The sequence below is a fragment of the Dendrobates tinctorius genome, unplaced genomic scaffold, assembly GCF_039654945.1.
Source record: "Dendrobates tinctorius isolate UK_male_01 unplaced genomic scaffold, ASM3965494v1 ptg000022l, whole genome shotgun sequence".
In the NCBI taxonomy this organism is placed as follows: Eukaryota; Metazoa; Chordata; class Amphibia; order Anura; family Dendrobatidae; genus Dendrobates; species Dendrobates tinctorius.
In genome coordinates this window covers 26,721,722-27,284,020 of record NW_027361690.1, presented here as the reverse complement: position 1 = coordinate 27,284,020, position 562,299 = coordinate 26,721,722, and the positions used below count along the sequence as shown (strand labels likewise).

General features: G+C 43.7%; 2 protein-coding genes and 1 pseudogene across 3 annotated transcripts; 1 reads left to right on the top strand and 2 right to left on the bottom strand.

Moving 5' to 3' along the window:
* Nucleotides 1-9,215: 9,215 nt before the first annotated feature.
* RAMAC (RNA guanine-7 methyltransferase activating subunit) lies at nt 9,216-14,703 on the bottom strand. Its single transcript, XM_073568524.1, has 3 exons — nt 14,418-14,703; nt 10,266-10,424; nt 9,216-9,528 (listed from the first exon to the last, which is right to left on the bottom strand). Exons 2-3 carry the CDS (start codon nt 10,421-10,423, stop codon nt 9,342-9,344), a joined length of 345 nt encoding a protein of 114 aa, XP_073424625.1. The 5' UTR covers nt 10,424; nt 14,418-14,703; the 3' UTR covers nt 9,216-9,341.
* Nucleotides 14,704-90,991: 76,288 nt separating this feature from the next.
* Nucleotides 90,992-94,568, bottom strand: LOC141084019 (uncharacterized; annotated as a pseudogene).
* Nucleotides 94,569-146,471: 51,903 nt separating this feature from the next.
* On the top strand, nt 146,472-524,432 carry HOMER2 (homer scaffold protein 2). Of its 2 annotated transcripts, XM_073568522.1 has the most exons (9): nt 146,472-146,802; nt 273,513-273,669; nt 329,172-329,303; nt 387,758-387,850; nt 423,413-423,552; nt 454,823-454,979; nt 475,076-475,186; nt 501,132-501,212; nt 522,714-524,432. In XM_073568522.1, exons 1-9 carry the CDS (start codon nt 146,798-146,800, stop codon nt 522,900-522,902), a joined length of 1,065 nt encoding a protein of 354 aa, XP_073424623.1. In that variant the 5' UTR covers nt 146,472-146,797; the 3' UTR covers nt 522,903-524,432. The 2 variants fall into 2 exon arrangements, with proteins under 2 accessions (XP_073424623.1, XP_073424624.1); XM_073568523.1 differs by lacking the exon at nt 329,172-329,303.
* The last annotated feature ends 37,867 nt before the right edge of the window (nt 524,433-562,299 follow it).

Here is a 562,299-nt window from a genome sequence, read left to right as displayed (position 1 = left end):
AAAATTATTGGGGATAAGATACCTAGCAACCCTAGATTTATATATAAAAAAGGCAGCAATTTGATTGCTCCAACAATTTGGGAACCCCCTGCACAATTAAAATCTGTTCCCTTTAATCAAAATCTGAAGTGATTTTATCCTTTTAAAAAGTGCAAAGTATGCAAATCTTTAAATATAAAAAAAAACAGGTAAAGAAAGGACATAAAATCAGATTACAGATTTTATAACATGCACATCCCAGAGGGTCATATATTCCATCAAATGCCCCTGTAATAAATTGTATGTGGCCAGAACAAAGAGACCTATGAACGCAAGAATTAAAGAACACTTAAGGAATATTAAGTAAAAATATGATCATCCCCTCTCAAGACACTTTGCCAAACTACATGGGGACTCAATCACTGGAATTGATATAGTAGTTATTCAAATTATAAAGCAGCACTGGCGGAAAGGGGACTTTATTAAGAGAATATCAAAAGCTGAAAGCCGGTGGATTTTTGAGTTGGACTCATTAAAGGGGATCTGTCACCCCATTTTCGGCCTATAAGCTGCGGCCACCGCCATCAGGGGCTTATCTACAGCATTCTGTAATGCTGTAGATAAGCCCCCGATGTAACCTGAAAGATAAGAAAAAAGAGTTAGATTATACTCAACCTGGCGTTCAGTCCGGTCCAATGGATGTCGCCATCTCGTCCGGTGCATCCCATCTTCATATTATGATGTCCTCATTGCTTCTCCCTCGGCTCCTGCACACCCGTACTTTATCTGCCCTGTAGAGGGCAGAGCAGAGTACTGCAGTGCGCAGGACCTCTGACCTTTCCTGGCGCCTGCGCACTGCAGTACATTACTCTGCCCTCAACAGGGCAGATAAAGTACGCATTTGCAGGAGCCCAGGGAGAAGCAAGGAGGAGGACATCATCGTATGAAGATGGGAGGCGCCGAAGTTCACTTGGTGATATTCTTATCCCCTTATGTTCCCTCTCTCCATACCTATCAGGGGAAAAAATGTTCCGCGAAAAGCAAGCACAGGGAATGTGCCGAGTGTGGGGTTCCACTTCCAGATGGCCATGGAAGGAAATGGTGTAGACCCTGCATACATCTAGTTGCGGAGGAGACCCCTGATTTTACCTCCAGTTTGAGAGAGATAGGCAAGAGGTCATGGGCTCAGTTAGATCCCTATCACTGGAGATAGGGTTTAAGCGGAAAGCACCTAGATCCCCTATTACAGTCTCGGGCAGTGACTCAGAAGAGCTAATGTCAGACTCATCCCCATCATCATCAGAGGCCAGATCGGGTCACTCCTGTTTTCCGCTGGAGCGGATTAATCATCTGGTGAAAGCAGTAAACAACACCATGGGGATTGAGGAACCCCGTGCAGAAAAATCCGTACAGGACTCTATGTTTAGGGGGTTAGACCACAAAGTTCGAAGGTCCTTTCTGGTGGTCGATAAAATCAGCTCCCTGATTATGAGGGAGTGGAAAAAGCCAGAGAGGAAAGGATCTCTGCCGCCTGCATTCAAAAGGAGGTATCTATTCGAGGAGGCGGCTTCATCTTCATGGGAAAAGGCCCCAAAGTTGGACGCAGCAGTCGCCAAGGCGTGTGAAAGAACTTCCCTACCCTTCGAGGACTTGGGTAATCTAAAAGACCCGCTGGATAGAAAGGCTGACGTGTTCCTAAAGGGAACCTGGGAAACATCTGCAGGGGCTCTCAGACCAGCAATCACTGCGACGTGCACAGCCAGGTCCCTAATAGTGTGGCTGGACCATCTTGAGGAGCAACTTAAAGATAAGGTCCCGAGGGATGAAATCCTTTCCTCCCTTCCTATAATCCAGGGAGCGGCGGCCTTCCTTTCAGATGCGTCAGCAGACTCTGTAAAATTAGCAGTCAGATCAGCGGCCCCTTCCAATGCTGCCCGCAGGGCCTTGTGGCTGAAATGCTGGCCAGGAGACATGCAGGTCAGATCAAAACTGTGGCATCCCATGAGAAGGGGCACATTTATTTGGCAAAGTGCTGGACGAACTGTAAGTTTTTTGCTATCGCCTGCTTTCTCTATTTCCTTACTTGGGAAGGTCATCTTACAGCGGGACTCTTACAGGAGGTGGTCTGACCGTATAACGTCAACAAGAGAAAGAGGCAGATATGACAACAGGAGGAAAGGTAGAGGATATGTGTTCAAAACCCCACGGGACCGCAATAAACCTAAATGACTACCGGACCAGGTGGGAGGGAGGCTGTTAGCCTTCTACCCGGCCTGGTCAAGCATTTCAAGTGGCCCCTGGATCTGGAGCGTTATTGGAACGGGACTAAAATCTGAATTTCAGAAAATCCCTCACAATAAATTTCTTCTAACTCCCATCTTCACCTACAGAACAATAGGCTTTGGAGTTTGAGGTCCAGGAACTTCTACAGAAGGGAGTCTTGGTGAAGATACTTGCGGTACAAAAAGGTAAAGGGTTTTACTCCCCCGTATTTCTAGTCAAGAAGCCAGATGGCTCCTTCTGCACCATTATAAATCTCAAAGGCCTCAATAAATTTATTTTAATTCGATCTTTCAAGATGGAGTCTGTGAAAGCCGCTATAAAGCGGTTATACAACAGGTGTTTTATGGTAGTCTTAGACCTTAAAGACACCTACTAGTACATCCCGATACATGCAAACCATCAGCAGTTTCTAAGGCTAGCGGTTTCATTGGGTGGAATAGTAAACCACTTCCAGTACAGGGCACTTCTCTTCGGGGTTGCTGTTGCACCCCGAGTTTTCACTAAAATAATGGCAGAAGTTATGGCACATTTACATGAACAGGACATTCTTGTGGTCCCTTATCTAGACGATCTGCTAATTGTGGGACACTCAGAATCGCACTGCACCGCCCAATTAGGGAAAGTAATATCCAGCCTCCAAGGGTTAGGATGGATTATTAAATTTTAAAAAATCATGGTTGCAGCCCCTGAAAGTGCAGCAGTTCCTCGGCCTTGTTCTAGATTCTGAAATATGGGAATGTCGGTTACCAGAGTCAAAAGTGGACAACATTCGGCGACAAACACTCAGGGTGATAGACAACCCATCGGTCACACTAAGGGGGGCAATGTCGCTGTTGGGCTCACTTTCATCATGTATACCAGCAGTTCTCTGGCCCAATACCACACCAGAACCCTGCAGTGGGACGTGTTGCACAATGCTCGTCGGCTAGAGGGTCGCCTAGAGAGTAAATTTACATAATCCAACAATCGCTACGATGGTGTTACACATATCAAACCTGCGTAGGGGAGTTCCCTGGGTAAATCATATCTCCCGAGTCATAACCACAGATGCTAGTCTCAAAGGCTGGGGGGCGCATATGGGGAATGTGGGTCCAATCTGATCAAAATTACTCATCTAACCTAAAAAGAGCTGCTAGCTGTGGAGCGGGCTCTAAGTGCTTTCCTTATGTCCCTACAGGGCGGACACGTCAGGCTATTCTCATACAACCAGGTAACTATAGCATACATTAACCACCGGGGGGAACTCGGTCCAGATCATTGATGGAGGTGGCGAATCATATTTTTCAGATAGCCGAGGATCATCTATCCTTTACATCCCTCCATATAAAGGGAAAACACAATATCAGGGCTGATTTTCTAAGCCGCAACAAGCTCAGACAAGGAGGGTGGGTGCTGAAAGGGGCCATCTTCAAACAGATCGTACACATGTGGGGGTCCTCAAAAATAGACTTGTTTGCCAACAAAAAGAACAGCTACATCAGTTTTGCTCTTTGGATCCCAGAGAAAACCCGTATGCAGTGGACACTCTCCTGATCTCGTGGAACTTCGATCTGGTCTATGCCTCCCCCCCACTGAAACTAATACCAATAGTACTGAGGAAGATTCGAGAAGACAGGGCTCGTGTAATCTTGATAGTCCCATTCTGGCCCAGGAGACCATGGTTTCCTTGGCTGAGGAAGATGTCTGTTACCCAGCCATGGATCCTGCCGGAGCTACCAGATCTCCACACCCAAGGCCCAGTTTTCCATCCGCGAGTGTCAAATCTACATCTAGCGGCCCGGAATTTGAAGGGGCACTACTGAGGGGGAAGGGCTTCTCCCGAGGGTTAGTTAATACTCTTTTGAAAAGCAGGAAAGCTTCCACGACAAATATCTATGCCAGAGCCTGGAAAAAATTCTTATCAGCTTCGGGGGCGGAGGTTGGTCAGAAAGTTCGCATTAACCAGATACTGGAATTTCTGCAGAAGGGGTTAGAGCTGGGTCTAGCCACAAGCACGCTTAGGGTCCAGGTTTCGGCTCTAGGAGCACTATACAACTGTAACCCAGCGGGCAACTACTGGGTAGCCAGGTTCATAAAGGCAGCAGCTACAGTTGTGGCCAAAAGTATTGACACCCCTGCAATTCTGTCAGATAATACTCAGTTTCTTCCTGAAAATGATTGCAAACACAAATTCTTTGGTATTATCTTCATTAAATTTGTCTTAAATGAAAAAACACAAAAAGAATTGTCCTAAAGCCAAATTGGATATAATTCCACACCAAACATAAAAAAAGAGGGTGGACAAAAGTATTGGCACTGTTCGAAAAATCATGTGATGCTTCTCTAATTTGTGTAAAATCACACTTGCAGCCAGTTGACATGGATTAAAGTTGACTCAACCTCTGTCCTGTGTCCTTGTGTGTACCACATTCAGCATGGAGAAAAGAAAGAAGACCAAAGAACTGTCTGAGGACTTGAGAAACCAAATTGTGAGGAAGCATGAGCAATCTCAAGGCTACAAGTCCATCTCCAAAGACCTGAATGTTCCTGTGTCTAACGTGTGCAGTGTCATCAAGAAGTTTAAAGCCCATGGCACTGTGGCTAACCTCCCTAGATGTGGACGGAAAAGAAAAATTGACAAGAGATTTCAACGCAAGATTGTGCGAATGTTGGATAAAGAACCTCGACTAACATCCAAACAAGTTCAAGCTGCCCTGCAGTCCGAGGGTACAACAGTGTCAACCCGTACTATCCGTCGGCGTCTGATGAAAAGGGACTGTATGTTAGGAGACCCAGGAAGACCCCACTTCTTACCCCGAGACACAAAAAAGCCAGGCTGGAGTTTGCCAGAACTTACCTGAAAAAGCCTAAAACGTTTTGGAAGAATGTTCTCTGGTCAGATGAGACAAAAGTAGAGCTTTTTGGGCAAAGGCATCAACATAGTTTACAGGAGAAAAAAAATAGGTATTCAAAGAAAAGAACACGGTCCCTACAGTCAAACATGGCGGAGGTTCCCTGATGTTTTGGGGTTGCTTTGCTGCCTCTGGCACTGGACTGCTTGACCGTGTGCATGGCATTATGAAGTCAGAAGACTACCAACAAATTTTGCAGCATAATGTAGGGCCCAGTGTGAGAAATCTGGGTCTCCCTCAGAGGTCATGGGTCTTCCAGCAGGACAATGACCCAAAACACACTTCAAAAAGCACTAGAAAATGGTTTGAGAGAAAGCACTGGAGACTTCTAAGGTGGCCAGCAATGAGTCCAGACCTGAATCCCATAGAACACATGTGGAGAGATCTAAAAATGGCAGTTTGGAGAAGGCACCCTTCAAATATCAGGGACCTGGAGCAGTTTGCCAAAGAAGAATGGTCTAAAATTCCAGCAGAGCATTGTAAGAAACTCATTGATGGTTACCGGAAGCGGTTGGTCGCAGTTATTTTGGCTAAAGGTTGTGCAACCAAGTATTAGGCTGAGGGTGCCAATATTTTTGTCTGGCCCATTTTTGGAGTTTTGTGTGAAATGATCAATGTTTTGCTTTTTGCTTCATTCTCTTTTGTGTTTTTTCATTTAAGACAAATTAAATGAAGATAATAATACCAAAGAATTTGTGTTTGTAATCATTTTCAGGAAGAAACTGAGTATTAGGCCTGTTTCACACATCAGTTTTTTTCTTCAGTCAAAATCCGCTAAAATGGCGGATAGCGGATCCGTTCCTGTACTGACCACAACGTTTGTCACCGGACCGTTATTTTAACGGATCCGTCAAAGGAAGAATATTAAAGGAACCGCTGCCTGGGGAAAAGAAAGTGAGAGATTTTTTTAGCCGCCAGAACAGAGTTTAGGGTTAAATTTCCGGCTGAGAGAAGTCTTTCGGGCATGCGCAGTGAGAAGTGCGGATCCTGCCGTCCGAAAAAATGTTGCATGGTCCGTTCGGGCATGTCGGCGGACGTCAAAATTTTGGCGGATCCGCAAAAAAACAGATCCAACGGATGGCCATCCGTCAAGATCCGCTGGTAATGCAACTCAATGGGAAAAAAAACGTATCCGCCAAGAAAAACGGCGGATCTTGACTGATGGACACAAACGGATGTGTGAAACAGGCCTTATCTGACAGAATTGCAGGGGTATCAATACTTTTGGCCATAACTGTAGGTCCTGACCCAAACGGAAGCTGGTTCCACGGGATCTGAACCTGGTGCTATCAGCATTAACAGAAGCCCCGTTTGAGCCTATTGATTCTGCCCCCATTAGAATCCTATCCTTTAAGACTGCCCTGTTGGTCACACTAACGTCTGCTAGGAGGGTTAGTGATCTGCAGGCTCTCTCTAGACTACCTCCATATACTCAGTTTAGAGAAGACAAGGTCATATTAAAGCCAGATCCCTTATCTTCCCAAAGTTGCTTCAAAATTTCACAGATTACAAGAGATAGTCCTCCCATCTTTCTGCCCGAACCCTGCTAACCAGATAGAACAAAACTTCATTCTCTATATGTAAGACGGTGTCTCCTTAGTTATGTTTCAGCCATAGACCCTTGGAAACAAGACAATTCTTTATTTGTATCCTTCCGGGGAGTTAGGAAAGGACTTAGGGTGTCCAAAAACACTTTAGCCAGGTGGATTAGGGAGGCGATTTCTTTGGCTTATATAGCAGGAGGCGCAGAAATCCCAGAAGGCATAAGAGCACACTCCACTCAAGCCGTGGCGACATCCTGGGCAGAAAGGTCGGAAGTATCCATTGAGGACATATGTAAGGCAGCTACGTGGTCCTCTCCATCTACGTTCTTTAAACACTAAAGATTGGATTTGGGTGACTCCTCCGATCTAACGATTGGGAGAAAAGGTGTTGAGGCAGCTGTCCCTCCCTCCCTAAGCTCAGTACATCTCTGTAATTCTCTTGAGGTGCCGTCATGGCGACTGAATAAATGCTTAGCTACTTACCAGTAGCTGTGTTTTTTCAGGAGCCCACGACAGCACCTTTGCATTCCCTCCCTTTTTTCACGTATGGGTCAGCACCTTTTTCGGGGGGGGTTGGTTTTAGTCACGTGTGTGAATAATTAGTTTAGATGTAAATATAAATTGCTACTACCCAGGGAGGTCCTCTCATGCTCTGTAATCCAACTGAGGTGGGAGAGAGGGCCGCTCTTTTTATGTCTGTAGGTTTCCTGTCCCTGAAGGGCAGATCCCTTCTTTCGTGGTGCTGTCATGGGCTCCTGAAAAAACACAGCTACCGGTAAGTAGCTAAGCATTTTTAGCTGCGATTTTTGTAGTGATTAGGAGTTATGATAACACAGAGCCTGCCTATATTAATAGATCTGGTGTGCATGCAATGCTTCCCTGAAAGTAGATATGAATCTGTTCTTTGCTAATAAAGCTATTTCCATGTGGAGGATGCATGCCAGACTACCTACATGTATATTACAAAAAGTCCGTCCCCAAATTTCATGAAAGATGGGATTGTAGCATACATAACCCCAATAGCTTATTCTTCACTTTATCTATACAGAGTTTGCCTTCCTCCACGCATGGTCCCAAATACTGTTACTCACTCTTGCTCTGTTTTCAGCGCTGTAGGCATTATGTTGTATAAGATATCTTGTCACACTACAAAAGTGTATTCATTCTTGTACTACTGCTACTTTTGAATATATTGAAGAGAAATGTGAATTCTTTTCAGTACAATTATGCCTGAACACAGTAAACATCTGAATAAAAAAAAAAGCACCAATATTTTCTTTTGCATTAAACTATTTAGCAATGACAGCAAGGTAACTAATCATTATCTTTTTTGGCATGATTTGGAAACACCACTAGTTTGCATTTGCACTACAGTGCACACTAGGGTGACCGGATCTCATATGGGGGGGAAAAAATGTCAGAATCTTGTTCGTCTGGACCCCACAAAACGATTCCCCTCTCCAGATATTGAGAGAGCCAAAATTTGAGCTCGATCAAACGTTAACCCGTGCAGCTCGTCGCTCAAAGTTTGAAAAAATCCAAATTGAGGTATTTTAAGATTTAGGTATTTTGCATAGTCTGTTAGACTATAAAGAATGTGACAACAACATTGCAGAAATAGTCCTGACCAAATTTTCGAACCATTTGTGGTATTTGAATGCAGAGTTGGTGGGATTATCGTTTTTTGATCCCACCATTATAGACAATGAAAAGTTGTTAATGGCTAATAAATTGCTCAGTAGCACAGATGAACCATCAGAGCACGCTAACCTACATGAGTTGATAATTTTACATAGTTATCTAATCTATTCTAGAGCTTTTGTTAAAGTAGTTTTTGAAACGTCAGAATATAATGTTCGGCATTTGCTTACAACTTGCAGGACATATTGCTTTTGTTCTTCATCTTTTGTCAGAAGGTCGTTAAAGTCGGTTACTTCCTACCTCTTTTAATTTTTCTTTCCTAACTTTTGGATTTACATCCCTAGCGTGCTCTGATGGTTCATCTGTGCTACTGAGCAATTTATTAGCCTTTAACAACTTTTAATTGTCTGTAATGGTGGGATCAAAAAACGATAATCCCACCAACTCTGCATTCAAATACCACAAATGGTTCGAAAATTTGGTCAGGGATATTTCTGCAATGTTGTTGTCACATTCTTTATAGTCTAACAGACTATGCAAAATACCTAAATCTTAAAATATCTCAATTTGGATTTTTTCAAACTTTGAGCGACGAGCGGCACGGGTTAACGTTGTTTGATCGAGCTCAAATTTTGGCTCTCTCAATATCTGGAAAGGGGAATCGTTTTGTGGGGTCCAGACGGACAAAATTCCGACATCGATTTTTTGCGGTCACCCTAGTGTACACACGTTTGAATATACCCTTGGCTTTTATAAGATACCTCCCGAGTCTCCACAGTATCTTCTTTTTGAACAAGAGCTGTAGAACAATGTGGAATGCACCATCACAAAGCATGAGGACGTTCACTACATACAGTGCACTGAAAAAACGTGAGCATTTGCTAAAAATAGGTTTATTTTTTGTTCTAGGTCATGCAATTACCATAGGAATTGCAGGTCTTCTCCATACATGCAAACAAAGGTTTTTATTCAAAAAAAAACAAAAAACTCCTCAATAACTCTACTAATAACGATCAGAGTAATATCTCTGGTTCCCAGAAAGGTGTCCTTCTGCCGAATGGTAAGATCGTTCGTGTCTGTACTGATTGTGGTTGTTACCCCAGCCTCTACCACTGCGCTGTTGGTTATAGCTGGAGTTGGACCAATCACGTCTGCCTTCCCAGCCTCTCTGGTGTCTGTTATCTCGATACCTGTAATCAAAAGAAAATGAAATGTGACAACACTCATAAAAATGAAAAAGTACAATTATGTTATTGCAATCACCACTAAAGCTCAACATGCAATGTAGTGGTCAGAATCAACCTCTGGTGTTTGACAGAAAAAGGGCTCCTTAAGTCGCCATTGGTGGCCGGCGAACGCGACTGTGGATTACTGCTAGGATACTGTAGTTTCTAAGACAGCCGTTACTGTATCTTAGGACACAGTCTATGAGAAAATTAGAGGCAAAACATCTCCAGATTTACATGTGCTAATATGTCATTACTTTGTCTATTAGTTGGTTCTAAAACATTGCAGTTTTACTGCACTTATAATTTTTTTCTTGTTTTCCAGTACACTATATGGTAAAATTCATTGTGCCGTTCACAAGTACAACTCGTCCAGCAAAAAAAAAAAAAAAAAAAAGCCCTCACATGGTCAAATAAAGTTATGGCTCTGGGAAGAAGGAGAAAAAAATACGTAAATGCAAAAAGGAAGAATCCCAAGGTCATGAAGGGGTTAATAAAAGTCATACTAAGACCAGGTAATATGAAAAAAACACAAAAAAAAACAAACTGAAAGATTGCAAGCAAGACAACTCTTACGCTGGCCCATGGTTTTAGCCAATATAAACGAGAGAGATGGCGATCACCCTCTTTTGGCTACACATGCTTTAAGAACAGATGGTCAAATAAACCAGCCCCTTTACAGGTATGATGTAGATGCCTACCTGTCCTGATTCCTTTGGTTGCCTCCCCTCCAGTCTTCAACAATAGGTGGTTGACTCTCTGGCATTTTTAAATAATCTTGATACTCTGCATCCTGCGCTGTGAAGCGATGAGTAAACATGTCCTCATACGTCTGCTTTATATCAGATGCGTTTGTCATTCTGAAGAAAAATAGACATAACCAATTACAGTAATTTTATCTGAATTTCAAAAGCTTAATTTTCCCCCCATTCCTGTCAATGTAGTCATATAGGAGCTAGGAATGCTGTATTCAAAATATCCAGAAGCTTAGGAGCCAAACACACCTGTACAACTCACTTAAATAATAATACATTTTATTTCTATAGCGCCGACATATTCCGCAGCACTTTACATTTCAGAGGGGACTTGTACAGACAATAGACATTACAGCATAACAATAATCACATAGATCATAACAAATACCAAGAGGAATGAGGGCCCTGCTCGCAAGCTTACAATCTATGAGGAAAAAAGGGAGACACAAAAGGTGGGTGGTAACAGTTGCCCTGATTGTGTGGACCAGCCATAATGTTAAGTGTGTAACAGTACAGACGCAGAGGGGTAATGGATGCATAAAGCATGTGGGAACATGATGCGGGGAATCTGGTTATGGTAAAAACTTTCGGCTGTGCCTCACAGGGATAGTTAGGTTAATGTGTTGAGGCGGTAGGCCAGTCTGAATAAATGAGTTTTCAGGGCATGCTTTAAAATTGTGGGGATTGGGGACTAATCGTATTGACCTGGGAAGTGCATTCCAAAGAATTGGCGCAGCACGTGTAAAGTCTTGGAGACGGGAGTGGGAGGTTCTGATTATTGAGGATGCTAACCTCAGGTCATCAGCAGAACGGAGGGCACGGGTAGGGTGGTAGACTGAAACAAGGGAGGAGATGTAGGGTGGTGCTGAGCCATGAAGAGCTTTGTGGGTGAGGGTAATAAGTTTGTACTGGATCCTGGAGTGGATGGGTAGCCAGTGTAATGACTGGCACAAGGTAGAGGCATCGGTGTAACGATTGGTGAGGAATATGATCCTGGCAGCAGCATTCAAGACAGATTGGAGGGGGGAGAGTTTGGTAAGAGGGAGACCGATTAGAAGAATAGTCGAGACAAGAATGAATAAGAGAAATAGTAAGAGTTTTTGCGGAGTCAAAAGTAAGAAAAGGTCGAATAATAGAAATGTTTTTGAGGTGCAGATAACAAGAGCGAGCCAGTGATCGTATGTGGGGGACAATGGAAAGCTTGGAGTCAAGCATGACCCAAAGACAGCGGGCATGTTGCTGGGGAGTAATAGTGGAACCACACACGGAAATGGCAATGTCAGGTATAGGTACATTAGTAGCGGGAGGAAACACAAGGAGTTCAGTCTTTGACAGGTTCAGTTTCAGATATATTGAGGACATGATGTTAGACACAGCGTTTAGACAATCGCTGGTGTTTTCTAGAAAGGCAGGCGTGATGTCAGGAAAAGAATCATATAATTGGGTGTCATCAGCATAGAGATGGTACTGGAAACCAAATCTACTGATTGTTTGACCAATAGGGGCAGTGTACAAAAGAGAAGAGGAGGGGGCCTAGGACTGATCCTTGAGGAACCCCAACAGTAAGGGGAAGATGAGAGGAGGAGGAGCCAACAAAAGATACAGTAAAGGAGCGGTCAGAGAGATAAGAGAACGGTGTCCTTGAGGCCAATGGAACGGAGCATAGTGAGGGGGAGCTGATGATCAACAGTGTTGAATGCTGCAGAGAGATCCAAGAGAATTAGCATGGAGTAATGACCATTTGATTTAGCTGTTAGTAGATCATTAGAGACTTTAGTGAGGACAGTTTCAGTAGAGTGTGAAGAGCGGAAACCGGACTGGAGAGGGTCGAGAAGAGAGTTATCAAAGAGATAGCGGATAAGACGGGAGTGGACCAGGCGTTCCAGGAGTTTAGAGATGAAGGGAAGATTAGAAACAGGTCTATAGTTAGCGGCACAGTTTTGGTCGAGGGATGTTTTTTTAAGTAGTGGATGTATGACGGCATGCTTAAATGAGGAGGGAAAGATACCAGAAGAGAGAGAGAGAGGTTAAATATTTTAGTTAGGTGAGGAGTGACAGCAGGGGAAAGGGGCTGGAGTAGATGTGACGGAAATGGGTCACTGGTGCAAGTCGTTGGGCGGGAAGATGCAAGGAGCCTGCTTACTTCTTCTGTGACTGGTTCAAAATCAGAGAGTGAGCTAGATGCAGTGGGGGAGGGAGGACAGTGCAGGGTATGAGGTGATTGGGAGATAATTTCCTGTCGGATCTGGTCATTTTTTTCTTTGAAGTAATTGGCCAGATCGTCAACTCGAAGCTCCGTGGTTGGGGCCTGTACTCTTGGGTTGAGTAGAGAATGAAAAGTGTCACTTTCCATACTATCTACACTTGGATCAGAAAGAACATGGGTTGAGTGGGACCTCCGTGTCAGACATAAGTGCAGTTCCTAGCCTGCTAATTAGGATATATGGCATAGCCAAAGATAATGCCTTTAATATCTTTAAAAGGGGTTGGACAGGCTTACAATATCGATAAGCTATACTTAGACACCAGCACCCCAATGATAAGCTGTTTTCGGCTCCAATGACAGGAACTGAACAGCAAAGCTGCATATACAGTGCATTGACAGTTTGATTATCAGCTTATTCCTAAAATCAATATAAACAAACAAAAAAAAACTGACCGGTACTGCCAAACAGAAAAAGACAAGTGTGAAGAACTGCAAGCTAAGGCTAAGTTCACACTTGCGTTTGGGTAGAGTGCGTAGGGCTGCGTACTTCCTCCCTTAAGCACTTCTTCCCTTAAGCTCCGCCTACTTCTGCATGTGTCCTGAGTACTTATCTTTAACACTGGGTATGCAGGGACATGCATTGTACGCGAATGCGCCCGTCGTTTTGACGTGCCCGCCAACCACACAAATGCAACATGTTGCATTCAGCGGGCACATCAAAACGACGCACGCGGACGCATTCACACACAACGCATGTCCCTGCATACCCAGTGTTAAAGATAAGTACGCAGAATGCAAGCAGAAGTAGGTGGGGCTTAAGGGAAGTGCGGAAGTAGGCGGAGCTTACGGGAAGAAGTTCGCAGCTACTCAAACGCAAGTGTGAACTTAGACTAAGAGAGCCACTCTATGTAACTAACAAATTAAAGCTGTGCTTTAAAAAGCTATAACATGTATTGAATATATAAAATTGGAACTGCATTACTGCTATAAAAAAAAAAATGTTAAAAAAAATGGAGGCACTTCACCCACAAATTGGCTAGTTCGTGTGAGCCCAACAGATAGTGACAAGGCGTACCCCTTTGTTGGAACCTAAAAGTAACATGATTCCTATTCCCAAAATAAGTTATCCTCAATCCATGAAATATGAGACAACTTTCTGATCAATGGAGGTCCAACTACAGGGACTTCTGGCAGAGACAAAAAGGGGGGGGGGCTCTAAAACTCATGAACTAGGCTCCACAGTCTCACGATTAATGAAACAGAGCTGTGAATGCTCGGCCTCCGCACCACTCACCATCTATGAAAGCTGAGGACAGTGCTCTGCAATCTCCATAAGCCTTAGACAGTGAATGATATTGATGCATGTGTATCAGTACAGTGAATGAAACAGAGGTGGAGCACGTGCAGCTCCGCTCTATCCATCATGGTGCTGTGGGGCCCCCTTGTCAGGATTGCTGGGGGTCCCACAGTGGTCAGTAATTTATCCCATATACATAAAATATCCCTTTAATACTGCAAGTCTTGACAACCCCTTTTAAGTGAGACACAATTCCCACAGCAGCACAGAGATCTAGGGTTCCACCACTCAGCCCTGTCTTGTTACAAAGGAGCATGGGCCAGACATACTGCACACAAGAGAAGCAACAGCTGTACTGAAAAATCAAACATGGAGGATGTATGTTCCCCTGTAAGGTGAAAGCATTCTCCATGTGAAGCTTGTACACCTTCTTCCCTAGCTCCAGAGTCCCCAGCCAGAAACACCCTGTAAGTGAGGGGAGACAAGAAGCAGAAAGAAGCAAATCGGCTCCAGGCTGCTGAGCGCGGAACCCCCGGCCTGTATGTAGTGTCCTGGCGGCTCCAGCAGTTACACGCGGCGGCAGAGAAGCACGTACCTCGTCTGAGCGTGATGGCCCTAGGACCGTGGAAGGGAAGCAAACTATTAAAGCAGGCGCTGTGTGATGACGTCACGAAAGGCGGTCATGTGATCCTAGAAGTAGGTGGTCCTAGTGCTTGGTGAATGAGAAACTATTACACGAGGCGCGGTGTCATGACGTCACGACATGGTCACGTGATCTGTGCTGGGCGGGGCTACTGTTGTTTATGCTCTGCTGATGTTTGGCGGTTAGCAGTGCAGTCAGCTGTCCTCGCACGTTTCACCCCCGGCTGCTGGTTACATCAGTGTCAGGACTTCCTCCTGTTTAGGCCGGTTTCACATTAGCGCTTTTTAAGCGCACGCACGGCCGGGGGTAGCTCCGCCCCCGAGCCGGCTCTCTGCCCGGCGTGCCCGCCCCTTGCTTGTAGCGCCGCCTACTAGCGGACAGCGGCGCCTGCGATCGGCGAACCCTATCTTTAACATAGGGTGCGCAGGCCGTGCGCTAGTTGCGCTTTGACCTGCGCTGCGCACTTTTGACGGTGCGCCGTGCGCGCCAAAATCAAACTTTTCGGATTTTGGCGCGCACGGCGCACCGTCAAAAGTGCGCAGCGCAGGTCAAAGTGCAACTAGCGCACGGCCTGCGCACCCTATGTTAAAGATAGGGTGCGCCGATCGCAGGCGCCGCTGTCCGCTAGTAGGCGGCGCTACAAGCAAGGGGCGGGCACGCCGGGCAGAGAGCCGGCTCGGGGGCGGAGCTACCCCCGGCCGTGCGTGCGCTTAAAAAGCGCTAGTGTGAAACCGGCCTAAATTTTGCGTTTCCGGGCTCATTGTTTCTTTGCTAAACGCTAATGTGGTCATAGATCGGCTGAGAAGACAGAAAATGTTACACACACTCCCATTGGACAATAATGAATTTGGCGCATCTTATTCCTGCACGCCTCTCGGCAAGACTGATAGACGAAACGCCAGTCTTATGTAATCGAGGCCATAGTCTTTAAAGGGAATCTGTCACCCTTTTATCGACTATGAGCTGCCGGCACCGTCATCAGGGGCTCATCTACAGCATTCTGTAATGCTGTAGATAAGCCCCCGATGTAACCTGAAAGATAAGAAAAAAAGAGTTATACTCACCGGGGGGAAGGGGTCCGGTCTTGGTCCAACGGGTGTTGTGGTCCGGCGCCTCCCATCTTCATAAGATGCCGTCCTCTTCTTCCCTTCCTGTCGTGGCTCTGGCGCAGGCGTACTTCCTCTGCCCTGTTGAGGGCAGAGCAGAATACTGCAGAGCGCAGGCGCCGGACCTCTCTGACCTCTCCTGGTGCGTGCGCCGGAGCCACGACAGGAAGGAAAGAAGAGGACAGCATCATATAAAGATAGAGGGACCGGATCCCCCGGTGAGTATAATCTAACTCTTTTTTTTCTTATCTTTCAGGTTACATCGGGGGTTTATCTACAGCATTACAGAATGCTGTAGATAAGCCCCTGATGTTGGTGCCGGCAGCTCATATTCGAAAAAAGGGGTGACAGATTACCTTTAAAGGGATGGTATCAAACTGATTATTATTTTAATCCTAAATGTCAAAAACGCAGCAGAAAGAAGGCAGAGATGTTTACCTGCCCAGGCCTCCCGGATGCAGCAGGCCCATGTACTTAAGATGGCGGTAACACAGGTGCAAGAATACTAATGAAACAACCACTCGTGGCCTACCAATCCATGGAAGGGGTGGCTGCACAGTATGTTGTTGCACAAAAAAGAATTATATGGGATGCTGTTCACACAATGGCAATGCACAGCATCCAGGTTACCAGCCTATTAGTGACGCCCACACTATTAGATCAGGCGGGCTGCCTAGCACCATCTAAATGCATTCCATGTGAACAGACACCACAGACTAATACCTCACATATTTTTGTGTTTTTCTGCACTTTATTTTTCAGCGTGCAGCCAGGCCCATTTGATCTTGTAAACTGTGGAGTCTGTTCACATGAGATGCATTTAGATGGCGCTGGGCAGCCTGCCTGATCTAATAGTGTGGGCGTCACCAATAGCCTGTTAACCTGGATGCCGTGCGGTACCATTGTGTGAGCAGAGCCACATACAAGTCTTTTTTGTGCAGCAACATACTGGATTGGTAGGCTGTGAGTGGTTGTCTCAGTATTCTTGCACCTGTGTTACCGCCATCTTAACTACATGGGCTTGCTGCATCCTGATAGTGCATTTGGAGGCCTTTGCAGGTAAACATCTCTGCCTTCTTTCTGCTGTATTATTGAATTTTTGGAGGATTTTTAGTCCTCTTATAGTTGTTTTGTTGTTTAATCCTAAATGTCAGTCTAATTAATGTAATAATTGTTACGAGAATAGGACCTGTTGAAGCGTATTGAGCGCGAAACGGCTGTTGTCCGTCTTCCAGCATATTGCTCCCGTGCCTATGCCGATGCCTTGTGTATGTGAAATAAAGTGATTTGATTCACACGAACGGTGAGTGCCATCCTATTTTTTCTTTCTCTTCACAATGAAATGTTCTGTTTTTTCAACATGGGATTGAGCACCCGTTCCAAGTGGGATTAAGGTGTTTTTTATTAATGTGAAAAATATATGTGCAGACATTCAGGGTATTTTTCCACACAACGGTGCCGGATATTCTATTTTCTCAATTTGTGGACAGTATTAATTGTTACGCCCCTAACGGTGGTGCATTTGGATTTGTGGACCCATTGTACCACAGGATAGGGCCTGCTCAGGAAAGGGGCGTAACCAGGAACTTCTCCAGAGCTTCTTGGGCCCTGGCAAAAGAGTCTCAATGGGCCCCTTTAACACATACCATGATTCCTGATGCACTGGTATGGCAGAGAAATATAGGTATAGTATAATTCCAAAGATTTCACTTACTTGTTACATTATATGAGTGATAGCTATTGTAAATTCTACAATAACTCAGAAACCGTCAAATCCTCACAGCCCACAGTGCGTGCTCTGGGGGGATTTAAAAGTCTGCAATCACACAGGACACCAGAAAGCCTCCCACCAGAATGGATAAGAAAAAGAATGTATGGTTTAAAAATACATTTTATTCATCCAACAAATATTATTACAATACAAAAACATTTCCAATTATAATGATGCCTGTAGCCAATACAGATCAGACTGGATTCCTAGCTAGTTGCAAGCATATCACAGAAGCTATACAATACCCAGATCTAAATGCAATCTTATATAAACTTCCTTTCATTTACAAAATATATAATAAGGTGTCACATAACTCTCAACATACCACGGGCAATGTGCACTTAACGCTAATGCAAAGCGCCTGTAAACATTACCCTATGTTTTGGGATAAAGGATCACCCTTAAATAATCACAATAAAGTGCTTTAGTGCATAGACTTATTTGCTAGCCAATGTGATCAAAGTAAAATGCTTGCTTAGAATAATTACCTTAGTAGGGGAACCACACCAGACCTGCCACCCACCCTTACCTCAGAATAACCAAGTAAGAAAGAAGAGGTGGAGGGGAGAATCAGCTCATCAGGTCTGCTGTTGGAAGGATCAAAATGGAGACATTGCACGGAGTCGTCCAGGTTGGAGCTGCAGAAGTCACCTAAGAAACATGAATCTTCCAGTTATGATGCATTGTACAGTGGGTATGGAAAATATGCAGACCCCTTTAAATTTTTTATTCTGTTTCATTGCAGCCATTTGGTAAAGGTGACGAGGTCAGCTTACGCTGAGTCGACTTTTTCTTTAGAGTGGACCCTCTGGGTCGTGGCACCCACCCACGTGGGGCGAGCTGACCTTGTGAGGAACCACCCCCTATACAGGTAGTGTCAGGGGCAAGACCAAGGGGGTGAGCCACCACGACTGCTGGCACCAGACGGCCGGCTCAGATAGAACGAGTGTCTGACGACAAGGACGTGCAGGAAACAAGACAGAACAAGACGTAAGTTCAAGGTATCTGTCATGATCCAGGTTGGATATGACAGAGAAAATGCACAAGTAACCTTTTTTTCCTCTGGCTGTGTGTTTCAGTTCTAGTTTCCCCCCGGTGGCCATTAGGATTATTGCACTGTGGTGTATCTTTTGTTCTAAATTTGCCCCCCGGTGGTGGTGAGCGTCATTGCACTTGGTTACTTTAGTTTTGTGCACGTAATTATAAAACAGGTGTGATTGCTCTATAAAAGAGTGTCAGGTTTGGTAATCACGGTTGGTGATAGTCCTCAGTTACAAGCAAGCCTGGGTGAAGGATGGAGCTGAAGGAGAGTCCCGGACAGCTCAGTGAGAGTCCTGGAGTGGCAGCTATGGTGTCTGCGAGGAGGGCTGGCATGGCTTGGTGGAGTTGCAGCTATGGTGTCAGCAAGGAGTTCTTGCATGGCTTGGTGGAGTGGCAGCTATGGTGAAGAGCTGGACTCGGTTGCTGGAAAGCTGGACTCAAGATGCTGGACTCTTTTGCTGGAAAGCTGGACTCATATGCTGGACTCTGTTTCTGGACAGCTGCACGCAGGTGATGGACTCTGTTTGCTCCAAGGCTGCACTATGGTGTTGGATCCGGTCGGAGGAAAAGATGCACGCAGGTGGTGGGCTCTTGCTGGGAGCGTAAGCAACAGAGCAAAGCTAAGTGGTGTTCCCCTGTTTTGTCTCTTTTCCTTATGTGTGTTTTAGTGCAGTGGTGGGATTAGTTTACGCACCGTCCACTTCACTAGTGAGGATTTAGGTGCAGGGCGAGTCAGGGTTTTTAGGTTCCTGATCATCGCCGGATGCGGAACCGGCTTAGGGAATGTTAGGAGTGTAGAGACACTGACTCAGGGGAGTGCAGGAGGTCTCGACTTCTCCGTTCCCTATCACAGGGCCACCATTGTTATTGTTACCCAGGTTTTCCCTATTGTTTAAATTCGCCTTACTGGAGGCGGGGTTTCCAGGCATACGTGTATTTCCGAAATTCGCCTGCTGGAGGTGGCGTATCCAGCTGCACGTTTTATTATTTAAATTCGCCCAACTGGAAGCGGTGTATCCAGGGTCACGCGTGTAATCTAAATCCGCCCTGCTGGAGGCACTATGTCCAGCAACGCGTGACCATGACAGTATCTTCATTAAGACAATTTCTGGATAACATTCAGTGCGAAACGTGATAACAAGCAAACACGGCAAGGTGCGTGCGTGGCACGCCAAGGTCCATGGAATAGTACGTGCTAGAAGGCAAGCCTGGTTACCGGCAAGGACACGATGGCATCGGACTCCGGACAGCTGGCAGGGATCAGGGCGTCAGGCTGTAGACTTCATGCTTACGATCTCTGGCAGTGATGGCAGGTTCCGGTAATCCAGCAGGCAAACCAGGGTACAGGCAAGGAGGCACCACAGATCTCCAGACATGGTGCGTGTTAGGGAACACGCCGAGGTCCAAGGCAAGATTCCAGGCAGGGTGCGTGCTAGGGGCACACAAGGGTCCAGGGCAAGGTGCAAGGCAAGGTGCGTGTGTAGGGACACGCCAGGTTCAACGTGCAAAGTACGGTGCGTGTGTAGGGGACACGCCAGGGATCAAAGTTCAACATACAAGACAGGATGCGCGTTTAGAGACACGCCAAGGCACAAGGGACAAGACAGAGTCCTGCACGTGCAGAGGGCATGCCAGGGTCATAGTTCAAGGCAGAGTCCTTCGCGTGCAGAGGGGCACGTCAGGGTTCAAGGCAGAGTCCTGCGCGTGCAGAGAGACACGCCAGGGTCAGATTCAAGGCAGAGTCCTGCGCATGCAGAGAGACATGCCAGGGTCAGGTTCAAGGCAGAGTTGTGCGCGTGCAGAGAGACATGCCAGGGTCAGGGTTCAAGACAGAGTCCTGCGCATGCAGAGGGCATGCCAGGGTCAATGTTAAAAGCAGAGTCCTGCGCGTGCAGAGGACACGCCAGGGACAGAGTACAGGCTAGGACCTGTGCGTGCGAGAGGGCACGACAGGGTACTTGGCAAGACCTGCGCGTACTTTTCCAGAAGCACGGGGAGGTATGCCACGGGGCAGGCGAGGGCCTGCGCGTGTGCTAAGAGAAGCACGAAGAGCACAGTGCAGAGACAGCGTAGGTGCAAGGAAGCACAGAGAGCATGGCTGGGGCACTGGCTAGCTGGACGGGCTGCAGCACAAACAGGCTGGTAAGACTCCAGCGAACCCGACTGGGGCATAGCAGGTGACACAGCTGTCACTGACCGAGCACGGCTGAGGCACAAGCAGGCGGGCACGGCTGAGGCACAAGCAGGAGGCTAGGAAGGCCAGGCGCATGCAAAGGGCACAAGAAGAAGCAAAGCAAGAAACAAGGCAAAACTAGACAGGGTACGGAGCAAAAGAGCAGAACGTAGGCAGAAACACAGCCAGGTCAGAGCGAGAACAGAGCTAGCAGCGGAGCGTAGGCCGAAGCCCAGAGCCGGGTCAAGGGAGAACCTTGAGACTAGCATGGAAATGTGCAAGAAAGCACCAGAGGAAAGAGAGGAGGAATGGTGCGTGTGCCAGGAGGCACTACAGAGCACCATAGGTAAGAAAAGAGGAATGGTGCGTGTGCCAGGAGGCACAACAGAGCACCATAGGCAAGAGCAAGGAAGAACAAGCAAAGACAGAGAACGTAGGAAGGACCACAAGGCAAAGCAGAGCAAAGGCAAGACATGGCAAAGCAGGCAAGGCAGAGAACATCGGAAGGACTACAAGTCCAAGCATGACACGGACAAAACATGGCACGAGAGACAACACAAGACAAGGCACGAAACAAGAGGCAGAGTACAAGCACAGAGCGTGTGCTGAGACGCACTACAGAGCAGAGTGCAGGGGCACAGAATACAGGGAGCGATCAAGCAGACCAAGCAGCCATGCAGGGAAGCAACACGGTACTCAGGCCCCATAGGAAGGGGCGGTCTGATATAGCACCATTGCACCTGCAGTTCCGGGTCAGGATCAGGGAAGGACTTTCGGTTCAGTCCTCCAGGATCATAGAGAGCGTTGCTAAATCAGACTGGGCAGAACCATAGAGAAGGTCACATGATCAGATCTCCAGGAATACATAGAGGATTGCAGAATCAGAGCAGAGACGGATGGTTACCTAGCAACGGCGTGCAGCCATGAGGTAAGGCGTGCGTGCCTTCCGCTCCAGGCATCTTGCAGCACGAGACATAACGGGCATGAGAATTCAGTACACGTGCACACTGCTCCCGGAGTCATGCGGCATACCAGACATGGCGGGCATGATAGTTCGGTGCACATGCACACTGCTCCAGGGGTCATGCGGCATAACAGATGGCGGGCATGACGGACATGACAGGCATAACGGACATGGCGGGCATGACAGTAAATTCAAAAAAGTTTGTTTTTTTTCTCATTAGCGGTACACTTCGCACCCTATCTTGACTGAAAAAAACAGAAATGTAGAAATGTTTGAAAATTTATTAAAAAAGAAAAAAACTTATGGCATTAATTGTCGAATTTAAAGAAACAGAATTAACCAAACTAAAAGACGAGAATAAAGTCATTAAAACTTCCTTGGCCAGCTATGTTAATATGACTGAATTGCCTTTTCTCAATATTAAAATTATGCAGAATGAGGAAAAAATGCAGAATATTATTGCAGCTTCTAAAAAAAATCCAAATTCCAACGGGATACGATGGATTATGCCAATAGTCACATTTACAGATAGAAATGCAACAAATCCATTTTTAAAAATAGCAGGGAGGGACAATTCTATAAAGAACAAAGGAGAGTCAGCTATGACAGTTCTAAGACTTCTATGGGATCTTCTTCCTCCCATACATGTGAAGACACCTCATATGCTTCAACAGGCAATGAAGACGTTTTACACAAAGATCTGGGTCTAAGAAATTTTATAGAGCGCAACCAAAAAAAAAAGGGCGCAGAAACATAAGGGCAAGAAGAAATCCTCAACGAATGAGAAAAAGATATTAGCCTGCCCTGTCAGGAGCTTGTCCAGCTATATTCTTTCCACTGCCCAGATTTCCCTACTCTCCAAAGGTTTAGCTTTCTTGCCTACCGATAAATTTAATGTATTTCGGACTATATTGGATGTTAACACACTAGCAAGAAACCTTACTCTAAAATGTCATTTTGTTTTAAGAGAATGAGGATAATAATATTGAAATATCTGAGTCTAATTTGCCTGTTTTGTTACCTATGACTTTTTAACTCAGAGATCATTACAGTTTGAATCCCTTGTGCCTGTTAATTCACTTAACGATTTTTTTATGACTAGTATCCCATACTTCTATCTCATACAATCTAGACCTTCTGTCTTGGACCAATTTCAAGAAGTGGTCGAAAGAGATCTCGTAAAACTGGGCCCATATAAAACATAATAATTTATCTCCTGAGGAAATAATGGGACTTGAAGAAGTCAGAGACAGCAAACAAGGGGGAGGATGTCATAGTCGTTATGAATTCCACTCTGTTATCACAAATTAAACATGCAAATCCTGGAAGACACGGGTGTATACTCTAAATTATACCATGATCCTACTATCAGTTTTCAGAAGGAGTTGTACAAATTGTTAGAGGAAGGAGTCAGTTTGGGGGGCAATAGATAAAAAAATTGTTTAAATATCTATATGTAGAACATTCTATCATGCTCATATATCATTCACTACTGAAAGTGGACAAAAACATCTTCCCTCCTCGCTACAGGTCCATTATTTCGGGCATAGGATCACCTGGCGAGATGCTGGGAGTATGGGTAGACCACTACCTACAGCCCCTAGCCCAAATGATTCCCGGTTGCATCAGGGACACAAAAGCCATAGTTTCTACATTTCATAATTTTCGTTGGCAGTCTAATTATAAATGGCTCAGCTGCGATGTAATCGAACTTGACTCTTCTATACCTTACCAGGTCGCAATAAACAGTTCAACATTCTTTTTGAATAATTGCAGTACTTATTTACCTCAAATGCAGGAATTTTTAATTATGACCCAAATGAAAAAATGTAACTTTAAACTCCAGCGGACAAAATCCAGGATGCAAAATTTTAAAAAGTTTTTTCTTGCATTAGCAAAGATTTTTATTATTAAAGTCCATCATAAAATAAATCCACACTTCTGGACAGTAGATAAATAGATTAGGGGAAGGGGGGGTTAGCCTCTCAGACTACGCGTTTCGGCGAATTAACGCCTTCTACATGGTCTGTCCAACTGAAAATTAAGCTACCAATATATAAGGAAGAGGGGGGGGAAGGGATGAAAAAAGGAATTAAAATCAAGAGTAAGTCCTCCCATACTTTAACCCTATGATGACAAAACCCAAATCAATAGTGATACATGGAAAGAGCATATGAAAAATCAGTTAACAAGTATACAAATATATATGGGAAAAAAATGTTCCAGCATTCTACATCATAATAATGTCACTAAATAAATATCTTGACACAAAGATACAACAAACAAAAAGATATATATATATATATATATATATATATATATATATATATGCATAAACATACATTCACCAGATGGATAGATCATCAATTTTAATTATAAATTTATTATTTCTTATTCGATTCCCTATAATCCTTCTTTCTGAAACCCCCCCCCCCCAAAAAAAAAACCCCCAAAAACAAAAAAAACGGAAACACATTCAATAACAAGTAATAAGGTCCTGTCTCTTATTCATGCCATCTGGTGTACGACTACCTAAAGTAAAAATCCAAAAACTCTCCCTATTTAATAATTTGCGTTTATAATTACCGCCACGTGGAGGTGGAAAAACCTTTTCAATGCCCATAAAGGAAAATGAATCTGTGTTTCTTCCATGGACTATCACAAAATGTCTAGATGCAGCAGAAATAGTAAGTGCCGTAGTGCTCTCAATATCGCTCAGATGTTTACGAATACGCCTTTTTAAGGGTCCTGAAGTACAACCAATATATTGGATCAAACAAATGGTGCATTCTATTGAATATATGATATAGTCAGAACTACAATTAATAAAATTGTTAATTACATAGGTTTTTTTATAAGCAAATGAAGAAAAAAGTTTCGATTTTTTTCGCAAAATGACAGCACTTACACTTTCTTGCACCACATGGAAAAAACCCTTTCATATCCAACCACGTTGTTGGAGTGGTGGATTTTTCAGAAAAATAACTCGGGGAAAGGATATCCCTTAAAGAAGGTGCTTTTTTGGCAATACATTCAATTTTGTTATTTCTCAAGATTTCCCTTAATTTTGGGTCCTGATTAAGAATGGGTAAATATTTCAGAAGAATTTTCTTGATATTATAAAAATCTGTACTATATTGTGTTGAAAAAATTATTGTAGATTTTCTAGTATCAGAATCTTTTTTTCTTTTCGCCAAAAAGATCACTACGTTTTACTTCATTAACAATTTTATCCGCTCTATCAAGACACCGTCGGGAATATCCTCTTTTCTTTAATCTCTTACAAGTTTTTAATTTTTCACTCTCAAAGGTAGCAGGGTCTGTACTATTCCTTTTAATCCTTATTAATTCACCAATGGGAAGATTTTTTATAACATGGGGTGGATGGCAAGAATCCGCCGCTAAAATGTTATTAGAAGTTGTAGGTTTTCTAAAAGGTAAAATCTCAACCTTCCCATCTGTATTAGTCCTCAAAGTAACATCTAAAAAATTAATCGAATTTTTGTTTGAACAAAAGGTAAATTTCAAATTGAAATCATTGGTATTAATATAATATATAAAATTCTGTAATTCCAATTGTGTACCTCTCCAAATAAACAGCAAATCATCAATGAATCTACCCATCCATACCACATTCCTTTTAAAGGGATTACTATCATTATTTAAAAATAATTCTTCCCACCTCCCCATTACAATATTTGCAAGGGAGGGGGAGAATTTAGATCCCATTGAAACACCAGATCTTTGTAAAAAATACCGATCATTAAAGGAAAAATAGTTAAGTGACAACAAAAAATCAACTGCTGATGCTAAAAAATCTTTAATGACAATATCATAGCTACTGAAATGATCCAAATAATAAACAAGAGATTTTAAGGCTATAGAATGTGGTATGGATGGATAGAGAGCAGTAACATCACATGAAAGCCAGATATAATCCTCCTGCCACTGAAACCCCTCTAGCATGGATATAATTGCCTTAGTATCACGAATAAAACTTGGAATTTTACAGGCAAGAGGTTGTAGATAGAAATCCACCTACTCACTCAACCTCTCCCCTAAAGATCCAATACCTGCTACTATAGGTCTTAAAGGTGGAGGAAATATATTTTTATGGATCTTGGGGAGGGAATGATAGACCGGGAAAACAGGATCACAAACATGAATATATTCCATAAGATTTTTATCTATGGCACCTGTATAACATCCTTCCTCAAGTAATGATTTCAATGCAATATTAAATTCTTTAGTAGGATTCCTATTCAACTCCATATACATCTCCTTATCCTCCAATACCAGAAGGTTCAGTTTAGCATACAATCCCGCATTAAGGATCACCACTGCACCTCCCTTGTCTGCAGGGCGTATCAAAAGATCAGGATTATTTTTAAGTTCTGTGTATATATATATATACACTCACTGGCCACTTTATTAGGTACACCATGCTAGTAAGGGGTTGGACCCCCTTTTGCCTTCAGAACTGCCTCAATTCTTCGTGGCAGAGATTCAACAAGGTGCTGGAAGCATTCCTCAGAGATTTTGGACCATATTGACATGATGGCATCACACAGTTGGCGCAGATTTGTCGGCTGCACATCCCTGATGCGAATCTCCCGTTCCACCACATCCCAAAGATGCTCTATTGGATTGAGATCTGGTGACTGAGGAGGCCATTTGAGTACAGTAAACTCATTGTCATGTTCAAGAAACCAATCTGAGATGATTCGAGCTTTATGACATGGCGCATTATCCTGCTGAAAGTAGCCATCAGATGTTGGGTACATTGTGGTCATAAAGGGATGGACATGGTCAGCAACAATACTCAGGTAGGCTGTGGCGTTGCAACGATGCTCAATTGGTACCAAGGGGCCCAAAGAGTGCCAAGAAAAAATTCCCCACACCATGACACCACCACCACCAGCCTGAACCGTTGATACAAGGCAGGATGGATCCATGCTTTCATGTTGTTTACGCCAAATTCTGACCCTACCATCCGAATGTCGCAGCAGAAATCGAGACTCATCAGACCAGGCAACGTTTTTCCAATCTTCTACTGTCCAATTTCGATGAGCTTGTGCAAATTGTAGCCTCAGTTTCCTGTTCTTAGCTGAGAGGAGTGGTACCCAGTGTGGTCTTCTGCTGCTGTAGCCCATCTGCCTCAAAGTTCGACGCACTGTGCGTTCAGAGATGCTCTTCTGCCTACCTTGGTTGTAACGGGTGGCAATTTGAGTCACTGTTGCCTTTCTATCAGCTCGAACCAGTCAGCCCATTCTCCTCTGACCTCTGGCATCAACATGGCATTTCCGGCCACAGAACTGCCGCTCACTGGATTTTTTTTCTTTTTCGGACCATTCTCTGTAAACCCTAGAGATGGTTGTGCGTGAAAATCCCAGTAGATCAGCAGTTTCTGAAATTCTCAGACCAGCCCTTCTGGCACCAACAATCAAGCCACGTTCAAAGGCACTCAAATCACCTTTCTTCCCCATACTGATGCTCGGTTTGAACTGCAGGAGATTGTCTTGACCATGTCTACATGCCTAAATGCACTGAGTTGCCGCCATGTGATTGGCTGATTAGAAATTAAGTCTTAACACACAGTTGGACAGGTGTACCTAATAAAGTGGCCAGTGAGTGTGTATATATATATATATATATACATATATATCTTTACCATATGGCTAGTTTTGCATCACATTTATCAAATCTATATTTTGAACAATCTGAGAAATAAAATAAACGCCTACAAGATCTTGGGTGTCCAACAGCAATTACTTAATATAGCATTGATAAAGCATATTCACAGCAATGTTCATAGGTTTTTCGATGTAAAAAGAAAAATAAGACAAATCGCTTGTCCTTATCTTTCAGACATAACCCTAGGAGTGAAGTTATAAAAATAACAGTCAGAAATAATTGGTACTGTATATGGTTGAAAGTGATCCTCTACTATCCCCAATAGCAGTAACCAATTGTCTAATTCAGACATAGTAAGTATAAGGAATGTGTTGGTTAAAGTACGAATCACCCATGAAATAAATTGGCTGAAAGAAACAGCATCTAGAGGTAATTTCAAACGTAGACATTAGAATTATTGCAAGTACAGTATGTGAATTGTAGAAATTGTGTTCAATCAGTGTTAGGGACGGCGTAACGCACTAAATATAAATAATAGGAAGTGCGTTCGTCGCCCGGGGTCCACCGTGCAGTAGGTGTAACAACCGCTGCTGAGTAATGGCAGACTCGTTATATGGCGGTATACTGCGCTCGTGTTAAACGTCACCCGAGGTGCGCAGGGCGGACTCTGTTAAACTCACAGAGGCGCTTTAGTATAAATAAAGCATAAACGCCGAGCCTGTTAGCTTCACAGGTCGCAGCTGGCGTGCACACACGGTATATGGTCACAGGACACGGCCCAAGGCAGAGGTCGGTGTCCGTCTTGACCTACCGTGCGTGCGGCGTCGCTACCGCAGATGCCAGTAATTGCTGCTAACTGCAGCGCGACGGTAACTGTGGCGTATGGCTTGCCACTGACTGGCGCTGATTATATCTCTAATTCCCGATCCACATGTGTAATATCAGGGAAGGGGTTTTATAATGAGTTAGTCACCAGAATCATACATCCGTCACCATTCACACATAGCAAGTACAGTGTATACTAGCACATGGCGGAACGGCCATGCGCGCTTTTTATAGCCGTGCGGGACCTTCCAGATCTCCGAAATGGACCAATGAGATCTGGGACAGGACCTGGGTACATGACTCTCGATCTCCAATGGGAGATCGTCTCATGAGCATGCCCAGTAGGAATACAGAGGGACTTAGTCTCTGGAACGGTCTGCTGCAAAGTAATCTCTGCAGTAGAAAGACAGCAGGAGACCGCAGAATGTGAGGCTCTGGATTCCTGCAGAGCAGACGCAGAAACCTGATGCCTAACATTACCCCCCCCTCCTAGGGCCCCCTCCTCTCTGAGCCTTCCAATCCACCACCCTGTGCCCATCAGAGGCATAGGCCTCAGACTCGTCCGAAGGCGAGTCTGATGTCCCGGTAGGTGACACGGAAAACCGGGACACGTGGAAGGTATCAGAGGCGGCAAGATCGCCAGGTTTAAGAAGGGACACGTGGGAAACAACGGGAGCGGCAAAACCGCCCAGAGCATAAGTTGAAGTGGGACGCTGCAGTGTGTCGGCGGACGTCTCCACTCTCTGTTTAAGGAAGCTTACCCGAGCACACGAGGCGCATGCCTGAATATATTTTTTAATGTCCCGAGCCCTGTGCGGCCACCAATATGACCCTGCCAGGAGTTTTGTGGTCTGCATGTAGCCACAGTGACCACCCGCCCTGGACACGTACGTGCCCACGCGAGAACCTTCGGCCGAAGGCGAGGGGGGACAAAGGTCTTGCCCGGCGGCACAGAGTTTGGCCATTGCGGGGCCCCATTATCCTGGTGAACAGAGTGCTGACAGTGGCAGCCGCAAGTGGAGCTTAGTGCCAGACGCGCCTCAAGACTGGCGCGAGATACCTCCATGGGCTCTGGGAGTGAACACTCTGGCTCGGGTGATTCCAGAGGTTCAAAGATGTTGGGAGCCCGCCCTCTGAAAAATGGAGATCAATACGGGTGGCAATGGCAATCGGCTCCTCCTGACTTGCAGGAACCTCTCTAGTAGAAAGAGCATCCTTAACATGCTCAGCTAAACCTCTCGAAAACACATGGAAGAGGGCTTTGTCAGACCACTCCAGCTCGGAAGCCAGTGTCCGAAAACGAACAGCATACTGACTAACCGAGAGGGATCCCTGAGTCAAGGCAAGTAGCTGTAGAGAGGTGTCGTGTGTGACCCGTGGCCCCAGGAAGACCTGCTTAATAGTTGTTAAAAACTGAGCAACGGTCCGAACCTCTGGGTCACCATGCTCCCATAGTGGCGTAGCCCACTCCAACGCCTTGCCCGACAGAATGGAAACAATAAACCCCACCTTGGCCCGTTCCTTAGGGAATCGCGCAGCCAGTAACTCCAGCTGGATAGAGCACTGGCTGATGAAACCCCTACAGGAGGCGCCATCGCCAGAAAATTTATTGGGAGACGGGTAACTGTCGGCGCATGGGAGGACGAGGACATACGTGAAACCGCCTCTGCGATCGCCTGTACAGCAGCCGCCGAAGATTTCGCCGTTGAGATAACGCTCTCCAGAGTAGCCAAGCGGCCCTCTAGCTGGTGAATGCACTGAAGGAGTTGCTGCTAATCTGCCATTACTAGCCAGACCCTGGTGCTAGTATAATGTTAGGGATGGTGGAATGCACTAAATATAAAAGGAAGTGCGTTCGCCGCCCGGGGTCCACTGTGCAGTAGGTGTAACAACCGCTGCTGAGTAATGGCAGACTCGCTATATGGCGGTATACTGCGCTCGGGTTAAATGTCACCCGAGGTGCGCAGAGCGGACTGTTAAACTCACAGAGGCGCTTTAGTACAAATAAAGCATAAACGCCGAGCCTGTTAGCTTCACAGGTCTCAACTGGCGTGCATACACCGTATATGGTCCAAGGACACGGCCCAAGGCAGAGGTTGGTGTTATGAACGGGTCGCCGAGGAGGAAATAAAAAACAACACAAGCTAAGTCTCAGAAAAGCAAAGAGGTTGGTAACTATGCAGAATGCAGACCCCTGATCCTAACAAACAACTAGCAGCAGTCGTGGAGCGTTCCTACGGTGGTCCTAGACGCCTCGTCACAACCGGAGAGCTAAATAAGCCTAAAGCAGGAAAAGAGGAAAACTAACTGCCCCAGAGCAGACCCCAAAGGAAAGACAGCCCCCCACATGTATTGATGGTGAAACAAGATGAAAACACAAACAAAGGCAGGAAAATAGGCTGAGCAAATGATGGGGTCAAACTCACTAGAAAGGACAGGAAAGGAAAGACACTGTCTGCAATCTGCCAAAAACTCTACCAAAATGTCCAACACAACTGAGAGCAAAATTAACCCTGAAGTCACTAGACTTCTCCCACTATATCTGAACTCTGAAATATTCTGAGACAGAGCAAAAAGAGGCAATTTGGCAAATACAGATAAATAAGAGTGGAAATTCAGCACAGCCCAGCCGGGCTGGCTGACCACACAAAAACACGAATTGACCAACAAGAGCAAGTGTGAACATTAGCAAAAACAAACTTAACTTGAGAAGACTGGATCAGAGCTGAGTCCAAGACCTGAGAAACAGACTGAATCACCAGCACTAGGATAGGGCGTCGGCTGTCTTATATCCAGTCTGATACTCCAGAGATCCAATCGTTATCTTCCTCACCAGGTGGCAGATCACTACAAATTAAACCAACCTCACTACCTCCACCTCCTGTCACCACCAGAGGGAGAACGGAAAGAGAACTCTCATCTGGTGGAGCAGAAAATGAGCTCATAACAGGTCGGTGTCCGTCTTGACCTACCGTGCATGCGGCGTCGCTACCGCGGACGCCAGTAATTGCTGCTAACTGCAGCGCGGCGGTAGCTACTGCCGCTGTACGACAGTGCCGTGAGACATCACACTATCGGACGCTAGTGTATCGGTGCGGTATGCACTGTGGTGTATGGCTTGCCACTGACTGGCGCTGACTATAACTCTAATTCCCTATCCACATGCGTAATATCAGAGGGAAGGGGTTTTATAATGAGTCAGTCACCAGAATCATACATCCGTCACCATTCACACATAGCTTGTATAGTCTATAGTAGCGCATGGCAAAACGGCCATGCACGCTTTTTATAGCCGTGCGGGACCTTCCAGATCTCCGAGATGGACCAATGAGATCTGGAACAGGACCTGGGCACATGACTCCTGATCTCCAATGGGAGATCGTCTCGTGAGCATGCCCAGTAGGAATACAGAGGGACTTAGGCCGGTTTCACATTAGCGCTTTTTAAGCGCACGCACGGCCGGGGGTAGCTCCGCCCCCGAGCCGGCTCTCTGCCCGGCGTGCCCGCCCCTTGCTTGTAGCGCCGCCTTCTAGCGGACAGCGGCGCCTGCGATCGGCGCACCCTATCTTTAGCATAGGGTGCGCAGATCGTGCGCAGGCCGTGCGCTAGTTGCGCTTTGACCTGCGCTGCGCACTTTTGACGGTGCGCCGTGCGCGCCAAAATCCAAAAAGTTTGATTCTGGCGCGCACGGCGCACCGTCAAAAGTGCGCAGCGCAGGTCAAAGCGCAACTAGCGCACGGCCTGCGCACGATCTGCGCACCCTATGCTAAAGATAGGGTGCGCCGATCGCAGGCGCCGCTGTCCGCTAGTAGGCGGCGCTACAAGCAAGGGGCGGGCACGCCGGGCAGAGAGCCGGCTCGGGGGCGGAGCTACCCCCGGCCATGCGTGCGCTGAAAAAGCGCTAATGTTAAACCGGCCTCAGTCTCTGGAACGGTCTGCTGCAAAGTAATCTCCTCTGCAGTAGAAAGACAGCAGGAGACCACAGAATGTGAGGCTCTGGATTCCTGCGGAGCAGATGCAGAAACCTGACGCCTAACAATCAGATGGGTAAAGTTAAATATAAATTATATAATATATGAGAGCCTATGTGATTGTAATGGATTCTATATTGAAAAAAACATTTTGCTCACTCCATAAATATTTTAGTGAACATGTTTGTTCAATATAATCAGGAAAAGGCTCTCCCAGATTTATTAAACATATGTGGGAGGCTCAAAATGGTGATCAAAATGTTATGGGTTTCTATTGGTTTATATTTGCAACAAGTACCATGAGAGGGAGGGAATCAACACAAAAGCTTAGAAAAAGAAGCACAGCTAATCATTAAAACAAAAGCTTTAGGTCAGAAACGTCTATATGATCGTAATTAATGTAGCAACTTTTTATAGTGAGGAGCAAAAGGGTGATAAAGTTTTGAACTTTTGACTTTCATGCTCCATATCTCACCGTCCACTACTGTTCAACGTGAGACCAGGGCCGGCTCCAGGTTTTCGAGTGCCCCGGGTGAAAGAGTCTCAGTAGACTCCTTTAACGCATACCATGATTCGTGATTAACAGATATGATGAGTGATATCTATTGTAAATTCTACAGTAGCTCAGAAACCGGACAATATAGTCCTCTATGCAGTATTATGGGCACCACATAGTGCTCCATACAAAATAATGAGCCCCATATAATGCTCCATACAGTATAATGAGCTCAATATATTGCTCCATTCAGTATAATTTACCATATATATTGCTCCATACAGAATAATGAGTCCCATATATTGCTCCATACAGAATGAGCCCCATGTATTTCTCCATACAGTATAATGAGCGGCATATATTGCTACCTACAGTATAATGAGCACCATTTATTTATTTATCTTATTTTACTCATTTATATAGCGCCATTAATTCCACAGCGCTTTACAGACATTATTGGCATGGGAGTGTTTTTTCATGTATTATTCATTTTCATAGCACCATTTATTCCATGGCGCCTTACATGTGAAAAAAGGGGCCTACAAAGACAAGTACAATAAACATGAGCAATATAAGGCACACACAGGTACAGAAATAGAGAGGATGAATGGGGTTATCATGATTCCTGAACCTCTGGGTGTTGGATTATTGGAAATCCAAGGTATTTCAGTTGTACAGGAACCAGTGATTACTTTTATCACCTAAATTTAGAAAACAAAAGAAATATTGGACCAAAGAAATGACGAATGACAGGAGTAGTGGGTAAATGGCTGTAAGAGAAGAGGCACACTATCAGAAGTAATGAAACCCATCTAGCCCATGATTGGTAGGATCTGTTCAGAACCCATGATCTCCGCCTTAGGCAATGATGATGTCATTAGATGGATCCAGTTTTAGCAGTTCATCGTCCTTCTCAAAACTCTCCAGTTTACAGGAACTGCAGCATGACTTTACTCTATAGGCCATATAGAGAATGACGAGGCAGTGACCCCAGATCATAATCAGCAAGCTCATATAGACCAGGCAACTTTGCAATAGCTTGAAACTTTGTACTGTATCTTTGCAGGTGCTCAGGTCATAGTTGTAGGATTCGTATCTATTGTAGTATCTTGGAGGCGGTGTTGTTCTGTAGTAGTAGTCATTAGATGCCTTAAGCAGATTGTCGTAGACTCGTTCATTTCCATACCAGTATAAACGGGGTATATCACTAACTGCCACGACCATGCCACCAATAGACACACCAAAGATGACCACAATGGAAATTAAGGCAACAGTCTTCCAGAATGTTTTTGGAAACTTATAGGCTACAAGATTCAGTATCCCAGATACAATGAATGGAAATCCCACTCAGAAGTGGGCTCCACTGTAGAAGATCCCAAAATCTATCCGAGCAATTCAGAAAATAATGGCCAACATGACAGAGACCACACCCAAAGAAATATAGGCAGCCCCAAACCCTAGGTGTGCTGCAGAAGCAGGTGTACTGGATGGCTTGGTCTTTTCTCTACTTTTCCTCATACGCCGGAAGAAACGGAAGGTGTCCAAGCAAGCAGTCCAAGGAAGATCGCTGGTTAATATTAATGTGCACCACAGTTCCCTCTGCGGTCTCACAGGAGACTTTTCCATTTTCAGTCTTTACAGTGTTGATATTCATGGTGTCAGACTTATGGGGAGACTTCAGCAGACCTGCGCCCTCTCCTTCTCTTCTACACAAAACTATGCAACAACGTATATTGCTCCATACAGTATAATGAGCCCCATTTAATGCCGTCTTCTGGCTCTCTGCACTGTGACTGTTCAGAGCAGAGAGCGTCATTATGCTCTCTGACCTGAAATGTCACAAAGCCAGAAGATGCTGAAGACGCTGCAGCTGAGGAACAGGGAGAGGTAAGTATTGCCAGGACCCGGGCCCTGAGCAAGCAGGGGGGCCCACTCATGGGCGCTGGCACCGGGCACCCATGGAGCACCAGTGCCCCCAACGGCGAGTGGATGTCCCCGCCTGCTCAGGGCCCCGGTACTTGCCCAGGTGCGCTGGGTGCTGACACCAACCCTGCGTGAGACTGCCATAATGTTATAGACAATCATCTTGGCTAGCTCATACATAAATTTGACTTTCAACTATTTAGCAAGTGATTAGTTATGCAGATTTTTGCCACATCACCGCATTGTTACTGTTTGCTCATGGTGCTGGAAAAATCCTTTTCTTCCTAAATAGTACAAAATACAACCTGTTCTCACATTCTCTAATAGCTCAGTGTGTTATTAGGTTGATTCCCAAGCAAAAGGTCACTGGCATGAATTCAGGAGCAGCCATGAAGAAGATTTCCCAAGAAAAGAGAAACAGTATCATGCAGCTCATCAATAGCCATCTCTCTGGGGTACTTCACACTAAGCGAGATCGCTGATGCGTCACCGATTTTGTGATGCATCAGCGATCTCGCTGTGTGTTGCACACATCAGCGACCGCCCCCCCCCCCCCGGGTATCGCTGATCGTGCAGGAATGTCCTGGGCCATTTTTTGATCGTTGGTCTCCCACTGGCCAGCACGCATCGCTGTGTGTGGCAGCGGGAGACCAACAATCAGCGAGCTCCCAGCGCTGTAAGGAGATGCTGGTATCCAGGGTAAATAGCGGGTAACTAAGCGTGCGCGTCACTTAGTTACCCGCTGTGTACCCTGGATACCAGCGTGCTCGCGCTGGGAGCTGGTATCGAAGGTAAACAGCGGGTAACTAAGCGCCACATGCTTAGTTACCCGCTGTTTACCCTGGATACCAGCTCCCAGCGCGAGCATGCTGGTATCCAGGGTAAACAGCGGATAACTAAGCGACGCGCGTGCTTAGTTACCCACTATTTACCCTGGATACCAGCGTCCTCGCTGGTCCTGATCGCTGGTGAGTCTGCCTGTTTGAGAGCTCACCAGCGATCATGTAGCGATGCACCAGCAATCCTGACCAGGTTGTATCGTTGTTAGGATCGCTGGTGCATCGTTTAGTGTAACGGGACCCTTAGCCAAGAAATTTGCCATAGTGCATCATGTGAGTGCCATGACAGTTGGAAGAATACGAAAGTAAGTCCATCCATCCATTCAAAAGCCAAGAGGTGGACGTCCAGGCAAAATATCGGAGTCAACAAGTTTGCTCATCGCAAGGTCTATCAGTTCGGCAATGGAGGTGGCCAGCGTCGGACTGGCCCACCGGAGAACCGGTGGATTCTCCGGTGGGCCCTGGCATCTGGTGGGCCCTGGCACCTGCTGGCATACAGGGCCAGCAGTTGCCTAGGGCCCCCGCTGCTCCAGGGGCCCCCAGCCAGTGGTGTGTCGCACACCATGCAGCTGCTATGGGGGCCCCTGCCAGCGGAGCAGCAGCGGGTGTCAGGAGGCAGGAGCCCCTGTCCCCGCTGCTAAAGAGAAATGAATATTCACTGCGAAGCAGTGAATCTCATTTCAGGTCTCCACCCCCAGAGGCCCCGCCCCCAGCCCAGTAAGCTGCTCTGCAGACTACAGCTGTAAATCAGGGCCGGCGCCGCCCTCAGTCCTCTCTGCTCCTGGCTCACAGCCAGTGCGCGATGACGTCACTACATCGCGCACCTGCTGTGTGTCTGGCAGAGGGGGCAGCTCCTGACACTGAAGCCGGCTGCCGGAATCAGCGTGGGAGCGAGGAGGAGAGGTGAGTATTGTGGTTTGTTTGTTTTTTTTATATCTCTCTCGCTCTCTGTCTCTCTATCTATCTATCTCTCTATATATCTCTCTCTCTATCTCTTATATCTATCTATCTTTCTATCTCTATCTATTATCTATATCTATCTATCTCTATATCTATCTCTATCTATATCTATCTATTTCTATATCTATCTCTATCTTTATATCTATCTTATATATATCTATTATCTCTATCTCTCTCTCTATATCTATCTATTTATCTCTATCGCTATATCTCTCTGTATATCTATCTTTCTATCTCTATATCTATCTATCTCTATCTATCTATTTATCTCTATCTATTATCTATATCTATCTCTATATCTATCTTTCTATCTCTACATCTATCTCTATATCTATCTATATCTATCTATATCTATCTATCTCTATATCTATCTATATCTATTATGTCTATCTATCTAGCTATCTCTATCTATATCTACCTATCTCTATATCTATCTTTCTATCTATCTCTATATCTATCTATCTCTATATCTATCTATTATGTCTATCTATCTAGCTATCTCTATCTATATCTACCTATCTCTATATCTTTCTATCTTACTCTCTCTATATCTATCTGTTAGCTCTATATTTATTTATCTATCTCTATCTATTATCTATATCTCTCTATCTATTTATTGATCTCTGTATCTATCTCTCTCTATATCTATCTCTCTCTATCTACCGCTCTCTCTATCTCTATCTATCTCTATATCTATCTATTATCTCTATATCTATCTACCTATCTATCTCTATATCTAACTCTATATCTGTTTCTCTCTATATCTCTCTCTATATCTCTCTCTCTATATCTATCTGTTATCTCTATATCCATATATATCTCTATATCTATCTCTATATCTATCTTTCTATCTAACACTATATCTCTATATCTATCTCTATATCTCATTATCTATCTCTATCTCTCTCTTTATCTATCTGTCTAATCTATCCATCTATCTCTATATCTATCTCTATATCTATCTATTATATCTATTATCTCTATTATCTATATCTATCTATCCATCTATCTATCTAGCTATCTATCTCTATATCTCTCTCTATATCTATCTATCTTTCTAACTCTATATCTATCTCTATACATATCTCTATATCTAGCTATTATCTCTATATCTATCTCTATATCTATCTTTCTATATCTATCTGTCTCTATATCTATCTCTATATCTATCTATCTATCTCTATATCTATTTTTATTTATAGCCATCTATCTATATTTATCTCTAAATGTCTTTATTATTATTATTATATCTGTATATCTCTTATCTATCTCTATCTATTTATCTCTATTATCTATCTCTATCTATTATCTATCTCTATCTATTATCTATCTCTATCTATTATCTATCTCTATCTATTATCTATCTCTATCTATCTCTATATCTTTCTATCTATAGCTATCTATCTCTATATCTATCCATTATCTATTTTCTATCTATCTCTATATCTATCTATCTATCTCTTTCTTTCTATATCTATCTTTATATCTATTTCTATCTATCTCTATGAATCTTTCTATCTATATCTATCCATTATCTACTTTCTATCCATTATCTACTATCTATCTCTATATCTATCTATTTCTACATCTATCTTTCTATCTATATCTAACTCTATATCTATATATCTATATAGCATTATACCCTATGAGGGGGTGCATTATACCCTATGAGGGGGCAGCAGCATAACCTATGAGGAGGCAGCATTATACCCTATGAGGAGGCAGCATTATACCCTATGAGGGCAGCATTATTCCCTATGAGGGGGGCAGCATTATACCCTATGAGGGGGGCAGTATTATACCCTATGAGGGGGGCAGTATTATACCCTATGAGGGGGGCAGTATTATACCCTATGAGGGGGTGCATTATACCCTATGAGGAGGCAGCATTATTCCCTATGAGGGGGGCAGTATTATACCCTATGAGGGGGGCAGTATTATTCCGTATGAGGGGGGCAGTATTATTCCCTATGAGGGGGGCAGTATTATTCCCTATGAGGGGGGCAGTATTATACCCTATGAGGGGGGCAGTATTATACCCTATGAGGGGGTGCATTATTCCCTATGAGGAGGTGCATTATTCCCTATGAGGGGGGCAGTATTATACCCTATGAGGGGGGCAGTATTATACCCTATGAGGGGGGCAGTATTATACCCTATGAGGGGGTGCATTATACCCTATGAGGGGGTGCATTATTCCCTATGAGGGGGGCAGTATTATATTCTATGAGATGGCTGCATTATACTATGTGAGGGGGCTGCTTTATATTCTATGAGGGGGCTACCCCAACTCCTGCTACATAATTAAGACATGTACAACCTTATATTATACCCGGATATTAGCGTGTTTTACCGCATAATTGGTGGTCTGGTATTTAACTCTATGCAGCTACATAGTGGGCCCCAAGAATGATTTTCTCTGGTGGGCCCAAGGTGTTCCAGTCCGACGCTGGAGGTGACTAGTATGTTTCCTAATAATACTGAGATCATAGACATTCATGCAAGCACTGTGTGGCACACATTACACAAGTGTGGAATGGTGGCTCAAAAAAAGGTGAAGAAGCCTCGGTTTCAATATTGTCATTTGATGCATCGGCTTGAGTTTGCAAAAAAAGTCAGAAAAGTTGACAGTAGAAGATTAGAAATGGGTGATTTGGAACGATGAGATGACAGGCTCTGATGGGTGCAAATGGGTCTGAAAGAAAAGGGAAAAAGGGCTAACGAATCAAGAAATTGAAGGAACTGTTAGGTTTGGTGCAGGAAACCTGATGATATGAAGTTGTTTCACAGTCAAAGGCGTTGGATACTTGACCAGGATCTATGGTGGTGTCAATGCTGAGCTAAATGTGAGTATCTTAGACGAGTTACTTCATACACTTGAGTACTATCGGTATGAAAAGGACAACATAGAATTCAAGCAGGACAACAACCAGAAGCATATGTCGAGATTGGTAAAGAAATGGTTCAATGACAATGAAGTATAGGTACTGGATTGACCTCCAAAGTTCCCAGACCTCAACCCAATTGAACATTTGTGAGTAGAGTTGAAGAAAAACTGTATCCATACCCAAGTGAGTCGACGAGTATGCACGAACTTTGGAAAGTGTAGTGGAGACCTGGGATAAGATTTAGGTTGAGACATATTTGAATCTGATGAAGAGCAAGCTCAGAAGGATTCAGGCAGTGTTGAAAGCCAAAAGGTGGATTTACAAAATACTAACAAAATAATAAAAATTTTAATTTAGATTTTTAGGAGTAAAACAGTAACAATTCAGTGACATGACAAGAATCTCCATAACTAATCATATGCTATACAGTTAGAGGTCAAATTTATGCATAAGATATCAAGATGACTGTCTATAAAATTATGGTAGTTCCAGATTTGAAACTGTAGTGGATGGTGAGATATGGAGCCTGAAAGTCAAATAAATACAGTAAATGTTTTGAACTTTTATTTATTATACTCTCTTATATAGCGCCATTAATTCCACAGCGCTTTACAGGCATTATTGGCAGTGTCCCCATTGGAGCTCACAATCTAGGTTCCCTATCAGTATGTCTTTGGAATGTGAGAGGAAACCCATTGTAACAGGGAGAACATACAAACTCCTTGCAGATATTGTACTTGGTGGGAGTTTTGTGGTCTGCATGTAGCCACAGTGACCACCCGCCCAGGACACGTGTGCCCACGCGAGAACCTTCGGCCAAAGGCGAGGGGGGACAAAGGTCTTGCCCGGCGGCACAGAGTTTGGCCATTGCGGGGCCCCGTTATCCTGGGGACCAGAGTGCTGACAGTGGCAGCCGCAAGTGAAGCTTAGTGTCGGACGCGCCTCAAAACTGGCACGAGACACCTCCATGGGCTCTGGGAGTGAACACTCTGGCTCAGGTAATTCCAGAGGTTCAAAGAGGTTGGGAGCCGGAGTAACCCTCCGTCTGGATTGAGCACGCTCCAGCCCGCGCTCCAAGAAATGGAGATCAGTACGGGTGGCAATGGCAATCAGCTCCTCCTGACTTGCAGGAACCTCTCTGGTAGAGCATCCTTAACATGCTCAGCTAAACCTCTCCAAAACACAGGGATGAGGGCTCTATCAGACCACTCCAGCTCGGAATCCAGTGTCCGAAAATGAATGGCATACTGGCTGACCGAGAGGGATCCTTGAGTTAATGCAAGGAGCTGAAGAGAGGTATCGTGCGTGACCCGTGGTCCCAGGAAAACCTGCTTGATAGATGTTAAGAACTGAGCAGCGGTCCGAACCTCAAGGTCACTACGCTCCCACAGTGGCGTGGCCCACTCCAACGCCCTGCCCGACAGAAGGGAAATAATAAACTCCACCTTAGCCCGTTCTGTAGGGAATCGCACAGCCAGTAACTCCAGCTAGATAGAGCACTGGCTCACGAAACCCCTACAGGAGGCGCAATCGACAGAAAATTTATCGGGCAACGGGAGGCGGGAAACTGTCGGCGCATGGAAGGACGTGAACGTACGTGAAACCGCCTCTGCGATCGCCTGTACAGCAGCTTCCGAAGACTTCGCCGCTGAGATAACACTCTCAAGAGTAGCCAAGCGGCCCTCTAGCTGGCGAATGCACTGAAGGAGTTGCTGCTGATCTGCCATTACTAGCCAGACCCTGGCACTATTATAATGTTAGGAACGGTGGAACGCACTAAATAAAAATAAAGTGCGTTCGCCGCTCGGGGTCCACCGTGCAGTAGATGTTACACTGCTGCTAGGTAATGACAGATGAGCAATATGGCGGTATAATGCGCATGGGTTAGACTTCACCCGAAGTGGGCAAAGCAGCTCTGTTCACACACAGAGGCGCCGCAACATAAACATACGAAAACGCTGAGCCTGTTAGTGTCACAGACCACAGGGAAATGCGCACACGGTATCTGGTCACAGGAGCAGGACCCAAGGCAGAGGAGCTGCGTCCGTCTAGACCTACCGAGTGTGCGGCGTAGCTACTGCGGACGCTAAGGAGGGCTGCAACTGCAGCGCGGCATAGGGCACGGCCGCTAGTCGACAAAGCTAGGAAGCAGGCACAATGTCGGATGCTAGAGTAGAAGTGCTGTGTGCACAGTGGCCTAAAGCTTGCCACTGACTGGCGCTGACTGCTGCACTAATTCCCTATCCACATGCGTAATATCAGAGGGAAGGGGTTTCAAATGAGTCAGTCACCAGAGTCATACATCCGTCACCATTCACACATTAGCTTGAAAAGTCTATACTAGCGCATGGCCGAACGGTCATGCGAGCTTTTTATAGTCGTGCGGGACCTTCCAGATCTCCGAGATGGACCAATGAGATCTGGAGCAATCTCCAATGGGAGATCGCCTCGTGAGCATGCCCAGTAGGAGCACAGAGGAACTTAGTCTCTGGAGCGGTCTGCTGCAAAGTAATCTTCTCTGCAATAGATAGACAGCAGGAGACCACAGAATGTGAGGCTCTGGATTCCTGCAGAGCAGACACAGAACCCAGGCGCCTAACACAATGTTTATGCAAACCATCAGAAGACCTTGACTGACATTGGGTTAAGAGAGAGACATGCAGCTACAGGTGTTCCATTGACCCGATATCACGGCTCTCAAAGGCTATCATGATGCAGATCATGATGGTAATGGAAGCTGGAATGGAGGTCTATCCTCAGCGATACATCCCGCTTTATCCTTGGCTTTATGATAAGCAGAAGCAGAAGTTGGTCCGGGTAATGCCATGAAGGAGTCTTCATGTGAGAACTTTGGGATCCTGCTATGGTATTGGGTGACATAACATATGGTAGTTGAACAATTGTAGTCTTCATTCTAAGTACACCAACAGTTCCATGCTACATTTATTTGGTAGTGGCAAAATAGGTATGGCCATTTCTCCAAAGTATCATAGAAGCTATTGTTCAACGTAACACCAGTGTCACGATCCAGACTGGGTTTTGAGTCCTGTCTTTCCATGTTCCCTGTCTGGACATTTCAGGGGTTAACTTTTCTCAGCCTCAGTCTGGTTTCAGGTTTGCTATTTAGCTCCGTTGCATCCTGCAAGCAGTGTCAGCTATAGTTCTGCCTTTGGCGTGTGTATCTGACTCTGGTATATCCTGATTTGTCCTGCTGTAATCCCTGACTTGCCCCGTGTCTGTTTATTCCCTCTGTCTGTCCTGACTCAGTGTTTCCTTGTAAATTTGTTGACTCCCTAGTTTTGACTTGGCTTGCATTCGGACCTACTTCTGTCTTGTGTCTTTGTCTTATCCGCTTCCGACTGTTGCTGATCCCCTGGCTTGTTTCTGACCATGTGTACTGCTGTGATCTCTGGTACATCTGCTCCTGACTGTTTCTGACTTGGCTCATCTGACCTCTCTTTCGCCACCTGGTGACGCTTGTGGTGTTGCTCAGTGTTGCTACGATGTGTGTGCAACCTCTCTTCCCTTACTAGCACCCCCTGGTGAAGGTTGCGCTATACTGCACTGCAGTAGCATAACAACCAGGCTGCATGTTGCTTTTGTTACTGTAAGCAGCCTGTGTAGCCTAAACATGTTGCCATGTCCTGCAACATTTCTGTACTTGTCTCTAATCAAGCACATCTTCGACATCATTGATCGGCAATTGCAATGGCAGCTGCCAGCAGCTGACCTTTGATGATTTGCATGGCCAAGTGGATTAGTAAGTGCATTAATATCTGATTGTACGTGTATTGTCAACTGATGTACATTGATAGCATGTCACAGCTCATAAATACGGATATTTATGAACATGGCACTTATACTCGATACTTAATGAATCAAGATGTTTTGAAAATGTAGTTTTCATTTTTCCACACATATCTAGCCTTCCTGTGATTTCTGTAATTCCACAACTTTTCCTTCTTCTGGTTTCAATGCTAAGGAGTGTATGATTATGAATCCCCATTGCCGCTGCTCACATCTAAGGAGGCTAAACAAATTACAAATCTGTTCTGAGGTTCATGGCCTGGATAACAATTTATAAAGGGTTCCTAGGCTCCCAAATTTCATGTGAGATGCCCAATTGGAAATAAATCCCTTAAATACAGACCTGACAAGAAGAACATTTAAAAAAAAGAGATGTCTATAGGGTCATATATTTCATATGCACTACACACAGTTCCACCAAAATGAATGAGTGCTCCATCAACAGTAGGACAGATAGCTTCAGAGATGCAGAATCTCCAAGATAAAAACCAATGACCAGACAGCTCCTGGGCTCACACTGAAATCCATCTGCCAACCAGAAGTTTAACAAAACCATAAACTTACTTATCGCTCAGTTCTGAGTAATGTAAAAGATTCTTAGTCATAAAACCACAATCTAATACACAGACAAATGAACCTGTGCCAAGTCTTCGTTTCAGTGGAAAGAAGGCCATTCTGAATCGTGCCTCATTCATAAATGTAGTAAGCGATTACTTCAGCAGGGGGCGGTAGAGTGCTTTACATACATAAATTATTCTTTCTGAATGTTTGGGCTATGATCAGAATTTCTGATTATAGCCCAAACATTATTTTATACAACAAATACATATTTGCGTTGGCTTTGTTTTGCTGCGGAAAACTAGAACTATTATAAGTATGTATGTGTTCATGTAGTACAGACTCCATGTAGCTCTACTGGATGCCTCTGTGTGCCACTACCTTCTACCCTAGAAGCAAAGCTTTTAACCCTTTCATGACAGCTATTTTGCTTTTTTTTTCATTTTTATTTTCCCTTTTTCCAAATGCCATAACTTTTTTTTTTATTTTTCCATTAAAATATAGCCATATGAAGGCTTTTTTTTTCTGCTTCTCAAGTTGTACTTTTGAATTACAACATTCATTTTACCACATAGTGTTCTGGAAAACAGGAAAAAAAAAATCCAAGTGCATGAAAACTGAAGAAAAATTGCAATTTCACAATTATTATTTATTTTTTATTTACCATGTTCACAATAAGGTAAAACTGCTGACCTGGAAATATGACTCTCCAGGTCAGTCCAAGTACGCAAATATGAAATGTACAGTTTATAGGTTTTTTTAAATGGTATAAAAAGATTTCACTTTTGTCGGCATTTTCCGAGACCTATAACAGTTTTATTTTTTGGGATGTAGGGCTGTTTGGGGGTTTATTTTTTACACCCTGAGCTGGGGTTTTTAATGATACAATTTTGGGGTAGATACAATGTTTTGATAACCTTTTATTACATTTTACTGCAATGTTGCGGGGCCAAAAAACTGAATTTTGGTGTTTCGATCTTTTTTATCATTACACTTTTTTCCAATCAGATTAATTTATTTTATATTTTGATAATCCAGACTTTTACAAATGCAGCAATACCAAATATGTGCATTTTTTAATTGTTTTATTTTGATTGGGGGCTAAAGTGGGGTGATTTGAAATTGTGTTTTTATTTTTATATATATATATATATATATATATATATATATATATATATATATATATATATATATATATATATATATTTAAAAAAACTTTTTTTTCACTTTTTACTGTATGTAATAGGTGAAACTACTATAGTTTGAACGCTTCTCCTATACATAGCAGTGCATCAGCACTGCTATGGATAGAGAATATCACAATCTCCAGCCATGGCGTCCTTCAAATCACCGACGGCATTAGAAATCCTAAACATTTTTTATAAATAAAGTAATGCCAAAAAGAAAACAACTGATGGCATCTGCCCCTTAAAAGATGATCATAGCAAAATTATTACCGAGGACAAAGAAAAGCTGAACTATTAAAGAGGTTGTCCACTACTTTACATTATTGACCTATCCTTCAGATAAGTCACCAATGTCTGATTGGCTATGGTTCGACACTCAGCACCCGTGCCTATCAGCGGTTATCGGTCTAGGCGGCCGCCGGCAGCCAGTACTCACTTGCCGAGCTGCTCCGTCTACATGTAGTGGCCGCCCCACTATTGAATTGAATAGGAGGCGAATGTGCAGTACCAAGCCCAGGCCACTACAAGTAGACAGAGCAGCTCAGCAAGTGATTACTTCCTGCCACCGCCACCAATAGCAGTGACCGTGTGGGTTCCGGCTATCGGACCCCAACTGATCAGACATTGATAACCTATCCTAAGGATAGGTCATCATTGTAAAAGTATTGTAGTGGACAACCTCTTTAAATATATACATTTCTTCTGTGTTCACTAATAAACTGCCTGTGCCTACGATCATTTTGAAAGAAAGAAATAAAAGTTCACCACCCAAAATAACTAAATTAACTCAAGTTATAGTATATTACAATGGCATCTTAGTAAAGTAAACATATTCAAAGCTTCCCTTTTCCCAGGCCGTGTGGCATTCATCCATGGATATTGTGGGAGTTGAGCTCAGTAATTGATAGACCAATGTACCTTATCTTCTTAGACTTTCTTGTCACCAGGTTAGTGCCATAAGATTGGGGAAAAAGAAATGTAGAAAACAGGGAAGCTCAATAAAACATATTAATTAGAATTAGATCTCATTAAAAGGTATATGTGAAAGAATGAAGAAATAAGCAATAAAACACAAAAAATGCCAGAGTACACAGACACATGAAAGAAATGTTTGGTGAACCAAAAAAAATAGAACATACAGTGGGTACAGAAAGTATTCAGACCCATTTAAATTTTTCACTCTATGTTTCACTGCAGCCATTTGATAAATTCAAAAAAGTTAATTTTTTTCTCATTAATGTACACTCTGCACCCGATCTTGACTGGAAAAAAAACCCAGAAATGTAGAAATTTTTGAAAATTTATTACAAAAGAAAAACTGAAATATCACATGGTCATAGGTATTCAGACCCTTTGCTCAGTATTCAGTAGAAGCAGCCTTTTGAGCTAGTACAGCCATGAGTCTTCTTGGGAATTATGCAACAAGTTTTTCACAACTAGATTTGGGGATCCTCTGCCATTCTTCCTTGAGACCACCACCTCAAATCCCTGTCATGGCCAGCCCAATCTCCAGACCTCAACCCCATTGAAAACCTCTGTAATGTAATCAAGAGGAAGATGGATATTCACAAGTCATCAAACAAAGAAGAACTGCTTACATATGTGTACCAGGAGTGGCATAAGGTCACCCAGAAACAGTGCGAAAGACTGGTGGAAAGCATGCCAAGATGCATGAAAGCTGTGATTAAAAATCATGGTTATTCCACAAAATACTGATTTCTGAACTCTTCCTGAGTTAAAACATTAGTATTGTTGTTTCTAAAAGATTATGAACTTGTTTTCTTAGCATTATTTGAGGTCTGCAAGCACTGCATTTTTTTTCTAATTTTGACCATTTCTCATTTTCAGAAAAAAAATACAAAATTTAGTCCTTGGAAATTCAGAGACATGTTGTCAGTAGTTTATAGAATAAAAAAGCTATATACATTTTACTCAAAAATATAAAGAGGAAAATCAGACAAACTGAAAATTAAAAAAAATAAAAATAAATATATATATATATATATATATATATACTAGCTGAAGAGCCCAGCGCTGCCCGGGCATAGTAACTAACTGTGGTTAGTTATAGCAAATTATAATTATCCTCCATCCCATAGTCCCGTGCCCATATACCCATCATACATATCCTCCATCCCATAGTCGAGTGCCCATATACCCATCATACATATCCTCCATCCCATAGTCCCATGCCCATATACCCATCATACATATTCTCCATCCCATAGTCCCATGCCCATATACCCATCATACATATTCGCAATCCCATAGTCGAGTGCCCAAATACCCATCACACATCCTTCATCTCATAGTCCCATGCCCATATACCCATCATACATATCCTCCATCATACATATCCTCCATCCCATAGTCCAGTGCCCATATACCCATCACACATCCTCCATCCCATAGTCAACCATTATGACATCATAATGAGGGGCGGGGCTTGATACACACACACTTTGTCCCCATTATGTAGATAGGGGCAAAATTGTTTAGTGAATTGGAACACGCGGGGTTCAAATTTCGCCTCACAACATAGCTTAGGACACTCTCGGGGTGCAGACGTGTGACTGTGCCAAATTTTGTGGCTGTAGCTGCGACGGTGTGGATGCCAATCCCGGACATAAATACATACATACACACACTTGAGCTTTATATATTAGATATATTCTTTACAATCGGCTATAGTGTGCTATGCGCTACAGTATTGAAGCACCCTCAGGGATAGCACCCAGTTGTCAAATAGGGATAATATTGGATGTGGACACCACTTACCGCAGGGCGCAGGCACTGGGAAGCAGGGACTGGAGTAGGAGTGGGACTTAGACTGGCCTGTGGGCTGTGGTACACTGTAACCTAGAGGGTCACATCCACATTATAGAGGGTCACATCCACATTACAGAGGGTCACATCCACATTACAGAGGGTCACATCCACATTACAGAGGGTCACATCCACATTATAGAGGGCCACATCCACATTATAGAGCAGACCTGGGCAAAGTGTGACCCGAGGGCCACATCTGGAACGAGACAGATGTGAGGCTGGAAATCAGAGGTCCACGGGCCGCACGATGCCCGCCTGGCCTCTTGCTGTTTCCTTGTGCGCCTCCGCCACTTCCTCCACCAGTGTGTGAAACAGCTGACACAATGAAATGACGTCATCGTGTCAGCTGTTTACTCCGGAGAGTCCGCGCACCGGAGGCAGGGAGAGAAGCACAGTGACAGGGAACGGGACGAGGTGAGTATGTGGTGTTTTTTTTCCTTATACGTATGGACCATTTGGGTGGGCATGGGGAGGCTATGGGGGGTGACGACATGGTGCTGAACACCTGGTGTGGGTGATGACATGGTGCTGAACACCTGGGGTGGGTGACGACATGGTGCTGTACACCTGGGGTGGGTGACGACATGGTGCTGCACACCTGGGGTGGGTGACGACATGGTGCTGCACACCTGGGGTGACATGAGGGGGTGACATGGTGCTGCTGCTGCACATGGTGTATATTGGGAGGCTGTGTGGGGCTCATGCAGTACATAGTGAGGCTGTGTGGGGCTCATGCAGCATATGGGGAGGCTGTGTGGGGCTCATGCAGCATATGGGGAGGCTATGTGGGGCTCATGGTGTATATAGGGAGGCTGTGTGGGGCTCATGCAGTATATATAGGGAGGCTGTATGGGGCTCATGCAGTACATAGTGAGGCTGTATGGGGCTCATGCAGCATATGGGGAGGCTGTGTGGGGCTCATGGTGTATATAGGGAGGCTGTGTGGGGCTCATGCAGTATATACAGGGAGGCTGTGTAGGGCTCATGCAGTATATATAGGGAGGCTATGTGGGGCTCATGCAGTATATGGGGAGTCTGTGGGGCTCATGCAGTATATATAGGAAGGTTATGTGGGGCTCATGCATTATATAGGGAGGCTGTGTGGCTCATGCAGTGTATTGGGAGGCTGTGTGGGGCTCATGCAGTGTATATAGGGAGGCTGTGTGGGGCTCATGCAGTGTATATAGGGAGGCTGTGTGGGGCTCATGCAGTGTATATAGGGAGGCTGTGTGGGGCTCATGCAGTGTATATAGGGAGGCTGTGTGGGGCTCATGCAGTGTATATAGGGAGGCTGTGTGGGGCTCATGCTGTATATTATATATGGAGGCTGTGTGGATCTCATGAAGTATATAGGGAGGCTGTGTGGAGCTCATGCTGTATATAGGGAGGCTGTGTGGATCTCATGCAGTATATAGGGAGGCTGTGTGGAGCTCATGCTGTATATATAGGGAGGATGTGTGGGTCTCATGATGCATATAAGGGGCTGTTGGGGGGCTCATACAATATACTGAAGGGGCTGTGCTCGGGTTCAAACGATATATAGGGGGGTGTCGGCATTCATAATTCTGCTCAATATACAATTCTAATACTATTAATAAAATTATCAATAATATAATTATAAAATGCAATATTAATATTGAGAAGAATTAATTTTGGCCTATTGGTTCGGCCCTCCACGACAGTCATGGTCTCTCATGTGGCCTCTCAAGAAAATTAATTGCCCACCCCTGTTATAGAGGGTCACAACCATATTACAGAGGGTCACATCCACATTATAGAGGGTCACATCCACAATATAGAGGGTCACAAACATTATAGACTGTCACATCCACATTGCAGAGAGTCACATCCACATTGTAGAGGGTCACATCCACATTGTAGAGAGTCCCATCCACATTTTAGAGGGTCACATGATGTGACCCTCTAAAATATGGATGTGACTCTCTACAATGTGGATGTGACCCTCTAAAATGTGGATGTGGCCCTCTAAAATGTGGATGTTACTCTCTGAAATGGGGATGTATCCCTGTGTAATGGGGATGTGGTCCTCTAAATTGTGGAGAGAGAAAGAACAGAGAAAGAAAGAACAGAGAAGGAGAGGAAAGAAAGAACAGAGATAAAGAAAGAAAGAGAACAGAGAGAGAGAAAGAAAAAAGAAAGATTAGAAAGAAAGAAACAGAAAGAACAGAGAGAGAAAGAAAGATTAGTGAGAAAGAGGGGAAAGAAAAAGAAAGAACAGAGTGAGAGAAAGGAAGAGGGGAAAGAAAGAAAGAACAGAGAGAAAGAAAAAAATAAATATTAACCTCTTCGCGACCGCCCACAGTAGATAAACGTTGGCGCTTGCTGGGCTTTGTGCAGCGCCGACGTTTATCTACTGTCTGCGGTTTTGTGCCCCCCGGGACCCCTTCATACCTTATAACGCGGGGATCCCGGTGCACAATGCATGCTGGGACCCCCGACGTCATCGAGACCTGATTGGTTCAGGTCCTGATGACGTCGCGTCACAGCAGCCAATGAGAGAGCTCGCTGGGAAAGCTGCTTGTTTCCCGGCGATCTCCCTCATTATAACGCGACTTCTCCTCTGAGCTCATGCTGACAGATGAGCAGAGGTGAAGCAGCGTTACTGTGTGACTAGATCGCTGCCTGGCACAGCTGATTGCTGCCTGGCACAGCTGTGTCAGGCAGCGATCTTGTCACACAGTAACGCTGCTTCACCTCTGCTCATCTGTCAGTGTGAGATCAGAGGAGAAGTGGCGTTACTATGTGCCGGGCAGCGATCTTGTCACATAGTAACGCTGCTTCTCCTCTGATCATCTGCCAGTGTGAGATCAGAGGAGAAGTGGCGTTACTATGAGTCAAAAATACAAAAAATAAAAAACACAAAAATAAAAATAAAGTAAAGAAAAAAAAAAGCAGGTAGGCAGGCTAGGGCTAGGGTTAGGGTTAGGGCTAGGGTTAGGGCTAGGGTTAGGGGTGTGTTGGGGTTGGAATTCGAATTGGGGGTTTCCACTGTTTAGGTACATCAGGGGCTCTGTAAATGCAATATGACGCCCGCAGACCATTCCATCAAAGTCTGCATTCCAGAACGTCACTACTTCCCTTCCGAGCCCCACCGTGTGCCCAAACAGTGGTCCCCCCCCCACATGCGGGGTACCAGCGTACTCAGGACAAATTGGACAACAACTCTTAGGGTCCAATTTCTCCTGTTACCCTTGTGAAAATAAAAATTGGGAGCTAAAAGATCATTTTTGTGGAAAAAAAATGATTTTTTTATTTTCACGGCTCTACATTATAAACTTTAGTGAAACATTTGGGGGTTCAAAGTGCTCACCACACATCTAGATAAGTTCCTTGGGGGGTCTAGTTTCCAAAAAGGGGTCACTTGTGGAGGATTTCCACTGTTTAGGCACATCAGGGGCTCTGTAAATGCAATATGACGCCCGCAGACCATTCCATCAAAGTCTGCATTCCAGAACGTCACTACTTCCCTTCCGAGCCCCACCGTGTGCCCAAACAGTGGTCCCCCCCACATGTGGGGTACCAGCGTACTCAGTACAAATTGGACAACAACTCTTAGGGTCCAATTTCTCCTGTTACCCTTGTGAAAATAAAAATTGGGAGCTAAAAGATCATTTTTGTGGAAAAAAAATGATTTCTTTATTTTCACGGCTCTACATTATAAACTTTAGTGAAACACTTGGGGGTTCAAAGTGCTCACCACACATCTAGATAAGTTCCTTGGGGGGGTCTAGTTTCCAAAAAGGGGTCACTTGTGGAGGATTTCCACTGTTTAGGCACATCAGGGGCTCTGCAAACGCGACATGACACCCGCAGACCATTCCATCAAAGTCTGCATTCCAAAACGTCACTACTTCCCTTCCGAGCCCCCCCGTGTGCCCAAACAGTAGTTTTCTTCCACATATGGGGTACCAGTATACTCAGGACAAATTGGACAACAACTTTTGGGGTCCAATTTCTCCTGTTACCCTTGTGAAAATAAAAAATTGGGGGCTAAAAGATCATGTTTGTGGAACAAAAATGATTTTTTATTTTCATGGCTCTACGTTATAAACTTCTGTGAAGCACTTGGGGGTTCAAAGTGCTCACGACACATCTAGATAATTTCTTTAAGGGGTCTAGTTTCCAAAATGGGGTCACTTGTGGGGGTTTCCACTGTTTAGGCACATTAGGGTCTCTCCAAATGCGACATGGCGTCCTATCTCAATTCCAGCCAATTCTGCATTGAAAAAGTCAAACGGCACTCCTTCCTTTCTGAGCTCTGCCGTGTGCTCAAACAGTGGTTTAGCCCCACATACGGGGTATCGGCGTATTTGGGAGAAATTGCACAAAAAATTTTGTGGTTCATTTTCTGTTTTTACACTTGTGAAAATAAAAAAGATGGTTCTGAAGTAAAATGTTTGTGAAAAAAAGTTAAATGTTTATTTTTTCCTTCCACATTCCATTCATTCATGTGAAGCACCTGAAGGGTTAATAAACTTCTTGAATGTGGTTTTGAGTACATTGAGAGGTGCAGTTTTTAGAATGGTGTCAATTTTGGGTATTTTCTGTCATATTGACCCCCCAAACTCACTTCAAATGTGAGGTGGTCCCTAAAAAAAATGGTGTTGTAAATTTTGTTGTAAAAATGAGAAATCGCTGGTCAAATTTTAACCCTTATAACTTCCTAAAAAAAAAAAATTATGTTTCCAAAATTGTGCAGATGTAAAGTAGACATGTGGAAAATGTTATTTATTAACTATTTTGTGCAATATCACTCTCTTTTTTTATTGCATAAAAATTAAAAGTTTGAAAATTGCAAAATTTTCAAAATTTTTGCCAAATTTCGATTTTTTTAACATATAAGCGCAGTTCATATCTAAGAAATTTTACCACTATCCTGAAGTACAATATGTCATGAGAAAACAATGTCAGAATCAGCAGGATCCGTTGAAGCGTTCTGGAGTTATGGCCTCATAAAGTGACACTGGTCAGAATTGAAAAAATTGGCCTGGTCACGAAGGCAAAAACAGGCTCAGGCGCGAAAGGGTTAAAGACAGAAAGAAAGAACAGAGAGAAAGAAACAGAGAGAAAAAGAAAGATTCTATAAAGATACTATAGCAGCCCAGCTCCCATTGTAATGCCCACCTGAGCCTCCCGATGCAGGACATATCATGATCCGCTCACATGGCCAACATCCCCGAGTCCAAGGCGATCCCGCTGTCCGCGCTGTCGTTGGAGGACACAGTGATGGATCTGAAGTATTCCCTCAAGTGCCTCCATGGTTCCGTCACAATCTCCTCCCAAAATGAACTCATTTCTGGTAAGCTTCTTGCACGTCATTTCCAGTTGAAAATCACGTACAAATTTTATTGTGCTCCACCATGTACTCCTGTGTCCGTGGGAAAAGTAAGCTCCCAGCTGGGGCAGACTCTCTCTCAAAATCGGGACTGTCCCGCTGGATCCGGGATGGTTGGGAGGTATAAATGCTCCCCACCATACACCTTGTACACGCATGGCTCCGCACACCTCATACACACACGGTCCCACTTTCAATGCCTCATGCACACACTGCTCCACTCCGTACACCTCGCACACACACGGCTCCACTCAGTACACACATGGCTTCACTCCGTAAACCTCATACACATGCGGCTCTGCTCTGTACACCTTGTACACAAGCAGCCACACTCTGTACACTTTGTACACATGGCTTCACTCCGTAAATCTTGTACACATGCGGTTTTGTTCCATACACCTCGTACACACGCGGCTCCGCTCCATACAGAAATGGCTCTGCTCCACTCCACACACACGGCTCCACTTCATACACCCCGTACACACACGGCTCTGCTCCGCTCTGTACACACACGGCTCAGATCTGTACACTTTCTACACAGGGCTCTGCTCCGTACACCTCGTACACACGGCTCTGCTCCGTATACCTCGTACACACGACTCAGCTCCGTACACCTTGTACACACATGGCTCCGCTCCGTACACTTTGTACACACACAGCTCCGCTCAATACACTTTGTACACACACAGCTCCGCACAATATATTTCATACAAACGCATCTCTGCTCCGTACACCTCGTACACACGGCTCCGCTCCGTACATCGTACACACGCGGCTCCGCTCCGTACACACGTGGCTCCGCTCCATACACCTCGTACCCACGTGGCTCCACTCTGTACACCTCGTACCACACGCGGTTCCACTCCGTACACCTCGTACCACACGCGGTTCCGCTCCGTACACCTCGTACCACACGCGGCTCCGCTCCGTACACCTCGTACACATATCACTCTGCTCCGTACACCTCGTACACACTCGGCTCCGCTCCGTACACACGCGGCTCCACTCTGTACACCTCGTACACATATGGCTCCGCTCCATACACCTCGTACACACTCGGCTCCGCTCCGTACACCTCGTATACACTCGGCTCAGCTCCGTACACCTTGTATACATATGGCTCCACTCTGTACACTTTGTACACACACGGCTCCGCTCAATATACTTCGTACAAACGCATCTCTGTTCCGTACACCTCATACACACAGCTCCGCTCCGTACACTTCGTACACACGCGGCTCTGCTCCATACACCTCGTACACACTCGGCTCCGCTCCATACACACAGAGCTCTGCTACGTCCACCCTGCAAACCCCTCCTGACCTCACACATACACTTGCCCTCATCCAGCACGATGACAAGCAGCACAGCAGTGTCCTGCATTATGAGGGCCCTGATCATGTGACCCCCTGACCCCTCCCCTCCTGTGACCTCATCACAGGTCCTGTGCACGGCACACAGGAGAGATTAGAACAAAGTGGCCAGCGGGCACAGAATGTAACAGTAGCTTACACCCCCCCAGCTACCTACTGCTGCAATCCCAGCGCACAGCCGTCTGCCAGGGCAACGCGGTCTCAGCCTGCAGTCAATGCAGTGACTTAGTCCCGCCCACCGACCCCGCGCTGTGTCTGCTCTGTCCTCTGTGTGTGGCCGCCGCTCACACTCTCTTCACTTACTACCACGGGCCGCGCCGGCGTGGCCGCGGCTATGTTTTCTATGTAATGTACACACTGTGGCTGCGGGGCGGGTGAGCAGCGCAGCCGGCCCTGTCTGACGCTAATTAACCGGCCCGGGGGGCAAAAGCCTCTCTGCCACCCGGCCCAGCCCGCCCCTGACTGGACTCCAATGAAGGAGTAGAACCATCTCAAGGAGGATCACGAGGAAATGGACAGCATGTGACTTAAATATGAGTGTCTGAGCAAAGGGTCTGAATACTTATGACCATGTGATATTTCAGTTTTTCTTTTTTAATAAATTACCAAAAATTTCTACATTTTTGTTTTTTTTCCATCAAGATGGGGTGCAGAGTGTACATTAATGAGAAAAAAATGAACTTTTTTAAATTTATCAAATGGCTGCAATGAAACAAAGAGTGAAAAATTTAAAGGGGTCTGAATACTTTCTGTACCCACTGTATATTCTATATTTTATAGTCACTACCTGGCACCTGCGAATAGCCGCCACTTTATTGCTATTTACAGGTTCCGGTGAAAGAATAGAGGAACGTGGACTACATCTGACCTGCGTGGCAATATCGTGGTTTATAAATTGGTAAATGTGTGCTTTGTATTAGTCTAGGTTCACATTTGCGGTTGAATCCACAGCGTATCGTCCACAACCATGAACGCATGTAAACGCATAAAAACGCAGCGTTTTTTAGCAGCATCATCTTACTCTAGGCGTAAAAAAACGCTGTGTTTTTATGCGTTTGCATGCGTTTTTGCATGCGTATGCGTTCTTTATGCGCATGCTTCCCATTTGGAAAAAATTTTCCATGACATATTCTGGGACACAAGCCATGCCCAATGGGCGTGTCTCGTGGGATTTCGTTATATAGACCCTTGTAGAGCTGAAAACAGCAGATTTTGAGGCTGTATCCTGCGTCAAGATGGATATTCCCAAGGAGAGTTTCTTGTTTAAACTGGGTTTGGATATCAAATTGGCTCTTGCCTTTGCTTGTGAGCAAGAATGGAAAAGAGAAAGAAGGAGAAGAAGATGATGTCGGCGCTTTTGGCAACACCCCATTCTTGAAGTCCGGGAGAGCCGTGGAGCCTACCACTCCTTATTCAGTGAGCTCCGTGAAAACCCGGACAAATATTTTGAGTACACGAGGATCTCAAGAGAGCTTCCAGGGATTGCTGGTTCGTGTAGAGGGAGCCATCAGCAGACAGGACACTCAGTTCCGTAGAGCTATTCCGGCTGAGGAACGTCTGCTTGTGACACTAAGGTACGTAATCTTTAAAAATGAACGCACGCCTGTCATTAGTATTCTTCTTTAATGTCCCTTTTTTGGGGGGGCCAAAACCCCTGTCGTTAATATTATTATTCCATTATTCCTAAAAGAATTTTCTTTCTCTGTTTGGCAGATTCCTGGCTACCGGAGAGAGCCTATCATCACTCCATTTCCAGTTCCGGATAGGCCTTTCCACCCTTTCTGGGATTGTTGCGGACACTTGCCGGCCTTTGTGTGACGTGCTTCATCATGAATTTATCCCTCTACCCTGGAAAATGCGGAAAAATTCTGGGAAATTTGTAATTTCCCCAACTGTGTGGGAGCAGTGGATGGGAAACATATTAGGATAACAAAACCGGCTCGAAGTGGATCTGAGTACTTTAACTATAAAAATACTTCTCCATAGTGCTGATGGCCCCTGCAGCTGCAGACTGTAGTTTTATTGCCGTGGACATTGGTTCTTTTGGCCGTGGAAACGACTCCCAGACTTTTAAAAACTCGGATATTGGCCAACACTTGTATACCAATACTTTTAGTTTCCCCCTCCCACGACCTCTTCACAACACTCCTGGCCCACCAATGCCATTTGTGGTGGTAGGGAATGAGGCCTTCCAGATGTGTGGAAATCTACTCAAGCCATACTCCAGTAGGGACTTGAACCACACAAAAAGGATTTTTAATTACCGACTGGCCAGGGCCCGCAGAACTGTTGAGTGTGCCTTTGGTATTCTTGTCTCAAAATGGCGCATTCTAGGGACAGCAATTAATCTGAAAATTCAAACAGTTGATGAGGTGGTCAAGGCGTGAGTGGTTCTCCACAACTACATAATGGCTAAAGAGCTACCATCCTTTGAACTAGACAAACTTGTTGCTAACCCATTGCCAGATTACCAGCATCACCCTCTGAGGACAACAAGGGAAGTTGCCGAAATGAAGGATACATTCGCGGACTACTTTGTTTCTGATGTTTGACGTGTGGCACGACAAGATGCAATGGTTTAATGTTTAAATTGTATGTAATATTATGGCCTTTGAATGTTTACCTGTATTTTAAATGTTTTATGTTACATAAAAAAATTAGTACAGCACCTGTTTACTTTATTTATGTTCCCATGCTTTACACTTCACCTGTTCTATGTGTCAGTGCTATTGTTGGGTCTCATGAGCTCCATCATCTCTTCAGTCTGCATTAATCTATAGTCCAATAGATTAATGCACACTGAAGAGATGATGGAGGAAATGTACCTCATATCTTTATTCCCCAGCCCATGTGTCAGAACTACTGCACTCAGGATGCAAAAAAAACAGCATCCTGAGTGCAATAGTACTGACACCTGGGCAGGTTAGTATTGCAGACCCCTGACCAGTTGGGTTGTTTACCTTTCTTTGGGGGGAGGAGTATCAGGCCTCTTTGTATTTTTTCCACCTCATAGCTTTTCCATGACAGAGACAATTACTAAAAAAAATTAAAAAAAAGGGCTTCTTGGAGCTATGAGGTGGAAAAAAAACAGAGTGTGTGTGTGTATACGGAGATTTGTATGTTGACGGCGCACAGTGTATGTTGCCGGCGATGAAAGAGACAAAGAACAAACAGTGGTATGGGGCAAACAACAAAATTATTTTTTACAAAAAAAATTAAATCATTTTTTACATACTGAGGAGGAAATGTTATGGACGGGGGGGTGTGCAGATGGAGGATTGGCTTGGGTGGATGCTGAAGGGGTTCCAGGGGATGGGGCTAATAGATGTGTGGGGTCTGGGAGATCAAGGATGGAGGTGGACACATTAGGAGTGGAAACATGGGACGGGAGAGGCACATTAGAAGGGAGGGCCAAATTGGACATAACAGACACATTGGGAGGTGAGGGTGGTGGAGGGAACACAACTGTCCTGTCCCGCCTCTGTTTTCTTTTCTTCTTTTTCTGTCTTCCATGTGTTGGGTGGCTGCTTTAGCTTCTTCTCCTTGGAGTGGTGGGTTCAGAAGGCGTGGTGGCGGTGGATGAAGCAGGAATCGGTATGTGTGAGCTGGTGGACGGCTGTGACATATCAGGAGCCTGCTTCCTTGTGGCAGTGGACGGCTGGGCAGGAGCAGGACTCCGGGTGATGGTGGCGGTGGGCATCCATGCAGGAGCAGGACTAGGCATGGTGGAGTGACTGTCAGCTGCACTCGGCATGGTGGAGGCACTGTAGTGGAGTGCGGCAGGACTGGGCATGGTGGTGGCCATACAGGGGTATGCAGCAAAACTCAGTAGAGCTGTGAACCGGGTAACTGGTAGCACAGTGGGAAATACCGATGCCAGCGAGTATAACTGAGTCTGCTGCATAGCCTGAACATATGCAGCATTGCAGGCCTGCATCACATTCAGCTGAAGTTCAGGCGTAAGGTTTTCCGCCATGCCCCATTCAATTGCTGTAAAAAAATGATGTCCTGGCCTCTGGATGTCGGATTCCAGACGGTCAAGGCGCTGGTGGACAGACTGGAAAAGTGTGTCAACATGGTTCCTAACACTATCCAGTCTATCTACCATCGACTTCATGCCATCCTGGAAAACCGAGCCCAACTGTAGAAACTCAGGCACGAGTGTCCTGTCCGAGGCCTTCTTCCGTTGTCAACATTAAAAAAAGAGGTGGAGGAGGCCTGGGACAGGGGAAGACCTGATGGACCAGCTGTCTGTTCTTCAGCCTGTGACGCCGGCCTACTTGCTGCGTCACTGGTGGATGGCTGGGACTGCTTCCGAGGCTGTTCGCTGAAGGACCACACCAGAGGACGAACCAGGTTCCAGGGTGCTGCTCCAGGTGCTGTGAAAAGAAAAGCCAAACGTTAGTACCACAAAAAAATAATTTGTACAAGCGCCAACTCCTGTGGAATAGAAAAAATTAGATTGGGAACACAACACAATGGAATAGAACACAAAAATAATTATGTTCTCTGAGCAAGGACAGTTCTCAGGAAAGACAGCATACGGTGATACTTGTACATCCTGAGCCTTGTTGCACCACCACTGCGAGCCTGGTTCTCCTGTCTGAGGTCCCTATTGAAGCGATCCTTCATTGAACGCCACTGGGTTCTGACTTTGTTCACTGTGAAGGGGGATAAAAAAAAGGGTTAAACAATGCACTTTAGGCCAGGATCACACAACCGTGTGTGATGCGAGAAACTCACAGGAGTTTTTTGCATCACACACGGTTGTGTGATCCTGGTGTTTACAGGTTCACTGCCGGCTCAGACAACATTTAAATATTTACGAAAGTCCTTTCTGGCTTTTGGTGTAGCGTTGTCCCTGTCATCCGTCAGCTCTTTGGCCACCTCATTCCACTGCCGCCGAAGCACCACCATATCAGAGTGGTCTCGGTGCTGGGTGTCCCACAGGGCGACTCTCTCCTCAAAGAGTTAGATGAGGAGGTCATTATCAATATAGTCCTCCTCCCGTTGTGGAACCTAGAAATGAAATAAAAACATTATTGTTGTCAAGATAAACAAGGAAAATCCCCCCCAATAAAGCCAGAAAAACTATCACTCAAAGGAAAAAATAAAGAAAATCCCCCCCAAAAAAATAAAGCCAGAAAAACTAGCAACACTCAAAGAAGAAGAAAAAAACTTACTTGCCGTCTGCTCACCGGTCCTTGTGCCTCCCTCTGGTCCTGCTCCTGCTGCTCTGGTTCCTGGGCACTTGATGAAGTGTTCTGTAAATGAAAAAACATGATTTTGGCACATATGTACAGTGATACTTACCAACCATTGCTGCAAAGGTACTCACCAGAATCCTGTCCTGTCTGCTCAGGGCTAGAGGCCATGCTGAAGAATGCTGCAAGAAAGAGAAATAAATAATTACAGACTGCAGGGAGTAAAATTAAAAAAGACACACAGACCTGGGCCGGACTGGGACTAAAATTCAGCCCTGGCATTTGAAGTTACACATGCCCTCTAGTCACATGGTGGCCATATAATATCTTTGTACACTTGTAGGTTACAAGAACTGAGAGGAGATTAACACGACTATATAACATGTAGTCAGAGCTGTGCCCAGTATTTCAGCTCAGTCCTATTTATTGCTTTTAGGTACAGTACTCCTCCCAAAGCTCTGTCCCCTTTTGTACGCACAGTGACAGAATTCCTGGCAGAACTGCTATCCATTGGGCAACCAGACCACCTGGTCATAGCTACCCCTATCATACCTCCCAACTTCTGAAGAAGGGAAAGAGGGACAAAGACTGTGGCGTGCGCAGCGCACCGCTTCAAATTTTAGGCCACGCCTGGCCATACCCAATTTGCAACTAGTCACACCCATGTCCATGCCTAATCGCACCCATTTAGCACTGCTGATCACACTGACTGGTACTGAGGGCACAGTGGCTGGCATTATTGGCACAGTGACTGGCACTAAGGAAGAGAGAAAACAGAGAGAGAGAGAAAAAAGAGAGAAAGAAAGGAGAGCGAGAGAGAAAGAAAGAACAGAGAGAGAAAGAAGAAAGGACAGAGAGAGAAAGAAAGAGGGGAAAGAAAGAACAGCGAGAGAAAGAAAGAAGTAAAAAGAAAGAAAGAACAGAGAGAAAGAAAGAGAGGAAAGAAAAAGAAAGAAAGAGGGGAAAGAAAGAACAGAGAGAGAGAGAAAGTAAAAAGAAAGATTAGAGAGAGAAAGAAAGAACAGAGAGAGAAAGAACATGAGGGAAAGACAGAACAGAGAATGAGAAAGAAAGAACAGAGAAAGAAAGAAAAAGAGAGAAAGAAATAAAGAAAGATTCTATAAAGATACTATAGCAGCCCGGTTCCCATTGTAGTGCCCACCTGAGCCTCCCGGTGCAGGACATATCATGATCCGCTCACATGGCCGGCATCCCCGATTCCAAGGCGATCCTGCTGTCGGAGGAGGACACGGTGATGAATCTGAAGCATTCCTGGTTCCGTCACAATCTCCTCAAGAAATTATCTAATTTCTGGTCAGCTTCCAGCACATCACTTCAGGTGGAACGTCATGTGTGTGTTTTAAAATGCTCATCGGGGCTCCGCCATGTACTCCTGTGTCCGTGGGAAAAGCCTGCTTTGTATGCTTCGTACACACTTGGCTCCGCTCAATACATCCCGTACACATATGGCTCCACTCCGTACACTCAAGGCTCCGCTCCGTATACCCCATACACACGCGGCTCCGCTCCGTACACCTCGTACTCACGCGGCTCCACTCCGTACACCTCGTACACACACTGCTCCGCTCCGTACACCTCGTACACGCGGCTCTGTTCCGTACACCTCATACACACACGGCTCCTCTCCATACACCTCGTACACACACGGCTCCGCTCCGTACACCTCGTACTCACGCGGCTCCGCTCCGTACAACTCGTACTCACGCGGCTCCGCTCCGTACACCTCGTACACACATACGGCTCCGCTCCGTACACCTCGTACACATGGCTCTTTTCCGTACACTCCATACACCTCGTACACAGTCACATACGGCTCCGCTCCATACACCTCGTACTCACGCGGCTCCGCTTCGTACACCTCGTACTCACGCGGCTCCGCTCCGTACACCTCGTACTCACGCGGCTCCGCTCTGTACACTTCGTACACGCGGCTCTGTTCCATACACCTCATACAGACACGGCTCCTCTCCATACTCCTCGTACGCACACGGCTCCGCTCCGTACACCTCGTACACACAGGGCTCCGCTCCGTACACGTTGTACACACACGGCTCCGCTCCGTACACCTCATACACGTGGCTCTGTTCCGTACACCTCATACACACATGGCTCCTCTCCATACACCTCGTACACACATGGCTCCGCTCCGTACACCCCGTACACACACGGCTCCACTCCGTACACCTCGTACACACACGGCTCCGCTCCGTACACCTCGTACACACACGGCTCCACTCCGTACACCTCGTACACACACGGCTCCGTTCTGTACACCTCGTACACACACAGCTCTGCTACATGTACCCTGTAAACCCCTCCTGACCCCACACATACTTACCTCATCCAGCACCATGACAACAGCACAGCAGAGTCTTGCAGACACCAAGAGGCAAGGCTGAGCACACAGGACCTGTGATGAGGTCACAGGAGGGGCGGAGTCAGGGGTCACATGATCAGCGGTCTGGACAAAGGCTCCTGATCATGTGACCCCTGACTCCTCCCCTCCTGTGACCTCATCACAGGTCCTGTGAACAGAGAAGAGAGCAGGCAAGCGACGCTGTGAGTGGCTGCGGGGGGGAGGTCTCATGCTACGGCGAGGATGGGGTGCGTGGGGGCTTATCTCCCTGCAGTGTGGGAGGGTTGGAAACTATAACCGCCGTGCCCACAGAGGGCCGGCGGCAGGAGCAACAGCCAGGCCAGTGGCCGCATCAGCTGGCAAGCGGCCAGATGATCGGGCGCTGCCGCCCGAGGCCCACATGACAGCAGCCCAGCGGGAAAATGCCCAGTTGGTTATATTACCAATCCGGGCCTGACACAGACATTAGGTTGTATACTTACATTTGGCTGTAATTTAGTGTCTTGTGTCTCCTGTTGTATTGCAGGCTCCAGTGTTTTGAGAGTAATGGATAATGACTGCCCACTCCCTCTTTTTATCTCTTTGTGTGGTGGTGGCTAATCAGTGTCTAGACAGGTTTACTCTTGAAAAACACTAGCAAACGCGTGTGCTTGCAAACGCATGCGTTGTCATAGACTGTCATGCATTGTTTTGACGCATTCCTTCCTCAAGCGGCCACATTCGTATGGCGGCGGCAAACTGCCGCCTCCAAAATTGCAACATGTTGCGTTAGCCGCGCCCCGCCGCAAAGCCCAAAACGACGCATGCGTAGTGAAACGCAGCTGAAAGTATATGATCGCATGTACCTTCGCCCACAACGTTATAGAAAGGAAAACACGACGCATGCGAATGAATGCAGCATAAACACTGCGGACACAGAGCACTGATTGGCAGCTTTCTGTCTCTGTCTAGTGTACAGAGAAAGTTGCCTATCAGTGTTGTGCGCGGGATATACAGGACTCGGCATTCAGACAACGACTAAATCTGCACCAAAAAAAACTGTAATTGTTTCAAAATGACATCAGGCAGACCAGTATCACTGTAATCAGTGTCTGTCTCTGCATCATGCTGCTCTCAGATTAGATGGAACAAACCTGGAGACAGATTCAATTTAAGTAAATGTAAGGACTCTGTTCTTATCTTCTTTCCATCACGTTTTTTGGATTTTGGATGAAAAGTAGAGCCTGTATTCTATTTGTCAAAAATACCGGACCCTCCTCTGACACCCGATTGGCCCATTTTCAAACGGATCAACATTAAAAACTGAAGGGGTCAGTTGTGATCTTGTTTGATAATGAGTCTGGCATAGCTGCTAGGGCTTTATCGGGTTAGGGCTACACATGACATATGGCCATGCAACAGCAATTCATAAATGGATTGCACTACCAAGAGATTTGTTTGTGACTTTCTCATTACTATTTTAAAGCTGCAATTTGTCTGTAAAAAAAATTGTTGACAGTTTGCATACAAGACTCTAGTTGTACATGACTTTCATAGAAGTCTATGGAGTCCAAGGTCAACTAAATAGATCATTAGATGTGATGTAGTGAGGCTTCACTTGCGATCTTCATGTCACACATCACGTGTCATTGTGCAGCCTTAGCTATATGGACACGTGCTATTATACTAATGAGCACAAAGCCTAAGTTATTGTATTTTGCAGATGTGTTCAAATGAGTCAAATAAGATTACCCCATCTTTTTCTGTATTCTAATTTTACCTATCACTAGTGAATCGGTGTGTCAGTCCCCAGCATATAACTTCTGAGCAGCTTGCCTTGCTCGCTCATTAACAGCACTTTGTTTTTCTCATTAAGCCGTTCTGTAGTCAGTAAACACCCAACAGATTACATAATCAGAGCTCGGAAGAGAATAAGTTATACAGTGTATCCCAGTGAGTCTCAATCACTTAATTTAAATAGTCAAGTAGCACCTTCACATAGAAAACCAGGAGATCTGTTCCTATAAAGGTAAAAGAATACAACGTTAGATAAGAACTGGGAAAAATCAGCCAAGCTGCTTGTATTTCCCCAGGCACAGGCTGCTGACTTTATCTTGTACTTAAAGCGATTGTAGAAAAATCGGCATGGGAGCTAAATAAAGACAATTTTAGTAGAACTATCTGAATCTGCCATGTATTCCTGGCTCTACTCCCAGACTGCTCCCAAATTATGATAACAGTTTTACATCTCAGTTTAATGCACTGACATTCTACAGATCCAAGAAGTCTGAGTGCAGTGGTGTGTCAGCTCCTTATACCAGTCCACACCTGCTGAGTGCATACATGGACACTGGGAAAGCCCAGGCACCGACTTTGCCAGATAGTCGTTATAATGAGTGTAGCTTTTATACGGTTGAAACCAGAAGTTTACATACACTATATAAAAAGACACATATGCATGTTTTTCTCAATATCTGACATGAAATCAGAATAAACCTTTTCTGTTTTAGGTCAATTAGGATTACCATAATTATTAATATTTGCCAAATGCCAGAATAATGAGAGAGAGAGAGAATGTTTTATGGCATTTTTAATACTTACTGCAAAGTCAAAAGTTTACATACATTTCATTAGTATTTAGAACCATTGCCTTTAAACTGAATGACTTGGGTCAAACGTTTGGGATATCCTTCCACAAGATTCTCACAATAGTTGGTCGCAATTTGGGCTCATTCCTCCTGACGAAACTGGTGTAACTGATCCAGGTTTGTAGGTTGCCTTGCTCGCTCCTTCCTTTTCAGCTTTGTCCTTAAATTTCAATAGGATTGAGAGCAGGGCTTTGTGATGGCCTCTCCAAAACATTGACTTTGCTATCCTTAAGCCACTTTGTTACCATTTTGGCAGTATGCTTCGAGTCATTGTCCATTTGGAAGACCCATTTTCGCCCAAGCTTTAACTTCCTGGCTGATGTCTTGAGATGTTGCTTCAGTATTGCCACATAATCTTCTTTTCTCATGATTCCATCTATCCTGTGAAGTGCAACAGTCCCTCCTGCAGAAAGCAACCCACAACATGATGCTGCCAACCCCGTGTTTCACAGTTGGGATGGCGTTCTTAGGGTTCTCCCTTTATCCTCTAAACGTAACGATGGTCATTATGCCCAAAAAGTTTCATTTTAGTTTCATTAGACCACAGGACATGTCTCCAAAAATTAAGGCATTTGCTCCTGTGTGCATTTGCAAACATTAATCTGGCTTTTTTCTGTTTATTTTATGTCGGACCAAAGCACGTTCATCTCTGGGACACAGAACTTGTCTCCTTCCTGAGTGGTATGGTGGCTGGACATTCCCATCTTGTTTGTACTTGTGAATAATTGTTTGCACAGATAAACAACACACCTTCAGGTATCTTGAAATTGTACCTAAGAATGTGTCAGTCCACAATTCTCTTCCTGATACAGTGGGGAAAAAACGTATTTAGTCAGCCACCAATTGTGCAAGTTCTCCACTTAAAAAGATCAGAGAGAGGCCTGTAATTATCATCATAGGTAGAACACAACTATGAGAGTCAAAATGAGAAAACAAATCCAGAAAATCACCTTGTCTGATTTGGCAAGATTTATTTTTCAAATTATGGTGGAAAATAAGTATTTGGTCATTAACAAGAGTTCATCTCAATATTTTGTTATATATCCTTTGTTGGCAATGACAGAGGTCAAACGTTTTCTGTAAATCTTCACAAGGTTGCCACACACTGTTGGTGGTATGTTGGCCCATTCCTCCATGCAGATCTCCTCTAGAGCAGTGATGTTTTGGGTCTGTTGCTGGGCTACACGGATTTTCAAATCCCTCCAAAGGTTTTCTATGGTGTTGAGATCTGGAGACTGGCTAGGCCACTCCAGGACCTTCATATGCTTCTTACGAAGCCATTCCATTGCCCTGGCAGTGTGCTTGGGATCATTATCATGCTGAAAGACCCATCCACGTTTACTCTTCAATGCCCTTGCTGATGGAAGGAGGTTTGCACTCAATATCTCACGATACATGGCCCCATTCATTCTTTCATGTACACGGATCAGTCTTCCTGGTCCCTTTGCAGAGAAACAGCCCCATAGCATGATGTTGCCACACCCATGCTTCACAGCAGATATTGTGTTCTTTGGATGCAACTCAGCATTCTGTCTCCAAACACAACGAGTTTTGTTTCTACCAAACAGTTCTACTTTGGTTTCATCAGACCATATGACATTCTCCCAATACTCTTCTGGATAATCCCCAGGGCCGCCATCAGGGCATGACAGCCCTTACATGTGTATGGGTCCCGGTGATTAGGGGGGCCCGACCACGCTGGCAGCCCGGTCCGTGCTAGGTCCCCCTTAATTTTATTCGGGCTTCTGCAGCTTTATTTTTAAATGAAGACCCAGGGCCTGCCGGGCCACCCCCCCCGAACCATGGTCCAGCCACAGCGCCGCCCTCACCTGACGCCACACACTGCTCTGCTCCACTTCCTCATTCGGTCAGTGTGCCACGTGGGACTGGGACGGAGCCTCGCCACTGGAGCGCGGCCAGGTAACAAGAATTTTTTTTTTTTTAGAGCGCTGGGGCAGAATGCTGGACATGGGTCAGAATGCTGGAGACTGATTGTGAGATGGGGCAGAATGCAGGGTGCTGGGGGTAGAATGCAAGACACTGGGGCAGAATGCTGGACATGGGGGTAGTGTTAGGCGTCAGGTTCCTGTCCCTGCACAGCGGGAATCCCGAGCCTTACTTCCAGCGGTCTCCCATTCCTCTCCAGCCGCAGAGGAGGTTGCTCAGCAAACTCATCGGTCCAGGCGCTCTGCCCAGACCAGCTCCGTGGGTTTGCTTGCTGCTGCCACCTCTGGCATAGCTATGGCAATACATGCTGCTCAGCAGTGAGATTCTCCAGGGACTAAGTCTCCATGTTGGGCCATTGAGCATGCCCGTGGAGTGATCTCCCATTGGAGATCGAAGGTCACGTGCTTAGGTCCTGCTCCTGTTAGGATTTGCCCATCCAAGAAGCCAGGAAGGTCCTCGACACTCGTGGCTATAAAAGGTTCGCATGGCTGCTCGGCCATGCGCTAGGATAGACTGTATTTTCAGACTATAAGGAGTGAGTGATGTATGCATGTATGAATGTCTCTGGTGGCTGACTCATTATGAAACCCCTACCCTTGGTACACATGTGTTGCGCAGCCTAGCCTGCTAGCGCCCAGTCTTAGGCGTAGGTAGGTCAGAGTCTGAGTCAGGCATTAGTCTTCATCAGTGACTCGGCACGCCTCAGTGCAAGTGGGTCGCCATCCCAGGGCTGCGGGGTACTCGGTACCGGGCCAGTGTCAGGGGATTGTGTCACAGCGGCGGTGACCCGGTCCGTGACCCTGGGTGCCCAAGTAATGGTGGAATGTGATGTAGTTTAATTGGAATGGAATAGTTTGTGACGCCACCTGTGGTGCTTGGCAAGGGAGGTGTTAAGCTGATGCTGCAGACAGATCCTCTGCGACAGATGGCATGATGCAGCAGTGATGGTATAGCCCTCCACAGGCAGGGCTGATGTCCCAGGGCAGTGTAGTTGTAATGGTTGTGGAAAGGCGCAGGCAGGGTAAAAGATGATACCCAGATGTAGCGGTGCTGAATGGGTTGGTGCGAGAATGAATGGAGGACACCGAGGCTTACAGTTCCAAAGCTTTGCTCACAGTCTGCAGTACACAAGGGTGCCTGCCTCCGGGCCGTGTCCTCCGGGTCAGAAACTCAGCCAACCTCCAGGCCAGATGGAAAGCTCCTCTCCAACACTCTGCCAACATGTACCTTTCCTGAACGACTCCTCTAGCTCCAGTACCGTGGTACTCTGGAGTTCCTCCTGTCAGAAGTTCCTAACAACTCTACTCGTATGGCAGACAGCTGTAGCCTCTCTCAGGGACCCCTTTCTCCGGAGTCCTGGCTCTCTATTCAGTTGCTGTTGCGCCCCAACAAGTCTTAGTTGGGAGTAGTGCATTTACAGCCAACTACTCCACCGGGGTCTGCTGCAGAACCATAAGTGTCCATACAACCTCGGGGACCGGGCTCCGGCCTTGCGCTGAGAACCTATAGGCAGGGTTCCTCTTCCAACCCACTTCTCCTCTCTGTTCTCCTACTCCTTCGTTCCGTACTGATCCTTCGCTCTCTTATGGAAGCTTAGGTTGCAGTTCTACGTCTTTCTCCTTCTGTTCCTTTCCCGTGCCAGCTGGCTCAGATCACTGAGGCAGCTACAGCACTCCTTCCTCAATCCCTTCTTCCAGGGATCCCCACTCCTCCCGAGTGGCTTCCTTCCTCACTGACCTTCTGTCAGACTGAACCCCGACTGATCTGTCATCCTACACTTTCCCACTCTTTTATGTATCTAAACTCCACCCACCTCCCAACACATCCAGTATTCCATGCAGGGAACCACCAGAGGTGCTCTGCTACTCTCTAACCACTGAGCCGCAATGTGGTTGTGCAGAACTACCCTGTTGTGTGGGGTGCGAGTGTTGGAGTGTGGAAAGGAGTTCCCACCTTACTTGGATGATGGTGGGGCACTACACCTTTAAAGAGCGAGGAAGGTGCAGTACCTCTGTGGCGACTAAGCCTCAGGGGTGCCACATACCCCCCGTTAAACACAGCACGTCCGCGGGCTGCAAGACAACAAAGTTGACAGTACAGGAACATACAAAATTTTATAATGCTACATAAACATTTCTTATCCTAAACTTCCTAGTATAGGAGGTACTTATTCTTGAACGTTACAAACAATTCTTATTTAACTAAATTTCAAGTCAAAAAGTGCAATTTTCATTCTAAGTGCCATTATCTGTGACTCACTATCACTTCAGTATTATTCAGCTTTCCTTCTCTAGTACACGTTTCCTTATCATTTTTCTCTCTTCTAGACGCAAGACGCTGACCGCAAGTACCTGGTCCGTCACCTGTCAGGTTCAATCCTTTATTCTTAAATCTCTATCAAAACATTTCTCACTCTATCTAAAAGCCATTTACTAACTGCCCACTCCTTCTTCTTGGCCCTCAGAGAGCACTCTTCCCCTGAATTCCAGTTCATAGCTCCCCCTGCTGGCCTGGAGTGGAACCGTGTTGCAAGTATGGATCCTAGTTACTAACATTCTTATAAGATACATCATTATCAAGAATACTTTGCATTAAAATTTTCAACAATTATTCTTGTAAGTGCTGAACACCGCTCCCAGCCGGGATCTCTTGCAGTGTCCTTTGAGGTAGACATCATCTTCGCAAAGTGTCTTTTATGTAAAATCTTGACATCGTCTTCGCAAAGTGTTTTTATGTAAAACCAAGAGAGGGCACTTAAAGAGGTGCAACTATTTACAATAAAAGTTTTGGATCATACAGCGTTCATGATCTCCTCAGTTCCAAGTGCAGAAACGCTGCCAATCAGACAGGGCAACTTTGGGGGAACCCAAAAAGGCACAACTGGTGCAACAAACATTCCTGGGTAGCAAGAGTTACTGTAAATTTTCTTATTGCTGGTCCCCTCCTGGGGTTCTGGAAGCTTGGGTACCGCTACCAGATGTGGTATCTTCCTCTTGATTCTGGTTTCTTACTAAAGGGCCTTGAAACTGTGGCAAAGGGAAACCATGATGCATCTCAATGCCCATCAACTGTTCCTTCTCGATAGGTGGTTCCGCTGTTCTGGTACGAGGCCTAGCACCAAGGGATTCCTCAGCTCGTCAGCGCTGGCAGGCAACTACCTGGGGACTTGGCAGTGAAGGGATCCCGAGATCACCGTCCCAAAACGATCCAGACCCCCCTCTTCCCTGAAGATATCGAATCGGGCGTGCCTGCTCCAACCGTACCCCTCGCAGCAGGGACCTCCTCCACCTCCCCATCTCTAACAACGTGAATTCGGAGGGCAACCCATTAGGAGAGCCGGGGTATATACCTGGGAGTTCCCGGCGGTGCGGTCTCTGCTCCACTGCAGGCGTGGTAGCGATGGGCGCTGCCCGGTGAGGCACCGGGGACGGCGGGGGAGCCAACAGCAGCTCCGGCTCTGCGGGGGTCGCTGGCGGGGCCTGCGCAGCCACGTCAGGTCCAGACAGGGGCTTCTCTTCCTCCTCTTCAGCTCCCCGGGCTGTGCACAACTCCTCCGGTAGTGGTGGCAAGGAGGGGATAAGGCGCGCTGCCAGCGGCACAGCAGCGGCCGCAGGCTCCACAGGGTCTGCCTGGAAAAGGTCCAGTGCTGCAGCGGCGGGTACCGATGTCGCGGGTACCGCAGGTATAGGCCCCTCCCGGGCATGCTATCGGCTCAGCTTTTCCAAGGCCTCCTGCCTCAGCTGCAGATGGGTGGTCAGCTCGGCTATTTCTTCTTCCAATTGCCGGCGGTTCATCTCTGAGATTGGGTCGTGCCTTCAGCCATGGCGCCAGGGAGATCCATTTCCCTGCGCTCTGCAGGCCTCCTTCCCTCACTCTCCAAAATGGCGTTCTGGCGTTCTTCTTCCTGCCTCGGCCCCTTTCCCGCCACTGGATTCTTCTGCCCCTCCTTCCGGGGGCTGCGACTTCTTCCAGCGCCTCCATACCAAGCCACTATACGAACCCCTCGGGGGGTGGGCCATGTCGCTGTCACATAGTAATTCAGGCAGGGGAGGCCCAAGACTCTTTGCGGTCTTTTCCTAGGACCTCCTATCTCTTCACGCCCTTCTTCTCCGCGCCAGCGGCCATTTCTAATGTCCATTTTACAGTCCATCAAATCAGGTCTTCTGCACATTTTCAAAAGTATAAAGTCCAACAAATCTTAGGCACACAGAACCCGATGGCATCGGGTCTCGTCATCCTGTTCGTGACGCCAAATTGGTGTCAGGGGATTGTGTCACAGCGGCAGTGACCCGGTCCGTGGCCCTGGGCGCCCAAGTAATGGTGGAATGTGATGTAGTTTAAGTGGAATGGAATAGTTCATGACGCCACCTGTGGTGCTCGGCAAGGGAGGTGTTAAGCCGACGCTGCAGACAGATCCTCTGGGACAGATGGCAGGATGCAGCAGTGATGGTATAGCCCTCCACAGGCAGGGCTGATGTCCCAGGGCAGTGTAGTTGTAATGGTTGTGGAAAGGTGCAGGCAGTGTAAAAGATCGTACCCAGATGTAGCGGTGGTGAATGGGTTGGCGTGAGAATGAATGGAGGACACCGAGGCTTTCATTTCCAAAGCTTTACTCACAATCTGCGGTACACAAGGGTGCCTGCCTCCGGGCCGTGTCCTCCGGGTCAGAGACTCAACCAACCTCCAGGCCAGATGGAAAGCTCCTCTCCAACACTCCGCCAACATGTACCTTTCCTGAACGACTGCTCTGTTGCGCCTTAAGGTGTGAAGAGCTCCAGTACCGTGGTACTCTGGAGTTCCTCCTGTCAGATGTTCCTAACAACTCTACTCGTATGGCAGACAGCTGTAGCCTCTCTCGGGGACCCCTTTCTCCGGAGTCCTGGCTCTCTATTCAGTTGCTGTTGTGCCCCAAGTCTTAGTTGGGAGTAGTGCATTTACAGCCAACTACTCCACCGGGGTCTGCTGCAGAACCATAAGTGTCCATACAACCTCGGGGAACGGGCCCCGGCCTTGCGCTGAAAACCTATAGGCAGGGTTCCTCTTCCAACCCACTTCTCCTATCTGTTCTCCTACTCCTTCGTTCCGTACTGATCCTTCTCTCTCTTATGGAAGCTTAGGTTGCAGTTCTACGTCTTTCTCTTTCTGTTCCTTTCCCATGCCAGCTGGCTCAGATCACTGAGGCAGCTGCAGCACTCCTTCCTCCATCCCTTCTTCCAGGGATCCCCACTCCTCCCGAGTGGCTTCCTTCCTCACTGACCTTCTGTCAGACTGAACCCCGACTGGTCTGTCATCCTACACTTTCCCACTCTTTTATGTATATAAACTCCACCCACCTCCCAACACATCCAGTGTTCCATGCAGGGAACCAACAGAGGTGCTCTGCTACTCTCTAAGCACTGAGCCGCAATGTGGTTGTGCAGAACTACCCTGTTGTGTGTGGTGCGAGTGTTGGAGTGTGGAAAGGAGTTCCCACCTTACCTGGATGATGGTGGGGCACTACACCTTTAAAGAGCGAGGAAGATGCAGTACCTCTGTGGCGACTGAGCCTCAGGGGCGCCACACAAGTGCTCCACACTTCATAGCCTGCGTCTGTAGCGGCGTTCGTGGCAGCAACGCCGTGCGCTCAGTGGGCCTAGAGGGACTCTAACTCCGCTTCCTTGGAGGTTGAGTCCTGTGGCCGCTTGCTGTGTGCTCTTTGGCCGGGCTCTGTGAGCTAAACAGGCTCCAGCATCCACGTTCAGCGGTTGTGCGGCTCTGTGAATTAACAGAGTCCGCTCCTGTTCACACCGGGTAACGTAACCCACGTGTGACTGTTTTCACGCCGCTCTATTCTTCCGCCATTGCCTAGCAGCAGTCTACTACCTCTGCACGGTGGACCCCGGGTTGCGAACGCACCTACTACTACTTTATAATTGGTGCGTTCCGCCAGCCCTAACATTATCCTAGCGCCAGGATCTGGCTAGTAATGGTGGATGAACAGCAACTGCATAGGTACATCCAGCAGCTGGAGGGTAGGATGGCAGCGCTAGAGCGTTCCACCTCAACTGCGGATGTTACCTCGGTCGCCGTCCAAGCAGCTACAGAGGCTGCCGCCCGTGTCTCCACGGCCAGTCCTGCCCCGACCTTGTCCCACCTCCCGTTGCCCGAGAAGTTCTCGGGTGATAGTGCTTCATGCAGGGGTTTCGTGAGTCAGTGCTCCACCTGGAGTTGCTGGCCACACAATTTCCCGCCGAGCGGACCAAGGTGGGGTTTATTATCTCCCTCCTGTCGGGCAGGGCCCTGGAGTGGGCCACCCCGCTGTGGGAGCGCAGGGATCTCCTGATACAGAATGCCACCCATTTCCTGGTCACTCTGAAACAGGTGTTCCTGGGTCCTCGGGTCACGCACGATACCGCACTTCAGTTGCTGGCTCTAACCCAGGGTGCGTCTCTGGTCAGCCAGTATGCCATCCTCTTCAGAACTCTGTCCTCGGAGCTGAAGTGGCCAGATAAGGTTCTCATACCTATACTGTATTCTGGAGAGGCCTGACTGATCATGTCAAAGATGCCCTGGCCACCAGGGAGGTGCCCACCACTTTAGAGGAGCTCATTATGGTCTCTACCTGAATTGACATTCGCTTCACTGAGCGAGGGCTGGAGCGCTCCAAGTCCCGCCAACGATATAAGTTGGCTCCAAATTTTTCTAGAGCACTGGAGCCTCCCGCTCAGCCCCCCGAGCCTCCAGAGGCCATGGAGGTGTCCCGCATGGGGTCTAGGGCCCGGTCCGCGCGGTTATCTCCAGTCTGCTTCTGCTGTCGGCAGACTAGGCACCTTGACAACCAGTGCCCATAGCACTCGGGAAACGCTCCCGTCTAGTGGTTATCTGCGGGGCCTACTAGACACCGTGACTTTCTCCTCTAAGCTCCTGTTTAAAGGGGCGTTAGAGTTTAATTCTTCCACTCTGATGGTGGAGGTTTGCGTGGACTCTGGAGCGGAGGGCAATTTCATGTCATCTGCCTTCACTCAACAACACGCAGTCCCCCTGGTCTTACTACCTCAACCAGTCACCATCAGAGTGGTGAATGGGGCGACACTCCCGTCCCAAATCACCCACCTGATGGCTCCACTGAGACTCTCTTTGTCCCCTTCTCATCAGGAGATGTTGTCTCTCCTGGTTATGCCTGAAAGGATCGACCAGGTCCTCTTAGGGGTTCCCTGGCTACGATCTCATTCTCCCCACATAGAGTGGTCTTTGGGAAAAATCCTCGGTTGGAGCAAGTCCTGCGAGGGTAGGTGTCTGAGGGACTGTGTACAGGTCGCCATTTCTGAGGTTCCTGCAGATCTCTCCTTACTTCCCAAGCCATATCAGCAGTATGCAGACGTGTTGTCCAAGAAGGCGGCAGAGACCCTTCCGCCGCACCGCCCTTACGACTGTCCTATTGACCTCTTGCCCGGTGTTGAGCCTTCCCTGGGGTCGAGTATATCCCCTATCTCTCCCAGAGACAGAGGCCATCTGGCAAGAGGGTTGATTAGGAAGTAGGTGTCTCCGGCGGGAGCGGGATTCTTCTTTGTCCAAAAGAAGAATGGAGAATTACGTCCATGCATCGATTAGAGGGGTCTTAAAGCCAAAACCGTTAAGAGCAAGTATCCTCTGCCCCTGATATCGGAACTGTTTGATAGGCTACGGGGAGCGAGAATGTTTACTAAGCTCGATCTGCAGGGGGCCTATAACCTGATTCGCATCCGTGAGGGGGACGAATGGAAGACAGCTTTTAACACCAGAGACGGGCACTATGAATACAAGGTGAAGCCCTTCAGGCTATGTAATGCTCCAGCCGTCCTCCAAGACTTTGTGAACGATATCTTCCGGGATATGCTTACCACCTCGGTAGTAGTTTGTCTGGACGATATTCTCATTTAATCTCCAGACATTGATTCCCACCGGAGAGATGTTCGCAAAGTTTTCGATCTCCTGCGGGCCAACTCTCTTTATGCCAAATTGGAGAAATGTGTGTTTGAGCAAGAGTCCTTGCCTTTCCTGGGCTACATCATCTCGGCCCAGGGTTTGGCCATGGATCCTGCCAAGCTACAGGCAGTGATGGATTGGCAGGAACCCCATTCTCTCAAAGCGGTGCAGCGCTTTATGGGGTTCATAAATTACTATTGCCAATTCATTCCCCATTTCTCAACGTTGGTAGCGCCCTTGGTAGCCCTCATCAAGAAGGGTGCAAATCCCAAACTGTGGTCGGAGACTGTCTCCAAGGCCTTCGCCTCCATTAAGTCCCACTTTGCTAGCGCTCCCATTCTACATCGCCCTGATGTAGATAAGCCCTTCATCCTGGAGCGGTCCTTTTTCAAAAGGACTTGCAAGGTCGGAAGCACCCATGCTTCTTCTTCTCCAAGACCTTCACACCGGCGGAGAGGAAATATTTCATCGGGGACAGGGAGTTGCTAGAAATGAAGCTGGCCTTCTCAGAGTGGAGACACCTCCTGGAGTGGGCTCGCCACCCATTCCAGGTGTTCACCGACCACAAAAATTTGGTCTATTTTCAGACAGCCCAGTGGCTGAATTCTCGCCAGGCCAAATGGTCCTTGTTTTTCTCCCGATTCCATTTCATACTGCATTTTCTCTCTGGGGAGAAGAACGTCCGGGCCGATGTGCTTTCTCGCTCCGTGGTGTCATCGGAGGAGGAGGAGCCTCGGCTGATAGTCCCATCTGAGAGCCTGAGGACCGTGGCTCCGGTTGCCCTCGAGTCCGTACCTCCAGGCAAGACGGTTCCTGCCCATCTGTGACCGGAGGTCCTCTCTTGGGCTCATTCGTCCAGGGTGGGTGGCCATTTCAGGTTCAAACGGACCTCTGAACTCCTGGCGAGGACGTACTGATGGCCGCATATGGCCCGTGATATCAGGGACTATATTCGGGCGTGCGTCTCTTGCGCCCAGAATCGGCCCTCTCGGCAGCAGCCCGCTGGGTTACTCTATCCTCTGCCGGTTGTGTACAGGCCCTGGGAGATGGTCGGTATGGACTTTGTGGTGGGTCTGCCCAAGTCCAGCGGCAGCACTGTCATTTGGGTGGTCACCGATCATTTCTCCAAGATGGTGCATCTGGTACCACTCTCTCGGCTACCTTCGGCACGGGCCTGGCAGCGTTGTTTATTAAACATGTTTTCCGCCTGCACGGCATACCGGATAAGATTGTCAGCGACCGGGGTCCTCAGTTTGCATCTCGGTTCTGGAGAGAGCTCTGTTCTCTGCTCAGCATTGAGCTAAATGTCTCCTTGGCCTATCATCCCGAGATGAACGGGTTGGTTGAGAGAGCCAGCCAGACCCTGGTGACATATCTGCGACATTTTGTCTCGGCCAGGCAAGATGATTGGGCATCCCTGCTGCCGTGGGCAGAGTTTGCCTTAAACAACGCTGTGGCCGACTCCACCGGTCAGACCCCTTTCCTCTTAAGTAATGGCCAGCACAGCATCCGCACGTCCCCGTGCCCATGCCGGTGTCGTCCACCATCTCTAGGGTTGCAGACTGGGTGGTGGAGGCACGTGACATTTGGGATCGCACGCAGGATGCTATCCGGGCCTCCAAGGAGAGAATGAGGTCCTCCGCTGACACTCGCCGGCGCCTGGCTCTGACATTTGCCCCGGCGACTTTGTGTGGCTCTCAGCTCGAAAAATCAGGCTGCGGGTGGAATCCGCTAAGTTCGCACCGCGCTATATTGGTCCTTTCAAGGTCCTCAAGCAGATCAACCCTATGGTCTACCGCCTGGCTCTTCCACCACACTTAGCCATCTCGGACACGTTTCATGTGTCTCTCCTTAGGCCGGTTCACATGTCACGGTTTTGTGAGCCATCTGCCGGGACATCAGACCTGTCGTCAGACGAGTTTGAGGTCAATGCCATCGTGGGATGCAAGATGTTGCGGGGCAAAAAAATTTTTTGGGTGGATTGGAAGGGTCATGGTCCAGAGGCTCGGACCTGGGAGCCAGTGAAGAACATCCACGCTCCTCTCCTCATTGCAGAATGAGGCTCAGAGAGGAGGGGACCCTAGGAGGGGGGGTAATGCTAGGCGTCGGGTTCCTGTCACTGCACAGCGGGAATCCCGAGCCTTACTTCCAGCGGTCTTCCATTCCTCTCCAGCCGCAGAGGAGGTTGCTCAGCAAACTCGTTGGTCCAGGCGCTCTGCCCAGACCAGCTCCGTGGGTTTGCTTGCTGCTGCCACCTCTGGCACAGCTATGGCAATACATGCTGCTCAGCAGTGAGATTCTCCAGGGACAAAGTCCCCATGTTGGGTCACTGAGCATGCCCGCGGAGTGATCTCCCATTGGAGATCGAAGGTCACGTGCTCAGGTCCTGCTCCTGTTCAGATTGAAACCATCCGAGAAGCCAGGAAGGTCCCGGACGCTCGCGGCTATAAAAGGTTCGCATGGTCGCTCGGCCATGCGCTAGGATAGACTGTATTTTCAGACTATAAGGAGTGAGTGATGTATGCATGTATGAATGTCTCTGGTGACTGACTTATTATGAAACCCCTAACCTTGGTACGCATGTGTTGCGCAGACTAGCCTGCTAGCGCCCAGGCTTAGGCGTAGGTAAGTCAGAGTCTGAGTCAGGCATTAGTCTTCATCAGTGACTTGGCACGCCTCAGTGCAAGTGCTCCACAATCCATAGCCAGCGTCTATTGCGGCGTTCGTGGCAGCGACGCCGCGCGCTCAGTGGGCCTAGAGGGACTCTAACTCCACTTCCTTGGAGGTTGAGTCCTGTGCTCTCTTTGGCCGGGCTCTGTGAGCTAAACAGGCTCCGGCATCCACGTTCAGCGGTTGTGCGGCTCTGTGAATTAACAGAGTCCGCTCCTGTTCACACTGGGTGACGTAACCCACGTGTGACTGTTTTCACGCCGCTCTATTCTTCCGTCATTGCCTAGCAGCAGTCTACCACCTCTGCACGGTGGACCCCGGGCTGCGAACGCACCTACTACTACTTTATAATTTGGTGCGTTCCGCCAGCCCTAACAGGCAGAATGTGACAGTGAGACACAGGAGGGGGCAGAATGTGACAGTGAGACATAGGAGGGGGTAGAATGTGACAGTGAAACACCGGAGGGGGCAGAATGTGAGACACGGGGCATGATTGGAGACAGATGGGGCAGGGTTGGAGACAGATCGCACAGGATCATGGGGCAGGATGGATACGATTTAGACAGATGGGGCAGGAGGGGAGATCATATGGGGCAGAATGGAAACTCATGAGGGTGTGATGGGAGAACATATGGCTTAAGCCAGGAATGAGACGGATGGGGGATATTATTACCATAGGGGCTAATTAAGGGATATTATTACTGCAGTGATATATTTAATTTTTTGAGTATACTGTTTTAAATGGGGGGTTGTCCTGTTACTGTGCAGAGCGACACTATGTCGCCTTTTTTTCTTCATGTGGTGTAATGTAGAAGTTGGGAAAAAATAAGTAATGTGTTTTGCAAGCGGAGCTCTAGATAACTTTGTTATTTCCTGCAGAGACGAGCCCTGGCTGGAAGACGTGATGGCGATCTGAGCTGGATGAAAGATGAAAAGCAAGGATGAAGGACTTCAACTAGAGACATCACTGGTGAGTTAGTGTGTTACCTATTCACTGCCCCCCCGAGGAAGCCAAATAGGCGAAACGTGCATCGGGGCACGTTCCTGGAACCGAGACACTCACCCAGATGGGTAAGCACTAAGCGGCACTTTAACTTGCACTGTCACTTTATGTATTGGCGGACACCTTTTTGACATATAGATCTGCCCTTGGGACGTCTACTTTATGCTAGCCACACCACTTATAATCTCCTTACAGATCTTCTACCCCTTAACGAACTCCTACTTGTGATACTTGTGCTATCTCAATAGACAAATTATTTGAATATATTTGCGGGTAGAGGCTCTCTTTCTTTTTTGGGAACAGTTTACCTTATTAATGTGGCTCGCTCTATAGTTCCACTCTTCTCCCTTGGATGATTCTTTTCCATATTTGGACGGTGCATACTATTGTGTCTATGTTGTGAGTGGTTCCTGGGAGTTTTTGTTTGTTTCCTTATACCGACCACTGCATCTATTATTACTACAATTATTGTGTTTTTATGTGATGATCAATAAAAGATATATTTTTAGCGTAATTTTGCTTTTGGTTTATGTAGGGCTGGATGCTCTGTAAATGTGTGAATTCTGACTATGCACTGACACTGTACACTATATACAAAGGTCCTGTGTATAATGTCACCAGTGATCACTGTGTTACCTGTACATTATATACAGAGCTCCTGTGTATAATGTCATTGATCACTATATTACCTGTACACAGACACTGCATACTAAGTACAGATCTCCTGTGTATAATGCCACTTATGGTCATAGTATTATGTTTTTTTTTATTAACCCCTTTCCTACATTAGATGTACTATTCTGTCCATGTGACCTGGGACCTAAGTCCCATGGACGGAATAGTACATCATGCCCTTTAATGCGACATCTCGACTTAAGTCGCGGTGATCGCATTAAAATGCTGACTTCATCTTACCTCAGGATTGATGGCCTCGGCATCCCGGGCTGTCTCTGCCCTGGCCAATCACAGCGCTTCTCATTTTTTCAGCCAATCAGATTGGCTGAAACAACGAGGTCCTAGGCTAGGATCGAGTACCGATGTACTCGATCCTAGGACCGGTGCCTGGGAGAAAAGCCCCAGATTGGCGTGATCGCTGATCTAATCGATTGCGCCAATCGCAGCGCACAGTGGCGTAATATCGCCGCTATGCCCTGCCGGTACCGGCCCGGATCGGTGCTGTTATTGCACCGATCCTAGGCCAGAGGCCTAGGACAGGCCCAGAAGGGCCTGCAGGAAGTGGTTGGCGCGATCGATTAGATCGGCGATCGCACCAACCACAGGGCACAGCTGCGGTCACCCTGTGACCGCTCTGTGCCCTGCTGGTGACCTGGCCATGACCTGCCTAGGAATCGGAGCTGTAAGCTCCGATCCTAGGCAGTTACCATGGTCACCAGGCAGAGCAGGGATTGGTGGGATCGATGTAATCATTCGATCCCACCAATGACAGGTCTCAGCAGCAATGTGACCGCTCTGTGACCTGTCCCTGACCTGCCTCTGACCTGTCTGACATCTCTGCAGGGGTCCACACTCTTAGCTGAGGATTCCTGCAGAGAGGTCAGATGCAAGAGCTCCTGTGCTGGGTATTGTGGTGCCACAGCTTGTAGCATCACAATCCCTGCAGAAGAAAGAAGAAAGAAGAGAGAAGAAAGAACACTACAACTGTAAGTGTTAATTGATCCCTGATCCCCTGCCCAATCTATCTTCACCCCCCAATCTATCTTCATCCCCCATCCCCCCTACACCCCCCCTTTTACCCCCTTCACCTCCCTTTTACCCCCCTCCACCCCCCCTTTTGCGCCACCTCCGTGCGCAGCCACCGAGCGTTGATCGGTGACGCAGTTCGCCGATCAACACTCGTGCTCACTTTTTTTCTCTCAGCCCCCTTTGCGCCACCTCCTCCTACACATCCTTCAGCCACAAAACTTTGATAAGTGACGTGCATCACTTATCAGAGCTTGTGCCTGCCGTTTTTCATTTTTTTCACCCCTTTTTGTACCACCTAACTACAATCCTAACTGTTGATCCCTGCCCAATCTCTCTTCTTCCACCCCAATCCCCCCTTCCCCCTCTTTTTACCCCTCTCCATCCCCCCTTTTGCACCACCTCCGTTCGCAGCCGCCGAGCCTTGATTGGTGACGCAGTTCACCAATCAACACTCGTGCTTGCTTTTTTCACTCAGCCCCCTTTGCGCCACCTCCTCCTACACATCCCGCAGCCACAAAACTTTGATAAGTGACGTGCATCACTTATCAGAGCTTATGCCTGCCGTTTTTAATTTTTTTCACCCCTTTTTGTGCCACCTATCTACAATCCTAACTGTTGATCCCTGTCCAATCTCTCTTCATCCACACCAATCCCTCCTTCACCCCCCTTTTACCCCCTCCATCCCCCCCTTTTGTGCCGCCTCCGTTCGCAGCCGCCGAGCCTTGATTGGTGACGCAGTTCACCAATCAACACTCATGCCCGCTTTTTTTCACTCAGCCCCCTTTGCGCCACCTCCGCACACACATCCCGCAGCCGCAAAACTTTGATAAGTGATGCACATCACTTATCAGAGCTTGTGCCTGCCGTTTTTCATTTTTTTCATCCCTTTTTGTGCCACCTAACTACAACCCTAACTGTTGATCCCTGCCCTATCTCTATTCATCCAATCCCCAGAGCCCCCTCTTTTTACCCCCCTTTGCGCCGTTTACGTATGGACATTTAGCAGCCATCGAATTTTGATAAGTGACGCAATTCACTTACGCAAAGCTTTTTCTTTTTCACCTCCCCCTTTTAGCTACCCCTGTGCACACATCCAGCAGCCACTAAATTTTGATAAGCGACAGAATACCAGAGAGGTTGGTAACTACGCGGATTGCAGACCCCTGATCCTAACCACACAACTAACAGCAGCCATGGAGCATACCTACGATGATTCTAGATGCCTCGTCACAGCCGGAGGACTAAATAAGCCTAAAGCAAGAAAAGGGGAAATCTAAACTGCCCCAGAGCAGACCCCAAAGGAATAAACAGCCCCCACACATGTATTAACGGTGAAACAAGATGAAAGCACAAACACAGGTAGGAAAATAGGCTGAGCAAACGATGGGGCCCACACTAACTTGAAAGGACAGGAAAGGAAAGATATTGTCTGCAATCACGCCAAAAACCCCTACAAAAATGTCCAACACTTCTGATAGCAAAAAAGAGGCCAATCTAATAAGGGACAAAAAGCAAACTGGCACATACAGTAACATAAGAGTGGAAATTCAGCACAGCCCCAGCTGGGGCTGGCTGACCACACAAAAACTGAATAGACAAAACCAAATCAAATGTGATCATTAGCAGAGAAAACTTAGCTTGAGAAGACAGGAACTGAGATGGAAACCAAGACCTCAGGAGGCAGGAAACAATCACCAGCATGGGAATAGGGAGTCGGCTGTCTTAAATCCAATCTGAGACTCCAGATGTCCAATCGTCATCCTCATTATCAGGTGGCAGGTCTCTGTTAATTAGATCAGCTTCATTACCTCCTGCCACCACCAGAGGGAGACCGGAAAGTGAACTCACAACTTCTCTGTCAGCACAAACAGTTCCCTCACCAGAAACCAGAGGCAGACAAGAAAATGAGTTCACAACAAGTGTGCACCAATCACTAGCCCCCCCACACATACACAGTTATAAATAAAGTACACCCAAGCACCATATTTACACAAAAATATGCCCCGCCCATCACGTTCCTCCCAACAGTGCTATTCAATGGAGGAGGCATATTCTTACCTTGCCTCCGACACTGATAGCGAGGATGAGGATCCCACTTTTCTTTATTTTTAGGATTCTTCATCCTCTTCTTCTTCCTCTTCCCCCTCCTCATCTTCCTCTACGGGTCCTGCGGAACCGCCACGCAGACGCTCCAGGACAGAAGATGAGGCAGCGCCCACCATGCCCGCAGCTGACTCAGCAGACCCTGTGTGGACCTCGCCCCCCAAAAATTACTAGCCACTGATTCCTGATTTTGTGGCAGAATCAGGAATCATGTTTGACCCCACCCGCCTCACAGAAATTGACTTTTTCAAAGTCTTTTTCTCTGAGGATTTTGTTAACCTCATGGTGGAGCAAACCAATTTGTACGCTCGGCAATTTTGGGAACAAAACCCGCGTTCATCCTATTCTAACTGGTCTCCTGTGGACGCAGTTGAAATGATGCAGTTTTGGGGCCTGGTCCTCCACATGGGTATCCTGAAAAAGGCTGAAATTTGGCAATATTGGAGTGTTGATATTTTCATAGAATCATAGAATTGTAGAGTTGGAAGGGACCTCCTGGGCCATCTGGTCCAACCCCCTGCTCAAAGCAGGATTCGCTAAATCATCCCAGTCAGATGTCTGTCCAGCCTCTGTTTGAAGACTTCCATTGAAGGAGAACTCACCACTTCTCGTGGCAGCCTGTTCCACTCATTGATCACTCTAACTGTCAAAAAGTTTTTTCTAATATCTAATCTGTGTCTCCTCCCATTCAGTTTCATCCCATTGCTTCTAGTCTTTCCTTGTGCAAATGAGAATAAAGTTGATCCTTCTACAATGTGACAGCCCTTTAGATATTTGTAGACAGCTATTAAGTCTCCTCTCAGTCTTCTCTTTTGCAAACTAAACATTCCCAAATCCTGCAACCTTTCCTCATAAGACAGGGTTTGCAGACCGGTCACCATTCTTGTCGCTCTTTTCTGAACTTGCTCCAGTTTGTTGATGTCTTTTTTAAAATGTGGTGTCCAAAACTGGACACAATATTCCAGATGAGGTCTGACCAAAGAGGAGTAGAGGGCAATAATGACTTCACGTGATCTAGACTGTATGCTTCTGTTAATACACCCTAGAATTGCATTTGCCTTTTTTGCTGCTGCATCACACTGTTGACTCATATTCAGTCTGTGATCTATTAGTATACCCAAGTCTTTTTCACATGTGCTGTCACTTAGCCCTATTCCTCCCATTCTATATATGCTTTTTTCATTTTTATTGCCCAGATGTAGTACTTTGCATTTCTCCCTGTTAAAAACCATTATGTTAGTTGCTGCCCACTTCTCCAGTTTATTTAAATCTTTTTGAATCCTCTCTCTCTCTTCTCTAGTATTAGCTATCCCTCCTAGCTTTGTGTCATCAGCAAATTTAATCAGTTTACCCTCAATTCCTTCATCTAAATCGTTGATAAAGATGTTGAACAATACAGGGCCCAGGACAGAGCCCTGTGGTACCCCACTTGAGACATTCTTCCAACTGGATGTGCAGCCATTTACGACCACTCTTTGGGTCCGATCACTAAGCCAGTTATGAATCCACCTAACAGTTGCCTTGTCCATTCCATACTTAGTCATTTTTTCAATAAGGATTGTATGAGAGACTTTGTCAAATGCTTTGCTGAAGTCAAGATATACTATATCTACAGCATTTCCTTGATCCACCCAATCAGTGATACCGTCATAGAAGGAAATTAAGTTAGTCTGACATGACTTATTAGTTACAAACCCATGCTGACTCTGTTTAATCACTTCATTCTTATCCAGGTATTGACATACATGTTGTTTAATAATTTGTTCAAAGATCTTTCCTGGTATAGAAGTCAGACTCACCGGCCTATAGTTGCCTGGGTCCACCTTCTTCCCCTTTTTGAAGATAGGAACAACATTTGCTCTTCTCCAGTCTTCTGGGACTTCTCCTGTTCTCCAAGAATTTTCAAAGATTATGGAGAGGGGTTCAAAAATTTCTTCTGCTATCTCCTTCAGTACTCTGGGGTGTAATTCATCTGGACCTGGAGACTTGAATTCATTTAGGTTAGCTAAGTGTTTCCTCACTATCTTTCTGTTTATAGATATCCTGGATTCTTCTATTCCCTTAATAGGACAGTGAATAACAGTTGATGTTACATTTCCTTTCTGAGAGAAAACAGATGCAAAATAGGAATTTAAAAGTTCAGCCTTCTCAACATCCTGTCTTACCATTTCATCATTTTCATCCTGTAAAAATCCTATAGCATCTTTGACTTTTCTTTTACTTTTGACATATCCCCAAAATCCTTTATTATTGCTTTTGACATCTCTTGCAAGCCTCAATTCATTTTCAGCTTTAGCTAATCTGATTTGTGCCCTGCAGGTTCTGCAGACAGCATTATATTCTTCTTTAGATATGCCTCCCTCTTTCCATTTTATAAACATTTTTTTCTTCCTTTTTAGCATGTGCTTAAGTTCTGTGTTCATCCATCCTGGTTTCCTTAAATGCTTCCTATTCTTCCCTCTTTTCGGAATTGTTAACAACTGTGCTTTGAGAATTTCATTTTTCAAGATTTCCCATCCTTCCTGGACATTTTTGTCTTTAAGGATATCCAGCCATTGGATCCCTCCAATTCTCTTTCTGAATCCCTTAAAATCTGCCTTTCTGAAATCTAACCTTGACGTCTGAGTCTTCACAGGTCTTCCGCCTCTAGTTATCCAAAATTCTAAAATAGCATGGTCGCTACCTCCTAGGGTCCCAGCCACTTTTACCTCCTCAACCATTTCCTCCCTGTTTATAAAGATTAGATCCAAGGTATCAGTTCCCCTTGTTTTCTCCCTTACCTTTTGGAAGATAAAGTTGTCAGCAAGAGAGGATAAGAATTTCCTTGACCTGTTAGTTTTGCCTGAGAGAGATTCCCAACAAATGTCTGGATAGTTGAAATCTCCCATGACAACTATGTCATATTTTTTGGAGAACTTGGCCATTTGATGCATAAAGAGTTCATCCATATCTTCAGCTTGCACAGGCGGCCTGTAGTAAATGCCTACAATGGTGTCCTTTCCATTGTTTTGTCCTTGTATTCTTACCCAAACAGTTTCCACAGAACTCCCAGTCTCTGAAGTTTCAATCTCTGTGCAGATATACGTGTTTCTAACATACAATGCGACACCCCCTCCTCGTTTATCAAGTCTGTTTCTTGCAAATAAGTTGTATCCTTCTAGTCTTGTATTCCAATCATGTGTATTGTCCCACCAAGTTTCAGTGATTCCAATGACATCATATTTCTTTCCCTGTGTTAGTAGTTCCAATTCTTCTTGTTTGTTGCCCATGCTTTGTGCATTAGTATAGAAACATTTTAGTTTGTGATTGGTTTCTCTTTCTCCAATATTTTTATTAATTAGATTCTTTCGTCTTTGTTCTTCCTTTCCACTTCTAATAGCAGAGTTCTCAATAGCATTTGTCAGGTGTATGGCTTTTTCTGGTCTTTTGCTTCCCTTCCCATGTTGTTCTAGTTTAAAGCTCTCCTTACAAGTGTAACAAGGCGACTTCCAAATACATGCTTTCCAGTCTTCATAAGGTGCACCCCATCTCTAGCAAGTAGTCCATCGTATAAGTAGTTCACTCCGTGATCCAGAAATCCAAATCGTTGCTGACGGCACCATCGACGTAGCCAGTTGTTCACCTGCAGAATCTTATTCCACCTCCTTGTTCCATGGCCATCCATTTTATACAACACTCCAGTGTTCCGAATGGTCATTGTCCGGACGCGTTTTCAGGCCATCCACAAATTCCTGCATTATAACAGTAATGCACAGTGTCCCGCACGAGATGACCCCAACTTTGTCCGTCTGTTCAAAGTTCGGCCGGTCATCGAACACTTGAACAAAAAGTTATCTGAAGTGTACGTGCCCCAAAGGGACATCTGCGTGGATGAGTCCTTGGTCCATTTTAAGGGCAGGCTCAGATTCCGTCAATACCTGCCCAGTAAGGGGGCCAGGTATGGAATCAAACTCTATAAGCTGTGTGAGAGTACCTCAGGGTACACCCACAGGTTTAGAGTGTACGAAGGAAAGGACACCAGGATTGAACCCCCTGAGTGTCCTGTCCTGGGAGTGAGTAGGAAAATTGTGTGGGATTTGGTGCACCCACTGCTGAATAAAGGTTATCACCTCTACATTGATAATTTTTATACCAGCGCCCCACTCTACAAATCCCTCTCTGCGCGAGGTACCGCAGCTTGCGGTACTGTCCGCAAAAAATCAGAGAGGCCTCCCGAAGACGCTACTTGGGCAGATGCTCCGAAAAGGTGAGAGCAGGGCCCAATGTAGCGACCACCTACTGGTGGTCAAGTACAAGGACAAGAGGGATGTCCTTCTCTTGACCACCATACACGGTGATGGCAGCACCCTCAGCACTGTACGGGGTACCTCTGCACAGGTCAGCAAACCTGAATGTGTGCTGGGGTACAATAAAAACATGGGGGGCGTTGATCACTCCGATCAACTCCTCCAACCGTACAATGCTTTGAGAAAGGCCAAGGTGTGGTACAAAAAGCTGGCCGTGCACATCGTCCAATTGGCAATGCTCAACGCATTCCTGCTGTCACAATGTGCAGGCCACACAGATACGTCGTACCTTGAGTTCCAGGAGGTAGTGCTTAAGGCCCTGATGTTTGGCACTCTGGAAGAAGCGGGCCCCAGAACTTCCGGAACTGAAGGTGCTCGTATAGTACCAGGTCAGCATTTCCCGGGGGAGGTCCCGCAAACTGCAAAAAGAGGTAAATCGCAAAAAAGGTGCCAAGTGTGTTACAAAAATGGAATACGCAAGGACACCATTTATCAATGCGACACCTGCCCCGAAAAACCAGGCCTGTGTATGAAGGATTGCTTCAAATTGTACCACATCTCAATGCACTACTAAATTACTTTACCGGAAATATTAGATTAGTTGGGGCACATCTAGATAAGTTCCTTGGGGGTCTATTTTCCAAAGCAATATCACTTGTGGGTTTTTTTACTGTTTAGGCACATCAGGGGCTCTGCAAATGAAAAATGACGCCCGCAGACCATTCCATCTAAGTCTGCATTCCAAAACGTCACTCCTTTCCGATCCCCGACGCGTGCCTAAACAGTTTTTTCCCACATATGGGGACCAGCGTACTCAGGACAAATTGGACAACAACTTTTGGGGTTCAATTTCTCCTGTTACCCTTGGGAAAATTAAAAATTGGGAACTAAATGTGTGGGCACAAAATAGGATTTTTTATTTTCACGCCTGGGCAGTATAAACTTTAGTGAAACACTTGGGGGTTCAAAGTTCTCACCACATATCTAGATAAGTTCCTTAGGGGGTCTAGTTTCCAAAATGGGGTCACTTGTGGGGGGTTTCCACTGTTTGGGCACATCGGGGGCTTGTCAAACGCAACATGGCGTCCAATCTCAATTCCAGCCAATTTTAGGTTGAAAAAGTCAAACAGCGCTGCTTCCCTTTCGAGCCCTGCCGTGCGCCAAAACAGTGCCCCCCCCACATATAGGGTATCAGTGTACTCAGGACAATTTGGAAAACAGCTTTTGGGGTCCAATTTCTCCTGTTACCTTTGGGAGAATAAAAAATTGGGGACTAAATGATCATGTTTGTGGAAAAAATATGATTTTTTATTTTCACGCCCAGGCGTTATAAACTCCAGTGAATCCCTTGGGGGTTCAAATTGCTCACCACACATCTAGATAAGTTCCTTAGGGGGTCTAGTTTCCAAACTGGGGTCAATTGTGGGGGGTTTACACTGTTTAGGCACATCGGGGGCTCGTCAAATGCAACATGGCGTCCGATCTCAATTCCAGCCAATTTTAGGTTGAAAAAGTCAAACGGCGCTCCTTCCCTTCCAAGCCCTGCCGTGCTCCCAAACAGTGGTTCCCTCCACATATAGGGTATCAGCGTACTCAGGACAAATTGGACAACAACTTTTATGGTCCAATTTCACCTATTACCCTTGGGAAAATAAAAAAATTGTTGCTAACAGACCATTTTTTTGATTAAAAAGTTGAAGGTTAATTTTTTCCTTCCATGTTGCTTCTGCTCCTGTGAAGCACCTGAAGGGTTAATAATCTTGAATTTAGTTTTGAGTAGCTTGAGGGGTGCAGTTTTTAGAATGGTGTCACTTTTGGGTATTTTCTGCCATATAGACCCCTCAAAGTGACTTCAAATGTGAGGTAGTCCCTAAAAAAAATGGTTTTGTATATTTTGTTGTAAAAATGAGAAATCGCTGGTCAACTTTTAACCCTTATAACTTCCTAACAAAAATGCTGATGTAAAGCAGACATGTGGGAAATGTTATTTAGTAAGTATTTTTTGTGACATATTTCTCTGACATAAGGGCATAAAAATTAAAAGTTTGAAATTGCAAAATTTTAAAAAAATTTTCATAAATAAACGCAACTTATATCAAAGAAATTCTACCACTAACATGAAGTAAAATATGTCACGAAAAAAGAGTCTCAGAATCAGCAGGATCCGTTAAAGCGTTCCAGCACCTCATAAAGTGACAGTGGTCAGAATTGTAAAAATTAGCCTGGTCATTAAGCTGCAAAATGGCTCTGTCACTAAGGGGTTATTTACAAAACAGGTGAGTTCCAGCAGGATCCACAGGAAATCTTGTTCACTTAAAAAATAACTTTTATTGATTATCATAAAAATATGAACAAATATGATGTTCAATGCAAAAATAGCACTAGCAGCACAACACATGTAGCAGCATAATCCTACGCATTTCGACTCTAGGTATAAATCATGGTATAAAGGTAAAGGCATTGTTCACATTTAAATAGTATACTTCCCATTCCAATCAGGTGTTATAATCATGACGAGTGTTTCAGGTTCAAGAAATAAACCAAATAGCTGCATATGGACACAAAATCATTAAAACAAAAACATCCTTTGGCAAAGACACTGATAAAAACATATATTACATCCAAGAAAAATCCCAGAATGATATAAATTCACAATAGGAGACAATAATTTGAAAAATGTAAGCGGATTTTTATTTTTCTCCTCCTTTAGTATTGTAAGATCAAATCTTGTCTCTGATTTAAACCATTTGGTATTCTTATTTCCAGAGTGAATATCCAGAAAGATTCTCTGTTTAAAAGTTTGCGTTTATGATCACCACCCCTATAGGGGCGATAAACTTTGTCAATAGCACAAAATTTTGATCCGCTTACATCTCCCTTTTGAAATCTAGCAAAATGTCGGATCCTAGTTTTTAGCGCACAAGTGGTGCAGCCAACATACTGCAATTTACACAAAAACACATTCTACAAGATAAATCACATAATTATCATGACAATGGGTATTCGCGATACCTATAGATTCCCATCTATTTTAGGACTGCCGAACCCACTAAATGATGACTCGCACACCTTTATTGGATAAATTGGCCACAGCAGCCTTTTATTAACATTTTAACAAAACATTTACAAAACAATGTTCCCAAAGGAGGGGCGGTCCTCGAGGCCCCAAAATTGTAACTGCCACATGTCGATGACCCCATAAACCTTGTCCCCAGTACGAGTTCTGCCTCTAGCCGTGAAGCACCAGCTCAGAGACCCTAATAGACTCAACCGAACAATATCCGCCCGAAATACCCGTGTATTTCCGCTTCTGTTCCTCAGTGTGACCATTATGTTCCGTTCCACATTAATCCGCCCAAGGGGGAGTACAGGACCTTACAGATCCCCCCCCTCCAAACCTCCGTTTCCTGGCACCACCAACCTCGAGGACCACTCCCGCCACGCCGAGCTGCCATGACAAATATATACATAAATACAAAACATTTGTTAGGAATTCGGAGTTCTTAACCCATTACACACTCCATATCTATGGATCCTGTAGACAATTCCACCATAACCCCATAAACATGGGTGGGTGGGAGCTTGTTCCTACTGTGATAGGGCACCCAAAATGCTTGCCCTACTAAGATGGCAACACCCTCTTATAGTCCCCCCCAACTCCCTCATGTGACCCCTCCTACACCTCCGAAGCCCCGTCCCTTTGTTGTTGTTCAAAACCTTTAACCCTTTCCTTACCAAACCCCTTACATGTCACCTTCCTATAGTTCCCCTCAACCCTGTCATGTCGTCCTCCCTTTGATGGCCTGTGGCCCAGTACGGCCTCACTTGACAATGGGTATTCGTGATACCTATACATTCCTCCCCATCTACTTTAGGACTGCTGAACCCACTAAATGATGACTCGCACACCTTTATTGGATAAATTGGCCACAGCAGCCTTTTATTAACATTTTAACAAAACATTTACAAAACAATGTTCCCAAAGGAGGGGCGGTCCTCGAGGCCCCAAAATTGTAACTGCCACATGTCAATGACCCCATAAACCTTGTCCCCAGTACGAGTCCTGCCTCTAGCCGTGAAGCACCAGGTTAGAGACCCTAATAGACTCAACCAGACAATATCCGCCCGAAATACCTGTGTATTTCCGCTTCTGTTTCTCAGTGTGACCATTATGTTCCGTTCCACATTAATCCACCCAAGGGGGAGTCCAGGACCTTACAGATCCCCCCTCCAAACCACCGTTTCCTGGCACCACCAACCTCGAGGACCACTCCCGCCACGCCACCAACACAAATGTTCTGACCCCTCAAACATTTGTGTCCCGCCACACATTCAAGCATTTCTCTATGCCCTCTAGAATTGACAAACACCATAAATCCAATCCGATCGCATTCAGATGGATCCCATCTTTCCTCCAATAATCCCCATCCCCCGATTCCAAATCCATGTGGCGCACCACTATCGCCCCATTCCTTGCCATAAAACAGGACACTGCGATTTACCTTTATCCTAGCTTTATTCACCCCTCGGACTGATCTCGCCCCGCGCCACACCTTCGTAGAGACGATGTCCGACCAGACCACCAGAAGCTTGGGAAACATGGACCACAGCCTCAACATGTCAAATTCAATATCCCTTATTAAGTCCCTGCATTGACGCTTCCCCAAATCGTTCTCCCCCAAATGGATTAGCAGCACCTCCGGAGTCCGATCTAAGCGAACGAACCAATGAAACTCGGGTAATAGTTGCTTCCACACCATACCCCGTTTACCGATCCATCTCAAGATTGCTAAAGTCCTTGGCACGCCAAGCTGCCTCCCATCTGGACGAACGTCAGCTCTCATCGCTGCCCAGAATACAAAAGACTGACCCATTATCCACACGAGCAGCTGTCTCGACTCTGAAACAAATAAGAAAACAAAACACCATAACCACAATAAGAAGACCTTGTGGACAAACACTAGACCAAATTAGGGCGTACATATGAACGAAACCTCACCGATTCCCACCGACCAATCCATCTTACCATGTCCTCACCCAATCCCCTCCTTTGCGGCCTCCGTAGCCGCCCCAATCCGAAATGAATGACCATTGTACTCCTTTGCTGGCAAGCCCCCTCTTTCCAAACACCGCCTGAATATCGTTACGAACTGAAAACGAGACAGGAATGAGCCATCTCCATGAACTAACAACGGGTCCGTAAACGATCTCCCTCCTGTTCCGAAATTCCTCATGCAACTCACCGGGCATAACGGAGACCCACTCACCTCAAAAAGTACCACCTTACAACCCTTGCCATCCCTATCTGTCTTAGAAGACCGCAGAATTATTTCTAACCGATCCCCAAACATGTCCACATCCTGTCTAAGCAGCCCCCCTTTTTTAAAACGGGAAGGGCTCACCAATTCCCCCAACCGAAAGGCCCCAAAGAATGCCAAAGAGAATGCCAATTTAAACAAAACCACCTCCTCCAACGATGCACATATGTCCTTCAAATGCTCGCCCAAAACTAACAGTACTTCATAGGATACCGGACGTCTCCAGTCCGAAACCCTCCAGTTTTTTCTCCATCCCTTAACTGCTTGCAAAACCAAGAATGACTTAGTTAAATCCCGCAACCCCCTAAGCTTAAAGCCGAAAGCCAATCCCGACAAAAAATTATTAAGCTTCGGAACCGACCAACCTGACTCCCAACTATGACCCAATAACAATAGTAACTTGCTCTCATCCTCTAAGCCCCCGCCTAACTGCAGCTTCCAATCTTCCCAAACACGCCAAGTTTTTGAATAGTGAGCCCATGTTCCCGTTGCCAACGACCTGGAAAACAATTCTCTTACTGCCCTGACAGAAGGCTCCATAATTCCTCTGGGCAAGCCAACCCTGTGGATTCCGCTTGTGGCGCCAGTTCTCGAAATCGATCCCACTGCGAACAAAAAAGAGCTTCAAGAATAGGGTACATTCCTTTAGGTCTGGGTCTCGGCCGTAACCCAGAGGTTGCAACTCAAACCTACCTACACCAAGTGCTGCAAAACCCTGACCACGATCTGATCGGGAGATGACAACGAATTTATGGTCTTTACGGCTCCCAACGACTCGCAATGGAAACAAATTTTTTTGTCACGTACCAACTTTCCCCATAATGATAGAGCCACAACCATCGGAAAAATTTCACGCACGACCTGATTGGCCAACAACTCCGATGGCCATCGTTCCACCAACCACATACCGCGAAAAAACATGCAAAAACCTTGATTGCCGGATGAAATTAGCATACCCAGTCATTCAGCCGACACCACTGGTGCAATCCAAATCGACTTCCCGTTGTAAGATTCCAAGAAAAGCGCCCAAACTCTTAGTTCGCCCTTCAACTCCTTTCTCAGCCGTGTAAAATGCGATGGCGATGTAATCCCAACTGTAGCCAAAGAAAGCCTCCTGCAAAAGGCTCTCCCCATTGGCATAATCCGACAAGCAAAATTAAGCTTGCCAAGCAGCGATTGAACCTCTCTCAACGTTGCCTTCTTCAAACCACATATTCGGTTTACCGTAGCCCTCATATCCATTGCCATGGAGTCAATCTCGATCCCTAAAAAACTCAACGACGTGACTGGGCCCACGGTTTCTTCAGCTGCCAATGGGACTCCAAATTTTTTTGCCACGCTCTCCATGGTGTGAAGCAAAACAGAACACGCATTTGACTGCGCCGAACCCATAAACAAAAAGTCATCCAAGTAATGAATACAGGAGCTAAGACCGGACACTTCCTTATCTGGCCATTCCAAAAATGTGCTAAACGTCTCAAAATACGCACATGACAATGAACACCCCATTGGCAAACAACGATCAACGTAAAACCCCCCGTTCCAAAAACACCCCAACAAATGCATGCTGTCCGGGTGGACCGGTAGCAAGCGAAAAGCCGCTTCAATGTCCGTCTTTGCCAACTGAGCTCCTTGGCCACACTCCCTGACCCAAGTCAACGCCAAATCAAATGATGTATACGAAACTGAACACATCTGCGGGTCGATCCCATTGTTAACTGACAAACCCCTTGGGAATGAGAGGTGATGTATCAACCTGAACTTGTTCGGCTCTTTTTTAGGCACTATCCCCAATGGTGAAACTCTCAAATTATCCACAGGCGGGGATCTAAATGGCCCAGCCATTCTCCCCAATGCCACTTCTTTATTCAATTTTTCCATGACCACTTCAGAGAACAACTTCACCACAACATCCACAAAGGGGATCCGAAACCCGTCCCTAAAACCATCCCGTAACAATACCGCTGCATCCTTATCCTGGTACTTATTTAGATACCGCTCCATCTCTGACAATCGCACTTGAGTCACCCCTTTTTTCAAATCCGTCAGACCCTCTCTGTTTCCCACCCCTAAAGCACTTTGCTGCCCCGTGACTGCCTCCACATGAAGAACATTCATGTTTGAACTTACATTTTGTCCCGAATTTACATGCACCATCGTTAAAGGAGAAGCACAGTCCCTTTTGCAACACCACCGAGTGCCCTGACTGCCCCGAACCTCCGGTGCCCCCGGAAAAAAGCTGCGTTCCTTGTCCTGATTTGACCGGGGCCGTTACTCTCATCCATAATGCTATATCTTTGTGGTCCCAGCGGATGCTAGGTCTAACTACCTTCGGCTGGCGGAATTGTTCATCATAGCTAAGCCAACCCTGACCCCCATACACTCTATAAGCCTCGCCAATAGCATCCATGTAACAAAAAAGGGGTGAGCAACTTTCCGGTGATTTTTCCCCAATCACGCTAGCTAGTATAGCGAATGCCTGTAACCAGTTTGAAAATGTTCGGGGGATGAGCCGAAACCTCCTTTTTTTCTCATCCTCTTTTTTTGAGTCATCCCTCCGAACCCTATCTAAATTAAAGATTAAATTAAAAATTTCCACGTACTCCCCCTTCCATATCCTTTCCCTAACCTCTTGTTTCAAGTGCGCCCACAAAGGCCCTTCAAAACAAACGTACACTTCCCCTTTCGCGGCGTCATCTAAGCGCACAGCGTCATCTTTTTCCTTCTCCCCCTTCACCTAAAGCTCCTCGTCCCACTGACTCGTCCCCCACCAGTGCTTCCCGCACTTCTGTGCCTGGTATTGGCCCTAATGAGCCTGGTGGACCATTACTCCCCGATAACGGACCCGGTGGAATTCTACTCTCCAGTGACCCACTATCCCTCGTTGACCCTACCCAAGCTGACAGTGGCGACGGCTCCCCCTGACCTGTCCCCACATCCCATGACCTAACCAAATCTCTCAAACCTTGAAAAAACAACCCCATGCCGGCACTAGCCCCCCCCCGCCGACAATTCCCCACGTGCATTTACATCAGAGGCTAATGACGGCTGTAAGTAATTTACGGAGTTCCTCTCACCTAGCTGCCTGGGTGCTGTGTCCCCAGCGGCCGCCGATCCAGGGTCCTGATGTCCTTGGTGCGTGCTTGAAGATCTTCTGCTTCTGGCAATAGCTTCCGACGGAGCTCCATGCAGCCGGCCCGGATTGACTGCTGCGTCCATCGTGGGCATCATGCGCTGACGTGACCCGTCCTGTCCCCCTGACAGCGCCAGGTATGTAGTATATTGCTCGTGGGCCATGTAACCCATCACCCCCCTCCCAGCTGCAGCATCCCCCCTTTCAGGCAGGAAACCCCTCTGGTACACCGCACCCCCACCCTCTCCCCCATCCCACGCAGGCATATCAGTTTGCCTGTCTCCCTGAATCACTGCAGCAGTAGCAGCAGCAGCCATATGGTGGGCGGGTGTAGCACTCTGCCACTCACCGGCTGCTCTGCGTTGTAGCTCCCGTGGCGCTGCATACCCCTCATTCAGCCGTGCAGCATCATGCACGCTGGTTTGTCCTACTGGCTCCGTGCTCCCGTCCCCAAGCGCAGCCGTCCCCTCGTTCAGCTGTGCAGCCTGGTGCACGCTGAGTGGTCCTGCTCCCTCTGCTCTCCTGTCTCCGCGCGCAGCTGCTGTGTGGGCGGGTCTTCCTCTCCTGCTCCCGGGTGAAGGCGCCATGGAAACCGGCCCCCGTGCTCCGACGATTCAGCCGAGCTGGACCCGTTCCTGGTTGGGCACCAGCTGCACCTGTTCCTGGCTCCCAAGCGGCCATAGACGCATGTGTGGAGGGGGAAGCCGACACCTCCCCCCGCTGCAGGTCCCGCCTCGACACAGGATTCCTCCCAGCCCTCGGTCCCCGTGCCCTAGGCCTGCGGCATGAGGCGCAAGCTGGGGGGTCCCCGGAGGGGCTCCTAACACGGCGCCGAACCCGGGGGGGTTACCTCTGGGCTGAGGCGCTCCGGAGGCCTAGCTCTCCGAGGCCGTCGCCCGTCGCCCTGGCCTTGTGGATGAGTGGTCCCCCCTTCCTGCAACAGGCCCTGTAGTGAAGCCTGCAGCCATCCTGCGCCCCTGGAGCTCGCAGCCGCTCTCAGCTGCTGAAGGATCGCTTCAACGTCCATGATGTAAGGTAGGATTTGAGCTTGTTCCTACTGTGATGGGGCACCCAAAATGGTTGCCCTACTAATATGGCGACACCCTCTTATAGTCCCCCCCAACTCACTCATGTGACAACTCCTACACCTCCGAAGCCCCGTCCCTTTGTTGTTGTTCAAAACCTTTAACCCTTTCCTTACCAAACCCCTTACATGTCACCTTCCTATAGTTGCCCTCAACCCTGTCATGTCGTCCTCCCTTTGATGGTCTGTGGCCCAGTACGGCCGCACTTTACAATTAATGAAATCACAAATGTGGTATATATTAGAATTGTGTACAGATTGAAATTTATCAGTCTTATTAACATGATGACACGCAATACATCGTTTTGCCCCGCATCCAAAAATAACCCTGAATATTTAACCACTTTTTTTCCCCCTTAACCCCTTAACCCCCAAGGGTGGTTTGCACGTTCATGACCAGGCCAATTTTTACAATTCTAACCACTGTCCCTTTATGAGGTAATAACTCTGAAACGCTTTGATGGATGCTGGTGATTCTGACATTATTTTCTCGTGACATATTGTACTTCATGTTAGTGGTAAAATTTCATTCAAATAACTTGCATTTATTTGTGAAAAAAACGGAAATTTGGCGAAAATTTTTAAAATTTTGCAATTTTCCAACTTTGAATTTTTATACCCTTAAATCACAGAGATACGGCACACAAAAAACTTAATAAGTAACATTTCCCACACGTTTACTTTACATCAGCACAATTTTGGAACCCAAATTTTTTTTTGTTAGGAAGTTATAAGGGTTAAAAGTTGACCAGCGATTTCTCATTTTGGCAACACCATTTTATTTTTATGGACCACATCACATTTGAAGCCACTTTGAGGGGTCTATATGATAGAAAATACCCAAAAGTGACACCATTCTAAAAACTGCACCGCTTAAGGTGCTCAAAACCACATTCAAGAAGTTTAATAACCCTTCAGGTGCGTCACAGGAATTTTTTGAATATTTAAAAAAATGAACATTTAACTTTTTTCACAAAAAAAATACTTCAGATTCAATTTTTTTTATTTTACCAAGGGTAACAGGAGAAGTTGGACTGCAAAAGGTATTGTGCAGTTTATCCTGAGTACGCTGATACCTGATATGTGGTGGGGAACCACTGTTTCGGCGCATGGCAGAGCTCAGAAGGGAAGGATCGCCGTTTGACTTTTTCAATGCAAAATTGGCTGGAATTCAGATCGGACGCCATGTCACGTTTGGAGAGCCCCTGATGTACCTAAACAGTGGAAACCCCACACAAGTGACCCCATTTTGGAAACTAGACCCCCCAAGGAACTTGTCTAGATATGTGGTGAGAACTTTGAACCCACAAGGGCTTCACAGAAGTTTATAACGTACAGCAGTACAATTAAAAAATCATATTTTTTCCGCAAAAATGATCTTTTCACCCCCAATTTTTATTTTTCCAAGGGTAACAGGACCTAAAAGTTATTGTGCAATTTGTCCTGAGTATGCTGATACCCCATATGTGCGTGTAAATGACTATTTGGGTGCATGGCAGAGCTCGGAAGGGAAGCAGCGCCATTTGACGTTTTTGGCTGGAATTGAGATCGGACACCATGTCGCGTTTGGAAAGCCCCTGATATACCAAAACAGTGAAAACCCCCAACAAATGACACCATTTTGGAAACTAGACCCCCCAAGGAACTTATCTAGATGTGTGGTGAGCACTTTGAACCCCCCTGTGCTTCACAGAAGTTTATAACGCCCGGGCGTGAAATGAAAAAAAATCGTATTTTTTCCACAAGCATGATTGTTTAGTCACCAATTTTTTTATTTTCCCAAGGGTACCAGGAGAAATTGGACCGCAAAAGTTGTTGTCCAATTTGTCCTGAGTATGCTGATACCCCATATGTGGGAGAAAACTACTGTATGGACACACGTCAGGGCTCGGAAGGGAAGTAGTGACGTTTTGGAATGCAGACTTTGATGGAATGGTCTGCGGGTGTCATGTTGCATTTGGAGAGCCCCTGATGTACCTAAACAGTGGAAACCCCCACAAGTGACCCCATTTTGGAAACTAGACCCCCTAAGGAACTTATGTAGATGTGTGGTGAGCACTTTGAACCCCCCCAGTGCTTCACAGAAGTTTATAACGACCGGGCGTGAAAATAAAAAAATCATATTATTTCAACAAACATGATCTTTTAGTCCCCATTTTTTTTATTTTCCTAAGGGTAACAGGAGAAATCGGACCCCAAAAGTTGTTGTCCAATTTGTCCTGAGTACGCTGATACCCCATATGTGGGAGAAAACTACTGTATGGGCACACGTCGGGGCTCGAAAGGGAAGAAGTGATGTTTTGGAATGCAGACTTTGATGGAATGCTCTGCGGGTGTCATGTTGCATTTGGAGAGCCCCTAATGTACCTAAACAGTGGAAACTCCCCCACAAATAACACCATTTTGGAAACTAGACCCCCTAAGAAACTTATCTAGATGTGTGGTGAGCACTTTGAACCCCCAAGGGCTTCACAGAAGTTTATAACACCCGGGCGTGAAAATAAAAAAATGTATTTTTTCCACAAATCTGATAATTTAGTCCCAAATTTTTTTATTCTCCCAAGGGTAACAGGAGAAATTGGACCCCAAAAGTTGTTGTCCAATTTGTCCTGAGTACGTTGATACCTCATATGTGGGAGAAAACTATTGTATGGGCACACGTCGGGGCTTGGAAGGGAAGTAGTGACGTTTTGGAATGCAGACTTTGATGGAATGGTCTGCGGGTGTCATGTGCGTTTGGAGAGCCCCTGATGTACCTAAACTATTGAAACTCCCCACAAGTGACCCCATTTTGGAAACTAGACCCCCCAAGGAACTTATCTAGATGTGTGGTGAGCACTTTGAACCCCCAAGTGCTTCACAGAAGTTTATAACGCCCGGGTGTGAATATAAAAAAATCATTGTTTTCCACAAAAATGATATTTTTGACCCCAATTTTTTATTTTCCTAAGGGTAACAGGAGAAATTGGACCCCAAAAGTTGTTTTGCAATTTGTCCTGAGTAGGCTGATACCCCATATGTGGGGGTAAAACACTGTTTGGGCACATGGCAGAGATTGGAAGGGAAGGAGCGCCGTTTGACTTTTTCAACGCAGAATTGGCTGGAATTGAGATCAGATGCCATGTTGCGTTTGGAGAGCACCTGATGTGCCCAAACAGTGGAAACCCCCCCAATTATAACTCCAACCCTAACCCCAACCTTAACCCTAATCTCAGCCCTAACCCTAGCCCTAACCCTAGCCCTAACGGGAAAATGGAAATAAATACTGTTACAGAACCACTCAGCACCCAGGATATATTGTGCAGTTATATGTATATAATAGGTTCCATGTGAGATGCATGTCCCTAATGTATCAGCAGTGTCCGCCCTCCCCCTACCTTTGTAATTCCCATAGTAAACATCCGCAGGCTCCGGCCACCTACGGCTTTTGTAATGCATGTCTGGCCTGACGCTTGTCTATTGGCCGGCCCTCTGTATCTGTGTGATATATTCTGTGTCCTGTGAGTAAAGTGTTGTCAGACTGGAAACACATGGAGAAGCAGTGATCTTTTATATGCGCCCATGCACTCAGATGAATTCCAGCCAGCGTCCTTCATTCAGACTCCAGCCAACGCAGAGCGGACCTCCGAAAACACGGGGTGGTACTGAAAGAGGTACCCCAGCTTGGTAGACCCCGTTACACTGGTGGCAGCGGCGGGATATGATACCCCTTCTACAGGAGGAAAGTAATTAATGGAAAACAACTACCAGAAGTTAAAGAGTACTACATTAAAGGATCTGGTGGAAGCCCGAGGGTTGATCGCCAGCAACAAAACAAAAGCGGATTTGATAGCAGCCATCATAGAACACGACAGTGCAGCGCCCCCCAATGTGAACGTGGAGGAGACCGAATTCCAGAAGGAGGTAAAGAACAGACTGGCATTCTATGGCCCAAACCCTGCAGTAGAGATCATACGAGAGGTGATGGCTGATGTGCGTACTGATCTGAAGGAAAAGATGGCTGAGCGGACCAGGATAGAGCTAGCCAAGATGGAGATGGCAGAGCGGAGAGAGAAGAGTCAGATAGTCCCTGGGCATCCGCCGTAGTGTTAGTGCCCAAGAAGGATGGGACTACACGGTTTTGTGTAGACTATCGTAAGCTCAATGAGAAAACTGTGACGGATGCATATCCCATGCCGCGTGTGGATGAGTTGTTAGACCGGCTGGCGGGGGCAAAGTATTTGACCACCATTGATCTATGCAAAGGCTACTGGCTGATTCCCCTTAGTCCTGATGCTATTCCCAAGTTGAAATTTGTCACCCTGTTCGGCTTATTCCAGTTTCAAGTTATGCCATTCAGGATGAAGAATGCCCCGGCGACCTTCCAAAGGCTGGCTGACCGGCTTCTGGATGGTCTCCAGGACTATGCTTGTGCCTACCTGGACGACATCGCCATCTACAGTGCGACATGGGAAGAGCATCTAAATCACCTAGAGACAGTATTGGACAGGATCCACCAGGCCGGAAACACCCTGAACGCAAACAAGTGTCAAGTGGGCAAAGCAGAGGTTCAGTATTTAGGGCATTGGCTGGGAAGTGGGAAACAGCGACCAGAACCAGCCAAGATTGAGGCCATAGCCAAATGGCCCATCCCACGCACTAAAACCCAGGTCATGGCATTTCTAGGGACAGCGGGGTATTACAGGAAATTCGTTCCCAATTACAGCAGCGTAGCCAAGCCCCTCACTGATTTGACCCGTAAGAACCAACCCCGCCAGGTAACCTGGACCTCAGAGTGTGAGGAAGCCTTCCACCAACTAATGGACGCCCTCACCAGTACCCCTGTATTGGCTGCACCCGATCCAACTAAACGTTTCCTGGTTCACACAGACGCTTCTATGTTTGGATTGGGGGCAGTACTGAGCCAAGTCGGGCCGGACGGCCAAGAACACCCGGTAGCTTACCTGAGTTGGAAATTACTGCCCCGTGAAGTAAGCAATGCGGCCATCGAGAAGGAGTGCCTGGCGGTAGTATGGGCACTCAAGAAGTTGCAACCATATTTGTATGGATGACAGTTTTCCCTCCTAACGGACCATAATCCCCTAGTCTGGCTTAATCGGGTCTCCGGAGACAACGCCAGATTGCTGCGGTGGAGTTTAGCCCTACAACCTCTGGACTTCACCATCCACCACAGACCCGGCAAACAAAAGGGTAACGCCGATGGACTAAGTCGACAAACGGAACTTGTACCAACCCCATAAACTTAGGTCATCCCCAAACCGATCCGTTGAGGATCAGACTGTGTATGCCGATCGCGTCGCTGAAAAGGGGAGCCGTGTTACAGAACCACTCAGCACCCAGGATATATTGTGCAGTTATATGTATATATAATAGGTTCCATGTGAGATGCTTGTCCCTAATGTATCAGCAGTGTCCGCCCTCCCCCCACCTTTGTAATTCCCACAGTAAACATCCGCAGGCTCCGGCCACCTGCGGCTTTTGTAATGCATGTCTGGCCTGACGCTTGTCTATTGGCCGGCCCTCTGTATCTGTGTGATATATTCTGTGTCCTGTGAGTAAAGTGTTGTCAGACTGGAAATACATGGAGAAGCAGTGATCTTTTATATGCACCCATGCACTCAGAGGAATTCCAGCCAGCGTCCTTCATTCAGACTCCAGCCAACGCAGAGCGGACCTCCGAAGACACGGGGTGGTACTGAAAGAGGTACCCTAGCTTGGTAGACCCCGTTACAAATACATTTTCTTTTAATTTCATTATTATTCCCTAACTAAGGGGGTGATAACAGGGGGTTTGATTTACTATTTATAGCGGGTTTTTATTTTTGGCAGCTGTCATACGCTAAAAGATGCTTTTTATTGTAAAAATAGTTTTTGCATCACCACACATTGAGAGCTATAATTTTTCCATATTTTGACCCACCGAGTCATTTGAGGTCTTATTTTTTGCGTGACTAGTTGACGTTTTTATTGGTATCATTTTCGGGCACGTGACATCTTTTGATCGCTTTTTATTCCGATTTTTGGGATGCAGAATGAACAAAAACCAGCGTTTCATGAATTTCTTTTGGGGGGTGCGTTTACACCGTTCCACCTGCGGTAAAATTGATAAAGCGGTTTTATTCTTCGGGTCAGTATGGTTACAGCGATACCTCATTTAGGTCTTTTTTTATGTTTTGGAGCTTTTATGCAATGAATACAATTTTATATAAAAAATAATTATTTTTGCATCGCTTTATTCTGCGAGCTATAACTTTTTTATTTTTTTGCTGATGATGCTGTATGGTGGCTCGTTTTTTGCGGGACAAGATGATGTTTTCTGCAGTATCATGGATATTTTTATGCATCTTTTTGATCGTGCGTTATTGCACTTTTTGTTTGGCGGTATGATAATAAACCATTATTTTTTGGTTAGTTTTTTATTTTTATTTTTTAAGGGGTTCGCCAAAGGGGTTATCTAGTGGGACAGTTTTATAGGGCGGGTCGTTACGGATGCGGCGATACCAAATATGTGTACTTGTATTGTTTTTTTGTTTTTTTTATTTCCAAAAAATGAATTTATTAGGGAATATTTTTTTTTTTAATTTATTTAGCGATTTTTTTAAAATTATTTTTACACCTTTTTTTTTAACTTTATTACATTGTCCCAGGGTGGACATAGCTGTCATGTGACAGATCGCTGATCTGTCACATCACAGATCACTGTGACAGATCAGCGATCTGTCACAGGCACTGCACAGGCTTTCCTCATGCCTGTGCTTTACAGGCACTGAGGAAGCCAGCTCCCTGCAGGCCCCCGAAGGTCCCCGTCGCCATCTTGGATTCGGGGACCTGCAGGGATGGAGCCCCCCGCAGCAGCACTGCACATTGCGCTGCTGTGGGGGGCTCAGGGAAGCAGAGGGAGCCCCCTCCCTGCCGATGCTTCCCTTTAACCCCCGGTACACCGCGATCGTGTTTGATCGCGGTGTGCAAGGGGTTAACGTGTCGGGGGCGGTCCGTGACCGCCCCTGACACAATGTGCCGGGTGTCAGCTGTGATAATCAGCTGACACTGGCCGCAATCAGCGGCGCTCACCATGTGGGCGCCGCTGATCGCTGTGACGTACTATCCCGTCCCTGGGAATTAAGTCCCAGGGCACATGGACGGGATAGTACGTCACATGACAGAAAGGGGTTAATTGTGATATGTGCTCTCCAAAAAGACTGGATGATAATAGGGACCCCAAAGTGGGGCTTTTTTAGCTACAAATCTAACATCACTACCCAGAATCTCTTTTAATTTCATATCTTGATTCATTGTTGGAAGATATTTTTTAATAATACTCACAATATTATTATACTGGGGACTATATTCTGTTGAAAAATTTATGCCTGAAAAATGATTTTTATTTTCATTTTTAGATTTACATAGTAAAGTCTTACAGTCAATATTATCTATTCTAGCTTTGGCCTTTCTCAAACACCAATCAGGGTATCCTCTATTAGATAATCTATTGAGAGTATTATTACATTCTTTTTCAAAAATTGTACCATCAGAACAATTGCGCTTTATTCTATTAGTTCCCCAAATCGTATATTGTATTTGACATGTGGTGGACGTCATGATTGAGATGCCAGAATGGTGTTGCTGGCTGTGGATTTCCTGAAGGGGGCAATATTGATCTCTTTCCTATCACAATTAACCTGTAGTTTTAAATCCAAAAAATTAATATCCCAATTATCAAAAAAATATGTAAATTTGAGGTTAAAATTATTGTGATTTATATAATCAACAAATGCCATTGCCTCTGATCGAGTACCCCCCATACAAAGAGCAGGTCATCTATAAATCTGCCAAATCATTTAATAGATTTACCAAAGGGATTGTCATCATTATAAAGAAAAAGTTCCTCCCATCTAGACATTATCAAATTGGCCAAAACCGGAAAGAATTTTGCCCCCATACTCACACCATTTCTTTGGAGGGAAAAACAGCCATCAAAACTAAAATAATTGTGAGTCAGAAGAAAATTAATGTCAGTTATCAAAATATCTTTACTGGCGGTATTATAGGAACTAAAGGTATCCAAATGATAGGATAAGCTTTCAATAGCAATATGGTGTGGAATTAAAGGATATAGTCCTATAACATCACATGCTAGCCAGCTAAAATTTTCTTCCCATACAAAATTGTTGAAAATACCTGCTACGAATTTAGTGTCCTTGATAAAACTAGGTGTATCAACTACAAGTGGTTGTTAATGGTGATCGACCCATGCCCCCAATTTCTCTCCCAAAGCACCTATACCAGCCACAATAGGTCTTAACGGTGGTGGAAAAATATTTTTGTGCACTTTGGGGAGGGCATGGTAAATTGGAATTATCGGGTTCTCTACATACATATAATCGGCTATTTTTTTGTTTATTACACCAGTAAATAATGCCTCCTGGATCAAATCATATAAAATTTGGTTGTAATCCTTTGTGGGATCTTTTGTTAATTCCACATAGTTATCAATATTTTCCAAATCTTTTAGGACAAGTTTTTTATATAGACCTGCATTTAGCAGCACAATAGTCCCACCCTTATCCGCCTGGCGGACTACAAGGTCAGTATTAGCTCTAATTTTATTAAGAACATGTCTTTCTACCATTGTTAAATTATCATCATGAAATTTTGAAAAACAGTTTTTTTGAGTTGGATAAGGTCCTGTTCTATCATTTCCTGGAACTGATCCAAGACTAGTGGATGAGACTGTAATGGATAATAGAATGGATTATTCATCATAAAACTATCATTCAAATTGAAAGTATTTTGAAGGGATTCTGATTCAATAATTTTTAAATTCAAAATTGACTTTTGTTCTTCAAAATTTCTTACATGCAAAGGCTCAGTTAATGTACTATTCCGTTATGAGAACACTGTCCCACAGATTCCTCCTCTTGATAAAAAAAATGGCATTTTAATGTAAGGTTGCGTGCCAGTCTATTAACATCCAAAATAGTTTTAAAAATTTCAAATTCATTGGTAGGTGAAAAACTTAATCCTTTACTCAATAAGGAAATTTGCTGATCCAAGATAATGTAGCTAGATAAGTTCCAAATAGGCAAATTTAGCGGTATCTGCTCTTGTGGCGGGTTGGATAGCGAATTGCGTCGATGTTTTCTGCCCGCCCGCTTCCTCCGTTTTTTGACCCGGTATTCACACTGGTATTACTCCCATTTTTGCTTTGCGGTAAAAAAGAGCCTTCACTATTGGATCCTAATGAAGAATCCGAAAATTCATCCGTGGTTGTAGCATATGAGGTATCAGAAAATATTTCACCTTTTTTAAAGCTCACTTTATTTGTTTTGTAGCCACGTTTGTAATGCCTTTTTTTTAGGATTGATTGCGGATTTTTTTGCCAGTCATAAACTTGATTAAGGCTATAATCTTCCAAGTCCCTTTTGAATTTTCTTTTCTTGGTGTCCATAATCAAATTTTCTAATTTTGTCATGTTGGATTTCATTTTGTCATTTAATATCTTGAAATCCTGGGACGATGTGTATTTCTCCAATGAATTCTGTAACTTTTTAATATCCTCCTTAATAACGTTCAATTCACCTTCTTCATACTTGAGAATTAATTGTATGAGTTTTGATGAACATTGGCTGAGTATGATATTTCATTCCGTCAAAAATTGATCAATGAAAATGGTGGTGGAGTTTTGATAATGTGGAGGATTGCTCTGCAAGGCTGAGTAAACTAGCCACAGTTTTTGGTGGAGAAAGTAGCTCTGTTTTAAAAGAATCTGATGAGTTCCAGCAGCTCATGGTACAACTAGAAAACAAAGTGTCCAAAGAAACGAGGCTTTGGTGGGACTATACAACCCTGAAAACATATAATGATAAAAATATGATACCAAGGGGTTTACGTATTAAAAAAATAGCCACCACCATTTTCAATGATCAATTTTTGACAGAATGGAATATCATACTCAGCCAATGTTCATCAAAACTCATACAATTAATTCTCAAGTATGAAGAAGGTGAATTGAGCGTTATTAAGAAGGATATTAAAAAGTTACAGAATTCATTGGAGAAATACACATCATCCCAGGACTTCGAGATATTAAATGACAAAATGAAATCCAACATGACAAAATTAGAAAATTTGATTATGGACACAAAGAAAAGAAAATTCAAAAGGGACTTGGAAGATTATAGCCTTAATCAAGTTTATGACTGGCAAAAAAATCCGCAATCAATCCTAAAAAAAGGCATTACAAACGTGGCTACAAAACAAATAAAGTGAGCTTTAAAAAAGGTGAAATATTTTCTGATACCTCATATGCTACAACCACGGATGAATTTTCAGATTCTTCATTAGGATCCAATAGTGAAGGCTCTTTTTTACCGCAAAGAAAAAACGGGAGTAATACCAGTGTGTGAATACCGGGTAAAATAACAGAGGGGGTGGGCAGAAAACATCGACGCAAATCGCTATCCAACCCACCACAAGAGCAGATACCGCTAATTTTGCCTATTTGGAACTTATTTAGCTACATTATCTCAGATCAGCAAATCTCTGGTTGCCTCCACACGACCAGGAGGGTCGCTTCTTCAATGGTATGGAAGATTTGGCGTGAGCCCCGCGGACTATACACCAGTCTGCTCACCACAGGGATGTACCCCTTCACCTCGGGGAATACCAGGCAGCTCCATGGGGCACCAACTCCTCCCACGTGCCTGGGTACCTCCGCATGCATGAGCAAGTCCCGCTCCCCAGCAGCAACTCTAGGGGCTTTTTGCCAGACCGCAGCCGCCATTTGATTTTCTGGTTGAGTCCAAGGAAAGGCCCCAGACCCTGAATACTGCTGCTGGAACTGCTTCACACCATGCAGCTTCTCACACACCTCAGTGAGGTCCAGCAGCAATTACTCACAGGTCTCCACGTGGCCAAGGCTGATCAGAAAAAAAAAAGTAGGTTTGGTGATAATGTCACGGTCACGTGTGTCTGGACGCAGCGAGTACCGCAAGGCGAACCCATATGACACACATGACCCTGGATACACCGCCTCCATTGTGGCGAATTTAAATATTAAGGGAAACCTGGGTAACATTAACAATGGAGGGCCCTGCCATAGAGAATGGGAACGTGGAGACCTCCTGCACTCCCCTGAGTCAGTGTCTCTACACTCCTATTGTTCCCTATGCCGGTTCCCCACCAGGCGACGCACGCGTACCTTAAAACCCTGACTCGCTCTGCACCTAAACCCTCACTAGGGAATTGGAAACTAATCCTAAACTAATCCCACCACTGCACTAAACACACATAAGGGAAAATGACAAAACAGGGGGACACCACTTAGCTTTGCTCTGTTGCTTACGCTCCCAGCAACAGAGCCCACCACCTGCGTGCATCTTCTCCTCCAACCGGAATCATCACCATAACCGGATCCATCACCCTAGTGCAGCCTTGGAGCAGAGTCCACCACCAGTTGCAGCTGCCCTGTAAACAGAGTCCCAAAGATGGGTCCAGCTTCTGCCAAAAAGTCCAGCATGCTCGAGTCCAACTTTTCTGCCAAGAAATCAAGCATGCTTGAGTCCAGCTTTCAGCAACCAAGTCCAGCATGCTGAGTGCAACTCTCACCATAGTCGCCACTCCACCAAGCCATGCAAGCACTTCCTGCTGACACCATAAACTGTGACTCCACCACGCCATGCCAGCCCTTCTTGCAGACCACATCGTTGAACTCCACCAATCAATGCCAGCACTCCTTGCAGACTCCATAGCTGACTCAACCCCTCTGGCTGGGCTGCCCAGGACTCTCATTCAGCTCCTTCATCACCCAGGCTTGCTTCCCAAATGACGAACTATCAATATCACCAACGATCATCAAACACACCTGAAACTCTTTTATAGAGCCTCACACCTGATTTGTAATACGTGCACATTAAAACTAAAGGGTAATACCACTCACCACCACCGGGGCAACTTAGAACAAACAACACCACGTGTAATAATTCTAATGGCCACCGGGGGCAATCAACCCACTTTGGCACCAAGCCAAAGGAAAAAAGATCACTTTGTCCATTTACTTGCCAGATCCACCTTGGATCATGACAGTACCCCATCCTTAATGAGGGGCCTCTGGACCCTCAAGACCACTCCTCATAAGGGAAATACCTACAGCAGGGACGCCCAGATCCTGGGTTCACCCCACCACCACCGGAAACTTCAGATTTATGACAAACGCACCCCTGGCATTGGCAATACATGTTCTGGAGGCACCACTCATCTCCACAGCGCCGACCTGGGGAACGAGTTTATGTATGTGTATGCTTGCTATGAGCTTATCAGACTCCACAACACACTTCCACAAGATGTTTTTTGGTGGCCACCCATACATGCTCGTTCACACACAGGTCCGGACCTGAACGTTTATTGCCACACATTCGTTTGTCATATTTTGGTGAACTCATTCTGGACTCGACAACAGGGGTGTCCCCCTGTGTCACCACACTCACACCCCCGCTATTCACCAAGGTACACCACCCTCCAACCCTTTCACCATGAGGTCTGCGCCTCCCAGGGTTGGTTAATGGCGAGGGGTGAGATTTGTCCCTACTCCCCCGCAGCACACCTGCCGCTCACACCTGGAGGAGAAGGAACCGGAATATGGAGGAAATATACACTCGCTAGTCGCCTTCCTCCAAACGACCAGGAGGGGGCGGCCTCTTCGGTGGTATAGAAGATTTGGCGTCAGCCCCGTGGACTATAACACCAGTCTGCTCACAACAGGGACGTACACCTTCACCTCGGGGAACCCCAGACAGCACCATGGGGATCACCAACTCCACCCACCTGTCTGGGTACGTCCGCCTGCATGAACAAGTCCCGCTCCCCAGCAGCGACTCTAGGGGGCACTTTGCAAGAGCCACAGGAATATGGAGGAAAAATACACTCTCTGGTTGCCTCCACACGACCAGGAGGGTCGCTTCTTCAATGGTATGGAAGATTTGGCGTGAGCCCCGCGGAATATACACCAGTCTGCTCACCACAGGGATGTACCCCTTCACCTCGGGGAATACCAGGCAGCTCCATGGGGCACCAACTCCTCCCACCTGCCTGGGTACCTCCGCATGCATGAGCAAGTCCCGCTCCCCAGCAGCAACTCTAGGGGCTTTTTGCCAGACCGCAGCCGCCATTTGATTTTCTGGTTGAGTCCAAGGAAAGGCCCCAGACCCTGAATACTGCTGCTGGAACTGCTTCACACCATGCAGCTTCTCACACACCTCAGTGAGGTCCAGCAGCAATTACTCACAGGTCTCCACGTGGCCAAGGCTGATCAGAAAAAAAAAAGTAGGGTTGGTGATAATGTCACGGTCACGTGTGTCTGGACGCAGCGAGTACCGCAAGGCGAACCCATATGACACACGTGACCCTGGATACACCGCCTCCAGTGGGGCAAATTTAAATAATAAGGGAAACCTGGGTAACATTAACAATGGAGGTCCCTGCCATAGGGAATGGGAAAGTGGAGACCTCCTGCATTCCCCTGAGTCAGTGTCTCTACACTCCTATTGTTCCCTATGTCGGTTCCGCACCAGGCGATGCACGCGTACCTTAAAACCCTGACTCGCCCTGCACCTAAACCCTCACTAGGGAATTGGTCGGTGCTGAAACTAATCCCACCACTGCACTAAACACACATAAGGGAAAATGACAAAACAGGGGGACACCACTTAGCTTTGCTCTGTTGCTTATGCTCCCAGCAACAGAGCCCACCACCTGCGTGCATCTTCTCCTCCAACCGGAATCATCACCATAACCGGATCCATCACCCTACTGCAGCCTTGGAGCAGAGTCCACCACCTGTTGCAGCTGCCCTGTAAATAGAGTCCCAAAGGTGGGTCCAGCTTCTGCCAAAAAGTCCAGCATGCTCGAGTCCAACTTTTCTGCCAAGAAATCAAGCATGCTTGAGTCCAGCTTTCAGCAACCAATTCCAGCATGCTGAGTGCAACTCTCACCATAGTCGCCACTCCACCAAGCCATGCAAGAACTTCCTGCTGACACCATAAATTGCGACTCCACCACGCCATGCCAGCCCTTCTTGCAGACCACATCGTTGAACTCCACCAATCCATGCCAGCACTCCTTGCAGACTCCATAGCTGACTCAACCCCTCTGGCTGGGCTGCCCAGGACTCTCATTCAGCTCCTTCATCACCCAGGCTTGCTTCCCAAATTACGAACTATCAATATCACCAACGATCATCAAACACACCTGAAACTCTTTTATAGAGCCTCACACCTGATTTGAAATACGTGCACATTAAAACTAAAGGGTAATACCACTCACCACTGCCGGGGCAACTTAGAACAAACGACACCACGTGTAATAATTCTAATGGCCACCGGGGGCAATCAACCCACTTTGGCACCAAGCCAAAGGAAAAAAGTTCACTTTGTCCATTTACTTGTCAGATCCACCTTGGATCATGACAGGATTAAGTTTTTCACCTACCAATGAATTTGACATTTTTAAAACTATTTTGGATGTTAATAGACTGGCACGCAACCTTACATTAAAATGTCATTTTTTTTATCAAGAGGAGGAATCTGTGGGACAGTGTTCTCATAACGGAATAGTACATTAACTGAACCTTTGCATGTAAGAAATTTTGAAGAACAAAAGTCAATTTTGAATTTAAAAATTGTTGAATCAGAATCCCGTTAAAATACTTTCAATTTGAATGATAGTTTTATGATGAATAATCCATTCTATTATCCATTACAGTCTCGTCAACTAGTCTTGGATCAGTTCCAGGAAATGATAGAACAGGACCTTATCCAACTCAAAAAAACTGTTCTTCAAAATTTCATGATGATAATTTAACAATGGTAGAAAGACATGCTCTTAATAAAATTAGAGCTAATACTGACCTTGTAGTCCGCCAGGCGGATAAGGGTGGGACTATTGTGCTACTAAATGCAGGTCTATATAAAAAACTTATCCTAAAAGATTTGGAAAATATTGATAACTATGTGGAATTAACAAAAGATCCCACAAAGGATTACAACCAAATTTTATTTGATTTGATCCAGGAGGCATTATTTACTGGTGCAATAAACAAAAAAATAGCCGATTATATGTATGTAGAGAACCCGATAATTCCAATTTACCATGCCCTCCCCAAAGTGCACAAAAATATTTTTCCACCACCGTTAAGACCTATTGTGGCTGGTATAGGTGCTTTGGGAGAGAAATTGGGGTCATGGGTCGATCACCATTAACAACCACTTGTAGTTGATACACCTAGTTTTATCAAGGACACTAAATTCGTAGCAGGTATTTTCAACAATTTTGTATGGGAAGAAAATTTTAGCTGGCTAGCATGTGATGTTATAGGACTATATCCTTCAATTCCACATCATATTGCTATGGAACGCTTATCTTATCATTTGGATACCTTTAGTTCCTATAATACCGCCACTAAAGATTTTTTGATAACTGACATTAATTTTCTTCTGACTCACAATTATTTTAGTTTTGATGGCTGTTTTTTCCACCAAAGAAATGGTGTGAGTATGGGGGCAAAATTCTCTCCGGTTTTGGCCAATTTGGTAATGTCTAGATGGGAGGAACTTTTTCTTTATAATGATGACAATCCCTTTGGTAAATCTATTAAATGGTATGGCAGATTTATAGATGACCTGCTCTTTGTATGGGGGGGGGTACTCGATCAGAAGCAATGGCATTTGTTGATTATATAAATCACAATAATTTTAACCTCAAATTTACATATTTGATAATTGGGATATTAATTTTTTGGATTTAAAACTACAGGTTAATTGTGATAGGAAAAAGATCAATATTGCCCTCTTCTGGAAACCCACAGCCGGCAATACCATTCTGGCAGCTCAATCATGCCATCTACCACATATCATATACAATATACCATTTGGGGAACTTACCAGAATAAAGTGCAATTGTTCTGATGGAACAATTTTTGAAAAAGAATGTAATAATACTCTCAATAGATTATCTAATAGAGGATACCCTGATTGGTGTTTGAGAAAGGCCAAAGCTAGAATAGATAATATTGACCATAAGACTTTACTATGTAAATCTAAAAATGAAAATGAAAATCATTTTTCAGGCATAACTTTTTCGACAGAATATAGTCCCCAGTATAATGATATTGTGAGTATTATTAAAAAATATCTTCCAACATTGAATCAAGATATTAAATTAAAAGAAATTCTGGGTAGTGATATTAGATTTGTAGCTAAAAAAGCCCCCACTTTGGGGTCCCTATTATCATCCAGTCTTTTGGAGAGCACATATCACAACGGGAAAAAAATGTGGTTAAATATTCAGGGGTTTTTTAGATGCGGGGCAAAACAATGTGTTGTGAACTCATTTTCTGGTCTGCCTCTGGTTTCTGGTGAGGGAACTGTTTGTGCTGACAGAGGAATTGTGAGTTCTCATTCCGGGCTCCCTCTGGTGGTGGCAGGAGGTAATGAAGCTGATCTAATTAACAGAGACCTGCCACATGATAATGAGGATGACGATTGGACATCTGGAGTCTTAGACTGGATTTAAGACAGCCGACTCCCTATTCCCATGCTGGTGATTTTTTTCCTGCCTCCTGAGGCCTTGGTTTCCAGCTCAGTTCCTGCCGTCTCAAGCTAAGTTTTCTCTGCTAATGTTCACATTTGATTTGGTTTTGTCTATTCAGTTTTTGTGTGGTCAGCCAGCCCCGTTTGAGGCTGTGCTGAATTTCTACTCTTATGTTACTGTATGTGCCAGTTTGCTTTTTGTCCCTTATTAGATTGGCCTCTTTTTGCTCTGTTCTCAGAATATGCCAGAGTGCTGATATAGTGGGTGAAGTCTAGTGACTTCAGGGTTTTTTTTGCTATCAGGAGTGTTGGACATTTTTGCAGGGTTTTTTGGCGTGATTGCAGACAGTATCTTTCCTTTCCTGTCCTTTCTAGTTAGTGTGGGCCCCATCATTTGCTCAGCCTATTTTCCTACCTGTGTTTGTGCTTTCATCTTGTTTCACCGTCAATACATGTGTGGGGGCTGTCTATTCCTTTGGGGTCTGCTCTGGGGCGGTTTAGATTTCCCCTTTTCTTGCTTTAGGCTTACTTAGTCCTCCGGCTGTGACGAGGCGTCTAGAATCATCGTAGGTATGCTCCATGGCTGCTGTTAGTTGTGTGGTTAGGATCAGGGGTCTGCAATCTGCGTAGTTACCAACCTCTCTGGTTTTCTGTGACTTAGTTTGGTTTTGTTTTCCTCCTCGGTGACCCAATCATAACAGAATCACCAGCCATACCGCAGATTCTAGGGTACTCAAAAGCAGGAAAGAATTGTTAAAAAAAGTGTCAATTTTTTTTATATGTATTTTTTCCTCTTTTTCTCTGGGGCCATGGGAGGATTTTTTTTCTAATGGAGATTAAGCAATTGTCTGATTGTATGGAGCAGCTCGCTGCTGAAGTGCGGGGAATTTCTGCCTATCTCACTCAGTCACATGCTGTTGAACCAAAGATCCTTACTCCTGATGTGTTTTCTGGGGATCGGTCTAAATTTTTGAATTTTAAGAATAATTGTAAATTCTTTCTTGCCTTGAAGCCTAACTCATCGTGGAGCTCTGTGCAGCAGGTTAAAATTGTCATCTCCTTGCTGCGTGGTGATCCCCAGGATTGGGCTTTTTCTCTGACACCTGAAAATCCTATTCTGACTAATGTGGATGCATTTTTTCAAGCCTTGGGGTTGTTGTATGATGAACCTAATGCTGTTGATCAAGCTGAGAAAACCCTGTTGGCATTGAACCAGGGTCAGGATTCTGCAGTTATACTGTCAAAAATTCCAAAAGTGGGCGGTCCTTACTACATGGAATGATGGTGCATTGGCAGCTCTCTTTCGGAAGGGTTTATCAGAGACCGTAAAAGATGTTATGGTGGGATTTCCTGTTTCCTTTGGTCTTGATGATTCTATGTCATTAGTAGAGTTGAGCGACTTTTGCTTTTTTATGGTCGCGTTTCGTTTCGTGAAACCCGACTTTTCCAAAAGTCGGGTCGAGCAAGATCGTCCGATTATAGGGAAAAGTCGGGGTCGTCCCGAAACACGAAACCCAATGTAAGTCAATGGGGAATAAAAGTCGGCAGTGAGAGGAGGACAGGAAACACACCTACAGTGCCCATTTGAATGCCAAAAGCATCAATTCTTCTTACTTAAGCTTGTCAACCTTAATTAACTTCATAATACAAGTTACGCACTGAAAAATGGGGGTTATTTGGCTAAATTTGTGGGGGGGGAGGGCTGGCTGCAGGTTTTCATGTGCCCTGGGCGAAAGAGCGCCCCTTTAACACATACCACAACTCATCATGCTCCGATACGGCAGAGAAATAGCGGTATAGTACAATGAAAAATACCTCACTTTTTACATCTCATGACGAGGCCCATCTATTTCTCCATACAAAATCATTGGTCCCATATAATGTTTGAAACAGTATATGATGAGCTCCACATAATGCTACAGTATATGTTGGTCCCCATGGATGAAGCTCCACTGTCTTATGGGCCCAAATAATGCTCCAAACATAATGGGCCCCATTTCTACTGCTCTAGTGTATAATGGGCCCTGTAAATGCTGCTCCAGTGTCTGATGTCCACCTTTGGAATGTTCCAGTGTATGGTGGGCCCCATCTATCATTCTCCAGAGTATAGTGCTCCCCAAAAATTGCTGTCCCAACATAGAAAACAATCAAATAAGTCTCCTCGCTAGGGAATCCCTGTACTTGTCTGGACAGGTGCTGTAGCTTGCTTAACAGCTCGCCAGCCGTTCTCACGCCCAGTATGGATTGCACGTGATTGCACAAAGGTTAGAAAGGGTACCGTATCCCTGGATAACATGTATGGATAGCGTACACATTCAAAATATATGTCTATACAGCATGAGGCAGGCTCAGACGGTGTTAGGCCCAGTATGGATTGCACGTCATTGCACAAAGGTTAGAAGGGGTACCGTATCCCCGGATAACATGTATGGATAGCGTACACATTCAAAATATATGTCTATACAGCATGAGGCAGGCTCAGACGGTGTTAGGCCCAGTATGGATTGCACGTCATTGCACAAAGGTTAGAAGGGGTACCGTATCCCCGGATAACATGTATGGATAGCGTACACATTCAAAATATATGTCTATACAGCATGAGGCAGGCTCAGACGGTGTTAGGCCCAGTATGGATTGCACGTGATTGCACAAAGGTTAGAAGGGGTACCGTATCCCCGGATAACATGTATGGATAGCGTACACATTCAAAATATATGTCTATACAGCATGAGGCAGGCTCAGACGGTGTTAGGCCCAGTATGGATTGCACAAAGGTTAGAAGGGGTACCGTATCCCCGGATAACATGTATGGATAGCGTACACATTCAAAATATATGTCTATACAGCATGAGGCAGGCTCAGACGGTGTTAGGCCCAGTATGGATTGCACGTCATTGCACAAAGGTTAGAAGGGGTACCGTATCCCCGGATAACATGTATGGATAGCGTACACATTCAAAATATATGTCTCAGGAGGCAGGCTCAGACGGTGTCAGGCACAGTATGGATTTGACGGCCCAGATTACACAGCGGAGGAGCAGGGAGAGGTAAAGATTGCAAATGCTGGGGCCCTGGCCAAGCAAGGGGGGCCCACTCGTGGGCGTCGGTACTGGCACTGGGCCCCTCATAGTACAGCGGTGTGTCTGACGGCGGGTGTGCACCACCACCGTCAGAGACACTTGATTGCACTATGAGGGACCCTGTGCCAGTGCCCGCGCCCAAGAGTCGGCCTACCCACCTGTCCAGGGCAACGGCACTCGCACGGTGTCGTGCGCTAGGTGGTGACCCCGGCCATGGGGGGGGAGGCAGCACAGTTAGGGAGTTTTAGAAAGTGGCATATGTTGATGTTGGACATTCAACTGATGCAAAAGGCGAAATAGGTGAAGTACCAGGAAGAGGTGGACCAAAGCAAGCCATTTTTCTGTCACCCTATGTGTCATCAGGGGAAGGTGGGACAAAATCCTTGGAAACCCATGCGTGGTTCATTTTAATGAAGGTTAGATCATCCACATTTTGGGTTGACAGACGGGTCCTTTTTTCTGTCAGGATTGATCCAGCTGCACTGAAGACTCTTTCCGAAGCACACTTGCAGCTGGGCAAGCGAGCTCCTGTAAGGCATATTGGGCCAATTCAGGCCAGGTGTCCAGTTTAGCGGCCCAATAGTCAAAGGGGAATGACCTGTGTGGGAGAACATTGATATGGGAGGAAAAGTAGTTTGTAACCATAGTTGACAACTGCTGTCTCCTGTCACTTTCCATCGATGCAGTATTACCAGTTGTGTGAGCGGTATTTGAAAAATCAGTCCACAACATTGTCATGAAACCCCTGTCTCCAACGCCACTTCTGCTGTGTGCACCACGAACACCTCTGCCAAGCTGCCCCCGGCCCGTACGGCTCGTGTGAGAACCATCACCGCTGCTGTGTGCTGGGAATGCCTCAAGCAACCGATTTACCAGAGTTGCTTGTTTATTAGCCAATATTAGGTCAAGGTTCTCCTGTGGCATGATGTTTTGTAATTTGCCTTTATAGCGTGGATCCAGGATGCTGGCCAACCAGTAGTCGTCATCGTTCATCATTTTGGCAATGCGGGGGTCCCTTTTTAGGATCCGCAAGGCATAATCTGACATGTGGGCCAATGTTCCCGGTGTCAATGATGCACTGCGAGTGCTGGGTGGAGGAGCACTTTCTGGCAAATCCACATCCCTCCAGTCACGCACAAACCCTGTACCAGACCTTGCCACGCCAACATTTTCACTTGCCCCACGAGATGCATCCTCCTCCCCTAAGTAATCATCCCCATCATCCTCCTCCTCCTCCTCTTCTTCCTCCACCTCGTCCAGGAGAGGTCCCTGAGCAGACAATGGCTGAATGTCATCAAGGATTCCCTCCTCCTCTTCCTCCTCATCAACATTGGCTGCAGACGCCTGCTCCTTAAGGTGCGTCAAAGTTTGCATGAGCAGACGCATAAGTGGGATGCTCATGCTTAGGATGGCGTCGTCTGCGCTTACCAGCCGTGTGCATTCCTCAAAACACTGAAGGACTTTACAAAGGTCTTTCAGCTTCGACCACTGCACGCCTGTCAACTCCATGTCTGCTCTCAAAGTGCCTGGCCGTGTATCCTCCCACAAATGCATTATGGCCTGCCTCTGCTCGCACAGCCGCTCCACCATGTGCAGGGTGGAGTTCCACCTTGTTGCAATGTCGATAATGAGGCGGTGGTTGGGAAGGTGGAGCAATCGCTGCAGCTTCTGCATACGAACGGAGTGTACAGGCGACCGGCGGATGTGTGCGCACAGTCTTCGCACCTTCTGGAGCAGGGCTGTTAACTCTGGATAATTTTTGAGGAAGCACTGCACCACCAGGTTCAAGGTGTGAGCCAAGCAAGGTATGTGGCTGAGTTTTGAAAGGGCTATGGCTGCCACAAAATTACGGCCGTTATCACTAACTACCTTGCCTGCTTCAAGATGTACACTGCCCAGCCATGACTCAGTTTGTCGCTTCAAGTACTCGGCCAGCACCTCGGCGGTGTGTCTGTCGCCCAAACACATCATCTGCAACACAGCCTGCTGACGCTTTCCACTAGCTGCTCGATAGGGGGACACATCGTGTGCAACAGTGGCAGCTGCAGATGGAGTGCTCGTACGACTGCGCTCTGTGGACGAGCTTTCGCTTCTGGAGGAGGAGGAGGAGGGTCGAACGCCTACAGCCAACTGTTTCCTATACCGTGGGCTAGGCAGCACTGTCCCACCACCGCTGTCCCCTGTGGACCCTGCATCCACCACATTAACCCAGTGCGCAGTGATGGACACGTAACGGCCCTGGCCATGCCGACTGGACCATGCATCAGTTGTGAGGTGCACCTTTCCGCTCACTGACTGCTTGAGTGCATGGACAATGCGGTCTTTCACATGATGGTGGAGGGCTGGGATGGCTTTGCGAGAGAAGAAGTGGCGACTGGGTAGGTCATAGCGTGGTACTGCATAGGCCATGAGTTCGCGGAAAGCTGTGCTTTCCACCAACCGAAAGGGCATCATCTCAAACGAGATTAGTTTGGCAATGTGGGCGTTCAAACCCAGTGTACGCGGATGAGAGACTGAGTACTTTCTTGACCTACTCATAGTGTCTGGGAGGGTGAGCTGGACTTGAGAGCTGCATATGGTGGAAGTAGCGGTGGACAGGGCGGACTGAGAGAGGGTTGATGATGGTGATGGAGTTGGTGTTCTTTCTGATGGCCTAGAATCAGTCTTTCGTTGATATAACAGTGGGATTCCCTGACTGCTGTGGTCTTGCAACGACACCTCAACATTTGCTGCTGTGCTAACCGGTGGGCTTACAGTGGGGGAAACAATGTAGCGTTGCTGACTACCTTCGTTGTGATCAGTTGCACATGTGGCACTTGAGGTTTGGTGTTGTGTCCACGCTTGCAAGTGCATGCTGGTTAAATGTCTAAGCATGCAACTGGTATTCAAATTTTTCAGATTTTTCCCTCGGCTAAAGGTCTTTGCGCACTTCTTACAGATAACCTTGGCCTGATCATGAGGATTTTGTTCAAAAAAGTGCCACACTGCACTCTTCCTACTTTGGCAGACATTTTGCGGCCTAGCACGCTGTGATCTTTTGACCCTCTGGACAAGCTGTCCAGCAACTCTTTTGATGTTTGGAACCTGTCTTTGGAGTGCTCCGGGCCTGCCAGATAACAGCTGTTGCGATGTCGATGTCTGCTGTGGATGCTCCTCATCTGAGCTATTGGAAGCAGCACCCTCTTCCCCCAATGGATGCCAATCTGGGTCAACAACTGGGTCATCCATCACCTCCTCTTCTATGTCATGTGCACCTTTCTCTGTGTCACCGTGTATGGTGGTATAGTGTGCGGGAAGGGGCACCTGAGTCTCATCAGGGTCAAAATCTGGCTCTGTACACTGCGAGGACAATGTAGTGCTCTGAGTGAATGTACCAGCAGAATCATCCATCAGCGGCTGTGCATCAGTGCACTCCATGTCAGATTCATCTTGGCCTGGGTAATTCACCATTTGACTTGATAATCCAGGCATGGTATGTGAAAACAGCTCCATGGAGTAATAAGTAGTATGGCCTGCGTCATCCTTCAATCTTGGTTGGGGTGAAGGACACAAGGAAAGGTGTGGTTCATGAACATGAGCCTCCAATGACGACTCAGTGCTTTTACTTTTTACAAGTGAAGAAGAGGAGGCGATAGAGCTGGAGGCTGAGTCAGCAATGTAAGACAAAACTTTTTCCTGATGCTCTGCCTTTAAAAGCGGTTTGCCAACTCCTAGAAAACTAAGCGTTCGAGGCCTTATGTAGCCAGACGATGACGCAGGGTCAGCACCTCCTGCATTCGGTCCTATTTTGCTCTTGCCACTACCATCAGATCCACCACCAACACCATCATTACCAGCTGCCAACCCCCGCCCAATTCCACGGCCTCTTCCACCAGCCTTCCTCATTTTTGGTAGAAATGTAGACAAAATCCAACAAACTATATAGTAATGTAAAACAAGGTACAAGGTGTCTATAGGACAGGGGAGTTTTAGAATTTCTGCACACACTTGTGGACAGTGGACACTTGTGGATTGTGTGCGGCCCACTGATATCTGAGCGCTATGTGACACGCTCGATGGCACAGCTGCCTGTGACCAAAGTGACGAGAGGATAATGGAGATTTTGAATCTCTGCGCACACTTGTGGACAGTGGACACTTGTGGATTGTGTGCGGCCCACTGATATCTGAGCGCTATGTGACACGCTCGATGGCACAGCTGCCTGTGACCAAAGTGACGAGAGGATAATGGAGATTTTGAATCTCTGCGTACACTTTTGGACACTGGACACTTGTGGATTGTGTGCGGCCCACTGATATCTGAGCGCTATGTGACACGCTCGATGGCACAGCTGCCTGTGACCAAAGTGACGAGAGGATAATGGAGATTTTGAATCTCTGCGTACACTTTTGGACACTGGACACTTGTGGATTGTGTGCGGCCCACTGATATCTGAGCGCTATGTGACACGCTCGATGGCACAGCTGCCTGTGACCAAAGTGACGAGAGGATAATGGAGATTTTGAATCTCTGCGTACACTTTTGGACACTGGACACTTGTGGATTGTGTGCGGCCCACTGATATCTGAGCGCTATGTGACACGCTCGATGGCACAGCTGCCTGTGACCAAAGTGACGAGAGGATAATGGAGATTTTGAATCTCTGCGTACACTTTTGGACAGTGGACACTTGTGGATTGTGTGCGGCCCACTGATATCTGAGCGCTATGTGACACGCTCGATGGCACAGCTGCCTGTGACCAAAGTGACGAGAGGATAATGGAGATTTTGAATCTCTGCGTACACTTTTGGACACTGGACACTTGTGGATTGTGTGCGGCCCACTGATATCTGAGCGCTATGTGACACGCTCGATGGCACAGCTGCCTGTGACCAAAGTGACGAGAGGATAATGGAGATTTTGAATCTCTGTGTACACTTGTGGACAGTGGACACTTGTGGATTGTGTGCGGCCCACTGATATCTGAGCGCTATGTGACACGCTCGATGGCACAGCTGCCTGTGACCAAAGTGACGAGAGGATAATGGAGATTTTGAATCTCTGCGTACACTTTTGGACACTGGACACTTGTGGATTGTGTGCGGCCCACTGATATCTGAGCGCTATGTGACACGCTCGATGGCACAGCTGCCTGTGACCAAAGTGACGAGAGGATAATGGAGATTTTGAATCTCTGCGTACACTTTTGGACAGTGGACACTTGTGGATTGTGTGCGGCCCACTGATATCTGAGCACTATGTGACACGCTCGATGGCACAGCTGCCTGTGACCAAAGTGACGAGAGGATAATGGAGATTTTGAATCTCTGTGTACACTTTTGGACACTGGACACTTGTGGATTGTGTGCGGCCCACTGATATCTGAGCGCTATGTGACACGCTCGATGGCACAGCTGCCTGTGACCAAAGTGACGAGAGGATAATGGAGATTTTGAATCTCTGCGTACACTTGTGGACAGTGGACACTTGTGGATTGTGTGCGGCCCACTGATATCTGAGCGCTATGTGACACGCTCGATGGCACAGCTGCCTGTGACCAAAGTGACGAGAGGATAATGGAGATTTTGAATCTCTGCGTACACTTTTGGACACTGGACACTTGTGGATTGTGTGCGGCCCACTGATATCTGAGCGCTATGTGACACGCTCGATGGCACAGCTGCCTGTGACCAAAATGACGAGAGGATAATGGAGATTTTGAATCTCTGCGTACACTTGTGGACAGTGGACACTTGTGGATTGTGTGCGGCCCACTGATATCTGAGCGCTATGTGACACGCTCGATGGCACAGCTGCCTGTGACCAAAGTGACGAGAGGATAATGGAGATTTTGAATCTCTGCGTACACTTTTGGACACTGGACACTTGTGGATTGTGTGCGGCCCACTGATATCTGAGCGCTATGTGACACGCTCGATGGCACAGCTGCCTGTGACCAAAGTGACGAGAGGATAATGGAGATTTTGAATCTCTGCGTACACTTTTGGACACTGGACACTTGTGGATTGTGTGCGGCCCACTGATATCTGAGCGCTATGTGACACGCTCGATGGCACAGCTGCCTGTGACCAAAGTGACGAGAGGATAATGGAGATTTTGAATCTCTGCGTACACTTTTGGACAGTGGACACTTGTGGATTGTGTGCGGCCCACTGATATCTGAGCGCTATGTGACACGCTCGATGGCACAGCTGCCTGTGACCAAAGTGACGAGAGGATAAGGGAGATTGGATTGCTTTTAAAAAAGCAGTTTGCGGAGCAGTGGGTAAACAGCAATGCCAGCGTGTCAGGAAGCCTTAAAAGGCAGCCCAACAACCAACACCACTGATACACCACAATATAGCCTCCCCTTGCACTTCACACACAGTGACTTGTGTGTTGTGCAGGCCAAATCGCTAGCAGCAGAAGCAGTTTTTTTGTCTTCTTCCCTGCCTAACGCTCTCCCTACAGAATCAGCAGCAACCTCTCCCTATACTAAGATCGGCAGAAGTAAGATGGCGGTCGGCGTGCACGCCCTTTTATACCCCCTGTGACGCCCACCAAAGCAAGCCAATCACTTGCATGCCCTTCTGAAAGATGGTGGTGACCCGTGCCTATGTCATCACGTTGCCCACAGTGTCCGTGGATCCTGATTGGCTGAAAAAGAGCGCAAAACAAACTTTTGAAACGCGACTTTGGCGCGTAAGTCACCGACCTCGTGGCCGACCTCATCCTAGGGTCGGGTTTCGTTTCATGAAACCCGACTTTGCCAAAAGTCGGCGACTTTTGAATTTTTTCGACCCGTTTCACTCAACTCTAGTCATTAGCCATTCAAGTTGATCGGCGTTTACGTGAACGTAAAACTACACGAGAGGCATTGCCACCTTTTGAACAAATGTCTGAACCTATGCAATGTGATAGGGTTTTGTCTAGGGTGCAACGTCAGGAGTTTAGAAGGCGTAATAAGCTGTGCTTTTTTTGTGGAGACGCCTCTCATACTATTTCGGTCTGCCCTAAACGAGAGAAACGTTTTGCACACACATTTGCTGTGGGCAGTGTACAACCTAAGTTTCTTTTGGCGATTACTCTGATCTGCTCCTTATCCACATTTTACGCTAAGGCTTTTGTAGATTCAGGAGCAGCTTTGAATCTGATGGATTTGGACTTTGCTAAACGTTGTGGTTTTCCCATGATACCTCTGCGGACGTCTATTCCTTTGAGGGGTATTGATGCTACTCCTTTGGCGGAGAATAAACCTCAGTTTTGGACCCAGGTGATAATGCGAGTTGCCCCAGACCACCAAGAAAATTGTAAATTTTTGGTGCTGCACAATTTGCATGATACTATTGTTCTGGGTTTTCCCTGGTTGCAAACTCATAATCCAGTTTTGGATTGGAAATCTGTGTCTGTGGTGAGTTGGGGTTGTCAGTGTGTTCTTAGGGACACTCCTGTTTTCGCCACCTCTCCTCAGTCTCATGATATTCCTGATTATTTGGCTGATTTTTCTGATGTATTTAGTGAGAGTAAGTCTACGTCTTTGCCTCCTTAGAGGAGTTATGACTGTGCAATTGAGTTGATGCCTGGGTGTAAATTTCCCAAGGGTCGGCTTTTCAACTTATCAGTACCCGAACATGATGCTATGCGATCCTATATTAAGGAGTCATTGGAGAAGGGTCATATTAGACCATCCTCTTCACCCTTAGGTGCTGGGGTTTTTTTATGGCCAAGAAAGATGGTTCATTAAGACCTTGTATTGATTAACGTTCCCTTAACAAGATGACGGTTAAATATCAGTACCCGTTACCCCTGATGTCTGATTTATTCTCCAGAGTTAAAAGTGCCTGCTGATTTACTAAGCTTGACCTCAGGGGGGCGTATAATCTTATTCGCATCAAGCATGGGGATGAATGGGAGACGGCGTTTAATACTCCGGAGGGACATTTTGAGTACCTGGTGATGCCTTTTGGGCGCACTAATGCCCCTTCTGTCTTCCAGTCCTTCATGAATGATATTTTCCGGGACTTTGTGGATAAGTTTTTGATCATCTATCTGGATGATATTTTGATCTTTTCCAGTGACTGGGATTCTCATGAGGCACATGTCCGGACTGTGTTCCGGATTTTGAGGGAGAATTCCCTGTTTGTTAAAGGATCGAAATGCCTCTTTGGTGTACAGAGGATTTAATTTTTGGGATTTATTTTGTCTCCATCGACTATTGAAATGGACCTGGCCAAGGTACAGGCCATGTATGATTGGGTTCAGCCCACCTCTTTGAAGGCTCTCCTGAAGTTTTTGGGTTTTGATAATTTCTATCGTATATTTATAGGTAATTTTTCTGGTATTGTCAAACCACTGACTGATCTGACCAAGAAGGGCGCTGATGTGCTCAATTGGTCTCCAGAGGCTGTCTCAGCATTTCAAGAGCTTAAGCGGAGATTCACTTCTACTCCGGTTTTACGGCAACCTGATGTCTCACTTCCATTTCAGGTGGAGGTAGATGCTTCTGAGATTGGTGCAGGAGCTGTTTTGTCCCAAAAAGATCCTGTAATAAAAAGAGAGAAGAGCCAGCACTGCCAGTGGTCAGAACGGATAACATGAGGTGCATATGCACATATCTTACTGCATTCAAAATGAGACATTTAGCAAAATATTGATCAATATATTGAGCCACCCCGCCACGCCAAGGCAATCTCATATGGGGGGTCCTACTCTACATTTTTATTTATTCACTGTGCCATTGCGGCCTCCTAAATGTTTTAAAAGCAAGACCATATCAAATGCAATCCATACCTGAAGCATATCTGCATCACTCCCGTGCAGCCAGATGGAGCAGGTGCAGATGAAGGCCAACCAGGTCTGAACACAGACATCTCAGGTTTGACCTCCACACACTGCCTGACCAGCTAACACAGATGAAGGGCAATGCAGGCTCAGACATGGATGCAAAAATAAATAAAGCCTGGGGCAGGGCGGGGCTGCCGTGAGTGTGCACAGCAGCCTAGATCAATCACAATAAACACAGAAAAGATAGCGAACATGACCCAGCATGCACGGCAACAGTGGTGGTCAGCCACAAAACCAATTTGCAATAAAAAGAGAGAAGAGCCAGCACTGCCAAACCAATTTGAATGCAGTAAGATATGTGCATATGCACCTCATGTTATGCGTTCTGACCACTGGCAGTGCTGGCTCCTCTCTTTTTATTGCAAATTGGTTTTGTGGCTGACCACCACTGTTGCCGTGCACGCTGGGTCATGTTCGCCATCTTTTCTGTGTTTATTGTGATTGATCTAGGCTGCTGTGCACACTCACGGCAGCCCCGCCCTGCCCCAGGCTTTATTTATTTTTGCATCCATGTCTGAGCCTGCATTGCCCTTCATCTGTGTTTGCTGGTCAGGCAGTGTGTGGAGGTCAAACCTGAGATGTCTGTGTTCAGACCTGGTTGGCCTTCATCTGCACCTGCTCCATCTGGCTGCACGGGAGTGATGCAGATATGCTTCAGGTATGGATTGCATTTGATATGATCTTGCTTTTAAAACATTTAGGAGGCCGCAATGGCACAGTGAATAAATAAAAATGTAGAGTAGGACCCCCCATATGAGATTGCCTTGGCATGGCGGGGTGGCTCAATATATTGATCAATATTTTGCTAAATGTCTCATTTTGAATGCAGTAAGATATGTGCATATGCACCTCATGTTATGCGTTCTGACCACTGGCAGTGCTGGCTCTTCTCTCTTTTTATTAAAAAGATCCTGTGACTTCTAAGATGAATCCCTGTGCCTTCTTTTCTCGAAAGTTCTCCCCATCTGAGCACAACTATGACGTGGGGAATCTGGAATTGTTGGCCATGAAATGGGCATTTGAAGAGTGGAGACATTGGTTGGAGGGAACTAGACATCAAGTTGTGGTCCTCACCGACCACAAGAATTTGATTTATCTGGAGTCGGCCAAACGCTTGAATCCTAGACAGGCTAGATGGGCCTTGTTTTTCACGCGTTTTAATTTTGTGGTCTCTTTTCTTCCGGGCACTAAGAATGTTAAGGCAGACGCCCTTTCTAGGAGTTTCTTTGCTGATTCTCTTATTGTGACCGAGCTTACTACCATCCTAGGTGAGGGGGTAGTTCTTTCTGCCATTTTGCCCGATTTGAGACGCGCCCTGGAGGAATTTCAGGAGGATAAACCTGAGCGTTGTCCTATGGGAAAATTGTATGTTCCTGACCAGTGGAGGAAGAGAGTGATGTCTGAAGTTCATTGCTCCGCATTGGCTGGTCATCCAGGTATTTTTGGTACCAGAGATTTGGTGAGTCGGTCTTTTTGGTGGCCTGCCTTATCTCGTGATGTCAGGAATTTTGTGCAGTCCTGTGGGACTTGTTCTCGGTCTAAACCCTGTTCTCGTTCTAGTGGGTTGTTGATGCCCCTGCCGGTGCCCAAGAGGCCATGGACCCATATCTCAATGGATTTTATTTCTGATCTTCCTGTCTCTCAGAGAATGACTGTTATCTGGGTGATTTGTGATAGATTTTCTAAGATGGTCCATCTTTTACCACTCCCAAAGTTGCCATCTTCCTCAGAGTTGGTGCCCTTGTTTTTACAACAGGTGGTTCGGTTGCATGGGATTCCTGAGAACATTGTGTCAGAAAGAGGAGTCCAGTTAGTTTCCAGATTCTGGAAAGCCTTTTGTTCCAATCTGGGAATTCAGTTATCTTTCTCCTCTGCGTTTCATCCTCAGACCAATGGGCAGACTAAGAGAACAAACCAGATTTTGGAGTCCTATTTGAGATGTTTTATATCTACTGATTAGGATGACTGGGTCTCAGTTTTGCCCTTGGCCGAATTCACCCTAAACAATAGAGCTAGTTCTGCCACTTTGATGTCGCCCTTTTTCTGTAACTTTGGGTTTCATCCTCGATTTTCTTCAGGGCAAGTGGAATCTTTGGCCTGCCCTGGTGTGGACACTGTGGTAGAGAGAATGCAGCAGATTTGGGACCAAGTGGTGGATAAGTTGTCACTCTCTTAAGAAAAGGCCCAGCGGTTTTCCAACCGGCATAGGACCATTGGTCCCCGGTATAAAGTCAGTGATATGGTTTGGTTGTCGTCCAAGAATATTTCTATGAAGGTTGCGTCTCCAAAGTTCAAGCCAAGATTTATTGGACCTTATAAGATTTTGGAGATTCTTAATCCTGTTTCTTTTCGATTGGCTCTTCCAGTTACGTTTAAGATCCATAACGTATTTCACAAATCGCTGTTGAAGAGGTTTGTTGAGCCAGTAGTTCCTATGGCGGCACCTCCTGACCCTGTATTGGTTAAAGGCAATGTGGAATATGAGGTAGAGAAAATATTGGATTCTCGTTTGGTTAGACAGAGACTCCAGTATTTGGTCAAATGGAAGGGTTATGGCCATGAGGATAATTCTGGGGTCTTTGCCTCTGACATTCATGCCAATAGAATGGTTCGTGCTTTTCACCAGGCCCATCCTGATCGGCCTGGTGGCGTGGATGAGGGATCGGTGACCCCTCCTCAAGGGGGGGGTACTGTTGAGAACTCATTTTCTGGTCTGCCTCTGGTTTCTGGTGAAGGAACTGTTTGTGCTGACAGAGGAATTCTGAGTTATCATTCCGGGCTCCCTCTGGTGGTGGCAGGAGGTAATGAAGCTGATCTAATTAACAGAGACCTGCCACCTGATAATGAGGATGACGATTGGACATCTGGAGTCACAGACTGGATTTAAGACAGCCGACTCCCTATTCCCATGCTGGTGATTTTTTCCTGCCTCCTAAGGTCTTGGTTTCCAGCTCAGTTCCTGTCTTCTCAAGCTAAGTTTTCTCTGCTAATGTTCACATTTGATTTGGTTTTGTCTATTCAGTTTTTGTGTGGTCAGCCAGCCCCGTTTGGGGCTGTGCTGAATTTCCACTCTTATGCTACTGTATGTGCCAGTTTGCTTTTTGTCCCTTATTAGATTGGCCTCTTTTTGCTCTGTTCTCAGAATATGCCAGAGTGCTGATATAGTGGGTGAAGTCTAGTGACTTCAGGGTTTTTTTTGCTATCAGAAGTGTTGGACATTTTTTGCAGGGTTTTTTTGGCGTGATTGCAGACAGTATCTTTCCTTTCCTGTCCTTTCTAGTTAGTGTGGGCCCCATCATTTGCTCAGCCTATTTTCCTACCTGTGTTTGTGCTTTCATCTTGTTTCACCGTCAATACATGTGTGGGGGCTGTCTATTCCTTTGGGGTCTGCTCTGGGGCAGTTTAGATTTCCCCTTTTCTTGCTTTAGGCTTATTTAGTCCCCCGACTGTGACGAGGCGTCTAGAATCATCGTAGGTACGCTCCACGGCTGCTGTTAGTTGTGTGGTTAGGATCAGGGGTCTGCAATCCGCGTAGTTACCAACCTCTCTGGTTTTCTGTGACTTAGGCTACTTTAACACTTGCTTTTTTTTGCAGCGCGTTTTCCCGCAAAAAAACGCATGGAAAAAACGCATACAAACGCATACAAATGCTGCGTTTTTTTCAAGCATTTTTATGCGCATGCATGAAAAAAACGCAGCGTTTTTATGCGTTTTTAGTGCGTTTTTACCGCGTTTGTGTTTTTTTACAACATTAGTTGGCCTCACCAAAAAATTCAAGATAGGGTTAGGATTAACCCAAACCATGACTTTACTAACCCTAACCCTTAACCAAACCATACTAACCCTAACCCTTAACCAAACCATACTAACCCTAACCCTAACACTTAACCAAACCATAATAACCCTAACCCTAACCCTTAGGCTACTTTCACACATCAGGTTTTCGGCGTCAGGCGCGATCCGGCGTCGTGCCGGAATGCCGGATCCGGCAAATGTTTTGTAAAACCTGAAGTGCCGGATCCGGTTTTCTGCCGGATCCGTCTTGTTCTTGACAGACAAAACCGGATCCGTCTCATCCGGTTCATCCGTTTTTCTATCCGTTTTTCTATCCGTTTTTCGACGGATTACGCCGGATCCGGTTTTTAAAATTGACCCTTCTGGCCTTCCGAACGGGATTGGCTACTGGAAAACTAGATATAGCATGTTCCTACAGCCCTTCTTTGACAGGTTGTAGAGAAGAAAGTGCAGGTTGGAGAGAAGAGCAAGTTACTGGCGAAGATGGATGTTGTCATTGGAAATATTACCACTAGAAGTTCTGTGACGGTTTCAGGGACAATTTTCCACTATACTTTATGTCACCTCAAGGCAGAGTACACTGGGATGACAGAGTGTGAAAGATTTGTGCCCTAACCAAACTTGTGTACCTTCTGGACCAACAGTATATACCTTTGCCAACCAAAGTTGGCTATCTTGTCATGGTCTTACTATTTTTACCTTTAGGCCACAGGTGTGTACCTGGTTGTGTTTTATGCAAAGTATTTCACCTTTTAACAAAAGTTGTGTACATTGGTAGGAAATCACCAACAATAAACACAACTTTTTAGGTGAAATACTTTGCTTCAAACACAACCAGGAACACAACTGTGGCACAAAGCTAAAATTTACCCACAGTTATATACCTGGTTTTGAATACCTTTTTACCTTTGAAATACCCTGTATTTAACCTTTTTTTAAAACATAGTTCGCCGCAGAAAGAAATGATAGACAACCATTGTGAAACGATAATTTAACTTTTATTTAAATTTTTTTTTTTTTTATGTTTTTAAAGTGCAAAAAACTTTTTTAATAAAGGTTTTAAACCCAATGGGCATTTTTATTACAAAAAAAAACATTACAACTCTGTGTACTGTGGGGTGGAAATACTGCTGGAGGGGCTGCGGGACACTTCGACACTGGGTGTGTGGAGAGAGGACTGGGATCGTGGTGGGGAAGGAACAGTTAGAGGTGAAGGTGTGGAAAAAGCTACAGAATGGGTGGACATGTGGGAGGCAGAAGAGGTGGTGGGCGGTGGAGTGGAGGGTTGGGCAGGGACTGTAGGAGCAGATGATGTTGATGGAAAGTTGTATGGGGAAGGAGTTTGGTACGGGGAAGGAGTTTGGTATGGGGAAGGAGTTTGGTACGGGGCAGGTTGCTGGAAGTGGGGAGATGTCTGGTACTGGGGAGGTTGCTGGTATGTAATAGGAGGGGGAGGATGGAAAGTGGCTGGAGGGGGTGCAGATGTAATAGGAGGGGGAGGATGGAAAGTGGCTGGAGGGGGTGCAGATGTAATAGGAGGGGGAGGATGGAAAGTGGCTGGAGGGGGTGCAGGTGGAGGAACTACAGTGGTGGGAGGTGGAGGTTGGGAGGTAACCTGCTGTAGAGCACCGTGGCACGAATGCATTACATGCATCTGCTGGGTAGGAGATAGTGTTGCCATGCGCTCCACAACAGACCTGAAAAAGGTGTGGTTTGGCGAAGATCTTGCTTCTGAATGCATGGTTTGCAGAAGTGTCTTCACCTCCAGAATGCTGGAGTTGATCTGCTGAAAGCCTGCGGAGATTTGCTCTGACAAGACTTTGAGACAGTTCTGGAAAGATGCATTCAGATGCAAGAACTCTTGCGCATAACTCTTTTCCTGACCCCTCTGCCGCTGCCGCCCAGTACCCGCAGGTGTACTAGAGGTGGCAGGGGCAGAAGGGTGGGGTAAAGGGAAATCGATCTCCTCACCAGCAGCTTCATGTAATGTAGGCGGCCACGATGCTCCTGTGCTGGTGGATGGGACAGATGGGTCGAATGTGTGGGAAGGCTGGGAAGGTGCAGATGTACCAGGGCGGTCGAAGTGTCCCTCGGTGCCGGTCTCCTCAGGGATCGCCTCAGAAGGGTCCAATCGTGCCGGCTCCCGAGTGCTGCTCACCGTGCTGTGGAATAAAGAGAAAAAAAAACAATTAAAATACTGACATGGTATGGCCCTGGCTGAAAAAAAAAAGTTACATCTAACATTTTTTTCACATGTGGTGTGTAATATTTACCTTCTGGTGAGCATTGTCTCCCGGAGGAACGACAGGGCTTGTGCGTACTTGTACTTGCTCCTGCGTCCTCCAGATCCACTCGGGGCCCGCATCTCTTTATTGAACTCCTTCTTGAAACGATCCCTCACAGACCGCCACCGATTCACAATTCTGTTCCCTGAAACGAGAAAGGAGTGGTTAGTATACAACATCAGTGTTTCACAAACTCCAGTCCTCATGGTCCCCAGGGGTCATGTTTTCAGGATTTCCATAGTAAATAGAAATCCTGAACACATGATCCGTGGGGACCACGAGGACTGGAGTTCGGGAAACACTGGTTTACATCAAGCAACCGGTACTGTATATACTTACGCTCTTTAATCTGGGCCCGAGCTTCGAGGTCCTCCCAGCGGCCCACAAGGAGAGAACAGATTTCCTCCCAGAGTCGTCGGGTAACGATAAGGTCAGCGTGGCGGCGGTCAGCCATATTCCAGAGCGGCTCCCTTTCTCTGACGAGATCGATGAGGTGGTCCACATCGAGTCCTCCATCCTCACCGTCAGAGTCGGGAGCACGCTGTGAAGGCTGTTAAAGAAAAAGACAAAAATAACATAATTAGCCTCCACAAAAGAAATGAAATAAAAAGTGCAAAAAAAAAGCAAAAATATTTATACTTACACGCTGGTGACCGCCGCGTTGCTGTCGCCGACGACCCTGGGAGGCACTGCGAGGACCTCTTGGCCGAGCACCAGATTGGGAAGACTAGAGAAGAAAACAAAAAATGTTATGTCTTTGGAGGTAGGCATTTGTTTGCTGTGTGTGGTCTGCAGAACATTGTTTTCTATGTGTTGTGTGTAGTGTGATGTTGTGTTTCTGCGTTTGATGCAAAAAACTTACCAATTGTGAGCCCACTCCAGGTGTCTGTCCACCCCTTCCTTCTTCTTCTGGGAGCTCCTCTTCATCTTGTGATTCCTGTTTTGAAATAAAAGGCAATGAATAGACATATATTACAGAGATGATGGATTTTGGAAATAAAAACTTACCGTCAAACGCTGACGATGCGAGGGAGGGCTCCCAGAAGAAGATGTGCTGTCCTGTTGATGGCCAGACTCCATGGCTGTGGGTATTGCTGCTGCCAGTGATGCCATTTCTGCTGCTGCTGCTGCTGCTGCTGCATCTCTTTGGCGGCTGTTGAATAAAGAGAAACAAAGGGCCAATGAATATCTTGATATTCCATGGCCCTAGTTTGGAGGAATGGGGGATTTGATAATTACCGTCTCTCATCTGCTGCTGGCCTCCCCTCCTCAGCATGTTCTATTTGCTGCTCCATTTGGGGTGGTGGTGGTGCTGATGGTGCTGCAGTGGTCTCCTGCCTTCTCCTGCTTCGCTTGGTTGCTTTCTTGGGTGGCATGTTGGGTGTGGCTGTGGGTCCCACTGTCTTGCTTTTATATATGTCTTGTGGGCAGAGCTACTGAGCATGCTCAGACCAAAAAAAACGGATCCGGCCACCGGATCCGGCTTTCGCCGGATCAGGCGCATTGTGGCGCTCATAGGCTTTTTCGCCGGAGACAAAAAACGTTACAGTAGACGTTTTTTCCAGACGCCGGATCGCGACACATTGCGACACATTGCCGGATCCGGCGAAAACCGGATGAAACGCATGGCCATCCGGCGCGATCCGGCGCAAATGCAAGTCAATGGGGGGGAAACCGGATCCGGCATTGCATTTCGCCGGATCCGGTTTCTGTCAAAAGCGCCGGATCGCGCCTGACGGCGAAAACCTGATGTGTGAAAGAGGCCTTAACCAAACCCTACTAACTCTAACCCAAACCCTAACCCTAAACCCTAACTAACCCTAAACCCTAACCCTTAACCAAACCATACTAACCCTAACCCAAACCCTAACCCTAAACCCCCGTAACTAACCCTAACTCTAACCCAATCCCCTAATTTCCATTGTCTAACCAATGGTCAACAAAAAAGCGCATGAGCAATAAAACGCATACATGAGCATGCCAGTGCGCACATATGCGCACCCATAGACTTACAATGGGTGTCTTTCTGTAAAAAAAAAAAGCATTGCGCGCATGCGTTTTTTTGAGGCAAGTCGGACGCCCAAAAAATGCAACAGGATGCATTTTGTGCGCCCGAGCGAACACCACAAAAAAACGCATGCGCGTAAAAACGCATACAAACGCATGTGTATGCGCACATAAGCGCATCCCATGCAAAATATAGGAAAAAAGCGCATGCGTTTTTTAGCGCTAAAATACAGCGCAAAAAAACGCAAGTGTGAAACCTACCTTAGCTTGGTTTTGTTTTCCTCCTCGGTGACCCAATCATAACAACGATGTATTGCATGTCATCATGTTAATAAGACTGATAAATTTCAATCTGTGCACAATTCTAATATAATGTATACCACATTCGTGATTTCATTAATTGTAATGATAATTATGTGATTTATCTTGTAGAATGTGTTTTGTGCAAATTGCAGTACGTTGGCTGCACCACTTGTGCGCTAAAAACTAGGATCCGACGACATACAGTATATCAGATGCTGCCAATCCCCAAGCATTTTCTTCATCAGCGGTTTCTAAACATTTTGCTAGAATTCACAAGGGAGATGAGCGGATTAAAATTTTGTGCTATTGAGAAAGTTTATCGCCCCTATAGAGGTGGTGATCATAAACACAAACTTTTAAACAGAGAATCTTTCTGGATATTCACTCTGGAAACGAGAATACCAAATGGTTTGAATCAGAGACAAGATTTGATCTTACAATACTAAAGGAGGAGAAAATAAAATCTGCTTATATTTTTCACATTTTTGTCTCCTATTGTGAATTTATATCATTCTGGGATTTTTCTTGGATGTAATATATGTTTTTATCAGTGTCTTTGCCAAAGGATGCTTTTGTTTTAATGATTTTGTGTCCATATGCAGCTATTTGGTTTATTTCTTGAACCTGAAACACTCGTCATGATTATAACACCTGATTGGAATGGGAAGTACACTATTTAAATGTGAATAATGCCTATACCTTTATACCATGATTAAGACCTAGAGTCGACACACGTAGGATTATGCTGCTACATGTGTTGTGCTGCTAGTGCTATTTTTGCATTGAACATCATATTTGTTTATATTTTTATGATACTCAATAAAAGTTATTTTTTAAGTGAACAAGATTTCCTGTGGATCCTGCTGGAACTCACCTGTTTTCTGATTATCTCTTCTGAGGCTGCTCAGCCCAGTCCGTGCAGGATCAAGCACTTGGAACTACAGCAAATATGAGTGAGCTGATGAACTTTTTCTTTTTTCTACATATAAGGGGTTATTTAAACCTGAAAGTGTACACTTCAATTGTATCTCAGTTGTTTAAATTTAACCCTAATCCCAACCCTAACCCTAACCACAAACCTAACCCTAATCCCAACCGCAACCGTAATCCAAACCCTAACCCTAACTTTTGCCCCAACCCTTCTACAGTCTCATTTCAGGGGCTCAAAAAGTAACTGGACAAATTACCATTACCATAAATAAAATGTTAATTTTTAATACTTTGTAGAGAATCTTTTGCAGGCAATGATGTCTGAAGTCTGGATGCCATGGATATGGTTTCCTCCTTTGTGATACTTTGCCAGCCTTTACTGCAGCTGACTTCAACTGTGGCTTGTTTGTGAGTCTTTCTGCCTTAAGTTTTGTCTTAAAGGGAACCTGTCACAAGAAAAAAACATGCTATTAACCTGCAGGGGTCATTCTGCAGATTAATAGTGTTACTATCCTGCACTTAGCTGAACGTTGGGGGAGGGAGAAAATTAACTTTGTTAAATGTATTCACCTGACAGCACTACAGTTTCAGCCATGGGGGTGATGCCAGAGTTGATTCAGTCATCACTCTGAGTAACCGCTGAGAATACAGAGCGACGACTGTAACCGAACTGGTTTTTCTTCACCATTGGAAGAATTATGCGTTCATCCAACACTGTTGTCTTCAATGGAAATCCAGGCATTTTTGAGCTCCCAAGCTCACCAGTACACTCTTTTTTTCTATTTTTTGCAGAATGTACAAAACTGTTAATTTGGCCAATCCTAACATTTCTGCTATCGCTCTGATGAATGTCTTCTGTTTTTCAGTCTAATGATGGTTTGTTTCACTTCCATTAACAACTCCTTTGTTTGCATTTTATGGGTTCAGAGCAACACCTTCCAAATGCAAATGCAGCACCTGGAATCAACTTAAGACCTTTCACCTGCCTAATTGGTGATGGATTAATGAGGGAATAGCCCATTTAGTCCATTAAAGTGCTTTTGAAATAATTGTCCAATTACTTTTGGTCCCTTTAAAAGAAGCAGTTACATATTAAAGAGCTGTAATTCCAAAACACTTACTCCAATTAAGATGTGAATACCGCAAAATTAAAGCTGAGAGTCTGCACTGTAAGCCCATACTGATTATACAACTGTGTCTTGAATATGATTTGGTAAACAACTAAAATATCAAAACTTGTGTTACTGTCCAAATATTTCTGGACCAAGCTGAACCGGCGGCCATCTTCCCGGCATCCATGTTCCCGGAGGCCACCGCAACATGGCGGCGGCCAGCACCGGCGGCTTGCACCGGAGCACAGTGAGCCGCCACTCTCACCCCACAGAGCCCACCTGCCCCAGCCCAGCTGCTCCAGCCCCAGCACAGCACAGCTGCCCCAGCACAGCTGCCCCAGCCCCAGCTCAGCTGCCCCAGCCCCAGCACAGCCCACCTGCCCCAGCCCAGCTGCTCCAGCCCCAGCCCCAGCACAGCTGCCCCAGCCCCAGCACAGCTGCCCCAGCCCCAGCACAGCACAGCTGCCCCAGCCCCAGCACAGCTGCCCCAGCACAGCTGCCCCAGCCCCAGCAAAGCTGCCCCAGCATAGCTGTCACAGCCCAGCTGCCCCAGCACAGCCCACCTGCCCCAGCACAGCCCAGCACAGCTGCCCCAGTACAGCCCAGCTGCTCCAGCACAACCAACCTGCCCCAGCACAGAGCCGCCACGGCACGAGCCTGGACCACTGAATGACCCCTGTGACCACTCCTCCACCTGTGCCGGATCCCTTCCCAGGTAAGCTGAATTCGGACGGTAAGATGGACCCCCATTTGACACATTATTATTTGTTTCCCTATTTTCCTTCTGAAAATTGGGGTGCGTCATATGGTCCGGTGCGTCTTGTAGTCCGAAAAATAAGGTATATAGCATTTTCCCTTGGTATCTTCCCTTGTTATGTATAGCATTGTCCCTAATTACATAGTGTCCTCTCATATAGAGTGCTGTCCCTTATTACATACTGTCCCTTATTACGTACTGCCCTCTCTTGTTATATACTGTATGAAATAAAATGTCTGCTGATGGACGAGGTCCCAAGCTGTCAATGTCCGCCCTTGCGCCACAACATATAAAACAAGTTTAGACAATTCCCAACAAAAGAAAATTGGGTATGTAGTATGTTAATGTATAAATCCAATTATTTATGGACCAATAATATTAACCCCAAAATTTATAAAAAGGACTAAAATTGTATATTCCAGATAATACTACAATACACCAAAAAATGGAGTTCCATACAAAAAATGATAAAGAAAAAATACACTTTTTTTATATCAAATGTTGTACATATGAAACAAGCGAGTAATAAAAAAAACCTAAAAATCTTATTGTAATACATAGGTCCAGGGCACATAAGGATAATTAATTGTATCAAAGCACATAAGCCACCAGTGCAAATAACATGCAAAAAGTACAAAGATACATCTAATATATAAAGCTCAATGTGGGTGTGTATGTGTGTATGTATGTATGTCCGGAATTCGCATCCGCACCGTCACAGCTACAGCCACAAAATTTGGCACAGTCACACGTCTGAACCCCGAGAGCGTCATAGGCTATGTTGTGAGGCAAAATTTCAACCCCGCGCGTTCCAATTCACCAAACAATTTTGCCCCTATCTACATAACGGGGAAAAAGTGTATGTATGTATTGGGATCCGCAAAGTCGCAGCTACAGCCACAAAATTTTGCACAGTCACACATCTGGACCCTGAGAGCATCATAAGCTATGTTGTGAGGCAAAATTTTAACCCCGCACGTTCCAATTCACCAAACAATTTTGCTCCTATTTACATAATGGGGAAAAAGTGAATGTATTGGCATCTGCACCGTTGTAGCTACAGCCACAAAATTTTGCACAGTCACACATCTGGACCCCGAGAGTGTCATAGGCTATGTTGTGAGGTGAAATTTTAACCCCACGCGTTCCAATTCACCAAACAATTTTTCCCTTATCTACATAATGGGGAAAAAGTGAAAGGAAAAGTGTTCGAGGCAAATTGACAGCTGCCAGATGTGAACAAGGCGGACTTAAAGAATGACAACGATGGCTCCAAAGAGTATATACCGTACAGTTGCTAAGGTGGGGCCCTGACATGGGATACTCACGATACACGGGGATATGAACACACACACAAAATGCGCCACACGCTACCACGTGCTTCAACACATATACCACCCTCAGCACACATTTCACCACACATACACCAACCTCGCCACATAAAAGCCGAAACACAAAAGTCGCCACTAAAAACTCGCCACGCTTTCCCAGAGCTGTTAAAAAGATGAAGAATGAGCTGTGATTGGTTGCTATCAGCAACAGTTTTCTTTGTAGACAGTTGTGGTAACTGAGGCCTATTATTCTTATCATTTCTATGTTGTTATCGTCCTTCTGTAAAGCTGGAAATAATACAATTTATTACCGTGCCAACACAGACCACCCTCTGACACAGACTGCAGGGGGAGCCCAGTATCACACAGGATAGGATTAGATACACGGCTCAGCAGTCAGTATCACACAGGATAGGATTAGATACACAGCTTAGCAGTCAGTATCACACAGGATAGGATTAGATACACAGCTCAGCAGTCAGTATCACACAGGATAGGATTAGATACATGACTCAGCAGTCGGTATCACTCAGGATAGGAATAGATACACGGCTCAGCTGACAGTATCACACAGGATAGAATTAGATACGCAGCTCAGTACACAGTATCACACAGAATAGTATTAGATACACGGCTCAGCAGACAGTAATGCACAGAATAGGATTAGATACACGGCTCAGCAGTCAGTATCACACAGGATAGGATTAGATACACGGCTCAGCACTCAGTATCACACAGGATAGGATTAGATACACAGCTTAGCAGTCAGTATCACACAGGAGAGGATTAGATACACGGCTCAGCAGTCAGTATCACACAGGATAGGATTACATACACAGCTCAGCAGTCAGTATCACACAGGAGAGGATTAGATACACAGCTCAGCAGTCAGTATCACACAGGAGAGGATTAGATACACGGCTCAGCAGTCGGTATCACACAGGATAGGATTAGATACACAGCTCAGCAATCAGTATCACACAGGAGAGGATTAGATACACAGCTCAGCAGTCAGTATCACACAGGATAGGATTAGATACATGACTCAGCAGTCAGTATCACTCAGGATAGGAATAGATACACGGCTCAGCTGACAGTATCACACAGGATAGGATTAGATACGCAGCTCAGTACACAGTATCACACAGAATAGTATTAGATACACGGCTCAGCAGACTGTAATACACAGAATAGGATTAGATACACAGCTCAGCAGTCAGTATCACACAGGATAGGATTAGATGAACGGTTTTTATGTGCAATATAATCATTATAATTTGTTATAACTAACCACAGATGGTTACTATGCCCAGGCAACGCCGGGCTCTTCAGCTAGTCCTCAATAAAGCCGCAGGCATAAAATTTAATGCAATTAACCCTCAATCTATCAACTGACCAGCGCTAGTTAGAGGGAAACCATACAATATCAAAAAAAGTGCTTTTTAGTGCTTACCGACAAATAGTGTTACTGTTGTGCCTGGGAGCCACGTACCACCCCTTAAGGCGCCGCAGCTCTTCCAGTGTTCAGCGGTCACGTGGTACCACTCATTAAAGTAACGAATATGCGCAAATTCATTACTTTAATGAGCGGTACCACGTGACCGCTGAACACAGGAAGAGCTGCCGGAGGACATCGGAGAAGCAGGGACTGCAGAGACGTGCCGGGGGGGGGTGAGTATGATGGGGGGAGCATATACGATATTTACCTTTCCCCGTTTCACTGCCGCACGACGCTCTGCCCTCCGTGTCCTCTGGCTGTGAGGTCCAGGTCAGAGGGCACGATGACGTAGATACTGCACGCCCTCTGCCTGAACAGTCACTGCAGAGACCCGGAAGACAGAGTAACGTGCGGCGGTGGAACTGGGACAGGTGAATATCGCAGGTGTCGGGGCCCTGAGCCAGCGGCGAAACTGACACTTGGCCCCCATAGTGCGCCGGTGTCCCCATCTGCCCAGGACACCGGCAACTGGCCCCCAGCGACAAGAGGTGAGTATGTCATTTTTTTTTTATTCGCAGCAGCATATGGGGCATATTCTATGGAGCATATTATGGGGCCATCAAGATATATGGAGCAGCTTATGGGGCATATTCTATGGAGCATCCTATGGGGGCATAACCTTTATGCATTATATCGGCCATCTTATGGGGCATATTATTCTATGGAACATCTATTGGGGCTGTCAACCTTTATGGAGCAGCATATGGGGCATATTATTCTATGGAGCATCTTATGGGACCATTATTAGCCTTTGTGCAGCATTATATGGCATGTATTTTGTATGGAGCATCTTATGGAGCCATCATGAACTGTATGGAGCATTATATGGGGCTCCTGATTCAATATGGATAATCAAAAACATTTAACCTACTGATGTCTCAATTAATTTTACTTTTATTGGTATCTGTTTTTATTTTTGAAATTTACCAGTATCTGCTGCATTTTCCACCCTAGGCTTATACTCGAGTCGATAAGTTTCCCCAATTTTTTTGTGGCAAAATTAGGGGCCTCGGCTTATACTCGGTTCGGCTTATACCCGAGTATATATGGTAATAATACATCCTACAGTTGGAGCTGATGTATGGAGTGACCTCCACAATAGATAACATTCCCTGATGCCTAAGGGTATGCGCCCATATTGTGGTGGCAGTGGCCCTGTGACCTCTTGGGCCCTTGTGCGACTGCACATATACGAATGTTATGTCTGCTGCTGCTGCAGCTTATCTACAAGAAGATCCAAATTTGTAACAAGCAGATTTTGATGCAGGTTTTGCTGCAGTTGTGTCACAGATTCCATCTTTTCCATTGGAACGGGTGAACTCTGCACATGAGATTTCCCAAATAATTGACTTTCTGAAGATATTAGAATCATAGAATCATAGAATCGTAGAGTTGGAAGGGACCTCCTGAGCCATCTGGTCCAACCCCCTGCTCAAAGCAGGATTCACTAAATCATCCCAGTCAGATGTCTGTCCAGCCTCTGTTTGAAGACTTCCATTGAAGGAGAACTCACCACTTCTCGTGGCAGCTTGTTCCACTCATTGATCACTCTAACTGTCAAAAAGTTTTTTCTAATATCTAATCTGTGTCTCCTCCCATTCAGTTTCATCCCATTGCTTCTAGTCTTTCCTTGTGCAAATGAGAATAAAGTTGAAACTTCCACAATGTGACAGCCCTTTAGATATTTGTAGACAGTTATTAAGTCTCCTCTCAGTCTTCTCTTTTGCAAACTAAACAATCCCAAATCCTGCAACCGTTCTTCATAAGATAGGGTTTGCAGACCGGTCACCATTCTGGTCGCTCTTTTCTGAACTTGCTCCAGTTTGTTGATGTCTTTTTTAAAATGTGGTGCCCAAAACTGGACACAATATTCCAGATGAGGTCTGACCAAAGAGGAGTAGAGGGAAATAATGACTTCACGTGATCTAGACCGTATGCTTCTGTTAATACATCCTAGAATTGCATTTGCCTTTTTTGCTGCTGCATCACATTGTTGACTCATATTCAGTCTGTGATCTATTAGTATACCCAAGTCTTTTTCACATGTGCTGTTGCTTAGCCCTATTCCTCCCATTCTGTATATGCTTTTTACATTTTTATTGCCCAGATGTAGTACTTTGCATTTTTCCCTGTTAAAAACCATTCTGTTAGTTGCTGCCCACTTCTCCTGTTTATTTATATCTTTTTGAATCCTCTCTCTCTCTTCTCTAGTATTAGCTATCCCTCCTAGCTTTGTGTCATCAGCAAATTTAATCAGTTTACCCTCAATTCCTTCATCTAAATCGTTGATAAAGATGTTGAACAATACAGGGCCCAGGACAGAGCCCAGTGGTACCCCACTTGAAACCGAACAATTCCATGCAGAAATTTTCAGAAACGTGTAAATGACATTATCTGCTTTGATTGGGCTGTAGTAATGGATTAAATGATGTAGGGTTTTCCAATATCAGAGAATTTATGTTCAATGGCGTGAAATACCCTTATACTATTTTCAGTCCACTTTTTCCAACATCTATTTACATGAAACAAATAACATGTAACAGCGCAGAATTATCATTGTGCTGGATTATTCTGAACTCATTTTAATAGTCTCCTCTCAGTGAGAAGTGTAGATTACACCCCGACACCTGACTCTTCTTAGAGTAACAGAAGCCGAGGCATCTTATTTCTAGCAGCAGACATGAGAACCATGGTGGCCCGCCTCAGCACATTACATCAATGGCAGACATGTCTTGAACACCACGTTAACCTCTAAACCTCTAACCCCAGTATCTGTATAAAGCTGGAAAGCAGGCAGTGCTGGATCCTACTGCAGATTACTCCATATACATTGCTAGCACTTCCACCAGGAACCTAACTGTAAGCGATGTGCAGCCTTATGTATTGGACTATTAATAACACTTGCATATTACACAATTCACCATGTCAGCATTTTGCTTCTGTGGGGGGGTTCATGTTTAACAGCGAATCACCAAAATGAGTCCGCCGCTGTCCATTTCAGTAAGATTTTCCTCTAGGCACCGCATCTTGACGTACTGTGAACCAGTGCAATACATGCAGTTTTTTTCCCTTTAGAAAGCACTATCCATGTTTGCAGTCTTGACCAATATCCCCAGGCTTTACAAAGGAAAGTATGTTTCTTTCTATAGCCTGAATATTTGGTTACTAAATACTAGATCGTCTGGATACATAATAACAAATAGTAGCATATGGCTATAATACAAATAATGCAACTGCTCCGAAAACTAAGGGTAGGGCCCATAGCACACAGAGAAGGCGCAGTCCATAGGGTCAAAAAAGGGCAATTAGAGAAAAATAAGGAGGCGCACACACAGAGAACAAGGTGCCAGCTGAACCGGATTGATCCGAAGTATAGGTAAAAGTCAAACCGCAGCACTCTCAATTATTTGCAAAGAATGTATAATAAAGTAAAATATTGACACCACAAAAAAAATTGATTTTGGTGTGGAAGGCAAGGAATCAAGAAGCGTGTGACGTTTCGACCCCTTATAGGGTCTTTTTCAAACGACGCTAATGCTGATTCAAGATGGCCAAAAAACTGCTGTGCATTATAGGTGCTGGGGGTATGCATAAGGATGCGGTGTCCAGGGCGCGTATTGCAGCGCTATTGTGGCTATATTTTACCTAAAAAAGGCAATTGACGGCATTGCAGTTTTTTCATCACATCGACTATGTCGCAAATGTGCAGTATGGCCCAAATTAAGAGCTGGTTCAGACGAGCATATAATTGATCCATGTGCTGTCCGTATGCAAAATTGGTAGCCTATGGGCAGCACACTGACCAATGCAAGGCGTTAGTTTACACGAACCTTTTTCCATGCAGACCATCGCAGCATGCACCAGTTAGATCCATATTTAGGATTAATCTCGCCCATTATAATTCATGGGTTACCATCTGTATATCATGCGTTTTTCATGGATCCGTTACAATTATTAGCATAGGGAACTGTATTTGGCTGTTTATTATTTATTAAATTGTTCATGTAAAAGCCGGATGCCATATGGATATAAAAGAATGGACATACAGATGGCATAAAGAGGGTACAGATGACAAATCGTCTGTCTTTTCTGGATAAAAAATGGACGATTTTGCATTTCTTTTCTGAACCCAACCTAATGCCCTAAAGGTCACATGTTGCATATATGTTGTGGATTTCTTCCCTGGATTTATCACACATTCCACAGCATTTTACTGTACCAGCAAACTGGATGCGTTTTCTCTTAAAGGGGTTGTACAGTTTTGCAAGCAAAGTCTGCAGTGAATCTATGAGATTGCACACTAATCGTGACAGCTCGCGGTGTGCACGCTGTCACAATTCCCCAATATTGCTGGTGCAAGCAGTGCAAGCGATTTGCATACATGCGGTCACGCGCCAACTAGACGTTTCAGCCTCTCTGAACAACTCACTTCTTTTGAGAAGACGGAATAGTTGGCACCTGACTGCAGGCACTCACTAGCACCAGCGATATCGGGGAATGTAGATACTGTAATCCAAGGCTAGGGCTACCCAACCATTCTTCTCTCATCCAAGAAAATCAGTCCGATTATGCTGATCACTCTGTGATCACACTCTGATTAGAGTGTGACCTGATTTTCTTGGATGTGGACGATAAAAAAAAATACTTCATCTTCTCCTGTCAATGAGTAAAAATCAGGTTGTCATCCGATTGCGGTCAGATTTTTTTGCTTGGACCCATAGACATGAATGGCAGAGTGTGATCTAATTTTCGGAGGCAACTTGTGCATGTTGTGAATTTTTTCTGGACTCAGTCTGAGTAAAAAATTCGGACATGTGCACGGCCCCATAGAATAACATGGGGACAAATTCTAACCATCAAAATATCATTTACACTGGTAGTGGTCTGCTTAATGCGGTCCTCCCCAAATGCCCCAACGTGTGTTTCGTCCCTTCATCAGACGAAGGGGCGAAACGCGCGTTGGGGCGTTTGGGGAGGACCGCAATAAGCAGACCACTATCGGTGTGTTTTGAAAATATCTCTCATGTTATAATAGCCATGTTTCAGGCACCATTGTAGCTGTTGATCACAGACTGTCAATAGTGGGAATTGCAGGCTTTCTATGGCTATTAGAGTGAATTATTTTGTACACTATGTTACATAAATTGTAGGTCAGGCTCATGATGTTGATTACTCCCATTATGATATAGTAGTGACCTTGATACATGATTTGATGTTTTTGTATACTATTTATTTACTATTGAGAATTTATTGAATAAAGATAAATCTATTTTAATTGGCATGTTATACTGGATTTCTCTTTTGTATGATCAGGTGATGAGCAGTGCCTGGTTTTCTCTACACATACCGCTTAGAATTATCACCAAAAAAATTCTATCTTCGTCTCATCAGACCAGAGAATCTTATTTCTCATAGTCTGGGAGTCCTTCATGTGTTTTTTAGCAAACTCTATGTGGACTTTCATATGTCTGGCACTGAGGTGAGGCTTCCGTCGGGTCACTCTGTCATAAAGGCCCGACTGTTGGAGGGATTCAGTGATAGTTGACTTTGTGGAGCTTTCTCCCATCTCCCTACTGCATTTGTGGAGCTCAGCCACAGTGATCTTGGGGTTCTTCTTTACCTCTATAACAAAGGCTCTTCTCCCACGATTGCGCTCAGTTTGGCTGGACGGCCAGGTCTAGGAAGACTTCTGCTGGTCCCAAACTTCTTCCATTTAAGGATTATGGAGGCCACTGTGCTCTTAGAAACCTTGAGTATTCCAGAAATTCTTTTGTTACCTTGGCCAGATGTGTGCCTTGCCACAATTCTGTCTCTGCGCTCCTTGGCCAATTCCTTTGACCTCATGATTCTCATTGGTTCTGACATGCACTGTGAGGTCTTTTATAGACAGGTGTGTGCCTTTACAAATCACGTCCTATCAGTTTAATTAAACACACCTGGACTCCAATGAAGGAGTAGAACCATCTCAAGGAGGACCACAAGGAAATGGACAGCATGTGACTTAAATATGAGTGTCTGAGCAAAGGGTCTGACCATGTGATATTTCAGTTTTTCTTTTTTAATACATTTGCAAAATTTTCTACATTTCTGTTTTTTTTAGTCAAGATGGGGTCAAAGTGTACATTAATAAGAAAAAAAAATGAACTTTTTTGAATTTACCAAATGGCTGCAATGAAACAAAGAGTGAAAAATTTAAAGGGGTCTGAATACTTTCCATACACACTGTATGTTTGTGTGGTGGGTAGTTTAGTATGTGTATGGTGTGTCTGAGGGCAGGTGAGGATGTGTATGGTATGTGGGGGGACAGGTGAGGGTGTATGGACGGGACAGACGAGGCAGTGTATGGTGTGTGGAACAAGTGAGAATGCGCATGATGTGTGTGGGGGGACAGGTGAGGCTGTGTATGGTGTGTGAGTGACAAGTGAAAATTTGTATGGTGAGTAGGGGAAGGTAAGGCCTTTGTATAGTATAAGTGGTGGGGACAAATTATTGTGTGATGGGTAGATTAAGATGTGTAACATGAGTGTGGGGGAGACAGGTCAGAATGTGTATGGTATGTGGAGAAGACAGGTGATAATATATATGGTGTGTGGGAGGGGCAGGTAAGAATGTGCATGGTGTGGGGGGGGCAGGTGAGGATGTGTATGGTGTGTGTGTGTGTGTGTGTGTGAGTGTGGGAGGGATAGGTGAAGATGTGTATGGTGTGTTTGGATGGGACAAGAGTGGATGTGTATGGTGTGTGTAGGGGAAACATGAGGATCTGTATGGTGTGTTTAGGGGACAGGTGAGGAACTATATGGTGTGTGGGGGTGCAGGTGAGGATGTGCATGATGTGGGGGGGTGTGCAGATGAGGATGTGTATGATTTGTGAGGGGACAGGTGAGGATGTGTATGGTGCGTGGGTGCGCAGGTGAAGATGTGTATGGTGTGGGGAAAAGGTGAGAATGTGAGTGGTGTGGGGGACAGGTGAGGATGTGTGCGGGGGGGCAAATGAGGATGTGCGTGCTGTGTGTAGGTGAAAAGTGAGGATGTGAATGGTGTGTCTGGGGGGGCAGGTGAGGATGTGTATGGTGTGAGAATGTGAGTGATGTGGGGGATAGGTGAGAATGTGTGCGGGGGGGCAGATGAGGATGTGCGTGCTGTGTGTAGGTGAAAAGTGAGGATGTGAATGGTGTGTCTGGGGGGGCAGGTGAGGATGTGTATGGTGTCTCGGGGGGCATGTGAGGATGCGTATCGTGTGTGTGGAGGGGTAATTGAGGATGTGTATGGTTTGTGCGTGTGGGGTGCAAGTGAGGATGTGTATAGTGTGTGGGGGGTAGGTGAGGGTGTGTATAGTGTGGGGGGGGTAAAGTGAGGATGTGTATAGTTTGTGAGGGGACAGGTGAGGATGTGTATGCGAGAGAGGTGAAGCTGTGTAGGGTGTGTGGGTGGGCAGGTGAAGATGTGTATGATGTAAGGGGGCAAGTAAGGATGTATATGGTGTGTGGGGTATAGTTTATGGTGTCTGTGGCTGACAAGTGAGAATGTACGGTGTGTGTGTGTGATGACAGGTGAGGACGTGTATGGTGTGTGAGGGGAAAGGTGAGGATGTGTATGGTGAGTGTGCGAGGGGAATTTAAAGCTGTGTATGGCGTGTGGGGAACAGGTAAAGCTGTGTATGATGTGGGGGTCAGGTGAGGATGTGTATGGAGGAGAGGTGAAGATGTATATGGTGTGTGGGTGGGTTGGTGAAGATGTGGGGGTGACTGGTGTGTATGGTAACAGGTGAGAATGTGTGTGTGTGGGGGGACAGGTGAGGATGTGTATGGTGTATGTGAGGGACAGGTGAGGATGCATATGGTGTGTGGGGGGAAAATTGAGACTGTGTATAGCGTGTGGTGGGCAGATGAAGCTGTGTATGGTGTGGGGGCAACAAGTGAGGATGAGTATGGGGGGGTGAAGCAGTGTATGGTATGTGGGTGAGCAGGTGAAGATGTGTTTGGTGGGGGGGGCAGGTGAAGATGTGTATGGTGTGGGAGGGCAGGTGAAGGTGTGTATGGTGTGGGGGAAGATGAGGATGTGTATGGTGTGGGGTCGATCTGTGAGGATGTGTACTGTGTGCGGGGGGACGTGAAGATGTATATGGTGTGTGTGTGTGTGTGGGGGGGGACAAGTGAAGTTCATGTATGGTGTGTAGGGGGAATGTAGGGGCTCTGTGTAATGTAAGGGGGGAGTCAGGTGGACCCTGTATACTGATATTCCTTTGTGGCTGATGCCAGTTTTCCATATCAGGAATGACGGTGACCCTTGGGCTTTGGCCACTGGAGGATCAATGACGCTCGCTCCTGAGCTGCACCTACTGGGAGTGAGGCTGACACTAGGCTGCCAGGCGTGGGCAGGCACACTACTGCCGTCCCTCCTCCATGTGGGAGGCTGCTGCTGGAGGCAGGTGGGATCCGCTCTATTTCGCGGCTCAGTCCACGATCACTTCCTACACACTTCCTACGGGAGAGCATCGCTCAGTAGCCGGCGGCTTCCCCGATCAGCGGCTGCAGGAGAGGCATGGCAGCGGGCAGCCTCCTCTAGCTCCCCGGGAACAGACTTCCGCAGCTGCCGCTATCCCCGCTGCTGTCAGCCGGCTGGAGCCCCATGAGGACTTAAATAGCAGCTGATGCGAGAGCTCCTGATCCCCGGGAGACCACACACAGTCCGCCCGCCAGTGAGAGGCAGCTGCCCGGCACCGCACCATGGGGTGAGTGGCTCCGATCACCTGCATGTTCTCCGTATAGCAGCATTATTATTACCTGTGCCGCCCTGGCAGCAGCGAAGATCACAGAACTTTCCCACTAACCTGCGGGAACCGTTATAATCATCAGCCCCATTTTAACCACCAGTCCCCATCTCTATTACACATCACTGTATAGTGACCAGCTCTATTATTACACATCACTGTATGGTGACCAGCTCTATTATTACACATCACTGTATAGTGACCATCTCTATTACACATCACTGTATAGTGACCAGCTCTATTATTACACATCACTGTATGGTGACCAGCTCTATTATTACACATCACTGTATAGTGACCAGCTCTATTATTACACATCACTGTATAGTGACCAGCTCTATTATTACACATCACTGTATAGTGACCAGCTCTATTATTACACATCACTGTATAGTGACCAGCTCTATTATTACACATCACTGTATAGTGACCAGCTCTATTATTACACATCACTGTATGGTGACCAGCTCTATTATTACACATCACTGTATAGTGACCATCTCTATTACACATCACTGTATAGTGACCAGCTCTATTATTACACATCACTGTATAGTGACCATCTCTATTACACATCACTGTATAGTGACCAGCTCTATTATTACACATCATTGTATAATGACCAGCTCTATTATTACACATCACTGTATAATGACCAGCTCTATTATTACACATCACTGTATAGTGACCAGCTCTATTATTACACATCACTGTATAGTGACCAGCTCTATTATTACACATCACTGTATGGTGACCAGCTCTATTATTACACATCACTGTATAGTGACCATCTCTATTACACATCACTGTATAGTGACCAGCTCTATTATTACACATCACTGTATGGTGACCAGCTCTATTATTACACATCACTGTATAGTGACCAGCTCTATTATTACACATCACTGTATAGTGACCAGCTCTATTATTACACATCACTGTATAGTGACCAGCTCTATTATTACACATCACTGTATAATGACCAGCTCTATTATTACACATCACTGTATAGTGACCAGCTCTATTATTACACATCACTGTATAGTGACCAGCTCTATTATTACACATCACTGTATAGTGACCAGCTCTATTATTACACATCACTGTATAGTGACCAGCTCTATTATTACACATCACTGTATAGTGACCAGCTCTATTATTACACATCACTGTATAGTGACCAGCTCTATTATTACACATCACTGTATAATGACCAGCTCTATTATTACACATCACTGTATAGTGACCAGCTCTATTATTACACATCACTGTATAGTGACCAGCTCTATTATTACACATCACTGTATAGTGACCAGCTCTATTATTACACGTCACTGTATAGTGACCAGCTCTATTATTACACGTCACTGTATAGTGACCAGCTCTATTATTACACATCACTGTATAGTGACCAGCTCTATTATTACACATCACTGTATAGTGACCAGCTCTATTATTACACATCATTGTATAATGACCAGCTCTATTATTACACATCACTGTATAGTGACCAGCTCTATTATTACACATCACTGTATAGTGACCAGCTCTATTATTACACATCACTGTATAGTGACCAGCTCTATTATTACACATCACTGTATAGTGACCAGCTCTATTATTACACATCACTGTATAATGACCAGCTCTATTATTACACATCACTGTATAGTGACCAGCTCTATTATTACACATCACTGTATAGTGACCAGCTCTATTATTACACATCATTGTATAGTGACCAGCTCTATTATTACACATCACTGTATAGTGACCAGCTCTATTATTACACATCATTGTATAGTGACCAGCTCTATTATTACACATCACTGTATAGTGACCAGCTCTATTATTACACATCATTGTATAATGACCAGCTCTATTATTACACATCACTGTATAGTGACCAGCTCTATTATTACACATCACTGTATAGTGACCAGCTCTATTATTACACATCATTGTATAGTGACCAGCTCTATTATTACACATCATTGTATAGTGACCAGCTCTATTATTACACATCACTGTATAGTGACCAGCTCTATTATTACACATCATTGTATAGTGACCAGCTCTATTATTACACATCACTGTATAGTGACCAGCTCTATTATTACACATCACTGTATAGTGACCAGCTCTATTATTACACATCATTGTATAATGACCAGCTCTATTATTACACATCATTGTATAATGACCAGCTCTATTATTACACATCACTGTATAATGACCAGCTCTATTATTACACATCACTGTATAGTGACCAGCTCTATTATTACACATCACTGTATAGTGACCAGCTCTATTATTACACATCACTGTATAGTGACCAGCTCTATTATTACACATCACTGTATAGTGACCAGCTCTATTATTACACATCATTGTATAGTGACCAGCTCTATTATTACACATTGTATAGTGACCAGCTCTATTATTACACATCACTGTATAGTGACCAGCTCTATTATTACACATCACTGTATAGTGACCAGCTCTATTATTACACATCACTGTATAGTGACCAGCTCTATTATTACACATCACTGTATAGTGACCAGCTCTATTATTACACATCACTGTATAGTGACCAGCTCTATTATTACACATCACTGTATAGTGACCAGCTCTATTATTACACATCACTGTATAGTGACCAGCTCTATTATTACACATCACTGTATAGTGACCAGCTCTATTATTACACATCACTGTATAGTGACCAGCTCTATTATTACACATCATTGTATAGTGACCAGCTCTATTATAACACATCATTGTATAGTGACCAGCTCTATTATAACACATCATTGTATAGTGACCAGCTCTATTATAACACATCATTGTATAGTGACCAGCTCTATTATTACACATCATTGTATAGTGACCAGCTCTATTATAACACATCATTGTATAGTGAGTGACCAGCGCTATTATAATACATTGTATAGTGACCAGCTCTATTATTACACATCACTGTATAGTGACCAGCTCTATTATTACACATCACTGTATAGTGACCAGCTCTATTATTACACATCACTGTATAGTGACCAGCTCTATTATTACACATCACTGTATAGTGACCAGCTCTATTATTACACATCACTGTATAGTGACCAGCTCTATTATTACACATCACTGTATAATGACCAGCTCTATTATTACACATCACTGTATAGTGACCAGCTCTATTATTACACATCACTGTATAGTGACCAGCTCTATTATTACACATCATTGTATAGTGACCAGCTCTATTATTACACATCACTGTATAGTGACCAGCTCTATTATTACACATCATTGTATAATGACCAGCTCTATTATTACACATCACTGTATAGTGACCAGCTCTATTATTACACATCACTGTATAGTGACCAGCTCTATTATTACACATCATTGTATAGTGACCAGCTCTATTATTACACATCATTGTATAGTGACCAGCTCTATTATTACACATCACTGTATAGTGACCAGCTCTATTATTACACATCACTGTATAGTGACCAGCTCTATTATTACACATCACTGTATAGTGACCAGCTCTATTATTACACATCACTGTATAGTGACCAGCTCTATTATTACACATCATTGTATAGTGACCAGCTCTATTATTACACATCACTGTATAGTGACCAGCTCTATTATTACACATCACTGTATAGTGACCAGCTCTATTATTACACATTGTATAGTGACCAGCTCTATTATTACACATCACTGTATAGTGACCAGCTCTATTATTACACATCACTGTATAGTGACCAGCTCTATTATTACACATCACTGTATAGTGACCAGCTCTATTATTACACATCACTGTATAGTGACCAGCTCTATTATTACACATCACTGTATAGTGACCAGCTCTATTATTACACATCACTGTATAGTGACCAGCTCTATTATTACACATCACTGTATAGTGACCAGCTCTATTATTACACATCATTGTATAGTGACCAGCTCTATTATAACACATCATTGTATAGTGACCAGCTCTATTATAACACATCATTGTATAGTGACCAGCTCTATTATAACACATCATTGTATAGTGACCAGCTCTATTATTACACATCATTGTATAGTGACCAGCTCTATTATAACACATCATTGTATAGTGAGTGACCAGCGCTATTATAATACATTGTATAGTGACCAGCTCTATTATAACACATCATTGTATAGTGACCAGCTCTATTATTACACATTATAAAGTGACCAGCTCCTTTATATCATTATATAGCTCCAGTATAAAAATTCTACAGTTACCATCAGTTATAATGCTTCACTATGTATTGACCAGCTCTATTATAATACATTATTGTACAATGAGCGGCTCTGTTATATCAAAAAATTTTTAACTTTCTGTATGAAAGGTCTGCCGTATGCAAACAGGAATGTACCCTTATATCACCTATATATATAGAATGACCAAGTGTATTATAACCCAACATTTTAGAATGACCAGGAGCTCCACCATTCAAGACATTCTACCTTGCAATGCCTTCATAATTCAGCGGCAGTATTAGCCAAAATTGGCTAAGTCATCAATATACCCTACTATAATCACCTGCTCCGCTAATATGTCGCTTATTATAATAATTGCCTCCTTTTATATGTGACAAATTGGCTATTCAGTAATGATCTGCTACCAAACTGCTCCATGAATCTAGAACATTTTATACTTTCCTGCTCCAACAAACTTCAAATGGTTTTATTAAAATGCTCAATAATCTGCTGCTCACATCACATATTGGACAACAGTCTATAATGCACGTTTTCTATATACAATATTGTGTAATAGTTTTACTAAATGTTCTCTAACCTAATAGATCGTGGTGATCGACTATTACTGCACCACATTAGTGACCGTCCCCGTGGCGGGAGGGCGTGCCGGGTTGAACGTCCCCGTTGCCAGTCTTTGGGCAGCCTGTAAATTTAGACTAATATGTACAAATGTAGCCGTGTTTATTTTCACACACCACTGGCAGATCACTGCACAAAATCTATAATTTGGCACCATACTTAACATCAGTTAATGGCTTTTGCAATGTTAAAGGGAATCTGTTATCAGGGTGCACTCCCTAAACCACTTACATAGTCAGTGATGAAACAGTACTTTAAGTGCTCTGGGCGTGACGGAGCACTTTTTGAGTTTCTGACTCATCCTCCAGATACTACTTCTACTTGACTGACAACTCACTGGCTGTGTACCATCAAGTCCTAGTAAAGGAAATTTCGCATCCATGTGAGATACAAGGGAGGAGGGACTTGAGCTGGGAAGGCAGAAGCTCAGAAAGTGCTCCATCATGCCCAGAGCACTTGCATACTGACAAAGATGTGGATTAGTCAGTTATGGATCCCTGGATTTTATAATGATAGTTATGGATCAACCGTTTTTTTTAAATGGCTACCTGATCCTAAAAGTGGTTTGGGAAGTGCATCCTGATGACCGATTCACTTTACGTGATCTTAATCCTCTTCAGTGAGAACCTCCTGTGATAAATTCAAGATGAATCGTAATATGTCAAGTTAAACTTGGCTACATCTACAAGTGGCAATTTTATAGGAGTGTTCTGGACTACAGATACTTGTAGCATGACCATAGGATTTTAAACTTTTGATAGTTGATTTTACCTCTTAGAAAAAGTCTGCAAAGATGAGGTGACCTGGGGGTTAGTGCTGCGTATTCTGTAGGCTATGGGATGTAACATAACAAGTGTTCCAGGTTTAGACCAGGGCCCACAACTATATTATACATTCTGCCTATGGCATAATAGGATTCGGTTACATCTTAATCTAGATTGTTGGCCTTCAGTGTGTGAGGTCCATTGAAATAGACATGGTATATACATGCAGTTCCAAAGAATCCACTAATGTTGCAGCCCTCCAGATGGTATCCATTGCATACAGAGGATGAGTCATTGTTGCCTCTCATGCAACAACTTATTTACGGTACTCCCTTTAATGTTAGGGCATCAATAAGATCAGTAGATAACTCTAGTAGATGCTAGTAGGACTCAATGTCGCGTGTCTTTATTTTTTTGAGTTGCCAAGAGGACTCCTTTAAAAGATGACAACAGAACTTGATAAGGCACATACAGAAGAAACGCTCAGTAGCACAACTTACCGTATTCCACTGGTCACAAAACTGACCGATTGAGAAATTATAGGATCACATCATTTGTGCCATAAGTTTGTCCCAGGTGTTTTGATTCCGAGTTGGAGGGAAAAGTGACTAAGGGTATGCTCACACTTCGTGTTTTTCCAGGAGTTTTTTTCTTTACATTTTTGAGCAGCTCCACTCAAAACACTGGAAAGGCACTCAAAGACCCTCAGAAGGATCATCCTATTTGTTTCTATGAAAAAATGGTTTTCTAATTGTATTCTCAGGATTTTGAGCACCTTTTAAAAGTTTCAGGCTTTCAAAGACACCAAGCATTTAAAATAAATGACCTGTCCGTTCTTCAGACATTTTTCGCTAGGAAGTTGCTACTTTTGTATACAACAGATGTGAATGGATTTGCTAAAATTCGTATTTGTAAGCGTTTTTTCCTCAAAAACCATGAGCGTTTTATTCATTGCTTAATGGATATAAAAACAATCAACACAAAAATTCAGTAAGACACCCCAAAAAACACTAGGAAAAAACTTCAAACATCAAATTATCTTAACAGTGGTAACAAGAAATAAAAAATGAAACTAATTGTTTGAAAACCAGATTTATAAGAATGAGACAGAAGGAAAAGCGGTAGGGAAGAAAGGAGAGTTGAGGAGAACCCTAATTGGAGGTTTCAACATGGAGAGTGAACATAAATTAGAAAATAAATTATGTGGACCAAGAGTTTAGATATTTTATAAGTAAGGCGAACAATGTGACGCTGTTGACGGAAAGGAGGAAAGCTAGGGACATGTCTTGTGTTAGGGTACTTCTGTAGAAGGTGGGTGAAGAGGAAGACCGTCCACTTAGAAGCCGTAGTGATCGTTTCTAGTTGTCTGGGCTATTAGTTTCCATATGGTGAATCATGGCTACGTCGGTAAACCACTCTTGCAATGAGGGGGATCTGTATATCTCCAATGACAGGGAATTATTGATTTGGCATCTTAAAGGTATCATAAGGAGGATTTTCTTTTTTTTTTTGTAGATGGATTTGGACATAGGAAACATGTAAAATAGTAGCACTTCTGGAAAGGTGGGGGGATTGTCATCTGTTATCTCTGTGACAGGGTCACTGGCACAGTATGAGGGGAGATAAGTGTCACTAAACATCTTGGCATCAGTGTTGTGAAACCAGGATATTTTTCCTCCAGCACATTGCGTGTTGAAGGTAATTTAAATTTGCATACATGGGCTGGTTTTATGTGAGTATCCATAGGGTGGGAGAGAGGGTGCTCACTATATCTCCACCTGCAAAGCGACACCGAAGGGTGTACTGACAGGACCTGGGATGATGTCACAGTCAGGCGATCATCACATGGCCTGGCTTAAATAGCTGGTCTAGAGAGTCAGTGGGTGTTATGTTTTGGGAGAAGAGGCGCACCCATGTGGCTTCAGGAGGAGCTGAGGACTTGGTGACTCCTGCAGGGGAAGGTCTCTTTTGAACTTTATAATTATTTTGTTTTACCATTAGGCTAGAAAGGCCACATTTGCTTTATTCAGTGCTGCTATGGTTTATTGTCTTTTAATAAACCAGCAAGTGATTTACCTCAAGAGGCATTCCTGAGTCTACCTGTGCAAGCAGCTAAATGAAGCAACCCCTCACACCTCCTTAATGACTTTGATAACCCCCCTCCCAGAAGTCTCTCAGGATGGGACATGACCACTAAATGTCTTATTGTCCCTTCCTCTATCCCGCACCACAAGTATAAATTGGAGATTCCTAAATACCATCTATATAAGGTAGAGGGAACCTGATACCACCTATAAACAATTTTAAGACTTTTCTATTTAGATTTAGTTGCAATTACCAATTTACAGGATAGGTGTAGACATTTATTCTAGAGTTCCTGTGTAAAAGTTTTGTGAAGATCCAGAGGCGTAGCTAGGGGTTCAGATCCGGTGAAATATCTGGAGGAGATATCATTGGTGCAACCTGCGTGGCCGCACATGGGCGCAAGAGGTAGGGGGCCCATTTCTATCTCCAAAAAAAGGTGCAATTTTGCAGTTTTATGAGCTCTTGGGCTGCAAAGGGCTCATATATTGTTCTTGCACAGGGGCCCATTCTGTCTGCCTGTGGCCCCTAACCAGGTAATCATGATTATAACCATGGTGGTATAGGTAAACCTCAGGAGATGACTGCACTGTTGAAAATAAATCGCTATACAAAGACCAGCACTGATATTACCGCCTTATGGTGACATTTATTGGTAGATACCAGTCCTGCAGGACATATAGAGATTACTGCATAGTTATAGATGGTGACTTACAGAGGACGTTCTTTCTGGTGGAGTCATTCACTTTTCCCGTCTTTTCCATCTGACCCAGACCGATATGTCGACTTTTACAGTCAGGACTCATCTGCAAAGATTACAACAAAGACACATCTCTCTTCTCACATTTCCCTCACCGTTCACATGTAGAATCATGAAATCCTAGAATGTTCGAGTTGGAAGGGACCTTCAGGGTCATTGTATCCAACCCCCTGCTCAATGCAGCAATGCAGGATTCACTAAACCACCTCAGACAGATGTCTGTCCAGCCTCTGTGTGAACAATTCCATTGGAGGAGAGCTCACCACCTCTCATGGCAGCCTGTTCCACTCATTGATCACCCTCACTGTCACAAAGTTGTTTCTAATATCTAAGGCTGGTTTCACATTTGCGTTTTTTAGCGCTGGAAAAAAACGCATATGTGCGCATGCGTTTTTTCCCCTATATTTAACATGGGTGCGCATACCTGCGCGCTGGTAAGCGCATGTATGCGATTTTCATGCTCTGCGTTTTTTTGGGGTGTGCGTTTGTATTTTCCAGACGCAGCATGTTGCATTTTTTGGCCCTGCAAAAAAGCGCATGCGCACATATGCGCACGTTTTGCGCTAAAAATGGCCATTATAGCCTATGGATGCGCATACATGCGCACTGGCATGCTCATGTATGCGTTTTTTTGCACATGCGTTTTTTTTTTGTTAACCATGGAATTTAGGGGTTTGGGTTAGAGTTAGGGTTAGTTAAGGGGGTTTAGGGTTAGGGTTAGGGTCAGGGTCAGGGTTGGGGTTGGGGTTAGGGTCAGGGTTAGGGTTAAGTATGGTTTGGTTAAGGGTCAGGGTCAGGGTTAGGGTTAGGCTACTTTCACACATCAGGTTTTCGGCGTCAGGCGCGATCCGGCGTCGTGCCGGAACGCCGGATCCGGCAAATGTTTAGTAAAACCGGATGTGACGGATCCGGTTTTCTGCCGGATCCGTCTTTTTCTTGACAGACAAAACCGGATCCGTCTCATCCGGTTCATCCGTTTTTCGACGGATTAGGCCGGATCCGGTTTTTAAAATTGACCCTTGTGGCCTTCCGAACGGGATTGGCTACTGGAAAACTATATATAGCATGTTCCTACAGCCCTTCTTTGACAGGTTGTAGAGGAGAAAGTGCAGGTTGGAGAGAAGAGCAAGTTTACTGGCGAAGATGGATGTTGTCATTGGAAATATTTTGAAGAATTTGGCGGATTTTACAGCGGAGGCAAATCGTTTGAGGGTGATTGTTCTGGAGAAGGAGAGAGCGAGACAGCAGCGCATCAGGCATCGTAGACGACGTTTGTGGATCCACCCCATCACAGCCAAGAGAATGACGCGTGGGGTCTATTCTACACTATGCATGGACCTTCGACGAAACCCGGATAAATTTTTTGGATATGTTAGGATGAAAATGGAGAATTTTGATTACTTGGTGGAGCGCATTGCACACCTCATAAGAAAAGCGGACACCTATTGCCGCTTCTCCGTTTCACCCGCAGAGCGTCTGATGGTGACTTTAAGGTAAGCCACATTTATTGGATATGATCGCATCAGAGCACACTTTCACTGCAATCTTGTTGGTGGTAATTTGTATCTCCAAGTGTTAGGTCAGTTTTGGTATGTAATGCTGTGATTTAAAACTAATTTATTGTTTGTTAATTCCCCACAGATTTCTTGCAACTGGAGAATCCCTTTCGTCACTGCATTTCCAGTACAGACTCGGGATTTCCACCATATCTGGAATTGTGAAGTACACATGCCGTGCACTGTGGGACTCCTTAGCTGAAGAGTTTTTACCAGAGCCCACAACAGAGAGGTGGATTGAAATTGCTGACAAGTTTCAACAGATATGTCAGTTTCCAAACTGCTTGGGCGCTGTGGACGGGAAACATATCCGCATTGTAAAGCCAGCTGGATCTGGATCGGAATATTTCAATTACAAGAAATATTTTTCAATTGTCCTCATGGCCATCGCTGACGCGGAATACAAATTTATTGCGGTTGATATTGGGGCCTATGGCCGCTCCAATGACTCTCAAGTTTTCAAACTGTCTGCCATGGGGCGTAAACTGTATGGAAACACCTTCCAGTTCCCACCACCTAGACCGCTGCCGCAAACATCTGGTCCACCTATGCCATTTGTCTGTGTAGGGGATGAAGCCTTCCAGCTGTCAGAACACCTTTTGAAACCGTACTCTAGCAGAGGATTGACAAGACCAAAACGCATTTTTAATTACCGCCTCACAAGAGCAAGAAGAATGGTTGAATGTACCTTTGGTATTCTGACAGCCAAATGGCGGGTCCTATTGACTGCGATCAACCTCAAGACAGAAACTGTGGACGAGGTGATCAAAGCGTGCGTGGTACTCCACAATTTTGTTATCTGCAAGGAACCCATTTCCATTGAGGACACCTCTGAAGAAACCACCTTGCAAGATTACCATGACATTACCACTAGAAGTTCTGTGACGGTTTCAGTAATGAGGGACAATTTTGCACTATACTTTATGTCACCTCAAGGCAGAGTACACTGGCAGGATGACAGAGTGTGAAAGATTTGTGCCCTAACCAAACTTGTGTACCTTCTGTACCAACAGTATATACCTTTGCCAACCAAAGTTGGCTATCTTGTCATGGTCTCTATTTTTAGCTTTAGGCCACAGGTGTGTACCTGGTTGTGTTTTATGCAAAGTATTTCACCTTTTAACAAAAGTTGTGTACATTGTTAGGAAATCACCAACAATAAACACAACTTTTTAGGTGAAATACTTTGCTTCAAACACAACCAGGAACACAACTGTGGCAAAAAGCTAAAATTTACCCACAGTTATATACCTAGTTTTGAATACCATTTCACCTTTTAAATACCCTGTATTTAACCTTTTTCGCCGCAGAAAGAAATGACAGACAACCAGTGTAAAATAATTTAACTTTTGTTGAAAAATGTTTTTTTTAGTAAACTTTTTTAAAATTTTAATAAACATGTTTAATAAAAATTTGAAACTATAAAACTGAAACCATAGAACTGGTCATTTTTATTTAAATACACACATTATAATTCTGTGTAGTGTGTGGTGGAAATACTGTTGTAGGGGCTGCGGGACACTTCGACACTGGGAGTGTGGAGAGAGGACTGGGATCGTTGTGGGGAAGGAACAGTTAGAGGTGAAGGTGTGGAAAAAACTACTGAATGGGTGGACATGTGGGAAGCAGAAGAGGTGGTGGGTGGTGGAGTGGAGGGTTGGGCAGGGACTGTAGGAGCAGATGATGTTGATGGCAAGTTGTATGGGGAAGGAGTTTGGTACGGGGCAGGTTGCTGGAAGTGGGGAGATGTCTGGTACGGGGCAGGTTGCTGGAAGTGGGGAGATGTCTGGTACGGGGCAGGTTGCTGGAAGTGGGGAGATGTCTGGTACGGGGCAGGTTGCTGGAAGTGGGGAGATGTCTGGTACGGGGCAGGTTGCTGGAAGTGGGGAGATGTCTGGTACGGGGCAGGTTGCTGGAAGTGGGGAGATGTCTGGTACGGGGCAGGTTGCTGGAAGTGGGGAGATGTCTGGTACGGGGCAGGTTGCTGGAAGTGGGGAGATGTCTGGTACGGGGCAGGTTGCTGGAAGTGGGGAGATGTCTGGTACGGGGCAGGTTGCTGGAAGTGGGGAGATGTCTGGTACGGGGCAGGTTGCTGGAAGTGGGGAGATGTCTGGTACGGGGCAGGTTGCTGGAAGTGGGGAGATGTCTGGTACGGGGCAGGTTGCTGGAAGTGGGGAGATGTCTGGTACGGGGCAGGTTGCTGGAAGTGGGGAGATGTCTGGTACGGGGCAGGTTGCTGGAAGTGGGGAGATGTCTGGTACGGGGCAGGTTGCTGGAAGTGGGGAGATGTCTGGTACGGGGCAGGTTGCTGGAAGTGGGGAGATGTCTGGTACGGGGCAGGTTGCTGGAAGTGGGGAGATGTCTGGTACGGGGCAGGTTGCTGGAAGTGGGGAGATGTCTGGTACGGGGCAGGTTGCTGGAAGTGGGGAGATGTCTGGTACGGGGCAGGTTGCTGGAAGTGGGGAGATGTCTGGTACGGGGCAGGTTGCTGGAAGTGGGGAGATGTCTGGTACGGGGCAGGTTGCTGGAAGTGGGGAGGTGTCTGGTACGGGGCAGGTTGCTGGAAGTGGGGAGGTTGCTGGTGCTGGGGAGGTTGCTGGTATGTAATAGGAGGGGGAGGATGGAAAGTGGCTGGAGGGGGTGTAGATGTAATAGGAGGGGGAGGATGGAAAGTGGCTGGAGGGGGTGTAGATGTAATAGGAGGGGGAGGATGGAAAGTGGCTGGAGGGGGTGTAGATGTAATAGGAGGGGGAGGATGGAAAGTGGCTGGAGGGGGTGTAGATGTAATAGGAGGGGGAGGATGGAAAGTGGCTGGAGGGGGTGCAGGTGGAGGAACTACTGTGGTGGGAGGAGGAGGAGGAGGTTGGGAGGTAACTTGCTGGAGAGCAGCGTGGCATGAATGCATTACATGCATCTGCTGGGCAGGAGAGAGCGTTTCCATGCGCTCCACAACAGACCTGAAAAAGGTGTGGTTTGGCGAAGATCTTGCTTCTGAATGCATGGTTTGCAGAAGTGTCTTCACCTCCAGAATGCTGGAGTTGATCTGCTGATAGCCTGCGGAGATTTGCTCTGACAAGACTTTTAGACAGTTCTGGAAAGATGCATTCAGATGCAAGAACTCTGGCGCATAAGTCTTTTCCTGACCCCTCTGCCGCTGCCGCCCAGTACCCGCAGGTGTACTAGAGGCAGCAGGGGCAGAAGGGTGGGGTAAAGGGAAAGCGATCTCCTCACCAGCAGCTTCATGTAATGTAGGCGGCCACGATGCTCCTGTGCTGGTGGATGGGACAGATGGGTCGAATGTGTGGGAAGGCTGGGAAGGTGCAGATGTACCGGGGCGGTCGAAGTGTCCCTCGGTGCCGGTCTCCTCAGGGATCGCCTCAGAAGGGTCCAATCGTGCCGGCTCCCGAGTGCTGCTCACCGTGCTGTGGAATAAAGAGGAAAAAAAAACAATTAAAATACTGACATGGTATGGCCCTGGCTGAAAAAAAAATTTACATCTAACATTTTTTTTCACATGTGGTGTGTAATATTTACCTTCTGGTGACCATTGTTTCCCGGAGGAACGACAGGGCTTCTGCGTACTTGTACTTGCTCCTGCGTCCTCCAGATCCACTCGGGGCCCGCATCTCTTTATTGAACTCCTTCTTGAAACGATCTCTCACAGACCGCCACCGATTCACAATTCTGTTCCCTGAAACGAGAAAGGAGTGGTTAGTATACAACATCAGTGTTTCCGAAACTCCAGTCCTCATGGTCCCCAGGGGTCATGTTTTCAGGATTTCCATAGTAAATAGAAATCCTGAACACATGATCCGTGGGGACCATGAGGACTGGAGTTCGGGAAACACTGGTTTAAATCAAGCAACCGGTACTGTATATACTTACGCTCTGTAATCTGGGCCCGAACATCGAGGTCCTCCCAGCGGCCCACAAGGAGCGAACAGATTTCCTCCCAGAGTCGTCGGGTAACGATCAGGTCAGCGTGGCGGCGGTCAGCCATATTCCAGAGCGGCTCCCTTTCTCTGACGAGATCGATGAGGCGGTCCACATCAATCCCTCCATCCTCACCGTCAGAGTCAGGAGCACGCTGTGAAGGCTGTTAAAGAAAAAGACAAAAATAACATAATTAGCCTCCACAAAAGAAATGAAATAAAAAGTGCAAAAAAACAAAGCAAAAATATTTATACTTACACGCTGGTGACCGCCGCGTTGCTGTCGCCGACGACCCTGGGAGGCACTGCGAGCACCTCTTGGCCAAGCACCAGATTGGGAAGACTAGAGAAGAAAACAAAAAAAGTTATGTCTTTGGATGTAGGCATTTGTTTGCTGTGTGTGGTCTGCAGAACATTGTTTTCTATGTGTTGTGTGTAGTGTGATGTTGTGTTTCTGCGTTTGATGCAAAAAACTTACGAATTGTGAGCCCACTCCAGGTGTCTGTCCACCCCTTCCTTCTTCTTCTGGGAGCTCCTCTTCATCTTGTGATTCCTGTTTTGAAATAAAAGGCCATGAATAGACATATATTACAGAGAAGATGGATTTTGGAAATAAAAACTTACCGTCAAACGCTGACGATGCGAGGGAGGGCTCCCAGAAGATGATGTGCTGTCTTCCTGGTGGCCACACTCCATGCCTGTGGGTGGTGTTCCAGCTGCTGCCATTGCTGCTGCATCTATTGGGCGGCTGTTGAATAAAGAGAAACAAAGGGCCAATGAATATCTTGATATTCAATAGCCCTAGTTTGGAGGAATGGGTGATTTGATAATTACCGTCTCTCATCTGCTGCTGTTGTTCAGCATGCTGCTCCAATTGGGGTGGTGCTGATGGTGCTGCTGCAGATGTCTCCTGCCTTCTCCTGCGCCTGGTTGCTGTCTTGGGTGGCATGTTGGGTGTGGCTGTGGGTCCCACTGTCTTGCTTTTATATATGTCTTGTGGGCAGAGCTACTGAGCATGCTCAGACCAAAAAACCGGATCCGGCCGCCGGATCAGGCTTTCGCCGGATCCGGCGCATTGCGGCGCTCATAGGCTTTCATTGTGTGAAAAAGCCGGACGCGCCGGATCCGGCGTGTCCGGCTTTTTCGCCGGAGACAAAAAACGTTACAGTAGACGTTTTTTCCAGACGCCGGATCGCGACACATTGCCGGATCCGGCGAAAACCGGATGAAACGCATGGCCATCCGGCGCGATCCGGCGCAAATGCAAGTCAATGGGGGGGAAACCGGATCCGGCATTGCATTTCGCCGGATCCGGTTTCTGTCAAAAGCGCCGGATCGCGCCTGACGGCGAAAACCTGATGTGTGAAAGAGGCCTTAGGGTTAGGGTTAAGTATGGTTTGGTTAAGGGTTAGGGTCAGGGTTAGGGTTAGTTAGGGGTTAGGGTCAGGGTTAGGGTTAGTAAAGTCATGGTTTGGGTTAGTGTGAGGGGCCACCTAATGTTGGAAAAAAACGCAAACGCGGTAAAAACGCACTAAAAACGCATACAAACGCATAAAAACGCTGCGTTTTTTTCATGCATGCTCATAAAAATGCTTGAAAAAAACGCAGCAGTTGTATGCTTTTGTATGCGTTTTTTCAATGCGTTTTTTTGCGGGAAAAACGCGCTGCAAAAAAAAGCAAGTGTGAAACTAGCCTAATGTGTATCTTCTCCCTTTCAGTTTCGTCCCAATTACTTTTCGTGTTTCCATGTGCAAATGTATTCCCAACCTGCACAAACTGCTCATCCTGCTGATACCCTTATACTGAGCCGCTGCTTCCATATGTGTCCCTATTCCTGAACCTGGTATGTGGTATAAAGCAGAGCTCCTCTTACTGCCCCACATAATACCACCTCTGTGTGTCCCTAACATCGAAATAATGCCTCCTTTGTGCTCTCTAGATGGTAAAATTGCCCCCTAGAAAATATTAATTTCCTGTGCATGTGCGCGCCAAATTTTTTCCCTAGAAAGTAATAATACTCAATGTGCAACTTTGATGGTCACAATACTGAGCGCCCCTATAACAATAATGTTTAAGTGTCCACTTAACAATTAATAATGTCCCCTGAGTTCCCCATGTATAATTCCTCTATATACAGTATTCTGGGCTCACAGCCCCCTATACACAGTATGATGATCCCACAGCTCCCCTATACAGAGAATGGTGGGCACAGCTCCCTTTTACGCAGTATAATGTCCCCCAGGGTTCCCCTAGACATATAATGATGTCTCCACTGCTTCTCCAATACACAGTATAATAGTTAATAACGTTCAGACACCATACGATGTGTGCACGGAGAGCCCCGATGCCGGGAGGAAATTAACTTGCTCTTCCAGTAATAAGGGTTGTGCTGGCATGGTTTCAGTCACCGCTCTGTGTATAGATTGGCGGCTGTAACCTCACCCCGGCACTGACTGAAAGCCACCTCAGCGCAGTCTGCCACCCGGTAGTTACTCAACTGGTGCCCCTATAAATAATAACACTTCTTAAATGCCCACTTAATATTTAACTGAGCCCCCCCCCCTATGTACTGTAGTAATGGCCCCAGCATCGCTGATGTGAGCAGGGGGTCATGTGATGACTTTTTTGGCTTCTCCCAATTATCTTCTATTGAGTGAAGTCAAACTTATCTAGTCGAAATGTGCAAATAGCAAAGGTGGTCGCATGACCGCCTGATCGCACCAGTGGTCTTGGGGTCTCATGACGGCAGGCGCACCCCATCATGATTTTGCGGTCTGTAGTCTGAGTGACTGCAGACAATTATCCCAACCCTCTAATAACATTATAATAATAGTAAGTAGCTAATTATTAAATACAATGCAGCTTGTGGTTACTGTATGGTTATACTTGTCAGGGGGCAGACAGACACGTATTTCTCGTGCGAGGATCGCATCGCAATCCTCAGACTGACCGTCAGCTCTCCATACCTGAGTGTGACAGCTGCTACAGCTGTGGTAACCGTGTTCCGCCCCGTGTGCCGCATCAGTATCACACGGACGGACGGCAGGGAAGAAGTGCTACAGTAAGCGCAGCTCCCCTGCAGCAGGTGCTGAAGATGGCTCTCTTTATTCTCCCCTGCTCGTGCCGGCAATCGGCACGAGCAGGGGAGAATGATGAGTTACATAAAAGTCAGAACGATGACAGTAGGTGGGGGCTTTTGGGACTATTACTCCCATCAACCTACACCTGCTGCCGCTAAGAACAGTGACAGCAGGAGCGGATGATGGCGGTGTTCGTCACCCTCCGCCTGTGCTATATCTACATAAATGAATGGAAAAACCCGGCATAGGTTCCTCCTATTTTCTATAACCAGCCTGGCAAAACTCACAGCTAGGGGCTACGAGCCTCAGCTGTCAGCTTCAGTAAGGTTGGTTATCAAGAATAGAGGGGTCCCCACGCTGTCTTTTTAATAATTTAAATCTTTTAAAAAAGGGAGTGGAGTCCCCCCCCATTATTGACAACCAGCCTTGATAAAGCTGAAAGCTGGGTGCTAGTATTCTCAGGCTGGTAAGGGGCCATTGTTATAGGTCCCCCTAGCCTAAAAATAGCAGCCTGCAGCTGCCCAGAAAAGGCACATCTGTTAGATGCGCCAATTCTCGCACTTTGCCCAGCTCTTCCCACTTGCCCTGTAGCGGAGGCAAAGTGGGGTTCATATTTGTGGGGTTGGTCACCTTTGTATTGTTAGGTGACATCAAGCCAACAGATTAGTAATGGAGAGGTGTCTTATAGACACCTCTCCATTACTAATTCTATAGTTACATGGTAAATAAAGACACAGAATAAAGTATTTTATTAGAAATAAAACAAAACACAGTTTTCCTTTTTTTTTATTTAAAAAATAAACAGTTATACTCACCTAACACCTATTTCCACCGAAGCCTTCATTCTCCTGTAATAAAAATAAAATAAAAAAACAACAATATACCATACCTGTTTGTCATTCTGTCTCACGCTGTAATCCATGTCTAAGGGATAATTAGTTTTCAACCTGGACGGTGCCAAGATGTGACTGTCCAGGATGAGACCCACTGGTGAATGAGCTGCTGAAAGCATAGCATCATTGACCAGCGGTGATATCATCGAGATTCCCAGTTGGGCTGAACTGCGGTGACTTCAAGACCGTGGGAAAAAGTCAGTGATGAGGTCACCGCTGTTCAAACTCTGTGTGTTCACATCAGATCACCGTGAGATTTTTTTTTTTTTTTTTGGACTGTCACATCTTGGCACCGTCCAGGTTGAAAAATAATTATCCCCCAGACGTGGATTACGCCGTGGGACAGAACAACCAACAGGTGAGGGATATTGTTTTTTTTTTTTAATTTTTATTACAGGCGAACGAGGGCTTCGGTGGAAATAGGTGTTAGGTGAGCATAACTGTTAGTTATTTTTAAATAAAAAAGGAAAACTGTTTTGTTTTTATTTCTAATAAAATACTTTATTCTGGCTGTGTCTTTATTTACCATGTAACTATAGGATTAGTAATGGATAGATGTCTTATAGACACCTCCCCATTACTAACCCGTGGGCTTGATGTCACCTGACAATACAAAGGTGGCATCAACACCATAAATATTACCCCACTTGCCACTGCTACAGGGCAAGTGGGAAGAGCCGGGCAAAGCGCCAGAATTGATGCATCTAATATATATGCCTTTTCTGGGCAGCTGCGGTCTACTGTTTTTATGCTGGAGGAGGCCATATCCATGGCCCCTTACCAGTCTTGAGCATACCAGCCCCCAGCTGTGAGCTTTAGCAACGCAAGTTGTCAAAAATGGGGGGACTTCATGCCGTTTTTTTAAATTATTTATTAAAATAATTAAAAAAAGAGCGTGGGGACCCCACTATTCTTGATAACCAACCTTGCTGACAGCTGAGGGTTGCAGCCCCCAGCTGTGAGTTTTGCCTGATTGGTTAAAAAAAATAGGGGGAACCCACGCCGGGTTTTTCATTCATTTAGTTATATCGCAGGCAGCGGATGAGGAATATCCCCATCATCCGCTCCTGCTGTCACTGTTCTTAGCGGCAGCAGGTGTAGGCTGATGGAAGTAATAGTCACAAAAGCTCCCACCTGCTGTCATCATTCTGACTTTAATATAACTCTCATCATTCTCCCCTGCTCATGCCGATCGTCGGCAGAGCAGGGGAGAATGATGAGCGTCTTCAGCACTTGTCACTGGGGAACAGCGCTTACTGTAGCGCTTCTTCCCCTGTGCCGATCCGTGTCACACGGATGACCTCAATGTGTCTTCTCCATGTGTACATGAGTGGGACGTTTTGCGGCCCGTGCTGACGGTAAAAAACGGACATGTCAGCGTGTTTTGCCCACAGACACACAGTCTGTGAAAACACTATGTGCACAGATCCATTCATTTGAATGGGTCTACGTGTGTCAGTGTCTCTGGTACATGTGAAAACTGTCACCACACGTACCGGAGACATGAATGTGTGAAAGAGGCCTTATGGTCTAGTGCATCTTATAGTATGAAAAATACGGTATATACCTTCTATTCCAACGCATGGAATATACAGTCGGTACGGAAAGTATTCAGACCCCTTTAAATTTTTCACTCTTTGTTTCACTGCCATTTGGTAAATTCAAAAAAGTTTCTTTTTTTTTTCTAATTAATGTACACTCTGCACCCCATCTTGATTGAAAAAAACAAATGTAGACGTTTTTGCAAGTTTATTAAAAGAAAAACTGAAATATCACATGGTCATAAGTATTCAGACCCTTTGCTCAGGCACTCATATTTAAGTCACATGCTGCCCATTTCCTTGTGATCCTCATTGAGATGGTTCTGCTCCTTCATTGTAGTCCAGCTGTGTTTAATTAAACTCATAGGACTTGATTTGTAAAGGCACACACCTGTCTATATAAAGACCTCACAGCTCACAGTGCATGTCAGACCAAATGAGAATCATGAGGTCAAAGGAACTGGCCAAGGAGCTCAGAGACAGAATTGTGACAAGGCACAGATCTGGCCAAAGTTACAAAAGAATTTCTGCAGTACTCGAGGTTCCTAAGAGCACAGTGGCCTCCATAATCCTTAAATGGAAGAAGTTTGGGACCACCAGATGTCTTCCTAGACCTGGCTGTCCTGCTCCACAGTTGCAATAGGGAGATGGGAGAAAGTTCTACAAAGTCAACTATCACTGCATTCCTCCACCAGTCGAGCCTTTATTGCAGAGTGGCCCGACGGAAGCCTCTCCTCAGTGCCAGACATATGAAACCCTGCATAGAGTTTGCTAAAAAAACACGTGAAGGACTCCCAGTCTATGAGAAATAAGATTCTCTGGTCTGATGAGACTAAAAATTTTTTGGTGATAATTCTAAGCGGTATGTGTGACGAAAACCAAGCACTACTCATCACCTGCCCAATACAATCCCTACAGTGAAAGATGGTGGTGTCCGCATCATGCTATGGGGGTGTTTTTTCAGCTGCAGGGACAGGACAACTGGTTGCAATTGAAGGAAACATGAATGCGGCCAAGTACAGAGAGATCCTGGATGTAAACCTCTTCCAGAGTGCTCTGGACCTCAGACTTGGCCGAAGGTTCCCCTTCCAACAAAACAATGACCTTAAGCACACAGCTAAAATAACAAAGGAATGGCTTCAGAACAACTCTGTGACCATTCTTGACTGGCCCAACCTGACCTAAGCCCAATTGATCATCTTTGGAGAGACCTGAAAATGGCTGTCCACCAACGTTCACCATCCAACCTGACGGAACTGGAAAGGATCTGCAAGGAAGAATGGCAGAGGATCCCCAAATCCAGGTGTGAAAAGCTTGTTGCATCATTCCCAAGAAGACTCATGGCTGTACTAGCTCAAAAGGGTGCTTCTGCTCAATACTGAGCCAAGGGTCTGAATTCTTTTCGTACCCACTGTATGTAGATACCCCGGGGCAGTTGCTGCCAGCGCCACAATAACAAAAATAACCACTAGCTGCCACCACTAATCATTTTTACAGGCCAATTGGGACACCTGTTACAGGTAGTGTATGACGTCAGAAATGCGGTTTACAGAGGAAGAGGAACAGAGCTTATAATATTTTAAATGTAACCCAGAAAGCTAGACTGTGTGTGTGTGTGTGTGTGTGTGTGTGTGTGTGTGTGTGTATATCTCTCTATATATATATAGATAGATAGATAGATAGATATATCTCTCTCAAACGAATTGACTAAAATTGTGTTGGATTTTGATCCAAAAAAGGAAGGTGTATGTATGTACAGGGATAGTTTGTAATGAAAAATGGATGTTTTTGACCGCCAGAAAAAAAGAAACATATGGTTATTGCCGAACTGTAATATTGTAAGGCTCTGTTCTTGTGCATATTTGGGGTGTACATCATGGAAGCTCCGAGTGTACAAACTAAATATGTCTGTTGGTGCCCATGCATAGTGATTATCATTTTGGCGTAATTGTTTACGTTTAGTATAACATTTTTTACACTTTTGTGAGTGTAGCCAACCATGCTTTCATATGCTAAGGGACACTGTAGAAGAAACCTTACACCATGCAGAATTCATTTATTGAAATGCAGTCCAATGAAAACCCAAAAGAATAGTTGTCATTTCAGTAAATTAGAATACCGTATATACTCGAGTACAAGTCGATCCGAGTACAATCTGAGGCACCTAATTTTGCCACGAAAAATTGGATAAATTTATTTACTCGATTATAATACGGGTATGCATTATCCCCTCATCCCTATCCTGGTATGCATGCCTTCACTGTCCCTATCCTTGTATGAATGGCTCCTTATCCATTATCTTTGTATGCATTACTCCTTATGCTGTCCTTGTATGCATGGCTCCTTATCCCCTGTCCTTGCATGCATGGTTCTACGACAATCCTACTGAAAATTAATTTAGAACCCTCTTTTCAGGATTGATGACGGTCCCAGCTGTCAGATACCTAAAGATCAAGAAGTTATCCCACATCTTAGCTATTAGATTTCATGTGTGCAGTATGTTTTAAGGCTACTCAGAGAGAAGTCCCCAATCTAGTCATGAGTATAGGCGTGGTTTCATCTTCTAAGAGCAACTCACTATAACTTGAGGGTGATATAACTCATAACATACATTTTTCAAAAAATGCAGCGGTTATCAAATAACCAAAAGAGAGAGTAAACTTCCTGATGAAGTTTTGAGATGAAACATGCGTTGGGGCGGTAGGGATGCTTCTCTCAAGTTATATTAAGTGCTGCCATACGGCTTTGTTTATTTATTATATTGATACATTGTATGAGGATTAAATGTGGGGAATGAGTTAACCCTTTATATGACTATATCCTATAACGAAGCTTGTTTAGGCATAGTGCACTACAATAGTTAATATATAGTATGGCGTCCCCATTTCTGTTTGTTTTTTGTTTAATGCCCTAGTAGTGTTTTGCATATAACAATTTGTAAGCAAACTATTTTAATATTTAATCAATAAAAAAGATTTTTAATGGTTTATACTCTCTTTTCGTTAGTTGGAGCTGCTTTCAGTATGATCCGGGGATGTAGCATGTTTGCCTTTTGTGGGATCAAGTTGTTTGAAGCATCAGGAATGAATTTGTAGGATAGACAACATCAGAATCTCAGCAGAACAGCACATTAGAACCTTGAAAATGTCTGTCTCATTGGTTCCTGATCTCTTGGAGCAGAATCTGCTTGCACATCGCCTATTGTGATTGGTGGTTCCTGAGTATTAGCTTTGTATAGAGGTGTTACCTGAAATTGTAATTCTACCTCTGAGGATATGGAAACCTTTGAAAACTCTTCGTGCAAGAACAGGAAGTTAGAATCTAAAATGAGTGGTCAGTGTTAAAATTGCCAGATTACTAGCTTTTTTTAAAATAAAAATAGTGATCTGTAACAATTTGATATTAATTTTGATTTTAAATACACCTTACACAAAAACCCAACTTAAATAATGGGTCATTTCTGATTACATATTCCCTTTCAGTGCATTGAGCTAACTTGCAGTACCAGACATAGCAGTAGTGTGGCGCTGATTCTGGAAAAAATGTAAATCCTTGTTAATCTAATCCCTGAAAACTTTATTTTCTCCAATTCTTTGAATTATTCCAGTGTGTAATTGAGTAACAATTACTACACTACTTTCATTCAGTTATGGTATTTCATTGTCTTGGTTCCTTGTGATTTCCACTTCTGTGCATTTTTAATAAAGCTGCAATATGTTCTTTCTTAGAAGTCCACGTTCTGTGCATCGCATTGTTACAAGGACTGAAGCAGATGGCTGAAGAACGATGGCAGTGTCATGGTTAAATTTATCATCTGCATTCCTCCAAACAGGGGCATAACTACCATGGTCGCAGCAGTCGACACTGCGACCGGGCCCGGGGGGAGTCAGGGGCCTGGCAGGTCAGACCATGATATCTCCCAACCATCCCGATTCTCGCGGGACAGTCCCGTTTTTGACCCCCCTCGCGTCTCGCCCGGGAGTTTATTCTTCCTGCACTGCACTGAGCCACCATGTCCCCCCCCCATGCACTCCATCCTCGCCCTCCCAGATAGACCCACTGCAGCCCTCCACAGGCTGCAATGACGTCCTAGGCTGTTCTGTGGCTTTGCGCGCAGGACCTGTGATGAGGTCACAGGAGGGGAGGAGTCGGGGGTCATATGATCAGGATCTTCAGTGTCTGCAGGACTCTGCTATGCTGGTTGTCATCGTGCTGGATGAGGTAAAGTTTCTGTGTGGGGTCATGAGGTGTTTACAGGGTGGATGTAGCAGAGCCGCGCGTGTATTTTGGCATTGGGGGCCCATTTGAAAGTTTGCACCAGGGCCCATAACTTTGTAGTTATGCCACTGCCTCCAAATACTGTCTGCCTTTTACGATCAGACAAAACTCATCCGTTGGTCAAAAGTGTCTTTCAAGTGCTTGCAGGGTGACAGGACAGGAATATGTGATGTCGGCCCTGCCTCCCAGACCATTGCTCCAGAAAGGCGTCTCATGTCTGATACAGTGGGGAAAAAAAATATTTAGTCAGTCAGCAATAGTGCAAGTTCCACCACTTAAAAAGATGAGAGGCGTCTGTAATTTACATCATAGGTAGACCTCAACTATGGGAGACAAACTGAGAAAAAAAATCCAGAAAATCACATTGTCTGTTTTTTTTTTTCATTTTATTTGCATATTATGGTGGAAAATAAGTATTTGGTCAGAAACAAAATTTCATCTCAATACTTTGTGATATATCCTTTGTTGGCAATGACAGAGGTCAAACGTTTTCTGTAAGTCTTCACAAGGTTGCCACACACTGTTGTTGGTATGTTGGCCCATTCCTCCATGCAGATCTCCTCTAGAGCAGTGATTTTTTTGGCTTTTCGCTTGGCAACACGGACTTTCAACTCCCTCCAAAGGTTTTCTATAGGGTTGAGATCTGGAGACTGGCTAGGCCACTCCAGGACCTTGAAATGCTTCTTACGAAGCCACTCCTTTGTTGCCCTGGCGGTGTGCTTTGGATCATTGTCATGTTGAAAGACCCAGCCACGTTTCATCTTCAATGCCCTTGCTGATGGAAGGAGGTTTGCACTCAAAATCTCACGATACATGGCCCCATTCATTCTTTCATGTACCCGGATCAGTCGTCCTGGCCCCTTTGCAGAGAAACGGCCCCAAAGCATGATGTTTCCACCACCATGCTTTACAGTAGGTATGGTGTTTGATGGATGCAACTCAGTATTCTTTTTCCTCCAAACACGACAAGTTGTGTTTCTACCAAACAGTTCCAGTTTGGTTTCATCAGACCATAGGACATTCTCCCAAAACTCCTCTGGATCATCCAAATGCTCTCTAGCATACTTCAGACGGGCCCGGACATGTACAGGCTTAAGCAGTGGGACATGTCTGGCACTGCAGGATCTGAGTCCATGGTGGCATAGTGTGTTACTTATGGTAGGCCTTGTTACATTGGTCCCAGCTCTCTGCAGTTCATTCACTAGGTCCCCCCGCGTGGTTCTGGGATTTTTGCTCACCGTTCTTGTGATCATTCTGACCCCACGGGGTGGGATTTTGCGTGGAGCACCAGATCGAGGGAGATTATCAGTGGTCTTGTATGTCTTCCATTTTCTAATTATTGCTCCCACAGTTGATTTCTTCACTCCAAGCTGGTTGGCTATTGCAGATTCAGTCTTCCCAGCCTGGTGCAGGGCTACAATTTTGTTTCTGGTGTCCTTTGACAGCTCTTTGGTCTTCACCATAGTGGAGTTTGGAGTCAGAATGTTTGAGGGTGTGCACAGGTGTCTTTTTATACTGATAACAAGTTTAAACAGGTGCCATTACTACAGGTAATGAGTGGCGGAAAGAGGAGACTCTTAAAGAAGAAGTTACAGGTCTGTGAGAGCCAGAAATCTTGATTGCTTGTTTCTGACCAAATACTTATTTTCCACCATAATATGCAAATAAAATGAAAAAAAAACAGACAATGTGATTTTCTGGATTTTTTTTTTCTCAGTTTGTCTCCCATAGTTGAGGTCTACCTATGATGTAAATTACAGACGCCTCTCATCTTTTTAAGTGGTGGAACTTGCTCTATTGCTGACTGACTAAATACTTTTTTTCCCCACTGTATATGGAGTCACTTGGATTAGGACCTCTCTGATTAGGTACATGATGATATTTGGGCATCCACTATGTGACCAATACTCATTGGCCATCCTTGTGGTCATCCAATGCTGAGACTTGAAACAGATGCAGCTATATAAATATCTAATGTAGTAGTCAGATTTTATATTCTCCCTTTTTTATGGAACTATCATATTCCAGAGTGCTGTATAGGAATTGTCGGCACTGTGGATTTGTAATATTTCAGCTTACATTTAAAGTGAAATTTTAATGGACACGTAGGTTGGCGTCTCTGGTGGTTTGTCACCAAACTGTCATCCTCTCGACCCATTGACCTGGTATGTGCTGACCAATTAATTCTTCCTCTAAGACACATAAATTTTGCATAAATGTTGATGTCGCTGACAGGCAAGGCTAAGGATCCTCCTGTTAGACATTTATGAAATATCCACTTGATATGCCCCAAAACTCTGATGGATGTGGGTTACACCCTGAGACATGGAACTCAATGTAATAATGGTTCCCCAGACCTGATCTTTCCTAGTGAGTCGGCCACCGTATACAAATGGCAAAGTATGTCCTGTTGATTGATCTTTTTGTACTCACATAAATATTCATAGCGTTTGTCATGCATTTTCATTTGTCGCCTGGACGTGGTGTCCTGTGGTTGCATCACCAGGAAGGACAAGGGTCAGGTCCAGAAAATATCAGATATTTATGCCATGAATGTCTAATGTGGAAATATTTATACATAGCAAATAGCAAGTACCATCTATTTTGCATCTGTTTATTTTTCATTCTATTTTATTTTTCTCATACATTTTTCACAGCTGAACAAGGTAAATTACCTGAATTTTGTTTGTTGTCATTGAGAATAGGACCCATTAAAACTCTATGTATTTCAATACACTTCCATCTTTAAAGTATCTTTGTAGATTTAAATGGACGATTCTGATCTTCAAAAATGCCTGGGTTCTGTCTATTTTAAAATTGGACAGATTTTTTTCAAGCTCCCCCAAAAAAATCATTTTTTCAATCCATGAATATATTGAAATGACCGCACTGAGATGACTGGAACCAATTACCGTATCAATAGATAAAAAAGACAGCGCCTCAGAGAATAGTGAAAAGAAGGCTTACATTTTATTCTGCCTCCTGTGGCGACGTTTCGGTCCAAAGACCTTTTTCAAGCACAGTACAGAGAAACGTCGCCACAGGAGACAGAATAAAATGTAAGCCTATTTTTCACCATTGTCTGAGGCGCTGTCTTTTTTTTATCTATTGTTATGGAACTTGCTCCAGAATGGACTCCCTGGTTTTGACGTGCGCCTCTACAAATCTGTCTTTAAAGACTTTGACGCTTATAGGGTGCGGTTTAACTTTTTGTTTTTTGGTATCTGGAACCAATTATCAGTGACAGAAATTTTGGTTGTGAATCTGCCATGTGTAAATTTATCCTTAATTGGTGACATATTGTTTGGGCTTATGACCTTGATTTGGGAAGTGAATTTATACCAGATTTTAGTCTCGATTCATTGTTAATTTTTCTTTGTCTAGTTTTTATTTATCTTGTCCTTGCCCAATTCTTTCAATTTGTACCTTTCTTTTAACCCCTTCAGCCCCCCAAGCCTGTCTTCACCTTCATGATCAGACCAAATTTTATAATTCTGACCAGTCACTTTGAGGTAATAGCTCTAAATATGAACCTTGCTGAAGGTGGCTGGTTATCAATATTACAGGGGAAACCACAGTTTTTTTAAATTGTTTATCGAGCAGGCACCAACCAGCTGATGCACCCATCAGCCGGCGCCTGCTCTCGCTGTTAGCAGCTGGAGGTTTAGGCTGTCGATGCCAGTGTCTAGAGGTAAACTTTTTACGTCCGGTCACAGCTGCAGGCTTACGCTGTCATCTGACAGCATGAGAACAGCACCATTGTGACCAGTGGTATTAATCATACCACCCATCAGAGGCTGTGTTTCTTGCACTGTAATGCAGATGAAAGAGCAAGAAAGACCCAGTGTTTGGGGTGCTGAACCCGAACAGTAACACAGACTTCCTGATGAAGTCCGTGTTCTGGGTCTGTGCCCAAACGGTAGGTGTTCATCATGGACCCCGAACTTTACTGTTCGGATTTGTCCATCTCAATTAATAAATATTTCCAATGTGTCTACTTTACATCAGCACAATTTCTGAAGCCCATTTTTTTTTGTTGGGGTTTAGGTTATGTACCCATGATCAAGACATACTGTAGCAGCATTTTGGATGCAGTATATTTTCGCTGCATCCAAAACGCTGTGTTCTTGTCATGCAGGTAAATCCGCATGTGTTCATTGAACCATGTGAATTTACTACATCTAATGAATGGCTGTGGGTGAGACTATGCAGCGCTACGGGTGAGTTTTCACAGCATCAAATAGAAACACAGTTTGTTGTGCAATTTAACCTGAGCACTACTGTTTGGGCGCATAGCAGGGCTCAGAAAGGAAGGAGTGATGTTTTGGAATGCCGACTTTGATGGAATTGTCTGCAGGTGTCATATCACGTTTGGAGAGCCCCTGGTGGAACACCCTTCAGACGACCCCTTTTTGGAAACTAGACCACTCAAGAAATGTATTTAGATGTGTAGTAAGCACATTAAACCCCCAGATGCTTCACAAAATTTTACAGTGTTGATTTATGAAAATGAAAAATAAATTCCCAGAAAACTGTTTTAGCTTTATTTTTTTTCATTTTCACAAGGGTAGCAGGCGCAAAATGGACCATATAATTTGTTGTGAAATTTCACATGAGTACAGCAATACCCGCATATATGGTTAAAAACTACTTTTGAGGCACAGTTCAAAGCTCAGAAGGGACGAAGCGCCATGTTGGAGTACAGATTTTGCTGGAATGGTTCGAGGATACCTTGTCACATTGGCAGAGCCCCTGAGGTGCCAGAACAGCAGAACCCCAACCATAAATTGTCATTTTACAAACTACACCCCACAAATGAATTCATATAGGGGTGCAGTGATCATATTGACACCATACGTGCCTCACAGAATTTTATACCATTGGGTAGTGGTGAAGAAAGAATAATTTCATTTTTACCACTAAAATACTGTTTTAGCCCCAAGTTTTGAATCTTTCTAAGGGCTAATAGGAAAAAGTGGACCTCAGTTTGTAAGGGCTAATAGGAAAAAATGGACCTCAGTTTGTTTTAAAAAAACAAGTGTGCCAATACCCTTCATGTAATTGGAATATACTTTTCAGGTACAGTGCAAAGCTCAGAAGGGAAAGATTGCCATATTATAGTGCAGATTTTACTGTTATGGTTTGCAGATGCCAAATAATTACATTTTTACCACAAACATTTTGTTTCAGCTGCAGAGTTAACATTTTCAAATGAGAAAGTAGGCAAAAATGGTACCAAAATTTGTCCACTAATTTATTCTGAATGTGGAGATAACCCATATATGGCTTTACAGTACTTAGTTATATGGTGAGGATCGGGAGGGACGGATCGTTATTTGCCTCCTGGAGGACAGATGTCCCTAGATAGTGGTCTCAATATACAGAACCCCTAAGTGCTAGAAGAGCAGATTCCCCCCTCAAGTGACCCCATTTTGGAAATTATACTCCCTTGGGAATTTATCTTGTGGTGTAGTAATGATTTCCCCCCCCCCCCCCCATGACGGCACCACGGAGAGAGGGGATCTGCCCTTCAAGGACAGGAAACCTACAGATAGAAACGGCGGTACCTCTCTCCCGCATCAGTTTGTTTCCTGTCCTTGATGGGGACCTATAGTCGGCGTACCTGCAAAGGAAGGCATACCTGAAGATCGTCATGGGATGCCCGGCCAGTCCGATCCAGGCAGCGGAGGTTTTCTGCCTCGGCTGGCACTGTGTCCTGAAGCGCCACTGCTGAGGTCAGTGGGCCTCTAGGGTGTGCAAGGAGAGGCAGCAGAGAAGATGCATCACTTGATGCTGCATCTCCCGGAATCCTCATCGCTTGCTCTGCAGGCAGCCAGGGCCAGCAGTGGAAGCTGATGGGACGCACGCTCTGGTGCTTCCGGGGTCTAGTGCGCCTGCTCGGAGATGTGGGCATGCCCCTATGATACAGCACTGCAAGGCATGACTGGGAAATTTAGTTGGCGCATGCACGCGTCTTCGCCGGCGGTATAGGTGCCGGATACTGTCTGCCCACGTGCCGCACCCCTCCCCAAGGGCGGCCCTATGGATTGCGTATGAGCATTTTGGCCTATGACACGCTGAAACGGCACAGGTGTGCCGGAAGTGGTGCAGGGGAAGTGCCAGGGCTTATTTAAATGCCAGAAAGCACTAAGGATAGTGCTTATGATAGAGCTCTGGCAATCTTCCACAAGTCATGAGTGAATAGGAGCACCAGGAGGTCCAGATTCTGCATACCCAGTCACCATCACAGCGGTGGCAGAAATGGCTGTCGCAGCCACAACAGAGCGAGCAGAAGAAAAAAAACGTGCGGGACATCAAGAGGACCCTTCCCATCATCACGAACGTGGTAACAGTAGGAGTAGGTGTTCTGGCACATTGTCCCAGTGCAGCAAGGTCTCCAGTGTGGCTTTAAACGCAAGAGCGAACCCATCTACAAGAATGGTTCCTCCTCCTAATCCGGTACCCCTTCTCCCATCAGAATAAGTGATCTACATGAAAGTCCATCTTGCAATTGGGGTCCACCTTGTTTCTCTTCTCTTCAAGGAAGGAAAAGTGTGTGCAAGACCAAACACAGGACTTTGCACGGACGAGTTACCTACTGCCAGGGAGGATACCTTGGTCAAGCGTATACATTCCTGAATGGTTCATGGGAGGCCGTCGAGGGGGACTAAAACCTGCGGTAGCTTCCACTTGTGCGGCCAGGTCACTGATGGTCTGGCTAGACTTGCTCGAATCAAAGCTAAAAGAGAAAACCTTTAGGGACACTATACTAGACTTCATCTCAGTAATAGAAGGAGCTGCTGCTCTCTTTGCTGACACGTCGGCAGACTCTGCCAGGCTGGCAGCCAGCTTGGCAGTCTTTTCTAATGCAGCCCGGCAAGGACTCTGGATTAAATGTTGGCCAGGAGATCTCCAATGTCAAGACTAGGCTCCATTCCTTGAGAAGGTGAATTCTTGTTCGGGCCTACTCTTGATATTTTAGATAAAGCGGGGGATAATAAAAAAAAAAAAAAAAAAAAAAGCTTCCCTATCCTTCCAATACCTCTTATTGGAAATCCTTTTGGAGTAGGAAATTTATCCGGAGGAAGTCCCCCAGGAACTAGGTTAAGTGGGAGGATATAAAGGGGAAAACCAAGGGGTTCTTGTTCAACAGGCCCCCCAATGACAACAAGAAGACATCCCAATGAGGGTTTTTCCCAGGTGGGGGGGGGAAGGTTATCTTTCTCCTGGCCTGGGTGAGAATATCCAATAACTCTTGGATCTTAGACCTAATAAAATCAGGTCTAAAACTTCAATTCCACTCACCTCCCTGCCCACATTTTATAATGACACCTCAGAGATCTTCAAACAAAGAACAACTAGCATTAGCACAGCAGTCCTTCAAGAGGTCCCTTACTGAGAAAAAGGCAGAGGATTGTACTCCCCACTGTTTCTGAGGACAAAGCCAGATGGAATGTTCAGGACAATTATAAATCCAAAAAAACTGAGCAAGTTACTGAAGGGTCAAACGTTCAAGATGGAAATAATAAACTCCTCAGTAATAATGCTTTTTCCGGATTCTTTTATGACTGTTCTGGACCTAAAGGATGCATACTATTGGAAATTCCTCAGAGTAGCAGTCCCGATAAATTTAGTATCGCAATATCAGTACACAGCCCTCCCATTCAGTCTAGCCATAGCTCCACGGGTGTTCACCAAGATAGTGACAGATGTAATGGCACACTTGAGGGAACAAGATATCCTAATTGTCCCATACATAAATGATTTTCTGATAATAGGCAACCCCCTCACGCCCACCCCAGCATTGCAAGACTCGACAAGAGAAAGTCATGAATTCCTTGACTAACTTAGGTTGGCTGTTGAATCTAGGGAAATCCAAAACTGGGCAGAACCAGGTGCAGTAATATCTGGGTATCATATTAGATTCAAGGAAACAGGAGTGTCATCTCCCTACAGATAAAGTTCAGATAATTATAGCCCTGATATCTTGAATATGGGACCTCACCTCTACGACCTTGCGGAAAGCAATGTCCCTCCTAGGTTCCATGACTGCATGTATCCCGGCTGTTCAGTGGGCCCAGGCACACACCAAAGATTTGCAGTGTGAAATTTTATCAGCCAAAAGCTCTAAAATGGCATTTAGAAGGGCAGTTAACCTTGTCATCAGAAACGGTACTTTCTTAAGAATGGTGGATGAGGATCAACAACTGAATCCGGGGCATTGAGTGTGTGATTTTCAATCTCTCAGGTTCTGACCACAGACGCAAGCTCCGGGGGTTGGGGGGCAAACCTGAACGACCAGATAGCTCAAAGGGGTCTGGACAGAGCACCTAAGGTTAGTATCATCAAACCTGAAAGAATTGTTGGCAGTAAAGTTCGCCCTTTTAGAATTCTTGAACACTCTTCAGGGACACCACATAAGAGTATTCTCAGACAACCGGGTATTGGTAGCATACTTAAATCACCAGGGAGGAACCCGGCCTTGCCCTGTATGGAGGTGACAGTCCATTTGTCAGTTAGCCAAGGACAACTTGGGGTATCTATATGCGCTTCACATAAGAGGGACAGAAAATCGCAGGTCGGACTTCTGAGTCGGACCCAGCTGAGACAGAGCAAGTGGGAACTGACTCAGTCATTGTTCACGCAGATTGCAGAAAGGTGGGGTAGTCCTTCCATAGATCTATTAGCCAACAGTCAGAACACAAAGTAGACTAATCCTGCTCGATGGACCCCCAAAGTGAACCCCATAGCTTTGGATGTCTTGATGATTCCATGGGATCACCATCTAGCCTATGCTTTTCCTCTGACTGAATCATAGAATCATAGAATCGTAGAGTTGGAAGGGACCTCCTGGGCCATCTGGTCCAACCCCCTGCTCAAAGCAGGATTCGCTAAATCATCCCAGTCAGATGTCTGTCCAGCCTCTGTTTGAAGACTTCCATTGAAGGAGAACTCGCCACTTCTCGTGGCAGCCTGTTCCACTCATTGATCACTCTAACTGTCAAAAAGTTTTTTCTAATATCTAATCTGTGTCTCCTCCCATTCAGCTTCATCCCATTGCTTCTAGTCTTTCCTTGTGCAAACGAGAATAAAGTTGATCCTTCTACAATGTGACAGCCCTTTAGATATTTGTAGACAGCTATTAAGTCTCCTCTCAGTCTTCTCTTTTGCAAACTAAACATTCCCAAATCCTGCAACCTTTCCTCATAAGACAGGGTTTGCAGACCGGTCACCATTCTGGTCGCTCTTTTCTGAACTTGCTCCAGTTTGTTGATGTCTTTTTTAAAATGTGGTGCCCAAAATTGGACACAATATTCCAGATGAGGTCTGACCAAAGAGGAGTAGAGGGAAATAATTACTTCACGTGATCTAGACTGTATGCTTCTGTTAATACATCCTAGAATTGCATTTGCCTTTTTTGCTGCTGCATCACACTGTTGACTCATATTCAGTCTGTGATCTATTAGTATACCCAAGTCTTTTTCACATGTGCTGTCACTTAGCCCTATTCCTCCCATTCTATATATGCTTTTTTCATTTTTATTGCCCAGATGTAGTACTTTGCATTTCTCCCTGTTAAAAACCATTCTGTTAGTTGCTGCCCACTACTCCAGTTTATTTAAATCTTTTTGAATCCTCTCTCTCTCTTCTCTAGTATTAGCTATCCCTCCTAGCTTTGTGTCATCAGCAAATTTAATCAGTTTACCCTCAATTCCTTCATCTAAATCGTTGATAAAGATGTTGAACAATCCAGGGCCCAGGACAGAGCCCTGTGGTACCCCACTTGAGACATTCTTCCAACTGGATGTGCAGCCATTTACGACCACTCTTTGGGTCCGATCACTAAGCCAGTTATGAATCCACCTAACAGTTGCCTTGTCCATTCCATACTTAGTCATTTTTTTCAATAAGGATTGTATGAGAGACTTTGTCAAATGCTTTGCTGAAGTCAAGATATACTATATCTACAGCATTTCCTTGATCCACCCAATCAGTAATACCATCATAGAAGGAAATTAAATTAGTCTGACATGACTTATTAGTTACAAACCCATGCTGACTCTGTTTAATCACTTCATTCTTATCCAGGTATTGACATACATGTTGTTTAATAATTTGTTCAAAGATCTTTCCTGGTATAGAAGTCAGACTCACCGGCCTATAGTTGCCTGGGTCCACCTTCTTCCCCTTTTTGAAGATAGGAACAACATTTGCTCTTCTCCAGTCTTCTGGCACTTCTCCTGTTCTCCAAGAATTTTCAAAGATTATGGAGAGGGGTTCAAAAATTTCTTCTGCTATCTCCTTCAGTACTCTGGGGTGTAATTCATCTGGACCTGGAGACTTGAATACATTTAGGTTAGCTAAGTGTTTCCTCACTATCTTTCTGTTTATAGATATCCTGGATTCTTCTATTCCCTTAATAGGACAGTGAATAACAGTTGATGTTACATTTCCTTTCTGAGAGAAAACAGATGCAAAATAGGAATTTAAAAGTTCAGCCTTCTCAACATCCTGTCTTACCATTTCATCATTTTCATCCTGTAAAAATCCTATAGCATCTTTGACTTTTCTTTTACTTTTGACATATCCCCAAAATCCTTTATTATTGCTTTTGACATCTCTTGCAAGCCTCAATTCATTTTCAGCTTTAGTTAATCTGATTTGTGCCTTGCAGGTTCTGCAGACAGCATTATATTCTTCTTTAGATATGCCTCCTTCTTTCCATTTTATAAACATTTTTTGCTTCCTTTTTAGCATGTGCTTAAGTTCTGTGTTCATCCATCCTGGTTTCCTTAAATGCTTCCTATTCTTCCCTCTTTTCGGAATTGTTAACAACTGTGCTTTGAGAATTTCATTTTTCAAGATTTCCCATCCTTCCTGGACATTTTTGTCTTTAAGGATATCCAGCCATTGGATCCCTCCAATTCTCTTTCTGAATCCCTTAAAATCTGCCTTTCTGAAATCTAACCTTGACGTCTGAGTCTTCACAGGTCTTCCGCCTCTAGTTATCCAAAATTCTAAAATAGCATGGTCGCTACCTCCTAGGGTCCCAGCCACTTTTACCTCCTCAACCATTTCCTCCCTGTTTATAAGGATTAGATCCAAGGTAGCAGTTCCCCTTGTTTTCTCCTTTACCTTTTGGAAGATAAAGTTGTCAGCAAGAGAGGATAAGAATTTCCTTGACCTGTTAGTTTTGCCTGAGAGAGATTCCCAACAAATGTCTGGATAGTTGAAATCTCCCATGACAACTATGTCATATTTTTTGGAGAACTTGGCCATTTGATGCATAAAGAGTTCATCCATATCTTCAGCTTGCACAGGCGGCCTGTAGTAAATGCCTACAATGGTGTCCTTTCCATTGTTCTGTCCTTGTATTCTTACCCAAACAGTTTCCACAGAACTCCCAGTCTCTGAAGCTTCAATCTCTGTGCAGATATACGCATTTCTAACATACAATGCGACACCCCCTCCTCGTTTATCAAGTCTGTTTCTTGCAAATAAGTTGTATCCTTCTAGTCTTGTATTCCAATCATGTGTATTGTCCCACCAAGTTTCAGTGATTCCAATGACATCATATTTCTTTTCCTGTGTTAGTAGTTCCAATTCTCCTTGTTTGTTGCCCATGCTTTGTGCATTAGTATAGAAACATTTTAGTTTGTGATTGGTTTCTCTTTCTCCAATATTTTTTTTAATTAGATTCTTTCGTCTTTGTTCTTCCTTTCCACTTCTAATAGCAGAGTTCTCAGTAGCATTTGTCAGGTGTATGGCTTTTTCTGGTCTTTTGCTTCCCTTCCCATGTTGTTCTAGTTTAAAGCTCTCCTTACAAGTGTAGCAAGGCGACTTCCAAATACCTGCTTTCCAGTCTTCGTAAGGTGCACCCCATCTCTAGCAAGTAGTCCATCGTATAAGTTGTTCACTCCGTGATCCAGAAATCCAAATCGTTGCTGACGGCACCATCGACGTAGCCAGTTGTTCACCTGCAGAATCTTATTCCACCTCCTTGTTCCATGGCCATCCACTGGGAGGATGGAAGAGAAGACCACCTGCGCTCCCAGTTCTTTCACTTTCTTGCCTAAGTCTTCAAAGTCTCTGCAGATGGTTTCCAGGTCGTTTCTTGCGGTGTCATTTGTCCCCACATGTAGTAGCAGGAATGGGTAGTCATCTGTAGGTCTGAAGAGTCCTGATATCCTGTCAGACACATCTTTAATTTTTGCACCTGGAAGACAGCACATTTCTCTTGAAGTTATTGCCCTGATTCCGGCGGTTCTGAGAAAAATCCGGTAAGACAGGGCAAAAGAGATCTTAATAGTCCCCTTCTGGCCAAAGAGGACTTGGTTTTATTGGCTGAGGATGGTGTCCGTCTCCGACCCCTGGGTACTTCCGAGCTTCCGAACCTTCTTTCACAGGGACCGGTTCTTAATCCTCAGGTAACAAACTTAGACATGACACCCTGTAATTTGAGGGAGCTCTCCTGAGTAATAAAGGATTTTTCCCGAACTTAATATCCACCTTGCTACAAAGTAGAAAACCTGTATCCACCAAACTTTATGGGAAAACAGGGAGACTGTTCCTTTCAGGTTCCAAATTAGGAGGGGGTTCCACTAACAGCTATCTTAGAGTTTCTACAGAAGGGGTTGGAACAGGGCATAGCTACAAGCACTTTAAAGGTTCAAGTCACAGCATTAAGGGCCCTATACAATCACTACCTGACTAAGAATCGATGGGTATCCAGATTCATAAAGGTGACGCGCTCGAGAGGCCGTGGGATACTCGGTACCGAGCCCGTTAACTTCAAGGGGAGATGTCACAGTGGCGGTGACCCGGTCCGTGGCCCCAAGCGGTCATGTAAAAGGGGTAGAATTGGATGGGGATAAAGTTTATGTAGTGATTCGAGATGCCAGTTGGAGTGTTCGACTGTAGTATAGCCGGCACTGCAGATGATCCCTGGGGGAGTAGATGGTGATGGCAGTGCAGATGGTAAACACTCTCCAACCAGGGCAGACCCCCAGAGATTGTGATGCAAGTAGAAGGCACAGAGTAATAAGGCAGGAGACAAGGAAAGTCACTTTATCATTTACTGTTGTACAGGTGCAGTTCAGAGGAGACATTACAACTCTCACCAGGTTACAGTCTGTTCTGCAGAATGGGAGTTATCTTTCCCTGCTTTGTCTCAGTGTAACTTCCTGTTAGTCTAATCCCTTCTGGGACCAAGCCTTCACGGAGTTTAGAACTTCCCAGTATTGCCTCTACTCACTGTGTATTTCTCCTTCAGCAGCTTGCAGTTTGAATCCTTTGTGAAGCAGCTCAAGTTCCCACTTGCACTATCCTTCACTGATCCTAGGTTGTTGCAGCATTTCTGAGGGAAAACACTTTTTCTGCTGGTCGTATAATCCCACGCAGTCTCTCAGCTTACCACCCTGCTCTGAAAGCATGGATGGTCTAGTGGCTGGTCCCTGATGCTTCTTAGCTCTCACTCCTGGATCGAGCACATGTCTTAACATGGCTTCCAAGACGTTCTTCCTCCTTCACACTGAACAACAACTTGACCCCTCCCCCTCAGGGTATGTCTGCAAAGCTCTAAGCTTCAGATAAGTGAGGGAGTGAGGCAATTTGTGTGTGTGTTGTGGTCTCTAGCAGAGAAAGTATAAATCCCGTTGCTCACAAAACACATACAAAACAGTACATATTTAACCCTTTTGTGGCGGTAAAGATGCAGGGCGCCACAAAGGCATTGACCAGGTCTAGACCTATCCCCTCTTGAAATACTCCTCCTTGGGATTTAAACTTGGTCCTTACAGCCCTGACCAAACCTCCTTTCGAACCTCTGGCAGAGGATTCGCTGAGAATCCTGTCCCTTAAGACATCACTTTTAGTAGCTCTCACATCAGCTCGCAGGGTCAGTGACATCCAAGCATAATCTGCTGGCCCTCCCTTCACACAAATCTTGGAGGATAGGGTTATTCTTAAGACCGCCCCAGCCTAGCTACCAAAAGTGATGTTGCGTTTCCATAGATCTCAGGAGATCTCCCTCCCCTGTTTTTGTCTGAATCCCAAGAACAAAGAGAGAGTATTACATACACTAGATGTCAGAAGGTGCCTAATCCAATACCTAGCGGCCACACAAGAGTGTAGGAAGGATAGGTCTCTGTGCTTGCAAGGACCTTGAAAGGGGAAAAAAAGCTTCTAAGGGCACGTTGGCGAGATGGATAAGGGAGGCCATCACCCTGTCATATTCCTCACGTGGGGTGGCCTCCCCTGAGAAACTAAAGGCTCATTTGACGAGGGCAGTGGCAGCCTCCTGGGCAGAAAGAGCCGGTGCCTCAATAGAGCAGATAAGTAAAACCACTACGTGGTCTTCCCCCTCTACATTCTTCGATCACAATCGTCTGGACCTAGCCTCTTTTTCAGACCTTTTTGGTAGAATGGTTCTGGAAGCGGTGGTCCCTCCCTAATGATACATTCTCTGCAATTCTCTCCATGGTACCATCATGGGGAAGGAGAAAGACGTAGTTACCAGTAACGGGATTTCTCAGAGCCCATGACAGCACCCGTACTTTCCCTCCCTTCACGTGTGGATGTGCACACTTTCCTTATTTTTCGTTATTTATATGTAGTCACATGGTGTTCCTGTTAAGCTTATAGTAATGTTGAATACTGTATTATTAACCTGGAGGTCCTTTTGTGCTCTATAAACAACTGTTGCGGGAGAGTGGTACCGCCCTTTTGATCTGTAGGCTTCCTATCCATGAAGGGCGGATCCCCTCTCTCCGTGGTGCCATCATGGGCTCTGAGAAATCCTGTTATCGGTAAGTTACTACATCTTTTGACTCCATGTGTTTTTTCCAGAAACAAGCAGCAGTGGATGTTGCTTAGTAAAAATTGCAAATTGCCGTTGTAGTGACCAGTATGCTGTAGTGACCAGTTCGTTATGCCCAACTCGTGCTTCTGGAGACACGCACCCGTAAATGTAGCAGGTTTTCATAGCTACAGAAATGCCAAACATGTGAACGCTAAATGTGGTTTAGGCACACTGGTTCTAAGAAGGGAGGTGGATTGGATTTGGGAGCACAGAATTTGCTGAATTTTTTTGGGGGGCAAGGAGCTGTTTTGCTTTTCCAGAGGCTTTGTGCTACCAGTGATGTGAAATCCCCCTTGATTTCCATTGACAGATGATAGACCTGATTGGGGGCTTTTTTTGTGGATTGATTTGATTAGGAACATTTTACATAACATTTGGGATCACATCTATCCGGTGTTTTATGCTGACCACTTATATTGGGTTTTAAATCTCCGAGTGACGTGATTTAGATGAAGCCCCCTGAGGGATCCATTCACTATAAGGAGGCAGCAGAGTTACTCAGGACTCAGTCTGGCCTCTGTTAACCATAGTTCTTCTTTTCAGAAATGCCCTTAAGTGTGGCTTATGACACTTTTATGCCCACCTAAAAAGACTGACACCGCCGGATAACAAGTCAGACGGCGCCACAGTGCCTCCATCTGCTTCATTATCTTCTGTCTGGGGTTCCGTCTAAATCACGTATTTTAGAGATTTACACAAAAACCCCAGTGCAAGCACTCATTGTAGAGCATAGGATAAATGTGTGCCGAGCCTTACTGCGATCTTTGGGAGACAGAGGAAATCAGCAGCAGGTGAAGAATTAGTTTTATTTATTTTTTACGTTGTTCCTTGTGTGGTATAAGTGATTAGGCGAATTTATTCTTCTGGTCGGCGCAATTACAGCGATACCAGATTCACATTGGTGTTCTTTGTGTTTGGCTGCTGTCACACACACTAAAAAAGTTTTTTTTTTTTCTTTGAAAAACTAGTTTCTGCATCTTCATAGTTTGATAGGTATAATTTTTCCATATTTGTGTCATCCTGGATTTGGCAATATGTATACTTTTTTTGTTATTTCTTTTCTTCATAAAGATATTTATGGATACTACAGTATCCATATAGTGTATATAGTATCTATAAATAAATACAGTGGGGAAAAAAAGTATTTAGTCAGTCAGCAATAGTGCAAGTTCCACCACTTAAAAAGATGAGAGGCGTCTGTAATTTACATCATAGGTAGACCTCAACTATGGGAGACAAACTGAGAAAAAAAAATCCAGAAAATCACATTGTCTGTTTTTTTTTTTTCATTTTATTTGCATATTATGGTGGAAAATAAGTATTTGGTCAGAAACAAGCAATCAAGATTTCTGGCTCTCACAGACCCGTAACTTCTTATTTAAGAGTCTCCTCTTTCCGCCACTCATTACCTGTAGTAATGGCACCTGTTTAAACTTGTTATCAGTATAAAAAGACACCTGTGCACACCCTCAAACAGTCTGACTCCAAACTCCACTATGGTGAAGACCAAAGAGCTGTCAAAGGACACCAGAAACAAAATTGTAGCCCTGCACCAGGCTGGGAAGACTGAATCTGCAATAGCCAACCAGCTTGGAGTGAAGAAATCAACTGTGGGAGCAATAATTAGAAAATGGAAGACATACAAGACCACTGATAATCTCCCTCGATCTGGTGCTCCAGGCAAAATCCCACCCCGTGGGGTCAGAATGATCACAAGAACGGTGAGCAAAAATCCCAGAACCACGCGGGGGGACCTAGTGAATGAACTGCAGAGAGCTGGGACCAATGTAACAAGGCCTACCATAAGTAACACACTACGCCACCATGGACTCAGATCCTGCAGTGCCAGACGTGTCCCACTGCTTAAGCCTGTACATGTCCGGGCCCGTCTGAAGTTTGCTAGAGAGCATTTGGATGATCCAGAGGAGTTTTGGGAGAATGTCCTATGGTCTGATGAAACCAAACTGGAACTGTTTGGTAGAAACACAACTTGTCGTGTTTGGAGGAAAAAGAATACTGAGTTGCATCCATCAAACACCATACCTACTGTAAAGCATGGTGGTGGAAACATCATGCTTTGGGGCTGTTTCTCTGCAAAGGGGCCAGGACGACTGATCCGGGTACATGAAAGAATGAATGGGGCCATGTATCGTGAGATTTTGAGTGCAAACCTCCTTCCATCAGCAAGGGCATTGAAGATGAAACGTGGCTGGGTCTTTCAACATGACAATGATCCAAAGCACACCGCCAGGGCAACAAAGGAGTGGCTTCGTAAGAAGCATTTCAAGGTCCTGGAGTGGCCTAGCCAGTCTCCAGATCTCAACCCTATAGAAAACCTTTGGAGGGAGTTGAAAGTCCGTGTTGCCAAGCGAAAAGCCAAAAACATCACTGCTCTAGAGGAGATCTGCATGGAGGAATGGGCCAACATACCAACAACAGTGTGTGGCAACCTTGTGAAGACTTACAGAAAACGTTTGACCTCTGTCATTGCCAACAAAGGATATATCACAAAGTATTGAGATGAAATTTTGATTCTGACCAAATACTTATTTTCCACCATAATATGCAAATAAAATGAAAAAAAAACAGACAATGTGATTTTCTGGATTTTTTTTTTCTCAGTTTGTCTCCCATAGTTGAGGTCTACCTATGATGTAAATTACAGACGCCTCTCATCTTTTTAAGTGGTGGAACTTGCACTATTGCTGACTGACTAAATACTTTTTTTCCCCACTGTATCTTTATCAAAAAAAGAAATAACGAAAAAAGTATGCATATTTGGCAATTAAACACACGTGAGAGAAATGAATGCGCAGTTCTCATTCCAACCTCTGGTTTCACCTTTCTGGCTTCTTCAAAGAGCATACCCATTAGCTAATGTTCCTAAAATGAGTTTTTGACACTGCGTATTTTCTTAAAAAACGCAGCTTGTTGCAGTTCCCACAAAGTGGATGGGATTTATAGAAATCTCACAGTGCATGTTTGAAATTCATATCATGTTAATTTTTCTTAAAAAATACAAGAAGAGGAGTCCATGCTACTTAATAAAAACATATATGGTACTTTTATTGAAAAAATAACAAACACACAAGATTCATAAATAATGGTCATGGAGATCAAGGTAAAACCGTGACAGTGATCCAGAAATGATGGGGCTTGGAGTACTGCTAGTATAGTGATAGCTAGAAGGTTATACGCATAAGTAGTCCCTATTAATTGATACAGATCATAACTGTCCTCAAACAGATCAAGATGATGATGAATTTTAAAGACAAAAATCCACACATGGTATGTCAGAAGGACATTGCATAAGTCAATATGGGACCAGATCTCTGACTGTCTATGCCCTGTGGCAAATCCAATGTTCTTCCATGCCTGTGATTAGACTGACAAGTTTACATCAGACAAAATCATGGGTGGATATTTGACTTGCATATTAAATAGATGCAAAGTGGATGGTGATAAGGGAGGTAAATAAGTAAAAGAGCAGATACCAATTAGTTTGGTTATAGCAGCGCAGCGGCCCGCTGTCCCCAGCGTACTTTTCGGTGTGGAACCTTCTGCTTATGTCACGATCCATTTTTGGATCTGTGTCAGAGTCTGGATACTCTTATATAAACCTTTTTCTTTTCTGGCCCTCGGAGGTTAATATGAGTTTTTGCCCCCGGTGGCCGCTGGTGTTACTACAACTGTAGTTGGTCGACTGCTGGGTTCCCCCCCCCGGTGGCCTCTGGTGTTACTACATGTTTAGTTAGTCAGAAGGTGGTGACTACTCCCACTTCCCTTTTATAAGGCCACCTGGTGCTGCAGATCACTGTTGGTAATACTGGTCATTTGGAAACCATCTGTGGTGAAGACTGGACCTACGTGGTGCAGAGGGGGTTCAGCTTATCTGGAGCAGTGGTGTTACTGCTGAAGAGAGGAGCTATCGGGAGCAGTGGTTCCTGCTTAAAGCCGAGTTCAGGAGCCTTACTTGTCTGTTTTATCTTTCCTTTGGCAGTGCAGTTCACTTTATTCCTTGTCTCACCTCCTGGGGAGGGGGTTGGGGTTTAGCTCAGGACTTAACAGGAGATAGGGACAGGTTGGGGACTTGGGCCTCATTACCATCATGTGTACCCCAAAGTTAAGGAAAGTCAGGGACCCCCTTAGCCTAAGGGGCAGTTCAGGGGGCCCAGGTTCTACGTCTCCTGTTTTTCCCTACTGCCCCGTGACAGCTTATCACTATACTAGCAGTGCTCCCAGCCTCATCAATTCTGGATCACGGTCACTGTTTTACCTTGATATCCTTACCCATGATTTCTGTATCCTGTGTGGTTGTTATTGTTTTTTCAATGAAAGTATACCTTTTTATTAAGTAGCATAGACTCTGGTTGCTACTGCACTTGTATTTGGCATGATTTAATGGTATATGTATGTATATGGCAAAATGTTCTATTGGAGAATTTTCATAAAACTAATTTTTTTTTTTTTTTTATGTTGAGTTTTATAGGTGGATTTTCCCCATGGAATTGAATTAAATATGAAAAAAACTATGTGTTTTTTAGCGCAAGCAATTCCGCTGCATGTAACCCACGCATGACAGTATCAATCTATTTTGTCAAAGCCAAATACTGGAAAGTATAAAAAAAAAAAAAAAAAATGGTTTAATTTAAAACCTGACAAAAAAAAAAGACAGAAACCGTAGTGTCAAAAATGCAATTGAAAAAATACAAGTAACCTAACTTGGCTAATAGGTGCAGAAAAATGGGAGCATCAAAAACTCACCAATTATGAATCAAGAGAGTGAAGCTTTACATATAGGCCCTTTGAAAAAGTTAAAAATGTGAAACGCCAGGGCAGACTGTGTGCTGAGAGAGTCTCCATGGAAAATTGTTACCTGCCTCTTACATGTGACAGTGAGTGTAACTGCTGTTCCTTGCTTTAAAAAAACTGCAATCTTTGTTGACATGAGGTGCTAAGTGAAAATATCAATTATAGCATCTATATTGAGCACCGTCTTTGGGAATACATCTTGGAAACCACCTAATCTTTGGAGTTTGAGCTGAAACCAATTCTGACTACTGATGAGTGAGTGCTGAGTGAGTAGAGAGCCTTCACTTAAAAATGTAAAAAAAAAAAACCAAAAAACTTTGCTGGATTTCTCCTCCCAAACGCAATATTCCAAGAATTTTTGGGACTTTATGCCTGGTGTTTTGGGGATTTTTTTAATGTAATTTTAATACTGAACCTCTTTTTCTGTTTCATTTTTGTGTTTTCACGTGTGACTTTAGAATGTGGCCTATTGAACTGTAGTAAACCAGCAGAGATTTGTTGCAGCTACTGCGGAAGCACGTGACTCGCACGTTGGTACAATTGTATCTGCCTCTCAGCTGTGAGCAAGTCTCCCCATCTGGGTTTGCTGCCTCTAGTTGTAGTTGTCACTGCACAAAAATCACAGAATCTAACAGTTCCAGCAAAGTGGATTTGATTTTTAGAAATCTCAGGCCCAGTTTTTTTTTTTTTTCCCCCGTAGTGTTAACCGGCCTGCGGTGCCTGTTTGAAACCAGCAACATGTCAGCTTCTCTTACTGGTATGCGGAGTTGCATCCATGTTTCACAGAGCCCCATTGACTTGTATGGCGGGGTCCACACAGCTCAATTAAACTATGGGTTTGTGTGCTGTAAATAAAAATCAGATGGCACGCAAACGTTTCACACGGATGTAGGTAATGCAGCCTTGGTTATAAATCTGATCATACACTCCAGGCAACGCTAATTTCCCACCAGAGTGATGGCCACCAACCAGGTAGGCAATACACCATGTAAGTTGGGGACCTACATCAGACATTGTTTTTTGTCATATGACCGATATGCCAGCTTGATGTTGGCTCCCATTAAAAGAAAATTAAAAACCCACGACACAAGTGTGAAAGACCCGAATATCTTGAATATAGAGAAAAACTAAAATATGTTGGAAAGTTGTATATCCTTTCCTTTACATAAAACGAGAGATCCCCTCCAGTTCTTTTCCGCTAGTCATGGATGCTGAACTTTAATCAAGAATAATCCTTTTCCCATAGATGCACTGGAGTAATTGATGTTTGATTGTTATTTAGCCATTCCATTCATGCGTATAAATTGGAAAATTGTTTGAAATTTTAGAGCAATTTTAGTTGGGTCTTAAAGGGAAGGTGCCATCCAAAAATTTTTTTTCAGCAATTGAAAAAATGTAAAGAATTAATGTTTACATTTTCTTAAAAAAAATCATTTGTTTTTAATTTTGTAAAATATGAAAAATAACTTTAAAAAGTTTGGCATTTCCACTTGTTAACACTAGAGGGAGCAGCTACTGAAATTTGGCACAAAAACCTAGTGTACAACTAGCTCACATTACTGCCTTGCAGTAATTATGGGCGGAATCTGCTGACCTGGGTGTGGTGTCACTCCTCTCCTCCCCTTCTGGGTGTTTGCTAAGGGAAAAGAGAGGATGACGTTTAGGAACACAGTGAGCAGCCATTTTGATGGGGCCTGCAAAGTTACTGACTGTCTTTGCATGCAAAGTCTGGATCAGAACAGGTCATCAATCAGCAGAAATGTTTCTGGGATTTCTGTGGAGCAGACAAGCAGATGGTCCATCCATATGTATAAAACACAGCGCTCTATGTACAATCCCTGGCACCGAACAGGGTGCCCCCCATAGACCAGCACACTGCTCTCCTGAAATACTCTGTGCTGCTGTCACTCTGCTTCTTCCACCATATATCAGGCCCCTGTCGCCTCACTTTCACACATCGCCAGGACAGGATCTGAGGAGAGGAATGGGGTCTTCGGTCACCGAGGATGGCAGGCAGCAAGGATTCTGGGAGCAGGGTGACAGCAGCACAGAGAATTTCAGGAGAGCAGTGTGCTGATCTATGGGGGGCACAGAGGGAGATATGTGGCATAGGAGCAGGGTGACAGCAGCAAAGAATATTTCAGGCGAGCAGTGTACTGGTCTATGGGGTGCACAGAGAGAGATATATGGTGGAGGAGCAGGGTGACGGCACCACAGAAATCCAGGAAACATTTCTGCTGGTTGATGGCCTGTTCTGATCCAGACTTTGCATGCAAAGACCCCATTCCCCTCCTCAGATCCTGTCCTGGCGATGTGTGAAAGCGAGGCGACAGACACAATCTGGGGTGTCCCTGGGAAGCAGGATGGGGGGAAATGTGGCCATATAGTAACAATAAAAATGAGACCCCTCTCTTCAGCTGCCTCACCAGCCCTCCCCTGACTGCACCTAACTATTACCCCTGACCCGTGTGCAGGTGCTCAGCCAGGACCACCCTAGAATGGGTCCCCTTTTAGCAGATAATACTGCCATAGTGTTCTCACATAATAACGCCATATACTTCACACATAATACCGCCATATAGATCATACACAATACCACCATGTAGATAACACACAAAACCAGCAGGGTGACAGCAGCACAGAGTATTTCTGGATTAGATACACGGCTCAGCAGTCAGTATCACACAGGATAGGATTAGATACACAGCCCAGCACACAGTATCACACAGGATAGGATTAGATACACGGCTGAGCAGTCAGTATCACACAGGATAGGATTAGATACACAGCTCAGCAGTCAGTATCACACAGGAGAGGATTAGATACACGGCAAAGCAGACAGTATCACAGGAGAGGATTAGATACACGGCTCAGCAGTCAGTATCACACCGGATAGGATTAGATACACGGCTCAGCAGTCAGTATCACACAGGATAGGAATAGATACACGGCTGAGCAGCCAGTAACACACAGGATAGGATTAGATACACAGCTCAGCAGTCAGTATCACACAGGAGAGGATTAGATACACGGCAAAGCAGACAGTATCACAGGAGAGGATTAGATACACGGCTCAGCAGTCAGTATCACACCGGATAGGATTAGATACACGGCTCAGCAGACTATGACAGGATAGGGTTAGATACACGGCTCAGCAGTCAGTATCACACAGGATAGGATTAGATACACGGCTCAGCAGACAGTATCACACAAAGGAGGATTAGATACACGGCTCAGCAGTCAGTATCACACAGGAGAGGATTATATACACGGCTCAGCAGTCAGTATCACACAGGAGAGGATTAGATACACGGCTCAGCAGACAGTATCACACAAAGGACGATTAGATACACTGCTCATCAGTCAGTATCACACAGGATAGTATTAGATACACGGTTCAGCAGACAGTATCACACAAAGGACGATTAGATACACGGCTCAGCAGTCAGTATCACACAGGAGAGGATTAGATACACGGCTCAGCAGTCCGTATCACACAGGAGAGGATTAGATACACGGCTCAGCAGTCCGTATCACACAGGAGAGGATTAGATACACGGCTCAGCAGACAGTATCACACAGGAGAGGATTAGATGCACGGCTCAGCAGTCAGTATCACACAGGGCTCAGCAGTCAGTATCACACAGGAGAGGATTAGATGTCCAGCAGATGGCTATGTGTTTTGAAACAGCAGGGAGCAGCTCCTCCTATGGTTTGCAAGTGCAGGGGCTGCAGCTGGTCGGGTGTTTTGGAAAGAGCAGCTCGGTCTCCAGGAGCTTGTCCTGTGTCCTCTCCTGCAGCTGGTATGTGCAGAGTGAACATCCACGTCCTGCATCCAGCATAACAGGGCTTGGAATAGAGTGTAAATGGAGCTAAAAGGAAAGCACTGGGCTCTAATAAAATGGCGCCTGGCCACACCTACACCTGTGAATTGAGCTGCCCTCAGAGGCATGCCCAGTTCACAGCTGATGCTGCTGCAACAAAAGAGATAGGGTCGGGAGCTGACTGTTATGTCTTATGCCCAGGGACTGCTGTAAATGAGCATGGAAAGTGTCGTTCAGCAGCCAGAAAGGTAAGATGGCAGCCCCCAGTGGCTGCATTAATACAGTAAAAAAACAAAAAAAAACTATACACACCACTGAGTCAAGCTTAGGGGATAATATTTTTTTATACTATTTTCTTTTTCACATTAAATTATGAAAAGCACGGCACCTTCCCTTTAAAATGAGAAACTGTATGGCATATTAGAAATTTGTGGGTGAGTGCACACGCTGCGGATTCACCTGTGGATTTTTCAGCGTGGATTTGCAGGTAAAACCGCAGGTAAAGTGTCCTGCGGTTTTCCTGCGGATTTGCCAGCGGTTTTCCCCTGCGGTTTGACACCTGGACAATGGAACAGGTGTCAAACCGCTGCGGAATCCGCAGAAAGAATTGACATGCTGCGGATTAAAACCGCAGCAAATCCGCGCAGAAAAATCCGCACCATGTGCACTGCGGATTTGAAATCTCATTGATTTGCATTGTACTGTACAATGCCTGCGTATCCGATGCAAAATCCGCATCGTTTCCACACACCCTCACTTTTCATTTACATGAAGCCACTATAACCCTTTAAATATTTTCATCTAGACCTATGTATGGTGATTTCTAATACTTGGAGCTGCAAAGGCTAAACGGCAAGATAATTTTGAAATAGTTTGCCTTTTTTTTTTTTTTTTTTTTTTTAGCTATGGGTAATTTTCAAATGAGATTTCAAATTTTACACAAATAAAATGCCTAGTAATCACCAATCATGAACTGTAAAACGTTTCTCAAAGAGACACCATCTGATATAGTTGATATTTTTTTCTGATTTGCTTCATATTTTTTCCTAAATTTTCATGTACATTGGCCACCTACTTTATGAAAACCAAATATGAGTGGCCGTCTCAGAGTTGATAAATCTTTGATAATACAATAAGTACTCAGTTTCCAGAATCTTCACCAACTGTTTAACTCCAGAAATAGATTGGGATGGGATATGACAATTATTAGGCAAGCAGATAACTGGAATGTTCTTGGTGGTTTGAGTGTCCTAATAATGCGCGAGGAAGTGACCTGTTCACCTGTCACTATGTCAATGAAGACACAGCTGCCTGTCACTGAGAAAAATGAGGACACAAATTTCAAAGAGTCAAATGTTCTACTAGAACCCCAGAAACAATGTAAGAAGATCTGGAAAAAAAGTTGTCAACTGCACTTAAACATAAAGTACCGTAGTTGATTGTGTTTCACTCCTTACCCCTTTCGATAACATGCGTAGTTTGCCGAAATGCATGATCGTTCTTGAAATATATTTATGAATTACAGTAGTGGTGGCATAGGAACAATGTAAAAGAAATATATTGCATAAGTACTCATGCCTCAATTTATATTGGGTTTTTTTCTAAACGAAAAAAAGATTAGAAAACTGATTTTTTTTTTTTATTCCATATGGGGGCTTGCTATTTGTAGTACAAATTGCAGCACTGAATGCCGCCACAGACTTTATCACCTAATGTACTGAAAATAAGAGGGAAAAAAAGACAAATGCAATTCCAACCCTTTTTTTTTTTTTGTGGCTAAAAAAAAGAAAAAAAAAAGTAAAACTTTTCAAAAACAAAAATTTTGTTTGGCATTGCCATTTTTTTGGTACTTTCTTATTTTTCTGTGAATACACCAGTATGAGCTTTTTTCTACATGGCACGCTGACATTTTTGTTGATAACATTTTTTGGAAAGAGGTATTCTAGTAAAATGGACTTTCTCTTTTTTTCCTCTAAGAGGCCAAGAACTTACTGAAACTACTCTGCAGCAATCTAAACTGGCTCAGAATTGTCATGAACCACTACTGCAGGCAATTCTCCTGCTTCCTCTGACATCATGTCAACATAGCAGCTCCTTCTCTTTCACTCTGGTTTGTCAATGGGGTGTCATTGCTGATGTCAGGCTAATTGACAGCCGACTGCCCGCTGCCTAACTGATGACAACTTCACTCCCTGAGAATCTGCCTCCAGAGTTTATTGTAAATTAAAGGTGTTACCAGTGTGAGACATGTAATGACTGACAGTCTGCTCTGCTGATCTACATGTCTCACACTGGTAACGCCCCTTTTCATTTAAAATACTCTCTGGAGGCAGATTCTCAGGGAAGTATGTGACCTGGCCATAGGTCTTAATAGCTCATTTACATAGTAAGAAAAATGTGGATTTCTCTGAAATAAAATATCAGGTCATAGATATCAAGAGATGATTTCATTCAACTTTATCCATCCTATATGTCCACATAGACGACTCTGGAGTGTTTTCGTACTGGCAGATTCCCTTTAAAAAGCAACTTCTAATTACCTTACCACTCATCTCTCTAGACCCTCCTTGTCTCCTGTCTGGTCCTTGCTGCATCTTCAAATCTCCTGCTTGCAAGAAAGGTCATGGTGTAATGATGTTGTTGTTTGTGCCGTGGCGTTGCAAGTCCAGGACCCTCGCAGGCCTCATCAAAGCCAGATCACAATGAGTTTTGGACATCTGAAGATGTATTGTAAGGTAGCGCTCACTAAGTGTATTGGGGGACACTCACTTGGCTGCAGATAACATACAGGAAGACTCAATTTCCTTAAAAGTTCTCCTGGGTTTATTGCTCCATATCCCCAGCAACACAAACACATAGTCAGCCTTTAGGTCTGGCAACATAAAATAATGTCCATAAACAGGGCTTTGCTCCCCTCAGACCCAGGGCAATGTCCGTTAAACATTCAGTTCCATAGGACAGTAAAGTCTCTTTCTGACTGGGGTCAGTGCCACTCACGGTTGTCCGACCGTCCACTCTGGAGGTTTCTCACAGACATCGTTCCTCTAGTTCAGGAAAGCCAGCACTGCTTCCCCAGGCTGTGCGATATCCAGCAAGCAGGGTTGGCCTGGAGGCACACACACAGGAGGCCTTATACCTCCCCAGGTCACAGACAACTCTGTAGTGTCCCACCTGGACACATGGAAATCTGTGCACAATCCAGACTCCCAACACACTCTCATGTGCTAAACACACCTTCATTATGTAGCTGTAACCCCACCTTCAGGTGAGGTATGGATCACATGGCTGGTCACCTGGTCATGACCTCATGGCAGGTCCCGAATATACCTGCAGCTTCTGAAGGAAAATGGGGTACAGCCAGCACCCTCACCCAAAGGTGAGGTCATATGGGTAGCCTGACCCTCCCATCTCTCATAGCTACACGCAACCCGGACCCAGGTGCACTAACCGTTATCTTAGTGCTCACGTGCACTAATAATAAAACAGTCCTGGTTGCATCTCAGGGAGCATCCATCCCTGTGACATATATCGTCCATTCACAACCCTGCAGGTCACTGTTTCTGCATCACCACAGAGGGAACACCTGTATGCATGACCTGGGGAGCCCATACAGCGCCCCCTAGCTGTCACTGCATCACAGTATATATACATTATTTTTTTTTCATTTATTATGCTTTTGTGTTTGGGGAGACCCTAGAAGCATAATAAAAAAACATTACATTTTCTGATAAGTTCTCTGCAAATCAAATTTCCTGGGAAAATCCGCATGAATAGGTGAAATTTGAGTGTTTCTTGATGCGCTGATGTTCATTAGCAATAATTTATACTCTATGGTTGATTGACCTTCTTGTCACACTTGTGTTTTTAGGGTAACAGCATGACCATGTTGTTGCATCCATGGCCCAGGATAGATAGTAACTATACAGTGTTATTACCCACCAGACAACTTGCTGTATCGCTGCTCCTACACTACTGCTAGTGACATTGAGGGAGTCTGATATTGAGACTTTCAGGTTTCGAGATCCGATTGTAACTTCCTGCTGCTTATTTCTAATGTCACCAATTATCTCTTTCAATAGAGAAGGGAAAATTGCCTAGTCATTTCTGAGCCTTGGAAAGAAATGAGACATTTCAAATAGCGCCTTGTTGTTTGATGTTTCTTGAAGATATTCTATGCCAAGAACATCCATAATCTCATGTAAGGATTCATATAATAAGGTTAGGATGTAGCTGGAACCTCTGGATTAGTATCTATCTTATTTAATTAAGTTGTGGAAATTACTAATTCTATCAAAAGAACCTTCAAATCCATTAGCGGGACAATGAAAAGAACACCTACCTGGAAGACATGTTAATTATAAAACATCTCTTGAGAGAACAAAGACCGGCTGCAAACAGAACTACAAACGTTTTTACATATTTATAAGGAATCCTACAAATAGAACATTTTGAAAATATATTTTCCTCTACATATCGTATGTTGAAATTGAAAATGTAAATTTCCACCGTATTTGTTTAAACCGATCTAAATCCGTTATTCTGCTGATTAATTTTTTAATATACTCTTACAATATCCTAATCCACTGTATTGAAACAAAATTAAGCATAAACTCAAACAACATAAATAATAAATTATAGAGCTCTAAACACTGTTACATATCAAAAACTGATGTCATCCAAGCAGCTTGCAAATCGTCTTTTCTTCCTCTTTCTGTGTTACCATGGCAATTGCAAAATTTGGTGCCTTTGACACTTGTCATCACTTGCATTCTTAGTGTCACTTAGGAGGGGTCCACATCCCACCATGACTATATGTTGTAGGTATAGGTGAAAAATGAGGATGAATGAACTCATGGAGATCAACATCCAACACTGCGGAGACACCATCACATGTTTCTCAACGCAGTGATTCTAGGGCAATGCCCCCACCCTTATGGGAAATAAGTAAATATATGCAAAATACAAGCCGCGGAGACACCATTACATGTTTCTCAACACAAGCAATGACCAGCCAGTTCTTTCCCCGGGAGGGAACAACCACGGGAAGGGCAGTCCCCAATGAAGGAAACCACCTATGCCAAAACATGGTATCCATCCACAGACAGCTGTTTCGGGGTATTGCCCCTCATCAGTGTGGAGTAGGAAACTGACTGGTAGGAGCAATGCCTAGTAAAAGACTGTGAAAATGAGGATGAATGAACTCATGGAGATCAACATCCAACACTGCGGAGACCATCACATGTTTCTCAACGCAGTGATTCTAGGGCACTGCCCCCACCTCTCCAATTCACACTTGTGATGTATGGCAGGAAAAACAGACAGCACACTGACGCCTAAGAGCCACAATAAGTAGAAAATTATGCTTCTAATCCTATTAATATTGTCCATGTGGCCAACCAAAAAACACTGAACTGAGGAAATGAAGTGGCAGGACTTAATGGTCATATTAGGTGGACCTCCATCAAGGGAACGTTGCTGGCAAGGGTCACATTAGGTGTACCCCCAAAAAATGAACAATGGTGGCATATTGTGAGTCATGTTTAGGTAAAACTGTAGAATCATTCAATTTAACAAACCGAATATCAAGAATTGGATGTACGGTTTTAAGGAATAGAACTTCCTGGCGGCAACATGGCGGCTCAGTGGTTAGCACTGTTGTCTTTACTGCTGGGGTCATAGGTTCAAATCCCACCAAGGTCAACATTTGCAAGGAGTTTTTATGTTTGCGTTCTTCGCACACTCCAAAGACGCATTGATAAGGAATTTAGGTTGTGAGCTCCAATGGGGACAGTGATGTGGTCTGTGAAGTGCGGTGGAATTAATGGTGTTACATAAATGAGTAAAATAACTGCAAAAGATTTTACCTTGAGTTACATTAACACCTCCCTTTCCGTTTTTACGTTAATCAACCATAGACCATTTTTCCATTTTGTCATCCAACTGTTGCATCCGTTATACATCGATGTGGCATCTGTTTATTATCATCCTATTTTAAGAACAGAAGGAGGTAAACTGTCTAACTTTTTTTTTAATTTTTTTAATAACCATTGACTTAGCAATGGATCAGTTCAAAATTGGTGGACCCCTGAATTAAGAACTTGTGTTCCATTTGTCATCAATATAAATGGATCCCTATGGATATTAATGGCCGATTATAATCTGCAATATAGATGAGATGGGCTACACGGATCCGTTTTTAAAACTGATGTGTGTATAAGAAACAACAATAGCACACAGACTTGCTCAACGAGTATGTGAATGTAGCCTCATACAGAATGAGGAACAGTTTGTCCTACAGGAGATATTGCATCGTGGTTAAACCAGACATTTACAATTACGGTAATAGCTGGTGGAACTGGTTGGACCTTTTCTATTCTTTTCTATTCTAATTTATTATGGAGATATGTGTAAATATTAATTTGGAAGTATCTAAATGATGGATGCTGTAGGTTAGATTCCATGCATGCACTATTACAGTAGAGTGAAGAAGGTTGATCTATACAATTTTATTGCGCCGTTTTAGTTAATGGAAAGGCCTATCTGGAGAATTGGGTCATAGACTGGTCATTTGACCAAGTGCCACAGCAGCTCACTTTATTAGCCATTTTACTTTGAGAGTGAACTGCAATAAATATACGGTTTAATATTCTCAAGGTCAAGGAAGTGAGACTGAGATGCATCACCAGACCTGAACCTTGCATCCTCAAAAAAAAACTGGTTTCGAAAGCCTGTTTTCATTATCCTATTATAAAATTCTATACTCGATGATGGAATTCTACAACTTGTTCAATCAAACATTAAAACACTCAACATACCTTACTCTGGATGATCGAAGGGTCTAAATATTTCACATTCAGCCTTTTCCAGAATGATGAAATTTGAGTATTGCCGAATTTCCCCTGTGGTGGTGCCATTGGATAATTGGACACTTGGTGCAGTAGAACTCCTCTTTGACCAGGTTATCATGGGAGAATCTGTTTTATGAAAAAATGGATGATAAAAAGCATATAACTACCCTAAGGCTAGTTATATTTAGAGTGATCTTAGGAAGACAACCCCTGTCCATGTCTATTTTGGGGCAAATCAACATAAAAAGAGCCGGAGTAACTGACCGGACACCATGTAATACTGCTCTTCCTCTATAGTGGACATGGATCTCTGCACCTTAGGCCGGTTTCACATTTGCGTTAAATGCCGCAGCGTCGGCCTGCGCACGGCCGCCGCTAAGCCCTGCCCCCTGCCGGTAGCTCCGCCTCCGGGCGCATGACTCTGCATGCGTCATGCATCCCCTATCTTTATCACTGAGGACGCAGGCCATGCGCAGTATGCGTTTTGGCGGCGCCTGCGTCCTTTTGACGGTGCGCCGACCAGCGCCAAACGCAACCTGTTGCAATTTGGTTGCGCTTGGCGCACCGTCAAAAGGGCGCAGGCGCCGCCAAACGCATACTGCGCATGGCCTGCGTCCTCAATGATAAAGATAGGGGACGCATGATGCATGCAGCGTCATGCGCCCGGAGGCGGAGCTACCGGTGGAGGCGCAGCAGGGGGCAGGGCTTAGCGGTGGCCGTGCGCAGGCCGACGCTGCGGCCTTTAACGCAAATGTGAAACCGGCCTTACCTTGGCAAAATCATCGATTTCCCCTGGAGTATTGAGTCAGCTCTTGTGTCCTTTGATTCAATTATTTTGTTAAACTAAACCAGTATGACTCCTAGGTAAAAGAAAAATAAAGTCCCCTCCTCCTTTAAATTTTTATTTAATCTGTTTGCCATGAAATGTTCTTTATTCCTGTAAGCCAATTAGGTAGGTCCACCTACCTTTCTGCAAGCGTCCTCACCTTCCCTTTGTGTTGATTGACAGCACTGACTTTCCAAGTGCATTATCTGCAGAGAATTTCACTGCAGGCGGCATCTGCTCTTAAAATTCTGTGCTGTCATTCAGCAGAGAGGGAGATGGGAATGTATGCAGAACCTTTTGGGTGAAACTGTGCACTGAACCCTTTGGCCATGATAATGGCGCATCTAACATCAAGATTAGCATATTTGAGCGATTCAAACGTAAAAGTACAATTTTTATTGTGTCCGTGTCCCTCTACAAGGCTATGTGTTTAGTTTAATCTGTAATTTTGGGCTGTCGGACTCCCTTTAGCAAAAAAGAAATAAAAAATCATACAACATTTCCTTAAAGGGAAACTGTCAGCAGGTTTTTGCTATTTGATCTCAGAGTAGCATAATGTAGGATGCAAGACCCCGATTCCCGGGATATGTAACTTATTAGCCTGTCTGTTGTAGTTTTTAATGCAATCAGTATTTTATCAGCAGGAGATGAACACTGCCAGGACTACAGCTCCGGTACAGCCCATTCAGGCTACCATGTGTAACCCCACCACTGATTTTTAGCTTGCGGACAATGCACAGTGTACACAGAATGCTGCCAGTCAGAGGTGCAGGCGGGGTTATACATAGAGCAGAAATCTTAGCTCTGTTACTTCTACATCAGAAAACTACACCTAGAAGCCCTGTAAGTGACAAATCCCTGGGATCGGGCTTTCCTGACCCAAGTTATGCTGCACTCAGTTTATACAGCAAAAACCTGCTGCTGACAGTCACTTTGAGAGGACATAAGTTCTTACCTAGTGTAAATTGTGCTGTTCTCATGAACATGTGTTGGGTTTTTTGTTTTTTTTTAGTTTTGTTCCTCCATTCCTGATTTATAGCCCTCCTTTCCTTTTATTGTCGTATCCAACTGGTCTCGTTCTAATTTCTTCTGATTGCGATTCTTCGGAAGGACAATGGCCGGTTTATCTTAAAAAATAAAAAAATAAAATAAAAAAAAAATTAAATTTAATGTCTGTAGATTAAACTGGGATAATACTTACTATGAGGGTGAAAATGAGTTTTAAAACCATCCGCACGGCTTACCAAGAGTCATCTAGGAGGTTCTGTAGTGCTGAAGAGTCACTGTACTCGATCTTAGCATGCCCATGTTCTCCTATCTGGGCACGTGAATGGGGCACAATCTGCAGCACTCCGGTAAGGATGACTACTGATAAGAAGCTAAATGCTGCCGATTGAATTTTCTAAGTGTGGATTCAAGTTACAATTGACCAGGACAGACCATTTCATGTTGAGAAGACTATAACTTGTAATCTGGGACTTCTGGGGTTTCTCATCTTGGGTAGGTAAGTGTCTAACCTTCCCAAGTGTTTTAATGTGCATGAGTAACGGAGCCAAGTGATGTCTTGTCGAATCCCTTTATGAAAGTTCTAGTAGAAAGTCTCGGCTCGTATCTACCAGCAGGGATTATTGAATCAAGCAAAAAGTAGACTTGGTTTATACAATGCAGACACTATGTCAATTTTATCGAGTAGCCGATTTTTCTCCTCTGGTATTTAAACCTCTTCCTAAACATTTCTTTTGCGTTATGATGTTGCAAATGATACGTTGGAATTGTGGCTGAGTAATACATGCCAGATATCCTATAGTCGAGTCATCTTCACACCTTCAGTCTCGGAAGAAGGCTGACGAGGGTGGAGGATCCGTGTTCTGTTCCCCAGTGATGACAGATCAGTATTATTCTAATTGTTTTCAGCCCCAGTATTAAACAGTTCTCGCTGACTAAGTTGCTCTCCTCCTGTAATTGCTGTTTCAGGGTGTGTGCTGTATAATTCCAGGAATAATTATTTCTCTATTATCTATTGAAAGATAAACCTGAGAAATGAATTGCTTGTGACAAATATTGTATTATGCTGCCTGATGTGCTAAATCCTTAAAGCTGCCGCCGTCTTTGTAGCACCAATTCCTGCCTAATTGCTGTAGTCCCTGTATAGTCCGTCCATCTATTTTGTCTGAAAGGTTTTCATTTCCATGCGTGTTTCCAGCAAGGATTTCTGGATCATACTTAAAATTTACATTAAATATACACCTACAATTTCCCAATGCATAAACTGTGAATGTATTATTGTCGATTTGATTTAACGCTTGTTGCAGACAATTATTGTGAATCTGGCTTGAAGTTGATGCATATGTTGCCTAAACCACCCCATTGAAAGCTTCAGGGTTTTTTTTTTTTTTTTTAAATAAATTTGCAAAAATTTCTACTTTTTTTTTTTTTTTTTCTTCATTCAAGATGGGGTGCAGCGTGTACATTGGTGAGAAAAAAATGAACTTTTTTGCATTTACCAAATGGCTGCAATGAAAGAGTGAAAAATGTAAAGGGGTCTGAATACTTTCCGAACCCACTGTAAATGCATATATGCAAGCCACAAACTTAGAGCAGTGAAGAAAAGGCAAAATCTAGTTAAAGCCTCTACTTATGCTATATGAACACACAGATAAAGGCAGGAGTGAGCTTCAAATCACCTGGGCAGTCAAGAATCGGGCACCGTGAAATATACCGTTACATGCACACCAAATGTAAATTTTTGGTGAAGAATTAACAACAAGTGGAACACGATTGTGAAGTTGAACAAAATTTATTGGTTATTTTTTAAATTTTTGTGGATATTCAAAAACTGAAAAATGGGGCGTGCAATATTATTCGTCCCCTTTAACTTAATACTTTGTTGCGACACCTTTTGCTGCGATTACAGCTGCAAGTCACTTGGGGTATGTCTCTATCAGTTTTGTACATCGAGAGACTGAAATTCTTGCCCATTCTTCCTTTGCAAACAGCTCGAGCTCAGTGAGGTTTGATGGAGATCGTTTATGAACAGCAGTTTTCAGCTCTTTCCACAGATTCTCGATTTGGATTCAGGTCTGGACTTTAACTTGGCCATTCTAACACCTGGATATGTTTATTTGTGAACCATTCCATTGTAGATTTTGCTTTATGTTGGGGATCATTGTCTTGTTGGAAGACAAATCTCCATCCCAGTCTCGGGTCTTTTGCAGACTCCAACAGGTTTTCTTCAAGAATGGTCCTGTATTTGGCTCCATCCATCTTCCCATCAATTTTAACCATCTTCCCTGTCCCTGCTGAAGAAAAGCAGGCCCAAACCATGATGCTGCCACCACCATGTTTGACAGTGGGGATGGTGTGTTCAGGGTGATGAGCTGTGTTGCCTTGACGCCAAACATATCGGGTGACATTGTTGCCAAAAAGTTTTGGTTTTGGTTTCATCTGACCAGAGCACCTTCTTCCATATGTTTGGTGTGTCTCCCAGGTGGCTTGTTGCAAGCTTTAAACGACACTTTTTAGGGATATCTTTGACAAATGGCTTTCTTCTTGCCACTCTTCCATAAAGGCCAGATTTGTGCAGTGTATGACTGATTGTTGTCCTAGGGACAGACTGTCCCATCTCAGCTGTAGATCTCTGCAGTTCATCCAGAGTGATCATGGGCCTCTTGGTTGCATTTCTGATCAGTCTTCTCCTTGTTTGAGATGAAGGTTTAGAGGGACGGCCGGGTCTTGGTAGATTTGTAGTGGCATGATACTCCTTCCATTTCACTATGATCGCTTGCACAGTGCTTCTTGGGATGTTTAAAGTTTTGGAAATCATTTTGTATCCAAATCCGGCTTTAAACTTCTCCACAACAGTATCACAGACCTGCCTGTTGAGTTCCTTGGTCTTCATGATGCTCTCTGTGCTTCAGACAGAGCCCTGAGACTATCACAGAGCAGGTACATTTATATGGAGACTTGATTACATACGGGTGGTTTATATTTATTATCATTCAGAGATCCACAATAAACTTCTGGAGTGAGTTTGCTGCACTGAAAGTAAAGGGGCCGAATAATATTGCACGCTCCACTCTTCAGTTTTTGAATTTCCACAAAAATGTAAAATAACCAATAAATTTTGTTCAACTTCACAATTGTGTCCCACTTGTTGATTCCTCACCAAAAATTTACATTTGGTATCTTTGTTTGAAGCATGATATGTAGGAAAAGGTTGAAAAGTTCCAGGGAGCCGAATACTTTCACAAGGCACTGTATGTGTGTGTGTGTGTGTGTGTGTGTGTGTGTGTGTGTGTGTGTATATATATATATATATATATATATATATATGTATATGTGTAATATATATTATTTGAGCAATATAGTGTAAACTCGAATGTCATCCCCTAATATGAAGCTGTTTTAGCATCTGCCTCAGTTTTTTTTTTTTTTTTTTTTTTGCCTGCATGTGGTTCACTGCTGTAGACTTTCATGAATAAATACTATTCTGGAGATGACCTGCCCATGAGGGTATTCACTACATGAGTTACTAGTCGTTTTAAGGCAAAATTTACACATGGCATTTTTTTAAAGTGTTGTTTTTTTTAAGAGAAACATAGAAGTGAATACAAAACAGATGGGAATATAAACCCTTTCTTTGAATCCAGCCCTCTGTTTAAATACAAACACCTCCATTACAAATTGCATGCATGAACCCTGCCAAGTTCCAACTATTGTTTCATCAACTTTCTGAATTGCACAGTGCTAAGAGTAATACTTTTTATTTCAGACTTATAGCCGCCAAACCCTAATTTAATGTTCAGCATGTTTATGACACTTTACTAAAGCATGGTCTCTAATTAAATTTTAGTCCTTTTCAAAGTACATTTTTACAATTTTAATTAAATTGTCACATTATTTGCAAAATGTATTTTAATTAGCACCCTTTAGCAGCATTTTATTTAATCAGACATTTTTTCTATTCAGCTAATTCTTATGAAACTTGTACACAAGAGCTGTGACTTATTTAGAATGAAAGATTGTCATTTTATGCATTAGTTATGTCAATTTTACTTGTTTACTTTTTACAAATAAAACCAGGTTAAAGGGAATCTGTCAGCAGGTTTTTGCTATGTAATCTAAAGACAGCAGGAGATTAACCCCTTAGTGACGGAGCCAGTTTGATACTTAATGGCCGGGCCAATTTTTACAATTCTGACCACTGTCACTTTATGAGGTTATACCTCTGGAACGCTTCAACAGATCCCACTGATTCTAAGATTTGTTTTTTTTGTGACATATTGTACTTTATGTCAGTGGTAAAATTTCTTTGATATAACTTGCGTTTATTTGTGATAACATGGAAAATTGGCAAAAATTTTGAAAAGTTTGCTAATTTTCAAACTTGTACACTTAAATAAGAGAGTGGTGTCATACAAGGTTAATAAATAACATTTCCCACATGTCTTCTTTACATCACCACAATTTTGGAAACGTAATTTTTTTTGTTAGGATGTTATAAGGGTTAAAATTTGATCAGCGATTTTCTTATTTTTCCAACAAAATTTACAAAACCATTTTTTTAGGAACCAGCTCACATTTTGAAGTGACTTTCGGGAATCAATATAACAAAAAATACCCAAAAATTGACACCATTCTAAAAACTTCACCCCTTCAAGGTGCGCAAAACCACATTAAAGAAGTTTATTAACCCTTCAGGTGCTTAAAAAGAACCTAAAGCATTGTGGAAGGAAAAAAATGAACATTTTACTTTTTCAGAAAAAAATTACGTTGAAGCCTATTTTTTATTTTCACAAGGGTATCAGGAGAAAATGGACCACCAAAATTTGTTGTGCAATTTCTCCTGAGTACACGGATACTCCATATGTGGGGAAAAGCCACTATTTGGGCGCATAGCAGGGCTCAGAAGGGAGGGAGCACCATTTTGACTTTTTGAATGCAAAATTGGCTGGAATCAATGGTGGTGCCATGTCACGTTTGGAGACCCCCTGATGTACCTAAACAGTGGAAACCTGATCCCAACTCTAAGCCTTACCCTAATCCAAACCCTAGCTCCAACCCTAACCTTATCTTTTTAGCCCAACTCACTTTAGTCCAACCCTTTTTTATTTTATTTTTACTTAACTAAGGGGGTGATAAAGGGGGGTTTGATTTACAATTTTTTTTTTTTTTTTTTTTTAATTTGATCACGGATAGGGTCTATCACAGTGATCAAATTAAAAAAAAAAAGTAAATCAAACCCCCCTTTATTGATGAATATGAACCAATAGGAAACATTTCCTATTGTTGCCGGGTGCCGGCTGGCAGATATTAGCGGGCGTATGTGCCCACCATTTTCTCCCGGATGAAGACGCCGGCGGCCCGGGGGACTTCACGAGGGGTTGCGGGGACTCCAGAGGTACCAAGGGGTGATCGGGGGACCCTATTTCTCTCTCCAATGATTTGTGATCACCTCAGAGGAGAGAGAAATTAAATGGAAAATCTGACTTATTTTTTTTGTTTTTGCGGTCGCCGTTATACCGTTAACGGCGATCGCAACACTGGGGTCAGTGAAAACCGTCTCAAATAATGTTTTCCAGATAAATTCCGAATCTGGTGGGCACTATAACCTTATTCCTCAGCGCCGTTAAACAGTGGCGCTGTGGTTTAAGTATCCTTAGCTGCCGCCATTAAAAGGCGTATCGGTGGTCGTTAAGGGGTTAATGGCTGAAACAGAGTTAAATGATGTGTTTTTTATTTTACTCTGTCATAGAATGTAAAATTCGGAAGGGACCTCCAGGGTCATCATGGCCATCCTCCTGCTCAATGCAACACCGGATTCACTAAACTGTCTCTGTCCAACCTCTGTTTGAAGACTTATGTTGGAGGAGAACTCACCATCTCTCATGGCAGCCTGTTCCACTCATTGGTCATCCTAACTGTCAAAGTTTTTTTTTTTTGTAATCTGTATCTTCTCCCTTTCAGTTTCATTCCATTGCTTCTTGTGTTTAAATGTGCAAATGAGAATAATTGATTATCCCTCTACACTGTGACATCCCTAAAGATATATAGACCGCTATTAAGTCTCCTCCTAGCCTTCTTTTTTGCAAGCTAAACATTCCCAGATCCTTTAACCATTGCTCATAGGACATACTTTGCAGTCCACTCTCCATCCTGATAGCTCTTCTCCGAGCTTGCTCCAGGTTTTCGAAGTGTTTTTTTAAAATGTGGTGCCCAGAACTGGACACAGTATTCCAGATGAGGCCTGACCAAGGAGGGTTAGAGGGAGATAATTATTTCATGTGATTGCATTTTTTGCTGCTGCATCACACTGTTGACTCATGTGCAGTCTGTGATCTATTCGTATACCCAAGTCTTTTTCACACTTGTTGATCCTTAGTTCTATTCCTCCCATGCTGTAGATGTGATTTTCATTTTTCTTGCCCAGATGTTGAATCTTGTATTTTTTCCCTGTTCTATACCATTTTATGAGTCACTGCCCATTGTTCAGTCTTATATAGATCCTTCTGAATCCTTTTCTCTGTCTTCTCTAGTGTTATCTATCCCTCCTAGCTTTGCATCGTCTGCAAATTTGATTACCGTAGTTTTACCTTCATTTCCCTTATTTATATCATTTATAAAATTTTGAAGATACTCAGATTGGGCCAGGGTTACTAGTGGGGTACCACAGGGTTCTGTATTGGGCCCCCTACTATTTAATATATTTATTAATGATCTAGTGGATGGCTTACACAGTAAAATATCAGTATTTGCAGATAATACAAAACTATGTAAGGTAGTTAACACAAAGGAGGACAGTTTGCAACTACAGACAGATTTGAGTAAATTGGAGAATTGGGCTGAAAAATGGCAAATGAGGTTTAACACAGATAAGTGTAAGGTATGCACATGGGAAGGAGAAGCAGATGCTGCAATTACTTACTAAATGGGAAACTGCTGGGGAAATCAGACATGGAAAAAGACTTAGGCATCTTAGTCAATAAGAAGCTAAATTGGAGTGCCCAGTGTCAGGCAGCTGCCACCAAAGCAAATAGGGTCATGGGATGCATTAGAAGAGGTCTGGGGACACGAGATGAAAACATATCTCCCTCTGTAGAAATCACTCGTCAGACCACACTTGGAGTATTGTGTGCAATTTTGGATGCCGGTGCTCAAGAAAGACATTACTGAACTTGAAAGGGTTCAAAGGCGGGCTACTAAAATGATAAATGGAGTTGGTTCACTACAATACCCAGAAAGGTTATCAAAATTAGGTCTATTTACTCTAGAAAACAGAAGACTTAGGGGAGACCTAATATATATGTACAAGTATATCAGAGGGCAATACAGAGATCTCTCCAATGAACTGTGACAAGAACAAGGGGGCATTCTCTTCGTATGGAGGAAAGACAATTTCTGCATCAGCATAGAAGAGGGTTCTTCACGGTAAGAGCAGTGAGGCTCTGGAATTCTCTTCCTGAGGAAGTGGTGATGGCCAACTCACTGAATGAATTAAAGAAAGGAATGGATGCTTTTCTTGTGAGTAACAGTATAGAAGGTTACGAATAACATACTATAGGTAGATGGTTGATCCAGCTTAGGGGAAGGAATTTTTTTCCCTATGGAGAAATCTGGCTTCTACTCTGTGGGTTTTTTTTGCCTTCCCCGGGATCAACAATGCAGAACAGCTGCACTAAAAATAGGCTGAACTAGATGGACATAAGATCTTCCTTCAGCCTTCAAAACTGTTACTATGTAACACTGGGGCCAGGACAGAGCCTTGTGGTACCCCACTTGAAACATTTTTCCATTTGGATGTACAACAATTTATTACCACTTTTGAGTGCGATCACTGAGCCAGTTATGAATCCACCTAACCGTAGCCTTGTTAATCCCATTCTAGGTAATTTTTTCAGTAAGGACAGTATGAGATAATTTATCAAATGCTTTTCTGAAGTCGAGATATACTATATGTGGTGGTGTTTACTTATTGTGAAGGTTTAATCACTTGTAACTAGCATTCCCCTTGGGATAAGCAGATCTGATTTGTGTCAGAACGGCTGCATCCAGTAAAAGTGATACATTGTTGGATTCATCTTCTCTCAGCGATCGGCACAAGCAGGGGAGAATTATAGGAGCAGTGTTCAGCAACCGGCATCGGGGACCAGCGCTTACTGTAACGCTTCTTCCCTGGCGTCGATGCATGTCACATGGATGACATCCATGTGTTATGCGTATTTACGTGTGCTGGATGTCTTGAGGCCCGTCCTGACATTAAAAAATGGACATGTCAGGGTATTTTGCCCACGGACACATGGTCCATGGAAACGCACTGACATGTGCACAGATCCATTCACTTGAATAGGCAAATAGTGCTCCATTCCTCCAGAGTGTCTCCGCATGGCTGCCTAATGGTATAAAATTCTGTGACACACCCATGGTGTCAATATGATCACTTCACCCCTGGATGAATTCATTGAGAGATGTAGTTCGTAAAATGGGGTCAATTATGGGGGCTTCTGCTGTTTTGGCACCTCATGGACTCTCCAGTGGGTCATGGCACCTGCAAACCATAACCGTAAAATCTGGTGCTCCTTCCCTTCTGAGCTCTGCCATGTGCCCAAACAGTGGTTTACCCCCACATATGGGGTATCAGCATACTCAGGACAAATTGCACAACAGCTTTTGGAGTCCAATTTTTTTTTGTTACCCTTGGGAAAATAAAAAATGGGGTGAAAAGATCATTTTTATGATTTGTTTTATTTTTACGGCTCTACGTTATAAACTTCTGTGAAGCACTTGGGGGTTCAAAGTGCTCACCACACACCTAGATACGTTCCTTAGGGGGTCTAATTTCCAAAATGGTGTTATTTGTGGGGGGTTTCCACTGTTTAGGCACATCATTGGCTCTCCAAACGCGACATGATGTCCGATTTTAATTCCAGCCAATTTTCCGTTGAAAAAGTCAAACGACGCTCCTTCCCTTCCGAGCTCTGCCGTGTGCCCAAACAGTGGTTTATCCCCACTTATGGGGTATCAGCGTACTCAGGACAAACTGCACAATGACTTTTGTGGCCCAATTTCTCCTGATACCCTTGGTAAAATAAAAAAAAATTGATCTGAAGGAAATTTTTTTTTTTTTTTTTTTTAAACATTCCAAAAATTCCTGTGAAGCCACCTGAAGGGTTAATAAACCTCTTGAATATGGTATTGAGCACTTTCAAGGGTGTAGTTTTTAGAATGGTGTCACATTTGGGTATCTTCTACCATATAGACCCCTCAGGCTATGTACCCACGTATGCAGAAAAAAACGGACTCCTTCCCAGGAAAAACGCGCGATTTTTGCGCGGTTTATGCGTTTACAGGAGCATCTTCCTGCTCATGGAATATAGTTAGAAATGCGTATTCTTCTGCGAAATTAATGAGCATGCTGCGTTTTTTTTACCGCAATGTGTTTTTTCGAGGTAAAAAACGCATCAATATGCACAAAAAGTGTGGAGTTCATTAAAATGAATGGGATGCTTCTTGTAAGCGTTTTTTAATCGTTTTTGCCGGTAAAAACGCTTAAAAAACGCTTATGTGGGTACACAGCCTTAAAGTGATTTCAAATGTGATGTGGGCCCTAAAAAAAAAATTGTGTTGTAAAAATGAAAAATCGCTGGTCAAATTTTCACCCTTATAACTTCCTAACCAAAAAAAATAATTGGTTCCAAATTTGTGCTGATGTAAAGTAGACATATGGGAAATGTTACTTATTAAGTACACTGCTCAAAAAAAGTAAAAGGGAACACTCACATAACACATCTTATATCTGAATGAATGAAATATTCTCACTGAATACTTTGTTCTGTACAAAGATGAATGTGCTGACAAATTACATAAAAAATCATTAATGGAAATCAAATTTATTAACCAATGGAGGCCTGGATTTGGAGTCACACATAAAATTAAAGTGGAATGTAATGTCCATAACACAAGTCAAAATGAGGCTCAGTATTGTGTGTGGCCTCCACTTGCCTGTATGACCTCCCTACTGTACAACGCCTGGGCATGCTTCTTATGAGACCTGGACTAAAGCATCCGCCAACTCCTGGACAGTCTGTGGTGCAACGTGACATTGGTGGATGGAGCGAGACATGATGTCCCAGATGTGCTCAATCGAATTCAGGTCTGGGGAACAGGTGGGTCAGTCCATAGCTTCAATGCCTTCATCTTGCAGGAACTGCTGACACACTCCAGCCACATGAGGTCTGGCATTGTCCTGCATTTGGAGGAACCCAGGGCCAACCGCACCAGCATATGGTCTCACAAGGGGTCTGAGGACCTCTTCTCGGTACCTAATGGCAGTCAGTCTACCTCTGGCGAGCACATGGAGGGCTGTGCGGCCCTCCAAAGAAATGCCAAGCCGGTCATGCTGAAGGATGTTGCAGGCAGCCATCACTCTCCGCGGCGTCTCCAGACTCTGTCACATCTGTCACGTGCTCAGTGTGAACCTGCTTTCATCTGTGAAGAGCACAGGGCACCAGTGGTGAATCTGCCAATCCTGGTGTTCTGTGGCAAATGCCAAGCGTCCTGCACGGTGTTGGGCTGTGAGAACAACCCCCATCTGTGGATGTCGGGCCCTCAGACCATGCTCATGGAGTCGGTTTCTAACAGTTTGTGCAGACCCATGCACATTTGTGGCCTCCTGGAGTTCATTTTGCAGGGCTCTGGCAATGCTCCTCTTGTTCCTCCTTGCACAAAGACAGAGGTAACGGTCCTGTTGCTGGGTTGTTGCCCTCCTACGACCCCGTCAACGTCTCCTGGTGTACTGACCTGTCTCCTGTTAGCGCATCCAGCCTCCGGACACTATGCTGACAGACACAGCAAACCTTCTTGCCACAGCTCGCATTGATGTGCCATCCTGGATGAGCTGCACTACCTGAGCCACTTCTGTGGGTTGTAGAGTCCGTCTCATGCTACCACGAGTGTGAAGGCACAACCAACATTCTAAAGTGACCAAAACATCAGCCAGAAAGCATTGGTACTGAAATGTGGTCTGTGGTCCCCACCTGCAGAACCTCTCCTTTATTGAATGTGTCTTGATAATTGCCAACAATTTCCATCTGTTGTCTATTCCATTTGCACAACAGCATGTGAAATTGATTGTCAATCAGTGTTGATTTACTTCGAGTTATATTCTGTTGTTTACGTGTTCCATTTATTTTTTTGAGCAGTGTATTTTGTGTCACACATCTCTGTGATTTAAGGGCATGAAAATTCAAAGTTGGAAAATTGCAACATTTTCAACTTTTTCTAAATTTCGTTTTTTTATTACCTCAAAAAGGGACAGTGGTCAGAATTGTAAAAATTGGCCTGGTCATTAACAAGCAAACCAAAGGGTTTAAAAGGATATGCTTGATTAAGGTTCATATTGTTGCACGTTCTGCTTGAATACCATGTCGCTCCTATACAGTGGGGCAAAAAAGTATTTAGTCAGTCAGCAATAGTGCAAGTTCCACCACTTAAAAAGATGAGAGGCGTCTGTAATTTACATCATAGGTAGACCTCAACTATGGGAGACAAACTGAGAAAAAAAAATCCAGAAAATCACATTGTCTGTTTTTTTTTTTTTTCATTTTATTTGCATATTATGGTGGAAAATAAGTATTTGGTCAGAAACAAAATTTCATCTCAATACTTTGTGATATATCCTTTGTTGGCAATGACAGAGGTCAAACGTTTTCTGTAAGTCTTCACAAGGTTGCCACACACTGTTGTTGGTATGTTGGCCCATTCCTCCATGCAGATCTCCTCTAGAGCAGTGATGTTTTTGGCTTTTTGCTTGGCAACATGAACTTTCAACTCCCTCCAAAGGTTTTCTATAAGGTTGAGATCTGGAGACTGGCTAGGCCACTCCAGGACCTTGAAATGCTTCTTACGAAGCCACTCCTTTGTTGCCCTGGTGGTGTGCTTTGGATCATTGTCATGTTGAAAGACCCAGCCACGTTTCATCTTCAATGCCCTTGCTGATGGAAGGAGGTTTGCACTCAAAATCTCACGATACATGGCCCCATTCATTCTTTCATGTACCCGGATCAGTCGTCCTGGCCCCTTTGCAGAGAAACAGCCCCAAAGCATGATGTTTCCACCACAATGCTTTACAGTAGGTATGGTGTTTGATGGATGCAACTCGGTATTCTTTTTCCTCCAAACACGACAAGTTGTGTTTCTACCAAACAGTTCCAGTTTGGTTTCATCAGACCATAGGACATTCTCCCAAAACTCCTCTGGATCATCCAAATGCTCTCTAGCAAACTTCAGACGGGCCCGGACATGTACAGGCTTAAGCAGTGGGACACGTCTGGCACTGCAGGATCTGAGTCCATGGTGGCGTAGTGTGTTACTTATGGTAGGCCTTGTTACATTGGTCCCAGCTCTCTGCAGTTCATTCACTAGGTCCCCCCGCGTGGTTCTGGGATTTTTGCTCACCGTTCTTGTGATCATTCTGACCCCACGGGGTGGGATTTTGCCTGGAGCACCAGATCGAGGGAGATTATCAGTGGTCTTGTATGTCTTCCATTTTCTAATTATTGCTCCCACAGTTGATTTCTTCACTCCAAGCTGGTTGGCTATTGCAGATTCAGTCTTCCCAGCCTGGTGCAGGGCTACAATTTTGTTTCTGGTGTCCTTTGACAGCTCTTTGGTCTTCACCATAGTGGAGTTTGGAGTCAGACTGTTTGAGGGTGTGCACAGGTGTCTTTTTATACTGATAACAAGTTTAAACAGGTGCCATTACTACAGGTAATGAGTGGAGGAAAGAGGAGACTCTTAAAGAAGAAGTTACAGGTCTGTGAGAGCCAGAAATCTTGATTGCTTGTTTCTGACCAAATACTTATTTTCCACCATAATATGCAAATAAAATGAAAAAAAAAAACAGACAATGTGATTTTCTGGATTTTTTTTTCTCAGTTTGTCTCCCATAGTTGAGGTCTACCTATGATGTAAATTACAGACGCCTCTCATCTTTTTAAGTGGTGGAACTTGCACTATTGCTGACTGACTAAATACTTTTTTGCCCCACTGTATATACGTGTAACATATTGTTAGCTTTTGAAATACATTGATATATTTTAACAGTAACTAGAGAAAATGTTGATGGTGGTGTGTGTGATTTGATGGCTGTCTGAGGAAGATATGAAGTGCTTGAGCTCCAGGGAATTTCCCTCATAGCCTGATGTTATCCTGAGATAGGTCCATATATATTTGGACAGAGACAACATTTTTCTAATTTTGGTTCTAGACATTACCACAATGAATTTTAAACAAAACAATTCAGATGCAGTTGAAGTTCGGACTTTCAGCTTTCATTTGTATCCACATTAAAATTGGATGAAGGGTTTAGGAGTTTCAGCTCCTTAACATGTGCCACCATGTTTTTAAAGGGACCAAAAGTAATTGGACAATTGACTCCAAGGCTATTTCATGGACAGGTGTGGGCAATCCCTTCTTTATGTCATTCTCAAAAAATTCATTGTGGTAATGTCTAGAACCAAAATTAGAAAAATGTTGTCTCTGTCCAAATATATATGGACCTACCTGTATTGCTTATCATGCCTGTTACTATCTGTGGAAAAAAACCCACTAGAAATTAGTGGACTTTGAGTTTTTCTGGGAACCATAGAAATACTACAGATTCCAGAGGCTCGCCACGGTGTATTTGATCTGCAGCCTCCCTTGGAGTAAAGGAGACATGTTGGCAATGCGGTTTCGGGTTGCCTTACGCTTCAACAAGCTTTTCCAGAAGAGATAACCTATCATGAAACAACCATGGCCTACAGCGCATCTCCTTCACTCCTTGCTCACTGTTATGCACTGATTACATGGATTTTCACCAATAAAAAAGATATCTACTTGTGGTTGCCATCCAATTTTTAAATACATGGTTTTCTTTTTACTACTCCAGTTGAGGCCCTGGCTTGGGTGTCTGCACCCACTCATGCTTTTGTAAAGGCTCCTCTGTTATGTTCTCGAGATTGCCTTGGATACTCTTCTGTTAATCCCCAGAGCCTCCTTTGATGTGACGCTCATACTTATGTTCTTAGCTATGTTATAATTGTTTTCTCCGTAAGTGAACCTCTGCAACAATGCTCTGGTAACTGTAGCGGAACAATTCAATGTGATCCCCTGAATTTAGCTCATTGTTCTGGACTTGAATGTTTAGCTTTTCATTAATATAGTAAGCTCTCGCTGTAGTAGTAGGTTTTTTTTTTTTTTTTAACACTTTTCCATTTTACTTTTTGTGGGTTATTTTATATTCCTTTCTTCTCCTGCATTTCCCTTCCTCCCCTCTCCCTCTAATTTTATCTGGTTTATTCTGTCCTCTGGTACTGCACACCTGATTGTGATGGGCTCATCATTGTGGCATTGCTTTTTAATTACTATTGTTAGACAAATATGTCTTGCCTCTCTTGTTGGTGAGTTGTTATTGCCTGGCTTTTATTGAGATGATAAAATGACATTGATTATAATTTTAGCCTGGAATGTAAGAAGCCTTAATTCTAAGTCTAAAAGAGCAATTCTGTATGACTAAAACAATACTCCCCTAATTTGATAAGTCTACAAGAAACTTATTTGAAGCGGCATACCCATTTTGAGATCCTTTGGGTCTTTTCCCATAACGGTGTCTCCTAGGTGCCTTGGATGATTTAGTCCAGGATTCCTACAAATTGCTGCTCTTTCATATTCTTCTTTTCTGTACCATGAAATTGGTATATGGAAGTCAACAGATATTCCTCCTTTATCTCATTGACTTAATCTTTTTAACAAATTTATTTGGCTTCTGCAAAGTACTTTAGAAGTCCAGGAAATTGCCAAATAAAGTTCAAAGGGTTTGGTCACTCTGGTTTGAGTCTAGGCCTGCAACTGCCATTGAGGCATCCCCTAGATTATTAATGTAATTTACTTGAGTTGGTTTCGTATTGCACTGCTTCTCTACAGATGGGTAGCTGAGGAGTCAATGAAACAGTTATTGTTGGAGCATGTATCCTTGGGTATGTTTCTTTGTATGGATGTTTTTGAATTTACCCGAGTGCCTTTAGAGTCTTTTTGGTCTGGAATGGCCATACTTGGGGTAACTTTTTCTCCTTTGCTTTTGGATCACTTTGGTATTTTCCTCCGGAGGCTGGCCTACAGATCATGTTTTTAGAATGCATGTTTATTTCATTTGTTTATATCTTGCTAAGAAAGTTGTATTTTTTTTATGTATACCCTTTTTCACATGTAAAGCACCATGGAATAAATGGCGCTGTAATAATAAAAGTAATTCTTATTATCTTATCGTTAGAATGACAAATGTACCTGTTGTAGGTTGTTCACATCTGTGGTTAACATTGGGCTTTATTACATTGGGTTTTTGAATAAAACTTGTAAAAAAAAAAAAAGTATGTAGATAGTGAAACACGTTCCGTATACTTGATTGTTATATTTTCTGCTCATGGGGACCACCGTCTTGTCTGCACTTCTGTTAACCATATTTAGAGAGATGCTTTACATCAGCCACATGGTTCACAACCACGAATAGACACACTTTGTCTCATTTACTTGTATGGGAGAGTTTTTTAGGCATGATCTGTGCAAAGGTCAATGAATGGTGTGATCCCATATTATCTTCTCCTTCATTGCAACCATGCCTTTAATGATAATGAGACTGCTGGGAAGTGATCCCAACAGACCAGGAAGTGTCAAGCTAGTAATTTACATTGTAAATAATAGAAATTAAACCTCTTGTTGTTGAACTTTTCTTGCAAAGTCTATCGAAGGAGTTTAGGAATGGAGGTCTGTAGATTGTGGAGTAATCATGAGACAAAGTGCCTAAATTTAATATATTGAAATAATGTAAGAGGATAGAGGGAGAAATCAGTTCATTCTAGAATGTAGAATTTGCGTTTTATAGTTAATTATGTCAGCGAAGTTAAACAAGCCAGATTCAGTCCATACCCTTGTAAATGAGTGGCTTAAACCTTTAGGGAAATTCTGATGGAAAAGGAAGGAAGTAATAGCAGAATTTGTTGATGTCAGATTGAATTTTTTAGAGCAGACCCGCCATATATTTCTGGTGCACATATTGGACCCAATAGGTCTATTGACCTTGGATTGTAAGCCCCATTCCAGATCAGGGAGTTGGGGTGAGCTGGGGGGAGGAGGTTTTATTTTAAGAAGTTGGTTATTGTGTCTAGTCTGTAGAATGACTTGATATTGGCAGCTCTAATAGGGAGCCTAAAGGGTTTATCATTAATATTTGAGAACAGGCGTTCTGAATTTCCCTCTGATCCAGTTTTATCCCATTTCTGCATCTGGAGTTAATGTATATATTCAAATGGAAACAGTGATGCGAAGAAGAGATACATGTGGTCTTTCTTTTATTTGCCATGTGAATGAGCCGAGGGGGAAGAACATGTGGAGTTGATGGAACATTAAACTGCTAATAGCAATTCTGAAATATATTATTTACTGGGATTTGTGCCCCTTCATATAAGAACATGTAAAGGGATTTGTCAGCAACTAAACAATATCTGTTTCCAACCCCATCTCTAAAAATAACCTTATTTATGCAGTTTTCCTAGGAAATAATTGAAAGATTTACTCTTCTCTGTTTCGGAGCTGCTCTTGGTTTTGACTTATACGTGCAGATGAAATATTGACTTTTGAACAAAGGCTAGATGATACTTTTAAAGGGAATCTGTCACCCCATTTTCGGCCTATAAGCTGCGGCCACCGCCATCAGGGGCTTATCTACAACATTCAGTAATGCTGTAAATAAGCCCCCGATGTAACCTGAAACATAAGAAAAATGAGTTATATTACACTCACCCAGGGGCGGTCCGGGTCCGATAGGTGTCGCGGTCCGATCCGGCACCTCCCATCATCTAACGGTGATGTCCTCTTCTTTGCTGCCTGTCATGGCTCCTGCGCAAGCGCACTGCTCTGCCCTGTTGAGGGCAGAGCAGAGTTTTGCAGTGCGCAGGCGTTTTTTGCTCCCCTTCTTCCCAGAGCCATAACTTTTTTTTTCATTTTTTTTTCTGTCAATACGGCCATATGAAGTCTTGTTTTTTGCAGAACGAATTGTACTTTTGAACAACACCATTGGTTTTACCTTATAGTGCACGGGAAAACAGGGAAATAAATCAAAGTGCGATTAAATTGCAAAACTAGTCAATTCCACAATTGTTTATTTTTTTTACCATGTTCACTAAATGCTAAAACTGACCGGCTATTATGAGTCTACATGTCATGACGAGTTTGTAGATACCAAACTTGTGTAAAGTTGGATTAATTTTTCAACATTTAAATAAAAAAATAAAAAAATTTTGTAGAAAAAAAATAAGCGCCATTTTTCGTGATCTTGGGTTGGGTGAGAGCTTATTATTTGCGCGTCGAGCTGATGTTTTTATTGATACCATTTTGGTGTAGATAGGATATTTTGATCGCCCATTATTGAATTTTAATGCAATGTTGCAGCTATGAAAAAATTAATTCTGGAGTTTTTTTTTCTCATTATGCTGTTTACCAATCTGATTAATTCTTGTTATATGTTCATAGATCGGGCGATTCTGAACGTGGCAATACCAATTATGTGTATTTTTTTTTATGGCTTTATTTTGACTAGGGGTGATTTTAAACTTTTTTTATGTTTTTAAAACTTTTTATTTTATTTTTTTTTTACTTTTTACTGGCTTCCATCTTCAGCTGTTGTCATGCCAACCCTTCGGCGACCCACGGTCATGTGACCCAGGTGCTTATGGGTGGAATTTGTGATACGTTTCCAGCGCGATCATGTTAAATGCTGCTGTCAGGGATTGACAGCGGCATTTGACATGTTACCAGCCATAGAAAGATTGCGATTCTAGCCACGGCTGTTGGGGGCACATGTCAGCTGATGAAATCGGCTGACATGTGCCGGAAAAGTTGCGGGATCATCGCCATCGCTTAGTTACCCGCGTCCCCACTAGTCCTGATCTCTGGTGAGTCTGCCTGTTTGACAGCTTACCAGCGATCATGTAGCGACACGCCAGCGATCCTGACCAGGTCATATCATTGTCGGGATTGCTGGTGCATCGCTATGTGTGACGGGACCCTAAGTGTTGCGGAGTGATTACACCACACTATCTGTGTAGTGATCGATAACTGTAATCATTCCCTGCCCTGATGACTGACTGAAGCTACATTTTCTCCCTGCAGCCTCTGGTTTAGTAAGCCGGTTAAGCAGGCTTTAAATGTTATTACCACTGTACCTGCAGGTAAATGGCTTTTCTGAAAGTGACAGGATCCCTTTAAAGTGGCAGAATTATTTTGTTGAAAGCTGCCATGCAATACAAGTAACCGCAATGTTATCTGTACATTTGCTTTTTGTTAACCTATCTAAAGTCCCATATTAATGTATAATGGGTTGTTCCCAAAGTCATAGTATGGCTTCAGTTTTCTGTACATATAGAATAAAGATGCTATAGGATTTTTACAGGATGAAAATGATGAAATGGTAAGACAGGATATTGAGAAGGCCGAACTTTTAAATTCCTACTTTGCATCTGTTTTCTCTCAGAAAGGAAATGTAACATCAACTGTTCTTCACTGTCCTATTAAGGGAATAGAAGAATCCAGGATATCTATAAACAGAAAGATAGTGAGGAAACACTTAGCTAACCTAAATGAATTCAAGTAAGTCTCCAGGTCCAGATGAATTACACCCCAGAGTACTGAAGGAGATAGCAGAAGAAATTTTTGAACCCCTCTCCATAATCTTTGAAAATACTTGGAGAACAGAAGTCCCAGAAGACTGGAGAAGGGCAAATGTTGTTCCTATCTTCAAAAAGGGGAAGAAGGTGGACCCAGGCAACTATAGGCCGGTGAGTCTGACTTCTATACCAGGAAAGATCTTTGAACAAATTATTAAACAACATGTATGTCAGTACCTGGTTAAGAATGAAGTGATTAAACAGAGTCAGCATGGGTTTGTAACTAATAAGTCATGTCAGACTAACTTAATTTCTTTCTATGACGGAATCACTGATTGGGTGAATCAGGGAAATGCTATAGATATAGTATATCTTGACTTCAGCAAAGCATTTGCCAAAGTATCTCACACAATCCTTATTGAAAAAATGGCTAAATATGGAATGGACAAGGCAACTGTTAGGTGGATTCATAACTGGCTTAGTGATCGAACCCAAAGAGTGGTTGTAAATGGCTGCACATCCAGTTGGAAGAATGTCTCAACTGGGGTACCACAGGGCTCTGTCCTGGGCCTTATATTGTTCAACATCTTTATCAATGATTTAGATGAAGGAATTGAGGGTAAACTGATTAAATTTGCTGATGACACAAAGCTAATACTAGAGAAGAGAGAGAGAGGATTCAAAAAGATCTAAATAAACTGGAGCAGTGGGCAGCAACTAACAGAATGGTTTTAACAGGGAAAAATGCAAAGTACTACATCTGGGCAATAAAAATGAAAAAAGCATATACAGAATGGGAGGAATAGGGCTAAGCAACAGCACATGTGAAAAAGACGGGTATACTAATAGATCACAGACTGAATATGAGTCAACAGTGTGATGCAGCAGCAAAAAAGGCAAATGCAATTCTAGTATGTATTAACAGAAGCATATAGTCTAGATCACGTGAAGTCATTATTGCCCTGTACTCCTCTTTTGTCAGACCTCATCTGGAATACTGTGTCCAGTTTTGGGCACCACATTTTAAAAAAGACATCTACAAACTGGAGCAAGTTCAGAAAAGAGCGACCAGAATGGTGACCGGTCTGCAAACCCTGTCTTATGAGGAAAGGTTGCATGATTTGGGAATGTTTAGCTTGCAAAAGAGAAGACTGAGAGGAGACTTAATAGCTGTCTACAAATATCTCAAGGGCTGTCACATTGTAGAAGGATCATCTTTATCCTCATTTGCACAAGGAAAGACTAGATGCAATGGGATGAAACTGAATGGGAGGAGACAGATTAGATATTAGAAAAAACTTTTTGACAGAATGATCAATGTGTGGAACAGGCTGCCACGAGAAGTGGTGAGTTCTCCTTCAATGGAAGTCTTCAAACAGAGGCTGGACAGACATCTGTCTGGGACGATTTAGCGAATCCTGCTTTGAGCAGGGGTTTGGACCAGATGGCCCAGGAGGTCCCTTCCAACTCTACGATTCTATGATTCTAATTAATTATGTGTGCAAATACAAGCTATTTTTAAATCTGTACTGATTTGCAGCTATCACTCCCTCCTAATTATGCCCCCAAGGGTCGTCCATATTTGATGATCATGCTGCATTACTGACTGTGGGAACGCCCCATACTGCTAAGCTAGATTGAGGGCAGGTGCAGATGGCTCTAGATTCTTTCAGCTGAGAGAATCGGGTTGATTATGCAAATGACACTGATCAGATTGTGATCATTCTGTTATCTGATTCTCTCGGATGAGCAGAAGATGGGGAAAATTTCCCAGGCACATAAATCAGACCACATTCAGATGTAATCCGAGTGCAGTCTGATGTTTTCCATGCGCTCATTTTCTTGCATAGCTGCGTGCAATTTGTATAGTGGATCAAACTCTGGCATGCACTGACTTTTTTTTTCTTTCGTCGGACAGTCTCTGTGCCCATACTTCATAGATAACAGCCATCACCAGACTTCAGACCCTACAGAAACCACTTTACTGATTACTTGCATTCCGTAACATTATTAAACATGGATAACGAGAATAACGTAACTTTTGGGAGAAATATCTTACGGGCCCTTTAATTCTGTGCAGATTGGCGACCCCTTCACCCATGAATCAAAAGAAATCTTTGAAGAGCGTACTTCTAGGGTGTGTGCACATGCTGCTGATTCTGCTGCGGATTGATCCGCGCGGATTTAGCAAAATCCGCAGGTAAATCCGCAGGTCAAAAGTCCTGCGGATTACCCTGCGGTTTTGCACTGCGGTTTATCACCTCTACAATGAAGGAGATGGTAAACCGCAGCGGAATCCGCAGAAAGAATTGACATGTTAATTCTTTCTGCGGATTAGAAACCGCAGAAAAATCCGCACCGTCTGCACTGCGGTTTCCAATTCACATAGGATATAATGGTACTGATCCGCACCCATACTGATCCGCAGGGCCAAAACCGCTGCGCATCCGCAGCAGAATCTGCAGCGTGTGCACACACCCTAAAGATTTTTGAGCTGTGGGTGAGGGTCTTAGGACTTAAATCCCACCAATATCCTCAGAAATAGTCTTTTAATGCTGACTGATAAGCTGATATTTGGTTCTCGATTATCAGCCAGTTTAAATTGGCTCTTTATTTCTGAGCAGATTGGTGGGGGGTCCGTGTCCTAAGGTCCCCTGATCCCTCAAAAGACTTTTTACAAGTAAACGGCTCAGGAGACAGGAACCTACCACTTTCTACTGCATCTGTTCTCTGCTGTGTGTGCCCTCATGTATCCGGAGCTGAACACCTCTAAGAGTTCTTTTGAGCTATCTGTAGGAGTTTCGACCCCATCAATTTGCTCCAAAATAAAGAGCCCATTTACTCTGGCCGACAATCGAGAAACACATTACATCTAAACAGGCTGCCAAGCGCCCATCTTACAAACGTAACATTTGTCGGGTGAAATGATATTTAAATCTTGATTAATAAATAGTATAAAGTATTACTGAGATCAATGCCTTTCTATGTGCACAAAATGGTCATGTTGATGATCGGTCTGTGCACATGGAAACTGCGGTAGGCATAGTTAACCCCTTCACAGCCTTTGATGTACCCATACGTAATGGTCAGATAGGGGTTCCTGACCTTTGACTTATGGGTACATCATGTCAATAGTGTGGGCAATGGAGTTTAAGTTACAGCAGAGACCTGGCTGTCACTGTTACACCGCTGTCACACCGCACTGGGTTATAGTTCCCTAATAAATACCATCATTAATATTTATCGCAGCATTAGGAGTAGTGGGCTCACACGCCTTTCCAATCGGTGCCCAAGTGACGTCATTGCGAGGGCTGATCGCTGCCTGGTGTATGGTCTAAGAGGCTTCTGTCAGTGTAGTACTGACTGGTATATTTCAATGCGTTATATCAGCGGTCAGACTAATAAAATTTAAAGTAACATAGCGGGACAAGGAAAAGAAAATGAAAATTTTTTTTTCTTGAAATACAGTGGGTATGGAAAGTATTCAGACCCCTTTACATTTTATAGTGTGTGCTAGCAGTCAATCATACAAAAAGATACAAATTTGGTATTGCTGTAATCACATCAACCCGAAGAAAGTGGCTATCTAATAATTTTATACTGCACAAGACACGGCAAAAAAAATTAATAAAACCAATTCTTAACCTGCTGTTGATTTGTTCATTCTGCCTCCCAAAGATCACAGAAAGGCTCGGCTGACATTTATCCTGCGCTCTGTCCTGATTGCTTATACTGGGGTTTATGTGCATTTCTGAGAATTATGTGATTCAGACGGAACCCACATCTTAAGATTCCCTATAATGAGGCAGACGGAAACATTGTGGACTCACAGTCCTATGATTCGGCACCGTCAGTCTTTTTAAGTGTGCCTAAGGCTACTTTCACACATCCGTTTTTTTTATATCCGGCAAAAATTGTGAAAACCGGCTCCGGAATTGGATCCGGTTTTTCACATAGAATGTAATGATCGCCGCATCGTGCCGGATGGACATGCGGCGCCTCCGGGTTTTGCCGGATACGGCAAACATGCGCCATCTGGCGTCTGCAAAAAAACGTTGGCTGCAACATTTTTTTGCAGCGCCGGACCGGCTTTTTCAACAGCGCATGCCCGGGCACTGCGAGTTTTAACCCCACAAGTGCCCGGCGCGCATCTCTCCGGCCGCTCTCTCTCCGGCCGCTCTCTTGTCCCCCGCTCTCTCTCCGGCCGCTCTCTTGTCCCCCGCTCTCTCTCCGGCCGCTCTCTTGTCCCCCGCTCTCTCTCCGGCCGCTCTCTCGTCCCCCGCTCTCTCTCCGGCCGCTCTCTCGTCCCCCGCTCTCTTTGGCTGCTCTCTCGTCTCCCGGTGCTGCGGCTCCTTTAAGTGTCCTCCAAGCCGCATCAGGCGCCGCATGTACATCCGGTGTCACCGCTGCAGGCCGGATCCGGCGGCCCATCTTTTCGCCGCACGCCGCCGGACACCTGACACCGGATGTGTGAAAGAGGCCTAAAAGCGCTATGCAACTCTGCTGCCTCATTACAGTGAATGGATCCATCAGGCTTTCATCTGAATCATGTTGGGATTTAGATGGAAACCCCAATGTAAGTGGTCAGCGTAGAATGCACGATAAATGTGATCCAAATGCTATGTAAAATGATTGCAACAAAACTCAATCCACAAAAAATGCAAGTCCACACTCAAATCCATCATCTGTTAATGGAAATATAGAGGACTTTCTTGTTACTGGTAGTACAATGGCTCACCCCACAAAAGAAATCCTGAGAATTCTGCACTTCGAAATCTAAAGGTGTCCTTCCCTACTGAGCCCCACAGTGTGCCTAAACCACATCTAGCATCCACATGTTTGGGATTTCTGTAGCAATAACCACCCGCCTAATTTATGGGGTCCATGTCTCCAGAAGGAAGAGCAGGGCAATACAGCATATTGGGCACTGCAGCATATAAGCCCGACAATGGAAGATTTGCTGTTTTCACTCCAACATCCACTACTGCTTGTTTCTGGAATCAAAATGGTCACTACACCTGTAGATAAATTCCCAAAGGGGAGAGGGGTGTAATTTCTAAAATAGTCACTTAAGGGGCATGATTCTCCTGTTCTCGCACTTAGAGGCTCTGTATATGGAGTCCACAGACTATTCTACGATAATTTTTTTTCTCCAAGTGACAAGTAGCGTTCCTTCCCTCCGGAGTCTTGCCGCATGGCTAACCATTACTGTACACCCACATATCAGGTATTGCCACATTCAGGATAAATGGTGCAACAAATATTAGTGCCAGTTTTACCCATTTAAAACAAAATTGATGTGGTAAAAATGTAATTATTCTTTCTTCACTGACCCATGGTATAAAATTTTGTTACACAACTGTGGTAATACGCTTACTGCACCCTTAGATGAATTTGAGTGGTGTAGTTTGTAAAATGGGATCACTTGTGGGGGGGTTCTACTATTTTGGCACCTCAGAGGCTCTTCCAGTGGGTCATTGCACCCACTAACAGCCAAATCTGCACTACATTATGGTGCTCCTTCCTGTCTGAGCTTTGCACTGTGTCTGAAAAGTAGTTCCCAATTACATTTAGGGTGTTGGTGAACTCAGAAGATATTGCACAACAAAGTGTGAGGTCCATTTTTTCCTATTAGCCCTTATGAAAGATAAAAACATGATGCTAAAACATTTTAGTTGTAAAAATATCTTTCTTTGTTCTTCACCACCCAATAGTATAAAATTCTGTGAGGCACATGTGGTGTTAATATGCTGACTGCACCCCTAAATAAATTAATTGGGAGGTGTGGCTTATAAAATGGGGTCATTCATGGGGGAATTCTGCTTTTCTGGCACCTCAGGGGCTCTGCCAATGTGACATGGCATCCTCAAACCGTTACAGCAAATTCTGAACTCCAATTTGGCGCTTCTTCCTTTCTGAGCTTTCTACTGTGCCTCCAAAGTAGTTTTCGACCACATATGGGGTATTGGCATACTCAGAAGAATTGTGTAACAAGTTGTGTGGTCCGTTTCCTCCAATTATCCCTCTTGAAAATTAAAAACTTGGAAACTTTAGTGGAAAAAATTGTAAATTTCCATTGACTCGGCCTAATGTTTTACAATTCTGTGACTCATCGCGGGTTCAAGGCTCCTAAGGAGAGTAATGAAGTAAAAAGTAAAAAAAACAAGTTTTCAAAAATATTTAAAAAAATTAAAAATCCCCCCCCCCATTCAAAATAAAACAATAATAATAAAAAAAATACACACATTTGTATCGCTGCATTCAAAAATGCCTGATCAAATATAAAAACTATTAATCGGTAAATGGCGTAACGAGAGAAAAAAATCAAAATCAAAACATCAGAATTATGTTTTTTTTGGTCGCGACATTAAAATAAAATGAAATAAAAGGCGATCAAAACCTCTCAAATCTACCTCAAAATGGTATCAATAAAAACATCAGCTTGTCATGCAAAAAATAAGCACTCGCCCAGCCTCAGACTTAAATAAAAACGAAGCTACACATGTTTGGTGTATAACTTGAAATAACCTGGAGAAACATTGAACCAAGTAAATTTTAGCATTTATTAAACATGGTAAGAAAAGAAACAATACTTTATATGGTAAAATCAATAATCAATGGTGTTATTCAAAAATTCTCATCCCACAAAAAACAAGGCCTCACATGGCCATATTGATGGAAAAATAAAAGTTATGGCTCTGGGAAGAAGGGGAGCAAAAATAACCAAAAAACGCATTGTAGTCTATGGGAACGCAGGCGTGCGCATGGACATGCGCACGCCTGCGATTGAAATCGCATGCTTTTTAAGAGTTAACATGGCTACAAACTGGTTAAAACGCATGCGCCTAAATGCAAACGCATGCGAAACGCATGATGCATTTTTTTGCATGCGTTTCTATTGCGCACGAAGCGCAGCACTAAAAAATGCTAATGTGATACTAGCCTTAGACATGTGGTAAATGTTTATTATTTTTGTTTTCTATAACTATCTGGTTTAAGGGCATAAAAATTAAAACTATGAAAATTGCAAAATTTTCACATTTGTTGTCACATTTTTGAGATTTTCATAAATAAATGCAATGATCGTATTCTCTCACATGTGAGAATCGGATCACATGTGTGGAGAAGATGGAGAACTTACTTTCTGCATTGTGTAAGTCAGCATATATTGAACTGCTGTCGGATGACATCTGAGTGCAGGCTGATGTTTTGCACATACCCATAGACATGCTGACTCAACATGAGCAAAACTGCTAGAGTGCACTGCTCCACAAATATTGGAGCGCATGCTATCCAATCAAACATCTGATAGCGCTCGTCCAGGTTATACACTGGCTACTCAACAGTATGAGCAAACCCTATAGATGACATCTTCTCTGCTTGGAGGAGTTGTCTTCCCTCTCTATCCTCCAGATGAGATGTAGACTTCTTACAGCCACAGCTGATTCCTGCAGATTTCCCTCCTGTTGCATATCCTTACACAGTGCCCTTAACAGTGATATAATAAAGCTGCCTGAATAAAAATAAGATAACAGATGCACCTAATGACCCTGTCTAATGAAACGTTTTCTCTGCATCGCCATTGCTCTTGACAGCTACAGTAGGTTGTAGCACTGTTCAGCAATGCTTACAATATTTTTATATTAACCATCGGTTTGACTTAACCATCACATTGATTTTATAAGCATGTACTCTATACATATTTTTAACAAAAGAAACCTTATGAAATGTTTCTAAAATCAAGGTTGTACTAATATGAATAAGCTAGCCTAATGCTGGTGGGAAATTGCTTTGGCAGGCGTCAGTGCAAGGTGCCATGGCTTTCGAGAGGTTCGCTGTGACAGTGCGCTTTATACATTCTCCTCATAATGTCAAATTAAGAACTTTGTGTTCACTTTGGTTCCTCTTCTTACCCACAATAGATCAATGGATAAGTTTTGTCTGTGGTTTGGGCAGCAGAATAGTCTAACAGCTTCCTTAACCCCTTAGTGTCCACCGATACAACTTAAAACTGAACTGAGATATAAGCGAATAGCATCCTCCAGTGGGTTAAAATCCAGCACCTGTCGGCTGTGCATGATAGCGGACACCCTGCTGCATCAGTCATGATCGGAGTTGTCACCCACCATGGCGGTTTAACCCCCTAAAAAATACTTCTGACTACGGCATTACCGAGTGTGGGGGCTCCCTTTTTAACCCCATCAGCATCCTGAGATCATGACTGTGTGGTCTTGGCAATTCAAGGCCGAATATCAGTCTTGGAGTCTGTCTCTGATATAGGGACCTGTTCAGATGTTATCAACATTTAGGTAGAAAAATTAAACATTTGTCATCCTTGTCATGCTGCTTTGCATTAATTCCAGAAAAGCACCTGAAGGGTTAATGAACTACTTGACAGCAGCTTTGAGTATGCTGAAGGGTGCTGTTTTTAAAACTATCACTTTTGGGGATATACAGTGGGGTGGGGGGAGTATTTAGTCAGCCACCAATTGTGAAGTTCTCCCACTTAAAAAGATGAGAGAGGCCTGTAATTGCTATCATAGGTAGAGCACAACTATGAGAGACAAAATGAGAAAACAAATCCAGAAAATCACCTTGTCTGATTTGGCAAGATATGTTTTTCAAATTATGGTGGTCAACATACCACCAACAGTGTGTGCCAGCTTTGTGAAGACTTATGGAAAACATTTGACCTCTGTCATTGCCAACAAAGGATATATAACAAAATGTTGAGATGAACTTTTGTTAATGACCAAATACTTATTTTCCACCATAATTTGCAAAATAAATCTTGCCGAATCAGACAAGGTGATTTTCTGGATTTGTTTTCTCATTTTGACTCTCATAGTTGTGGTTTCCTATGATTACAATTACAGGCCTCTCTCATCTTTTTAAGTTGGAGAACTTGCACAATTGATGGCTTACTAAATACTTTCTTCCCCACTGTATGTGTGTATGTATGTATACAGTGCATTGCAAAAGTATTTGGCTCCCTGGAACTTTTCAACCTTTTCCCCACATATCATGCTTCAAACATAAAGATACCAATTTTTGTTGAAGAATCAACAAGTGGGACACAATTGTGAAGTTGAATGAAATTTATTGGTTATTTTAAATTTTTGTGGAAATTCAAAAACTGAAAGTGGGGCGTGTAATATTATTCGGCCCCTTTAACATAATACTTTGTTGTGCCACCTTTTGCTGCGATTACAACTGCAAGTCGCTTTGGGGTATGTCTCTATCAGTTTTGTGCATCGAGAGACTGAATATATATATATATATATATATATATATATATATATATATATATACACATACATCATACAATGTCAGAATGGGCTGCAACCTATTGTAACACCATAGTCACCAAGGCACGGGACTATGGGATGGAGGATATGTGTTATGGGTATATGGGCACTGGACTATGGGATAGAGGATAATCATAATTTATTATGAATAACCACAGTTAGTTACTATGCCTGGGCAGCGCCGGGCTCTTCAGTTAGTGTGTGTCTCCGCAAGGTAAACGGCCTACTCTATGGATACGCTGCGGCATTTCCGGATATGATCAATGAGCACATCCGGAATCACAGCGCATACAGAAGGAGGCGGGGCTTTGGGCGGAGCGGGGTTTCTGCTCCGTTCAAAGTGCAGACATTACGGTATGTGGAAACGTACCCTTAGAGATTGTGCTGATGTCAGGCAGGCATGAGCTAAAAGTTATTTATTAACTAGTTTGTGTGGTATGACAATCTGGATTAAAGGGATAGTCATTCAAAGTTTTTTAAAAAAAAGGAGATTTTTGTTACATTTCTGATGTGTTGATTATTTATAAAAATATCAATCTAAATTTACCGTTATCACAAAATATAATGTGGTAACGAAAGGAGTCTCAAAATGACTGGGAGACGTTGAAACATACCAGAGTTGTTCCCGTATAAACTGGCACATCAGATTTGAAAAACTTTGACCTAGTCACTAAGGGGTTAACTCTTCAATCTGGTTATATGGTGTGTAACAGAATTGTGTCTCTGTGTCCTTCTTCCAGAATTTCCTGCACTATAATATCCCCCCACCATATAATTAGAGGCATAACAGGACGGCAGGGAGGTGAGGTGTAAATCTGTACATCATGCAGAATGTATTGGGGGTTTATGGAATTTTAGTTGGCAAGTCCATGAGTGCTAGAACGGCTGCGATTTAGCAATTGTCACCTTTTTAAGAGCAATTGCTTGCAAGGCTAAAGTCTCACAAAAACTTATCTAAAAAAATTTTTGACTTCCACTGAGATAATGTTCTTTAAAAACAAACGAACCGTGAGCCAAGCAAAATGTGCAGGTTAATGGAAAAGTCTGAGGGATACAGTTGTCCTACCATGTCTTGGCTCACTTGATCGCTTACAGAGAGGCTTGGTATAATGGATTCCTCAGGGTTACTTTTATGTTTTCTCTATACTGAATATCACTTGGGGTTTCACAATTTTCTGGTCCCATTGAGGATTTACTTGCTACAGTGCTCCTCAGTAATGTGGTCAAGCTTGTTATCTCTCGGCCAAGGCAGTGACTGTATACACCTACTGTACTGATGTGATACGACCTACTATGTGTATTTTAGAAGTCATGTATCACTAAGCTGAGCTTCTGCAACAAAGGCATTAAGGTTAAAGCTGTACTTTTTAAGGCTAAATTTGTGACCATTGTTGGGTTTATACAATCAGGAGGTATGTGTCCAACAATGGGCACTGTCTGGATGGATACCGAGGCATCTGTCCACAATATGGACCCATTGCTGTGTTTCCTATATAGTTAAAGGCCAAAAGAACACCTTTTTGGCATATGTGCTGAAACCTTTCTGAGATTGAGAGTCACATTTAAGTCTGAGAAGGGTCCAAGCCACATCCAGCTCCCGCCCCCTCACATAAGTGACACGCAGAGCCCCCATTACCGGTATAATGATAGCCATAGATAGACCAGTATACAGTATGTGCATGCAGATCTGCTCTTCTCTGCAGGGCTACTCACAAGTCTCGATCTGGAAGCCTGCTCTTTTCTAGACCTGGTGCTAATGCGCCAAGCTGGCAGAGAGCCGCACATCATGGTCCAGTGAGCTAACTCCCGAGCCACTGGTTGGGGACCACTGGGATGCGTAAGGGAACATTACAATATATGTCTGCAAAAGCTCTGGCCATATACTGCCGGAAAAGTGCACAGATGCAATGTGCCTATCCTCACTACATTACTTTAAAAAATCCCTAGGGGTGTATTAACAGTTATTACAGGTCATGAGACTGTTTTTCTGTTCTGACCAATTTGCGTTTGATTAAAAAAAAAATACTGCATCCATACGAACAGGAGTTATCGTGATCACACACCAGGCGTGCAGTGTTTCAGCCTATACAGATCTTGACAAATATTCCTCTGCTTATCTAAACTTTGCACCCCTGTATGGGTTGTGTTAGTAAATGTGATTATTATAATACCTGCAAATTCACTGCAGACCCTATTAGGATACATGTACTGCTAACAGCGGGCCAGGTTCTGGGAGGGGATCGTTATATTTGGTCTCTAGGGACAATTGCATTATATATTTCAGATTTTAATAAGTGCCCTTATTATAAATGTTAATGTGAGGTAATAGTATAGACAGTGATGGTGATTAGTTTCTTGTAGAGATTTGCAAAAATTGGTTACCATAGCAAGCATATGGATATCCGTTTCCTGCCTAATCCCTTGTAAACTATCAAAATCAGAGAGAAGACACATTCTATCTGCTACCCTTGGTGTTATTTTTTTTGTAGGTATTCTGCTGATTGAGAACATATTCTCATAATTAACTATGTAACTTGTACCACCTGACTATACAGTATCATTGTAATTTAATGTAGTTGAGGTATTGGGGTGCATTTGCATGCAGGGATTCAGATTACAGCGTTTAACCCCAGCAGCTCTGTGCCATTGCGGTCTTTATACAATTTTCTTGCAAAACTTGAAAACTTATTGACACGAATATAAGCCTAGGGTGGAAAATGCAGCAGCTACTGGTAAATTTCAAAAATAAAAATAGATACCAATAAAAGTAAAATTAATTGCGACATCAGTAGGTTAAATGTTTTTGAATATCCATATTGAATCAGGAGCCCCATATAATGCTCCATACAGTTCATGATGGCCCCATAAGATCCTCCATACACAATACACCCCATATAATGCTGCACAAAGGTTAATAATGACCCCAATATGCTCCATAGAATAATATGCCCCATATAATGCTCCATAAAGGTTATGGCCCGGTAAGAGGCTCCATAGATTATGCCCCATAGGCTGCCCCATAAAATGCTCCATAGATTATGCCTCCATAAGATGCTCCATAGATTATGCCCCCATAAGATGCTCCATAGAATAGGCCCCATATGCTGCTGCAAATAAAAAAAATAATAATAAATACATACTCCCCTCTCATCGCTGGGGGCCAGGTGCCAGTGTCCTGAGCAGGTGGGGACATCGGTGTGCTATGGGGGACAAGTGCCGGTGTCACCGCTGGCTCTGGGCCCCGGCACCTGAGATATTCACCTGTTCCCGTTCCACCACTGAGCTCCGCTCTGTCTTCCAGGTCTCTCTGTCAGTGACTGTTCAGGCAGAGGGCGTGGCGCGCACTGACTACGTCATCGCGCTCTCTGACCTGAACATCACAGCCCGAAGATGCAGAGGACAGAGCGGTGTGCAGCGGTGGAATGGGACAGGTGAATATGGTATATACTTACCCCCTCCTGGCGCGGTCTCTGCAGCCCTGCTTCTCCCACGGTCTCCGGCAGCTATTCCTTCCTTCAGCGGTCACGTGGTACCGCTCATTAAAGTCATGACTATGCGCATATTTATGACTTTAATGAGCGGTACCGCATGACCGCTGAAGGAAGGCGCCGGAGACCGTGGGAGAAGCAGGGGGCTGCAGAGATGCGCCTATGTATATGACTCGAGTATAAGCCAAAAGGGGGACTTTTAGCCTTTAAAAAAATGGGCTGTAAATCTCAGCTTATACTCTAGTATATACGGTAAATCGGAGCGAGATCGGAACTCTGTGCACAATCTGGCCATCCTGAGAGTTTCAGCTGCAATGAAATACTGGAAGCTGTCACGCTCAAGTCGGGAGAGCCACCGGCCGTCAGTGCACGGTGTTCTGATTTATATGACCATCTGTCTGCACCCTTAGGATAGGTCATCTATATCTGATCAGTTGGACTGCGACACCCAGGGGTGCAGATCCGCAACTCTGCACAACTGACTGCCATCGACACCAGGAATCGCTAATGGATGAGGGTGTTGGGTGTCGCACCCCCACCAATAAGATATTTATGTCCCAGACAATCCACTTGGGGTATTTGCACACTGGCGTAATTTCTATTATGCAAGAGAATTGGGCCATTTTACTAGTGACACTAGTGTCATCTTGCTGTGATCTGATTCTTATGCATGAGGGTTTCCCCCCAGGTGCAGAAAAGATGGAGAACTTTAATTTCTCCATCTTCTCCATGGTCTCTGTGCCTTTTCATTGGACTGCAGTCCGATGTTTTACACCAAACCGTAGACTTGTATGGTTGCGTGTGATTCGATTTGTGGAGCCACCCTCAGCATGCTGCCATTGTTTTCTCATGCTGAATCGGCATGAGAAAAAAAATCGCTCTGCACTGCCCCATAGTATAACAGCGAGTCAAGTAATATGCGATAAAACATTGGATAGCACATGATTGAGTTATACACCAGTGTCAGCGAGTCCTTAGTCTGGCATGGAAACCGTTGTTTAACCTGTAAAACTATGCAGCCATTATGTTCAGCTTTGTAGTCTTGCAAGTGAAACGGTGTTTCAGATTGAGAGATCGTGCGGAGAAACTGTAAATACTTTAGAGGCACGGTCATGCTGCAGCTTTTGTGTGTGGATATGTGTGTGTGTGTGTGTGTGTGTGTGTGTGTATATATATATCTATATCTCGCTCTGTGTGTGTGTGTATATGTATGTGTGTGTATATATGTGTGTATGTGGCCTTTTGTTGGACAACACACTGGTCCATTGAGTTTCATTGATCCATATAAACAACAATTAAGTCAATGCCTAAGACAAGTTCAGACATTTTTTCTGCTTCAGTGGGAAAAAAAAATGGATGCAAAATAAAACGGATGACACCTGAGGAAAAAAAAAATCAGTCCCTGTCCTTGGGATGGTAACGCTCACATGCATTTGTAAATGCAGCCTTTGAGCTCATGCAGATGTCCGAGCACAGACCACTAATTCATAGCTCTCCTGACCTGAGCGTGGCAGGCTCATAGACCTATATGAAGCTTTCACTCTCTCTGGCCAGGAGAGCTGCGGCCAGTCCGTACACTGCTCCCCGCTATTGGATTGATTTGCCCGGGCGTTTGCACGAGCATTTACTGTGGTCCTTTAAATAATATTTATTGGCAGAATGCCTATAATTGGCACAAAGTCTCCAGGATAAGCTGCTGTTGAATTAAGATGGCAGTATCATTGCAAATTGACCTTCTCTTCCGTGCCTCTGTCTCATCATGACCTCTGTTAGGTTCGCAGGAAGTCCTTTAAGTTGCCATTCCAGTGTTTTTTGTTTTTTGAAGTCGGCGCTGGAACTGTGCCACTAATGTTTCCTGCCCCTTGCAATATACCATACTTACCAGCCGCCCTCTTCGTCTGTTATCGGTACCATTTGTGATTGGTCTTCTACAGGTTGTGACTTGCCGGATTGCTCCAGTGTTTGCTGGGCAACCTGGAAGTCACATCTCAAAGGGAGCGAGAACCAGAACAAGACTCTCATAGACTTACACTGAGAGCTTGTGACCGTTACCTCTGACTTTCCAGTCAGTCAGAAGTTCCGGTCATAAGGAAGGACCTGAGGATGGTGACTAGTGAGTATTCTACTAGGGTCAAGGAACTTACATTAGTGGCAGCAATCCAGCGCTGAAATGAAGATAAACGCTTTAATGTAGTTGGAAGATGATCACACCGGCTCCCCGCAGTCGCCAAATCCTCCTCCTCGAGCACACCACATAATGAGCGGTTTTAATTCTACAGCGCTTCTTGACCAGTGATTGGATTTCCATAGTGGTGCGATCCTAATGTGCTATGGAATAATCCCAGCCAGTAGTCTTATAATGATGGGGAAATGGGGACATGCAATTTCAGTTTGCATTAGCACCTCTCCAGAGCAATATTATTTTATACGGAGAGTGGTGGTCATGGGGGATTCCCTGTTGAGAGGAACAGAGGCCGCTATCTGCAGACCGGATATAACTTCAAGAGAAATGTGTTGTCTTCCAGGTGCAAAAATTAAAGATGTGTCTGACAGGATATCAGGACTCTTCAGACCTACAGATGACTACCCATTCCTGCTACTACATGTGGGGACAAATGACACTGCAAGAAACGACCTGGAAACCATCTGCAGAGACTTTGAAGACTTAGGCAAGAAAGTGAAAGAACTGGGAGCGCAGGTGGTCTTCTCTTCCATCCTCCCAGTGGATGGCCATGGAACAAGGAGGTGGAATAAGATTCTGCAGGTGAACAACTGGCTATGTCGATGGTGCCGTCAGCAACGATTTGGATTTCTGGATCACGGAGTGAACTACTTATACGATGGACTACTTGCTAGAGATGGGGTGCACCTTACGAAGACTGGAAAGCAGGTATTTGGAAGTCGCCTTGCTACACTTGTAAGGAGAGCTTTAAACTAGAACAACATGGGAAGGGAAGCAAAAGACCAGAAAAAGCCATACACCTGACAAATGCTATTGAGAACTCTGCTATTAGAAGTGGAAAGGAAGAACAAAGACGAAAGAATCTAATTAATAAAAATATTGGAGAAAGAGAAACCAATCACAAACTAAAATGTTTCTATACTAATGCACAAAGCATGGGCAACAAACAAGGAGAATTGGAACTACTAACACAGGAAAAGAAATATGATGTCATTGGAATCACTGAAACTTGGTGGGACAATACACATGATTGGAATACAAGACTAGAAGGATACAACTTATTTGCAAGAAACAGACTTGATAAACGAGGAGGGGGTGTCGCATTGTATGTTAGAAACGCGTATATCTGCACAGAGATTGAAGCTTCAGAGACTGGGAGTTCTGTGGAAACTGTTTGGGTAAGAATACAAGGACAGAACAATGGAAAGGACACCATTGTAGGCATTTACTACAGGCCGCCTGTGCAAGCTGAAGCTATGGATGAACTCTTTATGCATCAAATGGCCAAGTTCTCCAAAAAATATGACATAGTTGTCATGGGAGATTTCAACTATCCAGACATTTGTTGGGAATCTCTCTCAGGCAAAACTAACAGGTCAAGGAAATTCTTATCCTCTCTTGCTGACAACTTTATCTTCCAAAAGGTAAGGGAGAAAACAAGGGGAACTGCTACCTTGGATCTAATCCTTATAAACAGGGAGGAAATGGTTGAGGAGGTAAAAGTGGCTGGGACCCTAGGAGGTAGCGACCATGCTATTTTAGAATTTTGGATAACTAGAGGCGGAAGACCTGTGAAGACTCAGACGTCAAGGTTAGATTTCAGAAAGGCAGATTTTAAGGGATTCAGAAAGAGAATTGGAGGGATCCAATGGCTGGATATCCTTAAAGACAAAAATGTCCAGGAAGGATGGGAAATCTTGAAAAATGAAATTCTCAAAGCACAGTTGTTAACAATTCCGAAAAGAGGGAAGAATAGGAAGCAGTTAAGGAAACCAGGATGGATGAACACAGAACTTAAGCACATGCTAAAAAGGAAGAAAAAAATGTTTATAAAATGGAAAGAGGGAGGCATATCTAAAGAAGAATATAATGCTGTCTGCAGAACCTGCAGGGCACAAATCAGATTAGCTAAAGCTGAAAATGAATTGAGGCTTGCAAGAGATGTCAAAAGCAATAATAAAGGATTTTGGGGATATGTCAAAAGTAAAAGAAAAGTCAAAGATGCTATAGGATTTTTACAGGATGAAAATGATGAAATGGTAAGACAGGATGTTGAGAAGGCTGAACTTTTAAATTCCTATTTTGCATCTGTTTTCTCTCAGAAAGGAAATGTAACATCAACTGTTATTCACTGTCCTATTAAGGGAATAGAAGAATCCAGGATATCTATAAACAGAAAGATAGTGAGGAAACACTTAGCTAGCCTAAATGAATTCAAGTCTCCAGGTCCAGATGAATTACACCCCAGAGTACTGAAGGAGATAGCAGAAGAAATTTTTGAACCCCTCTCTATAATCTTTGAAAATTCTTGGAGAACAGGAGAAGTGCCAGAAGACTGGAGAAGAGCAAATGTTGTTCCTATCTTCAAAAAGGGGAAGAAGGTGGACCCAGGTAACTATAGGCCGGTGAGTCTGACTTCTATACCAGGAAAGATCTTTGAACAAATTATTAAACAACATGTATGTCAATACCTGGATAAGAATGATGTGATTAAACAGAGTCAGCATGGGTTTGTAACTAATAAGTCATGTCAGACTAACTTAATTTCCTTCTATGACGGTATCACTGATTGGGTGGATCAAGGAAATGCTGTAGATATAGTATATCTTGACTTCAGCAAAGCATTTGACAAAGTCTCTCATACAATCCTTATTGAAAAAATGACTAAGTATGGAATGGACAAGGCAACTGTTAGGTGGATTCATAACTGGCTTAGTGATCGGACCCAAAGAGTGGTCGTAAATGGCTGCACATCCAGTTGGAAGAATGTCTCAAGTGGGGTACCACAGGGCTCTGTCCTGGGCCCTGTATTGTTCAACATCTTTATCAACGATTTAGATGAAGGAATTGAGGGTAAACTGATTAAATTTGCTGATGACACAAAGCTAGGAGGGATAGCTAATACTAGAGAAGAGAGAGAGAGGATTCAAAAAGATTTAAATAAACTGGAGAAGTGGGCAGCAACTAACAGAATGGTTTTTAACAGGGAGAAATGCAAAGTACTACATCTGGGCAATAAAAATGGAAAAAGCATATATAGAATGGGAGGAATAGGGCTAAGTGACAGCACATGTGAAAAAGACTTGGGTATACTAATAGATCACAGACTGAATATGAGTCAACAGTGTGATGCAGCAGCAAAAAAGGCAAATGCAATTCTAGGATGTATTAACAGAAGCATACAGTCTAGATCACGTGAAGTCATTATTTCCCTCTACTCCTCTTTGGTCAGACCTCATCTGGAATATTGTGTCCAGTTTTGTGCACCACATTTTAAAAAAGACATCAACAAACTGGAGCAAGTTCAGAAAAGAGCGACCAGAATGGTGACCGGTCTGCAAACCCTGTCTTATGAGGAAAGGTTGCAGGATTTGGGAATGTTTAGTTTGCAAAAGAGAAGACTGAGAGGAGACTTAATAGCTGTCTACAAATATCTAAAGGGCTGTCACATTGTAGAAGGATCAACTTTATTCTCATTTGCACAAGGAAAGACTAGAAGCAATGGGATGAAACTGAATGGGAGGAGACACAGATTAGATATTAGAAAAAACTTTTTGACAGTTAGAGTGATCAATGAGTGGAACAGGCTGCCTCGAGAAGTGGTGAGTTCTCCTTCAATGGAAGTCTTCAAACAGAGGCTGGACAGACATCTGACTGGGATGATTTAGCGAATCCTGCTTTGAGCAGGGGGTTGGACCAGATGGCCCAGGAGGTCTCTTCCAACTCTACGATTCTATGATTCTATGATTCTATATAAACTACGTGCTGAGGACAAGTGACCTCGCCGTTATGGACATGTAACATGTTAATCTTCTATTCAGAATGAGTCATCTTTACTGTCCTATTAGACAGTTACAATATAAGTAATGATCTACAATGACAACAGCAGTCACTGACCACTCCTTGGCAGGTAAGACGACCACTCATGTAAAAAATGGGCCTTGTTCTAATATTGCCCCTGACAAAGCATCTGTGAAACGTGCTTCGGATGCATGGTGGGTGAGCCACTTCACTACGGGTGTACTTCTTTCAACATATGTTTTTCTGGTTGAAAAAGCATGGCGTTTTAGGGAAAAAGCATGGCGTTTTAGGGAAAAAGCATGGCGTTATGGTTGTTTACTTATGTTGCAGTGGTGTCTCTGCGACTTGGTAAGGTTATACCAACCTATGAGGAAAGGTTGCAAGATTTGGGAGTGTTTAGTTTTCAAAAGAGAAGACTGAGAGGAGACTTAATAGCTGTCTACAAATATCTCAAGGGCTGTCACATTGTAGAAGGATCAACTTTATTCTCATTTGCACAAGGAAAGCCTAGAAGCAATGGGATGAAACTGAAACGGAGGAGACACTGATTAGATATTAGAAAAAACTTTTTGACAGTGATCAATGAGTGGAACAGGCTGCCACGAGAAGTGGTGAGTTCTCCTTCAATGGAAGTCTTCAAACAGAGGCTGGACAGACATCTGACTGGGATGATTTAGTGAATCCTGCTTTGAGCAGGGGGTTGGACCAGATGGCCCAGGAGGTCCCTTCCAACGCTACGATTCTATGATTCTAAATACATGCTACTATTAGTATACACACATCTTAGTGGCTTACTATGCCAAACTTGCATATAATTTTTTTACTCCACATATGTTTGTACCTCCTGAAGGGATTGTAATGATTCTTTTTCATAGGGAAAATACTACATAAATCTCCCATATCTGAGGTAGTATGATACAAACCTGCATAGTAGACCTTACCATAAAGAATTTTCTGAACTGTATCTGAACCTTCTATAATTATACAACTCTGCGGAGAACCACTACTGTGTCCTTATTTTGCACTTGTTTGTTGTTTGTGATTAGTATGTAATATTTTAGGTGCTAATAAAGTATTTTTGTATATTTTTAAACACTCCTGTGCTTCTTCTGTTTTTATAATGTTCATTTTGGAATGGGTTTTTTTTGTGGCTGAGTGTATAGTACTCTGTCCACATATCACTATGAGTCTGGGTTTTCTGGTATTCTAAAAAATTATTTGTGGCTTAAAGTCTGACCCAATCAGAGCCTGTGACACAACACTTTAAAGTTCATGACTCAGAGCTTAAAAGGGTATTCCCATCTCCAAAATCCTGTCCCAATGTGTAGTAGATGTAATAATATTAGCAAATGCCTCCAATTAGAAATGTAGTATAGTTCTTCTGATTTCCTATGTCTCTTAGATATCAATGGTTACCACCACTAACAGCTAACTGTCACTGTGAGTGGTCGTAACCATGGATACCTAAGCCATTGCAATGCCCTGCACATGAGGTAAGCTACATAGCGAATCAGAAGAACTGTACTACATTTCTAATTGGAGGTATTTGCTTATATTATTATTACTATTACACCTACTACATATTGGGATGGTATCTTGGAGATGGGAATATCCCTTTGAAAAGTCTCAACGATCCTCATACAACTGTAACCTTTACTAATCACACGTAGGGGATGTGTGTCATTTTTTTTTTTTTAAGGACACTTATTTTCTGTGAAGAATCAGGATGTAAAACTTTTCATGCTGCTTCCCTACTTCAGACAAGTGTGGCGCTCCGAGTCTTGCACCTAAAATATTGAGCCTGGTGTCAAAAATATAAAGTATAAGGCCTAAAAGTAGATGGCCAAATAAAAAACTGAGCCTAAGATATTTGACGTTTGTCATTTTTTAAATGAGGAAGATTATCCAATATCACGTGTATGTGAACCTTTACTTTCAGCATTTGGTTTGACCCCCCTTGTGCAGCAATAATGTTTCCAGTACTTGTTGTTTTATCCTGCACATCAGCTTGGATGAATTTTAGTCTGTTCCTCCCTACAAATAGCTTCAACTCTGTTAGGGTATTTGGGTATGTGCAACTATGTCTTTAAGACTAGATTTTCCTAGGCAAGCTGCTTCAGGATAAAGCTGGGGTTGCTTCCTTTTTTCTTTTATATGAACTTAGTACTAGCTAGTGGAATCTGCCCGAAGAATATAAATGCTACTTATTTTAACTGGTTAATGGTTTTTGAACCCTGAAGTTGTTAAAAGTAGTAAAAAAGTACTGAACACGTGCACAGCAATGTTGTTTTTACATTCCTGTGCATTGTTTTATTTTTTGCAGAGGTTTTGAGGCGCTTTTTAAGTGGGTTTCAGGCAGAATCTTCCCAAAAAAGAAATTGTTTGTATATCCCCTTCTACTGGTGACTTTTTCTCCCATGAACTTCTCACTTCAGGTCCTTCTACAACATTTCCGTAGGGTTGGGTCAGGACTTTAACTTGGCCACTTGAAAGCATTTATTCTTTTTGACTCATTTTTTTGCTAAATTGAGTGCTTTGGGTCATTGTATAACTGCATGACCCACATTTTCTTCAGATTTGATTTATGGACAGCTATCTGGATATTGTATTTTCGAATTTGCTGCTATAATTCAGGATTCATTGTTTCATTAATGACAAGTCATCCTGGCATAGATAAGCAAAACAGACCGAATATATGAGTGCTATCACCATGTTTCACAAATGATACAAGTTATTTATGCTGTAATTCAGAGTTTTTCTTATTCAAACATCTCATCCGTCCACAAAACGATATTCGAATTATGTTCTGGCTTGTCCAGATTATCTTAAGCAAACTGCAGATGGAGAGCAATGTTCTCTTTGGAGAGCAGTGGCTTTCTTCTTGCAATCCTGTCTTGCACATCATTGTTGTTATTTATTGATTTTCAGATGTGGACACATTAACATTAAGTAATGTGAGGGAGACCCTTAGTTGCTTATAGTTTACCTTGGGTTCCTTTATGAGCTTGCACACTATTGTATGCCTTGCTCTTGGAGTGATCTCTTTTTTTATCTATCACTCATGGGAAGGCAGTAATTGTATTGTATTTCTAAAGTACTATATGTATCTGACTGTGTATTGGTGGAGTCCAAACTTCATGGTTTTGTAATCTTTTCCAGCCTAATGAGCATCAGCTACTCTTCTTTGGAAATCTCCCATTTGTGCCTTGATACACTTAAACAAACGTGTAGTGAAGATCAGACTTTGATAGATCACTGTTCTTTGAATAAAATAAATGATTGTGATCCCATTGATTTGAAAACATCAGATTTCACCTTCAAGTTATCTTCTAATCCTACAGGTTCACATACTTTTGCCACTCAGACAATTTAATGTTGCAATATTTTCTTGATTATTTTCCACAGTCTGTTGTGGCTATCTTTATTTACTTTTCGAACTTGTGTGAAAATCTGATGCAGTTTTAGAACAAATATTTGCAGAAACAGAAAATCTGGAGGGTTCATAAAATTTTAAGCTTCACTCTGAATAATTTGTCCCCTTTAATGTGAGAAAGTAAAAAAACTTTTAAAATGTAATCCCCCTTGTAAAATATAAAAAATAATAGATACTCCCTGCATCTGCACCAATCCAGCAATGCCAGCGCACATGTGACATTTATGCCACATGAGCCCTGCAGCCAGGGCCTGCGTTAGGGGCAGGCTAACCAGGCAGCTACCTAGGGCCCCTGCTCCCCCAGGGGCCCCCAGCTAATGGTACATCACGCAGCCACTATGGGGCCTGTGAGGCAGGGGGGGACCGCCTGCCCCCACCGCCGACTCCGCCTGCTGACGCCGCATTTAACTATACCGGCGTCTGCCGGTACAGTTCAAAGCAATGATGGAGGAAAGAGCGTCAGCTGACACTCCCTTTCCCATCATTCCCCGCTCTGCCTCTGACACTGCGGGTGCGCGATGACGTCATCACGCACTCAGTTTGCCAGGCAGTGCAGCTGCTGAGACAGGAGCTGGGAGCAGCGCGGGCACGAGGAGAAGCGAGGATTGTGTTTGTTTTTTTTACTTTAACAGTGAGTACTGGACTGTGGGGCCGTTCTGGGGGAGGGCTGATTTTGGCTGTGCTATATACTAAGTGGGCTGTGCTATATACTAAGTGGGCTGTGCTATATACTAAGTGGGCTGTGCTATATACTAAGTGTGGTATATTATATTCTATGGGGGCTACATTATATTCTATGGAGGGCTGTATTAGATTTTATGAGGGAGGATTGCATCATACTCTTTGGGGCTACATTATATTCTATGGGGAGGTGGGCTGTATTATATTCTATTGGGGGCTACATTTATTACATTCTGAGGGGTGATTGCATCATACTCTGAGTGGGCTACATTATACTATATGGGGGGGCTACATTATGCTCTGTGGGGTGGTTGCATTATACTCTGTGGGTGGCTGCATTATACTATATGTGGGCTGCATTATACTGTATCGGGGACTATGAGGAATACATTATACTATATGAAGAACTATGGGGTGCATTATACTATGGGAAGTGAATTGTACTACATGGATGACTATAGCTGTGCATTATACTATGTGGAGCACTATGAGGAGTGTATTAAACTATGTGGAGGACTGAGCAGTGTATTTTATATGGAGGACTGAGCAGTGTATTTTATATGGAGGACTGAGCAGTGTATTTTATATGGAGGACTGAGCAGTGTATTTTAATATATGGAGGACTGAGCAGTGTATTTTAATATATGGAGGACTGAGCAGTGTATTTTAATATATGGAGGACTGAGCAGTGTATTTTAATATATGGAGGACTGAGCAGTGTATTTTAATATATGGAGGACTGAGCAGTGTATTTTAATATATGGAGGACTGAGCAGTGTATTTTAATATATGGAGGACTGAGGAGTGTATTTTAATATATGGAGGACTGAGGAGTGTATTTTAATATATGGAGGACTGAGGAGTGTATTTTAATATATGGAGGACTGAGGAGTGTATTTTAATATATGGAGGACTGAGGAGTGTATTTTAATATATGGAGGACTGAGGAGTGTATTTTAATATATGGAGGACTGTGGTGCACATTATAATATTTGGAGGACTATGGGGTGTATTATACTAAACAGGCAAAATGCTGCATATTCATCGAGTGATTGGATTGTTTATGCCGGAACAAAAATCATTGTTCTCAGCAGCACATCACCGGTGTAAACTGCAGATATGCTGCTGATAACATGATTTTGTATGGGGACAGATTCATCTAATAGTGATTCTTCTCTCCCTATCATTCTTTCTCAGACGGTGGAAAGAGGCCAGGAAACAAGTGTTGAATGATTTCAATATTGTCGATCACGCTTATTTAGCGGCCTGAACTCAGCCCATGTAACTACAACCAAAATGCTTCTGTGTGCATTTGGGGCCCCATTTTAAACTTTGCCTAGGGCCCCACTTTGCCTAAAACCAACCCTGCCTGCAGCCAATCAGCGGCCACAAGTGAGCTGATGCACTCTCTCTTTTTCTGTTTACTCAACACCTGTGTAATTGAAGTGCGAACGCAGCAACCCATTAGCGGCCACTAATTGACTGCAGGACTCAAGTGATATAACAATGCCATGCAAATCTTGCAGACCTGGCACTGTTTTTTTTTTTTAAAATGGTATTGGTGCGTGCGGGAAGTGAGTTTTTTTTTTTTTTTTTTTTTTTTTTTAACCTGGTCTGGGTGTTTTTAAAAAGAGATTGCATAGATGGTGGACTCCCCCTTTAAATCTTGGAAATAATTTGGATCAATGTTTAGAATTGTCAAGTTAAAGGGTGTTTCCAAGATGGCCACATTGATTACCTATCCCATTCTTCAGGTAGGTCATCAATATACGATCGTAGGGGTTTGTATCTCCGCACCCCTATCAGTGAGCTATTAGCAGGTCCCCCAATGGTCGGAAGCAGACGGAGTATACAGAATCGTAGCACCATATCGCCGCACAATGTGTAATGGTCATTCTCAGATATCAAATGTCCGGTCAACTTTAGGCCGGAATATGGAAAATTCTGAAGTGTTCATAAACTGTTAAGAACTCCTGCATTTGTATGGGGAAATATCCATTTTTTTTAACCTGCTCATCAGCAAGAATACAAACTGTATGTGCAGCATAAAATAGACATGTAAAGAACTTCTGGGAAATAGAGAGAACACCTGCTGCTTTGGGCTGGAGAATTTCATCATTTACGGTAACCTGTTGGATAAAACATGAAATGCTAAGCCCAGATGATTGCAGAAACATTTTTCCCACAAGTTGCAGATTCCTTTTACACGGAAAGCTCTTGCTTGTCAACACCAAGATACCGTAGTCTCCCTGACTGACAAAAAAGTTTTACCTCTTTATTTCCTCTGCATTGTCTGCCTTTGTTTTGTGTAAAATCAGGAATGATTTCCAGACAAGCTGCAATCACAAGATGAGCTCTACAAAGTACCTATTCCTCCTATGGTGGCTGCAATCATCTAACTGTAAATGTAATCTTTGCTCAGTTTGTATATGACAGTGTTTCCAAAGCAGTTTGGGCTGGGTTTTTTTCTAACTACCTGCTTTTAAAGGCAGAGTATTTAGCTCTCACATTTTCTTTGTGGTTTCTTGCTGCCCATGACGATATCTGGTCAGCTGCTAATTGTTGTGTTACCCATAGTGTGATATTATAGATCAGGGGTCTCAAAGTCGGCTATGTATATGGGCCGCACATAGAAAAAATTAGAATTTGTGGGGCCGCATTCTTTTGCAGGACAAAGTGACACTTTTAGTGATACTAATTTTTTTCTATACACCTTTTGAACATTTTTGCCAAGTTTTATTTTTTTATAGTTTGGGTCGTTATGGATGTGGCGATGACAAATGTGCACTTTTTGTGTTTAGTTCATATATAAAACTGCATTTTTAGTGACAAAATAATTTTTTTCCGGCTTTATTTTCAATTTTTTTGTTTTAATTTTTATATTTTTGTTTCCCCCAATTGGCCATATACACTAATATTGTCTTTCAATTAGCATAATATAGTAGTTCTGGCCTCCATCTTGTCGTAATGTCTCCCATCTTGCAGTAATGTCTCCATCCTAGCTTGTTCTACTGGTCCTCACCTTGTAGTAATGTCCCCCACCCTGGTCCTCTTCTTGTAGTAACCCCCATCCTAGTTCTCAATCTTATAGCAATGTCCACATCTTGTAGTAATGCCCCATCCTGGTACCCTTCTAGTAGTAATGTGACCTTATCTTCACTTGTAAAAATGTCCCCATTCAGGTCCTCGTTTTGTAGCTAAGTTGCCACATGATGCCAGATACAGAAACATTATGGGTATGTGCCCACAATCAGTAAGAGCATAAAGTCTTCAAACAGAGGCTGGACAGACATCTGTCTGGGATGATTTAGTGAATCCTGCTTTGAGCAGAAGGTTGGACCAGAGGGCCCAGGAGGTCCCTTCCAACTCTACCATTCTAGGGTTCTATGAACTCAACCGCGGTGCAGGTTTACGAGGTGCAGCATGTCAATCATCTGCATCCGCTGCGTAGTCTCACCCATAGCGATTTATTAGATGCGGTAAATCTGCGTAGTTCAGTGAACAAATGCGGATTTACCTGCTTGATTATAACACAGCGTTTTGAATGTAGGGACAATACTCTACATCCAAAACACTGCTATTTCCTTATCATGGGCACATAGCCTAACATCCATAGCAGTGCATTACCTGGTGGGTGGTAGTGTTGGACCAGTGAGGAATTAACAAAGAAAAATGCTGACTTTTTTTCCACTTTTGATACTGTATTTTTAGGTCATGTATCCACACAGCGTAAACTGTGGGGTGTTTTTTTTTCTGCTGCTTTTTTGGTGCCAAAAAGCTGCTTTGTCTAATGGTACAAGCAAAGTTGACGTGATTTCATGGAGGCTACTGCTTACTGTGTGTTTCGTGAGGCTATTGAACTGTGCAGTTTTTGGTCTATTTTCCATCTTCTATCTTCATCTCCATCTTCTATGAATGCATGAAAAAAGCAGTTTAAGTGCTAAAATCCAGCAATTCTGCAGTACAAAACCTCATTAAGAACCACTGTGATACAATCTGAACCAAAAACACGCTAAAAAGCAGAACTGTCATTAAAACAAATACCGTAAGTAGAAACAGAATATTTATAACAAACTGTAATTGCATATTTTGGTGCTGACACCTTCAGAGAAAAATAATCAGTTTTCACAAGTTGGCGCGTGGCATAATAGCTTTTATTAATTTATAAATGATTCTAGAATTTGGTTTACCACTTTAACCCCTTACCAACATCGGACATATAATTACGCCGATGTCGGACTCCCTCCCTTTGAAGTTGGCTCTGGCGGTGAGCCTACATCTTTCCTGGGACATATCAGCTGTTTTGAACAGCCAACATGTGCTCACAATAGCTGCAGGTGGAATGCGATCCACCTGCGGCTATTAACTAGTTAAATACCACTGTCAAACGTTGACAGCAGCATTTAAATGGTGCTTCCGGCAAGCACACCGGAAATACTCACACCAGTGACCCAGGGTCACGTGATCATGGGTCACCGGTGTGTCCGCATGATAACCTGAGGTTTCCTGGAGACCACTACGGTTGTCAGTGCCGAATTGCTGTGAGCAGCACCCTGTAGTCGGCGCTCATAGCAAGTCAGTAATTCAGCTACATAGAGGCGATCTGCTCATCGCCTATATATAGCAGAGCCGATTGAGTTGTGGCAACTTCTAGTTTCCTATGGAGGCTATTGAAGCATGGCAAAAATTAAAAAGTGTTTAAAAATATAAAAAAATAAAAGTTCAAATCACCCCCCTTTCGCCCCATTCAAAATATAACAATAAAAATAAAATCAAACATACACATATTTGGTATCGCTGCGTTCAGATCAACGCCAGATCTATCAATAAGCAAGATTAACCCCGATCGCAACACGGCGTAGCAAGAAAAAATTCAAAACGCCAGAATTACGTTTTTTTTGTCGCCGCAACATTGAATTAAAATGCAGTAACGGGCAATCAAAAGAAAATATATATATATATATACAGTATGTATATGTGTGTGTATGTAATAAATATATATATATATATATATATATATATATATATATATATATATATATATATATCACTGTGTTCCAAATTATTGTGCAAATGATATTTTTCTATGATTTTCCTAAATAGTCAGTACAAATGACAGTCAGTCTAATAAAAGTCATCACCTGTCAGAGTATGCATCAAATTTTATTGAAGAAACCTCCCAATGATAACAGTATAATCTCCAAAATGAATAAAAACTCAAATTGCACTGTTCCAAATTATTAGGCACAGTAGAATTTCTAAACGTTTGATCTGTTTTAAAGAACTGAAAATGCTCATTTGTGGAATTTGCAGCATTAGGAGGTCACATTCACTGAACAAAAAAGCTATTTAACTCCAAAACATCCTAACAGGCCAAGTTACATGCTATCATAGGAACCCTTCTGTGACATCACCTTCACAATTCTTGCATCCATTGAACTTGGGAGTTTTTGGAGAGTTTCTGCTTGGATTTCTTTGCATGAAGTCGGAATAGCCTCCCAGAGTTGCTGTTTTGATGTGAACTGCCTCCCTCATAGATCTTTTGCTTGATGATACTTCAAAGGTTCTCTACAGGGTTGAAGTCAGGGGAAGATGGTGGCCACACCATGAGTTTATCTCCTTTTATGCCTATAGCAGTCAATGACTCAGAGGTATTCTTTGCAGCATGAGATGGTGCATTGTCATGCATGAAGAGGATTTTGCTCCTGAAGGCACATTTCTGCTTTTTATACCATGGAAGACAGCTGTCAGTCAGAAACTCTATATACAGTACTTTGCAGAGGTCATTTTCACACCATCAGGAACCTTAAAGAGCCCTACCAGCTGTTTCCCCATGATTCCGGCCCAAAACATGACTCCTCCTCCTCCTTGCTGAAGTCGCAGCCTTGTTGGGACATAGTGGCCATCCACCAACCATCCATCTGGACCATCCAGGGTTGATCGACACTCATCAGTAAACAAGACTGTATGAAAAATTGTCTTCATGTATGTCTGGACCCACTGCTACAATTTCTGATTGTGAACACTTTTTAGGGGTGGCCGAATAGTAGGTTTATGCACCACAAGCAAGCCTTTGAAGGATCCTACACCATGAGGTTCGAGGGACTCCAGAGGCACCAGCAGCTTTAAATATCTGTTTGCTGGTTTGTAATGGCTGTTTAGCAGCTGCTCTCTTAATCCGATGAACTTGCCTGGCAGAAACCTTCCTCATTCTGCCTTTATCAGCACAAACATGTCTGCTCAGAATCAACCACAAATCTCTTAACAGTACGATGGTCACGTTTAAATTTTTGGGAAATATCTAATGTTTTCATCTCTTGACCAAGGCATTGCACTATTTGATGCTTTTCAGCAGCAGAGAGATCCTTTTTCTTTCCTAAATTCCTTGAAACCTGTGCCCTGCTTAATAATGTGGAACATCATTCTTAAGTAGTTTTCCTTTAATTGGGCTCACCTGGTAAACTAATTATCACAGGAATTTGAGATTGATTTCAGTGATCCAAAGAGCCCTGATACACAATACCATCTATGAGTTTATTTGAAAAACAAAAAATGACATCTTTATGACACTTAAATCCAATTTGCATAATAATTTGGAACGCACAGAAAATAAGCTCTCCCCCAACCCGAGATCACGAAAAATGGAGACGCTACAGGTCTCTGAAAATGGTGTAATGTTTTTTTTTTTAGCAAAGTTTGGAATTTTTTTTCACCACTTAGATGAGAAAAAACCTAGACCAGTTTGGTGTCTATGAACGCGTAATGACTAGAGTTGAGCGACTTTGGTCGGATCGGGTTTCGTGAAACCCGAATGAAACAAAATAAGTTTCAGATGAAACTCGTCCGACTAGAGCAAAACAAAGTCGGAGTTTCGTCCGACTTTTATTTCCCATTGACTTGCATTGGGGTCGGGTTTCGGACGAAACTCCGACTTTGTTTTGCTCTAGTCGGACGAGTTTCATCTGAAACTTATTTTGTTTCATTCGGGTTTCACGAAACCCGATCCGACCAAAGTCGCTCAACTCTAGTAATGACCTGGAGAATAATAATGGCAGGTTAGGTTTAGCATTTAGTGAACCTATCAAAAAAGCCAAACAAAAAATAAGTGTGGGATTGCACTTTGTTTGCAATTTCACCGCAATTTGTATTTTTTCCCATTTTCTAGTACGTGACATGGTAAAACCAATGGTGTTGTTCAAAAGTACAACTCGTCCTGCAAAAAATAAGCCCTCACGTGGCCATACTGATGGAACAATAAAAGTTATGGCTCTGGGAAGGAGGGGAGCGAAAAACGCAAAACTGAAAAAAGCTTTGGGGATTAAGGGACTGCTGAAAAAAGGCAGTTAATTTGCTTTGCTATCTCTGATTGTGCAGAACCTTGTTCTTAGGACCCTCAGTGATCAGCAGGTTTTATCCCCCATCCTTTGGATTGGGGGATAACGTCTTGGGAATAGCCATTATGAACCTGTAGCATAGAAACCTCCTTTGAAACTTGCATTTGACGCACCAAAGTGAAATAATGACTGGTTCTGGTATGTTTATTTTCCAAGAAGCTCCATTTTACTAGTTTTAAGAATGTGCTTGGCGTTTCACTATAAAAATGAAACAAATTTTGACTGGTTCGGTGCATTGTCTATGACCCATGATGGGATCCAATCAAAGTTAGTACAGGAGAAGCTAAAGGGATTCAAAATTGTAGTTTATTACTTCTTGTAATCCTGGGACACCGCTGTTCTATCATATTTCTGAATTGTGATTCTTTTCGACCATTATCCTGCTCTCCTTGCTTTCTGACATTTGTAGACCTTTGAGAAGCTGCTCTCTGGAAAGATCAGTATGGTTTGTTACCATTTCAGTGACCTTTTTCTGCTCCTTTCCATTTTTCCTCATGAACAAATTGCATCATTTACAGCCATTATCTCCACATCAAACACACACTGTGCTCCTGCTTACTTCAGGGGTGGTGTACTTTTACCAGCCTGACAATGTGACATTAGAAGCCCCTGAAGAGCACAGTGGCGTCCTGTCCATCAACGGCATCCTGATTGCAGTGAGAACAACTTCTTCCTGCTGTAAAAAAATAAGAAGTGGCGGCAGTGTGTTAGAAGCAAAAGACAAATGATGATCAGCTCCTCAAAGAATGCCTTTTCATAGATGCCTAATAATGAATTGAGCTAATAATTGTGGTGTACTGACTTTTAGCTTGCATGGAGCCAATTCTGCAGGGAACAGGGGTAGCCATTTCAGGTCCTGTTTCAATGGACGTACAGAGTCGTTTAAAAGTACAACATGTGTTTCTCCAAACAATAAAGTTACAAAATCTGTTTGAAAAAGTCAAGACTTGCTCACACGTTGCTTTTTTGCCCCATTTTTACGTGAAAAAATAAATCCAATATTTTACTCGTTCATTAAAGTGAATGAGATGTCTGAAGTCTCATGCACACGATGCTTATTTTTTCCCTTGCTGATTTAAAGCAGCTTGTCAATTTGTTACACGTTTCTTGCTGCGTTTTTCACCCATTTAGATGAATGGGGGAAAAAAACCCTATCAAAGACCGCCAACCGGTAAACTTTATGCCTCGGTTTTCTGCCAAGAGAAACTTTTTTGGTGCAGAAATGTCAACTGCAAATACTTGTGCACATGTCCTAATAGTATTTAGTTATTCAGCTAAAACCCTTTAATGATTACCTTCCTTTCATCACTTTATGTGATCGGTGATTGTGTTATTCTATAAACTATATCTTAGCCAATTAGCAGAAATATAACTTTCCTGTATCAAATTCATGTAGAAATCGAGATAATGAATTATGATTGCTCCTCTTTTCCTGAACAAATGTGACTGTGTAACGTAAAGTCACACAAGGTATTTACTAGCCAATAATAGAAGCGGATAACAAAGCAATGCCTAAAATGCTGACTGTTGAAGTCATTGAGATGCCACCTTCTGTTTATTAATAGCCATGCTAGCGTTTCATCTTCTCTTCTTCCGTAAAAGTCCATCTGCATCAAATATAAAAAGTAAGGTACATTTATGAAGCAGGAGGCCGCTACTCTAGTCTGTATAACCACATCCTATCCCAGTACACTAAACGCTGGTTAGCCATTTGTTACGGGTTGGCGCACGAATTACTACAACCCAATTGCAAAAACGTTGGGATGTTGTGTAAATTGTAAAGAAAACAGGAATACAATGATTTGGAAATGTCTTCTAGCCATGTTATTCACAACAGAACATAATATTTTGATCCGATGGTGAATATTAAAAATTTTCTATTTCATTTGAAAGAAAAAAAATGAATGGCAGTTTGGTGAGAATTAACAAAAGGCTGGAAAAATAAATGGTATTAATTCAAAACAGCAGGAGCGTCCATTTACAACCAAGTCAAATGACAGTCTCTCTCCCTCTCAAGCTCTTTTTATAGACCATATCAGAAGCAAAAATAGTCAAAGGTCCTCCTGTCGTCTTCTCTGGGCCAAAGCTCATCTAACATGAAAAAATGTTCTGTGGTCCAGTTAATCATAACTTGTAATTCCTTATGGAAACTATGTACTCTGTGTCCTGCGGACTTGAAAGGAGCGGAACCATCCAGCTTATCGGCACACAGTTCACAACTCTGCATCTCTGATGGTATGGTGCTGCATTAATGGCTTTGGCATAGGCAGCGTACACATCTACAGAGGCATCATCAATGCTGAGCGTTATAGAGAGGATTTAGAACAACAAATGGTCCCTTAAAGACAAGTATTTTGGGTGAGGTCTTTTATATTTCTGAAAAACAATGATAAATCACATTCGGCATCTATCACAACAGCCTGGATTCACAGAAGAAGAGTTTGCCGCCTGCAGCCCAGACCTTTCACACATTTTCAAACATTTGGCAAATTATGAAATTAAAAATTCAGCAAAGAAGACCCAGGAATGTTGAGCAATGAAAATCCTACATCAGACAAGAAACGGGCAACATTTCTTTCTCAAAACTCCAGCAGTTGGTCTCCTCACTTCCCAGACATTTACACACTGTTGTGAAAGGATGAGGGGATGCTACACAATGGTATGGTTACATCGGTGACTCGCATGCCTTCTAAACTCCGCTCTACTCACTGTGTTTCGCTCTGCTTCACCCTGTTCCTGACCATCACTCTGAGCTGCCTTGCGCAACGGTTCCAGCTCTGCTTTTTCTACTTGTTGCTTTGAGTCTCCACCCAGCTATAGGATGACATGGCCAAACTCTGCAGGAATTTGTATCATGGCACCCTAGGACTCCCACATTTGCAAGGGCGTTCCACAGCTAGCCCTGACACTAACCAACCCTGGACTGACTCTGTGTGCCTCCCGATGCGTTTCCTCAACACCTTGAGTCATCAGAGGAATAGCACATGTATTCCTTATCAGGAGCAACCGGGCAGCATATCCCTTCACCAGGAATATCCGAGAGGCAATGGCATCCACAACCACAGAACCAGCCCTCTTATAAAGCATATTTCATTGGTGATTCAGAGGTCAAAGCACCCGGCTTGTATTAAGTCAGACTCATCATCATTTTGGGAGTAATCAAAGATTTTTGATAAGAGGCTTCCCATTCGCTCCTTATTCATATGGAGCGTGGACACAAGTTAATCCCAAAATATTCCTCTCCTGTTCATGTCCTCTCATCTTCATCCCATAATCGAGTGTACATATCCCCATTTCCACATCGTTGCATCCTTGTTTTCTTTACATTTTATACAGCGTTGCAATTCTTTTAGAATCTGGCTGTAATTCAGAAGCACATAGTTGATGCTGGTTAGTTCATGGTACATCTATTGCTAAGCTGGAGGTATAGCAGACTTTCTTCTTTGGACATTTCTTAAACAAAAAGACGTGTCACTTGCCAAAAATATGTAACTTTTTTGCCTGTTTAAATACTGCTTCTTCAGCTGAATCTTGTTTGTTATTGTTTTCAGTTATTTTTTGCTTGTTCTGGCACCGTTCAATACCTGAGATGGCCCTATCTTCTCTTTATCTTAATCATATGTTTTTGGCCAACCAGGCATGATGATCAACTACAGTAATCTCATGAGTATCTCTTTGGGGACGACACTCAGTTGGCTAAAAAGACTAAATTCACATACAGGGAAGAGGTGTTCATATCTAAGGGACAAAGTAGTGTACCTATCACTGTTAAAAAAAATAGATAAAAAGAGACAATAAATGAAACAAGTCTTTTTCCACATACATATTGTTAATGAATGACACTGGAAAGATCCAGCAGAATCCCACTGCTGCCACCAGTTGTCAAAGGATCACAGCCTGGGAGGTTGCACAGATCCACCCCACTGTTATCTTTTTGCTGCTAATGGCTCTCTGCTGCCCCCTATCGTCTGGACAATTATGTGATTGACCGATTAATGGAGGACGATTAATGGAGGAAGTCGCAGGCTGTTTCCACTAATAGGCCAGTTATTGGGAAAGTAACAGTGAGCATATGGTATATACCCTCCATTTCCAACTCGTAGAATATATAAATCCATCTGTATGGTCACTGCTGACTCCACAATCGCCCAATAACTACTCGCTGCCACTACCAATTGTTTATATAGGACACATGACAGGTGGCTTAAGGCTTTCAGGAGTGTGGTTTACTGAACAAAAGGAGCAGAACTATTACATTTTATATTAAAGGGAATCTGTCACCCTTTTTTTCGGCTTGCAGCTGCCGGCATAGACATCGGGGGCTTATCTACAGCATTCTGTAATGCTGTAGATAAGCCTCTGATGTAACCTGAAAGATAAGAAAAACACGTTAGATTATACTCACCTGGGTGGGCGGTCCAGTCCGGTGGGCGTTGCGGTCCGGTCCGACGCCTCCCTTCTTCATGCAATGACGTCCTCTTCTCCCGTCCTGTAATGGCTGCGGCGCAAGCGCACTGCTCTGCCCTGTTGAGGGCAGAGCAGAGTCCTGCAGTGCGCAGGTGTCGGGAGAGGTCCGGCGCCTGTGCACTGCAGAATTCTCTGGTGAGTATAATCTAACGTGTTTTTCTTATTTCAGGTTACATCAGAGTCTTTTCTACAGCATTACAGAATGCTGTAGATAAGCCCCCGATGTCTATGCCGGCAGCTGCAAGTCGAAAAAAAGGGTGACAGATTCCCTTTAAATCCAGAACGATAAGCAGTGTTTTATAAAAAGAAAAAAATACAAAAACTGTTAGAAAGGGGACAAAACATTACACCATATACAATTGCCTAAAATAAACTATTAACAAAAGAAACTTAATCCGCTGATTACAGCAATGATTTGGCTTAAAAAAGGAGAGCACTTCGTTTGGGAATGTTCAGTGAATGGATCGTGCATACACATACATATGTATCTCTCTACATGAACCCAGATCATAATTCACCTTGACCTTTTATCACCACCCAAGTTACACCCACACACCCCCTTTGATAACCTTACGTGAGCGGGGTTGTGGGATGTTCTCAGCCATTGAGGATTTTATGAAATTCCCACCTTTTAACAATATCTTCACTCCTGATGATCACAGAAGTTTGAGATTGCCACCATATTTCTTATCGGGATTTTATCTTTTTATAGATGGCTGACGCTAATCTCTTCTTGTTTACTATCTGGTCAATATTAATTTGGGCTTATAGACAGGTGTCACAGTTATGAAAAAATATGCGTATTTTTCCCTGATTAGTCATGAAGTTGAAAATGTATGCATCATCAATATCAGAGCTATGCAAACCCCAATATTCATAACTTTCCACCAGTGTCCCAGTGGCTACCGAGGATGTTTTGATGAAAGGAAGCTCATCCTGGAGAGCACAATAGGTATCCAAAGTTGTTAGATATTCGCTTCCCTTACTTTCAAAATTCAGACTCTAAGGCTATATCCCCACAATAGATATCCTCTTTCAGTCAACTGGGCACTGCATGAAGTCCGGGCTTCAAAAGGAATTTTAATTATACCTAATTTACTCACTTCCCTATGCCCATTGTGAAATTCTACATCAGGAAGGTTTAGAATGTATGCTCCTTTTCCTATTGGAAATTCTGTGACTAGAGAGGATGGCGGTGTGAATGCACTCTCACTGGAGTTGCTTTATGGATTTTAATCTTTTTTTTTTTTTTTTTTTAATGACCCATATCATTTGTAAATTAGAGTAAACTCCTTAGTATTTCAAGGAACAAGGTCTTGCTTTCATTTTGCCAGCATGAACACAAAATCTAGCAAGATTCTCTTCTAAATAGATAACTTAATGGGTTAAGTTCTTAGACAGTATCTTAATGCTAGACAGGGCTTTGTGCTTTTAGCTGGTAAGATTTATAATTTACTTATCAATTTGCCTTTCTTCTTTTTGCGAAGTCGCGAGCGCATAATATTTAATGGAATATTCGCTTATTCTTTTTAAAGCAGCATATTAAAGTGATGGGTCTGCTGATCTATTCTACCAAATGGCAGAACAAAACTATGTATCATTAAGTCCATTGTGTACATACGTAGAGCACTCCACGTTAGTTCTTCAACATCCATTTAATAATGATTGACAGCTACTGTGTACACATTCAGGTAAAAAGTGGCCATCAATGATTGGTAAGATGATGAACAGGTGGAACTTGGAGGAGTGTTCTTCTCACAGCAGTGTTAACATCTCCTATGGAAGTGTGGGGGGGTGTGATAGTTAAATATTTTTAATGTAAACTATACTTGGTATTATAAAATGAATATTGAACTTTTTATTCTTTGTAGAAACATTTAAATATCTGACGGCTATGTTCAGTCTAGGGTAAGACTATTACTAATCACTAGAACGCCCATCAGTTGGATAACTGGTAATCACTTGTCGGGCAACCTTTAAAAGTTGTTCGTAGCAGACTCCTTTTAAAATGTACTTCCAATGTTACTTTCCCAATCTGACTTTGGGCACTGTTCTGCCTTCTAAATATAGGGCAAATATGTTTCATTATGTGCTGGCTTAGTTAGCACCTTCTAGTGGTGGCTGAATTTATAGCTGTGTCTTAAATAGCTTTACAGCCTGTGTCTTTAACAGAGTGATGCATTGTAGGATTGAAGCAATGCATTCTGGGATGAGGGAGATGCTATTTTCTTCTGTGTATTCCATAGGAAGCATGTTGTTTACTTGTCCTCCTGTAACTCCCCTACTTGAGTTCGTTATCCGGGTAAAGCATATCTGGTAAGATTAATATCTTTTCTTGTAATGCAGTGTTACAGAGATGTTATTAATTGTACAGCAGCCTGTTCTCAGTAGATATAATTAGACACCTGTGTGTTTCTATGTAAAGTTTGCATCACACTGTATACTTCCTGTAATTGTGTTAGCTGTGTGATCATCTGCCCAATACTTACCCATGTCATTTGTGTACTTTATAGTTTTACCGCATGTTCTATACTCTTCACCAATAAACAAGTTGGACTACAGACAACGGTCTACTTATTTTGGAAGGTAGAAGGTGGTTTATACTTTATGCTAGATTGCACACCGTGTCAACGTGTATGAAGGCAGAACAGGCATGGAGGGTACCACCTGCACTAAGGACTGTATAGTTGCCAGGCCACAAGTATGTGGCTCATTGAGTTTTGGGTGCAGGCTCTATGATATTAATAAACCTTGCACAATACTTCCAGGCATCGTACAACCAATACTTCCCAAGTTACAGCTGTGTCTCGAACGTCTTTAGTCAGATCAGAAGGTGGAATGACACTTTAATGGTAGATGGCCTTTTTAATAGCAGCACATAAACTGTAGAAGAATTGAGACACTGCTAAAGCCCAAATAACCAGAAAATTATAATTTAAGCAAAGGATAACTGATCATTTGAGATATGAAAAGTGATTTCTATCAGAGTACACTACTACAGCGACAAAAATATCTACTGTGACTGTTGGATTGCCTGTAACATCTGCTGTTGGGGTGAGAGTCTGCAGACCCCCTTACATGTTAAATCACCCCATCCCCGACTCCAACCAACTTGTGTGCACAGACTTGTATAGAGGTGAAATGTTGCTAGGGGCATTAGAACATCAGTGACTTAAGGTAATTTTTTTTTTTTGGAAATCTTTCATAATTCTGTCCTTGGTGTCTCTGCTGGGATCTGCGTGTATTGGGGGTATTTAATACCAATACAGGATAAAATTTCCTTAAGCTATTTGGAGTAAAAAACGTAATTCACTGTCTACTTTATCTTCATGTCTAATACTGTGAGCTAGCTTGTAGGAAGGTGCTTTAATATTAGATAACAGCCATTCAACCTTTATCTTTTTTTTTTTTTGCCTCAACTTAACATCACATGCAGATTTACAAACCAATATTTTTGCACAGCTTCTTCACAAATCGAGAGAATAGAATATAATTGGCGTTTTAAAATATTGATTTTGCCATTGTAAGAGACCGGTACAATACTGCGGGATAACAATCAATGCTCGTAGTCAGAAAGTTCAAGTATTATTCCGTTTCTTGCAAATAATATTCTAGAACTTGTCATCACACATCTTCTCCAGTCTCCAGGCAATTTTTTCTTTGCATTTTTTTTAGCTACATTAAAATTACGGTCTTATATTCTTTTTATAGCTCTTCTTGTGTAAGAGACCTGCAGCCAAAGAATTATTTTCCCTCAATGTCATCCTTTAGAGAAAGTTGGCAGGAAGCTTGGGCAAAGATGTAGATGCTTGTTTTTGGAACAGTAAGAAAAAAAGGAAATCTGTGATTAAAATTGTACACATTATTCTTCTCTTACCTCTCATAATTTTGATCACACCATGAGTGAATGAGGACCTGGTGGGTAAGGGAACGGTGTAACCCTTCTTAGCTGGGAGTCCTGATACCTCATGCAACACCTTCAATTTTTTTTTTTTTTTAATTCCAGCCACACTTAGTTGGCACAAACATCAGTTTCATACTGTAATATTGATAGAGAAATGTAAGGAAAGTAACACAGGTTGTTGACTGATCAATTGACCCACAGTGAAACCTTTTTGTAATGGCACAGATGCAGTCAACCGTGGGCCATGCATGAGGTATCGCGGTCTCACCCATCATTTACAGCTTGGAATTGAGGTTTCAATGAGAACCTGGTGGTTATGGGAGCAGTGTAAGACTTCTTTGCTGGGAGCCATGATACTTCATGCATCAGCTTCTTTGTTTGTGCCATCTGAGTGTGCCTGGGAAAAAACAAACATAAATTTCATACAGTACTAATGGTGGAAAAATGTAAGGATAGTGATACAGGTAGTTGAGTAAAAATAAATGCAGGCCTGCCTGGCTGGGAACACTACTGCTACAGGCAACACATGAAGCAGACCTAATTTTGATTCTCTACATTTCAAAAATTATTGTCACACACTACTAAAGTGGCATCTATTTCCACAGAATAGAATCAGTATAATAGGCCTCTGATACACCTTCCACTACAAGCAACCCAGCAGATGGAGACCCAATTTGGATTCTCCACATTTAAAAAAAAAAAAAAATTGTAACCGCAGCAGCAGGTACAGAAGACACCACAAAGATGGCACAGACTGCAATAACGCAAGATCAATGCATGACATTAAGGGTATGTTTCCACGTTCAGGATTGCATCAGGATTTGACGCTGGTAAAATCTGCACCTGAGGTCACTGCTGTCTGCGTAGCCTTTACTGGCTATTAAAATAGGGGGATCCCCCCCAAAAAATGATGTGGGGTCCCCCTATAATTAATAACCAGAAAGGCTACGCAGACAGCTGCACGCTGATATTCATAGCTGATATTCATAGCCATGGATATTGGACCCCCCTGGCTACAAATACCAGCCCACAGCCACCCCATCTGTATGATGCGCCATTTCCGGCGCTTAGCCCCCCTCTTCCCACTGCCGTGTAGCAGTGGCATATGGGGTAATAAGGGGTTAATGTCACCTTTTGATTGTAAGGTGACATTAAGCACTGTTAATAATGGAGAGATGTCAATAAGACACCTATCCTTTATTAATCCTATAGTTAAAAGGTTAAAGACACAGCCAGAAAAAAAGTATTTAATGAAATAAAACACTACACCGTTTTCCATATTTTTATTGCACGCCCAAATACAAGCGAAGCCATGATCACCTGAAAAAAAAAAAAAAAATGAAAAATGAGTGTCCCACAACAAGTCCAGCACTGCTACATCTGGATGCATGACATCCAGATGTAGCAGAGCTTGTAGATGACCACTGGAGATCTCCGGCGATCATCTACGCTGTGTACATGATCGGTCACGTACACGGCAGATCCCGCGATATCACGGCAGTTCTCGCGATAACTTAGGCATTAGACGACTAGAACTGGGATGCACACTGTATGCCTCACTACTGTCTTGGGGAAAACTACCCTTAAAATTATCTACAAGCGTGTTTCGATGCTCCAGAATGTGCACGTTTTTTTCCAGGGGAGGAAGCATTTGCATATATTTACTCTTGAACCATGGATCGAATAGAGTGGCATCCCAGTAGTTAGCACTATTTCTAACCCTAAAAAAATTGGGCATCATTTGTTCCTCGGCTCCTGCACCTTAACTAATAGTTTGGTACCACGAGCCCACGTCGATTGCTGTAGGCCACTTTCCCATGGCACTCGCCTGTGCGACGACAGTCCAGAAATTTGAGATATTGTTATCCCTTCCGCATCCTCCTCTGCTTTCACCTCTTACTTTGGGACCACCACCTCCTCACGCAGACTATTCAAAGTGTGCTCCAGCATGTAGCTGACTGGAATAGTGATGTCAATGACTGCATAGTCAGCACTAAGCATCTTAATAGCCATTTCAAAGCTGTGCAGAAGGGGTACCGAGGTCCTTCATCTGTGCCTACTCCTCAAGGGTGATGTGCACCACGTCCATACTGCGTTGCCCAGGCGGAAAGGCAGCTTTTCCGTGGCCAACAGATTGGAGATGGTGGAGTTCAAGCTCTTAACTTTGGCATGTGTAAGAAAAAACATTCCTTTAAAAAAGTGGGACCAAGGGCTGGCTGCAGGCTGAGAGAGGGTGGCGTACAGAGAAAAGGACAAACTGCTCTCTTGTGAGTGTGGTGCAGGTGGAGATGTTATGGTGGATTGAGAAAGATGTGTTTTGCTAGGTGACACAAAAACTGCAGTTATGTCCACTTCTGTAACAGCTGACGGGCTCTCACTCATCCTAACTGTAAGAGGTAAACAAGTGGAGTTTCTGTGACCGGAGACCTGAGTGAGAAAACTTGGCACGGTGACGCATGAGGAATAAGCAGCAAATGTGGTTGATGGGATGGCTGGTGGTTGGCGAGGCATTATAGCGCAGTGAGTTTGTCACACTAAGGCATGTTGACCACGCATGTGCCAGCCCATGCATGTAGTTGTCAAATTGTTGCAATTTTTGCCTCTACTGAGATGTTGTGTGTTTTTTTTTTTTTTTGCAAATTTGGCAGATAACGTGAGTTGTCATCCTTTGCGGTCTCAACAAAGGTCCAAACTATGCAACCCTTGCTGCCCCTGCGAACTCCATCCTTGCGACCGGTGCTGGCCACAGCCAGAGTTGGGGCTGAGGATTCAGTGCTTGTCGTAGTTGCATCACTTCGTGTCTGCGTGGGAAGCCGCAACATAACCTCAGTCTTCCTCCTCCTCCACCTCCCCTCCTGTGCTACTCAGCTGCGTACCGCTGGGTTCACACCTAGTGGGATTTACAACCTCCTCCTCATCCTCTGTTTTCACGCTCCTCACCCTGAGAGTCCTCTTCCTTCTCTTCCTGCCGCAACACCACAATATAGTCTAACTGCTCCTATAGTATCTGCGTCTCATCAGGATCACCTCCACAACCAGTTGTTAACGTCTGGTGACAAGGGTCTGGATTTCTCTTTGGCAGCGGGTACAGTTACAGCCCCGTCGTCTCCTGTGACCCAGTGCTCCGTCACTCCCCCTCCCACGCCGGCCCTCTGGGTCAGTTGACTCGTGTATAAGCCGAAGGGGGCATTTTTAGTACAGAAAAACTCTGCTTACACAGGAGTATAAACCAGAGGTGTGGAAAACCACAAAAAAATACGACCAAAGATCCCATATTAGTACATATAAATCTATTCTCTTCTCACGTGCAGGATTAACCACGGCCAAAAAAATCTTTGTCAAGATGTTCAAATATATTTTGGACTTAGATTAAGGAGGCAAATAAAGTACCAAATGTGCCCAAAAAAGTCAGCAAATATAGCCCACATAAAGGCGAACAATAATGGGACACAAAAACCGCTCACAACGACATATACAGGGAATAACCATACTCTCAGTAACAAATGTCTCTGTAGAACAATATCTAAATGTTTGCTCTAATAATTTATTGCGGCTATAATGCCAATAAGACCATTAAATGCTGTTGTCACTATCACAAAAGTATTGCCGGTGAGCCCAAATAATACCAGAGACCCCTCTTTTCCCTCCCACTAGGGGACATAGCATGCCCATCCAGATAGGGGTTAATAACCCCGCGATAACATTATTACCTCCAACAAAAATTCGGATGGCCAGGCGGTCCGCACGTCTCCCCGACGCGTGTTTCGGAGCTGTACTCCTTCGTCAGGGGGCGTGGAATAGGACAGGAACGTGAAGTTTAAAAACCGCCAGACCGGAAATGCCCGTGACGCGGACCGGAAGTGACGCATGAAGCGCCATGGTGACCAGAGGACGCCAGATGGCCGCCACATCAAGCAATGGGAGGCGCCAAAAGGCACTCCCCACCGCATACAGACGCCTAGACCATCAGGCGCGCCCAGGCACAGCACGCATGCGTACAGGACCGTCGCCACGTCATTCAAACACTGCAATGGAAAGAACGGGGAAGGCATCCATACAATACCACCATACTTATACGGCAATATGTCCCTCCAAAAGAAATACCTCCATTGACAGAAAATATACCCACAATGCCACATTCATCGAAAAAATGTATGGGGATCAAAACATACCCATCACCTGCATATAATGACACCTTTCATAATAAAATCTGACAATGTGGCAATACAGGTTATAGATCATGCCAGATATATATATAAAAAAAATACTAATGCATGTAAATATACAAACATATAACCAGAACAGAGTAGTATACATCTACATACACATATATAGATCACTACAGGCACAACACATATATAATTCAATTTAGTTGTTTTTCTTCTCAAATTCTTCCAAGCAGTGAATAATGGCATGGAATTCTTCTTCCGAAAAGACCATAAACAGTGGATAAAGATGTCCCGAGGAAAATCCAGTCAATAGGCAATAGTGATAAACTGAAAAAAGAAATCAAGTTAAAAACAAATAAAATACCATAAAACCACGACACTGTGTGCCAAAGCACAGTCCCAATGAACAAGCAAGATCGCAGGAATGGAATGTATGACAAGCTCTCATTTAACCCATTAGGATGCACCATATTTAGGGTCCATATCCACCGTGTCTCTTTTTGGGCTAGATGTTGGGATATTCTCCCACCCTGGATCCCTGTATCTATCATGTCAATGCCCTTAACCTTCAGGCCACTGCTATTGCAGTTATGATGTATCTTACATTGCCTGGGTAATGTTTTGAGTAGATGTACCTCATCTTCATTGGCAGCGGCTTGTATGCCTAAAACATGCTCCCTGATCCTGACCTTCAATTGTCAGGTAGTGAGCCCTATATAGATCAGAGAACAGGGACATGTGGCATAGTAGATGACATTGCGGGACATACAATTAATAGTTTTAACAATCTTATATTGTTTCTGTCCCATTGAATCCATAAAGGTGTCATCTTTGATAATATTAACACATGCCCCACACTGGCCGCAAGCCGCACTGCCACTCCTTCTATACTGGGCAAAACCGTCCAGAAAGGTATTAGAGGGATCCCCAACGTAATGACTACGTACCAGGTGATCCCGTAAATTCCTAGCCCTCCTAAAGGTGATTTGAGTTTTTTCAGGGATGAACTTAGCTATAATTGGGTCCGTCTTCAAGATATTCCAAGATTTATTTAAAATGCCACGTACCTGCTCCAACCGAGCATTGAAATTCGTGACAAATCTCACTACATCAGGTTTACCTGGTTCATCACCAGCTTTATAGAGGAGGGAGTTTCTATTGCTGTGCTTGGCCCGTAAAAAAGCTCTTTTAATTGACCGATTACTATACCCCCTCTCGGAAAACCGACTCCTCAGATCCTTAGCCTGAATTTCAAACTCTTCATCGGTTGAACAGAGACGTCGGAGACATAAGAACTGGCCTATAGGTACGGAACGCACCATATGTGCCGGGTGTGAAGAGGATGCATGTAGGAGCATGTTTGTGGCCGTTGACTTCCTGAAAATCGTTTGGATGGTCCCTTCTTCGCCCCTACTCAGAGAGACATCCAAAAACTCCACCCTATCCCTGTCGAAAGTGGCGGTGAGATGAATGTTCAGGCCATTATCATTTAGCTCCAAAATAAAGCTCTCTAATGAGGACATGTTCCCCTGCCAGATCAATAGAATGTCATCTATGTAGCGCGTCCAAAAAAGGACGCGCTCCATAGATGAAAGACTATCAGAAATCAGGAGGTCTCTCTCCCACAGCCCCAGGGACAGATTCGCATAGGAGGGCGCCAATGCCGCCCCCATGGCTGTCCCCTGGAGCTGCAAGAAAAAAGACCCCATGAAAGTGAAAAAATTATGCGTAAGAGTAAATTCCAGAACTTCCAAGGCGAGAGCCCTCAAACCCGGAGAGAGACCAGATGTAGATAGAAAAAAATTCCGTAGCTCGCAATCCGTTACTATGACGAATGCTCGTTTATAATGATTCTACGTCCATAGTGACTAGAACCATGTCACTATCCAGGGTGAGGCCATTTGTCTTGCGTAACAACTGATTCGTGTCCTTGAGGTATGAAGACAAAACATCCACAAGTGGCTGGAGTAAAGAATCCAGCCTTCTATTAACACATTCCAAATAGCCCCCCTGCCCCGAAACAATAGGTCTACCTGGAGGCGTTTGGATATTCTTGTGGGTCTTGGGGAGGAGATAGAAGGTAGGTATAGTTGGTTTAACTACTATTAATGCCGTCAAGAGCTCCTTGGAGATGTCAGCTTCCCTGGCTCTTGTCAGGATCCCCTTTAACTTTGTACAAAAGGCGGACAAGGGGTTGTATGTCAATTTCTTATAACATGTGGCATTAGAGAGCTGGCACATGGCTTCCTTCTCATAAAGTTGTTTAGGCCATAACACGATGTTGCCCCCCTTGTCCCCCGGTTTGATCACAATATCAGGGAGACCCTTCAGGTAGCTCAACCGCTTCCTCTCCTCCCCAGTTAGATTATTCCTCTGTATACACTGTGGCACCTTCAAGTATTCATTACTGACCACTTTAACAAAAAGGTCAATGACACTACAGTTCGAGAGAGGGGGGAACTTTTTGTAGCGCACCCTCAAGGACCGAGGAATCTTACCTCCATAAGTGGAAAGATGTTTATCAGCCAGTTCAAGAATACTCAGAGCTGATTGTTCTTTTTCTGTAGGGAACAATTTGTTCATTGTCATCAAAGAAAAAACGTTTAACAATGACCTAGCAAAAATATGCAGGTCTTTAATGGCTGTGAATCTATCAAAACCCACCACTGGTGAAAAAGACAGTCCTTTATGCAGTAATGCACAATCCGCTCTTGTGAGTGTGTAATTACTGAGATTAATTACCTTATTGTTTCTACTAGGGCCTTCAGGTGAGCGATTTTTCTTCCTTTTATACGGGTGAAAGTTGTAATTTCTCATACGCCCATAATTAACCCTTGACCGAGTGTCTATTGAAGAGGTGGAGGCATCGGACTGAGCACTGAGTGATGGTGCCAAAGTATTAGAAACACTACGCTGCATGGATGTCGGATTACCAGCATACCTTTTTCATTGGTAAACCACCCTCATTTGGTAGTCCTTAAGGTCTCTGTTAAATTTAGAGGCCTGCGTATCATTAATTTTCTTCACCACAGTATCAATCAATTTTTAAAAATTATCCTCATACGACTTCAATTGTTCACCAGAGCCAATTGGCATGTAGATCTGTTAAAGCCTGGTCAATATCCTTATCCAGGCTGTTAATCGATTTCGTGTTAAGGCCCACAAGCAATTTCTTGAAGACAGCCGAACATGTCCCACATGCATCCTCCCAGCTAGATACAAATTCAGCATCATCAATGGGAAAGGTGGGTAGAACCCGGACCCGAAGGCCCCTCGGTATCATATTCTTAGCAATGTATTTTTCCAAAAAGATTCTATTCCACCAAATTTTGGTTCGCTTGATAAGTAATTTCTTCATCGACTTAAATAAAACATCATTTCCGTGATCATCAGTCCGCGTACCACTGGTTACGTCCTGTCCAAAGACTTCATCAGCTTGCCCTAGCCAGGATTTTTCCTTGGCCCTGTAGTCCATATTACCAGAGCAACTCTCTGTGCAAAACACAGAACCATAATGACAAAACACAATAGCAAAGGTATAAAACAGCATGCTGTGTACGACAATGCAACACACAGGTGCTGTTAATCCAGGACAATAAAGGATCAGTCGCTACAAATCATAAACCAGAGGTGTGGAAAACCACACAAAAATACGACGAGAGATCCCATATTAGTACATATAAATATATTCTCTGTCTCTGTAGAACAATATCTAAATGTTTGCTCTAATAATTTATTGCGGCTATAATGCCAATAAGACCATTAAATGCTGTTGTCACTAGCTCCAAAACGTGCGTCGGGGCGACGTGCGGACCGCCCGGCCATCCGAACTTTTGTTGGAGGTAATAATGTTATCACTGGGTTATTAACCCCTATCTGGATGGATATGCTATGACCCCTAGTGGGAGGGAAAAGAGGTCTCTCTGGTATTATGTGGGCTCACCGGCAATACTTTTGTGCTAGTGACAACAGCATTTAATGGTCTTATTGGCATTATAGCCGCAATAAATTATTAGAGCAAACATTTAGATATTGTTCTACAGAGACATTTGTTACTGAGAGTATTGTTATTACCTGTATATGCCATTGTGAGCGGTTTTTGTGTCCCATTATTGTTCGCCTTTATGTGGGCTATATTTGCTGACTTTTTTGTGGGCATATTTGGTACTTTATTTGCCTCCTTAATCCAAGTCCAAAATACATTTGAACATCTTGACAAAGTTTTTTTTTTTTTTTTGGCCGTGGTTAATCCTGCACGTCTTTTTGCACTGCTGCACTTTATCTGTTATTTGCACATGTTCCCCATTTGTTCAGTTTCTATCCTTTCCCTAATAAAGAGAATATATTTATATGTACTAATATGGGATCTTTAGTCGTATTTTTTTGTGGTTTTCCACACCTCTGGTTTATGATTTGTAGCGACTGATCCTTGATTGTCCTGGATTAACAGCACCTGTGTGTTGCATTGTCGTACACAGCATGCTGTTTTATACCTTTACTATTTTGTTTTACACAGGAGTATATACGGTATTACATTCATTTGAAGATGACTGAGTTCTGATTAGTCTGTGATACTGCTTTGTTTCTCCCTCTCCTACGTCACTTTTTATAATTTTCTGAATTCCTTGGCAAGCCGATTGTAGTCTAGTCTTATTATTGTAATGTGTGCTCCTGTTTTGGTACACAATGGGTAGAGTTTTTGAGTTGCATGTTTGTAATTGCTATCATTTTTCTTTTGTACTCCAGACTCATCCAAGCACTTTTACATAAGTAATTGTCATTTTCTAAAGTGCCAGTGCGAGTCTGAAAGAATAAAGATCAATTAAGCAAATTGCGCCAAACTTCTTAAGCAACACATGCCCCTTAATAATTTGGTGCAGTTTTGGACTGTCCTACAGTTGTGGCCAAAAGTATCGACACCCCTTCAATTTTGACAGATAATACTCAGTTTCTTCCTGAAAATTATTGCAAACACAAATTCTTTGTTATTATTATCTTCATTTAATTTGTCTTAAATTAAACACAAAAACAATTTTCCTAAAGCCAAATTGGATATATTTCCACACCAAACATAAAAAAGATGGTGGACAAAAGTATTGGCACTGTTCGAAAAATCATGTGATGCTTCTCTAATTTGTGTAATTAACAGCACCTGTAACTTACCTGTGGCACCTAACAGGTGTTGGCAATAACTAAATCACACTTGCAGCCAGTTAACATGGATTAAAGTTGACTCAACCTCTGTCCTGTGTCCTTGTGTGTACCACATTGAGCATGTAGAAAAGAAAGATGACCAAAGAACTGTCTGAGGACTTGAGAAACAAAATTGTGAGGAAGCATGAGCAATCTCAAGGCTACAAGTCCATCTCCAAAGACCTGAATGTTCCTGTGTCTACCGTGCACAGTGTCATCAAGAAGTTTAAAGCCCATGGCACTGTGGCTAACCTCCCTAGATGTGGACGGAAAAGAAAAATTGACGAGATTTCAATGCAAGATTGTGCGGATGTTGGATTAAGAACCTTGACTAACATCCAAACAAGTTCAAGCTGCCCTGCAGTCCGTGGGTACAACAGTGTCAACCCGTACTATCCGTCGGAGTCTGAATAAAAAGGGGCTGTATGGTAGGAGACTTATGAATGAGTCACCGTAGGAGGCAAAAACAGAAATGCTAGCTAAGTCCAGAAAACCAGAGAAGTTGGCAGCTATCGGATTGCAGACCCCTGAACCTATCAACACAACTAGCAGTAGCCGTGGGGGGTTCCTACGATGCCCTAGACCCCTCGATCACAGCCGGAGGACTATATTGCCTAAAGACAGAAAGGGAAATCTAAACTGCCCCAGAGCAGACCCCAAAGCAAAAGGCAGCCCCCAACATATAATGACGGTGAAGCAAGAAGAAAGAACACTAACACAGACAGAAAGATAGACTGAGCAAAGACGGGGCCCAAGCTAACTAGATAGGAAAGGACAGGAAGGATGCTGTCTGCAATCCGTGAAAAACCCTATGAAAAGAAGAGCCAACAAACTGACAGTGAAAAAGGCCCTGAAGACGCTAGGCTTCAAAAAGATATGTCAGTACTCAGGAATATTCTGAAGACAGAGCAACCGGCAAAAGGAGATTCAGCTCACCCCAGCAGGGAATGGCAGAGTCCAGAAAAGCAAGGCAAACAAAAAGAAAACACAAATGCTAACAGGCAAAGCAGAAAACTTAGCTTTAGAGGAGCAGGAATCAGACTGGTCTCCTAGAAGTCCACAGAGAAATCACCCGCAGGGCAGAAGGGCGTCGGCAGCCTTATATCCAGTCCGTGACTCCACTCAGCCAGTCATCATCATCAGGCTCAGGTGCCTGATAATCAGGCTCATTACCTTCCTTTACCAGAATAGGGAGTTCACCAGACCTCAGTGACGAAGGGGAAAATGAACTCACAACAGGAGACCCAGGAAGACCCCACTTGTTACCTCGAGACATAAAAAAGCCAGGCTGGAGTTTGCCAAAACTTACCTGAAAAAGCCTAAAACATTTTGGAAGAATGTTCTCTGGTCAGATGAGACAAAAGTAGAGCTTTTTGGGCAAAGGCATCAACATAGAGTTTACAGGAGAAAAAAAGAGTCATTCAAAGAAAAAAACACGGTCCCTACAGTCAAACATGGTGGAGGTTCCCTGATGTTTTGGGGTTGCTTTGCTGCCTCTGGCACTGGACTGCTTGACCGTGTGCATGACTTTATGAAGTCTGAAGACTACCAACAAATTTTGCAGCATAATGTAGGGCCCAGTGTGAGAAAGTTGGGTCTCCCTCAGAGGTCATGGGTCTTCCAGCAGGACAGTGACCCAAAACACACTTCAAAAAGCACTAGAAAATGGTTTGAGAAAGCACTGGAGACTTCTAAGGTGACCAGCAATGAGTCCAGACCTGAATCCCATAGAACACCTGTGGAGAGATCTAAAAATGGCAGTTTGGAGAAGGCACCCTTCTAATATCAGGGACCTGGAGCAGTTTGCCAAAGAAGAATGGTCTAAAATTCAAGCAGATCATTGTAAGAAACCCATTGATGGTTACCGGAAGCGGTTGGTCGCAGTCATTTTGGCTAAAGGTTGTGCAACCAAGTATTAGGCTGAGGGTGCCAATACTTTTGTCTGGACCGTTGTTGGAGTTTTGTATGAAATGATCAATGTTTTGCTTTTTGCTTCATTCTCTTTTGTATTGTTTCATTTAAGACAAATTAAATGAAGATAATACCAAATAATTTGTGATTGCAATCATTTCAGGAAGAAACTGAGTATTATCTGACAAAATTGCAGGGGTGTCAATATTTTTGGCCACAACTGTATGTCAGATATCTAAACATCTTATGAGCAGATGCAGATTTGCCCCAAAATGTGGAACATTTTCTGGCATAAATATGAAAAATTGTACCTAAGGATATGTGCACACGACCTCTTCTATATGTATGCGAACACGCCTCATTTTTCAGTAGGAAGAAGCTTTACACAAAAGAAGATGACCCAAAGGAGCAAACATTTCAAGTATTTTTGGTGTTTGGTTATTTGCAACATCTTCTGACTCTGGATTTTTTTTTTTTTTTAAAGGGCATGTCAACAGGATTTTGGGTCTTACCTCAAGACATGACAGTAATGGTAAAAAGATACCAATTTTAAAGAAATATGCTTTGCCGTTTTGTAATTGGCCTAGGAAGTTTTATGCGAATGAAGCACAAGTGACGTGGGTTCGACAGTTCACTTGGTCTACTCCTGCCAGTTTGGTTATTATCCACCACCACCTGCCTCTCATGATGGACAGGTCATTGCTTTTTCAGTGACCTACCTCATCTGACCAAAATTTCACATAGGCATCGGTATTTGCCTGGGGTGGTGCATGCAAAGATCGATTATTCTCAGCTCCATGATGGCATTTGTGGTATACTGTACATGCCCAATCCTCAGCAATGAAAGTGCCTGCTGAGATTTCTGCCAAGAGACAGGACACTAACATTTTTTTTTTTTTCATTTTTCCTCTCCTTTGTAGCGATATTTGCTTGAAGAGATTGTTATAATTGATGTAAAGTTCAACTAGTTGTTGTCAGAAATTCATCTTTAGGGCATCTTCTTCCCCTGCATGGCGTTGATCTATAATAAACAGGCAGTAGCACACAGAAGAAAAAAGAACAAGCTGATCTCTGCAGCTAAAGTGCAGAAATACAGCAGAGCAGAGTTATGTATCATTATAAACCCTTCTAGATCTCATCTCAGTGTTGTCAGCTCTAATGCACCCCCACACTGAGTGCCGTGGATGAGATCTGGAAGGGTTTGTAATGACCGGTAACTCAGCTCTGTTTTATTTCTACATCTTAGCTGCCGAGACCAATGAAAAGAGAAGGGTGTGCCCTTTTCTCCTCTGTTTGTTTCTGCCTGTTTGATTGATCAGCGTAATGCAAGGGAAGAAGTACACTCCCTCAACCATAAATTTCTGGTAATACCCAGTTGAGCTTCACCTAAATTATAACCTAAACTTTACAATCTAATATCACCACATAGATGGGAGGAATAAAGAAATAACTACATTTTACTCAGCTCTGCAGTCACTATTCCATGATCCATCCAGTTTAACATTCTCAAACTGATGAAATATTCTAATTAAGAATTTATCTAATAAATTTTTGCAAATAATCAAAACAAGTAACTAAAACTTTTTTGTTTTTATTTGAGTGTAGATTTTTTTTTTTTCATTTTATACTTTTCCATTAAGTCTATGACTACTCTATTCCTTTTAAGCTCTTTGTAGAAACAGGAAGTCTGTTTTCCCTGAATGAGTCATCATCAAATCTACAATTCTACATCACTCCCTGGAGGGGAAGAATTGGAGCTTCTAGGTCAGGAGATGAGGTGGGACTACATAGAGCTTAGAAGGACTCAAATAGTCTGTTTTTGATCACTTGATGTCGTAGACATAATGGAAAGAAAATAATTAACTGTGTGGATGGGCAAAATGAGCAATTGTAAGTTCAACGTGCTATATAATATAATGATTGCAATATATTCAGGGAATGAAAACGTTGAGTTAAAGAAGTACTCCCATCAAGCTGGTGAAATGTCTTCATTAAGCTGTTTGGTTTTTTCTACATTACTGCAAAATATCTTGTGTTTTTATAGTTAAGCTGATGGATAATTAATTGATTACCAATTAAAAATACCTTTTTTTTCCCTAGAGAACAACCCATCTTCACGACAAGAGCACATGTCTTCCAAATAGATCCCAGCACCAAGAAGAACTGGGTCCCAGCAAGCAAACAGGCAGTAACTGTCTCCTATTTTTATGACAGTACAAGGAACAGCTATCGAATCATCAGCGTTGATGGGACCAAGGTGCGTAATCTTTGAATCAGATTAGAAATAATGTTTGCCTTATTGTTCAGCTTCTTGATATATTATTTGACTTAAAGGTGATGTTCTATATGTATCAAATCGTTCTTGGACCCAGGTTGGCTCCAGAAATAAAATATAAAAAAAATAAACATCTTTCACCATTTTTCTGCTCTCGGCACTGTGTTCTTTGCCAGATAGCATCCATCTCATTGCTTCTAGCGAGGGATGTAGTAGTGAGTGCAGAAGAGCGGCACAGGTCTGGAAGATGTGTTATAGATTTTGGAGGGTTTTTCTTGGGTCACTCTGGGCCCATTAAGCAGAACTTAAATTATTTGACTTAATTTAACCACTTAATCAAATCTTACTTTTCACTTTCTGTGGTACTAAATCTGGAATGCTTCAACGTACTGTATGTCACTGATTCTGCGTGATTTTTGATGACACATTGTAATTTATGGTAGGGATGTTATGCTCTTATTTATGAATATATCTGACATTTTGATATTTTTTTAAAAATTGAAATTTTTCAAACTTTGAATGTTTATTCCCATAAACTAAATAGTCATACCACACACACAAAAAAAAAAGTTAACGGTGGTTTCTGGTCTTCTGATGGTAGTCTACATTCACTCTGTGACTGCAGACTTCTGAATCATTACAGCATGAACATCAGGAATCTACCCCATTACCTACGAGCATGGTCTGTCATATGACCACACACGATTTGCATATTTCCAACCACATTACTACTAGACGTGCTCAGCGTCGCTCAACACAAGTGAAGTCATTAAGGGCTTAAAGGGGTTGGCTCATAATTTCCAAGTTCTGCTAAATGGGCGCAGAGTGGTTTAATTAAAAAAAACAAACTCTAAACACCTACTATACCTGTGCTGCTCCTCTGCACTTGGCGTTTGTCTGAAAGATATGCATATTTTATTTAAATTTTTTTTATAATCCACCATGTTCTTGGAAAACGCAGAAACAAACAGTGACTTATGACATCTCCTGAGGCTCCTCTGCTCAAGTTCTCCCCAAAGATGTTCATTTACCTACAGTTATAACGTGGTGCAGTAACATAGGACTACCGCTGCTTCCAATTTCTTACTTCAGTGGTGCTATACATGCTAGCATCACCTTTGAGGCCAATTGTTGGCTGCAGTGGTCATCTGTCGTTACAGCATGTGAGTGCTTTAGGAAAACAAGTGGGGACAGCTAAATTATTAACAACACTGGATTGATGTGAGAAATAGCATGTTAGGCCTGTTTCACACTTCAGTTTTTTTGTGTCAGCTAAAATCCGCCAAAATGGTGGAAAGCGGATCCGTTGCTAACTGATGTGAACGGATGCCAAAGGACCGTTTTTTTGTTTTGTTTTTTTTGACGGATCCGATGAATGAAGAATTTTAAAGGAACCGCAGCCCGAGAGAGAGAGAGTTTTTTCTGTTCCCCAGAAATGATTTCAGGGTTAAATTTCCGTCTGACTTCATTCCTCCGGGCATGCGCGCTATAAAATGCGGATCCTGCAGCAAAAAAAACGTTGCATGGTCCGTCCAGGCATGTCGGCGGACGAAAAAAAATTGACGGATCCGCAAAAAAACGGATCCAACGGATGGCCACCCGTCAACATCCGCCGGTAATGCAAATCAATGGGGAAAAAAACGGATCCACCAGAAAAAATGGCGGATCCGTTTTTTTTTGCAAAATGGCGGATTTTGACTGATGGTCAAAAACGGAAGTGTGAAACAGGCCTTAAACATAAATATATTTTACTTTCTTTCCTAATAATCTCTGCAGCTAGCTCAATTTCTTAAACGGTCAGACAACTTCTTGAGCATTTTGCGACCGTAGTTAACGTGCGCTCACAATGGAGGATAATTGATTTTGTAATATAAGGGTATATTTGGAATCATTCAGTAAATCTGTTTGGCTTTGTTGGTTTCCTGACTAATCCCCTTATTTTGGATGGCACAGAAAGTAATGGCTTTCCTGTCTCTGTCCTGCCGTAACGACTGGGTGGAAGACGCTTAGTTTTCTGTAAAGTTGTCTAATGAGTCAGTGACTGTTTGCCCATGGTCATCAAAGCTTTCCAAGTCTTCTCGCCTCTTAGTATGCAGCCCAGCTGATTGATGTCCATATCATAGGATTCTAGCAATCGGGGAAATGGCACTATCCACCACTGTCCTTTTATCTATGTATTGCGAGTGGGTTTCTCAGGGGTCTGAAACCTCCAATTGCTTCTGATATAGAGGAGAGACGCCATAGTAAGTCTCTCATATCACAGAACTATAAAACATAACAGTAGGTTTGCCCTTGAATAATAATTTATACTGTTTTAACCTAAGTCTACACAGTATAAGTGACAGGGATACAATATGCTGTATTATTTACCGTATACTAGTCATAACTTGTGATATATATATATATATATATATATATATATATATATATATATATATATATATAAAAAGACAGCCCTCCAAGTGCAGGTGATAGCAATTCATACAGTTTATTGATCTATGTTAGTTATTTTTATATCTATGTAAAATAGAAATGCTAGGGAAGAAGTGTTTACTTTCACTTGTAATTGGAGTACGACCTTTTCTTTAGAATTTTATTAAATGCGTTTTGTGTTTGAAATTCCACTCTGAAAGTGAATTAGCAAAAAGTACTAAAGTCGGCAGAAATGTGACTACAGCATTGAACGCAATGCTATACCTGATAATTTTTTGCAGACCAGTACAAAAATGTACCATATTTTTCCGATTATAAGACGCACCCCAAATTTTGAGGCGAAAAATAATTTTTTTTTTTTTTTTTTTTAAATAAAATGGTGGTGCTTCTTATAATTCATGTGTTTTATTGCTTACCGGGGGTGGTGGCTGCAGTGGAGCAGGGTTCCAGGGTCACTGCTGGAGGAGGCAGGAATGGAGTGATGCCGCAAGCTGGGATGAGGGGGAGTTCCGATGTGCGGTCTCTGGCGGTGCTGCGGGTGTCTAGCCTCCCGAGATCTTGGTGCCGAGATCTCCTTCTAAGCATGCGCCACCCCCGGCGGCCATTTTCCTTGAGTCCACCGCACAGGAAACTATGGAACTGCCGTGGCTCTGGGCTTTCACAAAATTTCGGCAGAGCCCCAGCAGCATCGGAGGCACCTGCAGCCGAACCGGGCAGCACCGCTGGACACCACCTCATCCCAGTCTGCGGCCTGCAGCAACAGTACCGGTAAGGTATATATGCATTATAAGACGCACCACCATTTTCCCCCCATATTTGGGGGGAAAAAGTGCGTCTTATAATCTGAAAAATACGGTATTTACTCAGATTTTCAAGTATGATAAATATTTATGTTAAAGAGTAAAGTTGTATCTACATTGGTGTGAAAAAGTGTTTGCCCCCTTCCTGATTGGGATTAGGGTTAGGTTTGTGTCGTTAGTCCACAGAGTATTTTCCTAAAAATCATGTGAATCATCAAGATATTTTCTGGCAAAACTGAGATGAGCTTTTATGTTCTTATTGCTCAGCAGTGGTTTTTGTCTTGGGACTTGACCATGCATGCCATTTTTTTCCCAGTCTTTATGGTGGAGTCAATAACACTGACCTTAATGTAGGCAAGTGAGGCCTGCAGTTCTTGGGATATTTTTGTGGGGTCTCTTGGATGAGTCATAGCTGCACACTTGGGGTAATTTTGGTCAGTCAGCCACTCCTGGGAAGGTTTACGACTGTTCTTTGTTTTGAGGATAATTCCATGCCATTTGTGGTTAATGGCTCTCACTGTGATTTGCTGTAGCCCAAAGCATTAGAAATGGCTTTATGGCTTTATAACCTTTTCTAGACTGATAGATCTCAATTCTTTTGTTTCTCATTTGTTCTAGAATTTCTTTGGATGGCGACAAGTCTAGCTTTTGAGGATCTTTTGGTCAGGCCTGCGTGTGGCTAGGGAATGTGAACTCCGCTTCCCAAAGATTTGATAATCCACAGTTAATTTATAATTTTTCTTATAGGGCCTTGTAGATTTGGTTTTCTTTTTCCCTTAATCATAAAGACCTTTATTTAAATACTGTATTTTGTGATTACTTGTGTGATCTTTGTCTAATATTTAAATTTTGTTTGGTGATCTGAAACATTGAAGTATTGCAAACATGCTAAATAGGAAATCAGGAAAGGGGCAAACACTTGTTCACACCACTGTAAATATTTTTCATGCATTGCAAAGATCAGAATTTTTGTAGTATAATTTTACATCCTTACTTTGCTTTCTTCGCCACCAAACACTCCTGTTCCAGTACTCATTTTAGAATCCTTTAGAATCTGCTTTCAACTGCTGCTCAGCAAAGATCTGTGTGCTTTATTTGGTCAGAGAATAGAACTTTCCCTGTCTTAGCCTCTCTGGTCCGGACCCTTCAGAAAAGAGAATCCCATACTATGTTTGAATATAGCATAAAGATTTATGTAGGAGCTTTTGAAATGCCACAGTATCATAGTGTTTAGGAAAGAAGGAAGCAAAATAAGATAATGAACTATAGTAGAAATGTTCATAGCTTTGTGATGCTTGGAGGATAGCTAAATGTAAAAATTAGCTACTCTTTAACCTTTTGCAGCCACTGACAGTTTTTAGCATGCTGATTGTTATATGGCTTCTTCAGAGGGTGTCAGAGCTATGCAGCTATAGCCCCAAGACCCCCTGAAAAAGCCATATAATGGAGTGAAACATGTTGGGAGCAAGGGCTATTTGAAAAGCTGTATTTTAAAGGAAATGACTGTGCATTTCCCACATACGCTATACCTGTTATGCATTGCATGCTTTTCCAGTTTCATGTATGGTGTAAACACAGACAACCTTTCTGATTCACTGCACAAATGACACATCAGTATAAACTAGATGTGAAGGACACAGCATAGTGTCAGCAATTAGTCAGTGCTAAATCTCCCATTTGTTAAGTGACAATTGAATCTAAAATCAATCCAACATCATAGTGTTTGGCAGAAACTGTTTTATAATTATAAGTAGAGGACCGCTATTGTCTAGATGGTTATCTTTTATTTGTACCTTTTAAATTTGTACCTTTCCCGATAAGCCCGACCACTTATTTGTCTAAGTTATATAAGGGCGGAAAGTTGCATTTTTGTAACACATTTTCAGTTTATATGAATTTAGTAAATTATTATTATTTGTATTTATTATTACAAAAGGTTTTGATGTGTATGAATGATTGGTGGAAAGAAGCTACAGTACTTATTTTCCTTTTGGCAATTTATTGCTATGGTTAATAAATACCTTGCCGCCTGTCTTCCATTGGAAGCTGCACACATTTCACATAGTACTTCTGACATTCCTTTGGCTCTACGTGTTTTCCCCATCACACCCCCCTAGTTCTGTAATCTGTTTTACACAAGGGATGTGTAATATTTTTAGATTCACACATCATAAATATTTTTTTTTATTTTATTGCACTGTCTGTGGTTTTGAAATCTAACGAATATTGTGTTTTCTCGTAATGATGTAAAATTCAAGAAAATGTAATTTTTCATTTTTCTGGTCTTTAAAAAAAAAAAAAAAAAAAAAAAAAAAAAAAAAAAAAAAATTCTTTGCAGCATCTGGAGGATGTACACAATCTTTTCATGTTATCAAATTAAAGGTTGTACTACCTTCAAAGTGACCTGTCTTTAAAGCTAATTTGGCACACACAAAGGCCTCTGTCTGTGCCATAGCATTCAGGTACACAAGTGAATTTTTGTAGTTCATTTTCATTAGCTTAAATTAAGTGTTTTTTTTTTTTTTTTTTTTTATTTTATTTTTTTTAAGAACAGTTCACCAAGGTGTGTGGTTTATGGACGTGCAAAAGAATGGGTGTCATTTACATAGAAATGCCTTTAAAATTTGGGGAACACAATTTTCATTGAGTTTGATCTGACACTTGTTTTTTACTAACTTTTGGCTTCTGAATCCAAAAGTGATTTCTCTATCACAACAACTTTTTAATCTATACAACGCCCTCCCTTTGTCTCCAAAACCATACAGAATGTGCACACAGAGGAAAATAATGCAGTGAATAACCTGAGTGTAATGCTTATTTAAATTTATTTTGTTCGTACAAAGGAAATGTTGCTGTAAGTCAAACTGTGATGGTTACGTGTGACTGGACACACCGCCTCCAGCAGGGTGGATTTCTCTGACACACGTGACCCTGGATACACCGCCTCCAGTAGGGCGAATTTAAATAATATAACGTGCAGCCGGATACACCGCCTCCAGCAGGCGAATTTCAGAATTACTCGCGTATCTGGATACACCGCCTCCAGCAGGGCGAATTTAAATAATAAAGGGAAACACCACGGAAACCGATACAATGGTGGGCCCTACGATAGGGAACGGGGACGTGGAGACCTCCTGCACTCCCCTGAGTCAGTGTCTCTACACTCCTGACAGTCCCTATGCAGGTTCTGCACCTGGCGACGAGCAGGATACCTAAAAACCCTAGCTCGCCCTGCACCTAGCCCTTTCTAGTGAAATGGACGGTGCATAAACTAATCCCACCACTGCACTGAAACACACAGAAGGAAAGGTGGAAACAGGGATAACACCACTTAGCTTTGCTCTTGCTCCCAGCAACAGAGTCCACCACCAGAATTCAGCTTCCACCTGAAGCTACTACACCAGAGCTCTGCCTGAGCTGCAAGGAACTCCTCTCAATAGCTCCTTCCTTCACAAGACTTGGTTGGAAATGACCATTATCACCAACAGTGATTGCAACCACCTGACACTTTTATAGGTAAGAGCCAGAGCAATCACACCTGCTTCATAATCACGTGCACTAAACTAAAGTAACCAGAGTGCACCACCGGGGCAAAACTAGAACTGAAACCACCACAGTGCAATGACCCTAATGACCACCGGGGGCAAAACTAACTTTAAGCACACAGCTTAAGGACAAAAAAGGTTACTAGTGCTTTTAACTGTCATAATCCAGCATGGATCATGACACAAACTGTGTGCAAGCCAAGCAGTAAAGTTAGGTAGCAGTTAAGGTAAGAATTGACGCTAAACCCCTTTCTGACATCTGACGTACTATCCCGTCCATGTGCCATGGGACCGTATATCCATGGACGGGATAGTACATCATCGCGATCAGCCGTGCTCACGGGTGGAGCGCAGCTGATCGTGGCAGTTCCTGGCACTTTGACCCCCGACACACTGCAATCAAACATGATTGCAGCGTTTCGGGAGCAGGCAGAGGGGCTTTCAGCTGTGACAGCCCCTCTGCCTTTGGATTGGAGACCCTGTGGCATGACGCGGGGTCCCGGTCGCTGCCATGGAGACCCGAAGCAGTCATGATGACATCCGGGTCTCCAGACCTGACAGACTTCCTGTTATACGCAGTGCATGTCGGGAAGTCTCACATTTCAGTGCACAGAAGCTGCAGCGCTGACAGCTTCTATAGCATGCAGATCTTCAATTTCAAAATATTCACTATTGCTGACACTTTGTTATTCACCATAATTATCATGGGTTTACGGCAATAGAGAAGAGCCAGAAGACCGCAGCGTCTGATTTCTCCTACTCCTGCACTGGTTAGAAGCATTTCACATTTATATTAAATGGTGTAAATTTCTTTGGGCAGTACAGGGGTTAATCTACTCTGCTGAGGGCTTCTGGAGCGTTTAGGTGCTCAGCTGTGCACTGTTAACCACTCCTATCTCCTATATAATCTGGCTCTGGCTAGCACCTTTTGTCGGAGCTAGCTTTTGCTGCATGGCTGGAGGTTGGTGTGGGTTGTTATTTGAGTAGGCAGTTGGTGGATTCATCTGTGACTGTTGCTAGATTTTGAGTGTGTGATAATTCCATTTCTTCTCCTACTTTGGTTAAACCCCATTTTCCATACCTCTGTTATGTGTGTGTATATTTGTATGTTTGGTATTTTTCTTTACCCCTGTTGGTATTTCCTTGTTAGTCTGGTTGGTGTACTATGGTACACTACTAGACCCCTCTTCCCTGGGTGGGAGAAGGGTACAGACTGAGGGCTGATTCGGGACCTAAGGCAAGGTACATGGTCCTGGCATCTTCACCATCAAAAGTAATCCAGGGAGCAGGGTGAGTCACTGGAATGATCTCTTGGCTCTCCCCAAACCATAGGTATACCAAATGTAATGTTATCACTTATTTTTTTTTTTTGTCCACATCCTTAAATTCTCAACACACTGTTTAGCATACCTTTTGCGACGTTCAAGACTTATCTTGATCACTAAGTTTTACTTTGAAATATGCAAAATACGCTTGCTTGACAAATGTGCTGATGTTCGTCCTTTGATTAGGAATGGTGAAACTGCCACGGAAAGAAAAAAAAAACCCAGGGCTGTTTAGGCACAGTGGAAGAAAAATAGCAGAGACAGACATGATCTGAAAGAAAGGAAATAAGTGTGTAAATAAAACAAATTCTGCTAACACCTTCAGTTTTGCAATATGTTTAACTATATAGAGTGACACACAACCTCTCGCCACACTGTCTCACGTGTAACTGAATAGCCGAGACAAATAACCTGTTGCCTGTTGTGAAGAATGTTTTCCACCCCTCCCCACTCTAAAGGGGGCTTTACACATAGCGATATCGCTAGCAATATCGCTAAAGTGTCACCGATTTTTTTTGACGCAGCAGCGATATTGCTAGCGATATCGCTATATGTGATACTCCCCTCCGACCGGCCCCCCTGCTGGCTATCACTGATCGCGCAAGATCGTCCTGGTCCATTTCTCGTCATCGGCTTCCTGCTGGCGCCGATGAGCGAGCCATGGACGCGGGTGGGAGGACGTCTTCATCGCCGCCTCTGAGAGGTAAGTGCGACCACTGCTGCATCGCTATTGAGATCTGCCTGTTTAGCAGCTCACTAGCGACCATTTAGCGATGCACCAGCGATCCTGACCAGGTCGTATCGTGGTCGGGATCGCTGGTGCATCGCTAAATGTAAAGGGGCCTTAAGGCGGTTCACTCTTGACGAATAGAGCACTAGTGCTACCCTCGATCCAGCCTAGAGTAATCACATTAAGATAAGCTGTAGATAAAAACCTGACGGGATAGAAAAACTGCAGTTTTGAAATCGGCATGCCTATGTTAGTCTAAATCAGCAGAAAAACCTAACTCAACAAAAATTATGTTCAAAATTGTTCCCCCATGTAAGGCTGGTTTCACATTAGCGCTTTTTAAGCGCACGCACGGCCGGGGGTAGCTCTGCCCCCGAGCCGGCTCTCTGCCCGGCGTGCCCGCCCCTTGCTTGTAGCGCCGCCTCCTAGCGCACAGCGGCGCCTGCGATCGGCGCACCCTATCTTTAGCATAGGGTGCGCAGATCGTGCGCAGGCCGTGCGCTAGTTGCGCTTTGACCTGCGCTGCGCACTTTTGACGGTGCGCCGTGCGCGCCAAAATCAAACTTTTCGGATTTTGGCGCGCACGTCAAAAGTGCGCAGCGCAGGTCAAAGCGCAACTAGCGCACGGCCTGCGCACGATCTGCGCACCCTATCCTAAAGATAGGGTGCGCCGATCGCAGGCGCCGCTGTGCGCTAGGAGGCGGCGCTACAAGCAAGGGGCGGGCACGCCGGGCAGAGAGCCGGCTCAGGGGCGGAGCTACCCCCGGCCGTGCGTGCGCTTAAAAAGCGCTAATGTGAAACCAGCCTTATGCAGTTTCCAGAAAATTATGGCATACAATCACTCCCTTGCTCTCCCGAGAAAATTACGGGAATTTTATACAGTGCCTTTTCTGTGTGTAAAATGTTTCTATTCTCTTATTTAGACATCCTGCAATACAATTAGTGTGTAATATTTTTCAATAAACTGCGCTTTGCAAACTCTGTCCCTGTCTATTCCGCAAAGCTAGCAAGTGAGCTTCAGATTGTCAGCATAATGTATCTGTTTGAGTGGAATTTATGAAAACTAGAAAATTACACAATTTTTGAATGACTAGTCGCAAACAAAATTGTTTGGCATACCATAACTCATTTTTTTTTTTTGTATTAATGTACCTATATGAGGTCTAGATATTTTTTAAGAGGTGTATTATGTTACAGTATTATTTTATGGTAGATGTAATGTTTTATTCGTATACACTGCTCAAAAAAATAAAGTGAACACTCAAATAACACATCCTAGATCTGAATGAATGAAATATTCTCATTGAATACTTTGTTCTGTACAAAGATGAATGTGCTGACAACAAAATCACACAAAAATCATCAATGGAAATCAAATTTCTTAATCAATGGAGGCCTGGATTGAGTCCCTCCCAAAACTAAAGTGGATAAACACACTACAGACTGATCCAACTTTGTTGTAATGTCCTTAAAACAAGTAAAACAAGTCAAAATGAGGCTCAGTATTGTGTGTGGCCTCCACGTGCCTGTATGTATGGCTTCCCTATAATGCCAGGGCTTGCTCCAGAAGAGGTTATGGATGGTCTTCTGTGGAATCTCCTCTCAGACCTGGACTAAAGCATCCCCAACTCCTAGACCATCTGTGGTGCAACGTGACATTGGTGGATGGAGCAAGACATGATGTCCCAGATGTGCTAAATTGTATTCAGGTCTGGGGAACAGGCGGGCCAGTCCATAGCTTCAATGCCTTCATCTTGCAGGAACTGCTGACACACTCCAGCCACATGAGGTCTGGCATTGTCCTGCATTAGGAGGACCGAGGGCCAACCGCACCAGCATATGGTCTCACAAGGGGTTTGAGGATCTCATCTCTGTACCTAATGGCTGTACCTAATGGCATTCAGGTTACCTCTGGTGAGCACATGGAGGGCTGTGCGGCCCTCCAAAGAAATGCCACCCCACACCATTACTGACCCACTGCCAAACCGGTCGTACTGAAGAATGTTGCAGGCAGCAGATCACTCTCCATGGCGTCTCCAGACTGTCACGTCTGTCACATGTGCTCAGTTGAACCTACTTTCATCTGGGAAGAGCACAGGGCGCCAGTGGCGAATTTGCCAATCCTGGTGTTCTGTGGCAAATGCCAAATGTCCTGCACAGTGTTGGGCTGTGAGCACAACCCCCATCTGTGGACGTCGGGCCCTCATACCACCCTCATGGAGTCGGTTTCTAAAAGTTTGTGCAGACACATGCACATTTGTGGCCTGCTGGAGGTCATTTTGCAGGGCTCTGGCAGTGCTCCTCCTGTTCCTCCTTGCACAAAGGCGGAGGTAGCAGTCCTACTGCTGGGTTGTTGCCCTCCTACAGCCCCCTCCTCTCTCTTGATGTACTGGCGTGTCTCCTGGTAGTGCCTCCAGCCTCTGGACACTACGCTGACCGACACAGCAAACCTTGCCACAACTCGCATTGATGTGCCATCCTGGATGAGCTGCACTACCTGAGCCACTTGTGTGGGTTGTACAGTCCGTCTCATGCTACCATAAGTGTGAAAGCACAACCAACATTCAAAAGTGACCAAAACATTAGCCAAAAAGCATTGGTACTGAGATGTGGTCTGTGGTCCCCACCTTCAGAAACACTCCTTTATTGAGTGGATCTTGATAATTGCCAATAATTTCCATCTGTTGTCTATTCCATTTGCACAACAGCATGTGAAATTGATTGTCAATTTGTGTTGCTTCCTAAGGGGACAGTTTGATTCATTTGGAGTTATATTCTGTTGTTTAAGTGTTCCCTTTATTTTTTTTGAGCTGTGTATTTTTGGGGTGGGGAAGGTGATGCTAAGGATTCCATCTTTTCCCATAATTTTTCATATACAGCTCTGGCAAAAATTAAAGACCACTGTGAAATGTTCAGTTTGTCTGATTTTTCTCTTTATAGATATTTTTGAGTAAAATGTAAATTGCTCTTTTATTATATAAACTACTGACAACATGTCTTCGAATTTCCAAGCACTAAATTTTGTATTTATTTTGAGAAAATGAGAAATGGTCAAAGTAAAAAAAAAAAATGCAGTGCTTGCAGACCTCAAATAATGCTAAGAAAACAAGTTCATAATCATTTAGAAACAACAATACTAATGTTTTAACTCAGGAAGAGTTCAGAAATCAATATTTTGTGGAACAACCATAATTTTTAATCACAGCTTTCATGCTTTGCACCAGTGTTTCACCTTCTTTTGGGTGACCTTATGCCACTCCTGGTACAAAAATTTAAGCAGTTCTTTGATGGCTTGTGACTATCCATCTTCCTCTTGATTACATTCCAGAGGATTTCAATGGAGTTCAGGTCTGGAGACTGGTCTGGCCATGACAGGGATTTGATGTGGTGGTCCTTCATCCACACATTGATTGACCTAGCTCTGTGGCATGGCACATTGTCCTGCTGAAAAAAAAAATCCTTAGAGTTGGGGAACGTTGCCTGAGCAGAAGGAATCAACTGTTTTTCCAGGATATCCTTGTATGTGGCTTGATTCATACTTCCTTTGCAAAGATTAACCTGCCAAATTCCAGCCTTGCTGAAGCATCCCCAGATCATCACCGATCCTCCACCAAATTTCACATTGGGTACAAGGGTACAAGACAATGTGGCTTTTACGCCTCTCCAGGTCTCCGTCTAACCATTAGATGACCAGGTGTTGGGCAAAGCTGAAAATTAGACTCATCAGAGAAGATTACCTTACTCCATTCCTCTATGGTCCAATCCTTATGGTCTTTGGCAAACTTCAGCCTGGCTCTCATTTGCTTCTCATTGATGAAAGGCTTTTTTTTTTTCTAGCTGTACATGACTTGAGCCCTGCCTCTAGGAGCCTGTTACGAACTGTTCTTGCCATGCACTTCACCCCAGCTGCCATTTGCTATTCCTTTTGTAGGTCACTTGCTTTATCCTGCGGTTGAGACATTAGAATAAGATGATGGTCATCCTGGTCAGTGGAGAGTCATTTTCGCCCTCTGGCGGTCTGTAGCTTTGTTGTCCCCAATGTCTGCTACTTGACCTTGTTGTAATGGACTGCCGTTTTAGAAATGTTAAGGATGGAGGCAACATGATGATCACTGTAACCATCTGCTAGTAAAGCCAGAATTGAGCCTTCTTTTCCTCACTCAAGACTTTTCTTTTCAACTCCTTTGGCATGGATAAAAGTTATTTTTTCATTCCTATTACTTTTGGGTTATTACTGGTGCTTGTTTTGCCATCCAGCTTGTCCTATTGCAAGAAGATTGTGAACACTACTGCAGGGTTTTTTTTTTTTTCTTTTTTTAATACTTTCCTTCGTTAAATAAGATTTGGTTCATGTGATCACCTAATCAGAAGCACGTCAAGTAGAATGAGGTGTACTCTGGTTGGAATTCAGCTGACACTGGAATGGAATGGCTGTCAGACATATAGAGAAGCTGATTTTTATGAAACTGTGCAGTGGTCTCTTAATTTTTGCCAGAGCTGTATGTGTACTCATTTGTTTTAACTATACTACCTATACTACCTGCAGTGAATTTGTATGTGATATTGCCCGTAGGAATCTACTAGGACCATCCTTGCTGGCCTGGCTAACAGAAATGCTATAGAAATTATTGTGCATTATTGCAAAGTTTTGCATGGTCTTTTCAGGAAGGTAAATGGTATCATAATGGGTTTTCAACCAGCATCAGTAATGAGTCATGGAGCAATGATTCATGCAGAAATGAAAGCGTGGATGACTTACTGGACACTTGTCACATTATTTGAGTGCTCCTACATATGCAACCTACTCAAGGTTAACTAACACTAAACTATTAGTCTTCCTGCTCCATGCTGTAGTAAATTAAAAATGTATGCATCTGGGCTGCAACTCGCATCTCTAAGTGATTTCTTAAATAGTACCTATACTTTTACTATTTTTTTTTCTTTTTGTACATCACGAGTACAAGTTAAAATTTAGAAACTTTATAATATAAAAACATATTTTCCCACTTATAGATCACTTTTGTCTCAAAAATTGCCCAGTTCTGTCTACAAATCTATCTTGAGGGATCAAATAATTTTATTTTGCCTATAAAATTATATAGACAGGGAAGGAGCAAGAACTGAAATGTCCAAGAAGAAACTAAGGCTTCTAGTCCAAAGGGATAAACTAAAACTGCAGGATCTAAGTAATATTAAATGGCTCATAAACGCTCACATGCCAGTTTATTCTGAAAAGTCACCTTAAAGTGCCGTTATTCTTTCATGATTTTTACAAAATATATTTTCTTAATACGGTAATTCAAATCTATTTTTCATTCTTCCTAAAAAGGCAAAATGTGTCTCAAGTATCCAGTAGAGCAAAAAGTGGCATGTGTATTAAAGTCTGTATCTCGAATAGTTTATAGCTCCCAGATTCATACAAGTGCTCAAGTGTTTCTTTTCATTAGGTAGTGTTAAAAAAAAAAAAAAAAAAATGCGTGATCCAGATATTATTTTCAGGCAGACATGTTTTTTTTCTCTCCTATGTTGCCAGGGCAAATCATAGAGGATCCAAGTTTATTCCCTAGGGAGTGGAGTACTGGGAATTCATCATGGTTTCCAAAAAGAAACATGTACAGTTGTGGCCAAAAGTATTGACACCCCTGCAATTCTGTCAAATACTCAGTTTCTTCCTGAAAATGATTGCAAACACAAATTATTTGGTATTATTATCTTCATTTAATTTGTCTTAAATGAAAAAACACAAAAAGAATTGTCCTAAAGCCAAATTGGATATAATTCCACACCAAACATAAAAAAGAGGGTGGACAAAAGTATTGGCACTGTTCGAAAAATCGTGTGATGCTTCTCTAATTTGTGTAATTAACAGCACCTGTAACTTACCTGTGGCACCTAACAGGTGTTGGCAATAACTAAATAACACTTGCAGCCAGTTGACATGGATTAAAGTTGACTCAACCTCTGTCCTGTGTCCTTGTGTGTACCACATTGAGCATGGAGAAAAGAAAGAAGACCAAAGAACTGTCTGAGGACTTGAGAAACCAAATTGTGAGGAAGCATGACCAATCTCAAGGCTACAAGTCCATCTCCAAAGACCTGAATGTTCCTGTGTCTACCGTGCGCAGTGTCATCAAGAAGTTTAAAGCCCATGGCACTGTGGCTAACCTCCCTAGATGTTGGCGGAAAAGAAAAATTGACAAGAGATTTCAACGCAAGATTGTGCGGATGTTGGATAAAGAACCTCGACTAAAATCCAAACAAGTTCAAGCTGCCCTGCAGTCCGAGGGTACAAGAGTGTCAACCCGTACTATCCGTCGGCGTCTGAATGAAAAGGGACAGTATGGTAGGAGACCCAGGAAGACCCCACTTGTTACCCCGAGACATAAAAAAGCCAGGCTGGAGTTTGCCAAAACTTACCTGAAAAAGCCTGGAAGAATGTTCTCTGGTCAGATGAGACAAAAGTAGAGCTTTTTGGGCAAAGGCATCAACATAGAGTTTACAGGAGGAAAAAAAGAGGCATTCAAAGAAAAGAACACGGTCCCTACAGTCAAACATGGCGGAGGTTCCCTGATGTTTTGGGGTTGCTTTGCTGCCTCTGGCACCGGACTGCTTGACCGTGTGCATGGCATTATGAAGTCTGAAGACTACCAACAAATTTTGCAGCATAATGTAGGGCCCAGTGTGAGTAAGCTGGGTCTCACTCAGGGGTCATGGGTCTTCCAGCAGGACAATGACCCAAAACACACTTCAAAAAGCACTAGAAAATGGTTTGAGAGAAAGCACTGGAGACTTCTAAGGTGGCCAGCAGTGAGTCCAGACCTGAATCCCATAGAACACCTGTGGAGAGATCTAAAAATGGCAGTTTGCTCCAGGTCCCTGATATTTGAAGGGTGCCTTCTCCAGTTTGCCAAAGAAGAATGGTCTAAAATTCCAGCAGAGCATTGTAAGAAACTCATTGATGGTTACCGGAAGCGGTTGGTCGCAGTTATTTTCGCTAAAGGTTGTGCAACCAAGTATTAGGCTGAGGGTGCCAATACTTTTGTCTGGCCCATTTTTGGAGTTTTGTGTGAAATGATCAATGTTTTGCTTTTTGCTTCTTTCTCTTTTGTGTTTTTTCATTTAAGACAAATTACATGAAGATAATAACAAAGAATTTTGTGTTTGCAATCATTTTCAGGAAGAAACTGAGTATTAGCTGACAGAATTGCAGGGGTGTCAATACTTTTGGCCACAACTGTATAGAGACAAAACTCTATGCTCCATTACCATGAGATAGCTGTAATGCCTGGAATTAGAGAGAACTTTCTCCTTTGATGATACATTTAGTAGTGTCTTCTGCAACTTGGGGGTTTGGCAGTTGAGTGCCATATGAAGGGTTTTCCCGATTTGTAATTTATTACATCTAATGGCCCTGCCAGGCACTGATACCCTAGCAGGTATTGTAATCTGTACTACTTCTGTCCACAAGTGGGACAAATAAATAAAATACATATTTAAAATTAAATTAGTTTATTTTGTACAGTAAAAGAATTAAAAATCGAGCCCCTGCCCCTCACAAAAAATGGAAAAAAAAGGTACTGGTAAAATCTACAGCTTGCCCCCAGAAAAAGCATGCCAGTTTACAGCTCAGTCGAGTTGCCTCGGTCAATAAAGTTTTGCAATTCATTATATGAACCCTAAAATGGTGACATTGAGAAATACAGCCCTTCACCCAAAACAGTCTCTTATGTGGCTACTTTTAAAAGGCAAATGTTATGACTTTTAAAATACTAGGATAAAAAAAAGCAAGGGGGGGGGAGAAATTGCTGCACCAGCTACACAAAAGCAAGCCACATCCTTATGTGGATTAATGGAATCTCTGTTCAACAAATTATACTCCTCAAAATTGAAATTGCAACACGAAGGAGGAAAAATCATAGGGTTTCCATGATATTTCTCTACACAGTTAGCTTGGTATGGGATATCCAATTTCACTTGCAGTGCATAATGAATTCATCTTGAAGCCAGTGGTATGGCCATTTCTCCAATTTGTCCTAGTATCTGTGTATCTACATGGCAATGCTAGGCCGCAGGTTGTTCATGCTACTGTGAGCAGCCTGCGTGACCTAAATGTGCTACCATGACCTCTAAGATATCCTGACTTGTCTCACATCGAGCACATTTTTGGACGTCACTGGTGGGCACTTGCAAAAGCCGCTGTCAGCAGTAGATCTTGACAATTTGTGTGCCCAAGTGCATTCAACGGCAGAACATTCTTCAGACAATCATTAATAACCTCATTGATAACGTTGACAATGCGGCTGCCACTGTTTCTGCCGGACTATGTGATGTCAGCGCTGCAGCTAATAACGGACCCTGGCAACAGCGGTGGATGCGTTGGCAGTGAGTAAAGCGTGTTTTTATTAAATTGCACACAAGGACTGATATTTTCTGAATCTAGACAACACCTGTAATTTTGAATTATGAAATAGGTCTCAATATGGGGAGCAATGCAAAGGCCTGGATGTGATGGGGACATGTGGCAATAATAATGGAAATTACACATTCTTGCTTGCTACAAACCATAGGAGGCTTTTTATGTTGACTGATACGGCAGAGTCCTCCAGTCTGGCTTTCATTTCTACAAACCTGGCATTTATTTGAGGGATTTTGTTGGCTGTGGCGGGGACAAAGTGAATAAAATGGGGTTCAGGAGAAAAAAAATAAAGTATCCTAAAACTTCCTATCTTTAGAACCACTTTATTTGTAGACCAAATAAAATAAAAAAGTGGTAATTGGTGTGGTCTAAGCGAACAAATGCATATTTATTATGCACCAAGATTTTCACCAGATGCATATGAGCATATTTTCTACATGCATACGAGTGGTATTCCACGTTTCTGGTTTTGGCTCTCTAAAAGGAGGTAGAAGGTTATCCAATAAAACTGAGTTTACACATACAGTATAAAATTGCAATATAGAATTTATAGTGAACTTGTTATAAGCCGGCCAGCTTCTCCCCTCTCCGCTCCTTAGTGTACTAATTTACAAGACCGCCAGTTGCTCCACAATCAACTGCAAGTGGTTGACAGGTCTCTCCCTATGTACACACATGAGAGATCTAGGAATCAACTAAAGCAGTGCGGCTCTTCAAACCATGTTCTCTCTGAAACACCTGCGCATTTCAGAAAAAAATGTACCAGCATGGCTCCGATTCACTCTGACTGTGATTCTTGTAGCACAAGTCTATTGACCTGTTGCCTTGAAAGAGGGGAGAGTAAATTTGCAAACTACCTAATTTACAGGAAATTTTCAGGCATTGTTTTGAACTGTCGAGTCTTCACTGAGTATGTCCTAAAAAGTTCATGATAGCATAGAAAAAGAGAATCACCAGTAAACTACCATTGTTATGGCATTGTCTGCCCATCTACCTGCCCAAGGTAAAGGCCCCTTTACATTTAGCGATGCACCAGCGATCCCGACCACGATATGACGCGGTCAGGATCGCTGTTGCATCACTAAATGGTCTCTAGTAAGCTGCCAAACAGGCAGATCTCACAGCGATGCAGCAGCGGTCAGCGGTCGTTACTTACCTTTCAGACACGGCGATCCTGACGTCCTCCTGTCCGCGTCCACGCGTCGCTCGTCGGCGCCACATGAAGCCTAGCAGGAAGCGCCCGACGAGAAATGGAGCTGCGCGATCAGTGATGGACAGCGGGGGAATCGGTCGGAGGTAAGTATCACACATAGCGATATCGCTGCTACGTCACCAAATCGGTGATGCTATAGCGATATTGCTAGCGATATCGCTATGTGTAAAACCCCCTTAAGACTTCCTATAACTGGCCCTAGAACTAGAGTCTTTCTCAGTAGTAGACTTGTTTGCGTCACCACAGTGTGATATTTTGTTGTCTTTGGCCAAGTGATCATCCCAGTAACTTGGAGCCATTTATTTCTACCTAATCCACACAATCAGGACCTTGGGACTTTAAGCATATGTGTACTCAGTATCTTCTAGACGCTGGCATACCCACCGAGTTTTTCAAGCAGCAGACTCTTCAGGAAGAACACTCCAAAAGTTTTCTGTGTCTTTTTTTTCCCCCCTCTTTTCAGACTTTGTGCTATAGCAGCTGCTGGCATTTTTTTTATTTTTACTTGTGTGAATAAAATAGTTAGGGACTTCCAAACGGAATAGTAAGGTCACTTTTAACCACTTGGCAGCATGTGGACAGTGAGTTGTTTTTACATTGCATTGTATTTGATCATTTCTTTTTAGTGTTTTGTTAATTCTTTTTCAGGGGGGTTACAGAGCATTCCCAACTGAAAAAGACATTGTGTGCACATGCCCTAAGCCAGCTCAGTTATGTGGGCCCTTGTGGTTGAAATTTTGAAGTATTTCATGAGGTTCATCACTTTTGCTTGCAGGCGCTGATCCGCTTCATGTGTGTCCATTTAATTAGGTGTGTGACTATATATATATATATATATATATATATATATATATATATATATATATATATATATATATATATATATATATATATATATACACACACAGTGGGGCAAAAAAGTATTTAGTCAGTCAGCAATAGTGCAAGTTCCACTCTGCTCTAGAGGAGATCTGCATGGAGGAATGGGCCAACATACCAACAACAGTGTGTGGCAACCTTGTGAAGACTTACAGAAAACGTTCAACCTCTGTCATTGCCAACAAAGGATATATCACAAAGTATTGAGATGAAATTTTGTTTCTGACCAAATACTTATTTTCCACCATAATATGCAAATAAAATGAAAAAAAAAACAGACAATGTGATTTTCTGGATTTTTTTTTCTCAGTTTGTCTCCCATAGTTGAGGTCTACCTATGATGTAAATTACAGACGCCCCTCATCTTTTTAAGTGGTGGAATTTGCACTATTGCTGACTGACTAAATACTTTTTTGCCCCACTGTGTGTATGTGTGTGTATATGTATATGTATATGTATATATATATATATATATATATATATATATATATATATATATATATATATATATATATATATATATACAGTATATTATATATATATATATATATATGTATATATATATATTTTCATTTTCTCAAGTCTCTCAATTGTGGAGATATTGGCAATCAAATTACTTGGCACCTAATGGGTTAATGTTAAGTCAGTGTTTTTTATTAGAAAACACAGCACAGAAGTGAGTAAATGTAATAGCCGCACACATCTGTGTTATGTGATATATCTTCAGGGGTTATTTAGGGTGCACACTCTGGCTGGCCGGCAGGACCTGTGGACTCTGGTCATGTTACCCTAATGACATCACAGGTTCTTCTTTCTTCTGCACTTCTATGTTGCTGCCTGCTTATGATTCGTCAGCATCATTCAGGAGGCAGAAGTGCACGCCCCCAGTGAAAACTTTTTCATGACAACCACTAGGACATAAAACTAAAGTTAACTCAGTATGTGCCAAATAATTTGATTATATCTCTGCAGCTGAAAGGTGAAGTTAAGAAAGAAAACCTTTTTTCCACTTTGCTTATTTTCTTTTGTAACTTTAGCACCATCATATTCCGCAGCACTTTTGATGTTTGATATTCTTGAAGCTACAGTGTAGAATTGCAGCCATTCAGCTTTATTGGTGTTCATTCCTTGTTGACTTGAAGGTAGGGCTGTCCATTGTATATTTTGCATTACGGGATCATTAGGCAATGCCTTTTTTGATTCTTATGAGTGAAAGCTATTTTTTTCTCCCATGCTGAGAATCTCATACCTTCAGGCATCATCTCTTGCTGCAGGGAAGAGTGTGTACAGATAAAATGAATTCATTCAATCGCAGATTCCAGATCAATCAGACTCTACGGAATACTTTTGGCTGTCTTTAGCTGAAGTGACAGAATAATAAACCAGAGGAAGGTTATCCTGTGATTTTGACTGAGACCAAAGTATACTTGCCATAGAGGTTACCTTTTGGCTCTCCTGCCACATTTGTTTTAAGAACTCCTGGAATTATTTATAAAACCTCACTTCTGGAGCATAATTTGCTAGAACTCGCCATACCACTCTATTTGCAATCTGTAGTGAAAATCCAAAGAAAAGTTGAAAAAAAAAAAAAAAAATCTGCAGATGAAAATAACCTGTTGTGTGGATTATGACTGGCAAAAATCTCTTCTACTTTGTTGTTCCTGCAATATTCTGTGGATTTTCTATTTGCAAATCTAGAACATCTGCAGTGTATCTGCCACATGAGAACATCCCCTCCCTGTTCCTGCATACAACAGAACGGTTTCACAGTGCCTCTATAGAGTGATTCGATCAAGCGGCAACTAAGTTTTACCAATTAACATTTTTTACTCTGATTGACATAATTATTTCCAGTAATGTGCTGCGGAGCATTAGCAGCGCTGAATTCTTAGAGGGGAGATTGCGGCCATTTATAGCCTTTTCGATGGCTCTTTGGAATGATAATACATAATGATTTTATGTAAAATGAGAACGCATTGGTAAATGACTGTGACTGGATTACATCTTATTCTTGCTATATAATTTACAGAACAGACTTGTCAAAAGGTTGATAGTCATTTTCATTAATGCCAAACAAAATGAAGTCATAAAACCACAAGATGTGTTTCCTTAGAGCAATCCAAGAATATGTGAATCAATATCTTCTTTTATTATGGATAATTAGCCTAGTATTATTATTTAGGAGATCCTGGTGAGAAGACGCACCCACTTCTTCCTCTGGCTCTAGCTGAATGTGTTATTGTGAAGACCCCTGACTGTGCATGTGTTCATTAGGCAACATATTTTTCAAGGCTTGTGGCTGCCTACACACTTCTGCTTTGCTCCCACTGTATGATTTAATTCCCTATAGTTTGCAAATGTAATTTCCCTTTGTATTGACCTGAGACTCAATTAATTCCAGAACAGAATTGTGGATAAAAATGCTGTTAAAAAGCTGCATGAACCCACCTAGTATTTAATATGTAGAACTGTGAGTTTTTTTGTGTTGCTATATATAATATACACTGCTCAAAAAAAAATAAAGGGAACACTTAAACAACAGAATATAACTCCAAGTAAATGAAACTTCTGTGAAATCAAACTGTCCACTTAGGAAACAACACTGATGGACAATCAATTTCACATGCTGTTGTGCAAATGGAATAGACAACAGATGTAAATTCTTGGCAAATATCAAGACTCACACAATAAAGGAGTGGTTCTGCAGGTGGGGACCACAGACCACATCTCAGTACCAATGCTTTCTGGCTGAAGTTTTGGTCTCTCTTGAATGTCTGTTGTGCTTTCACACTCATGGTAGCATGAGACGGACTCAACCCACACAAGTGGCTCAGGTAGTGCAGCTCATCCAGGATGGCACATCAATGCCAGCTGTGGCAAGAAGGTTTTCTGTGTCTGTCAGAGTAGTGTCCAGAGACTGGAGGCGCTACCAGAAGACAGGCCAGTACATCAGGAGACGTGGAAGGGGCCGTAGGAGCGCAACAACCCAGTAGCAGGACCGCTACCTCCACCTTTGTGCAAGGAGGAACAGGAGGACCACTGCCAGAGCCCTGCAAAATGACCTCCTGCAGGCCACAAATGTGTCTGCAAAAACGGTTACAAATCGACTCCATGAGGATGGTCTGAGGGCGCAACGTCCACAGATGGGGGTTGTACTCACAGTCCAACACCGTGCAGGACGCTTGGCATTTGCCACAGAACACCAGGATTGGCAAATTCGCCACTGGCGCCCTGTGCTCTTCACAGATTAAAGCAGGTTCACACTGAGCACATGTGACAGACGTGACAGAGTCTGGAGACACCATGGAGAGCAATCTGCCACCTGCAACATCTTTCAGCATGACCGGTTTGGCAGTGGGTCAGTAATGGTGTGGGGCCGGCATTTCTTTGGAGGGCCGCACAGCCCTCCATGTGCTTCCCAGAGGTAGCCTGACTGCCATTAGGTACCGAGATGAGATCCTCAGACCCCTTGTGAGACCATATGCTGGGGCCATTGGCCCTGGGTTCCTCCTAATGCAGGACAATGCCAGACCTCATGTGGCTGGAGTGTGTCAGCAGTTCCTGCAAGATGAAGGCATTGAAGCTATAGACTGGCCCACCCTTTCCCCAGACCTGAATCCGATTGAGCACATCTGGGACACCAATGTCACGTTGCACCACAGACTGTCCAGGAGTTGGCGGATGCTTTAGTCCATGTCTGGGAGGACATCCCTCAGGAAACCATCCGCAGCCTCATCATGAGCATGCCCAGGCGTTGTACTGTAGGGAGGTCATACAGGCACGTGGAGGCCACACACAATACTGAGCATCTTTTCCTTGTCATGAGGCATTTCCACTGAAGTTGGATCAGCCTGTAATTTGATTTTCCACTTGGATTTTGAGTATCATTCCAAATCCAGACCTCCATGGGATATTCATTTTGATTTACATTGATAATTGTTTTGTTTTATTGTTCTCAACACATTCCACTATGCAATGGATAAAAATTTGCAACTGCAACATTTCATTCAGAGATATTTAGGATGTTGTATGTTATTGTTCCCTTTATTTTTTTGAGCAGTGTATTTTTTAAAGCATAATAAGGCATATGCTGAACTTTGAGATTGGAGCTTTTAGATTTCCAATTCTTCTTATGACTGTTGATGATCATTTTAGCTTTGAATCTTGACCGTGGAAGATTATAGGAACATAAATGATATACAAGGCAGTTTCTTAATTTATAATTTTTTGCTTTTGTGTATCGCATACACACTGGCTGCTATTCGCTCCTTTTAATCCAGTGCCTGGTAGTTTGAAAACATAAAATAGTTATATTTTCTTAATTGCAATAAAAGTGTTAGCGATTGGGCCATAAATGCAAGTTATTGTTCATTAACCCCTTTCTGACATCAGACGTACTATCCCGTCCATGGGACCCGGGCCCCTATGCCCATGGACAGGATAGTACGTCTAGCGCGATCAGCGGTGTCCACGTGGTGAGCGCCGCTGATCGCGGCCGGGTGTCAGCTGATTATCACAGCTGACACCAGGCACAATGTGTCAGGGGCGGTCACGGACCGCCCCCGACACGTTAACCCTTTGCACACCGCGATCAAACACAATCGCGGTGTACCGGGGGTTAAAGGGAAGCATCGGCAGGGAGGGAGCTCCCTCTGTGCTTCCCTGAGCCCTCCACAGCAGCGCAATGTGCAGCGCTGCCGAGGGGGGCGCTTTCCCTGCAGACCCCCGGATCCAAGATGGCGACGGGGACCTTCGGGGGCCTGCAGAGAGCTGGCTTCCTCAGTGCCTGCAAAGGGCAGGCATGAGGAAGCCTTCTGCACTGCCTGTGACAGATTGCTGATCTGTCACAGTGATCTGTGATGTGACAGATAAGCGATCTGTCACAGGACAGTGATGTCCCCCCTGGGACAACCTAATAAAGTTAAAAAAAAAAAAAAGTGTAAAAATAATTTAAAAAAAAAAAAAAAAATTCCCTAATAAATTCATTTTTTGGAAATAAAAAAAAAAAAGTACACATTTGGTATCGCCGCGTCCGTAACTACCTGCCCTATAAAACTGTCCCATTAGTTAACCCCTTTAGCGAACCCCTTAAAAAATAAAAATAAAAAATGAAGCAAAAAATTTATTATCATACCGCCGAACAAAAAGTGCAATAACGCGCGATCAAAAAGACGCATATAAATATCCATGGTACCGCTGAAAACGTCATCTTGTCCCACAAAAAACGAGCCACAACACAGCATCACCAGGAAAAATAAAAAAGTTATAGCTTGCAGAATAAAGCGATGCAAAAATAATTATTTTTTATATCAAATTGTGTTTATTGCATAAAAGCGCCAAAACATAAAAAAGACATTAAATGAGGTATCGCTGTAAACCGTACTGACCCGAAGAATAAAACTGCTTCCACACGCGAAACGGTGTAAACGCACCCCCCAAAAGAAATTCATGAAACGCTGGTTTTTGTTCATTCTGCGTCCCAAAAATCTGAATAAAAAGCGATCAAAAAATGTCACTTGCCCGAACATGATACCAATAAACTCGTCCCGCAAAAAATAAGGCCTCACATGACTCAATGGGTCAAAGTACAGAAAAATTATAGCGCTCAGTATGTGGTGATGCAAAAACTATTTTCACCATAAAAAGCGTCTTTTAGCGTGTGACAGCTGCCAAAAATAAAACCCGCCATAAATAGTAAATCAACCCCCCCCGTTATCACCCCCTTAGTTAGGGAAAAATAATAAAATTGAAAAAATATATTTATTTCCATTTTCCCGTTAGGGCTGAGATTAGGGTTAGGGGTGTGTTGGGGTTAGGGTTGGAGTTAGAATTGGGGGGTTTCCACTGTTTGGGCACATCAGGTGCTCTCCAAACGCAACATGGCGTCTGATCTCAATTCCAGCCAATTCTGCGTTGAAAACGTCAAATGGTGCTCCTTCGCTTCCAAGCTCTGCCATGCGCCCAAACAGTGTTTTACCCCCACATTTGGGGTATCCGCCTACTCAGGACAAATTGCAAAACAACTTTTGGGGTCCTATTTCTCCTGTTGCCCTTGGGAAAATAAAAAATTGGGGACAAAAATATCATTTTTGTGGGGAAAAAAATTATTTTTTTATTTTCACGCCCGGGCGTTATAAACTTCTGTGAAGCCCTTGGGGGTTCAAAGTGCTCACCACACATCTAGATAAGTTCCGTGGGGGGTCTAGTTTCCAAAATGGGGTCATTTGTGGGGGGTTTCCACTGTTTAGGTACATTAGGGGCTCTCCAAAGGCAACATGACACCCGCAGACCATTCCATCAAAGTCTGCATTCCAAAACGTCACTACTTCCCTTCCGAGCCCCGACGTGGGCTCATACAGTAGTTTTCTCCCACATATGTGGTATCAGGGTACTCACGATAAATTGGACAACAACTTTTGGGGTCCATTTTCTCTTGGTACCCTTGGTAAAATAAAAAATGGGGACTAAATGATGTTTGTGGAAAAAATACGATTTTTTTTATTTTCACGCCTGGGCGTTATAAACTTCTGTGAAGCACTGGGGTGTTCAAAGTGCTCACCACACATCTAGATAAGTTCCTTAGGGGATCTAGTTTCCAAAATGGGGTCACTTGTGGGGGGATTCCACTGATTAGGTACATCAGGGGCTTTCCAAACGCGACATGGTGTCCGATCTCAATTCCAGCCAAAAAAGTCAAATGGCGCTGTTTCCCTTCCGAGCTCTGCCATGTGCCCAAATAGTGGATTACCCCCACATGTGGGGTATCAGCGTACTCAGGACAAATTGCACAATAACTTTTAGGGTCCTGTTACCCTTGTGAAAATAAAAATTGGGGGTGAAAAGATCATTTTTGGGGAAAAAATATGATTTTATAATTGTACGGCTGTACGTTATAAACTTCTGTGAAGCCCTTGTGGGTTCAAAGTTCTCACCACATATCTATATTAGTTCCTTGGGGGGTCTAGTTTCTAAAATGGGGTCACTTGTGTGGGGTTTCCACTGTTTAGGCACATCAGGGGCTCTCCAAACGTGACATGGCGTCTGAACAGAATTCCAGCCAATTTTGCATTGAAAAAGTCAAACGCCGGACCGCGACACCCATAGAACCGGACCCCCGGGTGAGTATAATCTAACTCGTTTTTCTTATCTTTCAGGTTACATCGGGGGCTTAGCTACAGCATTACAGAATACTGTAGATAAGCCCCTGATGGTGGTGGCCGCATCTCATATTGGAAAAATGAGGTGACAGATTCCCTTTAAGAGATGAAAACAAAAACGTACTGCATCATAACAATAAAAGTTTGCCAGTCCTGCTGATATTGGCAGGATAGGCTGACTGTTTAATGTCTGTGTCCCCCGAGAGATATGTCCTGGACATAAGGATCGGACAGTTTGAATTCAATCTTCAGATGCTTTTGTTCGTCTGGGAGACCAGACATTGCTGATTCCCACAATGGATCTCGTGAAAACATCCCTGTTTATGGGGCAATCAGGCGAGAGTGTTGTCGGCCAACCAGTCATTCCGCAGCCATCTATATAATGTGCTGTGCATTGCCAGCTTAAAATGATATTCCCATTTCCAAAATGCCAATATCTCCAATTTGAAATGTAGTATTGTTCTGATTTGCTATGTTGCTTACCTTTTGTGCAGGGTATTGCAGTAGGTTAGGGATCCATGGTTACAACCACTCATCTTGACAGTTAGCTGTAAGTGGTCGTAACCATGGATACCTAAGCTTCTGTACTGCCCTGCATAAGGGGTAAGCGACATGGTGAATCAGAAAAAATAAACTTGATTTGACATCCCTGATGTACGCACTGAACATGGCATAACACGTAGGGTATCTTGCTCCCACTTATTTTTCTAATTTTTTTTTGATTAGTTGCATTTACGGTCACATGTCATCATTCTTGTCTTATTCCATACTGGATTGAGGTATTCTCTTTATTCCCTATAGAATCCTTTGCACGTGCTCTCCATCCCAGGACAGGTTTTGCTCTTTTATATTTATATTATAAATTATATTATATTTAGATTACATTGCATGTGATGTCATTTATTGTTTTTACTTCACCAGGAAGTCAGTGTTACTCTTCGGGTTCGGCTGTCCGAACATCGGGTGTTTGTTGTCGTGCTGTCATGTGCATGACAGCGCAAAACCACCTCTTCTGGTCGACGGTGAAGTCATCCCCACCGTCAGAGAGCCGCGGTTCCCATGCGATCAACAGACAGCGTGAGCGCTCAGCTGTGATCGGAGGTATAAAGTTTACCTCCGTTCACTGGTGTCAGCTGATGGGACTATTGCTCCCATCATCCAATGCCTGCTGCCGCTAATAACAGAGAGCGCAAGAGTGGCTGCTGGGAGTATTTATTAGCCGGCTCCTGCACTGTAAATAAAAAAGGGGAGTGGTTTTGCCTGTATTTTTCATAACCAGCTAGGCAAAACTCACAGCTGGGGGCTGCAACCCCAACCGTGCAGGAGCATAGTTGAGGTGTAATTATGAGTACAGCCATGGCTGTGACAAATATTCTATTCTGTAGAATTGAAAAAAAACAAGAAGGGTGTAGATTTTGTTCTCACTAAAGCTCACTATAACCATAGAATTGGTGTTGGCTGAACTTGCAGTCAGCAGACCATTGTCTCTCTCGATTTTTTTTTTTTTCCCCTATGCGTCAGTCTTCTGAATGTTCATATGTCTTCAATGAGAAGAGAGGAAAAAGTTGCTGTTAGACTTCTCTGGCAGAGGCTTATCTCCCCTGAAACCAAAAGGATGATAGTTGAAATTCCTACAGCCCAATTCTTCTGCCCCCTCCCCATATTCTGTTCCTATAGACATCAGCTGATCTTCCAGCCTGACAAAATTGTCACATTTCATACAGATTTAATTTAAGAGAGCACGGGTACTAATCTTCAATTTTTAATACTATTATGTTGCCTAATCATAGTGGATAAAAGCACTATAATGATTAACCCTTAGTTGTCATCCTTTATGAAGTCACTTGGAATTGGGGGTTGCCTACTCTATCAAATCCTTTTTTGGTAGAAGGGTATCCCAATGATAAACTGATCAGTGTGTCCTAGAATTCAGGTGTAATGTGTAGAGAGAATCGACAAGTGCTGATATCAAAGGGAAAACTAACTATTACAAAGTAATAATTGAAAGGAATGAGCTTTGAATGATAGACACTCTTTGTAGCCACTGTCCAGATCCCGTAACTAAATTAGAATGGTCCCAGACTAGATACAATAATTCCTTTTTATAATATTTGTGTTCTGTTCATTTATTGCAACATATATTAAAATATGTTATAAACTGATTAGATTTCAGCGCAGTGAGCTTAATCCTAACTCTTTTTGGTGTGGATTATACCCTTTCTCTTATGCTTGCTTGACAATGTTTTTTTCCAGTATTTCTGCTACAAAAATTGCACCTAAAACCCCATAAGTAAGTGTAAATTTTTGATGCAGACAACCAGCGGTTTTTAGTATAAAAATCTGTGCATAAAATTCACACTAAATCTGTGAGATGTAAGCCCAACTTCAATTGAGATTTTATAGAAGTGCTGGGACTGTAACAGGCAGCAGATTTATAACCCTACAAATCAATGCATAAAATCTGCTCCTTATCCCATCTATCTGCGCACATCTTCATAGACTTCATACATGGTGTGTTCATTCACAGAGTTTGTCACATCTGCCTTTTCTGGATCTGAAAAATGTAAACTTCTAGTTTTGCATGAGAGCCTGAATTCATTGACCTGGCTAAAAAACCAACCATATCCATGCAGCTGACTACTGGATAATGTTTTAAAAATATATTTTTCACTTTAAAGATGGTGCCTAATTTTCTATCTTCAGGAACATACCACTCCCCTGCCTTACAACTCCCTGCTTCCCTGGGAACGGTGTGCTACTGATTTGATCAGCTGCATGGTTGCGCTGTTGACTCGTCCCATCGTTGACTGTGACTTGTCCCATGCTACTACATGAGCAAATCGACGATCTTGTCAGCTTTAGAGTAACGCTTGCAAGCTCTCTATCAAAGAGCTGACCACATCTGATTGCAATGGTTGCTAGTAACTTGGGCAACAACCTGTGAACTATAGAATTAAATATCCATCCATTTTTGACAGTGGAGCCTATTTTTTTCTAACAAGAGGTAATATTGCAAGGTTCTTGTTTTTACAAACATTTGCAATTGTACCCATTTAATAATATGAGAAAACCCCTTCTTTTTTTGCTTCAAGATTAACCAATGGAATCTACCACTACGGTATTTGTAACAATGACTCAATTCCAAAAAAAAAAGTGCCATTGTTACTTAAATATTTTCATTTCCGATCTCCACCGAAAAGGAATGGTGGTATAATTAAGACTGAGTCATGTATGCTGCTTAATGGCTGTGTGATGACAAGTTTCTCTATCAATAAGTGCTATGCATTGTGCTATGTTCCTGCATATGACAGGCAGTGGAGACTTGTGCGTTCCTTACAGTGCTAGACCACAAAGCATGTTCTACAGTAATCGGTAGTGTAATGGCCTTTTTTTATCACTGTTACCTGTAGAAATAGAAATTACCTTTTGTTAGAAATGAAGTTGAAATCGGTGCGATAACTAAAATCCTTTCCCAGGCAATAGAAATTGAAAGAATGAAGAAAAATACTTTGTTTTAGCAAACAATTACCTTTCTCACAGTGATAAGCCAGGAAGAAGTATAATTTTAATTACTTTTAAAACTTGTGGTATACGGAGATTAAGTTACAAAGAAAAGGCAAAAACCCTGTGTGAAGGTATTATGATTTATAACTAAATTAGTGTATTAATGAAAGTCAAGCGCAACTTTGTGGTGTCCCAGAGACATGTACTGTTGCCTTAAATCTCTGGGATTTCAGCATCAATTCTGACCAAGATCAAAGTTTGAATGAAGCATGTATGGTCTCTGGTTTTATGGGTTTCCATCTGGTAATTTCTTATCAAGACTCCACAAGTTGATTTACCTGTGATCATACTATTCAGAACTATGATGTAGTATGCCACTTATTGAATTTGATGAATTTCATTATCCGTGCGCCTCGCCGAAAATGATTCCAGTCCAGGCATTTTGGTTTAAAAGTTACGTGATGTAACTCTTAAAGAATTTGTTAGGTGGGAACTGCTACTTCCTCCCAATGCTCTGCCTATTTTACCAGTTCTGGTTGGGACCAAGTGCACCAAAAGTGGCAAAATGTTTCCACAACTTCAAGTTAAGCCCAAATTTTGCAACTCTTCAAGCTGGTGAAAACACTTTGGTGAATCGAGACAATAGACTTTAAGCTTTGGTTCACACATTTTAAAAATACAGCTGGTTTTGAATTTAATTTTCTTAGTCAGTGATGTCACCAAGGCATGTATACATGCACAGGGTTGGAAGATGAGCAGCATATTGGTAATCAAAATGCGATCAAATACAGTCAGATACTTTAACATAAAAGTTTGGTTCAAACATGACATCTTATGTTCTTTTAATGTTGGTGTACAAAATATATGAAAAGCCTATACATCTGGGCACAAAACACAAATTAGCTCATATTTGGCTGAGCACTAACTTAACATCCGTGTCTCTGACTATACAGGTGATATACTATGCTACCAACCACCAAAGACAAAAAGGACATGTTGCCTAACAATAATGGCATCAACTGGAGACTTGCAGTCATCCGTAACAAAGTCTTTAGGACAGATACATTTTGTTGGATGAGGATGGATTTACCCAACTAAACTCACACCCAGGGCCGGTGTTTGGAGCAGGCAGACAAGGCAGCTGCCTGGTGCCCCCACCCACAAAAGGGGCCCCCTGTCTCTGCAGCCCCTTCATAAAGTGCCCAGATTGGGACAGCATTACTTACAGTGATTAACGCTGTGCATCCTTTGCAGTCCTTGATTGTCTCTCCCAAACCCCCTCCAATCCCCCCTCTCTCTCCCCTGCAATGTCAGGTTAGAAGAAGAGTGGGGGAGGGCACAGCAGAGGTCAGACCTGGGGCAGGACAAGTCTGCAGCCCTGTGTGTGTCTCCCCTCCTCCTCATCATGGCTGCTTCTACATCACTGTCCTGAGATCTGCACAAGTGACATCAGGACCTGGTAAGTGTATATATGCATATCTGTGTGTGTACATGGGTAGTATACAGTGTGTGTGTGTGTGTGTGTGTGTGTGTGTGTGTATAGTATGTGTGTGTATATATATGCAGAATATAGTGTGATTGTGTATATCTGTGGTGCACTTGTGTGTGTATATGTGTATGTACAGTATGTGTGTATGTATGTGTGTGTGTGTGTGTGTGTGTGTGTGTATATATATATATATATATATATATATATATATATATAGTGTACATACTGTATATATTGTGTCTGTGTATATATAATGTATGTGTGCAGTATATTGTGAAATATATGTATAAAGTGTATATGTACTGTATGTCAGCATACTGTATATAAACTGAATGTTTGTGTATATACCTTATATTTATCCTTGTACACAATTTGTCTGTATACTGTATATACAATATGTACTGTTTCTATATTTATAAAGTATATATGTATGTACATGTATAGTGTATATCTGTGTATATGTGCTGCATATATAGTTCTGTAACTTTAGTGTCACCATAATAGGGATCAGCAGTTTGTCTAATGCCTGTGTCTTACATTAGGGCATGTTCACAATGTCTTTCTTTACTGCGCCTCGGTGCGTTCTGCCTGAATTCCCTATAGAGCCATAGATTGCAATGACAGGAATGGAGCTCACATGAATTCCACAGGTGATGTTTTTTTTTTGTTTTTCTGAACATGTCACAGCCACAGAAAAGTTGACACTTTTAGATGAAAAAACAGAAACAGACTCTGAGGGTAGGTGCGCATGATCAGTAATCGCTGCCGGTTGGACGCTGTGTACTTATGCAGTGTCCAGATGTTACAGTATAGTGGATGGGATCACAAGAAATCCCATGCCCACTATGCGTCCACAGGTGCCCGCGGATCACCTGCAGAGACGGACATGCAGTGTGTCCTTTCCAGACCGCAGCATATCTATTTATCTTGCAGAGACCAGATAAATCTCACCTGTACAATGTATTGGACACAGTGAATCTGCGCGGTTCAGTGATCGCATGTTGAGTCACCTGCGTTCAATGTGCTGCGTTCAAAGCGCTGCCAATTCCTGATCATGTGCACCTGGACTAAGAAAATAAATAAATTTCAGAAAAAAAGTCATTTAACCTCTGCTGGTGTCAGTGCAGTCTGTGGCCCCGTTGGCGATTTACGTGAATCCTATTTTAGGGGGACGCACTGCAGAAGCGCAGTGTGAACAGAGCTTAATATCCTATTGTGTGGAATGGTGCAGTCTACTATACTATTCCGCGCTGTCCCAGTGAATCAGCCAGACATGGTCAGCGGCCAGACACGGACACCGGCCATAAGACACTTTATATAAAAAAAAAAAAAAAAAAAAAAAAATCTGTCTTTCAGCGTTTCTGCAGCGATATTTTTTTTTTTTTTTTTTTTCCCTATTCAAATGAATGGGACACAAAAATGCAAGTGAAAAGGCTGCAAAAACGCTGAATATTTCCTGCCAACAGTGTAGATCAATCTGCAGCAAAAATGGTGCGTGTGAACAGACACTACAGGGGTTTTCTGAGAATGTAAAAATAATTAGTATGTAATTATAAATCCCCTGCGGCTCCAGCACCAATTGGGGGTCTCTGCCAGTCTTAGCACTGGTCTGCAGTGGTCTTGTGACTGTACAGCCCCCTTCACATGACCTATCATGTTTTTCATGGATGCCACGTGTCCCCTATTTGACCTACGGTGCTGCAATCATGTCCGTGTTTTCCCAGCAGCACAGATGACAAGGGCCAATGCAAGTCCATGGGTCCGTGTAAACATGCCGTCCATGTGCCGTCCGTGTGTAACATGGAAAGTACAGTATTTTTCGGACCATAAGACGCACTTTTTTCCCCAAAAAGGGGGTGCGTCTTATGGTCGCAATATACTTACAAATCCTGTTGCGGCGATCCCAATGCAGCCTCCCTGTGCTCTGTGGTGCGGTGGCATCGGGGCTCTGTAGTGTGGCTGCAGCGGGGCTCTGTGCTGCATGGGGGGCTCTGCCGTCATTTTGTTAAAGCCCGAAAGCCCCCCGCAGCTCCGTTGCTGCAATGCAGTGGTCTTCAGAAAGATGGCCGCCGGGAGCGGCGCATACTCAAATTCAAATCTCGGCGACGAGATCTCGTCCCGAGATCTCGGGACGAGATCTCGTTGCGGAGATCTGAAACTGAGCAGCGGCCATTTTTCCGGAGGCCCCTGGCGGCCATCTGTCCTGAGGCCTCCGCGTCGCAGCAACGGAGCTGCGGGGGGCTTTTGGGCTTTAATGAAATGCTGGCGGAGCCCACCATGCAGCACAGGGCCCCGCTGCAGCCACACTACAGAGCACCGACACCACCGCACCACTGAGCACAGGGAGGCTGCATTGGGACCACCTCCACGAGACCGCCGCAACAAGATTTGTAAGTATATTGTGACCGGAGCACAGCCACCCCACGGAGCACAACCACCCCACGGAGCACCCCTGCAACACAGAGCACCTGCACCGCACCAGCATGGACCACCGATCGACCCCTGTGACCACTCCTCTACCTGTGCTGATCCTTTCGCTGATGAGCTAAATTCGGACTGTAAGACGGACCCCCATTTGATACATTATTTTTTTTTCCCCTATTTTCCACCCCAAAATTTGGGGTGCGTGTTATGGTCTGGTGCGTCTTCTAGTCCGAAAAATACGGTATATGAGAAGCTTTGTAATTTAATTTTCATATCAATGCTGGAAAAACACGGATGGCACACTGACTGAAGACACTGGTGACACCGATATCTGTGTAACATGTACGTGTTTTATATGGACACTTTGAATTTTGCCTAGGGCCCCAATTTGTCTAAAACCGGCCCTGCTCACACCTTTCTAAATCCAGTAATGACTCAGACCAAGACGCTAACTAAGGGCTGCAGAGAAAGTCAGGGTAGGAAAGAAAGTGGAGGCCCACAACTCAAACCCGCCTATCATTCCTTAAAAATGGAGTCCCGAAAACAAGCCCATAATAGACTGTACTTTGTTGGGATATCCAGGTTTCCTGGATTCATGCTGTAATATCTCCCCCAGCTTTTTATGGATGAGATATATACTGCTTGAAGATTAGCATGCATATGATGGGAATCTTGGTGAAATATTACAAAACATCAATTACGTGGGAATTTACTTAAAAATCACTTTTATTAATATTTTTTAAAAAGTGCGAACAATATAGACATAGTATCCCAACAAATAAACAAAAAGTATTTAGTGCTGTCTATAGGACCACAGCACTTACAGGAGTCCAATAACAATGAAGTTTGTAATAATGACCGTTGCCACTTTCTAGTCATTACCTTGAGGAATCACTCAAGAATCTCTATGCCAAAAATATAACTTTTTGTAAAAGCATTTCCCCACCACCCCATCCTAGAGAAAATATCTCAAAGTAACTCCACTTGATAAAGAATTATATGTCTGTCCATTAACTGGTTAATTGAAAGAGCTTGCTTATTGCGTTTCAATACTTTCATCAAATAATCCAACAATGGTTGGCAATCAATAATTGAGATTAATACACTCAGTTGAGTTTATTTGAGCTGACATATGATATTGTGTTTTAGACATTTATCATACACAGATAATTCAATATATACAAACCATAATCTGCACGAGTATGTGAAGTCAGTCAAATACACATCACAGTGGTGAACTATAAAAAATGGAAAAATCTCACAAGCTCCTCCTCGCTATGCTCTGCTCCATCGGCCTCAAGGACACCGTTCTCTTCCTGCCTTTCTGACGGCTCGTTCACTGTAACTTTTGCTGGCTCCGCCTCCTCTCCTTTCCCCCTTACTGTCAGGGTTCAAGGATCAGTCCTAAGCCCTGTCCTCTTCTCCTGGTACACTGCCCCTATTGGACAGACAATAAGTAGATTTTTTTTCAGTACCATCTCTATGCTGATATTGCCTAATTATACACCTCTACTCCTGACATCACGCCTTCATTATTACAAAACACCAGTGATTGTCTTAATGCTGTCTCCAAGATTATGTCCTTCTATCTACCGCAAAAACTGAACTCCTTTTGTTTCATCCCTTCACTAACCTACCCATACCTGACTTTGCCATTTCTGTGTGTGGTTCTATCATTACTCCCAGCAACATGCCTGCTGTTTTGGGGCCATTCTTGATTCAGATCTTTCATTCACACCCCCCCCCCCCCCCACTTCCAATCACTGGCTTGCTCTTTTTATCTACGCCTCAAAAACATTTATAGAATTCGACCTTTTCTTACATTCAACTCTGCAAAAACTTTTACTGTAGCTCTTATTCATTCTCGTTAATTGGTCTCCCTCTTACTAAACTCTCCCCTCTCCAATCTGTCTTGAGTATTGCAGTCAGGATCAAGTAACTCACCAACCACTACACCGATGCCTCTATCATGTGGAAAAGGAAAAAGAAAGGTCCAGCTTTGCAAATTCAAGTCCAATTTATTGTTAAAAACAAGTCCAAGACAGCAAAAAATGGTATGTTCACATGAGTAACAAGTAGTAGATTACGCGTTTCGAACAATAGCTTGTTCTTTCTCAAAACAGTTTTGAAAGAACATACCATTTTTTGCTCTGTCTTGGACTTGTTTTTAACAATAAATTGGAATTGAATTTGCAAAGCTGGACCTTGCTTTTTCCTTTTCCTTGGTCATTGCGTGAAGACTGCACGTGGTCTGGGCTATTCACTACACATGCCTTCAGGTGAGCTGGCTTTTTTTCTTCTTTTGAATGCCTCTATCCTGTGCCAGTCATTGCACTGGTTACCCAATATAAACTTATCACTCTCACCCACAAAGCGCTCCACGGTTTAGCACCACACTACATCTCCTCCATTGTCTGTCTACCACCCTTCCTGTACCCTCCATTCCGCTAATTACCTAAGACTAACATCCTCAATAAGCCGAACATCCCACTCCTGTCTCCAAGACTCCTCGCATTCTGCTCCAATTTTTTTAAATGCATTACCTAGGTCAATTTGATTAATCTCCTATACCCACAGTTTTATGCGTGCCCTAAAAACACATTTCTCCAGACTGGCCTACCGCCTCAACATATTTATCTAACTATACCTGTGTTGCCCATTTAAAATTTTCTTCAAAATCAGGACCCTTGGATCTGTCCTCACACCCTTTATGCATTTAATAGCCCTCTGTGTCTGTACTTTTACACATACTGTTTGGTTACCGGTTCATGCAGCTTTACATGAACACCCTGTTTATTATATTGATGGCTGGAACGTACAATGAAAGCAATTGTTACCATCCACCTTTCGTGTCTCCCCTATTTCCTCATAGATTGTAAGCTTGTGAGCAGGGCCCTCATTCCCCTTGGTATCTGTTGATTTATGTGATTGTTATTCTTTAATGTTTGTCTGTACAAGTCCCCTATAAAATGTAAAGTGCTGCGGAATATGTTGGCGCTATAGAAATAAAATTATTATTATTATAGATGACACCGTCACAGAAAAAAGGTGTCCAGAGTGCTTACATCTGGAGTCAGTCAGGGAATTTATCCAAATCTACCTGACGCTCAAGCTCTTGCCTTTTTAAATGGCAGTCGACAGCTGACCCTGCACTGTTGTTTTGGCTCTGTTCATTCCCTATTGCGCCTCCCAACGCATTTCCTCCATCCTTGCTTCCTCAGGGGAATTTGCTTAAGAACTCAAAGTCCCTAGAACAGCGGTTCTCAACCTGTGGGTCGCGACCCCAGCGGGGGTTGAACGACCAAAACACAGGGGTCGCCTAAAGCCATTGGAAAATACATATTTCCGATAGCTTTAGCCGCTGAGAAGTCGTGCTACCCTCTGCAGCAGCGCTATTCAGCTAGAATGCACGCCGTTATGGATGCGCGTTCCAAACTGAATGCATGCGCAGACATGATTGCATCATCCTTCCAGGGCCTAAGGGGCGGGGGGAACGCTCCACAGTCCATAGCGCATTACGTGTGTCCGGCGCTTGCTGACGTCATCAGTGGGCTGACGCAGCAAGCGCCGGAGGACAGAAGCCTAGGAGGCGGAGAGGCAAGAGGCGGAGAGCCAAGAGAGCCTGCGAGACAGCCTGCTGGTGTAAAAAAGGTTAATAATGGAAAAATTACAGTTTTAAAGTAGCCACCAAAATTATTTTTTGGTTTGGGGTCACCGCAACATGAGGAACTGTATTGCGGGGTCACGGCATTAGAAAGGTTCAGAACCACTGCCCTAGACTAAAAAGAACCCTTGCCACAACCACTAGTTAGTATCTCCATCTTGATGAAATGTATCAATCCCCGTCCAATTCTGTGACTATATCACATGGAATATGGGTGTTTTTCTAGCCATAAGTTGCCTAATGTCTTAATAATTTACCGCAATTCTCAAGCTTGCCTTAAGCCATGTTACTTTTAAGAAAAGTCATAAAATTTGGCTTTTCACATTGTCCAAACTTTCATTTAGGTCCCATGCACTTAGCACAGTCATTTCTACATAGCACGTACAGTGGGGCAAAAAAGTATTTAGTCAGTCAGCAATAGTGCAAGTTCCACCACTTAAAAAGATGAGAGGTGTCTGTAATTTACATCATAGGTAGACCTCAACTATGGGAGACAAACTGAGAAAAAAAAATCCAGAAAATCACATTGTCTGTTTTTTTTTCATTTTATTTGCATATTATGGTGGAAAATAAGTATTTGGTCAGAAACAAAATTTCATCTCAATACTTTGTGATATATCCTTTGTTGGCAATGACGGAGGTCAAACGTTTTCTGTAAGGCTTCACAAGGTTGCCACACACTGTTGTTGGTATGTTGGCCCATTCCTCCATGCAGATCTCCTCTAGAGCAGTGATGTTTTTGGCTTTTCGCTTGGCAACACGGACTTTCAACTCCCTCCAAAGGTTTTCTATAGGATTGAGATCTGGAGACTGGCTAGGCCACTCCAGGACCTTGAAATGCTTCTTACGAAGCCACTCTTTCGTTGCCCTGGCGGTGTGCTTTGGATCATTGTCATGTTGAAAGACCCAGCCACGTTTCATCTTCAATGCCCTTGCTGATGGAAGGAGGTTTGCACTCAAAATCTCACGATACATGGCCCCATTCATTCTTTCATGTACCCGGATCAGTCGTCCTGGCCCCTTTGCAGAGAAACAGCCCCAAAGCATGATGTTTCCACCACCATGCTTTACAGTAGGTATGGTGTTTGATGGATGCAACTCAGTATTCTTTTTCCTCCAAACACGACAAGTTGTGTTTCTACCAAACAGTTCCAGTTTGGTTTCATCAGACCATAGGACATTCTCCCAAAACTCCTCTGGATCATCCAAATGCTCTCTAGCAAACTTCAGACGGGCCCGGACATGTACAGTCTTAAGCAGTGGGACACGTCTGGCACTGCAGGATCTGAGTCCATGGTGGCGTAGTGTGTTACTTATGGTAGGCCTTGTTACATTGGTCCCAGCTCTCTGCAGTTCATTCACTAGGTCCCCCCGCGTGGTTCTGGGATTTTTGCTCACCGTTCTTGTGATCATTCTGACCCCACGGGGTGGGATTTTGCGTGGAGCACCAGATCGAGGGAGATTATCAGTGGTCTTGTATGTCTTCCATTTTCTAATTATTGCTCCCACAGTTGATTTCTTCACTCCAAGCTGGTTGGCTATTGCAGATTCAGTCTTCCCAGCCTGGTGCAGGGCTACAATTTTGTTTCTGGTGTCCTTTGACAGCTCTTTGGTCTTCACCATAGTGGAGTTTGGAGTCAGACTGTTTGAGGGTGTGCACAGGTGTCTTTTTATACTGATAACAAGTTTAAACAGGTGCCATTACTACAGGTAATGAGTGGAGGAAAGAGGAGACTCTTAAAGAAGAAGTTACAGGTCTGTGAGAGCCAGAAATCTTGATTGCTTGTTTCTGACCAAATACTTATTTTATTCGGTCGTCCATGACAGCACCACCTGAGAGAGAGGGATCCGCCCTTCCTAGGAACAGGAAAACCTACAGATACAAAAAGGGCGGCACCTCTCCCGCGCATCAGTTGGTTTCCTGTTCCTAACAAGGACAGAACTCCCTACAGATCGTCCGTCATGGATAACTGAATTCCCAGGCCAGCGGACCGACTCGGGTAGCGGGGGGTTCTCCTACCTCGGTCTCGCTGGGGGCCCTGGATGCGCCACGGTGGGTCCGGGTAGGATTTCCACGGCAGTGGTAAGAGCAGGCGGAGACAGGGTCCGGCGGTCGCCTTCTCCATGGGGCCAGTGAGGTAAGCGGTGTCCCCCTGTGTCTCCTTCCCCCGGGGGTGCGGTCCGTTCGGGCGGGCGCCGCCGGCGGTGTCCCACAAAGGGAGCGGCGGTTCCGAGCCGGCGGCGCAGTGCTAGCCCCTTGCCGCGCGTCCCCGCGGCCTCTGTCGCGCGGCGGAGGGGGCGGAGCCTAGCGCCGAAACCGGAAGTCGGATGCCAGTCGACTTCCGGTTGTTGTGGGCACGCGCCGATGCGCGCCCGCCGCCTGAGGGGGCCGGGCACCTGAAGGGGAGGGGGAGGATCGTGAGGAGCGGTCCAATGGGGGGCCCGAACACCGGACGGAGTTCCTGCTGATCCGGAGGGAAAGCCTTCTTAAGACAGAAGGCATTGCTGCTGAGGTGCTTCTGGAGGCTCAGCGATGGACACAACAGAAGCCCCCATGGACCCACAACAGGTGCAGCCCGTGGCAAAGCACCCCAGTGACCAGCCTAAGAGGCGGAAGGAGGGACGTTCGAGTGGACAGAGCCACAGCAGTTCCTCTAGGCCAAAGGATCCTCCTGCAGCCCCCCATGATCCGGTACCTGTCCTCATCTGCAAGGGTAAGAGATCTGCGAGAATGTACCCTGATGCAGTGTCCCCTTATGTTTTTTGATTCTCAGGGGAAGAAGGCCACAGGGAAGCAGAAGCACAAGGAATGTGCCCTCTGTAGTTGCCCCTTACCAGATGGCCACCCTAAGAGATTGTGTCAGTCTTGCGTGAGACAGACGGTAGGGACGGAGATGAGGGGTAGAACGTGAGTGGAGTATCAGACTCTTACACTCTTCCCTATTTATGCAGGTAGCGGAAGAAGCTCCAAGCTTCGCTACAGACCTGAGGCAATTAATCAGGACTGAAATAAAAGCCCTATCAAAAGAAGATTCTTCTCAAAGAAGACAGGCTAGTGTTTCAGGCTCAGAATCTTCAGTCGGCCCTAGGAGGGAAGATATCTCCTCAGAATCCTCGGCCTCCTCTTCTTCTTCCGAAGAGGATTCCAGTCGGTTCTGTTTTCCCTTGGACCAAATGGATAAATTAAAACCATAAGGTCAACTATGGGGGTAGAAGAAAAAAAGACAGAGCTGTCTGCTCAGGACATTATGTTCGGGGGTCTAGACCCCAGAAAACAAAGGACTTTTCCATTAAATGAAAGAGTCCAGAGCCTGATAGACAGGGAGTGGAAAAAAACGGAAAAAAGGGGTTCTATGCCACCTGCTTTCAAGCGAAGATACCCCTTTGAGGACCCAATAGTAAGTCGATGGGATAAGGCCCCCAAGCTGGATGCAGCGGTAGCTAAGGCCTCCAAAAAGTCATCTATACCCTTCGACGATATGGCCTCCCTTAAAGACCCCCTAGATAAAAAGGCAGATTCCTTTTTAAAGGGCACATGGGAGATGTCAGCAGGCGCCCTAAGGCCAGCAATAGCAGCCACGTGCGCAGCCAGATCCATGATGGTTTGGCTGGATCAATTGGACTCCCAGCTAAAGGATGGAACCTCGCGAGCTTCCCTCCGTAAGTCTCTTCCAATTATCCAGAATGCTGCTGCCTTTCTGGCAGATGCCTCGGCAGACTCAGTAAGAATGGCGGCCAGGTCTGCAAGTTTGTCTAATTCGGCCCGAAGAGCCCTCTGGTTAAAATGCTGGCCGGGAGATATCCAAGCCAGGTCCCGTCTCTGTTCTATCCCCTGTGAGGGTGAATACTTGTTCGGCCCCGTCCTAGACGAACTGTTAGAGAAAGCCGGGGATGAGAAAAAGAAATTTCCGAGTCTGCCGAATACATCCTGGAGACGTCCCTTTTCTAGGAAAGGGTATTCCCGCAGGAGGCAGGCCAGAGATCAGAACAGATGGGACAACAAGAAAACCAGAGGTACGGGCTTCATGTTCGGAGGAGGGGGGCGCCAAGAAGGTCCATCACGGGATAATAAGAAGCCGCCCCAATGACTAGTGGCTCCGGTAGGAGGAAGATTATCTGCCTTCTACCCGGCCTGGGCCAGAATCTCAAATAGCAGCTGGATACTGGGGGTGATAGCTACAGGACTGCACCTAGAGTTCTCCTGCGTTCCCCAAGATCGGTTCAAGGTAACTCCGCTCAAATCTTCCCCGCTAGAACAAGCTGCCCTGGAGACCGAGGTCCTCGAGCTACTGGACAAGAAAGTCCTGACGAGAGTTCCAGAGGAAGAGAGGGGGAAAGGCTTCTATTCCCCCCTGTTCTTGGTCCGTAAACCGGACGACTCATTTAGGGCTATATTTAACCTCAAAGCCCTCAATAAATTCCTGGTCGTACGTCCGTTTAAAATGGAAACAATTAACACCGCAATAAAAATGCTGTTTCAAAACTGCTTCATGGTGGTCCTAGATCTGAAAGACGCTTACTACCATATACCCATATGTCTAGCACACCAACCTTTCCTTAGACTGGCGGTTCAGTTGGAGGGGTCAATCCAGCACTTCCAGTACGCGGCCTTACCCTTCGGGGTGGCAGTTGCGCCCTGAGTATTCACCAAAGTGATGGCAGAGGTGATGGCCCATCTGCGCGAGCTAAACATTCTAGTCGTTCCCTATTTAGATGACCTCCTTATAATAGGCAGTTCAGCCGAGCAGTGTTTAGAACAATTACAGAAAACAATGGCGGCTCTAGAGCGGTTGGGATGGCTACTTAATATCAAAAAATCCCGTTTGCAGCCATTAAAAATTCAACAATTTCTAGGCCTAACCCTAGATTCTAAAAAGCAGGAATGCCGTCTGCCCCCAGAGAAGCTGCTGCACCTGCATGGCCGGGTCCTGAACGCTTCCAACAACCCCTCCATGTCCCTCAGGAAAGCCATGTCCCTGTTGGGTTCCCTCTCATCCTGCATTCCCGCGGTCCAGTGGGCCCAAGTTCATACGAGAACTCTACAGGGCGAAGTTTTATGGTATCAGAGGATTCTTGGGGGTAACTTAGAAGGTCGACTGACCTTATCCAGAAACACAATAGAGTCCCTGGAGTGGTGGCTAGAAAGAAATAACTTGTCTAGAGGGGTCCCTTGGGAGTATAACATTACCCGCGTGGTCACCACGGATGCAAGTCCTTCCGGTTGGGGGGCGCATATGGAGGAAATTCTGGTCCAGGGCCTATGGGAACGGGATCAGATACAAATGTCTTCTAATTTGAAAGAATTGACAGCGGTAGTACACGCAGCTTAAGAGCTCCTTATGTATCTACAGGGCCATCACGTACGAGTTCTCTCGGACAATCGAGTGGCCGTGGCCTATATCAACCACCAAGGCGGAACTCGATCCAAAACTCTGATGAATGTGGCAGGACAGTTGTTCCAGCTAGCAGAGCGGCATTTTTTATCTCTCACGGCTCTTCACATAAGAGGAAAAGAGAACGTCGCGGCAGATTTCCTAAGCCGCAATCTGTTAAAACAAGGAGAGTGGGCCTTAAACTCCTCCATTTTCGTTCAGATCGTGCAGAGATGGGGTCAAGCAGAGGTGGATCTATTCGCCACCAAGGAGAACTCGAAAACGAGACAGTTTTGCTCCCTAAATCCCAGGGAGACTCCTCTGGCAGTAGATGCGCTACTGATAAAATGGGACTTCAGGCTAGCCTACGCCTTTCCTCCCCTATCTCTACTTCCTCTGGTGTTGAGGAAGATCAGGAAGGACAGGGCAAGGGTCATAGTCATCGCCCCGTTCTGGCCCAGAAGAGCATGGTTCTCGAACCTCAGGATCATGTCGGTAGACGATCCTTGGGTTCTCCCGGACATCCCGGACCTTCTGTCCCAGGGCCCGGTCTTCCACCCTCAGGTGGCTGGCCTACATCTCACGGCGTGGAATTTGAGCGGTCACTGCTAAAAAGTAAAGGCTTCTCCCCAGACCTAATTGACACTCTACTAAAAAGTAGGAAAGTGGTGACAACTAAGATTTACGTCAGAATTTGGAAAAGATTCCTCCAAAGCTCAAATATAAATACTGATGATTCCGTCCCTATAGGCCAGATCTTGGAATTTTTACAAAAAGGGCTGGACCTGGGTCTCTCCACCAGTAAGTGCAGGTATCCGCCTTAGGGGCCCTCTTTAGCTGCAACATCGCGGCTAACTACTGGGTCAATAGGTTTATCAAAGCAGCGAGTAGATCCAGACCAATAGTAAAGAATAGACTCACGCCATGGGATTTGAACCTAGTCCTCACAGCTATGACAGAAGCGCCATTTGAACCCATCGCGTCAGCCTCTATTAGGAGCCTGTCCCTCAAGATAGCTTTCCTAATAGCCATAACGTCAGCCCGTAGGGTAAGCGACATTCAGGCATTGTCTAGGCGCCCACCTTTTCTTCAGGTAAAAGAGGATAGAGTAATACTTAGACCTGACCCAGCGTATTTACCAAAAGTAGCCTCCAGTTTTCATAGGTCGCAGGAAATAGTCCTTCCATCCTTCCTCCCAAAACCAACTAATGAGAAAGAGGAGAAGCTACACACTTTAGATGTTAGGAGATGCCTCTTGGAGTATCTAGCGGCTACCGATCCCTGGAAGAAAGACAATGCCCTCTTTGTCTCCTACCAAGGCCCTAGGAAAGGTCTTAGGGTGTCCAAAAGTACACTAGCCAGATGGATTAGAGAAGCAATCTCGTTAGCTTATGCCTCAAAAGGTAGAGTAGCTCCGGAGAAATTGAAGGCGCATTCCACCAGAGCCGTGGCGACCTCGTGGGCCGAGAGATCGGAAGTCTCCATCGACCAGATTTGTAAGGAGGCCACTTGGTCCTCTCCGAGCACTTTTTATAGTCATTATAGGCTAGACTTGGGTGCTTCTGCAGACCTCTCCTTCGGTATCAGGGTTCTGCAGGCTGTAGTCCCCCCCCTAAAGTAGTGATTACTCTCTGTAATTCTCTCAGGTGGTGCTGTCATGGACGACCGAATAAAGTCTTAGTTACTCACCGGTTAACGGTATTTTTCGGAGTCCATGACAGCACCCATAGATTCCCTTCCCTTAGTTAATTTGGGTGTGCACGTCTTCCCTTTGTACATATCCACGGGTGATAAAAATTTAAGTATTAATATTGTTGTACATATAATCATGCATTAACCTTGGAGGTCCTCTTTTATGCTCTGTAATCCAACTGATGCGCGGGAGAGGTGCCGCCCTTTTTGTATCTGTAGGTTTTCCTGTTCCTAGGAAGGGCGGATCCCTCTCTCTCAGGTGGTGCTGTAATGGACTCCGAAAAATACCGTTAACCGGTGAGTAACTAAGACTTTCCACCATAATATGCAAATAAAATGAAAAAAAAACAGACAATGTGATTTTCTGGATTTTTTTTTTCTCAGTTTGTCTCCCATAGTTGATGTCTACCTATGATGTAAATTACAGACGCCTCTCATCTTTTTAAGTGGTGGAACTTGCACTATTGCTGACTGACTAAATACTTTCTCCCTCACCCATGACAGCACCACGGAGAGAGGGGGTCCGCCCATCAAGGACAGGAACCTACAGACAAAAGAGCGGCACCTCTCCTCCGCCCCCAGTTGGGTTCCTGTCCTTGACGGGTGAACCATGGCAGCAGGAGTGCAGCGCTTACCGGAAGGTGAAGATCCGGGACCGTCCCATCCGCGGTCAGACAGCGGGGAGGCCCCTGTTGCGGCGGGGTCGGTTGCCGAAGCCGCCTCCGCTGCAGCTGAGGGGCTGTCCAGGGTGAGCGGGCGGGGAGGACCGGGCCGCCGCTCCGGGAGAAGTAGGGGCCGGGGGACGCCGGTATAGGGGCAGCGCCGGGTACAGAGGTGTACCAAGATGGCGCTGCCCCGGAAGTAGAAGGAGGAACTTCCGGGTCCCGCGGTCGACACATGCGCAGTGCGCACTCCCCGGGGGAGGCAGCGGTGCAGGCCAGGAAGACAGGTGACGCCAGGGCGGCTTATTCAAATTTGGAACGCTGAAGCAGCCTCAGGGCTGGAAGCGTTCAGGCGTGATGGATAGCGACCAGCATGAGGAGCTACAGCAGCCTAAGCATCACCAGCACCGCCAAAGGGATAAAGACGGACGGGGGAGCCGGTCCAGTAGCCACTCCACGCAGCATTCAACTGCAAGGAGCAAGTCACCTGCCGTGGATCGCCCAGTGAGGGATTTGGATCCACTTCCAGAACCGGTACCTGCAACCGCGCATGGGGGGTAAGTGGATCTTCGTGAATGTTCCCCATTGTAATAGACTTCTTTCCCTTATCAGGGAAATAAGAGAGAAAAAACCAAGAACAGGGAATGCCCCACCTGTAGGAAACATTACCAACGCCCTGGGAGAAAAAATTGTGTGACTCCTGTATACAGGAGGTCCTCGGCGGTGAAACCCCGGATCATGCCGCAGACCTAAGGGCGGTAATCCGCGCAGAAATTCAGAGTGCCCTTTCATCCAAAAAACGGGAAAGGAAAGGAAGGAAGGGGGACGTGGTAATAGAGTCCCAATCAGAGAGCTTATCGTCAGGGGAAGTCACCTCCCATACTGTAAATACCGACTCGTCATCCTCCGAAGAGGAGACGGAAGGTCGTCATTGTTTCCCCCTGGACGAAGTGGATGCCTTAGTAAAGGCGGTAAGATCCACTATGGGGGTGGAAGACTCCCGGACTGATAGATCAGTCCAGGACATTATGTTCGGAGGACTGGGTCAAAAGAAACGGAGGGTATTTCCGTTAAATAAGAACGTCCAAGGCCTCATAGATAAAGAATGGGAAAAAACGGATAGGAAAAACTCTACGGTTCCTTCCATCAAAAGAAAGTACCCATTTGATGAGGAGGCATCCACATCGTGGGATAAGGCCCCCAAACTAGACGTGGCGGTAGCCAAAGCTTCAAGAAGGTTTGCACTCCCCTTTGAAGATATGGGTACCCTGAAAGACCCGTTAGATAAAAAAGCGGATACCCTACTTAAGGGCACCTGGGAATCAGCAGGGGGAAACATCAGGCCGGCGGTAGCGGCAACCTGTACCTCCAGAGCTCTTATGGTATGGATAGACCAATTGGAGAGACAGATAAGGGAAGGGGTTCCCAGAGATAAAATCCTGGAATCCATGCCAGTGATAAGAGGGGCGGCAGCCTTCCTAGCCGACTCTTCGGCTGATTCGATAAGATTGTCATCCAAAACGGCAGCCTTGTCGAATGCAGCTAGAAGAGCTTTATGCTTAAAATGTTGGCCTGGGGATCTCCAGACAAAATTGAAGTTATGCGCCATTCCCTGTGAAGGAAAATTCCTCTTCGGGGAAACCTTGGATGACATCCTCGAAAATGCAGGCGACAAAAAGAAAGGCTTCCCAAACCTAGGACCAGTGAGCGCCACAGGCTTTAAACGGTCCTTTCGGAACAAAAAGTTCTTTCAGAGGAGACCCCCGAGAGACCAAAAATGGGAAGACAGAAGAAGGGACAGGGGGTTCATCTTCGGTAACTCGTCCCGGGATAAAAAAACCCGCCAAGTGACTGTGGGCCCAGGGTGGGAGGGAGACTAAGTTTTTTCCTCCCAGCCTGGGAGAAAATATCCAACAATCCCTGGCTGATAAATCTTGTAAGATCAGGATTAAGGATAAACTTTTATTCTCTCCCGCCGCAAAAATATATTATTACCCCGATAAGGTCGTCAAAAAACGAACAGGACGCCCTCGAAAAGGAGGTCCTGAGTATGTTGGACAAAAAAGTCCTACAGGAGGTTCCCCCACAGGAGAGAGGCAGGGGTTTCTACTCGCCTCTCTTCCTGGTAACCAAACCAGACTGCACCTTCCGCACCATCATAAATTTAAAAAGACTGAATTGCTATATCAAGAACGAAAAATTCAAGATGGAATCGATCAAATCGACCATCAAAATTCTCTTTCCGCAATGCTTTATGGTGGTCTTAGACCTCAGCGATGCCTACTACCATGTCCCCATTCACAAAGAATCCAGGCAATACCTCAGGCTAGCAGTCTCGATAGCAGGAGAAATAAGAGAATTCCAATACAAGGCCCTGCCATTTGGGATCTCAGTGGCTCCACGGGTCTTTACGAAATTGGTGGCAGAGATGATGGCTCACATAAGAGAACAGGATGTTCTGATAGTGCCTTATTTGGACGACTTTTTAATAGCGAGCAACTCAGGCCAGAAATGCACAGAACAGAGGGACAGAGTGATGAGCACTCTAAAAAACCTCGGGTGGCTTCTGAACCTGAAAAAGTCAAGGCTGGAACCAAGGAGAGTCCAGGAGTTCCTAGGCCTGACACTGGATTCAAACATCCAAGTTTGTTACTTGCCAGATCACAAAAGGGACAGAATTATTCATATGGTACAAAAAGCGAGGCAAAACCCTTCTATGACACTAAGACGAGCAATGTCCCTGTTAGGGTCCCTCTCTGCATGCTTGCCGGCGGTCCAGTGGGCACAAATACACATGAGGGATCTGCAGTGGGATATCCTGACCAACCAGCGGGCCTTAGGAGACCACTTGGAACATCATATTACGCTAGTTTCAAAAACTATTCATTCCCTAGCCTGGTGGGAGGACAAAAACAACTTGTCCAAAGGGATCCCCTGGGAGGCCAAGATCACACATGTAATTACCACCGACGCCAGTCCTGTGGGATGGGGAGCACACATGGGCATCAGTGTGGCTCAAGGGGGATGGAGAAGTCAAGAACTAAAAGCCTCCTCGAATCAAAAAGAACTGCTAGCAGTAAATTATGCCTTGAGTCACTTTTTGCCAGCATTAAAGGGCCATCATGTCCGGATATTCTCGGACAACCGAGTAACAGTGGCCTATATAAATCACCAGGGGGGAACCAGGTCCAGAATGCTAATGGAGGCATCCTCCGAGATATTCAGGTTAGCCGAGGAAAACTTACTGTCCCTATCGGCGCTACACATACGGGGAGTGGAGAACCAGACAGCAGACTTTCTGAGCCGTACCCAACTACATCAAGGGGAGTGGGCTCTAAATCAGTCCGTTTTTCAGAAGATTGTGGAAATGTGGGGAACCCCAGACATAGACTTATTTGCAGACCACAAAAACAAAAAAGTGGAAGCATTCTGTTCTCTAAATCCCAAGGGGAATCCTCAGACCCTGGACGCATTTATGCTCCCATGGACACGGGGACTACTGTATGCCTTCCCACCGACCATTCTCCTCCCGGTGGTGATAAGGAAAGTCAGGGAAGAGGGGGCTCGGGTAATACTTATAGCCCCTTTCTGGCCAAAAAGAACATGGTTTTCATGGCTCAGAATAATGTCAGTAACCGACCCCTGGGTTCTACCAGATCTCCCCGACCTTCTATCGCAGGGTCCTGTGCTACACCCCCAAGCAGTGAACCTCCATTTAACAGCATGGAATTTGAAAGGTCACTGCTGAGGGGGAAAGGATTTTCAGAAAATCTAATTTCCACGTTACAAAAAAGTAGAAAACCAATTACAATCAAAGCCTATGGTAAAACCTGGAGGAAATTCCTATCCAGTTCGGGGGCAAAGGTTCAGGATGGAATACAAATGGATAAAATCCTGGAATTCCTCCAAAGGGGGTTAGAACAGGGACTAGCGACTAACACACTGAGGGTACAGGTAGCGGCCCTAGGCGCCCTCTATAATCAGGAGGTTGCGAGCGACCCTTGGGTATCACGGTTTATGAGGTCCGCAGCCAGGTCTAGACCAATAGCTACCCAGAAAGTACCATCATGGGATCTGAACTTAGTGTTGTCAGCCCTAACAGGACCCCCATTCGAGCCTATCCAGTCAGCTCCACTAAAGACCCTATCATTAAAAACGATACTGCTAGTGGCCCTAACATCAGCTCGCAGAGTGAGTGACATTCAAGTCTTATCGGCATTACCCCCATTCATTAAAATTATGGAGGATAGAATTATATTGAAACCTGACCCTGCATATTTGCCCAAGGTAGCAACACACTTCCATAGATCACAGGAGGTAGTCCTTCCTTCCTTCTGCCCAAACCCTACGAATAGAGGAGAGGAGAAATTTCACACATTAGATGTGAAGAGGTGCTTAGTGCACTACCTAGAGGCCACCAAGGGATGTAGGAAGGAAGGATCTCTCTGTGTTTCCAGGGACCTCGAAAGGGGCTCGGGGCGTCCAAAAGTACCCTGGCAAGGTGGATAAGGGATGCGATTGCCCTGGCATACTCATGCAGCGGGAATACCATCCTGGAGGGTCTAAAAGCCCACTCTACGAGAGCAATGGCGACTTCATGGGCAGAAAGATCAGAGGTATCAATAGAACAGATCTGTAAGGCGGCCACCTGGTCAACACCTTCTACCTTTTTCAAACACTATCGCCTAGATCTAGCCTCTGCGTCTGACCTGACCTTCGGGAGAAGGGTCCTTCAGGCGGTGGTCCCTCCCTAAGCTACCAATCTCTGAAATTCTCTCCATGGTGCTGTCATGGGTGAGGGAGAATAGCTTAGTTACTCACTGATAACGGTGTTTCTCGGAACCCATGACAGCACCCGCTTAATTCCCCCCTTTTTTCACGTGTGCGGTGAGCACGATTTAATGTGTGTAGAGTGTGTTCTTAGACACGAGGCTTCTCTATAAGTATACAAATTATAATGTTATGTATATACTTTTGTTGTTAACTAACCGGGAGACCCTCTGATGCTCTGTAACCAACTGGGGGCGGAGGAGAGGTGCCGCTCTTTTGTCTGTAGGTTCCTGTCCTTGATGGGCGGACCCCCTCTCTCCGTGGTGCTGTCATGGGTTCCGAGAAACACCGTTATCGGTGAGTAACTAAGCTATTTTTGCCCCACTGTACATGGCCACATGGATCCCTTGCAGCTCACTGCTGTCAAGCTGTACTCACTCAATACCTCTATATGGCACCATATTATAGAGATATTTTTCCCTATAAGGGAAAAAATAGTAATAGTGTAGTAGTAGTCATCCGTAGACTTCCATAAGTGCCATGTTATGGTTCATGTTGGTACAGTTGTGTATGAACCCCTATGCACAGATGCAGATAGTTGTTTCAGTGCTAGCAATCACTTGTCCATTGTGGCCAACAAACATTAAAAAATCTGCGTATTCAGGTAACTCTAGATTAAAATACTGTTAAAAAGAAAAGCTAGAACTTGAATGATTATTGCATGACGATTCTAGAGAAAAAGAAATAGACCAACATGAGCTGAAGGCCTCAAGCAAAGGGTCACATGACTAGCTTTAAAAAAGCGGTAGATAAGAGGAAAGGAGGAGTTGGCAGTGGAGGATATAAGATGAAGAAATGGTAAGAAATGTAGACAAGTGAGGAAATTTTACCTTCCCTTCCTGAAATATTTTTTTAAATGGGTTCAAAATGGAACTCTTGTGGGAGATTGTTTGCGTTAGGCCGGTGTCAGACTTGCGAGAAACTCGCACGAGTTTCACACGTCAATACCCGGCACTGCCGCCTGCACTTGGATCAAGCATTCAGCTGCATAGAAATACATGCAGCTGAACGCTCCGATCCAAGTGCCGGCGGCAGTGCCGGGTATTGACGTACGAGTTTCTCGCAAGTGTGACACCAGCCTAAAGGCAGGCCTGTGGCGGGTAGGAGTTTTTGATGTCAGTGGGGAAGCTAGTAGTGGGGTGTTTGTCATAAATATTGTTCCTTCAGTTAATAGTTACCGTAATATGGCTGATCTGTCAAATTTCGGGCTTTTGTATCCTGTGAGTCAGGTAAAACCTTTACCATCTATGATAGTTTATAGGGCACCCGAGCTGGTGGGGATGGCTTGGAATGAAGAAGTGGTGATTTGATGAGAAAAAAAACTTTGGTTGTAAGATTTTTGGATCGCCAAAAAAACCCTGTTTGTATGTATTGGAATATTGAAGTGATTCCAGTTATGATTACGATATGTTATTTATGTGAATTTGTATTTTAAAAAAATGGCGGTTGCGGCCGATTTAATCCAACCCAAGTTTCCTCTTCTTTTGTGGGGATTGATCTGGTTGGATAGAAAAGATGGGGAGTGTTGGGTGGCCGGCAGGTGGTAAGATTTGGCTGAGAGGGTGAATGGGACCGATTTCGTAATACCACCTCATGTTCAACAGGTTTTTTCACAAGTTGCCTTTTGTATATAAATAATTTTGGTTGGCTTATGGTGAGAATTTTCTTCTGTGTAAAGCATGAATACATTCACTCAGTAACAACAGGTGCATCTTAAGATGTTCTAGACAGACAAATAGGTGTCTGAACACGTAAAGGAGAAATTCCACAATATTTCTGAAGCAACTTTCTTACGAATCCACAGTAATGAGGGCAGCCTGGCTGACAGATCTGTTTAAACTAGCAGAAATGATTAGGTGGAAACCAAACCATTGTATGATGCATTTCAAGGGTGTGGGCATATTAATCTGACATGTTGATATCTAACTTTTCTTAAGGGCATTCAGTAAAAATACTCAAAACAAACTCCTATTCCTGCTTATCACCTGTTGAATAGCGAGGTTGCTTTGGCAGCATTCACTGTCAGTCATTACACGCGATAGCTTCTTTCATCATAAATACAGCTCCTAAAGATGACATAAATACGTGGTTATTAGTGTAAGCATTGGTAAAATACTCGTCCCTTTTTCTTATCCCATATCCTCAGTGACTCATGCCTGGCATAATGTAATTTTTAAACCGCGCATGTTCTATAATAGAAGTGACCTTTTCAGGCTGGTGATGAGAGTTTAAGGTTAATTCTTCCAATTTGCTGCTGGATGAAACATGGAAACTTCTACAAATGCAGAAGCTTCATATTGATTTTTTGTACATTTAAGTTCATTATAGAATTAATTTACTCACTAATGAAACCCATGAATATTTAATCTAATACAGCTAGGGAGTAAAAAGGAACAAAAGTGACAAATTGAAGTTTTACTTGTCCAAATCATTAAGAATGGCATACTATTCAATATTTGTGAGCATGTAGCACTCGGGTAGTAGAGCTATCAGTTTGGGGTTCAAAAATCCCCCCCCCCCCCAGTGTTCCCTTTTCAAAGATTAGCCGTGATTTCATATGAACTGCAATCTATAGGCAGGAACTTGAAGCTGGATTTGCAATTTATGATTCAATTTTTCTTTTTAATAAACCTATTTCCTTTCCAGAATAACAAAAGGCAGAAACACAAATGTAATAAATAACCCACTCTCTGCGCTAGACTATTTCCATAAGGCCAGGGTCACACTTGCGAGAAATTTGCACGAGTCTCTCGCATTAATACCCGGCACTCGGGACCGGAGTGTGCGGCTGCATGTATTTATTTGTAGCCACACACTCCGGTCTGGAGTGCCGGTAGCAGTGCCGGGTATTGATGCGAGAGACTTGCGCAAATTTCTCTCACCACACTCGCAAGTGTGACCCTGGCCATACTCTCAATTCTATAGTAGTTACCAAAACGGTGCAGCTCTGTCACTCTGCCTCAAGTGGTTAAAGCCTATTTTCCACATGGATCAACTTTTTTTTTTTTATTTCTGATATACAGTACAGGCCAAAAGTTTGGACACACCTTCTCATTCAAAGAGTTGTCTTTATTTTCATGACTATGAAAATTGTAGATTCACTCTGAAGGCATCAAAACAATGAACTAACACATGTGGAATTATATAATTAACGAAGAAGTGTGAAACAACTGAAAATATGTCTTATATTCTAGGTTCTTCAAAGTAGCCACCTTTTGCTTTGATTACTGCTTTGCACACTCTTGGCATTCTCTTGTTGTTTTTAAGAGTACAGTCTATTTAATATAACCTAGTCCCTTTTGTATAAATATATATTTTGAATTAAAAATATATATAACTTGCAGCAGAGAGATTCCTGTATTGGAGGGTTGAGGATAACACTGGTTTCCACCATATTTTGGGAGGGTCATATCTCCCTATTTAGCGATGATATCTATTCACTCTACTCTTAATTTGTCTTGGCTTGAATATAGACATCTACAATCTTTGTTACCCATAGGAAACACAGACATTATCATTCAACAAGTACCAAAAAAATGACTGGCACTTCCAAATAAGAAAACTGGTTTATACAGGTGCAAACTAGGAGTAGCCACCTCCATATACTGTACATCAAACAAAGTTGCACTCTGTAGTGGTAAAGCCTTAAAATATGTAATATATGAAATATGAATAGCACTACTGCTCTAGATAATAATTAAAATAGAGACGCTTAGCACATAATTTGGCCAATTTATGCATTCCCAGCTGCCAACGACACGGCGGTCTCATATCTGCTGGGAACCTAAGTGTCTAGTATGAATACCTCTCTTAGGCCAGTTTCACACACCAGTGTCTTCAGTATGTGTGGTGACTGTTTTCACACATACCGGAGACACAGACATACGTAGCCCCGTTCAAATAAATGGGTCTGTGCACATACCTGTGTTTTTTCACGGACCGTGTGACCGAGTGACCCACTCGTCGATATGTCCGTTTTTGTGCAGCTGCGCAGATCACAAGGACCCATTAAAGTCAATGGGTCCATGTAAACATGTACAGCACACGGATGCTGTCCGTGTGCGGCATCAGTACCACACGGATTGCCGCCAGGGAAGAAACGCTACAGTAAGCGCTGTACCCTGGCAGCGGGTGCTGAAGAAGCTCTCATCATTCTCCCCTGGTCTGCCGGCGATCGGCGCAAGCAGAAGAGAATGAGGAGTTATATTAAAGTCAGAATGATGACTGCAGGTGGAGGCTTTTGGGACTATTACTGCCATCCTCTGACACTTGCTGCTGTTAATAACAGTGACAGCAGGAGCGGATGATCAGGGTATTCCTCAGCCGTCGCCTGAGATATAACTAAATAAATGAAAAAATCTGGCGTGGATTCTCCCCTATTTTCAGCTGGTCAACTTCAGCAAGGTTGGTTATCAAGAATAGAGGGGTCCCTGCACTGTTTTTTACATTTTTTAAATAAATAATTAAAATGTGAGGTCCCCCCATTTTTGACAACCAGCCTTGCTAAAACTCACAGTTGGGGCTGGTATTCTCAGGCTGGTAAGGAGCCATTGATATAGCCCCCCCAGCCTAAAAACAGCAGCACGCAGCTGCCCAGAAAAGGCGCATCTATTAGATTAGATTTAGATCTATTAGATTATTATTATTTTTATTATTATTAGATGCGCCAATTCTGGTGCTTTGCCGGGCTCTTCCCACTTGCCCTGCAGCAGTGGCAAGTGGGGTTAATATTTGTGGGGTTGATGTCACCTTTATATTGTCAGGTGACATCAAGCCCATGGATTAGTAATGGAGAGATGTCTATAAAATCCTATAGTTATATGTTAAATAAATATACAGCCAGAATAAAATCCTTTAATTGAAAAAATGACACAGACTCCGTTAATATTCTCAATTAAACCATACTTAGGACCTCGCCTAATTCCACTGAAGCCCTCGATCTCCTGTAAGAAAAAAAAAAAAACAATATACCATACATGTCTGTTGTTCTGTCCCAGAAAAATTCTCACGGTGATCTGCTGTGAAGTATGTAGCGCCTTACTTTGTGCGTTTCTTTTGTCTTTTTCTACTTGGTGTCAGTGTAATTTGTGTTTAAATTCAGGTAGCCTTCTTTCTTTTTCTTCTGATATCCCTCCCCTTGATATTTTATCTTGCATTTTTAGATGTATATTTTAATAAGGATTTGAACAATAAACAATAATTTGATTTTATTTGAGAATTTCTGTCTTGCTCCATTTTGGGGGGGAAATTAAGTAATATTATTTATGATTTAAATTATATGGAATTTCATTTGGTATTAAACACAGATGACTAACTTTTCCTCTTTCTCTCTTTTTTATTGTATTCCAGGTAATTATAAACAGCACAATCACACCCAATATGACTTTCACAAAAACATCTCAGAAATTTGGCCAATGGGCCGACAGCAGAGCTAATACAGTTTTTGGTCTTGGATTTGGATCTGAGCAACATTTGTCCAAGGTAATAATTCTGGAATATTCGATATTAAAATAGGTTTTCCATTCACAAAACAAAACAAACTGCACCTCAGGATATTTAAAAATGATAATGTTCTTTACTAGTCCTCTCTGGGTTCAGCTCTGAGTCTGCACCGCTGCTCCAGATGTCTTATTTTGTCTGTGTTGCTGACGTGTCGTCTACAGACCAACAGCTGGTCATTGAGCTTAGTGGCTGAGTGACTTATTCCGATAACACAAGGAGAGCCAATGAGCTCAACGATTTGCTGCAGCGCTGTCTATGTGATGTCAACGATTTAGACAATAACAGACTCCAAGAACAGTGCTGGTGAGTAAGACAATTTTTTTTCAATAAACTTTGCCTATAGCCAGTGGGTTCATGAAAATGGAAAATGTTTCCAAGCACCCAAACTTTATGAGCAGGACTTACAAGTTTAGCGTTTGTGGTCCTGCCTTTATAGAACATAAAGTCCATTCTTACAAGCTCTCATTGGGATTTGGTGATTTTTTATTTTTTTTTCCCAGTGAGGGGCCCATCGTTACTTTTGCAGTCCACAGTATTGTATTGTTGCACAATCTCATAGTGGGCAAACAAATACTTACAAGAACACTCATTCCCGACCATTGACATATGGAAACCTTTTGCGATCAACCAACAAATCGGCAAGATTCTAGTTGGTCCACTGATTGGTTTGCTAATCCATGTAACAGGAATGTGCTGACAACAATATGCATACTATATTGAAACAGATTAATTGTATTAACGATCATTCTGTCCCTATGCAGTGGAATAGATGATCCACAACTGTCAGGGTACATGGTTCTTTGAGTCTACCATATGTCCTTATGGTGTGAAACATTGTGTAAATGTGTGTGTTTAATTCTCCTTTAAGTGCATAATCTTTTTTCCCTTCACCCATGACGGCACACCTGAGAGAGGGATTTGCCTAGCCAGGACAGGAACATACTGGAATATAAGGATGGAACCTCTCCCCTGCTTCAGTTGGGTTCCTGTCCTTGGTGGGAGTCCCGTGCTGGAAAACGGCGGTATCTGTTATGAATGAAGGAAAAGTCCCAGGCCTGTCCCGGAGTTGGGAGAGCAGGTCGCGTACCTGTGGCGCTGGCCTTCGGGTGCTGGAAGTGCCGTCCACGGGTCCCCCGGGGGCATGGTGTAGGAGCGGGCACGGGCTGCACAGTCTGCTTCGTTCTGGCTTAATTTGCCTCACCGCCCTCTCCTGTGCTCCCCAGGCCAACTCTCAGTTGATCCTTGCATGGTAAAGCGGCCGGGGCGACTTCCGGGTGTCGCTGACGTCATGGGCAATATGGCGGGCCACAAGGCAATGCCAGTAGACGCGTCCCGGTGACATCAGGAGGGTGCTGGAAACAAGATGGTGGCGTCCTGTGTGGTGTTAGCCGGTGTTGGAATCGAGTGTGTCCGGCTGGTGTTTGCATGGGGAGGAGCAGCACCAGAACCGGAACGAGTCGGATGGCTCTGGCTACCATTTTTAAGTGTAGCCAACAGAGCAGGTGGCTGCTGAGCAAAATGGACATAAGCGACTCACAGCAGCGGCAGTCGCCACCACCAACACCAGTGCAGCCTACTGCTCACCGACCGCATGGACAGAAAGGAGGCAGCTGTTCAAGTACTGGGAGCAGCAGCCATCCCAACCAGAGGTCCCAGGATTCCTCTGTGTCCAGAGAGGATACATTGTGTCCCACCGCATACTATCAGCACAGAGATTTCTAAAAGGGCGTTTGGAAGGGAAGGTAAATCTTTCCTCATCGGTCAGAGACTCCCTCAGATGGTGGACAGACAGGGCAAATTTGACATCAGGGGTTCCTTGGGAAAGACCGGTAAGCAATGTGATATTAAAAGACGCGAGTTCCTCAGGGTGGGGGGCAAACCTGAGAGGTCAGGCAATTCAGGGGTCTTGGGCGCCTCAGGAGCTGAAGTAGTCATCGAATCTAAAAGAACTTTGGGGTCACGACGTCTGGGTTATGTCAGACAACTGGGCCACTGTGGCATACATCAATAATCAGGGGGGAACAAGGTCCTACTCCCGAATGTAAGCAGCCAACAATGTTTTTCAGATGGCAGAACATCTCTTATCCATAACGGCACTACATATAAAGGGTACAGAGAACATTGAGGCAGACTTCCTAAGCCGCAACAGGCTAAAGCAGGGGGAATGGGCCTTAAACCCCAGGGTTTTCCAACATATGGTCCTCCTATGGGAAATGCTGGAAATAGATTTGTTTGCCAACAAAAGCAACAGGAAGGTAGAGGTTCTGTTCGCTAAACCCAAGGGAAAGGCCATTCATGGTAGACTCCCTACAGATCCCTTGGAACTTCAAAATTGCTTACGCATTCCTGCCAGTAGCCTTGATTCCAACAGTGGTGAGGAAAATCAGAAGGGATCAAGCGAGAGTGATTATGATTGCCCCATTCTGGCCGAAAAGGCTTTGGTTTTCCGTATTACGGATAATGTCTCTATCAGATCCGTGGATTCTGCCGGAGATTCCAGACCTTCTTAGTCAGGGGACAGTATTCCATGCCCAGGTGAAGGGGTTCCATCTAGCGGTTTGGAATTTGAGCAGACACTACTGAGTAGTAGGGGGTTTTCACCAGGGCTAGTTTCCACCTTGCTAAGGAGTAGGAAACCCATAACTACAAGAATCTATGGCAGAACATGGAGTAAATTCCTAGAGTTTTTAGGGAAGCTGTTTGTCCAAAAACCTCAGATCGGTCCCATCTTAGAGTTTCTGCAGTCGGGGTTGGAACTGGGGTTAGCCACTAGTACCCTTAATGTTCAGCTGTCGGCCTTGGGTGCATTGTACAACTGTACCCTTGCGGCTAATAGATTGGTGGCAAGATTTATAAAGTCCTGTCATAGGTCCAGACCAATCCCAATCCCGAAGGTTTACCCGTGGGATCTAAACTTAGTGTTGGAGGCTCTCACAAAGGAACCATTAGAACCCATACATGTGTTGTCAGCAAAATATCTTGCCCTAAAAACAATCTTATTAGTGGCTCTAACTTCAGCCTGTAGGGTTAGTGACTTGCAGGCCCTTTCTATAAATCCTCCTTATATGCAAATATATGAGGATAGGATTGTGTTAAAAATAGATCCAGCATATCTTCCCAAGGTAGCATCAAAGTTTCATCGGAGTCAGAAGATTGTCCTCCCCTCCTTCTGTGATCACCCTAAAAATTCGGGAGAGGAAGTTTCACAATCTGGATGTTAGGAGGGCGCTGGTAGAGTATAGGTCTGTGACTAGTCAGTGGAAGAGGTCCCGGTCCCAATTCATAGCCTTTCAGGGTAGCAGGAAGGGTTATGGAGTGTCAAAGGGTACCATTGCCAGGTGGATTAGGGAGGCGATTAGTGTAGCTTACTCGGCTAGTGGTGCTCCAATTCCTGATGTCATCAAGGCTCACTCCACCAAAGCCGTGGCGACCTCCTGGATAGAAAAAGCAGAGGTATCGATTGACCAAATTTGTAAGACCACTACCTGGTCCTCGCCATCCGCCTTCTTTAGGCACTATAGGTTGGACATATCCTACTCTGTTGCCTTGATCTTTGGTAGAAGGGTGCTACAAGTGATGGTCCCTCCCTAACGTGTTCCACATTCTCCAAAAGTCTCTCAGGTGTGCTGTCATGGGTGAAAGGAAAACACCAAGGTTACTTACCAGGTAGCCATTTTTTCCGGAGCCCATGACAGCACCTGTATATCCCCCCCTTTTCACCTTATGGTTGTGCACTATAGATGGGTGTATTTATAGTGTGTTGCTGGTTATATGTATAATTAACCGGGAGGTCCTCTCATGCACTGTAACCAACTGAAACAGGGGAGAGGCACCGCCCTTATATTTCAGTAGGTTCCTGTCCTGGCTGGGTGGATCTCTCTCTCAGGTGTGCTGTCATGGGCTCCGGAAAAAAACGGCTACCGGTAAGTAACCTTGATTTCTTAAAAATTTCTTGTAGAGAAAAAAAAAAAATTGGCCTGTTTTCTAACGATAATTTTTTTTGCCGCGTTTTTTGTCGCTTCAAATTTTTTGTTCCACAAAAAAGTCAGCATCTTACAGTTCCAGCAAAGGAAATTGGAATTATAGAAATCTCCTGCCATTGTGTTTATTTTTTTTTATACACAGCGTAAACTGACCTGCGTTTGAAATATGCAATATGTCAATCTCACTCGCAGGTACACTGAGTTGTATGTGTGGATTTTCCCCATGGACTTGCATTAGATGCAAAAAATCCGCAGGTAAAAAACGCACTTTTGTTTTTAGTGCGTTTCCGCTGCAATAAAACATATGTAATCCACACATCAATAAAGTTTTGTCAAAGCCAAATGCCAAGAATTATAAAGGACAAAGCTGCTTTAACCATAGCTTAACAAAAAGATTTTAAAAACTTCAGCGTCAAAAAAAGATAAAAACTTGAGAAATAAACATGTAACTTAAATTACCTAATGGGTCTGCAACATTAAAAATTCCCCAAAAGCTCATCTGATGAACCTAGCCTTGATGTTCTACAACATATGTGCTAAGCATATTTGACGAAAAGCACCTTGGTCCTCATATCTCTTTAAGCTTCCTCACAAATGTAGAATTATCATTTTTTTTCTTGAAAAACTACAATATAAAGCAGCACTTGTTAAAAAAAATAAATAAAAACCTTACACCTAAAATAGTCTGAATTGGATTGTGACGAAGGCTGCTTGGAAATAGCACTGCAAGTAATTCCCATAGCAACCTCCTACTTGACAGAACATCTCGCTTACATGTCCTCCTACATTCATTAGAAAATGTTGTCTGATTTATCCAGGCTCTTTCTATAGGATTGTGACTTGACTTTTTTTTTCTTGTCTTGATTTCCTGTTCTCCATTCATCTTTTTCTTAGTTCTAGCAAAATGTTTAAGGCTTATTTAAAGGGAACCTGTCATGTGAAAAAGCACTATTAACTTGCAGATACGGGGTTAATCTGCAGGTTAATGGCATTCTGAAGCTGCCTGACGCCTGCACTTAGAGCCCCGCTGCTGGGAGGAAATTAACTTTATTCCTCTATGCAGCCTTGGGATTTCAATCATAGAGGAGCGGCTTCCGTCACCCGTCTGTGTATAATGAGCTGTGGCATTAACCGTGCCCTGGCAGGGACTTGCAGCCAGCTGTGAAAAAGTTAATTTCCTCCCGGCAGTCAGGTTCTCGATGCGGGCATCAGGTAGCTTCAGTGTGCTATTAACCTGCAGATTGACCGCATATTTGCAGGGTTAATAGCGTTTTTTACATTACTCGTTCACTCTAGCGAGGAGAAAAAAAAAAGGGGTTGAACTTTAAATTCGAATGACCGCTGATACACATTTAAAACGGCGACTGTTAAGGAGCCCATTTCCCTCACTGCCAATTTAAACCCGCAATCAGCAATAAGTTTATAGCGCACCCCAGCGTCGGGAAAATCTCCGGGGATTTCAGCTACCGATTTCAGCCCCGATCAAGAGAGGCTGTACTGGGCCCCCTGGTCTTGAAGGTAGGCCAACATGACACGGTTGGTGTGGGAATATACTGAGCTGGAGGGACATTTGGAAGATTGGGGGATAACAGACTGGTACAGAGGTGGAGCTGGAGTTAGGTCTTGGGGGAGGAGGGGTCAAAGGTGGGATTGTGGGGCATCAATATAAAATGGTCAGCCATCTTAGTGCACCCACCCTCCCTTATTTGGGGCTGGGGTTTACGGGGGTGTTTTCATTTGGTTCAGTTTTCTGTAGTGTTGGGATCAATAATGATTTAGAATAATTATGGGTTCTTTATTATTAACCCCTTTGAAACTAAGCCTGCTTCACCTTAATGACCAGGCCAATTTTTACAGTTCTGACCACTGTCACTTTATGAGGGAATAACTCTGGAACGCTTCACCAGATCCTGGTGATTCTGAGACTGTTTTCTCGTGACATATTGTACTTTATGATGGCGTTAAAATTTCTTCGATATGACATGCGTTTGTGAAAACAATGGAAATTTGGCGAAAATTCCTCTGTGCTTGGTTAAAAAAAGTAACCATTACTGGCTACGATAATTTTTGTTCTTGATTTCTTTTAGTGTTTCTTAAAGCCAGAAAGTTGCCATTTGAAATGACTTTAGTTTTGTGCCATGTCTGTGATCTGCTTTTTTTCTACAAAATTAAACAACTAAATGAACAATCCTCCAAGGCCGGTGATTCCATAATCTTTGCCAGGGGATGTATAACGTGGGATAAGACCCTGCACTCCTTTGTTTTCCTACAGTTTGCACTACTTGCTGTCACACACTAAAAGACGCATTTTATTGCGAAAGCTAGTATTTGCATCACCATATTTTGAGAGTTATAATTTTTTCATATTTCGGCCGACAGTCATGCGAGTGCTTGTTTTTTGTGGGACGAGCTGACTGTTTTACAGGTACAATTTTCAGGCACATGAAATTTTTTTGATTGCTTTATATTCCAATTTTTGGGAGACAGAATGAACAAAAATCAGCAATTCACTAATTGCTTTGTTTTTTTTTTTTTTTCATACTGTTCCACGTGTGGTAAAATTGATAAGACCGCTTTATTCTTCAGGTCAGTATGAATACAGCGATACCACAGTTATATAGTTTGTTTTGGCGCTTTTACACAATAAAAACTATTTTGTAGGAAAAATAATTATTTTCCCTTCACCCATGACAGCACCACATGAGAGAGGGATCCGCCCCGCCAGGACAGGAACCTACTGAAACATAAGGGGCGGCACCTCTCCCCCGCTTCAGTTGGGTTCCTGTCCTGGAAAGGAATCCCTCTGACAGCGGCGGTGCCTGTCAGGATGAAAAGACCCAGGGCCGTCCCGGCGGGTAAAAATTGCAGGGCTAGCTTACCTGCGACGTCGGCAGCTGGTAACGCAGTCCCCGGGGTTTTGCCTGATTCGGGCCCCGGGTTCGTGCGGGCACGTCCCGATGTCCTCCCTTCGGAGGTCCTCCCCGTGCCGCCCTCCCCCTGCGCGCGCGCGCCCGTCCTTCGCCTGCATGCAGGGGAAGCCGGGGGCGGAGACCGGCATCTGACGTCAGCGGCGCAGAGGATTCTGGGAGCGCGACCGCTGACGTCATCAGGACGCGACGGTCATAGCGCAGGGCGCGACGCCGGCCAGGAGAAGCGGCTGGCGGTCGCGGGGGGGAGGGGTAATGAGGGGCTCACTCACCGATAAAAGGAGCAGAAGCGGCTGCAGGGGTGACAATGGCGTCTCAGGAGGATCGCTCACCGTCCCCATTGTCCCTGCCCCCATCGCAAGCTTCTGGTTGCAAGAGCCGCTCGAGCGGCAAAAGCAGCAGCCGTCCAAGTCACCGATCGAGGGATTCCTCGAGGTCAAAAGAGCGCAGAGCGCACGCTCCTTCGCAGCCCCAGAGCCCGGTATCAGTCTTTCCTGGGTGGTGAGTGATCTCCGTGAAAGTTAGACAATATTATAATAGGCCTTCCTATGTCTTTTTTTTTTTTTTTATTAGGGAGGCAAAAAAGCCATAAGCAAAAAGAAAAATGGAGAATGTGCCATATGCCACAGCCCTTTAGCGAAAGACTACCCAAAGGACTTATGTGTCAGCTGTATCCAGCGGACTATGGCTGAAGAGGTGCCGAGCCTGGCAACAAACCTCAGATCGATAATAAAATCTGAGGTACAGGGCTCACTTAAAAAATTATTAAAAAAGAAGAGTAAGAGTAGGAAAGCCTCCCCGAGTTCCTCGTCAGGCTCCTCCTCTTCGGAGTATCAAGTTGAGCACGGGTCATCTTCATCCTCAGACAGTGATACGGGGGGCAGACCTTGCTTTCCCGTAGAAGATACGGACGCTCTCCTTAAAGCCATCAGGTCCACTATGGGCCTGCAGGAGGAGAAGGTAGAGAGATCACTGGAGGATGTAATGTTTGGCGGCCTGCAAGAAAGGAAAAAGCGTACCTTTCCGGTCAATGACAAGGTTCAGGCCCTAATCGAGAGAGAGTGGAAGAAACCGGAGAAGTCAGGTAGCCTTCGCTCCTCTTCAAAGCGAAGATACCCCATCGAGGCTAAAGACACGGACGTCTGGGACAAGGTCCCAAATATTGACGCAGCAGTGTCTAGGTCTTCCAAGAAGTTGGCCCTGCCCCTGGAGGATTCAGGGGTTTTGAGAGATCCCTTGGATAAAAAGCGGACTCATACCTAAGGCACACTTGAGAGGCAGCGGGTCTGAAACCAGCAATAGCCGGCACCTGCACAGCCCAGTCATTAATGGTCTGGTTGCAACAACTTGAAGAAAAATTAGTCTCCAAAGTACCAAGAGAGAAAATATTAGGAGAAATGTACCTGCTACACGGAGCTGCCGCCTTCTTGGCTGACACCTCCGCCGACTCGATGAGGTTAACGGCAAGAGCAGCGGGGCTATCGAACGCCGCAAGACGGGCGTTATGGCTCAAAGGCTGCCCTGGGGACATTCAATCTAAGGCGAAATTATGCTCGTTACCATGTGATGGGCAGTTCCTGTTTGGAAAAAACCTGGATGACATCCTGGAAAAAGCCAGTGATAAAAAGAAGGGCTTACCCAGATTCATGGGTGATCAGAGGAGACCGCCCTTTCGGAGGGGAAGGTTCAATCGAGGCCGTCCCCCGGGAGAGCGGAAAAGGTGGGACGACAAGAGGAAAAAAGAACCAGGGTTCATGTTTGGGGGAACTACCTCAACCGCCAAAAAATCCCCGCAATGACACCAGTCCTCCTGTGGGGGGAAGATTGAGGCTCTTTTCCCAAGAATGGGAGAAAATATCGGCCAACAATTGGATTCTGAACATTATAAAGAAAGGCCTAAAAATCCCCTTCTTCCAGCATCCAAGAGCTTCATTTGTGGTGACCCCCGTCAGAAAGGAACCAGGAGAGCAATCAGCCATAGAAACAGAAATCTTAGGACTGTTGGAGAAACAAGTTCTGATAGAGGTCCCAAAAGATCGAGAGAAGGGGATTCTATTCTCCCCTCTTCCTAATAAAAAAAACCCGACCTTTCCTTCAGAACGATAATAAATCTCAGGCGCCTCAATCAATGGATTATGAACCAAACATTCAAAATGGAATCAGTGACTTCGGCCATAAAGCTGTTACACCATAACTGCTTCATGGCCGTAATAGATTTGAAGGATGCCTATTACCATATCCCGATGCACCAAGAATACCAGAAATACCTGAGGGTAGCCCTATACATCCAGGGCGACCTCAGGCATTTTCAATTTACAGCTCTTCCGTTTGGCATCTCCATAGGGCCAAGGATTTTTACAAAAGTAATAGCGGAAATGACAGCTTTCCTTCGAATCCACAATGTGATTATGGTGCCTTACTTGGACGATTTTTTGGTCATTGGCAATTCAGAACATCACTGCGCACATCAGGTAGAGAAAATAACAGAGACCCTGCAAGAACTGGGTTGGATGGTAAACTTAAAAAAATCAAAACTTCAACCCCTAATGAAACAAACATTTCTAGGTTTCGTCTTGGACTCCGACCGTCAAGTTTGTCTCTTGCCAGAGAAAAAACTAGAGAAGGTGAGAGAAATGACCCTTACGGCAATACAGCATCCTCACATGACCCTAAGAAGGGCAATGTCCCTGTTGGGCACGCTAACAGCCTGTATCCCGGCGGTCAACTGGGCACAGTTTCATACCCGACAACTGCAGGCGGAAATCTTGTCAGCCCAGAGACGATTGAAAGGGCGTTTAGAAGGGAAGCTGGAACTTTCCGAAAGGGGGAAAAACTCTCTCACTTGGTGGCTAGACGGCACAAATTTAGCAGGGGGAACTTTGTGGCACACGCCCGTGTCCGATGTAATATTGACGGACGCAAGCTCCTCGGGATGGGTGGCACACCTGAGAGAACATATGGCCCAAGGGTCCTGGGGTCACATAGAGCAGAAGGCTTCCTCCAACTTAAGAGAGTTAAGAGCGATAAACAGAGCCCTAGAGGCATTCATTCCCATGTTACAGGGTCAAAACGTCCGAATTATGTCAGACAACAGGGTGGCAGTGGCGTATGTCAACCACCAGGGAGGGACAAGGTCAAACTCTCTAATGGACTAAGCCAAAAGAATCTTCCTCAAAGCAGAACAACATCTAACCTCCCTAACAGTCCTACACATCAAAGGGACAGAAAATGTTCAAGCCGACTTTCTAAGCCGCAACAAATTAAAACAGGGAGAGTGGGCCTTAAATCGTGTAATATTCCAGAGGATAGTACAGTTATGGGGGCAGCCAGTGATCGACCTCTTTGCCACCAAAAACAACCGGCAAGTGAGGAGGTTCTGCTCATTAAACCCAGGGGAAAACCCGTGGGCAGTAGACGCTCTACAAATCCCGTGGCTGTTCAAACTGAGCTATGCCTTTCCCCCAGTAGCGTTAATCCCGGCAGTGGTAAAAAAGATAAGAGACGAGCAAGCCAGAGTAATCCTCATAGCCCCGTTCTGGCCAAAAAGACCGTGGTTTTCACGACTACAAATGATGTCTCTCTCGGACCCGTGGGTACTGCCAGAAATTCCAGATTTATTAGCTCAGGGGCCGATATTCCACAAACAAGTCAAGGGGCTCCATCTGACGGCGTGGAATTTGAGAGGGCACTTTTGAGATATAAAGGGTTTTCCCCGGGGTTGGTGACTACTCTAATGAAAAGTAGAAAACCAATAACAACCAACATATATGGCAGGACGTGGAAGAAATTCCTACAATTCCTGGGAAAACCGTTAGGTCAAGAACCCCCAATCGAGTCCATCTTGGAGTTCTTGCAGGCAGGCCTACAGCTAGGCCTGGCGGTTAATACCCTCAAGGTACAGGTTTCAGCGCTGGGTGCATTATACAATTGCAATATAGCGGCAAACAGATGGGTAGCCAGGTTCATAAAATCTTGCCACAGATCTAGGCCAGTTTCCTTACCGAAAATAGCTCCATGGGATCTAAATCTGGTACTGGAATCCCTTACGAAGGAGCCGTTTGAACCCATACAGCAGATTTCAACTAAAAATCTCACCCTAAAAACCATCATTTTGGTAGCTCTAATGTCGGCACGTAGAGATAGTGACTTGCAGGCCCTTTCAGTCAACCCACCATATACCCAGATATACCAGGATAGGGTGGTTATGAGAACAGACCCTGCTTACTTGCCGAAAGTAGTAACTAACTTTCACCGAAACCAAGAAATTGTCCTCCCTTCCTTTTGTGAGAATCCGAAAAACCCAGGGGAGGAGAAATTTCATAGCCTAGACGTTAAAAGAACCCTAGTAGAGTATATGTCTATAACCAGCCAGTGGAGGAGGTCCCAGTCCCTATTTGTAGCCTTCCAGGGTGCTAGGAAAGGTTATGGAGTGTCAAAGGGGACTATTGCCCGATGGATTAGGGAGGCCATTAGTGTAGCCTATTCAGCTAGTGGCGTCCCGGTTCCTGATGGCATCAAGGCTCATTCCACCAGAGCCGTGGCGACCTCCTGGGCTGAGAAAGCAGAGGTATCAATAGAGCAAATTTGTAAGGCCGCTACCTGGGCCTCACCCTCAACTTTCTTTAGACACTATAGACTAAATCTATCCTCCTCGGCTGACTTGACCTTTGGTAGAAGGGTGCTGCAAGCGGTGGTCCCTCCCTAAGGTGTTCGAAGTCTCCAGAATCTCTCATGTGGTGCTGTCATGGGTGAAGGGAAAACCACCATGGTTACTTACCGGTAGCCGGTTTTTCCGGAACCCATGACAGCACCCGTATATTTCCCCCCCTTTTCACCGTTTGGGTGTGCACAATAGTCGGGTGTATTTGTGTGATGTGGTGTTGGATAAATATGTAACTAACCGGGAAGTCCTCTCAAGTGCTCTGTAATCCAACTGAAGCGGGGGAGAGGTGCCGCCCCTTTATGTTTCAGTAGGTTCCTGTCCTGGCGGGGCGGATCCCTCTCTCATGTGGTGCTGTCATGGGTTCCGGAAAAACCGGTTACCGGTAAGTAACCATGGTGGTTTTTGCATCGCTTTACTCTGAGAGCTATAACTTTATTTTTCTGCTGATGGAGCTATATTGCAGCTTGTTTCTTGTGGGACAAAATGACATTTTCACCAGTACTATTTTTATTTACATCCATCTTTTTGATCGCGTTTTATTGCACTTTTTGTTCGGTGGTATGATGATAAAACCTTGTTTTTTGCCTTTTTTTTTTTTTTTTTTACGGTGTTCACTAAAGGGGTTAACTAGTGAGATGGTTTTCTAGAGCAGGTCGTTACGGACGCGGTGATACCAAATGTGTTTTTTTTTTTTTTTTTTTAATTTACATAAATGTATTTATTGGAAAATACTTTTTCTTTAGGATTTTTTAAAAAAAATATTTTTTAAAATATTTTTATACATTTTAATTTTTCTTTTTCACTTTTTTGCATTGTCCCAGGATGGGACATCACTATATAATGTCAGATCGCTGATCTGACTATTTGCACAGCTGAGTATCAGATCAGCGATCTGACATGCAGGGAAGGAGGCATGTCAGCGCCTGCAGCAGGCGCTCACAAGCCATCTCTCTGCAGGACCTGGATGGACCCCGCAGCCATCTTGGTGCCGTGGGTCTCCATGGAGACCATCAGGCCAATGCGATCATATCGCGATGTCCTGATGGAGGAGTGCAGGAAGCCCTGTCCCTGCGCGATGCTTCTCAGAGGGGGTTAAATGCCCGATCATGGGCATTGCTGCAGGGGGTCAGCTGTCACATACAGCTGACACAAGCACCTGATCACCGCGGCACTCAGCATGAAGCCGTGCGATTGGTGTGCCGTACCAGTACTCCTGTTTGCGGGAATGCAATTCCCACACAGCAGTACTAGTACGGCGCATGTCGGGAAGGGGTTAAAGGACATTTAAAGAACTTAGACTTGCAATTCATAGTTTAGGTACCACAGTCCCAACAATATCAGGGACACTATTCCAGTCTGTTCGCCATAAAGAAGCCAGGAGGGGAGTACCGAACGATAATCTGAAACCGCTAAACCGGTGGGTGCTTTACAAACAGTTCAAAATGGAGTCACTGAAATCGGTTGTACCTCTGATAAAAAAGGACTCCGTGATGAGCACGTTAGATTTGAAGAGTGCCCCTATCATACCATACACCAGAAATACCTCAGGTTTGCAATAAAAGTTCAGGGAAAGATACAGCATTTCCAATTCCGGTGTCTTCCGTTCGGTTTCTCCTCTGCACCCCGGATCTTCACGAAGCTCATGGTGGAGATAATGGCTTTCCTAAGAGTAAAAGAAATCCTCATCGTTCTGTACTTAGATGACCTACTCCTGGTAGGAGACTCACCAGAGCAGATGAAGTTGCATTTAGCAACAACCATTACAGTCCTGGAAAGTCTGGGATGGTTAATACATTTTAAAAAATCAAGCCTGACCAGAAAAAAGGAAAGTGATTCTGGGCATACTCCTAGATTCTGGGCAGGAATACTGATTCCCTCCACAGCACAAACAGCAAGCAATCAAGGAGGAAATGCAAACTATCCAGAAACGGAAGTATATGCCGATCAGGAAAGCCATGAGAATCCTGGGTCTAATGACCTCATTCATCTCCAGCATCCAATGGAGTCAATTCCATTTGAGAGTCCTGCAGCGGGAAGTCCTTTCAGCCTGGGATGGCAAAGATGCCTCACTAGACAACAGGATGATATTATCTGAGGAGACAAAGCAGTCTCTGTCCTGGTGGACCAGAATAGCAAACCTCGGGAAAGGAGGACCCTTGAAAGTCTCACCATGCATAAACATTTCTACGGATGCAAGCCACAGGGGTTGGGGAGCCCACATAGGGTGTTACCTGCAAGAAACATGGCCCGCCTCAGTGCGCAACACCTCCTTTAATTAGAGCGCTCAGAGCAGTATGGGAGGCACTACAAAGATGTCAGTTACAGCTAAAGGATCAACATGTCCGAAAAAAACTGACAATTCTACCACAGTATCCTTCCACCTTCATGAAAGAGGTCCAAGGCACCTTCATCTACAGGAGATATCAAAAAGAATATTTTCAAGGGCAGACGATATATAGTCAGATCAGTCAAAGCCGTGCACCTGAAGGGTTCAAAAAAATCAGATAGCAGATTTCCTAAGCGGAGAAAAGGTTCAACCTTCAGAGTGGTCTCTAAATGAGGAAGTCTTTCGTTAGCTGACACAGCGCTGGGGTACCCCAGAAATAGATTTGTTCGCCTCCAGGAAAAATGACAAAACAAAGGAGTTCTTTTAGATAAATCCAGAAGACAGTCCGACCGGGGTGGACGCCTTGGCCCAAAGCTGGGATATGGAGCTCTTGCGTATGCTTTCCCACCACTTGCATTAATATCAAGAGTACTGAGGAAAATTCGAGAGAGCCGGGTAGTGGTGATCCTAATAGTTCCCTACTGGCCCAAGAGAAGCTGGTTCTCCCCATTGAAGTGGATGTCATTAGAAGATCTGATTCTCCTGCCTTCAAGACAGGACCTTCAAAGTCAGGGCCCACTTTTTCATCAGAATCTAAAGATGCTACACCTGTCAGCCTGGATCCTGAGAGGGAGATTTTGAGATCAAAAGGACTGTCCGATTCAGTCATCTCTACAATCCAAAAGAGCAGGAAGCCAATGACATCTGCTATATACCTCAAGATCTGGAAGAAATTTTGTTCTCAAAGTAGAGTCCTAGTCTCCATCACTTCAGGTCCAGATATTCTTCACATACCAGACTTGCTTCAATCAGGTTTCGACAAATGGTTGTGTTAGGGACGGCGGAACGCACTAAATATTAAATAGAAAGTGCTTCACCACCCGGTGTCCACCCTGCAGTAGGTGTTAAAACCGCTGCTAGACAATGGCAGACGTGCTATATGGCGGTACAGCCCACGCGGGTTATAACGTCACCCGATGTGCGCTGGGCATACTCTGTTGATTCACAGAGTCGCCTAAGGCATGAACATAAATGCTGAGCCTGTTGACCTCACAGGACTCAGCGGAGTGCACGCACGGTATGTGGTCACAGGACTGGGCCCAAGACTCAGGGCGATGTCCGTCTAGACCTACCATGCGTGCGGCGTTGCTACCGCAGACGCCAACTAGTGCTGCTACAGCAGCGTGGTGACTGACCCAGCCGCAATGCGACAGTGCCCAAGAGGGGCGCACTGTCGGATGCTAGCACTGTGGAGGATGTGCCGTGTGGCCAGTAACTTGCCACTGACTGACGCTGACTCTATTACTAGATCCCTGTACGCACTCATAATATCAAAGGGAGGGGAATCTTAGTGAGTCATTTGCAGTCCATACATCCATCACCATTCACACAGTAGCAATTAGAGTCTATACTAGCGCATGGCCAAGCGGCCATGCGGGCCTTTTATAGCCGTGCGCTTCCGGGACCTTCCAGATCTCTGAGATGGACCAATCAGATCAGGAGAAGGACCTGAGCACGTGACTCCCGATCTCCAATGGGAGATCGTCTCGTGAGCATGCCCAGTAGCGCGACGAGAGGACTTAGCCTCTGGAGTGGCTTGCTGCAGGACAACCTGTGCTGCTATTGCTGACCCAGAGGTGGCAGCAACAACCAGTCCTACATAGCTGGTCTGAGCAGAGCGTCTGGGACGCCAAGATTGCTGTGCAGGCTCCTGAGTGGTCGGTGGAGAATGGGAGACTGCTGGATGCAAGGCTCTGGATTCCCGCTGTGCAGATGCAGGTACCCGACGCCTAAGGCCTGTTTCACACATCCGTTTGTCACCATCAGTCAAAATCCGCCGTCTTGCAAAAAAACGTATCCGCTATTTTTCTTGGCGGATCCGTTTTTTCCCCATTGACTTGCATTATCGGCAGATTTTGACTGATGGTGATCCGTTGCATCCGCATGTCAGTGGATCTGCTAAGATTTTGACGTCCGCTGACATGTCCGGACGGACCCTGCAACGTTTTTTCGCTGCCCGGATCCGCCATTTAGTGTTTGTAAACATGTCTAACCTCACATTCTGTCTGGGTGCTGGATGAAATTCTCTCTCTCCTCACCCGTCTTCCGCGCATTCTTCTCCGCCTCCCCGATCGCCCAGATGTCCTCCATTCATCGCGCGATCTCCTCTTATCGTGCGATCATGGCCCTTTGCGCGATGTCCTCCTCCATTCATCGCGCGATCACAGCCCATTGCGCCCAGATGTCCTCCATTCATCGCGCGATCTCCTCTTATCGTGCGATCATGGCCCTTTGCGCGATGTCCTCCTCCATTCATCGCGCGATCACGGCCCATTGCGCGATCACGGCCCATTGCGCGATCACGGCCCATTGCGCGATCACGGCCCATTGCGCGATCACGGCCCATTGCGCGATCACGGCCCATTGCGCGATCACGGCCCATTGCGCGATCACGGCCCATTGCGCGATCACGGCCCATTGCGCGATCACGGCCCATTGCGCGATCACGGCCCATTGCGCGATCACGGCCCATTGCGCGATCACGGCCCATTGCGCGATCACGGCCCATTGCGCGATCACGGCCCATTGCGCGATCACGGCCCATCGCGCGATCACGGCCCATCGCGCCATTTCCTCCATTCATCGTGCGATCAGGGCCCATCGCACCATCTCCTCCATTCATTGCGCGATCAGGGCCCATCGCGTGATCTCCTCCATTCATCGCGCGATCAGGGCCCATCGCGTGATCTCCTCCATTCATCGCGCAATCTCCTCCTCCATTCATTGCGCGATCAGGGCCCATCACGCGATCTCCACCTCCATTCATCGCGCGATCAGGGCCCATCACGCGATCAGGGCCCATCGCGCAATCTCCACCTCCATTCATCGCGCGATCAGGGCCCATCGCGTGATCTCCTCCATTCATCGCACGATCTCCTCCTCCATTCCTCGTGCGAGCAGGGCCCATAGTGCGATCGCACTTTCCATTACCCGCGGTCCCTTTAATGGACGCCGCTCACGGATCCGAAGTCCGCTGTCATCCGTTCTTCGCTTAAAGGGGCGGATCAGTTTTTTCCCCCCTTTGGCGGATTTCAGCTGACCGCCGACAACGGATGTGTGAAACAGGCCTTACATGGTTGAAAATTTGAAAGTGCAGATATCAGCTCTGGGGTCATTCTTAGATTATACTGACAGGGAATTCTGTATGTCCTTTTAATATCAATGTATTTCTGGGGTCTTACATGCATACTCTGTATATGAAAATGCTGTCTCATGATAATGATTACCTATAACCTTATTCTTCATAAGAAATTGTACGTGATGGATAAACTGTTTACTGCACCCAGTTGGACATTGAAACTACACGTCCACATATTAGGTAGATACTGGGGCCATGAATACTTAGTAAGACAGGTTAATGAGGCTAATGGAGCTATAACTGTCATGAGGCTAGATTAATGAGAATGATATTGGGGTCTTGTGTAATTTACCCAAGACCTATTAAAGCTTTCAGCACGTCTACACAAATACTAATAATTAACAGCCGAGTACAATCTGATTGGTTAACAAATATGAATATGATTGGTTGGAACCATTTATGCTTACTGTTGAATGATCAATTGTCCAATGAAATGTGATGATGTAATGTTACCGCCTACTCAAATGAGCATATAAGCTACCTAATTAAATCAGGAAAGGGGGAACATCCTGCAGATACATACCCTGTCTCTGTGTGTGTTTGTTCTCCGCTACTCGAGTAGGCCTCAGATTAAAATCTGGCAACCTTCCAGCATATCGATCTCCCATTGAGAGATAAAGATCAAATCACAAACTCATCAATACACTGGCCAATCATCCCTGGATAATGACATTTGTTACGGCTACTCAGCGCATTAAACCTATGATAAGGAGCTCGGTGCCCCCATGGGATCTTAATCTAGTCTTGAACGCTTTGCGCAAAAGGCCATGCGAGTCTTTGCACCAGGTCGACCTAAGGTCTGTGTCCCTTAAAGCAGTCTTCTTGGTGGCGATAACTTCAGCAAGACGTATAGGCGAGATTCAGGCCCTTTCAATAAAAAACCCATACCTAAAGATTCGAGAGGACTGTATCTAAGGCTGGATCCGGCATTCCTTCCGAAAGTAGTTAGACTTTCACAGAAGCCAAGAGATCATATTACCTGCTTTCTGCCAAAACTATAGTAACGAGAAGGAACTCTCACTCCACTCCTTGGAAGTGAGAAGGACAGTTCTACAGTACCTAAAGCTCACGGAAGACTGGAGAATGGACTCAAACCTCTTCATCCAGATGGCAGGAAGGATCAGGGGGAAGCAAGCATCAAAATCTACGCTGTTGATAAAATTGACATTTAGTGCAGCGTACGTTTCGGCAGGGGAAACTCCGCCAAAAAACCTCAAGACTCACTCACTGAGGGCAATCTCGACTTCGTGGGTAGAGAGCACAGGGGCATCTGTCAATCAGATCTGCAGAGCTGCAACTTGGTCAAATTTAAATACGTTTTATAATTTGGACGTCCTGTCAAGCCAAAGGACTGCTTTTGGGAGGAAAGTCCTCCAAGCAGTGATCGCGCCTTGGTATTTGGTATTACTCTTGGTGGTGCTGTCAGGAGGAACGTGTTGAAATATAGGAATTGGTCCTACCAGTAATGGTGTTTCCATGAGTCCATTTTGACAGCACCCCTTATATGCCCTCCCTTGGATTTTTTGTCTGCTATGTGATCTAAAATTTCTTGGTTGCATCCATGCTGGTGTGGTACTTGGGAAAATGACTGAGGGTGGTGGTGGAAAGGGGCCATTTAACCTCTTCTGTGTTCCTGTCCCTATCAAGGATAAGAAGCACAACTTTCAGTTGGTGCTGTCATGATGGACTCCTGGAAATGCCATTACCGGTGTATATATTGTAGGGATTCGCTCTGGTAGGTAATAGCAGGGCTGCAGTAACGAGGCAACACACAGGCTTAAAGTCCAATTTCAGTGGTTTAATGTCACGTCGCAAACAGCCGGTTAACAGAAAGTAAGGAAAAACATAAATATACAGTACTCCAGCTTGGAAAACCACTGGTCCCAGACTCAACCCCTTGCATGAGACGGGCTTAACTGAGCAGCTGCCAGGTCCGCGGCATCTGCCAGGTGCCATTCCCAGGGTTGTTGAGTGTCTTGCTGCTTTAGTCCTGCAGCATGGGGATCCTGTATACAAGTCAGGCTAAGTCCAGCCAAGTTCCTGTAACTTCCAGACACACTCACCGTGTGCCAAACATCAACCTCCATTACATAGCCCATAACCCGTCCCACAAGTGAGGTAGACATCACATGGGCTGATCAAGTGACCATGACATCATCGCAGGTCCTGTCTTTAGGGAAAACACCCTTTACTGTACATATATATATATATATATATATATATATATATATATATATATATATATATATACATACACTGTGTTCCAAATTATTATGCAAATGATTTTTTTCTATGATTTTCCTAAATAGTCAGTACAAATGACAGTCAGTCTAATAAGTCATCACCCGTTAGAGTATACATCAAATTTTATTGAAGAAACTTCCCAATGATAACAGTATAATCTCCAAAATGAATGAAAACTCAAATTGTACTGTTCCAAATTATTAGGCACAGTAGAATTTCTAAACATTTGATCTGTTTTAAAGAACTGAAAATGCTCATTTCTGGAATTTGCAGCATTAGGAGGTCACATTCACTGAACAAAAAAGCTATTTAACTCCAAAACATCCTAACAGGCCAAGTTCCATGCTATCATAGGAACCCTTCTGTGACATCACCTTCACAATTCTTGCATCCATTGAACTTGGGAGTTTTTGGAGAGTTTCTGCTTGGATTTCTTTGCATGAAGTCGGAATAGCCTCCCTCATAGATCTTTTGCTTGATGATACTCCAAAGGTTCTCTACAGGGTTGAGGTCATGGGAAGATGGTGGCCACACCATGAGTTTATCTCCTTTTATGCCCATAGCAGTCAATGACTCAGAGGTATTCTTTGCAGCATGAGATGGTGCATTGTCATGCATGAAGAGTATTTTGCTCCTGAAGGCACATTTCTGCTTTTTATACCATGGAAGACAGCTGTCAGTCAGAAACTCTATATACAGTACTTTGCAGAGGTCATTTTCACACCTTCAGGAACCTTAAAGTGCCCTACCAGCTGTTTCCCCATGATTCCGGCCCAAAACATGACTTCTCCACCTCCTTGCTGAAGTCGCAGCCTTGTGGGGACATAGTGGCCATCCACCAACCCTCCATCTGGACCATCCAGGGTTGCTCGACACTCATCAGTAAACAAGACTGTATGAAAAATAGTCTTCATGTATGACTGGACCCACTGCTACAATTTATGCTTGTGAACACTTTTTAGGGGTGGCTGAATAGTAGGTTTATTCACCACAGCAAGCCTTTGAAGGATCCTACACCATGAGGTTCGAGGGACTCCAGAGGCACCAGCAGCTTTAAATATCTGTTTGCTGGTTTGTAATGGCTTTTTAGCAGCTGCTCTCTTAATCCGATGAACTTGCCTGGCAGAAACCTTCCTCATTCTGCCTTTATCAGCACAAACATGTCTGTGCTCAGAATCAACCACAAATCTCTTAACAGTACGATGGTCACGTTTAAATTTTTGGGAAATATCTAATGTTTTCATCTCTTGACCAAGGCATTGCACTATTTGATGCTTTTTCAGCAGCAGAGAGGTCCTTTTTCTTTCCTAAATTCCTTGAAACCTGTGCCCTGATAAATAATGTGGAACACCATTCTTAAGTAGTTTTCCTTTAATTGGGCTCACCTGGTAAACTAATTATCACAGGAATTTGAGATTGATTTCAGTGATCCAAAGAGCCCTGATACGCAATACCATCTATGAGTTTATTTAAAAAAAAAAAAAAAATTACATCTTTATGACACTTAAATCCAATTTGCATAATGATTTGGAACGCTGTGTGTATGTATGTATGTATGTATATATATATAATCTATCGCTATATATACTGTTAGGTGTCAAGGGGAGAGGTACTAGAAAACAGGTGTATTTCTCCCCGTTTCATTTCATATGTCTCCCTGTACTGATGATGAAGCCAGTTTATTTCACTGTAATCCAGTCCTGGTTTCCTTAGTGATCAGCATGGAAAGGACTGGCAGTTCCCCCTCCACTTATTCAATCCAGGATTTGGTTTCCTGACTGGTCCAGCTGATATAATCAGAGGAGCTGGGATCTCTCGGTCTTACAAGGACTTCTTTGCTGTTATATAGGTTTATTTTGTAGTTAGCCTGCTATTGTTAGTTAGTGGCCAGACGGCCTTAGATGTTTTATTTCATGTTTTGGCATGTGTAACATTGAATAACAAGTGTGCACAATAAATATGCCGTGTCCATATCCATGTGGAACTTGCTAGTCTGCTGTAGTGACTCCATAGCCACACGCTTGTGCCAAAGCAAAGATCCCAGCTGAGCTATCTATTCCCACAAATGGTGTTTCGAATGCGGGCAACTGTGGCTGCTGGACTGTGACTGCAGAGAAAACGCTGTGTATGTCCTGGCTGAAAGCTTCTGCGCTTTTGAAGAGCCAAGAGTCCAGTAATATGGAGGAACTAGTGAAGTAGTTATTGCAAGCAAAGGTGCAACAACAGCAGACTAATACTTGCTTCCAGAAGGCTCTGGAGCAGCAACACCAGATGCAGCAAGAGCAGTTAGAGGCAATAAAACAGGCCTTGGTTCGGCAACGCCGAGATGAGGGAGACCGTGCACAAAGCGTTGCTAGTGCGCAGAAAGCCGTACAGAAGACTTAGCTTAAAATGACCGCAGACGATGATGTGGAAGCATACCTCACCGTGTTCGAACGTATTGCAGAACGTGAGCACTTACAGCTGGACAGATGGACTGAGGTAGTTGCTCCATTTCTGAGCGGAGATCCACAAAAGGCCTATTACGATCTGAGTGGAGCGGATGCTATGGACTATATCAAACTCAAAGGCGAAATCCTGGCACGGCTGGGAGTAAATACGTATGTACGGGCACAGAGGGTGCATTTATGGACTTTTGTGGAGCATCAGCCAGCCCGCTCACAAATGCATGATCTCATCCATCTAGTAAAAAAATGGCTGCAACCAGAGGCTTTGACGTCCGCACAGATGGTGGAACGTGTTCTAGACAAGTACCTGCGGTCCTTACCCACTAAGATCCAGAGGTGGGTTGGACAGGGTGACTCAACTACCGCTGACAAGTTGGTGAATATGGTCGAACGCTACAATGCTTCTGAAAGCCTACTCCAAGGGACGTTAGCACCCCTCTGGCACCCCAAGAAATCGCTGGAGAGTCCTGCGAAACCTACTTCATCTTCAAAAGAAGAGAACGTCACAATGAAGGGTAGCAGACCTACAAAGGACTATGGAGGTGGTACGGGCTCACAGCAAGCCAGCAGACCTCATCTGGGATCTCCATCGAGGAGGCAAGGGCCCATACAATGTTGGCGATGTTGCGGGCATAGCCATGTAGCAGCTAACTGCCCAATGACTACAGAGCCAATGGACTGTAACGCTATGAGGCGTCTTTCGTTGTATGTGCAGTCAGTCTCTGTGGCGGAGACCCTCACGGGAAATGAACAACACGTGTGCCACGTCGAGGTTGACGGTTATAGTGTGAATGCCGTCTTGGATTCCGGCAATCAAGTAACTTTGGTACATGCCAGTTTGGTGGACTCTAGCGCACTAACGAACTTAACCGTGGGCATTAGTTGCATCCATGGGGATACTAAGAACTACCCCACTGCCTGGGTTACTCTTGCCACGCCAGTAGGGACCAAAAGACATCAGGCGGCAGTCATAAAGTCTGTGGGACACAGTGTAATCCTGGGGAGAGACTTTCCCTTATTTTGGGACTTGTGGAACTACAAAAGTGGCATGAACCCTCTAGTTGAAGACGGTACTCCGGAGCTAGCCCCTGATCCATTGCAGCAAGACGATGGAGAACCCATCTCAGAGGAAGTACCAGAATCTGTGGACTCTCCTCTGGCTGTGTATGCAGGCGAGGCAGACGAGCTAGAGGATGTTTTAGAAAACATGTATTCCCATAAAATTTAATTTTAATCAATTGAATTAAAGAACACCTATGCCCGTGAGTAAATGATCAAAAAAGACAAAAAATTATTATAAAAAGCCCTGTTAAAGGCTACAATAAACAATCTGCACTCTTCCTTGCCGTGGAGGTTGGCACCCTAATAGATACGATTGTTTGGCGCCCCCACTCAACGTCGACTGACCCTGTCTCCCCTGTCTCGCCCTATTCTCACAGGTGGGAAAACAATGCCAAATAGATAAGATATGAAGGAAGGGAAAAAAAAGAGATAAAAACCTTAAATATACACAGAATGCAATGCGAGAGTAACCAGGGCAATAAGCCCACAATGTAATTAGAATAAAGGTAACACTAATTGGGGCTACTGATGCTAACCCTCACAATAAAGCAATAATAGTTTGCCTATTCATACACAATGAGCCAAAACCACCATAAATTGCTATCAGCATGATTGGCAAAATAAACATGCAAAGAGGACATAATGTCCAAGCAATATATTAAATTAGCAATATATGGCAGAAAAATAGATAATCGCCTCTATTAATAACAATGAAGAGACCACTGATAATTTTTTGTCTTTTTTGATCATTTACTCACAGGCATAGGTGTTCTTTAATTCAATTAATTAAAATTAAATTTTATGGGAATACATGTTCACTAAAATATTATGCTATATTCCTTTTTCTATATAATGATTTTGTGATGTTTTAGAAATGCCTGATCTTGAGGTGGCCCGTGGTAAGTTCGGGACTGCTCAGCACCAGGATCCTACTCTAGCAAGGGCGTGGGAAAATGTAAAGGTCTCCGAGGGAAGACCATTGTACCCAGGGGCTCAAAACGAGTTCCCACACGTGGCGGTGCAGCAGGATATGCTGTACCACATAGACAAGGTGCGAGGAGTGGTGGTAGAACAACTAGTGGTACCTAAGTCCTTTCACCAGGTAGTTTTGGAGTTGGCACATAAACATCCCTTGGGAGGACACCTGGCGGTAGAAAAAAACAAAACACCATATTCTGCAATGTTTCTTTTGGCCGGGTCTAGTGGGAGACGTGACCCAGTATTGTCGGTCCTGTCCAACGTGTCAATTGACCGCACCTATGTCACATTTTAGAAGCCCCTTGGTGCCCTTCCCAATAAAAGAGGTGCCCTTCGAGAGGATAGCAATGGATATAGTCCGTCGGTTAGTTAAATCTGCCAGGGGTCATCAGTACATTTTGGTAGTATTAGATTATGCCACGCGTTATCCCGAAGCAGTGCCCTTGCGGAATGCCAATGCGAAATCAATTTCAAAAGAGCTGGTTAATATGTTTTCCCGCACCGGCATTCCGAAAGAGATACTTACGGATCAAGGAACCCCCTTTATGTCTCGTATACTTAAGGACTTATGTAAACTACTAAAAATCTCCCATTTGCGTACCTCAGTATATCACCCTCAGACTGACGGTTTGGTGGAGCGCTTTAACAAAACCCTAAAGGGAATGTTGAAAAGGGTGGTGGATAAGGACGGGAGAGGTTGGGATGCCCTACTACCATACCTCCTGTTTGCTATACGTGAGGTACCCCAATCTTCCACAGGCTTTTCACCTTTTGAGTTGGTTTATGGGCGGTGTCCTAGAGGCCTGTTAGATATTGCCAAGGAGAGTTGGGAACAAGAGGTGACTCCTTATCGCAGTGTAATTGAACACATAACACTTATGCAGGACCGAATTGCAGCAGTTATGCCAATAGTTAATGAGTGTTTAGAGCGCGCACAACATTCCCAAAGCACGGTATACAACCGAGCGGCTAAAACGCGAGTCTCTCAACCCGGAGACAGGGTGTTGGTATTGGTACCTACCGTAGAAAATAAATTTCTGGCGAAATGGCAGGGACCATACGAAGTGCTGGAACGAATAGGTGAAGTAAATTATAAGATACACCAACCAGACAAGAGAAAGCCCGAACAAATATACCACATAAACTTGCTTAAGGCCTGGCGGGACAGGGAGAGTCTGGTGGCAGGAGCTGCCCTTGAGGATGGGCCTCGAGGGGCACCACCTTCTAAGGTAAAGGACCCCCAGGTAGCTCCGCCAGAAGTGGGTATTGCAGACACGCTATCCGAAAGCCAAAAACGAGAGACCAGGGAGTTCATACAGAGGAACGCAGATGTTTTCTCAGAACTTCCTGGCCGGTCTCACCTAATTAAACATGACATTGTTACTGATCCACAGGCGCGGGTCCGGCTAAAACCATATTGAATTCCGGAGGCTCAGAGACAAGCCATTGCCCAGGAAGTGAAGAAGATGTTAGAGCTCGGGGTCATTGAGGAGTCCCGGAGTGATTGGGCTAGCCCTATCGTACTGGTGCCCAAACCCGATGGGACTATCCGGTTTTGTAATGATTTTCGGAAATTAAATGAAGTATCGAAATTCGATGCCTACCCGATGCCAAGAGTCGATGAACTGATAGAGAGACTGGGTTCGGTCAGGTACATATCCACTATTGACTTAACAAAAGGTTATTGGCAGATTCCCCTCACGGAATCAGCCAAAGAGAAAACTGCCTTTGTTACGCCCCAGGGATTATTCCAGTACCGAGATATGCCATTTGGGTTGCATGGTGCCGCAACCACCTTCCAACATCTAATGGATATTGTCCTAAAACCCCATGGCCAGTATGCGTCCGCATACTTGGACGACATCATTATCTTTAGCGATGACTGGGACACGCATTTGTCAAAAGTACAAGCTGTCTTAGACTCCCTAAAAACAGCTGGGTTGACTGCCAATCCCAAGAAATGAACGTTGGGATTGGAAGAGGCTCGCTATCTGGGATATAGCATAGGGAGAGGCGTTGTGAAACCTCAAGCCAATAAAGTGGACGCTATTCAAAATTGGCCACGACCGGTAACCAAAAAACAGGTTGGAGCTTTTTTAGGGATCGTTGGTTATTATAGGTGGTTCATCAAACATTTTGCGACCATCGCAGCTCCTCTCACAGATCTTACTAAGGGGTCGAAATCTGTCACAATAAAGTGGAACGCAGAAGCAAAGGAAACTTATCAACGATTGAAAACGGTCCTCTGTGACCAACCAGTGTTGGTTGCACCAGACTTTAAACGGGAGTTTATTTTCCAAACGGACGCCTCTGGGGTGGGCCTCGGCGCAGTTTTGTCTCAAGAAGTGAATGGCGAGCAAGATCCAGTGGCCTATCTAAGCAGAAAGCTTACAAGGGCAGAAAAGAACTACCGTGTAGTTAAGCGGGAAGCCCTGGCTGTGAAATGGGCCCTGTGCACCTTGCGCTATTATTTACTAGGTTGCCAGTTTAGGCTAGTGACGGACCATTCGCCCCTAACGTGGATGTCCCGGGCAAAAGAGGGCAATGCGCGGGTGACACGCTGGTTCTTAGCATTACAAGGGTTTAAATTTTCCGTTGAGCACAGGGCGGGCACAGCGCACAGAAATAGATGCGTTGTCTAGAACGCACTGCTTGGTGACTCGTCGTGTCAGACCCCACAGGCTGAAACAGAGGAGGGGGGTGTGTGAGATGCCAAAGGGAGAGGTAGTAGAAAACAGGTATATTTCTCCCTGTTTCATTTCATATGTCTCCCTGTACTGATGATGAAGCCAGTTTACTTCACTGTAATCCAGTCCTGGTTTCCTTAGTGATCAGCATGGAAAGGACTGGTAGTTCCCCCTCCACTTATTCAATCCAGGTTTTGGTTTCCTGACTGGTCCAGCTGATATAATCAGAGGAGCTGGGATCTCTCGGTCTTACATGGACTTCTTTGCTGTTATATAGGTTTATTTTGTAGTTAGCCTGCTTTTGTTAGTTAGTGGCCAGACGGCCTTAGATGTTTTATTTCATGTTTTGGCATGTGTAACATTGAATAACAAGTGTGCACAATAAATATGCCGTGTCCATATCCATGTGGAACTTGCTAGTCTGCTGTAGTGACTCCATAGCCACACGCTTGTGCCAAAGCAAAGATCCCAGCTGAGCTATCTATTCCCACAATACATATATAGATCTGCAGGGAAACAGCACATAAACTGCTTGAATTGCATGTAGTTTTACTGTGTTTCTGCTGTGGACGGTTTTAAAGCTATATTTTTAATTCTGTGAACTAAAAGTGGTGCGTTCCAACTGCTCAGAGAAGAAATAACTACTGGCTAATTCTACTATCCTAGGTTGGCCATGGGTGGGAACCATTCCATTTTTGATCCCACCCCCTACATACATTGCACCATACACCTCACTCATAAGACACTGCACAGTGGCTGCATAATGGCTAGCTAGCACAGATACATTGCACAAACACATAACTGTATTAAACCCTCACCAGAATCCGCTTGACAGAAGCGGTGATTTGTAGGGAGAGCCAGGAACACGTGTGTGTAACTCAGAGATCCGGGGTGAAAATGGATACAAGTTCTCTAGCCCCTGAGACCTGAAGGGGCTGTTTTAATCAGAACAAGCTATTAAAGGGAAAGGCTCCTAAATCCAGGAATAGGAAAAAAGGGACAACTAATGACCTCTAATGGTCATAACTGGTACAGCACTTATGAAATTACTTGCTGCACATAAATGGGAAGAACACTCCCCGCTTGGCATCAACGGATGCCAATATATGGTTCTTTTGGTTGAGGGCGGTAAACGCATGCTTGCAGTGATGCCAACCTTTACAAGATCTCTGGCTTGCAGGTAATGCTGACTTGTAGGACTGGGCCACATGAAGTAGACAAGCGATGGCTCGAACAAGTGACTTCCAGGTTGAGAACCTGCTGAACCGATGAGATTCCAGGTGATGACTTGAAATCCCTGTATGCAGAGCAGACACTTGAGGACGGAGCACTTTGTCGGCATCTGGATCCACTAGTTCGAATGTATCAGGCCTGCCGATGCGGGGCATCGAACAGTACAAGGAAGCAGGACCTGTGAACCATGTAGTGTCCTTAAGATGACTTGGAGCAACGGATCTAGTCGCATGATCTGCAGGATTGTGGTGAGTAGGTACATAGTGCCATTGATTAGGTCAGGTGGATCTTCTTATCCTCAGTACCCGATTGCTGACGTAGACATAAAAGCGTCACGTTTCATTGCAGATGTATCCCAGTACCACCTTGCTATCGGTGTAGAACTCTGCATCTTTGGTCTCCAGATTCATCGCACATCGCATCTGAGATAAGCTTGGCCAACTCAACTGCGAGGACAGCAGCACAGCGTTCCAGTCTGGGTATCGTGTGTTCGCGGAGTGGTGCCAGTTTATTCCGGCTCATCACAAACCCGATGTGGCTCTGTTCGTTTACATCTATGGTTTTGAGATATGCTACTGCTGCGATCGCTTTGACTGATGCGTCACAGAAGATACAAAGTCTTTGTGTCTTGACTTCTGTGGATGGCACAGGAGCATACGGTTGTTTCACACGAAGGTCGATCAAGGCCTCGAGAGACCTCCTCCACTCTGCTCACAGGTCTGCTTTTTCTGCTGGAAGTGGATCGTCCAAATCAGACGTGTCTTGGGTGAAGTCTCTTAGCATTGTTTTTCCTTGGATAGTTACTGGAGCTATGAAACCCAGGGTGTCGTATATACTATTCACGAAAGAGAGAACTCCTCTAAGCGTGAAGGGTTTCTCATCTTTACTGATCTGGAAGGTGAAGGCATCCGGCTTCAGTTACCAAAGCAATCCAAGGCTCCGCTGCATGGCAAGGGAGTCGATGCTTAGGTCTAGGTCCTTTAGATTGCTGGAATAGTCTTGAGAGGGAAAGACTTCCATCAACTCTCTGTTCTTGGAGGAAATCTTGTGTAACCTTATGTTAGACTGAGTGAGCATTTCTTGAGCCCTTTTTAGTAGACTGATTGCAGTTGGTGTGGACTTCAAACAGTCGTCTACGTAGAAGTCCTTTTCTACGAAGGATCTGACGTCTGACCCATACTTTTCTTTGCCCTCTTTGGCGGCATTTCGGAGGCCGTAGATATCGACTGCCGAAAAAGGGCTGTTTCCAAAGATGTGCACTCTCATCTGGTATTCTGCGATGTCTTTGTCTGGATTGTTGTCACGGTACCAGAAGAACCTCAAGTAGTTTCTGTTCCTTGACGAGAAAACAGTGGAACATCTGTTGTATGTCAGTATGACGTCATTCAATGAAACATCTTCGCATTTGGCTCTTGAGTAGAATACCACTCGTATTTGACCTGGCTTCTTAGGATGTTATACTCTTGTGAATTCTCTCTCTGGCGATTACTGAAGATAGTGGAGCTGGTCAGATTGAGAGCTCTCTTTCTGAGCTCCCTCTGGTGGGTACTGGAGCTGATCTGATTGGGTTTCATTTTTGCCCTTGGCCGAATTTGCGCTAAGCAATAGGGCTAGTTCTGCCACTTTGATGTCGCCCTTTTTCTGTAACTTTGGGTTTCATCCTCGATTTTCTTCAGGGCAGGTGGAACCTTTGGCCTGCCCAAGTGTGGATTCTGTGGCAGAGAGAATGCAGCAGATTTGGGACCAAGTGGTGGATAAGTTGGCCCACTCTCAGGAAAAAGCACAACAGTTTTCCAACCAGCATAGGACCGTTGGTCCCCGGTTAAAAGTGGATGATATCGTTTGGTTGTCTTCAAAGAATATTCCTATCAAGGTTGCGTCTCCAAAATTCAAGCCAAGATTCATTGGACCTTATAAGATTTTGGAATTCCTTAATCCCGTTTCTTTCCGTTTGGCTCTTCCAGTTACATTTAAGATTCATAACGTGTTCCATAAATCCTTGTTGAAGAGGTTTGTAGAGCCAGTAGTTCCCATGGCGGCGCCTCCTGACCCTGTATTGGTTAAAGGTAATTTGGAGTATGAGGTAGAGAAAATATTGGATTCTCGTTTGGCTAGACGGAGACTCCAGTACCTGGTTAAATGGAAGGGTTATGGCCAGGAGGATAATTCTTGGGTCTCTGTTTCTGACATTCATGCCGAAAGATTGGTTCGTGCTTTTTACCGGGCCCATCCTGACCGGCCTTGGTGGCGTCGATGAGGGTTCGGTGACCCCTCCTCAAGGGGGGGTACTTTTTGTGAATTCTCTCTCTGGCTTCCCTCTGGTGATTACTGAAGATAGTGGAGCTGGTCAGATTGAGAGTTCTCTTTCTGTGCTCCCGCTGGTGGTTACTGAGGCTTGCAACCTGATAATGAGGAAGACGATTGGAGATCTGGGGTTTCTGATTGGGATTTAAGACAGCCGACTCCCTCTATCCCTGCTGGTGATTTTTTTCCTGTGCCTCCTGAGGTCTGATGTCTCCTGCTCTTTCCCTGCATGTTCAGTTAAGTGGTTCATTTGCTATTCTGTTTGCATTTGATCTGGTTTTGTTTATCTCTGCTTTGTGCGGGTCAGCTAGCTCCGGCTAGGGCTGTGCTGAATCACCGCCCATATGTTACTGCATGTGCCAGTTTGTTTTGTCCCGTTTTTTATATTGGTCTCTTTTTGCTTTGCTTTCAGAATATACCAGAGTGCTGATATAGTGGGGGGAGAAGTCGTGCAACTTCAGTGTTTTTGTGCATCAGACGTGTTGGACTTTTTGCAGGGTTTTTTGCGTGATTGCAGACAGTGTCTTTCCTTTCCTGTCCAGTCAGTGTGGGCCCCGTCGTTTGCTCAGTCTATTTTCCTGCCTGCCTTTGTGTTTTCATCTTGTCTTACCGACAATATATGTTTGGGGGCTATCTATTCCTTTAGGGTCTGCTCCGGGGCAGGTTAGCTTTCCCCTTTCTTGCTTTAGGTTTAGTTAGCTCTCCGGCTGTGCCGAGGCGTCTAGGATCATCGTAGATACGCTCCACGGCTACTGCTAGTTGTGTGGACAGGATCAGGGGCCTGCATCCGCTTAGTTACCAACCTCTCTGGTTTTCTGTGGCTTAGCCTGGCCTGCTATCCTCCTCGGTGACCCATTCATAACAGTATACTCCGAAGATGGGCAGGTACCAACACTCCTCTGAGGGCCGAAGTGCAGGTGAAATCTCTGCGTGGTTGTTCTGGAATATCTTCCCCATGAAGGTAATGGTGTTCCTTCTTCTCAGGTGACTTCTGAAGCTTGTGCCTGATGGAGATGAATCGGCTGTAGACCAGTTCCCTGTTGGGTAGGCGCCTTCTCTGAGGTCGAAATGGTAAAGGTGCGACCCGACTGTTCGATTTGTCATTGACTATTTGTCTATCCATGATGTCCAAGAGCATCCTATGTTCTATAGACATCGCTACCTTGTCGTCTTCCTTTGTCCTGTGGAAAACTGTACATCCCATGTGGTCTTGTTCACCTTCACAGGCGTGGTCTTCGTTGGTAGGTACTTACAAAGGGCAGGGTAGGGGAATGATGTTTGGCAATTCCTATACCAGCAGACTATTGTGACATGGCTGGAAGAGAGACGGACGTCCATTTGCAAGTGTGCTGGTAAGCATATTGTTGACTGAGGCCAGCTTGTGTGCTCCTCCTAGACAGACGTCTCCAATAATGACCCTTCCAAGATTGAGCCTCTGTGCGTACGGAGCATTCCTGGAGCTGTTTATACATTCTCTGGTCTTGTGGACTCGTAGTATCTCTCTTCCCAGGAGTAGAGATATTGGGGCTTCTGGATCCAACTCGGGTATCAGGTGGGCTATACGCTTCAGATGAGGGTGATGTGTCGCCACCTCCGGTGAAGGTATCTCTGACCTGTTGTCAGGAATCTGGTTGCACTCCAGGATGTTCAGTAGCGATACGCAGGTTTGGCCATCTATGGACTCCACCTTGTATCCAATTGCTTTCCTTCCCACGGTCTCAACTGTACCTGAACACGTCGCTAGGGTGTAGGGAGAACCAGGGCCTACAATGCTGAAGTTGTCAAAGAAGATGGACCTGGCTAGGGACCTGTTACTTTGGTCATCCAGGATTGCATATATCTTGAGGGCTTTGTCCTTGCGGCCTGCAGGATAGACTCGGACAAGGCAGATTTTTGAACAGGACCTTCCTCCTGTGAGTCCCTTACAGATCTCCGTACATTTAGAGCTGACCACAGGGGTGTCTTCGTCAGTGTCCTTCTGCTTCCCATCGTGCTCCTCTGCTTGCGACAACACTCGTGGAGTTGGTCCAGGGTGCAAGGCTGTATTGTGATCTATGCTGCTGTATTTTGCACATTTCAAGTTAGCTTCACAGTTACTGGCGAGGTGAGAGGTTGTGGCACAACATTTGAAGCAGATGTTGTTTTCCTTCATATGGGCAGCACGGTGGCTCAGTGGTTAGCGCTGCAGCCTTGCAGCGCTGGAGTCCTGGGTTCGAATCCTACCAAGGACAACATCTGCAAGGAATTTGTAAGTTCTCCCCGTGTTTGCGTGGGTTTCCTCCCACACTTGAAAAAGACATACTGATAGGGAATTTAGATTGTGAGCCCCTTCAGGGACAGTGATGAAAATATGTGTAAACTGTAAAGCGCTGCGGAATATGTTAGCGCTATATAAAAATAAAGATTATTATTATTGAGGAAACCTTTGCGATCCTCCAAAGACTTTTCCCTGAAGGCTCTGCATTTTAGTAGAGGATGTGGTTTCTTGTGTAGAGGACACTGTTTACTGACATCCTGAGGCTTGTTCTCATCTGGAGGGGGTATATTCGCATTGTGAGGAGGGCCTGTGGAAACTGTTAGTTTTGTGGACTGCCACGGATGTCCTACTGGGTTTGACACCAGAGGGCAGTGGAACCATGACAGAGTGAAGTCAAAACTAGGGTCATTTCTTATCTTAGCTTTTGTTGGATGACAAATTCTACAAATACAGTGAAAGGAGTTAACGGTACATTATGATTTTGTTTATACTGTGATCCATATGTAACCCACTTTTCTTGTAGGTTGTAAGGAAGTTTTTGTATTATCGGATTGACACCCCTAGCGGTGTCTACGAATGCCAATCCGTGCAAGTCTCCTTCCTCCTGGGCAACCTGTATCTCTATGAATAAATCACTCAATTCTCTACGCTTTTGATAACCTTTAGGTCCTATCTTAGGGAAATCATCAATTCTTTGATATAAAGCATTCTCTATGACTTCTACTGTCCCATAGCATTCATCAAGTCTTTTCCACACTTTACATAGACCTGTGTGCGGATGCTTCATATTATTGTCTTAGTCTTTTGGCATGCTTCACCGACTCACTTCCGAGCCACTTTACTAGGAGATCTAACTCCTCACTACTAGAAAGGTCCAGACCATGAATGGCGTTCCGGAATGAGGCTCGCCATGACCGATAGTTCTCGGGTTTATCAGTGAACTTTACAAGTCCCTTTGTAACCAGTTCTCGGCGGGCAAAGAACTTTGCAAAGTCCATGGTGGCTCGGTCAGTGCTGGAACGAGCCAGTGTGTTATAGTCATGTCTAGTGTGTGATGTATCACCATACCTGTAAGACACTTCTGAATTTGGATAGTCTGTGTGGCACCTTCTCGGTGAAGAAGGTGTCTCTTTAAGGCGAGATGGGAGCTGTACCTTCTACTCAGTGGAACGGTAGCTGTTGTCGACATCTCTGTGCTGGACATCTTGTCTATAGTAGTGAAGTTCGGGGTTGGATTGGATCGCTGGTAATTGGCATAGGCTGATCGATGTGGTGCATCAGGGCTGTCATCCACGCCGGAATGTTGACTGATATTACAGCACAGACCAAAAGTTTGGGCACACCTTCTCATTCGATGTTTAGTTCAATAGTTCAAAATGGTTGCATCGTGCTGCTAATTCCATAGTCCTGGATAAAAGATTCTCACTCTTTATATTACAACATAGGCGAGAGAAAGGTCCCACTCCAGATAAATGTGCCATATTTGGTAAATGTGGTTGATAAAATACAGTACAGACCAAAAGTTTGGACACACCTTCTCATTCAAAGAGTTTTCTTTATTTTAATGACTATGAAAATTGTAGATTCACTCTGAATCATAGAATCGTATAGTTGGAAGGGACCTCCTGGGCCATCTGGTCCAACCCCCTGCTAAAAGCAGGATTCGCTAAATCATCCCAGTCAGATGTCTGTCCAGCCTCTGTTTGAAGACTACCATTGAAGGAGAACTCACCACTTCTCGTGGCAGCCTGTTCCACTCATTGATCACTCTAACTGTCAAAAAGTTTTTTCTAATATCTAATGTGTCTCCTCCCATTCAGTTTCATCCCATTGCTCCTAGTCTTTCCTTGTGCAAATGAGAATAAAGTTGATCCTTCTACAATGTGACAGCCCTTTAGATATTTGTAGACAGCTATTAAGTCTCCTCTCAGTCTTCTCTTTTGCAAACTAAACATTCCCAAAGACTGCAACCTTTCCTCATAAGACAGGGTTTGCAGACCGGTCACCATTCTGGTCGCTCTTTTCTGAACTTGCTCCAGTTTGATGATGTCTTTTTTAAAATGTGGTGCCCAAAACTGGACACAATATTCCAGATGAGGTCTGACCAAAGAGGAGTAGAGGGAAATAATGACTTCACGTGATCTAGACTGTATGCTTCTGTTAATACATCCTAGAATTGCATTTGCCTTTTTTGCTGCTGCATCACACTGTTGACTCATATTCAGTCTGTGATCTATTAGTATACCCAAGTCTTTTTCACATGTGCTGTCACTTAGCCCTATTCCTCCCATTCTATATATGCTTTTTTCATTTTTATTGCCCAGATGTAGTACTTTGCATTTCTCCCTATTAAAAACCATTCTGTTAGTTGCTGCCCACTTCTCCAGTTTATTTAAATCTTTTTGAATCCTCTCTCTCTCTTCTCTAGTATTAGCTATCCCTCCTAGCTTTGTGTCATCAGCATCAAAACTATGAATTAACACATGTGGAATTATATAATTAACAAAAAAGTGTGAAACAACTGAAAATATGTCTTATATTCTAGGTTCTTCAAAGTAGCCACCTTTTGCTTTGATTAATGCTTTGCACACTCTTGGCATTCTCTTGATGAGCATCAAGAGGTAGTCACCGGAAATGGTCTTCCAACAGTCTTGAAGGAGTTCCCAGAGATGCTTAGCACTTGTTGGCCCTTTTGCCTTCACTCTGCGGTCCAGCTCAACCCAAACCATCTCGATTGGGTTCAGGTCTGGTGACTGTGGAGGCTAGGTCATCTGGCGTAGCACCCAATCACTCTCCATCTTGGTCAAATAGCCCTTACACAGCCTGGAGGTGTGTTTGGGGTCATTGTCCTGTTGAAAAATAAATGATGGTCCAACTGAATGCAAACCGGATGGAATAGCATGCCGCTGCAAGATGCTGTGGTAGCCATGCTGGTTCAGTATGAATTCAATTTTGAATAAATCCCCAACAGTGTCACCAGCAAAGCACCCCCACCATCACACCTCCTCCTCCATGCTTCACGGTGGGAACCAGGCATGTAGAGTCCATCCGTTCACCTTTTTTGCGTCGCATAAAGACACAGTGGTTGGAACCAAAGATCTCAAATTTGGACTCACAAGACCAAAGCACAGATTTCCACTGGTCTAATTTCCATTCCTTGTGTTTTTTAACCCAAACAAGTCTCTTCTGCTTGTTGCCTGTCCTTAGCAGTGGTTTCCTAGCAGCTATTTTACCATGAAGGCCTGCTGCACAAAGTCTCCTCTTAACAGTTGTTGTAGAGATGTGTCTGCTGCTAGAACTCTCATTGACCTGGTCTCTAATCTGAGCTGCTGTTAACCTGCGATTTCTGAGGCTGGTGACTCAGATGAACTTATCCTCCGCAGCAGAGGTGACTCTTGGGCTTCCTTTCCTGGGGCGGTCCTCATGTGAGCCAGTTTCGTTGTAGCGCTTGATGGTTTTTGCCACTGCACTTGGGGACACTTTCAAAGTTTTCCCAATTTTTCGAACTGACTGACCTTCATTTCTTAAAGTAATGATGGCCACTTGTTTTTCTTTACTTAGCTGCTTTTTTCTTGCCATAATACAAATTCTAACAGTCTATTCAGTAGGACTATCAGCTGTGTATCCATCAGACTTCTGCACAACACAACTGATGGTCCCAACCACATTTATAAGGCAAGAAATCCCACTTATTAAACTTGACATGGCACACCTGTGAAGGTTTTACTTGACATGGCACACCTGTGAAGTGAAAACCATTTCCGGTGACTACCTCTTGAAGCTCATCAAGAGAATGCCAAGAGAGTGCAAAGCCGTAATCAAGGCAAAAGGTGGCTACTTTGAAGAACCTAGAATATAAGACATATTTTCAGTTGTTTCACACTTTTTTGTTAATTATATAATTCCACATGTGTTAATTCATAGTTTTGATGCCTTCAGAGTGAATCTACAATTTTTATAGTCATGAAAATAAAGAAAACTCTTTGAATGAGAAGGTGTGTCCAAACTTTTGGTCTGTACTGTACTCTGCGAAGCGCTGCGCTGGATCTTGCTGTTCTAGATCTGATCCGAGAATGTTGCTGCGTCTCTCACAATCAGGATCCTTCATAGCTTCCAAATACTCTGCCTTAGCTATTGCAGCTCCTGTCTTTGTCTGCCACAAGTCTTTCTAGAGACGCTCGCAGGTGCGCACTCTCCGCCTCTTGCTCTGCCTGCTAATGTGTAGCTTCCGCTTCTCTCTCTGCCTGCAAACGTGCGGTTTCCGCATTTTGCTCTGCCAGTGGTTTGTGACCCGGTCCTTGTCTGCCCTTATTCACACAGACGTCAACTTTGACACATGATAAGGTTATTAATACTAGACAGTCTTGGACCGCCCCGACCACAGAGTCACCTTGTCGTTGGTGGGATGGCTTTTATGCTATGTTTGATCAAATACAGTATTACTTAGAACTCTGTATGATTTAAATGCACTTTTGCTTTTTACTTACTTTATTATAGCAGGGTTTTTTTCATTTTGTCTTTTGTAGGTTTTGTATGCATCTTGCTCTGCCTGCAGACGTACCGTTGATACTTCGTGCTCTGCTTGTCTCCGCTTTAGATTCATCTCTCATTCGGCGAAGGAGGATCTCGCTTTGGCAGCTTCGGCACAAGCGACAGCAGCGAGCTCTGCTATTGACGACCTGCTAGAGCTTGCTCGTGACCTCATTTTGAGTGAGGATGTGCTGTTTCGAGACATTGTGCGTTTAGCTGCGTACTGCTGAGTATATTGGCGGGAAACTGAGTCTATGTATAAACGGACTTCAGAGTGGGGGGAATGGTGTAGCACTTGTTGGCGGACTGCACTCTTGTTCTGCGGCTGTATGGCGGCTGCTGTGATACCCGTATGCGGAGCAGTGTGGGTGTTGGTTGTCCTGTACAGTCTGATCAACTACAGTCTGCAACCGGCTATCAGTTTCACTGAAGGTGGCTAATCCATTCTTACTGGGCCCTGGACTCTTGTCCCCTGCGACTGTATGGCGGCTGCTGTAATACCCGTGTGCGATGCAGTCTGGGTGATGGCAGTCTCGTATAGCCTGTACAACCACGGCCTGCGACCGGCGGTTCCGTTTTTACTGTTCTGCCTTTCTCCACAAATGATGCTGTGTGGATTCCAGCATACGGCTAAACCCTTTATCCACTTCCCAGTAAAAAGACTGTATAGATGCTTAAGTCTATATTTATTGAGATGATGTGAACTTTGTAACAGTGAACAATAATGGTGGATGATAACGGGTAAAAACTAGAAAGAAATATACAGTATATCAGTACTGGCAGATAACAAAACAGCAATAATACAGGGGGCTATTACATCAGTAACAGGAGTATTGCAGAGGTTGCGCAATACAACACACAAATGCAGTTAAGAGGGATATCTAAAGCAAATTAGGCTGCAAGCATTGCACTACCCTAAACAGAAATGCATCTATCTACATGTAGTGCACAGAGCATTACCACTAGCTGGAAGATACATTGCACCATATACCTAAGTCATAAGACACTGCACGGTGGCTGCATAATAGCCAGCTAGCACAGCTACATTGCACAAACACATAACTGTATTAAACCCTCACCGGAATCTGCTTGACAGAAGCAGTGATATGTAGGGAGAGCCAGGAACACGTGTACGTACGTGTGTGTGTGTGTGTAACTCAGAGATCCGGGGTGAAAATGGCTACAAGTTCTCTAGCCCCTGGGAACTGAAGGGGCGGTTCTAATCAGGACAAGCTATTAAAGGGAATGGCCCCTAAATCCAGGAACAGGAAAAAAGTGACAACTAATGACATCTAATGGTCATATCTGGTATAGCACTTGTGAAAATACCTGCTGCACATCAATGGGCAGAACACCCAGACTTGCGATAATGTTAATTTTACAATGCGTGATTGACATTTTGGTCACAAACAGTTTTATCGTTTGGACTTTGACTATTGGTTTGCAGGTTTAAAAAGTGCTTCATTTTGCATGTTTGTTGTGATATAAAGGGTAGTGATTTGTCATGTTTCTTATTTTTTTTATTTAGTCTTCTCTGGTTTAATTGAAAACCTCTTTCATCACCTCTTCTTCACGTTTTCTTACTCCTATTTTTTCTTGGTTTCTTTCCATCATCACTTGCTTTATCCTGTAAGTATCTGACCCACATTTCGTGAATTATTCCTTATTCTTGCAGCTTCTCCGAGGCATTACTCCTAAAGTCTTTGCGGAGCTGTTGATGAATGCATAAGTGTCTTTCTTGTGCTTGTTTTCAGGTATGAAAGCTGCTGCATGATGATAAATTCCTGCTTAGACTTAAAGGGCTATTAGTAGTGCAGCTAAGTGCCCCCTGGATCACACTTTACATCCATTCTTCCCAAGTTTTATTTTCTTCCCGAGAAACAATACACGCTTGTGTACTATGCGGTGGAATAATAATCCGCAATTGTTTGACACATTGCATCAATTGCCCGATGAAGAATGCGCCATAAATTTTAGCTTAAAATGAATTGTGCCGCAAACTGTGCTGATGGTGCTCATTTACAACATCGTGTCAGAGGAAGTGATTACAAGTTGTTTTTAAATGTAGCAAATATTGAGTATGGCAGGGGTTAAACTGTCTGTTTTATTACCATAGCAACCATTGCATCACTGAAAACTAATGATGGTTTAAGACTACCAAACCTACTGCTCCGAATCCCTAAAAATAACTTAATTGTTTGTCTTGAGCACGTCTATGCTGCAGCCTGTGCTGACATCACACGCCGTGCTTGTATGGCTTTTGTAGTGCTTCAGACTCCAGTTCAGCCTTACAATAACATGGCCTTTTAAACAGATCTGTCAGCTGCACACTGGGTAGCCATTGTTTTTTGTTTTTTTTTTTTTCTTGATACAACCAGCATGCATGTTAGAAATTTTTGAACGCCACCTATCTGGTATTCATAGAACCTGAAATGTTTTCCTAAACTAGTGCGTTCCCATATATATTAGTAGATAGAATAGCTGATGCCCTTCGGTGTTGGATTTTTTTATTCTACGATTGCTCTTCACTGTAATCTGCAATTTTTATTTGTCTATCACAGTGTTCCCCAACTCCATTCCTCAAGAGCCACCAGCAGGTCAGGTTTTAGGCTGTGTGCAACAAGTTGCAGATTTAGATGCGGATCCACAGCGTTTTTAGCCACACGGATTCACATCAAATGTGCAGTGCACAGCCAATGTTAATCTATGGGAAATGGATATTTGTTGTGCACATACTGCAGAAAAATCTGCGCAGATTTGCAGCGTTTTTTTTTCCGCAGCATGTCAATTTTTTGCAGATCTGCAGTGTTTCTGTACCAATTGACCAATTGACTTCCATTGAGACAGGCACATACGCAGAAAAACTGCAGATGAAAAAAGATCTGCGGATTTGCTGCAGATGTGGGTGCTAGAGTGTGTGCGGAGACTGTGTGAGTGGGGATTTCGTGTATGTGTGTGTGGGGGTCTGTGTGTGTCTGTGTGCGTGTATGTGCGAGTGCCCCTGTGTGCGTGTCTGTGTGCAGCCATTGTCTGATGGGACTACTGCGCCCATCCGGCTATGAATGCTCACAGTGATAGCATTGCCGATGATGGGAAAGTAGTCCCATCATACAATGCATGTGTTCAGTAGTAAAAAAAAAAAAAAACATACAGTACATACATATAACATACATTACAGACAGTGCATATAACAGAGAACATACTCGCCAATCACCTAGTCCCCGAAGCCCTTGATCTCCTAATAAAAATAATAAACCAACGTATACATTACCATTCTACCGTAGTCCAGTTAATAACGAGTGTCCCACGACGATCTCCCGTGTAGGACACTGACATCGGGTGATGTCAGTGCTCTACAGTGGCTCCTGCGATGAACTGACAGGTGGAGGTAATCCTCCATGTTGTATCCCTCCGCCGCCGGGAAAGAGGTCCCCTAACCCTAATTCTCATGCAGCATTGCCGTAAAGTGAGATCCTGAACTCATTTAACCTCTTCAGTGGTGCACTGCAAGGAGCCATTGTCTCCTGTCAGTGCATCGTGGGAGGCCCTGTAGAGCAGTGACATCACCCGATATCACTGTTCTACAGGGGAAATCGTCATGGGACACGTTATTTTTTTTATTTTTTTTGGAGATCGTCGTGGGACACTCGATAATTTTTTTTCTTTTTTTTTCAGGAGATCAAGGCGTTGCATGGATTAGGCATCTAATAAATATGGCAGAACTGTGTAGTGTTTTATTTCATTAAGAGACTTTTCTCTGACTTTTTTTTAACCCTTAACTTTAGGATTAGTAATGGATAGGTGTATTATTGACGCCTCTCCATTACTAATCGGGCTTGATGTGACCTTACAATACAAAGGTGACATTAACCCCTTATTACCCCATATGCCTCCACTACAGGGCAGTGGGAAGAGAGAGGTTAAGTGCTGGAATTGGTGCATCTTAAAGATGAGCCATTTCTGGGGCGGCTGGGGGCAGATGTTTGTAGCAGGGGGGTGGGCAATAACCATGGTCCCTTCCTAGGCTATGAATATCTGCCCCCAGTCGTCAGCTTTCCCTCTCTGGTGAAGAAAATTGCGCGGGAGCCCACACCATTTTTTTCCTTTTTTTTTTTCTTCAAAATTAAACATATAGATATATCTACTATACTTACCTAAAATTGTCCGTCATCCATTTCCGTACGGACGTCCTCGAATCCCACAATCCGCCACATAGGAAGTACGCCTACTGCCATATTGGAATATCCAATCATCAAATCGTTAGCAAAAAAGGAGCATGTATCCCAAAAATAATAAACATGAGTATTAGAAAAATACCAATTTATCATCAATAATTAAAACCAACAACGCCAGACATTACAAGACAAAATCAGTAATTATAGAAAAGTGCAATGATGAAGGAGACAAACATGCCTGGTGCATACTCAAAAAAAAAATACACGTATATCCAGCACAAAAGGAACCCCCTTAAGGGAATATATGTAAGACCAATTAATTAAATTGTAAGGGAAAACATAAACCCCATGTTAAATCCCTATCAGGAGCAATGATAGTAATTGCAAGAGGCTAGGTGTAAGTATCCACCACATGATCCCTCATGTAAAAGTGCCCAAAATAATGCCGCATAACGTGCCATCAGTACTTACCCATTTGGGACGGTATGTAGACCAGGAGCGTGCCCCAACGCTCGTTTTGCCAGTCAGGCTTCCTCGGGGGGGGGGGGGGGGCAGTGTGGAGTAGTGTGCTGCTCGTATATAAATACCGCCATGCTCAGGTGTCTCTAATTGGCTGCGGTATAGCGGCGCATGTGAGGGCAGGCGTCGCCACAGTGACCGCGTCACTTCCGGCCATCCAATGACGGTGCGGGTCAAGGAAAAGTTTCCTGTGACGTCAGTCACCCACACCGCCATCTTAAGGAGGCCATCAGCAGCGCGAACTGCAGAGACCGCCCGTACATGCGCACCCCTGCGGCGGCCATGATGGAAAAGGGCAAAGCCAAGGGCGAAGAGCTCCCTATCCTAGTAAGGAGAAGAATCTCCTTTCAATGTATTTATGGCAGAAGGGGTGCGTTTAAGATTGCTGCCTCTGATGCCAATTTGCACTCGATCGATGCCTATAAACTTAAGGTCAGTAGAATTGCACTTATAATGCAGTCTGAAGTGCCGAGGGATCGTCTTGAGAGTGGAAATATCCTAGACATCCGCTGCCACCCTAACATCACGTATGTGCTCCCTCACGCAAATACGGATTTCGCGTGACGTCAAGCCCACATAACTGAGGCCACAAGGGCATGTGGCTAGATATACCACGTAGCAAGTGCTGCATGATATATATTTGTTAATCCTGTGGTTCCCACCAGTGGTTGTCAATGATGTGGCCCGGTTGATGTTCTGACAAGCCAGACATGAGCCACACGGATAGCAGCCCCACCTCTGCACACCATCACCAAAAGGATTCGGAGGATTAGCCACATAGTGGCTCCTGACCAGAAGGTCCCTCAAATTCTGGGATCTCCTGGCTGTGAGTAGAGGTCGGTCAGGTAATAAATCTCTTAACATGGGATCAGAATGTAAAATGGGCCAATGTTTGGTCAAAATCTCCCGCATCTGTGACCACCTATTATTAAAGGTGGATATGAACCTAATGGGTTGGTTCTTCCCTGTTGGTTTTTGGTTAACCCTCAGTAGTTGATTACGGGGTGTTTTTTTTTTTAGTGCAGCATCAGCAGCGGGACCCCCCGCCGCCAGGACCCACCACTGTCGGACCACCCACCCACCTCCGTGCAGTCACAGCCAACAGGAAGGACCGCGGCCTGTGCTGGAGATGGGGTGCGGGTGCCCTCTGGTGTTGCCGCCCTCCATCTCCAGCACATGCCGCAAACCACCGTTTTTCCGGCCGACAGTGACTGTACGGAGACAGCCGCCACCCCCAGCGCCAGTGCCCTCCCGATGCGATAGCATTGGACCCACATCTAGTATGTGTGTGTGTGTATGTATATATATATAGATAGAGAGAGATAGATAGATAGATAGAGATATATATATATATATATATATATCTATCTCATTTCACCAGAGCTGGTTAAAAAAGCTGAGCTGTGATCGGTTGCTATGAGCATGTTTTCCCACTTGACAACACCTCAGCAGACACTGGCTAGGTGGGAGAAATCTAGCATCCCTGGGAACATAAGCTCCCAGCCATTGTCTGCCTCACAGAAAGGAGCACAGAGCACTTTGGTTTTGACCCCAGGCCTCTCTTAAAGGGATCCCCGGTATGGAAGTTAGGACCGTTCCACTCAGCTCTGTGGTTCTGACCCCAGGATCTCTTAAAGGGATCATTGGTATGGAAGTTAGGGCAAATCCACTCTGCGCTTTGGTACTGACCCCAGGCCTTTCTTAAAGGGATCTCCTGTATGCAAGTCAGGGCAAATCCACTCAGCACTCTGGTTCTGATCCCAGGCTCTCTTAAAGGGATCCCCGGTATGGAAGTCAGGGCAAATCCACTCTGCGCTTTGGTACTGACCCCAGGCCTCTCATAAAGGGATTGCCGGTATGGAAGTTAGGATAAATCCCTCAACGCTCTGATTCTTACCCCAGGCCTCTCTTAAAGGGATCCCTGGTATGGAAGTTAGGACCGTTTCACTCAGCGCTCTGGCTCTGACCCAAGCTGACGGGATGATGTGGGATATTAGGGGTAGTAGTCCAGTGACCCTGGCTGACTGGATGATGTGGGATATTAGGGGTAGTAGTCCGGTGGCTCTGGCTGACAGGATGATGTGGGATATTAGGGGTAGTAGTCCGGTGGCTCTGGCTGACTGGATGATGTGGGATATTAGGGGCAGTAGTCCGGTGGCTCTGGCTGATGGGATGATGTGGGATATTAGGGGTAGTAGTCCGGCGGCTGTGACAGGATGATGTGGGATATTACAGGTAGTAGTCCGGTGGCTCTGGCTGACGGAATGATGTGGGATATTAGGGGTAGTAGTCTGGTGGCTTTGACGGGACGATGTGGGATATTAGGGGTAGTAGTCCGGCAGCTCTGGCTGACGGGATAATGTGGGATATTATAGTGAATGTGGCTATGCGGAGTGGGTGGGGCTATACACTCAGCTTTATATACAGTGTAATTTATATATATATAATATATATATATATATTATAATTTGTTATAATTAACTGTAGTTAGTTACTTTGCCCGGGCAGTGCCGGGCTCTTCAGTTAGTGTATGTATATATGTGTGTGTGTATGTATGTATGTGTGTGTGTGTGTGTATATATATATATATATATATATATATATATATATATATATATATATATATATCTATCTATCTATCTATCTATTTATCTATCTATCTATCTAACTATCTATCTATCTGTAGATCGATAGATATATCTATAGATGGGGTGTGTGCTGTGCTTGAACCGGCAGACCTTAAAGGTATAGACCCTCATTTATGCTCAATTGTTCCTTGGTACTGCTGCACTTTATATTTGATATATTACCTCACTTAATATTTATTTTTTGATATATTGCTTCACTTAGCAGCTATTTTTACTATATTATGTCACTCTAGCAGTTTTTTTCACCTATTTTCACACTGTTGGTTTTAATATTGGCTTTTTGCCCTATATATATTTATTACTTTTTATTTTTTGTTTTTTACACTTTTGGATAGCCAGTGAGCATATATAGAGGTGATATACATCTAAATAGAACTACATATGTACAACCAATTTAATTTACTTATTTTTATTTATTTTTTCAATTTTTTTCTATTCAATTTTTTATTTTTAAATAATTTCTTTTTTTGATGGATTGCATCAGTATGTATATGTGTTGTGATAAGACTTAGTAAAAAAAATATATAATTTTTGGTCCGCCGATTTTATTTGATATTTATCTATTTATATATGTGTATATAATCCAAGCACGGGCACATTCTGTTTCAGTGCTACCATTTACCATTGTTTAAATAAAGGTAATTTTTATATAAATATATATTTGCATTTTTATTTTTCATTTATCATTAAAATATTTTTAGACCATAAATTCGGGTTGGTTCTCTTTCGGTGTCCCCACCCATAGTGACCAAAGACAGCACGGTCTTGATTTTTATAATTGTGCATATTTTTTTAATTTTCTTACTATACAATTAAGGGTTGTCAACCTTGCCTAAGATGTCGCTTAGGCGTGTGAACCTCAATTTAGGCATTTACTTTGTAGCCGATGACCTACTGTCTTTATAAGTGGGGATACTCTGTGACATGGGCAGAGGTTCCTCTGAGAGGTCAAGAAAGGTGACTTGTCATAATCACTTGATGAATAATGTTCGAGGTGCTACCTGTCATTGTAATTCTGATTGTGGTGATGAGATCATTCCTGAGAAGTGCTCTCTACAGAGTAGGAAGTATAGGCCTAAGGATCAATGACTACTAAGAATTGGATAAGCAGCATAAACAGTTAAAAACTGCACTAACAGAAAATTTTTTTACAACAATAGCTTAATATATTTGACAGTAGACACTTTTTTTTTTTAACAAAAAAAGGTTGTCTAACTAGGTACAAATGCTATCTATCCGGTTTTTGACAAAAATGAAAGACAAATTTCTTTCGCAACAAGTGCAGGACAAAACAAGATGGGAGCACTTCTAGACCTAGCATTAACCAACAGGCCCAGGAGAATATCAAATGTTTAGGGTCACTTGGGTCGCAGTGATCACAATATACTCGAGTATAAGCTGACCCGAGTATAAGCCGACCCCCCTAATTTTGCCACAAAAAACTGGGAGAATTTATTGACTCGAGTATAAGCCTAGGGTGGGAAATGCTCCATAGATTATTCCCCCATATGGTGTCCCCAGAAGAAGCTCCATAGATTGTTCCCCCGTATGCTGACCCCATGCTGCTGCTGCATGTAAAAATAAAAAAAATGACACTCACCTCTCCGTCGCTGGGTGTCAGATACTCACCTGTCCTGCGTCCACGGCTGCTCACTGCTATCTGCCACGTCATCAGTCAGTCTAAACTGCAGGGTGCGCGGCACGCACTAACCACGTCACCGCGCCCTCTGATGTCTGAAGTCACTGACCGATGACAGACAGCAGCAAGCAGCCATGGACACAGGACAGGTGAGTATCGCTATACTTACCTGTCCTGACGCTGTGTCTTGAGCCCCCAGATTCTCCCCGCGCTCTCTTCCTGCCTTCAGCGGTCATGTGGTACCGCTCATTAAAACTCATGAATATGCGCATATTCATGAGTTTTAATGAGCGGCACCACGTGACCGCTGAAGGCAGGAGGAGAGAGCGCTTAGGAGAAGCTGGGGGCTGAATACACAGCGCCAGGACGGGCAAGTATGACCTGACACCCCCGCTTCCACCTCCCCCTCCGACCCCCTTTGTATATGACTCGAATATAAGACGAGAGGGGGACTTTCAGCCCAATTTTTTGGGCTGAAAATCTCGGCTTATATTCGAGTATATACGGTAATACTTTTCCAAGTATTCATTGATTACATGGTGAAGTACATAAGAAGGGGTTATATACAACTATAAATTAAGGTGAACAAACTAACAATGACAGACTAGTTCAGAACAGAGGGGGTCTGCCCTTGTGAGCCTATATTCTACAGGATAATGGGAAAGGAGACAGTTGGATAGGGGGTTGCAGCAGCTTTGGTGGTGGGGAGGTGGTAGGGGGTCATTGCAGACTGTAAGCTTTTTTGAAGAGATGGGTTTTCGAGGGTTCCGAGTATTGCAGATAATCGGGTGTGTTGCAGCATGAAATTCCAGAGGATGGGGATGCTTTGGAGAAGTGTTGGAGGTGATTGGGTAAGAAACGTATGAGTGTGGAGGAGAGATGGCGGTATTGGGAGAACCGGAGGTTGTGTGTTGAGAGATTAGTTTGGAGATGTATATGATTATGTACTGCTTAGTAGGTTAATGTTAACAGTTTCAAATGGATATGTTGGGGAATTGTCAGCCAATTAAGAATGTGCAGATTAGAGAAGCAGAGGAGTAAGGGACAGGTGGATTAGTCATGCAGCAGAGTTATGGTGGACTAGAGAGGTGCAAGTATGTTAGCAGTGTGTCCACAGAGGAGGATATTGCAGCAATCACGGAGGGAGATGATGAGGGCATGCCACTAACATTTTAATAGCTTCAGAGTTGAGGAAAGGACGGATTCTGGAAATATTTTTGAGTTGAAGGTGGCAAGAGCTTCGGTTTGAATGACAGGGCAGAGTCGAGGGTTACCCCGAGGCAGTGGACTTCTGGTTCTGGCTGAAAGTGTAATGTCATTTATTGTGATGGGTAAATTGGGTAAGGGGGTTAGCTGAGGGGGGCGTACATAGAAATCATGGGGCCCCAGAGCAGAGCTTCTAATTGGGACCCCCCTCCGAACAACAACACAAAAACAATAATATTCAGCGGGATCACAGAAAAGCATTTCTTGTAATTTTGTAGTCATTACAAAGTAATTTTCCTCCTACTGGAGACCTAGATTCCCCTTTTCATTGCACCCATAAAGTATGATGCAAAAAAGTGCCCCACAAATACAGTAGGAAACCCCCACAGTGAATTCCTCCACAGGCACAGTATGATCACCCTTCTGTACCCCACCTCAACTCCCCCAAGCAAAGTTTGAAGACCCCAACAGAGTATGATCCTTCAACTGTGACCCCCACAGAGCCCTGCATGCAGTATAAGCCCACACCTCACCACACTGTATAATTGCCCCAACTAGCCCTCCAAACAGTATAATGTCTCCAACACAGCCATCCACACAGTATTATTTACCCCACACAAACCTTCACACTGTATAATTGCTTGATACAGTATAATGGTCCCCACATAGCTCTGAATAAAGGCTCCCACATAACCCTCCAAATATTACAATGGCCACCACATCGCTCCACAAATATTATAATATAATAATGCCCACATAGCCCTCCTTGTAGTATAATGGGCCCCATAGTCATCCATTTAGTATACTGCACCCCATAATCCTCCATATAGTATACTGCACCCTATAATCCTCCATATATTATACTGTACCCCACAGTGTAATGCACTCCCCATAGTCCTCCATATAGTATAATGCACCCCTTAGTCCTCCATATAGTATAATCCCCCCACAAAGTCCTCCATATAATATATTGCATTCCTCATAGTCTTCCATATAGTATAATGCACTCTGAATAGTCCTCCAAATAGTATACTGCACACCCCATAGTCCTTCATATAGTATACTGCAGCTCCTAATAGTCCTCCAAACAGTATAATGCACTCCCTGTAGGCCTCCATACAATATTATAGCCACCACAATGTACTCGCTGATTAAACAAAAATAAATACAATACTCGCCTCTTCTCATTCCCCTGCTGCTCCAGTCTCAGCAGCAAACGTTCTGTAGTGCCTGCACATCTTAGGGCAGCGGGTGCCATGTGGTGAAGTTATCACACCATCTACAATGAGACATCAGACGCTGATGGGGACTGATGGGAAAAGGAGTGACAGCTGACGCTCACTCTCTCGTCATTACTTTCAAGTTCAACAGTATCAGTATAGAGGATGCCAGTACAGTTGAACATGCGATGACAAGCTGGGGGCCCGGTATTGGCACTGGGCCACATGGCTCACGGACCCCATACCAGCCATGTGGTATGCTGCCATTGGCGGTATGCCACTGCTGATAGACATTATGGGATTCTAGACATCAGAGAGGTGGCATCTAGGCCAGAGAGGAAGTGTATAGATGATAATGGAATCCATGGGCCTTTGAGTTGTCCCAAAGGTATAGATTGAGAAGAGTAGAGATCCCAGGACAGAGCCTGAAGGAAACCAATACAGAGGGGGTGGGATGAGGAGATAGTGTAGGAGATGCTAAATGTGTGGTTAGAAAGGTATGAGGCGAGCCAGGAGAGAGCAAAGTCTTTGACACCAAGGGAAATGATAATTTGTAGTAAGAAAGAGAAGTAGACTGCGTCAAAGGCAGAGGACAGGTCTAGAAGGAGTAGTATAGAGAATTGTCTGTTAGCTTTGGAAGTAAGACATTAGTAATTTTGGTCTGGGCAGTTTCGATGGAGTCATGAAGATGGAAGCTGGATTGTAGGTTACACTGTGTTACCAAGGTTTTGTCCCTTGGACAATTTTGAGTGTGTGTTCCTGATAGATTTTTTCATGCTGATTTCAGAAATTACTTCAGATTTTTCCTATCACGTAAGGTTTTTGAGAAATGATAGGAAACATTATAATATTCTGTTATAGTTCTGTTATATAACTGGAACATATGTGGTGATCTAAAAAGTTGTTGCACTTCTTATTGGACTGCAGCTTGAATATACCAAGTACTGTTGTTTTATTTGTGAGTGGGACAGTAGTGCACGAGAAATGCACTATTTCAGAAATTGCTGGACAGAAGAATGTTAAACATAATCCTCTCTTTGATCCAGCAAAGATATTTCTCCCTCCTTTGCATATTAAACTTGGGCTTATGAAGAATTTTGTCAAAGCAATGAACAAAAATTTCTTACTTGCGAAAGAAATTTTCAAGAATAAGTGATGCAAAGATTAAAGAAGGTATTTTTATTGGCCCACAGATCAGAGATATAATGAATGACTGTAGCTTTGATGGTCTTTTGCAAGGTGCTGAACAAGTGGCATGGAGAGCCTTTAAAGATGTGACCTTCAACTTCCATGGCAACAGCAGGGCACCGAACTTTGAACAACTCGTGGACAACATGCTCACACCATATCTTTTGATAAAATGCAATATGTCACTAAAAATGCATTTTCTACATTCTCACTTGAACTTTTTTCCAGCCAATCTTGGTGCCATTAGCGATGAACATGGTGAAAGATATCACCAAGACATTGCGCTGATGGAGAAAAGGTTACCAGGAAAAGTGGAGTGCATCTATGCTGGCTGACTATTGCTGGAATCTTATTCGAGAAGCATTAGACACGGATTATAAACAAAAGTAGTCTGCAAAACTCTTTTAAACAATTGCTTTTGCTGCTGACATCAATGCACGTGTGTAGTGTCTCGGACGTCATAATGTAGACTATAAACTGTTGTTTCTTAACCCCTTACTGTCCCTGGACGGGATAGTACGTTGAGGGCCAGTATCCCCCGCTTTGAGGTGTGCTCCGGCAGTGAGCCCGCATCAAAGCCGGGACATGTCAGCTGTTTTGAACAGCTGAAATGTGCCCGCTATAGGCGCGAGCTGAATCGCGATCCGCCCGCGCCTATTAACTAGTTAAATCCCGCTGTCAAATGCTGACAGCGGGCTTTAACTGGAGCTTTCGGCCACGTGGCTGGAATCACGTGATCAGGGGTCATCGCTGCCTTTCCATCACAACCCAAGGTCTCCTGTAGAACCTCTGGTTGTTGATGACAGATTGCTATGAGTGCTACCCTGTGGTCGGCAATGCTGTCATTCTGCTACATAGAGGTGATCTGTGCATCACCTCCATGTTACAGAGGCGAAAGAGTTGTGGCAGCTTCTAGCCTCCTATGAAGGCTATTGAAGCATGCCAAAGTATGAAAGAAATGTGTTTGAAAATATTAAAAAAAAAAAAAAAAAAGAAAAACATAAGTTCAAATCACCTCCCTTTCACCCAAATAAAAATAAAACAATAAAAAAATCAAACCTACACATTTGCTATCGCCGCGTTCATAATCGCCCGATCTATCAATAAAAAAGAATTAACCTGATCGCTAAGCCACGTAGCGAGGAAAAAAGATCAAAACTCCAGAATTATGGTTTTCTTGGTCGCCGCGACATTGCATTAAAATGCAGTAATGGGAGATCAAAAGAACGCATCTGCACAAAAGTGGTATCATTAAAAACGTCAGCTCGGCATGCAAAAAATAAGCCCTCATCCAATCAGAGATCACGAAAATTGAAGATGCTACGGGTCTCGGAAAATGGCGCAATTTTTTTTTTTCTAGCAAACTTTGGATTTTTTTTTCACTACTTAGATGAAAGAGAACATAGACATGTTTGGTGTCAATGAACTCATAATGACCTGGAGAATCATAATGGCAGGTATGTTTTAGCATCTAGTGAACCTAGCAAAAAAGCCAAACAAAAACCAGTGTGGGGTTGCACTTTTTTGCAATTTCACCGCACATGGAATTTTTTTTCCCATTTTCGAGTACATGACATGGCAAAACCAAAAACCAAAAGTACAACTCGTCCTGCAAAAAATAAGCCCTCGTATGGCCATATTGACAGAAAAATAAAAAAGTTATGGCTCTGTAAAGAAAGGGAGCGAAAAACCGAACAAATCAGAGGTCATGAAGGGGTTAAAAACTTTACGCGATACAGACTTTTGGAGCACATATTCGTGTTCAGCATATCAAAATCTATAAGATACAATAAAATTTTCTCGGGACAAGAACTTCACTGAAATTTGTTGCGCAGTGTTATCAAAGAGTGAGCTAGACAAGAGATGGAAATTAAGTTCAGCATGGACATGCTGTTTGAGAAGTTTGAAGGCGAACACGACAGCGGTAAGGGACGATAGCTGGACGTAGAGGCATGGTCAAGGGGGATGGTTTCTTCAGGATAGGTGACTGTGGCATGTTTGAAATCAGAAGGGAAGATACCAGAATTAAATAGGTTGAAGAGATGGGTTAAGGCCGGGATAAGCATGGTGATGAGATTGGGGAAGAGGTGGTATGGGATGGAGTCAAGTAAGTGTACAAATAGTAAAGTGGGATTTGGAGAGTAGATGAGAAGGCGCCGGGAAAGGTTAGAGAGGTCCGGCGCCTGCGCAATGCAATACTTTACTCTGCCCTGAAAAGGAGGACGTCATCGCTAGAAGATGGGAGGCACCGGACCGCGACACCCACCACACCGGACCACGCCCCCCGGTGACTAATATAAAGCCCCCGTCACACACAACTATCTCGCTAGCAAGTTTTGTGACGTAACAGCGATCTCACCAGCGAGATCTCTGTGTGTGACACTGACCAGTGACCGGCCCCGCTGCTGGGTATCGCTGATCGTCCTGGAATGGCCAGGACATTTTTTTTGATCGCTGGTCTCCCGCTGGCCAGCATGCATCGCTGCATGTGGCAGGCAGGAGACCAGCGATCAGCGAGCTGGCGCTGGTAACTAAGGTACACATCGGGGTTCTAAGCAGCGCGCAGTGCTTAGAAACCCGATGTGTACCTTAGTTACCAGCGCGTTGGTGCAGGGAGCTGGTAACCAAGGTACACATTGGGTTTCTAAGTGCCGCGCGCCGCTTAGAAACCCGATGTGTACCTTGGTTACCAGCTCCCTGCACCAGCACGCTGGTAATTAAGGTACACAGTGGGTAACTAAGCGGCGTGCGTCGCTTATTACCCGCGTGTCGCTGGTGCTGATCGCTGGTGAAGCTGCCTGTTTGGCAACACACCAGCGATCCTGACAAGGTCATATCGTTGTCGGGATCGCTGGTGCGTCGCTATGTGTGACAGGGCCCTAACTTGTTTTTCTTATCTTTCAGGTTACATTGGAGGCTTATCTACAGCATTACTGAATGCTGTAGATAAGCCCCTGATGGCTGTGGCCGCATCTCATAGGCCAAAAATGAGGTGACAGATTCCCATTAAGGGAGTGGTAGCAAGCATGTGTGAGCACAAGGGTGACTGCAAAAAATCGATATCGGAATTTTGTCCGTCTGGACCCCACAAAACGATTCCCCTTTCCAGATATTGAGAGAGCCAAAATTTGAGCTCGATCAAACGACGTTAACCCGTGCCGCTCGTCGCTCAAAGTTTGAAAAAATCCAAATTGAGGTATTTTAAGATTTAGGTATTTTGCATAGTCTGTTAGACTATAAAGAATGTGACAACAACATTGCAGAAATAGCCCTGACCAAATTTTCGAACCATTTGTGGTATTTGAATGCAGAGTTGGTGGGATTATCGTTTTTTGATCCCACCATTACAGACAATGAAAAGTTGTTAATGGCTAATAAATTGCTCAGTAGCACAGATGAACCATCAGAGTACGCTAGGGTTGTAAATCCAAAAGTTAGGAAAGAAAAATTAAAAGAGGTAGGAAGTTACCGACTTTAACGACCTTCTGACAAAAGATGAAGAACAAAAGCAATATGTCCTGCAAGTTGTAAGCAAATGCCGAGCATTATATTCTGACGTTTCAAAAACTACTTTAACAAAAGCTCTAGAATAGATTAGATAACTATGTAAAATTATCAACTCATGTAGGTTAGCGTTCTCTGATGGTTCATCTGTGCTACTGAGCAATTTATTAGCCATTAACAACTTTTCATTGTCTGTAATGGTGGGATCAAAAAACGATAATCCCACCAACTCTGCATTCAAATACCACAAATGGTTCGAAAATTTGGTCAGGGCTATTTCTGCAATGTTGTTGTCACATTCTTTATAGTCTAACAGACTATGCAAAATACCTAAATCTTAAAATACCTCAATTTGGATTTTTTCAAACTTTGAGCGACGAGCGGCACGGGTTAACGTCGTTTGATCGAGCTCAAATTTTGGCTCTCTCAATATCTGGAAAGGGGAATCGTTTTGTGGGGTCCAGACGAACAAGATTCTGACATTTTTTTCCCCCCCATATGAGATCCGGTCACCCTAGTGAGCACAGTACTATGCACTTCTGTGGGATTGTCAGAACTGCTATCTCCATCAGTCTTGCAGAGTGGACAGAGATGTTGCTATATATGTATATTACCACTCCATTCATTGTGGGGGGGGGGACTTAGGGACCCCTGTTGTTGTGATTGCTAGGTATCGCAATAATCATACAGTGAGACAGCCCCTTTAAGCATAGCCTAGATGCTTCAAATCAGTTTGTTCTTATTGATTAAAAAACAAATGGAAAACTCTTCATATTTTTAGATTTTAAAAACATAGAGCCCATTTAGTTGCCTGCGGTTAAAATGCCAGGTTTATTAAATGTTTCCTACCTCCTTCTGGTTATCGTTTTGTACAGTACTGATTGGCGTGAATCAATAAGTGTCAGATCAGGCTGTTTCTGTTTAATAGCGAGTAGCCAATACACCCACAACAAGTTTTGTTTCTCAGCAGCACCTGTGTGATTTCCCCATTAATTTCCTGAAAGGGCTCCAAGAAATTATTCTCATTTGAAAGAAAAAACAAGATCAGACCTAATTACAGGATTTACACATTTTTAATTAAATTAACAATTTTGTGGCTCTCCAACAAGTCCAATGTTAGTCAGCAGACTGATGAAGCTTAGCCTGCAAAGCCAGAATCTTTTTACAGATCACGACCAGGTTTTTGCTATATAATTGAGGTCAAGTGTAGTTGTGTAATATAGTTTTGCTATGATCCTGTTGTAGATGTAGCAGTTGTCAAAGCTAAGCTGTGTATAACTCCATCCACACCTCGGACCTATGATTGACAGTTTCCTGTCTACACTGTACATTGGCAGCAAGCTGCCAATCAGTGGTGGGGTGGGGTTGCACAGATCAGCTGGACTTGCCATGGACAGTAGACCTAGTCAGGCAGTGATGATCTCTTGCTAATAAAACACTGATTGTATTGAAACTACAACACGGGGCCTAATAAGTGACATACCACTTAAATCACGCTTTCTTGCTCTATATAATGCTGCTCTTAGATGGAAGACAAACCTGCTGACAGATTCCGATTAACATGTAATACCAGGTCAACAAATGTTTACTTTGTAGTAACAAAATGTTGTTCAATTTTGTACTAATGTTTTGTAATTATGTACTTTGTTACAATTCTGAATGATTTTCAAAGATGTAACCGCAACCTTCACGGTTTGCCTCCTGGAATAACTTTACTGGATATGAGATGGACACACAACAAACACAGGACTCATGAGCCAAGGACATGCCTGTCCATCACTGGAACTTGAACAGGGTTTCATCAATTAAAAAGAACAAAAACTATGAGGAACTGATACAGAAAGCCCATTCTATACATTTATGAAATTGCATTATTCAAATGATGTCATTTTAGCATCTAATAGTATATAATATTTCATAATAAGTTGAGAAAGGAAAAATTAAACTGTCAGGACAGCACACTTTATTGCTCCTGATTTTACCAAGGATTACAGTAATTGACTATGATCATTGTGACATGATATTTAACACATTTGTATTGCTCAAAACAGATTTAAGGTATGTGGACATCATCTTTTTCAGATGTATTTCGGCTGGAGTCTGCCAGAAAAGTGCGCCATAAGGGTTTAAAAATAATTAACATATGCACAGCAATGTCAAAATGACTTGAGGTGTATATGTTCCAAGAAGCAGCTAAAAGAAGAGTATTCTTCAGATTGTTTCCACTTGTGTGTGTGTGTATATGTATGTATGTGTGTGTATGTGTGTGTGTGTATGTATATGTATGTGTATATATATATAATGTGTGTGTTTATATATTTGGATAGATATATATATATATATATATATATATATATCTATCCAAATATATAAACACACACATATATATATATATATATATATATATATATATATATGTATGTATACATATCTAATATATAAAGCTCAATGTGGGTATGTATGTATGTCCGGGATTGGCATCCGCACTGTCGCAGCTACAGCCAAAAAATTTGCAACAGTCACATGTCTGGACCCCGAGAGCGTCATAGGCTATGTTGTGAGGCAAAACTTTAACCCCACGTGTTCCAATTCACCAAACAATTTTACCCCTATCTACATAATGGGGAAAAAGTGAATGTATTGGCATCTGCACCGTTGTAGCTACAGCCACACAATTTTGCACAGTCACACGTCTGGACCCTGAGAGCGTCATAGGCTATTTTGTGAAGCGAAATTTTAACCCCGCGCGTTCCAATACACCAAACAATTTTGCCCCTATCTACATAATGGGGAAAAAGTGAAAGGAAAAGTGTTGGAGGCAAATTGACAGCTGCCAGATGTGAACAAGGCGGACTTAAAGAATGAGAGCGATGGCGCCAAAGAGTATATACCGTACAGTTGCTAAGGTGGGGCCCTGACATGGGATACTCACCACACACGGTGATATGAACACACACACAAAATGTGCCACACATTACCACGTGCTTCAACACATATACCACCCTCAGCACACATTTCACCACACAGACACCAACCTCGCCACATAAAAGTCGAAACACAGAAGTCGCCACTCAAAACTCGCCACGCTGTCCCAGAGCTGTTTAAAAGATGAAGAATGAGCTGTGATTGGTTGCTATCAGCAACAGTTTTCTTTGTAGACAGTTGTGGTAACTGAGGCCTATTATTCTTATCATTTCTATGGTGTTATCGTCCTTCTGTAAAGCTGGAAATAACACAAGTTATTACCGTGCCGCCACAGACCACCCTCTGACACAGACTGCAGGGGGAGTCCAGTATCACACAGGATAGGATTAGCTACATGGCTCAGCAGTCAGTATCACACAGGATAGGATTAGACACATGGCTCAGCAGGCAGTATCACACAGGGTAGGATTAGATACACGGCTCAGCAGCCAGTATCACACAGGAAAGGATTAGATACACAGCTCAGCAGTCAGTATCACACAGGATAGGATTAGACACATGGCTCAGCAGTCAGTATCACACAGAATAGTATTAGATACATGGCTCAGAAGACAGTATCACACAGGATAGGATTAGATACACGGCTCAGCAGTCATTATCACACTGGATAGGATTAGATACGCAGCTCAGCAGTCAGTATCACACAGGATAGGATTAGACACATGGCTCAGCAGGCAGTATCACACAGGGTAGGATTAGATACACTGCTCAGCAGCCAGTATCACACAGGAAAGGATTAGATACACAGCTCAGCAGTCAGTATCACACAGGATAGGATTAGCTACATGGCTCAGCAGTCAGTATCACACAGAATAGTATTAGATACACGGCTCAGCAGACAGTATCACACAGGATAGGATTAGATACGCAGCTCAGCAGTCAGTATCACACAGAATAGGATTAGATACACGGCTCAGCAGTCAGTATCACACAGAATAGGATTAGATACAAGGCTCAGCAGTCAGTATCACACAGAATAGGATTAGATACACGGCTCAGCAGTTAGTATCACACAGAATAGGATTAGATACAAGGCTCAGCAGTCAGTATCACACAGAATAGGATTAGATACAAGGCTCCGCAGTCAGTATCACACAGAATAGGATTAGATACACGGCTCAGCAGTCAGTATCACACAGAATAGGATTAGATACATGGCTCAGCAGTCAGTATCACACAGGATAGGATTAGATGCACGGTTTTTATGTGCAATATAATCATTATAATTTGTTATAACTAACCACAGTTGGTTACTATGCCCAGGCAACGCCGGGCTCTTCAGCTAATATATATATATATATATATATATATATATATATATATATATATATATATATATATATATATATATATATATATATATATATATATATTATGCAAAGCCACCAGACACTTTAGTCAAATAAAAGTCATCCCATCAGATAGTACATTTTCATGCATAATCTTGGGGAGAAAAATAACTAATGAATCTAAGTTTTTGATTTGGGTAACAATGGAATTTTGTTTGAAACATTTGTGTGCATGCAGCTCATTATGTTTAACGGGGATCTGTCAGCAGGATTTCAAACCTGCAAACTATATGCACGTGTAACTCTTTCAAAGAAAAGCCCAGCAATACCTGTATATGTCCAGCCTGTTCCTCCATTACTGAGAAATCAGAGTTTGAATTGATATGAAAATGAGGCTGTAAATCTGAAGCCTCTGTCACTACAGCTCTATTCTCTGCTCAGCGCCCACTCCGCCTCCTACTTGATTGACTACTGCTTTGCCTGAAGTCACACAGAATAGAGGCTGTCACTCAGTCAAACAGAAGAAGGTGGCACTGGAATAGAGCTGGAGTGACAGAAGCTTCAGATCTAAAGCCTCTTTTGAATATCCGTTCAGACGCTGATTTTTTTAGTAAGGAATGGACTGGCCATGTAAAATTATTGCTGGACTTGACTTTGAAAGAGTCACATGTGCAAATAAATAGTTTGTGAGATGAAATCCTGCTGATACATTCCTTTTGCGGGGATCTGTTCAGTGTGACAGTAAAGCAATGTTGATGCATCTTTTCTTACAATTCTGCATTGTAAGTACTGTTACTGTGTTATTCCTCAAAGAAATGAATAAAACATGCATTGTGTAAATACAAAGGCAAAGATGACAAATGCTGTTGACAAGGGGAGCGATGCAAAACAGTTGTAACAATTTTGATTTACACTAAAAAAGCAGTTCAGTGAATTTGTGCAGGTCATGTTCTTTTGCTGTACAGTACCTATTTGACTTTGGGACTAGAGGGTACATGGAGGATGTTCATACTGTGGCAAAGTTCAGTGCATGAATTTTATGATAAAGATAGGATATGCAAAGGGTTTGTAACAAATGATAACATTTTAGCATACACATTTTTTTTATTCGAAAAAGCCAGAGTCAAGTAGAAATAACTTTTATCTCTCAAAATAACTTTCCTTCATTTTCAAAATGTTCAGGTTTGCAGTTTAACTTTTTTTTTTTTTTCTCTTTACAGTTTGCAGACAAATTTCAGGAAGTTAAGGAAGCTGCAAAACTGGCCCGAGACCGATCGCAAGAAAAAATGGAAACTTCTAGTAACCATTCCCAAGTAAGTCCTTGCAATTTTACTAATTTCGAACAGTAGGTGTTATTAGATCACTGAATTCTATGGTTGCCAGTAAGAGTTTCTTAAAGGGAACCTGTCAGCTGATACATGCTGTCCAAACCGTGTGCAGCATGTATTGGCCACTGATTGTAGAATCACAGCCTTGTCGGCTTGTTTCTGAAAGTCTTTAGAGGTTCAGAAAAAGCATACTTTTAGTAGCTGCCTGGGTGACTAGTCATGCAGACAGGTCCCCTGTGGCTTCTGCCCGCCCACTGATAGTGACTGACAAGCCTCTGCTAGAGGCATGCACAGGCAAAGGCTTGCCAGTCAATGGGCAGGGACCTGCCACCGGGGACCTGCCTGTACGACTAGTCAATATCGCGGCTCAGTCCCCAGTGGCTATTAAAGTATATTTTTCTCTTAGGCCTGTTTCACACACCAGTTTTTTTGTGTCAGTTAAAATCCGCCAAAATGGCGGAAAGCGGATCCGTTGTTAACTGATGTGAACGGATGCTACCGGACCGTTTTTTTGACGGATCCGCCGAATGAAGAATTTTAAAGGAAACGCTGCCCGGGAAGGAGAGAGATTTTTTTCTGTCCGCCAGAAATTATTTCAGGGTTAAATTTCCGCCTGACTTCATTCCTCCGGGCATGTGTACTATAAAAATGCGGATCCTGCAGCACAAAAAAGTTACATGGTCCGTCCAGGCATCTCGGCGAGCGCAAAAAAATTGACGGATCCGCAAAAAAACGTATCCAATGGATGGCCATCCGTCAAGATCCGCCGGTAATGCAAATCAATGGGGAAAAAAAACGGATCCGCCAAAAAAATGGCGGATCCGTTTTTTTGCAAAAACGGCGGATTTTGACTGATGGTCAAAAACGGAAGTGTGAAACAGGCCTTAAACACATATAATACTACAGCCATGGCTCATTCTTGGCCACCCACTGTTTGGGCAGCATGTATCAGCTGACAAGGTTTCCTTTAAAGTGACTCTGTCAGCAGAATTTCACACCCCAAACTATTAGCCATTTCAAGGACAATCCAAGCAATATCTTTTACATGACCAGTCTGTTCCTCTGTTTCTGAGAAATTGACGTTAGAATTGAAATGTAAATGACACTGAAGAGATATATGTAGATCTGAAGTCTGTCACTACAGCTCTTTACCCACCCAACATCGCCTCCTCCTTACAACTCTTTTGCCTGAAGTCACACGGCATAGAGGCTGTCAGTCAAGCAGGAGATGAATGTGCTGGGGTGAGGAATAGAGCTGGAGTGACAGAGGCTTCAGATCTGCAGTAACTCATCAGCCTCATTTGAACTGCAATTCAAATGCTGATTTCTCAGTAAAGGAGAGGACTGGCTATGTAAAGGTATTGCTTGACTTGTCCTTAAAAGAACTACATGCACATATACAGTAAGTAGTTTGGGGTGTGAAATTTAGCTGACAGATTACCTTTAAGAAGGCATCTGCATATGTACTGCAAGAACTGACTTGCAAGATGCTACATACCTAAGATCATGTTCCCACATAACATAAATACTGTTTGTTTTTTCTGTTAAGTTTTTGTGCAGAAAATCTGCTGCGTTTTAAGTGTTCAACAAAAGTGTGTTTGTTTTTCAAGAAAACTGATGCCTGTTGTTGGTTTCTAGATGCTGTGAAACTACTTTTTCTGGTGCATTTTTTCTGTATAGGCTTCCATGAGAAACCTGAAATAGGCATATAAAAATGCATTTGCACTTTTTTAGTGAAGAATCAGTGTTTCTGTACTAAAAAAAAAAATTAAAAAATCATTAAAAAAAACATGCTTCACATCTGCTGCAAAAACATATTAAATAAAGAGGACAGCAAAAATGCAATGACCAGAGATTATTGCATATTTTCGTATGGACACCTTCAGATAAAATGCAGGTAAAATCAGCACAAAAAATGCTAAGTGTGAATAGAGCCTCAAGCTGGCTATATAGCTACCGTATTTTCCGGCGTATAAGACGACCCCCGAACTTTTCCAGCTAAAATAGAAAATTTTCTTAACAGTTGGGGGTCGTCTTATATGCCATGTGTCATCTTATATGCCGGGTGCGGGGGAGTGGTCCCGATGGGGATCGGCGGCTACTCCATCTGCACTGTGGCGGCTCTGTGCTGGGGATCGGTGACTCCTTTTCGTCCAGCGTGGGGGCGCTGTGCTGGGGGGTGGCTGCGGAGGCTCTGTCCAGCGTCGGGGCTCCAGCATTTCCCCAAAGCCTGGAGGCCCAGGCAGCTCCATTGCTGCGATGCGGTGGCCTCTCTGAAAATGGCCGCCGGAGCCCGTGTATGCTCAGATTCAGATCTCGTCTCCCGAGATCTCTGGACAGAGAGCCTCTGCAGCCGCCCCCCAGCACAGCGCCCCCACGCTGAACAAAGAGGAGCCACCGCCAACTCCCAGCACAGAGCCGCCACACTGCTGAAGGAGGAGCCGCCGCACCGCTGCCACCAATGAGGTAAAAGGGGGATGAGAACACCATTTACACCTTCCCTTGTTCATCGGGACCACTCCCCCCATATACTTGTCGTATAAGACGACACCCGGCGTATAAGACGACCCCCGACTTTTAAGCAGATTTTCAGGGGTTAAAAAGTCGTCTTATACGCCAGAAAATATGGTACGTTTCCTAAGCTGTCTAGCAGCAACTTTTTTGTCTTTTGAAATGAGCATTCATTCTAGCCCAAGTCAAAGCTAACATTAGCCATGGTTGCCCAAGTGGATGGATTGCAGCCTTTATCCCATACTACAGTATCTGCTTGGGCCACCTATGTTATTACCACCAGTAGTGGGAACATTTTAACCGGCTGGAGAAGTCACATTGTATTGAATTCAATTCAAACATTTTCATAGATTTCAAACAATATGATTAAGTATTGTTGCTTCTTAATAGCCCCAAAGCCGAAATGTTTATTTTTATGATAAATATATGTAAGTACATACTGTACATAGATTTAGGTTATGATTAGTATAGGATAGGAATTTTCCTGCAGAGAAAATTATATGGATTAAACATAACCTTTGCAAAGCTCTCATAATACATTAAAAAGTGTGAAAATATGAATAATACATCCAAAATAAGGAACTAAACAAAGTGTGTTGGCATGCTGCTTATGAGCCTTGTTTTAAAGTGTTACTATAGTAACCAGGAATGACTGCGGGTCGCCCACCTCCTCACTGTGAATAAAGGACTATATATGAGGAAAATCCTACACTCTTATAAATCTGTGTGTGTGTACATATATATATATATACCGTATATACTGTATTTTTCGAGTTATAAGATACACTTTTTTTCCCCCAAATTTGGGGGGAAAATGGGGGAGCGTCTTATAATGTGGATACACCTTACAGGCCGCGGTGGAGCAGGGTCCCGGGGTCGCTGCTGGAGGAAACAAGAGTGGCACGTTGCTGCAGGCTCGGATGAGGGGATGTTCTGATGTGTGCTGCTGTGGGTGAAAATGGCTGCGGTGCACTGTAGTGCAGGGGACTCTGCCGGCATTTTGTGAAAGCCCGAAGCCCCACCGCACATCCATTACTGCGATACGGTGGCCTCCGGGAAAATTGCCACCGGGGGCGGCGCATGCTCAGATTGAGAACTCTGCAACGAGATCTCGTCGCAACCCTGACCTGTACTTCTCAAGTTGTTGAAGTACAGGTCAGGGTTGGGTTATTTAAAAAAAAAAAAAGAAAAACATATCCCAATCCTTGATGATCCCCCGGAGCACCATCAGGCGCACTAGCCTCAAATGGAAGGAAGATGGTGCCACAACAAACTTGCCAAGGGAGGGCCACCCACCAAAATTCTCAGCACGGGCAAGGAGGGCATTAATCAGAGAGGCAGCACAGAGACCAAAGGTATCCCTGGAGGAGTTGCAGAGTTCCCAAGCAGAGACTGGAACATCTGTCCATACAACCCCAATATGCCACTCCATAGAGGTGGCTTGAAGAGTTGGCGAAAAAAAGCCTTTACTTACACACAAAAATTGTAAGGCTCATTTTGAGTTTCCAAAAGATATGTGGGAGACTCCCCAAATGTATCTTAGGGGGCTGTTGTCAGATCAGACCAAAATATAACTTTTTGGTCACCAACATAAGTTCTATGGCACCAAACCAACACTGCTTATTACCCCAAGAACACCATCCGAACAGTGAAACAACAAAACAATGACCCAAAGCATACTACTAAAGTAACACTCGAGTTGTTTAAAGGGAAACGTGTAACTGTTTTGGAGTGGCCCAGTTAAAGCCCAGACCATAATCCAATTGAGAATCTGTGGTCAGATTTGAAGACTTCTGTTCACCAGAGGAAGCAATCTAACTAGAAGGCAAAGCAGTTTGCCTTGAGGAATGGGCAAAAATCCCAGTGACGATGTGAAAAGCTCATTGAGACTTATCCAAAGCACCGTGCAGCTGTAATTGGTTCAAAAGGAGGCTCAACAAAGTAATGACTTTAGGGGGGAGTGAATAGGTATTGTGAGGCAGTGACCGGTGTCATATTTGAGGATCACTGTGTGTCCCCCAGGCTGCGCTCAGAAGCGTATTAGATCCGCTGGAGTGCCTTGTGGTCACAGCAAGTTGCCTGTAAGTAACAGGGCATAATAAAGTGAGTGTGAACTTGATCAAGTTATTTGACCAAGGAATTGTTCAAGAAAACCAGGTATGGGCTTTTAATTTTTTAAATGGACTGAAGGAAGGTAGTGGGGCCGGTCCATTTCCTCCAGCCCAGATCTTATAAGTGGCCCAAGGCCACAGAGTCTGGAGGAAAGGGGGAAAAAAACCCTGCAAGAGGGTTTTGGTTGTGTCAATTTTGGTCTTGCAAGCAGACAGAGCAGTTGGTCTGCAGAGCACTCCCTGTGTGAGATAAAACAGACCAGCAGAGCCAAAAAATCTGGCACCCCCTGCGTACACAGAGGTGCTGTCGCTCACGGCAACCAGTCCCGGATTGTGTTTGATTTCCCTGCTGTGATCCGGAGGACCTCAGTGACCTGGGTCTGCTGGCACAGGAAAGAGACATAGATGGAAAGCCTGACTCTTCATAAGAAAGATAGATTTGAACGGAACGTAAGGAGAAGAGGAAGACTGAGGATTAGGGTCAGAGCAGAACCCTTCCCAAGTTCACAGCGCAAGGCTGGGGTCCGGTCCCCGAGGTTGTATGGATACTAATGGTCCTGCAGCAGACACCGGAGCAATAGAAGTTGTCACCACTTTATTCCCACACAAGACTTGGGGGCACAACAGCAACGTGAGTGAGCCGGGACTTAGTAGCAAGGAGTCCCTGAAGCAGGCTACAGCTGTCTGCCGTACAAGTAGAGTTCATAGGAACATCTGACAGGAGGAACTCCAGTGTAACTCAGTACTGAGAGTACTTTACTATTGGCGCAAAAAGGGACATGTTCAGAAAAGGCACATGTTGGCGGAGTGTTGGAGCGGAGTGCTTCATCTAGCTTGGAGGTTGACTGGGCCCCTGACCTGGAGGACACGGCACGGATGCGGGCACCTGTATGCACAACAGACTGTGAGTAAAGCTTTGGAACTACATGCCCTGGTGTCCTCCGCTTATTCCTGCACCAACACCCTCAGCACTGCTACATCTGCTACATCTCTGTGCCTGACACTGCACCATCTACGTCTCTCCCCTATCTCTTCACCTACACTGCCCTGGGTCTATTGCCCTACCTGTGGAGGGCCACAACATCATTGCTGCACTACACCATCTGTCCCAGAGGATCTGTTCACAGCGTCGGCTTAACACCTTTCTTGCCGAACACCACAGGTGGCGTCACAAATCATTCAATGAACATTTCCGCTATTTACAATGGGTGCCCAGGGCCACGGACCGGGTCATAGCTGCCGTGACAACAACCCCCCCTCGTGGAGATCCGCGGGCCCGGTACCGAGTACCCCACTAGCCCTGGGAGGGCGGCCCACAAGTCTTTGCAAGCTAGGTCTAGTTTAGTGAAATTGGATGGAGAGAGTTTGTGAACAGCAGTTTTCAAGTCTAGCCACAGGGTCCAAATGTTTTTTTTTGGGGGGGAGTGATTTCTGGCCTGTGTAGACAAGTCAATAGTCATTCATCATTTATTATTTCTTCTAAATGGACCATAAATTAGGTTACTCTATAGGGATTGTTGTGGAATTGTGTTCAAGCACAGACACACTTTCTCAAGCAGTGGCACTATGTAAGGCATGATTTACCCAATTGGTTTTCTACTGTTTCAGACTGCTATCGTAGTCCACAAGTGGGGAGCCCTTCCTCTCCTACCTGTGCTCTACCGGGCATGGAACCTGGCACTTCCTTGTGGCCTTCATTGGAGTCAGTTACTGTTTGCACCCCAATAAACAGATATGTCTGCAGGTTATCACATATCTCTTTTGGCATGAAACTGATCCCCATTTTATATTAGTACCACTCTTTGACACATGACCTTACAGTCCTGTCTTTATGGACAAACTAAACTCTATATACTGTACTCATCATGCCCCCCTTAGTGGCCAGACCAGAAATCTATCTGAGAATAACACTACCCAAAGCCTTAGCTAGGTAACAATAAAACGTATATCTACATAAATGCAACAAACTTTCAACACAATTATGGGAAAAATTAAATGATCATATTCACTTCCTTTCCATAATCCCATGTTTTTCATGAGAAGAGCCTCAATCTCAAAACTGTATGTGTCTTTTCATTATGAAAACAGTATTACTAGGATATTGACTGAATCTAAAGAATCCGCAAAATGGTTGGAAGATGTCAGTTTCTCATTAGAAAATATTCACATGATTCCATTGTAGGTAAAAGAGAACGGTCTCTAAAGAGCCATTTTAACCCCTTGGTGACAGATCCAATTTTGACCTTCGTGACCAAGCCAAATTTTACAATTCTGGCCAGTGTTGCTTTGTGGTAATAATTCTGAAACGCTTCAACGAATTCCACTGATTCTGAGACTGGTTTTTCGTTGACACATTGTACTTCATGATGGTGGTAAAAAATTTTTCATGTGACTTGCGTTTATGTATGACAAAAATGGAAATTTGTCAACAATTTTGAAAATTTAGCAATTTTGAAACTTTTAATTTTTGTGCCCTTAAATCAGAGCGATGTCACACAAAATACTTCATAAATAACATTTCCCACATTTTTACTTTAAATCAGCACAATTTTGGTAACATGTTTTTCTTTTTGTTAAGTGAAGCTATGTGCACACGTGCAGAATTGCCGTGGAAACTTCCGCTGCAATTCCGCAACTCCCTGTCACGCAAAATTCGCATGCGGAATTCCCACGAAAACTAGAGTTTTGCAAGCGTAATTAGAATGCAGAATGCTAGCGTTTTCCAAGCGATCTGTAGCATCACTTGGAAAACTGATTGACAGGTTGGGCACACTTGTCAAACATAGTGTTTGACAAGTGTGAACAACTTTTTACTACTGAGGCTGCCTATGCATGCTCCTGATGAGGCGGCAGATGGTCTTCTGAGGGATCTCCTCCCAGACTTGGACTAAAGCATCCGCCAACTCCTGGACAGTCTGTGGTGCAACGTGACATTGGTGGATAGAGCGAGACATGATGTCCCAGATGTGTTCAATCGGATTCAGGTCTGAGGAACAAGCGGGCCAGTCCATAGCTTCAATGCCTTCATCTTGCAGGAACTGCTGACACACTCCAGGCACATGAGGTCTGGCATTGTCCTGCATTAGGAGGAACCCAGGGCCAACCGCACCAGCATATGGTCTCACAAGGGGTCTTAGGATCTCATCTCTGCACCTAATGGCAGTCATGTGAACCTACATAGAACTGCGGAGTATAAAGCCCAAAATAATCAATCCAAAAGTCAAGATTATAGTGACAAGAAAATATGCTCTTTATTAGTACAGGTGCAAAAAAGTTTTAAAAGCACAATCATATGGTCAGATACCAGGGGTGACACAAGAAAAAGGGAAAAGACCGCTGCATATACAAAATCAAGTGCAATGGTACATTAGCATAGTTGATCCAGACCCCATGTTAGTATGCAAATGCAAAAAATTTGCGCCACAGTCCCTTACCAATCATCAATCACTTTGCCAGGATAAAATCCATATCAAGGAACATGGAAAGCCATACAAACAAACCCTCATAAAGTGCTATGTGCAGGAGGATATGGGGAAAGGGTGAAAAAATTACCATGCCTACCCATGTGGAACATGCAAATGCTGTGTGTCAGGTCCCAGAGCCCCTACGCATGTTTCGCACTGGGCTTCATCGGGGGGCTTGTGTGTTGCTGTTTCGGTATGCGGGGTATATATGTACAAGGCACAGCTGTCCATAATTGGCGCCGCTGCAAGGGAACGGGCGCATGAGGCAGGCCCCGGTCACTGGCGTGTCACGTCCAGCCGTCATCGCCTGTGGGAGGGACAAAGAGAGACACTGCTCTCCTGACGTCACTGTCCCGCCCCAGGCCATATTGACGCCTTTCGGAACGCCCATAACACCGTGAGACTGACCGTGCATGCGCACAGCGGTGGCCATTTTGACTGCTGGCCAAAGTAAGGGAATAAGTAAATATGGAGTCAAACAAAAAAGATGGGGAATGCACGATCTTTAATGCCCTGTTGAAATACCTTAGTGCCAATCACACAATATAATATAAATATGAATGTAGCATCACTTTCCTGCCCCAGACAATATAAACGTCATTTAAAAAGACCAAAAAATTGCGAGAACTACCCGCCATGGCCATTTTTGTTACTGGTCAGGAGTCAGGGAATGTATAAGTATAACATCAAAGGTGAAGATGTAAAATCATATTTATCATATATTAAAAGATCAGTATCCTATGGAAATATCTTCATGCCGATCACACTAGCAATATGATGTAATAATTATATCACTCTCCCACCCCAGATAATATTGTCATCATTCAAACAACCGTAAATTCGCGAGAACTGCCCGCCGCAATCATTTTTATTGCTGGCCAAAACATAGAGAAATATATAAACATAACGTCAAGGAGATGGGGAGTACAAGATTATAATCATACAAAAGCACAATAAATATCACCTTAAAATATAGAAATAATTGACAGTGATCATTATATATTATGTATATATACATCCAAAAAAGATATATTACATTAGACGGTCATAGTAAGAGTATATAATCAGCTCCAAGACCCACATAAGAGATAGAGAACAGTTATGACTCCCCATTCTGGACATAAGGTTTTCCAAATGGTTGCTTCTCTATCTTTTATTCGTTAATCCAGATACATATGGTGAACTCATATAATCGACATCTACCCTGCAATAGACATCCAATATAAATCATATTAATTGTACACTAAAAGTGTGATGACACTAGTGTGGTTTTAAATGCAAGAGAAACAAATACCTATGTAATAAAAAAACACGTTTGTGGTAGAATAAGGCATTTTTAGAAAGATACCTGGCAAAAGGTCTAATCCCAAGAGGCCTCCGGGTGCAGGTCTTTCCTTCTTTCACTATTGAAGATGAAACATTGAAAAAACAATGGGAGGACTTATCCTCTGGCTGTTCACAGGAATATATGGGGCTACTTATTAAGTCCAATACATCATCTCTATTAGAAGTTGAACTGGAGATTAACAATCTACAGGAATCCTTGAGTAGTAAGCTATCTGCAGAGCATTTTCACAACTACAAAAGGAACTTGAGAATGAATTCTTGAAGTGGGAAAAGGAGATAGTGGCTTCAAAAACTAAAATATCAGAGATCAATTGGACTATAAAAATAATCATGTATACCGATGGAGGAAGAAACAAATTTCAGTTCAAACTATACCCAAAGCCCATCGTAATTCCTTCTCTTCGGCCTAGTCTATGGACGAGGAGCCACAAAATAGTGGTCATCTTAATAATGTTCATCAGGAGAGATTTGGTATGGGAAGACATGGGTACTTTAAGGGGAAAACCTCTAACAAGCGGAAAATGACCCCACCCCGAAGAAATCCAAAACTAAAAATGCCTTGGAGGTAATTAACCTTTCCACTCATTCTTTGACAATCAATCAACTTGAGGTCTTGAGTCTTGGTCTGAATTTCGTTCCCACTAATGATTTTAACTTTTTTTCAGCCATGAAGGACATACAACTTTTCCTTAGAAAGGTCTTGTTATGAAAACTTCACACAAAACCAGCAGACAGGACTACCTTGAATTCCGCGGAAGAACAGGAAGCTCTTGGCATATTGGAGGAATTAGAACAGGAGGGATCTCCTAGTCCTCCAGGTATTTTTCCTACTTCTGTTGTGCCAAGGTCTACCACATACCCCCTTTCTCTCTGTGCCCGTCGATTGAGATATTTAATCAACTTGTTGTGGGGGACATAAAAACATTAACAAGGACACACAAGGGGGATAATCTAACGAGGGCACATAGGGTTGCTTTGAAGGAATTGAAATCTTTAAATGATGTTATCAAGTCAGCAGATAAAGGGGGGAATGTGGTCATCTGGCCAACATTTAAGTACGAAAAAGAGGCCTTTCGGCAGTTAAGAGACCGTGAATCCTATACCATTCTTCCACAGAACCCCACTTGTAACTTCATGGGGGCCATCTATGAGATTCTGGATAAAGCCTTTAATCAAGGCATTATCCCAAAAAAGATTTTTGATGGGCTATTGGTGAAAAATCCAGTGGTTCCTACATTTTATTTTCTGCCAAAGATACATAAGGACCCAGTAGATCTTCCCAGGGCGTCCGATTGTTTCTGGCATATGAGGGCTGAGCGATCCTATATGCAAATTCATTGAATATTACCTTCATCCGTTAGTAGAGATGCTGCCCTCCTATGTCAGGGACACTACGGACGTCCTGAGAAAGTTGGATGGTCTCCATCTTGAATCTGGCATGCTGTTTGCTACAATTGATGTAAAGTCTCTTTACACATGTATCGGGCACAAAGATGGATTGGAGGCGGTGGAGTTTTTTCTTGGCATGAGTAACCTTGACTCGGCACTGCGGTCCTTGATTTCGGAACTGCTTGAGTTTATCTTAACTCACAATTACTTCACCTTTAAAGACAAGTATTATCTGCAGCATCGTGGCACTGCGATGGGCGCGGCTTGCGCGCCATCTTACGCTAACCTCTTTTTAGGTTTTTGGGAGCGTGAGGTTTTCAGGGATGGTGCGTTTGCCGCTTCCAATGTGCAGTGCTGGTACCGATACATCGACGATGTCTTTATTATCTGGAAGGGCACCGAGTCTGGTCTTCTTGACTTCACCCATGGTTTAAACTAAAATAATCGTAACATCAAACTGACCCACAGGGTGGCAACAAGTGAGATCGACTTTTTAGATATCAAGATTATGCTATGTGAGGATGGCACCATTCAAACCGACGTATTCCGTAAGGAAACGTCTGTAAATTTGTTACTCCATGCATCATCTGCTCACACATCATCGACCATTCGAGCCATCCCTGTGGGCCAGTTTTTGAGAATGAAGCGAATTTGTTCCACTGATGGGGTTTTTGAGGACCGGGCTCGGGACCTTACCCAGCGGTTCCGAGATCGTGGATATAGCATGAGAAACATCAGGTCGGGTTATTCTCGCGCCAGGACGACTCCTCGCCAACAACTTCTTGATACTGTACTAATAAAGAGCATATATTCTTCTCACTATAATCTTGACTTTTGGATTTATTATTTTGGGCTTTATACTTTGTAGTTCTATGTAGGTTCATATATTGTCAAATGGGAGTTGTCCTAGCACCATGTTCGTTTGAACATTTTCTTTTCCTGTTTGGAAAGAATATTGATGTTCTCCATTATGTTGGATTGTGTTAAACCTAATGGCAGCCAGGCTACCCCTGGTGAGCACATGAAGGGCTGTGTGGCCCTCCAAAGAAATACCACCCCACACCATTACTGACCCACTGCCAACCGGTCATGCTGAAGGATGTTGCAGGCAGCAGATCGCTCTCTATGTTGTCTCCAGACTCTGTCATGTCTGTCACATGTGCTCAGTGTGAACTTGCTTTCATCTGTGAAGAGCACAGGGCGCCAGTGGCGAATTTGCCAATCCTGGTGTTCTGTGGCAAATGCCAAGCATCCTGCACGGTGTTGGGCTGTGAGCACAACCCCCATCTGTGGACGTCGGACCCTCAGACCATCCTCATGGATGCATGTGTCTATCCGTTCGTGGAGACACATGCACATTTGTGGCCTGCTGGAGGTCATTTTGCAGGGCTCTGGCAGTGCTCCTCCTGTTCCTCCTCGCGGAGGTAGCGGTCCTGGTGCTGGGTTGTTGCCCTCCTACGGCCCCCTTCACATCTACTTGCCTGTCTCCTGGTAGCACCTCCAGCCTCTGGACACTACGCTGACAGACACAGCAAACCTCCTTGCCACAGCTCGCTTTGATGTGCCATCCTGGATAAGCTGTACTACTTGAGCCTCTTGCGTGGGTTGTAGAGTCCGTCTCATGCTACCACAAGTGTGAAAGTACAACCAACATTCAAAAGTGACCAAAACATCAGCCAGAAAGCATTGGTACTGAGATGTGGTCTGTGGTCCCCACCTGCAGAACCACTCCTTTATTGAGGGTGTCTTGATAATTGCCAATAATTTCCATCTGTTGTCTATTCCATTTGCACAACAGCATGTGAAATTGATTGTCACAGTGTTGCTTTCTAAGTGGACAGTTTGATTTCACAGAAGTTTGACTAACTTGAAGATATATTCTGTTGTTTAACTGTTCCCTTTATTTTTTTGAGCAGTGTATTTATCCTGGTATGAAGAAAAATGGTGCCACTCACCACTCTTGAAAATCCGTACTTTATTTTATGACGGTCAAAACATCTTCACCGGGAGAACGGGGGAAAGGAGTGTGCAGGTTGACAATGCAGCAGTACCTCGTTTTTTAGATTTTGGACATTTTATTTGTGGTAAAGTTAATTTGTCCAGTTATTTTTGAGTCCCTGAGGCTTTGTAGAAAAATTTTTGCATTTGCTAAATGTTTTTCCCGGGATATTCTTCTTCAACCCCTGTGGTTAAAGCTGAAAGTCTACACTTTAATTGCAACTCATTTGAATCATAGAATGGTAGAGTTCGAAGACACCTCCTGGGTCATCTGGTTCAACCCCCTGCTCAAAGGAGAATTCACTAAATCATCCCAGACAGATGTCTGTCCAGCCTCTGTTTGAAGGCTTTCATTGAAGGAGAACTCAACACCTCTCGTGGCAGCCTGCTCCACTCATTGATCACCCTAATTGTCAAAAAGTTTTTCCTAATACTGTGTTTCCTCCCATTCAGTTTCATCCCGTTGCTTCTAGTCTTTCCTTGTGCAAATGAGAATAAAGATGATTCTTCTACAATGTAACAGCCCTTTCGATATTTGTAGACAGCTATTAAGTGTCCTCTCAGTCTTCTTTTTTGCAAGCTAAACATTCCCAAATCCTGTAACTGTTCCTCATAGGACATGGTTTGCAGACCAGTCACCATTCTGGTCGCTCTTCTCTGATATTGCTCCAGTTTGTTGTCTTTTTTAAAATGTGGTGCCCAAAACTGGACACAGTATTCCAGAAGAGGTCTGACCAAAGAGGAGTAGAGGGCAATAATGACTTCACGTGATCTAGACTGTATGCTTCTGTTAATACATCCCAGAATTGTATTTGCCTTTTTGCTGCTGCATCACACTGTTGACTCATGTTCAGTCTGTGATCTATTAGTATACCCAAGTCTTCTTCACATGTGCTGTTGCTTAGCCCTATTCCTCCCATTCTGTATATGCTTTTTTCATTTTTATTGCACAGATGTAATAATTTGCATTTTTCCCCTGTTAAAAACAATTCTGTTAGTTACTTCCCACTGCTCCAGTTTATTTATATCTTTTTGAATCCTCTCTCTCTCTCTTCTCTAGTATTAGCTATCCCTCCTAGCTTTGTGTCATCAGCAAATTTAATCAGTTTACCCTCAATTCCTTCATCTAAATCATTGATAAAGATGTTGAACAATACAAGGCCCAGGACAGAGCCCTGTGGTACCCCAGGTGAGACATTCCTCCAACTGGATGTGCAGCCATTTACGACCACTCTTTGGGTCCGATCAATAAGCCAGTTATGAATCCACCTAACAGTTGCCTTGTCCATTCCATACTTAGCCATTTTTTCAATAAGGATTGTGTGAGATACTTTGCCAAATGCTTTGCTGAAGTCAAGATATACTATATCTACAGCATTTATCTGATCCACCCTGTCAGTGATTCTGTCATAGAAGGAAATTGTTAGGCTGCTTTCACACTTGCGTCTGTGTGCGCAGCGTTTGATCCGCATAGATCCGCATGCGTCATGCTTACATATATTTAACATGGTGTACGCAGGGACATGCGTTTGCATGTGTTCGCTTGCTTTTGTGTACGCATGCGTCGTTTTACGGTGTGCAGCGTGGCACTGCGAACGCAACATGTTGCATTTTTTGAGGCGTCAAAAATCCGTCAAATATGCGCAGGCATGCGGATGAGTGCTTCAAAAAAACGCATTACTGTCTATGGGAACACATTGGTACGCAAGGGCATGTGTACGCATGCGTTCGATATGCATGCATACTTCAGAATGAGCAGGTCCAGGAAATGATTTCTTCCACCCCCAAAACAAAGCTTTATAAAAAGAATTGTGGAAACTGCAAGGCCATTACTTTCAAGACTCTAGATCTGACAACAACACTGGCTATGTAAGTATAGAACCTTTGAAAATGTCTGTCTCTCTCACTGCAGTCTGTACTTTGTACTAATTTTTTTTTCTGCTCCTTTTAGACTGGCTTTCTCCTGGTGCTACCGTCTGTCCCTGTCCTGTGCTGACTGCTGTTGGACTACTGCCTGTAATGTAAGTATTGGTGTCCATTATTTTTTTTTTTTTTTTTTGGCTACATTGTGTTTGGCTCTTAACAAGTTTAATTTTTATCTTTTTTTTCCTGTACTGTTTCACTTGACTGCTGCCTGCTCTTCAACTATGTCCTCAAGTGAAGAACTGACTGCTTCCCTGAGTGGACATGACACCGATTATGTAATCACATTTGCTATACTGATTGGTATGTATTGACTGGCAATACTATACCTGTGTTAAATCATGTAATTTCTTTACAGATACCTTCCACTGATGAAGAGCAGAAGCAGTCGAGTGGAAATGATTTTTCCCAGGGTCGTCGGGCTCATGTGTCTCAGGAGGAAAGACTGGGTGTAAGTATTCTTTTCATCAAAGTTGCAATTGAATTTTTTTTTTCAGTTTTACTTACCGTATATACTCGAGTATAAGTCGATCCGAGTATAAGTCGACCCCCCCCTAATTTTGCCACAAAAAACAGGGAGAACTTATTGACTCGAGTATAAGTCTAGGGTGGGAAATGCTCCATAGATTATTCCCCCATATGGTGTCCCCAGAAGAAGCTCCATAGATTATTCCCCCATATGCTGCCCCCATGCTGCTGCTGCATGTAAAAATAAAAAAATGACATACTCACCTCTCCGTTGCTGGGTGTCAGATTCTCACCTGTCCTGCGTCCATGGCTGCTCCCCGCTATCTGCCACGTCATCAGTCAGTGACGTTCAGACTGCAGGGGGCGCGGCACGCACTAACCACGTCACCGCGCCCTCTGCTGTCTGAAGTCACTGACCGATGACAGACACAGACAGCAGCAAGCAGCCATGGACGCAGGACAGGTGAGTATCGCTATACTTACCCGTCCTGACGCTGTGTCTTGAGCCCCCAGCTTCTCCGCGCTCTCTCTTCCTGCCTTCAGCGGTCACGTGGTACCGCTCATTAAAACTCATGAATATGCGCATATTCATGAGTTTTAATGAGCGGCACCACGTGACCGCTGAAGGCAGGAAGAGAGAGCACGGGGAGAAGCTGGGGGCTCAAGACACAGCGTCAGGACGGGTAAGTATGACCTGACACCCCCGCTCCCCCTCCCCCTCCGACCCCCCGGTGTATATGACTTGAATATAAGACGAGAGGGGGACTTTCAGCCCAATTTTTTGGGCTGAAAATCTCGACTTATATTCGGGTATATACGGTAAAATTCTTTTGTTTTATTTGATCTATAGGTTCCACAATGGGAAAAAGCCAAACAGGAAATTGACAACGATCAACTAATTAACCTTGTGCAACAGCGAGTACCGTTGTGGGACACCCGTAATCGTCAGCACTCCGACATTGTTGTTATTCGATGACTCTGGGAAGAAGTGGCCAGATCGCTGTTGCATGATTGGGAACGTGCCACGCCACATACCAGAAATGATTTTGGTAAGTATTGCAATGTGGTGTGACGTGCCAGTGAAACTGTAAATGTAGGTGCATTGTTTTACAATTAATTTTTTCCTTTTTTCCCCCTTCACAGTGAAGAGTGTAAGAGTCCGTTGGCGCTCGATGAAGGATCGCTTCAACAAGGACATGAGACAGGGGAACCAGATTAAAAGTGGTGCTGCTCAAAGGATAAGAAAATACAAATACCACCGTAACCTTGTATTTCTGAGGCCTGCGCTTGCTCAGTGAACGTGAGTATCTTTTGTATTGTCTTACTATTATTTAACCTTTCTTTTTTTTTTTTTTCTTTTTTTTTGCTAATGTTTTTCTTTTATTTTCACCACAGAACCTGGTGCAGCACAACACAACCTGGATCATCCTCTGTTGAAGCAGCCCCTCATCGACCAGACAATGAACAAACGCAGTCCCAATCATCGACCAGCGATGTAGCAACCTGTCAAGCCTCACAGGCTGAGGAACAGGCAGCCCTCTGCCGCTGCTTTTGTTGGGTCTTCTCGTCAGCGGCAGAGTGCCTGGGAGAGGTCACTCATGCCCGAGTTTATGCACTTAAGCTTGGTCTTCCAAGATGGGATTAAGGTGCTTGGTGAGAGACAGAAGAGTGGGTTCAACCATGTGAACACACTTATACAGGATGTCAACAAACGCCTTTACCGCCTGGAAGCTGACCTTGAGAGACCGGCGACATTCTTTTTCTGCAATAGAGAGGGAAGTGTCGGAAAACCTTATGCCTCAATTCCAGCTCAACGTCATGCAGGCCTGCCAGCCACGCATTGCAGCAGCAGTCCCAAAGCTACAATCCACAGGCCGGAGGATATTACTAGCAGCCGAACATATACTTTACAACTTCCACAGCACCGAACTATCCTTCACCACAACTGCCTCCAGTTCATAGATCCCCCACGCTCCCATGTTAAGCACTTCTGCAGCCAGCAGCATCCACCACGCTCCCAAGTTCAGCACCCCTGCAGCCAGCAGCATCCACCACGCTGCCCAGTCCAGCACCACGCCAGAAGACTGCTACAAAGGCCATCACTCCCACTCGGCCAAGAAAACAAAGGACAAAATATAAACAGATTCCCACCAAGACGAAGACCCGAAGGCAAAAAACCCTGCCAGAATTGGACCCACCGCCTCCACCATCACCTACCAATGTTTCTCTGTTGTCAAATGTCACTACCTTCCCTTGTGTCTGTCCCTTCCAGTTTGTCTATCCATTCCCATGATTCCATCCATGATCCAATCCTTCATTTGTTGCCCCTTCCTCTGTAACCCCTTCCTCATCAACTACCTCCCAATCCTCACCACACCGCCAAGGTCCACCCCATCTCACCCTTAGATGAACCCCGATCCTAAACCCAATTATTTTTTTTTTGTTAAATAAAATTTTTATTTTCTTTGCACAATAGCTGTGTTTTCTTTGTCTCTTTAATCGCCGCCACCACAAATACACACCACACGTGTGTATTATAGAGGGCACTTGTAACGGGTGTTTTACTACAGTTATTTTATTATTTAATTCAGCAAACATTACAGGTACATTTTAACATTACAGGTACGCTTAGCGGCTTAAACCATTACGTCCATTATTAGAAACAAAGTATGCAGCAAACTTATCCCTCATCTGGGCAACTTCCACTCTAGTCCTCAGAGGGTGATCTTGGTAATCATGCAATGTAACAGGTTCTAAGTTGGGTCGCTTTTTTGCCAGGATGTAATTGTGCATAACACATGCTTTTACAACCTCATCAATTGTCTCAATTTTTAGATTGATGGCTGTTCCCAAAATGCACCATTTAGATACCAGCAAGCCAAAGGCACACTCCACAGTTTTTCATGCCCTTGTCAGTCGGTAGTTGAAAATCCGTTTGGTGTGATTCTTTTGGTGTGATTCTTTTTCCGTAATTTTTATTTAAGTTTTGCAACAATAAATCAGGTGCATTTATATAGGTAAGTCAAGTAACATGACAATTAAACAATCAAACAATTGCTTCAATATTCATTAGTTATGAAAGTTGAGTGAAGTGACATCCCTACTTGAGTAAGGTTTTATGAGGTTGGCACACATTTGAAAGGCCTCATTCCCAACCACAACAAACAGCATTGATGGTCCTTCAGTATTGGGAAGAGGTCGTGGCTGTGGAAAATTTGAAATTATTATGATGCAAACGTTGGCCCATGTCAGAGTTTTTGAAAGTCCAAATAAGCCAACGTCCACGGCGACAAATCGACATTCAGCATCTGCAGTCGCCATGAGAACAATCAAAAAGTATTTTTTGTAATTAAAATACTCTGTTCTACTTCCAGCAGGTTTAATAATCTGAATGTGTTTGTCATTCACAACCCCCACACAGTTTGGAAAATTACAAATGTCCTGGAATTTTTCAGCATTTTCCAGCCAGAGTTCAGTTGTGGGTTGGGGGAGGAATTCTTGACACAGAACGTCACATAATGCCCTGCAGGTGTCTCCAACAATCCCAGAAAGGGTGGACACTCCAATCCGGAACTGGAAATGGAGAGATGATGGGGTCTCTCCGGTAGCCAGGAATCTGCTTAACAGAAGATGGGGAAAAAAAAAATAATGCATGGGTTTTCTAACAATAATACTATGAACATGTGTTTGTTTTTCACAATTACGTACCTCAGGGTCACCAACAGACGTTGCTTAGCAGGAATTGCTCGACGGAGTTGTGTGTCCTGTCTGGTGATGGATCCTCGGACACATTGCAACAAGTCATCGAAACTCCATTCAGACATCCTCGTGTAGTCAGAAAGACTTCTGAGGGTTTGCATGTAGCTCCGTGGTAGGCTCCACGTCTCTCTTGGAGTTCAAGGATGGGGTGTTGCCAGTAGCGATGACGATGTCTTCTCAGTCTGTCTTCTCCTTTCTTCTTGACAAGAAAAAGCAAAGGCAACAGCCAATTTCAATTGTAAATCCAGATTATCATAGAAGCTCTCCATGTCAAGATCCATCTTGCAGCTGGATATAGCAGCCAAAGACGAGGATTTCCTCAGTGCAGTGTGATAGAGAGAGAGATATATATATTGTGCATATGTATGTGTGTGTGTGTGTATATATATATATATATATATATATATATATATATATATATATATATATATAATCTAGCCTTGTGAAAGTATTTGGCCCCCTGGAACTTTTCAACCTTTTTCCACATATCATGCTTCAAACCTAAAGATATCAAATGTAAATTTTTGATGAAGAATCAACAACAAGTGGGACACAGTTGTGAAGTTGAATGAAATTTATTGGTTATTTTACATTTTTGCGGAAATTCAAACACTGAAAAGTGGGGCGTGCAATATTATTCGGCCCCTTTAACTTAATACTTTGTTGCGCCACCTTTTGCTTCGATTACAGCTGCAAGTCGCTTGGGGTATGTCTCTATCAGTTTTGTACATAGACTGAAATTCTTGCCCATTCTTCCTTGGCAAACCGCTCGAGCTCAGTGAGGTTTGATGGAGATCGTTTGTGAGCAGAAATTTTCACCTCCTTCCACAGATTCTCGATTGGATTCAGGTCTGGACTTTGACTTGGCCATTCTAACACCTGGATATGTTTATTTGTGAACTATTCAATTGTAGATTTTGCTTTATGTTTGGGATCATTGTCTTGTAGAAGACAAATCTCTGTCCCAGTCTCAGGTCTTTTGAAGACTCCAACAGGTTTTCTTCAAGAATGGTCCTGTATTTGGCTCCATCCATCTTCCCATCAATTTTAGCCATCTTCCCTGTCCCTGCTGAAGAAAAGCAGGCCCAAACCATGATGCTGCCACCACCATGTTTAACAGTGGGGATGGTGTGTTCAGGGTGATGAGTTGTGTTGCCTTTACGCCAAACATGTCGTTTGGCATTGTGGCCAAAACGTTCGATTTTGGTTTCATCTGACCAGAGCACCTTCTTCCACATGTTTGGTGTGTCTCCCAGGTGGCTTGTTGCACACTTTAAACAACACGTTTTATGGATATCTTTGAGAAATGGCTTTCTTCTTGCCACGCTTCTATCAAGGCCAGATTTGTGCAGTGTACGACTGATTGTTGTCCTATGGACAGACTGTCCCACCTCAGCTGTAGATCTCTGCAGTTAATCCACAGTGATCATGGGCCTCTTGGCTGCATCTCTGATCAGTCTTCTCCTTGTTTGAGATGAAGGTTTAGAGGGACGGCCGGGTCTTGGTAGATTTGCAGTGCTATGATACTCCTTCAATTTCAATATGATCGCTTGCACAGTGCTCCTTGGGATGTTTAAAGTTTTGGAAATCATTTTGTATCCAAATCCGGCTTTAAACTTCTCCACAACAGTATCACGGACCTGCCTGTTGTGTTCCTTGGTCTTCCTGATGCTCTCTGTACATCAAACAGAACCCTGAGACTATCACAGAGTAGGTGCATTTATACGGAGACTTGATTACACACAGGTGGATTATATTTATCATCATTAGTCATTTAGGACAACATTGGATCATTCAGAGATCCACAATGAACTTCTGGAGTGAGGTTGCTGCACTGAAAGTAAAGGGGCCAAATAATATTGCACGCCCCACTTTTCAGTTTTTCGAATTTCCACAAAAATTTAAAATTAACCAATAAATTTCGTTCAACTTCACAGTTGTCACACTTGTTGATTCTCCACCAAAAATTTACAATTGATATCTTCATATTTGAAACATGATATGTGGGAAAAGGTTGGAAAGCTCCAGGGGGCCGAATACTTTCGCAAGGCACTGTGTGTGTGTATGTATGTGTGTGTATATGTAAGTGTGTAAAAAAAAAAAAAAATATATATATATATATATATATATATATATATATATATATCGTATATACTCGAATATAAGCCGAGATTTTCAGCCCGTTTTTTGGGCTGAAAGTCCCCCTCTCTGCTTATATTCGAGTCATATACACCGGGGGTCGGAGGGGGCGGGGGTGTCAGGTCATACTTACCCGTCCTGACGCCGTCTCTTGAGCCCCCAGCTTCTCCGCGCGCTCTGTTCCTGCCTTCAGCGGTCACGTGGTACCGCTCATTAAAACTCATGAATATGCGCATATTCATGAGTTTTAATGAGCGGTATCACATGACCGCTGAACGCAGGAAGAGAGAGCGCGGAGAAGCTTGGGGCTCAAGCGACAGCGTCAGGACGGGTAAGTATAGCGATACTCACCTGTCCTGCGTCCATGGCTGCTTGCTGCTGTCTGTCATCGGTCAGTGACTTGAGACAGCAGAGGGCGCGGTGACGTGATTAGTGCGTGCTGCGCCCCCTGCAGTCTGAACGTCACTGACTGATGACGTGGCAGATAGCGATGAGCAGCCATGGACGCAGGACAGGTGAGTATCTGACACCCAGCGACGGAGAGGTGAGTATGTCATTTTTTTTATTTTTACATGCAGCAGCAGCGGCAGCACATGGGGGAATAATCTTTAGGAGCTTCTAATGGGGGCAGTATATGGGGGAACAATCTATGGAGCTGCTTATGGGGGAACAATATGGAGCTTCTTATGGGGGCAGCATATGGGGGAATAATCTATGGAGCTTCTAATGGGGGCAGTATTTGGGGGAACAATATGGAGCTTCTTATGGGGGCAGCATATGGGGGAATAATCTATGGAGCATTTCCCACCCTAGGCTTATACTCGGGTCGGCTTATACTCGAGTATATACGGGGTGGGTGTGTGTGTGTGTGTGTGTGTGTATGTATGTATGTATGTATGTATGTATGTATGTATGTATGTATGTATGTATGTATATATATATATATATATATATATATATATATATATATATATTCTCTCATGAGACATGCCCATTGAGTGTCTGATGTCAAGGAAAAGCTACTGAAAAACATTGTAAATATTGAATGCATGCGCATAAACAACGCAAGCGCATTCACAAGCAGCATTTTTTTTTTGCCGTCATGCGTAAGATGATGCAGATAAAAGCCGCTGCTTATGAATGCGTTTGCGCATATGTGGCGCCCCTGAGGGTTCAGTCGCCACAGAGGTACTGCACCTCCTCCTGAGGTGTGGTACCACACCATCCAGATAAGGTGGAGACACCTGACCACACTCCAACACCTGCACTCCACATCACAAAGTAGTGTAGCAAAGCATCTTCGGCGGCTCCCTGCTTGGAGTGTAGCATAGCACCCCTTGGTGGCTCCCTGCTTGGAACATGAAATGTGCTGGGAGGTGGGTGGAGCTTAGTTTACATAAAAGAGCGGGAAGAGTTGGTTCAGTCATTCATTCAGTGAGTGAGGATGTAGAAGGACAGAGAGTGAGACCGAGAAGATCCCTGGGAGAGGGATGGGAGAAGGAAGTGCTGCAGCAGATCACAGTGATCTGGGTCTGCTGGCACAGGAAAGAGACAGAGGAAGGAAGCTTGATTCTCCATTGGGAAGAAGGATTAGCACGGAACGTATGGAGAATAGGAGGACTAAGGATCAGGGTTGGAAGAGAGAACCCTTCCCAAGTTCACAGCGCAAGGCCGGGGCCCGGACCCCGAGGTTGTACGGATACTAATGGTCCTGCAGCAGACACCGGAGGAATAGAAGTTGTCACCACTTTATTCACACACAAGACATGGGGGCACAACAGCAACGATAGTAAGCCGGGACTAGGTAGTAAGGAGTCCCCGAAGCAGGCTAAAGCTGTCTGCCGTACAAGTAGAGTTCATAGGAACATCTGACAAGAGGAACTCCAGTGTAACTCAGTACTGGGAGTACTTAATTCAAAGGCGCTATAAGAGGAGACATTCAGAAAAGGCACATATGTTGGCGGAGTGTTGGAAAGGAGTACTTCATCTTGCCTGGAAGTTGGCTGAGCTCCTGACCCGGAGGACACGGCACGGATCCGGGCACCTGTACCTGCAACAGACTGTGAGTAAAGCTTTGGAACTACATGCCCTGGTGTCCTCCACTTATTCCTGCGCCCACCCACCCAGCACTGCTACATCCCTTGCGCCCGACACTACACCATCTAAGTGTCACTTCCCCTACACTGCCCTGGGACTACAGCCCCGCCTGTGGAGGGCTATAACATCACTGCTGCACCACACCATCTGTCCCAGAGGATCTGTCTGCAGCGTCGGCTTACATCTTCATTGCCGAACACCACAGGTGACGTCACGAATCATTTATAGACTTCCCCCGTTTACAATGGGCGCCCAGGGCCACGGGCCGGGTCCCAGCTACCGTAACATCTCCCATTGAAGCTCATCGGGCCCGGTACCGAGTACCCCACAGCCCTGGGAGGGTGACCCACATGCGGATGATAGTCTTCTCTGTGGGTTATTGTTAATGTTCCCAGCACATGTCATTGGTACAGCATGACGTTCTTCCTTGTTCTTTTCATGGAGTTTTTCTTCATTCAGTATAAAAGCATCTTGATTAATATGCAAAGATGTGTGAGAAGTCTGGTGAATATGCACCATTAAATCTATGCTATTCCCTTCATGTTTCTTCTAAATGTTTCATGGCCTGTGGCATATTGTTCTTTTATGTATGTTGCAGAATGTGCTCCTGGGCCATACAATGCAGGTTCAGACAATGTGTCAGACAAAATGGTAATCGTAATAAAAATATGGTATAAATTATAATTAGCATATCCATTAAAAAAAAATCTCTTCTCACATAGGTGATAGACCAGTATGGAGAATGTACTGTTCTCATTATTCATGTCTAGCCTCCTACATACAGGTTATTAGTCACCCTACATGTACACTCACTGGCCACTTTATTAGGTACACCTGTCCAACTGTGTGTTAAGACTTAATTTCTAATCAGCCAATCACATGGCGGCAACTCAGTGCATTTAGGCATGTAGACATGGTCAAGACAATCTCCTGCAGTTCAAACCGAGCATCAGTATGGGGAAGAAAGGTGATTTGAGTGCCTTTGAACGTGGCATGATTGTTGGTGCCAGAAGGGCTGGTCTGAGTATTTCAGAAACTGCTGATCTACTGGGATTTTCACGCACAACCATCTCTAGGGTTTACAGAGAATGGTCCGAAAAAGAAAAAAAAACCAGTGAGCGGCAGTTCTGTGGCCGGAAATGCCTTGTTGATGCCAGAGGTCAGAGGAGAATGGGCAGACTGGTTCGAGCTGATAGAAAGGCAACAGTGACTCAAATTGCCACCCGTTACAACCAAGGTAGGCAGAAGAGCATCTCTGAACGCACAGTGCGTCGAACTTTGAGGCAGATGGGCTACAGCAGCAGAAGACCACACTGGGTACCTCTCCTCTCAGCTAAGAACAGGAAACTGAGGCTAAAATTTGCACAAGCTCATCGAAATTGGACAGTAGAAGATTGGAAAAACGTTGCCTGGTCTGATGAGTCTCGATTTCTGCTGCGACATTCGGATGGTAGGGTCAGAATTTGGCGTAAACAACATGAAAGCATGGATCCATCCTGCCTTGTATCAACGGTTCAGGCTGGTGGTGGTGGTGTCATGGTGTGGGGAATTTTTTCTTGGCACTCTTTGGGCCCCTTGGTACCAATTGAGCATCGTTGCAACGCCACAGCCTACCTGAGTATTGTTGCTGACCATGTCCATCCCTTTATGACCACAATGTACCCAACATCTGATGGCTACTTTCAGCAGGATAATGCGCCATGTCATAAAGCTCGAATCATCTCAGATTGGTTTCTTGAACATGACAATGAGTTCACTGTACTCAAATGGCCTCCTCAGTCACCAGATCTCAATCCAATAGAGCATCTTTGGGATGTGGTGGAACGGGAGATTCGCATCAGGGATGTGCAGCCGACAAATCTGCGCCAACTGTGTGATGCCATCATGTCAATATGGTCCAAAATCTCTGAGGAATGCTTCCAGCACCTTGTTGAATCTTTGCCACGAAGAATTGAGGCAGTTCTGAAGGCAAAAGGGGGTCCAACCCCTTACTAGCATGGTGTACCTAATAAAGTGGCCAGTGAGTGTATATAGCCTACTAGATGTATACTGGTAATGCTCTGTACTGATATTGCTGTATTCTGATCTATGATCTTTCTGATATCAGATACCACATTATCAGGACTGTGCACTGAACTCTCTGGTATCTGACCACCATGTTATCAGGGCTGTATATAGATGCTGCTGTGTGTAGGTTATTAGTCCCCCTTCAGTATACATCACTGTATGCTTTATACATGATCTGTGATCTTTCTGGTATCAGACACCACACGATCAGTGCTGTACACTGAACTCTCTCTCGTATCAGACCACCATGTTATCAGGGCTGTATACAGATCTCTCTGGTATCAGACCACCATGTTATCAGTGCTGTATACAGATCTTTCTGATATCCGACCATTTTGTTATCAGTTCTGCATACAGATGCTGCTGTACTGGTCATTAGTTACCTGTCTCTGTATGTGGAGACCAGGAATATGTATGAGATTATATGGGGCTTCAGTCTAAGATTATTATCCACAGCCTGCTGAAGCCTTTAGAAGCTGGTAAAATCAGAAACCCCATAGTGTCTGGTTACGTATATAAACTTATACATACACCTCTTGCAAAAATTAAGAGACCACTGAACAGTTTTATAAAACTCAGCTTCTCTACATGTCTGACAGCCATTCCATTTCAGTGTCAGTTGAATTCCAACCAGAGGACACCTCATTCTACTTGACATGCTTCTGATTAGGTGAGCACCTGAACCAAATCTTATTTAACGAAGGAAAGTATAAAAAAAACCCTGCTGTGGTGTTCACAATCCTCTTACAATAGGACAAGCTGGATGGCAAAACAAGTGCTAGTGATATCCCAAATGTAATAGGAATGAAAAAAATAACTTTTAACCATGCCAAAGGAGTTGAAAACAAAAGTATTCAGTGAGGAAGAGAAGGCTCAATTCTGGCTTTACTAGCAGAAAGATACAGTGAGCGTCATGTTGCCTCCATCCTTATAATTTCTAAGACGGCAGTCCATTACAACAAGGTCAAGCAGCAGACATTTGGGACAACAAATCTACAGACTGGCAGAGGGCAAAAACGACTCTCCACTGACCAGGGTGACCATCATCTTATTAGAATGTCACTCAGAAACCGCAGGGTGACATAAAGTGACCTACAAAAGGAATGGCAAATGGCACCTGGGGTGAAGTGCACAGCAAGAACAGTTTGTAACAGGATCCTAGAGGCAGGGCTCAAGTCATGTAAAGGTAGAAAAAAACTTTCATCAATGAGAAACAAATGAGAGCTAGGCTGGAGTTTGCCAAAGACCATAAGGATTGGACCATATAGTACTGGAGTAAGGTAATCTTCTCTAATGAGTCTAATTTTTAGCTTTGCCCAAAACCTGGACATCTAATGGTTAGACTGAGACCTGGAGAGGCGTACAAGCCCTGTGTCTTGCACCCACTGTGAAATTTGGTTGAGGATCTGTGATGATCTGGGGATCCTTCAGCAAGGCTGGAATTGGGCAGGTTAATCTTTGCAAAGGACGTATGAATCAAGCTGCATACAAGGTTATCCTGGAAAAAAACGTTGATTCCCCAACTCTGAGGACTGGTTTTTCCAGCAGGACAATGCGCCATGCCACACATCTAGGTCCATCAATGTGTGGGTGAAGGACCACCACATCAAATCACTGTCATGGTCAGCCTAAACTTGAGACCTGAATCCTATTGAAAACCTCTGGAATGTAATCAAGAGGAAGATGGATAGTCACAAGCCATCAATCAAAGAAGAACTGCTTAATTTTTTTTTTTACCAGGAGTGGCATAAGGTCACCCAAAAGCAGTGTGAAAGACTACTGGAAAGCTTGCCAAGACGCATGAAAACTGTGATTAAAAATAATGGTTATTCCACAAAATATTGCAAGGTGATTTCACTGCACTCAAAACAAGCAACACTCACTTTCAAATCTGCCCTCACCTCTGCTAAATAGGCCTATTTCACAACCCTCGTATCTTTCCTATCCTACAACCCCAAACAGTTATACAAAACTTTTAACTCCCTCCTTTGCCCACCACTGCCCCCTCCAACCTCCCTCATCTCTGCTGAGGACTTTGCCACACACTTTGAAAATAAGAGCGACCAAACAAGGCAAGTCTTTATTGTTCAACCACCACAACCTCTTTGTATACCAGACCAATGCCTCTCCCCCATAACCTCCCTCTCCAACATCACTGAAGGGGAGCTTAGTTGTCTCCTCTCCAAATCACACCTCACCACTTGTGCACTAGGCCCCATCCCATCTCGCCTCCACCCCAAACTCACGACCACACTTATCCCATCCCTAACCCATCTCTTCAACCTATCACTAACTTCCGGTACCTTCCCTTTGCTTTCAAACATGCCACAATCACGCCTATCCTTAAGAAGCCAACCCTCGACCCAACCGCTATGTCCAGCTATTGCCCAATATCGCTGCTTCCATTTGCTTCCAAACTCCTGGAGCAGCACGTCCATGCTGAACTTTCCTCCCACCTCTCATCTAACTTGCTCTTCGACAACCTACAATCTGGCTTCTGTCCCGATCATTCCACTGAGACTGCCCTGGCCAAAATTTCTAACAACGTACTTACAGCCAAAGCTAACGGACAATACTCTATACTCCTTCTAGACCTGTCTTCTGCTTTTGACACAGTTGACCACTGCCTCCTACTAAAGATCCTCTCTTCCTTTGGTATCAAAGACCTCGCCCTATCCTGGATCTCCTCATACCTTTCCAACCGCACATTCAGCATCTCCCACACTACCTCCTCATCCGACCCTCTCTCTGTAAGAGTCCCCCAAGGCTGTGTTCTAGGACCCCATACTCTTGTCAATCTGTAAACTTGGCCTGGCACAAGTCATAAAGTCCCATGGATTCTAGTACCACCTTTATGCTGATGACACTCAGATCTACCTCTCTGGCCCAGACCTAACCTCACTGCTGTCCAGAATCCCGGAGTGTCTATCAGCCATATCCTCCTTCTCCTCTCGCTTCCTCAAACTCAGTGTGGACAAATCTGAACTAATTATCTTTTCTCCATCACACAGATCTTCCTTACCTGATCTATCACAATAAATGATTTCACGCTTTCCCCCATACCAGAAGTCTGCCTCGGAATAACCCTTGACTCTGCCCTGTCCTTCAAACCGCACATCCAAGCTCTTTCCATCTCCTGTCGCCTCCAGCTCAAAAATATTTCCAGAATCCATCCTTTCCTCAACCTCAATCATGGCATTTTCCGGTAGCCTTGAAAATAAATAAGTGTAGCAATATGATGTTCAGAGGCCAGGTAAATATGGGGCCCAGAGCTGGAATTGGTGAAGCTTCTACCATCATCTGTGTTTTTTCACTCACAGGCTACCCATTTTCATAGTTTAACTGCAGAACCTTCAAATGGTGGAGCGTATATTCAGTTTTTCATTTGTACCACACATGATTGTTGGCAGACAGTGCTGTCACCATGAATTTCAGGGCACCATACTGGCAAAATTTTCACGCCCCCTTGAGACTTCAGCCAAGCTCCACCCCATCTCTGCCTCCACCGTTCAAACCTTCCACAGTCCCACCGCACACTCTTGGAAAAACTCCACTTCTGCCCCATGTCCTCACCAATCACACACCATATCACATATATAGCCATCAGCTTTTGTTTTGGCCAAAAGATTTTTTAAAAAGAACCTGTCACCATGTTTGTCCCACATGAGATACGGCCACCACCTTTTAACCCTCATATACAGCATTCTAAAATGCTGTTCATATGCCCCCAAAACTGGTTTCAGGAAACCCAGTTTCTCTCTTTTCTGATAAGTTAGATCATATTAGAGGAGAGAGAAATGAATTTTAAATTATTCGGTAAATAATGGCGATCATGTGACAGGGGATCGTAAAAATGTCCCTGATCATGGTTTCTAGGGTCTGTTACCCCCGGCAGCAGAGACCTCTGAGATTTTCCGACACTGGGGGTAACTATACCCTTTATTTATTGTTAAGAGGTTAATGCACTGTTTTCCTACCAGCAATACACTGTAGCTAGGCTTGGTCTGCAGCTACTGGATTGTGGTGGTTTCAGACAACATGGTTATCAAGATTCTGACCACATATTGTCAAAAAGCGTTCAGAAGGTTTTCTAGAGTAGGCCATACAGAAACATGTTTGGGTAGGTATTTAATTTCATAGTCATGTTTGGGTAGGTATTTAATTTCATAGTCTTGGTTTGTTACTTTACGTCATTTTCCATTACTGAGTTATTCCTAAGGTGTTAGAGGTAAGTTGGGATCCCAATACCCAGAATGCAATTTACAATTACCCCACTGCTTTGGCAATCTTTAACTTTATAAGTACTGACCCAATACTTTACTGACAGCCAGGGCGAGACCATGATTATATTTTATTATTTGTCACTTAGTTGAAACTATAGGTTTAGTACTAGATTGTCATTGGAAATGAAGATTGGTTAATTAGGTGGAGGGTTCAAGCCATTTAAGGTGTCAAGTGGCCTCAACTGTGGCGGTTGGGGAGTCAGGTTATTTTATGGACTAAGGCTACTTTCACACTTGCTTTTTTTTGCAGCGCGTTTTTCCCGCAAAAAAACGCATGGAAAAAACGCATACAAATGCTGCGGTTTTTTCAAGCATTTTTATGCACATGCATGAAAAAAACGCAGCGTTTTTATGCGTTTGTATGCGTTTTTAGTGCGTTTTTACCGCGTTTGCGGTTTTTTCCAACATTAGTTGACCTCACCAAAAAAATCAAGATAGGGTTAGGATTAACACTAACCCAAACCATGACTTTACTAACCCTAACCCTTAGCCAAACCATACTAACCCTAACCCTTAACCAAACCCTACTAACCCTAACCCCTAACTAACCCTTAACCAAACCATACTAACCCAAACCCTAACCCTAAACCCCCTTAACTAACCCTAACTCTAACCCTTAATTTCCATTGTCTAACCAATGGTCAACAAAAAAACACATGCGCAAAAAAGCGCATACATGAGCATGCCAATGCGCACCCATAGACTTGCAATGGGTGTCTTGCTGTAAAAAAACGCATTGCGCACATGCGTTTTTTTGAGGCAAGTCGGACGCCCAAAAAATGCAACAGGATGCATTTAGTGCGCCCGAGCGCACACCACAAAAAACCGCATGCGCGTAAAAACGCATACAAGCGCATGTGTATGCGCACATAAGCGCATCCCATGCAAAATATAGGGAAAAAAGCGCATGTGTTTTTTTAACACTAAAATACAGCGCAAAAAAACTCAAGTGTGAAACCAGCCTAATTTGAATTTAATAGAAGCTGTTACACAATGGTGGTGAATAGGCTGAGCTTTGATGGCCAGCCTGAAGGATGTGATAATGGTAACGCCATCTAAGGGCAGCCTAGCTATTAAGCACACGGATGAGGATCTTTGGTATGGTCACTGGAGCCCTTGAAGTGATCTGGCTTTGCTACTGTGGCAAGTCAAAGCATGCCGCCCCTGGATTGCTGCCTGCCGATTTGCTGTATGGCAGGCAGCTCGGGAATCTCAGTCTGCATACCTCAGAATATTCTTGCATAACATTTCTACTGACTCGACTCTTACTATACCCACATGGGATCTTTAAAGAAAACCTGTCGGCAGGATTGTTCTGAGTAACCTATAGTCGCTGTCAGGTCTGCGCTGTTATACTGATTAAAATGATACCTTGGTTGATGAAAGAAATCAGTCCTGTGGTGGTTGTTTAATCTTTATTTGTAGTTTTCATTGAAGGAGATTCTCGTGCTTTGGGGCAGCCTGTGGGTGGGGCTTTGTGCTGCTTTGCTTATATATTCATCTGTATGGCTTATGACAGGTCACTGATCCCGCAGTGACCTGCACCCTATTTTACATACTGAACATAATTTGTATTGTAAAAAAAAATGACATTAATCAGGCAGGCCTCAGTGCTGTTACATGATCACATCTATAATATGCATTAAATTTTATTTAGTGATATACATTTATTATGAAACAAAAAATTCTGTCCCAAAATGGCACCGGCCGTGCCTGCGCAGTAGCATCTATCGGCAATCCGATAGATGCTACTATGCAGGCGCCGCCAGCGCCATTTTGCTAGAGGAGAAAAAAAAAATTGTCTCCACCAAGTTGGTGGGGGGTGTAAGAAGGTGGCCGGACCCCTCAGTTGTGCCTCCTTCTCCTTCCGTATGACCCCCCATGCACTTTGTGTACTGTGATGTAATGTATATTCTGTATTTGTTTTGTAATGTATTTGGGATGTTTCCCTTTAAGTGTGTATAATGTTCCTGTGTGTGTCACTATTATAGAGTCAGGGCCAGCAATAGTTAAACTGGTAGGCTGGTCTTGCAGCTACAAGGGGACAGGAAGCTGCAGCTTCATCAGAACTGCCAGGGACTCTGGCCAGGGCAGACATGCTTGTCAGATGGGGCACTGCCAGACCCTCCGGATGGGAGAGGTCTGTTGCCCTGGACTCAAAGGACTCCAGGGACTCAGGAGGGGTCCCGAGGATCAAAGGACTGAAAATCAGAATACGGGCCCTAGGACTCTGGAAGGGCCCCCGCTTCGGTAGGGGTAATCCTGGCGTGTGGACTACTGTCTGTGGGTGCAGCTACAAAGTGTGTCAGGGAAAGATCAGGAATCCACTGCTGTATTCTTTTATTATTCTACTCCTTCCCTATTTATTAAAAGCTATTTTCTCTGTTGGAGATCAGCTGCCTTTCTGGAGTATTAATCGTCTGGACTGCTGTGACCAGAACAGAGAAGGTAATCTGTGGGGAAAGAACTGTGTTGGATCCATCTGTTTATGTGCAAGGGACCCGGGGGTGATCGATGATGGTGTGCTCAGTGGACTCTGCCTATGCACTGTATCTTTAAATAAATGTTTAAGTAACTCGGCCACCACTAACCCCCTCCCTTTGCCCTTGTACAGCGACATTTTGAGACAAATTTTTTTTTTTCCAGAATAAATGTATATCACTAAATATAATAATTTAATGCATATTATAGATGCGATTATGCTGCCGTTCAGGCGCCGGCGCCTGCCTGCTGAATTTTTTTTCAATACATATTCAGTGTGTAAACTAGAGGGGCAGGTCACTGAGGGATCAGTGATCTGTCATAAGCCATCTGTATGAAGACACCCCCACACAGGCCTCTCCGAACCACAAGAATCTCATAAACTGAAAATAAAGATTAAACAACCACAAGGCGGATTTCATCAACCAAGGTATCATTACTCAGCATAACTGCGCCAACCTGACACTGTAGGTTACTGTGCGCAATCCTGCTGACAGGTTCCCTTTAATAAAAGCTGTGGCCTTTTTGACATCAAAATAACATGTGTATTTTATTTTATTGGGCTGTGTAGTTTGGGTTATGTGCTAATAAATGAGGGCCATCCCATATCCAGAAGTCATGAAATGGCTCTTGCAATTAAATGTAAGTTTTCGAAAGCTAAATATTGGCCACCCTTCAAGTTACCCTCTTGACATATCTCCCATGTAATGTCCCTTGGTCTATTATGAAGGCAACATCATTCTAGTCCCTGAACCCCTCCAACATTCTAGTTGAAGATTGATGGGACCAGAAGGATGTGGACACTTTTCTGAATTGTATGGAGTGGTGTAGGAAACTGAGGAGACAGATGGATTGTTTACTGGCAACCAGATGCCTATGGGTGTGTTTCATTTGTTTCTTTGCTATGCGGCCTATGGATTTCTGTGTAAGCTTCTTTGTGCAGCCTTCCTCATTTCATTGGGACACTCTGACCAGATAGGTAGATTCCTGATCAAAACTAGACATTGTCATTTTTAACGGCTTTCAGACATTTGAGAGGGTTTAGTTTTGCAATAACATAAAAATTTGATACATTTTTGAGAATTTCTATAATAAGCATCAACTAGCTCTTATGCCTCCTGCATACATATGAATGGATGGTTTGGTCAAGTGTTCTCTGTGGGGAGAGACGAATTAGCTGCTGCCAGAATACACCTGTTCCCTCCAGGAAGAACAAAAAGAATGGATTTTTTTAAAATTCAGGCAGCTCAAGCCTTCTTTCCCTTTACATTATTTGTCTGATGAGAGCCATAAATATTAGATGGTCAACCCACCTAACTGAAATAATCTGGTTTGGTTGAATTTATTGAATCTATTGTGTGTAGGAGGACCCTTAAGTCTGGGGCCTGGCAAAAGGTGTTTGTGCAATTTTATTTAACTCCTTTCCGATATCTGGTGTAATTATACGCCACTGTCGGACACCCTGCCTTTGTTGTGGACTCAGGCACTGAGCCCACATTTTTCCGGCACATGTCAAATGTTTTGAACAGCTCATATGTCCTTCTAACAGCCATGGATTGAATCGCGATCCACGCATGGCTGTTAACTAGTTAAATGCCGCTGTCCAACTCTGACAGCGGCATTTAACACGCTCTTCCAGCAAGCGTCATGTGATCGCGGGTCACCGATGGGTTGGCATGACAACCAGAGGTCTCCAACAGACCTCTATGGTTGTCACTGCAGGATTGCAGTGGATGGCGCACATAGCAAGTCAGCAATTCTGCTACATACAGGCGATCTGATCATTGCCTGTACGTAGCAAAGGCAATCAGGTTATGGCAGATTCTAGTCTCCCATAGAGACGATTGAAGCATGCCTAAAGTAAAAAATAATTTTTTTTAAAATATTAAAACAATAAAAAAAGATAAGTTCAAATCGCCCCCCTTTTCACCCCATTCAAAATAAAACAATAAAAAAAACCATACACATATTTGGTATTGCCGCGTTCAGAATTGCCCGCTCTCTAATCTTCAGCATCACAGTTTTTGGTAATTTATTGCCTCCTATAGGAACAGCCTCATTATATACACAATGATATTGATTACTGTGTTATGGTGGTCTTTACAAATACCAATAACTTGTCTGGTATTTCCAGTAGTAGGATTGAATAGACCTGCTCCCCTTAATCCTCGCAGCTTGCTTTCCAGATTTTTTTATGAATCCGCCACCAAATTGGAAGTCATACTCTTGTTCCATTCTTTTAACATTGCTTCATAAAACAATATGAAAGTCGGCAAATCATTCTGTAATTCCTATTGTTTTTAGAGCTTACGTTCTTGACAGGCGAGGATTTCTCTTTTGGAAAATGGCTACCGCTGAAATCTATCTAATAACAAATTTAGTAAAGAAAAACATATAAAACTGCTGTTCTGTTCTTTGTTTAGCTTGCTCTACAGTCGTATTTGATGTTATTCATGCGCCATAATTTGGAAGATCGGCACACTGTCAGCCCTGTTCTGCACAGTGATCAAGAACTTGAATGAGAAGTTTCATGTGGCTAAAACCCCATGAACACATTGCTTATGTCAAGTGCTGTGTTCCTCAAAGCCGAAGCCTCTGTGTCTCCACTGAGGCTATCATGGTGATTTCCTGTACAGAGACGGCAGGAGAAAATAGTTATGCATCAGACTGTATACAAATACTTGGCGTTACTTTCTATGCATTCTGTAGTGGAATTTTTTAAGGGCAAATATTAATTGAATAAACCACTTCAAACATAAAAAAGAGCGAAATAAGAAGATATAAATAAAAATGTTTGTTTTTGCTCATGCTTCTCTACAATAAGAAAAAAAGCAACTTAATGTAAGAAATCATTATTCAACATTAGGCAGTATGAAATATTAAAGGACAATATAGGATAATCCACTTTCTGAATATATCCTCATAGTAGCTAACTCCAAATAAGTGGACACATTAACTTGGTGGCCCTTCAGCCTGGGTTTAAAGTCACTCTACCTGGTACCCTACTTTACTTCCTGCTGCAAACTCTACTCAAATCAGCATTGTGCCTGTTTGAAAGATGAGCACTAGCATGAGAAGTGCAGTTGTATCTCTAAACAACATTTTTTTCAGTGCTGTTTGATAGAAAAGCGGAAGTGTTGTTTAGACCTAACACTCCACTCACCAATGTGATTGTGATGGCCATCCTGGAATCATGGGGCTGGGATGAACAGTGATCTGAGTAGGGAAGGCAAATGTATGGCACTAGGTGGGGCTACTATAAATAAGACATGTAAAGTGATCACTTTTTGGCCCCAGGATGTAGAGTCTCTTTATGCGATAATTATATAAATACAAATGGCTATATAGACATTTAAAACAATTAGTAAAAGTGCATAACAGGATATTTCTGTTGAAAAAAGTATGGTGATAACCAGCTAGTGGCGGGTCATGATTTTCTAATCTGTATCCATCCTCCAGATCATGTAAAATACTTTGACTGACTTTTCAATGTAACTGTTCATGCATTAGGAATCGGGACGGGAAACTCCATCATCTACTAGAGCATCTAGTGTGAATGGGACAGATGATGAAAAAGCTTACCATGGTCCCCCTCCTGACGCGGAGCTGAAAACTGAAAATGATCGACTAAAAACCGCCCTAGCACAAAGGTAAAATACATCTGATAGGTTTTTTTTTGTTTTTTTTTAGCAGCGCATTAAAGGGGTGATCCGGGCCAATTTCTTTTTTCTCATGGGGCTAAGAACTGACAGGCAAGTAATTGCAAAAAATCTGCCTGTTCTACCCGGCACCAGCTCAGAGCAGTCACGGATCTTTTCTGCTGCCTCAGTTGACCACCTGTCTGCAGAGCAGCCCTAATTCTTTTGGACTTCTCTGTCTGCGGCGTGTTGACTGTCAATATCCTACTGATTGACAGACACCTCCCGCAGTTAGGCAGCGGGGATCGGGCTGTCAATCAACAAGACAGCAGTAATGTCTTGTCAGTAGAGTGGAAGAGAGCAGCTGTTTTCTTGATGTGACGTCACCAGATACTACAGAATCGCTGGCAGGAGTGGTCCGTGACTACCTGCCATTAAGTTCTTGGGCTCATGAGGAAAAAAGTCCCTTTTAATAATTTATAACCATCCTCCTTTGTTGTAAACTTGTCTTATGCTGTCCATGATTTTTTGGTGGTAACCATTTTCCATGGCATCCGTTTTGTAACTTGTTTTCACTGCATTATTCCTATTTTTACAAATCCACTGAAATAGAATAATTTTATAGCCATTTGTTAGGTCATATTTTCTTAGTGTCATTGTGTATGTTAATTATAGTAGTGATACTAAAATGCAGTAATTGATCCATGTTGTCCAAATACTTTTCAAAATGAAACTCCTCATCTGAAGAGGCTGAAGATCTGCTAGCAGTAGCACTTACAAGACCCAAGTGTTCTTGCTCTTGGCCATCCTGGAGCCAAGTCATCCTAACTGCTACTTCAGTCAGAGCTTCTTTTCCTTTAGCAAGCTGGTGATCATCCAGCATTATTCGATGACATGGGTCCACATAAACAGCTGCCAGAAGAATTTTATTTTCTAATAGCAGTGTCTCCATTTCATTGAAGTAGCAATGCCATCTGAAGCATCTCTTGAGAGTCTTTTTAAGATCCTCCTTTTGGTTAAGGGCTTTTTCAATCACTAGTTTTCTAATACTCTTTGCAGAGAAACACGAAGTCTGCAGGCCAATTGTCCATTAAGAGCTGTAACAACTGGTCGTGCAACCAATGATAATGGTACACCATGTTTCACAACAAGCGCTATGAGCCATGATTTAAACATATCTGCTGTCATTCTTACAGTAACTTTGTCACTTACAAAATATCTTGTAACTGATGTTTGAAATGCTCTTTCCTCCTCCTTTGCATGGCAGGAAGTACTGGGCATTGGTTTCTTTGTGTTGCTGTGATCTTTCTCCGTCACAGCTTAGAAAGCTTCTAGGGGTAACCGTTGTAACTGTCTTTTTAGATAGGAAGCTCTTGTAGTAACATTTTTATCACTGCCTGAGTATGCACTGATTTTGAGCTCACAGCATGTGTTTTCATCTGTCATACACTGACACGCAAAACATTTTTTATTTTGTCTTAATGTGAAATGCTCAGATACAGCTGACTTCATAGGAAGCTTCTTAGACATTTTGTAATCATATACATTCGCTCTCAAAATAATTTTGTCCTATAAAAAAGGTGTATTGTAATTCCTGCAAGATTAGGGAATCTTGGATCATTTTGGATAGAAATTAAACAAACTTTGCATAAATCAATAGTACTGATGATGACAAATAAAAAGTTTGTAATATATGTTTAGATGGCTTTACTCTGAACTTTCAATCTCAGGCATTTCTCAGAGTACAGCCCAGTAAATGTTTCACATCATGGTACTTCACAGTCTATGAAGAGAGGAGGAGGGAGGGAGCAAGTTTGGGTTGAATCATAGCCCAGAGAGAAACTGAAACTGCTAGCAGAGCCAATAATATGGAGCACATCAGATCAATGACCCTCTCCAAACGTGAACTCAGAGGAAACAAACTTTGAAAACAAACATGAAGCATACAGAGGTAACATACACTGGACTAGTTTATGCAGTTTATTGAAAGTTTACATGTGCTTTAAGTAGTTGTCTTTATCCTGTTTTCCTGTTCACGTTAGCTGTTCTTGATATGAGTGCAGGGCTGCAGGCATTCCTTATCGGTGCTTATTTGCTCTTATCTGTAGAGGAGGAGCTTTACTACTGAGCATGTGCATAAAGTGTAGCACAGATTCATCTCTACTAAAAAAAAGTTCTGTTACAGAACAGATATATGTAGAACAATTCATAACTTTCCCAAATTCTTAAGAAAAAATATTCAGCACATCCTGCATTTAAATACTGTACCCAATTTATTATATATTTTAGGAGTCTGAGTCGGTCCATTTTATACCGACTCTACCAAAATAAACTCTGACTCCACAGCCCTGGCTCTAATCCAGGTGCCCATTGTCTTTCCTGCCATATTATTTCCCATCCAACTGTAATAACCACATGTAAGTTTCCATAAAGCAGCACTATCTCTAGAAGTGCAGTACTCTTAGCAAAGTATTAGTATCCATTAAGATGTCAACCATAGTACAGTGTGGGCCATTTATATCGATACACCTAAATAAAATGGGAATGGTTGGTGATATCGACTTCCTTTTTGTGGCTCATTAGCATATGGGAAAACTTTTCAAGATGGGTGGTGACCATGGTGGCCATTTTGGATCCAACTTTGAGTGGCCCACCTTGTCATTCCCTTCAGATGTCAGCTTTATTGCATATCCACTTTCAAAATGCATTCTTCTTTAGCTCTAATGTCCATCAATAGTGCCATAGCAATCCAGCAATGGTAAAACTATTTACAGTAGAAATAATTCTATATTCTCTTTGTGTATGTACTCATTGCTCTTGGAAATAAATGGGGTTATATGGTGGAACAATCCTTTTATTATATTTGCTAGTGTTCTCCATCTCTCCTCTTCAAATAGACTCCTAGCACCCAGTACACTTGCTATACCCCTACATTTGACCAAGTTTTTTCAGTGTTATTACCAAGTTTAGTTGATTTTGTTTCCAGCAGATTAAACTATCCATTGTATTTCTTGCTTTTCATAAGCCTTTGGTTATAAATAGCTCTGCATTATATTTAGCCTTCAGCTATTGTCACTTTATTCTTAGAGGGACATGGTCACCATTTATCCAGAAGGCAAATTCCATTATGGTTTATCCCACGGGCTGTAGAGTGAGCAGCATTTCCTTGAAAAGTCGCAGTAAATTAAGGTGACATTGCTCACTGCTCACATATGAGGAATAACAAAAAAAAGCCGTAAGGAATCGTTTATTCTTGGCACTGAATAAACCATTGTTTTTGGCAGTTTTGAATCTCTGTGTAGAATTTGCTCTAGGAGTCTGACATTATTCTACTGAAGAAATCTTTATTAAATTGTTGACATTTGCAACAGAAAACGTTATCGCCTCACAGTTGCAGAAATATCCTGCTCCGAGGTCCAAAAGGGAAATGCCAGAGCATGTATTTGAATTGCCTTATTATTTTTCTGTACTTTATTCATACCGTGTTGTGAATATTTGAAATCATGATCCTCTATTTCATGAAAACCAGCTGAGATCTGCCTTGTTTTATAATCACAGGAAATCTAAGGACTCAAACGTTCTTCCCATATTTATTCCCATATTTATTCATATGCATTGAACAGATTATGGAGAATGTAAAATGTATTGTCCCTTGAATTGTCATTTTGATTCACTACATAAAATACTACATGTTCTGCATAATCTGAAACATAATGGTAAATCTATCTGTTCTGTGAAGCAGTATCTTTTAGACCAGTGTAGCATGTAAAAGACTACACAGCAGATTTTTATGTCATTTCGAGCTACAGATTAACTATAAGACTAAATGTAATACGTCACGAAAATCACCCAGTCACTCTTAATGTAACTCGAATGCAACTGTAAAGGGTTACTTCCCACACTCACCGCAATAGGCTAAACATGAGCTATCTGAACCCCACATCCAGTTCAGACATACAGACTACACTTCTTGCTGCCACTTAACATTTTGTTAGGCCAGTTGAGATGCCTCCACTGGTTAACTCACTAGTTGGCCGGTGTCACACTTACGAAAAACTCACACGAGTCTCGCATCTCAATACCTGGCACTGCCGCTGGCACTCAGACAGGAGCGTGCGGCTGCATGTAATTCTATGCAACCGTACACCCCGGTCCTGAGTGCCGGCAGCAATGCCGGGTATTGAGATGTGAGACACGTGTGAGTTTCTCGCAATTGTGACCCCGGCCATATGTACACACTCAGCCCTCTAGTACAAAATGGGAATAAATCTAACGCTTTGGCATACATAGGGTGACACAAAGCCTGGTTACTTTCTCTTCTAGGTTGTGGGTACATTTAGGACAGCAAGAAACAAACATATTACATTTTAAATTTAATATACAAAAGTTAGTGCTTACAAAATACAAAAAACTTATTAAATAAAAAGGAAATGCACAAAAGGCAAAAAACAGTACAAACAAAATGCATAAAGAGACTTTACTAATTGAATTGGTGAGTGATTCTGCAGAGGAGAAATGCATAAATTCGGACAGATGTGTAATGCTTGATGTGTCTCCTGAGACTGACCGTGGGTGTCTCTGGATGAGAGATTTTAATAGGTCTCAACCACATCCCTCCCAAAGGCTAAATACATGCAAAAGAAGACCTTTGCAGGACAGAATTCTAACTTGTCATATTTTTTCTTGGGCCTCTTTCACACATCAGGTTTTCGCCGTCAGGCGCGATCCGGCGCTTTTGACAGAAACCGGATCCGGCGAAATGCAATGCCGGATCCGGTTCCCCCCCCATTGACTTGCATTTGCGCCGGATCGCGCCGGATGGCCATGCGTTTCATCCGGTTTTCGCCGGATCCGGCAATGTGTCGCGATCCGGCGTCTGGAAAAAACGGCTACTGTAACGTTTTTTGTCTCCGGCGAAAAAGCCGGACACGCTGGATCCGGCGCGTCCGGCTTTTTCACACAATGAAAGCCTATGAGCGCCGCAATGCGCCGGATCCGGCGAAAGCCGGATCCGGCTTTTTGGTCTGAGCATGCTCAGTAGCTCTGCCCACAGGAGATATATAAAAGCAAGACAATGGGACCCTCAGCCACACCCAACATGCCACCCAAGCCAAGAACCAGGAGCAGGAGAAGGCAGCAGACATCTGCAGCAGCAGCACCATCAGCACCACCCCAAATGGAGCAGCAAATGGAACATGCTGAGGAGGGGAGTCCAGCAGCAGATGAGAGACGGTAATTATCAAATCCCCCATTCCTCCAAACTAGGGCCATGGAATATCAAGATATTCATTGGCCCTTTGTTTCTCTTTATTCAACAGCCGCCAAAGAGATGCAGCAGCAGCAGAAATGGCATCACTGGCAGCAGCAACAGCAGCAGCAATACCCACAGCCATGGAGTCTGGCCATCAACAGGACAGCACATCTTCTTCTGGGAGCCCTCCCTCGCATCGTCAGCGTTTGACGGTAAATTTTTATTTCCAAAATCCATCATCTCTGTAATATATGTCTATTCATTGCCTTTTATTTCAAAACAGGAATCACAAGATGAAGAGGAGCTCCCAGAAGAAGAAGGAAGGGGTGGACAGACACCTGGAGTGGGCTCACAATTGGTAAGTTTTTTGCATCAAACGCAGAAACAACATCACACTACACACAACACATAGAAAACAATGTTCTGCAGACCACACACAGCAAACAAATGCCTACATCCAAAGACATAACATTTTTTGTTTTCTTCTCTAGTCTTCCCAATCTGGTGCCCGGCCAAGAGGTCCTCGCAGTGCCTCCCAGGGTCGTCGGCGACAGCAACGCGGCAGTCACCAGCGTGTAAGTATAAATATTTTTGCTTTGTTTTTTTGCACTTTTTATTTCATTTCTTTTGTGGAGGCTAATTATGTTATTTTTGTCTTTTTCTTTAACAGCCTTCACAGCGTGCTCCCGACTCTGACGGTGAGGATGGAGGGATTGATGTGGACCGCCTCATCGATCTCGTCAGAGAAAGGGAGCCGCTCTGGAATATGGCTGACCGCCGCCACGCTGACCTGATCGTTACCCGACGACTCTGGGAGGAAATCTGTTTGCTCCTTGTGGGCCGCTGGGAGGACCTCGATGTTCGGGCCCAGATTAAAGAGCGTAAGTATATACAGTACCGGTTGCTTGATGTAAACCAGTGTTTCCCGAACTCCAGTCCTCGTGGTCCCCACGGATCATGTGTTCAGGATTTCTATTTACTATGGAAATCCTGAAAACATGACCCCTGGGGACCATGAGGACTGGAGTTTGTGAAACACTGATGTTGTATACTAACCACTCCTTTCTCGTTTCAGGGAACAGAATTGTGAATCGGTGGCGGTCTGTGAGGGATCGTTTCAAGAAGGAGTTCAATAAAGAGATGCGGGCCCCGAGTGGATCTGGAGGACGCAGGAGCAAGTACAAGTACGCACAAGCCCTGTCGTTCCTCCGGGAAACAATGCTCACCAGAAGGTAAATATTACACACCACATGTGAAAAAAATGTTAGATGTAACTTTTTTTTTCAGCCAGGGCCATACCATGTCAGTATTTTAATTGTTTTTTTTTTCTCTTTATTCCACAGCACGGTGAGCAGCACTCGGGAGCCTGCACGATTGGACCCTTCTGAGGCGATCCCTGAGGAGACCGGCACCGAGGGACACTTCGACCGCCCCGGTACATCTGCACCTTCCCAGCCTTCCCACACATTCGACCCATCTGTCCCATCCACCAGCACAGGAGCATCGTGGCCGCCTACATTACATGAAGCTGCTGGTGAGGAGATCACTTTCCCTTTACCCCACCCTTCTGCCCCTGCCACCTCTAGTACACCTGCGGGTACTGGGCGGCAGCGGCAGAGGGGTCAGGAAAAGAGTTATGCGCAAGAGTTCTTGCATCTGAATGCATCTTTCCAGAACTGTCTAAAAGTCTTGTCAGAGCAAATCTCCGCAGGCTTTCAGCAGATCAACTCCAGCATTCTGGAGGTGAAGACACTTCTGCAAACCATGCATTCAGAAGCAAGATCTTCGCCAAACCACACCTTTTTCAGGTCTGTTGTGGAGCGCATGGCAACACTATCTCCTATCCAGCAGATGCATGTAATGCATTCGTGCCACGGTGCTCTACAGCAGGTTACCTCCCAACCTCCACCTCCCACCACTGTAGTTCCTCCACCTGCACCCCCTCCAGCCACTTTCCATCCTCCCCCTCCTATTACATCTGCACCCCCTCCAGCCACTTTCCATCCTCCCCCTCCTATTACATCTGCACCCCCTCCAGCCACTTTCCATCCTCCCCCTCCTATTACATCTGCACCCCCTCCAGCCACTTTCCATCCTCCCCCTCCTATTACATACCAGCAACCTCACCAGTACCAGCAACCTCCCCAGTACCAGACATCTCCCCACTTCCAGCAACCTGCCCCGTACCAAACTCCTTCCCCGTACCAAACTCCTTCCCCGTACCAAACTCCTTCCCCGTACCAAACTCCTTCCCCGTACCAAACTCCTTCCCCGTACCAAACTCCTTCCCCGTACCAAACTCCTTCCCCGTACCAAACTCCTTCCCCGTACCAAACTCCTTCCCCGTACCAAACTCCTTCCCCGTACCAAACTCCTTCCCCGTACCAAACTCCTTCCCCGTACCAAACTCCTTCCCCGTACCAAACTCCTTCCCCGTACCAAACTCCTTCCCCGTACCAAACTCCTTCCCCGTACCAAACTCCTTCCCCGTACCAAACTCCTTCCCCGTACCAAACTCCTTCCCCGTACCAAACTCCTTCCCCGTACCAAACTCCTTCCCCGTACCAAACTCCTTCCCCGTACCAAACTCCTTCCCCGTACCAAACTCCTTCCCCGTACCAAACTCCTTCCCCGTACCAAACTCCTTCCCCGTACCACTTTCCATCAACATCATCTGCTCCTACAGTCCCTGCCCAACCCTCCACTCCACCGCCCACCACCTCTTCTGCCTCCCACATGTCCACCCATTCTGTAGCTTTTTCCACACCTTCACCTCTAACTGTTCCTTCCCCACCACGATCCCAGTCCTCTCTCCACACACCCAGTGTCGAAGTGTCCCGCAGCCCCTCCAGCAGTATTTCCACCCCACAGTACACAGATTTGTAATGTGTGTTTTTTGTAATATAAATGCCCATTGGGTTTAAAACCTTTATTAAAAAAGTTTTTTGCACTTTAAAAACATTTTACAAAAAAAAAAAAATTTTAAATAAAAGTTAAATTATCGTTTCACAATGGTTGTCTGTCATTTCTTTCTGCGGCGAACTATGTTTAAAAAAAAGTTAAATACAGGGTATTTCAAAGGTAAAAAGGTATTCAAAACCAGGTATATAACTGTGGGTAAATTTTAGCTTTTTGCCACAGTTGTGTTCCTGGTTGTGTTTGAAGCAAAGTATTTCACCTAAAAAGTTGTGTTTATTGTTGGTGATTTCCTACCAATGTACACAACTTTTGTTAAAAGGTGAAATACTTTGCATAAAACACAACCAGGTACACACCTGTGGCCTAAAGGTAAAAATAGTAAGACCATGACAAGATAGCCAACTTTGGTTGGCAAAGGTATATACTGTTGGTCCAGAAGGTACACAAGTTTGGTTAGGGCACAAATCTTTCACACTCTGTCATCCCAGTGTACTCTGCCTTGAGGTGACATAAAGTATAGTGGAAAATTGTCCCTGAAACCGTCACAGAACTTCTAGTGGTAATATTTCCAATGACAACATCCATCTTCGCCAGTAACTTGCTCTTCTCTCCAACCTGCACTTTCTTCTCTACAACCTGTCAAAGAAGGGCTGTAGGAACATGCTATATATAGTTTTCCAGTAGCCAATCCCGTTCGGAAGGCCACAAGGGTCAATTTTAAAAACCGGATCCGGCGTAATCCGTCGAAAAACGGATAGAAAAACGGATGAACCGGATGAGACGGATCCGGTTTTGTCTGTCAAGAACAAGACGGATCCTGCAGAAAACCGGATCCGGCACATCAGGTTTTACAAAACATTTGCCGGATCCGGCATTCCGGCATGACGCCGGATCGCGCCTGACGCCGAAAACCTGATGTGTGAAAGTAGCCTTAGGAACTTCCTAGTAGAATTTGAATATTTCTACCATCCTAGACACAACAAACAGGACTATGACATAACCATAATTCATGCTAACATTGCATGTCCGTGGTTTGCCATAGACAAAAATCTTGGTTCTTCAAACAACAAAAAATTGTACACGATTCCTAATATATCAGTCAGTTGTTTCGAATTGGAATTATTACACAGATGGTAGTGAAATATTGTATATTTATTGTGCCATTCAGATGTCCTTGGTGTCTGAAGACTTGTAACCTTGAGATTGTCAGAAAAAAATTGAAAGGGTGCCACGCAGAATAGTTCGGATGGTGGATAAGCAGGCCCAATCAAGTTCAAAAGAAATTTCAAGCAGTACTGCATGCTCTGGGTGCATCAGTGTCAGTGCGAACGATCCCTCAACATTTGAATGAAATGCAATGGAAGGAGACCCAGGAGAACCCCACTGCTAACACAAAGACATAAAAAAGCTTAACTGCAATTGGCCAAAAATTCCATCAGCGATCTAAAATTCTTCTGGGAAAGCTTCCCGTGGACAGATGAGACCAAGAAAGAGATTTTTGGTAAAGCACATCATTCTATTGTTTACTGAAAATGAAATGAGGTATATGAAGAAAAGAATACAGTACCTACATTAAAATATGCTGGAGGTTCAACGATGTTTTGCTGTGTTCAACGCATTATGATATCTGAAGATTACCAAAGGACTTTGGGTCACAATGTAGTGCCAAGTGTCAGAAAGCTAGTTTTACGTCCTAGGTCATGGGTCTTCTAGCAGGACAATGACCTCAAACATACTTCAAGAAGCACTGAAAAATGGATAGAAACAAAAGGCTGGAGAGTTCTAAAGTGGCCAGCAATGAGCCTTGATCTAAATCCATTTGAACACCTGTAGAGAGATCTTAAAATTGCTGTTGGGAGAAGGCACAAATATGAGAGAACTGGAGCAGTTTGCAAAAGAGTGGTACAAAATTTAATTTGAGAGGTGTAAGAAGCTTGTTAATGGTTATAGGAAATGATTGCATATGGTGGCTCAGTGGTTAGCGCTGCAGCCTTGCAGCGCTGGGGTCCTGGGTTCGAATCCCACCAAGGACAACATCTGCAAGGAGTTTGTATGTTCTCCCCGTGTTTGCGTGGGTTTCCTCCCGGTACTCCGGTTTCCTCTCACATTCCAAAGACATACTGATAGGGAATTTAGATTGTGAGCCCCATTGGGGACAGTGATGATAATGTGTGCAAACTGTAAAGCGCTGCGGAATATGTTAGCGCTATATAAAAATAAAGATTTATTTTATTTTTTTTTTATTTTCTAACCGCACATTCAGCGTCTCCAACTCCCACACTACCTCCTCATCCCACCCTCTCTCTGCTGGAGTTCCCCAAGGCTCTGTTCTAGGACCCCTACTCTTCTCAATCTATACACTTGGCCTGGGGCAACTCAAAAAGTCCCTTGGATTCCCGTACCACCTTTATGCTGGTGACACTCAGATCTACCTCTCTGGCCCAGACGTCACCTCTCTGCTGTCCAGAATTCCGGAGTGTCTATCAGCCATATCCTCCTCCTCCTCTCGCTTCCTCAAGCTCAATGTGGACAAATCTGAGCAAACAAATTATCTTTCCTCCATCTCAAAGATCTTCCTTACCTGACCTATCTATCACAATTAACGACATCACGCTTTCCCCCGTACCAGAAGTCCGCTGCCTTGGAGTAACCCTTGACTCTGCCCTGTCCTTCAAACCGCCCATCCAAACTCTTTCTACCTCCTGTCGCCTCCAGCTCAAAAATATTTCCGTAATCCGTCCTTTCCTCAACCTTCGGTGTACTAAAATGCTTGTGCATGCCCTCATCATCTCCTGCCTCAACTACTGAAACATCCTTTTCTGTGGCCTCCCTGCTAACACCCTCACACCTCTCCAGGGGTTAAATATTTTTGTAATCAGATTTGTGTGGGGTGCATCAGCACTAAAGTTGCTCATGTGAAGTGTGAAAAATATAGGCATACATTAAATTTAAGTGTCACATGGTCTGTCAGTATATACACACTTTTTCTGAAAGGCCACAATGATTGCAACACCATTAAGCAAGAGACACCAATAACCAAACACCATGAAGACCAAGGACATCTTCAAACAAGTCAAGGACAAAGTTGTTGTAAGCAGAGCTGTGGACTCGGTAAGCCAAACCTGCGACTCCGACTCCTTAATTTCCCTTCCTCCAACTCCGACTCCAACATATATTGCTTATATTTAAGTGAAAAATTTATTGTAGTACAATGTGAACATCAGACATTTAATCATTTTTATGATACAATAATCAAGACATTTAGATAGAACATAATATATTTATTGGAATACAACTTTAGAACACAAAAAACTGTAATAAATATGTAATACACTATGTAATATCGATTACATATATATATACAGTGTATATATATATATATATATATCACTATGTAATAAACTATGTAAGTGGCAAAAACCAGTTTTCAACAAAAACATACTAAATAACATTTGTGCAGTCTATCAATTTGTTCTAAGAAATAGAATTGCCTCCATCAGATCCTCCTTCATAGATTACCTAAAATCTGACCTAATAATTTTAAGGCCAGAGAACAACCTCTCTACACTAACTTGGGTTGGAGACAAAGCTGTAACCACATGGGCAACATCTCTAACAATTTCCAAGTATAAAGGAATTGCCTCATGCAGTTTTGATGAACGGTTGAATTTTTCTTTGAGAGCAAGTGAAACATTTTGCTGAAATATGGTCAATCTGCTTGCTATAGGAGATGGAGTGAAATCTTTTTCCTTGCAGCAATGCTTTGCCTGCTCCATATCTTCCAAATACTTGTCAAAGTCAAACTCCTCATCTGATGAGGATGAAGATATGGCAGCAGTAGCACTGTCAGACCCAAGTCCTCTTGCGCCTGGCAGTCCTCCTGTAGGCCACTCATCCTAACTGCTACCTCAGTCAGAGCTTCTTTTCCTTTAATAAGCTGTTGATCATCAAGCAATATACGATAACTTGGGTCCACATAAACAGCTGCCAGAAAAATTTTAATTACCAATAGCTGTGTCTCTCTCCGTTTCATTGAAGCAGAAATGCCATCTGCGATTAAATCTCCTCTTTGGGACAGGCAAAATAGCAAGTTCTTCCACTCCCTTGTGAAAATGCCAGGAGTTAAATCCTCAGCTTGTAATTTTTTAGTCATGGTAAATAGGTAATTAAGGAATTCCTTCAATTCAGCCACCTGTGTCCATCGACCTTCATTTAGGATTACCTGAGGGTTTGCCATATCTATAAGAAATGGTTTTGGCCAGGATCAAAACTAGGGGGAGCAGAACTTCATACTGTTCCGCAGAATCTCATACTGCACACCTCAGCTGCTGCAGAACCTTATACTGCACACCCCTACACTTGAAAATAAAGCCTGCACCTTAAGATGTGGTGAATGCAGTCTGTTTATTCCAACTATCAATTGATGTGTTACTGAAGACAAGCAATGCCTGTCCTGGGCATCCTTTTGGGCAGCTATGAGGTGTACCTGAAAGGTGCTAAAAAAAAAAAAAAGGAGTGTTAGTCTGTGTGCTACCCGGCTTTCATTCTTTTTGGTACAGATAAGATATGGATAGACAGATATGGATAAATGGATAGCGCAGATTTCTAATCTGCTTTTGCTATTGAAAACATTATCTATGAGCTCAAAAACCTTTCAGGTGATGTGGTTTTTTAAAAAGCTGATCTGCTTTTGCAGCTGAAAAACGTATCCTCAAAAAACGCAGCAAAAACGCTGTGTGTGAATGTTGCCTTAGATCAGGAATAGAACAGCCATTTATAGGACATTTCATAACTTTCCCAAATTCCTATGAAAAAAATATTCAGCACATTCTGCAATGAACTACTGTACCCAATTTATTATATATTTTAGGAGTCGGACCATTTTATTCCGACTCCACCAAAATGAGCTCCGACTCCACAGCCCTGGTTGTAAGTACAAGTCAGGGTTGGCTTATTAAAAAAAAAAATCCCAATCTCTTATGATCCCCCACAGCAGCATCAAATCTATTATCGTCAAATGAGAGGGTCGTTCACCAAACCTCTCAGACTGGGCAAGGAGGGCATTAATCAGAGAGGCAGCACAGAGACCAAAGGTGGTAACCCTGAAGGAGCTGTAGGGTTTGCAAGTAAAGATGGCGTATCTGTCCGTGTGACCACAATAAGCCGTACATTCCATAGAGGTGAGCTTTATGAAGTGAGCAGAAAAAAAAAAAGCCTTTACTTACACACAAAAAAGGCTAATTTTAAATTTGACAAACGATGTGGGAGACCCCCCCCCCAAATGTGTGGAGGAAGGTGCTGTGGTCAGATGAGACCAAAATTGAAGTTTTTGGCCACCAAGGTAAATGCTGTGTCTGGCACCAAACCAAGACAACTCATTTACCCCGAGAACACCATCCCCACAGTAAAATGTGGTGGCAGCATCATGCTGTTATGTTTTTCGGTAGCAGGGACAAGGAAAATGGTCCGAGTTGAGGGGAAGATGGATGGTGCGAAATACAAGGATATTCTTGAGCAAAACCTTTTTTCAGTCTGTCACTGATTTTAGAATGGGACGGAGGTTCACCTTCCAACAAGACAATGACCCAAAGCATACTGCTAAAGCAACACTCGAGTGGTTTTAAGGGAAAACGTAACATAGTAACATAGTTATTAAGGTTGAAGGAAGACTTTAAGTCCATCTAGTTCAACCCATATCCTATCCTAACTTGCCCTAACATGTTGATCCAGAGGAAGGCAAAAAAAACCCATGTGGCAAACAGTAAGCTTCACATTGAGGAAAAAAATTCCTTCCTGACTCCACATACGGCAATCAGACTAGCTCCCTGGATCAACGCAATATTATGGAAACTAGTGTATATATCCTGTAATATTATACTTTTCAAGAAAGGCATCCAGTCCCTTCTTAAATTTTATTAGGGAAACACTCATTACAACATCATATGGTAGAGAGTTCCATAGTCTCACTGCTCTTACAGTAAAGAATCTGCGTCTGTGAGTATGCTTAAACGTTCTTTCCTCCAGACGTAGAGGATGCCTCCTTATCCCCGTCACAGGTCTAAGAGTAAAAAGATCATTAGAAAGGTCTTTGTATTGTCCCCGCATATATTTATACATTGTAATAAGATCACCCCTAAGCCTTCGATTTTCCAAACTAAATAACCCCAAGTGTAATAACCTGTCTTGGTATTGCAGACCCCCTAGTTCCCTAATAACCTTGGTCACTCTTCTCTGCACCCTCTCCAGTTTAGCTATGTCTTTCTTATACACCGGAGACCAGAACTGTACACAGTATTCTTAGTGTGGTCGTACTATTGACTTATATAGAGGTAAAATTATGTTCTCCTCATGAGCATCTATGCCTCTTTTAATGCTTCCCATTATTTTATTTGCCTTTGCAGCAGCTGCCTGACACTGGCCACTAAATGTGTTTGTCGTCCACCCATACACCCAGGTCTTTTTCAGTGACAGTTTCGCCCAGTGTTTTACGATTAAGCACATAATTATAAATCTTGTTTGTTCTACCCAAGTGCATGACCTTACATTTATCCCCATTAAAGCTCATTTGCCATTTATCAGCCCAAGCTTCTAGTTTACATAAATCCTCCTGTAATATAAAATTGTCCCCCTCTGTGTCAAGTGTCATCTGCAAATATTGAAATTCTACTCTCTATGCCCCCTACAAGGTCATTAATAAATGTTAAAAAGAAGCGGGCCCAAAACTGACCCCTGTGGTACCCCACTGCTAACCGTGACCCAGTCCGAGTGTGCTCCATTAATAACCACCCTTTGTTTCCTATCTCTGAGCCAGTTCTTAGCCCAACGTGTAAGGGTATGTCTCCACGTTCCAGATTGGCAGCACTTTGAACGCAGTAGATACCCGCTCCTCCCAAAGTGCTGCCCCCTTTTGTGTGCGCAGTGATTCCGCATGTGTTCATTGAAAACATGTGGAATCACCGCAGTGCTATTTATCTTGCGGTATTGTGCGTCTCCGCAAGATAAATAGACATTCTGTGCTCTATAAAGACGTGCCACATGTGCGTATACGCGAGTCTGCCACCTGCGTCTTTGTATGCATAGTGGATATGGGATTTCATAAAATCCCCTCCACTATGCTTTAACATCTGGTCACTGCGGCTGTTCGTGGCATCCAATACGCAGCAAATGTGCCACGTGGAAACATGCCCTAAATGTTTTTGAGTGGCCTAATCAAAGCAAAAACCTTAACCCAATGGATAATCTGTGGTCAGACCTGAAGATTGCAGTTCACCAGAGGAAACCATCTAACTTGCAGCTGTAATTGCCTCAAAAGGAGATCATGAGATTCTACAGAGTACTGACTTTAGGGGGCTATTCACACTGAAGTTTTCAGTTATTTTGTCTTTTGTGGTGTTTGCTTCACTCTATATAAAGAAAACCAAATGATCACAGTTCATTCATTTTCTTTCCATGAACTGATGTAAATTGTTAAAAAACAAACAGTGAAATATGTAAATGTGGTTGTAATAGTGTAGAAAGTTATTTATTTCTATAGCACCATTGATTCCATGGTGCTGTACATGAGAAGGGGTTACATCAAAATACAAATATCACTTACAGTAAGCAAACTAACAATGACAGGCTGGTACAGAGGGAAGAGAGGACTCTGCCCTTGCGGGCTTACATTCTACATGTGGTTGTAATAGTGTAGAAAGTTGTTATTCTAGTGCTAAAGATAGTGTGCAGTAATTGTCCCCTATATAATATCTAAAATTACTTTTTCATTATTGCTGTCCTATGCTGCGTATAAGATGTTTTGCTTCAGATCAGTGTGCAATGCCAACGAATGACAGAATTCAATATTTTCTTTGCAAGTCAATTAACTTTGTTTAAAAAAAAAGGCAGGAACACTGACTATATCGTCCATTATTTTTGGTGATCACTGTGCAGGAGGTGATGTTACTGCACTAGAAATTGTCAGATTGTTTGACATTGTGAATAGAACATTAGAATTACTGCAGTGCTGATCAATACTGACACTTGATGAAGTTGTTACTGTGATCTTTAAGATGCCAGAAAGTAGTTTAATTCGAAGTTTGTTCAATACTGGAGATATTGCTTACAAAGCTGCAGCAATATATTTGCTGGCTAGTCAAATCAATGACCTACTGATGGTTTCCGCAGCCTCACATAGCCAACCAATCCAAAATATAAGCTTTGCCAGGATTCTCATGAAGCTTACAGAGAAAGTGGAGACCTCCAGAAACAGATAATAAACCTCCCATGTGCCACCAAAGCCCCCTGAAGCCAGATATTTCCGAAGATTTCTTGTGTCACCGTGTCCAGTGGCACAGATCGGGGGGAGCATAGAACAAATCATATTGGGGTGGGAAATGGTCATGTATGGGCGTGATTTGTAAAATGAGTGTGGCGTGAATGCCCCGGATAACAGGGTAAACAATGTTGCACACATGTTGTATACTGAAGAGGAATAGTACATATGACTTGAAATGAATTTTTTATCAGAAAATTACTTATTGTGTTAAGTTTTTTTTTGTGAAATGTATTTAACAAAAATTGGCAAAGATTTTTTTTTTTTCAAATAAAATGTTTTTATTAGTAGCAAAAATGTGGATCTTGCAATTTTCATACTGCCGACTTGGGTTTTCTAGACTACTTCCTTGTTTCAGAAACTCCACATGTACATTAGTCACAATGAATAGACTCACCATTTTTTGTGTTGAAGCACCTAATCAGCGTGTGAGAAAGTCATGATGGAAGGGGAGCAGGATCCTTTGGTGTCACCTATTGTGATTGGTAAAACCTGTATTATCAGCTGTGTATAGAGGTTTTAGCTATAATTGCAATTCTGCTTCTGATTATAATGAGCCTCCTGAAAACTAAAGATGAGCCGATCGATTTGCGGAGTTCATGTGTAATCTCCTGAAATTTGCAGCTTCATGCAAACTCAAACATTATGAGATTCGATTTGTGGTTCGCAAAATAGAAAAAAACTTTCCCTATCCCCATTTCTCACACTGCTGAAGCATCAGATAGCGGGGATCACGCCTCTGTTGTCTGTATCCCAGGAACAGGGGCTCCTTCCCTATCCCTAATGCTTGGGGCTCCTTAGCATGCCCTGTTGCCCGGATTTCTTCTGATGGTGAAGACGCTGAGGCCATTTACCTTGCCTTAGCTCTTGAATCCGCCATCAGTCTGTACCCTTCCCCCACCCAGGGAAGAGGGGAGTAGTAGTAGTGTATCGTAATACATCAACCAGACTACCAAGGTAATATGAACCGGGATAAAGGAAAAATACCAATCCTACAAATATACACACAAACAGAGGGAAACATCAGAGAGTGGAGGATGGGTTTTAACCAAAGTAGGAGAAGAAAGGGAATTATCACGCACAAGGACCTATGAACCTGGGACTCAGTCTCCAAGAGGGAACCTTCAACTTAATGTTCCTGGAGGAAAACCACACTCTTAAATTTGGACCCCATCTTCCTCAAATTGTCAATAACTCCTTGCCACATAGATGTAATTGAAGATGAAAATAGTTTTTCTTCAGGTATCCCAGAAGAATGATTCCTATTAATTGAGCTGAACTAAGGATGAAACCCGTATGCCCCAAAAAATGGGAACTTACCAGTAGACTAATGACAAAGATTATTTACCACAAATTCAGCTAGCGGTAAGTAGGTAGCACAATCCTCCTGATTCTCAGACACTAAGCACATAAGATAAGTCTCAAGATTGTGGTTAACCTGTTCAGTTTGCCCATTAGACCATGGGTGAAATGCTGAAGTTACGACAGGTGGATCCCCAAAACAAGTGCAAAACGTCCTCTATAATTGGGACATAAACTGCACCCCACCCCCTGGCCAGAAACCATATCGGTAGGGATCCCATGTAATTTTACAATCTCAGTAATGAAAATTTGCACCAAGGTCTTGCGTTGGGTAAAGAGGGTAGCGCAATAAGATGTGGCATTTCACTGAATCTGTCCTCGACCACCAAAATTACAGTATTACCTGCTGACATGGGTAGATTGGTGATAAAATCGACCGATAAATGAGTCCAAGGTCTACTGGAAATTGCCAATGGTTGGAGAAACCCAATCGGACGTGTATGAAAGGTTTTAGAATGCGCACACACTGCAGGTGGCTACATACTCCCGGACATCCTGATGTACCCCTGACCACCAAAAACGCTGATTAAGAAGATCTGTGGTGGCTTTATTACTGGGATGTACGGCCAAGACTGAATTATGATCAGAAGAACTTTTAGGGTGTGTGCACACGCTGCAGAATTTTCCGCGCAGATTTGTGTAAATCCGCAGGTCAAAACACCTGTGGTTTAACTGCAGATTTTCTGCAGTTTAGCCTGCGGGTTTCCCCTGCGGTTTGACACCTGCCGTGGAGCAGGTGCCAAACCGCTGAGGATTCCGCACAAAGAATTGACATGGTGCGGATATGAAACCGCAGCAAATCCGCATGGAAAATTCTGCACCGTGTGCACTGAGGTTTTCATTTTCCATTGATTATAATGGTACTGTACACCGCAGCAGAAACTGCAGCCGATCCGCAGGATCAAATCCGCTGCGTGTGCACACACCCTCAGATGGAGGTTCACACTTACAGTTTCCCTAATGGACAGGCAGCAGAGGCATCCCCCTGAGCCTCAACAACCTCTTTCTCATAGCATAGATCATAGCATATAGACACAATAACCACTCCTTTTTGTAGTATACGAACCAGTTTACAATTACCTGCATCCCGAGAAAAACAAGCTTTTGATGAACTTATGGTAGTAGTTAGCGAAACTAAAAAACAACCTTTGTAATGCCTTCAAATCCACAGGACGATCCAAATCCAGTACCACCTGGACTTTCGCCGGGTGAAAGTAAAAACCGGTGGATGATAAAGCATATTTCTAGAAAAGGGATCTAAACAACCAAGAACAGGTTTGATAATTTGTCTCTGTGTCTGTAAGACCTGTGTGACATGGACCTGATGTGACTCCAGGTCAGGTGAATAAATTAGCAACAGTCACAGATAAATCCAACAAACCCCTTCTCCAATAAAAATCACCAACAGCATCCTCCAACCATGCAGCATAAGCTACTCTTTTGACAATGAATGCTAGCCAGGGTCCAAATTATATAGGGGATGGGAGTGGCTAACAGTGAATAGCTGAGAGTCTTAATGCAGGAAAGCTTCCAGGAGCTCTCAACTCAGCAGTTTAACCCCTGCACTGCTAGTGGTTAGCACTGCAGACTTGCAGCGCTGGGGTCCTGGGTTCAAATCCCACCAAGGGCAACATCTGCAAAGGGTTTGCATGTTCTCCCCGTGTTTGCGTGGGTTTCCTCCGGGTACTCTAGTTTCCTTGTAGGGAAGGTGACCTGACGGACGGACTAGTCAGAGTGAAGAAGGAAAGGTTTGCACAGGGGTAGGTAGGTGTCAGTTATTACAGTGGGAAAACAGCTAGGAAAGTGTAGTGGACGTGCAGTACCTTGGGTTGACCATTAGATGGCAGGGAGGAGTGTGAGCAAAGGACTTGACATCAGCTTAGGGCTTTAGAAACCGTTGGTCATGGGGGGCGGGGTTACAGTGACAGGGGACCGGGAGAGCTATAAATACTGAGGGAGGGTTCCAGAAGGTTCCAGTCCCCAGGGGGAGCTCCAGTGACAGGAGGACTGCGACAGTCTGTGCGCTGTGAGGAGAATCTAAACCAGGGGGACTTGTTGTGAGTTCATTTTCCCCTTCGTCACTGAGGTCTGGTGAACTCCCTATTCTGGTAAAGGAAGGTAATGAGCCTGATTATCAGGCACCTGAGCCTAATGAGGATGACTGGCTGAGTGGAGTCACGGACTGGATATAAGGCTGCCAACGCCCTTCTGCCCTGCGGGTGATTTCTCTGTGGACTTCTAGGAAAACAGTCTGATTCCTGCTCCTCTAAAGCTAAGTTTTCTGCTTTGCCTTTTAGCATTTGTGTTTTGTTTTTGTTTGCCTTGCTTTTCTGGATTCTGCCATTCCCTGCTGGGGTGAGCTGATTCTCCTTTTGCCGGTTGCTCTGTCTTCAGAATATTCCTGAGTACTGACATAGTCTTTTTGAAGCCTAGCGTCTTCAGGGCCTTTTTCACTGTCAGTCTGTTGGCTCTTATTTTCATAGGGTTTTTCACGGATTGCAGACAGCAGCCTTCCTGTCCTTTCCTATCTAGTTAGCTTGGGCCCCGTCTTTGCTCAGTCTATCTTTCTGTCTGTGTTGTGTTCTTTCTCCTTGCTTCACCGTCATATGTGGGGGACTGCCTTTTGCTTTGGGGTCTGCTCTGGGGCAGTTTAGATTTCCCTTTCTGTCTTTAGGCTATTTAATTCTCCGGCTGTGATCGAGGGGTCTAGGGCATCGTAGGAACCCCCCACGGCTACTGCTAGTTGTGTTGATAGGTTCAGGGGTCTGCAATCCGATAGCTGCCAACCTCTCTGGTTTTCTGGACTTAGCTAGCATTTCTGTTTTTGCCTCCTACGGTGACTCAATCATAACAGAATCACCCGCCATACCGCAGATCCTAGGGTACTCAATAGCAGGAAACAATTGTGTTTAAAAAAAAAAAAAAAAAAAAAAAGGGTGTATTGTGAGTTCATTTTCCCCTTCACTGCTGAGGCCCGAGGAACTCCCTCTTCTGGTGAAGAAAGGTAGTGAGCCTGATTGTCAAACACCTGGGGCTGATGATGATGACTGGCTGAGTGGAGTTAATGACTGGATATAAGGCTGCCGACGCCCTTCTGGCCTGCGGGTGATTTCTCTGTGGACTTCTAGGAAATCAGTCTGATTCCTGCTCATCTAAAGCTAAGATTTCTGCTTTGCCTTTTTGCATTAGTGTTTTGTTTTTCTTGCTTTTCTGGATTCTGCCATTCCCTGCTGGGGTGAGCTGAATCTCCTTTTGCCTGTTGCTCTGTCTTCAGAATATTCCTGAGTGCTGACATAGCTTTTTTGAAGCCTAGCGTCTTCAGGGCCTTTTTTACTGTCAGTTGGTTGGCTCTTATTTTCATAGGGTTTTTCACGGATTGCAGACAGCAGCCTTCCTGTCCTTTCCTATCTAAGCTAGCGTGGGCCCCATCTTTGCTCAGTCTATCTTTCTGTCTGTGTTTTGTTCTATCTTCTTGTTTCACCGTCATTATATGTGGGGGGCTGCCTTTTGCTTTGGGGTCTGCTCTGGGGCAGTTTAGATTTCCCTTTCTGTCTTTAGGCTATGTAGTCCTCCGGCTGTGATCGAGGGGCCTAGGGCATCGTAGGAGCCCCCCACGGCTACTGCTAGTTGTGTTGATAGGTTCAGAGGTCTGCAATCCGATAGCTGCCAACTTCTCTGGTTTTCTGGACTTAGCTAGCATTTCTATTTTTGCCTCCTACGGTGACTCAATCATAACAGTGTATATTCTTTCCTCTATATCTCTGAGGCCGTAGGGGGAATTTTTTTTTTCTCTCAATGGAGATAAAGCAATTGTCTGATCATGTGGAGCAGCTCGCTGCGGAAGTGCGAGGAATTTCCGCCTACCTTGCTCGTTCGCATGCTGTTGAACCAAAGATCCCTACACCTGATGTATTTTTAGGGGATCGATCTAAATTTTTGAGTTTCAAAAATAATTGTAAATTATTTTTTGCCTTGAAGCCTAACTCGTCGGGGAGCTCCGCGCAGCAGGTTAAAATTGTCATCTCTTTGCTGCGTGGCGATCCCCAGGATTGGGCGTTTTCTTTGAAACCAGATGATCTATTCTGACTAATGTGAACGCATTCTTTCAAGCCTTGGGGTTGTTGTATGATGAACCTAATGCTATTGATCAGGCTGAAAAGACCCTGTTGGCATTGAACCAGGGTCGAGATTCTGCAGAGTTGTACTGTCAAAAGTTCCGAAAGTGGGCGGTCCTTACTACCTGGAATGATAATGCCTTGGCTGCTCTCTTTCGGAAGGGTTTGTCAGAGGCCGTAAAAGATACTATGGTGGGATTTCCTGTTCCCTCTGGTCTGGACGATACTATGTCATTAGCCATTCAGGTTGATCGGTGTTTACGTGAACGCAGGATTACACGAGAGGTGTTGCCACCGGTAGAACAGACGTCTGAACCTATGCAATGTGATAGAGTTTTGTCTAAGGCGCAACGTCAGGAGTTCAGAAGGCGTAATAAGCTGTGTTTTTTCTGTGGAGATGCCTCGCATATTAATTCTGTTTGTCCTAAACGAGAGAAACGCTTTGCACACACGTTTTCTGTTGATGGTGTTCAACCTAAGTTTCTTCTGGCAATTACTCTGATCTGCTCCCTGTCCACATTTTCCGCCAAGGCTTTTGTGGATTCGGGAGCAGCGCTAAACCTAATGGACTTGGATTTTGCTAAACGTTGTGGATTTCCGATGACACCTCTGCAGACGCCTATCCCTTTGAGGGGGATTGATGCTACTCCTTTGGCGAAAAATAAACATCCGTTTTGGACCCAGGTGGTCATGCGGGTCGCCCCGGACCATCAAGAAAATTGCAGATTTTTGGTGTGACATGGTCTGCAGGATGCCGTTGTTCTGGGGTTTCCCTGGTTGCAAATTCATAATCCAGTCTTGGATTGGAAATCTGTGTCTGTGGTGAGTTGGGGTTGTCGGTGTGCCTGTAGTGAGGCTCCGGTTTTTTCCACCTCTCCTCAGTCGCATGATGTTCCTGACTATTTGGCGGACTTTTATGATGTATTTAGTGAGAATGAGTCTGCGTCCTTGCCTCCTCATAGGAGGTATGACTGTGCAATTGAACTGAGCCCGGGGTGTAAATTTCCCAAGGGTCGGCTCTTCAATTTATCTGTACCCGAGCACGAGGCTATGCGGTCCTATATTAAGGAGGCGTTGGAGAAGGGTCATATTAGACCATCCTCTTCACCCTTAGGTGCCGTTTTTTGTTTTTTTTTGTGGCCAAAAAGGATGGTTCTTTAAGGCCTTGTATTGATTATCGTGCCCTCAACAAAATTACTATTAAATATCAGTATCCGTTACCCCTGATTTCGGATCTATTCTCTAGAGTTAGAGGTGCTTGCTGGTTTACCAAGCTTGACCTCGGGGGGCGTATAATCTTATCCGCATTAAGCAGGGGGATGAATGGAAGACGGCGTTTAATACTCCGGAGGGACATTTTGAGTACCTGGTGATGCCTTTTGGGCTCACTATTGCCCCTTCTGTCTTCCAGTGCTTCATGAACGATATTTTCCGAGACTTTGTCGATAAATTTTTGATTATCTATCTGGATGATATTTTGATCTTCTCCAAGGATTGGGATTCTCATGTGGAACATATTCGGACTGTGTTCCGGATCTTGAGGGAGAATTCCCTGTATGTCAAAGGATCGAAATGCCTTTTTGGAGTACAGAGGATTTCATTTTTGGGATTTATTTTGTCTCCATAAACTATTGAAATGGACCCGGCCAAGGTACAGGCCATTTATGATTGGGTTCATCCCACTTCTTTGAAGGCCCTCCAGAAGTTTTTGGGTTTTGCTAATTTTTATCGGAAATTTATAGCAAAATTTTCTATTATTGCCAAGCCATTGACTGATCTGACTAAGAAGGGTGCTGATGTGTTGAATTGGTCTCCAGAGGCTGTTGCTTCCTTTCAGGAGCTGAAGCGAAGATTTACCTCCGCCCCGGTTTTGCGGCAACCTGATGTCTCACTCCCGTTCCAGGTAGAGGTGGATGCTTCTTAGATTGGTGCAGGAGCTGTTTTGTCCCAAAAGGATCCTGTAACATCTAAAATGAATCCCTGTGCTTTCTTTTCCCGAAAGTTCTCTCCATCTGAACGTAACTATGATGTGGGGAATCGGGAACTGTTGGCCATGAAATGGGCATTTGAGGAGTGGAGACATTGGTTGGAGGGAGCTAAACATCAAGTTGTGGTCCTCACTGACCACAAGAATTTGATTTACCTAGAGTCGGCTAAACGCTTGAACCCTAGACAGGCTAGGTGGGCCTTGTTTTTTACACGTTTTGATTTTGTGGTCTCTTTTCTTCCTGGAACTAAGAATGTCAAGGCAGACGCCCTCTCTAGGAGCTTCTTTGCTGATTCTCCTGTGGTGACCAAGCCTGCTACCATCTTAGGCGAAGGGGTAGTTCTTTCTGCCATCTCGCCTGATTTGAGACTTGCTCTGCAAGAGTTCCAGGAGGACAAACCTGAGCGTTGTCCCAGTGGAAAGTTGTATGTTCCTGACCAGTGGAAGAAGAGAGTGATGTCTGAAGTTCATTGCTCTGCATTGGCTGGTCATCCAGGTATTTTTGGTACTAGAGATCTGGTGAGTCGCTCTTTTTGGTGGCCCACCTTGTCTCATGATGTCAGGAATTTTGTGCAGTCCTGTGGGACTTGCTCCAGGTCTAAATCTTGTTCTCGCTCTAGTGGGTTGTTGATGCCTTTGCCGGTCCCCAGGAGGCCATGGACCCATATTTCAATGGATTTCATCTCTGATATGCCGGTCTCTCAAAGAATGACTGTTATTTGGGTGATTTGTGATAGGTTCTCTAAGATGGTTCATCTTGTACCACTCCCTAAGTTGCCATCTTCCTCTGAGTTGGTGCCCCTGTTTTTGCAACAGGTGGTTCGCTTGCACGGGATTCCTGAGAACATTGTATCTGACAGAGGAGTTCAGGACTTTCTGTTCCAAGCTGGGAATTCAGTTGTCCTTCTCCTCTGCTTTTCACCCTCAGACCAATGGGCAGACAGAGAACAAACCAGACCTTGGAGTCGTATTTGAGATGTTTTATTTCCGCTGATCAGGATGATTGGGTTTCATTTTTGCCCTTGGCCGAATTTGCTTTAAATAATAGAGCTAGTTCTGCCACTTTGATGTCACCTTTTTTTGTAACTTTGGGTTTCATCCTCGATTTTCTTCAGGGCAGGTAGAGCCTTCTGCCTGCCCAGGTGTTGACACTGTGGTGGAGAGAATGCACCAAATCTGGGACCAAGTGGTGGATAAGTTATCTCTCTCCCAGGAAAAGGCCCAGCGGTTTTCCAATCGACATAGGACCATTGGTCCCCAGTTTAAGATTGGTGATATGGTGTGGTTATCATCAAAAAATATTGCTATGAAGGTGGCTTCTCCTAAGTTTAAGCCTAGATTTATTGGACCTTACATGATTTTGGAGATTATTAATCCGGTCTCTTTTCGTTTGGCTCTTCCTGTCACATTTAAAATCCATAATGTGTTCCATAAGTCCTTGTTGAAGAGGTTTGTTGAACCAGTTGTTCCTGGGGTGGCACCTCCGGACCCTGTATTGGTTGAAGGTAACATGGAATATGAGGTAGAGAAAGTACTGGATTCCCGTCTGGCTAGACGGAGACTCCAGTATATGGTTAAGTGGAAGGGTTATGGTCAGGAGGATAATTCCTGGGTCTCTGCCTCTGATATTCATGCCGAAAGATTGGTGCGTGCCTTTCATCGGGCTCACTCTGATCGCCCTGGTGGCGTGGTTGAGGGTTTGGTGACCCCTCCTCAAGGGGGAGGTACTGTTGAGTTCATTTTCCCCTTCGTCACTGAGGTCTGGTGAACTCCCTATTCTGGTAAAGGAAGGTAATAAGCCTGATTATCAGGCACCTGAGCCTAATGAGGATGACTGGCTGAGTGGAGTCACGGACTGGATATAAGGCTGCCAACGCCCTTCTGCTCTGCGGGTGATTTCTCTGTGGACTTCTAGGAAACCAGTCTGATTCCTGCTCCTCTAAAGCTAAGTTTTCTGCTTTGCCTTTTAGCATTTGTGTTTTGTTTTTGTTTGCCTTGCTTTTCTGGATTCTGCCATTCCCTGCTGGGGTGAGCTGATTCTCCTTTTCCTGGTTGCTCTGTCTTCAGAATATTCCTGAGTACTGACAGTCTTTTTGAAGCCTAGCGTCTTCAGGGCGTTTTTCACTGTCAGTCTGTTGGCTCTTATTTTCATAGGGTTTTTCACGGATTGCAGATAGCAGCCTTCCTGTGCTTTCCTATCTAGTTAGCTTGGGCCCCGTCTTTGCTCAGTCTATCTTTCTGTCTGTGTTGTGTTCTTTCTCCTTGCTTCACCATCATTATATGTGGGGGGCTGCCTTTTGCTTTGGGGTCTGCTCTGGGGCAGTTTAGATTTCCCTTTCTGTCTTTAGGCTATTTAATTCTCCGGCTGTGATCGAGGGGTCTAGGGCATCGTAGGAACCACCCACGGCTACTGCTAGTTGTGTTGATAGGTTCAGGGGTCTGCAATCCGATAGCTGCCAGCCTCTCTGGTTTTCTGGACTTAGCTAGCATTTCTGTTTTTGCCTCCTACGGTGACTCAATCATAACAGGGACTGAGGAGAGAGAACGACAGTGGGGTGATCCTGACAGGAAGAACCGCAGAAGGGACGAGGCACTGGGTGTGAGACACCGTATTTGACACGACGACTGATCAGTGGAAGCGCTGTTGGTTTACAGGCCTAAGGCGGCCACAGTGACGGACCTGTCAGGAGCGTCGACGAGTGAGGAGGGGACGGTGTGTGCAGACACGTTCCTAGTGTAAAGTACGGTGTGAGAAGCGGCTCTGGAAATGGAGGGCCGTGAGGTGAAGAAAGTACAGTGTGCTTTTGAGGCCGTCAGGCGGACGGCGAGCGTGAATAAACTTGGACCTGTTGCACCCTGAACTTGCCTCCATCTTGTCTCTGTTTCGTCTCTGCGCGGTAAGAAGAGGAACCACCCCCCCCCCAGCCCGGCCCACCGACCGTACATCCTCCCACACTCCAAAGATATACTGATAGGGAATTTAGATTGTGAGTTCCATTGGAGACAGTGATGATGTATGTAAGGCACTGTGGAAAAACATAGCGCTATATATGTAAAAGCAAAATAAATAATACACCATTTAATATGAAGATGAAGTGCTTCTAAATCAGTGCAGGAGTAGAAGACATTAGCCGCTGCAGTCTTGTGGCTTCTCTGTCGCGGTAAACCCGTGACAGTGGGCTCGTTTCATTTTACATGGCTGTGCAGGCCTCCCCATGATGCCTTGCAGAAATTTCATTTTACACATGATCATACCTTGTACAGTAGTGGTCAGTACCTGGGCCATCAGCGATCAGCAGTTCCCAGCAGAGCACAATTTTTACTGTACAGTAGTTTTCCATCTCCAGAGTCACTGTGTAGATCTTTCTCTCTTGTAGAGTTTAAGCTGTTATGGAAAGCAGAGTCCTCTCTTTCTCCTGTAGAGTGTAAGCTCGTATGGTCTGTGGGGTTATCTTTTTCTCTCTCTCCTGTAGAGTGTAAGCTTTTATAGTCTGCGGGGTCCCCTCTCCTTTTACACACCATGTATTTTTTGAGCAATTAAAAGCCTACCACAGTATTAAGATTCTCAAAAATGTATCAAGTTTTTTGATAGAATTTTGATTAGTCGAATTTCAAACGATCCGTTCATCTCTACTGAAACCCTTCCCTGAAAGAACAGGGTGTAGAAGTCTAAAAAAAACTCCATTGGTCAATGTAAGAATTTCAAGATTACTAATTTTATTTTTTTTACAAAGATCTTGAGATATAACCTACTCACAAAAAGTTAGGGATACTTGACTTCCGAGTGACATTTCAGGATGATCCTCAAGTGCACTCTAACCTTTTCAGGTGAACTTAATGTAACTGTCAGGATACTGTCAGCGCCGGCGGGCGGCCTCCGCTGAGCAGGGACTCGCCCGCACTGTAGGGGTACTGGGGTCAGGTACAGCCGGAAAGTACAGATACGCAGGACCTGTGGACGCTGAAGTTTAGCAAGCAGACACAGGACCTACGGTCATGTGACTGCAAGGGGGCGGGGCTTAGCATCCTGCTTAGTGAGATGGCAAGACACTATACAGAATTACTCAGTCAGGCAAAACGGAGGTCATACACAGAGATAGCAGTAACGTACCAGGGATGAGACAGAACGGATAGTCAGGGCCAAGCAGAAGTCAAAACCAAACAGATATAGAGGGTACCAAGCAGAATCCAAAGCAATATCCAGAGAACAGACCGAGTCGTACACATATTATCAGGCAACCAGAACACAGCACAAACACACTCAGGGGTCACCACACTATGCCAAGGGCAAGAGTATAACTGACGGGGGATGGGAGCTTCCTGCGGCTATAAGAAGCTTTCCCAGAATCAATGAGAGGCCACCATAATAGGTCCCAGGTGTGCAGGTAAGAGTCTGCACTAAGATCAAAACATTAACTCCAGAAGTGCCGGTCCACCAGCACTGGTATCATGACAGTAACAATCTCTAAATGTTTGAATACACATGTCCAACTGTTCAATGTTTCAGTACTTTTTGCACAACTTGCTGTTCTCTAACAAGGAGCTTAATGGCAAAATTCACAACTGAAGTTTGATCTGTTAATCGCCCAATAAATTTCAGGGTTCAATTAGAATTGGTATTTAAACAGGATACCATCATGCTGTTCACATTTTGACATCATGTGTCCAGGATGACACCTAACAATCAGCAATACCTTGCCGTTGCGATGCTTTCAGCAGGATGTTCTCAGACGTAAGTGGCCATTGAGCTTATAGCATCACAGAGTGTCATCAGCAGGTTGTAACAGAGATACAGAGAGACTGGAATAGTCACAAAAAGGCATAGAAGTGGACATTCTTTGGCCACGTTCCACACTGATGACCGCTTCATTGTGAACAATATCTTTCGCAAACTTTTGCCACACAACTCCAGGCACATTGAGGGAGGTGCAAGGTACCCAAGTGTCATGTTAGTGTGGCACCCCTGAGGGTTCAGTCGCCACAGAGGTACTGCACCTCCTCCTGAGGTGTGGTACCCCACCATTCAGGTAAGTTGGAGACACCTGACCACGTTTCAACACCTGCATCTCCCACACAACACAGTAGTGTAGCAAAGCACCCTTTGGTGGCTCCCTGCTTGGAACACGAAGCGTGCTGGGAGGCGGGTAGAGTTTAGTTAGCATCAAAAGAGCGAGAAGAGTTTAGGATTTAGTCAGTCTGACAGAGTCAGAGGAGGAGTGAAGATCCCCTGAGTGGGATGGATGAAGGAAGTGCTGCAGCCAACCTCAGTGACCTGGGTCCGCTGGCTCAGGAAAGGAACATTGATAGAAAGCCTGACTCACTCCATAAGAAAGAAGGATTAGTACGGAACGTAAGGAGAGGAGGACTAAGGATTAGGGTTAGAGCAGAACCCTTCCCAAGTTCACAGCGCAAGGCCGGGGTCCGGTCCCCGAGGTTGTATGGATACTGATGGTCCTGCGACAGACACCGGAGGAATAGAAGTTGTCACCACTTTATTCCCACACAAGACTTGGGGGCTCAACAGCAACGTGAGAGAGCCGGACTTAGTAGCAAGGAGTCCCCGAAGCAGGCTACAGCTGTCTGCCGTACAAGTAGAGTTCTAAGAACATCTGACAGGAGGAACTCCAGTGTAACTCAGTACTGAGAGTACTTCACTATAGGCGCAAAAGAGAGACGTTCAGAAAAGGCACATATGTTGGCGGAGTGTTGGAACAGAGTACTTCATCTTGCCTGGAGGTTGGCTGAGCCCCTGACCTGGAGGACACAGCACGGATGCGGGCACCTGTATGCTCAACAGACTGTGAGTAAAGCTTTGGAACTACATGCCCTGGTGTCCTCCGCTTATTCCTGCGCCAACCTACTCAGCACTGCTACATCTCTGTGCTTAACACTGCACCATTACGCTCTCCTCACTAGCGCTTCATCTACACTGCCCTGGGACTATAGCCCTACCCGTGGAGGGCCACACCATCATTGCTGCACCACACCATCTGTCCCAGAGGATCTGTCTGCAGCGCCCGCTTAACATCTTCATTGCTGAACACCACAGGTAGCGTCACGAATCATTCACTAGTAAACTTTAATCATTATCTTCCACACGCTCAACATTCCCCTTTTACAATGGACGCCCAGGGCCACGAACCGGGTCACAGCTACCGTGACATCTCCCATTGAAACCAACGGGCCCGGTACCGAGTACCCCACCGCCCTGGGTGCGAGGGCGATCCATTTTACCATTCGGAACCATTTACAGTAGTGTGCTTTGAATGCTAGACAACCTGCAAGTGTACCTGACCACACCACCAGGCACTGGCATTTTTGTTGTACATAGGCCAGAGAACATCTACTCTGGACAATGGACTAAAGGGCCTCAGTGTTGGTCACTGATGATAGTTGATTCACACTGAACAGAAATTATTGCTGCCAACGATTTTGGAGACTTCAAGGAGAGCATTATACATTAGCCACTGTTACCAGACGAGCCTTTGGTGGTGTTAATGTGGGCAGGTGTGTCTAGTCAATACAGAACTGCCCTACGCAGTAAATGGTACAGTGGCAAGCCACTACTACTTGAATAACATAATTAATCCAGTCAATATTCCTCTACGTGAACAATACAGGCCTAATTTCATCTTCATGGACGCCACTGCTCCAGCTCACCGCATCATTAGGGAATGGCTGCTGGATCCTGGGGTACCTCAAATGCCCTTTCTCCAGACCTGAATCACATAGAAAACTTATGGGATCAGCTGAGTCGCTGTGTAGAGGTTTGTAATTCTGTCCTCCAGAACCTCAATGACCTGAATGATGCCCGTCAAGAAGAGTGGGATGCCATGCTTCAGCAGACAATATCTCGACTTATAAACAGCATAAGACATCTTTTTTGAAGCTGTGATTGATGCTCAAGGCCACATGACAAATTCTTGAGACAGTGCCTTTTTTAAGGGGGTGTGCCCACCACTGTTGTTGGTTTTTTGTTGCAATAAATTATTTGAGATGAGTAAATCATCATTGCATGCATCTACTTGAATACCCTGATCCATTCCTTTTTAAACACTCTCCAGAACTGGTATTTGAGGGTCCTCAGGTTATATTACTTGGAACACTTGTTAAATAAAGTGAGTCTTTCATGCTGAGCTTTCAGACTGACTTTATAGAGCAGAAGGTGCATCTTCCACATCTCACGTTGAGTAGCTATGGTAAATTTCAGGTTCTTATGTGGACACAAACAAATATACACTTGTCTGATATCCCAGCAAAAAGGTTGACTACATTATTTGCACATTTACCTCAATCTCCTATTATCTCTTTTTTTTTTTTTTTTTTTTTTTTCTCAGTACATCCAGTGTAAAGAAGTGGGAAACAGAATTGGAAACATTGAGAGAAAGTAATGCTCGGTTATCCTTGGCCCTGCAAGAGTCCATCGCAAGTGTAGAACATTGGAAGAAACAGTTTCTCGCATGTAAAGATGAGAATGACCAACTCAGGAATAAGGTAAAGTGTGCACATAAAGTTCATCTGATAATGTGGCTGTAGTGGACATTGTATAAAAGATATCTTGTTGTCTTTGTGCTCATAAAAAGTTCATTTTAATTTATAGAAAATCGTGTGAGGTTGGATGTAAATGTTTGACAATTCCAGGAAATATTAAGACATTCTTTACATCAGACTGTTCATCAGTAGAGATGGACGAAGCCATTCGTCGTCAGTACCCAACACCTACTGTTCGGGGCGGACGCTGAACATGGACTTCACCAGAAAGTCTGTGTTTCTGTTAGGGTTCGGCCCCCCGAACACTGGGTGTTTCTTGCGCTCTCATGTGCATGACAGCGCAGCAAACACAGCTTCTGAACGGCGGTAAAATCATCACTGCCGATCAGACAGCCGCAGTTCCCATGCTGTCAAATGAAAGATTGAGCGTGCAGCTGTGATCGGAGGTATAAAGCTTACCTCCGGTCATTGATGTCAGCTGATGGGACTGCTGCTCCCATCATCCGAGGAACCCAGTTTCAGTGATGGTCAGTAGCCTCGATGACTTCACCACTAGTCACTGACGCTGTGATCGCAGCAGCTCATTCATCAGTGGTTTTCAGCCTGGACGGTCGCATCTTTTCACTGTCCAAGTTGAAAACTAGCACCCAGACATGGATTTGACAGCGTGGGAACCGCAGCTCTGTGACCAGCAGTGATGATTTTACCACCGATCAGAAGCGGTGTACAGCGTGGCAAATTCTGGATGTTCAGGCCCCCTATTCAAGTGAATGGTGTCTGGGTTTGGGTCCGGGTGCTGTTCTGTTACCCAAACTTTTTGTAACTGTTCTGCCGGACCCAAATATCCAGGTGTCCGCCCATCTCTAATTATCCGTCTAATTATCAGTCTTCTAGAAAGCACATGTCACTTATAAGGAGGTAAATGTTTTCTGGGCAGATGTCTATATTTGAGATTGAAAAATGCCTTCTTAGCAGAAATAATTGCATAAGCTTGGGGACTGCCTACAAACTCCTTTGTAAAATCATAAAGAAAAGTTAAACTTGGCTGATTTCTTTTCAAAACGGCACCACACCTGTGTGACAAGTTGTGTATGGTATTGGAGCTTAGCCTCATTCACTTCAGTGGAGCTGAGCTACAATAATGTTCTTGTACACAGCTATGGCATATTTGTCTAATCCTGGGCAACCACTTTAAAGAAAACCTGTGACTTGTTAAAGAAAAATTGAGTTAACTTGTAAAAATCTCTGAGCGCCCCTGATTCTGCAGCGATTTTCCATTTTGCGTTGCATCACTCTACTGCAATTATATTCACATTTGTCTCTTCTGGAACAAACTAATGGAAATTTCTGCTTGCTTACCAGCTGGGCGTATCTTCAGAGTCTTTTCGGGGGTTGTGCACTTTCACCCCTCTTTACCAGATGTTGCCAACCACAACTCTGCAACTGGTCTAGCAATATCCAATGCTGCTGAGATGTGATTGCCAGTGTATGAGAGAGAGTGGTGAAACCACAATGTAGCCAAAGAAAACTGTGAAGAAACACACATTTGTACTGCAAAATACAAGGCTTTAGGCTACAAATGTATTCACGCTTAACCTTTCATAAAACACGTCAAGTTGTATGATTCTTCATGATATCAATTTGACACAGATTTGCAATATCCAGTAAAAATAAAGTACATTAAATGTATACATTTTTTTTAACAAGAGAACCTATGGATGACCAATTGCCAATTCATGAGATCAATTGGTGGCATCCATCAGTTATCCAGTTAAAAATTATATGCATTACACCTATATTTTCTTTAACATAAAATCCTATAGTGTGACAGATTGCATCAGCCTCAGCCTTCCATATATAAAGAAAAAAGTATATAGTAGGTAACATGGGACCATATGGGTGAAGGTTTGCCATTGACTAAAGAATGGCGTATTTGTTTTGATTTTTTTTTGTCATCAACATCTTGTGCCATATATCTTGGGATATGTCACTCTTTGAGACAAGCTACAAGTTGCTGGTCTGGTGAGCCAACACTCGAGGGGTAGAGAGAAGCCAATGGGGACCAGTCTCTTGTACTAGTGACCCATGAAGTCCAGTACAGCTTTTATATGTATTTCTCTTAAATGCCATATTGTTCTTCGTATGCAGAATTCCTACAAGAAGTTCCACCTGCTCAGTAACAAAATGCACCACTTTGGTTTGAGCCTTTCCATCGCCAGATGACACAGTCAAAGGACTCTGAATCTGGTACAGCCTGCAGCATGGTTTCCTGCAGAACTGGAATCTAGATAGGCAGTCTCCGTGAACTGGTTGTCTGCATTCGACATAGATACAGATAGTCAGTGGTAGAGAGGAGTTACTTTCACCCAGGTTAGCCTCTCCAACAGACCCTAGGCTTGGAAGTTTTCCTACTTCTTGGATCAAGAACGGATAACGCGTTCCGTGCCACCGCATTAGTAGCACAATCATGACTGTGCTCCTGCTGTTTCTCAGCCAGCTTAACATGGTCCACATGCATGGGTTCGGGGGAAACTGCTTATCCAGAAGGGTGGGGGGGTGAGTGGCCACTTGAAGGACAGGGCCAGATGAAGCAATTTTTCTTTCACGTGCCACCTCTCTGGAGCGTACTTGGAACATGAGGTCGATACATGCAGCCAGGGTGGTAAAGTGTTGTAGGGATGTCTCGGCCAGCTAGTTCAGCTTTATTTTTTCCAGATAATCTCTTCCAGAAGTGTCTCATTGTTTCTGCCGAGTTTGGACGACAGGGTTCGGAACTCAACAGCATATTGACCTACAGTCAGACCTGGTACAGTCAGACCTGGCAGACCTGACGCAGGGAAGACGCTGCTCAAGTGACACGAACCAGCCCATCGAAGACCTTATGGAAAGCCTCCAGGAAGACCTGCAAATCCGAGGTCACAGAATCGCTTCTCCCCCATAGGGGATTGAGCCATGCAATTTTTATTTATTTATTTTCCTCATTTATATAGTGTCATTAATTCCACAGCGCTTTACAGACATTATTGGCACTGTCCCCGATGGGGCTCACAATCTAAATTCCCTATCAGTATCTCTTTGGAGTGTGGGAGGAAACTGGAGTACCCAGAGAAAACCCACACAAACACGCGGAGAACATTACAAACTCCTTGAAGATGTTGTTCTTGGTGGGATTTCAACCCAGGACCCCAGTGCTGCAAGGCTGCAGTGCTAACCACTGAGCCCACCCGTCTGCCCATGCAATGGCCTCTCCTCCGAAGTGAGACATTAGGAACGCCATTTTAGCCTGATCAGAGGGAACCTGTTGGACCAGCAGTTCATAGTGCACGGTACACTGATTAGGGAAAAAAAAACCACGATATTGCTTGGAATCCCTGTCACAATGCGGCAGTGCAGACAGATGAGGAGCAAGTTCAGATGCAAGAGTAGCAGGCAGAGAAGTCACGGTCGCAGCTGCTGCAACTTGGGCTGGAGCCGATGAAGCCGCCGACGTCAAGGCGTACAAACAAGTATTCACTGTCCGCAGATTGAACAGGATATTGTCCTGCTGATAACGTTGCAGGGATGCCTCTTGAAATAGTACCAAGAGTGGCGAGGTCTTGAAAATCAGTGGGGTCCATGGCCTGATCAAACTGTCACTCTAGTGGGTGTGGATGCCAGACTGTACCACGGACAGGGTAGAGACTGAAGAGGCATAACTAAGCGAACACCTGGGTTAGACCTGATGATGGGGTTAGACTTGAGTCACAGGTGGACGACAGGTGCCACTCCAGGACATATCCCTGCACCCCAGCAGCTGACACCAAGGGTCAGGACTGTAGACACGGACTTGGAGTCCAAGGCAAGACCAGATTCTGATGTAACAGATATTGGAGCTAGTTAAGATGTGATCAACACTAGTGTTGGTATAGATAATGCCAGTCTCAAGCACAGGTTCAGGTACCGCCTGAGAAGTTTCAGATCCAGTACAGCCAGAGGGAGTTTAGGTACTACACATGCGGTTTCAGGGTCAGGTGCTGCCAGAGCAGTTTCAAGTTTAGTTACTGCAGGTGCAGTTTCACTATCATATACCACCAAAGCGGTTTCAGAATCAGATACCGCAGGTGTGATTTCAGAATCAAGTACCAACAGAGCGATTACAGGTACCTATTCAGACAAGACTAGTACTGGTACAAGTAAACTGGACAGGTAGAGGAACCTAACAGACTAGCAGCTTGCTTACTGACTTAGACAAATGTTGCTCAGGCACCACCCAGCAGGTGAAGATGCCTTAAGTACAAAGTGCCTCTCAGCTATTGGGAATACATTGCATTGCATTAGGAGTGTGCGCTGTTTCTTTAAGAAACATGGAGTGCACTGACAGGACATCTGCATGGCATGCACAGACCATGGCACATAGAAGCCGGAACAGTGGACGCAGCAGGGTGGCCTGGGCAGTAAGTCGGCATGTCTGTCAAGAGGGAGGAGCAGAGGCATGCAGGGATGCTGACATTAGTTTTTTTTTTTTAAATTTACAAATGTTGCAATTTACTAGCATACTAATAAGACATAGGCTATGTTCTGCCCATTCATGAGCAGCAAGCTAAAATTCATAGCGTAGTACCAGTTACAGCCTTTACTCATTTATCTTGTTTCTGTGTACAAGAGAGAATTTCTCCTTTAAGGAATAGTGTGTTCTGCATACAACCGCCCCCTTAGTTTTCCTGGGCAGAAAGAGATATGCAGACATCTTTCCCTGGCTTTTCTTAGTGATACACTAGTGTCCTGGCTCTCTCTTCACTTCAGTCTCTCCTGTCAGCGGAGTCCGGTGAGAGTTATAATACAGTTATGTGTTTGTGCAATGTATCTGTACATGCCAGCAATTATACAGCCAACGTGCAGTATACTGTAAATTAGGTATATTGTGCTCTGTATCCCCCAGCTTAATCATAATGTCTTTGCACTGCATACAGTTAGATGTATTTCTGTATAAGATAGAATAGTGCGAGCAGCATGAACTTTATCATTATAACTGCATTTCTGTGAAGTACTGTTACGCCTCTGTAATGTGAGTTACTGACGTAATTGAACTCTGTAACGTGCCAGTACTGATACACTGTCATTTCTTTATAGTTTTTACCCATTATCGTCCACCGTTATCGTTCATCATCATCTCAATAAATATAGACTTAAAGGGAACCTATCACCTCATTTTGTTGCGGTATTTAAATGACTTTGGTCCGGTACGATTGGCAGTGTTTCAGGTCCTTTTCTCCACCCCTCCTTGGCCTCTGTCCGCAATATTTCATGGAATTTCCGTACTAGGCCTCCATATTATGCACATGCGCATTGCAATCTGGACACGCGCACACGCAGTATGCTTTGCCCAACTGCGGGCAAAGCCGAACCACATTAGTGCGCATGCGCCGTTGAACTATGTCCCGGAAGTAATTTGCTGTGTTCCGGGACATAGTTTACCAGCGCATGCGCACTAATGCTTTTCAGCTTTGCCCGCAGTTGGGCAAAGCATACTGCACGTGAGAGAGTCCAGATTGCAATGCGCACACGCGTAATATGGAGGCCAAGTATTCCCTGAAATATTGCGGACAGCGGCCAAGGAGGGGTGGAGGAAAGGACCCGAAACACCACCCATTGCACCGGACCCAAGTCATTTAAATACCACACCAAAATGAGGTGACAGATTCCCTTTAAGCATCAGTACAGTCAGTTTACTGGGAAGTGGACGAGGGTTTAGCCGTATGCTGAAATCCACACAGCACCATACGTGGAGGAAGGCAGAACAGGCTGAGTGTGCATTGGGTTTGTACTTCCTATATAGTTGAACAGTATGCAGGTGCAAACTGGATAGACTGAGGCCAAAAGGATCCTTTTTTTTATTTTTGCTCTCCGTCTGGTGCATATGTAAACGTTAACATGTATGGTCTGATCTTTTTCCCCAAATGCCATGTGCATGTCACCTTAGGCTGCGAGTCTCCTGATCCGAACTTAACTTTCTATGTCAAGTTCAGGTCTGGAGTCAAGGTCTAAACATGGATGTGTGAATCCAGCCATACTTTTTCAAAACAAAATCCTGAGAATTCTGTCTTCTACTTGTTATATGTTGATTTGTAATCTTACTTTTATTTCTATTAGAATATCTGTAAAAGTCCCTACTTTCCTTTCTTTCTGAATAACACTGTCTCTGTATATTGTGCTGCCTTAACGATGCACTACTACGCAACGCTGAAACCGAAGCGCTGCAATGGTGGTCATTGTGCCATCACATGCGCGGATGCCATGCAAAATCCCCTATTCACTGATAACGTCATATTCATCTAAAAAAAAATAATAGGTATGCAAACAAAACAACACTTTCCAGATGCCTTGAAAGGTGTGGGGTATATTGTGCACAAAGAAAAATCACCCGATGATTTGATTTTTTTTTTTTTCCCCATTGTATCATTGTTACCATTTTATCTCACACACTCATGTTTTTTTTTCCTGTATCTTGCATACTTGCAAAGTGTCCTTATTACAAGGTTTATGTTGTCCTAAAATGCATCATGTGGGTCCTTACATTTACGTTTTATTAATAGCCAACACTGCTTCTAAACTTCCCTCCTGCTAGCGCCAATTTTCTGTAACATTTCCGTGAGCCTATTAAATAAATGGAAAGTGATTTTATAAATATTTCATATAACCGCTTCCCTCTGTATTTCACTGTTCAATTTGTTCACTGCTTTAAAAGCTAAATATGTCTTAGTATTTTTTTCCTAAATTAAATGATAGATCACATTTGTTTGGTGGGATTGCAAGCCTGAATCTGGTGATCAACTTGGTATTGTGTGGCAGCACAACAGGGATATATTTGAATATACCGTTGTGGCCAAAAGTATTGACACCCCTGCAATTAATTATTAATTTGTGTCATTAACAGTACCTGTAACTTACCTGTGGCAGCTAACAGGTGTTGGCAATAACTAAATCACACTTGCAGCCAGTAGACATGGATTAAAGTTGACTCAACCTCTGCCTGGTGTCCTTGTGTGTACCACATTGAGCATGGAGAAAAGAAAGAAGACCAAAGAACTGTCTGAGGACTTGAGAAACCAAATTGTGAGGAAGCATGAGCAATCTCAAGGCTACAAGTCCATCTCCAAAGACCTGAATGTTCCTGTGTCTATCGTGCGCAGTGTCATAAAGAAGTTTAAAGCCCATGGCACTGTAGCTAACCTCCCTAGATTTGGACGGAAAAGAAAAATTGACAAGAAATTTCAACGCAAGATTGTGCGGATGTTGGATAAAGAACCTCGACTAACATCCAAACAAGTTCAAGCTGCCCTGCAGTCCGAGGTTACAACAGTGTCAACCCGTACTATCCGTCGGTGTCTGAATGAAAAGGGACTGTATCGTAGGAGACCCAGGAAGACCCCACTTCTTACCCCGAGAAATAAAAAAAGCCAGGCTGGAGTTTGCCAAAACTTACCTGAAAAAGCCTAAAATGTTTTGGAAGAATGTTCTCTGGTCAGATGAGACAAAAGTAGAGCTTTTTGGGCAAAGGCATCAACATAGAGTTTGCAGGAGAAAAAAAAGAGGCATTCAAAGAAAAAAACATGGTCCCTACAGTCAAACATGGTGGAGGTTCCCTAATGCTTTGGCACTGGACTGCTTGACCGTGTGCATGGCTTTATGAAGTCTGAAGACTACCAACAAATTTTGCAGCATAATGTAGGGCCCAACTGTGAGAAAGCTGGGTCTCCCTCAGAGGTCATGGGTCTTCCAGCAGGACAATTACCCAAAACACACTTCAAAAAGCACTAGAAAATGGTTTGAGAGAAAGCACTGGAGACTTCTAAGGTGGCCAGCAATGAGTCCAGACCTGAATCCCATAGAACACCTGTGGAGAGATCTAAAAATGGCAGTTTGGAGAAGGCACCCTTCAAATATCAGGGACCTGGAGCAGTTTGCCAAAGAAGAATGGTCTAAAATTCAAGCAGAGCATTGTAAGAAACTCATTGATGGTTACCGGAAGCGGTTGGTCGCAGTTATTTTGGCTAAAGGTTGTGCAACCAAGTATTAGGCTGAGGGTGCCAATACTTTTGTCTGGCCCATTTTTGGAGTTTTGTGTGAAATGATCAATGTTTTGCATTTTGCTTCATTCTCTTTTGTGTTTTTTTCATTTAATACAAATTAAATGAAGATAATACCAAAGAATTTGTGATTGCAATCATTTTCAGGAAGAAACTGAGTATTATCTGACAAAATGGCAGGGGTGTCAATAATTTTGGCCACAACTGTATTAATATTTTGTAGTTACTCAACGTGAAATCTATTCCAACTTGTGTAACTTCTACTTGTTCTTTCTTTCACTTGCAAAAAAATTTTATTTTCCAGCAAAGGTCTGCACATTTTTAATACCATATATACTCCAGTATAACCAAACCCGAGTATAAGCCGACCCCCCCTAATTTTGCCACAAAAAACTGGGAAAACTTATTGAGTCGCATATAAGCCAGTAGCTACTGGTAAATTTAAAAAAATAAAAATAGATACCAATAAAAGTAAAATTAATTGAGACATCAGTAGGTTAAATGTTTTTGAATATCCATATTGAATCAGGAGCCCCACATAATGCTCCATACAGTTCATGATGGCCCCATAAGATGCTCCATAGAATAATATGCCCCATATGCTGCTCCATAAAGGTTATGGCCCCATAAGATGTTCCATAGATTATCCCCCATATGCTGCCCCTATAAGATGCTCCATAGATTATACCACTATAAGCTGCCCCAATAAGATGCTCCATAGATTATGCCCCCATATGCTGCCCCTATAAGATACTCCATAGATTATTCCCCTATATGCTGCCCCCATAAGATGCTCCATAGATTATGCCCCTATATGCTGCCCCCATAAGATGCTCCATAGATTATGCCCCTATATGCTGCCCCCATAAGATGCTCCATAGATTATGCCCCCATATGCTGGCCCTATTAGATGCTCCATAGATTATTCCCCCATATGCTGCCCCTATAAGATGCTCCATAGATTATACCCCTATATGCTGCCCCCATAAGATGCTCCATAGATTGTGTTATGATTGGGACACTGAGGAGGAGAGCAATCCCAAGCTAAGCCACAGAAAACCAGAGAGGTTGGTTACTAAGCGGATTGCAGACCCCTGATCCTATCCACACAACTAGCAGTAGCCGTGGAGCGTGCCTACGATGATCCTAGATGCCTCGGCACAGCCAGAGAGCTAACTAAGCCTAAAGCAAGAAAGGAGAAATCTAAGCTGCCCCAGAGCAGACCTCAAAGGAATAGATAGCCCCCAAACATATATTGTCGGTGAGACAAGATGAAAACACAAACGCAGATAGGAAAATAGACTGAGCAAACGATGGGGCCCTCACTGACTAGACAGGACAGGAAAGGAAAGACACTGTTTGCAATCACGCAAAAAACCCTGCAAAAAAGGTCCGACTCGTCTGATGCAAAAATACTGAAGTCGCACGACTTCGCCCACTATATCAGCACTCTGGTATATTCTGAAAGCAGAATAAAAAGAGGCCAATCTAATAAGGGACAAAAAAAAATGGCACAAGCAGAAAAATATGGATGGTGATTCAGCACAGCCCCAGCTGGAGCTGGCTGACCCACACAACACAATAGACAAAACCCGATCAAATGTGAACAGAATAGCAAAAGAACACTTAGCTGAACATGCAGGGACTGAGCTGGAAACGAAGACCTCAGGAGGCAGGAAAAAATCACCAGCAGGGATAGAGGGAGTCAACTTTCTTAAATCCAGTCTGAAACCCCAGATCTCCAATAGTCATCCTCATTATCAGGTGGCAAGCCTCTGTTAATCAGATCAGCTCTATTACCTCCAGTAACCACCAGAGAGAGCCCAGAAAGAGAGCTCGCAACCCCTCTGTCAATTTGACCAGCTCCACTACCTTCAGTAGTAACCAGAGCTAGGCCAGAAAGGGAATTCACAACAATTATGCCACTATATGCTGCCCCTATAAGATGCTCCATAGATTATACCCCTATATGCTGCCCCCATAAGATGCTCCATAGATTATGCCCCCATGTGCTGCTGCATTAAAGAATAAAAAAAATGACATACTCACCTCTCCGTCGCTGGGGCCAGGTGCCGGTGTCACTGCTCGCACCTGAGATATTCACCTGTCCTGCGTCCATCGCTGCTTGCTGCTGTCTGGCACGTCATCTGTCAGTGACGTTCAGACTGGAGGGGGCGCGGCGTGCACTAACCACGTCACCGTGCCCTCTGCTGTCTGAAGGTCACTGACAGATGACGTGCCAGACAGCAGCAAGCAGCGATGGACCCGGACAGGTGAGTATTGCTTTACTTACCCGTCCTGGCACGGTCTCTGCAGCCCCCAGCTTCTCCGCGATCTCCCTTCCTACCTTCAGCGGTCACATGGTACCGCTCATTGCACTCATGAAAATGTGCATAATCATGAGTGTAATGAGCGGTACCACGTGACCGATGAAGAAAGGAAAGGAGACCATGGAGAAGAGGGGCTGCAGAGACCGTGCCAGGACGGGTAAGTATGACCTGACACCACCGCATGGGCTGAAAATCTCGGATTATATTAGAGACAGATCTATGGATATAAGGAGACAGAGATAGCAGCACAAGTAGCACACTGCGGTGATTTGCTTCCTTTCTGCACAGCACTTTACATAACAATGGAGGATACAATATAATGAGTGATGGTGCTGGGGCTGTCCTAGACCTATCTACCGCCAGCGCTTCAACTGCCCGAGGTCATCATCCAATCGGTACCCCCGGGGCTTCGTCTGTCCTGCGGTGTCAGGGGCCACCCCCCTGACTGTCTCTTCCTGTCAGTCCCCTAGTCAAGCTCTCCACCGTTGTCAGTGTGGCACCCCTGAAGGTTCAGTTGCCACAGAGGTACTGCACCTCCTCCTGAGGTGTGGTACCCCACCATCCAGGTAAGTTGGAGGCTCCTGACCATGCTCCAACACTTGCATCCCATACAACACAGTAGTTCAGCAAAGCCACATTGCGGCTTCCTGCTTGGAGTGTAGCAGAGCACCTTTGGTGGCTCCCTGCTTGGAACACAAAACGTGCTGGGAGGCGGGTGGAGTTAGAATACATAAGAGTTGGAAGGTTTAGGATTTGAGGTCCGTCAGTGAGTGAGTCAGTCTGAGAAGAGTGAGGAGTGAGGATCCCTGAGAGAGGGATGGAGGAAGGAGGTGCTGCAGCAGATCTCAGTGACCTGGGTCTGCTGGCACGGGAAAGGAAAGAAAGAGAAAGACATTGAACAGAAACCTGATCTTCCATGGGAAGGAAAGACTAGTTCGGAACGTAGGAGTAAAAGGGAACAGAGGACGTGGGTTAGAAGAGAACCCTGCCTAGAAGTTCTAAGCGCAAGGCCGGGGCCCGGTCCCCGAGGTTGTATGGATCCTACAGCAGACACCGGTGGAGTAGTGGGCTGTAAATGCACTACTCCCATCTAAGACTTGGGGGCACAACAGCAACATTGATAGTGAGCCGGGACTCAGGAGTAAGGGGTCCCCGAAGCAGGCTACAGCTGTCTGCCGTACAAGGAAGGTTCTTAGGAACATCTGTCAGGAGGAACTCCAGTGTAACTCAGTACTAGGAGGACTTCACACCAAAGGCGTTATGAGAGGAGACGTTCAGAAAGGCACATGTTGGCGGAGTGTTGGAAGGGAGCATTCCATCTGACCTGGAGGTTGACTGAGTCCCTGACCCGGAGGGGACAGCACGGAGGCAGGCACCTATGTGTGTACTACAGACTGTGAGTAAAGCTTTGGAACTACAAGCCCTGGTGTCCTCCATTTATTCTTGCCCCGACACACCCTGTACCGCTACATCTGGGTACCAGCTTCTACACTGCCTGCGCCTCTCCTCTACCCCTACATCTACACTGCCCTGGGACTACAGCTCCACCTGTGGGGAGCTTCACCATCTTGGCTGCAACACACCACCAGTCCCAGAGGATCTGCATGCAGCGTCGGCATAACATCTCACTTGCCGAACACCACAGGTGGCGTCACGAACTATTCATTCAATCAATTACATTCCACCATTTCAATTCCCCCATTACTTGGGCGCCAAGGGCCACGGACCGGGTCACCGCCGCTGTGACACATCCCGCCGATACCGGCCCGGTACCGAGTACCCCACATCCCTGGGAGGGCGACCCATCAGTCCTTCACTGAGTTTTTCCTCCTGAGCTCTTCCTGGGATTAGTCCAGCCTGGAATCCTGTCCTGTCCTATTTATCCCCCTCCTCGGGAATTTCCCTCCTGGGTTCCTGTCTCCCCGCCCCCCCATGACTAAGCGGTTTCCTAAGCCCTAAGATGATGTCAAGTCCTGAACTACGCTCCCCCCTGCCATCGTGTGGTCAATTCTAGGTATTGCACTCCCTTTTCCATCTACCCCCAGCTGTCTCCCTTCTGTCATTACTACCATCTGTCTCCAGTGCACAAAGCATCCCTTCTCCCTCCAGTCAAGTCCGTCCGTCAAGTCACCTTCCCCACAATAACAAGAGGCGATAATATGTAATAAGGGACAGCACTATATATAACGAGTGGATGATATGTAATAAAGGTCAGTGATGCACATAACGAGAGGACACTATCAGGGACGGTATTAGACAAATTGGGGCCCTGGGCAAAATTCAAAGTGGACCCCCAATTGTGAAATATTCTACCAACAACACTGTTAGGCCCCCTTCACATACCCTTATAAAACACGTACGTGTTACACGGATATCGGTGTCACCAGTGTCTTCAATCAGTGTGCCGTCCATGTGCAATCCCTGATTCTCCAGTATGGATATTGGAAATTAAATTACAAAGCTTCTCACATACTTTCCATGTTAAACACGGACGGCACACAGACGACATGTTTATACGGACCTATAGACTTGTATTGGTCCTTGTCATCTGTGCTGTTGGGAAAACACAGACATGAGTGCAGCACCATAGGTTAAAAAGGGGACACGTGGCATCCGTGAAAAACATGATAGGTCATGTGAAGGGGGTCGTACGGTCACATAATAGAAAACATGAGCAGATTTGCCTACTTTTTGTACATACTACCCCACAAACAGCAGAATAAAAAGTGATAAAAAAAATCCCTACATGTATCCCCAAATTACCCCGCTAAATCCCCTCTGGCTTCAGTGCCGATGGTTCGGGGTCCCTGATGGTCATTATTCACTTTGCAGCAATAACAAGAGGTGCAGTCACAAGACGACTGCAGCCCAGTGCTAAGACTGACGGAGACCCCGGAGTATCCGTGCTGGAGCTGCAGGGGATTCTTCATTTCTATGCTAATTATTTTTACATTCTCCTAAAACCCCTGTAGGGTCTGTTCACACACACCATTTTTGCTGCGGATTGTTCTACATCAAAAACCAGAGTGTTGGCAGGAAATATTCAGCATTTTTGCAGCCTTTTCACTTGCATTTTTGTTTCCTATTCATTTGAATAGGGAAAAAAATGCTGCAGAAATGCTGAAAGACAACAGCAACAGAGTTATAAAAAGTGTTTTCGGCTGGTGTCCGTGTCTGTCTAATGTACTAGGATAGTTTGGAATAGTATAGTAGACCACTATTCCATAGATTAGCATGTTAAGCCCTGTTTACACTGCGCTTCTTCAGAGCATCTGGGGGCTCTCCTTGAATCCCCCTAAAATAGGATTCACATAATTCCCCGACAGGGCCACAGACTGCACTGACACAAGCAGAGTTCAAATTCATTACATTTGTTTGTTTTTTTCTGAAATTGACCGTCTGATTTATTTTCTTTGGCTGGAGTAACACCAGCGTATGACGTCGGATGTGAGAGCATCATATGCGATATGCTAATGACCCTCGGCTCCCGCTCAGCTGCGAGGGGGAGCCGAGTATTAGTGCTCTGTGCCCCGATCCTCTCGCATGACTGCGTCAGAGCACATCTGCGCAGGAGGCGGAGAAAGTAACTTCTCCATCTCCTCTGCTGCTGGTGTCGGTGTATATCGCACAGCACTTGGGTGATATCTGAGTGCAGTCCAATGTTTCACATGCATCCATAGACTTATATGAAAATAAATTCATAGACTTATATGGCTACGTATGATCCGAGTCTCGCTGCTGAATTGTCATGAGAAAATAATCGCAGATGTGAGCTGTCCCATGGAGTAACACTGGGCCGAGTGCTATGCAATGTTTTATCGCATAGCACTTGGCGGTGTAATACGGTAGTGTGACTCCGGCCTTAGAGTCTCAGTTTGTGTTTTTTCTTCTAGTGTTCACTTTTCTGTGGCTGTTGGAACAGGCGGACACGTTCAGAAAAAAAAATCATGTTGAATTCATTCTAAGGTACACATCGGGTTTCTAAGCAGCGCGTGTCACTTAGAATCCCGATGTGTACCTTGGTTACCAGCTCCCTACATCAGCACGCTGGTAACTAAGGTACACATCGGGTTTCTAAGTGACGCGCCCTGCTTAGAAACCCGATGTTTACCCTAGTTACCAGCGCGCTGATCGCTGGTCTCCCGCTTGTCACATGCAGCGATGCGTGCTGGCCAGCGGGAGACCAGCGATCAAAAAAATGTCCTGGCTATTCCAGGACGATCAGCGATAACCGGCAGGGGGGCTGGTCGCTGGTCGCTGTCATACACAGCGAACTCGCTGTTGAGATCGCTGTTGCGTCACAAAAATTGTGATCGCTATGTCTGATGGGGGCTTTACATAGACACCTTTATTAAAAGACTCCTGTCCACAGACTCAATCAGTCTGACTCTAACCTCTACAACATGGGCAAGACCAAGATCAAAGACCTGCACAAAGCTGGAATGGGCTACAAAACCATACTGTACGTAAGATGCTGGGTGAGAAGGAGAAAACTGGTGGTGCAATAGTAAGAAAAAGGAAGAATACCAAATGACTGTCAATCAACATCAATCTGGGGCACCATGCAAAATCTCACCTCGTGGGGTATCCTTGATCTTGAGGAAGGTAAAAGATACGCTTAAAACTACATGGGGGGGGAACTTGTTAATGATCTCAAGGCAGCTGGGACCACAGTCATCAAGAAAACCATTGGTAACACATTACACCGTAAAGGTTTAAAATCCTGCAGTGCCCACAAGGTCCCCTTGCTCAAGAAGGCATATGTGCAGGCCTGACTGAAGTTTGCCAATGAACACCTGGATGATAATGTGAGTGAATGGGAGAAGATGCTGTGAGTCAGATTAGACAAAAATTGATCTCTTTGGCATTAATTCAACTTGCCCGTGTTTGGAGGAAGAGAAATGCTGCCTATGACCCAAAGAACACCGTCCCCACTGTCAGGGATAAAGGTGGAAACGTTTTGGGGGTGTTTCTCTGCTAAAGGCACAGGACTACTTCACTGCATCAATGGGAGAATAGATGGAGCCATCTACTGTAAAATCCTGAGTGACAACCTCCTTCCCTACACCAGGACATTAAATATGGGGCATGACTGGGTCTTCCAGAAAGATAATGACCCAAAATGTACAGCCAAGGCAACAAAGGAGTGACTCAAAAAGAAGCACATTAAGTTCATGGAGTGGCCTAGCCAGTCTCCAGACCTTAATCCCATAGAAAACTTATGGAGGGAGTTGAAGCTCCGAGTTGCTAAGCGACAGCCTCAAAATCTTAATGATTTATCGATGATCTGCAAAGAGGAGTGGACCAAAATTCCCTCTGACATGTGTGCAAACCTCATCATCTACTACAAAAAATGTCTGACTGCTGTGCTTGCCGACAAGGGTTTTGCCAACAAGTATTTAGTCTTGTTTGCCAGAGGGATCAAATACTTATTTCTCACTGGAAAATGCAAATAAGTTTATATAATTTATACAATGTGATTTTCTGGATTTTGTTTTTGGTATTCTATCTCTCAATGTTAAAATTAACCTCCCCTTAAAATTGACTGTTCATGTCTTTGTCGATGAGCAAACTTACAAAATCCGCAAGGGATCAAATAATTATTTCCCCCACTGTACATGTACACACATTGTAAATATACATTATAAATATCGAAACATACACTATGTACTGTATACAGATATATAAAGTATATACACATAGAAACATTCAGTATACAGTATGCTCAAATACATATACAATTTATACATATATCTATGCAATGTAATGCACACATGCATATATAAATAAAAAATATACACAGACGCACACATACTATATACTCTATGTACATGCGTGTGTGAAAAAATAAATAAATAAATATATACACACACACCTACCACAGGTTGTGAGCCCTCACAGGCAGGGTCCTCTCTCCTCCTGTACCAATCGTTACTTGTATTGTTTAAGATTACTGTGCTCACATGTAAAGTGCCATGGAATAAATGGCACTGTAATAAATAATATAATATATGCTTTCATATTATATACTGTATATATGTACACACATACTGTATACACATATACAGATACACACTGTATACTTCACATGTCCCCACACATATACACAAACATATGTATACTTACCAGATCCTGCTGATTCACTTGGGCAGATCCCAGGACAATGGATTAGGAGCAGCCATGATGAAGAGGAGGGGACACAGACAAAAACAGGGCTGCAGGCACCTTCCTGCCCCAGCGTCTGACCTCTGCTCTGCTGTGAGACGGCCCCTCACTCTCAACTTCTAACACGACACTGCCGGGGGGAGAGGGAGAGAAATGCGCTCCTGCACTACAGAGGATGTATAACATTATTAACTGTAAGTAATGCTGTACATACTCTGAGCACTTCCTAAAGGAGCTGCAGACTCAGATGCCCCCTTTGAGGGTGGGGGCCCTAGGCATTTACCTTGTTTGCCTGCTACAAACGCCGGCCCTGGACACTATATACTAACGGATGACACTATACATAAGAGAGTGTATTTTACAAAGAAGAGTATTACTCCTTTTCTCTGCAAGTAAACCTGCTTTTACCATGAAAGATAATCATGAATTGTTTAAGAACGATAACTTTACGATAATCTTTCATTGTAAACAGGCTGACGATCACCCAATGAAAGAGCAAAACGCTCATTTATAGGATGAAATGATCTTTTGCACTAAAGATCATCATTCTTTGCTTGCATCGTCCTGTGTAAATAGGACTTGCCTCGATGAGAACGATAGCAGCCTGTGTGCACTTGGCGATGTATTATATTCACCACACCAGTAATATATATTAAGCCATTGTGCAACCCACCATTCAAAATATAAACTGATAAGCCAGCACTTTTTCCTTCCATTAACTATTATTAGCCACTTTCCTCCACCAATTGTATTTTTTGCCGTAGTAATTACCAGTCACCCTCATGTCCTGAACACTCCACCGTTGTTCTCATCTTGCTCTCCCAACTCCTTATGCTTTCATGTCCTCTCTCCCAACAGATACCTTCAGTTCATTATAATTACATGTCCTCTCTCCCACCCCCTCCCCAACGATTAATTATATTTTCATGTCTTATCTCCAACCTCTGCACCCCCAATTCATTATCCTTTCATGTCCTTTCTCCCAACCCACACCCCCATTTCATTATAAGTTATCTCTCCCACTTTCCCACCCCTTTTTACCTATATTGCCTCATAAAATCACTGGTATATCAGCAACAGATTATTATTAGGAGCCTAGTAAACCTACTGCCAGGTAGTCTTCTGTATAACCTCACCCCCACCACTGATTGGCAGCTTCTATGTACGAAATGGAAGAAGGGTCCATGAGGACTGGGCTTCAACACCAATAAAAGAAAATGTTAAAAGCGAAGAAGATAAAAAAGAATGTTAAGCATGCATTAGCTTATGCATTTCTGGTTAGAGCCCTTACTCACAGCTATGAATAAGGGTTACTGACCCAAAACGCTTAAGCTTATGGATCCTTTTATCTTGTTATCTTAACTTTTACTGTGCAATTAAAAACATAGTGAGAAGAAAGCAAAGATGAAAAAGATTAAAGGATCCATAAACTTACTCTTTTCGGATTAGCAACACTTAAGGCCCTGTCACACACAACAACTCACCAGCGATCCCGACAACGATATCAACGTGTCAGGATCGCTGGTGAGCTGTCAAACAGACAGCTTCACCAGCAATCAGCACAGCGACGCCCAGTGTGTGGCGTCGCTGTGTTCGTTAGTTACCAACGCGCTGATGCAGGGAGCTGGTAACTAACGTACACATCGGGTATCCAAGGGACGTGCGTCCCTTAGATACCCGATGTGTACGTTAGTTACCAGCTCCCTGCATCAGCGCGCTGGTAACTAACGTACACATCGGGTTTCTAAGGGACGCACGTTCCTTGGATACCCGATGTGTACGTTACTTACCAGCTGATCGCTGGTCTCCCGCCTGTCACATGCAGCGATGGTGCTGGCCAGCGGGAGACCAGCGACCAAAGAAAAGTCCAGGGCTTTCCTACAGCGATACCGGCAGGGGGGGGCGGTCGCTGATAAGTGTCACACACAGCGATCTCGCTGGTGAGATCGCTGTTGTGTCACAAAACTTGTGACTCAGCAGCGATCTCGCTAGCGAGATCGCTATGTGTGACGGGACCCTTACTCCTATATTTCATGACCTAAAATTAACAGAGCATGAGATATACATTAATTTTCACACAACCAAGTTTCATGTATCTGTTCGATTTGTTTGTTTTCCTGAGCTATAAACCACATATTAATTTTAGTCTATAAACCTTTTTACATTTCTGTATTTTGTGGACCAAATTTGACTGAAACATTTTTTTTTTAGAACAATCTTAGCTTTATTCATGACATCCTAATTACATCTATATGCTGTCTGTTTTTCACTGACTGTCAGAAAAAAACTGGATCTGAGGCACAAATTTTAAAAATTGACACATGAGCCTAAAAACGGATGAAAATCAATTTTCATTTGTGCACAATGGAAAAAAAAGACTTGTGAATTCCGCCTAATATATACTATACCGTATACTAAATTGCTTGCAGCATAATGTGTTTTTTTTTTTTTTTTTACATGGCAAGTGAATAGATTTTGAAATGGGATCTAAAATATCCTTCTGAAAAAAAAAAAAGTTGATTCTGCTCCAAATTAATGAACGCCATTTTCAAAAATTTGCCACCAAAAAACGGTCGCGAATACCACAAGGCAAAAGAAGTGACTTCAATAAATTGCAAATGATGAACTTGGCCCAATGTATCTAGATATTGGAGGGGTAGAGGGATAGCCCATGACTATTGGATTTCTCTTATATCACAAATAAAACATGTTTTTAATTTGACTAATTATAAAAACAAAATCTCTGAGGGTCTAGATTTGCTGTTACATGTTTGATATGGTGCTGCTGTCCTTTTCATATGTTTGGTGCCAGTGGTCACACTTGCCCTTTCGCTCCTTTCCACTATCTGGATCTTGTGCACAGGCGGTGGAGTAGTTCATGCTGTTGTGCAGCTGAGTCGATAAGAATCACAATAGAAGTGCTGCCCTCTCACTGACAATGGGCAAGATGAGTAGACGATCTGAGGGAATAAAAATACCAGGGGGCGCTATAACAATAATGTAATAGCAATATTTAGACACATGAGCATTTTTTTTTTTAATTCTTACAGTTGAAAAAAAAATTATGCATAATAATCTTTTATAATAATCTTTCTTTTTATATAGCGCTAACATATTCCGCAGCGCTTTACAGTTTGCACACATTATATCATCACTGTCCCCGAAGGGGCTCACAATCTACATCAGTATGTCTTTGGATTGTGGGAGGAAACCCATGCAAACACGGGGAGAACATACAAACTCCTTGCAGATGTTGTCCTTGGTGGGATTCGAACCCAGAACTCCAGCGCTGCAAGGCTGCAGTGCTAACCACTGAGCCAAGTAATATTTATTTATGAGACAACTGCTTTGAGTTTTGGTAAGCCCAATCAGAATGTTGGAGATATTTGTGCAAAAAAAGTGCTAGAGATGAACCGTACAAAGGTTTGAGATTTGTACCAGCATATAGACAGGCTGTGTCAGATCTCTTGCCCGTGTACTGCGAACATTAATGTTTCATTGTTCTGAACAAATCTATCCGCTGGGTTTTGTTTTTTAGATTGGAGAGCTGGAAGTGCAATGTGACGAGATAGACAAGGAACGAGAGAGAAATGAAGAGCTCAGTAAAAGATTGCAAGAGCTGGAAGCTGAAATTCAGGACAAGGAAGCTGTAAGTTCCGCTGTTACTTAGTCATCCATGTCATCTCACCTTAAAATACTCTTTTGGGCTTAAATATCAGAGAAGACCTCATTCAACTGAACAACCCCTCCTCAAAACATGACTGATCGGTTTACTGCTGTGTGGCAGACTGCTGAAACTTTGCGATCAGTTGATTTTGCTGAGGAGTCTTCTAGTCACCATTCATTTCTCCATCAATTATATCTCTCATAAAAATTGTTATGCACAATAGTTTCTCACACAACACAAACTCTGTCATAGACCTAATGGAAAAGAGATGAATTAACTGGGTAGAAAGGCAAAATGAGCAATTGTAAGTGCACAGTGCTGTATAATATGATTGCAACATATTAAGAGGATACAAAGTTTGATGTGAGTGCTTCTTTAAGAAAAAATATATATATCTGCGTCATAATGTGACACTGCACCACAATTTCTGTCCGCATATCAGTGTAAAGTTAGACAAACGTGCCAAGATCTTTATCATCCAGCCTGAGCCTCTGGGATAAGTTTGGCCCCTTTTCAGACTGTCCGGTCCGCTATGATGCTGTCTAAATATAATACAGGATTAGAACATTTTATACTCGTTTTAAGTGAAGTTGCATTTACATTAGCAAATTATTGCGAATGACCATTCTTATTATCTCTCTCTTCCCGAGAGACCAGTGTAAACAGGCTGCTAATCACCTGAAAAATGAGCATATTGCTCATTCATTCGGCGAAATTATTTTTTGGGCTTTTTTAGGCTATGTGCACATGTTGCGGATTGTAAGCAGTTTTCCCGTGTTTTTTCGCCGCGAAAGCGCTGCAAAAACGCTTACACAACGCAACCCATTGAATTCAATGGCATTCCGCAATGCTGTGCTAATGCTGCATATTTTTCCGCGGCGGAATCACATCGCGGAAAAATAAACAGCATGCTCATTGTGCGGAATCGCGGGGATTCCGCACACATAGGAATGCATTGATCCGCTTACTTTCCGCATGTGGCTATGCCCACCATGCGCAAAGTAAGCGGATTATGTGCGGATGGTACCCAGGGCCTGGAGGAGAGGAGACTCTCTTCCAGGCCCTGGGTACCATATCCCTGTTAAAAAATGGAATTAAAATAAAAAATTGTGATATTCTCACCTTCCGGCGGCCCCCGGAGTCATTCACGCCTCTCACCACGCTGCCAGCATCTTCCGGGCCTTGCGACAATGACCTGTGATGACGTAGCGGTCTCGCGTGATGCTACGTCATAAGGTATCGCTGGGAACGGGAGGATTAGGAAGGCTGCAGGGGCCGCCGGAAGGTGAGAATATCACAATTTTTTTATATTATTTTTAACATTATATCTTTTTACTATTGATGCCGCATAGGCAGCCTCAATAGTAAAAAGTTGGTCACACTTGTCAAACACTATGTTTGACGAGTGTGACCAACCTGTCAATCAGTTTTCCAAGCGATGTTACAGATCGCTTGGAAAACGCTAGCATTCTGCAAGCTAATTACGCTTGCAAAACGCTAGTGTTTAGCGGGAAAACGCATGCCAATTCTGCATGCGTATTTCACGCGGCAGGGAGTTGCGGAATTACCGTGAAAATTTCCGTGGCAATTCCGAACGTGTGCACATAGCCTTAAAGAACCGTCACTTTCAGCATTGTTTTGTCAGTGCTCACAACACTGTCTGTAAGAACACCCTGGCACTTTGACAATTTGCTCTGCACAGAAAAAGAAAAATTCTACCAAAAATTTACTAAAAGTGATTGTTCTCTAATGCAGTTTCTTCTTGAAAAGCCTGTGGATTTTTAATGCCCTAGAAAACCTTGTGTGAAAACAGCTTTAGAATTTGTGTGTGTCATGGTCCAGTCCGGAATTTATTTTCTGCTATCTTCACTCCGAACAGGTCATGCGAGAGTTTATCTCCTCAGCCTCGTTCTGGAGCTAGCTGGGCTATTTCTGTCTCTCACAGCCTGCTGACCAGTGTTAGTGATAGCTCAAGCTTCCAGTTTAGAGCCTCTGACCCTTGTACCTTGGTGTTCCTCCTGCCTTTGACTGATATTCACGTGTATGACCCGGACTGATTTCTGACCCCGTCTCTTGGTATTCGTGTCTGCTGTTACGTTCCCTCTCTGGTATCTGACTCCCCGGCTTGTACCCCGACCACATATTTTGTCTCACGTTTTGGACCCCGTGCTCATGTTCTGGCTTTCTGACTCTCGGCTTTGGTATTTTGACTACGTGTATTGCTGCCCCTTCTGGTACGTCTGCTCCTGCTAGTTTCTGACTCGGTTCGTCTGACTATTCTCTCTCGTTACCTGTGGCACCTCTGCTGTTGCTCAGGGTTGCTGCTCTTAGTGTGTAACCTCTCTTCCCTCACCAGCTCCCCCTGGTGGAGGTTTCACTACATTATCACTAACCTATACATTTAAACGGGATTTTGCACTTTTTTTTCTTTGGTCATGGATCTGCAGCATAACATGGCAGATCAAGTGTCCAGTTTGACGCAGATGGCGCAGGACTTTTCTGTGAATCATCAGTCCCTTGTCATGTCTCATACCCACTTACAGAAAGAACTGACTGAGACTATTAAGACCATGCAGGGAAACACCTCTCATATTGTTTGTCCACCAGGTGACTCTGTAGATGTTATTTTGCACTCTCCTGAACCCTCAGTTAAACTTCCTGACACATTTTCTGGCGAAAAAGATAAATTTCACATATTCAAGGAGAGTTGTAAATTATGGTTTTCTCTTAGACCCCGATCGTCTGGGGATGAGACTCAGCGGGTGGGGATTGTTATCTCCTTACTTAGGGAGGGTCCCCAATCCTGGGCTTTTTCGTTGCCCCCTACTGCCCCTGAATGGATGTCAGTAGATAGGTTCTTTGAGGCCCTAGGACTTATCTATGATGAACCGGACCGTGTTAGGGTGGCAGAGGACACTATTTTGGGTCTAGGACAATGGAAGCACTCAGCCGAATGGTACAGCTCCGAATTCCGTCGATGGTCCACTGAGGTGTCCTAGGACGACTCCGCACTGAGATGTCTGTTCAGGAAGGAACTGTCGAATTGCTTGAAGGATGCTCTGGCTCTCCATCCACCTCCCAGTTCATTGGAGGAGGCTATGACTCAGGCTATCCGTATGGATCGGAGACTGCGGGAGAGAGGTGTTACTCAGCGAGGGTTTCCGTTTTTCCCTGCTAACCCTGATGTTTTGCTTCCATCTGAACCTATGGAGGTGGGAGCCACCAACCCCCAGGAGAAAGAGAGGAAACGGCGACGTAATGGAAAATTGTGTTTTTACTGCGGAGATCCCGGACATTGGAAAAAAGACTGCCCCTCCTGTCCTCCGACTAACAAGCGGCTGAGTCTGGGTGATAATCGTGGAGGTCACCCAGACTCTCAGGTACCTTTTTCTTCTTTTTCAAAGATACTGCTAAAGGTGGAACTTGGTGTTGAGAACGGCTTTTTCCATACTTCGGCTTTTGTAGACTGTGGATCATCCCTGAACCTGATGGACTCTAAGCTGGTGGCTCGCTGTAGATTAGGCACAGTTAGGTTGGGGACTCCCTTAAAGATTGTGGCTATTGACTCTACACCTGTCACTAAGGATGGTCTCCATTTCATTTCTAAAGAATTCACCCTCAGGGTGGGGGCCCTACACCAGGAGCGCATGTCATGCTTTGTTTTGGATAACCTCCCTGCTGGCCTGGTGTTAGGGTTCCCCTGGTTGCAACGGCATAACCCGGTTATTGACTGGGGGTCCCAGGATATTGTTAAATGGGGACCTGGTTGTTCTGAAAATTGTCTTGCTACTGTGTCTATGTCATCCGTCAGTCTAGAGGGTATTCCGGAGTACCTGAAGGATTTTGAGGATGTGTTTTCCGAAAAGGAGGCTGAGGTTCTCCCACCACACCGCCCATTCGATTGTGCCGTGGATCTTGTTCCCGGTGCCAAATTGCCCAAAGCCCGGCTGTACAATCTCTCCGGCCCTGAGCGGGCTGCTATGAAGGAGTATATCTCCGAGAGCCTCCGTAAAGGGCATATACGGCCATCTCTCTCTCCTGTGGCAGCGCGGGGTTCTTTTTTGTGAAAAAAAAGGATGGTGGTTTACGCCCATGCTTCGATTTTCGAGAACTGAATAAAATAACCATAAGAAACGCTTACCCTCTCCCACTGATATCTGATTTGTACAATCAATTGTTGGGGGCCAGGTGGTTCTCTAAGTTGGACCTCAGGGGAGCATACAATCTCAACCATATGCAGGAGGGGGATGAATGGAAAACTGCGTTTCTCACCTCTGAGAGTCTGTTTGAAAATTTGGTTATGCCTTCGGTTTGACTACCGCACCAGCGGTATTCCAGAATTTCATTAACCATGTTTTTTCTGATTTTATTGGACGCTTTGCAGTTGTTTATCTTAACGATATACTCATATATTCTTCTGATAGACAAAGTCATATGGGTCATCTTCATGCGGTTCTCCAGAGGCTCAGGGAGAACTCACTCTTTGCCAAATTGGAGAAATGTTCATTTTTTTACTCAAGAATTGTCCTTTCTAGGGGTCATCCTGTCCGCTGAGGGGTTTCGTATGGACCCTAGGAAGCTACAGGCCATTGTGGATTGGGTGCAACCCAGAGATCTCAAGGGTCTTCAGCGATTTCTGGGTTTCGCCAATTATTATAGAAAATTCATCAAGGGGTTCTCTCAAGTGGTTAAACCCCTCACTGATCTCACCCAAAAGGGGGCGGATCTCAAAAACTGGTCAGCTCCAGCTGTGGCGGCGTTTTCTTTGTTAAAAGAATGTTTCATGACTGCTCCGGTACTGGTGCAACCTAACTTGTCTAAACCATTCATCATAGAAGTGGATGCCTCTGAGGTGGGAGTGGGGGCGGTGTTGTCCCAGGGGCCCACCACATTAACTAAATTAAGACCCTGTGCTTTCTTTTCTAAACAATTTTCCTCTGCTGAAAGGAATTATGATGTGGGTAACCGAGAGTTGTTGGCCATTAAATTGGCTTTTGAAGAATGGAGGCATTTTTTGGAGGGGGCTGTCCATCCTATCACTGTCATTACAGATCACAAGAACCTGTCTTACATCGAATCCGCCAAACGTCTGACTCCGAGACAAGCAAGGTGGTCACTTTTTTTTTTCCCGATTTCAGTTTTCCATCACTTTCAGACCAGGTTCCAAGAATGTGAAAGCGGATGCTTTGTCTCGCAGCCTAGATCTGGTATCGCCTCCTTCCTCCATTCTTCAGCGCGGGGTGGTGGTGGCTGTGGTGTCCCCGAGATTGGAGCAGGAGATTCGTGAGGCCCAATCTCATGCTCCTCCGTACATACCTGAAAATAAGCTCTTTGTGTCTGTCCAGTATCGGTTAAGGGTGCTTCGGGAGTTCCACGACTCAGCTCTGAGTGGGCATCCTGGAATCTCGGCCACTCGTAAAGCCATCACTAGGCTGTTCTGGTGGCCCTCGTTGACTTCTGACGTCACTGGTTTTGTGTTCTGTGAAATTTGTGCCCACGCTAAAGCCTCCCACAACCGGCCGGCCGGGGAATTGGTGCCACTGCCAATTGCGGATAGACCGTGGACTCACCTGTCCATGGATTTCATCACCGATCTCCCACCCTCTAATGGCAAAACCGTGATCTGGGTAGTTGTGGATAGGTTCAGTAAACAAGCACATTTTGTACCCTTAATGGGCCTTTCTAATGCTGAGACTCTATCTAAGCTATTCATTGAGCATGTGATTCGGTTGCATGGTGTGCCTGTCAGTGTGGTGTCTGATAGAGGGGTGCAATTCGTGGCAAAATTCTAGAGAGCTTTTTGTAAAAGGCTGGGCATCAGTCTGACCTTTTCATCGGCCTACCATCCCGAGACCAATGGTCAGACTGAAAGGACCAATCAGTCTTTGGAGCAGATCCTGCGGTGTCTTGTCACATCCAGACAGGATGATTGGTGCTCTGTGATACCTATAGCGGAATTCGCCTTCAATAATCGTGTCAATCAGTCTACTGGTACTTCTCCTTTCTTCTGCAACTATGGGTTTCACCCTCATTTTGGTGAATTCTCCAGACTAGACTAGATTCAGAGTGTCCAGGGGCTGATTTGGCCTTTTTGCGGTTGGAGGAGGTTTGGAGGGAGGTTCAGAGAAACATTGGGGAGGCTCAGGGCAAATATAAATTTTTTGCGGATAAGTGGGGCTGACTTATCAGGTGAGGGATAAGGTATGGCTATCCACCAAAAACATAAGGGTGAGAATTCCCTCTGCTAAATTGGGCCCAAGTTTATTGGTCTGTATGAGATTTTAGAGGTGATTAATCCTGTGACCTTTCGCCTGTGTTTGCCTCCATCATTACGGATTCCTAATGTGTTCCATAAAGCGCTTCTGAAGCCGTCGGTGCCTTCCTCTGATGAGTCTCCCTCGCACCCGCCGCCTGTTATGGTAGTTGGTCAGACCGAGTATGAGGTGGAACAGGTTGTGGATTCTCGTATGCTCCGTCGTTCACTTCAGTACTTGGTCCATTGGAAAGGATACGGTCCTGAGGATCGGTCATGGGTGCCGGCGCGTTCAGTCCATGCGGATTGGTTGGTCCGGGCCTTTCACGCTCGTCATCCAGGGAAGCCTGGGGGTCCAGTGGCCCCCCATTGATAGGGAGGTACTGTCATGGTCCAGTCCGGAGTTTATTTTCTGCTGTCTTCACTCCGGACTGGTCATGCGGGAGTTTATCTCCTCAGCCTCGATCTGGAGCTAGCTGGGCTATTTCAGTCTCTCACAGCCTGCTGACCAGTGTTAGTGATAGCTCAAGCTTCCAGTTTAGAGCCTCTGACCTTTGTACCTTGGTGTTCCTCCTGCCTTTGACTGATATTCACGTGTATGGCCCGGACTGATTTCTGACCCCGTCTCTTGGTATTCGTCACTGCTGTTACGTTCCCTCTCTGGTATCTGACTCCCCGGCTTGTACCCCGACCACTTATTTCGTCTCACGTTTTCTGACTCTTGGCTTGGTATTTTGACTACGTGTATTGCTGCTCCTTCTGGTACGTCTGCTCCTGCTAGTTTCTGACTCGGTTCGTCTGACTATTCTCTCTCGTTACCTGTGGCACCTGTGCTGTTGCTCAGGGTTGCTGCTCTTAGTGTATAACCTCTCTTTCCTCACCAGCTCCCCCTGGTGTAGGTTTCACTACAGTGTGGAGGTTTACAGTGATTGGCGACAGTTGTCAGAAATTAAGACACATTTTTATTACATTGTGAAAGTGGTTGGGGGCCTCTGGCTTATTGATTTACATATATCACATTGCAATACATGACGTTATAATGTGTTCTCATTTCCTTATATTGTGCTTTCTGTCACTATATTGTGCGCCGTGTTCTAGAGAACATGAATTATTAATGTTTTAGTCTTACTGGAGATTCCATAAAATGACATTGTCGACGACCCAAAAATCACTAATGGCATAAGAAAATGCATAGAACAGCATGAAAATAATTGTGCGTCTGAGAAGAGTGTCATTTGGGTGATGGACAAGGCATAATTGGTCCACAACAGTATTCTAGATTTCCTTTAGTCACTGCAGTTGAAGCACTTGTTTCACTGCCCTTCTATCACGTTTATCTCCGAGGATCATGTGCCTGGTCCAGTCCTGATTACACTGTAGTATGATTAAAGGGAATCGGTCACCCCATTGTTACCCCATCTGAGAGCAGCATAATGTAAGGGCACAGACCCGGATTCCAGTGTTTTTTCTCACTGGGTTGCTTGCTGTAATTTTGATAAAATCACTATTTTATCTGTTATAAGTCTAGCAGTTCTCCGAATGCTGAGCTCTTTCTAACCCTGTCCACATAATTAATTGACAGCTTTCTGTCTGCGCTGTGCATAAGTAGAAAGCTGTCACTCAGTGGTGGGGTGAGGATAGCCAAAATTCATGAATATCATCACTAAATTGCTGCAGATTTACTAGTCCTCAGTGATGGGAAAGTTCAAAGGAAAGGAATTGGTACTCCTAGGAGAGCTATAAAAACAGGATTTTCTTTATTGATATCTTTGTTAAAAATCACATATGCAGTATCATGTTAAAACCCTCAGATGCGTTACCTGAGTATCCACGCCCTTAGTCGTAGAGATAATGCAACTTGGGGCTCATACTTGCGAGAGACTCGCATGAGTAACCTGGCTATGCCACCGGCACTTCGACCGGAGCGTGCAGCTGCATAGAAATACATGTATCCGCGTGCTCCGGTCCGAGTGTCGGCGGTCCGCAAGTGAGTATGAGTCCTTAGACTGTGACTATACTTAAAACCAGTAAGAACCAATCACAAGTGAACAACCACATAATGTGCATCATTAATTTCATAAACACTTGTTGCACATAGCATTACTATAGACATTATATCCTCAATATATACATCGTGTCATTTATGCAATTTAACCCATTAGGTTCTTTGGTGTTTAGCAGCAAAATCCAATATATAACAAATTGATAATTTTTTGTGCCAATCACCTTCCCTTTTCAGGCAAGTAACCTTTTCTAGTCAGTAACATACCAAACTATGTTATTATGTTTCTCTATGAAGTTCTTGGTTGCCCTTAAATATGTATTGTTGCCATTTATGATATCATTTAAGTGTTAAGACACTTGATTTTTTGTATTTCCTAAAAGTATAACCTACATATAATTGCATTCAGTACATTAATACAGTATACAATATGCTCTGTATCACAATTCATGACGTTGGTAATATTGTGCTATTTTATTTGAGGAATTTCTATAGTTTTTTTTTATTTAGGGTGTATTGACAAATGCTACAGTGGCATGTAAAAGTTTGGGAGTTCCTGGTCAAATTACTGTTATTGTGAACAGGTAAGCAAGCTGAAGATGAAATGATGACACATTCCCTTTCTATTTTTGGAGATATATATATATATATATATATATATATATATATATATATATATATATATATATATATATATATATATATTTATAGCCGCCATCAGAGCATGACAGCCCTTACTGCTGTGTGGGGCCCGGTTAACAGCAGTACAGAAGGGGGCCCGCAGATCAGGGGCCCGGCTCCTGTGCTGTCAGTCATCGGGCCCCAAGTGCTGTGCTTCATAGGGGCGCCGGGCGGGCACACACATCAGCAGAGCCGCCACAGCGCCCGACATCCGAAAGTTAGAGAAGTGCTGAAGGACCTGTGGTGACATCATCATTATCACAGGCCTTCAGCATTGAACAGCTCCGCCCCCTGATAACATGACAATGATGTCACCACAGGTCCTTTCAGTCACACAGCAGTAGCTCCATCTTCAGCGCAGGAACGAGGTCAGGTAAGAAGAAAGTTTTTTTATTTTATTATTCAAAGGGGCAATATGTTTCCCTGGCAGAATGGAGACACGGGGGCAGTATTGGAGACACAGGGGCAAATATGGAGACAGGGGGCAGGATTGGAGAGACACAGGGGCAAATATGGAGACAGGGCAGGACTGGAGACACAGGGGCAACTATGTGGACATGGGGTCAGAATGCGAGGCGTGGGGTCAGAATGCGAGGCGTGGGGTCAGAATGCGAGGCGTGGGGTCAGAATGCGAGGCGTGGGGTCAGAATGCGAGGCGTGGGGTCAGAATGCGAGGCGTGGGGTCAGAATGCGAGACACGGGGCAGAATGGACATGGGAGCAGAATGCAAGACATGGGGGCAGAATGTGACAGTGAGACACAGGAGGGGGCAGAATGCAAGACATGGGGCAGAATGTGACAGTGAGACACAGGAGGGGGCAGAATGCAAGACATGGGGGCAGAATGCAGACATGGTGGCAGAATGTGACAGTAAGACACAGGAGGGGGCAGAATGTGACATTGAGACACAGGAGAGGGCAGAATGTGAGACATGGGGGCAGAATGTGACTGTGAGACACAGGAGGGTGCAGAATGTGACAGTGAGACACAGGGGACAGAATGTGACAGTGAAACACAGGAGGGGGCAGAATGTGAGGCACGGGGGCAGAATGTGACAGTGAGACACAGGAGGGGGCAGAATATGCGACACAGGGGGCAGGATGGGAGACACATGGTGCAGGATCATGTGGCAGGATGGATACAATGTAGACAGATGGGGCAGGATCTGGAGATCATGTGGGGGCAGAATGAATATTCATGAGGGCAGGATGAGAGAAAATATGGCTGGAGCCAGGATGGGGGATATTATTACCATAGGGGCTAATTAACGGATATTATTACTGCAGTGATGTATTTATTTTTATTTTTTTGAGGATACTGCTTTAAATGGGGGGGAGGTTCTGTTACTGTGCAGAGTGACACTGTCACCTTATTTTCTTCATCTGGTGTAGTGTAGAAGTTGGGAAAAAAATTAAGTAATGTGTTCTGCAATTGGAGATTGATAAAGGTGTTATTTCCTGCAGAGACGAGCCCTGGCTGGAAGACGCGATGGCGATCTGTGCTGGATGAAAGATGAAAAGCAAACATGAAGGTCTTTACCTAGAGACGTCATTGTGTTACCTGTACAATGACACTGTACACTATATACAGAGTGTCTTTGTACAATGTCACCAGTGATCACTGTATTACCGGTACACTGGCACTATATACAGAGGTCCTGTGCATAATGTCACCGGTGATCACTGTATTACCTGTACACAGACACTACATACTAAGTACAGATCTCCTGTGTATAATGGCACTTATGGTGATAGTAATATATTTTTATTAATGATCAGTATTGTAGTATCCAGTCACCATGTGCTGGTAATATGTGGTCTGGTCATGGTGCGGTGGTATTTGTCCCTTGTATGTGCTATTATTCTGTCACTGGTGGTAATATGTGGTCTGGTCATGGTATGGCTGTATTTGTTCCTTGTATGTGGTATTATTGGTCAGCATGTGGTGGTAATATGGTGTCTGGGCATGGTGTGGTGGTATTTGTCCCTTTGGATGTGATATTATTGGTCATTTTAAAAACTGAAAAATAAATAAATATACCTACATTGTATTGGATATTTTAGCAAATGTTTAATAGGTTAGAGTAGAGTAGGGCCCAGCCAAAAGAATCTACCTTGTGGTGGCAGATTTAAAAAAATCTTTTGGCCATATCAAGAGCTGCTGGATATGTGTGTGATCTGGAGATGGGAACTGTTAATGTGTGATTGGTGAGAAGTGGAGTTTTTCCAAGAGAGAGCGGTGGGGCTGTGGACAGTTTGAGGGATGGAGTCCGGGTCTGGGGTGGAGCCTGGGCGGAGTCTCAAGGGGGCCCTGAAAATTTTGCCAGTATAGGGCCCCAAAATTCCTAGTGGCAGCCCCACCGCTATATATATATATATATATATATATATATATATATATATATATATATATATATATATATATATATATATATAATAGTTTTTTTTTTTTGTTTTTTTTTTAAATTACAAATGTAAAATGGTCTAGGCACCCTTGGAGATTTTTGTGCTCAGATAACTTTCACCAAGGTTTCAGAACTTAAATAAGCCTGATAGGGTTATGGCATGTTCACTATAATCATTTGGAAAAGCCTTGTGATGCAGATTTCCTGGCTTATAAAAACCCAGCCTCTTCTAACCTTGTGCTGAAAAACAGCAGCCATGAGCAACTGCCTAGTACCCCAAAAATGACAATTGTGGAGGCGCACAAAGCAGGAGAAGGCTATAAGAAGATAGAAAAGCATTTTAAATTTGCCCTTTGCTAAGTTCAAAATGTAATTAAGAGATGGTAGATAACAGGATCAGTGGAGGTCAACATAATATCTGGAAGACCAAGCAAAATTTCAGTGAGACCTGCTTGTAGGATTGCTAGAGAGGCAAATCAGAAACCCACTTGACTGAAAAAAGACCTTCAGAAAGATTTAGCAGACTCTGGAGTTGAGGTACGTTGTATGATTGTTCAGAAACACCTGCACATATATGGCCTTAATAGAAGAGTCATCAGAAGAAAACTTCTCCTGCATCCTCACCATAAAATTCAGTGTAAGAGGTATGGAAAAGAATATCTAAACAAGCCTGATGTATTTTGGAAGCAAGTCCTGTGGATCCATAAGGTTAAAATAGAACTCTTTGGCCACGATTATCAAAGGTACAGTATGTGTGGAGAAAAAAGGGCACAGAATTTCAGGAAAAGAACATCTCATCAACCATAAAGCGTGGAGGTGGTTCAATCATGCTTTGGGGTTGTTTTGCAGCTAATGGCCTAGGGAATATTTCACTAGTCGAGGGAAGAATGGATTCAATGAAATTTTAAAAAAATCTTGACGCAAACATACCATCTATAAAAAAACAAGCTGAAGTTGAAAAGAGGATTGTTAGGCATTGGGTTCCTGTCACTGCACAGCAGGAATCCCTAGCCTTGCATTCGGCGGTCTCCCATTCCTCTCCGACCGCAGAGGAGGCTGCTCAGCAGACTTGTCGATCCCAGCGCTCTGCTCAGACTAGCTCTGTAGGTTTGGTTGCTGCTGCCACCTCTGGTCCAGCTATAGCAACGCATGCTAGTCAGCAGCGAGCTAATCCAGGGACTAAGTCCTCCTTTAGATCCACTGAGCATGCCCGTTAGACGATCTCTCATTGGAGATCGGAGGTCACAAGGTCAGGTCCTTCTCCAGCTCGGCTTGGACCATCTGGAAGGTCAGGAAGGTCCCGAAAGGACACGGCTATAAAAGGTTTGCATGGCCGCTTGGCCTTGCGCTAGTATAGACTGCATTACCAGACTATGAGGAGTGAGTGTTGTATACATGTATGAATGTCTCTGGTGAAAGACTCATTAAGAAACCCCTACCCTTGGTACGCATGTGTTGTGCAGCCTAGCCTGTTAAGCGTCCAGGTTTAGGTGTAGGTAGAGGCAGAGGCTGAGACTGGCATCAGTGTCCACCGGTGGCTCTGCACGCCACGGTGCATGTGCTCAACACTCCACCATAATCAGCATCTTTAGTGGCGTCCGCAGGTGCGACGCCACGCGCTCAGAAGGTCTACAGGGACTCTGACCCCGTGTCCTTAGGGCAGAGTTCTGTGACTGCATTCTGTGCGCTCCGTTGCCGAGGTCTGTGAGCTAAACAGGCTCCGGCATTTATGTTCTGCGGTAGTGCGGCTCTGTGAGGTAAGAGTTCGCCCTGTACACACCAGGTGATGTTAACCCGCGTGTGTTCTTCCTTTATACCGCCATATAGCGTCCTCCATTACTGAGCAGCAGTTACTATCTCTGCACGGTGGACCCCGGGCTGCGAACGCACCTAAACCCCTTCTTTATTATTTGGTGCGTTCCGCCAGCCCGTAACAAGGATGGCTTCTACAAATGGATAAAAATCCTAAGCACACGTCATAATTCCACAAAAGACTACCTCAAAAGGCGCCATCTGAAGGTTTTACAATGGCCGTCACAGTCCCCTAATCAGAACATCATTTAAATTTTTTGGCTAGAACTCAAACTAGCAGAGCATGCAAGATGACCCAGGAATCTCACAGAACTGGAAGAATTTTCCAAGGAAGAATGGCTGAAAATCCCTGAAACAAGAATTGAAACTCTTGTCTGGCTACAAAAAGCGTTTACAGGCTGTGCTACTTTCAAAAGGGGGTGCTACTGGGTACTAACCTTTTTGTGATAGCCATTTTGTTCTGTTACTGCTTTCTTTACTGTTATCTTTGTATAAACTAGGAGATAAATGGTTTTATTGTGAGAAAACTTTGTTTTGCCACGATTCTATGTCCTGATGTAAAATAGTCCTCAGTGGTAATTTATTTTTGAGGAAACAGTGTTTTGTCACAACTAAAGCAAGTAGCCCAGTAAGGGACTCATTGGAATCAGGATCTCTCTCTTTACATTATGCTACATTCAGATGAGGTAGCAAAAATTTAGTGCCAGTCTCCCTATTAAGAGTTGTCCACTACTCGGACAACCCTTCTCAGTTACTATCTCCCCTCACCCAGTAAAATAATAACGCCTATACTCCACTCCGGTGCTGGTGCTGTTCCAGCGGTGTCGGCATTGGATCTCTCTCAGGGCCCATGTGACATTATTTCACTCTATCTGTTTAGACAGGCCAACAGTGAAACAAGTGTTTATAGAACACTCATTCCCAATTATCGGCTTGTCTAAATGCACTCCAAAGTTGCTGAAAAATCATACTTTAGCAATGATATGGACACAGAACGATCATATTAAAGGGCTGTCAGCCTGTCTAAACAAGATATTAAATGACTGCCAATAGGCTTGCATGTAGCAGACAGGTCATTTAATGGCTGTGGTCAGCCAGTGTAAAAGTATAGGTAACCTGCACATGTTGCTGCACATGTCAAATCGCTGCATGCGGCCGCATCCGCATACAACGCATGTCCCTGTGTACCCAGTGTTAAATAGGTGCACAGGGAAACGCAGGACGCATGCAGCAGTAGGCGGAGCTTCACGGAGGAAGACAGGAGGGAGGGGGCAGCCATCCGCAGCCCTCCTGAAGGCAAATCTGAAACCACACTTCAGATATATACATGTCACGTTCTATTGTCTACAAGAGACACATTATAACTATGGCTTAAAAGGAATGTCAGTCAGGGCTGTATTTGGCATTCACGCTGCTTTAGGCACTGCCAAGTGGTGCGCTCCGTACTGATCAGTCAGACTAAGGGTATGTGCACACAGCTTCTTTTTCAGGCAGATCCACTTTGTAACCCACCTAAAAAAGTGCTAAATATATGCTAAAAACAATGAACTCATACACTGCAAGATGACGCGCTGTAAATGCGTTCAGTTGTTTGAGGTTGGTTTTTTTGACCATTTCAGAGTTCCTAAGATATGAAGTGGCTAAAAGGAGTGTCCATTATATGGGCAGCTTCTGTTTGGAAGCAACTTACTAGTTTATTTAATAAGAAAAAAGAACTGTTGGCTAAAAGATGTCTGAAAAGACGACAACAAAAAAGTTAATTCAGAACAAAATGACAACTGTGTCCTGAAGCGTCTTCTGTCTGGAAAAACTCTATGGATTTTTTGATGTCTAAAAGAAGTCGTGTGCACATATCCTGACAGTACTTATACCCTTCAGATACTGTAGTAGTTAAGACCCCCATACATATTATACTAAATTTGGCCAAACTTGCCGATATCAACAGGTTCCGCTGACAGTTCTGTCTGTTAGGGGAGATAAGAATCCATCATGTCCGATTTCAAATTGTAGATCCTTTTTTCTCTAAGTAATAAGCTGCAGCCAAAGATGTCTAACAGCGGCTCTCGTAGAGAACACAGGAACGCTTGGCAGAGTAGCTGACGGCCAAGCGATTGGACAGCTGCATAGTGTATGGGGGCTTTAGCCAATTTTTTGTTTAGATGACAGACATTCAGACAGCTGTATTTTTAGTCCAGCACACTAACCTTATAATGTTTTTATATTAAGTCTGATATATTAAAGATTACAACATCTAAATGACTACATCACCAGAACCATCATCCGTACAGTGTATCACGAGAACCAACGTAAATACAGTAATACATCACCAGAACTACCGCCAGTGCAGTAAGGCATTACCAGAACCACGGTCAATACAGTAATGCATCTCCAGCTTAGTACAGGAATCAATTGTTAAGTCCGCCCCATATACTATTGTATTGCATTAATCTACAACTCCCAATATGTCTTTTACAATGGTAAGGAGATGCTTGAAGTTGTTACCAGTTATCAGACTGCGGACCATACAAAGAACACAGTACTGTTTGGCAGGAGCTTTATTAAACATTTAAAGAGTAAATTAACTTTTGGAAGGTATATGAGGTAGGTCCGTTAATTCTCATCAGATTGGTGTGAGTCTGAAGTTGGCTCAGTGTGGAGAAGGTGCATCATGGGGTAGAACCTGAGACCCCCACCAATTGCTCAAAAGATCTCTTAGACATGCACAGCTCAGGAGACATGACTTATAACTTTCTACTCACTGGATCCAGTGCTCTACTGTCTCCTGAGCTGCTTTCTTCTAGCAGGTCTTTGTTTAGCGACTGGTGGGGGCCTCAGAATTGGGTGACCTACCGATCAACTCAGAAAGGGCATAAAACATAAAAATTCAAAAAGTTTAGATACTCTGTAAAGTGGATATCTCAAGCTTGAAAGTTGTTCCCTATCCACGGGATAGGGAATAACTTTCTGATCACTGGGAGTCCAATCACCGTGGTTCCTACCGATCCTGAGTACTGGGGATCTGAAGAGCTCCGGTTGAATGGAGCAAAAGCATCGGCACTACTGCTTCTTTCATTCTAATGGGAACGCTAAAGATCAGCAGAGCGCAGCACTCAGTAATCTCCAGCACTGCCATTAATAGTGAATGGAGTGGTAGTGCGTATGATCGAATTCTGATCCAATTCTCAAACGCTGGGGGTCCCCGACCACCCGCAGAGCGGACAAGTTTCCATCTTAAAACAGCCGCTTTGAGAAGCATTAAAGGAGTTGTCGGTCTAAGACTACAAATCTGCAGTCACACTTTGTGACTGCAGACTTGTGAATCTTCACATCACGCACGGCTTGCTGTGAGGATTTTCCGGTGTCCGTGTCGGGAACGGTGGTCTTGTGAACAGCAAGTATTTGATATGCAAACTCCCGGGCAGAATCTGACTAGATAGGCGCAGCCTCACTCAATTTACTTGCATAGTCTGATTGTGGCCGGAAGTATGCAAATCACTCACTTGCAGTCACATGAACATCGTTCCCAACTCTGACAGTGGAGAATCCTCACAGCAAGCAGTCAGGATTTACAAGTCTGCAGTCACGTAGAGTGACGGCAGATTTGTAATTTTAGACCAGACAACCCCATTGACACAGCAACCGATAGTGAGAAACTGATTATCGATCTATCTAAATTGGCTGTCAATTACCCGATGCACCAGGAAAACGTTCATTCGTTGGGTGAAATTAATTTTAAGCTTACTGACAGGGAGTCTCACCCCAAAATGACAATTATACTGCATAAAAATTTAGTCCCTACTAAAATCAAACCAGGCATATACAGCTTAGAATAATATTTGCTGAAACAGTGACATTTATTTAATATACACATGAAGACACTTCTGTGCACCCTTGGTGTTGCCTAAGCTTTGGTGCACAGTTATGATCTAACATTTGAAAATTAAAGGGAACCTGTCACCAGGTTCTCCCCATATAAAGTACGGCCAGCACCTATACACCTCTGTTACAGCATACTAGAATGATGTATGTACCGGTATGTCCTCAATCCCCTATGCAAGGCACAGACGCTGTAGTCCAGTCCGATGGGTGTCTCTGTTCTTGATCCAACGCCTCCTCTCTTACAATTGTCGTCCTTCTTCCCTGCTTCATATGGATCACGCGTCCTACATCATCATAGCGGTGTCTCCCAATTACACTCCTGCGCAGGCGCATTACTCTCTTCCATGCACACAAACAATATTTAAATCTGCAGTGCTGTCCCAGCCGAAGAAGATTCAGCTGGTCTTTTGTGGCCCTGCACAGCTGCCGAAGAAGCGGCCCAGGGGGCTGTCTACCCCCCTCATGTTTCCCGTACTGTACTCCCTGCTCTATGTAGCACAAGCGTTCGGATGATCGTAGCTTCTAGTCTCCCATGGAGACTATTGAAGCCAGTGTAAATTAAAAAAGTTTAAAAAAAAAAAAACAAAGAAGCATTTAAATCACCCCCATTCAAAATATAACAATAATAAAAAAACACATTTAGTATTGCTGTGTTCAGAATCGCCTGATCGATCAATATAAAAAAAAAGAGTTAAACCGATAAGTAAACGGCAACATTGCATTAAAATGCAGTAACGGGCCATCAAAACATCGTATCTACATCAAAATGGTATCTATAAAATGTATGCTCAGCGCACAAAAAATTTTGATTTTGTTTTCACCACTTAAATATAAAATGACATAATCTATACATGTTTAGTATCTATGAACTTGTAGTGACCTGGAGAATCATAATGACAGGTCAAGTTTTAGCATTTTGTGAACATGGTAAAAAAAAACAAACAAACCTGTGGAATTGCACTTTTTTGCAATTTCACCGCACTTGGGTTTTTTCCCCCCGTTTTTCAGTATACCTTATGGTAAAACCAATGGTGTCGATCAAATTACAACTCGTCCCGCAAAAATAAGCCCTTACATGGCCATATTGACTAGAGTTGAGCAAATTTGTTGGGGTTCATTCTTATTCGGCACGCTATAGTGCTTACCGAATGAGCTACAGCGGGAACCCGGATACATGGAACACGACGGCTGATCAGCGCGGCAGCTGCATGTGTTGCAGCTGTGTGACAGTCACAGTACATGCATGGAGAGCCTGTGGGCTTTCCATGCATGTGCTGTGACTGTGACACAGCTGTGGCACATGCAGCTTTGAGGGGTGACAGGTCCATAGTCGTGGCCCACAATGATAGCTTTTTAGGCGCACCCTGAACACCCAACACATGCACACAAAGTCCCTCTGGCTTGCTTGTTGGGTCCTCCGTGAGACAGCGAGGGTTCCTTGCTTCGGTTACTTAACAAAGACATGCAGAGTCCAGATTCAACTCCATACAGTTTACTTTACTCAACACTTGACACAGCTCGTCCAGTTCACATACGGATACAGCACACAGTTCCTTACAAGGTTTGACAATCTCTATCCCTGTGCTGTCCCTAGCCTCCATAGGAATGCTGCTGGGTCGCACTTTACTTCTCAGCACCACAGCTATTCATCTGACCAGCCTTAGGAGTTCCAGGTCCATTTCGCCCCAGACACACAGGCGTCTGCCTATGTAGCCGACGGTCTTCATGACGTGGCTGTCCTGAATCTCTTCTCCTTTCTGGTGTCACACTACTCTTAAGCCCTGGACAAGCTGGGCTCCTTGCTTAACGTTAGTGTCCACCCGCCCTGTCCGGGCTCCCGGGCCCTTCTGACTAACATGCCGGGAACTTTCTGATTTACCCACAGTTGACCCCTCCTATGTTAACTATTTACTACTAAAATGTCCCCATCTAGTAGACTTGCTTATCTACTGCACTTTCCCTAGCTAAACATTCAGTATAGACCAAAAGTTTGGACACACCTTCTCATTCAAAGAGTTTTCTTTATTTTCATGACTATGAAAATTGTAGATTCACTCTGAAGGCATCAAAACTGTGAATTAACAAATGTGGAATTATATAATTAACAAGTGTGAAAACTGAAAATATGTCTTATATTCTAGGTTATTCAAAGTAGCCACCTTTTGCTTTGATTACTGCTTTGCACACTCTTTGCATTCTCTTGATGAACTTCAAGAGGTAGTCACCGGAAATGGTCTTCCAACAGTCTTGAAGGCATTCCCAGAGATGCTTAGCACTTGCTGGCTCTTTTGCCTTCACTCTGCGGTCCAGCTCACCCCCAAACCATCTCGATTGGGTTCAGGTCTGGTGACTGTGGAGGCCAGGTCATCTGGCGTAGCACCCCATCACTCTCCTTCTTGGTCAAATAGCCCTTACACAGCCTGGAGGTGTGTTTGGGGTCATTGTCCTGTTGAAAAATAAATGATGGTCCAACTGAACGCAAACCGGATGGAATAGCATACCGCTGCAAGATGCTTTAGTAGCCATGCTGGTTCAGTATGCCTTCAATTTTGAATAAATCCCCAACAGTGTCACCAGCAAAGCACTCCCACACCATCACACATCCTCCTCCATGCTTCACGGTGGGAACCAGGCATGTAGAGTCCGTCCGTTCACCTTTTCTGCGTCGCACAAAGACACGGTGGTTGGAACCAAAGATCTCAAATTTGGACTCATCAGACCAAAGCACATATTTCCACTGGTCTAATGTGCATTCCTTGTGTTCTTTAGCCCAAACAAGTCTCTTCTGCTTGTTGCCTGTCCTTAACAGTGGTTTCCTAGCAGCTATTTCTCATGAAGGCCTGCTGCACAAAGTCTCCTCTTAACAGTTGTTGTAGAGATGTGTCTGCTGCTAGAACTCTGTGTGGCATTGACCTAGTCTCTAATCTGAGCTGCTGTTAACCTGCGATTTCTGAGGATGGTGACTTGGATGAACTTATCCTCCGCAGCAGAGGTGACTCTTGATCTTCCTTTCCTGGGGCGGTCCTCATGTGAGCCAGTTTCTTTGTAGCGCTTGATGGTTTTTGCCCCTGCACTTAGGGACACTTTCAAACTTTTCCCAATTTTTGGACTGACTGACCTTCATTTCTTAAAGTAATGATGGCCACTCATATTTCTTTACTTAGCTGCTTTTTTCTTGCCATAATACAAATTCTAAAAGTCTATTCAGTAGGACTATCAGCTGTGTATCCACCAGACTTCTGCCCAACACAACTGATGATCCCAACCCCATTTATAAGGCAAGAAATCCCACTTATTAAACCTGACAGGGCACACCTGTGAAGTGAAAACCATTTCCGGTGACTACCTCTTGAAGCTCATCAAGAGAATGCCAAGAGTGTGCCAAGCAGTAATCAAAGCAAAAGGTGGCTACTTTGAAGAACCTAGAATATAAGACATTTTTTCAGTTGTTTCACACTTTTTTGTTAATTATATAATTCCATATGTGTTAATTAATAGTTTTGATGCCTTCAGAGTGAATCTACAATTTTCATAGTCATGAAAATAAAGAAAATTCTTTGAATGAGAAGGTGAGTCCAAACTTTTGGTCTGTACTGTGCATTATTATATACAATATACGAACAGTATAATACCAACATGAGAAAAGTGGGTGGAGCATCACGTGATCTTGGTATACCCCTTACACGGCTGTGGCGCCGATCAGCTGATCAGCCGGTGTGATCCATATACCCGGGTTCCCGCTGTAGCTTATTCAGCAAGCGCTATAGCTTGCCGAATAAGCAGGGACCGAACAAATTTCACTCAACTATAATATTAACGGAAAAATTAAAAAAGAAAGGGATTGGAAAATAAACGCAAAAATGGAAAATGGCCTTGGAGTGAAGGAATTAAATGTTACTTACCTGCAGATTACTACTCTATCTGCAGGTAAATAGCGTTTTTGTAGGTGAATGGTTCCCTTTATAGCAGTATGTTATACTCATACTGTAAAAACGAGCACCTATACACAAGCCATATGTTGAGATTTTGAAACTTCATCTCAGTATATTAATTTAATACTGATTGAATTGATTTAGTCTTTTCTTTGGATTGTGCTTATTGGGAGGCAGAGCTTGCTTTCTCCATTGATCTTCTTGACAGTAAAATCTATAAAGATTCAATATGCACCTAGCACTTGTGTATCCGATGCTGCTCAATGGAAAAGGTTAAATAGTACATCTTGCTAAGGAACGCTGCAGTAAGTTGCCTGCTGATCATATAAATATAGCTCCATAATGGTAAAGTAACACTGTAACCCTATAAGTAATAAGACATCTATTGAATGCTGAGTATGCCTCTTTGGCTAATTACGCAGTGGAGAAGCCATGACTAGGCATTTTATTGTTAAAATACACATAATTGATGCCTTATAAGTTTTCCATTGCATTATAATGAACTGACATTTCATATATACAGTACAATTATCTGTTATCTTAAAACATTGCCCTCCCTAATTTGTGAAAAAAAATCAAGTTTTAGATTAAATTATCGAAAGTTATCAAAGTGCCTAAAGTCTGAAAAAAAAAAAAAACTAATATACTGTATATTACTGATTGTGTGTCTTGTGTAAAGTTAAATAGCACAGAACATAGTAGAATTAACTGGATATGGACAAATTCCATATACTGTAATGGATTGTGCCTGAATATTTGTTTTTTGACCAGCTAGTATTGGTTTATCTCTTCATGCCTTTTCCATAAACCATATCAATATTTAGTAAAATAATTAATTGGAGTGTTGAAACCATTAAAAATAACTCGCACTATACGTTATGCTACATCTATAATTTATTAGAGAATTGGGTATCGGAGGAATATTAGGGGAAGGGTGGATGACAAGAAAGGAATAAATGAATTGGCAAGCAACACTGATTTTAGAATGGTTTAGAGTGTGAAAATGCATGTTGCTTACATTGATGTGTTATCGTACAAATATGTCTTTTTTTAGTCACTTTGAATTGTTTTTTATTGCTTACCCCAGTAAATAGAAAATCGGCAAACTTGGCAAATAAACTATTGACTAACTTCCCATGCGGGCAGTAATCCAGTGGTGACTATAGACTGCATGCAATGTCATTTAATGATAAGCAAAGCAATGCACTTTTCAGCAAAGTGATGACTAATAACTATTTGTGGTAGATCTGCAGAATTGATACATAGCTGTGAATTCTCAATTTATTAAACACATCTTAAAGGGGTTTTTGTGGATAAAACCTAATCTATTGCCCACTCGAGTAGTGTCAGATAAATTTAAAGAGGTTATCCACTTTTTGATTGATGACCTATCCTTTGGTTATTCTTATATCACATAATAGGTCATCAATGTCTAAACAGCCGGGGTCCATCACCTAGAACCCCCCCCCCCCCGTAAGTACTCACTTATGGAGCTGGTCGTGTTCCAACAGTGGCCTTAGCTTGGTACTCTACATCCGCCTTGTATTCAAATCAATCAATAGGAGGTAGATTTGCAGTACCCTGCGGTGGCCACTATCAGGAGATGGCCTGCTCTGCAAGTGAGTACTTGTGGCCGATGGCTGCTGACACCGATAACAGCTGATCGGTGGGGGTGCCAGGTGTCAGACCCCGTCTGATCAGACATCGATGATCTATCCTAAGGATAGATCACCATCAGTCAAAAAGTAATAGGCAACCTCTTTAAAAGGCGTAGTTTTGAAGGACATCTAGAGAAGACACAATCTATGTTATGTCTTCTCTACCTTACTGTGTACACTGTTAGATCATTGATCTGTGTATGAGTACAGCAAGGAACACATAAGATTGTGTTCCCTGTTAACCTGATGTACTGTAGTAAAATAAATAATAAAATACTTAAAGGTAAATATAGTAAAATAAATAGCATGAGAAAAAAATAGCATAATGAAGTGTGCACTCCTGTGAACCTCAAACGCCAGTGTAAGACTTGTTTAAGGCAAAGAATCACGCAGTATCAATATTAGTGGCCAAACTTTTTGAGACCAACACATATTTTGGTTTTCAGAAAGTGGGCTCACTTACAGTTTTGCGTAAGAACACTGCTAGGATTAAAGAATGAATATAAACATCCTCAAACAGCAACTTCTCCCAAAGACCTAAGGGCAATTTGACGGTGAACAACTCTTTTTCCAGCAAGAAGGATCACAATATGTTGCAAGGCAAAAGTGATAACTAATTGGCTTGTTGAACAAAACATTTAAATTTTAGGCCATGGCCAGTAAACTCCCTTGCTCTCAATCTCATTGAGAACCTGTGGTCAATCCTCAAAAAGCAGGTGAACAAAAAAAAACAACACAGACATTTTGATAAATTCCAAGCATTGCTTAAGTAAGAATGAGTTGTCATCAGTCATGATTTGGTCCAGAAGTTGATAACCAGCATGGCAGGTTGAATTATAAAAGTCTTGAAAAATAAGGGTCAACACTGTAAATATTGAGACTTTGTATAAACATCATGTATTTGGCAATAAAAGTTTAAAAGCTTTATGAAACACTTAACTGTACTCCAATAACCATAGAGAAATTGGGCTAATAGATCTAATAACAGTGAGGAAGCAAACTTTCTGAAAATCAAATAACCCCAATGAAAAGTTCACATGCCCTGGTGATTTTTACCTGATAACATGCACAGAAGTTGACACAAATGGGTTTGAATGGCTACTAAAAGTAACATCCTCACCTGTGACCGCTTTGCTTGTAATCAGTGTGTGTGCATAAAAGCTGAGTGAGTTTCTGGGATCCCGACAGACTCTTGCAACTTTCTTCCAGCCACTGATGTTTCTGGATTGTTAGTCATGGGGAAAGCAAAAGAGCTGTCAACAGATCTACAAGAAAAGGTAGTTGAACTGTATAAAACAGGAAAGGTATACAAAAAAAATATCCAAGGAATTGCTAAAGCCAGTCAGCAGTGTTCAAATTGTGATTAACAAATGGAAAATCAGGGGCTCTTTAAAAACAAAACCACGGTCAGGTAGACAAACAAAAATGTCGTGCACAACTGCCAGGAAAATTGATCGGGATGCAATGAAAACCCACAAATAACATCAGCTGAAATACTGGACTCTCTGAAAACTAGTGGTGTGGTTGTTCTGGAGAGGCCATCTCGGTCTCCTGACCTCAATATCATTGAGCGACTCTGGGGAGGTCTCAAGCGCACTGTTCATGCTAGACAGGCTAGGAATTTACAGGAACTGGAGGCTTTTTGCCAAGAAGAGTGGGCAGCTTTACCATCTGAGAAAATAAAGAACCTCATCCACAACTACCACAAAAGACTTCAAGCTGTCATTGATGTTAGAGGGGGCAATACACAGTATTAAGAAATAGAGTATGTGAACTTTTGATCTGGGTCATTTGGATGTTTTAGGTTGTCATTATGATTTAAAAAGAGAAAACACAGTAGTTTGACAATAAATGGCTTCACCCAACCATTAACCATGAGTGGAGAAAAAGTTTTGTTGTCATCATTCATATTCTCTGAAAAAAGACCAAGAAAACAAAAATTCTGCTGGGGTATGTAAACTTTTGAACACAACTGTATACCTGGAATATGTTCATAAGTAAAGGGCCTGTCACACTAAGCGATATCGCTAGCAATATCGCTGTAACGTCACTGGTTTTTGTGACATTATAGCGATATTGCTAGTGATATCGCTATGTCTGATACTTACCACCGACTGCTCCCCTGCTGGTTATCACTGATCGCGCGAGAACGTCCTGGGCCGTTTCTCGTCGTCAGCTTCCTGCTGGGCTTTCTGCTGTGGAGACGAGCGACGCGTGGACGCGGGAGGGAGGACGTTGGGATCGCCGCGCCTGACAGGTAAGTAGCGACCCCCGACCCCTGCGATGTCGCTGGTGAGATCTGCCTGTGTGGCAGCTCACTAGCGACCACTTAGCGATGCACCAGCGATCCTGACCGCGTCATATCGCTGGTGCATCGCTAAGTGTGACGGCACCTTTACAGGCTGACTTGGACAAACTAATCGTTTGAGCACCCTCTTGGCAGATGAGTTTCAGTGAAGGTAAATGTAAAGTTAAACACAGCGGCACTAATATGTGGGAATCCCATGTTCTATGGGGGGTAAAACTGGGGCAGTCACTTGTAGAGATGGATCTGGGTGTACTTGTAGATCACAGACTGCATGTGATGTCAGTCAGCAGCTTCTAAAACCAGCAGGATATTTTTACTCCAAATGTTAAAAATAAAAAAAAAAAAAATGTTCCCAGATCACAAAATTTTACCTGATCTATCCCGGTTCTGATTTTGCATGATCAATAATGAAAAGCTCCTACCTGTTGGAATTCCTTCTTGAGAAAATTGTAGAGCTTTATTTTTTTCCTTAAGAAGGGCCCCTTGTCGATCTGCTCTTTCCAGTATTACTGCCTACTTTGTGTATCAGTCGATCCTGCTGAAGTCATGAGATTTGGACTGTTTGGTTTCATATATGTACACCTTTCGATTTGGAAGGGAAGTGCAAAACAATATCCTACTTTTAATTACTGTGGGGCACAAGTTGATTTCCACTGAAATCTATAGAGGGGGTAGTGTCATCTTTTGGAAATTTAAACTCTTGATCCTTAACTCTCAGTAGAAACGCTGCCTCCATAGGTGTCTGACAACAGTTTTCTCCCTGTTGAAAACGCATGAATGCTCAGCTGTATATTTTTCAATCTACTGGTAACATGATACAAAGATATATATCTTTCCTGTGTCAGCTGTATCCTGTGTGTAGGTTTGGGAACAGTTGTATTCAAATCCCATTATTGCCACAGACCTAAAATATCATTCTGGGAAGCTATTATTGTTACTTTGTAATCCAATCAAACTCAATTTATCCAGAACTAATGTCTTCACTTGTGTCATTGAAGGAACTTGAAGACCTCAGGAAACAAAGTGAAGTGATCCCCCAGCTAATGATAGAATGTGAAGCTGTAACTGAAAAGCTCCAGGTGAGTGACGTGACATCACTTCCAGAGTTTACGGGTTTATATATCTAATATATAAAGCTCAATGTGGGTGTGTATGTCCGGGATTGGCATCTGCACCGTCGCAACTACAGCCACAAAATTTGGCACAGTCACACGTCTGGACCCTGAGAGCATCATAGGCTATGTTGTGAGGCGAAATTTTAACCCTTCGCGTTCCAATTCACCAAACAACTTTACCCCTATCTACATAATGGGGAAAAAGTGAAAGGAAAAGCGTTGGAGGCAAAGTGACAGCTGCCAGATGTGAACAAAGGGGACTTAAAGAATGACAACGATGGCGCCAAAGAGTATATACCGTACAGTTGCTAAGGTGGGGCCCTGACATGGGATACTCACCACACATGGGGATATGAACACACACACAAAATGCACCACACACTACCATGTGCTTCAACACATATACCACCCTCAGCACACATTTCACCACACATACACCAACCTCACCACATAAAAGTCAAAACACAGAAGTCGCCACTCAAAACTTGCCACGCTGTCCCAGAGCTGTTTAAAAGATGAAAAATGAGCTGTGATTGGTTGCTATCAGCAACAGTTTTCTTTGTAGACTGATGTGGTAACTGAGGCCTATTATTCTTATCATTTCTATGGTGTTATCGTCCTTCTGTAAAGCTGGAAATAACACAATTTATTACCGTGCCAACACAGACTACACTCTGACACAGACTGCAGGGGGAGCCCAGTATCACACAGGATGGGATTAGATACACGGCTCAGCAGTCAGTATCACACAGGATAGGATTAGACACATGGCTCAGCAGTCAGTATCACACAGGATAGGAATAGATACACAGCTCAGCAGTCAGTATCACACAGGATAGGAATAGATACACGGCTCAGCAGACAGTATCACACAGGATAGGATTAGATACACAGCTCAGCAGTCAGTATCACACAGGATAGGAATAGATACACGGCTCAGCAGTCAGTATCACACAGGATAGGAATAGATACACGGCTCAGCAGTCAGTATCACACAGGACAGGATTAGATACACAGCTAAGCAGTCAGTATCACACAGGATAGGATTAGATACACAGCTCAGCAGACAGTATCACACAGGATAGGATTAGATACACAGCTCAGCAGGCAGTATCACACAGGAAAGGAATAGATACACGGCTCAGCAGACAGTATCACACAGAATAGGATTAGATACACGGCTCAGCAGTCAGTATCACACAGGATAGGAATAGATACACAGCTCAGCAGTCAGTATCACACAGGACAGGATTAGATACATGGCTCAGCAGACAGTATCACACAGGATAGGAATAGATACGCAGCTCAGCATACAGTATCACACAGAATAGTATTAGATACACGGCTCAGCAGATAGTATCACACAGAATAGGATTAGTTACACGGCTCAGCAGTCAGTATCACACAGGAAAGGATTAGATGCACGGTTTCTATGTGCAATATAATCATTATAATTTGTTATAACTAACCACAGTTGGTTACTTTGCCCAGGCAACGCCGGGCTCTTCAGCTAGTATATGTAAGAAAAAAAAAAAAAAAAATATATATATATATATATATATATATATATATATATATATATATATATATATACACATACATACTTACATACATACATACATTATAGTAATCTGTACCCTCCAAATATTAGGTGGAACTCAAGGGTAATGTTTTCAAAAAGTTTTCTTGAAGATACAGTTACATTTTAGGCATGTAACTAGGGCAAGTCAGGAGATTTCCCCAAGAACATTTGCTGAATGTAGAGCGAACCGTATATTTGTGTGATTCACCGCGCTATGCTGAGCAGATGTATACAAAAATGGGGGGGGGGGATAAATACTTAACAGCAGTTATACGTACTTACTTAAGAATGAAGTTGATGTAGAATATTCTGTGTAAGTTGAGATGTCTACGTGGCAAGTAGTTTGCAGGTTATCTGATGGTAGAGATCTCGTTTTTGATAGCTGCTGATGCTATTGGAACAATGATATATTAAGGTACCAATAAAACATACAAAAGGTCACACCACTCCTTGCATGTCCACCATACTCACTGGTTGTATCTTAACGTTTATATTCTCTTCGGAGTGTTCCCTTTATGGTGGATCAATTGATAAAATACTAAATATGAAGAGAATTTCAATTACTACCAGTGACCACAACCTTGATATTCAGTCCCAGTTCCTGGGGTACATATGCACTTACTTGTGCTAGATTTGTTATGCTACCCAGGTGTAAATCCTGCTAGACTCTCTATAATGGTCTTTGTTGGCTTTATTTAGAGCCAGTGCAGGGACGATATCCACTGTTGAAAAAAATGACAAAGTGCTGGGTAAGGAGGGATCCACTAAACCCACAAATAGTGCTAGCGTTCCAGTAGCCAGTTAGTCCTGGTAGGACTTCTATGCACTTCTGGTAATTGCTCTGTCGCAGTCTGGCTGAGGCAGCGGCTGCTGATGGAGCGATAAGCGATGCAGTGTAAGGAGGGATCAACTAGACACCCTAATTATGCTAGCGTTCCAATAATCAGTTGGTCCTAATAGGACTTCTATGCACTTACTTCTGGTAATTGCTCTGTCGCAGTCTGGCTGAGGCAGCGGCTGCTGATGGAGTGATAAGCGATGCAGTGTAAGGCCGGTTTCACATTAGCGCTTTTTAAGCGCACGCACGGCCGGGGGTAGCTCCGCCCCCGAGCCGGCTCTCTGCCCGGCGTGCCCGCCCCTTGCTTGTAGCGCCGCCTCCTAGCGCACAGCGGCGCCTGCGATCGGCGCACCCTATCTTTAGCATAGGGTGCGCAGATCGTGCGCAGGCCGTGCGCTAGTTGCGCTTTGACCTGCGCTGCGCACTTTTGACGGTGCGCCATGCGCGCCAAAATACGAAAAGTTTGATTTTGGCGCGCATGGCGCACCGTCAAAAGTGCGCAGGTCAAAGCGCAACTAGCGCACGGCCTGCGCACGATCTGCGCACCCTATGCTAAAGATAGGGTGCGCCGATCGCAGGCGCCGCTGTGCGCTAGGAGGCGGCGCTACAAGCAAGGGGCGGGCACGCCGGGCAGAGAGCCGGCTCGGGGGCAGAGCTACCCCCGGCCGTGCGTGCGCTTAAAAAGCGCTAATGTGAAACCGGCCTAAGGAGGGATCCACTAGACACCCTAATTATGCTAGCGTTCCAATAATCAGTTGGTCCTAATAGGACTTCTATGCACTTACTTCTGGTGATTGCTCTGGCGCAATCTGGCTGAGGCAGCGGCTAAGGCAGCAGCTCTGGCTGAAGTAGCGGTTGCTGATAGACCAACTGATTATTGGAATCCAGACTGCGACAGAGCAATTACCAGAAGTAAGTGCCTGCACCAGCTCTCATATTTAGTATTTTATCAATTGATCCACCATAAAGGGAACACTCCGAAGAGAATATAAACGTTAAGATACAACCAGTGAGTATGGTGGACATGCAAGGAGTGGTGTGACCTTTTGTATGTTTTATTGGTACCTTAATATATCATTGTTCCAATAGCATCAGCAGCTATCAAAAACGAGATCTCTACCATCAGATAACCTGCAAACTACTTGCCACGTAGACATCTCAACTTACACAGAATATTCTACATCAACTTCATTTTTAAGTAAGTATGTATAACTGCTGTTAAGTATTCATTCCCCCCCCCCTTTTTTGTATACATCTGCTCAGCATAGCGCGGTGAATCACACAAATATACGGTTCGCTCAGACTTTATAACAGGAGCCTACACAGTCCTGTCTCTTCACCAGCTGCATCTGAGTTTTTAGTTGGATAGGTAGCGCCCGTGTTTACTTTACCGTAATTATTTGCTGAATGTAGTGCTAAAAAGCAGTTTGAGTAGAGATTTTTTTTTTATGCTCCACCAGTAACCTTTTTCTATGATCAAATGCCATATTAATGTTTATTCCCCGCCATCGCTAATATCCCTTAATGCTTAGTCACTAATGACGTTGTTCAATAACTTAACAGCTTAATGAAAAGGTGGCTTTCAATTTAATACATTAATAAGCTTTTGGGATCTAATTTTCTTGTAATAATGCTGCTCATTTAGGGGTTATTAATTTTGTCATTACGAATATTACTTTGCATGCAATGGCAGAATTTCACACCTTTTGGCCATCTTAGGATCATTTGCCCAATATTAATTCATAACCTTGAGAAGTTCTATTTTTTTTCCCACTATATCAGCACATGTTGGATGAAGATCCCCTTTCCAGAGGAACCACTTTTTAAGTTTGCAATTCCATCAGAACACTGTCAAACTTCTTTGTAACATGGAGGTAAAATAAGCAGAATAGCTGGCTGTGAATCTGCCATAGATGGCGAGCATAGGGGAAATGGAAGGTCATGTCTTAATAAGACGCTTACATTCATGATGGTTTTCCCGCGAGTAGAACTCTAGAGCCCTAGACACTACTATAATAGGCTAGCAGGTTGCTGTAAAGAAATAATTATGTTTTGCTAGAGGTGAGGTGACATCTTTTAAAACATGAAAGGATGTGATTCTTGTGTCTATCCGCTCTGCTTGTGATGTGTAAAGTTCTTCACTCCATTAGTGGCAATGGAGTACATTAACCTTGGTATATTAATAATACAATTTAGCCTGTAACGTAACATTCATTGACTTCTGATTTCAGTTGGTCATATTTTTCCATCCTGAAGACATTAATGTACAGTAAAAATACATTTATCCAGCGATAGGTACCCAGCATTTGTTGGATTATCAGACGAATATACAGAAAATATAAATTATTATAAGGAATAAAGTCTAATCAGGAAATTCTAACACATTACACTACACACGGGGCGCACACTTACCATTGGAGGGAGCAAACGTTGGTCACATCTATTACATGATTTTGGTCTTATTTGATACCTTTTTGAATAAAAAGTCTGCAGAATGGCTCCAGAGATAAGGACTTTATTTAGTTAACAGAAAAGCCAAATTTTTTTATGTGCGCTACATAAATATGCCCATATCTGTAGAACCATATGGCGAATTTAAAAAAAAAAAATCGTGGGATAATTGGGAGCAGCAGTCATAAAATTTCAAAAACTGGCCACATATAATAGATGAGTATATGTATAGTAGTACTAGACATGGAATGTGCTGAAGAGGTAAGAATAGCCATAAAAGTTATACTGGAAAGAGGCAACATCCAGCACCAGTAATCTGATAAAAAGCCAATAGGTTCTATTGTATATCCTTTGAAGATGACACCGATGCATGTATAGTAACATGTTTTGGATCAATTCTGATCCTCAACCATAAGATCCAGCACCAGCAATCATGTAAAACCCCAACAGGAGTTATTGAAGAGTATTGACGATATTTAGAGTAGACATAATGACAGGTGTCAAAAATCAAGGATTTAACAAGATATTTAAGATACGTTCTGCTTAAAAGAGGACCTTTTACTAAAATTTTCATGTTTTGCAAAGTCCAATTGGGTATTATCAGATAGCAACTCATACAGGAAGAAGTGCAGTGAAACTACCCACCTTTACTTCTTATGTCCAGTTCAACATGTAAAATTTGGTTAAAGGTCTTCTAAGGCCTCTTTCACACATCTGGTATCAGGGGTCCGGCGGCGTGCGGCGAAAAGCCGGGCCGCCGTATCCGGCCTGCAGCGGTGACACCGGATGTACATGCGGCACCTGATGCGGCTTGGAGGACATTTAAAGGAGCCGCAGCACCGGGGGACGATAGAGCCAGCCGGAGAGAGTTCGGGAGAGACGAGAGAGCAGCCAGAGAGACAGCGTGGGACGAGAGAGCAGCCAAAGAGAGAGCGGGGGACGAGTGAGCCAGCCGGAGAGAGACAGCGGGAGACGAGAGAGCGGCCAGAGAGACAGCGGGGGACGAGAGAGCAGCCAAAGACAGCGGGGGACGAGAGAGCAGCCAGAGACAGCGGGGGACGAGAGAGCAGCCAAAGAGAGAGCGGGGGACGAGAGAGCAGCCAGAGAGACAGTGGGGGACGAGAGAGCCAGCCAAAGAAAGGTATGGAGCGTATGGAGAAGAGGGAGAAGAGAGTAGGGGAGTGGGAGAGAGATGCGTGCCGGGCACTTGTGGGGTTAAAACTCACAGTGCCCGGGCATGCGCTGTTGAAAAAGCCGGTCCGGTGCTGCAAAAAAATATTGCATAAAACAAACGAAAAAACCGAGGAAAATGTCCAATAATTAAAATTTCTTTATTTTATTATTTAACAAACAAATGTATACATTATATATATAATTAAAATAAATTAATAAGGGGAGGTCAATGCCAAAATGAAGGCACAGCCCCCCTGACGAAGGTACGCCGAAACGTGCGTCGGGGCTGGCACATCCTGGGGACAGAAGCAGCAGAAAGGTATCCACACTGTGCTCACTTCTTTTATTATTTATTTTTACTATAAGCGCTGATTTACCGCATCACCGCATCACCGCAGCACATCGCACTTTATGTGCGGCAGCTTATTAGTTTATTTATTTTTTATTTATTATTAATTATCTTAGCACTTGGTCTTAAATATATGTGTATATATACACTCACTGGCCACTTTATTAGGTACACCTGTCCAACTGTGTGTTAAGACTTAATTTCTAATCAGCCAATCACATGGCGGCAACTCAGTGCATTTAGGCATGTAGACATGGTCAAGACAATCTCCTGCAGTTCAAACCGAGCATCAGTATGGGGAAGAAAGGTGATTTGAGTGCCTTTGAACGTGGCATGATTGTTGGTGCCAGAAGGGCTGGTCTGAGTATTTCAGAAACTGCTGATCTACTGGGATTTTCACGCACAACCATCTCTAGGGTTTACAGAGAATGGTCCAAAAAAGAAAAAAAATCCAGTGAGCGGCAGTTCTGTGGCCGGAAATGCCTTGTTGATGCCAGAGGTCAGAGGAGAATGGGCAGACTGGTTCGAGCTGATAGAAAGGCAACAGTGACTCAAATTGCCACCCGTTACAACCAAGGTAGGCAGAAGAGCATCTCTGAACGCACAGTGCGTCGAACTTTGAGGCAGATGGGCTACAGCAGCAGAAGACCACACCGGGTACCACTCCTCTCAGCTAAGAACAGGAAACTGAGGCTACAATTTGCACAAGCTCATCGAAATTGGACAGTAGAAGATTGGAAAAACGTTGCCTGGTCTGATGAGTCTCGATTTCTGCTGCGACATTCGGATGGTAGGGTCAGAATTTGGCGTAAACAACATGAAAGCATGGATCCATCCTGCCTTGTATCAACGGTTCAGGCTGGTGGTGGTGGTGTCATGGTGTGGGGAATTTTTTCTTGGCACTCTTTGGGCCCCTTGGTACCAATTGAGCATCGTTGCAACGCCACAGCCTACCTGAGTATTGTTGCTGACCATGTCCATCCCTTTATGACCACAATGTACCCAACATCTGATGGCTACTTTCAGCAGGATAATGCGCCATGTCATAAAGCTCGAATCATCTCAGATTGGTTTCTTGAACATGACAATGAGTTCACTGTACTCAAATGGCCTCCTCAGTCACCAGATCTCAATCCAATAGAGCATCTTTGGGATGTGGTGGAACGGGAGATTCGCATCAGGGATGTGCAGCCGACAAATCTGCGCCAACTGTGTGATGCCATCATGTCAATATGGTCCAAAATCTCTGAGGAATGCTTCCAGCACCTTGTTGAATCTCTGCCACGAAGAATTGAGGCAGTTCTGAAGGCAAAAGGGGGTCCAACCCGTTACTAGCATGGTGTACCTAATAAAGTGGCCAGTGAGTGTATATTTATACAGGGATTTTTTGTACACCTTTTTATTCACTATTTTTCAACACATTGCACTTTATTTGTGGTAATATATTTATTATTTATTATTAATTAATCTTTTTCATTGTATATTTATTTTAGTTTTATTTTTATATTACATTTTTTAATATTTTTTACACAGTTCTTTCTTGCTTGCACTTATCTGTAGTTTTGCACTTGATATATATGTTTATATATTTATATATTATACATTAATTATACATTTTTGTTTTCACTAGATTTTGTATGTCATTATTGTGGGTGCATTTTTACTAAGTATTTACAGCTGTCCCCTGGCTGTGCCTTCATTTTGGCATTGACCTCCCCTTATTAATTTATTTTAATTATATATATAATGTATACATTTGTTTGTTAAATAATAAAATAAAGAAATTTTAATTATTGGACATTTTCCTCGGTTTTTTCGTTTGTTTTATCTTATTTGTCCGAGTTGTCTTTTTAATATTTTCCATGGGTGCATAACTATGATATTTAGGTGAATTTTATACTGCACTTTCCTTGAGTTATTTTATTTTAAAAAAATATTGCAGCCAACGTTTTTTGCAGACGCCGGACGGCGCATGTTTGCCGTATCCGGCAAAACCCGGAGGCGCCGCATGTCCATCCGGCACAATGCGGCGATCATTACATTCTATGTGAAAAAAACGGATCCAATTCCGGATCCGGTTTTCACAATTTTCGCCGCATCATGCCGGATTTAAAAAAACGGATGTGTGAAAGTAGCTGAAGAATCATAGAATCGTAGAGTTGGAAGGGACCTCCTGGGCCATCTGGTCCAACCCCCTGCTCAAAGCAGGATTCGCTAAATCATCCCAGTCAGATGTCTGTCCAGCCTCTGTTTGAAGACTTCCATTGAAGGAGAACTCACCACTTCATTAAGAATCATTACAAATACTGTGTATAGTTTACAGGTAATATACCATCTGATCATTTAATCTTGGAAAGCAGATATCTCCATAAACGAGAATGCAGGGGACACATGGTTAGCCTCTTTCCTGCTGCTGACACTTGAAATATTTGAATGTCATGTGCAAATTACTGTCACTTTGACATCATGTAATCTAAGGGCCATCATAAGGAGAGATCACATTATTTATGTTCAGAATAGACAGATTATATCTTTTGTTCTATTTAAAGTGTTATAAAACCACATTGTGATTTTTGGAAATAATAATGTACAAATATATTTAAGTTATGCCTATAAAATTTTTACATTTGCCCCATTTTTAACATATCACCACTCCCCCCAACCATAATTACCAAGTGGATTGCAGTAGTGCTCCTGGCGTCCCTTCACCCCGACGCGCGTTTTGCCGCCAGCTTCTTCCGTGGGTGTGTCTACTGCAATCCAATTGGTAATTATCACCTTTTATTATTCACCTTGGCATGATTTGCTAGGTTGCTTTAACCAGGCTATTTCTATTTACATTCTATGGATATAATGGATTTATTTCTTTGGGTCCATTTCCCATATACCTTTGTGTTACCACACACGGACACTGGAAGCTTTTTTGCATTTTTTTCCTGTTGACATGCAATGAGAATTTGAGGGTCAGTAAGATTATTTCTATAGAAGATATTGTTGATATATAGCAACTATACTATCCAATATTTGCATATGGGAGCTGTTTTATGATGATGCATCATTGTTTATCATTTGCAGTATCTGTGATTTTGCTTCATATCGTGTTATATTTATTTCACGGCCCCTATTTTGTACTTATAACCCCTTTTTGAGTTGTATACTGTAGTAGTGTGCACTTGCATCCCCTAGATGGCATTTTGCTTTTTTACAAGTTTTTTAATGATGATTTAATAAAATTTTGTCTGCATTGACCTATACAGACTTTCATCAGACACTAAATGATGAAAACGCAATATAATATATGGTACATATTTTTCCATATCCAATAGAAGGCGTATCCCAAAAAATGCAGACAAAATACTCCATATGAATAAAGACCAAAATTAGAAAAAGATACAGCTCACTTAATCAGTTCAAACTGTGGACGTAGTCTTGGGTGGTGCAAAAATTCTGTGTTGGCAGCAAACAATGTAAAAAAACAACAACAAAAAGCGGTGTATCCAGCATCACATTAATTGCCTGTCTGTTCTGTTCTGCGACGATTTCTTCTATCTCGGTGGTCACTACCATGTGATTCTTGTGCTTCGTGTAACATCATGTCTACAGAGCAGGTCCTTCTTTTTTGCTCAGTCGACGAGGTGTCACTGCCAGCATTGAGCTGATTGACAGCCGCTTCCCCAAAGTTAGGCACCAGGGAGCCATCTGTCAATCAGCATTACGTCACAAGTGATGCCCTGATAACAGTGCAGAAGAGAAGGAATTACCTTGTCTACATGAAGTCAAAGGAATCACCACCTGAGCCGGGAATAGATAGTCGCTGGGCAGAATAGGCAGGTAGTTAGGAACTACATGCCGGTAAGTTTTTAACCCCCACAAGTAAAAAAAAAAAAGTCCTGTATAGCCCCGTTATCAATAAATATGCATTTACTATGCTTTTTCAAAAATGTGATTCTGGGAATATCCCTTTTAAAATATGAAAAGCCTCCAATTTCCACCTCAATAGTTACTAAACATTAAATTTACTATTGTTATTGGACCAGTATGCAGATTATTCTGTGTGGAAAACAAATTCTATATTAGCATCAACTATTAGTGTCAATTGTGATATCTCAGTGTTACCTGGCACTTATGTTTGAGAGCAATTGCAGGTTCTTAATCTCTAGGGATTATCAGTAGTCTAAATCATTGTAAAGGCATTATGTAAATTATTTATTTCCTTTGCACATAATGACATTTGCTTTCAACTCATTCTCTGTTTTGACTTGTTATGGTTGAATTATTTTCATTATTAAAAAAGAAATGTAAAGCCATGCCAAGATGGTGCTAAAATTATCCTTCCATATAACTGCTGTCATTTCGGTTGTACTCTTATTTAATACGGAATTTATTGGGTGTAATTATCATGATTCTGACAGTAGGCACTTCTGCCCATGATTAGATTTGTTTTTTAAAGGGTTTCTGCCACAAATCCTTGTACACAAAAACGCCCCTCATCTACAGGATACACCGATCTAATGTAATCGTGCACAGAAGTCACTTTTGAATTCAAACATTGATGTTTCTTTCTTTTGCCTTTTCCCCATGCTCACTTGGAGACTTGTGGGCATGTGGTAGTGCTGCATCGCATAACTCGCTTGCTTTTCTGCTGAAGTCTCCTACACAAAAAGCCAAAAATGTTTGTCGTGCTGATCCAGTACAGCTCTCTATTAACTGTAGAATCTTACTCGCTTGACAGAGGAGGAAAAAGGCTGCTAGTCATGCTCCACTGACAGTTCGAGAAGAATGGGGGACATTTTAGGGTAGATCACTGTTAAGCCAAACTGGAGAAGAACATTAATAACTTCCCAATGATAAAAGACAAAGAAGAAATTCTAGAGGGCACTGTAAGGAAATATGTAATATCAGGTTAGAAGTCTGACATCTAAATTAGTATCTACATTAGTCATCTTTGTACAAAAGGACCATAAAAACTTTTATTGCAGGCTACGGCATGTGAGTATGGAAGGAACCCAAGCCAAGGAGGATTATCTCTTGTAGTAGAGAGTGTTGTTCTTGACAGCTAGGCCGGGGGTTGTCCTAAAAGGAATGGGCATTTCAACATATATTGTTCAAACATTCCCCATTGCCTATAGTAAGAATGGAAGAAAATTAATGATTTAAAATTATTTATTTGTTATGCTTAGCTTTTATAGTGCCATCATATGCTGTAGCACCTTATATACTTTATCATTGTTGTCCCCAATGGGGCTCACAATCTAAATTTCCTACCACTATGTGTTTGGAGTGTGGAAGGAAACCAGAAAACCCAGAGGAAACGTACACAAAAACATGGAGAACATGCAAACTTCTTGCAGATGTTGCCTTGGTGGGATTTGAGCACAGGACCCCAGCACTGCAAAATAAACAATGCTAACTACTGAGCCACCCAACATTGTGCTGCCCAACATTCATTGTACTTGCCCTCTTATAACTTGTAAAACTGAAATTTCCCTAGATAAATGACCAGCAGTCCTGGAAACCTGTTCTCAGGACTGCTGGTATGAAGAAATTTTACAATTATGAACAATTGAATGGTGTTCACGACATGCTTGGGGGTCAACCAAGTCTGAGTGTGATCCATCGTACTCTTACCTTCTGGGAAACGGAAGAAAATCTGTAAATTGAAAGCTTCAGGTATTTTCTGCTATTTCCCCTTTTTATTTAATAAGTGTTCTGCAGACTTGTACTTCACCTTATTTTGTGTGTTATTACTCATTTTTCTCGTAAGCATTATCTAAGTTTTTACTACAGAATTCTGACTTAAAGCTTTGGTGTCAGAGACACCGCACTACACTTGCTCATAGAGCCAGTGCGTGTGTCCTGAGTACAGAAGCAGTGCTGAAAGTTACCTGGGGAGCAGGGCAGCAGAGGTGACCAGGCGTGCTTCATAGAATCATAGAATGGTAGAGTTGGAAGGGACCTCCTGGGCCATCTGGTCCAACCCCCTGCTCAAAGCAGGATTCGCTAAATCATCCCAGTCAGATATCTGTCCAGCCTCTGTTTGAAGACTTCCATTGAAGGAGAACTCACCACTTCTCATGGCAGCTTGTTCCACTCATTGATCACTCTAACTGTCAAAAAGTTTTTTCTAATATCTAATCTGTGTCTCCTCCCATTCAGTTTCATCCCATTGCTTCTAGTCTTTCCTTGTGCAAATGAGAATAAAGTTGATCCTTCTACAATGTGACAGCCCTTTAGATATTTGTAGACAGCTATTAAGTCTCCTCTCAGTCTTCTCTTTTGCAAACTAAACATTCCCAAATCCTGCAACCTTTCCTCATAAGACAGGGTTTGCAGACCGGTCACCATTCTGGTCGCTCTTTTCTGAACTTGCTCCAGTTTGTTGATGTCTTTTTTAAAATGTGGTGCCCAAAACTGGACACAATATTCCAGATGAGGTCTGACCAAAGAGGAGTAGAGGGAAATAATGACTTCACGTGATCTAGACTCTATGCTTCTGTTAATACATCCTAGAATTGCATTTGCCTTTTTTACTGCTGCATCACACTGTTGACTCATATTCAGTCTGTGATCTATTAGTATACCCAAGTCTTTTTCACATGTGCTGTCACTTAGCCCTATTCTTCCCATTCTATATATGCTTTTTTCATTTTTATTGCCCAGATGTAGTACTTTGCATTTCTCCCTGTTAAAAACCATTCTGTTAGTTGCTGCCCACTTCTCCAGTTTATTTATATCTTTTTGAATCCTCTCTCTCTCTTCTCTAGTATTAGCTATCCCTCCTAGCTTTGTGTCATCAGCAAATTTAATCAGTTTACCCTCAATTCCTTCATCTAAATCGTTGATAAAGATGTTGAACAATACAGGGCCCAGGACAGAGCCCTGTGGTACCCCACTTGAGACATTCTTCCAACTGGATGTGCAGCCATTTACGACCACTCTTTGGGTCCGATCACTAAGCCAGTTATGAATCCACCTAACAGTTGCCTTGTCCATTCCATACTTAGTCATTTTTTCAATAAGGATTGTATGAGAGACTTATTGAAATAAGCTAATCAAGCTAATAGTGTCAGGGTCCAGTCAGCGCTGGAAAGTAAAGAGGCACGGGACCTGCGGACACTGAAAATGAGCAAGCTTGCACAGGACCTATGGTCATGTGACTGCAAGGGGGCGTGGCTTAGCGTCCTGCTTTCAGATATGACAGGACACCATACAACAACTCAGAGTCAGGCAAAACGGAGGTCACAACAGTACGGGCAAACAAGGCACAGGAGGGACAAACAGACGGGTAGTCAGACAAAGCCAAAGGTCATACACAAGAGGGCGACGTGGTACCAAGGGGACAAGCAGAGAGGAGTCTGGTCACAAGCAGAGTGTCATACACGAGAGGTAGCGCAGTACAAGAGGGTCAGGCAGAACTCGTAACAGGGACAGAACCAGATCAAAACCACACAAGCAAGCAAGATATCAGGCACAAGGCACACGTACGCACAAGGTCAACTAACTCAGCCGAGGGCAGGAGTATAACTGACACCGGACCCAGGTCCAGTGAGCACTAAATAGCCTCCTTCTGCCAGAGAGAGGCAGCACAATTAACCCATAGTCTAACCAGGGCGGGTCAAAGCGAAATCCCGTCCTGGATCATGACATTTGGAAAGTTGCAAAGTTTTTGCACAATGCAAGATTGCACCAAAATTTAGCAACTTTTGGCGTTTGCACACCATTTTTACCCAGCTATGACATGTAAGGCATAGCTGAGATGGGACTGGAGCACGGTAACCCCAGCGTTCACTAGTCCAGTCAAATGCAGTCGTTGGGACACTTCTGATTCATTAAAAGGTGCACGACTCTTGGTGAATCAGGAGTGTTTGACTCCAGCGCATAGCCTCATGAAAACCGGAATGAAAACAACTGGTTTTGATGAATCGTGTCATAAACCTGTAATACTTTTGGTCCTTGTAAAGTATCCGTATCCTTTCTGAGTGTTTCTCAGGTGTCTGGACCATGTTGGGATATGATTTATGTTTAATTTGCATCCTGAGTGGAAGGTGATTGCAAAATTAAGTGAGTTGGATTAGATTAATCACTTGCAGTAGCCTGAGTGTTCCGTGCCAAGAAGTGTGTACATGTCCGACTATCACTGTGATGAATATCAGAATTTTTTTAATACATTTATATCTTGAAGTAACTTATTTCACAGGTTTACTGATAGCTATATACAGTATCTTGAAAAAGTATTCATACACTGTGAGCGTTTCCACATTTTTCCACGTTACACCCACAAACTTAAATGTATTTTTATTGGGATTTTATTTCGTATACCAACACAAAGTAGCAAGTATTTGTAAAGTGTAAAGGAAATGATACATGGTTTTCTAATCATTTTAGAAATATAAATCTGAAAATTCTGACGTGCATTTGTAATCAGTCCTCTGTGGTTGATACCCCTAAATAAAATCCTGATTGACCAATTCCCTCCAGAAGTCACATAATTAGTAAATTGAGTCCACCTGTAATCTATTCTCAGTATACCCTGCAGCTGTACTGTGAAAGACCTCAGAGGTTTGTTTTAGAACATTAGGGTTCAAACCGCACCATGAAAACCAAGAAATTCACCAAACAGGTAAAGAGTGAAATTTTGGATTAGAGTAAAGGAGGGTTAGTTTTATATAAAAAAAAAAAAAAAAAAAAAGCCCAAGCTCGGCACCTTATGGAGCACTGTCTAATCCATCATTGAGAAATGGAAGGAGAATTTGTCCACAGGTATATTCCACAAGTCTGGTCTTTATTGAAGAGTGGCAAGGAGAAAGTCATTTTTGAAAGCAAGCCATAAGTCCTTTTTGCAGTATGCAAAAAGCCATGTAGGGGATACAGCTAGAATGTGGATGAAGATTCTCAGGTCAGATGAGAACAAAGTAGAATTTTTTTCTGCAAAATGCTATGTTTGATGGAAAACAAACTGCCACAAAACAGCTGTTGGGTGACCCGGGACCAGGGGCTCCTTCCCTGTCCCTAACACTACGGGGTGCCCTAGCATGCCCTACTCCCAGAGATACTTCTGAACGTAAAGATGCAGGGGCCTCTGCCCTTGCCTTATCTCCATCTGTTCTCTTCCCCCACCCAAGGAGAAGGGGCGCTTCTGTGCACCCATAGTACACTAACCCGACAAGGCAACACAAACTAGGATTAACAGAAAACTCCAGGAATACAAAATATTCATTCATATATAACAGAGGCATGCACCAGTGCGTGGAGGTAGGGGAATAAACCAAAATAGAGAATGATAAGGAATTGCCATACATACAAACCAAGCAATAGTCACTAATAACTCCTCCAACTCTCCTCATGATCTCCTGTCCCTCCGTTAGCCATGTAGCAAATGCTTGCTCTGACAAGGATTTATAACAGAGTCCAGATTATAAAGGGGAAAGGAGTGGCTAGCCGAGCTCAGCTGTGAGTACAGGGATTTCCAACATGGCCGATTAACCCCTATTCTGCCAGAAGAAATAAACACATTTCTAAAATGTAGTACTTCTTCTCAGTGTCGGAGTAGGAGCAATCAGATGATGCGGTCTTCTGACTCCACACTGTCGCGGTAACCCCGTGACAATAACACTGCACATCACCCTGAAAACACCATCCCCACCGTCAAACGTGGTGGCACCATGCTGTAGGGATGCTTTTTCAGCAGGGAAAGGGAAGCTGCTTATAATTGGTGGGAATGTAGGAGTGGTGAAGCTGATTGTTTCCTCCCTGACACTCAAAAGGCTTACATGTAATTGATGTTTATGTATGTTATGAAAGGAAGAGATACGTACTGGGACTGCAGTTAGCTTAGACAGGGTTAACTGTAATGGCCGGCCCAGTTTGGGAGGGGGAGCTGAGAGTTGATGGCAAGTCCAGGAAGTGACAGAGTTGGTTAGTGTGAGAGCAGTATTTGAAGCAACAGGCCTAACTCAGAGGCTGCTAGGGACAGTGTGGGCCTAATATTCAGGCCAGTGGATTGCTGAAAATACCCTTCCATGTGATTCAGTCTAATGGCCTGTGGCAACCTTGAGATGGACGTCCGTGACCTGAGGTGCACTCAGCATTTGAAGCTACAGGGAACGATGGACTCTGACTACATTGGACAGAAGATATTGCAATCCAAAAACACTGCTAGTTGTGGTGAAGATTCCCTAGGGCTAGCGAAGCCAGTGAGAGGAATGTTCTACCTATATGGAGAACAAGGGCTGAAATTGTATCCGGTACCATGGGGAAAGATGGCAACTCTTTGGGCCTTATCCTGTTCATCTGCCTGTAAATACTGCCATTCATCAAATAAAAGTTTGTTTGGTTTTATGAACTTTGTGCCTCCTGGATTGATTGCTCCCCTGGTTCCAGAAGAGGGATTCTTGGAGTCAGAAGAAGAGGCATGCAGGCCTAAAGTAAGTGTGATGCACCTCACACACAGCAGCACACCGGGACTGGGACACGAGATGTCTGTAGGATGCCAAAGAGAGTGGTAACATAGATGGATGGAGCTAATTAGAGGGCATTGGAGGAAAACTTGTTAAAGGCTGAAAAAGTTTTGAGCCTGGGGCAAATATTCACCTTTCCAGCAGGACAACTACCCTTAACATACTGCCAGAGCTACAATGAATTGGTTTATATCAAAGCATATTCATGTTTTTGGATGGCTGTCACATTCCAGACCTAAAATCTCATTGAGAATCTGTGGCAAGACTTGAAAACGTGCTATTTTGTGTTGGTATATCACATAAAATCTAAATAAAATACGTTTAAATTTGTGGGCGTAAGGTGAAAAAAAAAAGTGAAAAAGTTCACAGGGTATAAATACTTTTTCAAGACACTCTATATACATATTTAGATATCAATCTAAGTAATTTGTATATATCATTTAGATAACTCCTTTAAAGGGAACATGTCAGCAGGATTATGCACAGTAACCTACAGAAAGAATCAGGTCGGTGCTGTTATACTGATTAAAATGATACATTGGTTGATGAAATCAGTCTTGTGGTGGTTGTTCAATTTTTATTTTCAGTTTTTAGTCAATGATATGCTCGTGCTCCAGGGCCGCCTGTGGGGTGTCTTCATGTGGTGCTCTGCTTAGCTGTTCATGATAATGTGTGGAAAAAAAAAACATTTTAAAATGATGCGCGCCTGCGCAGTAGCAGCTATCAGTGTATATAGAGGTGATCCGATAGCTGCTATTGCACAGGAATCGGCAACGCCATCTTACTAGAGTAGAAAAAAAAATTTCCTCCTCCAAGATGGCACCACCAGCGCCTGCACAGTAGCAGCTATTGGATTACCTCTATATACACCGATAGCTGCTACTGTGCAGGCGCAGCGGATGCCATTTGAAAATTGACTTTTTATTTATACTCCTCAGGATAACCTCAAGCACATTTATTAACAGAGTAAACATGCGATTATGCTGTAGCGCAGGTGCCACAACTGGCACCTGCCTTCAGAAGGGTTTTTCTTTTTTTTTCTTTTCTTTTTTTTGCAGTATGTACATATATTTATTATGTAAACTAGGGGGCAGGTCAGTGAGGGATCAGTGACCTGTCAGTAGGCTGCATTATCAATACCTAATCAGAGCACTACATGAAGGACCCACCACACACACACACACACACACACACACGCCGCCCTGGAGCATGAGCATATCATTAACTGAAAATAAAGATTAAACAACAACCACAAGACAGATTTCACCAACCAAGGTATCATTTTATCACTATGACGGCGCTGACCTGACCCTGTCTGTAGGTTACTGAGCACAATCCTCCTGACAGGTTCCCTTTAAGTAATATTGCTGAGTAATGCACAGATATTTTCTTCTTGCAACATATCACAGTTGCCTGTCTTCATATGGAATATTAAGTGGATAGTCAATCATCTAATAGGAGGAATGCTTTACATTTATACACAAGACCATACAGGTCTAGCGCATCTTTCTTGAATTGAGCTACAATTGTTCAGTGTGAACACAGTATGTAGGCAGGTAGATGTTCATTTAGTAGAAATAGGCTGAACTGACAAGCAAGAGCGTATGTGCTTACTGGCTGTGTCAACTCCTATTTCCCTGCAGCTCTTCTCTTATTCATTCCCTCTGGAGAGTATGCCTAGTGTGCTGTAGAGCATCGATGCCGTTTTTATAGCAGTTTGTAGTGTAAATGCAATAGGTGAGGCTAAGCTCAGCCCAGGCCTTTCTTTGAATTATGACCATGTCCTAAAATAAAGACTACCACCAATAATGATGCCCAGAAGAAAAAAAATAAAACAAGGTCCCACCGTGAAAGTTGTGTGTTCTGGAAACAATGAGATCAACATTCAATGTATTCATTCACTAATGATCTTTATTTACTTTGATGTTACTGATCAGCCCTATTCTTCCTTTTTCATTTATTGGGACCATTATTTCTGTTATTTTCCCCATTGGAAAATTTTTTTTTGTTGTCAGAAACTGTCCCTGTGCCTGTAATAGAAGTCACTTGTTGCTTTGGTGATGGATGTGGGTTCCTTTAGCTATTAGATACTTGTGCGACTGCACAGGTTGCCCCAATGCTACGTCCACCCCCTGGTATAAAGACTTCTTGCACACATTAGATTAATGTTGGCAGAACATGCCTTTTTTCGCGGTACTGGATGACTATCTCATGTATGGGGCCTCCCAACTCGTGAAGGATCAGGCATTGTTGAATTACAACACCCAATCCTTTTGTTTACCCAAGATATAAGCCCCTTGGCGGAAGTATCTGGCAGTGTCTCATTCCTGCTTTGAAAATATATTTATTTAATTTACTCATTTATATAGCACCATAAATTCCACAGCGCTTTACAGACATTATTGGCACTGTCCCCGATGGGGCTTACAATCTAAATTCCCTATCAGTATGTGCTTGGAGTGTGGGAGTAAACCGGAGTACCTGGAGGAAACCCACGCAAAGACTGGGAGAACATACAAACTCCTTGCAGATGTTGTTCTTGAGATAGATAGATATATTAGCTGAAGAGCCCAGCGCTGCCCAGGCATAGTAACTAACTGTGGTTAGTTATAGCAAATTATAATCATCCTCCATCCCATAGTCCCGTGCCCATATACCCATCATACATATCCACGATCCCATAGGCCCGTGCCCATATACCCATCATATATATCCTCCATCCCATAGTCGAGTGCCCATATACCCATCACACATTCTCCATCCTATAGTCCTGTGCACATATACCCATCATACATATCCTCCATCCCATAGTCCCATACCCATCACATATCCTCCATCCCATAGTCCCATGCCCATATACCCATCATACATATTCGCAATCCCATAGTCGAGTGCCCGTATACCCATCACACATCCTCCATCCCATAGTCCAGTGCCCATATACCCATCACACATCCTCCATCCCATAGTCAACCATTATGACATCATAATGAGCGGCGGGGCTTGCAACCTATGATGACATCGTCGCCATGGCAACCATTATGACATAAGGAGGGGCGGGGCTTGATACACATACTTTTTCCCCATTATGTAGATAGGGGCAAAATTGTTTGGTGAATTGGAACGCCCGGGGTTAAAATTTCAACTCACAACATAGCCTAGGACGCTCTCGGGGTCCAGACGTGTGACTGTGCCAAATTTTATGGCTGTAGCTGCGACGGTGCAGATGCCAATCGTGGACATACATACATGCCTACATACATACTCACATGCATACACACACTTGAGCTTTATATAATAGATATATAATATATGCTTGGACAATCAGGTAGTCGAGAGAGCTGTCATTTAGCTGACCTCCGTCTAAGGTGTATGGACATATTGAGGTTCATTTTATTGCTGTTAATAAAACACATCTATATATAATTGTCTTATATCTGTCTGTAGCCGAAATCCTGCGTCGCTGATTGGTCACGGCCTAACTGCCGCAACCAATCAGCGACAGTCGCTTAGTCGTCGTGGCAACACGGCCACATTGCTTATTGTACAGGCACATTACAGCCGTTAAAAGCATCACTGCTGCATCGCTCATTACACAGGCACAGTCCTGTATATATACAATACATTAGGTAAGAGCAGAACAGTGACTGCAGCTCTGGGTGTAACAGAAGTACATTAGGTAACAGCAGAACAGTGACTGCAGATCTGAGTGTAACTGGAGTACAATAAATTAGGTAACAGTAGAACAGTGACTGCAGCTCTGAGTGTAACTTGCGTACAATACATTAGGTAAGAGCAGAAAAGTGACTGCAGCTCTGGGTGCAACTGGAGTACAGTACATTAGGTAAGATCTGAACAGTGACTGAAGATCTGGGTGTAACTGGAGTACGTTAGGTAACAGCAGAACAGTGACTGCAGCTCTGGGTGTAACTGAAGTACACTACATTAGGTAACAGCAGAACAGAGACTGCAGCTCTAGGTGTAACAAGAGTACATTAGGTAACAGCAGAACAGTGACTGCAGCTCTGGCTGTAACAGGAGTATAATACATTAGGTAAGAGCAGAATGGTGACTGCAGTTCTGGGAGTAACTGGACTACAATACATTAGGTAAAAGCAGAACAGTGACTTCAGCTCTGGGAGTAACTGGAGTACAATACATTAGGTAACAGCAGAACAGTGACAGCAGCTCCGGGTGTAACAGGAGTATAATACACTTGATGGTGGCCTGATTCTATCAAATCGGGTATTTTAGAGTCTCTGTTAAAATAAAAAATAGTTATATGCTCACCTTCCGACTGCCCCCGGACTCTGTCCCTCCTCTCACCACGTGCCCGGCATCTTCCGGTTCCAGTAATGCTTAGCGAGCAGGGCTGAAGATGACGTCACTCTCGCGAGAGCACGACGTCATCAGCGGTGTTTCGCGCAAAGCATTACTGGAACCGGAAGATGCCGGGAGCATGGCGAGGAGAGAAAGAGTCCGGGGGACGTCGGAAGGGGAGTATATCACTATTTTTTATTTTAACAGAAACTCTAGAATACCTGATGCGATAGAATCGGGCCACCATCTAGTGTATTATATAAAGCCTTTTAATGACTGATCTCTCTTTTTCCAGGATGCTGAGCAGACAAATCAAGAACTAGAAGATAAAGTAAGAGCACTACGAAAAGAAGTGGAAGAAAGTAAACACAGACAGGGCCACTTAAAACTGGAACTGAAACACTTCCTGAACATACTCGATGGGAAGATTGATGATTTGCATGAATTTCGTCAAGGACTTTCTAGACTAGAAATCGATAGTTAAGAGTGTGAATTGTATTTTTTATATATACCCAAGATCAGTACTCGGCAGCAGCGGGAGACTGAGGGCTGGAGGATGCTGTGTTACTTGCTGTGTTTGGATTGCTGGTATCAGTTTATTCTCTTGGCAACCAGTAGTGGCCTAAACCTTTTGAAGCCATTTTTTACTGTTTCTATAAAACCAGAGCCATCCAAGTTAAACAATGCAGCACTCAAAAAATGGTAAAAAAAAAGTTATAAGGTAATTATTATCGATGAGAAAATAAATGTGTGGTGTTTATATATAACAATCCATAACGTTTAATTTCAGAAACAAGGGATGGCACTTAAAAGGTTTGAAGACAGCATCGGTATATCATCTCTTCTGTCCTCCAGTCTCGCTACACCCAAATATGTTAGAATTGCAATAAGAAAAAGCACATAAAGAACAATGGACCTGTATTACAGGTTCGGGCAGCACTGCACTAGTTGCAATAAACCTAATGGCGTGATGGATCATGATGGTTAGATGTCTTTCACTCACTGGTGGTCGGGTGTTGGATAAAAAAGTCAATAAAAAGAACACGTCCTAATGACATGGTTATCAAAACTTAAAACTACCACAGTTAACTTCTTGTAACTAAAGTATGCCAATAGTCTATAAAGAAATATATATATAGCGAGAGAGTTCTCCATTAAGGATATTATATATAAAATAGTGGAGAACAGATAAACATGCCGTTCTATTTAACTTTACATTAACCATTGCAATTTATAGAGAACATTTATTATGTCGTTATCATACATTGTAATACTTTTATGAAAAGAAAAATAATTTCTCTAGCGGTCTATTTTCATAGTGTGGACTTTTCAATTAAATATATATATAGCAGAAACGTCTATAGTATGAGCTGAACTGAAATTCATGAGAGAATAGCCTTTTAATTGACTTGGAACCAGTACCTCATGGAAAAAAAAGTTTAACCTTAGAAATATTAATGATTTAAAGTAGAATTTTTATCAAACTTGGCTAACGTCTGGTCCTTACCATATATTGGATGTAGATAAGCCTACTAGGTCTCTTCTCAGGCAGACAAGGACTAATCTCTCATTTGCACAAGAGAAATAAAATGCACATTATGCTCTTCCATTTGATCTCTACTCTTAGAAGTACTTTTTCAAGAGTTCGGCCTAAAATCTTCAAATTGCTCAGTGGTGTTCCAGACACTTTTTATCCCAGTTATGTAGCTGGCATTATGGGACTGCCATGCTAATGCCTTATAAATATGGAACACAAGTCTGAAAACTTGTACATGTTCCCTTTTATTCTATAATAAAGGATGTTTTCCTGTGGTTGGTCTAACAATCCTTTGTGAGTATGGAGGCATTTAGAAGCCATTGTTGAAAATGTCTTTACTTGCACAGACCTCAAAGTTTCTATTTCAATGTATACAGGGCTGTTCATTAAAAAGCAAATTATAGAGTATTCTGCCTCATTGTTCTATAATGTAGTTTATATTGTACTGAAAAAGCAAATAAAATGTTTGATGAAAAAGGTTGTTTCATGAGTTGCCTAAGGTCTTACATAATGTTTTTGTTATTCCAGGTAATTGATCTCTACCAAACAATTAGTCTTGTAGAAGTGTGTTGGTGCCATAAAGGTCCCCCTGTAACTCCTTGTCCTTATTCATTTTGCTAGAATAATGAAAAGTGTGGCATTTTCCTTTTTCCCACTTATGAAAGTTTATTGAGAGAATGTTTCCGCAACAGCAAGCAGCCTCTCAAGTGGATTATCCAAAATGTAATCCATGAGTTTAAGAGGACCAAGTGTAGAAATTCAACATGTCCCACCATTCTTTCCCTTTATTTCATCTGTCAGGTAGTATTACGAGGCCCCCATGTACAAATGAATAGTGGGACATGTACCAACTCTAACGGGTATCTTATGGTTGAGGGTGATCAAAGGTATTGTCTTGGAATTATTTTTTCCATGTTGAAAGTAAACCCCACAAACCTTACTCTGGACAGGTCCCTTGATACCGCTCCAGCACTGCTTCAGTCTTTGTTGACTGGCTGGAGCGATGATGTCACTATTACAGAAATTTCAACCATGACAGCCAATCACTAAGGCTCCGATACCTTGCCAATGTAAGCGATATGAGGTGCTAAAGCCAGTGATTGACTGACTACAGCAGTCACGTGCATGATGGCTCTGATGTCAACACTGCAGCCTGTCAATAAAGTTCGGAGCAGTGGCCTAGAGACATTGCTTTACTTGGGGATAAGAGAGTATTGCCTTTTTTTAATTTATCCATAGTCTTGTGGATGATGGCAGCAACAAACACTGCAATACTCACCATCATGATTTTCAGAAATGCATATTCACTGCTACTACAGTCTCACTTGGCAGACTGCAGTGGTGATATTGCAGCTATGGTGCATATGGCCACTGCTGCTAATCACTGAGCCATCTACACAGGCAGAACCACTGAGCCCAGGCATTGGAAGCGGCAGCCATGTCTGCTGTATTCATGACATCACTGCTGTAGCCAATTAATGAAGACCAGAGCTGTGGTGGAGTGTCATTAATGAACTTGTGGAAGGGTGCGCATTAATGTGTTAATGTGCAAACCTATGGATAAATAAAAATTATTTCCAGGAAACCGCTTTACTAGAAGTTGACAGCTTGATAGGAGTATCTACATCAAACCAGCTTTCACACTCCTTTTGAAGCCTTTTCATACATTTGATCAGCTCAGGTAACCTCTTCTCTGTTACCATATGCTTTTTGGTTTCACGCTCTAGATTTGTCAATACCTCTTGTACTTTTTTTCAGGTATTCTCTTTAATGTCGAAATCTATGGAGCCCCCACTTTTTATTTACTCATAATAAAACGTAATAGCACCACTTCAAAGAATAAATGACGCGTTTTAGACAAATGTCTTTAATCGTTGCGTAAAATAGACAATACAAAATATCTTGTCACATCCAGAAAGTCACATGGTTATAATAAGCTAATAGGAATTATGTATCATCAAAATCACTTCAGACCCTGATTACATTTACCTAGTAATAATACATAATTTCCTGATGAATTTTCGTTCTTCATTTAAACAATATTTCCACCGTAAGTCACAATATAGAAGCTTCCTTCTGTGATCTCCTCTCTTTAGTAGCAAGGATTGAATATTTGTCAGGATATTAGTTACCATTGCATAATTCCTATGGGCTAACCAGAACAGTGTGACTTTTTCAGGATGTGACATAAAAGGATCTTTTTGTATATCTTATATTGTATTCAAGAACTAAGGACATTTATCGGGAATGTGTCTGTGTTTGTTTCCTCTAATGGTGGTGCTGCACGTTAATATCAGTAAAAAAAAATTGCCTTTTTTAACTGCATAATTTGTTGGATATACTTCCTCTTACAACTATTGAAGACTGGATGCGCTTCAGATGTTCTCAAACACACAACCTAGGAGATTTATCTTAATGTCTGAATGGTGAGCTGACCTCTTTTCTCTATTTTTGAGTTAAAGTATACAGTCCAGAGAATTACACTTGATCAGTGGCCTGTCTGCTTTCCTAGACCTCCATGGTAGATAATTGTTACCCTACTGACTTATGTGAATGTTTGTACAGTCAAGATCCTATACACTTTCAACATTACAGCTTCTCTCCTGGACAACTACTCCAACTATTAACATAAACTGTAAACCGAATTTCAGCATCTAGCTTTCACCGAAGGTAATGTTATAAATTGTTGAAAGATAAGTCACATAGAACAACAATGCTACACCCAGCAATCAGCTGATTTTCTACAGGAAATGCGCAGTTTGTCAGGCAATGTTTTATTACATAACAGGTCTCCATGTCGGTTCTTGTGTAGTGCCATATCCACCATGGCTCCTCATCTTTGTTGGTGCGTTAGAATAGAATGAACTGTGCTGGTTAAAATAATCAGCTTTGTCTGCCAACTGCATTCTGTTAACCTATACCAGTGTTTCCCATATTCTCATCCTCTCTGCCCCACAATAGATCATATTTTCAGGATTTCCCTAGGATTGCATGGTTGAGAGAAATTGTGTCAATTTCTGATCCTTTGACAGCCTGTGCAATACTAAAGAATGCCTGAAACTATGATCTGTTGGGGCCATCAGGAATGGAGTTTCTAAAACATTGGTCTATACCGATGTCTATTACTACCAGACCAACACTTCCCACATATTGCCATAGAACAGTGCTTTCTAAAATTGTGCTGGTCCTCTCTGCAGTGGTGTGCCCTTAGTTGTTAGTGAGGTGCATCTGGAGAGGCAGTTTTTTTTTTTTTTTTTGAGAAGTGGCACCTCTATAGGGCAGGGGCCAGGAAAACTGTGCAAAATATACAACAAAACATTCTTATTCAGTTGTAGAGCATTTTGTTTTTCATATCTCTTTGCTTCATCTATGTCTTAGCTGCTACTTTCTCTAACATCTACGGCCCTTTAGCACATTCTGTGCACTCTCTCCACATCAGTCTCTCTCTCTCCTCCTCTCTCTCATGTATAATGCTCAACATTTTTAAAACACACCAAACCATTCACTACCACAAAATATTCGCACAAATCTTTAACCCACAAGCTCTCTTTTCTCCTCTGATGGCAACATCTTTCATAAAGCTGGCCCTCCTTCCACTAGTATATATGACTATATGACTCTCTTCCTGCTGCACATAGAAACCCTGCTAATCTTATCAATATTCAGTGCATGCCCTCTCCTGTCTTTTTAAATGTTTTTTCTGGAACTCCCTGTAAACTTGTAAAAAATCTCCTACCTCTACAACTTCTTCCTTTCCAATTCCCTTAACCTTCTGGCTCTCACTGAAACCTGGATCCAGCAGTCAAATATCACTGCTGCTCTCTTGTTTGGTGGGCTGCAATTTTAACATACCACCAGACCTGAGCGCAGACAAGGTGGAGGTGTTGGGTCTCCTTTCATCACAATGTGTTTCCAGCATATCCGCCCAGTACCCTCACTTATATTTCTTTCCTTTAGAAGTCCACACATTTAAAACTCCTAACGTCTTCCTGCGAGTGGCAATTGTGTATCGACTTTCAGGAAAGGCCAACCAGTTCTTCAATCACTTTGCCACCTCGCTTCCACACTTTCCATTCTGTGACATTCCCACTGTCATCATGTGGGACTTTAGCATCCCTATTGATGATCAACTCTCCCCATCTACTACTTATCTTTAACCTCCTGCTTTGGCCTTTCACAACTTATCACCTCTCCTACACATGAGGACAGGAATTATCTGGACCTGGTCTTCTTCGGCTCTGCTCGGGATATGATTTACTATCCTCGCCCACTCTGACCCCAACTTTCTCTCCTCTGTCAAGAACTGTCTCCCCCCCCCGCCTCAGGACACCCCCCACCTACCACACATACAGAAATGTATTTGCCATCAATATCCAGCAGCCTATGAATAATATACAGTTATTTTAGCTCTGATCTCCTCCTTCTCTTGTCCATACTCCACATTATCACATTGTAATTATGCTGTACATTGCAGAGTGACCTGAACAAAGCATCACCTGCTACATGCAGAACAAACCAGCTAATATTTTTTTCCTGCTCTAGGTATGCCCAAGCGTCAGTGGAGAAAATCACTTTCAGCAGAAGACTTTATCCACTAGAAGTTCATTCTCAAAACTTATAGCTATGCTCTCCATCTGGCCAAACAAGTCTACTTCACCACCCTCATTACATCACTCGCCGAAAATCCAAAAAAACAAGACACTTTCCACTTCCTCCTGAACCCTAAAGTCCAGTCCCCTGTCACCAACTTCAGTGCTGCTGATCTGGACACCTATTTCCTATAAAAAAAAAAAATCTGTCAGGACATTTTTGCACAATGCATTCAGAGCCTGGATCGCCTTCCCTCCTGCACCTCAATCTCACTTTCCACCTTTGAATCTGTTACAAAAGAAGTTGCCAGTCTTCTTGCTTCTTCTTATCCTACAGCCTGCACCAGTGACCCTATTCCCTCACATCTCCTTCAGTCCCTCTCTCCGGCTGTCACTGCCCACATCCACTTAACTAAATTATCTAACCTCTCTCTTTCGGTATCTTTCCCTTTTCATTCAAACATGCCATCCTAATCTCCTTACTAATAAACACATCCCTTGACCAAAACTGCATTGCTAACTGCAGACCTGTCCCTAATATTCCCTTCATCTCTAAACTCTCAAACGCTTGGTTCACTCTCATTTAATACCCGATCTCTCAGAAAACTCTTCTTGACCCTTTACAATCTGGTTTCTGCTCTTTCTCTTTACACCTGACTGAAACTGTCCTTGCTAAAGTCTCTAACGATCTACTAACAGCTAAATCTAATGGTCACTACTCCCTGCTGATTCTCCTGAGTCTATCTGCAGTATTTGACATTTATAGTTCACCAGCTCCTCCTCACTGTGCTCTTCTCTACCAGCCCCAAGACACTGTTCTCTAACTACTTATCTGACCGCTCATTCACGGTGTCTTTTACTGACTCTTCTTCCCCTCTGTGTTCCCTTACTATTTGGGTTCCTTAGGATTCAGTCCTCTTTTCTCTATACCCTTCCCCTATTGAACAGACCTTCAGTAGATTTGGTTTCCAGGAACATCTCTATGCTGATGGCACCCAATTATACTACTTTTCCAGACATCACCCCCACCTTAATTCAAAATACCAGGGACTGTCTGTCCGCTGTCTAAAACATCATGTCCTCCCTCAATCTGAAGCTGAATCTCTCCAAAACTGTCTTTCTTCACTCTTCTAACCTACCTACACCTGATAATGCAATTGCTTTGTGTGGTTCAACAATAACTCCCAAGCAGCACACTCACTGTCTTGGGGACATATTTGACATAGAACTTTTCTTTATTTCCTGTATCCATGTTACCGGTATCTTAAACATTTCCAATATTGGAACCCCTCTGAAGAATATTAAAATGCACGTCAGGGTGTATCTGATAATACATGTAAGATGATAATGCCACGGCCGCTGCACATTATTGTTGATTGCTTTTATTTTTGTGCTAGCTTTTTCTTTCATTGCCCTCTGTATGGGTGTGTATATCTCCTAAAGAAAGAGCGTAATCCCCATTATTTGATTCACTGGATATACCTCATAGCACTTGGCACTTTATACGCATGTGATAATAAATGTGTATGGGACTTAATCCATCTTTGGTATATCATGGAAAGAGATGTGTGCATGTCAAAGATAGAACTTTCTTCTGTCACATCCTAACAAGGAAGTATTTTGATACTCTTAAGTTAATGAGGTCTACTAGATATTTTAATATATAGACCATTCTATTATCAACTAGATATATTATCTTACTGTATTAACATTATTGTGGATGTGTCTATGAATGTTCATGAGGTTTTCAATTCCTTTCGTATTGCATCCCTGATATAACAGTTTTATTTGACGGTGATTTGATTTTGGCGCGCACGGCGCACCGTCAAAAGTGCGCAGCGCAGGTCAAAGCGCAACTAGCGCACGGCCTGCGCACGATCTGCGCACCCTATGCTAAAGATAGGGTGCGCCGATTGCAGGCGCCGCTGTGCGCTAGGAGGCGGCACTACAAGCAAGGGGCGGGCACGCCGGGCAGAGAGCTGGCTCGGGGGCGGAGCTACCCCCGGCCGTGCGTGCGCTTAAAAAGCGCTAATGTGAAACCACCCTAAATGATTCTTTTCTTGGACTGCTACAGCTCTCTACTGATCGGTCTCCCGCTAACCAAACTTTCTCTCTATCCTGAATGTGGCAGTAGAGTTGTGTTTCTGTCCAGCTGCTACACCAATGCCTACACCTTGTGCCAGTCATTGCACTGGTTTCCCATTTGCTATAGAATACAATGCAGACTTAGCTCTCTTACCCACAAAGCTCGCCACAGTTCTGCACCACCTTATATCTCCTCCCTCATCTGTCTATCACTCTACTCGTGCTCTCCATTCTGCAACTGATCTAAGACTAGTATCCTCCATAATGTGAACCTCGCAGCTCCTTCTCCAAGACTTCTCTCATGCTTCGACAGTATTTTGGAATGCACTACCCCAGATGATCTGACTGATACCTAGCCCCACATTTTTAAGAGAACTTTAAGAGCACCTCTTTGGACAAGCTTATCGCATTACTTCACAAACCCAACTCTTTCCTGTTGTATCTTTCTAAATGTTCTCAGAGTCTGGTCTCGTACTCATGTCTCCACTTCCTCCAATATGTAAAATTATTTTTTAAATAAATGCTGTACAGTTTTTCTATGGCTGCAGCAACTCTAGTTTAGCATTAGAATTAATATATTTGTGTATGTATTGTAATGTTATTTTGGGTTCAGGAGGCATAAAAAGGGAAAATTCAGATTTTTTTTATATTTTGAGATGGACTTTCATTACAGATGGTGAGGCCTCATATTAGTTTCTCTGATGCTGTAAGAAGATGAGTCAAGACGGAGTCAGCAGTGTGCGATGTTCTTTAAGTCTGGAACTATCGGGGTTGTCACCGCTGTTGGTGGGGGAGATTTCCTCTATAAGGGAGAGACCTTTCTGTCAGACAGCATGGGGCACGGGGTACATAAGGAGATCTGAGCACCAGAACGGGTCAGACTTGGCAGGAAGGCGACAGGAGACGGTTGACTCCTTCTCCACTGCCTATACTGACAACCCCACTTTTCCCGGACCTCCGTGTGCTGACCTTGAGGCTTCTCGTGATGCTATTAAGTTACCGTCTATTCCCGCACGGTTGGATACCCCTGTTTTGCCCAAGATACAGGACAAACTGCCTAGAGACTACTCCGAAAGACTGCGGGCTGTTACAGCTTGTACTCGTGCTCACGTCCCGTGCCCGGCACCATTTCTGAGGAATCCACATAAAGGACTGTTTCCACGTTCTGGCGCACCCAAGTCAAACAGGACTGAATCCATCAGCACTGTCGGGCGGCAGTGTTACTCGTTTCTCCGGAGCAGAGCCAGAGGCTTTGTGCAATATTTGAGACGCCGATGGAAGATTTTCCAGCCTTCTGCTTGCCAGAACTGCAACCGATAAGTTGCCCAGTTTTCTTGTATATTCTTTTTCTGAATTGCCTTTACCTCCCTCTGTGGAGTACTACTTGTTATTGATTGTTTAGTAAATGCTTGTTAACCCCTTCTGTCTCTGGTTACTCACTGCATCCCACAAATTGTTTGCTCCTTACAATGCTCTGAAATAAAACAAAAAACTTTTTTGAAAACCTTTCAAAAGAGGGAAGTAGTAGTCTGAAAAATCTGTTGCCATGGTTACTGCCAAAGAAAGTGGTAGCAACTAACTGCAATCGTAGTGAAAAGAGGAGGGAATTCTAGTTTGGAAACTGGCTTACTTACACACTGATTTAAATGTGTTCATGTAATAAAAAGATGTCAGAAGAAGAACATTATTCAATAAATTTATAATTCATTCTGGTTTAGCAGAAATATTATTTTTTTCCATGTTATTCTCACTTAATTTTGATATCTGTTCATCATAGGACATAACGTGCTGTTTGATGGCTTGGACCCTGACAATCCCAGTATCGGAGCTGTGGAACCCTCAGCATTGGGTTCTGACCACTGAGGTCTGACTACTGGAACCTCAGTCATCCTAAGATTAGGCCTCTAAAGCCCAGCTCTGTATAGAGCAAAGGTGCGCATGCTCGACCTCCACCCAATTTATTGTCTAATTGACTGCCATAGACAAAAGACTAACATCGTGCTCGCTATTTCTGGAAATCCGATTAATAGGATTGGGCTTTAAAGCCCTGATCTCAGGTAGTCAGGGGTACCAGTGGTCAGACCATCAGTGATCAGCAAGTTATTATTTGATTTTCATGAATATCCCTTTAAAATGGTTGTTGCTTCCCAAAATCCATTAACATGGAGAGATTGTAATACATCATATTTACAATGGGTGAAATCAGTATTGAACACCAACTTTTTAAGTAAATATATTTCTAAAGGTGCTATTGACATGAAATTCTCACTAGATGTCGGTAATAACTCATCCAATCCACATAGGCAAAGTAATCACACCATAGTTGTGCATAAACTAAGTTGTGTAATATTGAGAAATGAGAGGAAAAAAGTATTGAACATGCTTACTGAAATATATTTAATACTTAGTATAAAAGCCTTTGTTGATGATGACAGCTTCAACACGCCTCCTCTTTGGAGAAACTAGTTGCATGCATTACTCAAGTTATTTGGGTCCATTCATCCACCCAAACACTCTTTACATCCTGAAGTGACTGTGGGCTGCTTCTATGGAGTCTGAGCTTTAGTTCTTTCCATAAATTTTCTATTAGATTCAGGTCCTGTGATTGGCTGAGCAGTTCTAGCAGCTTTATCATCTTTCTCTGAAACCAATTTAGAGTTTCAAGTTTCCTTGGCTGTGAGTTTAGGATCACTGTCTTGATGGAATGTCCAATCTCGTTTCATCTTCATCATCCTGGTAGATGGAAGATTTTTTTTTTTTTTTTTTATCAAGAAAATCTTGGTACATTTGTCCATTTATCTTTCCTTCAATTATATGAAGTTTGATAGTGCTGTATTCTGAAAAACAGACCCACACCATGATGTCCAACTTGCAAACTTCTCTGTTGGTATGGTGTTTTTTGGGGTGATATGCAGGAGTGTTTTATGGCATCCAAAGACTTAAATTTTGGTCTCATATGACCAGACTATATTCCCACAGTATTTCGCAGGCTTGTCTAAACGCTGGTGAGCAAACTGTAAGCGCTCTTGAACATGCTTTTCATTTAGCAGTGGAGTCTTGCGTGCTGAGCGTACATACAGACCATGAAGGTTGAGTGCATTACTTTGTTTTCTTTTAAACAATTGTACTTGCCGATTTCAGGTCTTTCTCTAGCTCGCCATAGGTGGTCCTTGGCTCTTGGACAACTCTTCTGATAATTCTTTTCACTCCTCTATCTGAAATCTTACTGGGACTTGTGGCCAGTTTAGGGTGAAATAATGTACTTTCCACTTCAAGATCATGGCCCTCAAAAGTGCTCACTCGAACTTTCAGTAGTATATAAATTATTGTGTAATCAATACCATCAGTATGTTTTGCAACAATAAGGTTGTGAAGGTCTTGAGAAAGTTCACTGGTTTTACCGATCATAATATGGTTCTTGTGTGGCACCTTGGTAATGAAACACCTTTATATATAGGCCATCAGTTGAACCAGCAGATCTTATTTTTTGTTAAGTTTGTGGGATTGTTTTCTAATTACTACTGATAATTTCAACTGGTGTCATGACGATCTATGGCTTTTTGCACCTTTTTCTTCATGTTTCCAATACTTTTCCCAGTGTCCCTTCTCATTATTACTTACACATAACTTAATTTATGGAGCCTATAGTTTGAGTTCTTTGCTTGAATGGATTGGATGGGTTGTTATCGACAATTTCATATCAATAGCATGTGTTCAATACTTATTTCACCCTCTGTAGCGCTCACCCAAATACATACCTGTTTTCTATGAGAAATCCTGACACATCTTAAATTTCTTATGATCGTTATACAGAAAAGCGAAGCTTCAGTAATAGGAGCGTAATTAAATTAGACTATTGTAGGTTTTTAATCATTACCTGTCATAAAAAACCTGTCATGTTGAAAGACTGGACTAGTATTAAAGCGGGAAACACTCTGGAACTCGTGTATTATGAAGCATAATCCCTCCATGTTCCACTATATGGTACTCTGTACAATGCTACACTTTGGAGAATACTACTGTAACCTGACATCTAATGAAACATGGCAGAATTTATTTTCGTAAAAAATTAGGTACAAGGCCCCATACACTTATGTTTATGGGGCATGCTACTTAAGACCTAGGGGTATTGAAACTATGCAGTGTTTTTGCATTGTGACTTTCAGTTGTTCACAAAAAATAATAGGGGACATTTATCATTGTGCTTGTGCTAAACAATGTGTGATATTTGCAACATATTGTTATTGTAAATTCCTCTGTCAAATTTATCAATGTATTACACCATTTAATATACCATTTTTAATACTTATGCCAAACTTAAAAATTATGAGAAAAGGGGGATTGATTAACCTATTGGAGTGGAGTATGACTAATTTCTGTACAACAGTCTCATAAAGTCACATTTTATAGACAAGTTATAGGCATCGGTCAAATACATTTTTGTTTCAACCATTGTTATTCTGCCTCTTCCTGTATGGCTTCAAATATCAAGCGTTGTAATTATCAGCTTCTTAGATAATTGTGTAACTCATACTCACACCACCAGGCGTCCGCAGATAGTTTTAACTCCACTGCAACTGTAGAAAGACCAGGAGAAACGATGCTGTTTTCTTCCAAAATCTTGTATTAGTTACAATGAACAGTAGGTAAAAAGGAGTAATCTGTACAGGGCAGTACACATGCATCTAGAGTAATGGCTGCTGTTGAGTAAAACTGAAGCAGGGAGGAGCAACCTAATACAGAGCTAAACTACAGGAAGGACATAAAGACAATCTTCATACAGTCTAATTCTATACCTAGCAACAACAGGGAATTTTGCTGATTTGGAGGAAAAAACTCAACACAGAGAATATACATTACAGGTTGTTCCCATTTGTGGGACACAACACATCGTCAGATTTCATAAGTCCTTATGCAATGTAAGGAGTCGACTCTGTCCCTCGTCATGAAACCTGCAAAGAGAGGAGAGAAGACAAAACAATGCAACATAATGCAGAAATCAAGTCCATACTTGCAATAAAACGTAGACTTTGAATGAGAAATGAAAAAATAAAAAAAAGTCCAAAAGAAAAACCCATCTTCGGATTGGGGAAGCCACCACATGCAACTCTTCCACCAGCCCAACGGCAGATGTTGTAATCCACATGGAGTTCAAAGGTCAGTTGGACTCTGATAGTCCTGTGTGCTAGCACGGCAGGTCCCCGCCATGGCAGAGTCCAGCGACAAAGTTAAGTTCATTTAACTTCTGCTCGAAGGAGCCAGCAGACTGAAGTACTTGGAGAGGTTCTTGCAGCTGTAGTCCTCGTAGATGCATTGTAGGAACATAGACTTGTCTCTTGATATCAGTTGAAAGAGTTTTTAAAGAACTACAGTACAGGGCTTGGAGTTGCTGTAAGGCCTTTAGGGACTCCTTCCCCATCTCCCACCATTGCGGTCTCTGAGATGGTAACATAGTGCTCCTGTTGATGCCCTGAGTAGCAAGCTGTCTCAGTGGTACCCAGCCTTGAACTGCAATGGGTGTTTTGAACCCAAGAGGACCGTGGATGCTGTTTCAACAGGTGAGGCTCCTCGTTAAATAGCAAGTTCATCACAGGGTGAACATGTCTTGTTTGACATCTGGAAGCGTGCTGAGGCTGCGTTGCATGGGGAGCACGCTAGTACCATTGGTAAGAGGTAGGCTGTTGAGAGAGGGGCTCTCACTGTGAGCACTGAAGTCTAGCATGGCTTCGGCTTAACCAGGCTTGTGATGGAGATAGACGTCAAAGGTTGAGAAATTAGCAGTTACTTGCTGAAGATCCCTTGGCAACTCAATCTTTGCTAGAAGAGAAGGTGAGGGAGCTACCCAGTTGTTACAGTAGTCTTCGGTGGGTTTAATGCTCATGACCCTGATGATCACCTTGTCTTGGGGTAGGTGATGAGTTGTTGTCCTTGATTGAAGGATCAAGTGCTGTTGTCTCAAGGTTGTAGTCTCGAGGATAAAGCAAACTTGAATTATCAGATGGTTGATGTTGCCACTTAGTGTCGTTTGACTTCTCCTTCACCCAGTAGTGACGTGAGTATGACTGGGGGGACAAGTCATGGTCATTTGACGTGATAAGGGTTTTGTAAGAGGAGATGTTGCTTGGATCCTTTGTCTAGTTGCTACAGACGTTGCCGATGTGCGTACGGTTCATCGAGTAGTGCGTGGATTTGTTGACACATCTTGTGCAGTCGTATAATGTCTCTACCAAGGAGAATTAGGATGTCTGCCTTGTCATTCAGGGGTGGCATCTCTTTGGCTATCATTCTGAGATGAGGATGCTGAAGAGCGACTTCTGGCATTGGGATTTCTTCCCTGTTGAATGGTATTTGGTTACCCTTAACAAGCGTGGGTAGTGGTATCTCCATGGTGTCCTTCTCAAGAGAAGTTATTATGAGGCCACCGGCCCTTCTTCCAGAGGTTTTTATAACACCGCTGCAGGTGCCCAAGGTGTAGGGATAGACGTCTCCTTTTAAGTCGAACAAGTCGAAGAGTTCTGACCTGGCCAGTGATTTGTTGCTCTGCTCATCTAGACTAATGTACACCTTGACTGCCTTCTCTGGATAACCCTTGGGATACACCCTTGCCAAGCAAATCTTAGCCTAGGACTTGTCTCGAAGACCTCCGCAGACTTTGGTGCATCGTGAAGATACCGCAACATGGCTTGTCGCTTGGTCTGAACTCTCCCCACCATGGCTTGTGGTGGGAGAAGGTGTAGATGCAGAGTCAGGCTGTGATGGATGGAGTGCTTGTACATGGTCTTTGCTGTCGTACACTAGACACTTGATGGCGATGACACAGTCCTTCGCAGGATGTTCTGTAGAGACGCATCACCTGAAGCATACTCCAAACTTCTTCAAGAGCTCCTTTCGTTCTTGAAGGGGTTTCATTCTGAAGCCGATACGCTTCTTCAGGGTATGTGTCAGTTTGTGAATTGGACACTGGTGTTTCGGATTTTCCACCTTCATTGCCTTTGTCTGGCACTGATGTCGCTGTAGGAAGAGCTTCTGTCTTTTTTGCAGACACCGAACCGCTGCGGTTACTGTTGTGAGAGCACGAACTCTCGTACTTAGGCAACGGGCTGAAACGCACGTCGGTGAGGGAGTCTATCCTAGGAGTCCAGGAGCAGTATACACTGTAAATCACTTTTTGCATCCTCACTTCATTATTTACTCATGCTGCACTGTCATTGCTTCCTGGTCTTCTGACTAGCATTTTACATACTGACACATCTGGTGTCTTCTAGCACTATTGCTTTGTCTGTCTGGCATACCTATTTAGTGAACCTACTAGTTGCTTACATTTATTGCACTGCACTTTTTTGCCTCATGGTGCACTTTCTCAATGGAAATGTATTAAAATTTATCATATGATGCACACTATTTATATTTTTTTTGTATAACACTGATGTTGCTTTTATTTCACTTTTTAATACACTATATAATTTATATGAATTATAATCTGTTTTAGCATTATTATTTGTGGTATGCCTTACATTTGCATAGCAATTGCCCCTTTTTCTGTATATATATATATACACTCACTGGCCACTTTATTAGGTACACCTGTCCAACTGTGTGTTAAGACTTAATTTCTAATCAGCCAATCACATGGCGGCAACTCAGTGCATTTAGGCATGTAGACATGGTCAAGACAATCTCCTGCAGTTCAAACCGAGCATCAGTATGGGGAAGAAAGGTGATTTGAGTGCCTTTGAACGTGGCATGATTGTTGGTGCCAGAAGGGCTGGTCTGAGTATTTCAGAAACTGCTGATCTACTGGGATTTTCACGCACAACCATCTCTAGGGTTTACAGAGAATGGTCCGAAAAAGAAAAAAAATCCAGTGAGCGGCAGTTCTGTGGCCGGAAATGCCATGTTGATGCCAGAGGTCAGAGGAGAATGGGCAGACTGGTTCGAGCTGATAGAAAGGCAACAGTGACTCAAATTGCCACCCGTTACAACCAAGGTAGGCAGAAGAGCATCTCTGAACGCACAGTGCGTCGAACTTTGAGGCAGATGGGCTACAGCAGCAGAAGACCACACTGGGTACCACTCCTCTCAGCTAAGAACAGGAAACTGAGGCTACAATTTGCACAAGCTCATCGAAATTGGACAGTAGAAGATTGGAAAAACGTTGCCTGGTCTGATGAGTCTCGATTTCTGCTGCGACATTCGGATGGTAGGGTCAGAATTTGGCGTAAACAACATGAAAGCATGGATCCATCCTGCCTTGTATCAACGGTTCAGGCTGGTGGTGGTGGTGTCATGGTGTGGGGAATTTTTTCTGGGCACTCTTTGGGCCCCTTGGTACCAATTGAGCATCGTTGCAACGCCACAGCCTACCTGAGTATTGTTGCTGACCATGTCCATCCCTTTATGACCACAATGTACCCAACATCTGATGGCTACTTTCAGCAGGATAATGCGCCATGTCATAAAGCTCGAATCATCTCAGATTGGTTTCTTGAACATGACAATGAGTTTACTGTACTCAAATGGCCTCCTCAGTCACCAGATCTCAATCCAATAGAGCATCTTTGGGATGTGGTGGAACGGGAGATTCGCATCAGGGATGTGCAGCCGACAAATCTGCGCCAACTGTGTGATGCCATCATGTCAATATGGTCCAAAATCTCTGAGGAATGCTTCCAGCACCTTGTTGAATCTCTGCCACGAAGAATTGAGGCAGTTCTGAAGGCAAAAGGGGGTCCAACCCGTTACTAGCATGGTGTACCTAATAAAGTGGCCAGTGAGTGTATATATATATATATATATATATATATATATATATATATATATATATATATATATATACTGTATATATAAAGCATATATTACATCATTTTTTATCCTATAGATTGATGTTACGAAATTTTAAACTTGGTATCTTAATAAAATATATATATTTTTAATATTTGGGACTTATGGTCGATTTTTGGTCTTTTTTCGTGTGCTTCTGGCTGTGTATTGAAGCATGAAGGAGGTTCGGGTTTGAATGTCTGTGGCACATTAGATTGACCTTGAAAGCTGGGAGCTGCAGGTGTATCAACATCTTGATGCTTTGGAGAGGGGTCGATACTGACGGGAATGTTGGTGGTGGTCAGAGGTTCGCTGACTTGGCTCAGCACTTAGTCTCTTGTGCGCTTAAGTGAGTCTTCCATGTCGAATTCGCACAAATTGAGGCTGCCTTCTCGGCAGATGATCTAGATGATCCTTTCTCTGAATTACAGACTGTGAACTGTTTTTAGTATCAGGTATATCTTTGGCTGTGCAATTTTCTGAGGTGAAGAGCAAAGAGAATGTCTGCAACCATGTAAGCTGCTGCTGTTGTGGCTTTACGTTTGCCTTACAAACAATCCTCTTCTTGGAGTACAGCGATATACGGTTCCTGGTCACAGCTATTGCTTTTTACTATTCTGCCTCTTTCTGATGGCTGCAAATCCCAAGCATTCTAATTATCAGCTTCTTAGATAATTGTGTAACTCGTACTCACACCACCAGGCGTCCGCAGATAGTTTTAACTCCACTGCCACTGCAACTGTAGAAAGACCAGGAGAAATGGTGCTGTTTTCTTCCAAAATCTTGTATTAGTAGGTAAAAAGAAGTAATCTGTACAGGGCAGTACACATGCATCTAGAGTAATGGCTGCTGTAGAGTAAAACTGAAGAAGAGAGGAGCAACCTATTACAGAGCTCAACTACAGAAGGGACATAAAGACAATCTTCACACAGTCTAATTCTACCTAGCAACAACAGGGAATTTTGCTGATTTGGAGGAAAAAGCTCAACACAGAGAATAGAATCGTAGAGTTGGAAGGGACTTCCTGGGCCATCTGGTCTAACCCCCTGCTCAAAGCAGGATTCGCTAAATCATCCCAGACAGATGTCTGTCCAGCCTCTGTTTGAAGACTTCTATTGAAGGAGAACTCACCACCTCTCGTGGCAGCCTGTTCCACTCATTGATCACTCTGTCAAAAAGTTTTTTCTAATATCTAATCTGTGTCTCCTCCCATTCAGTTTCATCCCATTGCTTCTAGTCTTTCCTTGTGCAAATGAGAATAAAGATGATCCTTCTACAGTGTGACAGCCCTTTAAATATTTGTAGACAGCTATTAAGTCTCCTGTCTTCTTTTTTGCAAACTAAACATTCCCAAATCCTGCAACCTTTCCTCATAAGACAGGGTTTGCAGACCGGTCACCATTCTGGTCGCTCTTTTCTGAACTTGCTCCAGTTTGTTGATGTCTTTTATACATTATAGGCTGTTCCCATTTGTGGGACACAATTATTGTTATCTGCAATTTGTGAAAAATTCTACACTAACTTGTTTAGCACTATATTTTTTCACAAATTGTAACTTTGTAAATGTTAAAAATGATTAGTACTTACCAATGTTTGAAAAGAGCAGTAGACATGCTTAAAAACACATTAGTAATTTTTTTTATGCAAATTTTCAGGCTGTGTGCCCACGATGTGATTTTTAAGCGTTTTTGCCGAGATTTTCGGCGCGAAAACGTTTAAAAAACTTGTACAGAATGCACCACATGCATCCCTATGGCATTCCGCACATGCTGTGCTAATGCTGCGCTTTTTTCCACGGCAGAATTGCATCGCGGAAAAAAATGCAGCATGCTCATTCTTTTTGCGGAATCGCAAAGAATTGCCGCGATTCCGCACCCATAGGAATGCATGAGAATCGCTTACTTCCCGCATGTGGCTATGCCCACCATGCGCAAAGTTAAGCGTCTCTTGTGCGGATGGTACCCACGGTGTGGAGGAGAGGAGACTGTCCTCCAGGCCCTGGGTACCATACCCCTGTAAAAAAAAGAATAAAAAATAAAAAATCGGGGTATATTTACCTTCCGGCGTCACGCGCAGCCTTCCCGGGCCTCAGCGTTCCCAGTAATGCCTTGCGGCAAGGACCTGTGATGACGTAGTCTCGCGTTACTCTAGCGGTCTCGTGAGATCACTATAGCAACGCGAGACCAACGTCACTCATCACAGGTCTCGCAAGGCATCGCTGGGAACGAGAGCGTCGCTGAGGCTGCGCGGGACGTCGGAAGGTAAATATACCTCGATTTTTTATTTATCATTTTTAACATTCTGTCTTTTACTATTGAGGCCGCATAGGCGGCCTCAATAGTAAAAAGCTGGTCACACTTGTCAAACACTATGACAGTTTGGTCACACTCGTCAAACAATCACCTTCCAAGCGATGCTTCAAATCACTTGGAAAGTGCTTGAATTCCGCACGCGAAAATCGCGGCAAAAACGCGAACATAATCGCGGTAAAATCGAGCGAAAAAAACGCGCGTTTTCTGGGAAGGAGTCCGGTTTTGAGTGTCCGGTTTAAAACGCTACGTGGGCACATAGCCTAAAATTTTTTTAAACCACATTAACAAAAAAAAACTGTACTTATTTGGTATCTGCATACTCATACTGACTTAAAGAATAATATTTCCAAGTCAGTTTTACCATATAGTGAACATGGTAACTAAAAAAAACAAAAACAACAAACAATTGTGAAATTGCCCTTTTTTCTTTTTTGCAACTTCAACACTTGGACCATTTTTTTTTTTTTTTTTTACCACTTTTCAGTGCATCACAGGATGAATGGTGTCATTCAAAAGTACAACTTGTTCCCCAAAAAAAGCCCTCGTATGGCTATGTGGATGGAAAAAGAGAAAAGTTATAGCTCTTGGAAAAAGGGGAGTAAAAAATGGAAAATGGCCCAGTCATGAAGGGCTTAACATGCAAAGTGTGATACTTTAATCTCCCGCTCCTATCTACCATTAGGAAGTTTACTACTATTCTGAAAGGGAACCTGTCACGTTGAAGATGGTATCTGACCTGCAAGCAATAGACATTTTATTGTGGGAAAAGTTACAGTAAAACTGAAATTGAAATCCATGGTGCTCGTATAGAGGAGTCCAGTCTGTTCAATGATTGGCAGTCTTCTTTGTATGACTGTGCTTGCAGAGATAGCTGACAATCATTGAGTAGGACCGCCCACTGGACTCATGCATACAAACACCAAGGTTTAAAATGAATATATCACAAGTTAAACCGAATCTTTTCTAGCAAACCTATATCATACTGTTCCACTTCTTCTGTACCTCTTCTATCCCAGTTATTTCTGCATGCAGTCATACGGGAAGATTGTAAATCACTGAGCAGGACCGCCCACTGGACTCATGTTCACAAACTTCAGCGATTCCAATGAATAAAATAGAAGTTTTACTGAAACTTTTCCTGCAAAAATGTATATCAATATGTTCAGTTGCTCCTGCTTTATAGCATCCTGCCTGCAGATCAGAATCCATTTCCAACCTGACTGGTTCCCTTTTAAGTTGCGACATTCGGAGTGGCTAAACTGAAGCGAGAATATTACGGATTTCGCACAAAATACACCCTTCATAAATGCGGGCCATTATTTCTAACATAACCATAACTTTCATGCTATATAGGTTTAAATTCAATGATATGAGGGTGAACTGGATAGGCTTATTGTTTTTTTTACATAATTTATTAAGTCAGCATGAATGAAGTAATAGCTTTATCAGGCTGCTGGTATTGCTCTGCCACATAAGGAGACTCAGTATTATTATAATTGGGAGATAACGCTTGGGTGACCTTAATACAGATGTGTATCAGGTCGAGCTGTTTCAATCTTCAGTCCTGTGTTTAAGAGAATTTCTCACTGATGGTGTGGCTTAGCAATATGCTATCGGTGTCCAATTGATTGGATTCCATTTGTTGTGACCCTCTCAGATTGCTACAATGAAATGGCTTGAGTGTTGAGAAAGATTTGACCTTGATCTGCCTTCTTCTTAGTCCCAACAGTCGGCAATTAGCGCTAATGGGCTGACCGTATGACCTCCAAAAATTGTTGCTGCTTCTTAATTGGCATGGATGGCAATCTCAGTCGGACCACCACTAAACAGACATTGATGGTATTCCGTAATGTCTTTAGTTGGAACCATTTAAATACGCAAATCACGCAGAAGGTTATCCTTAGATAACTCTAAAAAAAAAAACCATTTGTATAAAGATGAGCACTTTGTCAGCAGCACTGCAGTATAGATTTTTAAAGACTCTACTGTACTGTGAAATCTATACAGCTTCCAGTACATCACGTAATAAATGCAATGTGTATAGGAAGCGCTGGTAGATTTCCAGCAGGTGCTGCTATTATCGCATTTGGAACTCAACATTTGCAATTCATAAAGCCACTTGTTCAACAATGATCCATGTCTGAAATATCCAGTCTCTTCTTAAGTAGCTTATCTAAAGCCATAGTCTATCACAATGCAGACGGAAGACTGAGCGACACTGAATCCTCTTGACTCTAACTCCCTCTACTCTCTTCTAGTTACCTTGGCAAATAATCATCATTGTAAACCTTGAAGATCAGGCATGAAGTGTAGGCTTTTCTTCATCATGATTCAGTGAAAAATATAGTACTTAAAAAAAAAAAAAAAAAATAGCCACTCATACTCTTTTAGTAATACAAATACCATGACCACTGCATCAGCCAGAGGATTTAAGTCCTATTTTATTTTCTAAATAATGCTATTAATAATTATCGTATATACTCGCGTATAAGCCGAGATTTTCAGCACATTTTTTTTGTGCTGAAAACGCCCCTCTCAGCTTATACACTAGTCATTGCTGGTGGAGGAGGGGGGATGGGGAGCAGAATACATCATACGCACCCTCCTGGCATCATCATTGCATATCAGTCCCTGCAATCTCAGTCCGGGCGCCGGCATCTCTCTTCCTGTCTTCTTCCTTCCAGTGCTGTGCGGTCACGTGGTACCGCTCATTAAAGTAATGAATATGCTCGCATCTCCACTCCCATAGGCATGGAGTGCATATTCATTAGATTAATGCGCAGCACCATGTGACCGATCAGCACTGGAAAGCAGACAGAAAGAGAGATGACGGCGCCCCCCCTCGGACGGAGATGCTAGGACTGAGATGTAACAGTGCCAGGAGGGTGAGTAGCACTGGGGGAGGGTGAGCCATGCGATATTCACCTGTCCCCGTTCCACCGTCGTGCTGTACTGTCTTCTGTGTTCTCTAGCTGTGACATTCAGGTCAGAGGGCACAATGACATGTTCAGTGCTTGCCCTCTGCCTGAACTGTCACTGCAGAGCGACTGAAGACACAGCTGTGCACGGCGGTGGAACGGGGACAGGTGAATATCGCAGGTGCTGGAGGCCTGAGCCAGCGGCGACACCTGCACCTGGCCCCCATAGCACGCTACTGTCCCCGCCTGCTCAGGACACAGGCACCTGGCCCCCAGTGATGAGAGGTGAGTATGTAATTTTTTTAATCACAGCGGCAGCATTATATGGGGTATATTTTAATAAGGAGCATCTTATGTGGCCATCATTAACCTTTGTACCACCATAAAAGCAAATATTGTAATACCACTGTACAAGGCAACAGCAATACTCAAAATCAATATACCATACCGCAGAGAAAAAAGTACGACAGGCTGGTTAAGAATGTTATCAAAATTTACAATTTTATTGATAATACATGTAATAAAAAATTATTTAAGAGGACAAATTGTTCAATGCTGCAAAGGACATGACCAGTAACAAGTAAGTGGTATAAACAATTAAAGTAAGGACCGGGTATATAAAACCCCTCTAAACCTACATAAAAAATATTATGTTGAAGTGCCCTAATATATATGGCCACTCATATGGAGTAGACCATAATAAGAAAATAAAGTGAGTTCGATATCGGTGATTAACTCTGAACAATGTGTACCATGGACGCGATCGACCCCAAAATCAACAAAATATTATCAAAAATAGTAAATATATTATTGTTATAATACAAAAACACACACAAGTGACAAAGAATGAAATTAAAACCAATTAAAAAGGCCAAGACAAATTGGCCATAAAAGACACTCCCAAAGAGCAGGTTCTAAAATAGGAGCCTGATATTAACCTCCTCCAATGTGCTGGGCAAAGACCTACAGAATAATGATGCATAAAGATGTAAATACATACATATAAAGAGACCTATTTGAACCATGTACAAGATGAGGAAAATATATAGCACAGCAAAGCATGAAGTGCACTGAGCACTATGTATAACATGGAAACAGAACAAATATATCTAATTGCAAGTGACCACAGATGACCATTAAAGCACAGGCCCCTATATGTGAAAATAAGGGTATGAACAAAAAATTGTGAAGCCAATGTATGGTTTGCAGTGCCCAAAATAGACTATCTGAATATATAGCATGGCAAAGCATAGAGTGCACTGAACACTATATGTAACATAAAAATGGAACAAATGGACCTAATAACAGATAACCACTAAAGATCATAGAAACAAGAGCCCTAATTGTGGAAATGATGGTTTAAACACAAAAATATAGACCAAATATATGGTTCACATTACCAAAGATAGGCTGTCTGAATGATCCATAAAGTGTATGCCTCCAAGGAGACAAAAAAAGCCTCCAAATGTACATAAATACATGCAAAATAACAAATATATGCACAAGGAATAGCTGAAGCCTCAGACAAGGGCTAAAGTGTCTCTAAAATAAGAGACAAGCAAACATATATAATGCCTGTGGATTGCATAAAGATGAATCAAGTAGAGGTCTTAAAGTGAGGCCATGTGCCCGCAAGATCTAATACCAGGAGGGGGGATGATACCCCACGTGTATCGCCACCTGTATAGTACAAGTTATTTTTATATGGTTTCAATCAGTTTAATATAATATACACTGAGATGAGTAAGCTTAAAGGTCACTGAAACTTACTTAAGATAAAGGAATGTAAATTACTGGTCATCCATCAACAAAGGACCATTGATATTCAAGGCAACTACCTTAATTAGATTGGGTGTGTTAACTTTCCCCATGGATGTTATCTTGTGCTCCAAAGCCCCTCCTCCAGCTTGCTGTATTTCTGCCATGTGGCACACATGAGGCCCCCTCTAGCTTCCTGTATTATATACTGGTTAAAACAGGTATTGAGGGGATGTGTCTATAGCCAATGGACAATAGACTTGTGACATCATTCCCCACATGGTGGGGCTGGACACACCTTTTAGCTGGACATTTTCAAAGAACTAGGACACATGTTCTCTCGCTCTCTTGGCTCCTGGAGGATGACTGGTCGACATCTAGCTGAATAATGTAACGTATGAATAATGCTTGTTTCTGATTAATGCATATGTATTTATAGTTTTATACTGTTTATTTGATCTTATCACTTATTAAGTAAATCAATTTAGTAAATTCAGTTCTTGTGTGAGCATTTTCTTATTCATCACAATCCATTGGAACCCTTACAATACAAATTGGTGTCAGAAGTGGGATTGTTTTGAATAAAAATGTTTGCAAAATTGAATGTTTGTTAAGAGTAGGAAAGCAGTTGAGAGTAGTGTCAGATCTTTGCCAGAATGGGTGTTACCAGGAAAGTGGACTGAAATGGCACAGGAATGTAACAAGTATATGGAGGGACAGCGGTTATCAAATCCTCAGGATGTGGCTGCAAAATTTGATCTCTCAAGGTATGATGCAAAAGAGCAGAAAGCTGCAGCAGCCGTTGGATGGATTTCTGTGCAAGTGTCTCAAAGCTTACAGGAGGAGATAGATCATTTGCGATTAGAGCTGCATGCAGCTATAGAGCAAAGGATTAGCTTGCAATCAGCCTTGAGAGACCAAATGAAACAGCATGACAATATGCAAAGGAATTTTGAAGCTTATGTAATGAAAAATGTGAATAAGAATAGGCGCAGGAGGAGACAGCAGCCAGTGTCAGATATTCATACTGCACAGATTAGAACCATGATTGCACGTGATAAATGGTCAGATTTGCTAGAATGGAAAGGCTCTGACAGCGAGACAAATGGGGAAGAAAAGCAAGCCAGACTGATTGTCACTACTAAAACTAGGAGAGAAGTCACACAGCGTAGTGGAGATAGGATGGATGCAGGAAACGCAGCTACAGGAGCAGAAGCTTCAATGACTGAGGAAACTAGGAATTATACAGTTGGAGAATTATCAGAATTAGCTACCAGGTACAGGCAGCAAGCAGGAGAACCTTTGTTAGCATGGATTCTCAGATTATGGGATCAGGGAGCCGATACTATAATCTTGAACCGTCTTGAGGCAATAGATCTTTGTAGTATTTGTATTGATCCTATGGTGCGTCTAAAAATGAGACGTGCAAGGGACACTACAGAGACTTTCTCTTTGCTGCATTTGCTGATGGATTCTGTGGCACAAGTGTGTGATTCTCCCATGGAATTAATACCACAGACACGATGGGAGACTCTTGCAGATGGAGTTCAGAGATTGAGAGAAATTGCATGCATAGGAGGTATAACTCGCAATCCTTTGCCAGACCTGAATGATCACTTTGCTGTTGTTGAGGATTGGAAGGGACCAGATGCTGTAATATTGACAGTATTGATGAAGAATAAGTTCATAGAAGGTGCCCCAGCTGCTTACAAAGCCCCATTGTTCACTATGTTCAGTGCACTTATGGGAAATTCCACTAATGTCTACACAGCATGCAATCTAATCTCCCAGCTATCTGCTCTAGAGAGAGCAAAAGTATCAAAAAATAGTACAGTAGAGAGAGTAGATCAAGAAAGGAGAAAAGAGGATGATACCCAAATTAGAGCAGGAAGGAGTTGTTTTGTGACCTGATAGCTAGTGGAGTTCCATTCCAGGATATAGATGGGATCTCTACAAGTGACCTGTTGAGGAGATGGCAAGATCTGAGGAGAAAAGGTAAATTGCAACTTGCCAGACCCAAGAGGGTGGCGACAAATAAGATAGGGGGTTGGAAAGATAGAGGTGGGACACCTGATGGAGGCATGCAAAGCCCCCACTGTAACCGCCCCTTGCACTCTTCCAATACCATGGCATACTACACCCCCTGCCAAGATTCCCTCATGGACTAATTATAAATGCACATTTTAGATAAAAGTTCTTGAATATATATTATTATGTAAAAATAATAATTTGCTAGAATTGGGTTAATAGCAAATTGGTGTGGGTTCGGTTTTCCTTAACATGTAATTGTACTGATTCTGATTAGTAGTAACATTATTTTGTGATCTCCATGAACATAATTGTACTGGTAATTATGATCATCGTTCTTATGCAAATGTGATTGACATGAATTTGATGTGTTTGATCAGTGTATAAGTCCATACACATATGATATATATTTTATGTAGTATTATTATCTAAAGTAGAAATATTTGCTACAGTAGAAAATTTCAAAGGTCATTCTGGGCACAATTTGGACCAACAAACCTACGGTAATTTTGTTTGATTCATTTGATCAAGGGGTGGAAAACAAACCACCAGGACTGAGTTATTTTGGACTGTTGCTTTGGACTGAGTTAGCTCTGCCAAGACTTTGGAACTTTCAAGTATGATTATGAACTTCACTTTCCTTCAGTGCAGGCTGTGTCTTGTGTGTAGACTGAAGATGTCCAATTGAGCGCTGAGACTGAGCCCAGATGATGCTGAACCGTCAACCAGGGTGAATCCTCATGACTGCCAGCTGATGCAAATGGCATATAAAGTGAGGCCCTGAACAGCTGCAGCAATAGAAGATGAAAGGTACTCTTATGCTCAGCCATGGACACCTGCATTTCCCTCACCCATTGCTTTGGAGAAATGAGGGGTTAATGTCATGAAGGGCAGGGACAGATTGCTCTTTAGAGTCTGTTCTTTTGCTAGCCAGGGAAAATAGTGAAGTCACCCCAAAGTGATGAGGGCATAATAATCCCCGTCCTTTCCCTGCAACAGAGACCCATTTAAAAATTGCGGTCAAGAAGATCCGAAGAAAGAAGATTTCTACAGACATTTGATATTTCATTACCTGTTGGTCCAATGTTGTTTTTGTTCCGTTTTAAGCCCAGGATGTTATTTTTTACCAAGTGGTTTTCTATTGGTAGCAAATAAACATATATATATATAAAGGAGCAATGCACATAATGATAAATGGTATAGTTTAGTGGCAGGTTAATTAATTAAAGTGATTGAAACCAGGGGTGGAATGTATAGTACAAGTTATTTTTATATGGTTTCAATCAGTTTAATATAATATACACTGAGATGAGTAAGCTTAAAGGTCACTGAAACTTACTTAAGATAAAGGAATGTAAATTACTGGTCATTTGTTTATCCATCAACAAAGGACCATTGATATTCAAGGCAACTACCTTAATTAGATTGGGTGTGTTAACTTTCCCCATGGATGTTATCTTGTGCTCCGAAGCCCCTCCACCAGCTTGCTGTATTTCTGCCATGTGGCACACATGAGGCCCCCTCTAGCTTCCTGTATTATATACTGGTTAAAACAGGTATTGAGGGGATGTGTCTATAGCCAATGGACAATAGACTTGTGACATCATTCCCCACATGGTGGGTCTGTACACACCTTTTAGCTGGACATTTTCAAAGAACTAGGACACATGTTCTCTCGCTCTCTTGGCTCCTGGAGGATGACTGGTCGACGTCTAGCTGAATAATGTAACGTGTTGTGAGTTCATTTTTCCCTTCACCATTGAGGTCTGATGAACTCCCTCCTCTGGTGAAGGAAGGTAGTGAGGCTGATTACCAAACACATGGGCAGCTAGATGATGACTGGGTGGCTGGAATTGAGGACTGGATATAAGGCTGCCGACGCCCTTCTTCCTGGCTGGTGATTTTCCTGCTGGATTCTTGGAGACCAGTCTGATTCCTGCATCTCAAAGCTAAGTTTTCTGCTCTTCTTTGTACTCCTCAGTTTTGTTTTTGTTTTTGCCTTGTTTTTTGGGAGTTCTGCCATCCCCGGCCGGGGGTGAGCTGAACTCCATTTTTGTCTCTGATCTGTTGATATTTTGCTCTGTCTTCAGAATATACCTGAGTGCTGATATAGTCTTTTGAAGCCTAGCGACTTCAGGGCCTGTTTTTCCTATCAGTCGGTTGGCTCATTTTGATAGGGTTTTTGCGGATGGCAGACAGCAGCTTTCCTATCCTGTCCTATGTAGTTAGCTTGGGCCCCATCATTTGCTCAACCTATCTTTCTATCTGTGTTAGTGTTTTCATCTTGCTTCACCGTCATTATATGTTGGGGGCTGCCTATTGCTTTGGGGTCTGCTCTGGGGCAGTTTAGTTTTTCCCCTTTCTGTCTTTAGGCTATATAGTTCTCCGGCTGTGATCGAGGGGTCTAGGGCACCGTAGGAACCCCCCACGGCTACTGCAAGTTGTTGTGGATAGGTTCAGGGGTCTGCAATCCGATAGCTGCCAACCTCTCTGGTTTTTCTGGACTTAGCTGGTATTTTGTTTTTTCCTCCTTCGGTGACTCATAACAGTAACGTATGAATAATGCTTGTTTCTGATTAATGCATATGTATTTATAGTTTTATACTGTTTATTATTTGAGCTTATCACTTAAGTAAATCAATTTAGTAAATTCAGTTCTTGTGTGAGCATTTTCTTATTCATCACAATCCATTGGAACCCTTACAATACGCCACCTCTGGCGTGGCTTCCTCAGGGGAGATGGAGGTAAGTCCTAGTCACGAGTGACGTCTTTTTGATATGCCACAAAATTAAAGTACTTACATATGGTAGGCTAGTACGGCGTGCAAAGAGCTGGCATCCGGAAATGACAAATGCGCCAGCGTCGAGATGAAATCGAAATCAAAACCTGAAAGTCAGGAGGTGGCGCAGGCGCAGTTTGAATAAATATCAAGCAGGTATAACTGCGCATGTGTCAAAAAGAGGAGACCGCAGCTGATTCAGTAATGAAAAAGCTGACAGGGGAAGAAAGAGACAAGTGCGCAGGCACCAGGGATAGATCAGGACCGGGACCTGAGAAACAAATACGGCGCAGTCTCAAGAACCAAAACAGACATGACCGCACACATAGAAAGGACAGAAGTCCTCTAATATCATCTGATAACATATGGCAATAGTAAAATGATCAAAACATGGTTCTAGCATGGTAGAGGCCATAGATTGACGGCCAATGCTGCGCTGATGAAATAGAACACACACGCCTTGCAAAAAATGATAACAACAATAATGAGTTGAAACATGCACATGCGCATGCGCCTTAAAAGTGAATCCAACGCTAATAAATATCGACATATAGGATAAAAAATAAATGATAAATAAATACTTCTATGGCAATAATATAAATTTGTGAATACTTGATGTTTATTTAGAGTAACAAAATGTATGCACAAATATAATGAAAAAAGTGTTGGAAAAACACTTAGAGCCCTAAAACATGAAAGATGGCTATATGACAAACAATGGTGAAGCAGAGCGGGTGGACATGAGAAACAAGAAGGCACCCCTCAAGAGGGGAGCCCCATGCATGTCCACTAGCAATGTGTAGATGTTTGTCAAATAACAATAAAGGATGTAAAAAACATTTAGGCCCAATATATTTCCATATGGCCAAAAAGCCCCCCCATGATCATTAGTTATCAAACCATATGTGCAAGGACATCAAAAGAAAAACCAACATGGCTATGTACTACCCATGATGTCATTGTTGTAACTTGTCCTTATTCTTACTTGTCCCTGTTTCTTTTTTCGTCTCTTTTTGTCTCTCTCTTTCCCCCCCCCCTCTCTTTCTTGAATTTCTTATTGTCAGCTGTCCCTCCCAGATGAAAGGACAACTCTGGGAGTAGAGTGAAAGATGGAATAAGCTGGCCGAGGTCCGCCAATAAAATTTATATAAACCGTACAGGCTGTCAAAGCAATGGAGTAAATTGATGAATCAAGCATTCGAGCTGAAGGCTCTTAAATTAAGTCTGGGAGCCATAAATCAAAGCTACCACCATAGACTTCTCATAAACTCAAATCGAGGAGACCAGACTCGACAAAAAGTGAAGATGCATAATAGAATGAATGGTGGCATTATAAACCACATGAGTGCAATCCATTCAAAAAGATGATGATAGGGCCGAGTCACATAACCCAGCATGTTAAGACAAAAAATAGAATAAAATAAAACACTATGTGGCAGAGGAATAGTTAGAAATTTTATTTCTTATAGAAACCAGTGAATAGCAATTCTTCATTAAGGCCTTCCGGTGCCAAACTGTGTAGATCAAAAATCCATCTGGACTCCTTTCTGGGAAGATCATCAGTACAACGACCACCCCTTATGGAAGACTCCACCTTATCGACGACTATAATGCGAGTTTTGCCTGGAGAGCCATTATGACAGATTAAATAATGGTTGGCCAATGAAGTAATGGGTTTGCCCAAACCCTGGTCCCTGTGTGCACACATAATATTTGAGAAATGATGTTGGATACATTGGCGGAGCTCTTGGCTCGTTTGACCAACATAAATTTTTGGGCAACTGCAAACCATGATGCAAATAACATTGCGTGTGCGACAATTAGAATAAAGAGTAGTACGAATGCAACCTGGAAAAAACGAAAGATTCAAAGTGTTGTTAGAGACAACATATGGACAAATTGTGCACCCCCCACAAGGGTAAGTACCAATTATTTTAGTCCCCCTATTCAATGATACTGTAGGACATTTAAAATGACTGACACAAGGAGAGTTCCTCAAGTTTTTTGCCTGCCTGGCAATAAGTCTAGGGCGTTCACCAACAAAAGGAATCACTTTGGATTCGCTCAACAAAATGTTCCAGTTCTTACGAAGAATATCGTAGACTTCCGTCCACCGATTGTTGTAGGTAGTAATTATATTGGTACTTGAGAATTCCCTCCGCTGTCTTGGTTCCAAAAGTTCCTTACGTGCCTTACAGTCAGATGGCTGGAAGGCTTGTGAGATGACACGTCTTGGATATCCCCTGTCCTTAAAGCGACTAGAGAGTGATCTGGCTTCCTTCAGAAACTGGCCCTGTTCACTGCAGTTTCTCTTGATCCTATAAAATTGTCCTTTGGGTATACCATTGCGGACATGTGGGGGATGAAAGCTACTATAATGAAGCAGACTGTTGGAGGCCGTTGCCTTCCGGAAAAGTGAAGTGCAGATCCGCCCTCCATTTTTAGTGATTCTCAGATCCAAGAAATCCACAGAGACGTTAGAAATGCTAGATGTAAGAGAAATATTCCAGGAATTAGAATTCAAGGTTGAAATAAAATTCTCGCATTCCACCAAAGATCCTGACCAAAAGAATAAAACATCATCGATATATCGGTACCACCTGATGACATGTGCCCGGAAAGAAGATAAATGGCACACAAATGTGTCCTCCCACCAACCCAAAAAAAGGTTGGCATAAGAGGGTGCACACTTGGCACCCATGGCGGTACCGGATATCTGTTTGAAAAATGTACTATCAAAAACAAAATAATTATTCTCGAGCACGAACCTGAGTAAATCCAGGATGAAAGAATCATGTAGGCGGTCTCCTGACGTCCATAAATCCAAAAAGTAGGAAACAGCTTGTAGCCCTAATGAATGCTCTATACAAGTGTAAAGGGATTCAACATCCATCGTAATCATCAAGGCAATTTCATCTACCAAAAAACCATCGAGTTGATTAATAAGATGAGGAGTCTCTAACAAATGAGCCTAAAGAGAGAACAAAAGGCTGCAAATAAAAATCCAAATAAGTACATGGACGCTCAAACAGACTTCCGATTCCCGAGACTATTGGGCGCCCTGGTGGTTCCTCCATTGACTTATGGACTTTTGGGAGCATATAGAATGTGGGCACTATTGGAAATTTAGTAATTAAAAAATCATGCTCTTTTTTATTTATAGTGCCCAAGTCAAACGCTTTTTTTAGTATCATGTCAATCTTCATTTTGAAAGTCTCTGTAGGATCAGATGGAAGTATCCTATAATACTTAGCAGTATGTAGTTGTCTATGGGCTTCCTTCAAATACATTTCCACTGGCCACAAAACACTACCCCCCTTGTCGGCCTCCTTTATAAGGAAAGATTTATTGTCCTGTAAATTCTTCAAGGCCTGTTTTTCCTCCCGACTTAAATTATTGCCCTGATTGTTATCAGGTAAAAAATTTTGTATATCACGGCATGTAGTGTTAAAAAATACTTCTACCGCCGGGAACACTACACTTTATGGATCATTCAGACCGCCTATCTTTGGTAATGTGAACCATATATTTGGTCTATATTTTTGTGTTTAAACCATCATTTTCACAATTAGGGCTCTTGTTTCTATGATCTTTAGTGGTTATCTGTTATTAGGTCCATTTGTTCCATCTTTATGTTACATATAGTGTTCAGTGCACTCTATGCTTTGCCATGATATATATTCAGATAGTCTATTTTGGGCACTGCAAACTATACATTGTCTTCACAATTTTTTGTTCATACCCTTATTTTCACATATAGGGGCCTGTGCATTTATGATCATCTGTGGTCACTTGCAATTAGATATATTTGTTCTATTTCCATGTTATACATAGTGCTCATTGCACTTCATGCTTTGCTGTGCTATATATTTTCCTCATATAGTACATGGTTCAAAGAGGTCTCTTTATAAGTATGTATTTACATCTTTATGCATCATTATTCTGTAGGTCTTTGCCCAGCACATTGGAGGGGGTTACTATCAGGTTCCTATTTTAGAACCTGCTCTTTGGGAGTGTCTTTTATGGCCAATTTGTCTTGGCCTTTTTAATTGCTTTTAATTTCATTCTTTGTCACTTGTGAGTGTTTTTGTATGCTAACAATAAAATATTTACTATTTTTGATATTTTGTCATATTTTGTTGATTTTGGGGTCGGTCGTGTCCATGGTACACACTTCTTTCCTCCTTTCATTCGTACTGTTTTTTCAAGTGTGTGGACAGCAGTCCCCCGCAGATAGTTTGTAGTGCCCTCAAGCTCCTTTGCCCTTTAACTCTGAACAATGTGGACCACTCCAAATTAATAAAGTGCCATAGTGCAATTAAGAAGGGGAATTCTTACCCAAATAGGTCCAGATATACCACGTAGACAGCATCCCCGATGCGCGTTTCATGTGGGCTTCCTCAGGGGACTATGCTCGTACTGTGTCTTAGTCTATATTTATATATACCCATACAGCTGTTCCCAGTTATCGTCTAATTACGGCGCATGTCAGATCGGTGCCCAGACCGGAAATTACATCATTCCCAGCATCCAGATGTGCACATAGTAACAAGGCCACCATCATGGTAACCATGACTCGCACACCGCATTCCCAAGACGCCGGAAGCGGTGTTCCAGATAAGCGCCGCGGACATGCGCACTTAAACTTAGATGGACACTCCAAACTATCTGTGTGGCGCATGTCAGATCGGTGCCCAGGCTGGAAATTACATTATTCCCAGCTTACGCCACGCTGTATATACTGTAAATTAGGGCACTTCAGCATAATATTTTTTATGTAGGTTTAGAGGGGTTTTATATACCCGGGCAGGAACAGTGTAAGATAGTCCACATCCCTACACTTTCAAGTTTGATGCTGCTAATGAAAACACAGTGGTAGATTTATTAATTCTACTACACTAATTTTCAGGCATAAAAAATATACATAATGGTGCATGCCATATGTACACAATAATTTGCGACATTAATTTTTACCCCCTCTCACTGCACTTTTCTAAAAAAACAGGAAAAGTTTATCAGACTGAGCACAGCAAAAAGATTCAAGGTAGTTGTATTGCATCACTAGTGTCATTTCCAAGATTTGAAAGCAGACTGTGATTTTGAGATGTGCTGTTCAAACTCTTTTGAAGGAGCACCAAGAAATGGGCACATTTTTTGACCATAGATGCCTGGCCCCCAAGAAATACAGTAGTACAGCACATGAAAGACACATTATGATCACTTCTCTTTGAATGTGGAATATATCTACCAGTGTAATCAGCACAGAACTAGAAGCAACCAGATCCTTACATCTACTTTATTTTATTTAGTGAACAGTGTCAGGTAGCTGCTGCAAAGGCAAATAAAATAATGGGATGCATTAAAAGAGGCATAGTTGCTCATGAGGAGAACATAATTTTACCTCTATATAAGTCACTAGTGTGACCACACTTAGAATACTGTGTACAGTTCTGGTCTCCGGTGTATAAGAAAGACATAGCTGAACTGGAGCGGGTGCAGAGAAGAGCGACCAAGGTTATTAGGGAACTGGGGGGTCTGCAATACCAAGACAGGTTATTACACTTGGGGTTATTTAGTATGGAATATCGAAGGCAGGGGTGATCTTATTACAATGTATAAATATATGCAGGGACAGTACAAAGACCTTTCTAACGATCTTTTTATTCTTAGACCTGTGACGGGGGCAAGGGGGCATCCTCTTTGTCTGGAGGAAAGAAGGTTTAAGCATACTCACAGACGCGGATTTTTTACTGTAAGAGCAGTGAGACTATGGAACGCTCTGCCATATGATGTTGTAATGAGTGATTCCCTACTAAAATTTAAGAAGGGACTGGATGCCTTTCTTGAAAAGTATAATATTAAAGGGTATATACACTAGTTTCCTTAATATTGCGTTGATCCAGGGAGCTAGTCTGATTGCCGTATGTGGAGTCGGGGAGGAATTTTTTTCCCCAATGTGAAGCTTACTGTTTGCCACATGTGTTTTTTTGCTTTCCTCTGGATCAACATGTTAGGGTAAGTTAGGATAGGATATGGGTTGTACTAGATGGACTTAAAGTCTTCCTTCAACCTTAATAACTATGTTACTATGTTACTTTTCAGAGAAGTCTGGCGAGAAGTGATATGCCACCTGATGAAGATGGAGGTTATCCATTGAAATGCCTAGTGGAACTTAATAAAAGAAGAAATCTACCAAGTATACCCTCCTCCTTCTTGTCCTTTGTGCTTCCCTGCGACCGGGCTTTCTCTACTTTCCATTTACTCATCCTCACTTGAGGCACCCGGCAGGAGCAGCATCGGATCTCAATTCACCGGCGCCCCGAGACCTGTCAGCCTAGCGCTCCACTAATCTATCTCATTTGGACTGTTTCTACCTTTGCAAACCAAGTCCTGTCAGTTTAATTAAATACAGCTGGACTCCAATGAAGGAGTAGAACCAAAATGATAAAAAATGAACTTTGTTGAATTTACCAAATGGCTGCAATGAAACAATAAGTGAAAAATTTAAAGGGGTCTGAATACTTTCCATACCCACTGTACATAGCAACTGTGGTGCAGGAAAATGACCGAAAATGCTCTGGACAGGTGAATCAAAATTTGAAATATTTTGTTGTTACTAGAGATGAGAGAACCTTCAAGGTTCGGTTCGCCGAATGTACCCGAACCCCGTTAAATTCAATGGGAGGCCAAACCAAACGCATACACAACACTTTAAGAGGTTACAAAAAGCTTACAAAACCGCTAAAATTAGGGGCAGACACCATGAAAAGTGGCATTGATTGACCCACCAAATTTGCAAATGGCACATCAGCAGTCATCCATTGCCATGCATAAGGTGTCAGGGTCTGTGTCAGCATTTACAGCTTTGAATTGAAGATTCATTGAAGACCTGGTGGTTAAGTGAGTGGTGTAAGTCTTCTCTGCTGTGAGTCCTGATACCTGATTCAACAGGTTTTTTTTGCCCAGCCACACTCAGATGGCACAAGCATCAGTTTCTAGAGTACTGTTGGTATACAAATGTAAGGATAGTAACTCAGGTAGTTGAGTGAAAGTAAGTGCAGACCTGCCTGTTTGAGAGCCCTACCATTACAAGCAACACACATGAAGGAGATCCAACTAGGATTCTCCACATTTCAAAAACTAATTGTCACACACCTTTAAAGTAGCATCAATTTCCACAGAGTAGATACAGTATAATACGCCTATGACACACCTTATACTACAGACAACCCACCAGATGGAGATGCAATTTCTAGTCTCCACATTTCAAAAAAAGTTTGCAGCAGCAGTAGCAACAGCAGGCACAGAAGCCACAGCAAAGGTGGCACGGACGGCAATAGCACGAAAATAATGCATGACACTAAAAATGACACCACTGCCTAGTTGCTGGGGTGCAGAAGTCATGGGAGATCCATGACTTATTCATTTTGATGAAAGTTAGGCGGTCTACACTTTCAGGGGACAGCTGGATGCGCTTATCCATTAGGATACCACCAGCAGCGCTGAAGACACGTGCTAAGAGAATGCTGGCTGCCGGGCATGACTAAACCTACAAGGCATGACAGGCAAGATAAGGCCACTCTTCCATTTTTGAAGACCAAAATGCGAAAGGGTCCTAATTCCCCCTGATGGAATTGATATTGAGCTCAAGATACTCCTGCACGATCCTCTCCAGGCATTCACAATGTGTCAGACTTTTTCTCTGTTCTTCTGGTGCATAGGCTAGCCTAAAAAATGTGTGAAAAGACTCACAGAAATTGCTTATGCCACTTACCCTGCTGCTAATGATTTTGCGATGACACCCTGCTGCTAATGATTTTGCGATGACGCCTTGACTTTTCTGATGCTGGAAGTCTAGAATTGTGATGCACATGGTGTGCCTGACTGCTGTCTTGGGGAAAAGCACTCTTAAGATTGTCTACACGCGTGTTTCGATGCTCCAGCATGCACACGTCCCTTTCAAGGGGGGGGGGGCATCTGACTAAATATACTCTTGCAACATGGATATAACACAGTGGCAAACACTCTAATAATACAGGCATCGTGTTGGAGATAGTGCAGCAAGAAGGTGCTTCCATGAGGTCCAGGTCCATGGTGTGTTGGTGGCAGGGTAGCACTCAAGGTTGCTTCCTTCTTCCCTCCAGCCAACCACGGATAACCGAGAGGGGATCATTGCCCTCTTCATCTCATGGCTGTTGCACCTCCATCACTTCTTCCTCCTTGTCCTTCTCAATTTGTTCCTCGGCTCCTGCACCTTCACTAAGAGTATGTCTGGTATCATGCGATTAAGAACTATCTTTAGTGTAAAGAAAAAGTTGTCCTGGAAGTGATGATATGGTCTCCACAAAAAACCTGATCTTAACATCATTGATCCTGTCTGTGATTATATAAAGATAAAAAAAATTGCTAAAGCCTACATAGACAGATCTGTGGTTCGTTCTCTGAGACAGATTAGTTCTCTCCTCTCTGAATTAACCTTCAAAAACTGTGTTCTAGTGTGCCTACAAAAACTGATGCTTTGATGCGGTGTTAAAAGCAAAGGGTGGTCACCAAATATTGATTTGATTTAGATTTCTCTTTTGTTCACTCAGTTTACACAGCACAATTAATGGAAAATAAAAGCTTTCTGGATCTTGGAAAATGACAACTCAACCCAATATTTTTTTTTCTCCACTAAATAGAAAAAAATACATGCAAGTTTGCTATGAATAACCAATTCATACTGACCTGCAGAATCATATTTCCAAGTCATTTTTGCCATGCAACAAATGCCAAAAAAACAAAATCCAAAAAACAATGTTGAAATTGCGTTGTTTCCATCATTTCCTCCCAATTGAATTTTTCCCATTTTTTCATACATTGTATGGATGGTGTCATTAAAATCTATTTGTTGTGAACTCATTTTCTGGTCTGCCTCTGGTTTCTGGTGAGGGAGCTGGTTGTGCTGACAGAGGAATTGTGAGTTCTCTTTCCAGGCTTCCTCTGATGGTGGCAGGAGGTAGTGAAGCTGATCTAATTAACGGAGACCTGCCATCTGATAATGAGGAAGAGGAGTGGACATCTGGAGTCTCACACTGGATTTAAGACAGCCGACTCCCTATTCCCATGCTGGTGATTTTTTCCTGCCTCCTGAGGTCTTAGTTTCCAGCTCAGTTCCTGCCTTCTCAAGCTAAGTTGTCTTTGCTAATGTTCACATTTGATTTGGTTTGGTCTATTCAGTTTTTTGTGTGGTCAGCTAGCCCCGGCTGGGGCTGTGCTGAATTTCCACTCTTATGTCATTGTATGTGCCAGTTTGCTTTTTGTCCCTTATTAGATTGGCCTCTTTTTGCTCTGTTCTCAGAATATGCCAGAGTGCTGATATAGTGGGAGAAGTCTAGTGACTTCAGGGTATTTTTTGCTATCAGAAGTGTTGGACATTTTTGCAGGGTTTTTTGGCGTGATTGCAGACAGTATCTTTCCTTTCCTGTCCTTTCTAGCTAGTGTGGCCCCCATCGTTTGCTCAGCCTATTTTCCTGCCTGTGTTCGTGTTTTCATCTTGTCTCACCATCAATACATGTGTGGGGGCTGTCTATTCCTTTGGGGTCTGCTCTGGGGCAGTTTTAGATTTCCCCTTTTCTTGCTTTAGGCTTATTTAGTCCTCCGTCTGTGACAAGGCGTCTAGAATCATCGTAGGTACGCTCCACGGCTGCTGTTAGTTGTGTGGTTAGGATCAGGGGTCTGCAGTCCGCGTAGTTACCAACCTCTCTGGTTTTCTGTGACTTGGCTTTGTCTTGTTTTCCTCCTCGGTGACCCATTCATAACACTATTACTATTATTCACAAAAACAAAGTTTACTAATATTTAACTAATTGCCTCTGCATCAAAAAAAGTTACCTTCTTTTTTTATTATATTATCATTGCTTATCTTAACCTTCCATTAAAGTAATTGAATAAAATAAAGGTTTTATATCTTGGGCCACCCAGACAGTTTTTTGTGTAGTGCACTAGCTACGCGACCAAATTTGTTAATGAAGGGAAACAATCCCACTATTTATAAGAACATCATCTATCTTTAAGTAAACCCATAGTAGTTCATTGCCCTTCCTGCCAATATGATTAAATTAAACACAAAAGACATGAGCAATCTTCTTGTACAAAATAGCGCTGTAATGTGGCGCGGGGTGGTAGCTGTGGGCAACATAGTAGTCTCTTATGCCCCAGCATGCTGCGTGAAGATGGAGGGTGCTGGCTTGGTGAGTGGGCTTTATCTATGGGGAGCACTAATCCCTTGCAGGCAGTGGGATGTCGGTGACTTCGGCTGACCAGGACTGGATGTTGGACAGTTTAATAAAGAAGCCCATCACTCGAAAATAAACAGTCTTTTACTTAACATTAACTTGGTGGGAACAAAGTACAATAGATAGAGGGTGCATACCTTCACAAACATTTCCTTTACAATACGGAGCATGGTCACACACAGTGTCTCTACTTTTTCCAAGCTTCCTTGTTTCTGCCACTAAGATCTGTCTTCACAACAACCCAGCTCAATACTACAGTCCAGTAAGTGAGAGTCCTGTACTTCATCCGGCGGTTCAGCATCCTTTTTTTTTCCTTAGGGAGATAGCTTGCCATTCTAGCCTCTGCTTAGCTTCTCTACTTGCCGACGCCTTGGGACTCACGCCCGAGGGACTCTCTTAGTCTCGCGCTCCCTCTTCTGTCCTGGCCCTTTACCTATCTGTCTGTCAAACTCCAGGCCATACTGCTAAGCATCCTATCCCAGGAACCGTCTGTAATGCATTATTCTGTTCTTTGATCACTTTTCCTTCCTTTACTCCAGATTTTGCTATCCACTGCCTCGGTCTCTACTCACTTCAGGGACACCCATGTCACACAGCTTTGCTAACTAGTTAAACCTTAGGTCTGCTTTTGTTGCACGCTGGGCCCTATCTGTTTTCCTGATGGTAAATTGTCTTTGTCCCTTTACCTTAACCCCTCACACTTTGAGCTAGTCCAAAAATTAACCCAAACTCTCCCTAATGTCGGGTAGTACAGAACACATATACATTACAAATTAA

Coding starts and splice junctions, on each gene's coding strand:
- RAMAC (XM_073568524.1), bottom strand. CDS start 10,423: ATGACAAACGCATCTGATATAAAGCAGACGTATGAGGACATGTTTACT. Junction 9,529..10,265: donor AACCAAAGGAATCAGGACAG/GTAGGCATCTAC, acceptor TTTTGATTACAG/GTATCGAGATAACAGACACC.
- HOMER2 (XM_073568522.1), top strand. Junction 329,304..387,757: donor CTGAGCAACATTTGTCCAAG/GTAATAATTCTG, acceptor TTCTCTTTACAG/TTTGCAGACAAATTTCAGGA. Junction 475,187..501,131: donor AAATTCAGGACAAGGAAGCT/GTAAGTTCCGCT, acceptor GTGTCATTGAAG/GAACTTGAAGACCTCAGGAA.